We start from the raw sequence: 526,334 nt of genomic DNA, 5'->3' as shown, positions 1-526,334 counted from the left end.
CCCCTCCGGGCAGTCAATCAGGGCTTTGTTTGCGCCAACCTGGAGCCCAGAGGAGCCGTAGAGGGCCGGGTCTGGGCCGGGGGCCGGGCCAGGTAGGGAGGGAGGTTCAGTGGCACCGGAGGGGGCCGGGCCCAGGCGGGGCACGAGACGGAGCTCAGCGCTGGCTTCTCTAGGCTCTCTGTCCCGCATTGGAGAAGTAGGAGTTGGGGCCAGGTCGAGCCGCCAGTTTGGGCAAGGGCCGCTCTGCCCTCAACATCCCGGCTGGGCTGGTCCCTCGGGTCTCCGCCGCGGCTTTTCGGGCTCTCGAGAACTCGGCCGAGCCGCTAGCTGAGGGATGTCTTCCCAGCACCCACCGCGCCCTTCCGCCCACCTCTGGCATAGAGACACCAGAGTCCCGCTGAAAGTCCGAGACTAAGGCCCTAGCCCTGCGAGGGAAAGGGAGAGTTTGCTCCCTAGAGAATGAGCGGGTCCCGGTATGCGGGAGGGGTGATCTGCCCCGCGGGCGGCTGGGCTCCCTGCCGGAGTGCACGGCTGTTTCCAGCCTCGGCCCTCGGGGCCGGCCCCAGCGATCCCGGGAAACTCTGCTTCCCCTAAGGGCCCGCGCGTCTAATGCACTAATCAAGAATTCGTGGTGTGGTTACCAAGCTACTTCGCTCCCCACCAGCGGGCGGGCAAGCGCTAAGCCCTTTATACCCAGCATCTCATTAACCTTCTTGTTGGGTGAAAAGACTGCACGGCAGGTGAAAATGCAGCTCAGGGTTGCACCAGATGCCCAGGAACATAGTCAATAAGCAGCTGAAGGCGGGGTGAGCTGAGCGGGAGGATAGAGGTGTCCCAGGTGGCTTGCCATGCCATGAGAGGAAAAAGCCAAATTCACAAATCATGGGGCCTCCACCAGTCAGCAAAGCAGTCATTGCTAGAGGAATAGAGCACGTTCCTTACTGCCTGGAGGTGAGTGTTTTTATCACCTGCTTTTTCCAGGCCAGAAGATTGAGGATTAAGGAAATGTTTATTAGTCTAAGGTCATGGGACAAGTCAAATACAAGCTGAAATTCAAGGCAAAGTCTCGAGCTCCCTGAGCTTCACAACAGGCCACTGGGGAGGTACTCCCCGGGAGAGGGACAGAGGAAGGAAAGGCAGGATGTGGTTGAGTTATCACAGTAGGCTTCCGGAGGAGGTAGTGGCTTAGATGGCCCTTGAATCTTGAGAAGGATTTTAACAGGGTGGGGATGGAGGTTGGGTGTCCCTACCTAAAAGGGACAAAGTAAAGAGGCATGAAGAATTCTACTCATAGAAAAAGGTAAATGAAAGCTAATCAGGCCAAAAAGTTAATATGTATACTGCTTCTCCCAGGAAACGTTTGCATTTTAATAAAAATCCTCAATGCTTCAGTCATGAGGAGTGACGAATCATGGACGTTATGGGTACTGGTGCTTAAGATTTGATTTTTTAGTCAGCAGTCTTACAGGACCAACTATTGCCCTAGTGGAACACGAGCCTTGGCTTCCATTTGCAGGGAACTTGATTAAAATGCTGAAAAGGGTTATTTCCAAACCCAGAACCAGGAATAGACCCTGGAGTCTTGTAGCCCATGTCAGACTCCTGTCTAAATTCTGTTCTCATTTGAATGGTTTTGTTTTTTTGTTGTGTTTTTTTTTTTAAGATCACTGGAGTGGGGGTTGTGATGACACTAAGAAGCTCTTGTGAACCTAGAACTATGCTAGCCCTTTACAAAAATGATCTCATATGACCTTCATAACAATGCTATCAGATTGAAATGATTTGTCCCTGTCTCACAAGTGAGGAAGCAAGTGAGGAAACCTCTTAAGTCAATTTTTTAAGTCTACAAAGCCATCAAGAGGTTAGAACAGGAATCTTAACTCATTTGTATGAGCTTCACATTATGTGCTCCATCCAAAAGACAAGATGATGTAGCCACCATCTTACCATTCTCAAAACACATGCAGTGCCTACCATTTATCCCCTCTTTAGAAGGTAATGGTAGAGCACTGGAATCTGGAGACCTGGATTCTAATCATGATTCTATCATTGTAAACTTGTGTAATCCTAAGCAAGTTGTTTTCCCTTTCCGAGCTTCAGTTTATCTGCAAAATGGAGTTAATACCCACATCACAAAGTTGTTAAATAGCATACTGAGAAGTATTAGGTTTTATTTTGCATATACAAGAGAGCCAGTGAAGATTATTGAGTAGGCAACTAATATCAGATCTGCATTTTAGGGGAAAATCCATGGTGACAGTGTAAAAAGTTACTGTGACTTGGAAAGATAAGAGGTAAGGAAACCAAGCAATGAACCAGGTAATAAAAAGTTTATGATCTGAAATAGGGCACTGACTAGGAATGAGGACAAAGGGATGGCTCTGTGAACTATTGTTATGGTAAAGTTGACAGAATAGATTTGGATAGTAAGAGAAAAAGAAGAAGCAAAGATGACCCTGACATTTCCTTCTTTTTTGAGTGAAGGAAAGGATGATAGTAGTGTTAGTGATGGAGAAGGCAATGGCACCCCAGTCCAGTACTCTTGCCTGGAAAATCCCATGGATGGAGGAGCCTGATGGGCTGCAGTCCATGGGGTTGCTAAGAGTCGGACACGACTGAGCGACTTCACTTTCACTTTTCACTTTGATGCATTGGAGAAGGAGAATCCCAGGGATGGGGGAGCCTGGTGGGCTGCCATCTATGGAGTCACACAGAGTCAGACACGACTGAAGCGACTTAGCAGTAGCAGCAGTGTTAGTGAAGATTGGAAGTTAAGAGCCAAATCAGATCTGAAGGTGCCTGTGGCTTTCTGTCTCTTCTTCTAAACAATCCTGTCAATTACAACTTTAAAATACAATTTTAATCATGACACTTCTCTGTTTTAAAAACTTTCAGTGATTCTCTCTTTGAGTTAAGTTTAAATTCCTCAACTAGGCATAAAAGTCCTTTATGCTTTGGGACCAGCCACAATTATTCAGCAAGTGTTTACTGAGAGCCTCTGTGTGTCAGACTATAGTATATACCAAGGACACAAAAAGACCTGGTACTTGTCTCTGAGACATTCACATTCAACCTGTCTAGTAGCTCCACTCTTTAACATTTTCTCCCTTTCCCTTTCTCCCATTCATGGCAGACCCCAAACATACTAGATTATCCATCATTCCATGACATATGGACACCTGCTCTTCTCTCATCCCTCACCACCCATTTTCCTCACTATCCTCCAGTCGAGATTCTATGCCTTTCATGAATCTCCAGAGTGGGTTCAACAAAGTATATAAGAGGGTTAGTCTTAAACTGGGGAGATATGCCTCTTGCCTTTGTCATACCATTCGGTCATTCATTTCACAAATAGTTATTAAGCAAGTACTATGTGTCAGTCACTAAGTCAAGCCCAGGAACATACAATGGTCCTTGTCCTCTTGAGGAAAAGGAAAGAGAAGGATGTAAAGGATGAGACAAGGTTGAGAGTGAGGTGACAGAAGTAGAGTTAAGGTCTCAAGATGAATGAAGTTTTCTCTACAAATTTCTAAATCAGACTTGGTTGACAGACATCATCAATAGGAACAAATCATTAGAGAGCACCTACTGTGTGTTGTTGTTGCTGTTGTTCAGTTGTGTCTGACTCTATGACCCCATGAACTGCAGCACACCAGGCTTCCCTGTCCTTCACCATCTCCTGGAGCTTGCTCAAACTCATGTCCATTGAGTCGGTGATGCCATCCAACCATCTCATCCTCTGTCATCCCCTTTTCATTCAATTTGGCTTATGCTCTTGAGAAGTGAGTGTGGCCCCTGTAAACTCTCTAAATTATTTTACTTATCTATCTGTGGATCTTAGAAAACCCCAACGGATGTCTCTGATTTACACTCCAAGGGAAAGAACATACTCTATTTCTGTCTCTAACAGAATAACCCCACAATGGAACCATTCCAATTACTTATGTCCTTGATTAATCATACAAGTGGTGAAGCAAAGCAGTAGTTCCCTAACCTGGTTACACATTAGAATCACCTAGAGACTTATGTACAAGTACTGACTCCTGGGTCCCTCTCCGCACTCGCTGAATCAAAGCTTCTGGGGATGGGAGCCAGGACTTCCCTGGTGGCTCAGACAGTTAAGCGTCTGTCTATAATGTGGGAGACCCGGGTTCGATCCCTGGGTTGGGAAGATCCCCTGGAGAAGGAAATGGCAGTACTATTGCCTGGAAAATCCCATGGACAGAGGATCCTGGTAGGCTACAGTCCCTGGGGTTGCAAAGAGTCAGACACGACCGAGTGACTTCACTTTCACTTTCCAGTAATATTACTGCACTGCCAGGTTTTGAAACCACTAGACCAAAGCATTAATAACCACAATTTTAGATCTCAAAGACTAGTACAATTTCTCTAAAATTTCTCCCAAAACTTTGGGGATCAACATAAAGATGTCAACTTTTAATATTGTCTTGTAAGGGCATGTATCATCACTATCATATTATTGTAATAATGTCTTAATACTGACATATAGAAAATGTAGTAAGGGCATAGTCTTTTACTGAGGAAAATCTTTCTCAAGAAAGATCAGTTGACAACAAGTTTTGTAGTGTCAGCAGACTGATGAAAATGTCACAGACTGCCATGGGTCTGCAGATTATTGCTTGGGATTCGCTGGACCAGATGACCTCTGAAAGCCCTTTATCCCTGACGTTCTCAATTTCAGGCCAAAGGTACTTGCTTGCATTGGGCCTCTATTTTTTTTCAATAGAAGTCTCAGGCTGAATAAAACTCAATAGGTCATTCTATCATCCCTCTGTCCTGTGCCTAAATCATCCTAACTACTTGAGAATGAATGACATATTGAGAACTTTCTCAAGAAGCCTGTGTGCATGCTCAGTCGCTTGAGTCATATTCGACTTTCTGCAACCCTCTGGACTGTAGTCCATCAGGCTCCTCTGTCCATGGGATTCTCCAGGCAAGAATACTGGATTGGGTTGCCATGCCCTGCTCTGGGGGATCTTCCCATCCCAGGAATCAAACCTGCATCTTCTGAGTCTTCTGCATTGCAGGCAGATTCTTTACCCACTGAGCCACCTGGGAAGCCCTTCTCAAGAGGAGTACATAATTTGTCCTTCCTTTGTTCACTTTTCTTTATTTATCTCTATAAGGGTAACTGAAGAGTTCTGATGACACGGCACCACCTTGTATCTGACAGCCAAGTAAGATTGATTGTGAAAAGGAGCCAGGATGCTTGTAGTGGCAAAAGAAATGGTGATGGCAAAAGAAGTCCAAAGGCAAAGAAGACTTAGGTTTTGTTGTCCAGAATCAGGAAAGAGTACTGATGGAAATCCTTATTACTGGGAAAGGAAATTGAATGTTGACACCTCCTAGGAGCCACAGTGGAGGCATGGAAGGAAAAAGATATTGGATGTAGCCTGATTTCAGTTTGAGCCAGCAGGCTATTCATAATAATAGGTACATTAAAAACAAATCAATTGACCATATGCATGAAGCCTGCTTCCTGAATGCCAAGGAAGCAATTCTGCTCAATCGTTGGTCTATTATTAGAGCAGGCATAGAGGAGAAAGATGACAGAAGCAGCCGGAGCTTTATGGAGAACAATAAGATGGGATTTAACCCTCTGAGAGCTAGTACAGAGCAGCAAAGCTTGAAGTGAGAGAAAGGGTGAAATGGATTGGTTTATTGATCATATCCAAGGTAGAAATGGAATGGGTTTTAAAAAAGCCTTTTGTTAATTATTTTTTTCATTTATTCAAGAGTATCTATTGAGAATCTCTGTGTGTGTGTGCACGCATGCATGCTCAGTTGCTCAGTTGTGTCCAACTTTTGTGACTCCATGGATTGTAGCCTGCCAAGGTCCTCTGTCCATGGAATTTTTCAGGCAAGAATATTGGAGTGGGGTGCCATTTCCTTCAGGGATTTTCCTAGGTATCAAACCTGTCTCTCTTGCATCTCCTGCATTGGCAGGCGGGTTCTCTACCACTGCATCACCTGGGAAGCCTAACTGAGAGCCTACCATCTTCTAAACATTATGCTAAATCTTGGCTAAAAGATTCCCATCCTGAGGAGTGGCTCCCTTGTGGGACTGAAACAGAAGTGTCTCAGGTATATGGTTACAATACAGTGTAAGGATGAGCCTTGCCCTTTATATTGGTTTCCTCTCCTAGTCTGTGACCTCCTTGAGCATAGGATCAGCATTATTTATCTTTATATCCTTAGGATTTAACACAAATGCCTGATACAAACAGGGTACAATTAATTAATTAATTAAACTATTTAGTGTAACAAAGCCCATACAGTAAGTACCCTACATACAAACCTTCGAATTGCGAACTTTCAAAGATGTGAATGTGTATTCCAACAACGTTAGGTGTGAGTGAAATTGCAGCTTTCCTTCCATCTCCTATTGCTGACAGTCCTTCAGCTCTACCATCTCCCACCTCTTCTCCCTCTTCCAGTCAGTAACTCTTCTTGCCTGTTCACCTGATGCCAGCCACTGTATGCCAGCCATTGTACTGTACTACTGTACTTTTCAAAGTACTGCACTGTAAGGTTAAAAAAGTTTTCTGTATTTTTTATGTTTGTTTTTTTATGTATTATTTGTTTGAAAAGTATTATAAACCTATTACAGTACAGTGCTAGATAGCTGATTGTGTTAGTTGGAAACCTAGGCTCACTTTGTTAGACCTATGAACAAATTGGGCTTATGAACATGCTCTTGGAACAGAACTCATTTGTATGTAGGAGACTTACTATAAACAATAGAGAAGAGGCTTATTGTTAAGGTTTATTGTGAGGATGAGAAATAAAATATGGAAAGCAGCTGGCACAGCACCTGGAAATAAATGTTATCATGTAGTAAATGCTCAATAAATGTTAACAACAAGATGGTTTGCAGAATGCTTTCATTGGAAAAAGAAGAATACAACATAGTATGTTCTTTGGCATTGGTTCAACTCCAGAATCTAGAGCCTAGCTGTCAGAGCTGGAAGGTACTTCCACAAAATCCAGTCTCCTCATTATACAGATGGGAACATTGAAGCCTAAAGAAGCAGTAGGACTTACTTAAGGTGATATCTAAATTATCTAAGCTTTTCCTTCTAATTACTTGAAATCCTTGTGAACAGCAATATGACATACATACATATAAGGCAGGGGCATCATTTTACAGTTAACACAGGGAAAAGTTAAATCATTTACCCGAGGATCTATGATTCACACTGTGGCAGTCTAGCTCCAGAGTCTGTGATTTTTAATCACTAACACTTCTCTATCAGAGCACTTATGAAATTGTATTAAAATTATCCATTTAGCACATCTCCTCATTAGAACCTAAGTTCCTTAGGGATAAGAATGGTGTCTCACTTCCATTGTGGATAGGTATTCATTCACAAATATTTATTGAGCAACTATTATACAATCAGGAATTGCTAGCCTTAAGATCAAGCCATATATTTGAGGCCAGAATTATCTAGCTTTGTGGTACTGTTGGATTTTATTTCCCTTTTGTTATTTCCTTCCCTTTTCTAGTGTCTTGCTGAACATTTCAGTTTAGTCTCATCTGTTCTATGGGGCATGAAGTTCTGTGCCAGGCTTTGGATCAGACTATTAAAGGAGAATAAACAGTGAGAAACTTCAAGAAGAAAGTGTAGTGTCAGAGACATGTTGAGATATGGGAGTTCCTCATCACATCAAGAGGCTTCTTTTAGTAAAGTCTTTGGGGTATTACATTTGGCAGGTTTTTGTTTTGTTTTGTTCAATTTAAGAAGTGCTCTGGCTTTACAGGATCTTTTGTCTGCCCCATGCCCATTTGTCCTTCTAAGAATTCAGTCTAGCCAAAAAGGTAAGACAAACACATCCAGAAACATAACTCCCTTAACACCAGGTCAGTGGTAGAGACACTAACTGCTGAGGAGAGTATAGGAGGGCCAAATGGGGGAGACCTGGGTGGGGATAGGGTGGGGTTCAGGTTAGCAGTGGGAAGGCTTGGAGTAGACAAAGTGTGTCTGCATTCTCAGACATTTCCTGGTCCATTTCTTTGGGGTAGCTTTTCAGACTCTAAGATAGCCACAGACCTAAGGCCTTTAGAAACCCCAAGGCCCTTACACAGGAAATTTCTGGAGAGTAAGAGACAGAGGATGAAACAGTAGTGAGCATTAAGGCTAGAATCAAGTATCAGCAGCTGAGTTAGAGGAAAGTGACTGGTATGCTCTGGCCCAGGGGCCAAGTTTCAAGTCTAACTTGCTGATCTTGCAGGTAAAGAAGGCAAGTTAAATGGCAGGAAAAAATCATTCAAATGGAGCAGGGGCAAGGGTGCAAGGGGCAGGGGCAAGGGATTTGAGTGGAGGGGAAGGACAAAGAAGAAGAAGTTTATTTTTCTCCTTCAGTACATATTTACAGAGTTCCTTCTGTGCTCAATGAAACTCAGTTTCCCAAGGGCCTTTTTTTTGGATGGAGGAGAAGACAAAGAAGGAAGGGTATATTTTGTTGAATCTTTCTGAGACTTGGAGGTATTAATCCACTTGCCCAAGGTCATGCTGTAAGTGAGACCAGAAACATTCTTTCTTAGCTCTTAATCACAGAACATTTCTCCATGCCACACTACCTCTTATAATGTCATTTAACTCCTTAAAAATCTGAAATGATTCCTCACTGCCTAAAAATTAAAGTCCAGACTCCTGAGCTGCCCCACTGGGCCCCTCCGTATCTGGGGTCTGGTCAATTCTCTAATTTGTTTCTGAACCACTTCCCAGAGCTCTTTCCTTTCCACCAAATGCCTTTGTCTCCTTTTTCTCAACTCAACCCCCCAAAATTGAAATACATTTACCATGAACACCCGTATACTCATCACTGGATTCTACATTAACATTTTACTCTATTTGCTTTATCACATATCTATCTACCCAATTCTCTGTTGATCTATCAATCCATATTATTTTTAATGCATTTCAAAGTAAATTGAAGACATTAGTATACATTTTCCCCTCAATATTTCTGTATGTATATTATTAGAGTTCAATTTTCTTGCAGTTTTTTCCTTTTGGGGTAAAACTTACATGTAGTATAATACATAAACCTTAGGAAAACATTTGCTGAGTTTTGACAAGTACTAACCCAAACCCCTATCAAGAACATTACCATCACCCTGCAAACTTCCTTCATGGGCCTTCCCAGTCAAACACACCCCCTCTCACCCTCAAGAGAACCACCATGGATTAGTTGTGCCTTTTTAGAGACTCATATAAAAGGAATAATTCAGCTTGTAGGTTTGTGAACATAGTATCTTTCACAGCATAATGATTTGAGATTTAGCTGCATTGTGCTGGGTAGTATTCCACTGTATTTGTATTGTATTCACCAATTGATGGGCTTCTGGGTTGTTTCTAGCTTACAGCTTTTATGAAGAAGGCTGCTATGAATTATTTTTTCATGGCCATATTTTCATTTCTTTTGGGTAGATACCTAGAAGTGGAAATGTCAGGTCATAGAGTAAGATAGGTGTTCAACTATATAAGACACTGTGAGCACTGTGTCAGAATACATTGTTCCATTTTATACTACTACTACCAGCAGTGTGAGTTCCAGTTACTCCATATTCTCACCAGTGTTTGTTTTTTTCATTTTAAGTGAAATTAAATTAATTTCCCTTAAATTTTTTTCATTTTAAGTGAAATTAAATTAATTAATTAATTAACCTAATTTTCACTTAAATTTTTTCATTTTAAGTGAAAACTACTACTCATCTAGTTGATGAGTAGTGGTTTTAACTTGAAATTCCTTGATGACTAATGATGTTGAGTATTTTTTTTCATGTCCTTATTGGCTTTATCTTTTGTGAAGTGTATGTTCAAATATTTTTACATTCTTAATGCCAAATTTATGTATTTTTTAAAAAAAATTCTTTTATTTCTTGGCTGTGCCACGTGGCTCATGGAATCTTAGTTCCCCAACCAGGGATTGAATCTTGGCCACCACAGTGAAAGCGCCAAGTCCTAACCACTGGACTGTGAGAGAATTCCCTGTGTACTTTTAAATTAGATTGTCCATCTTTTATTATTGAGTTTTAGGAGAACTTTACATGGCCTGAATCCTTTGTCAGATGTATGTTTTGCAAATTTTTCTCCCAGTTTGATTACCAATTTTCTTGACAATGCCTTTTGATGAGTAGATGTTTTTAACTTCAACAAAATCTAATTTAGTCTCTTTTTTCTTGTTTAGGTATTCTTTCTGTGACTTGTTTAAGAAATCAATGCATGTCTGCAAGTCATATATATTCTCCTATGTTTTCCTCTGAAAGCTTTATGATTTCAGATAATGTGTACAGACACTCAGTCATGCCTGACTCTTTGCAACCCCATGGACTGCAGCCTACCAGGCTCCTCCGCCCATGGGATTTTCCAGGCAAGAGTACTGGAGTGGGTTGACATTTCCTTCTCCAATGCATGAAAGTGAAAAGTGAAAGTGAAGCTGCTCAGTCATGTCCAACTCTTCGTGACCCCATGGACTTCAGCCCACCAGGCTCCTCTGCCCATGGGATTTTCCAGGCAAGAGCACTGGAGTGGGGTGCCATTGACTTATGATCCATTTCAAATGAATATTTGTGTATGATATGGATATCCTATTATTCTTATGCTATTGGAAAAACTTTCATTTCCTGCATTGGACTGTTTTGGTTTCTTCTCTTTTTACTATTAGCTCATCTGTGTAGAAAAGTGAATGTGTACATATCATTGGATTTCACAAATGGGACACTCCCATTTAACCAGCCCCCTTATCCCAGTAACTGTATCATTACTAGCAACCTAGATGCCCCCTTTGTACCTACTTAGAGTTACAACCTCTCCTTCTGCTGTGGTGGTAACCACTATCCTGATCTCTGTTAGCACAGATTAATTTTACCTAATTTTTATACTTTATATAAACAGAATCATACTTGTGTCTCTTTTGTGTCTAGCTTCATTCCTTCAATTCTATGTTTCTGAGAGTCATCAATTTTGAGTATAACCATAGTTCATTCACTTTCACTGCTGCATATTATTTTATTGAATGAATATACTACATGGACTGGGAAAAGTCAATCCTCATCCAAATCCCCAAGAAGGGTAGGACCAAAGAATATGCTAACTATCAGACAATTGCACACATCTCCCATGCTAGTAAGGTCATGCTTAAAATCTTGCATGCTAGGCTTCAGTATTATGCAAACCAAGAACTTCCAGATGTCCAAGCTGGGTTTAGAAAAGGAAGGGGAACTAGAGATCAAATTGCCAACATTTTCTGGATTATAGGAAAAGCAAGGGAATTTCAGAAAAATATCTATCTCTGTTTCATCGACTATGCTAAAGCCTTTTACTGTGTGGATTATGACAAACTGTGGAAAGCTTTTAGAAAGATGGGAATACCAACCGGACCATCTTACCTCTCTCCTGAGAAACCTGTATGTGGGTCAAAAAGCAACAGTTAGAACCCTGTATGGAACAACTGATTGGTTCAGGATTGAGAAAGGAGTATGACAGGGCTGTCCGCTGTCAGCCCGTTTGTTTAAGCTATGTGCTGAGCACATCATGAGAAATGCCAGGCTGGATGAGTTACAAGCTGGCATCAAGATAGGCAGGATAGGCATGAAGATAAACATCAACAACTTCAGATATGCAGATGATACCCCTCTAATGGCAAAAAGCGAAGAGGAACTAAAGACCTCTTGATGAGGGTGAAGGAGGAGAGTGAAAGAGCCGACTTAAGATTAAATATTAAAAAAAAAAATTAAAAAAAAACCTAAGATCATGGCATCCAGCCCCATTACTTCATGGCAAATAGAAGGGGAAAAGGTGGAAATAGTGACAGATTTCCTCTTCTTGGGCTCCAAAATCACTACAGATGATGACTGCAGCCATGAAATCAGAAGACGACTGCTTCTTGGCAGGAAAGCAATGACAAACCTAGACAGTGTGTTGAAAAGCAGAGACATTACTCTGTTGACAAAGGTCCGCTATGGTCTTCCCAGTGGTCATGTACAGTTGTGAGAGCTGGACCACAAAGAAGGCAGAGGGCTGAAGAATTGATGCCTTCAAACTGTGATGCTGGAAAAGACTCCTGAAAGTTCCTTGGACAGCAAGGACATCAAACCAGTCAATCTTAAGGGAGATCAACCCTGAATATTCACTGGAAGGACTGATGCTGAAGCTGAAGCTCCAGTATTTTGGTCATCTGATGCAAACAATTGATTCATTGGAAAAGTCCCTGACACTGGGAAAGATTGAGGGCAGAAGGAGAAGAGGGTGTCAGAGGATGACATGGCTGGATGGCTTCACCAATGCAATGAACATGAACTTGGGCAAACTCTGGGAGATGGTGAGGGACAGGGAGGCCTGGTGTGCTAGAGTCCATGGGGTCACAAACAGTCGGACATGACTGGCAACTGAACAACAACTACATGGACATGGATGTTTGGGTTGTTTCCAGTCTTTGACTATAATGACTGGTGTCACACATATGTCTGCATTTCTGTTAGATGTATACTTAGGAAGTGGAACTGCTAGTTCATAAGGCATGCATATCTTTACATTTTAGTTGATGCTGATGAACAGTTTTCTGAAGTGATTATTTCAATATGTACTCTCACTAGTAGTCACTCTACATCCTTGACAATACTTGGTATTGTCAATCTTTTTCATTTTATTTATTCTGGTGTAAATGATATTATGGCTTTTATTTTATTTCCCTGATTAAAAGGTTGAGTACTTTTAATATATTTATGAAACATTTATTTATCCTCTTGGAATTATCATCTTTTTACTTGTGACCATTCTGGTAGGTGATTTACTTCCTTTTATACTTACTAAAAATATATTCTACCTTTAAGATTCAGCTCAAATATCACCTTTTTCATAATGCTTTTCCCATTTTATATGCCTCATAAATGTCTCCTCAAAATTATCATAGCACTCGCACCCAATTATATTTCACATTTATTTGACATCTATTTTCATGCATTACTGGGTTAAACTGTTAAGGCAATACCAGATTTGTGTCATGGGCCTATCTTCTTGTAATTACCTCTTTTACTTGGCTAGAAGCTCTTCAAGGACAGAAATTCTACCTTGTTTAATTCTGCACACCCTTCTCCATTTACTATTCCCACACTTATAGAGTGACAAGCACATAGTAGCTTCTCAATAAACATTTGTTGAATTAAATGCATGTTATTGAATATATGACACATTACTTTGTATCTACACAGGACCTCAGCAAATGGTTGATAATGTCAAATTAATGCTAAAATACATTTTGTGTGGAAAGGATTAAATCAAGTCATTGAAAGCTTTTTGATAGCCGTTAGGCTCAGAACTAGACTTTGGATTCAGTTTCCTAGGCCAGAAGGACAGGGGCAATTTTTCTTAGGTACCTGCCATGCTCCTAGGATGTCAGTTTCATGGGAGCAGGGACTATTATCTCCAGTATCTAGAAGGATGCCTAATGCATGGTGGGTGCTTAATTATTGACTGTCACATGATTGATCAAGTCACAAAGTGGCTTGAGCCTCCACCGTGTATCCCATCCTGTCCTGATGTTTAAAATGCTTTATTAATGGCTGGTTCCTTCAAGTTATGCTCTTTCAAAATAACAGTGCCCAAAGAGATGTGACTCACTTAACATTTCACATGCATATTGTGATTGGCTCTTCACAAAACAACTTCATGTCCAGTATCCCCTTTGATCTGTACAGCAGTTTTCTGAGGTAAGTGGGTCAGGGGTTATCATGCCTGTCATGCAAAGAAGAAACTGAGGCTCAGAGAGGTGAAATTATTTTGTTCCAAGTTACACAACTAGGAAGTGAAAAAGCCAAGACTTGAACTCTTGTTTTCTTATCTCCATCCAGAAATTTTCCCACCACAAATGAATTTATCAGATTGGTGAAGGCTGGGATAGTTGAGTTCCCTGGGGGTGTGAATGGACTGAGAAAGAACTACAGAGAAAACAACAAAGGGGAAAAAGTATCCTGAAGAGAGAAGTGGGGAGAGACAGTTGAAGATGAGTCTGATGCTGTGGCTGGTCTGTACTCTTTCTACTCATTGCCTCAGTGGTGCCAGTTTTACCAGGGTGGCTAAGTCCAGTACCTGTATCAGTAGAGCTCCTTCAAGGTGAACACTTTCCTAGCTGTGAGGTACAAATCCAGGGGATACTTATGAAAGAAACAACATTTTAGGCCTTCTTCCTTTTAGGTTTTTGAAGCTTTTGGAGGGTATGTGGGGAAGCAGAGATGATGGTAAACATGGCCCTTAAGCCCATGCCAGCCAATCAGCAACAAAATCCCTATGCCCAGTCCAGGTTTCTGGGGAAGCACCAGAACATGTATGATGGGGCTGGGAATGGATCCCTAACTTCTCATCCAACTATGGAAAGCCAAATACAGTTATCAGAATCAGGACTTTCCTGGTGGCTCAGACAGCAAAGCATCTGCCTACAGTGCAGGAGACATGGTTTCAATCCCTAGGTCGGTTATCAGAATCGGACATTACTAATCAGTTACAGACCCATTTCCAACACTTTCTTTTTGAAGTGCCCCATGAACAAGTCTGGGTAGGGGAGGAGTTTGGGAGGAGCCACAGCCCAGCACTAAATACTTTTGGAGTTGAGTTTTCTGGTCACATTCAAGTTATGCTCTTTCAAAATACCAGTGCCCAAAGAGATGTGACTCACTTAACATTTCACATGTATATTGTGATTGGCTCTTCACAAAGCAACTTCATGTCCAGTATCCCCTTTGATCTGTATAGCAATTTTCTGAGGTAAGTGGGTCAGGGGTTATCATGCCTGTCTTGCAAAGAAGAAACTGAGGCTCAGAGAGGTGAAATTATTTTGTTCCAAGTTACACAACTAGGAAGTGAAAAAGCCAAGACTTTTTCATTCCTGTTTGGAGAGTGAGTCCTGTATTTGCAACCAATATGAAGGAGTAGGGTAAAGGAAGGAACATTGGTGACAAATGTCAGTGGTTAAAAAAAGCAAAAGACTCTATGGATATGGCCTTGCAACTCTAGACTTCGAAGGGTATTTAACACCTATCAGTCTCCACGGTTGCGAGAAGAGAAAATCAAGCCTTTGGACTAGGGCTTCTGAAGTTGTGTAGGGCAGGGCTCGTGCCCACTCTCCTCCCCCTCCCCACTTTCATCAAGCCTTTCTCTGCTCTTGCAGCAACATACGTTCCCCATCCCAACACTCTAATCAGCTGTTTGCTGAGATGTTTCACCCACTGGATTTAAGCTCCTTTTTATCTTCTCAGGCATGTAATAGGTGCTCTATAATTTCGTGTTGTGTGTATGAGCAAATGAGACTAGGATTTAGAAGATGAGACCTCACAGGTACTTGACCTAGAGAGACATGGGAAATCATTGTACCCCACACCTGCCTTGGGACTCGAGAGTCACAGATTCTGTAGCAGTCCCGTTTCAATAAGCAAATAGCATTTCTTCTTCTTCCTTTCCTTCCTTCTTTCCCATGGGGGATTCTGGATAGTGAAGGGGCTTCCTAATAACCTTGGAATATGATATAGTGAAAGGAACAAAGGACTGGGAGTCAGTAGACTTGGGTTTAAGTCCCAGCTCTGTCACTGTGTGACCTCAGATAACTCCCTATCCCTTCTGGGTCTTTTAGTGTCTTTCTCTGACAATAGAATGAACTAGGACAAGTACTTTCTCAACTGTGTTCTTTGGTGCCATAAGGTCATTTCCTGAAGTGCAATACAAGGACAAGTGACAATTTTCAGATCAGATCAGATCAGTCACTCAGTCGTGTCCGACTCTTTGTGACCCCATGAATCGCAGCACGCCAGGCCTCCCTGTCCATCACCAACTCCCAGAGTTCACTCAGACTCACGTCCATCGAGTCAGTGATACCATCCAGCCATCTCATCCTCTGTCGTCCCCTTCTCCTCCTGCCCCCAATCCCTCCCAGCATCAGGGTCTTTTCCAGTGAGTCAACTCTTCGCATAAGGTGGCCAAAGTACTGGAGTTTCAGCTTGAGCATCATTCCTTCCAAAGAAATCCCAGGGCTGATCTCCTTCAGAATGGACTGGTTAGATTTCCTTGCAGTCCAAGGGACTCTCAAGAGTCTTCTCCAACACCACAGTTCAAAAGCATCAATTCTTCAGTGCTCAGCCTTCTTCACAGTCCAACTCTCACATCCATACATGACCACAGGAAAAACCATAGCCTTGACTAGACGAACATTTGTTGGAAAAGTAATGTCTCTGCCTTTGAATATGCTATCTAGGTTGGTCATAATTTTCCTTGCAAGGAGTAAGTGTCTTTTAATTTCATGGCTGCAGTCACCATCTGCAGTGATTTTGGAGCCCAAAAAAATAAAGTCTGACACTGTTTCCACTGTTTCCCCATCTATTTCCCATGAAGTGATGGGACCAGATGCCATGATCTTCGTTTTCTGAATGTTGAGCTTTAAGCCAACTTTTTCACTCTCCACTTTCACTTTCATCAAGAGGCTTTTTAGTTCCTCTTCACTTTCTGCCATAAGGGTGGGGTCATCTGCATATCTGAGGTTATTGATATTTCTCCCGGCAATCTTGATTCCAGCTTGTGTTTCTTCCAGTCCAGCGTTTCTCATGATGTACTCTGCATAGAAGTTAAATAAGCAGGGTGACAATATACAGCCTTGATGTACTCCTTTTCCTATTTGGAACCAGTCTGTTGTTCCATGTCCAGTTCTAACTGTTGCTTCCTGACCTGCATACAAATTTTCCAAGAGGCAGATCAGGTGGTCTGGTATTCCCATCTCTTTCAGAATTTTCCGCAGTTTATTGTGATCTACACAGTCAAAGGCTTTGGCATAGTCAATAAAGCAGAAATAGATGTTTTTCTGGAACTCTCTTGCTTTTTTGATGATGCAGAGGATTTTGGCAATTTGATCTCTGATTCCTCTGCCTTTTCTAAAACCAGCTTGAACATCAGGAAGTTCATGGTTCACATATTGCTGAAGCCTGGCTTGGAGAATTTTGAACATTACTTTATTAGCGTGTGAGATGAGTGCAATTGTGTGGTAGTTTGAGCATTCTTTGGCATTGCCTTTCTTTGGGATTGGAATGAAAACTGACCTTTTCCAGTCCTGTGGCCACTGCTGAGTTTTCCAAATGTGCTGGCATATTGAGTGCAGCACTTTCACAGCATCATCTTTCAGGATTTGGAATAGCTCAACTGGAATTCTATCACCTCCACTAGCTTTGTTCATAGTGATGCTTTTTAAGGCCCACTTGACTTCACATTCCAGGATGTCTGGCTCTAGGTGAATGATCACACCATCGTGATTATCTGGGTCATGAAGATCTTTTTTGTACAGTTCTTCTGTGTATTCTTGCCACCTCTTCTTAATATCTTCTGCTTCTGTTAGGTCCATACCATTTCTGTCCTTTATCGAGCCCATCTTTGCATGAAATGTTCCCTTGGTATCTCTGATTTTCTTGAAGAGATCTCTAGTCTTTCCCATTCTGTTGTTTTCCTCTATTTTTTTGCATTGATCGCTGACGAAGGCTTTCTTATCTCTTCTTGCTATTCTTTGGAACTCTGCATTCAGATGTTTATATCTTTCCTTTTCTCCTTTGCTTTTCACTTCTCTTCTTTTCACAGCTCTTTGTAAGGCCTCCCCAGACAGCCATTTTGCTTTTTTGCATTTCTTTTCCATGAGGATGGTCTTGATCCCTGTCTCCTGTACAATGTCATGAACCTCATTCCATAGTTCATCAGGCACTCTATCTGACAGAATGTGGTCCACTGGAGAAGGGAATGGCAAACCACTTCAATATTCTTGCCTTGAGAACCCCATGAACAGTATGAAAAGGCAAAATGATAGGCTACTGAAAGAGGAACTCCCCAGGTCAGTAGGTGCCCAATATGCTAGTGGAGATCAGTGGAGAAATAACTCCAGAAAGAATGAAGGGATGGAGCCAAAGCAAAAAGAATACCCAGCTGTGAATGTGACTGGTGATAGAAGCAAGGTGCGATGCTGTAAAGGGCAATATTGCATAGGAACCTGGAATGTCAGGTCCATGAATCAAGGCAAATTGGAAATGGTCAAACAAGAGATGGCAAGAGTGAATGTCGACATTCTAGGAATCAGTGAACTAAAATGGACTGGAATGGGTAAATTTAACTCAGATGACCATTATACCTACTACTGCGGGCAGGAATCCCTCAGAAGAAATGGAGTAGCCATCATGGTCAACAAAAGAGTCTGAAATGCAGTACTTGGATGCAATCTCAAAAACGACAGAATGATCTCTGTTCGTTTCCAAGGCAAACCATTCAGTATCACAGTGACCCAAGTCTATGCCCCAACCAGTAATGCTGAAGAAGCTGAAGTTGAACGGTTCTATGAAGACCTACAAGACCTTTTAAAACTAACACGCAAAAAAGATGTCCTTTTCATTATAGGGTACTGGAATGCAAAAGTAGGAAGTCAAGAAACACGTGGAGTAACAGGCAAATTTGGCCTTGGAATACGGAATGAAGCAGGGCAAAGACTAATAGAGTTTTGCCAAGAAAATGCACTGGTCATAGCAAACACCCTTTTCCAACAACACAAGAGAAGACTCTATACATGGACATCACCAGATGGTCAACACTGAAATCAGATTGATTATACTCTTTGCAGCCAAAGATGGAGAAGCTCTCTACAGTCAGCAAAAACAAGACCAGGAGCTGACTGTGGCTCAGACCATGAACTCCTTATTGCCAAACTCAGACTGAAATTGAAGAAAGTAGGGAAAACCCCTAGACCATTCAGAGACAATTTTAAGTGCTATCAAAAATAAATCTTAAATTTCAATAGTTGTGGATGTATTTTAATATGAATTAGAAAAATATGCTTAGGACATTAAATCTATATTACGTAGTATGATGCTGGATTTATTTAAGAAAAAATGAGTCAATTTAAAGAAACATATTAAATAAATATTATCACACTGGCTGGTAGATAATGCATAATTATATAGGCGCTCTGAGTAGGACTGAAGGTTGGACCACACTGCCCTACAGTTCTGAGGCATCTCTTCAGGCTAAGGTTGAGCTCAGGTCCTCCCCCTGACAACCATCACCACTATCCTTTAATCAAAAGAGTTGCATCTTATTTAAAGAATGAAAAAACAAAAACAAATCTCCAAGCCCCCGAACCTGGCCTAGGTGATCCTCCAAGGGTCCCCCAGTGCAGACATTCTAACATTCTAACACAACAGCCAGACCTGGATATTCTGTTAGTCCAAGGAGTAACTTGATGACTATGTCTGAATCATGTGATTTGAAAAGCTGCCCACTTTCCTGCAGTGCACTTCAGACTCCAGGGCAAAGTTATCAGAAGAAATTTGGAAGCCGCCATTCAAAATTAGTTTTGAGGGGGCAGGGTGGTGGTGTAACAGTCTCCAAAGCCCAGCTGCCCCCTAGTGGCCATAGGATAGGCATCAATGTGCATGGATAGTGAGATCCTTTTGACCCAGATTGGCATCCGTTCCAGAGCACAGTGGTTTTCAATAAACCTCAGAGACCATGGAGGACAGCAGTGCAGGGCTGAGAGTGGAGTATGAAAAAAATCTGAGAAATCTTTATAGCTCTGGCTGTTACACCTGAGTCAGCTATATACTGCGTTCAGCCCCCAAACCGAATGATAGTAAGACTCACTAAACCCTGGACTTAACCCAACATTCAGACAGTTTGCTTGACTCCCAAGTCCATCTCAAGAAGGGACTATTGTTATTTGACCAGGCTCATCTTCCTATCCTCACATGTAGTCTTAGAAGCAGCTCCCCAGTCAAGGAACCACTTGCTATTTCCACAGCACTGAGAGGCCTGTGAAGGATTTAATACCTTGCCACATAATTTCCATCAGTTCTCATGCATCCATGATATTAAAAAATGGTGTTTTCTCAAATTTATGCAATGTGCTTCACAAACATGTCTTAAAGAAAAGTTCCCTAGTCTGCTTCTCTAACCAATACCCTCTGTCACCCCTAAAAATTGACTATTTGGAAATTCTAGAGCCACTTCAGTCCTTGGATTGCAAGTAGCGCTCATAACTAGCAGGGGGATAGTATTTCAAGAATTAGGATAAATCAATCACTGAAAATTATGTAATAGGGCACTCCAGGTATACAACCCTCCCCAAAAGCAACAACTAAGCTAGAAAAACTATCAGAATTAGCTTTAGAAAAGCTCTGCAATCTAGTAAAAAAAAAAAAAAAAAAATCCAATGGGACTTAAAACAAAAATTTGCTAAAGAAAGATATTGCTTTGTAGTAAGAAAGTGCTTGGAGAAGGCAATGGCAACCCACTCCAGTACTCTTGCCTGGAAAATCCCATGGACGGAGGAGCCTGGTAGGCTGCTGTCTATGGGGTCACACAGAGTCGGACACGACTGAGCGACTTCACTTTCACTTTTCACTTTCATGCACCGGAGAAGGGAATGGCAACCCACTCCAGTGTTCTTGCCTGGAGAATCCCAGGGACGGGGGAGCCTGGTGGGCTGCTGTCTATGGGGTCACACAGAGTCGGACACGACTGAAGCGACTTAGCAGCAGCAGCAGCAAGAAAGTGCTATGGTGTTTTAAATCATTCACTTACCATCCACCACACCCCGGATCAGCAGCAGCTGTGAGGACAGTACCTGGAGCAACTGATGAAAGTTGATAGTCCCAAAGGGAGCAATATGGACCTTACTTTTAAAGAATTGTGCTATAGATCTCAACCTGTCTAGAGGCTCCCTTAGGAACTGGTAAAAAGGTTTCTTTTTATTTTGCTTGACTCAAAGTCTCCACTAGAGTCAGGTAGTTTCCAGGGAGGATATTACCAAAAGTCTTTAAATACAAAGGTATTGGGCACAGTAGCCTGGAACAAAGGACAACATAGACAAACAATAGATCTAGAAGCCTGGGAAGGAAGAGACTGGACAGGAGATATATGTGAGAATAAAAACTATCAAAAGGTTTTATGGGGGAGAACAAGATGGAGGAGGAGTAGGTGATCATGGAGTACATCTCTCTCCATGGATACATCAAGAACACACCTTCAGACAGACACAGAATTGCATGCAGAACACCAGTTGAGAGCAAACAGGAGTACCTGACCAGCAGAAAAGAATATATAGACCCAGGCAAAACTCGAGATCAAGCCCTGAGCCTTTGGAGTGGGAGCACTGACTCCAAGACCCTAGACCACCAGAGAACTAACTCTAGGGGGTATAAAATAGTGAGAATTCACACAAAGGAAACCACTGGAACACAAGACTTGACATCACCCACCACCAGTAGCACCCTGTGTAGGACACCTCACCTAAACAACAAACAACACAAAAATACAAACCCAATCACCAACAGACAGGATTACCAGCTCACTCAGCCTTGCCCATCAGAAGAAAAACAAACAAACAAAAACTCAGCACAAATCTCACCCTATAAAAAGCTTACAAAAACCACTGGACCAACCTTAGGAAGACAGAAAACAAAAGGAAGAAAGAATTCAACCTTGAAGCCTGGGAAAAGGAGACCTCAAACACAGTAAGTCAAAAAATAATAATAGTAATGAAAAGGCAGAGAAATGCTACACCAATGAAGGAACAAACTAGAAACATAGAAGTCCAAATAAATGAAGAGGAAATAGGCAAACTACCTGAAAAATAATTCAGAATAATGATAGTAAAGATGATTTAAAAAAAAACCTTGAAAGAAAAATGGAGAAAATGCAAGAATCAATTAACAAAGACCTGGAAGAATTAAAGAATAAACATACAGAGAGAAACAACACAATTACTGAAATTAAAAATACTCTAGAAGGAACCAATAGCAGAATATCTGAAGCAGAAGAATGAATCCGTGATCTGGAAGATAAAATGGTGGAAATAACTTCTGAAGAGCAGAATAAAGTAAAAAGAATGAAAAGAACTGAGATAATCTCAGAGACCTCTGGGACAATATCAAAAGCACCAACATTAGAATTATAGGGGTCCCAGAAGAAGAAGAGAAAAATAAAGCTTATATGAGAAAATTTTTGAAGACATTATAGTTGAAAATTTCCTCAGCATGGAAAAGGAAATAGTCAATCAAGTCCAAGAGGCACAAAGAGTCCCATACAGGATAAACTCAAGGAGAAACATGCCAAGACACATACTAATCAAACTAACAAAGACTAAACACAAAGAAAGAATATTAAAGGCAGCAAGGGAGAAGCAACAAGTAACATACAAGGGAAACCAAATATGCTTAACAGCTGATATTTCAGCAAAAACTCTGCAGGCCAGAAGGGAATGGAAGGATTTATTTAAAGTACTGAAAGGGAAAAATCTACAACCAAGGTTACTAGGATCTCATTCAAAATTGATGGAGAAATAAAAAGCTTTTAAGACAAGCTAAAGTTAAGAGAATTCAGAGAAGAGCATTAGATGAGATGGATCTCATTGATATCTTCAGGACATACCATCCAAATGCAAAAGAATACACCTTCTCAAGTTCACATGGAACATTCTCCAGGATAGACCACATCTTGGGTCACAAATCAAACCTCCAGTAAATTAAAGCTGAAATCAAACCAGCTTTACAACAAGTGTTAAAGGAACTTACATAATCAAGAAATAAAAGAGAAGAAGATCTACAAAATCAACCCCAAACAATTAAGAAAATGGCAATAGGAACATACATATCAATAATTATTTTAAATGTGAATGGATTAAATGCTCCAACCAAAAGACACAGACTGGTTGAAGGGATACAAAAACAAGACCCATATATATGCTGTCTAAAAGAAACCCACTTCAGACCTAAAGACACATATAGACTGAAAGTGAGAGGATGGAAAAATATATTCCATGTAAATTGGAAGTAAAAGAAAGCTGGAGTAGCAATCCTCATATCAGATAAAATAGACCTTAAAATAAAGACGATAACAAGAGATAAGGAAGGACACTACATAATGATCAAAGGATCTATCCAAGAGAAAGACAAAACAATTGTAAATATCTATGCACCCAGCATAGGAGCACCTGAATACATTAGACAAACACTAACAGACATAAAAGGAGAAATTGACAGTAACAAAACAATCGTAGGAAACTTTAACACCCCACTCACACTAATGGACAGATCATCAAAACAGAAAATTAATAAGGAAACACGTCTTAAATGATACATTAGATGAGATGGATCTCATTGATATCTTCAGGACATACCACCCAAATGCAGAAGAATACACCTTCTTCTCAAGTGCACCTGGAACATTCTCCAGGATATACCACATCTTGGGTCACAAATCAAACCTCAGTAAATTAAGAAAATTGAAATTGTATCAAGCATCTTCTCTGACCACAATGCTATGAGACTAGATATCAAGTACAAGAAAAAAAAAACTGTAAGAAACACAAACACGTGGAGATTAAACAGCACGTTTCTGTGTAACCAACAGGTTGCTGAAGAAATCAAAAGGGAAATCAAAAAATTTCTAGAAACAAATGACAATGAAAGCACAACTCAAAACCTATGGGATGCAGCAAAAGCAGTCCTAAGAGGGAAGTTTATAGCAATACAATCCTACCTCAAGAAACAAGAAAAACACAGAATAAGCAACATAATTTTACACCTAAAACAACTGGGAAAAGAATAACTAAAAAACTCCAAAATTAGTAGAAGGAAAGAAATCATAAAGATCAGAGCAGAAATAAATGAAAAATAAATGAAAGAAACAATAGTAAAAATTAATAAAACTAAAAGGTGGTTCTTTGAGAAGATAAACAAAATTGACAAACCTTTAGCCAGACTCATCAAGAAAAAAAGAGAGAAGAATCAAATCAACAAAATTAGAAATGAAAAAGGATAAGTTACAACAGACAATGCAGAAATACAAAGGATTATAAGAGACTATTATGAACACCTATATGGAAATAAAACAGATAACCTGGAAGAAGTGGACAGGTTCTTAGAAAAGTTCAATCTTCCAAGACTGAACCAGGAAGAAATAGAAATTATGAACAACCCAATTACAAGCACTGAAATTGAAGCTGTAATAAAAAATCTCTCAAAAAACAAAAGGCCAGGACCAGATGGCTTCACAGAAGAATTCTATCAAACATTTAGAGAAGAGCTAATGCCTATCCTTTTAAGATGCTTTCAAAAAATTGCAGAGAAAGGAACACTTCCAAACTTATTCTACAAGACCACCATGATCCTGATACCCAAACCAGACAAAGACAACACACAAAAAGAAAACTACAGGCCAATATCACTGATGAACATAGATGCAAAAGTCCTCAACAAAATTTTAGCTAACAGAATTCAGCAACACATCAAAAAACTCATACACCATGATCAAGTTGGGTTTATTCCAGGAATGCAGGGATTCTTCAATGTATGCAAATCAATATGATTTGCATCATATGATCAATATGATACACCATATTAGTAAATTGAAGGATAAAATCATATTATAATCTCAATAGATGCAGAAAAAGCCTTTGACAAAATTCAGCACCCACTTACGATTAAAACTCTTCAAAAAATGGGCATAGAAGGAACCTACCTCAACATAGTAAAGACCATAAATGATAGTGAAAAGTGAAAGTGAAGTCTCTCAGTCGTGTCCGGCTCTTTGCGACCCCTTGGACTGTAGCCCTCCAGGCTCCTCCATCCATGGGATTTTCCAGGCAAGAATATTGGAGTGGGTTGCCATTTGATAAGCCTACAGCAAACATTGTTCTCAGTAGTGAAAAACTGATCCCCCTAAGATCAGGAACAAGACAAGGGTGTCCACTTTTACCACTATTATTCAACATAGTTCTGGAAGTTCTAACTACAGAAATCAGGGAAGAAAAAGAAATAAAAGGAATCCAGATCAGAAAAGAAGTAAAGCTCTCACTGTTTGCAGATGATACAATACTGTACATAGAAAACCCTAAAGATACTATCAGAAAATTACTAGAGTTAATCAGTGGATTTAGCAAAGTTGCAGGATACAAAATCAATACACAGAAATCACTTGCATTTCTATATACTAACAATGAAAATTCAGAAAGAGAAATTAAGGACTCAATCCCATTCACCATTGCAACAAAAAGAGTTAAATATCTAGGAATAAACTTACCTTTTGTAGCTCAGTCAGCAAAGAATCTGCCTGCAGTGCAGGAGACCTGGGTTAGATCCCTGGGTTGGGAAGATCCCCTGGAGAAGGAAATGGCGACCCAGTCCAGTATCCTTGCCTGGAAAATCTCAAGGACAGAGGAGCCTGGTGGGCTGAAGTCCATGGGGTTGCAAAGAGTTGGGCATGACTGAGCAACTAACATTTACTTACTTACTTACTTACATAAGGAGACAAAAGTACTGTACACAGAAAATTATAAGACATTGATGAAAGAAATCAAAGATGACATAAACAGATGGAGAGATATTCCATGTTCCTGGGTAGGAAGAATCAATATTGTGAAAATGACTATACTATCAAATGAAATCTACAGATTCAATGCAATCCCTTACCAATGACATTTTTCACAGAACTAGAACAAAAAATTTCACAATCCATATGGAAACACGAAAGACCCCAAATAGCCAAAGCCGTCTTGAGAAAGAAGAATGGAGCTGGAGGAATCAACCTTCTTGACTTCAGATTATATTACAAAGCCAAAATCATCAGGACAGTATGGTACTGGGACAAAATCAGAAATATAGACCAAAGGAACAAGATAGAAAGCCCAGAAATAAACCCATGCACCTATGGGCACCCTATTTTTGACAAAGGAGGCCAGAATATACAATGGGGCAAAGACAGCCTCTTTAATAAATAGTGCTGGGAAAACTGGACAGCTACATGTAAAAGAATGAAATTAGAACTTTTCCTAACACCATACACAAAGATAAACTCAAAATGGATTAAAGACCTAAATGTAAGACCAGAAACTATACAACTCTTAGAGGAAAACATAGACAGAACACTCAATGACATAAATCAAAGCAAGATCCTCTATGACCCACCTCCTAGAGTAACAAAAATAAAAAGAAAGGTAAACAAGTGGGGCCTGATTAAACGTAAAAGCTTTAGCACAGCAAAGGAAACTCTAAGCAAGGTGAAAAGACAACCCTCAGAATGGGAGAAAATAATAGCATATGAAACAACTGACAAAGGATTAATTTCCAAAATGTACAAGCAGCTCATATAACTCAATGCTAGAAAAACAAATAACCCAATCAAAGAGTGGGGAAAAGACCTAAACAGACATTTCTCCAAAGAAGAAATACAGATGGCTAACAAACACATGAAAAGATGCTCAACATCACTCATTATTAGAGAAATGAAAATCAAAACCACAATGAGATATCACCTCACACCAGTCAGAATGGCCATCATTAAAAAGTCTACAAACAATAAATGCTAGAGAGGGTGTGGAGAAAAGGGAACACTCTTGCATTGTTGGTGGGAATGTAAATCGATACAGCCACTATGGAAGACGGTACGGAGATTCCTTTAAAAACCAGGAATAAAACCACCATATGACCTAGCAATCCCACTCCTAGGCATATACCCTGAGGAAACCAGGGTTGTCAAAGACACATGTATCCCACTTTTCATTGCAGCACTATTTACAATAGCTAGAACATGGAAGAAACCTAGATGTCCATCGACAGACGCATGGATAAAGAAGTTGTGGTACATATACACAATGGAATATTGCTCAGTCATAAAAAGGAACGCATTTGAGTCAGTTCTGATAAGGTGGATGAACCTAGAACCTATTATACAGAGTAAAGTGAGTCAGAAAGAGAAAGATAAATGTCATATTCTAACACATATATACGGAATCTAGAAAAATGGTACTGAAGAATTTATTTACAGGTCAGCAATGGAGGAACAGACATAGAGAATAAACTTATGGACATGGGGAGAGGGGAGGAGAGGGTGTGATGTATGGAAAGAGTAACATGGAAACTTACATTACCATATGTAAAATAGATAGCCAACTGGAATTTGCTGTATGGCTCAGGGAACTCAAACAGGGGCTTTGTATTACCCTAGATGGGTGGGATGGGGAGGGAGATTGGAAGGAGGTTCAAAGGGGAGGGGATATATGTATACCTATGGCTGATTCATGTTGAGGTTTGATGGAAAACAACAAAATTATGTATACCAATTATCCTTCAATAAAAAAATAAATAAATAAAAAACTTTTATATATACCAGGGAATTTAAAAAAAAAACCATGTGTATAACAAGGGCAAAACACATGCTTGAAAAGGCCTGAGAAGACCCTAAGCTTTAATTTCTGACTGGTCTTCAGGCTTGACCCAAGTAGGAAGTAGAAGCTGAGGCAGAATTGTAAATGACCCAGCAAAGCACTGAAGGAGGGCCGCAATACCAAACCAATAAGCAGAGATTGTAAGAGTACTTTTTTCCTTTCTTATTTTTCTTCTTTTTTGCATTTCTCAGCTCCAGGTTTTTAGGGTAACTGTAAAAACAACTGATCATTAAGCTAACAGAACACAAACCTCAGTAAGCATATAACAACTAATATAGACTTCATAAGATAGTTTAGAAAAGTCACTATACAAGTAAACAACAACCCACAATAGTCACCAGAAACAAACCCTGAAGAGGAGAGAGAATCTGGTTTCCAGAATGTCACATTATATTATTCAAAGTGTCCAGTTTTCAGTAAAAAATCAGAGGCATCAAAGAAACAGGAAAATATGGTCCATTCACAGGAAAAAAGACATGAGCATAAATTTTCCATAAAGAAGTTCAGGCATTGGACTTACTATACGAAGACTTTAAATGTATGGTTTTAATATGCTTAAAGAAATGAGACCATGAACAAAGAACAAAAGGAAATCAGGAGAGTGATGTCTGAGCAAATAAGGAATATCAACAAAGATGGAGAAATTATAAAAAGGAGCCAAATAGAAATTCCAGAGCTGAGAAATACAATTATTGGGAGGGGTTCAAGAGAAAAAAGAATCAGTAAAGATGACAATAGTCAACCAAGATTATCTATTTTGGGGGGTAGAAAGAGAAAAAAAAATGAAGAAAAATGAATAAAGCCCAAGAGACCTGTTGGATAACATCAAAAGTACCAGATTGCACATAATGGGATTCTCAGAAGGAGAGAAGAGAGAGAACAGAAAGTACATTTGGAAAAAAATATGACCATAAACTTTCAAAATTTGAGGGAAGACATGAATTTATACATCTAAGAAGCTCAACCAACTCCAAGTAGTGTGAAATGAAAGAGATCCATACTCAGATATATTATATTCAAAGTGACCAAAGACCCCAAAAAAGGCAACAAGAGGGAAGTGACTGAACATGTCCAAGGGATCCCCACTAAGATTAAAAGCCAATTTCTTACTAGAAACCATGGAGGCCAGAAGGCAGTGAGATGACATATTTAAAGTGCTGGGGGCAATGTTTATTGCAGCACTGTTTACAATAGCCAAGACATGGAAGCAACCTAAATGTCCATCAATAGAGGGAAAAATAAAGAAGATATGATACATAAGTACAATTGAGTATTGTGTTAGTCGCAAAGTCATGTCTGACTCTTTGTGACCCCATGGACTGTAGCCCACCAGGTTTCTATGTCCATGGAATTCTCCAGGCAAGAATACTGGAGTGGGTTGCCATTTCCTTCTCCAACAATTGAGTATTACTCAGCCATAAAAATGAACGAAATAATGCCATTTGCAGCAACATGAGTGAACCTAGAGATTGGCATACTGAGTGAAATAAGTCAGACAGAGAAGGAGAAATATTGTATGACATCTCTTATATGTGGACTCTAAAAGGAAATGATAGAAATGAACTTACAAAACAGAAATAGATTCACATACTTAGAGAGAATGAACTATGGTTGCTGGGAAGAAAGATGGGGGGAAGGAATAGTTAGGGAATTTGGGATGGACATGTACACACTGCTATATTTAAAATGAATAACCAACGAGGAGAAACTATCGCAACTTTGTTAATTAGTATACCCCAATACAAAATTTAGAAGTTTGAAAAAAATTAAAAATACAGGTAAAACATTTTTTAATAAATAAAGTGCAGGTGGCAAAATCAAGCAAGGAGTATATATTTAGCAAAAAATAGCCTTCTAAAATGAAGAAAAGACACCTACTTTCCAGTACATGTATGGAGCTTGCAAATCATCAGTCTAAAAACAACTAAAAAAACTGAACAAGTTAAAAATCAATAACTTTTGGGAACTTCCCTGGTGGTCCAGTGGTTAAGATTGTGAGCTTCCAATGCAGGGGGTGTGCTTTTGATCCCTGATCAGGGAACTAAGATCCCAAATGCCAAGCAGCATGGCCAAAAACAAACAAACAAACTGAAAAGCAACAACTCTTCATAGATCATCAGAGAGAATTGAGGATACAGGGCAAACTGAAGTGCCCCAAATTAGAGAGACAGACAGGCAGATACGGAGAATTACATTTACCAGAACAGAAACCCAAAGTGGAAACATCCATGTAGACTAGTTCTGGGGTAGGAAAACCTAAACTATAAGTGATACATAGCTGGTAGCTCAGTGTGGGCAAGTTTGAGAGTTAAAAATTCCAGAGTCTAGTCATAGAGATGCCCTAACACTTTTGTGATTTTTCCCTTCAGAAGCCCTACCAAGTTCCCACAATGAAGATCAGAGAAAAATATCCTTGTGCTTCTAATAGAAAAATGGGAAAAGGAGCCATTTGGAAACATGCCCAGAGCATTCTGTTCTTCACAGTGAGCCTATACCTTCCAAACTATTTTATCAGGGTGTAACCTACTGGGCTTTTATCAGAGACTACCCAACCTGGGGAAAGGGAAATATCCAACTTCAGCACACTTTGACCTTCCTGACCCACATAAGGGGAAGAAACAACTGAGAAGCACTTGTGAAAGTCATTACCCAGGAGCATAAGCTCACTAAAAGACTGAGACCTAATCACAGGTCTGTAGAATGTTTCTCTCCTACACCTTAATACCACATCAGTAAAAGCCAGCTTGCATCAGTCCCTTTTACCCACTACATTACATATGGTTTTTGACAACAAATTGCAAGGCATTCTAAAAGATAAAAAACACACTTTGAAAAGAAGCCAGACAAACCAAACATTAGATCCAGACTTATATGGCAGGGATGTTGGAATTACCACATGAGTAATTTAAAATAAAATATGCTGGGACATCCTTGGTGGTCCAGTGACTGGGATTCTGCACTTCCAGTGTGAGGGCCCCAGGTTCAGTCCCAGTCAGGGAGCTGGATCCCACATGCCACAACTGGGGGTCCCACATGCTGCAAAAGAGACCCAGTACAGCCAAATAAATAAATATTTTTAAAATATAAATAAATAAAGTATGCTAAAGGCACTAATGAATAAAGTAGATAGCATGAAAGAACAGATGGGTAATTCTAAGCAAAGAGATGGAAAATCTTAAAAAGAATCAAAAGAAGTGTTTGAAATTTAAAAAATAAAACACTGTAATGGAAAAGAAGAAAGCATTTGAGAAAATAATCCAAATGTCCATAAACAAATGAATGGATAAAGAAATATTATACACACACATGCATGCACATGCATACAAACACAATAGACTATTATCAAACTTTTAAAAAGAAGGAAATCCTGCCATGTGCAATAACATAGATGAACCTGGAGGACATTATGCTAAATGAAATAAGCCAGTCAGAAATACACATATCACATGATTCCACTTATATGAGGTATGTAAAATAGCCAAACTCTTAGAAACAGAAAATAGAATAATGGTGTCTAGGGGCTGACAGAGATGTAAATAAAGAGTTGCTGCTAAATGGATAGCAAGTTTCAGTTACACGAGATGAATAATTTTTAGAGATCTGCTTTACAACTTAGTATCTACAGTTAACAATACTGTACTGTGTATTTAAAAATATAAGGGGATAAATCTCATGTTAAATGTTCTTACCACAAACAAAACAAAACAAAAAGGCACAAGAAATGTTTGGAGATGATGAGTATGTCTATAACTTGATTATGGTGAAGGCTTCATGGATGTGTGCATATGTCCAAATTCATTAAGTTGAATACATAATATAGGTACAGTTTTCTGTATATCAATTATATTTCAATACTGTTTTTTAAAAAGCAATGTATTTGATAAGCTCAGTAGTAGACTAGACATGGCTGAGGAAATAGTGAGTTTGAAGATATATCAAATTTCTAAAACTGAAAAAAAATGAAAAAAAAAAAAAAAAAAGAACAGATACCCAAAAACTGTGTGACAACAATTATGAAAGGTGTAACATATGCACAATGGAAATACCAGGAGAAGAGAGAAAGGAACAGAAAAAAATATATATCTGAAACAATGATAACTGAAAATTTTGTAAAATGTAAAACACTAAACCAAAAATTCAGAAATCTCAGGGAACAGCAAGCAAGATAAAAACCAAAAAATCCACTCCTAAGCATATCACATTCAAACTGCAGAAAACCAAAAATAAGGAAAAAATCTTGAAAGAAACCAAAGGGAAAAAACCACTTTACCTATAGAGAGACAAGGATAAGAATTACACCAGACTTCCCCTCAGAAAGTAGGCAAGCAAGAAGAGAGTGTGGTGAAATAGTTGAAGTATTGACAGAGAGAAAGGAAAAAAAAAAGCACCAGTATAGAAATCTATACCTAGTGAAATTATCCTTCAATAATACCAAAGAAGTTCTCCCATTGTTATTAAGGTTCTGAGCCCCATGTCAAGTTTCCCAGCCTGGAGACGCAGCAGAGGGACTAGGAATCCCCAGGGAATCTGACTTTGAAGGGCAGTGGGATTTGATTGCAAGACTTCCACAGGATCAGGGGAAACAAAGACTCCACTCTTGGAGGGCAAACAGAAAATCTTCTGCACACTAAGACCCAGGGGAAAGGAGCAGTAACCCTACAGGAGACTGAACCAGACATATTTGCTGGTGTTGGAAGGTCTCCTGTAGAGGCATGGGGCGGCAGTAGCTCAACACAGGGACCAAGGCACTGGCAGCAGCAGTTATGGGAAGTGCACATTAATGTGAGGCCCACTGGAGGTCACCATTAACCCAAAAATAGAGCCCGTAGACTCAAGAGCTGTGATGAGTTAGGTCAAACAACTAACAGGGAGGGAGTGCAACTCTACCCATCAGCAGACAAGTGGACTAAAATTGTACCAAGCTGCCCCCCTCTACTGGAGTAAAGCCCAATTTATACCATGGCCAGTCCGTCCCATCAGGAAGCTTGCACGATCCTCTTAGGTAGCCTTATCCAGTCATAAGATGCAAGAAGAACTACAATATTGCAGCCTCCAAAACAAAAGCTGCAATCATAAAATGTTAATCAAAATGAAAAGTCAGAGGATCATGTCCTAGATGAAGAAATAAGATAAAACTGCAGAAAAACAGCTAAATGAAGTGGAGATAAGCAAATTTCCAAAAAGTTATTCAGAATAATGATAGTGAAGATGATCCATGACCTCAGAAAAGGAATGCAGAAGATGAAAAAAAAAAAATGTTTACCAAAGACCTAGAAGATCTAAAGAACAAACAAGCAGAGAAGAAAAATACACTAGAAGGAATCAATAACAGAATAATTAAGACAGAAGAATAGATAAGTGACCTGGAAGACAGAATGGTAGAAATCACTGCCACAGAACAGAATATAGAAAAAAGAATGGAAAGAAATGAAGACAGCCTAAGAGACCTCTGGGACAACATTAAATGCAATAACATGTGCATTATAGGGATCCCAGAAGGAGAAGAGAGAGAGAAAGGACCTGAGTAAATATTTGAAATTATAATAATGGAAAATTTCCTTAACATGGGAGAGGAAATAGTCAACCAAATCCAGGAAGTGCAAAAAGTGCCAGGCAGGATAAACCCAAGGAGGAAAACACTGAGACACATAGTAATCAAATTGTCAAAAATTAAAGATAAAATACTAAAAGCAACAAGGGAAAAATAACAAATAACATACAAGGGAACTCCCATAAGGTTATCAGTTGATTTCTCAACAGAAACTCTGCAAGCCAGAAAGGGGTGACACTATATATTTATTAAATTGATGAAAGGGAAGAACCTACAACCAAGAATACTCTACCCAGCAAAGCTCTTATTCAGACTTGATGGAGAAATAAAAAGCTTTATAGACAAGAAAAAGTTAAGAGAATTCAGCACCACCAAACCAGCTTTACAGCAAATGCAGAAGGAACTCCTCTAGGCAGGAAACATAAGAGAATGAAAAGATCTACAAAAGATAAACTTAAAACAATCAAGAAAATGGTAGTAGGATCATACATATCAATAATTACCTTAAATGGAAATGGATTAAATGCTCCAACCAAAAGACATAAACTGGCTGGGTTGATACAAAAATAGGACCCATATATATGCTGTCTACAAAAGACCCACGTTAGACCTAGGGACACATACAGACTGAAGTGAAGGGATGAGAGAAGGTATTCCATGGAAATAAAAAGAAAGCTGGAGTAGCAATACCCATATCCGACAAAATAGACTTTAAAACAAAGAGACAAATAAGGACACTACATAATTATCAAGGGATCAATCCAAGAAGACATAATAATTATAAATATATATGCAACGAATATAGGAGTATCTCAATATGTAAGGCAAATACAACAACTGTGAAGGGAGAAATAGACAATAACACAATAGTAGTGGGACACATTAACACTTCACTTTCATCATTGGACAGATCATCCATACAGAAAATAAATAAAGAAACACAGGCCTTAAATGACACATTAGACCAATGGACTTAATTGATATATAGAGCATTCCATCTAAAAACAGCAGAATATACATTCTGCTCAAGTGCACACGAAACACTCTCCAGGACTGGCCACATGCTGGATCAAAAGACAAGCATTGGTAAATTTGAGAAAATTGAAATCATACCAAGCATCTTTTCCAATTACAATGCTATGAGATTAGAAATAAAGTACAAGAAAAAAAAAACTATAAAAAACACAAACACGTGGCAGGTAAATAATATGCTACTTAACAACCAATAGTCACTGAGGAAATAAAAGAGGAAAAAAAAAATACCTAGAGGCAAGTGAAAACGAAAGCACAATGATCCAAAACCTATGGGATTCAGCAAAAGCAGTTTTAAGAGCAAAGTTTATAGCAATAAAATCTTACTTCAAGAAACAAGAAAAATCTCAAATAAACAGCCTAACCTTATACCTAAAACAACTAGAGAAAGAAAAGCAAACAAAACCTAAAGTTAGTAGAAGGAAAGAAATCATAAAGATTGGAGCAGAAAAATTTAGTTAGTTGAATTTGAGATGAAAAAGCTAGTTCTTTGAAAAGGTAATCAAAATTGACAAACCTTTAGCCTGACTCATCAAGAAAAAAGAAAAAGGACTAAAATTAAAAAATTGAAAGTGAAAAAGGAAATACAAAGGCTCATAAGAGACTACTACAAGCAACTACATGCCAATAAAATAGACAACATGGAAGAAATAGACAAATTCTTAGAAAAGTACAGTCTCCCCCAACTGAACTAGGAATAGAAAATATGAACAGACCAATCACAAGCACTGAAACTGAAACTGTGACTAAAAAAACTCCCAATAAACAAAAGTCCAGGTCCTGATGGCTTCACGGACCAATTCTATCAAACATTTAGAGAAGTGTTAACACCTATCCTTCTGAAACTATTTCTAAAACATTACAGAGGAAGGATAACGTCCAAACTCATTCTATGAGGCCACCATCACCCTGATACCGATACCAGACAAAGACACCACAAAAAATTAGAAGTACAGGCCAATATCACTGATGAACAAAGATGCAAAATCTTCAACAAAATGCTAGCAATCTGAACTCAACAATATATTAAAAAGACCATATACCATGATGAAGTGATATTCATCTCATGGATGCCAAGGATTTTTCAATATCCACAAATTAATCAATGTGATATACCACATTAACAGATTGAAGAATAAAAATTATACTATCATCTCAATAGATGGAGGGAAAAGCTTTTAACAAAATTCAGTACTCAGTTATGATAAAAACTCTTCAAATAGTGGGAATAGAGAAAACATGTTGTTGTTTAGTCACTTAGTCATGTCCAACTCTTTTGCAACCCCATGGACTGTAGCCTACCAGGCTCCTCTGTCCATATGATTTTCCAGGTAAAATACTGGAGTGGATTGTCATTTCCTTCTCCAGGGTACTTCCCAACCCAGGGATCAAACTGACATCTCCTACATTGGTAAGTGGATTCTTTACCACTGATCCACCAAGAAATCCCCAGAGGGAACATACCTCACCATAATAAAGACCACATACAACAAAACTACAGCTAAATCATACTCAATAGTGAAAAGCTGAAAGCATTCCTTCTAAGATAAGAAACAAGACAAGGATGTCTACTCTCACTACTTTTATTCAACATAGTTTTGGAAGTCCTACCTGTGGCAATCAGAGAAGAAAAAGAAATAAAGGCAATCCAAATTGGAAAACAGGAAGTAGTACTGTCACTGTTTGCAGATGACATGATATTATACATAGAAAATGCTGAATATGTTACCAGAAAACTACTAGAGCTCATCAATGAATTTGGTAAAGTTTCAGGTTACAAAATTAATACACAGAAATCTGTTGCATTTCTATACACTAAGTACAAAAGATCAGAAAGAGAAACAAAGAAATAATTTCATTTACCATCACATCAAAAAGAATTAAATACCTAGGAATTAAACTTACCTAAGGAGACAAAAACGATAAATGATCTCAAAAACAATAGGATGATTTCTGTGAGTTTCCAAGGCAAATCATTCAATATCACAGTGATTCAAGCCTATGTCCCAACCAGTAACACTGAAGAAGCTGAAGTTGAACGGTTCTAGGAAGACCTCCAAGAACTTTTAGAACTAACACTCAAAAAAGATGTCCTTTTCATAATAGGGGACTGGAATGCAAAAGTAGGAAGTCAAGAAACACCTGGAGTAACAGGCAAATTTGGCCTTGGAATACGGAATGAAGCAGGGCAAAGGCTAATAGAGTTTTAGCAAGAGAACACACTGGTCATAGCAAATACCTCTTCCAACAACACAAGAGAAGACTCTACACATGGACATCACCAGATGGTCAACACTGAAATCAGATTGATTATATTCTTTGCAGCCAAAGATGGACAAGCTCTATACAGTCAGCAAAAACAAGAGCAGGAGCAGACTGTGGCCCAGATCATGAACTCCTTATTGCCAAATTCAGACTTAAATTGAAGAAAGTAGGGAAAACCACTAGACCATTCAGATATGACCTAAATCAAATCCTTTATGATTATACAGTGGAAGTGAGAAACAGATTTAAGGGACTAGATCTGATAGACAGAGTACCTGATGAACAATGAACAGAGGTTTGTAACATTGTACAGGAGACAGGGATCAAGACCATCCCCAAGAAAAAGAAATACGAAAAAAACAAAATGGCTGTCTGAGGAGGCCTTACAAATAGCTGTGAAAGGAAGAGAAGCAAAAAGCAAAGGAGAAAAGGAAAGATATAAGCATCTGAATGCAGAGTTCCAAAGAATAGCAAGGAGAGATAAGAAAGCCTTCCTCAGCGATCAATGCAAAGAAATAGAGGAAAACAACAGAATGGTAAAGACTAGAGATCTCTTCAAGAAAATGAGAGATACCAAGGGAACATTTCATGCAAAGATGGGCTCAATAAAGGACAGAAATGGTATGGACCTAACAGCAGAAGATATTAAGAGGAGGTGGCAAGAATACACAGAAAAACTGTACAAAAAAGATCTTCACAATCCAGATAATCACGATGGTGTGATCACTGACCTAGAGCCAGACATCCTGGAATGTGAAATCAAGTGGGCCTTAGAAAGCATCACTACGAACAAAGCTAGTGGAGGTGATGGAATTCCAGTTGAGCTATTTCAAATCCTGAAAGATGACGCTGTGAAAGTGCTGCACTCAATATGCGAGCACATTTGGAAAACTCTGCAGTGGCCACAGGACTGGAAAAGGTCAGTTTTCATTCCAATCCCAAAGAAAGGCAATGCCAAAGAATGCTCAAACTACCGCACAATTGCACTCATCTCACATGCTAGTAAAGTAATGCTCAAAGTTCTCCAAGCCAGGCTTCAGCAATACATGAACCATGAACTTCCAGATGTTCAAGCTGGTTTTAGAAAAGGCAGAGGAACCAGAGATCAAATTGCCAACATCCACTGGATCATGGAAAAAGCAAGAGAGTTCCAGAAAAACATCTATTTCTGCTTTATTGACTATGCCAAAGCCTTTGACTGTGTGGATCACAAGAAACTGGGGGAAATTCAAGAGATGGGAAAACCAGACCACCTGATCTGCCTCTTGAGAAACCTATATGCAGGTCAGGAAGCAACAGTTAGAACTGGACATGGAACAACAGACTGGTTCCAAATAGGAAAAGGAGTACATCAAGGCTGTATATTGTCACCCTGCTTATTTACCTTATATGCAGAGTACATCATGAGAATCGCAGGACTGGAAGAAGCACAAGCTGGAATCAAGATTGCTGGGAGAAATATCAATAACTTCACATATGCAGATGACACCACCCTTATGGCAGAAAGTGAAGAGGAACTAAAAAGCCTCTTGATGAAAGTGAAAGTGGAGGGTGAAAAAGTTGGCTTAAAGCTCAACATTCAGAAAACAAAGATCATGGCATCTGGTCCCATCACTTCATAGGAAATAGATGGGGAAACAGTGGAAACAGTGTCAGACTTTATTTTTCTGGGCTCCAAAATCACTGCAGATGGTGATTGCAGCCATGAAATTAAAAGACGCTTACTCCTTGGAAGGAAAGTTATGATCAACCTAGATAGCATATTAAAAAGCAGAGATATTACTTTGCCAACAAAGATCCATCTAGTCAAGGCTATGGTTTTTCCTGTGGTCATGTATGGATGTGAGAGTTGGACTGTGAAGAAAGCTGAGTACCGAAGAATTGATGCTTTTGAACTGTGGTGTTGGAGAAGACTCTTGAGAGTCCCTTGGACTGCAAGGAGATCCAAGCAGTCCATCCTAAAGGAGACCAGTCCTGGGTGTTCATTGAAAGGAGTGATGCTGAGGCTGAAACTCCAATACTTTGGCCCCCTGATGTGAAGAGTTGACTCATTTGAAAAGACCTTGATGCTGGGAGAGATTGGGGGCAGGATAAGAAGGGGACGACAGAGGATGAGATGGCTGGATGGCATCACTGACTCGATGCACATGAGTTTGGGTGGACTCCTGCAGTTGGTGATGGACAGGGAGGCCTGGCGTGCTGTGATTCATGGGGTCACAAAGAGTCGGACACGACTGAGTGACTGAACTGAACTGAAGGAGACAAAAGACCTGTATTCCAAAAATTATAAGATGCTGATGAAAAAAAACAAAAGAAGCACAAACAGATGAAAAGATATATACCATGTTCATGGATTGGAAGAACCAATATGGTCAAAATGACCATATTACCCTAGGCAATCTACATATTCAATGCTGCTGCTGCTAAGTCATTTCAGTCATGTCTGACTCTGTGTGACCCCATAGATGGTAGCCCACCAGGCTCTGCCATCCCTGGGATTCTCCAGGCAAGAACACTGGAGTGAGTTGCCATTTCCTTCACCAATGCATGAAAGTGAAATCATTCAGTCATGTCCAACTCCTAGTGACCCCATTGACTGCAGCCTACCAGGCTCTTCCATCCATGGGATTTGCCAGGCAAGAGTACTGGAGTGGGTTGTTACTGCCTTCTCCAACAAATTCAATGCAGTCTCTATCAAATTACCAATGACATTTTTCACATAACTAGAACAAAAATGTCATAAAATTTGTATGGAGACACAAAAGACCCTGAATACCCAAAGAAATCTTTAAAAAAAAAAAAAACGGAACTGGAGGAATCTCTGACTTCAGAATATACTACAAAGATACAGTCATCAAAAGAGTATGGTACTGGCACAAAACTAGACATATAGATCAATGGAATAGGATAAAAAGCCCAGAAATAAACCCATGCAGCTATGGTCAATTAATCTATGATAAATTAAAGATTGCAAGACTGCAATGTTGGGGGGCCAGTCCTAAGATGGCAGAGGAATAAGATGGGGAGACCACTTTTTCCCCCCAAATTCATCAAAAGAACATTTGAACGCTGAGAAAATTCCACAAAACAACTTCTGAATGCTGGAAGAGGACATCAGGCACCCAGAAAGGCAGACCATTGTCTTTGAAAGGAGGTAGGACAAAATATAAAAGTTAAAAAGAGAGACAAAGAAGTAGGGATGGAGATCGATCCCAGGAAGGGAGTCTTAAAAGAAGAGAAGTTTCCAAACACCAGGAAACACTCTTACTGGCGGGTTTGTGGGGAATTTTGAAATCTCAGAGGGCAGCATAACCAGGAGGAAAAATAAATAAATAAAACCCCCAGATTATGTGCCTAATGGCAACTCCCAGTGCTCACAGCCACCACCAAAGAGTGGGGCTGAACAGGGAGGCACAGGCTGCATTGCTTGGGGTAAGAACCGGCCCAAATGCCCTGAGGGCAATCTGAGGGAACTAACTTGAGATAGCAACCCAAACTGTGGAATAGCCAGAGAGAGAGAGGAAAAAAAAGAGAGAGAGAGAGAGAACTATGCCATGAAAAGCCCTAACCTAAGGTACTGCCAGGCCTGCCCACAGAACAAAGGACTGAACGAATTCCAAAGGAGAGCTAGCTGGCTGTGCAATGGCCCATCCCCCACCAGAGACAAGCAGGCAGGGGGCAGCCAGAGCCAGAAAGGGGCAATCTCAGCCCCAGAGAGGCATCCTCTACAAAACTGCAAGCAGGCTTTGTTGCTAACCAAGACTTCTTGGGGTTCTGGATGGTTGACCTCTGCCAGGAGGGTTGCAGCCAGAGATCAGCTCCCCAGAAGAGACACACAGCACACTGAGCAGCTGGGACAAGGGAGGCGATAAGATGCACCCCCAACTGGGGGGAGACTGTGCTGGCCAAGCACCTGGTCTCCTGAGCTGATCGGACCTAGGAAGGGCACAAAACGCAGGCCGAACCAACTCTGCGCCTTTGTGGAGTACCCGAGAACCTGAACCTGAGCAGCTTAGACCTGGGAAGTATACACAACCCAGGGCCCGCCTCAGACAGTTCCCCTGCAGAGCAACCTAGAGCCTGAGAAGTGTAGACCATGAAAGCACACACGCCATGAGTGGGGGCAAACCCAGTGCGGCCAAGACACAGTGAGCACTCCCCACACACGCCAGTGACATTTGTTTGCAGTGTTCCTCCCTCCCCACAGCAGGACTGAACAAGAGAGCCTAAATAAGTGACCACCTTTGCCCCCTTGTGTCGGGGCAGAAATCAGACACTGAAGAGACGAGCAAACAGAAGAAGCTAAAGTAAAAAGAGGGAACTGCTTTGGGAGTGACAGGTGCAACAGATTAAAGCCCTATAGTTAGCACCGACTACATTGGAAGGGGCCTATAGATCTTGAGAAGTATAAGCCAAATCAAGGAACTATCTGAAATTGAACTGACCCCACACTGTCCACAACAGCTCCAGAGAAATTCCTAGATATATTTTTACTATTATCATTTTTTTTTAATTTTTAAAAATATATTTTAAAAAATTTTAAGTCCTCAATTGCTCCTTTAATTTTCATTTTTATAACCTACTATTACCTTTCAAAAAAAAAAGACCCTATTTTTAAAGCAAACCATATATATATATATATTGTGATTTTGCTTTGTTAATATTGTATTTTTGAGAGTCTAACCTCTACTCTAGATTTTTAATCTTTGCTTTTTGGTATTTGTTATCAAATTTTGTACCTTTAAGAACCCAATCTTCAGTACTGAGATTTACTTAGGAGTGTGATTACTGGCTTGATTGCTTTCTCCCCCTTTTGACTCTCCTTTTTCTCTACCAGGTCACCTCTATCTTCTCCCTCCCCCTTTTCTTCTCTACCCAACACTGTGAATCTCTTTGTGTGTTCCAGCCTGTGGAGAACACTTAGGGAACTGATTACTGGCTGGATCTGTCTCCTTTTGATTCCCTCTTTTCTCCTCCTGGTCACCTCTGTCTCCTTCCTCCTTCTTCTCTTCTCTGTGTAACTGCATGAACCTCTCTGAGGGGTCCAGACTGTGGAGAACACATAAGGAATTGATTACTGGCTAGTTTTCTCTCTCCCCTTTTGATTTCCCCTCTTCTCCTCCTGGTCACCTCTCTCTCCCTCCTCCCTCTTCTCTTCTCCATGTAACTCTGTGAACCTTTCCAGGTGTCCCTCACTGTGGAGAAGCTTTTCATCATTAACCTAGATGTTTTATCATCAGTGCTGTATAGATAGAGAAGTCTTGAGGCTACTGTAAGATAAGACTGAAAACCAGAGGCAGGAGGCTTAAGTCCAAAACCTGAGAACACCAGAGAACTCCTGACTTCAAGGAACATTAACTGATAAGAGCTCATCCAAAAGCCTCCATACCTACACTGAAACCAAGCACCACCCAAGAGACAACAAGATCCAGAGCAAGACATACCACACAAATACTGGAAACTTCATTGCACTCCAGAGAAAAGAAATCCAGTTCCACCCACCAGAACACCTACACAAGCTTCCCTAACCAGAAAACCTTGACAAGCCACCCGTCCAACCCCACTCACAGTGAGGAACCTCCACAATAAAGAGGAACCACAAACTGCCAGAATACAGAAAGGCCACCTCAAACACAGCAATCTAAACAAGATGAAAAGGCAGAGAAATACTCAGCAGGTAAAGGAACATAATAAATGCCCACCAGACCAAACAAAAGAGGAAGAGATAGAGAATCTACCTGAAAAAAAATTCAGAATAATGATAGTAAAAATGATCTGAAATCTTGAAAACAAAATGGAGTTACAGATAAATAGCCTGGAGACAAGGATTGAGAAGATGCAAGAAAGGTTTAACAAGGACCTAGGAGAAATAAAAAAGAGCCAATATATAATGAATAGTGCAACAAATGAGATAAAAAAACATTCTGGAAGTAACCAATAGTAGAAACATGGAGGCAGAAGATAGGATAAGTGAGGTAGAAGATAGAATGATAGAAATAAATGAAGCAGAGAAAAGAAGAAAAGAAAAGAATAGAGGACAACCTCAGAGACCCCTGGGACAATGTTAAATGCCCCAACATTTGAATCATAGGAGTCCCAAAAGAAGAAGACAAAAAGAAAGGCCATGAGAAAATACTTGAGGAGATAATAGTTGAAAACTTCCCTAAAATGGGGAAGGAAATAGCCACCCAAGTCTAAGAAACCCACAGAGTCCCAAACAGGATAAACCCAAGACAAAACACCCCAAGGCACATATTAATCAAATTAACAAAGATCAAACACAAAGAATAAATATTAAAAGCAGCAAGGGAAAAACAACAAATAACACACAAGGGGATTCCCAAAAGGATAACAGCTGATCTTTCAATAGAAACTCTTCAGGCCAGAAGGGAATGTCAGGACATAAAGTAATGAAAGAGAAAAACCAACAACCCAGACTGCTGTATCCAGGAAGGATCTCATTCAAATATGAAGGAGACATCAAAAGCTTTATAGACAAGCAAAAGCTGAGAGAATTCAGCACCACAAAACCAGCTCTTCAACAAATGCTAAAGGATCTTCTCTAGACAGGAAACACAGAAAGGGTGTATAAACTCAAACCTGAAACAACAAAGTAAATGGCAATGGGATCATACTTATCAATAATTACCTTAAATGTAAATGGGTTGAATGCTCCAACCAAAAGACAAAGACTGGCTGAATGGATAAAAACATAAGACCCCTATATATGTTGTCTACAAGAGACCCACCTAAAAACAAAGGACACATACAGACTGAAAGTGAAGGGCTGGAAAAAGATATTCCATGCAAGAGGCCAAAAGAAAGCAGGAGCAGCAATACTCATATTAGATAAAATAGACTTTAAAATAAAGGTTATGAAAAGAGACAAAGAAAGACACTGCATAATGATCAAAGGATCAATCCAAGAAGAAGATATAACAGTTATAAATATATATGCACCCAACATAGGAACACCATAATATGTAGGCCAAATGCTAACAAGTATGAAAGTGGAAATTAACAATAACACAATAATAGTGGGAGACTTTAATACCCCACTCACACCGATGAATAGGTCAACTAAACAGAAAATTAACAAGGAAACACAAACTTTAAATGATACAATGGACCAGTTAGACCTAATTGATATCTATAGGACATTTCACCCCAAAACAATGAATTTAACCTTTTTCTCAAGTGCACATAGAACCTTTTCCAGGATAGATCACATCCTGGGCCATAAATCTAGCCTAGGTAAATTCAAAAAAATTGAAATCATTCCAAGCATCTTTTCTGACCACAATGCAGTAAGACTAGATGTCAATTACAGGAGAAAAACTACTAAAAATTCCAGCATATGGAGGCTGAACAACATATTGCTGAATAACCAATAAATCACAGAAAAAATCAAAAAAGAAATAAAAATATGCATAGAAATGAATGAAAATGAAAACACAACAACCCAAAATCTATAGGACACTGTAAAAGCAGTGCTAAGGGGAAAGTTCATAGCAATACAGGCTTAACTCAAGAAACAAGAAAAAAGTCAAATAAATAACCTAACTCTACACTTAAAGCAACTATAAAAGGAAAAAATTAAGAACCCCAGGGTTAGTAGAAGGAAAGAAATCTTAAAAATTAGGGCAGAAATAAATGCAAAAGAAACAAAAGGGACCATAGCAAAAGTCAACAAAGCTAAAAGCTAGTTCTTTGAGAAGATAAATAAAATTGACAAACTATTAGCCAGACTCATCAAGAAACAAAGGGAGAAGAATCAAATCAACAAAATTAGAAATGAAAATGGAGAAATCATAACAGATAACACAGAAATACAAAGGATTGTAAGAGACTACTATCAGCAACTACATGCCAATAAAATGGACAACTTGGAAGAAATGGACAAATTCTTAGAAAAGTACAACTTTCCAAAACTAACCAGGAAGAAATAGAAAATCTTAACAGACCCATCACAAGCACGGAAATTGAAACAATAATCAGAAATCTTCCAGCAAACAAAAGCCCAGGACCAGACGGCTTCACAGCTGAATTCTACCAAAAATTTAAAGAGCTAAAGCCTATCCTACTCAAACTCTTCCAGAAAATTGCAGAGGAAGGTAAACTTCCAAACTCATTCTATGAGGCCACCATCACCCTAATACCAAAACCAGACAAAGATGCCACAAAAAAAGAAAACTACAGGCCTATATCACTGATGAACATAGATGCAAAAATCCTTAACAAAATTCTAGCAAACAGAATCCAACAACATATTTAAAAGATCATACATCATGACCAAGTGGGCTTTATCACAGGGATGCAAGGATTCTTCAATATCTGCAAATTAATCAATGTAATACACCACATTAACAAATTGAAAGATGAAAACCATATGATTATCTCAATAGATGCAGAGAAAGCCTTTGACAAAATTCAACATGAAGGAACATACCTAAACATAGTATAAGCTATATATGACAAACCCTCAGCAAACATTATCCTCAATGGTGAAAAATTGAAAGCATTTCCCCTAAAGTCAAGAACAAGACAAGGGTGCCCACTCTCACCACTACTATTCATCATAGTTTTGGAAGTTTTGGTCACAGCAATCAGAGAAGAAAAAGAAATAAAAGGAATCCAGATTGGAAAAGAAGAAGTAAAACTCTCAGTGTTTGCAGATGACATGATCCACTACATAAAACCCCTAAAGACACCACCAGAAAATTACTAGGGCTAACCAATGAATATAGTAAAGTTGCAGGATATAAAATTAATACACAGAAATCCCTTGCATTCCTATACACTAACAATGAGAAAACAGAGAAGTTAAAGAAATAATTCCATTCGCCATTGCAACGAAAAGAATAAAATACTTAGGAATATATCTACCTAAAGAAACAAAACACATATATATATAGAAAACTATAAAACACTGTGAAAGAAATCAAAGAGGACACAAATACATGGAGAAATATACAATGTTCATGGATTGGAAGAATCAATATAGTGAAAATGAGTATACTAAGCAATCTATAGATTCAATGCAATTCCTACCAAGCTACCAATACAGTATACTAACGCATATATATGGAATTTAGAAAGATGGTAATGACAACCCTATATGCGAGACAGCAAAAGAGACACAGATGTATAGAACAATCTTTTGGACTCTGTGGGAGAGGGAGGGGGGATGATTTGGGAGAATGGCATTAAAACATGCATAATATCATATAAGAAACGAATCACCAGCCCAAGTTCCATGCAGGATACAGGAAGCTTGGGGCTGGTACACCTAAATATAGACATTTTTCAAAAGAAGACATGCAGATGCCTAACAGGAACATGAAAAGATGCTCAGTATTGCTAATCACTAGAGAAATGCAAATCAAAACCACAATAAGGTATCACCTTACACAAGTCAGAATGGCAACAGTCTAAAAGTCTACAAATAATAAATGCTGAAGAGGGTGTGTAGAAAAGGGAACTCTCCTGCACTGTTGGTGGGAATATAAGTTGGTGCAGATATTGTAGAAAACAGTATGGAAGATCCTTTAGAAACTAAAAAATAGAGCTACTATACTATCTTGCAATCCTACTCCTAGGAATATACCTGGAGAAAACCATAATTTGAAAAGATACATGCAGGAGAAACAGAGTAGGTGAGCCCGGGGAAAAGGCCTGAAGCCTGAGGGAGTGCAGGCTTGCAGGCCCGCTCTGGGCCTGTGCATCAGTTCCCTGATTTCTGCTCCCCGCAGGAGGATGGGGACACACCAGGTAATCTGTGCTCCTGATGGCATTCAGGGCAGCTCACCCCAAAACACTCCACTTTAGCACATTGATTGCTCTGAGTTAAAGAGACTTGAGAAACAAAACAAAAAAAAAAGAAAAGAAAAGATACATGCACCCTAATGTTCACTGCAGCACTATTTACAATAGCCAGGACATGGAAGCAATCTAAATGTCTATCAACATTGTTGTTTAGTTGCTAAGTCATGTCCAACTCTTTGTGACCCCATGGACTGTAGATCAGCAGGCTTACTGAATAGAGTAGATTGTGGTACATATATACAATGGAATATTGCTCAGCTATACAAAAGAATGAAGTGATGCCATTTTCAGTGAGATGGATGAACCTAAAGATTGTCATACTGAGTGAAGTAAGTCAGAGAAAGATAAATATCATGTGATATCATTTATATGCAGAATCTTTAGAAAAGGGGTACAAATGAACTTATCTACAAAACAGAAATAGAATGATAGATGTAGAAAATAAACTTGTGGTTATCAGGTGGTAATGGTGGGAGGGATAAATTGGAAGTTTGAGATTGACATATACACACTATTATGTATAAAATAGATTACTAATAATGACCTATTGTATAGCACAGAGAACTGTACTCAGTACTTTGTAATGGTGTTTATGGGAAAAGAATCTAAAAAAGAGTGAATATATGTATATGAATAACTGATTCACTTTGCTGTATAGCAGAAACCAACACAGTATTGTAAATCAAATATACTCCAGTAAAAATTAATTTAAAAAACAAAAATAAAAAATAAAATCTACTCTTCACGGCTTTCAAAAAAAAAAGAAAGTTGAACCTAAGGAGGAGAACTGCCTATATATAGCAGGTTGATCAGAAGCATAGGTGATAACCTGGCCTTGCAACTGGCATCCTAAAGTAAAGGTAGGGGCTGTAAACTTAAACCTATGATCTGATGCTATTTCCAGTAGATCATGTCCAAGAATTGCTTTGTGGTATAGTGGAAAACCTCACACATCTGGTGACCAGAAGTAAAGTTTTCTGTGTGAGTAGTAAAGGAAAATCACAAGAAAGAAAAAAAAAGACTCACAAAAAAGCAGGGAACAGCTGTGTTTTTCCCTATATAGAAGGTGAAAGACCAAGGTTTTCCCATACAATATCAAAGTCAGATAAGGATACCATAAAAAAAAGAAAATTACACACCAATATCCCTGATGAATATGGATGCAGAAGTTCTGAACCAAATACTAGCAATCTGAATTCAACAGCACAGTCATAATATCATACACCACGATCAAGTGGAACTTATCCCTGGGTTGCAAGATGAGTCAACATATACAAATAAATGAATGTGATACACCACATTAATAGATAAAAATCATGTGATCATCTCAGTAGATGCAGAAACATGACAAAATTCAGCATCCCCTTATCATGAAAATCTTCAACAAATTGAATATAGAAGGAATTGACTTCTAAATAGTAAAGGCTATATGTGACAAACCCACAGCCAAATTTATATTCAACGGTAATTGGTTGAAAGCTTTCCTTCTAAGATGAGGAACAAGATAAAGATGCCCACTCTCACCACTGTTATTCAGTAGTACTAGAAGTCCTAGCTAGAGCTAACAGTCAAATAAAAGAAAAGGCACCCAAACAGGAAAGGTAGAAGTAAAATTAGCTTTGTTAATAGATGATATGATCTTACATATAGGAAATACTAAACTTTCTAAATAAAAGAAAACCCTAACTGTTAGAACTAATCAATGAATTTTGTAGAGTTGTAGGACAAAAAATCAATATACAAAAATCAGTTGTGGTTTCATATACTAACAAAACATCTGAAAAATAAAGAGAATAATTCCATTCACAATAGAATCCAAACCAATAAATTACTTAGGAATAAATTTATCAGGGAGGTGAAAGATCTGTACATTTGAAATCTGTACATTTCTTTAATGAAGGAAATTGAAGAAGACACAAACAAAAAGACATCCAGTGTTCATGGATCAGAATTAATATTGTTAAAATGTCTTTACTCCTTAAGGTCATCTATACATTCAATGCAATCTCTATCAAAATTCCAATGGCATTTTTCACAGTAGTAGAAAACACAATCTTAAAATTTGCATGGAACCACAAAAAACTTCAAATAGCCAATGTAATCTAGAGAAAGAATAAAACTGCAGGCATCACACTTCCTGATTTCAAACTATACTACAAAGCTATAGTAATCAAAATAGTATGGTAGGCATAAACATAAACATATAGACCAGTGGAACATAACTGAGAGCCCAGAAACAAACCCTCATATATCAGTCAACTAATATTTGACAAGGAAGCCAAGAATACGCAATGTGGGAAGGGATGGTCTCTTCCATAAACGGATACAGAAGAATTAAATTGTATCCCTATGTTACACTGCTGCTGCTGCTAAGTCACTTCAGTTGTGTCCGACTCTGTGCGACCCCATAGACGGCAGTCCACCAGGCTCCCCGGTCCCTGGGATTCTCCAGGCAAGAACACTGGAGTGGGTTGCCATTTCCTTCTCCAATGCATGAAAGTGAAAAGTGAAAGTGAAGTCACTCAGTCGTGTCTGACTCTTAGCGACCCCATGGACTGCAGCCTACTAGGCTCCTCCATCCATGGGATTTTCCAGGCAAGAATACTGCAGTGGGGTGCCATTGCCTTCTCCACTAGTCATAGAAATTAACTCAAAATGGACAAAGACGTAGATACAAGTTCTGAAACTGAAACTTTCCTAGAAGAAATACCAGGGGGAAAGCTCATTGACATTGGTCTTGGCAGAAATTTCCTGGATATAATACAAAAAACACAAGAAACAAAAGTAAAAATAAATAAGTGGAACTACATCAAACTAAAAAAACCTCTGCACAGCAAAGGAAACAATCAACAAAATGAAAAGTCAGCCTATGAAAAGGGAGAAAATAATTGCAAAACATATATCTTAAACAGGATTAATATCCAAAATATATGCAAATAACTCATTTAACTCAATAGCAAAAACATAAACAAACTTATTTAAAAATCAGCAGAAGAACTAAATAAACATTTTTCCAAAAGTGAGTGAAAGTTTCTCAGTTGTGTCCAACTCTGTGAGACCCCATAGACTGTAGCCACCAGACTCCTCTGTCCATGGAATTCTCCAGGCAAGAATACTGGAGTGGGGTGCCATTTCCTCCTCCAGGGGATCTTCTGATCCAGGGATCAACCCCCAGTTTCCTGCATTGCGGGCAGATTCTTTACCATCTGAGCCACCAGGGAAACTTATTTTTTCTGAAGAAAATATACAAATGGCCAATATGTACCCAAGAAGGTGCTTGATATCACTAATTATTAGGGAAGTGCAAATCAAAACCACAATGAGATACCACCTCACACTCATTAGGATTATTAGTATCCAAAAAACAAAAAACGAAAGAAAGAAAAAAAAATGAGTTTTGTAAGGGAAGAAATTATAGCACTTGTGCATTGTTGGTGAAAATATAAAATGGTGTATGTAGTTGCTACAGAAAAAAATAGAATTATGACATGATCAGCAATCCCATTTCTGGGTATAAAAAAAAAAAAAGCAAGGTCTTGAGTTAATTTTTGTTATTAGGTACGAGTCCAACTTCATTTTTTGCACGTTCGCTTTTTAGTACCATTTATTGATGACACTGTATGATGAATGATTTCTTTTGTTAAAAATTAGACATTTTCATATTATGAATATTTTTAGCAACTTGAGAGATCTTCAAAGTTCTCACCACAAAAAATAAATGGTAATTATGAGAGGTGATGGAGGTGTTAACTAACTCTACTTTGGTAGTCATTTCACAATATATGTGTATCAAATCATCACATTGTACACCTTAAACTTATACAATGTTATATATCAATTATATCTCAATAAAGCTGGAAAAAAATTCACAGACTTGCATGCAAAAAACATGATTTTTTAAAATTGTACTTCGTCCAAATATAAAACTTTTGCTGTGTGCAAGATCTTAATGAAATAATAAAAAGACAAGCTACAGATTGGGAGAAAATATTTGCAAACCAGAAATGCAACAAAAAACTGTATCTAGATTACATAAAGAACCACTGAAAACAACAGCAATAAAGCAAACAACAGTACTAGAAAATGGGCAAGAGACATTTCATCAAAGAAGATATATAGATAGCAAGTAAGTACACAAAACATATTCAACATTACTAGCCACCAGGGAAATGCAAATTAAGACTACAGTGAAATATCACTACACATGTATCAGAATGAGTAAAACAGATCTCAATAAATTTAAAAAGATTCAAGTCATACAAAGTATACCCTCTGACCTCAGTGGAATTAAACTATCAGTAACAAAAGATCCTTGGAAAATCCCCAAATATCTGGTAACTCAATAACACACTTCTAAGTAACAGAAGATCAAAGAAGTAAAAAGGTAAATTAGAATATTTTTTATACTGAATGAAAATGAAAATACAAAAATATCAAAATTTGTGGGATGCCACTAAAGTAGTATTTCTTAGGGGAAATTTTAAAACACTAAAAGCCTATATTAGAAAATAAGAAAAGCTTTTATTCAATAACCTCAGTTTTCATCTTAATAAACTAGAAAGAAAGAGCAAATTAAACCCAAAGAAAATGAAATAAAAGAAATAATAACGGTTGAGTAAAAATTAGTGAAGTAAGAAACAGATAAACAATTGAGAAAACCAATGAAAGCAAAAGCTGGGGAGTTTTTGAGAGCATGAATATAATTGATAAAATTTGATTAGAAAAAAATGAGAAAAGACACAAATCACTAATATCAGAGATGAAGGTGATGATATTTTATAACTATTAAAAGGATAAAAAGGGAATATTATTAGCAACTTTATGACAACAAGTTCAACAATTAAGATGAAATAGACAATTCTTCAAAAGATACAATCAAAGTTCATTGTTTTCCTCTGCTCTCATCTGGAGCTTGCGGTCCAAGCTCACTAGTTGTTGGCAAAATTTATTTCTTCGCAGTTTTAAGACAGAGATTCCCATTTTCTTGCTGGGTATTGGAAGTAGGTCACTCTCTGCAACTAGAGGTTGACCTCACATTCCAGCCACATTGCCTTCTCACAGCATGGCACCTTATTTCTTCAAAACCAGTAGAATATTTCCCCAGTGTGCTAAGACAGTATTTTGTCAAAAGAGCGACTGTCCCATCACCTTTGCCATATAATATAACCTAATTAAGGTGGTGGTTGTCACATCATATTCACAAGTCTAAGCCACATTTAAGGGCAGGGGATTTATACAGAGAATGTATAACAGGGAGAAGATCCTAGGGACCAGTTTAGAATTCTGCCCAACACAATCAGGAAAGAATAGATAAACTGAATAACTTTACATCCAATTTTTAAAAATTGAACTTGTAGTTAATAATCTTCCCACAAAGAAAATTTCAGGCCTAGATGGTTTCATTGGAGAACTCTACCAATAATTTAAGAAAATAACAACAGTCCTACACAACTGTCAAGAAATTTTTTTTTTTTTGGAGCACTTATTGTGAATTTTATTTAATTAAATTGTCTCCGACAACTTAAACTGCCATTAAAGAGTTAGGTGGTGCTAGTGGTAAAGAACCCTGCCAATGCAGGTTAGACACCAGTTTGATCCCTGGTGGGGAAGATCCCCTGGAGAAGGGAATGGCAACCTACTCCAGTACTCTTGCCTGGAGAATCCCATGGACAGAGGAGCCTCGTGGGATACAGTCCATAGAGTCGCACAGTCAGACACGACTGAAGAGACTTAGCAAGTCAAAAATTTAGTGCTGAATATTTTTAACCTTTCAAACACCTGAAAGAGTACATTAACCATTCTTAACATATTAGGGCCTTCCAGAGAAATACAGACAATAGGAGATATATGTATATATAAAACAAGATCTATTATGGGGAATTGGCTCATGCAATTATTGAGGCTGAAAAGTCTGGCCGAGTGCAGTCTACAAGTGGAGATCCAGGAAAGTTAATGGCATAATTGATCTGGAGGCCTGAAAATCAGGTGACTCAATGATGCAAATCCCAGTCAAAGGGCAGAAGACAAATGTCCCTTCTTCCACTTTTAGTTCTATTCAGGCCCTTAGCTGATTGAATTATATCCACCCACCTTGGAGAGGGCAATCTACTGAGTGCACCAATCAATTCAAATGCCAATCTTAATCAAAACATCATCACAGGCACACCCAGAAATGTTAACTTGGGACATCCCATGGCCCAATCAAATTGTCACAAAATTAACCTTTAAAAGAAGCAATATTCAACTTCAATATAAACTGTGGACTTTAATTAATAATAATGTGTTAATATTGGCCAATTTAATTTTAACATATGTACCACATTAATGCAAGATGTTAATATTAAGGGAAAATGTACAGGGGAGTGAAGGAAATGGGTATATGAAAACTCTACTTTATGCTCAATTTTCCCATAAGCTTGAAACTTCTTTGGAAACTGAAATCTTTAAACAAACAAACAAAAATTAAAGTGAGGAAACATTCCCCAACTCATTTTATTAATCTGCCAACAGATTTACAGTAAAACAAAAGCAAACAACAACACTAAAGAAAACAATAAACCAATAACCCTCAGGAGCTTGATGACAAAATCTTAAAAAGAAATTTAGCAAATCAAATGCAATAACAAATAAGAAGGATAACACATTACAAGTGGAGCATATCACAGGAATGGAAGATTGGTTTAACATTTGGAAACCAATCATAGAAAGTCACCATATTAGCAGACTAAAAATAAAAAACTATATGGCCATCTAAATAGACACAGATGAATCATCTGAGAAGGCCAACATCCATTCCAGATAAAATTTCTCAACAAAGGACTGAAGGGAATTTCCTCAATCTGATAAAAGGCATCTACAAAATATTTACAGCAAACATGATTAATGGTAAGAGACTGAATGTGTTTCCCCTAAGATTAGGAATAAAGCAAGAATGTCTGCTTTCACTACTACTATTCAATATTGTACTGGATACTTTACCAGTAAAATCAGGGAAGGAAAAGGGGGAAAAAGGCTCGAAGATTGGAGAAGAAGTAAAACTGCATTTATTCATATGATTATCTATATAGAAAATCTGATGAAATCTAGAAAAAAAGCTATTAGAACTAATAAACAAGTTTAGCAAGCTTAAAAGATTCAATAGTCAATTGTTTTTCTATATAATAACAACAAGCAATTTTTAAAAACCAATGCCATTTACAGTAACATCAAAAATTTTGAATAACAGAGGTAAATCTGACAAAAGACATGAAAGACTTGTACACTGAAAACTAAAACATTGCTGAAAGAAATTGAGGAAGACCTAAATAAATTGATAGATATACTGCATCCATGATTTGGAAGATTCAATAACAGTAGATGTCAACTCCTTTCAAAATGATGTACAGATTCAATGAAATAGCAATCAGAATTCCAACAAGATTTGTGTGTGTGTGTGTAAATTGACAGGATGATTCCAAAATTTAGATTAAAAATAAAAAGGACCTAGAATGACCAAAACAAATTTGAAAAAGAACAAAGTTGCAGTAGAAAACACCAATGGATTGATTTCAAGATTTATTATAAAATGACATTAATCAAGACAGTGTGATAGTGGTATAAAGGAGACAGATCAGTGGAACAGAATAGAAAGTCCAGAAACAGACCCACACATATATGGACAATCAACATGTGAAAAGGTTGCAAAGGCAATTAAGTGAAGAAAGGAGAGAGAGTCATTTCATCAAATTCTGCTAGAGCAATTGAATATCTGTAAGCAAAAAAAAAAAAATTCAATCATAGCTTGCACCACATAAATAAAAGTCAACACAAAATGGACCATAGATCTAAATGCTAAATCTAAACCTATAAAATTTCTAGAAGAAAACATAGGGCAAAAAATCTGTGTGACCTGGTATTTGGCAAAGATTTCTTATATACCACACTCAAAGTTGTTGATGTTGTTCAGTCGCTCAGTCATGTCTGATTCTTTGTGACCCCGTGTACCACAGCATGCCAGGCTTCCCTGTCCTTCACCATTTCCCAGAGCTTGCTCAAACTCATGTCCACTGAGTTGGTGATGTCATCCAACCATCTCATCCTCTGTCGTCGCCTTCTGCTCCTCCCTACAATCTTTCCCAGCATCAGGGTCTTTTCTAAGGAGTTGGCTCTGCATCAGGTGGCTAAAATATTGGAGCTTCAGCATCAGGCCTTCCAATGAATATTCAGGATTGATTTCCTTTAGAATTGTCTGGTTTGATCTCTTTGCAGTCCAAGGGACTCTCAAGAGTCTTCTCCAACACCACAGTTCAAAAGCATCAAATTTTTGGCATTCAGCTTTCTTTATGGTCCAACTCTCACATCCATACATGACTACTGGAAAAACCATAGCTCTGACTATATGGACCTTTGTTGGCAAAGTAACATCTCTGCTTTTTAATACGCTGTTTGTTATAGCTTTTTCCCAAAGAGCAAGCGTCTTTTAATTTCATGGCTGCAGTCACCACCTGCCGTGATTTTGGAGCCCAAGAAAATGAAGTCTGTCACTACCCATAAAAGATCAAACTGATAAACTACGCTACATTACAATTTAAATCTTCTACTCTTCATGGCTAAATGCTTCATTTCATTTATATGATATTCTTGGGAAAAAACTATCATGGCAGAGAATCAATCAATGGTTTCCAAGGATTATAGTGGGAGGTACAATAGAATGTGGCTTTAAAAGGACAGCATGAAGGAGATTTGAAGAGTAGTGGAAGCAATTATGGTGTTCTTTACACGAACCTATACACGTGTTAAAACTTATGGAACTGTTATAAATATTCAGGTACAGGTTTTTGTGTGAACATTAAGTCTTTATTTTAAACTTCCAGGAGTGTAATTGCTGAGTCATATGGTAGTTAAATGTTTAATCCTTTGTTTTGTTTTTAGAAACTGCCAAACAATTCATCATCCCATCTTACATCCCCACCAGGAACATATGAATGATAGTGTCTCTGTATTCTTACCACTATCACTTTTTAAAATTTTTGTTTATTTTTAATTGAAGGATAATTGCTTTATAGTATTGTGTTGGTTTCTACCAAACATCAACATGAATCAGCCATAGGTTTACCCATGTCCTCCTCCAACTTGGACTACAAGGAAATCAAACCAATCAACCCTAAAAGAAATCAATGCTGAATATTCATTAGAAGGAGTGACACTGAAGCTGAAGCTCTAATACTTTGGCCACCTGATGCAAAGAGTCAACTCATTAGAAAAGACCCTGGGAAATATTGAGGGCAGGAGGAGAAGGGGACAACAGAGGACAAGATGGTTGGATGGCATCGCCGAATCAATGGACATGAGTTTGAGCAATGGGAGATGGTGAAGGACAGAGAAACCTGGCATGCTACAGTCTATGGATCACAAAGAGTTAGACATGACTGAACGATTGAACAACAACCTACCACTTGAACATCTGTCCCATCTCCCTCCCCATCCCACCCCTCTAGGTTGTTACTGAGCCCAGTTTTGAGTTCCCTGAGACATACAGCAAATTCCCATTGATTATCTATTTTACATATGGCAATGTATGTTTCCATGTCACTCTCTCCATACATCCTACTGTCTCCTTCCTCCCCCACCCCCAGCCATGTCCACAGGTGTATGGTACTATCTCATTACAGTTTTAATATGCATTTCTCTGATGGCTAGTGATTTTTTAGTTCAGTATAAGAAAGACTTTACTGGCATTTAGACTTATCCAGAGATGGATCGGGCATCTTTGGTAATTAGAAAGCTATTTATGGGAGTGTATAGGCACAAATGTGTTATTCACAGACATCAGATGGAATGGTGGAAGCTTAGAATTTATCTAGACCAACTGCCACATTGTACAATAGAATTTATCTAGACCAACTCCCACATTGTACAATTGAAGAAATATATACCTAGAGACACACAGGACTTTGCTCAAGGTCAAGCATAAATTCAGCAGCAGAATCAACATTCATAACATCCATCCAGAGTTACCTGTTAAGGAAGTTGAGGTATTAGGACACAGTGTAGTAACTGTAATTGTTACATAACTGCATAACTGTTGTATAACTGTTGGGTCACAGATTTCACTGAGATTGGTCATGTTGTTTGACTTCATCAATTCATTTATATAGAAAACATTGTACATTAACATGAAAGTCACTGTGAAGCTTCTTAAGATGTAATATTTGGTATACATTAAAGTTACTTCATCTTTAGTTTCAATGTTATAAATTAATTAACATAGAAAGTACAGTGCTATGATCAGTTGTGATGGCTAATGACTTTTTTATTAATTAATTTATTTTAATTGGAGGCTAATTACTTTACAATATTATAGTGGTTTTTGCCATACATTGACATGAATCAGCCATGGGTGTACATGCGTTCCCCATCCTGAACTCCCTCCCACTTTCTTCCCCATCCCATCCCTCAGGGTCATCCCAGTGCACCAACCCTGAGCACCCTGTCTCATGCATTGAACCTGGACTGGCGATCTGTTTTATATATGATAATATACATGTTTTGATGCTATTCTCTCAAATCACTCCACCTTCACCTTCTCCACAGAGTCCAAAAGTCTGTTCTTTACATCTGTGTCTCTTTTGCTATCTCATTTATAGGGTCATCATTACCATCTTTCTAAATTCCATATATATACATTAGTATACTGTATTGGTATTTTCCTTTCTGCCTTACTTCACTCTGTATAATAGGCTCCAGTTTCATCCACCTCATTAGAACTGATTCAAATGTATTCTTTTTAATGGCTGAGTAATATTCCATTGTGTATATGTACGACAGCTTTCTTATCCATTTGTCTGCTGATGGATATCTAGGTTGCTTCCATGTCCTGGCTATTGTAAACAGTGCTGCAATGAACACTGGGGTATACGTGTCTCTTTCAATTCTGGTTTCCTCAGTGTGTATGCCCAGCAGTGGGATTGCTGGGTCATATGGCAGTTCTATTTCCAGTTTTTTAAGGAATCTCCACACTGTTCTCCATAGTGGCTGTACTAGTTTGCATTCCCACCAACAGTGTAAGAGGGTTCCCTTTTCTCCACACCCTCTCCAGCATTTATTATTTGTAAACTTTTGTATAGCAGCCATTCTGACTGGCATGAGATGGTACCTCATTGTGGTTTTGATTTGGATTTCTCTGATAATGAGTGATGTTAAGCATCTTTTCATGTGTTTGTTAGATGGCTAATGACTTTAAACTTGTTTTCATGTGCCTATTTGCCATCTGTATAGCCTCTTCAATGAAATGTCTCTTTAGATCTCTTGCTCATTTTCTAATTGGATTATTTGGTCTTTGTTTTTTTTACTTTTGAGTTTTGAGAATTTTTTATGTAATCTAGATTCTATTCTAGTGTTGAATAGTTTGTTGGGAATATGGTTTGCAAATATTTTCTACAATTCTGTAGTTCATATTTTCATACACTTAGTGAGATTTTACACAAAGCAAATGTTTTTAATTTTGATGATGTTTAATCTAATTTATCAATATTTCTTTTTTGGATTGTGCTTTTGAAGTTGTCATAGAACACTTTGCCTAGATCTGAACATTTTTCTCTAAATTTTTTTCTAAATGTTTTATAGTTTTACATTTCACATAAGTGAGACTTAGGCTGAGGTTCAATTTTTGCCTATGGATGTGTATTTGCTCCGGCACAATTTATTAGAAAACCTACCTTTCCTCCATTGAATTGCTTTTGAGACTGTCAAAGGCTATTTTAGTGTGGGTCTATTTTTAAGTTTTCTGTTCTGTTCCATTCATCTATGCTTCTATCTCTTCACCAGTACCACACACTCTTAATTATTGTAGCTAAATAATAAATCTTGAAATTGAGTAGACTGATCCCTGCCACTTTGTTATTCTTTCTCAAGATTGCTTTTTCTATTCTAGATCTTTTGGTTTAGCACACAAATTTTAGAATTGTCTATGCCTGCTGAAAATCTTGCTGGAAAGAAAATAAATAAATAATGAAAATAAAAATAAGTAAAGAAAATCTCTCTGGAATCTTGATAAGAATTGCACTAAACCTGTATATCAGTTAGAGAGAATTGAAATTTTTACTATATTGTCTTCCAATTCATGAACAGAATATCAGTCTTTTAAAATATTTATTTATTTTTAATTGATTGACTATTGCTTTACAATATTGGATTTCTGTCATACACCAATATGAAATAAACATAGGTGTACATATGTCGCCTCCCTGTTGAATCTCCCTCACACCTCCCACCCATTCCCACCCCTCTAGGTTATCAAAGAGCTCCAGTTTGAGTTCCCTGAGTCATACAGCAATTTCTAATTGGCTATCTATTTACATGTGTTAGTGTAGATGGTTCCATGCTACTCTCTCCATTTAGCTCACCCTCTCCCTCTTCTCCCCACCCTTGTCCATAAGTCTTTTCTCTATGTCTACATTTCCATTGCTGCTGTAAACAGGTTTATCAGTGTCATCGTTCTAGAGTCCATATATATGTGTTGACATACAACATTTGTTTTTCTCTTTTTTACTTACTTCACTCTGTATAATAGCAAAGAATCTGCTCTTGTAGGTTCAAGAGCATCAGTTCTTTGGTGTTCAGCTTTCTTTATGGTCCAACTCTAATATCCATACATGACTACTGGAAAAAGCCATAGCTTTGACTATACAGACCTCTGTCAGCAAAGTAACGCCTCTGCTTTTTAATATGATGTCTAGGTTTGTCATTGCTTTTCTTCCAAGGAGCAAGTCTCTTTTAATTTCATGACTGCAGTCACCATCTGTGGTGATTTTGGAGCCCAAGAAAATAAAGTCTGTCACTCTTTTCATTGTTTCGCCATCTACTTGACATGAAGTGATGGGACCAGCTGTCATGATCTTTGTTTTCTGAATGTTGAGTTTTAAGCCAGCTTTTTCACTCTACCTTTTCACTTTAATCAAGAGGCTCTTTAGTTCCTCTTTGCTTTCTACCATAAGAGTGGTGTCACATGCATATCTGAGGTTATTGATATTTCTCCCAGCAATCTTGATTCAAACTTGTGCTTCATCCAGCCTGGCATTTCTCATGATGTACTCTGCATATGAGTTAAATAAGCAGGTGACTGTATACAGCCTAACAAAGATCATGGAATTCAGCTGTATGTTTATGTATGTAGTTTTCTGTTTATATTATATTTAAAAACAAAAATCTAAAGTGAAAAGTAAAGAAGAATAGAAATTGATGAAATAGAGGCAACTGTAATGGGAAATTCTAAGAACTGAGCCTTATGATGTAGCTAAGACTTGTTGACTCGGGATTTTATTAAAATGCTATTTTGAGGGAATTACCTGGTGGTCCAGTGGTTAGGAGTCCAAGCTTTCACTGCTGAATGCCCGGGTTCCATCTCTGGTCAAGGAACTAGGACCCTGCAAGCTACATTGCATGGCCAAATAAAATAATAAAATGCTATTTTGAGAAGATTCACCATCAGATCAGATCAGTCGCTCAGTCATGTCCGACTCTTTGCGACCCCATGAATCACAGCAGGCCAGGCCTCCCTGTCCATCACCAACTCCCAGAGTTCACTCAGACTCACGTCCATTGAGTCAGTGATGCCATCCAGCCATCTCATCCTCTGTCGTCCCCTTTTCCTCTTGCCCCCAATCCCTCCCAGCATCAGAGTCTTTTCCAATGAGTCAAATCTTCGCATGAGGTGGCCAAAGTACTGGAGTTTCAGCTTTAGTACCATTCCTTCCAAAGAAATCCCAGGGCTGATCTCCTTCAGAATGGACTGGTTGGATCTCTTTGTAGTCCAAGGGACTCCCAAGAGTCTTCTCCAACACCACAGTTCAAAAGCATCAATTCTTCAGCACTCAGCCTTCTTCACAGTCCAACTCTCACATCCATACATGACCACAGGAAAAACCATAGCCTTGACTAGACGGACCTTTGTTGGCAAAGTAATGTCTCTGCTTTTGAATATGCTATCTAGGTTGGTCATAACTTTCCTTCCAAGGAGTAAGCGTCTTTTAATTTCATGGCTGCAGTCACCATCTGCAGTGATTGTGGAGCCCAGAAAAATAAAGTCTGACACTGTTTCCACTATTTCCCCATCTATTTCCCATGAAATGGTGGGACCGGATGCCATGATCTTCGTTTTCTGAATGTTGAGCTTTAAGCCAACTTTTTCACCCTCCACTTTCACTTTCATCCAGAGGCTTTTGAGTTCCTCTTCACTTTCTGCCATAAGGGTGGTGTCATTTGCATATCTGAGGTTATTGATATTTCTCCCGGCAATCTTGATTCCAGCTTGTGTTTCTTCCAGCCCAGCATTTCTCATGATGTACTCTGCATATAAGGTAAATAAGCAGGGTGACAATATACAGCCTTGACGTACTCCTTTTCCTATTTGGAACCAGTCTGTTGTTCCATGTCCAGTTCTAACTGTTGCTTCCTGACCTGCATACAAATTTCTCAACAGGCAGATCAGATGGTTTGGTATTCCCATCTCTTTCAGAATCTTCCACAGTATCTTGTGATCCACACAGTCAAAGGCTTTGGCATAGTCAATAAAGCAGAAATAGATGTTTTTCTGGAACTCTCTTGCTTTTTCCATGATCCAGCGGCAATTGGCAATTTGATCTCTGGTTCCTCTGCCTTTTCTAAATCCAGCTTGAACATCAGGAAGTTCACGGTTCACATATTGCTCAAGCCTGGCTTGGAGAATTTTGAGCATTACTTTACTAGCGTGTGAGATGAGTGCAATTGTGTGGTAGTTTGAGCATTCTTTCTCATTGCCTTTCTTTGGGATTGGAATGAAAACTGACGTTTTCCAGTCCTGTGGCCACTGCTGAGTTTTCCAAATGTGCTGGCATATTGAGTGCAGCACTTTCACAGCATCATCTTTCAGGATTTGGAATAGCTCAACTGAAATTCCATCACCTCTGCTAGCTTTGTTCATAGTGATGCTTTCTAAGGTCCACTTGACTTTACATTCCAGGATATCTGGCTCTAGGTCAGTGATCACACCATCGTGATTATCTGGGTCGTGAAGATCTTTTTTGTACAGTTCTTCTGTGTATTCTTGCCATCTCTTCTTAATATCTTCTGCTTCTCTTAGGTCCATACCATTTCTGTCCTTTATCGAGCTCATCTTTGCATGAAATGTTCCTTTGATATCTCTGATTTTCTTGAAGAGATCCCTAGTCTTTCCCATTCTGTTGTTTTCCTCTATTTCTTTGCATTGATCACTGAAGAAGGCTTTCTTATCTCTTCTTGCTATTCTTTGGAACTCTGAATTCACCATAATCTGTTGGTAAATAACCATTGAAATGTAATAAAATGGGGTTGGAGTGCTGAAAACTGTTTCTAAGAAGCCAAATCTGGCAGAAGTGATGAGAAACTGGAAAGCCAGCCAAGAGACCACTGTAATAAGGTGGTAATGATAAGGTAATGATGATAAAGATTTAATTGGGTGATGCTTGTAGGAACAGAGCTAAAATAACCACTATTATGTTAGGCAACAGAATAGTCAGCAATATTAAGGACAGATTAAGTATGGCTGGTAAAAATAAAAACATTAGATATAAACTCATATTGTCTATTGAGGAGGTACTGGAAAATTCTGTAAGAATAATTCTTGGTGATCAGGCTAGAGTAAAATCTGGTGTTTGATCTCATGCTGTATGCAAAATCCCAAAGAAATGGTTGCTAGATGAACTCATATGCTAGTTTTATTACACTGGTAAGAACTTTCTGAACTTATGCTCAGTAACAGTGGGGGAGCAGACGTTCTTGCCTTATTCCCCAATTTAAGGGGCACACATTCAGTATTTCTCCATTAAATAAAGTGTTAGCTTCATGTTTTTTATAAATAATCCTTATCAAGTTGAGGAAGTTGCCCTCTATCCCTGTTTTCCTGGGAGCTGTTATCATGTATAGGAGGTTAACTTTGTCATCCATTGATAAGATCTTATGATTTTTCTTTTGTCTTTCAATATGGTGGGTTGCACTTATTGATTTTCAAATGTTGAACCTGTCTTACATCCATGGAATAAACTCCACTCAATCATACTGTATAATTCTTTTTATGTATCACTGAATTCTATCTGCTAATATATTGTTAAGGATATTCATGAGGGAAATTGTTCTGTCCTTTTCTCTTTCTGCACTCTTTGTCATGTTTTGGTATCAGGGTAATATTAGTTTTATAAAATGAATTTGGACATATTCTTTCTTCTCTTTTTCTGGAAGAATGTGTAAAATTGGTGTTAATTCTTCTTTAAGTATTTGGTAGAATTCTCCCATAAGAGCATCTGAGCTGGAGGTTTCTTTTTTTTTTTTAAGTTTTTTGTTTTTTATTAAGTCAAAATTTCAATGTAAATCTTTTGCATCTCTCACATAGAATAATAAAATAGTTTTTAAAATTGTGATGAAATATATATATATATATATATATATATATATAACATAAAATTTGCCATTCTATCATTACATGGAGTTCAAGGAGGGAGAGTAAGGAGTTTGTATATAAAGGGTGCAAAGTTTAGAGATATGAAACCATCTTGGAAACAGATAGTGATGCTGGTTGTACAACATTGTCAATGTAATTAAGGTCATTCATTTGTTACTGAAAAGTGAAGGTTTCTTTTTTCAGGAGTTTTTAAATTGTGAATTCAGTTACCTTAGTAAGTATAGGGCTGTTCAAGTGATCTATATCATTGTATGAGTTGTGATAGTTTGGGTTATTTGAGAAACTGATCCATTTTGTCTAAATCATGAAATTTATGTCTCTAGAGTTTTCATAGTAATCCTTTATTACACTTTTGATGTTTGGAGTATATGTAGTGATACTCCATTTATTCCTGATTTAGCTCTTTTGTGTCTTCTCTCCTTTTCTCTTTTTCAGTCTTTTTAGTTTGTCAATTTTATTAAACTGTTAAAAAAAAACAGCTCTTTGTTTCACTTATTTTTCTCCATTGTTTTGCTATTTTCAATTTCACTGATTTTTATTCTATTGTTTCCTTCCTTTGCTTGCTTTTAGGCTTATTTTGGTCTTATTTTCCTAGGTTCTTGATGTGAGAGCTTAATGATTTAAGATGTTTCCTCTTTATGAATGTATGCATCTACTGCCATAAATTTCCCTATCGACATTTCTTTAGCTGTGTTCTACAAACTTTGATGTGTTGTGTTTTCTTTTGCATTTAGTTCTGTATACTTTTTACTTCCATCTTTGATCCATGGATTAAAATTGTGCTGTTTATTTGCCAAGTGTTTGGAGATGTTCTTCTTCTTTTCTTTTTACTAATTTCCAGTTTGATTCTACTGTGCTCTGAAAACACAGTCTGTATGATTTAAGTTCTTTAAATTTATTGAGGTTTGTTTTAAGGCCCAGTATATGGTCTATCTTGGTATATGTTTCCATGAGCGCTTGAAATGAGCATGTATTCTGCTATTTTTGGGTAGATTGTTCTATAAATGTCAATGAAATTATGTGGGTAGATAGTACTATTAATTCTTGTATATTCTTACTGATTTTCTGTTTAGTTATGTTATCAGTTGTTTAGATAGGAGGTTTGAAGTCCCTGAGCATAACTGTGGATTTTTATATTTCTACTTTTATCTATTATGATAGTTTTTACTTCACATGTTTTACAGTTCTTTTGGGGGATGCATAACATTTAGGATTATGATGTCTTCTTGGTAGATTGACATTTTTATCACTGTATAATGTCCTTATCTGTCTTTCGTAAGTTTTTTGCTCCAAAATCTACTTTATCTGATGGTGTAGCCACTCCTGCCTTCCCTTGATTAATATCTGCATTATATTTTTTCCATTATTTTCTTTTCCACCTGACTATATGTTTATAGTTGAAGTTAATTTCTTTTAGTAGCATACAGTTGGGTAGTAATACTTTTTAGTCCACTCTAGTAGTCTCTATCATTTAATTAGTGTATTTAGACCATTTGTATTTCTTATAATTATTGTTATGTTAGCACAGAAGTATACCATTTTACTTTTTTTATCTCTTTCATTTTCCTTTCTGTTTTCTTTTTCTTGCCTTCATGTGGGTGCCTTGAAAAGTTTTTAGAATTACATTTATGTTTATAGTCTTTTAAAGTGCACTTCTCTGTATATTTTTATTAGTGGTTGCTCTAGATATTATATTTCCTAAGCATAAAGCCTCTTGATGAAAGTGAAAGTGGAGAGTGAAAAAGTTGGCTTAAAGCTCAACATTCAGAAAACGAAGATCATGGCATCCGGTCCCGTCACTTCATGGGAAATAGATGGGGAAACAGTGGAAACAGTGTCAGACTTTATTTTTTTTGTGCTCCAAAATCACTGCAGATGGTGACTGCAGCCATGAAATTAAAAGACGCTTACTCTTTGGAAGGAAAGTTATGACCAACCTAGATAGCATATTCAAAAGCAGAGACATTACTTTGCCAACAAGGGTCCGTCTAGTCAAGGCTATGGTTTTTCCTGTGGTCATGTATGGATGTGACAGTTGGACTGCGAAGAAAGCTGAACACCGAAGAATTAATGCTTTTGAACTGTGGTGTTGGAGAAGACTCTTGAGAGTCCCTTAGACTGCAAGGAGATCCAACCAGTCCATTCTGAAGGAGATCAGCCCTGGGATTTCTTTGGAGGGAATGATGCTAAAGCTGAAACTCCAGTAGTTTGGCCACCTCATGCGAAGAGTTGGCTCATTGGAAAAGACTCTGATGCTGGGAGGGATTGGGGGCAGGAGGAGAAGGGGACGACAGAGGATGAGATGGCTGGATGGCATCACTGACTCAATGGACGTGAGTCTGGGTGAGCTCCAGGAGTTGGTGATGGACAGGGAGGCCTGGCCTGCTGTGATTCATGGGGTCGCAAAGAGTCGGACATGACTGAGTTGACTGGACTGAACTGAACTGAACTGAAGCATAGCTTATCACAGTCTACTGGTGTCATCACTTTACCAGTTCCAGTGAAATATACAAATTATACCTTCTTTAATGTCCCTTTACTCACCCTTGTTTATAATATATTTGCTTAAAAATTTTCTCTACATACATTTAAAACATCAGGCAGTGCTATGTTTTTTTTTTTGTTTTGACAATCAAATATAACTTAGAAAACTCAGAAGGAGAAAAAAAAGCCTATTGTATTTACTCATATTTTTGCTTACCAGGTTCTTTCTACCTTCCTATGTGCCAAGTTTCCTTCTTATTTTTTCCTTTCTATTTAGAGAATTTCCATTAGATTTCCTTCAAGGTAGACCTGTCATTGACAAATTATGTTAGTTTTCCTTTATCTGAGAATGTCTTGATTTCTCCTTTCTTACAAAAGGATATTTTCAATGAGTACTGGATTCTGGGTTAACAGTTCTTAAGCATCTGAAAAATAGTGTGTTAATTCCTTCTCATTACCATGGTTTTAGATGACAAATCCATTGTCACTCCAATTATTTTTCCACCATAGATAAGGTGCTGTTTTTATTTGGGTGCTTTTAAGGGCTTTTTTTGTTTTTTTTTTTTTTTTTTGGTCTTTCATTTTCAGAAGACTATTTAGCATGTGTCTTTGTATGGATAACTTTGAGTTTTATCTGTTTGGAGTTTGTTCTGATTCTTAAGTCTTTAAATTTGAGGTTTTCAGCCACAATTTTTTGAGTATGTATTCAGCCTCACCCTCTTTCTCCTCTCCTTTTGGGACTCTGATGACACAGATGTTAAATCTTTGTTTCATTGTTTCCCATGTCCCTGAGTCTCTTTTCATTTTTTCCAGTATTTTTCTCTCTGTTGTTCAGATTGGGTCATTTCTGTTGTACTATCCTCTAGTTCACTGATTCTTTTGTCTGGCTCCTCTATTCTGTTGTGGAGTTCATCCACTGAGTTTTTTATTTCAATTACTGAGCAGTTTTTTACTTATAAAATTTCCATTTTGTTCTTCTATATGTCTTATATTTTTGTTGGAACTTTCTTTTTTATGTGTCTCAGGTGTGTTTGTCTTTTCTTATTGAAGCATTTTTATCAAGACTGCTTTAAAATTTTTGTCAGATAATTCTAACATTTCTGGCATCTAGGCATTGGCTAGACTATTGACTATTTTTTTTCCATTAACTTTGATAATCTTCCTATTTCTTGGTTTGATAAGTGATTTTAAAATTAAACCTGGACATTTTTGTATTATGTTATGAGACTCTGGACATTATTTAAAATCCTCTATTGTAGCTGGCTTTCTCTGATATCACTCTTGCAGAGGAAGAGAGGTACTGCCTTATTACTTCTAGGTGGATGTAAATAGAATTCCCACTGCCTTACTTGGCTTCCATTGACAGAGGGTTGGGGATATGCTCATTACTGATAGGTGATGATGAATGTTCTGGCTCCTCATGTCTTCTCCATTGACAACATAGTGCGGATGTTCTTGTTACTACTCAATTATGGTGAAATCCTGACTCTTTCCTAGGCCTCTTCTGATACCACTCCAGAAGGGAGTGGGAGAGAAACTTCATTATTGCCAGGGGAAACGGAAGCCCAAGTTTTCAACATGGTCTCCAGTAACACCATCTGGTGGGCAGCTCATTATTTGCTGGTAATGAAATGCTGAGGTTCCTTACTTGACCTTCCCAAAACTGATAAAGATGGTTCACTATTCATAGACTGTACAAATGATTAAAATAAGGTTTATGTTGCATACTTGTTTTTTCTTCTGGGAGCCTGGGATTTTGGTATATACTAGACAAAAGATGCCTATGTGACCAGCTCCAAATGAAACCCTTGAGCACTGAGTATTCAATGGGCCTCCTTTGGCAGAAATGCAGTGCATATGCTGGTGCATTTTGTCATTAAAGGAATAGTGCTCTTTGTGTGACCACTAATGGGAGGGAGAGAGTATAAAGAAGCTGCATAGAGATTCCTCTAGTAAAGTCTATTTTTTCCCCATAATGATCATACTATCCATCTTTACTACATCACTATAATAAATATGTCATGAGTAGAACTATATACAGTGTCTTGTGAATCCTTCTAGTGAATCTCCAAATGGGATGGTCTTGGAAACCAATTTTGAAAACAGTTTTGTAGTTACTGTTAGGTGCAACATACATCTACTATGCAATCAAATCATTCCACTCTTAGATATTTTCCCAAGAAAGCAAAGCATATACCAATACAAACATTTCTAGATAAGTGTTCAAACATTTCTAATAGCTCAAACTTGAAACTACACACTTGTCCACCAACAAGTGAATGGATAACAAAACTGCAGAATCAGTTCAGTTCAGTCACTCAGTTGTGTCCGACTCTTTGTGACCCCATGAGTTGCAGCATGCCAGGCCTCCCTGTCCATCACCAACTCCTGGAGTTCACTCAAACTCATGTCTATCAAGTAGGTGATGCCACCAGCCATCTCATCCTGTGTCATCCCCTTCTCCTCCTGCCCCCAATCCCTCCCAGCATCAGAGTCTTTTCCAATGAGTCAACTCTTCACATGAGGTGGCCAAAGTACTAGAGTTTCAGCTTTAGCATCATTCCTTCTAAAGAACACCCAGGACTGATCTTCAGAATGGACTGGCTGGATCTCCTTGCAGTCCAAGGGACTCTCAAGAGTCTTCTCCAACACCACAGTTCAAAAGCATTAATTCTTCGGTGTTCAGCTTTCTTCGCAGTCCAACTGTCACATCCATACATGACCACAGGAAAAACCATAGCCTTGACTAGACGGACCTTTGTTGGCAAAGTAATGTCTCTGCTTTTGAATATGCTATCTAGGTTGGTCATAACTTTCCTTCCAAGGAGTAAGAGTCTTTTAATTTCATGGCTGCAGTCACCATCTGCAGTGATTTTGGAGCCCCAAAAAACAAAGTCTGACACTGTTTCCACTGTTTCCCCATCCATTTCCCATGAAGTGATGGGACCAGATGTCATGATCTTAGAATACTACTCAGCAATAAAAAAATAATGATTACAAAGCAGCATGAAAAAACTTTGGGGTGATGAATATGTTTATTATCTTGATTGTGGTGATAGTTTTGTGGGTATATCATATGTCAATACTTACATTATATACTTTAAATATGTACAGTTATTTGTGTGTTAGCTGAACCTCAATAAGGATATATGCCTTGTATGTTGTATATATTTTATGACTGTTCTTTATTGACTCAAGATTTAATAAATCAGTTCAAAAGTACATACATTTTCCCTATCAATTCTTCTTTTTGAAAATAGATGAACATATATAAACATTCAAGAATATTCACTTATGAGTTTGTCCAAGAATATTTATTGCTGCATTATTTAAATAAATAAGAAATTAGAAATAACTACCCATAAAGTAATGTACACAGCAATAGGGAATGTATACTATTAATATATAGCAAGTTCTTCAAAATCAATAAGAAAAAGACAAATAACCCAGTGAAAAATAGGAGAAAATACTTGACAGGCCATTCATAGAAAAAAATGTAAATGGTCAATTAACATATATATGAAACATTCAACTTCACTTGTAAGTTAATAAATGTAAATTAAACCAACAATGAAACATCTTTTTCCAATGGACAAAGATAAAAGTTTTGATAGTTCCCATTTTTGATGGAGGAGTAGTAACCAATCAGTGTCATACAAAAGCTGGTCATGTAAAGGAAAAGATTGATCAATATATTAAGTCAGAATAGTGGTTACCCTTGAAGAGTGAAGTATGACTGGAAGGAGCCTCAGGGGACTGTTGGAGTACAAGCAATGTTATGAGTATAGGGATGACAACATTGTAAAACATCATCGAGCTATACGTTTATGACTTGTGTATTTCTCTGTATGTATAATATAGTTCAACAAATTTTTTTTCCTTAATGCAAAAACAGGATGTATAAAAAGGAGTCTATCTGGAAAAACACACATCAAATGTTATTAGAGGTTATTGCTGGGAGTTGAGATTTAGGGAAATTTTTTAAGTTTAATTCTTATACATTGATACATTGTTCACATTTCCCACAATGAGTCTATATAGTTTTACTGTAAATTCATAAATGTAGTCATATATACACCTTTTTTAATGTTTTTTCTTCCCATTTTTTCCTACTTTCTCTCTTCTGAAGAGAAGAGAGCATATCAACATGATCCTTCACCCTACCATTGTTAACATATTTTTAAAATTTTCATAGCATTCCATATTTTTAATATCATATATAGATATATACACATATATTAGGGGTACTTTAAGTTCTTGCTTTACCAAAAAAACAGAGGTGGGAGAGATGACAAACACACTTTTCACGTATTTCTATTTCCATTAATTATACAATACAGACATCCAGATCTAGGAAGCACAGAGAATTCCAAGCAAAATCAACCCCAAAAGGTCCACACTAAGAAACATTATAATTAAAATGGCAAAAATTAAAGAGAGGTTATTAAAAACAGTAAGAGGCTTCCCTGGTGGCTCAGCGGTAAAGAATCCACTGGCCAATGCAGGAGAGACAGGAGACATGGATTCAATCACTGAGCTGAAAAGAGTCCCCAGAGAAGGACATGGCAACCCACTTGAGTATTCTTGCTGGGAAATCTCATGGACAGAGGAGCTTGGCAGGCTATGGTCCATGGGGTTGCAGAGAGTTGGACATGACTGAAGTGACTGAGCATGCATGCATTAAAAACAGCAAAGGAAAAGCAACTAGTTACATACAAAGGAACTCCCATAAGACTATCAGCTGATTTTGCAGCAGAAACTTTGCAAATCAGAAGGGAGTGACAGGATATACTTAAGCATTAAAAGAAAAAAAAGCCTACAACCAAGAAAACTTTACCTGGGAAGGCTATCATTCAGATTTGAAGGAGACTATAGTTTTATAGACCTTCAAAAGCTAAGAGTTTAGCATCATTAATCTGGTTCTATAAAAAATGTTAAAGGGGGTTCTTTAAATGGGAAGGAAAAGATAACAATTAGAAATGTGAAAATAATGGAAGAAAAAGTCCATTGGTAAAGGCAAATATATAGTAAAGTAGATCAATCATTTATGAAGCTAGTAGGAAGGTTAAAAGACAAAAGTAGTACAATCATCTGTGGCCACAATAAGTAATTAAGGGATACACAAAATGAAAAGATATAGATGATGTCAAAAATCTTGAATGTGGGAAAGGGAGTAAAAATGCAGGGTTATTAAGATGTATTTAAATCTAAGAGATCATCAACTTAAAATAATCACATACAACTCCCTAACATCATACAAAAAAATAAACCCAAAGTGTTTTAGAGACCTAACTGTAAGGTCAGCCACTATAAAATTCATAGAGAAAAACATAGGCAGAACACTCTTTGACATAAATTGCAGCATGATCTTTTATGACCCACCTCCTAGAGTAATGAAACTAAAAGCAAAAATAACAAATGGGACCTAATTAAACTTAAAAGCTTTTGCACAGCAAAGGAAACCATAAACAAGATGAAAAGACAACACTCAGAATGGGAGAAAACATTTGCAAATAAAGCTTATGACAAGGAATTAATCTCCAAAATACTCAAACAGTTCATGCAGCTTAATACCAAAAAAACCAAACAAGCCAATCAAAAATGGGCAGAAAACCCAAATAGACATTTCTCCATAGAATACATAAAGATAGCCAACAGGAACATGAAAAGATGCTCAACATCACTAAATATTATAGAAATGCGAATCAAAACTACAATGAGGTGTCACTTCACACCAGTCAGGGTGTCCATCATCAAAAAATCTACAAACAATAAAGGCTGGAGAGGGTGTGGAGAAAAGGGAACCTCTTAGACTGTTGGTGGGAATGTAAACTGATACAGCTACTATGGAGAACAGTATGAAGGTTCCTTAAGAAACTACAAGTAGAACTACTATATGACCCAACAAGGCTACTTCTGGGCATATACCCAGAGAAAACTATAATTCAAATTACATGCACCCCAATATTCATTGCAGCACTATTTAAAATAGCCAGCAATGGCTATTGTACTTCAAGGAGGCAACCTAAATGTCCATTGACAGATGAATGTATAAAGAAGATGTGGTGCATATATAGTGGAATATTACACAGATATAAAAAGAATGAAATTGTGTCATTTTGCAGAGATACAGATGGACCTAGAGACTGTCACACAGAGTAAAGTCAGAAAAACAAATATCATATATTAGCACATATAAGTGGAATCTAGAAAAAATAGTACAGAAGAACCTATTTGCAAAGAAGAAATACAGACACAGATGTAGAGAACAAACATATGGACACCAAAGAGGGAAAGGGGAGGACAAATTGGGAGATTGGAATTGACATGTACACACTACTATGGGAATCTTACATGATACCACTGTACCAGCGGTACACTTACACAATATAACTAATGAGAACCCACTGTGTAGTGGGGGGGAGGTATAATCTGTTTGTAGGACATATATTAAGTTAACCTGAAAAATTCATTCCAATATACAGTAGGTACAGATAAATACTGTATGATTCCACTTACATGAGGTATGTAAAATAGTCAAATTCATAGTCAAAAAGTACATTGGTAGATGCCAGGGGCAAGGGGCTGGAGGAAGGGAATGGGCAGTTAGCTTTTAATGGGGACAAAGTTTCAGTTTAAGAAGGTGAGAAATTTGGGAGATGGATGATGGTGAGAGTTGTACAACAATGTGAATGTACTTAGTGCCACTGAACTGTACAGTTAAATATGTTTAAAGGAATATACTGCATATTATTTAACTTTTATCACAGCAAAAAACAGTCAAAAATAATAATCACATACATATGTATAGTCTGTTATATGTAAACATCATGGTAAGCACAAACTAAACTATCCATAGTAGATACACACACACACACAAAGAGAAAGGAAACCAAACATAACACTAAAGATAGTCATCAGATTACAAAGGAGGAGAGCAAAAGAAGAGGAAAGGAACAAAAAAGAACTACAAAAACAACCTTAAAACAATTAACAAAATGGCAATAAGTACATACCTATCAATAGTTACTTTAAATGTAAATAGACAAAATGCTTTAATCAAAAGTCAAGGAGTAGCTGGATGGATTAAAAAAAAGATTTGCCTACATATATTGTGCCTACAAGAAATTCACCTCAAATCTAAAGACATACAGAGACTGAAAGTGAGGGGATGGGAAAAGGTGTTTTATGAAAATGGAAATGAAAAGAAAGCTGGGATAGCAGTATTTGTATCAGACAAAGTGTTAGTCACTCAGTCACATCTGACTCTTTGCAGCCCCATGGACTGTAGCCCCCCCAGGCTTCTCTGTTCATGGGATTCTCCAGGCAAGAATACTGGAGTGGGTTGTCTTCTCCAGGGGATCTTCCCAACCCAGGGATTGAACCCACATCTCTTACATCTCCTGCATTGGCAGGTGTGTTCTTTACCACTAACACCGCCTGGCTTTAAAACAAAGACTGTAAAGAGAGACAAAGACTGTAAAAAGAGCATTACATAATGATAGGACTTCCCAGGTGGTGTTAGTGGTAAAGAACCCACCTGCCAATGCAGGAGACATGAAACCTGAGTTTGATCCCAGGGTAGGGAAGATCCCCTGGAGGAGGGCATGGCAACCTACTCCAGTTTTCTTGCTTGGAGAATCCCATGCACAGAGGAGCCTGGTGGGCTACAGTCCAGAGGGTCACAAAGAGCCAGACATGACTGAAGTGACTTGGCACACACACACACACATGCATAATGATAAAGGAATTGATCTAACAATAAGATATAACAATTCTAAATCTATATATGCACCCAACATAGGAGTACCTAATACAAAAAGCAAATATTAATAAACATAAAAGTAGAAATTGAAAAGTAGCTTGAAAATAGTAGGGAACTTTAACACCCTACTTATATCAATGGACATATCATCCAGACAGAAATTCAATGAGGAAACACTGGCCTAGATCAGAGGGGATTAATAAATATGTATAGAACATTCCAACCAAAAGCTGCAGAATATGCATTCTTTTCAAGTGCACATGGAGCATTCTCTAGGATAGATCACATATTAGGCCATAAAATAAGTCTCAATAAATTTAAGAATATTGAATTCATATCAAGCATCTTTTCCAACTGCAACAATATAAGACTAGAAATCAATGACAAGAAAAAACTGCAAAAAACCACAAACACATGGAGGCTAAACAGTATGCTACTAAACAACCAATGGGCCACTGAATAAATAAAAGAATATGTAGAATAGATCCTGGGCTTCCTAGGCTTATAGCCTTTCTCTGTTATTTATTTTTTCATAAGTTTAGGTAGTTACTCTTTGGGCTTCAGTTTCTTCATCTGTACCATTGGGTTAATAATAACTATTCTTCAGAGATAATATGAAACCAGAAATGAGTTAATAAATATAAACTGCTTTGTCCAAAGTAGAATATAAGTAATGTCCCTATAAAGGAGTCCCATCACAACTGTTCTACTGTTTGGGTCTAAAGACCTTTATCAACCTTAGATTGAAAAATCAACCAGTATCTCAGCCATTTTCCTTCCTCCCACATTATGGCACATTCCACTCTCTTATGCTCTTCTGGATCTTTATAATTTTCCTACATGGATGTGTTAATTAAGGTACTAGAATTACCCACACCATACTCTGAGTGAAACTGCCTTGCGCACCACTGGTATTGGCCATGTAGCCACATTTTCTACCCCTCGTTCTTCTTCCTCATGCTGCAACTAAATTTTTTGGCAAGGGAGGGAAAAAGACCCTTTACAAGGGCATAAGCTTGTCTGTATAAACTGACTTGAGAAAATTAGCTGGGCTAGTCAGATACTTTATTTCCTAAATATAAAATATGAAACAGAAAGCAGCAATAATAAAAAAAAAACTGAATTGTTATAGCTAAAAGATCACGAGGTATATTTGGGGTTGGAGAAGCCATGATAGGCTATGTTAGGGAGAATTATGAGTAATAATAAATAATTAGAGGCAGTCAAGTGGCAGTGGGATGGAAAGAAGCAATCACTTAGTCACTAGAATGAAGACTCTAAACACTTACTGAAATTCTTTCGTGCTACCTTAAAGCCAAAACTATCCCTCAGTCTAATATTGATGATATTCATTCCCATTACAGTGTTTGTTCTTGTATTTCTGCACTACTTCTACACCATTACTTTACTTATTGCCTTAGAATAAACTTAACTTTGTATGAGTTAACTTGAGTGAGTTTCTTGTAACCATTTGAGCCTAAGTAAACTCTCTGTTCTTCAATTTTTCATGGATTATAATGGGACATTATACTCTGGATAAAATTACCAAATATAAAGTTGGATTTCATTCACACAAAATTTGCACCAAATAATGATAGATATTAGTTGCAAGCACAACTGTGATAAAATCAGATGGAATGAAATGGGGCTCTCTGATAGAATGCATGATCATTTGACATAGGTTGAAGAGCTGCAGTGACAATTAGAAAGGGTCTCATCCAAATCATGTTGATATAAGTATTGGGGTGGGAGTGTGATCTTCCAGAAATAATCAGGAAAGCCCAAGTCACTGCCTTTAAACCTCTTGACTCTTCTAGCTATATCAGCACAATATGGGCTACCCTATCTGGTTTGGCTGACCTCTAGATAAATCAACAGGTTCTTAAATTGATGCTTTTAGAATGTTCTGATTTGTCTCTAGGGTTTTCTACCTCATTTTTCTTCCATCATATCACCTTATACCTCCAAGTTTGCCCCTCCCTTTCCCTGCCTTGGACTTTTTATCTTTTCTGGTTGCTTATTCTTTAGCTGTTTGTTACATTTCTGCCCTCCCTGTCTCAGAAGCAAACATACACATCATATAGGAGTTTACTTATATGACAACTTAATTTTTGGAGAATTGACCTAGAGTTCTCTGCTCTATCCTTTCTGAGATCCCTGGCTGAGATCCTATAGATTGTCTGATAAATGTGTTTTATTCCTCTACAGATTTGGTGTCTATGTTCACTCTGGAACTCTCCATCCTTCCACTTCCTCCACAACAACCACCAAACCTATTATAAATTCATATATATAAATCATCCACTGCTATAGACTGGAAATGAACACAACTACTTTGCTGGCATTGATCTGTGGCTTGGCTCTACCTCACCTACTGGAGTACTAGCAAGAATAACTGAACTGCAGCATGTTAGCCAGTGGAAAGAAAGGGCCTGGAGAATGGACTAAAGCAGAGGGTAGAAGGCATTCTTGAACATTGTTTGGACAAGGTGCTAATAGACAAATTAAAGGAAATAAGTTCAGGGACTTAAGTATAATGTTCAACCTGACTAAGCATATTGAAAAGCAGAGACATTACTTTGCCAACAAAGGTCCGTCTAGTCAAGGCTATGGTTTTTCCTGTGGTCATGTATGGATGTGAGAGTTGGACTGTGAAGAAGGCTGAGCACCGAAGAATTGATGCTTTTGAACTGTGGTGTTGGAGAAGACTCTTGAGAGTCCCTTGGACTGCAAGGAGATCCAACCAGTCCATTCTGAACGAGATCAGTCCTGGGATTTCTTTGGAAGGAATGATGCTCAAGCTGAAACTCCAGTACTTTGGCCATCTTATGCGAAGAGTTGACTCATTGGAAAAGACTCTGATGCTGGGAGGGATTGGGGGCAGGAGGAGAAGGGGACGGCAGAGGATGAGATGGCTGGATGGCATCACTGACTCGATGGAGTAAGTCTCAGTGAACTCCGGGAGTTGGTGATGGACAGGGAGGCCTGGCGTGCTGCGATTCATGGGATCGCAAAGAGTTGGACAAGACTGAGCAACTGAACTGAACTGAACTGAACTGAAGGTGTCTGTACTAAGATTCTTCAGCTACAAGTAACAGAAACCGATGAAAGCTACTTCAGGAAAAAAGAGGGGAATTTATTTTAAGCACTTAGGGGTGTCTCACAATACCCAAAATCAAAACCATTACTGGATCTCAGGAATGGACTGGAACAAGCAGCTACAAAGTCTTCAGAAAATCAGAAAATATAATTTATCCTTCCCTTTATAATGTTTCTTTTTGTTTCACTCTCTGATGAACAGCTCCTCTGCTTCTCAGAAAGCATGGGAAAATATAGCTTCCCTTCAGGGCCATGGTATTATTGTTTACTTTCAAAGGCTCAGCCACAGAAAATAAACAAACCTCCCTCTCTCTCACCACTGTAATTTCAAACTCCTGGAAAGAGCTTCTAAAAACTCACATGCTCATCCTTGGGCCAACTGACTTAAGCCTAGGATTGGAACAACAGTTATAAACTGTATTCACTGCCACAGTATCATCCCTATAAGGAAGAGAGTGGAAAATGGAGGACAATTTAAGGAATTATATGCAGTACACAGATACTCCAAAAAGGATTCATCACAGCAGCCAAGCAGTTTCCTTTTAGCACCAAAGTGCATGCATCTGAGAACAAGCCCTAAAGGCCTCTGCTTCCTTGGCAACTTCTCTCAGCTTTTAGTCCTCTAATAGTAAAGAAGACAGAGATTTAAATACAAAATGAAGTTAAAGTAGTGAAATAAAATGACTAGTAGCCTGCTTAGTGTGTTGAGTCAAAACAAAATGTGCCTGTCACATAATAAGCACTCAAAAAAATTAGTTGTTATTATGGAAATCAGAAAAGGCTGGGTATAGTTAGACTCTGAGCAAAAGGAATTGGCTAATCTTTACAGATAGTTCCTGCAGAACACAAAGGAACCTGGGAAATATTTGCACTCCTTAGTGGAATATACCTCTATAAGAACCAAGATTTAGGTCTGCCACATACAACTCTCTTCCTTGCACAGAGCTGATCAACACTGACAAATTCTTGGATGTTTTTCAAGATTCTGTGTAAACTTCCCTTTTGTTATGACAACACAACAATGACCTCATCTTTCTTATGGTTGAACCCAAGACAACTCCCCTCAGTGAATTCCATTCCAATCACTTCTACTTCAGAATCAGCCTGATTGAACTTGGAAGGCTTTTGATGTCTTTATGTTTAGAAAACATGTAATACACTTTATTGAAATGTGGGAAACACTCAGGTAACAATTTTATAAGCATATACTTTCTCTCCAGGTTGGCTAAATGTTGTTAATCTCCCATTCCTATTAATTCTTAATAATTTCAGTTTGAGAGGCATTTTCTGACTTTGTATCCAAAAGTACCCTTATGGGGGTGTGTGATTTCCTCTGGATAGTAGAGTCACATTATATACACATGTGGGAAAAAAGAAAATTGCAATGAATCTACCTACCATTCCACTCAGTAAGTCTACGTCTCAGTAAGGTTTGGGAGACTTGAGTCTGTCCTTCACTTAGGAGATGTCAGGTCCTGTGTGCTTCTCATAGTGTAAGGATGTCACCACCATTAGTGTGGTTTTTAGTGTTTAAACATACATAGCTTTCAGGCAACAGGACTTTAAACTCAACCCACCTACTTAATCTGGTATTCAACTGAAGAAACAGTGATCTGTTGCAATGCTGGTCCTATTGATAGACATTGTGTAGGTCTTTTGCATGTAACTTTCAAAGATTATTTAGACTATATGTGATTTTCGCTTAAAAATCTGATCCCCTTTAGAATTTGACCTTGGCATAAAATGCAATTTCACTGCACTAACTATAGTCTACTGGTTTGGAAAATGACTTTTGTCTCCCAGCTAACTGAGAGTGTGTTTTGGAAGCTACTAAAAAGGAAGCATATCATAGAGAGGACAGGAAAAGCCTGGGTCATGTACACCAATCTTCTGAGCACTTGACAAGTGGTAGTGAAATTTCCCAGTTGGTACTTGGAGATGAGGATTGGAGATGGATGTTGTATCCTTGTATCCCACTTTGCAACTCAAGATTTCATTCTGTCAGTAGAGCAAAATTGTAAGGAAAAATCATGAATTTATTATTTAGTTGCTAAGTCTTGTTCAACTCTGCGACCCCATGAACTTCAGCACACCAGGCTTCCTGTTCTTCACTATTTCCCTGAGTTTGCTCAAACTTATGTCCACTGAGTAGGTGATGCCATCCAACCATTTCATCCTCTGTCGCCCCTTCTCCTCTTGCCCTCAATCTTTGCCAGCATCAGGGTCTTTTCTAGTGAGTCAGCTCTTCACATCAGGTGGCCAAAGTATTGGAGTTTCAGCTTCAGCATTAGTCTTTCCAGTGAATATTCAGGGTTCATTTCCTTTAAGATTGACTGGTTGATTTCCTTGCTGTCCAAGGGACTCTCAAGACTTCTCCAGTACCACAGTTTGAAAGCATCGATTTTTTGCTCAGCCTTCTTTAAGGTCCAACTCTCACATCCATACATGACTACTGGAAAAACAACAGCTTTGACTATATGGACCTTTGTTGGCAAAGTGAATCTGCTTTTTAATATGCTGTCTAGGCTTGTCATAGCTTTTCTTCCAAAGAGCAAGTGTCTTTTAATTTCTTTTAATCATGAATGGGGTAGTGCATTTTCAAATCAGGACCCAAGAAAAAGACAAGGGCAAAAAATGTGCAGGATGAGGGCTGAGGAGTAAGATGAAGTTCTGTTCAAATGAAGGCACTGATAAGGAAGGAATAAGATCCTGAAAATAGGAGTGGGGGCCTATGGGAAGACTCCAGTGAAGCTGGGCATGTCAGATCCCTAAATTCTTCTGAGTCTTCTCACCAGCCTTTCCACCTCTTGCTGTGAAGGTTAACTCTGGTTTGCCCGAAAAATCTGTAAGGACCTCCCTTAAGGTAGTATCCTTGCAAAGCACTGCTAACTCTCCTCAGCACCTACCTCACAACCCCTCTTTGCTTTTAGATATATACCTAGACTCAAGTCCCAGAAGACCTTGAAGAGTGACCCACTAAAAGGTGTGCTACACACCAAATCAGGTGCATGATTTTTCTAATTTATATAGATATAAAACTAGAGTATATGTGTGGGAATAGATATTAAGAGGGTGGGATAATGATGGAAGGAATATAAAATTGAGTCAGGCCAAATGTATTGATATATACCCAGTAAAATGAAATTATGAATTCAATGTTTTACCTCAAGGTGTTAGAAATGACTCTAACAATTCAATTGTTTGGCTGAAAATGGACCAAAAATTACCTATTTAAATAAAGTTGAAACACCAGAACTTCCTTGGTATACTATAAAGGAAGGGATCCAGAAGCTTAGGGAGACTGGAATGTTATAGTGAATTTATCATTTAAGGTTCACTCATCCACCCTAGAGGTCACACTTTTCATCATGACTGTGAGAAATAAATTTGTGAGGGAAATTCTAGCATCACTGAAGAACTCTATGATCACTCTACTCTGTAGGTCAGAAGTTACAGTGGAAACTGCTGTCACTGAACTAGAATCTTTAAATATAATGAGGATAATTAGATCCTAGGGTTGCAGGTCCCAAAAGGAATTTAATTACCAAAGACAAGATGGGCTTGGTTGCCATAACTGACTGGAGTCAAAGCAGTAAACAGAATAGTCTAACTTACAGAGACCATTGGCATTGCCTAGTCAATCATTGTGTCCCTAGAAAAGAAATAGATGGGCAATCTACTAAATTCTTACTTGATCTGTATAAGTGCAAGAGTTCTAGTTTGAGTGAACATCTAAGTTGAATCACAAAAAGAGAGATTAATTGTCTTTCAATCAATTTCCAGACTTGAGTCAGATGATAGAATCAGAATTCTTTGAATGAAGAGGAGGCATGTTCCTTTAAGGAAAGACCCTGCTATACTGCCAAACGCATATACTTACACTGTAAATCTTTCTCCCAGCTTTCCTCAAAGGAACCTATGGCCATGTACCAGGGGATTATGCACTGGGCTGCAATGGGCACGCTAAAGCACAGGCGGCTGCGACAGGCGCTCTAAGCGCGGCCGAGAGGAGCCACCCCAAGTCCGAGGTCAGGGGCAGAAGCCGGGAGGACCCCATGCCCGAAGGGCGGCAGCCACGAGGAGTTACCCCACATCCAAGGTCAGGGCAGCAGCCGAGAGTACCAGACTGCGATGGTGCATGAACGGCTGAGAGGAGCTACCCCCCGTCCAAGGTCGGGGGGACGGCCGAGAGGAGTTACCCCGCATCTGAGGTCAGGGGTGGCGGCCAGGAGGAGCTACCCCACGCCCCCACGCCTGAGGCCAGGGGCGGTGGCCGGGAGGACCAACCCCACATCCAAGGAGCCATGGCTGCATGGGCACAGGAGGGCCTGGAGGAGCTATCCCACATTGAAAGAGGAAGGGCGGTGGAGAGGACATACCCCTCCTCCAAGGTAAGAAGCAATGGCTGCGTTTTGCTGGAGCAGCCATGAAGAGATACACCACACCCAAGGTAAGAGAAACCCAAGTAAGACGGTAGGTGTTGCAAGAAGGCATCAGAGGGCAAACACACTGAAACCATACTCACAGAAAACTGGTCAATCTAGTCACACTAGGACCACAGCCTTGTCTAACTCAATGAAACTAAGCCATGCCCGTGGGGCAACCCAAGATGGGCGGGTCATGGTGGAGAGATCTGATGGAATGTGGTCCACTGGAGAAGGGAATGGCAAACCACTTCAGTATTCTTGCCTTGAGAACCCCATGAACAGTATGAAAAGGCAAAATGATAGGATACTGAAAGAGGAACTCCACAGGTCAGTAGGTGCCCAATATGCTACTGGAGATCAGTGGAGAAATAACTCCAGAAAGAATGAAGGGGTGGAGCCAAAGCAAAAAGAATACCCAGCTGTGGATGTGACTGGTGATAGAAGCAAGGTCCGATGCTGTAAAGAGCAATATTGCATAGGAACCTGGAATGTTAGAACCATGAATCAAAGCAAATTGGAAGTGGTCAAACAAGAGATGGCAAGAGTGAATGTTGACATTCTAGGAATCAGCAAACTGAAATGGACTGGAATGGGTGAATTTAACTCAGATGACCATTATATCTACTACTGCAGGCAGGAATCCCTCAGAAGAAATGGAGTAGCCATCATGGTCAACAAGAGAGTCCAAAATGCAGTACTTGGATGCAATCTCAAAAATGACAGAATGATCTCTGTGCGTTTCCAAGGCAAACCATCCAATATTACAGTAATCCAAGTCTATGCCCCAACCAGTAATGCTGAAGAAGCTGAAGTTGAATGGTTCTATGAAGACCTACAAGACCTTTTAGAACTAACACCCAAAAAAGATGTCCTTTTCATTATAGGGGACTGGAATGCAAAAGTAGGAAGTCAAGAAACACCTGGAGTAACAGGCAAATTTGGCCTTGGAATACGGAATGAAGCAGGGCAAAGACTAATAGAGTTTTGCCAAGAAAATGCACTGGTCATAACAAACACCCGCTTCCAACAACACAAGAGAAGACTCTATACATGGACATCACCAGATGGTCAACACTGAAATCAGATTGATTGTATTCTTTGCAGCCAAAGATGGAGAAGCTCTATACAGTCAGCAAAAACAATACCAGGAGCTGACTGTGGCTCAGACCACGAACTCCTTATTGCCAAATTCAGACTTAAATTGAAGAAAGTAGGGAAAACCACTAGACCATTCAGGTATGACCTAAATCAAATCCCTTATGATTATACAATGGAAGTGAGAAATAGATTTAAGGGCCTAGATGTGATAGATAGAGTGCCTGATGAACTATGGAATGAGGTTCGTGACATTGTATAGGAGACAGGGATCAAGACCATCCCCATGGAAAAGAAATGCAAAAAAGCAAAACGGCTGTCTGGGGAGGCCTTACAAATAGCTGTGAAAAGAAGAGAAGCGAAAAGCAAAGGAGAAAAGGAAAGATATAAGCATCTGAATGCAGAGTTCCAAAGAATAGCAAGAAGAGATAAGAAAGCCTTGTTCAGTGATCAATGAAAAGAAATAGAGGAAAACAACAGAATGGGAAAGACTAGAGATCTCTTCAAGAAAATCAGAGATACCAAAGGAACATTTCATGCAAAGATGGGCTCGATAAAGGACAGAAATGGTATGGACCTAACAGAGGCAGATGATATTAAGAAGAGGTGGCAAGAATACACAGAAGAACTGTACAAAAAAGATCTTCATGACCCAGATAATCACGATGCTGTGATCACTGACCTAGAGCCAGACATCCTGGAATGTGAAGTCAGGTGGGCCTTAGAAAGCATCACTACGAACAAAGCTAGCGGAGGTGATGGAATTCCAGTTGAGCTATTCCAAATCCTGAAAGATGATGCTGTGAAAGTGCTGCACTCAATATGCCAGCACATTTGGAAAACTCAGCAGTGGCCACAGGGCTGGAAAAGGTCAGTTTTCATTCCAATCCCAAAGAAAGGCAATGCCAAAGAAAGCTCAAACTACCACACAATTGCACTCATCTCACACGCTAGTAAAGTAATGCTCAAAATTCTCCAAGCCAGGCTTGAGCAATATGTGAACCGTGAACTTCCTGATGTTCAAGCTGGTTTTAGAAAAGGCAGAGGAAGCAGAGATCAAATTGCAAACACCTGCTGGATCATGGAAAAAGCAAGGGAGTTCCAGAGAAACATCTATTTCTGCTTTATTGACTATGCCAAAGCCTTTGACTGTGTGGATCACAAGAAACTGTGGAAAATTCTGAAAGAGATGAGAATACCAGACCACCTGATCTGCCTGTTGAGAAATTTGTATGCAGGTCAGGAAGCAACAGTTAGAACTGGACATGGAACAACAGACTGGTTCCAAATAGGAAAAGGAGTACGTCAAGGTTGTGTATTCTCACCCTGTTTATTTAACTTATATGCAGAGTACATCATGAGAAACGCTGGACTGGAAGAAACACAAGCTGGAATCAAGATTGCCGGGAGAAATATCAATAACCTCAGATATGCAGATGACACCACCCTTATGGCAGAAACTGAAGAGGAACTCAAAAGCCTCTTGATGAAAGTGAAAGAGGAGAGTGAAAAAGTTGGCTTAAAACTCAACATTCAGAAAACGAAGATCATGGCATCTGGTCCCATCACTTCATGGGAAATAGATGGGGAAACAGTGTCAGACTTTATTTTTCTGGGCTCCACAATCACTGCAGATGGTGACTGCAGCCATGAAATTAAAAGACACTTACTCCTTGGAAGGAAAGTTGTGACCAACCTAGATAGCATATTCAAAAGCAGAGACATTACTTTGCCAACAAAGGTCCGTCTAGTCAAGGCTATGGTTTTTCCTGTGGTCATGTATGGATGTGAGAGTTGGACTGTGAAGAAGGCTGAGTGCCGAATAATTGATGCTTTTGAACTGTGGTGTTGGAGAAGACTCTTGAGAGTCCTTTGGACTGCAAGGAAATCCAACCAGTCCATTCTGAAGGAGATCAGCCCTGGGATTTCTTTGGAGGGAATGATGCTAAAGCTGAAACTCCAGTTCTTTGGCCAACTCATGCGAAGAATTGACTCATTGGAAAAGACTCTGATGCTGGGAGGGATTGAGGGCAAGAGGAGAAGGGGACGACAGAGGATGAGATGGCTGGTTGGCATCACTGACTTGATGGACGTGAGTCTGATTGAACTCCAGGAGTTGGTGATGGACAGGGAGGCCTGGTGTGCTGTGATTCATGGGGTCGCAAAGAGTCGGACACCACTCAGCGACTGATCTGATCTGATCTATGCAATGGGGGAGAAAAATCAAATATTTGGAGGATTACTGAACAGGGCTCAGAAGTGGCATTAATTCAGTGATATCTCAAATGTTACTGGGACTCAACATTCTGAGTAGGGGCTTATGAATGTCAAGTGATCAATGTACTTTTAGCTTAGGTCCGTATCACAGTGGGTCCAGTGAGTCTTCAAACCCATCCTGTGGTTATTTCTCTAGTTCCAGAATACATCATTGGAATAGGCATACTCAACAACTGTCAGAATCTACATGTTGGTTCCTTGATTATGGATTGAGGGCTATAATGGTAGGTAAGGCCAAGTAGAAGCCACCAGAACTGACTCTACCCAGGAAAATAGTAAACTAAAACAATACCACATTTCTGGAGGGAATGCAAAGAGTAGTGCCACCGTGAAGGACTTAAAAAGATGCAGGGGTGGTGAGTCTCACCACTTCTCAATTCAACTTACCTATTTGGTCTGTGCAGAAAACAGATGGATCTTAGAAAATGACAGTGAGTTACTGTGAATGTAACCAGGTGGTGGCTCCAATTGTAGCTACTATTCCAGATGTGGCTTTGTTGCTTCAGCAATTAATACTTTCCCTGGTGCCTGGAATACAGATATTGTTCTCACAAATGCTCTTGGTATCAGTTAGTAAAGACAACCAGAAGCATTTTTTTTTAGTTGACACTGCCAGCATACATCTTCACTGTTCTATATCAGGAAACTTTTAACTCTTAAGCCCTATGTCACAATTTAATCTGAGGGGAACTTTATCACCTTTGCCTTCCACAAGACATCAAATTGGTCTATTACATTTATGATATTATGCTGATTGGACCTAGTAAGTAAGAAGTAGAAACTACTCTAGACATATTGATGAGACATGTCAGAGAGTGGGAAATAAATCTTCCAAAATTCAAGGCACTTCCACCTCAGTGAAATTTTTAAGTGTTCATTGGTGTAGAACATGGAGATATCACTTCTAAGGCAAAGGATAAGTAGTTGTATGTGTCCGCCAACTACATTAAAAAGAAAAGAGGCAAAATGCCTAGTAGGCCTCCTTAGAAGGCAACATATTTCTCATTTGAGTGTGCTATTCTGGCCCACTTATTAAGTAACCTAAAAACTTGCTAGTTTTGAGAGAGTCAATTCCTAGGCAGGTTGATAAGAAGTCTGGGATTCTGGAGGAGGAGATAGGGGTCTGGAATTCTCAAGGAGGAGAAAAGGACAAATGTCTTTCTTCCTCTACATTCCTTAGTCTTAGTCACATAAAACATTTTTTTCTTTAAGCCCAAAACTGATGATTACACAATCAATAACTCAGTTTAAACTCTGTACTAAGGATTATATAACAACAATGTATCCTGTTTGAGGACAGTTTCTTCTTCCTGAGGAGAATGTATATTGTGGGGGTGGGTCTAGTAAAAATTTTCTATTGTTAAGTTCTAATCCTGGTATCTTAAAATGTAAATTGTGGGATTGGGTCTGGTAAAATTTTTACAACCTTAAGACATTCTTTTGATTTATTGTAATAGCTAATTTTAAAAGTATATAATTCCCTTGCTAAAGGCTAGTGAGGGGGACACTCTTCATATCCCTTCTGATGTCTATGTCAGAAGCTTTCTCTGTCCCTTTTCACTTTAATAAAACTTTGCTATACAAAAGCTCTTGAGTCTGAGGAGCCGATATATGGATAAATCTCTTTGAATGGACAAAGAATGTGAAAATATCTGTATCCCATCTAATTCTCATCAAAGCATGACCTCAAGAGAAGATTATTTTAATAATCAAGCAGATAGAATGGCCCTTTTTGTGGCTATCTCATAGAGTGTACTACCATGTCCTAAGATGAAATGTTGACAAGGATGTGGAGAAAAGGGAATGCTCATACATCGTTGATGGGAATATAAATTGGTACAGCCAATGTGGAAAACAGTATGGAAGTTTCTCAAAAAGCTAAGAACAGAATTACCATATTACTCAGCAATTCCACTCCTGGGTATATATCTGAAAAAAACAAAAACACTAATTTGAAAGGATACATGTACCCCACTGTTCATAGAAACATTATTTATACTGTTGATAGCAGTATTATTTATAATAGCCAAGACATGGAAGCAACCTAAGTGTCCATCAACATATGAATGGATAAAGAAATGTGGCATACACACACACGTGATGAAATATTACTCAGCCATTAAAAAGAGTGAAATAATGCCTTTTGCAGCAATGTGGATGGAATTGGAGGGCATTATGCTAAGTGAAATAAGTCAGAGAAAGACAAATACCATATAACATAACTTACATGTGGAATCTAAAAAATAAAATAAACTAGTGAAGACAAGATATGATAAAAGAAGCAGACTCACAGATAAAGAGAACAAACTAATGGTTAGCAGTGGGGAGAGGGAAGGGGGAGAGGCAAGATAGGGGTAAAGCATTAAGAGGTACAAAGTATAAAATAAGCTACAAGGATATATTTTACAACATACAGAATATAGCCAATATTATATAATAACTATAAATGAAGTGGGCTTCCCTGGTGGCTCAGATGGTAAAGAATCCACCTGCAAAGCAGGAGACCTGGGTTCAAAGGAGAAGGAAATGGCAACCCACTCCAGTATTCTTGCCTAGAGAATTCCATGGACAAAGGTGCCTGGTGGACTACAGTGCATGGGGTCACAAAGAGTTGGACATGACTGAGCGACTATCATTTACTCACTCATAAATGAAGTACAACCTTTAAAAATTGTGAATTGCTACTTTGTACACCTGTAACACACCTGTAGAGATCTCTTTAAGAAAATTAGAGATACCAAGGGAACATTTCATGCGAAGATGGGCACAATAAAGGACAGAAATGGTATGAACCTAACAGCAGTAGAAGATATTAAGAAGAGGTGGCAAAAATACACAGAAGAACTATACAAAAAAGATCTTCACAACCAGATAATCATGAAGATGTGATCACTCACACTCACCTAGAGCCAGACATCCTGGAATGTGAAGTCAAGTGGGCCTTAGGAAGCATCACTACAAACAGAGCTAGTGGAGGTGATGGAATTCCAGGTGAGCTATTTCAAATCCTAAAAGATGATGCTGTGAAAGTGCTGCACTCCATATGCCAACAAATTTGGAAAACTCAGCAGTGGCCACAGGACTGGAAAAGGTCAGTTTTCATTCCAGTCCCAAAGGCAATGCCAAAGAAAGCTCAAACTACCACACAATTGCACTCATCTCACACGCTAGTAAAGTAATGCTCAAAATTCTCCAAGCCAGGCTTTAACAGTCCATGAACTGTGAACTACCAGATGTTCAAACTGGTTTTTGAAAAGGCAGAGGAATCAAAGATCAAATTGCCAATGTCAGCTGGATCATCGAAAAAACAAGAGAGTTCCAGAAAAACACCTATTTCTGCTTTATTGACTATGCCAAAAGCTTTGACTGTGTGGGTCACCACACACTGCAGAAAATTCTGAAAGAGATGGGAATACCAGACCACCTGACCTGCCTCTTGAGAAATCTGTATGCAGGTCAGGATGCACAGTTAGAACTGGACATGGAACAACAGACTGGTTCCAAGTTGGGAAAGGAGTATATCAAGGCTGTATATTGTCACCCTGCTTATTTAACTTATATGCAGAGGACATCATGAGAAACTCTGGGCTGGATGAAGCACAAGCTGGAATCAAGATTGCTGGGAGAAATATCAATTACCTCAGATATGTGGTTGGAGAAGGAAATGGCAACCCACTCCAGTATTCTTGCCTGGAGAATCCCAGGGATGAGGGAGCCTAGTGGGCTGCAATCTATGGGGTCGCACAGAGTCATACACGACTGAAGCAACTTCGCAGCAGCAGCAGCAGCAGCAGCAGATATGTTGATGACACTACCCTTATGGCAGAAAGTGAGGAAGAACAAAAGAGCCTCTGGATGAAAGTGAAAGAAAAGAGTGAAAAATTTGGCTTAAAGCTCAACATTCAGAAAACTAATATCATGGTATCTGGTCCCATTACTTCATAGCAAATAGATGGGGAAACAGTGGAAAGAGTGGCAGACTTTATTTTGGGGGGCTCCAAAATCATTGCAGCTGGTGATTGCAGCCATGAAATTAAAAGACGCTTACTCCTTGGAAGGAAAGTTATGAGCAACCTAGACAGCATATTCAAAAGCAGAGACATTACTTTGCCAACAAAGGTCCATCTACTCAAGGCTATGGTTTTTCCAGTAGTCATGTATGGATGTGAGAGTTGGACTATAAAGAAAGCTGAGCACCGAAGAATTGATGGTTTTGAACTGTGGTGTTAGAGAAGACTCTTGAGAGTCCCTTGAACTGCAAGGAGATCCAACCAGTCCATCTTAATGGAAATCAGTCCTGACTATTCATTGGAAGGACTGATGTTGAAGCTGAAACTCCAATACTTTGGCCACCTGATGCGAAGAGCCGACTCATTTGAAAAGACCCTGATGCTGGGAAAAACTGAAGGTGGGAGGAGAAGAGGATGACAGAGGATGAGATGGTTTGATGGCATCAGCGACTCAGTGGACATGAGTTTAGGTAAACCCTGGGAGTTAGTGATGGACAGGGAGGCCTGGTGTGCGGCAGTCCATGGGGTTGCAAAGAGTCAGATACGATTGAACAACTGAACTGAACTGAGGTGAGCAGCCATAAGAAAAGAAATCAACAGTAACACAGTAACAATGAGGAACTTTAACATCCTGGGCTTCCCTTGTGGCTCAGCTAGTAAAGAATCTGCCTGCAATGCGGGTGACCTAGGTTCAATCCCTAGTTTGGGAAGATCCTGTCAAGAAGGGGAAGGCTACCTACTGCAGTAATCTGGCCTGGAGAATTCCCTGGACTGTATAGTCTATGGGGTCACAAAGAGTTGGACATGACTATATGACTTTCACTTCATTTAACATCCTGCTTTCACCAATGGACAGATCATCCAGACAGAAAACTAATAAGGAAACACAGACCTTAAATGACACGTTAAATCAGATGACTTAATTGATATTTATAGAACATTTCATCTGAAAGCAGCAGAATATATATTCTACTCAAGTGCACATTCTTTGGATAGATCACATGCTGGGCCACAAATCAAATCTCGGTAAATTTAAGAAAATGGAAATCATATCAAGCATCTTTTCTGACCCGCAACACTATGAGATTAGAAATCAACTAAAAGAAAAAAATTGTAAAACACACACAGACACACACACACAAACATGTGGAGGCTAAACAATATGTTACTAAACAACCAATGAATCACTAAAGAAATCAAAGAGGAAATCACAATACCTAGAGTCAAATGAAACAAAAAAATTACAATCCAAAATGTACAGGATGAAGCAATAGCAGTTCAAAGAGGGAAATTTATAGATAAAACCTTACCTTAGGAAACAAGAAAAATCTCAAACAAACTAACTTCACACCTAAGGAAACTAAAGAAAGAAGAACAAACAAAACCCAACGTTCATAGAAGGAAAGGAATTATAAAGAGCAGAGAAGAAATAAATGAAATAGAGATGAAGAAAATAATATAAAAGATCAATAAAACTAAAAAGCTTGTTCTTTGAAAAGAAAATTGATAAACCTTTAGCCACACTCATCAAGAAAAAGGAGAGGGTTCAAATCTACTAAATTAGAAACAGAGAATTCCCTGGCAGTCAAGTGGTTAGGACTCTCACTGCCAAGGGTGTGGGTTCAGTCCCTGGTGGGGGAAATAAGATCGTGCAAGCCATGCACTGAGAATACGTGTACACCCGTGGCAGATTCATGTTGATGTGTGGCAAAACCAATACAATATTGTAAAGTAATTAGACTCTAATTAAAATAAATAAATTTAATTAAAAAAATAAAAATAAATAAAATAAGAAATGAAAAAGGAGAAGTTACCATTGAAACCACAGAAATACAAGTCATCATAAGAGACTACTACAAGCAACTATATGCCAATAAAATGGACAACCTAGCAGAAATGGGCAAATTCTTAGAAAGGTAGAATCTTCCAAGAATGAACAAGAAGAAATGAAACTATGAAAAGATCAATCACAAGTACTAAAATCGAAAGTGTGATGTAAAAATACCAAACAAACAAAAGGCTTCACGTGCAATTTCTATCATACCTTTAATAAGAGTTAACATCTATCCTTCTGTAACTGTTCCCAAAAATTGCAGAGGAAGGAACACTCCCAAATACATTCCATGAGACCATCATAACCCTGATATCAAAACCAGACAAAGATACCCCTGAGAAGAAAACTACAGGCAAATATCACTAACAAACATAGACACAAAAATCCTCAACAAAACACCAGCAAGCAAAATCCAATAATACATTAAATGGATCATGCACCATGAATAAGTGGGATTTACCCCAGTGATGCAAGAATTTTTCAGTATCCACAAATCAATCCTGGACTTCCCTGGTTGTGCCAGTGGTAAAGAGCCCATGTGCCAATGCAGTAGACTCAAGAGATGAGGGTTCGATCCCTGGGTTGGGAAGATTCCCTGGAGAAGGGAATGGCTACCCACTCCAGTATCCTTGCCTGGAGAACCCCATGGACAGAGGAGCCTGGGAAGCTACAGTCCATAGGGTTGTAAAGTGTCAGACATAACTGAAGTGACTTAATACAAATCAATCAGTGTAATACACCACATTAATAAATTGAAGAATAAAGACTATATGGCCATCTCAATAGATGGAGAAAAAAAAATTCAACAAAATTCAGCACCAATTCATGATTAAAAAAAAAAAAAAAACCTCCAGAAAGCAGGCATAGAGGAAACATACCTCAAAATAATAAAGGCCATATACAACAAAGCTACAGCTAGCATCATACTCAATAGTGAAAAGATGAAGGCATTTTTTCTAAGATCAGAAACAAGACAAAGATGTCCACTCTCACCACTTTTATTCAACATAGCTTTGGAAGTCTTAGCCATGGCAATCAGAGAAGAAAAAGAAATAAAGGGAATCCAAATTGGAAAAGAATAAGTAAAATTATCACTCTTTGCAGATGGCATGATACTATACATAGAAAATTCTAAAGATGTTACTGGAAAACTACTAGAGCTCATCAATGAATCTAGTAAAGTTACAGGATACAAAATTAATTCACAGAAATCTTTTGCATTTCTATACACTAACAACAAAAGATCAGAAAGAGAAATTAAGGAAACAATCTCATTTACCATCACATCAAAAAGAATAAAATACCTAGGAATAAACCTACCTCAGGATGGAAGAGACCTGTATTTCAAAAGCTATAAGATACTGATGAAAGATATCAAAGGTGGCACAAAAAGATGGAGAGATATTCCATGTTCTTGGGTTGAAAGAATCAATATTGATAAAATGACTATACCATAAAAGGCCATCTGCAGATGCAATGCAATCTCCATTAAATTATCAATGGCATTTTTCACAGAACTAAAAAAATTTAATTTACATGTAAACACAAAAGACCCTGAAAAGCCAAAGCAATTCTGAGAAAGAATATCTGAGCTGGAGCAATCAGACTCCCTGATTTCAGGCTATAGTACAAAGTGACAATCTTCAAAACAGTCTGGTACTGACATAAAAACAAAAATACAGATCAGCAGAACATGATAGAAAGCCCTCACATTTATCAATCAATCTATGACAAAGGAGGCAAAAATATACAATGGAGAAAAGACAGTCTCTTCAATGAATTGTGCTAGGGAAACTGGACAGCAGCATATACAAGAATGAAATTAGAACATTCTATAACACCATACACAAAAATAAACTCAAAATGGATTAAAGACCTAAATGTGAGACCAGCTACCATAAAACTCTTAGAAGAAAACATAGGCAGAACACTTTTTGACATAAATCACAGCAGTATCTTTTTGGATCCGCCTCCTAGAGTAATAAAAATAAAAACAAAAGTAAACAAATGGGGCCCAATTAAACGTAAAGGTTTTGGCACAGCAAAGGCAACCATAAACAAAGCCAAAAGTCAACCCAGAGAATGGGAGAAAATATTTGCAAGTGAAGGGAGAGACAAGGGATTAATCTCTAAAATATAAAAACAGCTCATGTGGCTCAATATCAAAAAACAAACAATTCAATCAAGAAATGGGCAGAAGATGTAAACAGACATATTTCCAAAGAAGACATACAGAATATAGTGTGGGGGAGTGGGAAGTAAAAACTAATGAGTATAAGATAGGTTACAAGGGTGTACTGTACAATATAGGAAATACAGCCAATATAGTATGATAACTAAATGGAGTGTAATCTTTAAACATTGTATAAAAATTTTAAAAATAAATTTTACGTTATTGTCCAACATTCTTAGCATTACAATGTAATGTCATAAATAAATTTTATTTATGTAAATAAAATAAATGAGATATCTCTAAAAATATTCCAAAAAGACATACAGGTTGTCAAAAAGCACATAAATAGATATTCAACCTTTCTAATTATTATAGAAATGCAAATCAAAACTACAATGAGTCAGAATAGCCATCATCAAACAGTCTACTGTTTAAGCTGGCTTCAAACTCAACATTCAAAAAACGAAGATCATGGCATCGGGTCCCATCACTCCATGGCAAATAGATGAGGAAATAATGGAAACAGTGACAGACTTTATTTTCTTGGGCTCCAAAGTCACTGCAGATGGTGACTGCAGCCATGAAATTAAAAGATGCTTGTGCCTTGGAAGAAAAGTTATGACCAACCTAGGCAGCATATTAAAAAGGAGAGATGTTACTTAGCTGACAAAGGCCCATCTAGTAAAAGCTATGCTTTTTCCAATAGTCATGTATGGATGTGAGAATTGGACTATAAAGAAAGCTGAGCACCAAAGAATTGAAGCTTTTGAACTGTGGTATTGGAGAAGACTCTTGAGAGTCCCTTGGACTGCAAGGAGATCCAACCAGTCTATCCTAAAGGAAATTAGTCCTCAATACTCATTGGAAGGACTGATGCTGAAGCTGAAGCTAAAATACTTCGGCTATGTTTCAATGCTATTCTCCCAAATCATCCCACCCTCTCCCTCTCCCACAGAGTCCTGTGGTGGATTCATGTTGATATATGGCAAAACCAATACAATATTGTAAAGTTAAAAAATTAAATTAAATTAAAATAAATTTAAAAAAGAAAAAATAATAAAATAAAATACTTCGGCCACCTGGTGCAAAGAACTGACTCATTGGAAAAGACCCTGATCCTGGGAATAACTGAAGGCAGGGGGAGAAGGGGGAAAAAGGATGAGATGGTTGGATGGCATCACCAACTCAATGGACATGAGTTTGAGCAAGCTGCATGAATTAGTGACGGACAGGGAAGCCTGGCGTGCTGCAGTCCATGGGGTCACAAACAGTCAGACACGACTGAATGACTGAACTGAACTGAAACAGTCTACAAACAATGAATGCTGGAGAGGATGTGGAGAAAAGGGAACCCTCCTACATTGTTGACAGGAATGTAAATTGGTGCAGCCATTGTGGAGAACAGTATGGAAGTTCCTTTAAAACTGAAAATAGAATTATCATATGATCCAGCAATTTTATTCCTGGGCAAATATCCAGAGAAATCCATACTTCAAAAAGATACATGCACCCCAATGCCCACTGCAGCATTATTTACAATTGCCAAGACATTGGAAGCAACCTAAATGTCCATCAACGGAAGAATGGATAAATATGATACAGTTCATATAAACAGTGGAATATTACTCAGCCATAAAAACAAATGAAATAAATGCTATTTGCAGCAGCATGGATGGACCTAAGAGAAATAAGTCAGAGGAATACAAATATCATATGATATCACTTACATGTGGAATCTTCAAAAATTATATAAATGAACTGATTTATATACTCATTTACAAAATAGAAACAGACTCACAGACTTAGAAAACAAACTTATAGTTACCAAAGGGAAAAGTGAGTTGGAAGAGTAAATTAAGAATTTGGGTTTAACATTATACACTACTGTGTATAAAATAGATAATCAACTAAGGATCTACTGTATAGTGTAGGGAATTCTACTCAAAATTCTATAATAACCTATATGGGAAAAGAATTTCTAAAAGAATGGATATATGCATACATATAAGTGAATCACTTTACTGCACACCTGAACCAAACACAACATTGTAAAACAACTATACTCCAATATAAAATAAAAACTAAATTAAAAAAAGAAAACCACAACACTCTAAACAAAATGAAATAAAAATTCGATGCTTAAAATTTGTGTTTGGTATGGCAGGCTTTTGAGCTTATGGTCCAAGACTGCTGTGAAGAAGTAAACATAGGGGCCATCTTTAGTTTATTTATGTAACTGTTGTGACAATCCTGTTTCTGTTATAAACTTTATTTCCTGGTTGATATCAATGGCACACCTCTTCAGGAGGATTCTTCCAGCGTTTGGTCACATGCACTAGTTAATGGTTCCAGAGAAACAGCAAACCTTTTAAGTTTTGGATTTGATCATTAGGTTTTTTTCCATTATATCAGATAAGGAACTCTAAGTTTATAAATCTTCCCAAAAAAATAAGTTAAAGGAAGAAAGAAATACCATACCTGCCAGAGGAAGTTGACCTTATTTTTAATAAAACCCAAGGAGAAGATCTGGGCCATTGTAAGCTGATATCTTGAAATTATTTAGTCAAAGAATTCTTTAGAGTGTAGTTCATTTGTTCCTCTTGTCCAGAAGACTGAGTATGATAAAGGGAAAGTGAAAGTCGCTCAGTCGTGTCTGACTCTTTGCAACCCCATGGACTATACAGTCCACGGAATTCTCCAGGCCAGAATACTGTAGTGGGTAGCCTTTCCCTTCTCCAAGGGATCTTCCCAACCTAGGGATCGAACGTAGGTCTCTTGCATTGCAGGCGGATTCTTTACCAGCTGAGCCACTAAGGAGTATAGTAAATTACTGGCTAAGATTTTATAGAGCTCCTAAATTATTATAGAAATGAAATGACTTTCTCTATCAGATTCCAGATATTCAGGAATTCCAATGGTTCAGTTCAGTTCAGTCACTCAGTCGTGTCTGACTCTTTGCGACCCCATGAATCACAGCACACCAGGTCTCCCTGTCCATCACCAACTCCCGGAGTTCACTCAGACTCACATCCATTAAGTCAGTGATGCCATCCAGCCATCTCATCCTCCGTTGTCCCCTTCTCCTCCTGCCCCCAATCCTTCCCAGCATCAGAGTCTTTTCCAATGAGTCAACTCTTCACATGAGGTGGCCAAAGTACTGGAGTTTCAGCTTTAGCATCATTCCTTCCAAAGAACTCCCAGGGCTGATCTCCTTCACAATGGACTGGTTGGATCTCCTTGCAGGCCAAGGGACTCTCAAGAGTCTTCTCCAACACCACAGTTCAAAAGCATCAATTCTTCGGCACTCAGCTTTCTTCACAGTCCAACTCTCACATCCATACATGACCACAGGAAAAACCATAGCCTTGACTAGATAGACCTTTGTTGGCAAAGTAGTGTCTCTGCTTTTCAATATGCTATCTAGGTTGGTCATAACTTTTCTTCCAAGGAGTAAGCGTCTTTTAATTTCATGGCTGCAATCACCATCTGCAGTGATTTTGGAGCTCAGAAAAATAAAGTCTGACACTGTTTCCACTGTTTCCCCATCTATTTCCCATGAAGTGATGGGACCAGATGCCATGATCTTCGTTTTCTGAATGTTGAGCTTTAAGCCAACTTTTTCACTCTCCTCTTTTACCTTCATCAAGAGGCTTTTTAGTTCCTCTTCACTTTCTGCCATAAGGGTGGTGTCATCTGCATATCTGAGGTTATTGATATTTCTCCCGGCAATCTTGATTCCAGCTTGTGCTTCTTCCACCCAGCGTTTCTCATGATGTACTCTGCATGTAAGTTAAATAAGCAGGGTGACAATATACAGCCTTGACGTACTCCTTTTCCTATTTGGAACCAGTCTGTTGTTCCGTGTCCAGTTCTAACTGTTGCTTCCTGACCTGCATATAGTTTTCTTAAGAGGCAGGTCAGGTGGTCAGGTATTCCCATCTCTTTCAGAATTCTCCACAGTTTATTGTGTTCCACACAGTCCAATGGTTAGGATGATATAATTCAATAAGTTCTTGAAACACTAAACATCTGCTTTAGCTGCTAGGAACACTTCTGGCAATACAGGCATCATACCAAACATTATTGATAAATCTCTCTTATGCTATTGACTGAATGTTTTCTCCCAAAATTTCTATGTTGAAACTTAATTACCAATGTGATTGTATTTGGAAGTAGGGTCTTTGGGAGGTAGTTATGTCATGAAGGTGAAAACAACATGAATGAAATTAGTTCTCTTATTAAAGAGACTCCATAGAGCTCTCTCACCTCATGCCAGATGAGGACTCAGCAAGAAGAAAGCTGTTTATGAAGCAAGAAGTGGACCATCACCTGACATAGAATCTGCCAGCACCTTGATCTTGGAGTTCCTAGCCTTCTGACCGATGAGAAATAAGTTTCTGTTGTTCATAAGCCACCCAGTCTGCAGAGTATTCTGTTATAGCAGCCCAAATGGATTAGGACACTCTATATAAAGTCCATTTGCCACCAGATCCCAGGTAACCATGTACTCAGTAGACTTCTTTGCCTTACCTTAGGTGTTTTCTGTGTCAGTAGCACACGTTTGTATTATTTCTTGAATTATATGATCCTTCTTCCAAATGTGGTAGGATTCCAAGGTTTTCAGTATATTCCTTTTGTTCGTGGCATGAAAAATCCATCCAAGCATATAACAAGTGAGATACAAAAATACTGCTATAACATGAGTCCCATATTCATATGATATTCTTCATAGCTCCCCTTGGTTTCCAATTTTCTAAATCTTACGGAGTTGTGTATTTCTGAAATTGTGAATAAGAGTTCCTGGATAGAAGTAATGAGGCTTCAGTCTGCCCAGTTAAAACCTAAGTAACACTTTCTGAGTCTTGGTGTGTAAATTAATTTCCTTTAGATATGTCATCTTGTTGTCTGACATGAGTTCTACAATAAATTTCAGAAATCTGTTGGAGACGCTGGGGTGACCCTAATAAATCAGCAACTATGTTTCTAGTGTGATACTTCAGTCACCACAGCTGTGAGAAAGTTCCCTCTATTCCTCCACATTTGCTCCATAGCATGACAGACACCAAATGCATATTTACTTTCAGTATAGATATTCACTTTAAGATTGATGGCTACTTTACAAGTTTGTATAACAGCTAAGAGTTCTACTTCTTGTGCTGACTTTAGAGGATAAGCCTCTAAAACCTCTTGAGGATTGATTACTGTGTATGATGCTTTTCTATTTCTCTGTGAGTCTCTCACTCAAACTTGATCAGTGAACAATAATCAATAAAGATTAGGAAAAGGAATATTAGCTAAATCAAGTAGTTTGAGTATCTTTTCTAACTGTGAGGGAATCATGTTCACCTATTTGGTCAGGATTTTCAACAGAGTAGCTGGTTTCAAAAGGTTACACTTTCCTAGAATAACATTAAGATTAGACAATAAGACTTGCTCATACCTAGTCCAGTGGCACAGTAACAATGTTGTATCTCTTTTTTAGTTTTTTTAAAAAATTATTTAATTTATTTTAATTGGAAGCCATCCATCAACATAAATTAGCCACTGGTATGCATGTGCCCCCCCCCCCCCACATCCCTCCTGACCATGTTATATCTTATGAATTTATAAAATGGCAGTAACAGCATGAGGTGCATGTAAGTAAATTAAATATTCCAGAGTCAAAGCCTGAGCCTTTTCAATTAGAATGCCAATGGCTGCCAAGGTTTACAAACATCCTGGCATTTCCAGAACAAAAGAATCCAACAACATAGAAAAGTCAGCAATTAGCCTATGGTCCGGGCTTAACTTTTAAGAAAGTGCGCCACTAGTAGCTCCCTTGTTTTCATTACAAAAAAGGTGGAATATTTTGTCAAAGTTAGAAACTCTAAATACCACTGGGTTACTCTAAGGGTTTAAAAGCCTTCCCTAGCTTGTTTGGACTACAGTAAAGATTCTGGTGATGCATCATGTGATATCTCAATATCTGGTTAATATTTTCAGAAAAGGTAGAGATACATTGTCTGTAATACCCAACCAACCCCCAACATTGGTGGTTTTTTTTTTTTCATGGTAGGTTATTTCATTTATAAATAGGCTGACTTTGGGCTGGAACTACCTTTTGTCTGTTGACTAATATCAAATGTCCCAAATATCTGACTTCAATTTGACGGTACTGAAAAGTTGTTGCTGAACCACAAAAAGACGCCAGGGTTCTTGGCCTCTGGAGGAGAAGAATTCAATCTGGGGCCAGAGACGAGGCTTGATCGCTCAGAGCTTTGTGTAACAAAGTTTTATTAAAGTATAAAGGAGATAAACAAAGCTTCTGACATAGGCATCAGAAGGGGGCAGAAAGAGTACCCCCTTGCTAGTGTTAATGCAGTTATATACTCTCTAATTATTTATTCAGTTCAGTCACTCAGTCATATCCGACTCTTTGCGACCCCATGAATCGCAGCACTCCAGGCCTCCCTGTCCATCACCAACTCCCGGAGTTCACCCAAACTCATTTGCATCCAGTCAGTGATGCCATCCAGCCATCTCATCCTCTGTCGTCCCCTTCTCCTCCTGCCCCCAATCCCTCCCAGCATCAGAGTCTTTTCCAATGAGTCAATTCTTCGCATGAGTTGGCCAAAGTACTGGAGTTTCAGCTTTAGCATCATTCCTTCCAAAGAACTCCCAGGGCTGATCTCCTTCACAATGGACTGGTTGGATCTCCTTGCAGTCCAAGGGACTCTCAAGAGTCTTCTCCAACACCACAGTTCAAAAGCATCAATTCTTCGACGCTCAGCTTTCTTCACAGTCCAATTCTCACATCCATACATGACCACTGGAAAAACCATAACCTTGACTAGACGGACCTTTGTTGGCAAAGTAGTGTCTCTGCTTTTCAATATGCTATCTAGGTTGGTCATAACTTCTTCCAAGGAGTAAGCGTCTTTTAATTTCATGGCTGCGATCACCACATGCAGTGATTTTGGAGCCCCCAAAAATAAAGTCTGATACTGTTTCTACTGTTTCCCCATCTATTTCCCATGAAGTGGGGGGCCAGATGCTATGATCTCAGTATTCTGAATGTTGAGCTTTAAGCCAACTTTTTCACTCTCCTCTTTCACTTTCATCAAGAGGCTTTTTAGTTCCTCTTCACTTTCTGCCATAAGGGTGGTGTTATTTGCATATCTGAGGTTACTGATATTTCTCTCAGCAATCTTGATTCCAGTTTGTGCTTCTTCCAGCCCAGCCTTTCTCATGATGTATTCTGCATATAAGTTAAATAAGCAGGGTGATAGTGAATCAAAAGAATGTCTGGAGGTTGTAAAGACCTCACTAGACCTACTCCCATTATTTATACCTTAAGATAACAGGATTAGCCAGAAGGCTTTTTCCAGAGACTGTCCTCAAGCAGGATACATTATTGTCATATAATCCTAAGGAACGTAGAGAGAGAAAAAAGTTTGTCCTTTCTTCCTCCTTGAGAATTCCAGATCCCTCTCCCCTTGAGGACCCCTGGACTTCTTATCAATCTGCCTAGGAATTGACTCTCTCAGTACTTCAATTTATCTAGGAAGGTTTTATGTTCTTCAGCAGCTAAAAATATTAAGAAAGCCAACCTATATTCTTTATATGTATGTGAAGTCTTGTGTGTGTGTGTGTGTGTGTTAGTCTCTCAGCCATGTCCAAATTTTTCCTATCCCATGGACTAGGGCCCACTAGTCTCCTCTGTCCATGGAATTCTTCAGAGAAGAATACTGGAATGGGTTGCCATTTCCTTCTCCAGAAAGTCTTAACAATTATCAATAAATCATTCTCATATTAAACTAGCATGGGCCACCGTGGTGAATATTCAAGTTCATTTATAAATGTCTAGAGAATATAATAAGCAAATCTGAGACATTCATTGCCACAAATATTAAAAGCCTCAATAGGTAAACACAAAGAACCATGATTCTTCAACTAAAGATGAGAAGAGAAAGCTGAATATAAGTCTATTACAGAAAAATATTTAGCTGATGCAGCCCAAATGTTAAGATAGTAGCATGGATGTATATAAGAGATAACAAAGAAATGACTAACTTCTTGTACAAATCTATAAATTGAAATTTTCATGTCAAATTTTTCTTCTTCTTTATAGGTATATGGCAAATGTCCCCATTTTTTAATTATGCCCTATCTTTCTAGTTATGTAATTGCATTTTCTATTTCTTCTATTTGAGAGAAAGGCTCAAGAGAGATAGCCTTCTCTAGAGAGAAAGGCTATTGTAACCATGGCCATGGTTTTCATTTGTTGTAAGCTTTAACATTAATATTAATCCCTTTTATTATTATTGTATCATTTGTTCCTAGGATTTTTAAATCCTAATTCCTAAAGATGAATCTATTTCCTATAATTCTGAGTGCTTTTCCAGCATTAGGCGAAACTGTCTTTCTCTCTCCTATCCTTTGTTTCAGAAGGACATATTTACCAAACTCTCCATCCAGAGTAAAGAATATGGCAGCCCTTAGTTTACAGACCATGTTCCCTCCCATCTGATTAACAGGCACAACAGGAGACAAGAGAAAGGCCTGTTCCTCTAAGAGATGACTTATTTGCACAGGAAACAGAGGAGAAAAAGAGGCAAAATTTGTGTGGAGACACTCACAACTTGCATATTTGTATGGGTAAAGGAAAAATGAGAAAGATCATTAGAAAATACAGAATATGTGCCTCCAGTATCCATAAGAACAGTTAGGGAAAGATTAAGGTAGGGAAAAGAAATAGACATAAGTTTTTCCCATTCTCAGCTCCAAAGTGTCCCCCAGTATGGCAATCTTGCTCATTAGTTTGCACTACTTGCCAGTTATTTCCTGTGTGATTTCCTGGGGTTAATATCTTTGAGGCAATTGTAAAGGTTCAGAGCTGGTTTCTACTCCTTACATATTCTTCAGTCTCTTCAGGCATTCATTTTTCCGATGCCCTGTCTTCTTATAACCTTATTGACCTTACATTAGGGGACTCCCTCTCATGAATGAATGACTTCAGATAAGAGTCTCTTCCCTTTATGAATAATTAAAACTGAAAAGCTAACACTGAGGTCTTAATTTTTTTTTTTGTCTTCATCTTTCTCCATTCAGATAAGAGTCTCTTCCCTTTATGAATAATTAAAACTGAAAAGCTAACACTGAGGTCTTAATTTTTTTTTTGTCTTCATCTTTCTCCATATTTTCCCAAAACTGAATGCTGCCAATATCTTAGAAACTGTCCTTGCCATCCATCTACTTTTTCTCTGACTTGTGCTTGATTGCTAGGCAAAAAGGCTGCCAAAAAAGTAGAGAGGACAAAGGGCTTTTTCTAACCTTCCCCTGAATCCATCCTTGTAAATTTAGATAATGCCTAATAAATTACTCCTTGGAAGGAAAGTTATGACCAACCTAGATAGCATATTCAAAAGCAGAGACATTACTTTGCCAACAAAGTTCCGTCTAGTCAAGGCTATCATTTTTCCTATGGTCATGTATGGATGTGAGAGTTGGACTGTGAAGAAAGCTGAGGGCCAAAGAATTGCTGCTTTTGAACTGTGGTGTTGGAGAAGACTCTTGAGAGTCCCTTGGACTGCAAGGAGATTCAACCAGTCCATTGTGAAGGAGATCAGCCCTGGGATTTCTTTGGAAGGAATGATGCTAAAGCTGAAACTCCAGTACTTTGGCCACCTCATGTGAAGAGCTGACTCATTGGAAAAGACTCTGATGCTGGGAGGGATAGGGGGCAGGAGGAGAAGGGGATGACCGAGGATGAGATGGCTGGATGGCATCACTGACTCGATGGACGTGAGTCTCAGTGAACTCCGGGAGTTGGTGATGGACAGGGAGGCCTGGCGTGCTGCGATTCATGGTGTCACAAAGAGTCGGACACGACTGAGCAACTGAACTGAACTGAATAAATTACTGGTGAAAGTCAGTGAAGATTTATCCAGTTTCTTGAGTGCAGCACTATAGTTTCTTCCAGTTCACCTTCTGCAGAAAAGCTTCAAGGATTGCCAACATTAATCCCTTATGCTAAGTTTCGAAGGTATGAAGATTAAGTAGCCCAAGTTGTTCGAGGAGGCAAACAACATTTCCTGAGGCATGGTAGTCCTTGATAACAGGAGTTATTATTTGGTCCCTGTTATGAGTTATATTATGCCCTCCAAAAAGATATGTTGAAATCCTAACCCCAAGTAACCTGTGAATGTAACCTTATTTGGAACTGGGGTCTTTGCAAATGTCAACAAGCAAAAGGCAAGATCTAATTCAATGTAACTGGTGTCCTTTTAAGAAGATGAAAACAGTGTGTGATGACAGAGACACACAGGGAGAATGCCATGTGAGGACAGGAGCAGAAATTAAAATGATGCAGCTGCAATCCAAGAGTACCAAGGATTGACAGTCACCAGCAGAAGCTAGGAAGAGACAAAGAAGGATTCTCTTTAGTCTCAGAGAGAGTATGACCCTGCCAACACCTTTATTCCAGATTTCTAGCCTCCAGAACTGTGAAAGAATAAATTTCTATTGCTTTAGGCCACCCGATTTGTGGTACTTTGTTATGGTATTCCTAGGAAACTTAACAGAGGCTCATTATGCTCATTACTTTAGTTGAGCAAGTCAGCCAATATCAATAGTTTATGCAGCAGCCTGTGTACATCCCATGCATAGGGCTGTGGATTGAAAACACTCCATGGAGCACCTCAGAAAAAAATCACAGATCTTCCTGGACCACTGGAAAAGAGCTCTTAAGATAGTAATATCATCTGGTAAAAGGACATATGGATTCATCATTTCTAGTCTTCCTAGTAGTCCTGGATAACTTATAAGAAGCATTTGAGTCTTTGGAGCTCCAAAAGAGTAGGATTTATTTTCCTCATGTTGAGGTTAGAAAATTGAGAGTAATTAGCATTCAATTAAAATTAATTAATTTTTTAAATTTATTTAAAAAAATAGAGAGGTTTGGAAGGCATTCTAGAGTCCATTCTCATTTTGTCATTTTAGTAGCCTTGAGGCAGGAGGTAGATGGGCCCCAAGCTGAACAGTTAAAATTTGTCCCCGTGGACAGATACTCCAAGATGAAGAGGAAGAGAAGCTAAGCCCTGCCCAGATAAAAGACCACATATTTCTCATTGTCCAGGTCAAGGAGACTTCCCTGACTACACATTTGCAGAATGGCTCCTTGAAGGTCATAAAGGGAATGATGTCAATCTACATATAGGCCTCTTTACTAGAATCCATCTTGGCTAAGAGATGTACATGCACATGTGGGAGGACCCTGAGATAAACCAAATATTGACTCAGAACCAGGCAAAGCAAGATGATTGACCAAAGGAAACCTGGAAGAAATGCCCCATATAAGTTATTCAAACTACTATGGGGGCATGACTGTCCCTCTGAACCCACCTGTGTGTCTATCCACACATATCCTTTCCCTCCTAACAAACACTTTGCTTATTTTACTACTTTTCATATCCATATGGAAATTCATTTCTATACCGCTGATAGGCCAGGGCCTTGTCACTGGCTACTGGTCCATGGTGGTCTAGTGGTTAGTTCAGCATTCTTACTGCTGGGACCTAACTTCAGTCTCTGGCCAGGAACCAAAATCTTGCTTCAAGCAACTTAAGGCCAAGGCCACCTGAGTCAACCTAACTGCTTTTTAAATTTTTTTCTTGCAAGTTACCAGGGCAACCATTTACCAATCCAACATCTTCATTCTAAAGCACAGTCTCTTATTCAAATTCTTAATGACTCCTTGTTTTTTTCTTTAATCATTTTTGCTGCCCTAACTATGTTTATATGTTTGTTTTTCTGAGAATCTCAGAGGTGAAATTGATACTTAGGCAGCCTTTATCAGGATATTGAATAGGGCTGGCAATTCTTCCCCTTCCAAAAAGAAGTCATCTCAGGGTCTCAGAGCCACTAGAAACCATCCATCCAAGAGGCCATTACCTACCTTCTCTCAAGTCTTGGACTGAAGTAAGGAAAGGTAAAAGGAGAGGGCACCAGTAGGGAAGAACTGTGAACTTGGAGAAAGAATTTTCCATTTATTAATCTCTTCCTCCACTATATTAATTGTTTATGGCTACCCAACTCATTCTTGTCTTTACTTCTTGAGAAATATTCATCTCAGAGATATCAATAATCCATTTGTTTGGGTCGGATTTTTCTAAAAATTCCTATGAAAGTGAAAGCATTAGTCGCTCAGACATGTCCGACTCTTTGTGACGCCATGGATTGTAATCCACTAGGCTTCACTTTCCACAGGATTCTCCAGGTAAGAATACTGGGGTGGGTTGCCATTTCCTTCTTCAGGGGATCTTCCCAATCCAGGGATCAAACCTAGGTCTCCTGCATTGCAGGATAATTCTTTATCATCTGAGCCACCAGGGAAGCCCCAAAATCCCTTTAGGTACACCAATTTGTCTACATCAAAAGAGTCTTCCTCGGACCATTGAAATATAGAGTTTCAAAAAGTATCCCCATCCCAGACATTACAGAGTGAAATCAATCTTTTATGAGAAAGATTTGACAGCAACATTTTGAGCTTCCCATATTTTTCTACCTTTGAAGCAAATAGACTCTTAGAACCTGTATTTTCTAGTTTGCTCAGCAGTAACTCAAATTTTGCTGGGGGGTTTGGCATTTCCCCCAGGAACCCAAACTCACAGAACCAAAATAATTAAAGGGAGAATGTTAGAAGAGTCTTATGTGATCAAAAATGGTCACAAATCCTCTGACAAATTCATCCAGAAGAATATCTCACTCAAGGAATCTTAGCCTTATTGCTAAATTATTAGCAGGAGAATAAAGAAAGCAAGATATAAATGTATCTTACATAAATATAAATATATATCTTATATAAATATAAATAAAGAAAGCAATAACCTCAGATATGCAGATGACACCACCCTAATGGCAGAAAGTGAAGAAGAACAAAGAGCCTCTTGTTGAAAGTGAAAGAGAAGAGTGAAAAAGTTGGCTTACAGCTCAACATTCAGAAAACTAAGATCATGGCATCCAGTCCCATCACTTCATGGCAAATAGATGGAGAAACAGTGGAAACAGTGGCAGAATTTATTTTGGGGGAGGCTCCAAAATCACTGCAGATGGTGATTGCAGCCATGAAATTAAAAGACGCTTACTCCTTGGAAGGAAAGTTATGACCAACCTAGACAGCATGTTAAAAAGCAGAGGCATTACTTTGCCATCAAAGGTCCATCTAGTCAAGGCTATGGTTTTTCCAGTAGTCATGTATGGATGTGAGACTTGGCCTATAAAGAAAGCTGAGCACCAAAGAATTGATGCTTTTGAACTGTGGTGTTGGAGAAGACTCTTGAGAATCCCTTGAACTGCAAAGAGATCCAACCAGTGCATCCTAAAGGAAATCAGTCTTGAATGTTCATTGGAAGGACTGATGTTGAAGCTGAAACTCCAATACTTTGGCCACCTGATGCAAAGAGCTGACTCATTTGAAAAGACCCTAATGCTGGGAAAGATTGAAGGCGGTAGAAGGGGACTACTAATTCCCATGGTTGTCCCTGACAGTATATCTTGTACATATAATTCATCACACCCATCAGTATTCTTCCATAAGGTTAAATTCAATTTTTCTCCCCCCCAAAACATGATTTTTAAAATGGTTGCATGATACTCTATCACAGGGTCATGCCATAATTTATTTTAACACTATTTTCCTCTTGTTGGAACTTCTTATGACTGCAAATATCTTTCCATTATAAACAATGTCATGACAAATATCCTTATGCATAAAACATGATACACATTTCTAACATTTTATTTAGGCTACCCAGAAGTGGATGCTCATGAGGATGAATACTTTTAAGCTTTAGTACATATTCATACAGCACCTTTGAGGAAAACCATGCTAATTTATACTCCCATGGGCAGTGAATGAGAGAACTTATCAAAGGTATACACAGCCTCGTGTTGCAGAAAGGGAAAATACTGGTAGTCTTGATAGGAGAGAATGAAAGAATGAGATCCTGATGATTAAAGCTAATGCAGCTGGAAATATTTGGCATATAATATGAAATTATCTGTTTTCAATATGACAATTGGACATGGGCAATTTATCAGTGATAATTAAATATAGAATGCCTGAAAGAAAGTTAGGTGATCACATGACATAGGTCCATATGACTAAGTCAAGTTGACAGATATACGGTAGTAACTGAGGTTGCCAAAGATGATTTGGTAAGCTGGCTTTTATTTTTGAGGTTTAAAAATTGTCTCTAAATTTTAAACTTTTAATAAAAGCATTTAAGTAATACATGTTAATGGTATAAAATTCAAAAGGCACAAAAAAGTACATCATGAGAAATAAGTATTCTATGCCTTTCCTTTCAGTGAGCCAATTGTCCTTCCATGGTTACCAGTTTCTTTATCTTCTCAATGACATTCTGAGAATTTACAAAAATAAATTTATTTTTTATATACTTTTGTCCTTCCACACAAAAAGTACCAAATAATACATACAGTTCTGTACTTTGCTTCTTTTTATTCATCAATTTAGCTTGGATATCATGACATATGAATACATAAACAGCTTGTTGATATGTGAAAACATATATTGATTATTTAGCATACATTTGTTGAATACCTACTAGATGTCAGGTCTATTCTACACACTGAGATAGGACAATAAATGAAACACAGAGAAATCTCAACCCTCATGGAACTTATGTCATCATGTGGAGAAACGGAAAAACAAAACTTATAAATAAAACATATATTATGTGATGCAAAGTGTTATAGAGAAAAATAAAATGCTTGTTCAGCACTAGCTGAATGTGCCCTTGATCACTGGGAGGCACCTACATGGGGAAGTTGTCTGCTAATCAGGTTGAACTAGCAAAACTCAGGCAGGCTCAAGCCTAGGGAGCAGCCATGCTCAGGAAGCAGGAGCTGAGGCCAGAAGATATTCTGGATCAGAGCACAGATACCGAGCAGGGAGAAAACACAGTGCTCTCTTCCTCTGACCAGAGCCAGCTCTTCCCAAAACAGAAACCCTACCAGAGGGAGGAAATGCCTGCATCCTGACTGATGAAGTCCTGGGAAAGAAGGTCTTTACAGTAAGTATAACAGTGGGAGAAGCCTGGACCCTGGGACAGGAATTGGATCCAGGACCCCCTTGTAAATTTGTCCATCTAGTAGCCTCTTCCTTAAGGAGGCTAAAGACCAGGCTGAGGGTGGGGATCAAAAAGCACCAAGTCATGGTGAGGCCCCAGCCATTCTGTCCCCTGAGTAGTGGCAAGAGTAAGAGGTAGGCCTTACAGAAGAGAGAGGCTACAGGTCCCTGCAGCAAAGCAGATTGGGATAACACCCTTGGCACCTGCAGGAAAGATCCACAGGAAGACAGACTTGGGCCATGTCAGGCAAAGCACTTTCTAAGGGAAAGCTACAGAAATGAAAATTACAGGAAGAAGTAGCTCCCTGTCATCTGGGGGTTATTACCTAAGCAGAGGGCAGTGTGTTGAGAGGCCTCTGTCATTCACCAGGAGGTAGGACCCCAGGACTGTTGGGGGCCCATGAACCCTAAAATGCTCCAATCCTCCCATCTTTGGAAGACAAACCTTGCTCAATCCCATCTGGCCTGGTCAGGTGGCTCAGAAACACCCCAGGGACTGCAGGCCTTTTCTGGGGTTTCAAAAAGGAACAGTATTAGCATTCATTAGTGCTCTAATCGGCATTTAATTGCCAGTTTCACTCTGGTTTTTTGGTCTTTATAATGAATACCTGATGCATAGCCTGCCCCCAGCTGCCCCACCCTAGACCTTCTCCCTAGAAATCAGCTCCCAGCTGCATCTCACCAGTCCCTTCACCTCCACTCACATCCACCAACAAAGGCTGGAGGCAGGGATGAACTTCCCCAGGGCAACTGCATTGCACCTTCTCTCCCTCCCCTTCCAGTGAGCTCAGAAAATCGGTTTTAATCCACCAGGCTTCAGTTGCTTAGCAACGGAAGAGCCTTCTCCTAGCAACCAGGAGCCACAAAGATGCTGCAGAGAAAAGGGGCTGTCTGGGCCCTGCGCCTGCTCAGCTCCTGACTGCTGCCTCCCTGATGTCTTTCTCATTGAGTATAGCCAGCCTTCTCAGATGCTGGGTCTTGAAAGGCTGATCTCCCGGGCAGCTGCTTGACCTCACCCCAATCCCACCTGCCTAGAGCTTCTATGAATCCCACCTTCCAGGCCAGCAGGAAGTAGCTCATGATCACAGCAAGGTGGCTCTAGGAAAGGCCCTCCCTCTGTCTCTCAGAGGGTGCTGGCTATGTTGGTTCTTCCAGTCTGGCCTGGTGGGTGGAAGTAGAGAGGGCCAGGTGCCTTTCGCCCCACCCTAGGTGAGAGCAATTTCTGCCCAGGAATTGGGGGTGGGGAGTGCATTGTAATCCCAGCCCATCTAAGCCTGAAGAGAGGCAGGGTTCCACACTCAAGGCTTCTAAAGATCAGGAAATTGAGACTCAGCGATGGGCTCAGGCCCACACAGCTTTCCAGTGAGAGGTGAGTCTGAATCAACATCAGAACACAGGGATCCCCAACACAGTCAGCGTCCATGAGACTGCCAGGCCACTGTGCAGCACCAGAGGCTTCTGCCTTCTCTCCCCAAAGGACAGAGAGGACAGATTTCTCCACCCCAAAGAGGAAGCCTCCTGCCCTCCTGCCTTCTGGAATGGCCCCAACAGAGGGTGATCACCCGTGCAGAATTTCCATTTGACGAGCTGCTTTCCCAGGATTGTTTTTAACTCAGTAAGAGTTCAGGAACATCCCCCAGAGGAGGCCTGTCTGAAATTTCTGACTCTAAGTGGGTGCTAACTGGTATCTTACTTAATCACAGACCTCCCTAATCTTTGCAGGAGGTGCACATGTGCACCCACCCCACCCCCATCCTACTTCTGTGGAGCCTCAAGCTCTGATGATAAGGCTGCCCCCAGGAGTAAACCATGGAAAGTGGGAGCTGTGGGAAACCAGCATCCAACAAGAGACCCTGCCCCCATCTCTCCCCCTGGGCCAGGCTGCTAGGCAGGGACAAGCTTTCCTCTGGGCAACTTCTTTCTACCTTCCCCCACTCCTTGCTTCTCTCCCTCCCTTTCCCTTTTCTCCCTCCCAAGAAAAGGGCTTCTGGCTTCTATCGCCTGGCAACCAAACTGGGCTGCCACAGGCTGAGGGGAGCAGCACAGATGCTGCCTAGTGAGGGGGCTGAAGTGAGGGGGTGAAATCAGTCTCTAGTCATATGTCGCTGTTGCTCACAAAACAGATACCAGGCTTTTCTTAAATTTGTGATTGTTGTTCCCTATAATGAAAATGCTTCCAAAGGCAGGCAGCTAAGCCACATTTGGGTAAACATCTCCTTGATCCACCCTTTTCTATTTCATATTAAAAGCTTTTTGTGGTGGAAAATTTCAAGCCTATATACAAGTAGAATAGCATAATGAACCTCCTGTGGACATCGCCCAGCATCAATAATTAGCAACCCCTGGCCAGATATCATATCATTGAATCTGCATTTCAGTATGTAGCTTTGAAACATGAGAACTCTCTTTTAACAGAACTACAATGTCATTACAACACCTAAAGTAATTAATAATTCCATAATGTCATCAAATATCCAGGCAGTGTTCAAAGTTCAAACACCTCATCAATGTCATGAGGTGTTGACTGTTGTTTTTTTTTTCCAGTTTACTTGAGTCAAGGTCTAAAAAAAGGACACATAGAAATCTAGAGGTTCCCCTTTGTGAATATTTTGGGGGAGGAAAACCTTTTCTTCTACTCTCTTAGGTTTAGCACCTAGGCCCTGTGAGTGAAAACTGGTAAAAGACAGACTGACAGGAGGAAAAAAAAAAAAAAAACCAGAGTTTATTTACATGTGCAACTTCCATATACACAGAAGAACTCAGTGATGATAACTCAAAGGTGTGGTTGGAATTTGGGGCTTACATGCCAACTTACTAGATGAAATGGGGGAGAAAGGTCCTTGCCAGGAATATAAATGATTTTTGGAAACATACATGGATATTCAGGAAAACAAACACTTGATAGGAAAGGCTGTAATGTTTGTCTATATAGGTGTGAGTGATCTTTCTTTTTCAGGGCCACAAACTTACTCAGAGAAAAGATTTGGGGTAGAGCATCCGAGGTCAGAGGCGGCGGCCAGGAGGAGCTACCCCACGGCTGAGGTAAGGGGCGGCGGCCGAGAGAAGCAACCCCACATTCAAGGAGCGGTGGCTGCGCGGATGCAGGAGGGCCGAGAGGAGCTACTCCACGTTCAATGTCAGGAGGGGTGGCGGTGAGGAGATATCCCTCGTCCAAGGTAAGGAGCAGCGGCTGTGCTTTGCTGGAGCAGCCACGAAGAGATACCCCACATCCAAGGTAAGAGAAACCCACTTAATACAGTAGGTGTTGCGAGAGGGCATCAGAGGGCAGTCACACTGAAGCCATAATCACAGAAAACTAGCCAATATAATCACATGGACCACAGCCTTGTCTAACTCAAGGAAACTAAACCATGCCATGTGGGGCCACCTAAGAGAGGCGGGTCATGGTGGAGAGGTCTGACAGAATGTGGTCCACTGAAGAAGGGAATGGCAAACCACTTCAGTATACTTGCCTTGAGAACCCCGTGAACAGTATGAAAGGCAAAATGATAGGATACTGAAAGAGGAACTCCCCAGGTCAGTAGGTGCCCAATATGCTACTGAAGATCAATGGAGAAATAACTCCAGAAAGAATGAAGGGATGGAGCCAAAGCAAAAACAATACCCAGTCGTGGATGTGACTGGTGATAGAAGTAAGGTCCGATGCTGTAAAGAGCAATATTGCATAGGAACCTGGAATGTCAGGTCCATGAATCAAGGCAAATTGGAAGTGGCCAAACAGGAGATGGCAAGAGTGAACATCGACATTCTAGGAATCAGCGAACTAAAATGGACTGGAATGGGTGAATTTAACTCAGATGACCATTATATCTACTACTGCGGGCAGGAATCCAATAGAAGAAATGGAGTAGCCATCATGGTCAACAAGAGAGTCCGAAATGCAGTACTTGGATGCAATCTCAAAAATGACAGAATGATCTCTGTTCATTTCCAAGGCAAACCATTCAACATCACAGTAATCCAAGTCTATGCCCCAACCAGTAACGCTGAAGAAGCTGACGTTGAATGGTTCTATGAAGACCTACAAGACCTTTTAGAACAAACACGCAAAAAAGATGTCCTTTTCACTATTGGGGACTGGAATGCAAAAGTAGGAAGTCAAGAAACACCTGGAGTAACAGGCAAATTTGGCCTTGGAATACGAAATAAAGTAGGGCAAAGGCTAATAGAGTTTTGCCAAGAGAACGCACTGGTCATAGCAAACACCCTCTTCCAACAACACAAGAGAAGACTCTACGTATGGACATCACCAGATGGTCAACACTGAAATCAGATTGATTATATTCTTTGCAGCCAAAGATGGAGAAGCTCTATACGGTGAGCAAAAACAAGACCAGAAGCTGACTGTGGCTCAGATCATCAACTCCTTATTGCAAAATTCAGACTTAAATTGAAGAAAGTAGGGAAAACCACTAGACCATTTAGGCATGACCTAAATCAAATCCCTTATGATTATACAGTGGGAGTGAGAAATAGATTTAAGGGTCTAGATGTGATAGATAGAGTGCCTGATGAACTATGGACTGAGGTTCATGACACTGTACAGGAGACAGGGATCAAGACCATCCCCATGGAAAAGAAATGCAAAAAAGCAAAATGGCTGTCTGGGGAGGCCTTACAAATAGCTGTGAAAAGAAGAGAAATGACAAACAAAGGAGAAAAGGAAAGATATAAGCATCTGAATGCAGAGTTCCAAAGAATAGCAAGAAGAGATAAGAAAGCCTTCCTCAGCGATCAATGCAAAGAAATAGAGGAAAACAACAGAATAGGAAAGACTAGAGATGTCTTCAAGAAAACTAGAGACACCAAGGGAATATTTCATGCAAAGATAGACTCGATAAAGGACAGAAATGGTATGGACCTAACAGAAGCAGAAGATATTAAGAAGAGGTGGCAAAAATACACAGAAGCACTGTACAAAAAAGATCTTTATGACCCAGATAATCACGATGGTGTGATCACTCACCTAGAACCAGATATCCTGGGCTGTGCAGTCAAGTGGGCCGTAGAAAGCATCACTACGAACAAAGCTAGTGGAGGTGATGGAATTCCAGTTGAGCTATTTCAAATCCTGAAAGATGATGCTGTAAAAGTGCTGAACTCAATATGCCAGCAAATTTGGAAAACTCAGCAGTGGCACAGGGCTGGAAAAGGTCAGTTTTCATTCCAATCCAAAGAAAGGCAATGCCAAAGAATGCTCAAACTACCGCACAATTGCACTCATCTCACATGCTAGTAAAGTAATGCCTAAAACTCTCCAAGCCAGGCTTCAGCAATACATGAACCATGAACTTCCAGATGTTCAAGCTGGTTTTAGAAAAGGCAGAGGAACCAGAGATCAAATTGCCAACATCTGCTGGATCATGGAAAAAGCAAGAGAGTTCCCGAAAAACATCTCTTTCTGCTTTATTGACTATGTCAAAGCCTTTGACTGTGTGGATCACAAGAAACTGTGGAAAATTCTGAAAGAGATGGGAACACCAGACCACCTGACCTGCCTCTTGAGAAACCTATATGCAGGTCAGGAAGCAACAGTTAGAACTGGACATGGAAAAACAGACTGGTTCCAAATAGGAAAAGGAGTGCATCAAGGCTGTATATTGTCACCCTGCTTATTTAACTTATATGCAGAGCACATCATGAGAAATGCAGGACTGGAAGAAGCACAAGCTGGAATCAAGATTGCTGGGAGAAATATCAATAATCTCGGATATGCAGATGACATGACCCTTATGGCAGAAAGTGAAGAGGAACTAAAAAGCCTCTTGATGAAAGTGAAAGAGGAGAGTGAAAAAGTTGGCTTAAAGCTCAACATTCAGAAAACTAAGATCATGGCACCTGGTCCCATCACTTCATGGGAAATAGATGGGGAAACAGTGGAAACAGTGTCAGACTTTATTTGTGGGGGTTCCAAAATCACTGCAGATGGTGATTGCAGCCATGAAATTAAAAGACGCTTACTCCTTGGAAGGAAAGTTATGACCAACCTAGATAGCATATTCAAAAGCAGAGACATTACTTTGCCAACAAAGGTTCGTCTAGTCAAGGCAATGATTTTTCCAGTGGTCATGCATGGATGTGAGAGTTGGACTGTGAAGAAAGCTGAGTGCCGAAGAATTGATGCTTTTGAACTGTGGTGTTGGAGAAGACTCTTGAGAGTCCCTTGGCCTGCAAGGAGATCCAACCAGTCCATTCTGAAGGAGATCAGCCCTGGGAGTTCTTTGGAAGGAATGATGCTAAAGCTGAAACTCCAGTTCTTTGGCCACCTGATGCGAAGAGCTGACTCATTGGAAAAGACTCTGATGCTGGGAGGGATTGGGGGCAGGAGGAGAAGGGGACGACAGAGGATGAGATGGCTGGATGGCATCACTGACTCGATGGACGTGAGTTTGAGTGAACTCCAGGAGTTGGTGATGGACAGGGAGGCCTGGCGTGCTGCGATTCATGGGGTCGCAAAAAGTCGGACACGACTGAACAACTGAACTCAACTGAACGTACTCTGCCTTCCAGCAGTGAATCACGAGAAGGAATTTTTGGCAGCTTCATTTCCTAGAATTTGCTGCTTTTAGTCAGATAAAGAAAGCTCCAAAAATGCTTTTTACCCTGTTGTCTATTGAATCTCAAATGTCTTCAGCTAAAATAATCTTTATACCAACTCTGGGCCCCAGCTGTGTCCGAACAGTATGCTGAAATCACAAGGAAGCGAAATTACCCTGCAAACCACTAACTCCGGGCTCTTCCCAGGAGGCCTCCTGTGAGCTCTGCCTTGAGTTATGTGAGGCATTATTAATTCCCAAATCTTGAGATTCAAAGTGATGAAATGAAGAACTCAAGGTCACCCAGCTACTGAGGCACTAGGCCAGGCTGGTAACTCACATCAGGAGCCTAAACTCCTAACAACCACGCCCTGCCACTCCACCCGATCTGCCTCCAGACATCAGGAAGGCCTCCACACTGTGCCCACCTCCTAGTCCAGGTCCTACCCAGAATGTGTCAAAGACTGACACATTCCAACCTCCTCTGACCACCCTGGCCCATTTCTCTCTGTTCCCAGGTGTCTGCCCTTGGGTGCAGGGACCTCAGTTTCTCCCTCACCCAGAAGCACGCCAAGTACAGGGATGTTGGTTCTGGATATATGTGACCTGCCCCAACTGAGCCTCACCCCCAGTCATTTGGAAGGTGCTCCCCACAGGGCAGCTGACTGCCTGCCTGCCTGCCTGAGTGAAGGGCCTTCTGGAGGGTGAGTGGGCTGGATGTACAGGTGAGGTTTTGAGGAGAGATCCCGGATCCCAGGCTGGAGCAGCCATCAGATACACTCCACAGTGATAGGGAGTCTCTCTTGCCTGCAGAGAAGGAAAGGGATTGTCTAGGGAGCAGGCTGGACTTGGGCGTCATGAAGACAGACGCCTCTGGCTTCACTCCTCCCTCCCATAGGTCATTTACCCTCGAGACCACAGGAAGTCTTCATGTGTGCAGAGAATACACTCCAGAGATTCGCCTGGGCTGCCCTGCAGTTGCAGGAAGCCTCTCAGCCTGGAGTCATGAAACTGGCTCTTGCCAGAGAGCCCTGGTCACAGATCTGGGTCTCTGCTCTTTCGCTACGCTGCTCCATGACCCTGGGCGGGCTACTTCCTCCCTGGAGGTCTCAGCTTCCTCATCTATACAATGAGGGGGCTGCACCCGTCCATCTCCAGGGGCCCATTAGCTTCCATGTTTCTGTGATCTCCAGGAAAGGGAGACCCACAGCATTCCTCAGTAAATGATTGCTGGTTTTAATTATGTTTACAGTCAAGAGGGTCTTCCTGCCTGTGTCCTACTGTCTCTGAACCTCATTTGTCTGGCTGAGGTCTGGATCGAGCTAAGCTTCTTGATTGACCCAGAAGTACCTGGGCAGTGACAGCCATTTCCATCACAACTCGGTCTCAATGGTAGGAGAGTGAGTTCTAGAACCCTCAAGGCCCTGCTCCCAATCTCTGAGGTATTCAGGAAGCAGCAGTGTTCGGACATCATGGAGATGAGCAATTGTGGCACCAAGGGGCTCCTTGCCCTTAATGTAGCCCAACATCCTCACTTTCCAGATAAGGAAACAGGGACTTGTCCAAGGCCACACAGAGCAGGGACAGGGAGGAGATTGGGGTCGGAAAGAGCTGGGGACCTCCTCAGGAGGGATCTTTCCTGGGCAGGGTGGCTGATGGTGAAGTGGAGAGCCAGCCCCCTAAGGAGCAGAGTTGTGGCATGAACTAAAACCAGTTTATGACACCCACCCTCAGGAAGCTCCTGGGTTCTCCTGGGCAAATACAGGACACACTCACATGCACACATGCATGCGTGCACACCACATAAGTCATAAAGAGGTCATAAGCACCTCACTCTCCCAAGTGCCTGAGCTGGGACTCTAACTTGACTACCCACCAGGAGCCACTGAGTATCCTAGCTACTTCTTTTATTCAACAAATAGTGACCCGAGTGACTGGGAACTGAACAGTGAACAAGTGGGATGTGGTCCTGCCCTCTCAGAGCTTGCAGCCTAGCCAGGTGGGCAAGTGCTCCAGAGGAGAGTCCAACCCAGGGAACTGCCCCACCCCAGGGGCAGTGGGAATCCAGCAGAGCCCACCTCAGGGGCTCAGGGACCATCCTGTGCTGCAGGCCCTTTCCCGGCTGCCTGTGCCCATTTCTGGAACAGTCAATTCTGGTTGATTGGGAAGGTAGCCTTGGGGAGGCTTGGTCTCCTCTCTTCAGGCCAGGCAGACATGGTCAAGGCTGCAGATGACCCTCTGGAACATTTTATCATGTCAGTGATAACCGGGCAACTTCTGGGGCTTGGAGAAGAGGTGAGGTTCCCCTTCATCAGACCAGGGGTTCTCAAAATAGTGGCCTGGGACCCCCAAGCTCACTGTTGAGCCTTCAGTGGCTCTTCTGAGCAGAAGTTGCATATTAGCGGGGTGCCCTTCCCCTTGCTGGCTTTTGTGATGCCAAGTGTGGGTTGCAAGGCCTCCAAGAACGGCAATAGTTCAACTGTTCTGAAGAAAGTTTCCTTCACAGTCCCCTACCCCTTACCTCTTGCAGAGGCCCGAGATATTTCCTTCTTCAAACCTGTGTTTGTGATTTGGCTTCCATTGACCTTGACAATTGACATGATGGGTAGGAAACAAGGCTGCCCCTTTTCTCCATCCCTGCTGCTCTTCTCCTATGTATGTGGGAGTGTGTGTGGGGGGGTTGGTGGGGGGAAAGTGACACAGGAAAGAAGAGGGGAAAAGTATGCGAAAATGTCCTGTGGATTCTTTACTTACTGAGCTCAGGGACACACGGAGATGTTTAAGTGAAACTTTCAGGAAAAAAAATAAGAAAACACCTTATTTTACCTGTTTGACTTCCGAGTCTTCTGGTTTCCAGGCTGTTTCATAAGTACTTTGGTATTGAGAAGCTGTATGTGTTCTGGAAACAAGAGGAAGGGCCCTCTGGTCCCTGGGGCCCACTCCCACAGACTCTGTCGATATGGTCTGTCTTTGCCACTGACCCTGGTGTGGGGCCTGTGTCCATGAAAAACAATGATCCCTGTGGGTCTTCAGTCCTTTGGGGGCCACACCTCCCCTCTGGCCCCCATGCTGTGCCCCACCCCTGTCAGACTTTGGAATAAGAGGAAGCATAGGTGTGGTGGCATCTAGCCCTTTATTTCTCAGAGCTGCGAACTGAGACCCAGGGAACACAGGGCACTTGCTGTTTGTATAGTGATCAGAAAGCTGAAAGTCTCTATTTTACTTAGTTATTGGTAATTTAAACCAGTGCTTTAAATTTTAAATATTCTGAAGTAAAATGCACAATCCTGATTAATCTGAAAATAACAATTATAAACATCAGTATATCAATACAAACATCAAAACATCAATATAATTCTGAACCTGTACTTTATTTATTCTATTTCATAGATTGACAAATTCTAGAGTCATTTGCTAAGTGTCCCACAGTGATCATCTGCACAATGAAACTCTTTGCTTAGTAATACCTAACCTTTGTAAATAGAATAACTGGATGTCATAATTTATATATGTTGTCCCATTCTTATTATTGAAATTAAAATTTCATATGAAAATTGGCATGGTACGGATGAGATCTGAGATCCAGGGAACACAGGTAGCTCCTAATGAATTTAATGATAAGCTTAGATGTTTTTGAACAAGACAATATAATGTTAATCTTCCATCTATATATGTATATATGTGTACATATATATATATATATATATGCATTTTTTAAGGCCCTAAAAAGAGGCATCTTTGAAGAAATGATCTTTGAGAAATCACTTAAAGTATGTGCAGGAATATGCTGTGTGATTATCTAGGGGAAAATATTCAGGTAGGAGGAATAATAAGTCTCTGAGATATATTTGAAAAATAGCAAGAAGACTGGTGTGCTTGTAATGAGGATGAGGTTATTCGAATGTTGGGAGAATGATAGCAAAGAATTGGAGTGACAGAGTCAGGTTATATACAGCCTTGTCAGCTGTGATGAAAAACTTTGGCTTTTATTCAGTGAGGTGGGAGGCATTACATGATCAGGATACAAGCAAAATTACATTTAGTCATTAAGTGAATCACTGTGGTAATTGTGCCAAGAATGGGCAGTTTGCAGGCAAGATCACAGTAATAAGACCACTCAGAATGTTATTATCATGAGAGTCTTATTGACATTCCCCTGCCATTAAACTTGGCAACTAACATTGCCTGATAATTTAACCCTCTTCATTTGTATTGCCATCAAAGGCAGTATTGGAACTTGGATTAGGCTCCAAGCCATGTGGTCTTGCCCTACATAACCTTTCATTGACATTGCCAATAAGGTGAGAAAAAGTGATGGAACAGGCAACATTGAAGACTGGCTCTGGAGGTTTAGGAATAACACTTTAAAAAAAAGGGAAGAGGGTAAATTTCAACAAAATACCTATAAAAAATAATGGTGATTTTTATTACTGTTTGCTGAGAGATATTGGACTTGCTGATCAGTAACCATTTCTGGGGAACTACTATGGATAAATGATAATGTTAAAGGCTTTAAGAATTCATCTTTAGGAATTTGGACATCCTGGTCAAGAACAAAAAGGATTCTTTGACACCTCACTTCTCACAATTTAAATTTGAAAATGGGAAAGAGAAAAGAATAAAAGTTATGCATAGATTTTGACTAATGTTGGGATTAGTGTATATTTTTTGCTTATAGAAAGAAAGCAGAATTTCTCTGTTGATAGTGACAAAGACTCTCTGACCAAACTTTAGTCAGGCTCTTCTGAGCACTCTTCACAACTAGGCCTTGAACTTTTCAAAGATAGACTTTTGTGTCCATCTTCACATTACTCATTTTTAGCAAAAATCCTGCTAAAATGGATTAGCAAGGATTTCCACATTCAATATCTGATCACCCTCGATATCAGATTAAATTCTTCATCCCTCACCCTTGGCATCTGGTCACCTTGGCCTGCCTTCAGCAAGAATCCTATCAAGTCGGAATCCCCCCTCACTTCTGATGTTTCCTCTCAGTAATTTTCTACCCACTGACCCCTACCTTGCTCCTTGGCTATAAATCTCTACTTGTCCTTGCTTTATTCAGACGTAAGCCTAATCTCTCCCTCCTGGTGCAAACCCCACTGCAGTAGTCCCTTGAAAAAATCATCATTACTATTCCTTAGTAAAGTGTCAGAACAATTTTTCTTTAACAACATGAAAGGCAAAATGCACTAGACAATTAAGGAGATGCTTTTATTTATGCTATTGCAATAGGGAGAATGTTCATTTCTGTGGAAGAATGTTTCAAAGAAATGGAAGAGGGCCTAAATTTACGGAGGCAGATAAACAAGGGAGCTATGGAGGAAAATGTGAATAGCAAATTTTATTTAACTTGTGAAGAAAAATGGAGGAGAATATATGAGGAAAGGTTGGCCCTTTGTGGTTAGCCATTTCTCAGAACACAAAATGGTGAGGGGATTTCTAAATTGTGTCTGTGATTCCAGAGCACAAATCTCAAATAGAGTTAAACATTGTTACTAGTTTTATCCTATCATCTTGATTTAGGAAAATTATTTTCAGGCTGCATTATTGTCCAGAGTTTTTGAGATGATATTATGGAGTACACACATGCTAACATATGCACAAACATGTTTCTGGAAGAATAAACAAGAAACTATTATTAGTTCCTTTACCTTTGAGGAGGAAACTGGGGAGCATGATGATGAAGGGAAACATTTCTTTCTTTATATCCTTATATTATGTGTGAATTTTCTGGCCATATGTATGTATTCGTTGTATTATTAAAAATGCTATCATTGGAAAAACATAAATATAGATCAATGGAACAGGATAGAAAGCACCTATGGACACCTAATCTTTGACAAAGGAGGCAAGAATGGGGAAAAACAGACAATGGGGTGAAAAGACCAAAAAAGGACAATAGGAAAAAGTATCTTCACTAAGTGGTGCTGGGAAAACTGGAACGCTACATGTAAAATAATGAAAGTAGAACACTTCCTAATACTGTTGCAGAAATGGGGACCCCTTCCAGGGCCCAAAACTGGGCTCTTGTCTAACACTCAGAAATGAATTGTCCGAGGAGACACGTGTGCTGACAAAGCAAGAGATTTTATTGGGAAAGTGCACCTGGGTGGAGAGCAATAGGGTAAGGGAACCCAGGAAAACAGTTCTGCCACATGGCTCAAAGTCTCAGGTTTTATGGTGATGGGGTTAGTTTCTGGGTTGTCTTTAGCCAATCATTCTGACTAAGAGTCCTTCCTGGTGGTGCACGTCTTGATCAGCCAAGATGAATGCCAGAGAGAAGGATTCTGGGAGGTGGTCGGACATGTGGTGTCTCCTTTTGACCTTTCCTGAACTTCTGGTTGGTGGAGGCTTATTAGTTCCGTGTTCCTTACCAGGACCTCCTGTCATAAAACAACTCATGCAAATGGTTATTATGGTGCCTGGCCTGGGTGGCTTCAGTTAGTGTGCTTCCCCTAACAATACCATGCACAAAATTAAGCTCAAAATGAATTAAAGACCTAAGTGTAAAACCAGACACTGTAAAACTCTTAGAGGAAAACATAGGCAGAACACTCTTTGACATAAACTGCAGCAAGATCCTTTTTTTTTTTTTTTTTTTGACCCACTTCCCAGAGTAATGAAAGTAAAAACAAGAATAAACAAATGGGACCTAATTAAACTTAAAAGCTTTTCCACACCAAAGGAAACCATAAACAAGATGAAAAGACAACCCTCAGAATGGGGAAAATGTTTGCAAATGAAGCAACTGACAAAAGATTAATCTTCACAATATATAAGCAGCTAATGCAGCTCAGTATCAAAAAACACAAACAAACCCAATCAAAAAATAGGCAGAAGACCTGAATAGATATTTCTCCAAAGAACACATACAGATGGTCAACAAACACATGAAAAGATGTTCAATATCACTCATTATTAGATAAATTTAATCAAAACTACAGTGAGGTATCACCTCTCACCAGTCAGAATGGCCATCATCAAGAAAACTACAAGCAGTAAAACGCTGGAGAGGGTGTGGAGAAAAGGGAGCCCTCTTACACTGTTGGTAGGAATGTAAGTTGATACAACCACTATGGAGAAGAGTATGGAGGTTCCTTAGAAAAACTAAAAATAAAATTACCATATGACCCAGCAATCCCACTACTGGGCATAGACCCTATTGTTGATGTTCAGTCACCCAATCATGTCTGGCTCTTTGAGACCCCATGGATTGCAGCACACCAGGCCTCCCTGTCCCTCACCATCTCCCAAAGTTTGCCCAAATTCATGTCCATAGCATCACTGATGCCATCTAGCCATCTCATCCTCTGATGCCCTCTTCTTCTGCCCTCAATCTTTCCTAGTATCAGGGACTTTTCCAATGAGTCGGCTGTTAACATCAGACAACCAGGATACTGCAGTTTCAGCTTCAGCATTAGTCCTTCTGTTGCAGGAAGGAGGACCCCTTCCAGGGCCCGAAACTAGGCTTTTGTCTAACACTCGGAAATGAATTGTCCAAGGAGACACATGTGCTGACAATGCAAGAGATTTTATTGGGAAAGAGCATGCGGGCGGAGAGCAGCAGGGTAAGGGAACCCAGGAGAACAGTTCTGCCACATGGCTCAAAGTCTCAGGTTTTATGGTGATGGGGTTAGTTTCTGGGTTGTCTTTAGCCAATCATTCTAACTCAAGAATCCTTCTTGGTGGTGCACGCCTTGTTCAGCCAAGATGAATGCCAGAGAGAAGGATTCTGGTAGGTGGTCGGACATGTGGTGTCTCCTTTTGACCTTTCCTGAACTTCTGGTTGGTGGAGGCTTATTAGTTCCGTGTTCCTTACCAGGACCTCCTGTCATAAAACAACTCATGCAAATGCTTACTATGGTGCCTGGCCAGGGTGGGCAGTTTCAATCAGTGTGCTTCCCCTAACACTTCCAACAAGTATTCAGGGTTGATTTCCCTTAAGATTGACTGGTTTGATCTCCTTCCTGTCCAAGGGACTCTAAGGAGTCTTCTTCAGCACCACAGTTTAAAAGCATCAATTCTTTGGTGCTCTGCCTTCTTTACAGTCCAGCTCTCACAACCGTACATGACCAATGGGAAGACCATAGCCTTGACTATACAGACTTTTGTCAGCAGAATATGCCTCTGCTTTTCAACACTGTGTTGAATTGAGACAGTAACATTGACATATATGCACTACCATATGTAAAATAGATAGCTAATGGGAAGCTACTGAATAGCCCAGGGAGCTCAGCTCAGTGCTCTGTGATGGCCTAAAAGGTGGGGATGTGGAGTGGGTTGTATGTATACATGTAGCTGATTCACTTTGTTCTACAACAGAAACTAACACGTTGTAAAGCAATTATACACTAATTAAAAAAAATACTGTCATTAGACATTTATCTGGCCAGTGAATTTTAGGTCTTTTATTTCTTCTTTATATTTTTCTGCTTTTCAAACCTAATAATCTTTTAAAGAGTGATATGGAAAATTTTTTACTGCAAGTTTGGTCTATTAAAAGCAGCCCCAAGGGGGAAAGAGATGCCAGGAAGAATTATATGGATTGTCCTAGGGGTTGGTCCCTGAATGAATTTTTCTCCCATTGCCTAGGTGAAAGGGCAAAAAGTTAATTAATAAAGCATCAAGGTTCTCATTCTCTTCTCTTCTCTCCTTCAAGGAAGTAAAGAGATGTAGTCTTTCCAGTTTAGCAGCCCCCACCAGGAGACCAATTCAGTACCTGGTGAGGTCTGGAGCTTTTGTGATACAGAAATAGATAATGAACTGAGGAAGACAGTCTCAAAGGTGGGCCAAGAAGAGGAAGTATGTAAAGAGAAGAAGCTAAACTAATCTACATAATAAAGAAAGGAAAGATATTCAGCAGAAAGAGAGGGAAAAGAGTATTTGAAGGCATTTTTGCAAATGAGAGGCTTCAGAGATATTAGGGTGGGATGTGTAAGAAAACTGAAAGATAAAATAGAATATAAACAAGTATTGTTGGTATAAACTGGATTCCATTCTATATTCCAAAAGGAACATAAGATAAAAATGGAAATATTTTAAAATTATTTAAGCTGTTCTGAACATACGTCTTTGAGTATAACTCCTTGCAGCAATTGGACCACATGGGTCCAGTATTCATATTGGTTACCTTCTGGAGGCTTTTCCATGATAATAGAACAATGAAGTTAACTTTAACTCTGCTGCTGCTGCTGCTGCTGCTAAGTCGCTTCAGTCATGTCCGACTCTGTGCGATCCCATAGACGGCAGTCCACCAGGCTCCCCCGTCCCTGGGATTCTCCAGGCAAGAACACTGGAGTGGGTTGCCATTTCCTTCTCAAATGCATGAAAGTGAAAAGCGGAAGTGAAGTCGCTCAGTCATGTCCGACTCTTAGCGACCCCATGGACTGCAGCCCACAAGGCTCCTCCATCCATGGGATTTTCCAGGCAAGAGTACTGGAGTGGGGTGAACTTCAACTCTATCCAAATCTAAATATGCCTTAGGTCTGAGCCCTGGCAACCATATTGTTAGAAAAATCATGCAAAAAAATTTAGATTAACTCAGCATAAGTAGTAATGGTGTTTGAAATATTCTCCCAAGTGGAAAGAGATATGAGAGAGAGTTGAATTCTTTCCCTTAGAGTCACTGGGTGAAGTGACCTTCAAGAGGGAGGGCTTCAAATAGCAAGTTGGAACTGTTGCTGAGCAATATCTAAAAAAGATCCCAAGGAAAGGTGGCCCACATAAGGCTGTGTGTACACATGTGTTGTCTAACACAATGTATCTTTACCTTTTGTCTTTAAAAAATGTAAAACTTCTAAGTTTTCTTGTAAATGTTAATGTAATATAAATATGAAACTTTTAAGTTTTCTGTAGAAAAATTGCAATAATAAAACAGGGAATTCCTGTATAACTTATCCTATTCTTATTGCTGTTTTAGTTATTATTATTAATAAACCATTCGAGGATAAATGATAGATGTCATGGTCTTTGCTTCTTAAATATTTAGTTATGATGCAAATGTTTAAAAGAAAATTAAATTGCTTCTAGAGAGTGTGATCACTCACCTAGAGCCAGACATCCTGGAATGTAAAGTCAAGTGGGCCTTACAAAGCATCACTACGAACAAAGCTAGTGGAGGTGATGGAATTCCAGTTGAGCTATTTCAAATCCTGAAAGACGATGCTGTGAAAGTGCTGCACTCAATATGCCAGCAAATTTGGAAAATGCAGCAGTGGCCACAGGACTGGAAAAGGTCAGTTTTCATTCCAATCCCAAAGAAAGGCAATGCCAAACAATGCTCAAACTACTGCACAATTGCACTCATCTCACACGCTAGTAAAGTAATGCTTAAAATTCTCCAAGCCAGGCTTCAGCAATATGTGAACCATGAACTTCCAGATGTTCAAGCTGGTTTTACAAAAGGCAGAGGAACCAGAGATCAAATTGCCAACATCCACTGGATCATTGAAAAAGCAAGAGTGTTCCAGAAACACATCTATTTCTGCTTTATTGACTATGCCAAAGCCTTTGACTGCGTGGATCACAAGAAACTGTGGAAAATTCTGAAAGAGATGGGAATACCAGACCATCTGACCTGCCTCTTGAGAAACGTATATGCAGGTCAGGAAGCAACAGTTAGAACTGGACATGGAATGACAGACTGGTTCCAAATAGGAAAAGGAGTACATCAAGGCTGTATATTGTCACCCTGCTTATTTGACTTATATGCAGAGTACATCATGAGAAATGCTGGGCTGGATGAAGCACAAGCTGGAAGCAAGATTGCCGGAAGAAATATCAATAATCTCAGATATGCAGATGACACTACCCTTATGGCAGAAAGTGAAGAAGAACTAAAGAGCCTCTTAATGAAAGTGAAAGAGGAGAGTGAAAAAGTTGGCTTGAAGCTAAACATTCAGAAAACTAAGATCATGGCATCCAGTCCCATCACTTCATGGCAAATAGATGGGGAAACAGTGGAAACAGTAGCTGACTTTATTTTTCTGGGCTTCAAAATCATTGCAGATGGTGATTGAAAGTGAAAGTGAAGTCGCTCAGTCATGTCGGACTCTTTGCAACCCCGTAGACTGTAGCCTACCAGGCTCCTCTGTCCATGGGATTTTCCAGGCAATAGTACTGGAATGGATTGCCATTTCCTTTGCAGCCATGAAATTAAAAGATGCTTACTCCTTAGAAGGAAAGTTATGACCAACCTAGACAGCATATTAAAAAGCAGAGACATTACTTTGTCAACAAAGGTCCGTCTAGTCAAGGCTATGGTTTTTCCAGTGGTCATGTATGGATGTGAGAATTGGACTATAAAGAAAGCTGAGCGCCAAAGAATTGATGCTTTTGAACTGTGGTGTTAGAGAAGACTCTTGAGAGTCCCTTGGACTGCAAGGAGATCCAACCAGTCCATTCTAAAGGAGATCAGTCCTGGGTGTTCATTGGAAGGACTGATTTTGAAGCTGAAACTCCAATACTTTGGCCACCTGATGCGAAGAGCTGACTCATTGGAAAAGACCCTGATGCTGGGAAAGACTGAGGGCAGGAGGAGAAGAGGACGACAGAGGATGAGATGGTTGGATGGCATCACTGGCTCAATGGACATGGGTTTGGGTGGGCTCCAGGAGTTGGTGATGGGCAGGAAGGTCTGGCGTGCTGCTATTCATGGGCTCACAAAGAGTCGGATACGACTGAGTGACTGAACTGAACTTAGAGAGGTAAGGCACACACATAAGCATTTTAGTAGAGGTAGGAAGACCCTCAGAGAAGGCAATGGCACCCCACTCCAGTACTCTTGCCTGGAAAATCCCATGGACGGAGGAGCCTGGTGGGCTGTAGTCCATGGGGTCGCTAAGAGTCGGACACGACTGAGCGACTTCACTTTCACTTTTCACTTTCATGCATTGGAGAAGGAAATGGCAACCCAGTCCAGTGTTCTTGCCTGGAGAATCCCAGGGACGGGGGAGCCTGGTGGGCTGCCGTCTATGGGGTCGCACAGAGTCGGACATGACTGAAGCGACTTAGCAGCAGCAGGAAGACCCTAGTGTTGCAGGAAAGGGGACCCCTTCCAGGGCCCAAAACCGGGCTCTTGTCTAACACTCAGAAATCAATTGTCCAAGGAGACTCATGTGCTGACAAAGCAAGAGATTTTACTGGGAAAGGACACCCAGGTGGAGAGCAGTAGGGTTAGGGAACCCAGGAGAACAGCTCTGCCACTTGGCTTCCAGTCCCAGGTTTTATGGTAATAGGGTTAGTTTCCGGGTTGTCTTTAGCCAAGCGTTCTGACTCAGAGTCCTCCCTGTTGGTTTATGCCTTGTTCAGCAAGATGGATGCCAGAGAGAAGGATTCTGGGAGGTGGTCGGACATGTGGTGTCTCCTTTTGACCTTTCCTGAACTCTTCTGGTTGGTGGTAGCTTATTAGTTCCATGTTCCTTACCAGGACCTCCTGTCGTAAAACAACTCATGCAAATGGTTACTATGGTGCCTGACCAGGGTGGGTGGTTTCAGTTAGTGTGCTTCCCCTAACAACTCCCCCTGAGAGACTTCATACTCAAGATACCTCTTGGGAATTGGGACAGAGGTCTCCTTCTTCTGTGACTTCTTCCTGCTGTGCATGGTCATAGGCCAGCCTAGCAGAGCAGAAGTCTTTCTCTACCTGATCTAAGTCAAGGTTTTTTTTTTGTTTTTTGTTTTTTGTTTGTTTGTTTTTTGGCCTGAAACCAGCATTCACCCTTGTAATAACAGCAATTTAGTTTAAAACTGTTGGCTCCTCTCAGAGATGAAATAGACAGGGGCCAAACAGGAAACCTAACAGATGGTCATCACTGTTCCCCAGAAACAGAAGGCAACATTTGGGGTGAGGGCTGCAGGGTTTGTGACTTTTTTTGATTGGTTGGTGGTGAGGCAACAGAGCTGTGCTCCAGGAATCTTGTGTTCAGTCTGAAGTTACCATCCTCCACCTGGGTGGGGGCCCCAGTTCTATAGAAGAACTCAAAGACATTGTTATGCTTTTTTTTTTTTTTTTTTTGAGTAGGAACCAGGAGCCTGTCTGAAGGCTGTACCACCATTTGATTGTTTCTCCTCTGTTTCTGTATCCCCTCCCTTCCCCGATTAGCAATTATTTGAATCCACCTTTTGGAACTCAGGGAAGGTCAAGAAGGCTGAATGAAGCCTATATCTTACAGACAAGAAATGGAGAACACAGAGCAGATTTGTACTCCAGAGCCCCACAGAGTCTTGCTCAGTTTTAATTTAGGGAACTGGGCATGACTGTGATAACTTCCTGTCAAAATGTGGCATAGGACTGCCTCAGCTTAGAGAATAGACACTGAATTGGAAGTATTTCTGAGTTCCAAGTCCTAGATCTGAGCCTTGTATGATTAAAATCTCAATCCCTTGGTCTGCCATTTTGGTATAACAGACCCAATTAGAAGTAGCTGGAGGAGTGATAACTGGAATTTTAATAGACAAAATAAATCTCATTTCTTTTTAGAAGAATAGGCCTGAAACCCAGTCTGGACCTGGCACTTCGGGGAGACTTGTAGCCAGGTAGCCAGTTGCCTAGTTTTATAAAAAGTAAGGTTGAAGTTAGTAGCTTCTAACAGACATTGTTTTGAGAATGGTGGCATCCAAGCCTAACACGACTCAGAAAACTCAAGTGTTTAGCAATACAAGGTCTAGTCTGAAATTACACCCATAGTATCACCTAATTATTTCTCAGGATGTCTGAACCATAGCTACTCTATTTTGACTGTAAAATTTTCTGTAAATTTTCTGTAAATTAACTGTAAAATTTTCCTTAATAGCCAAAGCAGATGTCACCATTAATGATGTCAGTGCTTTTCTAGGTATGAGAAGATGCAAGAATTGGGACTCATAAAATCTTTTCCTGAAAAGATCTAACTATCTGAAGGCCTGTTCTGCCAGTTTTTCCCAGAGTACAGAGTGCCTCATTCCTGATTTTCATCCTGAACTCCTTTCAGGAGCGTTGAAGGTCAGCAGTTGCAGTGGCCATGATTTAATCTTTGTAGACATAGATGGCAAGTGTCAGTTTTCAGTTGGTAGAGCCCCTTTTTGCTCATAAACTTAACCATGATACTGAGGGAGGCATTTCATGACCATTTTATCCCATGGTGCTGAGAATGTCCATTCTCAGGTTTGGCAAAGATTTTGTTGACAGGCCACTCAATGTGCTGTTACTGGACTAGGCCATAAAACAGTAACCAAAATTCTCTGGATCACCTGTCTTACTAGCCTCTTGGTCCAGGAAAACATTCCCTCTTATTGCTTCTTCCCATATATAGAGTTACACTGTTACCATCATCCATCTCATATGGTAATACATATTATTTTATCAGAGGCCTCAGCCACACATTTGGCAATGTAAGAAACAGCAATTTTATAGGACAGGTGAAATACGAATAACACAGCCAGCAGTATTAGTAAAGTCACAAGTAAGACTTAAGAGCTTCCGTTGGATGTAGCCCAGTATATCCCAGGTCATCTGACTTAGTCTACTCTGTACAAATCTTTATCTTCCAGGGAAATTATATATTGGCACTGTCTATAAGGCACATAGCCCAGTTTTCTAGTGTTACTAGACTGAGTATCCTTAGTATGATTTAATTGTTTCCAACATAGAGGAGACTTTAAACCTAAATTGCCATAGCCTGGTGTTATCTATATAAATCCATCCCATAATTGTGGGAGATTTTTTTCCTTTGCTGAAATTTTGCTTGTTGCTCTGATTGAGCTTGAGTAATAGAAGAAAACTCAAATTTATGGCCAGAGTCAGAGCAGGCATTATTAATTGGCCCGGTGAGGGAATCCCATCTAGTAATATCAATAGGGACCTGAATATGACTATAATTTTTTTTTTAAGTAAATTTTCTCAGGGCCAAGCAGTTAGAACCTTGTAGTAGAGAAATTTACCAAGGTAACCCAGAACTAGACAAAAGTAATTGGTTACAAATTCAACAATTGGATTGATTTCTAAAATTAGCATACAATCAGGCCTATGATAGAAAAGCATGTGATTTATATGCAAAGGTCTAAGAAGTCAAGAAAACATTATAAATGGTCATACGAATCAGGTTCAGGATCTTGGGCAAGCTGTCTGCCTCTGATGTCGTCGTCTTCTCATCCTGGTAGTGTAGTTTCTCCTGATAAAAAGGTCCTTCCATCCAGGTTTACTGAGATAAGCTTCAGAAACAAACAGGGTGTTCTTTAAGAATTCAATTAAATTTTACACTAATATCTCATAATAGCAAAGAACTATCCAAGAAATGAGTCTTACTAGATGCAGACCTCCATTAACAAACTGGGATTTAACATTTATTGAAACATCTTTTTCTCCTTAAAATTATCCTCATTTTTATCAAATACAACCAAATTAAGACTAGCTTGTTTGCAAAATAGGCCTGCTATCACTAATTTTGACTTGATGATTTATATAATCATAACTGATCATAAACTTTTTGATTCGCTGACACATTTATAGAGTCTCAGACTGAATTTTTAAAATAAAACAGGGCTGGGAAACTCACACCAAAGGCTTATCACAGGTTTCACCTAACAAATCTAGGTGAATTCTCCCCTTTTTAAGGTCTCAAAAATTCTTGGAGATTTTTGTACCTGTTAGTGAGATAATCTTCCTAACTCATTTAATAAACTTACTGCAAACCTAAGAATTTCCAATTTCTGGAGGAGTCAGATAGAGAGAAAATATAATTGTTTTGTTTTATAACATATAATTTTACCAAATTACTGTCATGATTAGTTTGAGAGGAAGATTTTCCCTACTCCCAGAAAACACAAGATTCAAACCCATAAGTTTTCAGATAGAAACCATAAAAGTTATAGGGATATTAGCTGGTTCATTCAGTCCTTTTGTTAACTTTTGTGAAGTCATCAGGTTTTCCATTAGAATTCCAGGACACATCAGAATGCTAAGAACTCCATATAATTTCTAGGATATCTATATTAGTACTTTTACCATACATTATAACATGAGAGGATTTATTATTTCATAATATTTTTCATGTAATTTAACCAACCAAATAAACACAATTAATTTAATATCTCTCTTTGGGATGTTTCAGGGGCACTCTGAAGCACCCCAAAGTTAGCTAGAGGTCAAAGGAACCTCAAAAGAATTCGATTTAGGAAGTTTTGTCAAAAAAAAAATTAATTAAAAGGGTTTAGGACATTTGGTCAGATTTAGTCAATGTTGATGGGTATATCATTTAGCTTGTTTATATGTCACAATGGGTGTAAATACAGCTCAAGGTCTAGTGAAAGTCAACTCCGCCATCTTGAACCTAGTTAGCTCTAACCAGTTTTCCTATGGCTGTGTCATTCCTAACAAAATCCATTTATCTAACTAATTGTAATCCAATTTTAGAAAATCCTGATTATGCATAACTCTTTTTAGTATTTTTTCATACCTTTTTTTTTTTTTTTTTACTGAAAACACACTTCCTACTTTCCTTTAGCAACCAAGAACTATCTTTTATATCAGCATTTTATAGATTGGTGAGCATAGATATCAGTGATAATTTCTAAAACTTTTGCTTTCTTAGAATATTTTAGGATGGCACCAAATATTATTCATTTATAGTCCCAAATCTCTTTAGTTTCTCTGTAAAAGGAAATTAGTTTTTAGCAGTAAATGTTTCAAAATCTTATTTGGAAATGACCTAACTATTCAATAGACTTTCAACACTTCATTTAGCACAACCCTTAGAAATTCAAGTTATCCCAATCTTGAGAGACTATTTTAGAAAGATATTCTTAAAGCATGCTGCTGCTGCTGGTGGTGCTACTAAGTCACTTCAGTCGTATCTGACCCTGTGTGACCCCATAGACGGCAGCCCACCAGGCTCCCCATCCCTGGGATTCTCCAGGCAAGAACACTGGAGTGGGTTGCCATTTCCTCCTCCAATGCATGAAAGTGAAGTCGCTCAGTCATGTCCGACTCTTTGCGACCCCATGGACTGCAGCGTACCAGGCTCCTCCATCCGTGGGATTTTCCAGGCAAGAGTACTGGAGTGAGTCCTAAAGCATAATTACTCTTAATAGAGTTTATCTAAAAGCTCATATCTCATTTACATTTTTTTTAGAAGTTCCTTCACTCAAGGTAATTTCCTTGTTGACAAACTTGTAACATATGATAATATTTAACTTATATATTAAACTGAGGTACAATGAAAATATTCTACTTAATGTTAATTACTCTAAGACATGTCTATATTAGATAAGTCAACAAACAAACATTAATATTAGGTATTTAATACTGAATATCTCCCAGTTCACATGAACCTGGAATTTATTGTTTAATTTAGAATTATTTGATTTGTAAGTGCTTACTTTTCTTTAAGCCAATTAAATAGAACTCATTTACAAATTAACCTCAAAATATTACCCAGAGACAAAGACATACCAAGACATACTTAGACAGACACAAGGCAAGATCTAGCTTCATTTTCTAAGCTTAGTCATAAATTAGATATTACAATATAAAATTTACTAGTTTATAAAAAACAGTTGGAATAAATAAAAAATTTAAAGGCTTTTTCCCATTTTTCCTCAGTCTCAGTAGTTAGAGATGGTCTAGATAAGTGTTTCTGAGAACAGAGCCAGAGCCCTGGTCTCAAGGCACAGGGAAAGAAAATCAAGTTCTAAAAAAATGGTGGCAGGTATAAACCAAATGGTGGCCAGACAAAGCAAAATGGCCGTCAAAAGTCACAACACAGAACACAGAGTTAAAACACACACATAGACCTGGCAGTTCTCATCAGACACTCCCTTAAATACAAGAATGCAGTCTCTCAGAAAACCTCCCATAGAGACACAGAACTTCAGATCCAAGTACTAACAGAGTAAATGAAAATATCTCAAGTCTTCAAAGATTTCAAAGGGAGGAAAGGAAGCCAGGTTGAAAGAAGGGGGAGGAGGTGGGAGAGGAGGGCAAAAAGGGTGGCCTTACACATGTCTCCTGCCACCTGCAGATACCCAGACATTACAGGATTTTACCCTGGGCCTCCAGAGATGGGAGGACTGGAACTCGGCCCTACCAGAAACCAGACCAGCACAGAACCAGAATTCAAGTTCTCTGCCAAGAGGTGATCAGTCTCCAATCCTCAGCTTAGGCTGAGGCCCTTCGACCAGATTCCTGCGTCCAGGATCAGGGGACTAGAAAAAAGGGAAAGGATAGGAAAGGTTAAGGAGAGGAGAGAGAGAGGGAAAAGAAGAGAGGTCAATAAAGTCTCTTGTTCCTTACTAGTTGGGGCACTCTGGCCAGTTGTCCGTGACAGGAGGAGACCAGGGACAAAAGGGTCCCAGTCACAGCTGCTGGGTCTGATCCATCAGTGGGGAAGCTGGTCCCTGAGTACCCCGAGCGGTCAGGATGTCAGTCGCAGCAAAGAAGAGTCCCCGCCAGAGTCGCCATTTGTTGCAGGAAGGGAGACCCCTTCTAGGGCCCCAAACTGGGGTCTTGTCTAACACTCTGAAATGAATTGTCCAAGGAGACACATGTGCTGACAATGCAAGAGATTTTATTGGGAAAGGGCACCTGGGTGGAGAGCAGTAGGGTAGGGGAACCCAGGAGAACAGTTCTGCCACATAGCTCGAAGTCTCAGGTTTTATGGTAACGGGGTTAGTTTCCGGGTTGTCTTTAGCTAATCATTCTGACTCAGAGTCCTTCTTGGTGGTGCACACCTTGTTCAGCCAAGATGGATGCCAGAGAGAAGGATTCTGGGAGGTGGTCGGACATGTGGTGTCTCCTTTTGACCTTTCCTGAACTCTTCCAGTTGGCAGTGGCTTATTAGTTCCATGTTCCTCACCAGGACCTCCTGTCGTAAAACAACTCATGCAAATGGTTACTATGGTGCCTGGCCAGCGTGGGCAGTTTCAGTCAGTGTGCTTCCCCAAACACTAGCACACACAAGATCTGGAAGCAGCTCAGGATTTTGCTAACATGATCAAGTGGATTCCAGAGGAGGAAGACTGAACTATGAAATAAATATGCTAAGGAAATGTTAGAGAAATGGAATGCTTGGGTTTAAGTTTCCATTTCCATGAATGGACTCTGTTTCTTCCAAATTACTTCCTCTGCTTTTTTATTTTCGTCTCTGTCTTTCATATTATTCATATTTTTATTTTCTTAAGTGAATGATGATTCTGGGTTGTCTATTTGTATTTAAGATTTGAGTACTAGAAAGCTGAAAACTCTGTGCATGTAGATGGGACTTGAAGACTAGTTTACACTGTAGAGTGTTCTAATTGCTCCATTTCTTTGGGTAAGTCTGCATGTTTCTTTGGGTAACTCTGCATCTTTTAGTCTTTTCTGTTGAGGTATTCAGATTCCTTGCAAGTCTTCCAAACTTTCCCCTGTAGTAAGTCTAAATGGAAGTAATCTCAGAGCGTAGGATGAGGTGGCTGTTATTACTGAGTATGTAAACTTTCATATAAATTAATTACATTGTTTTAAATATAGTACTCTTCACTTCAACTGTGTCAGGGTTCCCTGGTCCAGAAATTGTATTAGTCTCTCCAGGGAATGAATCACTGATCTTTAGGCCAGGGAAAAGAAAGGTAGTTGACTGGCTGTGCTCTGTGGCATGGGGTCCAGGAATCTAACTGATTTCAGATAAAATTTAGACAACCAACCCTTCATTGTTATCACTATATTTATTCCCACTTTTAGAAGTACTCAGTGTTACCAAATTCCTGACCTTTTCAGGGGTTTCTCAGGGTGAATGGGATTTCAGTTTTCTCCATGCTTGTGATTCAGCTTTCTCATATATGTGAAGTCAGCTTCACTGTTTCCTTCTTCCTCTAGGTTTTAGTAGATTTATGCCTTCATAATAGCCCATTAATGTAATTTTTGTGAGTTTTCTAGGGTATTTAGTCTACACTTTAACTGAAATCCTCAGATACTGTCTAACATTTTTCAATCATTCTACGAATGGCATCTGTTCTCTTCCAAAACATACTAGAATTGGGAATTTGTGGCATAAGTGCAGATAACTTAGGGTTAAGGTGTAGAAGGGGTTATTTAGGCGAGACCAGGTGTGCACATTTCTCTATTGGACAACTCCGTTTCCACAGGCTGAACAGGATGTGCTACATTCACTGGGAACACTTTCAACTCATTAGTATTTTGGCTCATTGTTGACATGTGCACCTCCATATATTTAGTTGTATTCTATATACTCCATGAACTGACTAGCGCATACCCTGCTCAGCATGAGGCAGTTTCTAATATGCCCAGTCAGAAGGTTCATGGGCTTCCCTGGTGGCTCAGTGGTAAAGAATCTGTCCACAATGCATGAGATGCAGCAGACATGGGTTCAATCCCTGGGTTGGGAAGATCCCCTGGAGGAGGGCATGGTAACCTACTCCAGCATTCATGGATGTGAGTCTGAGTGAACTCCGGGAGTCAGTGATGGACAGGGAGGCCTGGTGTGCTGCAATTCATGGGGTCGCAAAGAGTCGGACATGACTGAGCGACTGAACTGAACTGAACTGAACTGATCCATATGTACAAAAAGCAAAGATTCCCCTTTTATTCATTTTTAAAAAAGATTCCCCTTTTAAAACATAATCAGAATACTATCATCACACATACACATGACTCAAAATCAGCAATAAGTAAAGTAATTTTAAAAAGTAAGCTATGAGCTTTTTCTATAGTTCAATATGGCAGAGTAAAAGGACATGCACTCATCTCCTGCAAGAGCACCAAAATTGTAACTAACTGTTGAATAACCATTGACAGGAGGACACTGGAACCCACCAAAAAAAGATACCCCACGCCCAAAGACAAAGAGGAAGCCACAATGAGATGATAGGAGGGGCCCAAACACGATAAAATCAATTCCCATACCTGCTCAGTGGGCCACCCGTGGACTGGAGAACAGTAGTACCAAAGAAGTTCTCGCACTGTTGTGAAAGTTCTGAGCCTCACCATCAGGCTTCTCAGCCTGGGCAACTGGCCAAGGAACTGGGAATCCCCAGGGAATCTGACTTTGTAGGCCAGTGGGATTTGATTACAGGACTTCCATAGGATGGGGAAGAGACCACTCTTGGAGGGCACAAACAAAACCTTGTATGCACCAAAACAGCCTGAGACCTCTGGGGCAATATTAAATGCGCCAGCATTCATATTATAGGGGTCCCAGAAGGAGAATACAGCGATAAAGGAAACTTCTAATCCAGTTTTGGGAATGTAAAGAAATACTATGTTGTTTAAAAAAAAAAAGAAAAAGAAATTAACAAGTGATAAATTCTTGGGCTTTCCTGGTGGCTCAGTCAGTAAAGAATCCACCTGCAATGTAGGAGACCTGGGTTCAATCCCTGGGTTGGGAAGACCCCCCCCCTGGAGGAGGGCATAGCAACCCACTCCAGTATTCTTGCTTTAAGAATCCCCATGGACAGAGGAGCCTGGTGGGCTGCAGTCCCTGGGGTCACAAAGAATCAGACACGACTGAGAAACTAAGCACAGCACAAGCACAGCAGCACAGTATTACTAACTACAGATTTTGTTCAAATTTTACAAAATTTTATGCTAGTGTCCATTATTTGTTTTTATACCTTATTTAAGACTTCACAGTATATTTAATTGCATTGAGCACCTTCAGCTACATGCAATATATTCTGGTTAATTCTCTTTTCATTTTCATTCTATTACAAGTATTTTTAAATTTTCCTTGTTACAGCTTCTTAGATACACCCATAATCTAAAAGTGGGCATTTAATTTACAAATACATAAGATTTGGTTTAAAATATCCTTAACATTAATTTCTCATTTTGATATTAACTTCTCATTTAAGTGCTTTCTTCTCTGTAATCACCCTCTGTGTTTTTTTCAGTCTAACTTTACTGAGGCTTTTGACAGCTAAGTCAAAGATCTTTCTTGGTAAATGTCACATTGTACTTGAAAATATGTGGGTAATTTTCAAATATATTTTGATATTGATTTCTAACATAATTCCACAGTGATAAGAGAACAGACTCTATAATTTCAACACCTTTAGACCATGAAACTTTTGCACCTTAGTTTATGTCCCTGGATATGTTCCAGTGTCTCCTGGTTTATAGTCTATGGGAACTTGAATAGAACTTGTATCCTACTGTTGTGTGAAAATTCTATGTCTTACTCATATTGAATTAGTTCACAGAGCTTTTGGGGTCTACTATATCCCTCTACTTCTCTGTATATTCATTCTATTATTTTTTGAGAGTTTGATATTGAAACTCCAACTAAAAATCTTAATTTATCAACTTAAAAAAATAATTGTAATATATAGTGGACCTGTGTCTTCCCTGGTGGCTCAGATGGTAAAGAATTTGCCTGCAATGTGGAAGACCCGGGTTCAGTCCCTAAGTTGGGAAGATTCCCTGGAAAAGGGAATGGCAATGCACTCCAGTATGCTTCCCTGTAGAATTCCATGGACAGTGGAGCCTGATGGACTATAGTCCATGTGGTTACAAAGAGTCAGACACGACTGAGTGACTAACACACACCCCACACACATACACACAGTGGAACTATATGTAACTGTGTTCTGGATTTTCCAAGTCTCCTGTAAATGTGTTATCACACTTTCATAATTCAAAAAATAGTTTCTTTTTTTTTTTTTAAGGTAAGCTATGAGCTAGAAGTAAAGTTTACTCCATCCATGAATAGAATTTAGAAAAGTACAAATAGTATGATACGGTCCTTACCTTTTCAGGAACATTCAAGAATTATTTCAGTTCAGTTCAGTTCCTCAGTTGTGTCCGACTGTTTGCGACCTCATGAATCACAGCACGCCAGGCTTCCCTGTCCATCACCAACTCCCGGAGTTCACTCAGACTCATGTCCACTGAGTCGGTGATGCCATCCAGCCATCTCATCCGCTGTCTTCCCCTTCTCCTCCTGCCCCTAATCCCTCCCAGCATCAGGGTCTTTTCTAATGAGTCAACTCTTCACATGAGGTGGCCAAAGTATTGGAGTTTCAGCTTCAGCATCAGTCCTTCCAATAAACACCCAGGACTGATCTCCTTTAAGATGGACTGGTTGGATCTCTTTGCAGTCCAAGGGACTCTCAAGAGTCTTCTCCAACACCACAGTTCAAAAGCATCAATTCTTCAGTGCTCAGCTTTCTTCACAGTCCAACTCTCACATCCATACATGACCACTGGAAAAACCATAGCCTTGACTAGATGGACCTTTGTTGACAAAGTAATGTCTCTGCTTTTTAATATGCTATCTAGGTTGGTCATAACTTTCCTTACAAGGAGTAAGCGTCTTTTAATTTCATGGCTGCAATCACCATCCACAGTGATTTTGGAGCTCAAAAAAATAAAGTCTGATACTGTTTCCACTGTTTCCCTATCTATTTGGCATGAAGTGATGGGACCGGATGCCATGATCTTAGTTTTATGAATGTTGAGCTTTAAGCCAACTTTTTCACTCTCCTCTTTCACTTTTATCAAGAGGCTCTTTAGTTCTTCTTCACTTTCTGCCATAAGGGGTGGTGTCATCTGCATATCTGAGGTTATTGATATTTCCCCTGGCAAACTTGATTCCAGCTTGTGCTTCATCCAGCCCAGGGTTTCTCATGATGTACTCTGCATATAAGTTAAATAGGCAGGGTGACAATATACACCCTGTTACTATACCTGTTACTACTCAGGACAGGTTTAATTATTGTATTGTAACAAATAGTTAAACCCCAAATTAAAGTATCTTAGTATAACAAAAGTTTATTTCTTGCTCATCCTCTACAAAAGGAAATGCTCACCAGAGGATTTTGTTCACTGTAAAAATAGAAAGCCTGGAGATAAATCCACATACCTATGGACACCTTATCTTTGACAAAGGAGGCAATAATATACAATGGAGAAAAGACGATCTCTTTAACAAGTGGTGCTGGGAAAATTGGTCAACCACTTGTAAAAGAATAAAAGTAGAACACTTTCTAACACCATACACAAAAACAAACTCAAAATGGATTAAAGATCTAAATGTAAGAGCAGAACTATAAAACTCCTAGAGGAAAACATAGGCAAAACACTCTCTGACATAAATCACAGCAGGATCCTCTATGACCCACCTCCCAGAGTAATGGAAATAAAAGCAAAAATAAACAAATGGGACCTAATTAAACTTAAAAGCTTTTGCACAACGAAGGAAACTATAAACAAGGTGAAAAGACAGCCTTCAGAATGGGAGAAAATAATAGCAAATGAAGCAACTGACAAATAATTAATCTCAAAAGTATACAAGCAGCTCCTGCAGCTGAATTCCAGAAAAATAAACGACTCAATAAAAAATGGGCCAAAGAACTAAACAGACATTTCTCCAAAGAAGACATACAGATGGCTAATAAACACAGGAAAAGATGCTCAACATCACTCATTATCAGAGAAATCCAAATCAAAACCACAGTGAGGTACCATCTCACACCAGTCAGAATGGCTGCTATCCAAAAGTCAACAAGCAATAAATGCTGGAGAGGGTGTGAAGAAAAGGGAACCCTCTTACACTGTTGGTGGGAATGCAAACTAGTACAGCCCCTATGGAGAACAGTGTGGAGATTCCTTAAGAAACTGAAAATAGAACTGCCATATGACCCAGCAATCCCACTGCTTGGCATACACACCGAGGAAACCAGAATTGAAAGAGAAACGTGTACCCGGATGTTCATTGCAGCACTGTTTATAATAGCCAGGACATGGAAGCAGCCTAGATGTCCATCAGCAGATGAATGGATAAGAAAGCTGTGGTACATATACATAATGGAGTATTACTCAGCCATTAAAAAGAATACATTTGAATCAGTTCTAATGAGGTGGATGAAACTGGAGCCTATTATACAGAGTGAAGTAAGCCATAAAGAAAAACACGAATACAGTATACTAACGCATATATATGGAATTTAGAAAGAAGGTAATGATAACTCTGTATGCAAGACAGCAAAAGAGACACAGATGTATAGAACAGTCTTTTGGACTCTGTGGGAGAGGGAGGGGGGATGATTTGGGAGAATGGCATTAAAACATGTATAAGCCATTCTCCCAAATCTTCCCACCCTCTCCCTCTCCCACAGAGTCCATAAGACTGTTCTATACATCAGTGTCTCTTTTGCTGTCTCGTACACAGGGTTATTGTTACCATCTTTCTAAATTCCATATATATGCGTTAGTATACTGTATTGGTGTTTTTCTTTCTGGCTTACTTCACTCTGTATAATAGGCTCCAGTTTCATCCACCTCATTAGAACTGATTCAAATGTATTCTTTTTAATGGCTGAATAATACTCCATTGTGTATATGTACCACAGCTTTCTTATCCATTCATCTGCTGATGGACATCTAGGTTGCTTCCATGTCCTGGCTATTATAAACAGTGCTGCGATGAACATTGGGGTACTCGTGTCTCTTTCCCTTCTGGTTTCCTCGGTGTGTATGCCCAGCAGTGGGATTGCTGGATCATAAGGCAGGTCTATTTCCAGTTTCTTAAGGAATCTCCACACTGTTCTCCATAGTGGCTGTACTAGTTTGCATTCCCACCAACAGTGTAAGAGGGTTCCCTTTTCTCCACACCCTCTCCAGCATTTATTACTTGTAGACTTTTGGATCGCAGCCATTCTGACTGGTGTGAAATGGTACCTCATAGTGGTTTTGATTTGCATTTCTCTGATAATGAGTGATGTTGAGCATCTTTTCATGTGTTTGTTAGCCATCTGTATGTCTTCTTTGGAGAAATGTCTATTTAGTTCTTTGGCCCATTTTTTGATTGGGTCATTTATTTTTCTGGAGTTGAGCTGTAGGAGTTGCTTGTATATTCTCGAGATTAGTTGTGGGAGAGGGAGAGGGTAGGAAGATTTGGGAGAATGGCATTGAAACATGTAAAATATCATGTATGAAATGAGTTGCCAGTCCAAGTTCGATGCACGATACTGGATGCTTGGGGCTGGTGCACTGGGACGACCCAGAGGGATGGAATGGGGAGGGAGGAGGGAAGAGGGTTCAGGATGGGGAACACATGTATACCTGTGGCGGATTCATTTTGATATTTGGCAAATCTAATACAGTTATGTAAAGTTTAAAAATAAAATAAAATTTAAAAAAAAAAAAAAAAATAAAAAATAAAAAAAAAAAAAGAAATGAATCGCCAGTCCAGGTTCGATGCAGGATACAGGAAGCTTGAGGCTGGTGCACTGGGATGACCCAGAGGGATGGTATGGGGAGGGAGGTGGGAGGGGGGTTCAGGATGGGGAACACGTGTACACCCGTGGTGGATGCATGTTGATGTATGGCAAATCCAATACAATACTGTAACATAAAAAAATAATAATAATAATTTTAAAAAAAAGAAACTGGAATAATTTTTGCCTAGTCTAAACTAATCATGGTAACTTCATTTCCTTGGTCAGTGATTGGTTTAGGAAAGTGCTTTCTGGGTACAATTTCTCTGAGCTTTCCAAGATTGAGGAGAAAAACCTTTTTCTATTTTGGGATATTGCCATCTACATGCTATGCGAATGTTGGTAACAGTTATTACGGGGTCATGATGAAAGTCAGTTTTAGAAGACAAATCAACAGAGTGAGAATAACATAGCGGAAATACAGAAAGGATTTGGGTCTTTCATAATGTCATAAATCACTCAGTTGACCAGTGCTGAAACCATCCTATCTCTGAAGACTTTGGTATATGAGATACTAAATTTCCTCATCACGTAGGGCATCAGAGTTGGTCTTCTCCTATTTTCAGCTGAAAGTATCTTAATTGATACAAAGTGGAGTAGAAATTAATCTATTTCATGCTATAATTTGTTGCTGGTGATGGTGGTGGTAGTCACTGGTTGTGACTAAGATAATGAAAAGGCTGGGGACACTCAAAAAAAATTTGAGCCTTTGAATATTTTGGGGAGAAGGAGGGAAGAATGTGTGGTATGGAGTTAGATGAACAATCAGGAGGGTAACACTTTATTTTATTTGAAATGTCTAGGATTATCAATTACATAAAAGAATTCCCTGGGAAGTTGCTGAAGACAGAGGCCTATGAAAGCTGATCTATAAAGTCATATAATACCATTAAATTAAAAATCCTCATTCCTTGAGGGGATATTCAAGATCTTAGTTGGAGTAAGCAAATTCAGTTGAGGGTTACTCTTTAGTTTCACAAGATACCTTAAAAATTCCCAAAATTTGTCTTGGACATAAGAATAAATATTGTTGATATTATCCACACTATTACTGAGGGCATTCATTGTCATAGTTGTGATGATTCTCAGTTGAGTACTAATCTAGTACCAGGGAAAGATGCCTGCATGGACTTACTTATAAGAATGCTCTATAGTGACAAGTATAACAGGTAGAAAAATTGTTTGAATGGCTTGAACTTTTAGGGGCAAACCTAACCTGCAGGGCCCAGTACAAAAGGAAAGTGGGAGACTCATAGTTCAAATATTATTAAGAATTTCAGGTATTACCGAGGAAACCAGAATTGAAAGAGACACATGTAACTCCAATGTTCATTGCAGCACTATTTACAAGAGCTAGGACATGGAAGCAACCTAGATGTCCATCAGCAGACAAATGGATAAGGAAGTAGTGGTACATATACACGATGGAATATTATTCAGCTATAAAAAAGAACACATTTGAGTCTGTTCTAATGAGGTGGATGAAACTGGAGCCTATACAGAGTGAAATAAGAAAAAGAAACACCAATACAATATATTAACGCATATATATGGAATTTAGAAAGACAGTAATGATGATCCTATATGCAAGGCAGCAAAAGAGACACAGATGTAAAGAACAGACTTTTGGACTATGTGGGAGAAGGCAAAGGTGATATGATTTGAGAGAATAGCATTGAAACACATATATTACCATATGTAAAATAGATGACCAGTGCAAGTTTTATGCATGAAGCAGGGCACCCAAAGCCAGTGCTCTGGGACAACGCAGAGGGATGGGGTGGGAAGGAAGGGGGGAGGCAGGCTCAGGATGGGGGGACACATGTGTACCAGTGGCTGATTCATGTTGATGTATGGCAAAAATCACCACAATATTGCAAAGTAATTATCCTCCAATTAAAATAAATTAAATAATTAAAGAAAAAAGATTTTCAGATGTTAGTGAAAATGGAAAAGTAGGAGGCTTCAAGCACCTATCACTTCTTGGAAACACCAAAATAAAAAACTAAGCAAAGTTGTCTGAATCAACTTCGTCAGAACTCTGGAAAGTAGTCAAAGGATTGCAGCAACCAAGTGAATGACGAATCGGGAAAAAGTCATTTTAACATGGTAGAAGAACTTTTTAGTTTTAACTTAGCCTTGCTCCAAACTCCTCCCAGGTGCAGTGACTGTCTTGATGACAGCCTGTGTTCCTCTTGTGGGTATCTGGTTCTGGAAGGAACAGAGCAGGCATTGCCTTTATTTTCTTAACTCAGAACAATCTCAGTTTGGAAAAGTAGCCAAATAGAGGTCATTCCTGGAAAATATTGAAAGGTAAGTGAACAAATTGTTGTTATCTGTGGCAAAAGAGTACAATTCCATCAGAAAATATGCATGCTAAAAGTCTGGGAGGAAAAGCTGGGGGAGGGAACAACTTTGGGAACTCGGGCCTGCAAAAGCATCCACTTAATAAGAGGAGGTGAAAAGCCATGCCCATGCCCTTCTGCTTCTATTGTCATTACCATTTCTGAATACACAGAAGAACTTTAAAAAGGAAAAAAAAAAAAAGTCTTAATACCTGGATAACCATGATGGTATGATCACCTCACCTAAAGCCAGACATCCTGGAGTGTGAAGTCAAGTGGGTCTTAGGAAGTATCACTACAAACAAAGCTATTGGAGGTGATAGAATTCCAGTGGATCTATTTCAAATCCTAAAAGATGATGCTGTGAAAGTGCTGCCCTTAGTATGCGAGCAAATTTGGAAAACTCAGCAGTGGCCACAGGACTGGAAAAGGTCAGTTTTCATTCTAATCCCAAAGAAAGGCAATGCCAAAGAATGTTCAAACTACTGCGCAATTGTGCTCATTTCACATGCTAGTAAGGTAATTTTGAAAATCCTTCAAGCTAGGCTTCAACAGTCGGAGAAGGCAATGGCACCCCACTCCAGTACTCTTGCCTGGAAAATCCAATGGAAGGAGGAGCCTGGTAGGCTGCAGTCCATGGAGTCACGAAGAGTGACTGAGCGACTTCCCTTTCACTTTTCACTTTCATGCATTGGAGAAGGAAATGGCAGCCCACTCCAGGGTTCTTGCCTGAAGAATCTCAGGGATGGAGAAGCCTGGTGGACTGCCGTCTATGGGGGTCACACAGAGTCGGACACGACTGAAGCGACTTAGCAGTAGCAGCAGCAGGCTTCAATGGTATGTGAACCGAGAACTTCCAGATGCACAAGCTGGATTGAGAAAAGGCACAGGAACTAGAGATCAAATTGCCAACATCCATCGGATCATAGAAAAAGCAAGCAAATTCCAGAAAAACATCTGCTTCATTGATAAGGCTAAGTCTTTGACTGTGTGAATCACAATCTGTAGAAATTTTTTCAAGAGATGAGAATATCAGACCACCTTACCTGCCCCCCCGAGAAACCTGTATGCAGGTCAAGAATCATCAGTTAGAACCGGACATGAAACAACAGACTGGTTCAAACGTGGGAAAGGAGTACGTCAAGGCTGTATATTGTCACTCTGCTTATTCAACTTATATGCAGAGTACATCATGCAAATGCCAGGCTGGATGGATGAAGCTCAAGCTGGAATCAAGATTGCTGGGAGTAATATTGATAACTTCAAATATGCAGATGACACCACCCTTATGGCAGAAAGCAAAGAGGAACTAAAGAGCCTCTTGATGAAAGTGAAAGAGGAGAATGAAAAAGCTGGCTTAAAACTCAACATTCAAAAACTAAGATCATAGCACCCCTTCATCCCTTCACTTCATGGCACATAGAATGGGGGAGACATAGAAACAATGACAGACTTTATCTGCTTGGGCTCCAAAATCACTGTGGACAGTGACTGCAGCCACAAAATTAAAAGACTCTTGCTCCTTGGAAGAAAACCTATAACAGACCTAGACAGCATATTAAAAAGCAGAGACATCACTGCCAACAGAGGTCTGACTAGTAAAAGCTATTGTTTTTCCAGTAGCCATGTACAGATGTGAGGGTTGGATCATAAAGAAGGCTGAGTGAAGAAGAACTGACACTTTTGAACTGTGGTGTTGGAGAAGACTTGAGAGTCCTTTGGACTGCAAGGAAATCAAACCAGTCAATCCTAAGGGAAATCAACCCTGAATATTCATTAGAAGGACTGATGCTGAAGCTGAAGCTACAATACTTTGGCCATCTGATGCAGACAGCTCACATACTGGAAAAGAGCCCGATGCTGGGAAAGACGGAGGGCAGGAGGAGAAGGGGGCAACAGAGGATCAGATGGTTGAATGGCATCACCAACTCAATGGACATGAGTTTGAGCAAACTCACGGAGATAGTGAAGGACAGGGAAGCCTAGCGTGCTGCAGTCCATGGGGTCACAAAGAGTCGGACACAACTTAGCAACTGAACAACAACAACCCATGCCCAGGGCTGGTCATATCTCAGAAAACACCTGAGAAAGCCCTGAATGTTTACTTCCCACTGATATTTAGGCTCATAGCAAGGGGGAAGTAAAGACTAAACCAGAGTTGTAAATGGACTGGCTAAGAATTAAAGGCTATAGTTTTTCCAGTGGTCATGTATGGATATGAGAGTTGGACTGTGAAGAAAGCTGAGTGCCGAAGAATTGATGCTTTTGAACTGTGGTGTTGGAGAAGACTCTTGAGAGTCCCTTGGACTGCAAGGAGATCCAACCAGCCCATTCTGAAGGAGATCAGCCCTGGGAGTTCTTTAGAAGGAATGATGCTAAAGCTGAAACTCCAGTACTTTGGCCACCTCATGTGAAGGGTTGACTCATTGGAAAAGACTCTGATGCTGGGAGGGATTAGGGGCAGGAGGAGAAGGGGACGACAGAGGATGAGATGGCTGGATGGCATCACCGACTCGATGGACATGAGTTTGAGTGAACTCCCGGAGTTGGTGATGGACAGGGAGGTCTGGCATGTTGCAATTCACGGCGTCGCAAAGAGTCAGACACGACTGAGCGACTGAACTGAAGAATTAAAGGAGTGTCCTGACACAGAACTAATCTATAAAGACCAGGGTAGATTTTTCCTTTTCTTCTTTTACTGTACTTCTTTCAACTCTGAGAGTTTAAGGACATCTCTGTTAAATCACTAGCTGATCACAGGCTAACAGGACAGAGACGTCAGAGGCCACATTCAACAAAGCATATACAGGAAGCAGGAAATAAATCCTGAGGAAGGAAATACTTTCATTTCTAGAGTCACCACATTATAATATTCAAAATGTCTGGTATTCAACAACAAAAATGACAAGTTATGGAAAGAAACATTGAAGTAGGTCACATTTATGGAAGTGAAAGTCTTAGATGCTCAGTTGTGTCTGACCCTTTGCAACCCCATGGACTGTAGCCTGCCAGGCTCTTCTGTCCATGGAATTCTCCAGGCAAGAATACTGGAGTGGGTAGCCATTTCCTTCTCCAGGGGATCTTCCAGACCCAGAGATCGAACCTGGGCTTCCTGCATTGCAGGCAGTTTCTTTACCATCTGAGCCACCAGGGAAGCCTGCATTCATAGGGAGAAAAGTCACATTCATAGGGACAAAAAAAAAAAAAAAAAAAAGGAAATTAATAGCACTGAGAAAGCACATGCACTGGACTTACTAGACAAAGATTTTTAAGTTAATTGTTTTATATGTGCTCAAAGAGCTAGAGGAAACCATAAACAAAGAACTAGAGAAACCCAGGAGAATGATGTATCACCAAATAGAGAATATCAAAATTATAAAAATAAGCCAAATAGAGACCTTGAGCCTGACTCAAGGACTGGCCTCCATTGTGGCTCCAGGCTGCCCAGGGCAGGGGCCAAGGGGGCTCCCCAGGTCAACTTGAAGCTGGTCAGCAGGTGGTCCCTGGTGTTTCAGCCTCCTCTGCTACTGCCCGTCCCATTGGGGAATGTCCCAGCCCAGGAGTGTGTCCCTGGAGGACAGCAGCCCCTGCAGCACTGAGTGGCCCCTGCCTGGTGCCTCTCAAGCCCCAGGAGGGGCTTCATTAAGCCTGTGGAGGTGGAGGACAGCAGGGAGTTGGAGGCCGGTCAAGTGGCACCCGCGGAAATGATCCAGGAGGAGGTTACAGCCCATGCAGCCCTAGAGAATGGCTGTGCCTTGGAAACTACTGCCAACCCCTGCCAGAGGGGCAGAAGGCCCAGGCAACCCCCAAGGAGGAGGTGGCGACCCTGGTGGTTTCTGAGAGAGGGGTAGGTGATGGCTGAGCCAGGACATGATCCCCAAAGAGGTACGAGTCCTAGAAGGAGGACTTGGTGGATGTGAGTGCCTACAGTGGGACTGGGGAGGACTCCCGGGGGCAATAACCTGGAGGAGGACAATGAAGAAGACAAGGAAGAAGTGAAGCCCCTCTATGAGCCAAATCAAGGTGCATGGAGATCCTGGGACTCTCAGAGGGAAAAGACCCAGCCCTGAGCCAGAAGACCCATTTCAGCATGGAGCCCATTCAACTGTTCAACACCTACTCCAATGAGGATGACCATCATTGCAACAAGGACGTGGGTCCCATGGTGAGTACATCTGGAGAAGCAGGTGGAGAGGTTGGAGCTGTATCCTGTGGAATGGGAGGATGCCGAGGGCCTGGGCATCAGCATTGTTGGCATGGGGCATGGACAGATATGGGCCTGGAGAAGGTGGGCATGTACATCAAGACCATGACTGATGGCAGCGTGGTCCATCAGGACAGCAGGATCCAGGTGAACGATCTCTTGATGGAGATGGATGGAATGAATCTGGTGGGAGTGACCCAGAGCTTTGTAGCCGCCATGCTCTGGAACACCAAGGTCTGCGTGCAGTTTATGATTGGCCAGGAGTAGCTAGGTGAGGTGGCCCAGCTAACTTAGCAGACCCTGGAAACAGGTGCAACGGCAGCAGAAAATGATGGAGCAGAGATATGCTCAGCATGGGGAGGGGAAGGATAACAAGGAGATGGGAGAGTGTGCCACTGATGAGGTTGAGGAGCTGAGCCCCATGTTCCCAGGTGGCAACATGACCATTAAGGTGTTCAGCTGGCAGAGAACCAGGATGCCTTGTCCCCTGTGGACATGGAGTCTGAGAAGCTGTACACAAGTTCAAGGAGCTCCAGATCTAGCATGCTGTGACTGAGATACAGATCCAGCGCTGAAAAGAAAACTGCAGAGCCTGGAGCAGGAGAAGGGGCACTGGTGGGTGAAGAAGGCACAGCTGGAACAGAGTGTGAAGGAGAAAAAGGATCACATGGAAAAGTTGGAGGGCTATGGGGGCGAGGCCCAGGGCCCATGCAAGGCTGTGAGTGAGCACCTGCAGGAGGCCTAGGCCCAAGTACAGCAAGGCTGAGTGCCTCATCAAGGACTACCAGCAGGAGACCAATTTCCTGAAAAAGAAGACAGCATAGCACTGGGTTCTGGAGGAGTCAGAGATGCTAAGGAAGGAGGAGATGGACAAGCTCCTGGACAAAGTAGGCCCAGGGGTGCCCTAGGGGCAAGAGACAGCAGCAAGTCAGCCCCTCTCTAGCACCCATCCTGTGGATTCTGGAGGGAGAAAGAGAAGTCATGCTGCTGTCTGGGAGCTCAAGGTCATGTCCCCTCCAGGGGGGTAGGAGGGGCAGGGCCCATGCCCATGCTTAAGCCTGACTCCTTCTTTCCCTTATTTTTCAGATCTTGGAACTGGAAGGAAACTTGCAAACTGAATAATTCCAATTCTACTTAACAGGAATCATCCCTTCACTGGACAATAATTAATCCCCTCCAATTGTCCTCCCTCCCCTGTCATCAATACTTCACCCTGCCCTCTACCAGCCTAGAGACAGATTTCCTGCCCTACCAGGGCCACACCTTGGAAGCCTTGTATTGACATCCCAGAGATTCAGCCTCACCCCACTCACACACACAGTATTCCAATGTTTTGACTGGAGGACAAAATTTTACTGTTTTTCATCTTTTGGAGACCAGAGCTGTGCTGCTGGCAGCCTGATTTCTAAGTGATATCAACTCCATTTCCCCACTTTAACCCCAAACTTAAAGGGGCTTCGACTAAGGGAAGTGAGACCCCTCTCAGGTCCCCTTCCCTTTCAGAATCCATCTCTCATTTTACCTTTTCCCCAATTCCCTGCCTCGGCCTGGGTTTTTGTTCTTTTTTTAAGAAAAAATAACCCTTGTTCCATTTTGGCTTTTCCTCATCCCCTGTAAATAGATCATGCCATTGATCAGCATTTCTCAGCACCTTCTTCCTTCCCTAAGATGTGCGTGTACCCACTGAAAGAGCTGACTGACTCAGTACCTAACTCCTCAGCCTCAGCAGATGCAGGGGGCAGGGCCCGACTTTACAGAAATGCTTCTCTGTGTATAATATATATGTATGTATTGTTCCTAGTTTTCTACACCCCGTGCCCTCTGTTAGGTTGTCCCCATAAAAGCAGGCCCAAGAGAGAAACAACAACAAAAAAGAAAATAGACATTCTTTGACAAAAGCTAAGAGAATTGTCACTAACACACCTTCACCCAGTCTGAAAAAACAGATAGTAACCTAAGACTACAAAGAGATAAAGAACACTGGTAAAGGTATGATAAAAATAGAAATGAGTCAGTATTGTATTTTAGGTTTTAACCTTGACTTTTTCTGACATAATTTAAAAGACAAATGCACAGGGCAAATTACCTGATTAGACATTTCTCTAAAGACGATACGCTAATGGCCAATAAACATACAGAAATACACTCAACATCACTAATTATTAGATTAGTACAAATCAAAAGCACAATTAGATACCACTTCATAACAATTAGGATGAATACTGTTTTAAAATAATAAATCAAAACAGAAAATAACCAGTGTTAGTGAGAATGTAGAGAAATTGGAATCCTTGTGTGTAGTACAGATGTAAAGTGGTGCAGGAAAACAGTATGGCAATTCCTAGGAAAATCAAATATAGAATGACCATATGATTCAATAAATTCACTTCTAGGTATATATCCAAAAGGACTGAAAGCAAAGATTCAGACATTAGCACACCAATGTTCATAGCAGTATTATTCACAATGGCCAAAAAGTAGGAACACCCCAAATTTCCACTGACAAATCAATGGATAAACAAAACGTGGTGTATCAGTTTGGTTCAGTTCAGTAGCTCAGCCATGTCTGACTCTTTGCAACCCCATGGACTGCAGCACGCCAGGCTTCCCTGTCCATCACCAACTCCTGGAGCTTGCCCAAACTCGTGTCCATCGAGTCAGTGATGCCATCCAACTATCTCATTCTCTGTCGTCCCCTTCTCCTCCTGCCTTCAATCTTTCCCAGTATCAGGGTCTTTTCCAGTGAGTCAGTTCTTCACATCAGGTGGCCAAAGTATTGGAGTTTCAGCTTCAGCATAAGTCCTTCCAATGAATATTCAGGGTTGATTTCCTTTAGGATTGACTAGTTTGATCTCCTTTAACTCCAAGGGACTCTCAAGAGTCTTCTCAAACACCACTTCAAAAGCATCAATTATTCGCCACTCAGCTTTCTTTATAGTCCAACTCTCACATCCATCAGTCACTTCAGTTCAGTCACTCAGTCGTGTATGACTCTTTGCGACCCCATGGAGTGCAGCACGCCAGGATTCCCTGTCCATCACCACTTCCCAGAGCTTGATCAAACTCATGTCCATTGAGTCAGTGATGCCATCCAGCTATCTCATCCTCTGTCATCCCCTTCTCCTCCTGCCTTCAATCTTTCCCAGCATCAGGGTCTTTTCCGATGAGTCAGTTCTTCACATCAGGTATCCAAATTATTGGAGTTTCAGCTTCAGCATCAGGCCTTCCAATGAATATTCAGGACTGATTTCCTTTAGGATGGACTGCTTTGATCTCCTTTCAGTCCAAGGGACTCTCAAGAGTCTTCTGTAACACCACAGTTCAAAAGCATCAATTCTTCACCAATCAGCTTTCTTTATGGTCCAACTCTCACATCCATACGTAACTACTGGAAAAACCATAGCTTTGACTAGACAGACTTTTGTTGGCAGAGTAATGTCTCTGCTTTTATTATGCTGTCTAGGTTGGTCATAGCTTTTCTTTCGAGGAGCAAGCATATTTTAATTTCATGGCTGCAGTCACCATCTGCAGTGACAGAGGCCCCCAAAATAAAGTCTGTCACTGTTTCCATTGCTTCCCCATCTATTTGCCATGAAGTGATGGGACCAGATGCCATGATCTTAGTTTTTTGAATGTTGAGTTTTAAGCCTACTTTTTCACTCTCCTTTTTCAATTTCATCAAGAGGCTTTTAGTCCCTCTTTACTTTCTGCCATCTGCATATCTGAGGTTATCAATATTCCTCCCAGCAATCTTGATTCCAGCTAAAGTTACATCCTGTTCAGCATTTCGCATGATGTACTCTGCATATAAATTAAATAAGCAGGGTGACAATATTCAGCCTTAATATACTCTTCTCCCAACTTGGAACCAGTCTGTTGTTCCATGTACAGTTCTAACTGTTGCTTCTTGACCTGCATGAAGATTTTTCAGGAGGCAGGTAAGGTGGTCTGGTATTCCCATCTCTTTATGAATTTTCCAGTTTGTCGTGATCCACACAGTCAAAGGCTTTAGTGTAATCAATGAAGTAGAAGTAGATGTTTTTCTGGAATCCTCTTGCTTCTTCTATGATCCAACGGATGTTGGTAATTCGATATTTAGTTCCTCTGCCTTTTCTAAAACCAGCTTGAACATCTGGAAGTTCACAGTTCAAGTACTGTTGAAGTCTAGCTTGGATAATTTTGAGGATTAGCTTGGTGGCATGTGAAATTAGTACAATTATGCAGTAGTTTGAACATTCTTTGACATTGCCTTTTTTTGGGATTGAAGTGAAAACTGACCTTTTCCAGTCCTATGGCCACTGCTGAGTTTTCCAAATTTGCTAGCTTATTGAGTGCAGCACTTTCACAGCATCATCCTTTAGGATTTGAAATAGCTCAACTGGAATTCCATCACCTCAACTAGCTTTGTTCCTAGTTCCTAAGCCCCACTTGACTTCACATTCCAGGATGTCTGGCTCTAGGTGATTGATCACACCATCGTGGTTATCTGGGTCATCAAGATCTTTTTTGTATAGTTCTTCTGTGTATTCTTGCCACCTCTTCTTAATATCTTCTGCTTCTGTTAGGTCCATACCATTTCTGTGGTATGTACATATGTGGTATATGCATATGATGAGGTATATACATATGACGAAATATTAGTCAGCCTTAAAAGTGAATGAAATTCTGATGCATGCTTCATCATGGATAAACCTTGACTATATTATGCTAAGTGAAATATCAGATCAGTCGATCAATCGTGTCCGACTCTTTGTGACCCCATGAATCACAGCACGCCAGGCCTCCCTGTCCATCACCAACACCCAGAGATCACTCAGACTCACGTCCATGGAGTCAGTGATGCCATCCAACCATCTCATCCTCTGTCGTCCCCTTCTCCTCCTGCCCCCAATCCCTCCCAGCATCAGAGTCTTTTCCAGTGAGTCAACTCTTTGCATGAGGTGGCCAAAGTACTGGAGTTTCAGCTTTAGCATCATTCCCTCCAAAGAAATCCCAGGGCTGATCTCCTTTAGAATGGACTGGTTGGATCTCCTTGCAGTCCAAGGGACTCTCAAGAGTCTTCTCCAACACCACAGTTCAAAAGCATCAATTCTTCGGTGCTCAGCCTTCTTCACAGTCCAACTCTCACATCCATACATGACCACAGGAAAAACCATAGCCTTGACAAGACGAATGTTTGTTGGCAAAGTAATGTCTCTGCTTTTGAATATGCTATCTAGGTTGGTCATAACTTTCCTTCCAAGGAGTAAGTGTCTTTTAATTTCATGGCTGCAGTCACCATCTGCAGTGATTTTGGAGCCCAGAAAAATAAAGTCTGACACTGTTTCCACTGTTTCCCCATCTATTTCCCATGAAGTGATGGGACTGGATGCCATGATCTTCGTTTTCTGAATGTTGAGCTTTAAGCCAACTTTTTCACTCTCCACTTTCAATCCAGACTTAAAAGGACAAATAATATATGATTTCATTTATGTACCTACAAATAATATATGATTTCATTTATCTACCTAGAAGAATTAAATTCATAAATTTGGAAAGTACAATAATTGTTACCAGGACCTGAGGTAAGGGGAAATGGGGAGTTATTCTTGAATTGGTACAGAGTTTCAGTTTGGGAATATAAAACAAAGTAGGCTTTAAGAATAAAAATTTACGAGAGTCTAAAAAGCCATTATATATTGATAAAATGGTCAATTTATTGAGAAGATTTAACAATGATAAACATATATATATACCAAATAACAAAGTCCAAAAAACACATAGCAAAAACTTACAGACTTAAAAGAAGAAATAGACTCTTCTACAAAAGTAGTTGAAGAATACAATAATTCACTCAATAATTAATAGGACAGCTGATAAATTATAAAGATATAGAGTTTTTTTAACAACAGTATAAACCAACTAGACCTAAAAATGTATACAGAACATTCTTCCCGACAACACCAGAATAAGTTCTTCCCAAGTGTAGATGAAACATTCTCCAGGATAGACATGTTAGACCACAAAACAAGTCTTATACATTAAAAAAGATTGAAATCATTCAAAATATCTCCTCTATCCACAATAGCGTGAAATTAGAAATCAATAACAAATAAAATTAGAAATTCACAACTCTGTGGAAATTAATATCACACTCAAATAATGAAGGATTCAAAGAAGAAATTAGAAAATACTTTCATGAATGCAAAAATAGAAAAATTTATGAGATTTAGTTAAAGTAGTGCTCAGGGGAAATTTTATAGCTATGAATGTCTATGTTAAAAATGAAGAAAGTTCTCAAATTCATTGCTTGATTTTAAGGAACTAGAAAAAGAAGAGAAAACTAAATCCAAAGATAGCAGAAGCTAGGTAATAATAAAGGTTAGAGATAAATGAAAGAGAGAATGGAGAAAATCAATAGACATTAAAGTTTGTTTGTTTGTTTGTTTGTTTTCAAAAACTCAATAAAATTGACAAAATATTAGCTAGGCCGACTATGAAAAATGAAAGCATACTCAAATTACTAAAAAATTGGAAATGAAAGTGAGGGCATTAGTACTGACATTACAGAAACTGAAAGATTGATAAGGAAATACTATGAACAATTATATGCCAACAAAATAGATAACTTAGATGAAATATAAAAATTCCTAGAAACACACAAACTATAGACTCTGACTCAAGAAGACATACAATATCTGAACAGTCCTATAATAATAAAGAGATAGAATTTGTAATAAAAGCCTCCAAACAAAGAAAAGTCCAGGACCAGATGACTTCACTAGTGAATTCTACCAAACATTTAAAGCAGAAAAACACCAATCCTTTTCAAATCCTTCCAAAAAGAGAAGAGGAAGGAACATTTTGGAAATCATCCTATGAGGCTAGCATTATTCTGATTCTAAAGCCAGATAAAAGTATTACAAGAAATAAAAATAACAGATCAATATCCCATATGAGTATAGTTCCAAAAATCCTCAGTAAAATAATCCAGTATGGTATTGAAATGATTATATGTATGATCAAGTAGGAAATATTCCAGAAATGCAAGAGTGGTTCAACACACACAAAAAAGCTAACAGGGAAAAGCACATGATTATCTCAATTGATGCAGAAAAGCTATTTGTCAAAGTCCAACACCCTTTAACGTTAAAAGCACTGAGTAAAAATTTCCTCCTAGTTGCTTTTCTTTTTCAGATATTTTCTGCATCTTTTTACATATATATATTTCCCTAAGAAATCTGATTGTCTACTTAAAAATTAACAATCAAATAAAAAACCATGTAGGTCTATCTGTTGGGGTTCTGTTAAATTTATAAATTAGGGGAAATTAACATCTTTATAAACTACTAGCTTTCCAAAAGTATCATTAAGTATTTCATACATATAGCATATTTTTAGCATGTATAGCTTAAGTAATAATAACAAATCAATATTTACTCACTACTAGAGTACTCTTGCCTGGAAAATCCCATGGACAGAGGAGCCTGGTAGGTTGCAGTCCATGGGGTCGCTAAGAGTCAGACACGACTGAGCGACTTCCCTTTCACTTTTCACTCTCATGCATTGGAGAAGGAAATGGCAACCTGCTCCAGTGCTCTTGCCTGGAGAATCCCAGGGGTGGGGGAACCTGGTGGGCTGCTGTCTATGGGGTCGCACAGAGTCCGACACGACTGAAGCGACTTAGCAGCAGCAGCAGCAGCAGCAGAGATACAATTAGAGATAGTACTTTTACTATTATTTTTAATTGTGGTAGTATATGTATAACATAATATTTACCCATCTTAACCATTTTCCCCAGCTTTATTGAGGTTGTTGTTTAGTTGTTAAGTCATGTCTGACACTTTTGCAACCCCATAAACTGCAGCTGGCGGGCTCCTCTGTCCATGGGATTTCCCAGGCAAGAATACTGGAGTGGGTTGCCATTTATTTCTCCGTTTATTGAGGTATAATAGACAAATAAAATTATATATATTCAAAATGTACTAATTGATGATTTATACACATTGTAAAACAGTCACCATAATCAAGCTAATTATCTCACAGTTACCTTTTTGTGTGTGTAAGAATGCTTAAGATCTACTCTGTCAACAAATTTAAAGTATACAATACAGTAGTGTTAAGCTATAGTTACCATTCTGTACATTAGATCCTCAGAACTTAGCCATCTTATACCTGAATGTTTGTACCCTCTGTCCAACATCTTTCCATATCCCCCACCCCCAAGTCCTTGGTAACAGCTATTCTACTCTCTATTTCTATTAGCTTTTCTTTTCTTTTTTTACATTTTACATATAGGTGATACCATTCAGTATTTGTCTTTCCTTTTCTAGCTTTTTTCACTTAGCATAATGCCTTCCAGGTTCATCCTTGTTGATGTAAACAGCAGGATTCCCTTCATAACTGAATAATATTCCATTATACCAGTAATATACCATTTTTATGGTATATAGATACCATAACATTTAGGTTGTTTCCCTAAATTGGCTATTGTGAATAATGCTGCAGTGGACGGGGGGTGCAGGTAGCTCTTTGAGATCCTGCTTTTATTTTCCTTCGATATATATCCAGAATTGGGGTTGCTGGATCATATAGTAGTTCTACTTTTAATTTTTTAAGAAACTCCACAGTGTATCTATAAAGGCTGTACCAATTTACATTTCCACCATTGTACAAGGGTTCCATTCTCTCAGCAACACTTGTTATCTTTTGTCTTTTCTATATTAGACTTTCTAACAGATGTGAGGTGATATATGATGGTAGTATTGATTTACATCTCCCTGATAATCGCAGATATGCAGATGACACCATCCTTATTGCAGAAAGCGAAGAGGAACTGAAGAGCCTCTTGATGAAACTGAAACAGGAAAGTGAAAAATCTGGCTTAAAACTCAACATTCAAAAAACTAAGATCATGGCATCTGGTCCCATTGAGTTGAGTTCACTTGCTCAGTCGTGTCATACTCTTTGCTACCCCATGAACCACAACACACTAGGCCTCCCTGTCCATCACCAACTCCCGGAGTCCATCCAAACGCATGTCCACTAAGTCGGTGATACCATCCAACCATCTCATCCTCTGTCGTCCCCTTCTCCTCCTGTCCTCAATCTTTCCCAGCATCAGGGTCCTTTCAAATGAGTCAGCTCTTCACATCAGGTGGCCCAAGTATTGGAGTTTCAGCTTCAACATCAGTCCTTCCAATGAACACCCAGGACTGATCTCCTTTAGGATGGACTGGTTGGATCTCCTTGCAGTCCAAGGGACTCTCAAGAGTCTTCTCCAACACCACGGTTCAAAAGCATTAATTCTTCAGCACTCTGGTCCCATTACGTCATGGCAAATAGATGGGGAAACAGTGACAGACTTTATTTTGGGGGGCTCCAAAAATCACTGCAGATGCTGACTGCAGCCATGAAATAAAAAGATGCTTGATCCTTGGAAGAAAAGCTATGACCAACTTAGCATATTAAAAAGTGGAGACATTACTTTGCCGACAAAGGTCTGTCTAGTCAAAGCTATGGTTTTTCCAGTAGTCATATAGGGATGTGAGAATTAGACCATAAAGAAAGCTGATTGGTGAAGAACTGATGCTTTTGAACGTGGTGTTGGAGAAGACTCTTGAGAGTCCCTTGGACTTCAAGATCAAACCAGTCAGTCCTAAAGGAAATCAGTCCTGAATATTCATTGGAAGGACTGATGCTGAAGTTGAAACTCCAATACTTTGGCCATCTGATGCAAAGAGCTGTCTCATTTGAAAAGACCCTGATGCTGGGAAAGATTGAAGGTGGGAGAAGAGGATGACAGAGGATGAGATGGTTAGATGGCATCACTGACTCGTTGGACATGAGTTTGAGAAAGGAGTTGGTGATGGACAGGGAAGCCTGGCATGGTGCAGTCCATGGGGTTGCAAAGAATTGGACACAACTGATCGACTGAACTGAACTGACTGATGATTAGTGATGTTGAACACTTTTTCATATACTTGTTAGCCATTTGAATGTCTTCTTTGGAAAAAAGTCTATTCAAGTCCTTTGCCCATTTTTAATCAGATTATTCTTTTTGCTACTGAATTAATTCTGTAAGTTGCCTATATATTTTATTAACCCTTTATGAGACATACGGTTTACAAATATTCTCTCCCATTCTGTAGATTGGCTTTTCATACTGTGGAGTCATACAATATTTGCTCTTATGTGTCTGGATTATTTACTGAGCATAATGTCTTTAATGTTCATTAATGTTACAGTATGTATCAGAATTTCCTTCCTTTTTATGGCTGCATAACCATTCATAGCATGTTTATAACAATTTTGATTATCCATTCATCTGTCAATGGACACTATAGTTGCTTCTGTCTCTTGGCTAATGTGAATAACTCTGCTATGAATTATATATGCTATGTACCAATGTGTCTTCAGGATTATCAGTTCAGTCAGTTCAATCGCTCAGTCATGTCTGACTCTTTGCGACCCCATGAACCGCAGCACGCCAAGCCTCCCTGCCCATCACCAACTCTCAGAGTTTTCTCAAACTTATGTCCAATGAGTTGGTGACGCCATTCAACCATCTAATCCTCTGTCATCCCCTTCACATTTTGCCCTCAATCTTTACTAGCATCAGGGTCTTTCAAATGAATCAGCTCTTCACATCAGGTGGCCAAAGTATTGGAGTTTCACCTTCAGCATCAGGCCTTCCAATGAACACCCAGGACTGATCTCCATTAGGATGGACTGGTTGGATCTCCTTGCAGTCCAAGGGACTCTCAAGAGTCTTCTCCAACACCAAAGTTCAAAAGCATCAATTCTTCGGTGCTCAGCTTTCTTTATAGTCCAGCTCTCACATCCATACATGACTACTGGAAAAACCATAGCCTTGCCTAGACGGATCTTTGTTGACAAAGTAATGTCTCTGCTTTTGAATATGCTATCTAGGTTGGTCATAACTTTCCTTCCAAGGAGTAAGCATCTTTTAATTTCATGGCTGCAGTCACCATCTGCAGTGATTTTGGAGCCCCCAAAAAATAAACTCAGCCACTGTTTCCCCATCTGTTTGCCATGAAGTGATAGGACCAGATGCCATGATCTTAGTTTTCTGAATGTTGAGCTTTAAGCCAACTTTTTCACTCTCCTCTTTCACTTTCATCAAGAGACTCTTTAATTCTTCTTCACTTTCTGCCATAAGGGTGGTGTCATCTGCATAACTGAGGTTATTGATATTTCTCCTGGCAATCATGATTCCAGCTTGTGCTTCTTCCAGCCCAGCGTTTCTCATGATGTACTCTGCATATAAATTAAATAAACAGGGTGACAATATGCAGCCTGGACATACTCCTTTTCCTATTTGGAACCAGTCTGTTGTTCCACTGCCAGTTCTAACTGTTGCTTTCTGACCTGTATACAGGTTTTTCAAGAGGCAGGTCAGGTGGTCTGGTATGCCCATTTCTTTCAGAATCTTCCAGAGTTCATTGTAATCCACACAGTTAAAGGCTTTGGCATAGTCAATAAAGCAGAAATAGATGTTTTTCTGGAACTCTCTTGCTTTTTCCATGATCCAGCAGATGTTGGCAATTTGATCTCTGGTTCCTCTGCCTTTTCTAAAACCAGCTTGAACATCCGGAAGTTCACAGTTCACATATTGCTGAAGCCTAGCTTGGAGAATTTTGAGCATTACTTTACTAGCGTGTGAGATGAGTGCTATTGTGCAGTAGTTTGAGCATTCTTTGGCATTGCCTTTCTTTGGGATTGGAATGAAAACTTACCTTTTCCAGTCCTGTGGCCACTGCTGAGTTTTCCAAATTTGCTGGCCTATTGAGTGCAGCATTTTCACAGCATCATCTTTCAGGATTTGGAATAGCTCACCTGGAATTCCATCACCTCCACTAGCTTTGTTCGTAGTGATGCTTTCTAAGGCCTACTTGACTTCACATTCCAGGATGTCTAGCTCTAGGTGAGTGATCACACCATCGTGATTATCTGGGTCATGAAGATCTTTTTTGTACACTTCTTCTGTGTATTCTTGCCACCTCTTCTTAATATCATCTGCCTCTGTTAGGTCCATACCATTTCTGTCCTTTATCGAGCCCATCTTTGCATGAAATGTTCCCTTCATATCTCTAATTTTCTTGAAGAGATCTCTAGTCTTTCCCATTCTGTTGTTTTCCTCTATTTCTTTGCATTGATTGCTGAGGAAGGCTTTCTTATCTCTTCTTGCTATTCTTTGGAACTCTGCATTCAGATGCTTATATCTTTCATTTTCTCCTTTGCTTTTCGCTTCTCTTCTTTTCACAGCTATTTGTAAGGCCTCCTCAGACAGCCATTTTGCTTTTTTGCATTTCTTTTTCATGGGGATGGTCTTGATCCCTGTCTCCTGTAGAATGTCATGAACCTCCGTCCATAGATCATCAGGCACTCTATCTATCAGATCTAGTCCCTTAAATCTATTTCTCACTTCCACTGTATAATCATAAGGGATTTGATTTAGGTCATACCTGAATGGTCTAGTGGTTTCCCCTACTTTCTTCAATTTCAGTCTGATTTTGGCAATAAGGAGTTCATGATCTGACCCACAGTCAGGTCCTGGTCTTGTTTTTGTTGACTGTATAGAGCTTTTCCATCTTTGGCTGCAAAGAATATAATCAATCTGATTTCAGTGTTGACCATCTGGTGATGTCTATATGTAGCGTCTTCTCTTGCGTTGTTGGAAGAGGGTGTTTGCTATGACTAGTTCATTTTCTTGGCAATACTCTATTAGCCTTTGCCCTGCTTCATTCCGTATTCCAAGGCCAAATTTGCCTGTTACTCCAGGTGTTTCTTGACTTCCTACTTTTGCATTCCAGTCCCCTATAATGAAAAGGACATCTTTTTTGGGTGTTCTAAAAGGTCTTGTAGGTCTTCCTAGAACCGTTCATCTTCAGCTTCTTCAGCGTTACTGGTTGGGGCATAGACTTGGACTACTGTGACATTGAATGGTTTGCCTTGGAAACGAACAGAGATCATTACAACGGCACACACAGTGCGGGCGGCTGGGACGGTGCACATAGTGTGACCGAGAGGAGCTACCCCACATCCGAGATCAGGGGCAGAAGCTGGGAGGATCCCATGCCCAAGCAGCGGTGGCCAAGACTAGTTACCCCACGTCCAAAGTCAGGGGCAGCAGCCGTGAGTGCCAGGATGCAATGGTGCAGCAACGGCCAAGAGGAGCTATCCTGTGTCCGAGGCCAGGGGTGGCGGCCGGGAGGAGCAACCCCCAAGGAGCGGTGGCTGTGCGGGCACAGGAGGGCCTAGAGGAGCTATTCCACGTTCAAGGTCAGGAGGGGCGGCAGTGAGGAGATACTCCTTGTCCAAGGTAAGGAGCAGCGGCTGCGCTTTGCTGGAGCAGCCGTGAAGAGATACCCCACGTCCAAGATCAGAGAAACCCAAGTAAGAGGGTAGGTGTTGCAAGAGGGCATCAGAGGGCAGACACACTGAAACCATACTCACAGAAAACTAGTCAGTCTAATCACACTAGGACCACAGCCTTGTCTAACTCATAGTCAGTCTAATCACACTAGGACCACAGCCTTGTCTAACTCAATGAAACTAAGCCATGCCCATGGGGCCACCCAAGACAGGTGGGTTATGGTGGAGAGGTCTGACAGAATGTGGTCCACTGGAGAAGGGAATGGCAAACCACTTCAGTATTCTTGCCTTGAGAACCCCATGAACAGTATGAAAAGACAAAATGATAGGATACTGAAAGAGGAGCTCCCCAGGTCAGTAGGTGCCCAATATGCTACTGGAGATCAGTGAAGAAATAACTCCAGAAAGAATGAAGGGATGGAACCAAAGCAAAAACAATACTCAGTTGTAGATGTGACTGGTGATAGAAGCAAGGTCTGATGCTGTAAAGAGCAATATTGCATAGGAACCTGGAATGTCAGGTCCATGAATCAAAGCAAATTATAAGTGGTCAAACAGGAGATGGCAAGAGTGAACATCAACATTCTAGGAATCAGCAAACTAAAATGGACTGGAATGGGTGAATTTAACTCCGATGACCATTATATCTACTACTGCAGGCAGGAATCCCTTAGAAGAAATGGAGTAGCCATCATGGTCAACAAAAGAGTCTGAAATGCAGTACTTGGATGCAATCTCAAGGTAATGGTGACCTCCCTCAAAAGATCCCATGCATGTTCTGCTACACCCAGTTCCCCCAACCCTGCAGCAGGCCACCACCAACCGACGCCTTCACTGGAGACTCCTGGACACCCACAGGCAAGGCTCCTGTGGGGTCACTGTTCCTTTCTCCTGGGTCCTGGTGAAGAAGGTTCTGTTATGCCCCCCCAAGAGTCTATTTCCCAGTCCTATGTAAGTTCTGGCAGCTCTATGGTGGGGTCAATCGCCACCTCCTCCAAGAGGACTTATGCCATACCCACACCCAGAGCCCCTGTCCCTGTGGCAGACCACCGCCAACCCGTACCTCTACAGCAGATGCTCAAAGACAGTTCTATCTCAGTCTCTGTGGGGTCCCTGGGTCCTGGTGCACACAAGGTTTGTTTCAGCCCTCTGAGCATCTCTGGTGGGAATGGGGTTTGATTCTAAACACAACTTTGCCCCTCCTACAGTCTTTCTGGGGCTTCTCCTGTGCCCTTGGATGTGGGGTATCTCCTCACAGTCCCATGAACAGTATGAAAAGGCAAAAAGATAGGACACTGAAAGAGGAACTCCCCAGGTCAGTAGGTGCCCAATATGCTACTGGAGATCAGTGGAGAAATAACTCCAGAAAGATTGAAGAGACAGAGACAAAGCAAAAACAACACGCAGTTGTGGATGTGACTGGTGATGGAAGCAAGGTCCAATGCTGTAAAGAACAATATTGCATAGGAACCTGGAATGTTAGGTCCATGAATCAGGGCAAATTGGAAGTGGTCAAACAGGAGATGGCAAGAGTGAATGTCGACATTTTAGGAATCAGCGAACTAAAATGGACTGGAATGGGTGAATTTAACTCAGATGACCATTATATCTACTATTGTGGGCAAGAATCCCTTAGAAGAAATGAGGTAGCTGTCATAGTCAACAAAAGAGTCTGAAATGCAGTACTTGGATGCAATCTCAAAAATGACAGAATGATCTCTGTTCATTTCCAAGGCAAACCATTCAGTATCACGGTAATGCAAGTCTATGCCCCAACCAGTAATGCTGAAGAAGCTGAAGTTGAATGTTCTATGAAGACCTCCAAGACCTTCTAGAACTCACATCCAAAAAAGATGTCCTTTTCATTATAGGGGACTGGAATGCAAAAGTAGGAAGTCAAGAGACACCTGGAGTAACAGGCAAATTTGGCCTTGGAATACAAAATGAAGCAGGGAAAAGGCTAACAGAATTTTGCCAAGAGAATGCACTGGTCATAGCAAACACCCTCTTCCAACAACGCAAGAGAAGACTCTACACAGGGACATCACCAGATGGTCAATAGTGAAATCAGATTGATTACATTCTTTGCAGCCAAAGATGGAGAAGCTCTACAGTCAGTGAAAAAGGGACCAGGAGCTGACTGTGGCTCAGATCATGAACTCCTTATTGCCTAATTCAGACTGAAATTGAAGAAGGTAGGAAAAACCACTAGACCATTCAGTGGTTGGACATGAGTTTGAGCAAACTCTGGGAGATAGTGAAGGACAGGGAATCTTGGTGTGCTGCAGTCCATGGGCTTGCAAACAGTCAGATATCACTGAGAAACTGAACAACAACAATCTCTCTGGCTCCGGCCTTTTTTCCAGATACATTTTCACATTCCTAATTACTATATTTATGCATTCCTTCCATTTAAAAAAGTACATGTATCTTCTTCAGGTTTTTCTATTTTAAATATATTTATTTTGTTCAAAGAAGCTGATTCTTTATCAGTTGTGAATTATTTGTTTTTAAATTTTTTTGGTTTTGATCTTTTTTCATTTCTCTAATTTCTGCAGTTTTATCTAAGTTTTTTAAAGAAAATCTGAATTATAATGTAATAAAATATTTTGCTTTGATATACTGTTTTTGGCTGGAGTCCATCAGCTTTGTTTCCATCTTCTAAATTGCTGGCCATTTTCATTGTGATTACTTTTTTGAACCTACACTTATTTAGTAAGTGATTTATACATTTTAAAATACCTAGGGAGTTTAAATTTTTTAATTTATTTACTTTTGGCATTTACTCTTGTTTTAGAAAGTACAATCAATCAGAGCTTTTATAACAGGAAAAATATCTATGTTACAGTGTATGTACTATTTATTTGATAGCCTGATCATTTCTCTGTGTCAATAAACATTCTGCTATAACATGATTTTTAGTAGCAGCAATGTGTTTTATCTTATACATGTGTCAATGTGTCCCATTTTAGATTCCATGCCCTTTAAAGATAAATGTTTCTTGTGTATCAGTTCAATAAATAATGTTGAGGTGAACACTACTTTTAATATACGTTTTGAGTATATATCTTTGATCATTCTCTTAAATTTCCAGAAGTGTAATGTTTGTTTCAAAGGATAAAGACTTTTTAAAGGTTTTTGACCTATAATGCCAAATTGACTCCCAAAAATGTTATATGAATTTTCTGCCCCCAGTGGTAATGTATGGGGTCCTCATCCCTCCATACTCTGGCCAATAAGATATAACTATGCTGCTGCTGCTAAGTCGCTTCAGTCGTGTCCGACACTGTGCAACCCCATAGACGGCAGCCCAGCAGGCTCCCTCATCCCTGGGATTCTCCAGGCAAGAACACTGGAGTGGGTTGCCATTTCCTTCTCCAATGCATGAAAGTGAAAAGTGAAAGTGAAGTCGCTCAGTCGTGTCCGACTCTTAGCGACCCCATGGACTGCAGCCTACCAGGCTCCTCTGTCCATGGGATTTTCCAGGCAAGAGTACTGGAGTGGGGTGCCATTGCCTTCTCCCAGATATAACTATATTGAACCTTTTATTAATGTTGTGTGAGTCACTCAGTCGTGTCCGACTCTTTGCGACCCCATGGACTGTAGTCCACCAGGCTACTCTGTCAATGGGATTCTCCAGGCAAGAATATTGCAGTGAGTTGCCATTCTCTTCTCCAAGGGAATCTTCCTGACCCAGGGTTCAAACCCAGGTCTCCTGCATTGCAAGCAGATTCTTTACCTTCTGAGCCACCAGGGAAGCCCTGGTGATAAGCGTTTTATTAATACATAATGTCTTTGTTTGTAGACTTTTTTGGTTTAAAGTCTATTTTGGCTGATATTAGTCTAGCCATCTCTGCTCTCTTGGTTACAATTTGTGTGGATTCCCCCCCCCCCTCATCTTTTCACTTTCAATGTATTTGTGTCTATGGATATAAAATGAATCTCTTCTAGACCACATGTAGTTGGATCATGTGTTTTTATCCATTCTTTCAATACCGGTCTTTTCATTGGAGAGTCTATTGATTGACAATTTAAGTAATTACTGATAAAAAAAAAAGGACTTTTGTCATTTTGATATTTGTTTTCTGTATGCTTTATAGCTTTGTCCCTCATTTCCCCGCATTACTATCTTCGTGTTTAGCTGATTTTTTTTTGAAGTAAAGTGCTTCAATTCCTTCCTCATTTTCTCTGAAGTTAAAGAGGGAACTTGTGACTTGGCTAGAGGAAGAGAGCGCTGCTTACCTCCAGCTAAAATTTTCCACACAGAAATGAGTGCCTATTGCTTCCTGATCTTTGGTTTTGTTCCAAAAAGAAGTAAAAGAATTTCCATGGGAAATGTTCCAATTTTTAGATGTTGGCATCTAATGTTGATAACGTGCAGGTCAAACATATTGTGGACCTGATTCAGTAAGAGGGCTACCATTTTGTAACTTCTGGCACAGGGTACTGGTGAGTCAAAATAAGGCTTCCTTCCTCTGAAATTAGAAAAGATGCCTAAAGGGAATTTAAAGAGGCCTTCATTGATGTGTGTGTCCTTAATAAAGGGACATTGCCTCTTTTCCTCCTCCAACTCTGGGCCAGGATTCTGAGGGCATGGGAAATGAAGTACCAGATAGTTGCGGGGGAAAGGGGGTACAGAATTCAAAAGCAGATTCCTGTGTTCCTCCCCTAAATAGAGCTCAGCACCACGATGAGACTCAAGAATTTGTTTGGCTCAGTGTGATATAATAGGAGTTTTCAGCTGTGTTTTGACAGACCGGACTGAGATTGCCGCAATTGCTCCATTGAGAGGCTAGTAGTGTGATTGAGTTTATCTTGTTTAGACAGCACAGAGAGCGACAGAATCAATTTCTAGAAACGAAAGAGGGTCACAAAAGGTCAAACTCAGCTGAATTGAGAGAGTCTTTCAGATGGGGATGAAAGGTTACACATCAAGTCTTATGGACGTTCAAAACAGAATGTGTCTTCAGTTATAAAACCAGATATATTTCTTTGATCATTTGAGTTTATGGATCATGAACTGTACCCCCTACACTACCTTTTCTGATATAAATTCTATCACATTCTGTTTGATATGTAGTATTGTCATCATCATTATTTTGTAAGTCATTTTTCATCACAACTTCAATTTTCTTTTGACACCAACAGTTACCACTCCTCATCTCAGGTTTTATTTAAAATCTAAAATTGCCTTTTCTATTTTGTAGAACTTCAGTTTTTCAGATCTGATTTTTAAAAAATGGACCATAGCATATGAAATTGAACATATTCATATCTGTGAAAATGTATTTTTTAGAAATTCCTAAACATAATATTCATACCTGCAAAAATGTGTTTTTGAAATTACCAAAGCCCCAATCTATGTTGAATCTTAATGTTTACACCTGTTTTCTTAGATTTTTAAAAATATGTATGTCTAAAGTAATTAGCCTCTAATTAAAATAAATTTAAATATATAAAAAAATGTATGTCTAACTAATCACCAGTATCTTTATGTTCACAATTTGCTGCTATGGTTTTCTTTGTTTGGTTGTTTTCTCACTGTTCTCTCTCAAAGCTACTTATACACATTATACATATTTTTCTGGGTTATTGTCATTAAACTATACACTTATGTAAGACCAGATAGAGATGTATTTCAATGTCATTTAAAAGCTAATGAGTTCAAATAAATCAAAGCAATCAATACATAACTAAAGTTAAAGCTACTTGGCAAGATCATAGACATTTCTAGGATCAGCTTTATTTGTGCAACAAGTCTCTGAGGAAATGTCACCTCCTCAGGGTGCCTTGTGTATCTAAGACAGAAATATATGTCCCCCCACACACATTCTCTATCCTTTTAACTGGTGTTTGTTTTTTTTTCCTTTATGGCAATTTATCTTCATCTGACACACTATTTTACTTGTTAATAGATTCTAGGCCTGTGTTTGCAAACTTGGTCTGATTTATTCACTGATATGTATCCAATTCCTCAAACAGTGGCTGGCACACAGTGGCTCTTAAATGTTAAATCAAAATGCATTCAAAGAATCTAGAAGTTGCCTAACGCTCAGGATGTTCAATGATCCGAGTCATCAGTGATGCAGAAACATATTAATTATAAGACATCTACAAGTGAGTAACTTTTTTGAGATTTTTTTTTTTATTTAACCAGCCCTTTCCTCTTTTAACATGGTAATTAAAATTCACTGACCCGGAAGTAGCCTCAATCTATCAATCTTTGGTCAGAGAAGAGGTTTCAGAGACAATAATACAATTATCAGTCAGCAAAAAGAGGTAGGGAACAAAGGGAAAAATTAAGCGTCAGCCTCAATTGGGCATTCCCAGGTTAGATGTCCGGATTCGCCACAGCGGTAGCAGTTGACCTCATTCATCTTTCTACAATTGATGGCCACGTGGCCAATCTCGCCACAACGGTAGCACTTGACTTGGGTGCAGTATTTTTGAATGTGGCCCCTTTTGCCGCAAGAGTAGCACTTCTGCTCTTCCTGACGGTCACAATCACGAGCCAGATGGCCTGGTCTGCCACAGGTGTAACAGCAACGCTCTCCCTCTCGCTTAGGCTCGGCACAGTCTTTGGCAATGTGGCCACTTTTCCCACAGTTGTAGCAGATGTCACAGTCCTTAGCATAATGGCCAAACTTACCGCAGCGGTAACAGATGACGGGTCGGGTGGTTGAAATGCACTGAGCTCCACGGCCACGGCCTCTAGCTCCATGCCCCCGAGCTCCTCCTCTTTTAGAGCATCCCGGGGCCCAGTGGCCAACGAGTCCACATTTGAAGCACTCCTTACTGCTCATGGCTGTGGTGGGATCCGCGAGTGAGTGGGTCCACTGCTGCCCCGGAGGCCCCGACACAACTCCCCTTACGGCGCCTTAGACAGAACTGGCAGTTTTTCTCTAGGGGCCTCAGTGACGTCACACAAGGCTCGCGCACGGTCCCATTCTTGTGTCACAGGCTTTCCAGCAGCCCCTCCCACCTGACTTTTCTCCTGTAGTTGAAGCCCAAAGCACGGCTGAGTGGTGGTTTCCGTTTTTGTTTAGTTTTCAATTAAATAAACGTTTCTTGGGTCTTGAAGTTTGAGTTTGAATCCCTTCTTGTTCAGAAAATATGCTCTGTAGGATTTCATATAATTAAGTCTTAGGTCTGCTTTGTGGTCTAGTAGATGACCAGTTTTTATACATGTGCTATAGACATAGGAAAAATATGTGTGAGATGTATCTAATCCAGAAATAAATTATGACAAGTTAGAGTAATTCATTTGTGGGGGTTAAAAATGAAATACAAATGTCTATAAAAATATGATATACATAAAATGGAAAAAAATCTGTAAAATGCCACAGGAAGATTTACTCACAATTTAGCCTATTGCAAGAATCTTAGTTTTCAAGATCATCATAACCATTTAAGGTACAAAACATATATGATTGAATCACTCAGTATGAAGAACATGATATTCCTTGGAAAATAAATTAAAAACCTTAATTTAAATACTGGACAGTATTCCTCTCTGTTTCCTAAGTTGTTTATATAATATATAAAACTCATAAGGATTTATGGACATGTCCATTTATATAGATATAGAAACAAGTATAGAAAGCTAGACACTCAAATATAACCTCTAGCTATTTTGGAGCTATATGATTCAATAAGACTTTTTCCTCTTTATTTTCCTTCTCTAAATTTTACAATTTTTGAAATAAGGTTTAGGTTGTGTAATTTTAAAAATCCACAATAAATATTTTTCTTTAAGTTACTAGTTAGCTATATGTTTTGCATGTGAATTTTTTTCAGGAAGCCAGTACAAATGTATAGACACAAGAATAGTGAATGTAGCAATTGCCCTTTAATTTCAATATGACTTGATCGGAATGTACAACTGGTTTCATAAATGCAACCACAAAGAAAAATGTTTTCAAAAACTAATAAAAGTTATAGATAAAGAGCATGTGCACATGCCAAATATAGAGTAATGTAATGAACTTTATTCTTAAATAATTAAATGGTGCTTCGTATATTGTTTCAAATGGCAAAAATTCTGTTTTAAAATTTGATATATGTTCATTAAATAAACCATATTATCATGTTTAAATTCCTTTATAGGTTTAATATTTTTATTAAAGTAATGCATGCCCGTAGTTTAAAGTATAGATTTTCAAGCAGGTTTAATTGAGACATGAAGGAATGAAGGGAGAAATGTATTTTATATCACAATAGAGGGTATGTATGTGAGTGTGTGCTATAACTCAAGTAAGTTTAAGAAAAAAATAATTACTCTTAATGTCTACAATGCACCTTTAAAATTATGTTGGCCATAATAGCCATATGTAGGCTTATGACTATACAAGCTTCCCTGGTGGCTCAGTGGTAAAGAATCTGCCAGCTAATTGAGGATATGCAGGTCTAGTTCCTGGGTTGGGAAGATCCCCTGGAGAAGGAAATGGCACCCCACTCCAGTATTCTTGCCTGGGAAATTCCATGGACAAAGGAGCCTGGTGGGCTATAGCCCATGGGGTCACAAAAGTCAGACATGACTTAATGACTGAACAACAACATATATATATGTTGCCGTGCCACACAGCTTGTGAAACCTTAGTTTCCTAACCAAGGATTGAACTTGGGCCCTCCACAGTGAGAGCATGCAGTTCTGATCACTGGACTACCAATTCCCTGCAATGTACTTTTTTTTCTTTCTGGCTGCACTGTGCAGCATGTGGGATTTTAGTTCCCTGATCAGAGATCTAACATGAGTCCTTTACACTGGAAGCATGAAGTCTTAACCACTGTACTGCCAGGGAAGTCCTCTTGCAGTGCACTTTGATGTTTTCTGTCATGTTGTAAAAAATGCTGGTGGTGACCCATTAATCTTTCAATTCATTAAATGATTTTAACTCATAGTTTGGTTCATAACTATAAATAATGCTTATATTATGACTTCTTGATATTTCCATTTTAGACATTATCTATGATTTTCCATTTCAGAGAATAAACATTTAGCCCTCTTTTACCTACATCATCTTTTGGTACACTTTATGCTCTAGCACTCCACTTGCCTTCCCCCACTTTCACCTTTCTCCTAATATTGATTTGGTCAATAGCCAACATTAACGTAATGATAACCATGTAAATGCAACTAGTGGCTCAGCCATATTGAATTTTGTCAAATGCTTTTTCTACATCTCTTGAGTTTGCCTTGACTTCTTACATTTGCTAGAACCACCATTAAATTGCCAAACGTAAGTTGTGAAAGTGCACATCTTATCTTGTTCCTGATCTTAAGGGGAAAGCTTTGGTCTCAACATTCTTAACAATTAGAGAGGATGATGTACACATTTTACAGGTCTCAGAATTTATGGAATTGGGGCGGGGGGGAGGCTTAAATTTTGGTATTTCCAAACTGGCTTTCTTAGAAAGCAAGAAGAACCAGCCACCAAAGTAAAACATCATAATGGGAAACAAAACATTATTTTGTATTCTCTGCTTCTCAAATTCAAGGAGGAGTCTATTTCAGAGTCTATTCAATACACTTCTCTCAAAATTACTACGTGAATTTCTCACAGAAGACAAGCCTTGCATTTAACATTGAAGGACACTGAACAGTATTTTTAATGGCCAGACAATACCAGGGTTAGGAAGAGAAAGAAAAAGGTGTTGCATACTCCTTCTTACCCCCAAACTAATTGAACACCCTTTCCCTTTATGCTCTGTGCATAAAGTCTTTTGGTTCCCTGCCTCTGAGTCTCCTCTGTTGGTTCTTCATCAACCAGGCATTGTTTGCCCAACACTAGCTAGTTGAGAGCTCTTTTGGAGCAGTTTGAGAGCTGCTTTGGAGAAGATTGTGAGGGTATAATACCTTTTAAACAGTATTTTTTGCCTTTTTTTTTTTTTTTTTTTTACAGTTTGCAATATCAGACACGCAAGGGGCTGAGTAAGAGGACCAATAGGGCTGCAGATCAGGCAAGGCCAAGAATACAAGGATAGGCCACTAAGGATAACCGAACAAAGGCAGCCAAGGGGGAGAATGGCATTGAAATGGTGGGCTAAGAACAGGAGAAGGATACATGAGGAAAGGGGCTGAGGGAAATGTGGCGGAGGCCGGTGTGACCAAGGGGAGAAAATGTTGAAGAAGCAGGATGAGCTACGGACCTGCGTAAGGGTGAAAGGGTGAAGACCGCCGAAAAGTTTGCCTTGGAGAGAGCTAGGCTTGAGTGGGGGCGGGGGTCGGGAGAAGAGGGCGTGCTCGGCGCATGCGCCTGAAGCACATTGCAGCTATCCTGGAGGCGGTCCTCTCCGGATATCAGCGTTGCGGCTGGAGGCAGGGCTGGTCCTCAGCCTGCTGTCCACTGCCACCTTGGCCTGCTCTTGCGCCTCGAACTCTGTGCCGTCGTTCCCTTTCACCATATTTTGGGACGGCCGGCGCTAAGAATTTATGCTATGACCTTCGATTCAGCCAGGAGGTAAAGGAACGACATAGGGGAAGAACATGGAGGGTGGAGGAGGGAACTCGGGCCAGGGGGATCCTTAATTTGTGTGTTCTCCCCGTTCACGAGAGGAAAAAATGGGGGACAGTACGGGCCTCAGACCTACAAAAGGATGTTGACCATTTAGTTCCCATTGTAAAAGTAATACAGGCTTCTTTCCTTTAATCAAGGTTGAGCACCTGAGCGTCGGCATTTTCCATAATGTTCCCTGCATTAAAATTTCTTGGATTTCCTCATATGCAGTAGAAGATGTATTTAAAGGTCGGGGCTGTAATACTAGGCGGTTATGAGAGCTTTCTTTGCCTTTGTTCAGGGTGGTAGGTCTTATTACGGAAACCGAGGGTACTCTAAGCCCCTCCCTGGGAGTCAGGGCGTATTCTATCTAGAGCTGGCATCTGCTCTGAACACCTGCACGCTTTGACGTCTTTCCCGTATTCCACTTACCTAGTTTATCACACCTACCCCTATCAAGGAAGGCTGGTAATGGCTCTTCTTTATTGAGCACTGGGGCACAATTGTAGGGAGAAGCACATCTAGATATCATCAGGCACTTATATATAAAAAACGGAGGTCGGGGGACAGACGCGGTGCGCAAATATACTTGAGAGTGTGAGGATGCACGACGCGGTAGCACGCAGGTATATAGTCGTGTTTTGGTAACCGCGGGGCATTGGTTCCAGAACCCCCGCGAAGACTAAATTCCGCGGATGCTCAAGTCTCCTATAAAGAATGGCTTAGTACAGTTAGTCCATCGTATCCGCAGAGAGTCCACTGTATTTGTAGTCTGATGTGCGGGGTGGGGGTGGGGGGCGGGGACGCTCCACTAGGGACAGCCGGAGATACGCATGCGCAAGGCTTGGGGCGCGGAGTGGGTATGGAATTCGTATTTAAGAAAGGAAAGTTGTTGGTAGTTGGTACCCGCGGGAGTGAAGCTGCGCATGCGCATTTGAGACGACATTGTGAGGGTTGGATTTAACGCGAGGGGGAGAGGGGCGCATGCGTATTTCAAGCGAAATGACGCGAGGAGGCGCGCAGCGTACGCGTAATTAAGATTGCAAAATGGCGAGGGGGGAGGTAAGTTGTCTTTTTGCTTGGCCATCTTGGTCTATGAGGGCCTGCAGAGGAGCAGATCGACCTTTCTGGTTGGGTGAGGGGATCAGCCTGAGTCGGAGCTGTCCTACGCTGTGGCTAGATCCACTAAATACTGACTCAGAATCTTAGCCCCTCTCTGGCCTATGAATAATGCGGGTTTAAAAATGCGGAGGCGATGATGATTTTACAAAAGGTTGCAGCAGCTGGCTGTGTGTAAGAAATGCGTAAAACGCGAGCACTTCGTGACAAGGCCACGTTCGGGCAGTACGCCTCTGGAGGGCTCTCTGTTGGACACGGAGATAGTGGGTCGGTGTCCTTGGCTCTGGACACCTTCTCTCATTCCATCAGAGTAGCAGAACTCAGTGGTTGCAATACTGTGAGAATCTACAGTTGGTCAGAAGCCCTTGATTTTCTCCCCTTGAGGATGTAGGGGTGAGGATTTGGCTGTTTCCAAGTCCTTGTTCCACTTTGCTTTAAACCTGGTAACTAGGCGAATGGTGACGGTAGTATGTAGGTGACCTGGGTTTCACACCCTGTCTTCTAAATTATTATTTTTTTGTGTGTGTAGAACTTTGAGCACGGTTTCATCTAGGGGGACGATTTTCTTTTATTTTGTTTTATTTTTAGGCAGCAGCACTGTCATGGCTCTTAGAGGGCTGTCAGTAAAGATCTATTGTTAATCATCGCTAAAACTAGTAATTTAGCAGTTAAATATGTAGAAGAAAAGGCACAGGATTCAAAATTGAAACAGGCCTTTTAAGTAATCCTAGCTGTGATCTAATACTGGTCTTTCTCCTTCTCGGGGCCTGTTTGCCTAACTATAATAATAATTAAACTTAAACGTATTTGGAGCTTAAACTATGTGTCATGTACTGGGTCTATATGCTTTTACACATGCCTTAACTAATTTAGTACTCTCCACAGTCTTATGAAATAGCAGTACCATTATTCATCTTTTACAAATGAGAAATCTGAGGGATACAGATAAAGTAAATCCAAGGCTTTATATCCTTTTGAGTGACTGAGATTGGATTTTTATCCAGGTAGTATGGCTTCAGAATTCTGTGTTCTTAAACATTATATTTAACCACCAAAATGATGCGGCAAATTTAAAGGACCCTCCACTTACGATTTCAAATTTTATTCATAACTTAACCTATGCTATTTAAGAAAGGAGACCTATTTGCTAATTTTTACTCAGTGCATTGTATAAGGTTACATATGTGGAAGACAAAAAGTAAAGTATTGATCTGGAGCCTAGTGGGGTGGTCATCCTTACCTACCCTTGTCTTCTATGCTTTTTGTTCTGCAGAGGGTTTAAAATGGCCGACTGCGGCAGGCTGGACACACCCTTCTTGTTTTGCCAGATTTGAGATCTGGTCTGATGCTTTAAGACAACCAGTCATTTGCTGCAGTAGAGATTTTTTCCTTACCCATTGTTAATATTTTGGTGTTTGATAGCAATGTTAATTGTAAAGGAAAGAAAATTGTAATTTTCTTTCTTATAATAAAAGACAGAAAATACATGGATTTCATTTATTATTTGGTTGGGATAGATTCATTTGAAGTGAAATTACTATGTCAAAGGGTATGAACATTTTTAACACTTAATATGTATTGCCAAGTTTCTTTCTGAAAAGATTGTACCAATTTACACAAGCATTGAGTAGTCAAAAACGTTATTTTAATGGATTAAAAACCAGTATTACTTTAATTTTGCATTTCTTTGATTCTAAGTTTGGATTCTTTTTTCCTCCATATGTTTCTTAGTAGCTTGATTTTTCTTTCATATGATGGTAGTTCATGTCTTAAATGATTATCAGTTGGAGTTTTAGTTTTATTATTATTATCTATTTTAATGTGTTCTATAAATAAAGGCTATTACTCAAATTTCTGTAATTTATAAATATGTACTCCAGGTTATTGTTTGCCTCTTAATTTTTGTATTTAAATTTTTGGTTAGTAGAAATTTGAAATCATGTGGTCAAATCAGTCAACTGTTTTGTGGTTTTTCTTCCATTAAGTTTGAATAGTTCCGTCAGTCTAGAAATGTGGTAAATATTCATTGTAGCTTCGTCTGAGGGGAAAATATGAGGGAAAAAGATCCATAATTTCACCTCACAGAGATAACCAGTGTTAATAAATGTATTTGCTTCTTTTCATTCTTTCTGAATTTTTCTACAGGGATCATATATTTATACTATTTTATGTCATGTTTTGTGTTTATAATGTGCATTTTTCCATGTTAAATATTTTTGTAATTGTCATCGAATGGTTTCATGATATTTTATTGTGTGGAAGTACTTAAGATTTTAAGTATTTTAAGTTAATGATTAATGTCTTTTCATTTAGTTTTTATTGTTTCTCTCTTTTGAGTTATTCTTTATATTATAGAGTTAAGAATTACAATTACTCATCAAAAACTTTGAACATTTTAAAGACCTGCCATAATAGCATTCCAAAACATTATGTCAATTTTTGTACCCATTTAGTTACATTAAGAAATGGCAACCCACTCCCATTATTCTTGCCTGGAGAATCCTATGGATAGAGCAGCCTGGCAGGCTACAGTCCATAGGGTCTCAAAGAGTCGGACATGACTGAAATGACTTAGCAGCAGCTACATAAATTTTTTTTTTTTTTGTAATTTTACATGTATAAGAATGGTATCTTTGATTTATGGTACATTTCTCTGTATTATTGATGCAGCTGGATTCTCAAATGCTAATTATTAGCTATTATTTCCTTTTGTGAACTATTCAACTTGGGTCTGAATGCTGTATATTTGTAAGAGCTCTATATTATGTGCTCTATATAAAGAATCTATTACCCCTTGTCATTTGTTGACATACACACCTGGTATATGCTTGTTGCCATTGAGTATGAAAAAAAAAGACAACTACTGCATGGAATACATGTGAAATTCTTGGTAGCCATTTTGAGATAACATTTATCTGTTTTTTAAATAGATAGCTATTTCTTTTTATCTGAAAGGAAAGCACTGATTGCTGCACAGCAGTGATGCTCCCTGGTTATGGGTGTGGGGGAAGACATGGCAACATTTTGCCTCTAATAAGACATGGCAACCAACGTAGATAAGACACAAAATGGTAGCCTAGCCACCCTTCCCACATCCACTGGGGGACTGATGTTATTATGAGTGATCTGGGGGAGGATATGTACAAGGTGTAATGTTCACATTTGTAGATGACATGGAACTCTTTGGAGATGTAATGTGGTAAGAGGAACAAACTGCAACACCTGAGAAGACATTGTGCATGTGGGCTGACAATTGGCAGAATGAAACAGGGAAGAAAAGAGCAATGTAATGGCTTTAGGGGAAAATGGTATGTTAAGTGTAGAAAATAGTGGCCTCAGAGACACTGGGTCCCAAGACAGGGATCTCAGTGTAAATGGAAACAATTTATTGATGTCATCAGTTCAGTTTGCTGGTGCAGAGACAAAAGAGCCATTAAAAACCTAGGCTTTATTAAGAACTGTGTGACACACAAAAATTCCATCCTATCTTTGTATAAAATCATGTGAACCAAATGACTAGTTAACACTAGTAATCTCTCCTCAAGCGTCTCTTACTACCTCTCACTGAATTTTGAGAAGGTGTTGGGAAGAGTGTGTTAACCTCTTTTTTATTTTTCTTATTTCTAATACGGAAGTGATTTAGATTATATATTCTCAAAGATCTTGGAGAGTGGTAAGGTATTTTATTTTGGTTTCCTGAAACTGTGTCTGTTATTTATGGTTCAGAATCTGTTTAATTATATTTACTAATTAGAACATTCTAAATTATTATTCCCACTCCATGAGCTATATACTATCTCCTTTATATTTAGTCACATTCTAATTTTTATTTTTTCAGTTAAGGGGGATTATTGGATATAGAGGTGTCAAGTGAGCCGTTACTGCTTTTTGTTACCTAGTTATATGGAATTAATCTAGTTGTAAATTCCCATTTTTCAGCATTTTTTCAGCTAGTTGAAGAATAGGCTTATGTGTATGGTGGGAAGGTTGGAGTATAATAAGCAAAATGAAACAAAGTAACAGCAACAAAGCTTGCTTTGTAGAGGTGATTGAGAAGGTCCTTTACTGGAGGTCTGTACCTACCTTAAGAGTGGGAGTCCCATTTTATGTCATGCCAGTATTTAGTTCCCAAATTCATTTATGATCAGGAGTTAGGGAGAACCTGCATATTTGAAATAGCCCAAAAGCACTTAACCTTTGATTTCTTCAGTTTGTTCCTCCCCTCTCTTGATGTTACAGCCCGCAGCAGCCTGGAGCAGCGCCCCCTGGAAATGAATTTTACATCGGCCATTATAATACAACCTGATAAGTGTTACAGCACTTATCAGGTTGTATTGTAATTGTCTGTGTATATGCCTGTCTCCCTTCCTTTGTTATCAGTTAGACTGTGAGCTCCTTGAGGGCAGGGACAGTGTCTTCATCTCCAGAGCCCAGCCTGGCACATTCGTAGGCCTCAGTAAATGTTTATTGGATGAATAAATGAATGGCTCATCAACAAACATTTATTGTGTGCCTGCTAACGTGATCTCCACAGGCTCTGAACTGTCAACTGTTTCTTCAAAATGTGTGTAGTCAGAAACTTGCTGTTTCTTTCTAGTTATGGATATATCTTCTCAAGAATTTCTCATGAGATAATGCTGTTTTTGTGTTTGGATTTCAGTCCTTGGTATTTACAGATGTTGCTACTATTGCTGCTGCTGACAGTCTCTTCCTTGGTGGAACCTGGGTGAAAGCTATCAGATCAGGAGCCGCATCCTTACTGTCTGGTGTTTGCTAAATGGTTCCTATATGTAGACTCATCCTCTTTTCACTCCTCCTCAGGTCCTCCAAATGGTATTCCTATGTAGGCTTCACATTCTAGATCAGAGGTGGACAAACACAGCTCATGGTCTGCCTAGTTGTGCAAATAAAGTTCTGTTGGAACACAGCTATGCTTATTTGTTGATGTTTTGTCTGTGGCCTCTTTGACCTACAACAGCAGAGTGAGGAGCCACATCAGAGACATGGTGACCCTCAAAGCCTAGCCCTGGAAAAAGATTGCCTATCCTATCTTGGATCATTACTCAACAGTCGTGGCTTCATTCCCCTCCCCATTCACTAGAGATACTTTTAACATCTCAGAAACTCATTTATTTACCTCATTGATCATTATGATGAGTCTTCTTCCTGTTTTACAGATGGGCCAATCAGGACACACTTCAAACTAGGAGATTGATTATAAGGCTTTCCCCAGAGTCCTGCAGTCTGTCAGTTGTACCATGTCCTTCAACATCAAGTTTTGAGCTTCAACCCTAGAAATAAAAATTCTTTTTGTTATATCTTAACTTCAAGCATATGGGCATATCATGCTTTGGTTCCTTATCCCTTGCCCCCCTCCTTCCTACACAGCTCTTTGCAATGAGAATATGGAAAATAAGGAATTCATATGAGATAAAGCAGAAAAGTAGGCTGAGGCAAATGTTTAGAGGGTCTGAATGTTAATTTTTAACTGAGAAATGGGATTTCTGAAATAGTCACTTATTCAGACATAACAGGTGGTGAGCCTGCACTTCCAGGAGCTTAGGGTCCTCCTCTCTCAACCTCCCCTAACCTACCACATGTTGTGTTGGTAACCTGCCTGAGTATATTGTCATTCATTTCACTTCATTAAAAAGTTGGAGAGCTCCAAGTCTGATGCAAGAAATCTAGATCTAAAAAAGCAAAATTAAGAGAATGAGTGTCTCATTCTAGCAGTAAAATGGAGGGAAAAACCTTACAGCATTATTTTCAAGCTGCTTGTTGAACTTTTTGCAGCATTTTATGAAAATTTTCATACAGAAAGATTGGAAGAATTGGCAGTGAAAACTTGTATACTCACCACCTAGATGGTGCAATTAATATTTTGCTGTATTTGCTTTATTGCCTATCCCTCCATCTTTGTTGGGTGGGATTTTAAAAGTACTTGTGTTGGCATCTATTTTGATTTCATTTGTATCTGACCCATCATGGTGCTGAAAAGTAATTTCTTTTGATTCTTATCTGTTATTTTCCAAGTTGGCATGGTTATTATGTATAAACATATTTGCCTGGGAATAAGAGTCTCAAGAAGAGAAGACATTTTGTTTCCTAAAGAAAATGACTGCAGCTCATCATTGTTTACTGGAAATAGGAGAAGGAAAAATGGAAGTTCAGATCCAGCATCAGTAAATGCTTCCAGTAATATACTGCTGTACACTTCATTCACTTCACTGGCTTGCGGGGAGAGGGAGCAGGTTGTTCCTGGGCAGCTTCCACTTGGTTCTTTCCTTTAAGAACTGAGGAAGGAGAAACAGCAAAGTGATAGCAAGTGCCACTGATGTGATAGCATTAGCCCAACTCCTTGGAATTTTAGTAAATGGATTTTTAAAATTGGGGCTGCTGTTTAATAATATTCTCTTGGACCTTCTCTATTGGCAATAGCTGCAGACTCAAAGGAGGCTCCATGAACTGAAACCTTTTTTATCATGAATATGATAATAGTAAATGTTACCTGTTTGTGTCTGTTTCCTTTCATTTAAGTTCAAAGGCAGAGGCTATATCTTGCTTATCTTTGTAATTCTCTTAAGTAAAAAATATCTGTATTCATAAAAAAAAATGCAATACTATCCTTAACATCTATCACATGGGCAAAGGTTTTAAAATGTTACACTAGCGTTGGTGGGATGGAGAAGGCAATGGCACCCCACTCCAGTACTCTTGCCTGGAAAATCTCATGGGTGGAGGAGCCTGGTAGGCTGCAGTCCATGAGGTCGCTAGGAGTCGGACACGACTGAGCGACTTCACTTTCACTTTTCACTTTCACGCATTGGAGAAGGAAATGGCAACCCACTCCAGTGTTCTTGCTTGAAGAATCCCAGGGACGGGGGAGCCTGGTGGGCTGCCGTCTGTGGGGTCGCGCAGAGTCGGACACGACTGAAGCGAATAGCAGCAGCAGCAGCAGCAGCGTTGGTGGGATAGATCCAATTTCCATGTAATCCTTTGTAGGAGCAATTTGGCAATATATATTAGTGGCCACAATAAATGTTGCATATCCTTTGACCTAGCAGTTTCATTTCTAGGGCTATACTCTAAATATTCTAAATACATTTTAAATGTTCTTCAAAAATATTTTAAGGATATTTTAAAAGATTTAGGTATGGGAATGTTCATAGCAATAAAAAATGGAAAAAATTTACCGTTCTTTAATAGGAATTTGAATAAATTTTTTGGTGTATTCATGTAATAATACAACACAGGCATTAAAAATAGTCTTGTAGATGAATTTTTGACTTGGAAAGATGTACCCAGTGTATTAATCGAAAGAAAGGCCATGGTTTCATCCAGTTTGTTAAATAAAATGCATGCATATGGAATGTAGAAAGATGGTACTGATGAACCTATTCACAGGGCTGCAGTAGAGACACAGACATGAACAGACTTGTGAACACTGTGGGTGAAGGAGCGGGTGGGACAAATGGAGAGAGTAGCATTGAAATACAAACATTACCTTATGTAAAATAGATAGCAAGTGGGATTATGCTGTGTGACACAGGGAGCTCAACCCAGTGCTCTGTGACAATCTAGAGGGATGGGATGGGGATGGAGATGGGGGGGATTCAGGAGGAAAGGGACATACGTATACCTGTGGCTGATTCATGTTGATGTATGGCAGAAACAAACAATATTTTAAAGCAATTATCCTCCAATAAAAAGAAAAAATTCATGTTTGTATGTGTACATAAAAGTTGTAAAGAAGAATATATCCCAAGTGTTAAACTTTCTGGGATTCTATGACTTTTGCTTTCTATTCTTAATGTATTTCTGGAATTTTTTTTCTCATGATGTGTTTATGACCAGCAAAGTTAAGACAAACATTGAAATGGTTTCTATTTAGAAATTTGCTGACCTGAACAGAAGTGGAATAAATGGGTTGGTGAGGAAGCTGGGAACTGGAGCAGTTTAGTTTGGAAAAGAGCTGGGCCAGGTGAAAATAGGGTATGGTGGAAATAAGACCTCTATCTTTAGAGAAAGGCACTAACTACTAATTATTCTTGGTTCCTTAGTGCAGGCATTTCATGAGTCAGGCTTTACACTTACTGTGTATTTCCCAATTAGGACCTATACACATTCCTTTCCCACCCCTGCCCCTTTGGACTTAATAAGCTAAAAAATCGCTGATGGGAACAGCTGCTTATGGGTGTGCAGCAATGGCTGCTTTACTTTATCCAATAAAGAGAGGGCTCAAACCCATCAAAGCTGCCTCATCCTCACCCCCCAACGCTTACACTATCCAGTATGAATCTTCCTAACTTACGGTGGGAGAGCTTTCTCTTGGGCTTCATTATCACTAGTAAGTTATAGAACACTGTATTCTGTTTAACTGTAGGTGAAACAGTTAAAAATAAACCCTGAGAAACTGCTCCTTGGGTCTTCTGGGATTTGAAGGTTTCCTGCACTTCCCTGCAGTAAGAGGAAGTCTAGTTATAGTAGTTGGTGTTGCCAGCATCTAATGGTAATTAATATCCTGGGCTTTGGGTCATCACTGAATTGCTAGATTTCTGGGTTTGCTTTTCATGCAAAGCAGCTAGGGACTGGGAAACATAGAGGCAGTAGGCTGCTTCCTTAGAAAGAACCCTTTGGGGACTTTGGCTTATCCTGTGTGGGTCTCAGGTCTCAGAGCTGCATTCCTCCTTGTGGTTGGGTCTTGGAGGTAGAGGACTAGCCATGGGCCTACCTAGCTCCTCGTGATCCTTTTGGTAATGCACACAGTTGATATGGGTAAGGTCAGTCCTGGTGGGAGTTGAGATTGTAAATGACAGGCCTTGGTCCAAAGCCCAGGGTTTTGTTAGCTTTCCTTATCAGTGTGAACCGAGTGCCATATGATGATTAGATGGAGGTTTAGTTCACTTTTAGTCAGGAATATGGAATAAAATGGCAACCCACTCCAGTGTTCTTGCCTGGAGAATCCCAGGGACAGAGGAGCCTGGTGGGCTGCTGTCTATGGGGTTGCACAGAGTCGAACACGACTGAAGCGACTTAGCAGCAGCAGCAGCATGGAATAAAAAGTCATAATTGCCATAAGGGCCCCTAAGATACCAAGTTTACCTCCTTTCAAAGATAGGATATTGATTGAGCTCTAAAGAGGGTAGGCAGCTAGGAGGATCAGCATTAGTTCAGATCTGACTTCTACTGCTTTGGTATATTTACTTGGTGCCTCTGTACCCAAGATGTCTCATTTAAAAAAAAAAAAAAAATATTTAACCCATAAAAAAAATAGAGGCAAGGATCCTTATTAAATGTGGGTGTTGTAAGAGTCTTTGCCAGATAAAGAAGATAATTGTGATGCTAATAATAGTGCTTGACAAGAGTGAATTCTGAGGTCCATGGTGTGGACCTAGATGACTTGTCTTAAGGTGGTAAAAGTAAAATTAAAGTTAGATGTCATACTTTGACTGTTCTTACCTTTGTTTCTTCTTCCTTCTCCCTATCCTACAGGTGACACCAAACTTGATCAGAAACCATGCCACAGGTGAAGAGGTATATTGAGCCCTGCCTGGCCAGTGAGGTTACTAGAGAATTGGAAGAGGCTCAAGTCAGCATCCTGCACATGGTTATCAAACCATTGTGAAGTCTTAGTAAGTGGTCAGTGGCTCTGGTGGGCTTGCCCAGTTAGTGGGAAGGGCCAGGAAAGGTAGTCTTACTAGGCCTAGGCAGTTACTTCATATCTTCCCATTATGACATGAAAAAAGGTCTTAAAATATTCAGACTATACTAGAGACTACTGAGCCTAACTCTCCTTCTCCCATTCTTGCATTTTTGTAGATGATCTCTTACAAGATCATAGCTAGTTGGTGTAGAAAATAGATTTGAATCCTAGCCCAGTACTGTGTCTTCCACCTAGTGCTTTCTCTAGATTCCATCTAAGTCCATGGAGGCCATGTGAGACAAACATTTTTATTCCACACTGAAAGGTTTTTTTAATAGCCTCTGAGATTGTGCTCCTCTAATAAAGGAAATGTCCATGATGTAATTTTTTTATTATTCATACAGTCACCTGGGATACTTGTTAAAAATGCAGATTCTTGGGCAGCTAGAAACCTTGTCACTGGTCAAGAGCAACAAGTAACAAGACCTACTTGTCACTTATCCTGAGGCATCGTGCCCAGTGGGTTTACCAGCAAACCAGAATGAAGCATCGTTGCCCTGGATGTCCTTGTGAGATGGTTGGGAAGTCTTGGTAAGTTGCTGGTGGTTTGGTGGGGTTCCCCAGTTGGTAGAAAAGAGATGGTTCTGATGTGGCACTTCCCCTCTTCCTTCAACATATATTTATTAGGTGCTCACTGAGTGCTGGAGACTGTTCTAGATATTAACAAAGTCCTGCCATCATGGGACTTTCATTCCTGTGAGAGTAGACAAAAGAATAAATAACCAATAAATAGTGTATCATAAATGTTAAATCAGAAGTTTTTCCATTTTGGTGTAAAAATGGCATTAAAAATTGTTGAGTTGGACCTAAAAATACTGTGCTTTTCTCCCCACTTCCCATTCTCCTGTTTAGTACCTTCCACCCTCTCTCAGTGCAATAGAGGCTGACCAAACTGAGTATAGGAGGGTCACAGATGATGAAAGCATCTTTTTCCTTTTTGTAACCCCTCACTAGGCTGAACTGTGGAGAATATCTTTGAAAAGTGTTTTAGAGAGTCTACCAGATTTTCCATGTGAGTGCCTGTGCAGCAGAAGAGTGGGTCTTCTCAGTGGTTAAGGTAACAAAGTGATTAAGGTAAGTGAAGGAGGAAAGACTGACATTGTCTTGACTCCTATTAGGGAGGCTTGTAGGAATGTCATTTCTAGGGGCCAGTAATTTTAAAGCCTGCAGTTTATTCTACAATATATCCTTCTCAAAACAGTTGGGGTAGGTTATATGCTTACCCAGTCTGAGATCACCCCTGCAGAGGATCAGAAGAATTGAAATGGTTCCTAAGTAAACTAGGTGGCATAAGCTGCATGCCATAAATAATGTCAGCATGCACTGATTACAGTCCCTTTGGTGAGAGTCTATTCTTTCAAACCAGACTTATTGAGAGTTTTTCTTTATCAGCCTATGGAGCTGCATACATTTTGTCAAAAGCCAGCTCATTAGCAGAAGCTTATTATTTAAGCAGCAGAAAAGAATATAGCACTTTGGATTAGTAATTTCAGAGGTAGCAGCATCTTTTAGTATAATCCATTTAAACTGGACTAGCATTCATTTTTGGCTTCTCAGGGATTGACCCCCTGATAGGCTTCAAGGAGTACTGAAATGGTTCATAATTAAATGAGGCAGCATCTATAAAATGGCCATTCTTGGGAGATCTCTGCAGAAGCCACCCCTATCTTAAGCTCCTCTATCCAAAGTTAATACCCAAGGGTCAGATCATTTCTTGGTATCTGCCATTTTTCATGGAAGCAATAAAAGTCACCTTTTCTCATAGGGATGGTCTTGAGATGGTGCCTTCATAACATAATGTTCTTGGTTTTTCTCTGGTGTGTTTGGATAATTCTGTTGGCATAATTAGGTAGATTAGCCTGCACAGGTAACCTGAATGATAGAAAAGTGGTCTTTTCCCTACAGAAAAGTCGGAAATATTCATTGATACAAAGAGAGTCCCTGAGTTCTGTGTCATTTACCACAACGTATTTTGAAATGACATTGTTTACATATAAGGATATGAATGTTAGCATGCAATTTAAAAAGTCCTGTCACTTTCTCTATATGGGCCCAAATGCATTGTATAAATTTGGCTTTTCCTGTCTGAATGCCATTTCTTTTCCTAGTACTTCTCTAGCCATGTTATCCATCCTCTCTTGCTTTTGTGATAGCAGGTCTGTTGTTTTTTCTTTTTCTTTTCTCTTTAGGCTAGTCATCTAGCACCTACACACAGCTTTTGGAAATTTCTGAAATCATATAATATTAATAGTAGTGCTTATCAGTTATAGGCACCTTTTATGTTCTAGGCAAGTGCTTTACACATATTTGTTATCTAATTTTAAGTTAACTCTGGAAAGTAGGATTTTTTTCCCTACTTTATAGATAATGAAACTGAGGATTGGAGAGGTGTTGCCACCCGTGTAAAACAGCCAGCCAGTGGTAGAGCTGGGTGTCACACTCTCTAGCATGAAAACAGTCATAGACAATATGGAAACAAGTGGGCAGGACTGTGCTCCAATATAACTTCATTAACAAAAACAGGGAGCAGCCCAGATTCAGCCCATGGACCATAGCATGCCATCCTTGCTCTACAATACATATACATAAAGTCTTTAAGACAGGAAGACTTGAAGTGATAAAGCAAACATTCAGGGTGATTTTTATTTAAAATACTTGTAATAACAGTAACACAGCTATACTTGAGTTAGCACTGGAAAGTGTCTCATGATCTGTGCATTATGTGCATGACTTAATAGTCATCTAGATATTGGCTTGAGTTCTTGGTAGAGTAATAGAATCTTCATGGACCATGTTGTTAATATTATCATCCCTTAAAGGATCCTTTTCCTTGCCACATGTCTTTCTTTGCATGACTTAGAAATGACTGTCTTTATGTTTGTTATTTCTTCTTCTTACATTATCATTTCCAGTGTTTGCCTTCTTCAGAATGTCTTCTACCCTACGTAGGCCCAAAAGTGAATCTGATTCACAGGTTACTTGATATAATCACTCTCCTAGCAGTCAGTGTAGGGGGCTATGGCTTTGGTAATTAGCTATATCAAACCCTAAATGGCTTTCAGGATTAGGAGGAATTAATCCTCCCATTGATGTCTCAAAATGTGATCTGGATGTAATAACAGGGATCTCAGTCAAATAAGCGTTAAACATGGAAGTAAATGTTTTTCTTTGCCCTTTTTGTTGTATTTGTTATATTTAATACCTTTCCTTGTAATGAAACTACCTTGTATTTCCAGAATAAAATTTCCTAGTTTTCAATAATATTGAATTAGGTTTGCTACCTTTGCTATTTTTAAATTTTACTTTCTATTTGATTTTTTACTACTTTGTTTCTATGTTCAAAGTGAGGTTTTGGTTGGAGTGACAGTCTTTGTCAGTTGTTGATGTTAGGGTTATTAATGAAACCTTGTTGCCTAAGCTTTTAAATTTAGCAGATCTCAAGCATGTCCCATGCCATCTTAAACATCTGTTTAATAAAAAAAAATTAATAATCAACTGAACTTCCCTGGTGACTCAGTAAAGAATCCACCTGCAATGTGGGAGACCTGGTTTGATCCCTGGGTTGGGAAGATCCTCTGGAGGAGGGCATGGCAATCCACTCCAGTACTCTTGCCTGGAGAACCCCCATGGACAGAGGAGCCTGGCGGGCTGCAGTCCAGGGGGGTGGCAAAGAGTCGGACACAACTGAGCGACCAAGCACAGCACAGCACAAACATATTTTAATTGGCATTATAATGTAAAAAAATAATTTGTATCTGGTATTTGGGTGTTTGTTCAATTGCTGCCTTTCTAAGTTTGTGTGAATAATGCTTAATGTGAACATCCTATAAATAAGTTTTTGCACATCTCCATGTTTGTTTCCTATGGCTGGATTAAAAGTTTAATTCCTCTAATGTATGCAAATACCTATTTTTTCCCACATCCTTACTAATATACTACATTATGGCTCTTAAAAATCTGCCAGTTGCAAAGTGAGACGTGGTCTCCCTTGATATTTTAATTTATTTGATTCCTAATGAGATGGAACAGTTAATACCTTTCTTGGGACTTATTTTTGAGTTTATTTTTTGCACTGATTTTTAATCTACCATATATGTCATGGATATATTTTCCTCGATTTGACATAGAAGTTGCTTATGTATCTCAAGTATCTTTTTTGTTTATGGTTTATTTTCCCCTTGCATTTCATAGTAAAGATAAATATAGTTTATCTTTGTAGTTTCATATAGTTCATGCTTTATTTACTTTTAAATACAAATCTTTTACCCCTGAGGATCTTCTCTTTGGTTTGTGTTATTTAGTTTGTCTAAATGTCCAGCAAATTCAGGGTTCGGGGGTAATAGTAAGAGTACTAGTGGGGATCTCAGCAGAAAAATTTTCAGAATCTTTAGTGTTCTGCTTTTTAACATGACAAATATTCTTTCTGCCCCTGTTTCTCTTTTGTGACTTCTCAGTTTTGCTACCACTGGCCTATTCTGTCCTCTGTGGCAGAAGTTGGCAAACTTTTTCTATAAAGGGCCTGATAGTAAATATTTTAGGCTTTGTAGACCATGTGGTTTTTGCCACTGTAGTGAAAGCAGCCAGAAACAGTACATAAACGGACAAATGTGGCTGTGTTCCAGTAAAACCATATTTATATAAAAAAGAGGGATGGTGTTGGATTTGGCCTGTAGGCTGTTTGCCAGTATCAGCTCTGTGTTGTTCTGCTTTAATAACTTTTGCTCTCAAAGTTTCTGCTTAGTCATAGTGGATTTCCTCATGTTCATGACTCATCTCCCATCATAACCTCTTAAAGCAGTGTTTCACCTGTAGTCTCCACTACTGATCACCTGTTTCTGTCCATATTTCACAATTTTAAGTTTCTGAGCACACAGGTGATAGCAAAAGGATTTGCTTGGCTGTCTACATTGGTGGCTCAGTGGTAAAGAATCTGCCTGCCCATGAAGGAGACATGGTTCAATCCCTGGTCCAGGAAGATCCCCTGAAGAAGGAAATGGCAACCTGCTCCAGTATTCTTGCCTGGAGAACCCCATGGACAGAGGAGCCTGTCGGGCTACAGTCCATGGAGTTGCAAAGAGTCTACATGACTTAGCTACTGAACAGCAACAACCACAAACAACTACCTTATTGCTTCAAAATAACCAACTCCACATTATATTCCTTTTCAGGGTTTATTCTTTGCAATCCAAAATTTTTTGTAAGAAATGGGCTCATTTGGATCAGTTTAAGAAGTTTACAGAACTCGACTCCATTGTGGTATTATTAATGTGATTCAGTTTATTTCTCTTATTTTCTGCATGTCATCTTATTTCTACTTCCATCTGATTTCCTCAATACTCTGTACTCGGTCTTCCTCTGCCTCCTAGCTACTGAATCAGTTCAGTTCAGTTGCTCAGTCATGTCCAGCTCTTTGCAACCCCATGGACTGCAGCATGCCAGTCTTACCTGTCTATCACCAACTCCCAGAGCTTGCTTAAACTCATGCCCATCGAGTCAGTGATGCCATCCGACCATCTCATCCTCTCTCGTCCCCTTCTCCTCCTGCCTTCAATCTTTCCCGCCTCAGGGTCTTTTCCAATGAGTCAGCTCTTCACATCAGGTGGCCAAAGTATTGGAGTTTCAGCTTCAACATAGGTCCTTCCAATGAATATTCAGGACTGATTTCCTTTAGGATGGACTTGTTGGATCTCTTTGCAGTCCAAGGGACTCTCAAGAGTCTTCTCTAACACCATAGTTCAAAAGTATCAATTCTTCAGCACTCAGCTTTCTTTCTAGACCAACTCTCACATTCATAAATGACTACTGGAAAAATCATAGTTTTGACTAGATGGACCTTTGTTGGCAAAGTGATGTCTCTGCTTACTAAGCTACTGAATACTTAGGTTTTTTTTTTTCTTTTTCTCATTCATAACTTGAGCTTGTGCAGTCTCTGTAGATGTGGCCTCCATTCTATATCATCTTTCTCTCTGCAAACTATCTGTTTGTGTCTTGTTCTCTGTGCTGCCCAGTTGTCATTAAATTGTGAATCTGTCTGTGGGTTAAGTTTCCTGAGACTGTAGAGGCAGTTGTTATTTGGCAGGTCTAGGACATTCCCCCTATTGATTTCTATGTGGAAATGCCGTGCCTATCGACATGCCAATTCACTTTGTTTTACTTTTTTCTCTACCTCATATTTTTAGCTTATTCATAGATTCTGCTTACTTAGAGCTTCATCTCCCCGCCCCCCTCACCCCCACAAAGAATTGTATACTGTATTTATTTTTGTTAGCTTATAGTTGATTTCTAAAGTTGTGAGGGCTTTACCTTGCCATAAGTTTTGCTTGCTTTTGGCCCTTGCAGCCTCACCTGTCTTCATTGTGTTGGCTTGCTATCTATCCTTTCAGCTTCAGTTCACATAGCTAACTATGATTAGTACTTTTGATAGCCCAGTTCTAATTCCTAAGAATACAAATGTATTCCTAAGAATAGTGTGTGTTAACTCACTTAGCCATGTCCAACTCTTTGCCACCCCATGGACTGTAGCCCACCAAGCTCCTCTGTCCATGGGATTCTCTAGGCAAGAATACTGGAGTGGGTTGCCATCTCCTTCTCCAGGGGGTCTTTCCGACACAGGGATGGAACCCAGGTCTCCCATATTGCAGGCGGATTCTTTACCAGCTGAGCTACAATGGAAGCCCTCATAAGTGTACCAGGCCTGACTTATCCCATTTTAGTTAGATACTTATGTACCAGCAGCAGGAGTTTTTGGGTCTTTACTTTTGTGTTCTGCAGTTGCCATTAGTATAATTAATGCACTTAGTCTCTGTTTCTTTTACTTTGCTTCATTTCTTCTAGTTTCCATCCTTTGTTTCAGGGGTTGCAATTGCAAATGCATGCAAGGTCACCTGGGACATTTATTCCACCTGGGAATAAATGTATAAGATGGTTTTGATATTTAATTTCTTGAAACTTTGCTTTTTGTTTTGTTTTGGTTTTTGTTCTGTTGATCTGCTTTTGATAGACAATGGAACAGAGAATTCTCTTAAAAGAAGAAAAGAGTTCAAATTCAATGGTAAAGAGCATTTGATGCTTCTAAGGGGGAATGTTTGGGTTTATGGTCCACTGGAACATGAACCTTTCATGCCAAAGGATAAAAGTCATTTAATTGCTCTAAAATTAGAAGGCAACCCAGTCATGGGTTGGCTCCTTGGCTCCTGTTGATTTTTGTCCAGTAAAAATGCAGCCCAATATTGACATAATTTCCACAAGGAGCCTGAGTTTGAGCCATTAGTTTAAATTTGTTTAAATGCTGCAGGCCAACACAGTGTGTTTATAAATAAATGTTTTTATAACCCCACAGCTTCTGCTTCTTTATAATTTTGATTTGTTTGTAGTGTTACCTTTTTCCCATATGGTGTAAAACATGAGTGTGTTAGTTTGGCTTGTGGTTAACAGTTTTCCTTGGGTACTAGTAAAACTAGGCCATAGTTTTAAATGGAATTGTATAGATTAGAATAGATTAGGAAAGAATAGATGAAGATAGAATTTAAAAATGAAAAAAATATTATCCTCCATCTGGCAAAGGGTAAGTATTTTGTGAAATTTTTGTTCCAGCTATATGTTTATATGTATGTGTATCTTTGATCCAATGTAATTGTGTTTCTTAGTGTAGATTAGACAACTTTATAAGGCACTGCGTGGAATAGTGTGAGCAAGCTGGCATCCTCTGAGCTAAATCCCTTCTATAGACAGATCTCTTTTGGCACAGTGTTTCTTAAATATCTGGTGGTTGCCAGGAGCTGAGGGGAGGGGGGAAATGAGGAGTTGTTTCACAGGTATAGAGTTTGAATTTTGCAAGATGAAAAAGATACAGAGATTTGTTGCTCAACAGTATGAATATACTTAATGCTATTGAACTATACACTTAAAAATGGTTAAGATAGTTTAAAAAAAGAACAGGAGTAGTCCATTAAACAGAAAGTTTGCTGTCATTAGAGTATCCTTGAGTATGTTAAATATAATCTTTCAGGTTAAAAAATACCTGCATGACCATCTTTGTTACAACCTTCCATTTCTATATACCAAGAGTCAGCAAAACTATGGCCTATGGGCCCACTACTTGTTTTGTTTTTGTTTTTTCTTTTACAGCCTATGAGTGACAAATGGTGTTTACATTTTTTAACAGTTGAAAAAATTCAAAAGGAGAATAACACGTTATAATGTATGAAAATTGTACATAATTCAGATTTTAGTTTTATTGGAAAATGGCCGCATATTCATTTATGTATTGTCTCCGGCTGCTTTTATGCTACAGTGGCAAAGTAGTTGTGACATAGACCATAGGGCTTGCAAAACCTAAAATATTTACCACCTGGCCATTAAAGAGAAACTTGAAAGTTACTCTGTTGCAACAGTTAGCAGTTCCCAGATCCCTCACAGCCTCATCTTGGATGGTTTTAAATGCCTAATTAGCAGCTTTATCATGTAGAGTTTCCACTCATAGAGTTCTGGAGATGAACTCCAGAGTGGCTATTATCATTCTATTCTAATATATGGGGTGGGGGGTGGGGGCGCGGAATTCTCACTTCCTTATCTCCTACTGTGACACTAACCAGTTCCAGCAGACTCACATTTTTGGGGAGCTTCAGTTATGGCTGGAATCCTGTTAGCAATCTCTGGTATTGTAGCCTCTTTCATTTTCAAGAAACAGACCTCTCTTGGGTCAGTGAGGCAATTTGGACCACCCACGACTATGCGTGGCCAAGTTCTAAGGTAGACAAAAGTTTCATAGGAGTCCAAATAAAGAAAATCCTGTATTTGAATAAGACAATTAAAAACTAAAGAAAATGAAATAATTCCTCCTTTTCTCTGCTTTTTTGCCTTCTTCATTATCACTTGAGCTTTAGTTTACTTCCTAGATTTATTTATATTCTGCTTCCTCATAAATTTTCAGTTATTCACTACTAAACTTTGCTTATTGCACCAGTATCCTTGGCTGTACCTCATGTTTCCTAGCACTGTCATTTAATGTTCAGCTCCTTCTGCTTCACTCTTTTTGCATTTCACAAAGTTGATTCCTCAATGCAAGGATTTAAGTGACTTAACTCACCCCTGCTTAGGTAGTCAGTTTTTGAGTCATGTAATGACACAGCACTTGGGTAGTGTGTCTCACACCTGGTACATTCTGCTCTGGATGACAGGATAGGTCATACACTAAAATTCATTGCTCTCTGAGACTGCCTCATCTCCAGAGCTCTATAAGTGGAGCAGGTTGCCTTGGATGAGACTGAGTGTAGCCACCACTTGATTCAGGTGTGTTGCATTTCTATATCTTGGACCACTAAGCCCATGTGACCCTCATCTCATTTTCTCATTTCTAAAGATACTTCTGTTTATACTTTTCCAGCTCTTACTTAAGCAGAAATGTTGGAGAGTAAGTCTAGCCAAATGCTACAGTCTGAAGTGATATCATGAGGCCACTTTAGAAATTTCCCTGCCAATTTTAGAAGTATCCACCTATCTGTGATCTTTTTGACCTCTTTAGTTTCTCTGTTATGATTGTACCAAAACCTAACTTCATTGGATGTGTGGTCCTGTGACAATAACTTTGTCACAGTTCCTGTAGGCCCTTAACATTCTAGCCTGAGTTGTAGTGGGTCTGTCTATTCTCTGCCCCACCACCAAGTAATAACCAGGTCTAAATATTTTACTTCCTGCCAAAGTTCTGGTTATGTATCCCAACTCTACGTTATTTTCTAAATTACATAGGATTTCTGGTTTCAGGAAATAAGACCTAGCACCTACACGAGTGCCACCTCCCCTTTATTCATAAACACATACACTGACAGATTTCCAGTGCCCCAAAAGCTTTCTTTTAATCATATACTCACATGATATACTATTTTATGTATTTCAAGCAATTGTATTTTAGGTGAGTGTGTATTACAGGGTGCAGAAGGTGGTCAATTTTTCAATTATTTAACTCTGTGGACTTTTGACTATCTAGTTTTCACACTGATAAAGGTAACAACTAACAGAGTTCTTACCAAGTTCTAGGTACCATTCTAAATTGTACATAAACATGGCAGACACATTATACTGTGGGAAGAAAAATGTTTGCATACATGAAGAAGATAGATTAAAGAATATGTAGTCGTTTGCAAAAATAAGAACTTAAATGCATTTTTCATTTTATAACATCATTAAAAACTTCACATTGAAAATAGTTTTTAAGAAAGACACAGGATTAGCTCAAGATATAGACATTTAACATATAGATACACAGTAAGATATCCACAGTAAGGAAGATAGAGATTTCATAGGAATCTTACAATAATGTGGCATCAAATTATATCTGTGGTGGCTCTAGGCACTTAAGCACATTGAGTTTGTAGACCTTTTCCATTGTGCTGTTGACTTGAATTAGCTATTTGATCTGCTATTCTACATTCTATTCTCCTCTCTACTCTTTTTTTTCTTCCTCCTGAATGACTTTGCCACTACCCTACTTTGATGAGGCTTTCAGCTTCAGCTTTCACTGGTAATGACCTAGTTTTCATTGTTTCTACTTAAATTCCAAAGAGTGAGAATGTAATTGGCCTCGTTTGTTTTTATTTGTGCAGTGCCTTTTCATGTTTAGGCATGTCATAAGCTGCTGGCAATGTATGGATCGGTCCCATCAACTGTGCTCAGTGGAGAGGACGTAACACTAGATAATGTGAAACAACAGCTGGTCATTAGGGCTATGCTACAGCTGTGACCATAGATAGGGTGGTGGTGTTGAGAAGGATGTGAGAGTATATTTGTAAGAGCCTGAACACTGGACACATTTAGTCCAATGGTTCTCAAACTTAGTAAACTATGATCTAATCCATGTTATTCTATGCCTATTAGAATGGTAACTGAGCACCATGTCTAGCTACGACAGAGATACAGTCATGCTTTCCAGGGTCAGCACCTCATGGTTATTTCGGAATTTGCACATCATTGTCAGAAGAGAAATAACTGTCAAACCCTAGTTTCCTTATTTTTTGTAGTTGCTATAATACAGCCACTACCAATTGCCTCAGTGCTTCACCCTAAGTGGGTATATGTATGAGTCACAAAGGCAATTATCTAATTAGAGGCTTTGGTACAACATAACCTGGACTTCTAAAAGACATTGAATCCTGGTGTCTGGAGGAAATTGTGTATGATTTTTCACCTTACTGTCATATTCTAACAACTTCAAATGTTTTATATTTCTGCTGGGGGTCTGTTTCATGCGACTATATTTCTGATACAAATTTCTGAACTATATTGGCTCTTTTTGTCTCAAGAAATGAAAAATCACTTAGCCTATCTCATTAACAGGGGTTTATTGTATATAAATATGTTGAACAATGTGGAATATGGGGCTTTAATGGAAATTTAAATATAGGAACAACATTGATTATGGGAACTGGATTCAAACATCTCTGGATTTGAACCTTAACAGCAGGTTAAAGTTCATTCATTAAGGTTTGGTTCATTACTCTTATGCTACATCATTGATATCACTCAGCTACTCTGCATTTGCTATTCCTCCTAGGTCAGTGCTTCTCTATCAGAGCTGTACATTAGAATCAACTGAGGAACTTTAAAAATAAACCAGGGTAGAATACTGTGATTTAGTTGCCTTGGGCATCAGTATTTTTAAAGTCCCTTATTATTGTTCATACTTCTTTTGCTATTCACTGACTTCTCGATCTTTATTTTGCTACCTTCCAGCTTCTGTACTTGTGGGTATTCGTGCATTGCATTTACCTTGTAAATTAGCCTTCTCTTGGCCTTCATGCACTCCCTTAGAAGCTCTTAGAGAAGAGTCTATGGACATGACAGAAAAGTTAAAGTACCTATTGCAAGAGTAAAATTTTCTGTAAAATTCCAAATAGCAAATATATGAGGCTTGTGGGCCACACAGTCTGTTGTAGCTATTCACTCAGGGAATCAACCAGAGACAGCAAATGCAAAATTTGTCTGCAGCCAGGTTTGACCCATTGGCTATAGTTTGCTGACCCCTGTTCTGTTCCTTCCTTGTTCATAGCAAATCTTGTTTTATTCTTTCGCAGTTTGATTGATTCTACTTAGCTGCTGATCTCCAATTCATCATTAACTTGAATTTAAGAATTTCTTTGTAAAATTCTGCTTCATTTAAAAAAAAATAAACTCACTTAAGAATAGTTATTGTGAATAGCATCTGATTTATAAATTCATTTGGAAAGAATTAATATGCTTGTAACAGTTCTTCTAGAGACATCTAGTCAAGTTTTTTTTAATGTCCTAATAATCATAATTTTCATCACATAGATTCCCCCCAATATTTGTTATGTTATTCCTTAGGAATTTTATGCCATATGTAGCCAAAATTTTTTATTAATTTTAATAGCTGGTTATTTTTCCTAGCTTATTTAAAAATGGAAGTACTTTTTTTTCCTGGTTATAAAATAGAGGTACTATTATTTTATAACCAATTCAGATAATACAAGGATATAAAGAATGCAGTTAAGCTGTAATCCCATCATTCAACTAAAATCACTGTTAAATTTTTGGAGTATAGACATGAATGTCTTTGATGTTATTGAGCACATATTTTCTCTAATTATGCCTCCTGTTCAGATTTTGTCCTGATTAAACAATTTCATGATTGTAATTTGGCTACAAACAAAGAATATGCTCCTTGTGTGGAAATAAATATTCTGGTTAGATAGATGGGTATGTTTCTTGTAGTAACTTAAATTGGCATGTTGAAGATTATTTACCTCTCATTATATGTTAGCTATGATGATTATCCTTGTAATTTATCTTTGTACAGTTGACTCATTGTTTCCTTAACAAGCATAATTTTTAGTCACAGAAGTTGCAATGGATTCTTTCAGGGCCCTTAAGCCTGGTTTGTTTCCATGGAAAAGAGCATGACAAAAGACTGAGTGTCGACATGTCCCTGGCAGCAGGCATGAACGTAAGTATGCATTTGGAGAAGTATTGGAGAATATGGTAAAAATCAGTGGTTATAGCTTGTTAGGAGAAACTCCCTCATTTTCTAATTGTACCTAGAGAATTACTTTAGTCAATTCAGATACAGCAGCATGTATATGGTTTGTCTTGTTCCTGAGGCACAATTGCTGGAGGTTGGCTACAGTGGGCCACCAAAGGATTTTTACCCTTGTTGAAGTCATTCAGCTGATAGCTTACAGTGAACAGTGCTGAAGTTCGTGGTCTCCAAAGGAGAGGAATTCACTCTGGGACCAAAGATGGGGGTCTCAGTCACTCAGAGCTTGGTGCAACAGTTTTATTAAAGTAACAGTGATAGAGAAAGCCTCCAGCGAAAGGCACCAGAAGGGGGTAGGAGAGTACCCACCCTCACTAGTTTAAGCAAGGCATTATATACTTCTCAACTAGCTGCTGAGAATATATAAAAGGAATACCTCAAGGTTGTAAGAGTTCCACCACACCCTTTCCCAAGGCATACATCCTGAGATAACTTGCATACAAGATTAGCCAGGGCACAAGATTAGCCAGGTACTATGGTTCCAGGAAAGATACACTGTTGATGTGTAATCAGGGGTACAAGTCTTAAGAAACAGGTTCCCAGGCAAGATTTTTTACAATTACAATCACTAACATAGAGTCTAAGAAAGGCATAGCCATGAGTAAGCTGTATTATTGTGCTGTGTAATCATTAGTTCCAGACCTAAAGAAAGACCAGGTCTCAAGCGAGATATATTGTTGCAATACCTGTTCAGAGGCTTAAAAGAAGCATCTCCTACATGACTAAGGAAAAAGATTGTGAAAAAGAATGTTCACCTCCTTAAAGGGGCCTTGACTCCGTATCAACCAGTCTCAGTTAACTCTCTCACAACTAGAGAGGATTACATGAAATATTTGTAATTGAAAGGTATGCATACCTGCTTTTAGTAGCCTGGAACTTGATAGTAAAGTCATTAACTGAAAGTGGGATATAAGATATTTTAACTGCAAATAACAATTTAATATCTAAAAAGAACTATCAGTAAGAAGAAGAGTGTCTCACTGGGAACAAGTTTAGGAAACAAATATACTTTTTTTTTTTTTTCTTTTAGGGTAGAAACGAGCCCTCTCAAAAACAAAGCAAGACAAACCTGCCTAGCTGGGAAAGTGCATTATTTTGCTTAAACACCAGCTTGACATTTTGTTCTAAGTCAGAAATAGTTACTAAGTTGTAAGTTATATGATAGATGTAGCCTCATTTATTGATAGTTCTAATCCAGTGATTTAATTATAACCAAAAAATCTACTTGTTAAAATGTAAATATATTTAATTCTTGGTTGTAAAATGCATTTTGAAACATCAAGGAAACCACAGGTGGCCCGTATGATTTGGCTACTTAATATCAAAAAATGGATGATGTGTTGGGAGTCACTAGATCACAGGATTCAGCATAAGGTTATGGCTAAGATAGTAAGGATATGTAGCCTTTCTAAAATTAGCATAAGGAATTTTATGGAGAAGTCCTATGCAGGCTTCCTTCTGCTTCCTCCCTCCCCTGAGCAGTCACACAGAGCATCCCCAGCAATAGAAGCACAGTAACATGTGTGCAGTGTTTCTGCCAGGGAAGCCTGTTATGCAACTCAGCAACCAAGGCTTTTATTGTGTGCTGGTCATGTAGGCCCTTTCTGATTAGCATGTACCAAAATTCCAGACTTCCAGAAGGAAAGTAGATATTCACTGTGATCCACATTATTTTTATAAGCAATTTAGGCATAGTGAGCCACCCTTATCAGTTAGGGAAAGTTTGCTATCAGTGTAGGGAACTGTTTACCAGTAAAGTTTCCTGGTGCCACCCAAGGGCCAGCCATGCAAGCAGGCCATTCTGAGTAGTTTCCTGAAGACTGCCTTCCTTTTAGTAGTTTTAGGCCTGCTATGTTAACTCTTTTCTGTGTACTTGGGCTGAATCTATAATAATAGATCAAAATTAGAGCATTTGATAATTGATCACATTCAGACTCAGCTTAAGGGAAGAAAGAGGGCCCTTTGATAAGAGTGAGTTTAAATATATGATTTCTGTTCTCTTTGGGGACATGTAAAATTTTTTGATGTTTTAGGTTATGTCAAAGGGTGACTTAAGCTTACTTGTATTTTATTTATTTTTTTTTAATTTTAATTGGAGGCTAATTACTTTACAGTATTGTGGTGGTTTTTGCCACACATTCACATGAATCAGACATGGGTGTATGTGTGTTCCCCATCCCGAGCCTCCCTCCCACCTCCCTCCCCATCCTATCCCTCGGGGTCATCCCAGCGCACCAGCTCTGAGCACCCTGCCTCATGCATCGAACCTGGACTGGCGATCTGTTTCACATATGATAATATACATGCTTCAATGCTATTCTCTCAAATCATCCCACTCTCACCTTCTCCCACAGAGTCCAACGGTCTGTTTTTTACATCTGTGTCTGTTTTGCTGTCTCGCATTATAGCGTCGTCATTACCATCTTTCTAAATTCCATATATATGCATTAATATACCATATTGGTGTTTTACTTTCTAACTTACGTCAATTTGTATAATAGGCTCTAGTTTCATCCACCTCATTAGAACTGATTCAAATGTATTCTTTTTAATAGCTGAGTAATATTCCATTGTGTGTATGTACCACTGCTTTCTTATCCATTTGTCTGCTGATGGACATCTAAGTTGCTTGCATGTCCTGGCTATTGTAAACAGTGCTGTTATAAACATTGGAATACGCGTGTCTCTTTCAATTCTGGTTTCCTCGTGTATGCCCAGCAGTGGGAGTGCTGGGTTGTATGGCAGTTCTATTTCCAGTTTTTTAAGGAATCTGCACACTGTTCTCCATAGTGGCTGTACTAGTTTGCATTCCCACCAACAGTGTAAGAGGGTTCCTTTTTTTCTGTACCCTCTCCAGCATTTATTGTTTGTAGACTTATTAATAGCAGCCATTCTGACTGGTGTAAGATGGTACCTCATTGTGGTTTTAATTTGCATTTCTCTGATAATGAGTGATGTTGAGCATCTTTTCCTGTGTTTGTTAGCCATCTGTATGTTTTCTTTGGAGAAATGTCTGTTGAGTTCTTGGGCCCATTTCTTGATTGGGTTGTTAATTTTCTGGAATTCAGCTTCAGGAGCTGCTTGTATATTTTTGAGATTAATTCTTTGTCACTTGCTTCATTTGCTATTATTTTCTCCCATTCTGAAGGCTGTCTTTTCACCTTGCTTATAGTTTCCTTCGTTGTGCAAAAGCTTTGAAGTTTAATTAGGTCCCATTTGTTATTTTTTCTTTTATTTCCATTACTCTTGGAGGTGGGTCATAGAGGATCCTGCTATGATTTATGTCAGAGTCTTTTGCCTATGTTTTCCTCTAGGAGTTTTAGTTTCTGCTCTTACATTTAGATCTTTAATCCATTTTGAGTTTATTTTTGTGTATGGTGTTAGAAAGTGTTCTAGTTTCATTCTTTTACCAGTGGTTGACCAGTTTTCCCAGCTCCACTTGTTAAAGAGATTGTCTTTTCTCCATTGTATATTTTTGCATTGTATATATTGAAGAATCCTTGCATCCCTGGGATAAAGCCCACTTGGTCATGGTGTATGATCTTTTTAATATGTTGTTGGATTCTGTTTGCTAGAATTTTGTTAAGGATTTTTATATCTATGTTCATCAGTGATATTGGCCTGTAGTTTTCTTTTTTTGTGGCATCTTTGTCAGGTTTTGGTATAGGGTGATGGTGGCCTCATAGAATGAGTTTAGAAGTTTACCTTCCTCTGCAATTTTCTGGAAGCATTTGAGTGGGATAGGTGTTAGCTCATCTCTAAATTTTTGGTAGAATTCAGCTGTGAAGCCATCTGGTCCTGGGCTTTTGTTTGTTGGAAGATTTTTTTTTTTTAATTTTATTTTATTTAACTTTACAATATTGTATTGGTTTTGGGAAGATTTCTGATTATGGTTTCAATTTCCGTGCTTGTGATGGGTCTGTTAAGATTTTCTAAGAATTTGTCCATTTCTTTCAAGGTGTCCATTTTAATGGCATATAGTGGCTGATAGTAGTCTCTTTTGATCCTTTGTATTTCTGTGATGTCTGTTGTGATTTCTCCATTTTCATTTATAATTTTCTTGATTTGATTCTTCTCCCTTTGTTTATTGATGAGTCTGGCCAATGGTTTGTCTATTTTGTTTATTTTCTCAAAGAACCAGCTTTTAGCTTTGTTGATTTTTGCTCTGGTCTCTTGTTTCTTTTGCATTTATTTCTGCCCTAATTTTTGTGATTTCTTTCCTTCTACTAACCCTGGGGTTCTTCATTTCATCCTTTTCTAGTTGCTTTAGGTGTAGAGTTAGGTTATTTATTTGATTTCTCTCCTGTTTCTTGAGGTAGGCTTGCATTGCTATGAACCTTCCCCTTAGCATGGCTTTTGCTGAATCCCATAGGTTTTGGGATGTTGTGTTTTCATTTTCATTCCTTTCTATGCATATTTTGATTTCGTTTTTTATTATTTCTGTGATTTGTTGGTTATTTAGAAGCATGTTGTTTAGCCTCCATATGTTTGTATTTTTAATATTTTTTTTTTCTGTAGTGGACATCTAATCTGACCGCATTGTGATCAGAAAAGCTGCTTGAGATGATTTCAATATTTTTGAATTTACCAAGGCTAAATTTTTGGCCCAGGGTATGATCTATCCTGGAGAAGGTTCTGTGTGTACTTGAGAAAAAGGTGAAATTCATTGTTTTAGGGTGAAATGTCCTATAGATATCAATTAGGTCTAACTGGTCCATTGTATCATTTAAAGTTTGTGTTTCCTTGCTAATTTTATGTTTAGTTGATCTATCCATAGGTGTGTGTGGGGTATTAAAGTCTCCCACTATTGTGTTACTGTTAATTTACCCTTTCATATTTGTTAGCATTTGCCTTACATATTGCAGTGCTCCTATGTTGGGTGCATATATATTTATAATTGTTAAATCTTCTTCTTGGATTGACCCTTTGATCATTATGTAGTATCCTTCTTTGTCTTTTTTTCATGGCCTTTATTTCAAAGCCTATTTTATCTGATAGAGTATTGCTACTCCTGCTTCCTTTTGTTCTCCATCTGCGTGAAATATCTTTTTCCAGGTCTTCACTTTCAGTCTGTATGTATCCCTAGGTTTGAGGTGGGTCTCTTGTAGACAGTATATATAGGGGTCTTGTTTTTGTATCCATTCACCCAGCTTTTGTCTTTTTTGGTTGGGGCATTCAACCCATTTACATTTAAAGTAATTATTGATAAGTATGATCCCATTGCCATTTACTTTGTTGTTTCGGGTTTGAGTTTATACACGCTTTCTGTGTTTCCTGTCTAGAGCAGATCCTTTAGCATTTGTCGAAGAGCTAGTTTGGTGGTGCTGAATTCTCTGAGCTTTTGCTTGTCCATAAAGGTTTTAATTTCTCCTTCATATTTAAATGAGATCCTTGCTGGGTACAGTAATCTGGGTTGTAGGTTTTTCTCTTTCATCACTTTAAGTATGTCCTACCATTCAAGTATTTTCTCATGCCCTTTCTTTTTGCCTTCTTCTGGGACTCCTATGATTCTAATGTTGGGGCGTTTAATGTTGTCCCAGAGGTCTCTGAGGTTGTCCTCGTTTCTTTTAATTCTTTTTTCTTTTTTCCTCTCTGCTTCATTTATTTCCACCATTCTATCTTCCACCTCACTTATATATATTTCTTCTGCCTCAGTTATTCTACTGTTGGTTCCTTCCAGAGTGCTTTTGATCTCAGTTATTGCATTATTCATTATTGATTGACTCTTTTTTATTTCTTCTAGGTCCTTGTTAAACTTTTCTTGCATCTTCTCAATTCTTGTCCCCTGACTATTTATCTGTAACTCCATTTTGTTTTCAAAATTTTGGATCATCTTTGTCATTATTCTGAATTCTTTTTCAGGTAGACTCCCTATTTCCTCCTTTTTTGTTTGGTTTGGTGGGTTTTTATCATGTTCCTTTACCTACTGAATATTTCTCTGCCTTTTCATCTTGTTTAGATTGCTGTGGCCTTTCTGTATGCTGGAAATTTTTGATTCCTCTTTATTGTGGAAGAATTTTTGGTTCCTCTTTATTCTTCCTTGTGGGTGGGGTTGGACGCGTGGCTTGTCAAGGTTTCCTGGTTAGGGAAGCTTGCACCAGTGTTCTGGTGGGTGGAGCTGGATCTCCTCTCTCTGGAGTGCAATGAAAGGTCCAGTAGTGAGTTTTGAGGTGTCTATGGGTTTGGTGTGACTTTTCGCAGCCTGTATTTTTGTTCCCAGGGTTATGTTCCTGTTTTGTTGCAGAATTAGCGTGGTATGTCTTGCTCTTAAACTTGTTGGCTCTTGGGTGGAGCTTGCTTTCAGCATAGGTATGGAGGCTTTTGGATGAGCTTTTGTCGATTAATGCTCCCTGGAGTCAGGAGTTTTCTGGTGTTCTCAAGTTTTGCATTTAGGCCTCCTGCCTCTGGCTTTCAGTCTTATGCTTATAGTAGCCTCAAGACTTCTCCATCCATCAAGCACTGATGATAAAACATCTAGGTTAATGGTGAAAAGATTCTCCACTGTGAGGGCCACCCAGAGAGGTTCACAGAGTTACATGAAGAAGAGAAGATAGAGGATGGAGATAGAGGTGACCAGGAAGAGAAGAGGGGGAATCAAAAGGACAGAGAGCAGTCTAGCCAGTAATCAACTCCCTATTTGCTCTCCACAGTCTGGAACACTCAGAGAGTTTCACGGAGTTCCACAGAAAACAGTAGACAGAAGAAGGTGATAGAGGTGACCAGGAGGAGAGGAGGGGGGAGTCAAAAGGAGAGAGATCAGTCTAGCCTGTGATCAGTTCCCTAAGTTTTCTCCACAGCCCACAACACCCAAAGAGATTCACAGAGTTAAGTAGAGAAGAGAAGGGGGAGGAAGGAGATAGAGGTGATCTGGGGGAGCAAAAGGAGAGTCAAAAGGGGAGAGAGCAATCAAGCCAGTAATCACACTCTTAAGTAAAAATGGATACAGAAGATTGGATTCTTAAGGGTACAGAATTGATAAGAAATACCAAAAAACAAAGATTAAAAATCTAGAGTAGAGTTTAGACTCTCAAAAATGCAATATGTTTTTTAAAAATCACAAAAGGTATATAAAAAAAATGAAATTTGCTTTAAAAATAGGATCTGCTTTTTTTTTTCAAGATAATAGTAGGTTTTAAAAATGAAAATTAAAGGAGTAATAAATAACTTTCAAAAAATTAAAAATGATAATAGTAAAATATATCTAGGGATTTCTCTGGCACTGTTGAGGGCAGTGTGTGGTCAGTTCAGTTTCAGGTAATTCTTTGTTCCACCTTATACTTCTTCTCAAGGTCTATAGGTCCCTTCCAATGTAGCCAGTGCTAACTATAGGCTTTTAATCTGTTGCACCTGTCAGTTCCAAAGCAGTTCCCTCTTCTTTATTTTGGCTTCCTCTGTTTGCAAGTCTCTTCAGTATCTAACTTCCACCCTGACACAAGGGGGCGAAGGTGGTCATTTATTTGAGCTCACTTGTTCAATTGTGCTGCTGGGAGGGATGAACATTGCAAACAAATATCACTGGTGTGTTTGGGGAGTGCTTGCAGTATCTTGGCCACACTAGGCTTGCCCTCACTCACGGCGTGTGTGCTTTCTCCGTCTACACTGCTCAGGCTCCAAGTTGCTCTGCTGGGGAACTGTCTAAGGTGGGCCCTGGGTTGCGAGCACTTCCCAGGTCTAAGCCGCTCAGGTTCAGGTTCCCGGGTACTCCACAAAGGCACAAACTGTGTTTGACCTGCATTTTGTGCCCTTCGCAGGTCTGAGCAGCTCAGGCGACCAGGTGCTTGGCAAGCACACTCGCCCCAGGTACAGTGTGTCTTATCACCTTCCCGGTCCCAGCTGCTTGGTTTCCTGGGTACGCTGTCTCAGATGAGCCATGTGTCTCCTCTGGAGAGTTGATCTCTGGCTGCGAGCCTCCTGGCTGATGTCAACTGTCCAGGATCCCTGGAAGGCTTGGTTAGCAACTGGAGGCCTGCTTGTAGTTTGGTAGGGAATGCTGTCTCTGGGGACAAGTTTGCCCCTTTCCGGCTCTGGCTGCCACCACCACCACCACCGGTGGGGGATGGGCCAGTCTGCAGTGGGCTAACTCTCCTCTGGTATTTGCTCAGTCCTTTGTTCTGTGAGCAGTCCGGCAGTGCCTTAGGTTAGAGCTTTTCATGGGAATGTTCTCTCTTTCTCTTTCCTCTTTTTTTTTTCCCTCTCTGGCTATCCCATGGTTTGGGTTGCTATCTCAGGTTAGCTCCCTCAGATTGCCCTCAGGGCATTCAGGCCCCATCCTTATCCTAAGCAGTGCAGCCGGTGCCTCCCTGTTCAGTCCCCGCTTGCTGGCGGTGGATGCAAGCATCTCGGGTACTTCTCCGCTGGGAGTTGCCATTAGGCACATAATCTGTGGGTTTTATTTATTTATTTTTTTCCTCCCCACAGACCTGCCGGTGAGAAGGTTTCCTGTTGTTTGGAAACTTCTCCTCTTTTAAGACTCACTCCCCAGGACGGTTATCCATCCCTAACTCTTTTGTCTCTCTTTTTATCTTTTATATTTTGTCCTACCTCCTTTTGAAGACAATAGGCTGCCTTTCTGGGGGTCTGGTGTCCTCTGCCAGCGTTCAGAAGTTGTTTTGTGGTATTTGCTCAGCGTTCAAATGATCTTTCAATGAATTTGTGGGGGAGAAAGTGGTCTCCCTATCCTATTCCTCTACCATCTTAGGACAGCCCCCAGTATTTTAAACAAAATCTTTGATATATTGACTTTTTTTATTTCCCTTTTTCCTCATCATACTGTTGCAAATAGTTAACTGAGAGAAGTATGTTAATTTAAAAAATTGGGTGTCATTCCTTCCCCACACATTAATTTGGAAATTGGTCTTCAAGGAACCATTCTTTATGAAAGAAGCCCAAGGGAATAGTTAAGTTTTGTTCTATGGTTTCACATGAATTTAATTAGAAAACAGAGTTACAACAGTTTAAAGTAACAGGCCTCTCCATTTCAGAAGATTTAAAAACTGATTGTGCCAGATGGGCATAATTCAAGCAATACTATTTTTTTCCCTTATCAGAAATTGAAGAACTTGCTATAACCCCTTTGATGCATTTTTCTGCATCAAAATTTAAAGTGTTGAAGTTTGTCTAGACACAGAATGTTCACATTATCTTTTTTTTTTTAAAGTTTTTAAAAATTTATTTTTCAGTTGGAGGATACTTGCTTTCAAATATTGTGTATATTAGTTATCTTTTGAGACGGGTGTACATAAGTAATTATTATTTCTTCTGGGGTGTTTGGTTTCTTTGATTTTTTTTTTCTTAATGAAAACATACTATGTTGGAAAAAGTCAGTAATTTAGTTAGTTGGTAGGTTGACAGTGAGAGGTTGATACTGTTCTGACACTAGCTTGCTGACTCTCTGACACCACCTGGCTTTAATTAAATTCTGATGCTAACTACCTCAAATTAACACCTGATCCGAAAAGTGTTTGTGAAGACCGCATTCCCTTTAATAATTCTTAGGGCAACCTAACCTTCTGACTAGTGAGCTAAATCTAGGGATTCCTGTGACCATCTTGGGTTTGTTAATTTGGGAGAATAATTTCCAGAACTCCCTGAAAGTACTATAATTATATTTACAGTCTTATTATAAAGGATACAACTCAGGAGCAACCAAGTGAAAAAGATACATAGGACAGAGTCTTGGAGTTTCCATGCCCTCGCCCCTTGGGCTCAGGATATGTCACCTTCTTGGCACATCAAAGTGTTCACCAACAAGGGAGCTCCTTGAGCTCTGGGTTTCTAGAGTTTTATTTCGGTCTTACTGGCCACTTAGTTCAGCCTCCAACCCCTTTGCTCTCTCTGCAGGTCTTAGAGGATAGGGCTGAAAGTTCCAACAATCTACTAGTACGCTTAGTTTTCCTGGCATGGCACTTCCCTCTCTCTGGAAACTAAGAGCCCATTTTGAGTCACTTTGTTAGCATAAATTCAGGTGTGCTCAAAAGGGACTTCTTATGAATAACAAAAGAACATTCCATCACTCAGGCTTTTTGGGAGATCTGTGCTTCGAACAGGGTTTAAAGACCAGATTTATTATACATTTTTATATTTTATCTCTATTTTTGTAAAATTTTTGTTACAAGGAGCACAAATGATAGATCCAATGAGGGGATCATAATTTTCAAGGCTGCAGAGGATCATAGGCAGTAAGGGAGGTAAGAATTTTACTGGAAACCAGCCAAAGGAACTGGTGAATGGCTGAGCCTCTGGTGTGGTAACTAGGAGGCCACCAGGAAATGGAGGAATCTGAAGAAATCCTTTATTTATTTTTTAAATAGGGCATATTCTGCATTTTTTTTTCCTTTGGCCACTCAGCATGGCTTGTAGGATATTAATGCCCCAAGTAAAAGTGAAAGTGAAGTCACTCAGTCGTATCTGACTCTTTGTGACCCCATGGACTGTAGCCTACCAGGCTCCTCCGTCCATGGGATTTCCCAAACAAGAATACTGGAGTGGGTTGCCATTTCCTTCTCCAGGAGATCTTCCCGGCCAAGGGATTGAACCCAGCTCTCCTGCATTGCAGGCACACGCTTTACCATCTGAGCCACCAGGGAAGTCCATTTTAATGCCCCACCCAGGGATCCAACTCAGGTCCTTGGCAGTGAAAGCACAGAGTCCTAACGACTGGACTTCCAGTTCTTGTTGTTATTCAGTCATTCAGTCATGTCCGATTCTTTGTAACCCCATGGACTGCAGCATGCCAGGCTTCCCTGTCCTTGACCATCTCCTGGAGCTTGCTCAAACTCAGGTCCGTTGAGTTGGTGATGCCATCCAACCATCTTGTCTTCTGTGGTCCCCTTCTCCTCTGGCCTTCAATCTTTCCCAGCATCAGGGTTGGCTCTTTGCATCAGGTGTCCAAAGTATTGGAATTTCTGCTTCAGCATCAGGCCTTCCAATGAATATTCAGTGTTGATTTCCTTCAGGATTGACCAGTTTGATTTCCTTGCTGTCCCAGGGACTCTCAAGAGTCTTCTCCAACACCACAGTTCAAAAGCATCAATTCTTCAGTGCTTAGCCTTTTTTATGGTCCAACTCTCACATCCATACATGACTACTGGAAAAACCATAGCTTTGACTATATGAACCTTTGTTGGCGAATTGATGTCTCTGCTTTTTAATATGCTGTCTAGGTTTGTCTTTGCTTTTCTTCCAAGGAGCAAGCGTCTTTTAATTTCATAGCTGCAATCACCATCTGCAGTGATTTTGGAGCCCAAGAAGATAAAGTCTGTCAGTGTTTCCATTGTTTCCCCGTCTGTTTGCCCATGAAGTGATAGGATTGGATCTTAATTTTTTGAATGTTGAGTTTTAAGCCAGCTTTTTCACTATCCTCTTTAACCTTCATGAAGAGGCTCTTTAGTTCCTCTTCACTTTCTGCCATAAGGGTGGTGTCATCTGTGTATCTGTGGTTATTGGTATTTCTTCCAGCAACTTGATTCCAGTTTGTGCTTCATCCAGCCCAGGATTTTGCATGATGTACTCTGCATATAAGTTAAATCAACAGGGTGACAGTACCTTGAGGTACTCCTTTCCCAATTTGGAACTAATCTGTTGTTCCATTACAGTTCTAACTGTTGCTTCCTGACTTGCATACAGATTTCTCAGGAGGCAGGTAAGGTGGTCTGGTATTCCCATCTCTTTAAGAATTTTCCATAATTTGCTGTGATCCACATGGTCAAAGGCTTTGGTATAGTCAATAAAGCAGAAGTAGATGTTTTTCTGGAATTCTGTTGCTTTTTCTATGATCCAGTGGATGTTGGCAATTTGATCTCTGGTTCCTCTGCCTTTTCTAAATCCAGCTTGAATATCTGGAAGTTCTCGGCTCATGTACTGTTGAAGCCTGGCTTGGAGAATTTTTCTTTGGGGCTGTTAACACCAGAGCTATTTTGGGGTGGATGGTGCCACTCTCGAGCCTCAAGATAAGGGATGTATGGTTAAGAGAAGAAATACAAATCCATATTCTATAAAGTTGAATAGACTAATTGCCTGATTAGGCCCTATCAGTTTCTATGTGTGAACACTGAGATCTAAGGGTTGGCTGTGGGTGGCTTGTCTGGCCTGCCCTAAGCTAGATTGAAAACTCAGGCAAACTGTATGAGCTCTTTCAGTACTTTTGCTTTTGACGTTTCAGGGATTTTGGAGTCTTGGCTTTTCATCTATTAAGAAACAATTAAGAGGAAGATAAGGAATAGCTGTGGGGTAGTCAGTATTTCCTGTCGTATAGTTTGATGCTGTTAGGTATTGTATTTGAGAGTTGATGGCTCATATGGTAAAGCGTCTGCCTGCAATGCGGGAGACCTGGGTTCAATCCCTGGGTTGGGAAGATCCCCTGGAGAAGGACATAGCAACCCACTCCAGTACTCTTGCCTGGAGAATCCCATGGATGGAGGAGCCTGGCAGACTACAGTCCACGGGGTCGCAAAGAGCCGAACACGACTGAGCTACTTCACTTTCACTTTTCATGTTCAGGTAAGGGAGATAGCTAGGAATAAGGGTTTGAGGGAAGAAGGGGAGGGATGGAAGATCTATCTGGAATCAGTTTCAAAGAAAACTGCATAGTGCTTTGAAGAAATCAGTCATCAGTCTGACATCATCACGTGATCTCAGTAGTGATCTCATATGAAGATCTCATCATATGATCTTCATATCATCTCATCTTCTTGGCAGGGCTCAGCCTCACCACTGCCCCCTTAATGCCCGTCCTGGTTCTGTGTGTTTTGGGAGCCAGTGATTGTGTACACTCTGAGTGAGTTCAAGTGCTAGGAGAGGGACTGCTTGTGGCTGCCATTTTAGGCCACCAAAGCAGTAGGGAAGGGGTGGTTTCCTGTGGAATGGGAATGTGATATCAAGCTGATGAGCAGCAGAGGAAGTATTTGGGGCAGCATGGAGGGAAGGATGCATATCTTGTAGAAATCAGGGGATACAGGTTTTTGTCACCTTAATGGGGGATCACCCCAGCTCTATTATACAGCCCTATTGGTACTTTGGCCACCTCATGTGAAGAGTTGACTCATTGGAAAAGACTCTGATGCTGGGAGGGATTGAGGGCAGGAGGAAAAGGGGACGATAGAGGATGAGATGGCTGGATGGCATCACTGACTCGATGGACATGAGTCTGAGTGAACGCCGGGAGTTGGTGATGAACAGGGAGGCCTGGCGTGCTGCGATTCATGGGGTCGCAAAGAGTCAGACACGACTGAGCGACTGAACTGAAACTAATACTAATTGAATAGTCTTCCCTCATAGCTCATAGCTCAGTTGGTAAAGAATCTGCCTGCAAAGCAGGAGACCCCGGTTTGATTCCTAGGTTGGAAAGGTCCCCTGGAGAAGGGAAATGCTACCCACTCCAGTATTCTGGCCTGGAGAATTCCATGGACTGTATAGTCCATGGGGGTCACAAAGAGTCGGACACGTCTGAGCGACTTTCACTCACTCACTCATTGAGTGAGTGAACTATAGTGAACTATAATCACTATAGTTATTAGCAGTGACTTTGAAAAAAAAATTATTCTTTTGCCTCTTCTCCGTTTCACTCCCAAGCTCTTCACTATGTTGAAAAAGGACCTCAGGGATGATCATCTCTATACAGAAAGTTCCAAACTTGAAATGCCTTCATTATTACATCTGAGAATCCTCTCCACTCTTCCTGGCTTCTCATTCCTGTGGGATTGATGTGCCAGCCTGTTTCCTAATAGTGTTTCCTTAGTACTTACCACTATTCAATTTGGGGGTTAATGGGAGAGGGATTACAATGGGTAATCAAGTCTGTTAAGATCTTAAAGATTTTTTTGTGGATTTCAACAGGCCTCAAAGAATCTTCCTGTCTGGTAGGTACAGGATACTTAAGCAACATACATAACTACAGACATTAGGTTGTAGGCCATCTGCTTCAGTAACTTGACTTTAAGCACTTTTTAGTTTCCATGTTTTACACTTGAGGATAAGGTTAAGAGAAGTTAACCTATTGAGAAGTTTCAGAGGCTACTGGAACTAATGTTCACTTAATAAAGGAAGCCAGAACTCTTTAAAGATGAGAATTCCCCTACTGGACAATAGGAAGCAACATTTGACATTTGTTCCCCAAGACAAGATTCTGGGTCCCCTGAGGGGTCTCCTATCATAGTATTGGTGAAATTCCAGCTGTCCCTAGGGATGGGATGTCTTTGAGTTCACTGTACTTTTCACTGGCTTCTGCTTACCAATGCCAGAAGGCTGTCCAGACAGATGCTGCTATGATGAACTCTTGGTGTTCATCTCAGGAGCTCACTGTCCTCACTGCACGTTTAACTAAATGCAGTAGTTCAGCATGGACTCTACAGTTAGGAAGTCTTGGATGAGACTCCAAAATAAAAGATTTAAGAAATCCCATACCTTATGTTAGGACTAGAGCAGGATGTAGTGAGATGGTTTAACTAGAAGGATGGTTGCGGGCATTGACCTCAAGAATCATCTGGAACAGGCTTGCAGTGAAGGCAACAAAGATTATTCTTGCTTTCGTTGGGAGGAGGAATGAGCCTGATACCTTTAGTTTGTGTTGTACTTAGCCCATGGAGTTTTGTGAGGCCCACAGACATTGATACAGGTAATCTTTTATCACTGCCAGAATGTCCACTGCACTTTGCCTTTATTACCCTGTATTGAATTACCCATCCTTTGGATGAGTTGCTTTCTGTGCTTAGTTTTTAAGGTTCCTTTGCACTTCCTGGTTCACATCTAACCATCAACCACATACTAAAAGCAGTCAAGAAAGGAAAGATTTGGTTTATTTTAAGCTTTTAAAATGACATACTGGCATAGATGGGAATAAAACCGGCTTCTGAATCATCAGTTTCAGATTCTAGCACACATACACAAAAATGGAGTTTTTAAGTGACAAGCATATGGTTTTGTACATGTGGGAACTATGAACAGGGTCAGGTTTCCACAAGGTGCAGGGGGAGGGGGAGATAAATACTTTTTATTGTATCCGTGGAGTATTGGTGGGATCCATGAATACACTTCCATGCCTGGCTTTTTCAGTGATTTGAAGGAGTACCATGCTGTGACATCATTGGAAGTGAAGGTTAGTTCACCTTTGCTGCTCCCTCTATATTGTGCTAGAGTGTGTGAACTAGAAACGTAGGTCTCATTATAGTTTGTCCTAGACCCCATCCATACAAAGGCCCTTTTCTAGAACCTCTCAGCATATTGTGAAATGCTTTCCATCATGCACCCCAGTACTTAGAAGAAACCAGAATTGCCTAATGATAGCTTTGCTCATACGTAACAATCTTTTAGATGGTGAAATTCTTTAATGCCTAGTTAGTAATAGTGCCTGTCTTCAATGAACTTGTTATCCAGAATAAACTAACATAATTTTGTCACCCATAGTGCTCCTACTCTTTGTGAATCACGTTTGCAATAGATTCTCCACCCGTTGGATCTAAGGGCAGTTTTCCTATAAGTGGACAAGAAGCTGTTGTATAGTGCTAGCACTTTTTGTCTTAGCTAACTAGGAGTCTGAATTTTGTGGTTCTCAACTATCCATGGATGGACTGGGTTGTATTTTCCCAGATAATCTCTGTTAATACTATTAGTAGCCATTGCTGTTCCTTTTAAGCATTCTACTGGCTAGATACATGTTACTTTAATTTTCATTAAGTTAAGGTTATATGGACAATTCCCTACATTGGTAGTATGGATGGGCTTTCTTGGTTTAAAAAAAAAATGTCTTTGAAATATTTGGTTCTTTGAAAGCACATAACCGCTTTTCTAGTTGTCCATCTCCTAAGTAAACTCCTGTACACTGCCGTGTTATAGACAGCCACTGCTGGGGAATTGGCTGTCCTGAGGGAGGATAAATGTCTTAGACGTGATGCTACTCCATTTTTCTAGTTTAATTGATTCTTTAGATGTAATGTAACACCCAACTAGCAGCTAAACTCAGCAAATCTTCCCATGCATATGATTGTAACAAATTTCCACTTTTCATTTCTCTATGGACAAATGAGCAAGAAAATCAAATGTAATGGCACAGTCTCATCCTTTGCAAATCTCTGGTGCAGAGCACCATGTTCCAAAGTTTAGCCCTAGTAAAATTTTTGGCAGAATTCTAATGCTTATTGAAAAACTCATTGTATTTTAAGGTCCTTTATTTCTCGGAACTATATATTCATGAGTATGTGTATAATAAGCCAGTCAGTGTTTTTTGGTGCAATGTTAATTTACCTGGTTGGGCTACTTCCATCTTGTGCAAATAGGCAGTACAGTCAAGTTGTTCAATAAAGTCACAGATTTGGCACCCATCTTTGAAATATTGAACCACTAATTGGAATTTGTAGTGCAATAATGTAGCCATTTGATATTACTAGGATCAGTTTTCTATGAGCAGTTTGGTCTTATCACTTTATGGCAGAGATAGCTATCCTTTACATTAAGTAGTGCTACTCCTGTAATATACCTAACAGTATGAATGTATGGAGTTTCCCAGTTGCCTACTCTCTCTGCTTTGCCCCTGTAGAGGTGATATTACAAGTCAACATCTCAGGGTCTCTTGCAGTTGCACTTTATTAGGATCCCTTGATTCTGTGCCAGTACAATAAGTTTTTTTTAACAGGAAAATTTGCTAGGTATCCTTAGGTGCCTGTGTGCTTTTTTAGGGAGTCATTTTTGTCTGAATATCTGGCAACTACCCATCATATCTTTTGTAAGTCTTGATAGATTTGGTGCTGTGTTTTGGACAAAAAGACCCATTACCATGGATTTGTATATTTTGTTTGTCCTTATAGTATTATCCTTTATAAGCTGTTAGATGAATTTTAAGAAAATTACTCCTAGTAATGCACTGCTTGCAGCGTTGGAGATCAGCATGTCAGTAATAAAGGCACTTGGTGGAGAAGCAGTCATATTATGTATGCTGTTGGTCCTTTATGCTGAACATTTCATAAACATATTTGATTTTTTACCATTATCATTTGCAAATTATTTTACAACACTGCCTTCTCCAACATATTGATAGCTACTTTTATCCTGGCATATTTCTAAATATTAGGTTTGGCACTGTCTCAGAGTTAAATGATATTTTGTACTAAATTTACCCACACTGCTATTTGTCAGGTGATGAGCTTGCATTCTAAGTTTGGTTCTGAAGGGACCTTTGACAAGTCAAATTACATAGGTAAATTTAGTTGTAAATATATGCATCATTCTCTGGGCTCCAATATTTTATGGCCCTTGTTTCATTATTAATTCCACTGCCTGTTAAATCTGAGTTACGTAATAGTGTGACATTTTCATAGGTTGTAATGGGCATTTCCAGATTTGTAACTCAACTGTAGACAAGTTGGAACTAATCCAAACTTGTATTCAGTTGGTACATGCATCATTGCCCTTTGGGAATGTAGATGGTTTGATGTTCATATAAATGTAGGCGGTAAGTGTCATCAGCAGTGCAGTTTAGTATCTCTGTTATGAAACCAAATATTGAGATTGGTAGGAATTTGGCGCCATCTTGTGGACACAAGATAACCACTATAATAGCTTTTATGTCATACCTCATTTGTCTACATGTCAGCACCCTTTGTGAAATCACTACAGACCAGAAATGCTCCCCAGTTTTTCAGTAACATTACAGTATGGTTCCTCCATTCTGAGTCACTGATATGTTTTAGGATTGTTGTTGAGTGTCTTTTATTGTTAGACATTTAAGTAATTTTAAGGAGTAACAGGGTTTTAAGGTCCAATAGTTTGTTAAGTTTGTGTTTTCTGGTTGTTGAAGATATTAATAAGGCTGTTTACTGGTCCCTTTAGTGTCTTATTCAACAATTTACAGTATACCTCTAAATGCTGTGTATTTCTTTGAACAAGAAGCAGTGATTGTAGAAATTTACCAGTACTTAATTTTCCACAGCTTGTATTGGTGGTATTGGTTGCATACTTCCCTTCAGGGATTATTACTCTCAATGTAATGCTCCACTGATGGTAAGAAAACAATAATATTGTAAGGTTCTTGAGGGCACTGTGATTCTCAACTGTGGTAGGTTATATATGGCATGCATATTATCTACAGTGTGATTTTCTTATTTGAGGATCACTTTGATCATCAGATATGTAAAGTAGTGGTCTTGCCAATTACTGTAGATACTCCATAACATGATAGGAGTGAGGTTTTAACTCCTATAACTCCAAGAAAAGTTAATTCAGATTTTACATGGTTTAATGGACAAAGAGGAGACGAAATGGAAACTCTGTTACTCAATTTACCCATAATATGATGCCTTTCAGATATGTTAGGTTTATCACTCTCATCAGAAACTTGGTCTCTTACTCTCTTCCAAAAATGGAAGTTGTTAATGGTAACTTCCATTAACGTCACAATCTAATAGTACTAAAGAGTCAAAAATATTTTTGTGTTGATTAAAGCTGTTTATTTCATTCTAAAGTCATTAACTTTATCTCCACATTCACTGAGGTATGTGACATTTTTAAAGTAGATTAGTGTATGTTTTGTGTTTGTTACAGTGGCTGTTTTCCTATAATTTTAGGTGTCTTGCTCCTGAATTTATGGAGGTTTTTGTGTCGGGAAATATTTCAAAGTTTGTTGTCGCCTTATGGACACAAAGGTCCCCTCTCCCCGCAAGACTCTAGTACTGTATTAATCCACAACATATCACCCTTTTGCTTACATCACAAGTATGGTTTTGATTGAGAGTACAGTAACCTAATGACTATGCAGTTAGCCAAAAATTCATTTGAGGAATTTCAAGGGTGCTTGTTTCATTTCTTAATTTTGTTCAATTATAGGTTCTGGCTTATAAAATATGACATCAGTGTTTGTGTGCAGTATAGTGTAGTGCTGATATACAATTGGTTTAATTCAATATCCTTACTTTTAGCTTTGTTACTCTGGTTTGTCACTAGCAATTTTAAAAATTTAATAACAAAATAAAAATACATGGATGATGTCTTTACATCAGGTACTAAGGACTGTGTTTCTCCTAAAACCAGTTGACGTCACTGGAGTACATTACTCCATATATGAAAAAAATTCCTAAAGGCGTATATTGTTAAAGACTTAATGTGCTATTCCAAAATTTCCAAGTGTTGTTATAATATACTTTTATTGTTCTATTATTGCAGTAACTTCAGCTTACTTTTGTTAAACATAACACTGCCCTAGTAAGCATATGCCCTGAGACAATCTGATATAAGTTCCAAAAAGGATAATATGTGTTAATGTTATATTTAACATTTAGTTATACCCTGTTTTCCAGATTATTACTTTAAAAAATTATCTAGCATCCATATATATAATGCAGTGATGAATGTTTTAATTTAGCTGGTATTATCTAGCAACGACTATTGTTTGCTAAACTACTTTCAGCTGTGTATCATTTGTTTTCAGAATTTTTTTTAATTTAAAAATTTATTTATTTATTTTAATTGAAGGCTAATTACTTTACAATATTGTAGTGGTTTTTGCTATACACCCACGTGAATCAGCCATGGGTTTACATGTGTACCCCATCCCAAACCCCCCTCCCACCTGCCTCCCCATCCCATCCCTTAGAGTCATCCCAGTGCACCAGCCCTGAGCACCCTGTCTCATTCATTGAGCCTAGACTGGTGATCTGTTTCCCATATGGTAATATGCATTCTTCAATGCTGTTCTCTCAAATCATCCCACCCTTGCCTTCTCCCACAGAGTCCAAAAGACTGTTCTTTACATCTGTGTCTCTTGCTGTCTCACATATAGGGTCATCGTTACCATCTTTCTAAACTCCATATATATGCGTTAATATACTGTATTGGTGTTTTTCTTTCTGACGTACTTCACTCTATATAATAGGCTCCAGTTTCATCCACCTCATTAGAACTGATTCAAATGCATTCTTTTTAATACCTGAGTAATATTCCATTGTGTATAAGTACCACAGCCTTTTTATCCATTCGTCTGCCGATGGACTCCTTGGTTGCTTCCATGTGCTAGCTCTTGTAAACAGTGCTGCGATGAACATTGGGGTGCACGTATCTCTTTCAATTCTGGTTTCGTCGGTGTATATCCCAAGCATTGGGATTGCTGGGTCATATGGGAGTTCTATTTCCAGTTTTTTAAGGAATCTCCACACTGTTCTCCATAGTGGCTGTACTAGTTTGCATTCCCACCAACAGTGTAAGAGGGTTCCTTTTTTTCCACACCCTCTCCAGCATTTATTCCTTGTAGACTTTTGGATAGCAGCCATTCTGACTGGTGTAAGATGGTACCTCATTGTGGTTTTAATTTGCATTTCTCTGATAATGAGTGATATTGAGCATCTTTTCATGTGTTTGTTAGCCATCTGTATGTTTTCTTTGGAGAAATGTCTGTTTAGTTCTTTGGCCCATTTTTTGATTGGGTCATTTATTTCTCTGGAATTAGTTACAGGAGCTGCCTGTATATTTTGAGATTAATTCCTTGTCCGTTGCTTCATTTGCTATTTTCTCCCATTCTGAAGGCTGTCTTTTCACCTTGTTTATAGTTTCCTTCATTGTGCAAAAGCTTTTAATTTTAATTAGGTCCCATATGTTTATTTTTGCTTTTATTTCCATTACTCTGGGAGGTAGGTCATAGAGGATCCTGCTGCAATTTATTTCAGAGAGTGTTTTGCCTATGTTTTCCGCTAGGAGTTTTATAGTTTCTGCTCTTACACTTAGATCTTTAATCCATTTTGAGTTTGTTTTTGTGTATGGTGTTAGAAAGTGTTCTAGTTTCATTCTTTACCACTGGTTGACCAATTTTCCCAGCACCACTTGTTAAAGAGATTGTCTTTTCTCCATTGTATATTCTTGCTTCTTTTGTCAAAGATAAGGTGTCCATAGGTACGTGGATTTATCTCTGGGCTTTCTGTTTTGTTCCATTGATCTATATTTCTCTCTTTGTGCCAGTACCATACTGTCTTAATGACTGTAGCCTTGTAGTATAGACTGAAGCCAGGCAGGTTGATTCCTCCAGTTCCATTCTTCTTTCTCAAGATTACTTTGGCTATTCGAGGTTATTTTGTATTTCCATACAAACTGTGAAATTATTTGTTCTAGTTCTGTGAAAGATACCATTGGTAGCTTGATATGGATTGCATTGAATCTATAGATTGCTTTGGGTAGTATACTCATTTTCACTATATGGATTCTTCCGATCCATGAACATGGTATATTTTTTCATCTCTTTGTGTCATCTTTGATTTCTTTTATCAGTGTTTTATAGTTTTATATATATAGGCCTTTCATTTCTTTAGGTTGATTTAGTCCTAAGTATTTTATTCTTTTTGTTGCAGTGGTGAATGGAATTGTTTCCTTAATTTCTCTTTCTATTTTCTCATTGTTAGTATAGGAATGCAAGGGATTTCTGTGTGTTGATTTTATATCCTGCAACTTTACTGTATTCATTGATTTAGTTCTAGTAATTTTCTGGTAGAGCCTTTAGGGTTTTCTATGTAGAGAATCATGTCATCTGCAGACAGTGAGAGAATTACTTCTTTTCCAATCTGGATTCCTTTTATTTCTTTTTCTGCCCTGATTGCTGTGGCCAAAATTTCCAAAACTATGTTGAATAGCAGTAGGAAGAGTGGGAATCCTTGTCTTGTTCCTGACTTTAGGGGAAATGCTTTTCAATTTTTCACCATTGAGGATAATGTTTGCTGTGGGTTTATCATATATAGCTTTTATTATCTTAAGGTATGTTCCTTCTGTCGTGCTTTCTGGAGGGTTTTTATCATAAATGGATGTTGAATTTGGTCAAAGGCTTTCTCTGCATCTATTGAGATAATCATATGGTTTTTATCTTTCAATTTGTTGATGTGGTGTATCACATTGATTGATTTGCGAATATTGAAGAATCCTTGCATGCCTGGGATAAAGCCCACTTGGTAATGATGTATGATCTTTTTAATATATTGTTGGATTCTGTTTGCTAAAATTTTGTTAAGGATTTTTGTATATATGATCATCAGTGATACTGGCCTGTTATTTTCTTTTTTGGTGGCATCTTTGTCAGGTTTTGGTATTAGGGTGATGGTGGCCATATAGGATGAGTTTGGCAGTTTACCGTCTTCTGCAATTTTCTGGAAGAGTTTGAGTAGGATAGGTGTTCAGTTCAGTCACTCAGTCGTGTCCGGCTCTTTGCGAACCCATGAATCGCAGCATGCCAGGCCTCCCTGTCCATCACCCAAGTCCCAGAGTTCACTCAGACTCAGGTCCATTGAGTCAGTGATGTCATCCAGCCATCTCATCCTCTGTCGGCCCCTTCTTCTCCTGCCCCCAATCCCTCCCAGCATCAGAGTCTTTTCCAATGAGTCAATTCTTCGCATGAGGTGGCCAAAGTACTGGAGTTTCAGCTTTAGCATCATTCCTTCCAAAGAAATCCCAGGGCTGATCTCCTTCAGAATGGACTGGTTGGATCTCCTTGCAGTCCAAGGGACTCTCAAGAGTCTTCTCCAACACCACAGTTCAAAAGCATCAATTCTTTGGCGCTCAGCTTTCTTCACAGTCCAACTCTCACATCGATGACCACTGTAAAAACCTTAGCCTTGACTAGACAGACCTCTGTTGGCAAAGTAATGTCTCTGCTTTTCAATATGCTATCTAGGTTGGTCATAACTTTTCTTCCAAGGAGTAAGCATCTTTTAATTACATCGCTGCAGTCACCATCTGCAGTGATTTTGGAGCCCCCAAAAATAAAGTCTGACACTGTTTCCATTGTTTCCCCATCTATTTCCCATGAAGTGATGGGACCAGATGCCAGGATCTTCGTTTTCTGAATGTTGAGTTTTAAGCCAACTTTTTCAGTCTCCTCTTTCACCTTCATCAAGAGGCTTTTTAGTTCCTCTTCACTTTCTGCCATAAGGGTGGTGTCATCTGCATATCTGAGGTTATTGATATTTCTCCCGGCAATCTTGATTCCAGCTTGTGTTTCTTCCAGTCCAGTGTTTCTCATGATGTACTCTGCATATAAGTTAAATAAGCAGGGTGACAATATACAGCCTTGACGTTCTCCTTTTCCTATTTGGAACCAGTCTGTTGGTCCATGTCCAGTTCTAACTGTTGCTTCCTGACCTGCATACAAATTTCTCAAGAGGCAGGTCAGGTGGATAGGTGTTAGCTCTTCTCTAAATTTTTAGTATAATTCAGCTGTGAAGCTATCTGGTCTGGGCTTTTGTTTTTTGGAAGATTTTTTATTACAATTTGATTTCTATGCTTGTCATGGGTCTGTTAAAATTTTCTATTTCTTCCTGGTTCAGTTTTAGAAGGTTATATTTTTGTAAGAATTCATCCATTTCTTCCAAGTTGTCCATTTTCTTGGCGTATAATTGCTGATAGTTGTCTCTTATGATCCTTTGTATTTCTATGTTGTCTGTTGTGATTTCTCCATTTGTATTTCTCTTTTTGTTGATTTGATTCTTCTCCCTTTTTTTCTTGATGAGTCTGGCTAATGGTTTGTCTCTTTTATTTATCTTCTCAAAGAACCAGCATTTAGTTTTGTTGATTTTTGCTATAGTCTCCTTTGTTTCTTTTTCATTTTTTTATGCCCAGTTTTTATGATTTCTTTCCTTGTACTAACCCTGGGGTTCTTCATTTCTTCTTTTTCTTCTTCATTTCTTCTTTTTTCTTGCTTGAGATGTAAAGTTTGATTATTTATTTGATTTTTCTCTTGTTTCTTGAGGTAGGCTTGTATTGCTATGAACCTTCCCCTTAGCACTGCTTTTACTGAATCCCATAGGTTTTGGGTTGTCGTGTTTTCACTTTCATTCATTTCTATGCATATTTTGATTTCTTTTTTGATTTCTTCTGTGATTTGTTGGTTATTCAGAAGCATGTTGTTTAGCCTCTATATGTTTGTATTGTTAATAGTTTTTTTCCTGTAGTTGACATCTAATCTTACTGCATTGTGATCACAAAAGATGCTTGAAATGCTTTCAATTATTTTGAATTTACCAAGGCTAGACTTATGGCCCAGGATGTGATCTGTACTGGAGAATGTTCCATGTGCACTTGAGAAAAAAGGTGAAATTCATTGGTTTGGAATGTCCTATACATATCAATTAGGTCTAACTGGTCCATTGTATCATTTAAAGTTTGTGTTTCCTTGCTAATTTTCTGTTTAGTTGATCTATCCACAGGTGTGAGTGAGGTATTAAAGTCTCCGACTATTACTGTGTTACTGTTAATTTCCCCTGTCATACATGTTAGCATTTGCCTTACATATTGAGGTGTTCTTATGTTGGGTGCATATATCTTTATAATTGTTATATCTTCTTCTTGGATTGATTCTTTGATCATTTTGTAGTGCCCTTCTTTGTCTCTTTTCACAGCCTTTATTTCGAAGTCTATTTTATCTGATATGAGTATTGCTACTCCTGCTTCCTTTTGGTCTCCATTTGCATGAAATATCTTTTTCCAGGCCTTCACTTTAAGTCTGTATGTGTCCCTTGGTTTGAAGTGGGTCTCTTGTAGACAGAATATATAGGGGTCTTGTTTTTGTATCCATTCAGCCAGTCTTTGTCTTCTGGGGAGCATTCAACCCATTTATATTTAGGGTAATTATTGATAACTATGATCCTGTTGCCATTTTTTGTGTTGGGTTTGAGTTTATACATGTTTTCTGTGTTTCCTGTCTAAAGAAGATCCTTTAGCATTTGTTGAAGAGCTGGTTTGGTGGTGGTGAATTCTCTCAGCTTTTGCTTGTCTAAATCTTTTTATTTCTCCCTCATATTTGAATGAGATCCTTGCTAGGTACAGTAATCTGGGTTGTAGCTTTTTCTCTTTCATCACTTCAAGTAGGTCCTGCCATTTCCTTCTAGCCTAAAGAGTTTCCATTGAAAGATCAGCTGTTACCCTTATGGGAATCCCTTTGTGTGTTTCTTTTCCCTTGCTGTTCTTAATAGTTGCTCTTTGTGTTTGATCTTTGTTAATTTGATTAATATGTGTATTGGGGTGTTTCACCTTGGGTTTATCCTGTTTGGGACCCTCTGGGTTTCTTGGACTTGGGTGGCTATTTCCTTCCTCATTTTAGGGAAGTTTTCAACTGTTATCTCCTCAAGTATTTTCTCATGGTCTTTCTTTTTGTCTTCTTCTGGGACTCCTATGATTTGAATGTTGGGTCGTTTGACATTGTCCCAGATATCTCTGAGGTTGTCCTCATTTCTTTTAATTCTTTTTTCTTTTTTCCTCTCTGCTTCATTCATTTCCACCATTCTATCTTCCACCTCATTTATCCTATCTTCTGCCTCAGTTATTCTAATGTTGGTTCTCTCCAGAGTGCTTTTGATCTGAGTTATTGCATTATGCATTATTGACTGACCCTTTTTTATTTTGTCTAGGTCCTTGTTAAACATTTCTTGCATCTTCTCAATCCTTGTCCCCCGACTATTTATGTGTAACTCCATTTTGTTTTCAAGATTTTGGATCATCTTTACTATCATTATTCTGAATTCTTTTTCAGGTAGACTCCCTGTCTCCTCCTCTTTTGTTTGGTTTGGTGGGTTTTTATCATGTTCATTTACCTGCTGAATATTTCTCTGCCTTTTCATCTTGTTTAGATTGCTGTGTTTGGGGTGGCCTTTCTGTATGCTGGAACTTTGTGGTTCCTCTTTATTGTGGAGGTTCCTGCCTGTGGCTGGGGTTGGACGAATGGCTTGTCAAGGTTTCCTGGTTAGGGAAGCTTGCATTGGTATTCTGGTGGGTGGAGCTGGATCTCTTCTCTCTGGAATGTAATGAAGTGTCCAGTAGTGAGTTTTGAGGTGTCTATGGGTTTGGTTTGACTTTAGGCAGCCTGTATTTTAATACTCAGGGCTATATGTTCCTGTGTTCCTGGAGAATTAGCATGGTATGTCTTGCTCTGGAACCTGTTGGGTCTTGGGTTGAGCTTGGTTTCAAGGTAGGTATGTAGGCTTTTGGGCTTCCCTGGTGGCTCAGCTGGTGAAGAACCCACTCTTGTCAATTAACGTTCCCTGGATTTGGGCGTTTTCTGGTGTTCTCAAGTTTTGGATTTAAGCCTCCTGCCTCTGGCTTTCGGTCTTATTCTTACAGTAGCCTCAGGACTTCTCCATCTATACAGCACTGATGGTAAAACATCTAGGTTAATAGTGAAAAGATTCTCCAAAGTGAGGGACACCCAGAGAGGTTCACAGAGTTACATGAAGAAGAGAAGGTGGAGGAGGGAGATAGAGGTGACCAGGAGGAGAAGAGGGGCAATCAAAAGGGGAAAGACCAGTCTAGCCAGAAATCAGTTCCCTAAGTGTTCTCCACAGCCCAGAATACCCGGAGAGATTCACAGAGTTAAGTAGAGAAGAGAAGGCAGAGGGAGGAGATGGAGGTAACCTGGGGGAGAATAGTGAGAGTCAAAAGGGGAGAGAACAGTCAAGCCAGTAATCACACCCCTAAGTAAAAATGGGTACTGAAGATTAGATTCTTAAAGATACAAAATGATAACAAATACCAAAAAGCAAAGATTAAAAATCTAGAGTAGAGGTTAGACTCTCAAAAATACAATATTAAAAATACGAAACCAAATCAATAACAAAAATTATAAAATGTATATGTGAAATTTGGTTTAAAAATAGGGTCTTTTTTTGCAAGATAATATTAGGTTATAAAAATGAAAATTAAAGAAGTAATAAAAAACTTAAAAATAAAAAAATTTAAAAAAAAATTTAAAAATTTCCAAGTCTCTTCAGTGTCTAATTTCTGCCCTGACACAAGGGGGCGAAGGTGGTCGTTTACTTAGGCTCTCTTGTTCAGTCGTGCTGTGGGGAGGGAGGAACACTGCAAACAAATATCACTGGTGTGTGTGGGGAGTGCTCACAGTATATGGACCACACTGGGTTTGCCCCAGCTCATGGCACCATTGGAGAAGGCAATGGCACCCCACTCCAGTACTCTTGCCTGTAAAATCCCATGGACAGAGAAGCGTGGTTGGCTGCAGTCCATGGGGTCGCAAAGAGTCGGATACCACTAAGCGACTTCACTTTCACTTTTCACTTTCATGCATGGGAGAAGGAAATGGCAACCCATTCCAGTGTTCTTGCCTGGAGAATCCCAGGGATGGTGGAGCCTGGTGGGCTGCCGTCTATGGGGTCGCACAGAGTCGGACACGACTGAAGCGACTTAGCAGCAGTAGCAGCAGCAGCAGCATGGCACCTGTGCTTTCCCAGTCTACACTGCCCAGGCTCCAGGTTTCTCTGAAGGGGAACTATGCAATTGGGCCCTGGATTGCATGCACTTCCCAGGTCTAAGCTGCTCAGTTTCAGGTTCTCGAGTACTCCACAAAGGCACAGACTCTGTTGGGCCTGCATTTTGTGCCCTTCCCAGGTCTGAGGCGCTCAGGCCACCAGGTGCTTGGTGAGTGCACTATCCCAGGTGTGCAGTGCTTCTTATCACCTTTCTGGTCCCAGCTGATCTCAGGCTGTGACTCTCCTGGCATATGTCAACCGTCCAGGAACCTAGGAAGACTTGGTTAGCAAATGGGAGCCTGCTCACAGTTTGGAGGATGCCATCTCTGGGGCCAAGATTGCCTCTCGCCTTCCAGCTCTGGCTGTCATCCACCTGCCTTTCTCCCTCCTGCAGGGCAATGGGCCAGTCCACAGCCAGCTAGCTTTCCTCTGGTATTCGCTTAATCCTTTGTTCTGTGAGCTGGCCAGGCTATGACTTAGGTTAGGGCTAATTGCGGGAAATTTCTCTCTCTTTTTTTTTTTCCTCTTTCTCTCTCTTTTTCTCTCTCTCTGGCTATCCCACAGTTTGGGTTGCTATCTCATGTTGGCTCCTTCAGATTGTCCTCAGGACATCCAGGCCTGGTCCTTACCCTAAGCATACAACCTGTGCCTCCCCCCCACCCCACCCCACACCTCCCCCTACTCGCTGTGGCAGATGTGAGCATCTGGGCTATCTCCACTGGGAGTTGTAGTTAAGGCATGTATTCTGTGGACTTTTTTTCCCCCCTCCCAGTTACGTTGCCCTCTGAGATTCCATAACTCCCCACAGACCTGCTGGTGAGAGAGTGGTGTATGGAAACTTCTCTTCCTTCACGGCTCCCTCCCTGGGACGGCTCTCCATCCCTAACCCTTTTGTCTGTCTTTTTGTCCTTTATATTTTGTCCTGCTTACTTTCAAAGAGAATGGGCTGCCTTTCTGGGTGCCTGGTGTCCTCCACCAGCATTCAGAAGTTGTTTTATGGAAGTTGCTCAGCATTCAAATGATCTTTTGATGAATTTGTGGAGGTTAAAGTGGTCTTCCTGTCCTATTTCTCTGCCGTCTTAGGACCGGCCCCCAGAATCTTTTTCTTTAATGGCAAAACTTGTTTAGGTGGTATGCTTTAGTGTTGTCACCTGAGTTGCTCAGTATATTATACTGCTTTACATGCAGAACTTTTCATGGTTTACTTTTAGTTCAGTGTTGCTATTTAGACTGGGCATATTCTAATAGTATTAACCATTTAGCCTTCATTTGCTCCTCCAGTTTACTGTGTGGAACTTTGTTAACTAGCAAAATAATTTGGTATTAGGATCTGTCAACCATGGACTGATTGGTTCTGGAGGTCCTGTTACTTGCTATATTATGAAACTACAGTCCTATGATTTGTTATACTGCCAATATTAGTTTAATCATGATAAAAAAAATGTATCCCTGAGTTTTATATTGGTGAATGGTCATTATTTCTGTCTTGCTGTTGTTATTTGTTGAACAGCATTAATCTAAACCATAGTCACCAAGGTAATTCAAATATATTTGGTAGGTCTTAGACTTTTTCTGGGGGCTTCCCTGGTAGCTTAGCTGGTAAAGAATCTGCCTGTGATTCAAGAGACCCCAGTTTAACTCCTGGGTCAGGAAGTTCCCCTGGAGAAGGGATAGGCTACCCACTCCAGTATTCTTGGGCTTCCGTGGTGGCTCAGATGGTAAAAAATCCTCCTGCAGTGTGGGAGACCTGGGTTCGATCTCTGGGTTGGAATGATTCCCTTGAGAATGGAATGCTACCCACTCTAGTATTCTTGTCTGGAGAATCCCCATGGACAGAGGAGCATGGAAGGTTACAATCCTTGGGGTCGCAAAGAGAGTTGGACATGACTGAGGGACTAAGCACAGCACAGACTTTTTCTACCATTAAGGAAAAAAAAATTTTTTTTACTGCCTTACATTGGTACAGAATTGTCATGTTTTCTTGTTATTAAAAATAAGTGGCTAGTTGGTGGCTGAGCACCCCTCTGTTATATAGATGTGGTCCTGCTAAGATTTTTCACCACCTATGGTCAAATGTGGTACTTTTCTGGTTTTGAAGTTCTTTGGTGATGGTTTTTTTACAGTGTTGCCTCTGCTACTTCTCTGCTAGATCATCATTTGGCCCAGCTGTATTATGGGATCATCTTCTGACTTCATGGTGTCATTGAAAGGCTTACGTGTGCTAGTGGATGAAAATATTTCAATGGTAAGACTAATCTCCATGTGGTATTTTATCTCAAATCTTTGCCAACATGCTTTGTGTTACGTGTAACACATATTGGGAAGTTTGATGCTGGCACACTTAATTTACCTTAACTTATGGCCAAAATAGGTGAAGGCAATGGCACCCCACTCCAGTACTCTTGCCTGGAAAATCCCATGGATGGAGGAACCTGGTGGGCTGCAAGTCCATGGGGTTGCTAGAAGTCGGACATGACTGAGCAACTTCACTTTCACTTTTCACTTTCATGGATTGGAGAAGGAAATGGCAACCCACTCCAGTGTTCTTGCCTGGAGAATCCCAAGGACAGGGGAGCCTGGTGGGCTGCTGTCTATGGGGTCGCACAGAGTCGAACATGACTGAAGCGACTTAGCAGCAGCAGCATTATCAAAATACTGGTAACCATTATTTGGTGTCAGTCTGGATTTATAGCTAACAAGGGTCATTTCAGTTTTGTAATAACAAGATTAAATATTTTATAGTAAGAACACTGATGTTAGCAACCCTGCTAATCAGTGCGACTCTGAGTAAGGCAGTTAACTTCTTTAAAAACGAAACAAGACAACTATATTGTGACATAATATACCATAAAAGTTACCCTTTTAAAGTTTCAGTAGTTTTTTGTATATTCATAGAGTTCTGCAACCATCATTATTGTCTTACTGTAAGACATTTTCATTCCCCCCAGAAAGAAGCCCCAGACCCGTTAGCAGTCATTCCTCATTTTCCCTGTTTGCTAACCCTGGAAACCACTGATCTAACTTTTTGTTCCTATGAATTTGTCTCTTCTGGTCATTCATATGAGTGGAATCATACAATATGTAACATTTGTGTTTAGCTTCTTTTACTTAGCATGTTTTGGTGATTTAGATGCTGCTATGTGGTGTCAGTATATTGGGCACCTACCAACCTGGGGAGTTCATATTTCAGTGTCCTATCTTTTTGCCTTATCATACTGTTCATGGGTTTCTCAAGGCAAGGATACTGAAGTGGTTTGACATTGCCTTCTCCGGTGGACCATGTTTTGTCAGAACTCTCCACCATGACCTGTCTGTCTAGGGTGGCCCTACACAGCATGGCTCATAGTTTCGTGGAGTTAGTCAAGACTGTGGTCCATGCCATGAAACAAGGCAAATTGGAAGTCGTCAAACAGGAGATGGCAAGAGTGAACGTTGCCATTTTAGGAATCAGCAAACTAAAATGGATTGGAATGGGTGAATTTAACTCAGATGATTATTATATCTACTACTATGGGCAAGAATCCCTTAGAAGAAATGGAGTAGCCATCATAGTCAACAAGAGTCCGAAATGCAGTACTTGGATGCAATCTCAAAAATGACAGAATGATCTCTGTTCATTTCCAAGGCAAATCATTCAATATCACAGTAATCCAAGTCTGTGTCCTGACAGGTAATGCTGAAGAAGTTGAATGGTTCTATGAAGGCCTCCAAGACCTTCCAGAACTAACACCCAAAAAAGATGTCCTTTTCATTTTAGGGGACTGGGATGCAAAAGTAGGAAGTCAAGAGATACCTGGACTAACAGGCAAATTTGGCCTTGGAGTACAGAATGAAGCAGGGCAAAGTCTAATAGAGTTTTGCCAAGAGAACACACTGGTCATAGCAAACACCCTATTCCGACAACACAAGAGAATACGCTCCAGAGTCTTCAGACTCTACAGACATTACCAGATGGTCAGTATTGAAATCAGATTGATTATATTCTTTTTAGCCAAAGATGGAGAAGCTCTATCCAATCAGCAAAAACAAGACCGGGAGCTGACTATGGCTTAGATCATCAACTCCTTATTGCCAACTTCAGACTGAAATTGAAGAAAGTAGGGAAAACCACTAGACCATTCAGGTATGACCTAAATCAAATCCTTTAGAATTATACAGTGGAAATGACAAATAGATTCAAGGGATTAGATCTGATAGACGGAGTCCCTGAAGAACTATGGACGGAGATTCATGACATTGTACGTGAGGCAGTGATCAAGACCATCCCCCAAAAAAGAAATGCAAAAAAGGCAAAATGATTGTCTGAGGAGGCCTTACAAATAGCTATGAAAAGAACAGAAGCAAAAGGCAAAAGAGAAAAGGAAAATATACCCATTTGAATGCAGAGTTCCAAAGGATAACAAGGAGAGATAAGAAAGCCTTCCTCAGTGATCAAATGCAAAGAAATAGAGGAAAACAATAGAATGGGAAAGACAGAGAGCATTTCAAGAGAATTAGAGATACCAGGGGAACATTTCATGCAAAGATGGGCACAATAAAGGACAGAAATGATATGGACCTAACCGAAGCAGAAGATATTAAGAAAAGGTGGCAAAAATACACTGAAGATCTATAGAAAAAAGATCTTCATCACCCAGACAATCATGATGATGTGATCACTCACCTAGAGCCATACATCCTGGAATGTGAAGTCAAGTGGGCCTTAGGAAGCATCGCTACAAACAAAGCTAGTGGAGGTGATGGAATTCTAGTTGAGCTATTTAAAATTCTAAAAGATGATGCTGTGAATGTGCTGCACTCAATATGCCAGCGAATTTGGAAAACTTAGCAGTGGCCACAGAACTGGAAAAGGTCAGTTTTCATTCCAGTCCCAAAGAAACATAATGCCAAAGAGTGCTCAAACTATTGCACAATTGCACTAGTCTCACACTCTAGCAAAGTAATGCTCAAAATTCTCCAAGCCAGGCTACAATAGTATGTGAACCGTGAACTTGCAGATATTCAAGCTGGTTTTAGAAAAGGCAGAGGAACCAGAGATCAAATTGCCAACATCTGTTGGATCATCAAAAAAACAAGAGAGTTCCAGAAAAGCATCTCTTTCTGCTTTATTCACCATGTCAAAGCCTTTGACTGTGTGGATCACAACAAGATCTTCAAGAGATGGGAATACCAGACCACCTAACCCACCTCCTGAGAAATATGTATGCAGATCAAGAAGCAACAGTTAGAATTGGACATGGAACAACAGACTGGTTCTGAATTGGGAAAGGAGTATGTCAAGTCTGTATAATGTCACCCTGCTTATTTAACTTGTATGCTGGTTCATCATGAGAAATGCTGGACTGGATGAAGCACAAGTTGGAATCAAGATAGCCAGAAAAAATATCAATTACTTCAGATATGCAGATGATACCACCCTTGTGGCAGAAAAGCAAAGAACTAAAGATTCTCTTGATGAAAGTGAAAGAGGAGAGTGAGAAAGTTGGCTTAAAACTCAACATTCAGAAAACGAAGATCCTGGCATCTGGTCCCATCACGTCATGGCAAATAGATGGGGAAGCAATGGAAACAGTGACAGACTTTATTTTGGGGGCCTCTGTCACTGCAGATGGTGACTACAGCCATGAAATTAAAAGATGCTTTCTCCTTGGAAGAAAAGTTATGACCAACCTAGACACCATATTAAAAAAGCAGACATTACTTTGCCAACAAAGGTCCATCTAGCCAAGCCTATGGTTTTTCCAATAGTCAGGTAAGGAAGTGAGAGCTGGTCTATAAAGAAAGCTGAGCACCCAAGCATTGATGCTTTTGAACTGTGGTTTTGGAGAAGACTCTTGAGAGTCCCTTAGACAGCAAGGAGATAGAACGAGTCCATCCTAAAGGAAATCAGTCCTGAATATTCATTGGAAGGATTGATGCTGAAGCTGAAACTCTAATACTTTGGCCACCTGATGTGAAGAACTGACTAATTTGAAAAGACCCTGATGCTGGGAAAGATTGAAGGCGAGGAGAAGGGGACAATAGAGGATGGTTGGATGGCAGCACTGACTCAATGGACATGAGTTTGTGTAACTCTGGGAGTTGGTGATGGATAGGGAGACCTGGTGTGCTACAGTCCACGGGGTCACAAAGAGTCTGACACAAGTGAGCAACTGAACTGAACTCATGTAGCGTCAGATTCCAGGGCACAGGATGACACAGACCCTGCCCGCCTGCAGCACACACTTAGGGGATGGGGGTGGGGGACAGACATGCAAAACAACCTCTGCCTAATAAGAAAATTGCTGTAATGAAGCAGAATATAAAATGCAGTGGGGATATCAACAGCACACCACTGTCTCAATTGAGTTGAGTGGATTTTTGTCCATTTACTCTTCAAGGAGGACATATGGTTGTGTCCATATCACCCAACTTCTCCATCATAGATGACGTTTTTCCAAGTGCCTCTCATTAAGATTGGGCTTCCCAGGTGGCTCAGTGGTAAAGAATTCCCCTGTCAATGCAGGAGACACTGGTTCAATCCCTAGGTTGGGAAGATCCCCTGAAGGAGGAAATGGCAACCTACATCAGTATTTTTGCCTGGAAAATTCCATGGACAGAGGAGCCTGGTGGGCCATAGTCCAAGGGATCTCAGAGAGTAAGACACAACTGAGTGATAGAACACACACACACACATAGTATATGTTAGTACTTCATTCCAGTTTTTAGCTGAATAATACTCCACTTTATGGATTAACCTTGTTTTATTCATTCATCAGTTGAACGATATTTTGGGTTTTGTGTGGACATTTTCCTCAGTTATTTACTTTGTGTTACAATTGCTTTGTAATATGGCAACTCTCCATATACTCTTTTGAGTAATTGACAGGCTACTAAGGTAACTGCATCATTTTACATTTTCACCAAGAAATTTATGAGGATGTCAGTTTATCTCCATTCTCACTTTTCTTTTATAAATGGCCATCCTGGTGGATGTTAAGTGTAGTTCACTCTCGAACAGCACAGGGGTTTGGAGCACTGTTCCTCCTCACAGCGCAAAATCTATATGTAACTTATAGTGAGCCCTCCATATATGCTATTCCTCCTGAGGTTCCTCATGTGCATGGATTATCTAGTACTACAGTATTTAGTACTGAAAAAAATCCATCTATAAATGAACTCATGTAGTTCAAACCCATGTTGTTCAAGGAACATCTGTATCTTGTATCTCATGTGGTTTTGCCTAGTATATCTCTGTTGAGCAACTTTTTGTATGCTGATTGGCCATTTGTATTTCTTTAGAGAAATGTATATTCAAATCCTATGTTCACTAGAATTGAGTTATATATCTTTTTATATGTTGTTTACATTTTCATTAATAATAAATTCTTTTTAAAAAAATTTATTTTTTAATTGAAGGATAATTGCTTTACAGAATTTTGTTGTTTTCTTTCAAATATCAGCAGGAATCAGGCAGGTGCACCCATGTCCCCTCCTTCCCGAACCTCTCTCCCATCTCCCTCCCCATCCTACCCTTCTAGATTGTTACAGAGCCCCTGATTGAGTTCCCTGAGTCATACAGTAAATTCCCATTGGCTTTCTGTTTTACATATCATATTGTAAGTTTCCATGTTACTCTCTCCATATATCTCACCCTCTCCCTCCTTCCCTCCCCCATGTATATAAGTCTGTTCTTTTTATCTGTTTCTCCATTGCTGCCCTGCAAATAAATTACTCAGTACCATATTTCTAGATTCTATGTATATGCATTAGGGAACAATATTTATATTTCTCTTTCTGACTTACTTCACTCTGGATAATAGGCTCTAGGTTTGTCCACCTTATTAGAACTGACTCAAAGGCATTCCTTTTTATGACTAATCCGTTGTATATATGTACCTCAACTTCTTTGTACATTCATCTGTCAGTGAACATCTAGGTTGATTCCATGTTCTAGGTATTTTAAGTAGTGCTGCAATGAACACTGGGGACATGTGTCTTTTTCAACTTTGGTTTCCTCAGGGTATATTCCTAGCAGTGGGATTGCTGGGTCATATGGTGGTTTTATTGCTAGCTTTTTAAGGAATCTCCATACCATCTTCCATTGTGGCTGTATCAATTTGCATTCCCACCAGCAATGCAAGAGGGTTCCCTTTTCTCCATACCCTCTCCAGCATTTATTGTTTGTAGACTTTTTGATGATGGCCATTCTGACTGGTAAGAAGTGGTACCTCATTGTAGTTTTTATTTCCACTTCTGTAATAATGAGCAATGTTGAGCATCTTTTCATGTGTTTGTTAGCCATCTGTATGTCGTCTTTGGAAAAATGTCTGTTTAGGTCTTTTTTCCCACTTTTTGATTGGGTTGTTTGTTTTACTGGTATTGAGTTGTATGAACTGCTTGTATATTTTGAAAATTAATTCTTTGTCAGTTGTTTCCTTTGCTATCATTTTCTCCCATTCTGAGGGTTGTCTTTTCACCTTGTTTCTACTTTCTTTTGCTGTGCAAAAGCTTTTAAGTTTAATTAGGTCCCACTTGTTTATTTTTGTTTTTATTTCCATTACTCTAGGTAGTGGGTCATAGAGGATCTTGCTTTGATTTATGTCATCGGGTGTTCTGCCTATGTTTTCCCCTAAAAGTTTTATAGTTTCTGGTCTTATATTTAGGCCTTTAATCCATTTTGAGTTTATCTTTGTGTATGGCATTAGGAAGTGTTCTAATTTCATTCTTTTACACATTGCTGTCCAGTTTCCCCAGCACCACTTACTGTAGAGGTTGTCTTTGCCCCATTGTATATTCTTGCCTCCTTTGTCAGGGATAGAGGAGCCTGGTGGGCTGCCGTCTATGGGGTCGCACAGAGTCGGACACAACTGAAGCCATTTAGCAGCATAGATGCATGGGTTTATCTCTGGACTCTCTATCCTGTTCCACTGGTCTATATTTCTGTTTTTGTGCCAGTACCTACTGTCTTGATGACTGTAGCTTTGTAGTATAGTCTGAAGCCAGGAAGGTAGATTACTTGAGCTCCATTCTTCTTTCTCAAGACTGCTTTGACTATTCAGGATCTTTTGTATTTCCATATGAACTGTGAAATTTTTTGTTCTAGTTCTGTGAAAAATGCCATTTGTAATTTAATAGGAATTGCATTGAGTCTGTAGATGGCATTTGGTAGTTTAGTCATTTTCACAATATAGCAAAGATTAATAACACTAAAAGCTGGTTCTTTGAGAAGATCAACTAAATTGACAAACCTCCAGCCAGACTCATCAAGAAAAAAGAGAGAAAAATCAAATCAACAAAATCAGAAATGAAAAAAGAGAGGTTACAACAGACAACACTAAAATACAAAGGATCATAAGAGAATATTATGAGCAACTACATGCTAATAAAATGGACAACGTAGAGGGAATGGACAGATTTTTAGAAAAGTTCAACTTCCTAAGACTGAACCAGGAAGAAATAGAAATTATGAACAAGCCAATTACAAACACCGAAATTGAAACTGTGATAAAAAAATCTCCCAAAATACAAAAGCCCAGGGCCAGATGGTTTCACAGGGGAATTCTATCAAACATTTAGAGAAGAGCTAATGCCTATGTTTCTGAAACTCTTTCAAAAAACTGCAGAGGAAAGAACACTGCCAAACTCATTCCGCATGGCCACAATCACCCTGATACAAAAACAGGCAAAGACAACGAAAAAAAAAGAAAATTACAGGTCAGTATCATCATTGAATATAGGTGCAAAAATCCTCAATGAAATTCTACCAAACAGAATTTGACAACACATTAAAAAGCTCATACACCATGATCAAGTTGCGTTTATTCGAGGGATGCAAGGATTCTTCAATATATGCAAATCGATCAATGTAATACACCATATTAACAAATTGAAAGATAAAAATCATATGATCATCTCAATAGATGAAGAAAAAGCCTTTGACAAAATTCAGCACCCATTTGTGGTCAAAGCACTTCAATAAATGGGCATAGAAGGAAACTGCCTCAACGTAGTAAAGGTATATATGATAAGCCCACAGCAAATATTATTCTCAATGGTGAAAAACTGAAAGCATTCAATCTAAAATCAGGAACAGGACAAGCGTGTCCACTTTCACCACTATTATTGAATGTAGTTTTGGAAGTCCTAGCTATGGCAATTAGAGAAGAAAAATAAATAAAAGGAATCCAGATAGGAAAAGAAGTAAAACTCTCACTATTTGCAGATGACATGATACTATACATAGTAAACCCAAAACAAACTATCAGAAAATTACTAGAGCTAATCAGTGAATTTAGCAGTCATGGGATACAAGGTTCAGTACACAGAAATCACTTGCATTCCTATTGATTTCAAAATGCTTCTTCCATCCTGCAAGCTTCTGGGAACTCTGTTTATTGTTTATAGTATATATAACCATTAAAAATCTTCAAACCCTCCAGTGTAGAGGTAACTGTGTTTTCACTACAAAAAGCTCATAGAGATAAGAATCCTTTTCCACTTGATGGTTTTGCTTCAGTTTTAAGAGCAACTCTCTAAGAGGTAGCTAAAGGAGACCATCTAGGATACAGAGAGGTATTAAGTTTAGGTCCTATGAAAAGCATTAAAGGAATTAGAGACATTTAGATTCTGGGAAACAACTCCAAAATGGACAGTTTGTTTTCAGATGTCTTATGAAGTCAAGGATAGTTGGTTTTGTTGCATAAAGGCAATTCTAGTTAATGGAGTAATAGATTCAAGAAGGTCCAAAGGTGAAAATACTTTTGGAAGTAATAACCTAGTGGAATTTGAGAATCTCCCCATATGAAAGGTTCGATTACATGCACTTTAAGGTCACATTTAAGGAAGAAATGTAAGGCTTTAGGTAGCAGGTCATAGAAGATATCTTGGGTTATGTGGTTCTACTTGGTGGCCTTTAAAGCTTTTAAAGTATTTCTTCCTTCAGGGTCAAGGGTCGCCTGGGAAGCAGGCCACTGGAAAATGAGTTATATTGCACAGTCTACTAATGAATAGGAATGAAATAAGACCTCAGCTGTTGTCCAGAGAGTCTCTGGTCTCTGGGAGCCACCATTCTCTCATGGGCTCAGAGTGATGGCTCTTTTGATTATAGCATAGGTTGTAGATTTAGAACTTCAAGGATGTGGAAGGACCTTAAAAAAAAAAATCTCATATCTAAAACAGGTTATTTTAATTTGACCCTAATTCAAGTCCTTTTATAATATACCCAAGAAACAGTCTTTTAGCCTCCAAGTAAGGGCACTTAGTAGTGGGGAACTCCCTGAGTTAGTTTGACTCTTCTTTTAAGAGCTCTTTGCAACATTGAGCTAAAATATATCTTTCTACAGTTTCAACTCACTCATTACATTTGTATTATGCCTCAGTTCAAGAATATTGCTTTATTGTTCTCTTTTCTGCATCTTCAGCTTCTCTCTGCCGTCTTTTTGCTGCCATACACTGTGCTGGGTGATGGGGATATGGAGATGAATTAAACATGATTCCTGCCCTCAAGGAGTTCTCAGCCTAGTGAGAGTTTGACATGTACACAGAGAATTACAACAGTATGGTATGCTCTACAATGGAGGTATGTACAAGATACTGTGGGATTCAGAAGAGAAATCATTTGACTGAATCTGGACATGCAAAGGTTAGAGGAACTGATGATTAAGCTGAATCTCAAAAAAAGTAAAGGTTGACTAAGCAGAAAAAGTATGGAGATTAGAAATAGAATGATAAATTGGGAATTACAGTTAGTTCATGAAATTAGGTTGTAAATGTGGGCTGGGAATAGACCTTTATATAGTGTGAAATGAATCAAGTGAAAGTGAAGTTGCTCAGTTGTGTCCGACTCTTGTCGTGTGTGACCCCATGGACTATAGCTCGCCAGGCTCCTCTGTCCATAGGATGTTCCAGGTGAGAGAGTACTGGAGTGGGTTGCCATTTCCTTCTCTAGAGGATCTTCCCGACCCAGGGTTTGAACCCAGGTCTCCCGCATTATAGGCAGACACTTTACTGTCTGAGCCACCAGGGAAGTCTTATTTTGAATCAAAGCAAATTAAATTTGGATTTCATTTTGAGTATTTTAAGAAGGGGATGCTTTTGATGGTCACTGAGATGGTAGTAAGTTATGGAAGATTTTCAGATCTAGACAGGGAGATCAGTTAGAAGGATACTATAGTAGTTAAGATGATAAATGATCTAAAGCTGGAAGGAGTGACAATGAAGATAACCTCTTAAATACAATGTTAAACAAATTATAGATATAATTAGAACATGGGAAAATTCAGGCTTTCAGACTGGCAAATGGGTATCCTCCATTCCCCACCTCGACCTTCATGAAAGATCCTTCCATGTTTTTTTATTTAGGCGTTGCCATTGGTTCCTTCAAGACCAGGGCTTGGCTGCACAGATTTTGCAAGTTCCTTTAGGGGGTGGGGCAGCCATATGTGAAATGTCGACTCTAAGAAAGACAACTGAAGAGCCACAGACTTCTCATAGTGTTACTAAGTTCTTGATCCTTCTCATCAGTAGCAGGGCTACCCACACTGTCACGTATCTTCCAAAATATTTTTTACCAAAACTGGAGGCTTTTATACCCTCTCAAGGAAGAAATGGCCTTGGTTGTTATTGTCTTAATGCTTTATTTTGTTTAAGGATTTTTGAATGTTTATGGTTATATCTCCTGGCAAAAAATATTTACAATAATTAAAAATATAAATATATCCTGAATTGATTTTCTTGTTTCTCAAAGCAATATAAATACAATATTTGGCAAATTCTCTCCTTAAGGCTCAGAGGATTCAGAGAATGGCCTTCTGTGACTAGAATAATTGATTGGAAAGTATGTTTAAGTAGACCTTTTGTATTTTCAGTGAACCTTATATAACTAGCCATGCTGAAGAGCAGTGGAGGGGAGAAGGGTTGGAAGAGGAAGCCCTGAGCAGGACAGCAAAACAGTACAGTGACAGTTTGGGCCTTGCACTCAGATCTAGTCTCATACTTACCAGTGTAGTTTTGAGCATGGTTTTTCACCTCTCTGTGGTACTTTATTTCTTCTTATGTAAAATAGAATTAGTGATATCTTTTTGCAATGATGAGTGGGGGTGGGAATATAAGGATTTAATGGGATTATTTGTGTAAATTGCTTGGAACAGATGTGGGGTATGCTGAATGCTATATGAACTGTAGCTGTTGATAATGATGTTAACCTTGACAAGGATTTAAAAAACATAGTTAACTAAAGGTACTTAACATTTTATATTGTCAATAAGGATGTTGGGGTTTGCAAAAGAAAGTAAAGCTACCTGATCTCAAGGTTTTCAGTGGCATGCTAGAGGGAAGTCACTTTTCTGCTGTTTTTTTTTCCCCTCTGCGAAATAGGTTGGGAAACCAGATGACTTTCGTCCATGCCCTGATCACTAATCTATTGCATTTGCTCTTATTTCCAAATATAAAACTGTTGAAATTTTGTATAATACCTAAACTGAATAAAGTTATCCTAAAAAATGTAGAAAAATACTTTGGAATTGGTCAAAACTGGATTTGAAACCTATTACTAGCTATGTGATCTAAGGCATGTTACTTAACCTAATTGAACCTCAGTTTCTTAATCTAATATATAATAATTAATTTGCAGGGTGTTCATGAGGATATTGTAAAGTGTGTGTTATAAGCACGCTATAAATTACAGCTATCATTGTTAGTTCTTGGGACATTCACCGCATGACAGAAACAACAGCAGGCCCTGGTGGCTGGGAGGACTTCATGGATCCAACAGCAACCTGAAGAAATCCTACTCGGATGGATATAATACAACCTGCTAAGTGTCCTAGCACTTATCAGGTTGTATTATCATTGTCCGTGTCTATGGCTCTCGTCTACCAGACTCTAAATTCCTTACAGGCAAGGACAGTGCCTTATTCATCTTTGTATTCGCAGTGCCTAATCCGGTGCACATTGTAGGCCTCATTAAATGTTTGTTGAATGAAAAAATGAATCATCAACAGACATTAATTGGGCGCCTGCTCTGTGATCTCCATGGGCTCATCTTGTCCCCGCCAGTTGCCTACAACGTCCAAGCTGTCTTCAGTATGCTTTCTTCTGAAGCTCACTCCTGTCTTCTAATTCTTTTGCCAAGGACTTTTCTGTGTAGTGCAAAGACAGCAAATATACTTCATCTCAAGAACCATCTCCAGTTGATTGATAGTACCTGTCTTTATTATGTTCTATAAAAACAGTTCTGAAGCCAGGTGTCAACTCAGTATGAAAGAGGATTATAACTAATTAGTGATGTTTGCTGGGGGTGGGGGAAGGGGATTAGCAGCATACGTGCCATATATATGTCATATTTAATATTGTGTTTTCCATGAAATACTCTGTTTCCATGCCTGTATTTTAGTCTTGGCTACTTGCAGATGTTGCATTGCTGCCGCTGCCACCACTGCTGTTACTACACTACACTTGCTACGAGTTGTTCCTTGGGTAGGACCAGAGTGATCATTGATCAGAAACTCATCCTCACAGTCTGGGGTTTGCTCCTGTTGCTGGTATTCACAGTTTTCCCCTTTCAACTTTACCTCAGCTAACCCCTTACCTACATTAACAGGTAGGCCTTTAGTTTATGTTCACCACTCAACAGGCTCATATTTCCTTTTTCTTATTTACTGTGATTAATCATTATTGCTTCATGAGAAGCCTTCTATTAGAAGATGTGACAACTAGAATACACGTTAAACCATTCCATTAAGGCCCTACAGTGAATCATATAAGCTCCCTTTTAATATAGGAGAAAATTGAGCATACTCACACACTAAAAGGCAAGGGAGAAGGGAGATATTGTACATATGGGAGAGAGATGATGACGTATGGCTCTTAGAACATAGGCAGAGGGCTAGCCTTAGATCAAAGGAGTTACCTCTTTACTGGGGCATAGTGATAAGAATAGGAATTAGAAACAGTACTGATAAGGGTGTTGGAGATTTGTAATTGTAGAGGTGGGTGAGAGGAAGCTGACCAGGGACAGGATTACAGAAACAAGAGTCTTAAGAAATATCCAGGCCATATCAAAGTGAGCAACTAGTTTGAAACTTGATTAGAGACTCAGGAAAAGAAAAGGTAATCTTGGGCCATTGTCACAAGTAGCATTCGGTCGCCTAGAATTGATTTTGCTTGATTGAGGGATGGGGCTTTAGGGGCTTCTCAGGTGGCTCAGTGGTAAAGAATCCGCCTGCCAGTGCAGGAGCCACAGGAGATGCAGGTTCTATCCCTGGGTCGAGAAGATCCCCTGGAGGAGGGCATGGCAACCCATTCCAGTATTCTTGCCTGGAAAATTCCATAGACAGAGTAGTCTGGTGGGCTACAGTCCAGAGGGTCACAAAGAGTCAGACATGACTGAATGAGCATGATTGAGGGATGGACAGCTAGCAAGAGAAGAGTTACACACCAATGGATTTGAGGATCCAGACTGTATATGGAAGGAAGGTCAGAGTCTACATAGAAAAAGTGGCCTTAGTATGATCAAGATGGGTGCTGAGTCTTTGGAAAATGGTATGATAGGATCTATATCAGAGACTGAACTTTGGAATGGTAAAATTTAAAAACTGGAGTGATCAAGATACCCGTGATGCTAGGATGTCAGATGGTTGTTTACTTGGGTATTGAAATGACCCAGGATTATAGCAAAAGCCAGGTTAGGAATGAACACTGAGGGCTAGATAAAATAGGTTTCAGTGACTGAAGAATGATCTAGGGGTTGGCACATGACAACTGTGCAGGTGCAAGAGAAGAAAGGATGCAGTGGGTGGAAATTACTAGAAGATGCAAAAACCGTTGTTTGCCCATTGCACTGAGGTTTTGGCTGGCAGAATGCACATCTAAAATGATTCCCTTTTCTATCAAGTGCTTATTCTATGCCTGACATTTTGCTGTGTGCCATATGTTTCTCCCTTTTGGTCTGTCACATATCCTGTGTGAAAATAAACAGCAATCCCAGGCGAGGGTTAGGGTTAGACTGCTGGCCCTTAGCACTGGTGCAATCCTGTTGCTGTCTCCTAACTCTTTGAAAGAGCAGAAGGCTGGTCATCTGAAAGTGTCAGAAAAAGATTTAGGATCAAAATTTCTCCTTGACCTTGATGTAGCTTGATTACATGGTACATGCTTTTGTTGGCTGTGTTCCATAATATGCTTTGGCCTCTGAGCCTCTGAGTTGAGGAGTGAACTAGAACTGTCCTTTAAAAGATAGGCACAGTTCCTAAAAAACACATATTAATTCAGAACAAGACACAGTCCTATTATCTAATTGAGCTTTTAAGGTAAAGAGTAGACAAAAGAAAGCCCACATCAGTGGATGAATAACAAAACCACTTTGTAAAAGCCATTTAGGGTCAGGATACATCCAGTTTAGTGGCCCTGTTGTAGATGTTCCCTGTGTTGTTGGGAAGGAGGGCTGGAAATTGATGCAAAGAAATAGCCCTTAGAACTTGGAAGGTAAAGTTTAGGGTGAGTCTCTGGGAGCCCTCTGACACCGCATGCAGTCCTTTTTCTTTTGTTATAGTCTTCAAACAAGTCAATATTCCAATGAAGGTTTAGAGCCAGTGTGTTAGAGTGACCAGGCCTTCAGACAGCCTATCCCCTCCTGTGGGGGCTGCGATATATTTATTCCTCAGGAGAAGCTGGTAGACTTCATGAAGGAGAAGAAAAGGAAAAAATTCAAAGGATGACTACAGCCTCTCTTCATCTCAGCTTTGCAAAGCATGACTCAACAGAGAGATCACATTCTTGAAGACTCTCCAGACCACAGGTTGCTCTTTTCAATTGCATACTTAGCCCTCTCAGTTCCTTTCTGTTTTCAGAAGTTGTACTCTATGTGTATATATGAACTATCACTTCCCATAAAAAGGACCTCATGTAGTCAAAAACTGCCAGATCTCCAATGCTGAAATATAGAATATAGGCCCCCAGAGATGAGTTTTAAGTTTCAGCAACATAAAACCCCAGCTTTATGGAAGGAAGGCAGTTAGTTGATTTGAAAGTAACCCCAGCCCCTGTGTTTATAATCCTTTTTCCTTCAGTCCCATGACTGAGATATACTGATTAAAGCAAATAAAAACCATAACTTTCTACTTCCTCTGGCACTGGGAGTTTTTCTCCTTCACTATCACTTCTTTCCATCTGTTAAGAACCAAGGAGGTATGAATGCTAAAGTTGGGGTTGAATTTGTCATAATTACTGCTTTAGTTGGGGAATACTCATATTAATCAGCCTAATACCAACTCCTATCTTATCTCCTGGCAGCCACCACAGACACTAACCACGGCCAGCAACTGGACCTCAGCCCCGGGATTTACTCTTGATGTCTCAACTGATTATGAAATCAGTAGGAGAGCTTGTATCCCTTTCTAACTTGCTCATCAGAGATTTTAAGATTTGCATACATGTGGTATGTAAGGACACAAATCTTAGGGGTTAATAGTAAACTGTCAGGAGTCCTGGTTACTTTTTGTCTCTTGGAAATGGGAAAGATAGGGTATGGGAAAAGTGGAAAGTCTTATACCTCTCAGATATTCTCAATGATTGCTCAGGACACCCATAATCACATCTTCTGATGCCTTATCTTATATCATGCCTCTCCTTTCTTCAGAATCGCAGTGCACTCCTTGCTCTCTCTAGCCACTTTTCATTTCCTGCTCCATGCTGATGGGTTTTAGCAAGTGTTTTTTCTTTCCCTTCCCCCAGGCCATATGTCTGTAACAGGCCCCAGCTGGGAAGAGCCTTATTGTGAATGAGTGAATGAAGCTTCAGTGAATCTTGGGAGTGACCTCATGTTTCTCTCTGGATATGTGGAGAGAAGGAGTGCAGTGCAGAGAGGAAGGAGAGGGAAACTATGATATCCCATTATAGAGTAACAAATGCTTGACATTTTAGTGGGTATTAGACCTAAAAGTCTACATGATTGAAGGAAGCAAACCATGATCTCTGCTGTTTGTGAGTGAAGATAGGAATGAACTCATTTCCTTGAAGAATGAAGGGAGGGAGGGAGGGAGAAGAGAGAACTGAAGGAAGTCATAAAATCCTTTACTTAATTGGAGGAAGCACTGAGACTCACTTCATGAACTTGTACTTTTTAAAGGTAGATTGAAGATAAGTTGTTGTGCTGCACTATTTCTGTTGCTACTCGTGCGGGTCACTACCAGCCTCTCTTCTCAGGTAGGTCTGCCTTTGTGGAGGTTTCTGTTGACCTTTATAAAGAAAGAACCCCCAAAAAAGTTTGCAACTTAGAAGAACCCTCTGGTTCAATGACAGGGTGTTAAAGGGGTTGAGGACAGAGGAAATGACACAAATAGTACCATATAGCTCCATTTTTATTTTATTTTTTCTTTTTAATAGGATTAATGGGCCAGAAACCGTGGGCAGAATGACTTCAGGCAACCCCAAACACCAGATATTGGCATAAGAAAACAGTACAATGAAAAGTCAATACTTGGACCTTTGTCATTCCACAAAGCATGATATACTATCTAAAACAAAAAAGAAGAGCTGCTTTGGAGAAGGGTTTTAAAAGATTGTTTCATCAGAAGAAAGATTTAGAAGAGGGGAAACTTCCAGTTATATAAGATGGGCATTTTAGCTTTTAAAGACATCTGTTCCCTGTGTAGGTCATTGAGATTGATACCAGGAGCAGACTGTGGCTGCCAAAGCCAGTTTAACTAAGTGGTTTCATGCTCCTAGAGAGATGGTGTCACTCTCTTGTCTCTCACTTTGGCGGATATTCATCTGCAATGAGTCCAGTACCTGAAGGAGCAAGAGAACAACAAGTATACAGGGGGACAACAGTATGGCCTTCTGAGTGAAGATAGCAGCGGAAAATGTCATGAGATTGACTGCATTGGGCTGGGCTTGTTCTTTTTAAAAAAAAAAAAATTAGTCTTATTTTTGATGATAAAAGTAACAGGTGGTCATAGTTAAAAAAATAAAGTGAAAGGTATAAATAAAAAAGTAAAGAATATAATTTTACAACTCAAAATCTTAACGCTTGCATGTTTCCTTTTACAACTTTAAAAAAGTGTAACAGTTTAAAATTGACATTGTACTTGTTAATCTCCAACTTGCTCATTTGAAAATAAATAAGCATTTTTCCATGTCATTAGAATTACTTAAAAACACTATATTGTGTCACATAATATTTCATATGAAAAATCCACCAAGCAACTGAGAGCTCTTTTCAGTTATTGAGAAATCACATATACAAATCAACAGCATACAGAAGATTTAAACAACACAAATTACAAGCCTTACAAAATGTGAATGGAAATATATACACTTCTGACTTGAGTTACAGAAAACACAATTCATTTGAAGTACATTTGGAATGCTTGCAAGAATTGATTCTTGGGAGAAAGAACAAGATGGCAGAAAATAGGATGTAAAGCTCACCCTCTCTCATAAATAAAACAAAAATACATCTACATGTGGAATAATTTTCACAGCATATCTATTGAACACTGCCAGAAGACCTCTGACTGCTAAAAAGGCAAGAAAGTCACAGTGTAACTGGGTGGGAAAAAGGAAAGCAAGAAAGGAATCAAGATGGGACCTGCACCCCTAGGAGGGAACTGTGAAAGAAGAAAGGGAGTTTCACAGCCTCAGAGGAAAATGCAATAGCCATTTCTCTGCAGCCAGAGCAGAGGGAGAACTGCACAGATGGTCAGTGCTGATGTCCTGCACTCCTCAGCCTGACACGCACATCTTCCAGTGCTGGTGGAGGCTGGATACTGAAACTCGGGCTTCAGAGATAAAACCCTGTGAGAGGACTGGGATAGGCTATGGTAGACAGGCTGGGGAAGGAGTAGGAATCCTACCCGGGTCCAGCCCTGGTTGGATCCAGGGATTCCCTCAGGATGATGGCATTGGCGATTAAGGGATAGCAAAGGCTGAGAGATTTATTAGAGGCTCAATAATAACTGGTTTACGTGGGAAATCAATAAAGTTCATGACACCAAACTTGCTCTGACCATGGAGGCCGCAGGTGCCCTCTCGAATAGCGGAAGGTGCCCCACCTTAGGCACCTTCTCGAGTGGGTCTTAGAAGCCCAGGCAAGTAAGTGGTCACAGAGGACCCCCGGGCTCCAAATTATTTTGGCATGAAGGAAGAACAGAAGAGAAAAGGAGGAAAAGGAAACAACGACACAGGGAGACCAAGCTTCGGTGAGCAAGGCCCATAGCTTTATTTTCACCAGGGGCTTTTATACTATAAGTTGCACATAGAGGATAATGGGGGTGTGAAATCATGCAAAGTCAGCAGTCTTTGATCCTTATTGAGACCAGGCTTTCTTTTCTGTAAATTTATGGTATACAAATACAAAAAGATTTACATCATCTTCTGGCCAGAAGGCCTATTAACATTTTATGACTCTGACAAAGGTTTGTCAACCATAAGACTTATTTTCTCTAACAGTAATTATTTTAAAGTTTGGCGCCATCCTCCAAAGGTGTTAGATAAAGTTACATTCCTATAGGGCAGAGGTGCAGTGGGTTTACAACAAAGGAAAGAATTTATTACCTTAAGGGTCTAAAGTCGCTAACACCAAGGCCACTACTTATTTTTTCTACATACCAACTAAATTAATACACATTCAAGGATACAATACAGGGGATGTGGAAACTTGGCAGCAAGCATCGGCTCATCAATGAAATCTTCTACTAGTTTTATTCTGACAGCTTCTAACTCTCTGAGAGGCTCTAAGCTATTTGAATATCTTAAGCTTCCCGTGCTTCTCGCGGTTGGGAGACTGTAAACAATCGTATGCATAGCTGTAGGAGTCCCGGTAAACTTGTCAGGCAAGTTAGCCATCTGAGGGGTTTGTGAACTAAAACACTCTTGTCACGCCCAGGAACTTTATTAACTGGAGCTGTAAGTTAACTCTTTCAGAGAGAGAGATGGTGGTGGGGGACAGCCCCCTGTAAAGTCAGAGGTGTAGGTGAAAGCACAAAGCAGTAAAGCAGGCAGACTCTGGTTTTGGGGTAGACGCTCAGGCAGGCCCAGAGGGGCACCCCTCGAGTTCTGGCACACCTTGCCCACCAGAACTTTCCCACATAATCTTGTTATGGGTGGGGACTCCCGTGCTGGCTCCCGGCAGAATCCAGTGCAACTGTGGCTGGGAGTGTAAGCGGAGGAAGCCTGGGCCACCTTAGAGTCCAGTTGCCATTGTTTGTGGGGTGTATGAGGGGAGGGATTGCACTGGATTATAGACTTTTTCCCTGTGTGAATGCTCACAGAGGGCAGAACACTACCTACACAGGCTCCAGGGACTGTTGGAAATCACTACCACCTGCCCAGATACCAGGAGTGGTCCTGGGCCCCTGCTGACACCCATCCAAACTCAAGGAGTGGTTGTAAACTCCTGTGCTACCATCATATGTCCCAGGTGTGCACCTGAGCTGTCTGCCTGAGCTGAGAACCCCAAGGTCAGGCACCCACCACTGCATCTGCCCACCCCCTATCAAGGGGAAAACAGCAAAGGCTAAGGAAAGGGGCAAAAGACAAATAATTCTCCAAGACCACAATTGATGTATCTCCTAAACTTAGGTAAATATAGGTGAAATGGAGCAGAGGAACCACTCCCAGTTAAAAGAATGAGCATTTCCCTGAAAAAAATTAACAATAAAACAGGCCTCTTCAGTATAACAGACACGGAGTTCAAAAGGGAAATAATGAAAATACTGAAGGAATTAAGGCTATCTACAGAAATGCAGAGTACTGTAAAAAGGAACCAGAAACTATAAAGAAGAACAATTAGAAAACTCGTTTTGCAGAGAAAAGCTCAACTAAGGCCAATGAAAATCAGAATGAACAATGGAGAAGAATGAATAAGTGACTTGGAATATAGAAAAATGGAAATCATCCAATCAGAATAGCAGACAGAAGGCCAAATTGGGGGGAAAAAATGAAAGCAATATAAGAGACCCATGGGATAATATAAAGTGTGCCAAACAATGCATAATAAGGATTCCAGGAAAAGAAAGAGAAAGGGGGTGTCAAAAATATATTTGAAGAATTTATGCCTGAAAACTTACAAAACCTAAAGAAGGAAACAGAAATCCAGGTACAGGAAACACAGAAGATGGATGCTTGTTTATCCCAAACAATATAAACCCAAACATATCTACACCAAGACATTTTAACTGAAATGGAAAAAGTTAAAGATGGGATTCTTAAGGAAGCAAGAGAAAAACAGTTAATTATAAAGGAACCCCCATAAGGATAACAGCTGATCTCGCTACAGAAATGTTGCAGGCCAGAAGGAAGTGGAAAGATATATATTCAAAGTCCTGAAAGGGGAAAATCAACAACTAGGATACTCTACCCACTTAGAATAGGAGAGAGGAAGAATTTATCAGAGAAGCAAAAAATAAGAATATAGCAGTACTAAAGGAAATACTGGAAGTTCTCTAGAAAAGAAGTAAAAATACATAGGAAAGGGAAAATCATAACTGGAAAATAAGTCAATACACAGATTTGAAAAAAAGAAAATGTGTAAAAGTGATAACCACAATGAACAGCAAGAAAAAAAAAGATGTAAAAGAGGACATCAAAATCATGAAATTTGGGGGTAGACAGTAGGAAAATGTAGATTTTTTCCCCCAGAATATTGAGACTATTACTACTAGTCTAAGGTAAGTAGATATATGAAGGGGTTTACATATTTGACAGAGTAACTGCAAATCAAAAGCATACAATAGATTAAAAAAAAAAAAAAAGAACATAAGCATTATATGAGAGAAAATCATCAAGCCACAAAAGGAAAAATAGAAAAAGAAAGGAACAAAGAAGAAACATAGAATCAGTGACAAAACAAGGTTTAAAATGGCAATAAATACATAACTATCAATAATTACATCAAATGTCAAGAGACTAAGTGCTCCAAAAGAAACAGAGTAGCAAATTGGGGGAAAAAGTGAGCCTATGACACGCTGCCTACAAGAGACCCACTGTAGGGCAAAGGACACGCACAGATTGAGACTATGGAAAATATGCAAATGGAAATGATAAAGCAGGTGTCACAATATCATATATCAGAGAAAATAGACTTTAAAACAAAGGCGTGAAGAAAGATAAAGGAGGACGCTATATAATGATAAGATAATATAGGATTCTCTACTCATCAACATATATACACCTAATATAGGAGCACCCAAATACATATCAGACCTAAAGGAAGAAACTGACAGGAATATAATAATAGTAGGAGACTTTAACACCCCACTCACATCAATGGAAAGATCTTCCAGACAGAAACAATAAGGCAACAGAAATATTTAATGATAAAACAGACTTGATATTTTTAGGACATTACATCAAAAAAAAAGAAAGAAAAATACACATTGTTTTCAAGTGCACATGGAACATTCACTAGGATTGACCACTTATTATCACACAAACCAAGCTTCAATAAATTTAAGAGTACAGAAATTATTTCAAGCATCATTTCTGACCACAGTGGAATAGAACTAGAAATTAACCACAGAAAGTGAAATGAAAAAAAAATGATTACATGGAGACTAAACAACATGCTACCAAAAACCCAATGGGTCAATCAGTTCAGTTCAGTCGCTCAGTCGTGTCCAACTCCTTGTGACCCCATGAACTGTGGCTTGCCAGGCCTCCCTGTCCATCACCAACTCCTGGAGTTTGCTCAAACTCATGTCCATTGAATCGGTGATGCCATCCAACCGTCTCATTCTGTCGTTTTTGAGACTGCATCCAAATACTGCATTTCGGACTCTTGTTGACCATGATGGCTACTCCATTTCTTCTAAGGGATTCCTGCCCACAGTAGTAGATAAAATGGTCATCTGAATTAAATTCACCAATTCCAGTCCATTTTAGTTTGCTGATTCCTAGAATGTCGATGTTCACTCTTGCCATCTCCTGTTTGATCACTTCCAATTTGCCTTGATTCATGGGCCTGATATTCCAGGTTCCTATGCAATATTGCTCTTTACAGCATTGAACCTTGCTTCTATCACCAGTCCCATCCACAACTGGGTGTTGTTTTTGCTTTGGCTCCATCCCTTCATTCTTTCTGGAGTTATTTCTCCACTAATCTCAAGTAGCATATTGGGCACCTACGGACCTGGGGAGTTCATCTTTAAGTGTCCTATCCTTTTGCCGTTTCATACTGTTCATGGGGTTCTCAAGGCAAGAATACTGAAGTGGTTTGCCATTCTCTTCTCCAGTGGACCACATTCTGTCAGAACTCTCCACCATGACCCGTTGTTCTTGGATGGCCTCACAAGGCATGGCTTAATTTCACTGAGTTGGACAAGGCTGTGGTCCATGAATGGGTCAGTAATAAAGAGGAAATTAAAAATACCTTGATTGATTTGCATATATTGAACTATCCTTTTGAACTTGGGATGAATTCTACTTGGTTATGGTGTATGATTCTTTTTTTATGTGCTGTTGGGTTCAGTTTGCTAATGTTTTGTTGAGAAACTTTGTAGTATTCTACATGGGATCTGAAACAGAGAAAAAAAGGGGGGGGATATTAGGTAAAAACTGAGTAAATTTGCATGATATAGCTTTAGTTAATAATGTATCATTTTTACTTTGCTAATTCTAAAATATGTATTATAACAATGAAAGATTTTGTAAAACAGAGGGAACTAGGTGTGAGTATATGGAAAATTTCTGTACCACCTTTGCAATTTTCTGTAAATCAAGAATAGTTGTAAATTAAGAATTAATTAAAATTCAAGGTACTTCCCTAGTGGCTCAGTGGTAAAGAATCCACCTGCCAATGCAGGAGACACAGATTTTATCCCTGGTTCAGGAACATCCCATATGCCACAGGACAACTAAGCCCATGCACCACAACTACTGTGCCTATGCTCTAGAGTCTGGGAGCCACAACTAACAAAGCTTGAACGCTCTAGAGCCTGTGCTCCACAACAAGACAAGATGCCCCAATGAGAAGCCCATCTACCAGAGTAGCCCCCACTCTCCACAACTAGAGAAAAGCCTGCACAGCAAAAAAGACCCAGCACACCCAAATAAAAAAATCAAAAAGAAAAAATAAAGTTCAAAAAATAATTGATTCTCCATTAAAAAATTATTTACTAATTTATAGAATTGGTATCATAGCATCCATGTTGTCAGGCTATATTGCAATTAAGTTATATGTTAATAAAGAGGGTAAATAAAACATCTACATATATTTTGCAATTAAAAACACAAAAATAAATGGATCAAAGAAATCATAAGGGACAAATTAAAATACTTAATGTTTAAACATAATGAAAATACTACATATAAAAAGCACGATGAAAGCATGGTTTGAGGGAAGTTTACAGCCTTAAATACGCATATTAAATGGCAGGGTGAAAATTAATCAGCTAGGTATCCAACCTACAAACATAGTAGGAACAATGAGGGAGGAGGGAGCAGAAGGAAGAAGGTATTAAAGGCAAAAGCATAAATTCATAAAATAGAAAATAAAGACAAAGAAGGTCAATAAAATTTCACATTTCTTTTAGAAAGCTAATAAAATAGACAAAAATGTGGGAGATTCATCAAGATGAAAAGGTACAGGGAAATAATATGAAAGAAAGGGAAAACAAAGATGAAAAGGGAGATTAAGAAGAGTAAGGAACAGTTTCAACAATTTATATGAATAGGATTGAAAATTTAAAGGAAACTAAAGAATTCCTAGAAAAATGTAACTTAACAAAACCAATTCAAGAACAATATAGGAAATCTTGTATAGTCCCATAATATATTTAGTTATTAAAATCTTCTATGAAACCCAAGTAAATGCTTTCTACCAGAAATTAATTTCAAATAAAAATAGATAATATTGTATTATGCAAACACTAATCAAAAGAAAGTTGGAGAGTCTACATTAATATAAAAAATTAGACTTTAGAAGAAGAAATACTCAAGATAAAGATAGACATTACATAATGATAAAGACGGCAATTTACCAAGAAGACATAACAATAACTGAACCAAGAACTGAGAGAACTGCAGGGAGACAGACAAGCCCACAATTATATCTGGAGATTTCAATACTTTACTCTTACAGATTACTAGAGAAGCATCACACTCCCTGATCTCAAACTATACTACAAAGCTATAGTAATCAAAACAGTATGGTACTGGCACAAAAGCAGACATATAGATCAATGGAACAGAATAGAAAGGCCGGAAATAAACCCACACACTTAGAGTCAATTAGTCTATGACAAAGAGGCAAGAATATACAATGGGGAAAAGACAATCTTTTCAGCAAGTGGTACTGGGAAAACTGGACTGCTACATATAAAAGGTTGGAAATGGAACATTCTCTAACACCATATACAAAAATAAACTAAAAATGGTTTAAAGATCTAGTTGTAAGACCAGAAACCATAGGACTCCAAGGGGAAAACATAGGCAGGACACTTTGACATAAATCATAGCAATATTTTTTGGATATATCTCCCCAGGCAAGGGAAGCAAAAACAAACAAATGGGACTACATTAAACTAAAAAGCTGCACAGCAAAGGAAGCCATTGACAAAATGAAAAGGCAACCTACTAAATTTAGGGAGAAGATATTTATAAATCATATCTAACAAGGGGTTAATATCTAAGATATATGAATAACACCTACGATTGAATGATAAAAATCTCCCAATTCAAAAAACAGGCAGAGAATTTAAGTAGACATATACACACACAAAAGAATGAAATCTTGTCATATGTGACATGGGTGGACCTTATGGGTATTATGCTAAGTGAGATAAGTCAGAGAAAGACAAATATGAGTTCACTTATGTGGAATTAAAAAAAAAAAATGCTCAAAGACACAGAGAATGGACTGGTTATTGTTGGAGGGGAGGGGTTTGAGGGGTGAGCAAAATGGGTGAGGGGGGTCAAGAAATACAAATTTCCAGTCATAAATAAGGCTTTTGGATATTATTTACAGTATGGTGATAATAGTCAATAATACTATATTTCATATTTTATCTCAGTGACAGAGGGAATCTAGACTTATTGTGGCTATCATTTCACAGTGTATACAAATACTGAATCATTATGCTGTACAGCTGAAATTAATGTTGTCAATTATACCTAGATGAAAAAAGTTAGAACATCCACTGGATCATCGAAAAAGCAAGTTCCAGAAAAATATCTATTTCTGCTTTATTATGCCAAAGCCTTTGACTGTGTGGCTCACAATAAACTGTGGAAAATTCTGAAAGAGATGGGAATATCAGACCACCTGACCTGCCTGTTGAGAAACCTATATGCAGGTCAGGAAGCAACAGTTAGAACTGGACATGGAACAACAGACTGGCTCCAAATAGGAAAAGGAGTACGTCAAGGCTGTCTATTGTCACCCTGCTTATTTAACTTATATGCAGAGTACATCATGAGAAACGCTGGGCTGGAAGAAGCACAAGCTGGAATCAAGATTGCCGGGAGAAATATCAATAACCTCAGATATGCAGATGACACCACCCTTATGGCAGAAAGTGAAGAGGAACTAAAAAGCCTCTTGATGAAAGTGAAAGTGGAGAGTGAAAAAGTTAGCTTAAAGCTCAACATTCAGAAAACGAAGATCATGGCATCTGGTCCCATCACTTCATGGCAAATAGATGGGGAAACAGTGGAAATGGTGGCTGACTTTATTTTTGGGGGCTCCCAAATCACTGCAGATGGTAAAAGACACTTACTCCTTGGAAGGAAAGTTATGACCAACCTAGACAGCATATTAAAAAGCAGAGACATTACTTTGTCAACAAAGGTCCATCTAGTCAAGGCTATGGTTTTTCCAGTGGTCATGTATGGATGTGAGAGTTGGACTGTGAAGAAAGCTGAGCGCCGAAGAATTGATGCTTTTGAACTGTGGTGTTGGAGAAGACTCTTGAGAGTCCGTTGGACTGTAAGGAGATCCAACCAGTCCATCCTAAAGGAGATCAGTCCTGGGTGTTCATTGGAAGGACTGATGTTGAAGCTGAGGCTCCAATACTTTGGCCACCTGATGCGAAGAGCTGACTCATTGGAAAAGACTCTGATGCTGGGAAAGATTGAGGGCAGGAGGAGAAGGGGACAACAGAGGATGAGATGGCTGGATGGCATCACTGACTCAATGGACATGAGTTTGGGTAAACTCTGGGAGTTGGTGATGGACAGGGAGGCCTGGCGTGCTACAGTCCATGGGATCGCAGAGTCGGACACAACTGAGTGACGGAACTGAACTGAAAAAAGTTTAACAAAACAGTTAGCTAGAAAGTTAATAAGACATAAACAGCACTAGAATCAACTTGTCTTAACTGAAACTTGTAGAACACTATACACAATAGCAGTCAAATTCATATTCCTTGCAATTGTACATGGAATGTTGCCCAAGATAAACTATATCCTAATTCATAAAATAAACTAACAGACTGGTTTTGTTCACTTAGCAATATGAATTTAAAAGTTCTCCATGTTTCTTCATGGCTTGATAACATTTCTTTTTTATCCCTGAATAATGTTTCACTTTGTGAATGAACGATAGTTTATCCGTTCATCTATTAAAGAACATCTTGGTTCCTTCCAATTTTTGGCCATTATTAATAATGCCAATATAAACATTAATGTGTAGGTTTTGGTGTAGTTCTAAGTTTTCATTCATTTGGATAAATATCTAGAAATGTGATTGCTGGATGGCACAATAAGTCAATGTTTAATTTTGTAAGAAACTGCCAAACTCTCTTCCATTTTGCATTCCCATCAGCAATGAATAAGAGTTCCTCTTGCTCCACATCCTTGGCCACATCTGACATAGTCAGTATTTAGAATTTTAGGCATTCTAACAGGTATGTAGTGATACTGTTGTTTTAATCTACAATTCTTTAATGACATAAGATGTTGAGCATCTTTTCATAAACTTATTCTCCATATGTAACTCTTCTATAGTGAAATGTTTGTTCATATTTTTGGCTATTTGAAAATCAGTTTATTTTCTTATTATTGAACTTTAAGAGTTTCTTCTATATTTTGGAGAACAGTTCTTTATAAGATATATCTTTTGCAAATATTTTCTCCTAGTCTGAACCTTCTCAGTCTGACAATGTCTTGCAGAGCAGAAAATTTTCATTTTAATGAAGTCCAATTTATCATTTCTTTCTTTAATGAATCATTCTTTTGATGCTGAATTTAACAAGTCATTGTCAAACCCAAGGTCATTTAGATCTTCTATGTTATATTCTAGAATTTTTATAGTTTTGCATGTTATGTTTAGGTCTATGATCCATCTTAAGTAAAAATTTTTGAAGCATGTAAGGTCTGTGTCTAGCTTCCAATCAAGGCTTGCCATATCAACCTCAAATGACAGGTTGCCAGCGTTTTTTTGTACCCTAAAATTCCAAATTGAAAAGACTGAATCCCTAGTGAGTGTAGCCAAGAGTTTAAGGGCTCCTTTCCTTAACTCAGTCCCTATTGACAGGATAGATATTCTACTGCAGGTGTGTCAGACCTTGAATACTGGAATTCTGACTTCTCCCCCTTGTCCCAGCTTTCTTATAGGTCAGAGGTTTCACAGAGGGAAATAAGTCTGTACTTCAATAGACTACCACTCCACCCAGTACCCATAGTAGTTTTTCAGAGTTTTCCTAGGGTTAGAGGCAATCCACAAGAAAATGAGCATGAAATCTCCATGAGCAAATGACTATGTGAAACAGTGTACACAAGTCCAAGGACAGTCTGCAAATCATTAGTTCCTCTCAATTAAGAGCAAGAAGATATACCATAGACAGCTAGTTCACTGGAGAGAACCACAGAAAGATATAGCTAAGAAGAGAGAGGCCTCCTTGAAGTAGAACAACTCCCAAAGACAGCCTTCAACAACTATCATTTCATGAATTTAACTGGATTAGATTAATGAGAAATTTATTCCTCAGAGCATTGTTTAAAACATTATGACAGTCATCTAGTAATTAGTGGCACCTAATAGGTGATGTATAATGATATATAAATCAGTTTAAAAGAGAGTTCAGAGAAAGAGATAATCAAAGAGAGCATTGCTAAAATTTCTGATCCCAAAGTGACTATGCATATACTTGAAACTTTACCCTCTGAGGAGCAACATCAAAAGCTTCACAATTTAAGTAATAGACTTCTTTAAAACAGCCCATCAAAAACAACAACAACAATAGGAAAAGAACAATAAAAAAGTCTTGGAGAGGGTAAGAGGTTAGAATCCAGTAACTGACAAATTCCTTAAAATGGCTAGTTTTTCAAAAATAAAAAAAATTATGAGACATCCAAAAAAAAAAAAAAAGACCATGTGACTCATAAACAGGAAATAAAGCAGATAACAAAAACTGCATGTGAGCAGGACTAGATGTCATATTTGACATCAGAGACTTCAAAGTAACCATTAGTTTAAAGAAATTTTGTTCAAAATATTAAAGGAAATGGGAGAAGAGCAAGATGGCAGCATAGGAAGACTCTGAGCTCACCTCCTCTCATGAAATACCAAATCTATGCCTACATATAGAACAATTCCTCCTGAAGAAGCCCTGAAGGCTGATTAAACAACTATTTCACATAAAGGACCACACAGAAATAAGTAGGAAAGACATAGATATGGTATCCATGAGAACCCTACCCCCCTTCAGGATGAGATAGAGTAGGGAGGGATACAGCTGAGTGGCCTGAGCATACACCCATGTTAGGACACAAACACACACACAAAACACGAAAACAAAGAACCAAAAATTTAAAAACAAAAAACAAAAAAAAAAACGTTTATAGGGAACCTAGATTATACAGGAAAAAACCTGTTTACTATTTTAGAGCTTCTGCCAAATGGGCAAGGAACTGCTGGGCCCTCTCTGGGGTCAGAGGCACTGGTCTGTGCCATTGTTGAATCCCCCTGAACTCCTCCCAGCCCACAGTGGCTCTAGCTCTAGCCCCAGCTATCCAACCAAGGTGACCTGTGGCTCAGTGTTCCCTAGGGACTTCCCCAGCCAGGGCTGCTCTAGCTGCAGCTGACCTGTCAAAGTCACTAGACACAAGCAGTCTATACATGGGACACTCAAACACAGGGCCACTTCTTCAAAACCAGGAGACTTAGATGTTTCACATAATTCACAGAAGCAGAAACAAAACTCAAACAAAATGAAGAGACAGAAGAATATGTTCCAAGTGAAAGAACAGAATAAAACCCCAGAAGAAAATCCCAAAGAAATGGTGGTAAGTAATTTACCTGATATAGAGTTCAAGGAAATGATTATAAAGATGCTCACCAAACTTGGGAAAAGACTGGAGGAAATCAATGAAAAAATGTAATAAATATTTAGAAAATATAGAAAAGAACCAATCAGAAATGTAAATACAATAAATGATATAAAAACATACTAAACAGAATAAACAGCAGATTAGATGATGCAGAATAATGGAGTAGTGATCTGCAAGATAGAATAATGGAATTCACACAAAACAGCAAAAAGAAAAAAATTTTTAAATGAGATGAGTTTAAAGGACCTCTTGGATAACGTTGGACATACCAGCACGAACATCATAGGGGTCCTGGAAGGAGAAGAGAGAAAGGGGGAGAAAAAAAAAAAAACAACTATTTGATGAAATAATGGCTGAAAACTTCCCTAACCTGGGGAAAGAAACACATCCAGGCACAGGAAAAACAGACAGTCACAAAAAAGATGAACCCAAAGAGATTCACACCAAGATATGTTATAATTAAAATGGCAAAAGTTAATGGGAAAATCTTAAGAGAAGCAAAAGAAAAACAACTAATCACATACAAGAGAAATGCCATAAGATTATCTGCTGATTTCTTAGCTGAAACTTTACAGGCCATAACGGGGTAACAGGATATAGAATGATGAAAGGAAAAAACTCACGATCCAGCAAGTTTATCATTCATAACTGAAGGACAGACAGATAGTTTCCCAGACAAGCAAAAAATAAAGGTGTTCATTACCACTAAACTGGCCTTACAAAAAATGTTAAAGGGTCATGTTTGGCAGAAAAAGGCCACAACTAGAAAAAAGAATATGAAAGAAAAATCTCACTGGTAAAGGCAAATGTATAAACAAATACTTAAATTTCTGATGATTTACTTAACAATAAGTAGTTAAGAGATACACAAAATAAAGACTGGTAAAAATATGACACCAAAAGTGTGTATGTGTTGGGGGGAGGAAAAGTGTAGTGCTTTTAGAATACTTTTAACTTAAGTGACTATCAGCTTAAATACACAGATACATGTAAAGGTCATTATATATGAACCTCATGATAACCACAAACTAAAAACCTACAATGAATAACAAAAAATAATGAAAAAAGAATCCAAATATAACACTGAGGAATCCATCAAAGTAGAAGGAAAGAAACTGACAAAAAAGATAACACAAAACAACAAAAAACACAATGAAAATTAACAAAATGGCAATAGTGCATATCTATTATCATCTTATCTAATTTATTTATTTATTGGGCCACATCATGTAACACGTGGAACTTTCCCAGTCATGGATCGAAACCCTGTCCCCTGGATTGGAGGGGCAGAGTCTTAACCACTGGACCAACAGGGAAGTCAATTATCACTGTAAATGTCAATGGACTAACTGCCCTAATCAAAACATATAGGGTGGCTGACTAGGTAAGTTAAAAAACAGAAGACAGAAACTGAGACCCATCTACATGCAGCCTATAAGAGGCACATCTTATATCTAAAGACATGCATAGATTGAAAGTGAAGGGATGGAAAAAGTTCCACGTAAATGGAAAACAAAAGAAAGCTGGAGTAGCAATACTCTGTATCACACAAAATAGACTTTAAAACAAAGACTGTAATAAAATACAAGGAAGAACATTACAGAATGAAAAAAAGGGTTAATCCAACAAGAGGACACAAAATTTGTAAACATTTATGCAACTAATATAGGAGCACCTAAATAGATAAAACAAATTTTAACAGAAATAAAGGGAGCAATAGATAGCTATACAATAATAGTAGGGGATGTTAATACCCCACTTAGATCAAGGGATAGGTCACACAGGAAGAAAATAAATATGGAAACACGGCCTTAAAAAACACATTAGACTGTATAGACTTAATAGATATATATATGGAATTTAGAAAGATGGTAACAATAACCCTGTGTACAAGACAGCAAAAGAGACACTGATGTATAGAACAGTCTTATGGACTCTGTGGGAGAGGGAGAGGGTGGGAAGATTTGGGAGGATGGCGTTGAAACATGTAAAATATCATGTGTGAGATGGGTTGCCAGTCCAAGTTCAATGCACGATGCTGCATGCTTGGGGCTGGTGCACTGGGACGGCCCAGGGGGATGGAGTGGGGAGGGAGGAGGGAGGAGGGTTCGGGATGGGGAGCACATGTATGCCTGTGGCGGAATCATTTTGATATTTGGCAAATCTAATACAGTTATGTAAAGTTTAAAAATAAAATAAAATTAAATTAAAAAAAAAATAGATATATATAGAAAACTCGATCCAAAAACAGCAGAACACACTTTTCAAGTGCACAAGGAATACTCTCCAGGATAGACTGCATGGCTAGAATACAAAACAAGTCTCAATAAATATAAAAAGTTTGAAATCAAGTCAAGCATCTTTTCCAATCACAATGGAATGAAACTAGAACTCAGTTGCAAGAAGGAAACTAGAAAGTATACAAACATGTGGAGACTAAGCAACATACTACTCAACAATCACTCAATCAATGAAGAAATCAAAGAGGAAATAAAAAATTAACTTGGGACAAATGAATACACAAATATAACTTTCCAAAACCCATGGGATGAGGCAAAAGTAATTCTAAGAGGGCAGTTCATAGTGATATAGGTACACCTCAAATAATAAGAAAAATCTGAAGCAAAAACTCTAAATGTATATTTAAAGAAACTAGAAAAAATAAACCAACCCCAAGGTTAGTGGAATAAAGCAAATCATAAAGATCAGAGCAGAAATAAATGAAATGGAGAAAAAACCCACAATAGAACAGATAAATGAAACTAAAAGTTAGTTATTTGAAAAGATGAAATTGATACAACATAAAACATGTATAATATCATATAAGAAACGAATCGCCAGTCCAGGTTCGATGCAGGATACAGGAAACTTGGGGCTGGTGCACTGGGATGACCCAGAGGGATGGTATGAGGAGGGAGGTGGGAGGGGGGTTCAGGATGGGGAACACATGTACACCTGTGGCGGATGCATGTTGATGTATGGCAAAACCAATACAATATTGTAAAGTAAAAATAATAATAATAATAAATAAATAAATTGATACAACATTAGCCAGACTCACCAGGAAAAAGTGTCCAAATAAATCAGAAATGAAAGAGGAGAAATTACAATACCACAGAAATACAAAGGCTAAGAGAATGCTATGAATAATTATATATCAACAAATTAGACAGCCTAGGAGAAATGGATAAATTCCTAGAAACATATAGTCTTTCAATACTGAATCAGAAATAAATAGAAAATGAATAAACTGGTTACTAGTAAAGAAATTGAATCGGTAATGGACAAAATCCCCTAAAACAAAAATCCAGGTCCAAATGGCTTCCCAGGTAAATTCTGTCAAACATACTTCATGTACAATATTATATAAATTTCAAGTGTAGAATACAGTGATTCACAGTTTTTAAAGGTTACACTACATTTATACTTATTATAAAATACTGGCTAAATTATTGCATGTAATATATTCCCTGTTGTACAATATATCCTTGTAGCTTATATTTTATATTCATAGTAGTTTCTAACCTCAATTCCCTATCCAAATTTTGCCCCTCCCCTTTCCATCTCCCCACTGGTACTACTACTTCATTCTCTGTATCTGTGAGTCTGCTTCTTTTTTGTTATTTTCACTAGTTTGTTGTATTCTTTTTGATTTCATATATAAGTGATATCGTACAGTATTTGTCTTCCTCTGATTTGTTTCACTTAGTGTAATACCATCCAAGCCCATCCACGTTGTTGTAAATGGCAAAATTTTTTATGGCTGAGCTGTATTCCTCTGTGTTTGTGTGTGTGTGTAAGGTTTCCCTGGTGGCTTAGATGGTAAAGAGCCTGCCTGCAGTACAGGAGGCCTGGACTCAATCTCTGGGTCAGGAAGATACATGGGAGAAAGGAATGGCTACCCATTCCAGTATTATTGCCTGACAAAATCCACGGACAGAGCAGCCTGGCAGGCTACAGTCCATGGGGGTCACAAAGAGTCAGACATGACTGAGTGACTAACACTTTCACTTTTCCACTTTATATATATATATATATATATATATATATATATATATATAGACAGAGTGTCTGAACAACTATGGATGGAGGTTCATGACACTGAACGGGAGGCAGTAATCAAAACCATCTCAAAGAAAAAGAAATGCAATAAGGCAAAATGGTTGTCCGAGGAGGCCTAAAAAATAGCTGAGAAAAGAAGAGCAGTGAAAGACAAAGGAGAAAAGAAAAATATACCCATCTGAATGCAGAGTTCCAAAGAATAGCAAGGAGAGATAAAAAAGCCTAACTCACAGATCAATGCAAAGAAATAGAGGAAAACAATAGAATGGGAAAGACGGGAGGTCTCTTCAAGAAAATTAGAGATACCAAGGGAATATTTCATGCAAAGATGGTCACAATAAAGGACAGAAATGTTATGGACCTAATAGAAGCAGAAGATATTAAGAAGAGGCGGCAAGAAAACACAGAAGAACTATACAAAAAAGATCTTAATGACCCAGATAATCACGATGGTGTGATCACTCACCTAGAGCCAGACATCCTGGAATGCAAAGTCAAGTGGGTCTTAGGAAGCATCACTAAGTACAAAGTTAGTGGAGGTGATGGAATTCCAGCTGAGTCATTTCAAATCATAAAAGATGATGATGTGAAAGTGCTGCACTTAATATGCCAGCAAATTTGGAAAACTCAGCAGTGGCCACAGGACTGGAAAAGGTCAGTTTTCATTCCAATCCCAAAGAAAGGCAATACCAAAGAATGTTTCAACACAATTGCACTCATTTCACACACTAGCAAAGTAATTCTCAAAATTCTCCAAGCTAGGTTTCAACAGTATGTGAACCGAAAACTTCCAGATGCACAAGCTGGATTGAGAAAAGGCAGAGGAACCAGAGATCAAATTGCCAGCATCCGCTCGATCATAGAAAAAGCAAGAGAATTTCAGAAAAGCATCTACTTCTTCTTTATTGACTATGCCAAAGCCTTTGATTGTGTGGATCACAGCAAACTGTGAAAAATTCTTAGAGACGGGAATACCAGGCCACCTTATCTGCCTCCTGAGAAATCTGTAAGCAGGTCAAGAAGCAACAGTTAGAACTAGACATGGAACAATGCACTAGTTCCAAACTGGGAAAGGAGTATGTCAAGGCTGTATATTGTCACCCTGCTTAGTTAACTTATATTTCATGCAAGATGCCAGGCTGCATGAAACACAAGCTGGAATTAAGATTCCCAGGAGAAATATCAATAATCTCAGATATGCAGATGACACCACCCTTATGGCAGAAAGTGAAGAGGAACTTAAGAGGCTCAGGATAAAAGTGAAAGAGGAGAGTGAAAAGACTGGCTTAATAATACTCAACATTCAAAAACCTAAGATCATGGCATCTGGTCCCATCACTTCATGGCAAATAGATGGGGAAATAATGGAAACAGTGACAGACTTTATTTTCTTGGGCTCCAAAATCACTGCAGATGGTGACTGTAGCCATGAAATTAAAAGACGCTTGATCCTTGGAAGAAAAGCTATGACCAACCTAGATAGCATTAAAAAGTAGAGACATTACTTTGCTGACAAAGGTCCATATAGTCAAAGTTATGGTCTTCCAAGTGGTCAAAAACCGTTGTGAGAGCTAGACTGTAAAGAAGGCATAGCACCCAAGAATCAATGCCTTTGAACTGTGGTGCTGGAGAAGACTCTTGAGAGTCCCTTGGACTGCAGGGAGATCCAACCAGTCCATCCTAAAGGAGATCTTCCCTGGGATTTCTTTGGAAGGAATGATGCTCAAGCTGAAACTCCAGTACTTTGGCCACCTCATGCGAAGAGTTGACTCACTGGAAAAGACTCTGATGCTGGGAGGGATTGGGGGCAGGAGGAGAAGGGGACGACAGAGGATGAGATGGCTGGATGGCATCACTGACTTGATGGACGTGAGCCTGAGCGAACTCCAGGAGTTGGTGATGGACAGGGAGGCCTGGTGTGCTGCCATTCATGAGGTCGCAAAAAGTCGGATATGACTGAGCAACTGATCTGATCTGATCTGATCCTCTTCTTATTCTTCCCTAGAGCCTTCTCTGCTAACTCCTGTGAAGCAAACTGGCTTCACTGGCTAGATGCACATGAGTTTAAGCAAAATACAGGAGTTGGTGATGGACAGGGAAGGCTGGCCTGCTGCAGTCCATGGGGTCACAAAGAGTTAGACACAACTGAGTGACTGAACTGAACTGAGCAACTGAATGGAACTGAACTGATATATCCATATATATATATATATATATATATATATATATATATAGTATATATATATATGTATATATGTGTGTGTGTATATATATATATATAGAGAGAGAGAGAGAGAGATTGATAACTATATACATACCACAACTTCTTTATCCATTCACCTCTTGATGGAAACTTAGCTTGCGTCTGTATCTTGACAAGTGTAAATAATTCTGCTATGAATTTGGGGTGCATGTATCTGTTGTATCAGTTGTAACATCTCTTCTTTAATTTCATTGATTGCTCTCTCTTCTTGGTCAGTATACGTAAAGTTTTCACAATTTTGTTATTTTTCATGTAACCAGCTCCATCATTGATCTTTTCTATTATGTGTCTATTTCATTTATTTCTTCTCTAATTTTTCTTATTTCCTTCCCATACTAACTTTGGGCTTCACTGGACCTTCGTTTTCTAGTTTCCTAGGGTGCAAGGTTGTTGAGTCTTGTTTCTTAAAGTAGGCATTTATTGCTATGAACTCCCCTCTTACATCTACTTGTGCAGCATCCCATCAGTTTTGGTATGTTCCACTTCCATTTTCATTTATCTTAGGTATTTTTAATTTCTCTTTTGACTTTTTCTTTGACCTACTTCAATAGCATGTGGCTTAATCTCCATACATTTCTGAATTTTCCAGTTTTCATATAATTAATTTCTAGATTATATAATTGTGGTCAGAAAATATTTTTGACATAATTTCAAGTTTGTGACCTAATATATGATCTATCTTGGGAAATGTTGTGTGTGAACTTGAGAAGAATGTGCATTCTGTTGCTTTTAGGTGGAATGTTCTGTAAATATCTAACTCCATCAAGTTTGAAATATCACTTAAGGCAGTATTTCCTGATTGATTTTCCATCTGGTGGATGATCTACACGTTGATGTAAGTGGTCCATTAACATCTCCTACTGTAATTGTATTGCAATCTATTTCTCTCTTTAGGTCTATTAATATTTGCTTTATATATTTAGGTGCTTACATATTGAGTGCATAAATATTTACAATGTTATAATCTCTTGGTAGATTAATCCCTTTATAATTATGTAGTATCCTTCTTAGTCTCTTATTACAATCAAAGTCTACTTTGACTGATATAAGTAAAATTACCCTAGCTTTCTTTTGATTTCCATTTACATGGGACACCTTTTTCCAACTCTGCTTTCAGTCTTTTTCTGTCCTTTTGAAAGGTTGCTGCTGCAAGCCTTATGCTATGCCAGGATTCATGATCTCTGGAGGAGAGGATTTTGATCCCGAGCCAGAGACCAGGCTTGACCACTTGGAGCTTTCTGTGTAACAGAATTTTATTAAAGTTTAAGAGAGACAGAGAAAGCTTCTGATATATACATCAGAAGAGGGCAGAAAGAATGCCTGCCTGCTAGTTTTTAGCAAGGCATTTTCTGTCTGTTAGCGAGCTTCTAATCAGATAAAAGAAATGACTCAAGACTGAGGGAGTTTCACCATGTCCCTATCCCACAATATGCATCTTTGAGATAGGATGGCACAAGGTGTGTCATCTCTGGCCATAAAACAATTGACAAGAATAAAGGTTGAGTGGTTGAGCCATTATCAGTCCAAGGTTTGAGAAAAGAAAAAAAGAGGTTAGTCTTAAGCAGAACATGTTTTGTCAACAGATAAGGGGGAAAAAAAAAATCTGCCACTTGCAGTTTATTTCCTCCTGCCCCTTGAGGACCTCTGATCTTCCTACCTGTTACCCTCCCACTTTTATCTAAAGTGCATTTCTTCTAGGAAGCATATAGATGAGTCTTTTTCTTAATCTATCCAGTCCCTCCAGGTCCTTTGATTGCAGAATTTAGTCCACTTGCATTTAAATTATATGCAATTATTATGCAATTAATTTATTAAACTATTGCTTATTGCCATTTTGTTCACTGTTTTATATATAACACCTTAGTTTGATTCCTTTCTAAACAACATTTTTACTCTCTTCCCCACATTTTATGTTATCATATTTTACACTTTTTTTATTTGTAGTTATAATTAGCTACAACTTTAACTATTGTAGTTATAGCTATTTTTACTACTTTTGTCTTTTAATTTTAATCCTATCTTTATAAGTGATTAATACACTACCCTGACCATATAAGGGTATGCTGCTGCTGCTAAGTTGCTTCAGTTGTCTCCGACTCTGTGCGACCCCATAGATGGCAGCCCACCAGGCTTCCCCATCCCTGGGATTCTCCAGGTAAGAACACTGGAGTGGGTTGCCATTTCCTTCTCCAATGCATAAAAGTGAAAAGTGAAAGTGAAGCCGCTCAGTCGTGTCCGACTCTTAGTGACCCCATGGACTGCAGCCCACCAGGCTCCTCCGTCCATGGGATTTTCCAGGCAAGAGTACTGGAGTGGGGTGCCATTGCCTTCTCCCATATAAGGGTATATACTTACTGGTAAACCTTTATCTACATTTACCAGTCCTGATGCGAAGAACTGACTCATTGGAAAACACCCTGATGCTAGAAAAGACTGAAGGCAGGAGGAGGGGACGACAGAGGATGAGATGGTTGTATGGCATCACCGACTTAATGGACATGAGTTTGGGTAAACTCCGGGAGCTGGTGATGGACAGGGAGGCCTGGCATGCTGCGGTTCATGGGGTGGCAAAGAGTCGGACACGACTAAATGACTGAACTGAACTGAACCAATTTATTTTAATTGGAGGCTAGTTACTTTATAATATTTTGGTTTTTTTTTGCCATACATTGACATGAATCAGCCACAGGTGTACATGTGTCCCTCATCCCAAAACCCCCTCCCACCTCTGTCTCAATCCCATCCCTCTGGGTTGTTGCAGTGCACCAGTTTTGACTGCCCTGTTTCATGCATCGAACTAGGACTGGTGATGCATTTCACATATGGTAATATACATGTATCAATGCTATTCTCACAAATCATCCCACCCTCGTCTTTTCCCACACAGTCCAAAAGTCTGTTCTTTATATCTGTATCTCTTTTGCTGTCTCACAGATAGGGTCATCATTACCATCTTTCTAAATTCCATGCTGCTGCTGCTGCTAAGTCGCCTCAGTCGTGTCCAACTCTGTGCAACCCCATAGACGGCAGCCCACCAGGCCCCTCCATCCACAGGACTCTCCAGGCAAGAATACTGGAGTGGGTTGCCATTTCCTTCTCCATCTAAATTCCATATATATGCATTAATATATTGTATTGGTGTTTTTCTTTCTGACTTACTTCACTCTGTATAATAGGCTCCAGTTTCATCCACCTCATTGGAACTGATTCAAATGCATTCTTTTTAATAGATGAGTAACATTCCATTGTGTATATGTACAACTTCCTTATCCATTCATCTGCTGATGGACATCTAGGTTGCTTCTATGTCCTAGCTACTGTAAACAGTGCTGCGATGAACACTGGGATACACGTATCTCTTTCAATTCTGTTTCCTCAGTGTGGATGCCCAGCAGTGGGATTGCTGGGTCACATGGCAGTTCTATTTCCAGTTTTCTAAGGAACCTCCACACTATTCTCCATAGTGGCTGTACTAGTTTGCCTTCCCACCAACAGTGTAAGAGGGTTCCCTTTTCTCCACACCCTCTCCAGCATTTATTGTTTGTAGACTTTTTGATGGCAGCCATTCTGACCGGCTTGAGATGGCAACTCATTATGGTTTTGATTTGCATTTTTCTGATAATGAGTGATGTTGAGCATCTTTTCATGTGTTTGCCATCTGTATGTCTTCTTTGGAGAAATGTATGTTTAGTTGTTTGGCCCATTTTTTTGATTGCGTCATTAATTTTTCTGGTATTGAGCTGCAGGAGCTGCTTGTCTATTTTTGAGAATAATTCTTTGTCAGTTGCTTCATTTGCTATTATTTTCTCCCATTCTGAACGCTGTCTTTTCACCTTGCTTCTAGTTTCCTTCATGTGCAAAAGCTTTTAAGCTTAATTAGGTCCCATTTGTTTATTTTTGCTTTTCTTTCCATTATTCTTGGAGGTGGGTCATTCAGGATCTTGCTGTGATTTCTGTCAGAGTGTTGTGCCTATGTTTTCCTTGTTTCATAGTTTCTGGTCTTACATTTAGATCTTTAATCCATTTTGAGTTTATTTTTGTGTATGGTGTTAGAAAGTGTCCTAGTTTCTTTCTTTTACAGGTGGTTGACCAGTTTTCCCAGCACCACTTTTTAAAGAGATTGTCTTTTCTCCATTGTATATTCTTGCTTCTTTTGTCAAAGATAAGGTGTCCATAGGTGTGTTGATTTATCTCTGGGCTTTCTAATTTGTTCCATTGATCAAAATTCTGTCTTTGTGCCAGTACCATACTGTCCTGATGACTGTAACTTTGTACTACAGTCTGAAGTCAGGAAGGTTGATTTCTCCAGTTTCAATCTTCTTTCTCAAGATTACTTTGGCTATGTGAGGATTTTTATATTTCCATACAAATTGTGAAATTATTTGTTCTAGTTCTGTAAAAAATACCATTGGTAGCCTGATAGGGATTGACTGAATCTACCAACCAAGATAGCATATTCAAAAGCAGAGACATTACTTTGCCAACAAAGGTTCGTCTAGTCAAGGCTATGGCTTTTCCTGTGGTCATGTATGGATGTTAGAGTTGGACTGTGAAGAAGTTTGAGCACTGAAGAATTGATGCTTTTGAACTGTGGTGTTGGAGAAGACTCTTGAGAGTCCCTTGGACTGCAAGGAGATCCAACCAGTCCATTCTGAAGGAGATCAGCCCTGGGATTTCTTTGGAAGGAATGATGCTAAAGCTGAAAGTCCAGTACTTTGGCCACCTCATGTGAAGAGTTGACTCATTGGAAAAGACTCTGATGCTGGGAGGGATTGGGGGCAAGAGGACAAGGGGACGACAGAGGATGAGATGGCTGGATGGCATCACTGACTTGATGGACGTGAGTCTGAGTGAACTCCGGGAATTGGTGATGGACAGGGAGGCCTGGCGTGCTGCGATTCATGGGGTCGCAAAGAGTTGGACACGACTGAGCGACTGATCTGATCTGATAGATTTCTTTGGGTAGTATACTCATTTTCACTATATTGATTCTTCCGATTCATGAACATGGTATATATCTCCATCTATTTGTGTCCTCTTTGATTTCTTTCATCAGGGTTTATAGTTTATATATAGGTCTTTTGTTTCTTTAGGTAGGTTTATTCCTAAGTATTTTATTCTTTTCATCGCAATGGTGAATGGAATTGTTTCCTTAATCTGTTTTCTGTTAATGTATAGGAATGCAAGGGATTTCTGTGTTAATACACAGAAATTTTATATCCTGCAACTTTACTATATTCCTTGATTAGCCCTAGTAATTTTCTGCTGGTGTCTTTAGGGTTTTCTATGTAGAGGATCATGTCATCTGCAAATGGTGAGAGTTTTACTTATTCTTTTCCAATCTGGATTCCTTTTATTTCTTGTTCTTCTCTGACTGCTGTGGCGAAAACTTCTAAAACTATGTTGAATAGTAGTGGTGAGCGTGGTCACCCTTGTCTTGTTCCTGACTTTAGAAGAAATGCTTTCAATTTTTCCCCATTGAGGATAATGTTTGCTGTGGGTTTATCATATATGGCTTTTATTATCCTGAGGTATGTTCCTTCTATTGTGCTTTCTGGAGGTTTGTTTGTTTGTTTTTTTTTTTTATCATAAATGGATGTTGAATTTTGTCAAAGGCTTTCTCTGCATCTGTTGAGATAATGATATGGTTTTTATCTTTCAATTTGTTAAAGTGGTGTATCACATTGCTGCTGCTGCTGCTAAGTCGCTTCAGTCGTGTCTGACTCTGCGACCCCACAGACAGAAGCCTGCCAGGCTCCTCTGTCCCTGGGATTCTCCAGGCAAGAATACTGGAGTGGGTTGCCATTTCCTTCTCCACATCTCCTCTTGACCACTTCTAATTTACCTTGATTTACCTGGGGAGTTCATATTTCAGTGTTCTTTTTGCCTTTTTATATGGTTCATGGGGTTCTCAAGGCAAGAATTCTGAAGTAGTTTGCCACTCCATTCTCCAGTGGACCACGTTTTGTCATAACTCCCCACCATGACCCATCCATCTTGGCTGGCCCTACATGGCATGGCTCATAGTTTCATTGAGTTAGACAAGGCTGTGGTCCATGTGATAAGTTTGATTAGTTTTCTGTGATTATGGTTTTCATTTTGTCTGCCCTCTGACGAATAAGGATAAGAGGTTTATGGAATCTTCTGGATGGGAGAGACTGACTTTGGGGCAATCTGGGTCTTGTTCACAGACCCCACAGAGACTGAGCCAGACCTGTGTTTGTGTCTCCTGCAGAGGTTCGGGTCATCAGTGGCCTCCTGCAGGGGCAGGGGTTCTTAGTGCAGCTACCTGTGTCACACAGCCTGTGGCATAAGCCTTCTTGGAGGAGGTTGCCATTAACCCCACCATAGAGTCACCGAGCAGATGACCCACAAACAACAGAACAATTATACCAAAGAAATTCTCGCACTGTTAAGAAAGCTCTAGTACCCAAAACAGATTTCCCAACCTGGGGATCTGGCAAAGGGACTGAGAACTCCCAGAGAATTTGACTTTTGAAGCCAGTGGGATTTGATTACAGAACTTACACTGGACTGGGGAAACAGACTCTTGGAGGGCACAAACAAAACTTTGTATGAACTAGAACCCAAGAGAAAGGAGCTGTGACCCAACAAGAGACTGACCCAGACCTGACTGTCAGTGTCCAGGAGTCTCTGGTGGAGGCGTGGGTCGGCAGTAGACTGCTGCAGGGTCAGGGACACTGAGTGTGGGAGTGTGTGCATGGGACCTTTTGAAGGAGGTCACCATTATCTTCATTACCTCCACCATAGTCTAGTCTCAGGTCAATCAACAGGGAGGGAACATAGCCCAGCCCATCAACAGAATATTGGATTAAAGATGTACTGAGCATGGCCCTGCCCATCAGATGGAACCAGACGCCATGATCTTAAATTTTAATGTTGAGTTTTAAGTCAGATTTTTCACTCTCCTCTTTCACCCTCATCAAGAAGCTCTTAAGTTCCTTTCACATGCTACATTGACAGTGATATCATCTGCATATCTGAGGTTATTGGGATTTCTCCTGGAAATCCTTATTCCAGCTTGTGAATTCATCTAACCTGGCATTTTGCATGATGTATTCTGCATAGCAGTTAAATAAGTAGGGGGACAATATACGGCCTTGTTGTACCCAAAGGATACATGCACCCCAATGTTCATTACAGCAGTGTTTACAATAGCCAAAACATAGAAGTAACCTAAATGCCCATTGACAGAGGAATGGATAAAGATGTGGTACATATATACAGTGGAATATTACTCAACCATTAAAAAACTGACATAATGGCATTTACAGCAACATAGATGGGCCTAAACATTGTCATACTGAATGATGTATGTCAGACAGAGAAGGAGAAGTATTATATGACATCCCTTATATGTGGAATCTATAACAAAATTATACAAATGAACTTACAAAACCAGAACAGACTCATAGACTTTAGAGAATGAACTTATGGTTGCCAGGCAGAAGGGACAGTTAGGGAGTTTGCAATAGACATGTACACAATGTTATATTTTCCATGGATAATCAACAAGGAACTACTGTATAGCACATGCAACTCTGCTCAGTATTAGGTGGCAGCCTGGATGGTAGGGGGGATTGGGGGAGAATGGATACATATACATGTGTGGGTGAATCCCTTTGCTGTTCACCTGAAACTGCACAACACTGTTATTCAGCTATAGTCCCTCAATAATACAAGGTTTAAAAAAAAAAAAAAAAAAAAAAAAAAAAAAAACAGAAAAAAAACTAAGTTATGAATCAGGTATTACTATGTAAACTTATTAGTTTAAAAAGTACAGTTAGAATAGATTAAAGCTGTTTCCTCAGATGACTAAGGCTTTACTATTTGTAAAGCTTGGCTAAGGGAGTTATTCTCAGCATTTTGAATTTTAAAACTACAACTTTGTCAATTTTTCCCTTGATTTCTGGTCTTGCCTGATTGACCTAATTAGGCTCAGTCTCATCCTTGTGGACTGTATTTCAGTTCAGTTCAGTTCAGTCGCTCAGTTGTGTCTGACTCTTTGCGACCCCATGGACTGTAGCACGCTAGGCTTCCCTGTCCATCAGCAACTCCCGGGGCCTACTCAAACTCATGTCCATCATGTCAGTGATGCCATCCGACCATCACATCCTCTCTCATCCCCTTCTCCTGCCCTCAGTGTTTCCCAAATGAGTCAGTTCTTTGCATCAGGTGGCCAAAGTATTGGAGTTTCAGCTTCAGCATCAGTCCTTCCAATGAATATTCAGGACTGATTTCCTTTAGGATTCACTTGCTTGATCTCCTTGCAGTCCAAGGGGCTTTCAAGAGTCTTCTCCAACACCACAGTTCAAAAGCATCAGTTCTTCGGTGCTCAGCTTTCTTTATGGTCCAACTCTCACATCCATACATGACTACTAGAAAAACAATAGCTTTAACTAGACAGACCTTTGTTGGCAAAGTAATGTCTCTGCCTTTTAATATGCTGTCTAGTTTGGTCACAGCTTTTCTTTCAAGGAGCAAGTGTCTTTTAATTTCATGGCTGCAGTCTCTATCTGCAGTGATTTTGGAGGCCAAGAAAATAAAGTCTGTCACTGTTTCCATTGTTTCCCCATCTATTTGCCATGAAGTGATGAGACTGGATATTTACATTCTGGTATTTGTAGAGATTTGCAAGAGAAAGACAGTTGCTTTTAGTTCCCCTAAGAATAGGTCTGTCACCTAAAAGATACTAAAAGATTAATCAATAATAAGATTTTATAATGAAATTGAAATTTGTCTTATGAGCTCTATGTCCTAGAATTTTAGAGTTTAATATATCATGCCTATGTGCATGCTAAGTCCCTTCAGTTGTGTCCAACTCTTTGTGTCCCAATGGACTGTAGCCTGTCAGGCTCCTCTGTCTGTAGGATTCTCCAAGCAAGAATACTAGAGTGGGTTGTCATGCCCTCCTCCAGGAGATCTTCCCAATCCAGGGATCAAATCTGAGTCTTTTGTGTCTTCTGCAGTGGCAGGCATGTTCTTTACCACTAGTGCCACCTGCAGAGCCAATTTATCATGTTATGGGCACTTACCATCTACCTCTACAAGGAAGGAATCATGTGCTACTGAAGCCACCAACCTTCAACACACCCTGAAAGTAATTCAGAATGGAAAGCAGAAATGAAGCACTTTGTACCCAGGGTTAAACTGGCAGGACAAGTCTTCAGATAGTTATTTTTAGGAGCCAATTTAAGGAGCCCAATTCTTGTATCTCCTCATATTTAGAAAGGCACTAAAATCCCTCATGATGATGACTGTTACTTGTGACTGGAATAAGCTTCACAAGACTGGTAGAAATCTTCTGGGAAAATATGTGCTTGATTTCATGTATTCCCCCTCCACCAAAACCATGCTAAGTCAATTAGTCATGTCCAACTCTTTGCGACTCTATGGACTATAGCCCTCCAGGCTCCTCTGTCCATGGGATTCTCCAGGCAAGAATACTGGAGTGAGTTCACATGCCCTCCTCCAGGGGATCTTCCTGACCAGGGATCGGAACTGTGTCTCTTATGTCTCCTGCATTAGCAGGCAGATTCTTTACCATTACTGACACCTGGGAAGCCCTTCTCAGAGCTATCTGAGATGCTGTTTCCCAGGTCACAGTCTTCATTTTGCCCAACATGAAACAACTCACAGCTCTCACAATGTGCTTTTTTTTTTAAATCAACAGTTGTAATGCAACGAGTGATGTGACCCAGAGTGGACTTCCCTCCTTTGCCTGAACTCTGTGAACAAGTGCAGCTTTGGTACCAGCAGCAGCCCATTGCACTGTTTGAAAGATAGCAGGGTTTGCTCAGCTGTAGGAGACTAAGCAGTCTTGGCTGAGTGGTTAGGTAAAAGGCCGATCTGACACTTTCTCAATTTGGCTGCCTTAATAGAAATTGTAGGGATAAAAGGGAAACTATTATTAATACATGAGACCTTTGCTCCACAGAAAAGGGACAACAGTCCTCCTGGCCAGTTATGGCTTTCTCGGGTGAGTGAGAAATTTACAGGAGTAGTAGAGGCCATGTCCTCATACTGTGCAGTGGTTCCATAGGGAAACCCACTCATTAACTAAAACACTTGCTCACCAGGGGTCATTAATAAGAATTGGCCATTCAGCAATCTGAGCACTCATGGTGGCCTTAAACTGCTAAAGAAAGAAACCGAGACATATAAGAAGAGCTGAAATGAGTCTGGGGTGACACTTGTAAGAATTAAGCTCACGAGAAACACATAGGCCCATCACACAATTTCAGCAGTGAATTTTATCCCTGACAAATTCAACAAACAATGGGAAATAGAATCTCTCAAAAACAGAAATGAGGAGCTTCAGAAAGCCAACCTCTGACTAACACTCCAGCCAGATTCATGTATAATACGTATAGAGCTCATATTTGCAAGTACATAGTTAACTGGGGAAATTATACTAAAGGAGCTCTCAACCTAAAATGGCCAAATTGGGGTTCTTTTGATATTCCAAAATTGATATACACGGTTAAACAAGCTGGCCATAATATCAGGCAGACTGAATGAAATACTTACTTTGGTATGTAGAAACTTCTCTTGAAACTGTATCAGAACAGAAAAGGCTGCTGGTACTCTGTTACTGTCTCTCCCTCTGCTCCCCTGGAGTATCCTCTTCTTTCTGAATTAACTGGCCAGATGCTATCTCTTCCAAATTATCCAATGCCTCCATGTCCTGCTGCTTCCCTTGCTCAAGCAAAGAAGGATTTAAAAAAAAAAAAAAAAATCAGAAGTAATTATAGCTCCCTTAAGGAGAACTTAAAGCTTTAGCTAAGGAATTTCCTGATCAAAGTCAGGATCCATTGGGATTTGCTAAGGAATTCAGGTTAACCATCCAGTCCTACAAGCCCAAATTTTCAGATCTGTATCAATTATTACAGCTGTTAGTTTCTGAAAGCAAAACAAGGGAATGAATAGAGGAAGCAGGATGGAAACATCCCTTAATGGATTTGGAAACATAGGCTCAAAATGAATGTAAGGAATTAGCTCAAAAATAATTCAAATTTATCCCAGAGCTTTTTCCTAAAACTGTAGAGTGGACAGAGATTCAACAGTGCAAGCAAAGATCGAATGAATCAATTCTGGATTGTTAGGAATGGTTTGAAAAAAAATAAAAAACTTCTAAACAATATTCTGGCTTGACACCTGAGTCATTCTTTAACCATCAAAATGATCCTTTACTTAATTCTGCCTTTTTAGAAGCCTTAGATCTGGATTTGACTACTCTAATAATTAGACAATGTAGGTTGGTCCAAGTTACACACAAACATTTGTTACGCTGGCTGATCAAGTTTTCAGAATCATTAAAAGAAATAAAAGGGTGTATCTATGAAAACGAAGAACCTTCAATTGTGCCAATTAAGTACACAATACCAGTAGAAGGTTAACTGACTTCCAACCAGTTTCATTCCAACCCACAGAGAAAGTTTGCTTGAAAGAAAATAAGTTCTGAAGGGATAAGTCCTATATAAAGAACCTGATTTTTGTTTCCTGTGCCTTGAGGATCACATCTTATGTAGACGTATCTCATGATAGACACATCTCAGAATCACATCTTATGTAGATTAACTTTAATTTCTGAAACTGAAGGGGGAAAAAGGAGTATGAAGCCTTAAATTTTTTAAAAATTCCAACTGCTATTTATAAACTAGTGAGTTTTATACTGTGATATCTGATTCATGACTAAGCCTAGAGGATGAAGCTGGATATCTTGTTGTGTCTGGCTGGACATATGTATGTTTCAGTATACGTCTTTGGATAGTATTGCTAAGGTTTATTTGTAATAAGCTCTGATTTAATTGGTCTAAAGAAAAGTAAGCACTTATAGTATCAACATTAAGTATAATACTTTTATTGTGGCTAGGTTTAATATAAGCTGAATAAGATCTTATTATATCTGTTGGAAATTTGTAAGCAAGGAAAGTAACTCAATGTGAAGAAACTTTTAAGAAAAGAAATGTAAATGAGATAAGGACTTTTAGATAAAATCTGTTAAGAATAATTATGTTTAAATCTCTTCAGATTTTGGTAACTTGAAAATCTAGGGTTGTGCAAAATTAAATGATGGAAGTTATTGAATAGGTAGGTCACTCCCAAATAAAATAAGATACTGAAACATTAATTACTGAGCACTGGCTTCCTCTCACAGATAAGTTAAAGATATTTTGCACTATTAATGAATATGTTAGGTACATCCTGAAATGTTCTCTATAAGAAAGCAAGTATTTTTAGAAATTATCACAAGTATTTGTGTTCACCAATCTAGAGTGCTGATATAAAGGACAGTTTATGGTTGCATAAGAAAAGTGGGATGCATTTTTTTAGTAAAGAAGGTCTGAGGAATGGAATTGCATTTTATTAAGGAAAAAGGTAGTAGGTCTGACTTACAGGTGTTTGTTACTAGATGGGCAAATTAAGTGATGGCTACAGAAAGCGAGAAAGCTTTGTGGAAAGCAGACCCTGAAAAAAGAGTTTTGTGCATAGTACAAGTTTTCCTAAGATGATGAACTACCTTTGATAACAGATTTTAAGTTCCTTACTTTTAAGTGATCTACCCTGTATTAGACTTTGAAATCTTTTATTGCAACTTCAACTAAGTGAATAAATATTGTTTCACAGTGACCTATGATCCTATCTGAATGTTTTAACCTCTTGATATTTATTGATAAAATTTACTAAATCAAAATTTAATGAAGTCCTTTGACTTCTGTCTAATTTCAGGATGCTTCAAAGGGCCCCTGAAATATCCCAAAGAGAAATATTAAGCTAATTAGATTAATTTGGTATATTAAATTACATGAGAAGTATTGTCAAATGAGTAATAAATATTCTTAAGTTATATTGTATGGTAAATATTAATAATATAAATAATTGAGAAATCATATGGAATTCCCAAAAATGTGATACGTTCTGGTAAAATGATAGTCATAATTCTAGTTGTTATCTTAAAGTGTTATATGTCATAGCAGTAATCAAGCTTCTTTGTCAGTTGTATTGTAATCAGATTTAAACGTGCCTTCGTAAGTCTTTTGTCATTATAGACACTTACGGTTTCACTGTAATGCCTTTGCAAAATGCTTTCTCTTCAAGAAGATATACAGAAAGAATCTTTGTTAAAATACAAGTTTCTAACTTTCAGACCATTATACTAAACTGGACAAGAAATTAAAGAATCTTAATGACATTCATAAACTGCTAACAAAAAGAGTTAACAAAAGAACTCAATGAACTGGTGAAAATGGTTACTATTTTTATGGTTTCTGTCTGAAAAGTTACTGGTTTGAGTCTGTATTTTCCAGGTAGAAGGAAAACCTTCCCCTCAAACTAATTATCAGTTCAGTTCAGTTGCTCAGTCGTGTCCAGCTGTTTGCGACCCCATGGACTGCAGCATGCTAGGCTTCCCTGTCCATCACCAACTCCTGGAGGCTGTTCAAACTCATGTCCATCGAGTTGGTGATGCCATCCAACCATCTCATCCTCTGTCATCCCCTTTTCCTCCTGCCTTCGATCATTCCCAGCATCATTGTCTTTACTAATGAGTCAGTTCTTCGCATCAGGAGGCCAAAGTATTGGAGCTTCAGCTTTAGCATCAGTCCTTCCAATGAATATTCAGGACTGATTTCCTTTAGGAAGGACTGGTTGGATCTCCTTGCGGTCCAAGGGACTCTCAAGAGTCTTCCCCAACACCACAGTTCAAAAGCATCAATTCTTTGGCACTCAGCTTTCTTTATAGTCCAAATCTCACATCCATACATGACCACTGAAAAAACCATAGCTTTGACTAGATGGACCTTTGTTGGCAAAGTAATGTCTCTTCTCTTTAATATGCTGTCTAGGTTGGGCATAGCTTCTCTTCCAAGGAGCAAGCATCTTTTAATTTCATGCCTGCAGTCACCATCTGCAGTAATTTCGCCTAAGAGATCTAGGTGAATTCCTCTCTTTACAAGGTCCCCCAAATATCTTATGATTTCTGTACTTGTTAGTGAGGTAGCCTTCCTGATTTATCTGATAAAGCTGCTGGAAACCTAACATTTTACAATCTCTGGATGGAGCAGATAGACAGAAAAGATAAATGTTTCAATTCTGCTTAAAAAGATGCCACAAACAAAGAAAATTACAGCAAATAGCACTAATGAACATAGATGCAAATAACCTCAAAATTCTAGCAAACAGAATCTAACAATATATTTAAAGAATCATACATCATGATCAACTGAGCTTTATCCCAGGGATATAAGGATTCTTCAATATATGCAAATCAATCAATGTGATACACAATATTAGCAAACTGAGAGATAAAATCATATGACCATCTCAATAGATGCAGAGAAAGATTTTGACAAAATTTTTACTCTCATTTATGACATTAAAAAAAAAAAAACCTCTCCAGAAAGTAGGTATAGAAAGAACATACCTCAAAATAATGAAGACATAGATGATAAACTTACAGCAAACATTACTCTCAACAGTGAAAAACTGAAAGCATTTCTTCAAGATCAGGAACAAGGCAATGGTGCCTACACTTACCACTATTATTCAACATAGTTTTGGAAGTCCTAGCTACAGCAATCAGAGAAGAAAAAGAAATAATAAGGAATCCAGATTGGAAAAGAAGATGTAAAACTCTCACTGTTTGCAAATGACATGATACTCTACCTAAGATGCCATCAGAAAATTACTAGAGCTAATCAATGAATATAGCAAAGTCACAGGATATAAAATTAATACGCAGAAATCCCTTGCATCCCTATACACTAACAATGAAAAATCAGAAAGATAAATTAAGGAAACAATCCCATTCACCACTGCAACAAAAACAATAAAATACCTAGGAGTAAACTTACCTAAAGAGACAAAAGACTTGTATGCAGAAAACTATATGACACTAATGAAAGAAATCAAAGACAGCAAAAACAGTTCGAGAGATATACCATGTTCATGGACTGGAAGAATCTATATTGTGAAAATGACTATACTATTCAAAGCAATCTACAGATCCAATGCAATCTCTATCAAATTATCAAAGATTTTTTCACAGAACTAAAACAAAAAATTGCACAATTTGTATGTAAATACAAAAGACTAAATGTGCCAAAGCAATTTTAAGAAGAATGGATCTGGAGGAACCAACCTTCCTGACTTCAGACTATACTACAAGGCTACAGTCATCAAGACAGTATGGTACTGGCACAAAAACAGAAATACAGACCAATGGAACAAGAGATAAAGCCCAGAGATAACCCACACACCTATGGGCACCATATCTTTGACAAAGGAGGCAAAAATACACAATGGAGAAAAGATAGTCTCTTCAATAAATAATGCTGGGAAAATTGGACAAAGCCATGTAAAAAAAATGAAATTAGAACACTTACTAACACCATATACAAAAATAAATTCAAACTGGATTAACGATCTATATGTAAGACCAGAAACTATAAAACTCTTAAGAGGAAAACACAGGCAGAACACTCTTTGACATAAATCACAGCAAGATCCTCTATGACCTACCTCACAGAGTTATGGAAATAAAAACAAAAATAAACAAATGGGACATAATTAAACTTAAAGAAAACCTAAACAGACATTTCTCCAAAGACATATAGATGGCTAATAAACACATGAAATTATGCTCAACATTGTTCATTATTCCAGAAATGCAAATTAAAAACTATAATCAGGTATCACCTTACACTGGTCACAATGGCTATCCCCCCAAAATCCATAAACAATAAATCCCGAGAGGGTGTGGAGAAAAGGGAACCCTCTTGCACTGTTGGTGGGAATGCAAATTGATACAGTCACTATCAAGAGCAGTATAGAGATTCTTTTAAAAAGAATGAATAACACTACCATGAAGTGAAAATGTTGCTCAGTCATGTCTGACTCTTTGTGACCCCATGGACTGTAGACTGCCAGGGAAGAATACGGAATTCTCCAAGCAAAAATACAGGAATTGGTAGCCATTCCCTTCTCCAGGAGATCTTTCTGACTTTGGGATTGAATCCGGTTCTCCTGCATTGAAGGCAAATTCTTTACCATCTGAGCCACCAAAGAAGCTGAAAACTATCCTATGACCCAGCAATTCCAGTAATGGATATATCCACTGAGAAAACCAGAATTGAAAAAGACACATGTACCCCAATATTCATTGCAACAGTATTTACAATAGCTAGGACATGGAAGCAACCTAGATGTCCATCGACAGATGAATTGATAAAGAAACTGTGGTACCTAAACACAATGGAATATTTCTCAGCCATAAAAAGGAACACATTTGACTCAGTTGTAATGAGGTGGATGAACCTAGATCATATTATACAGAGTGAAGTCAGAAAAACAGGGGTGCAGTCCCAAGATGGCAGAGGAATAGGACGGGGAGACCACTTTCTCCCCCACAAAATCATCAAAAGATTGTTTGAATGTTGAGCAACTTCCACAAAACAACTTCTGAACACTGGCAGAGGACACCAGGCACCCAGAAAGGCAGCCCCTTCTCTTCAAAAGGAGGTAGGACAAAATATAAAAGACAAAAAGAGAGACAAAAGAGTTAGGGAAGGAGACTGGTCCTGGGGAGGTAGTCATGAAGAAAATTTCCAAACAGCAGGAAACCCTCTCACCAGAGCCTCTGTGGGTAGTTTTTGAATTCAGGGGGCAACAAAACTGGAGGAAAAAACAACAAAACACAGAATACACGCCTAACCACAACCCCAGCAGAGAAGTAGCCCAGACGCTTGCGTCCACCAGCAGTGAGTGGGGGCTGGACAGGGAGGCGTGGGCTACATGCTTAGGGTAAGGACCAGGCCTGAATGCCCTGAGGACAATCTGAGGGAGTTAACGTGAGATAGCAACCCAAACTGTGGGATAGCCAGAGAGGAAAAAAAAAAAAAAAGAGGACTTTCTCACAAAAGGCTCTAACCTATCATGAAGACTGGCCCACCCAGAACAAAGGATTGAATGGGTGCCAAAGAAGAGCTAGCCATTTGCATACAGGCCCCTCCCCCCTGCTGGAGGCAGAGAGGCAGGCATGTGACAGCCAGAGCAGCAAGGCAAGGGGCAATCTCAGCCCCAGAGACTGGCATCCTCCACCAAACTGTGAGGAGGCTCCCAGTTGCTAACCACGTCTTTCTGGGATCCTGAATGGTTGACATCTGCCACGAGGGTCGCAGCCTGAGATTAGCTCCCGAGAGGAGACACACAGCACAACTGAGACGGTCCTCCCAAGGCACACCTGGGAAACCGAGAGGCCAGGACTGGGAAGGTGATTAAGACGCACAGCCCACCTGGGACAGTGTACTCACCAAGCACCTGGTTGCCTCAGCTGCTCAAACCTGAGAAGGGCAAAAAACGCAGGCCCAACCGAGTCTGTGCCCTTGCAGAGTACCTGAGAACCTGAATCTGAACAGCTTAGACGTTGGAAGTGCACGAACAGTAGGGCCTGCTTTGGACAGTACCCCTGCACAGCAACCTGGAGCCTAAGCAGTGTAGACCTGGAAAGCACACGCCACCATGAGCTGGGGCAAACCCAGTGTGGTCTATACACTGTGAGCACTCCCTACACACACCAGTGATAGTTGTTTGCAGTGTCCCTCCCACCCCACAACACAACTGAACAAGTGAGCCTAAATAAGTGACCACCTTTGCCCCCTTGTGTCTGGGTGGAAATTAGACACTGAAGAGACTTGCAAACAGAGGAAGCTGAAATAAACAGAGAAGAGGGAAACACTCTGGAGGTGACAAGTACAACAGATCAAAACCCTGTAGATAACATTGACTAAGCACTGGAAGGGGCCTACAGACCTTGAGAAGAAGTACAAGCTGGAACAAGGAATTATCTGAAACTGAACTGACCCCACTGCCCACAACAGCTTCAGAGAAACTCTAGATATATTTTTAATATTATCATCTTTTAATTTTTTCAAGTTCTTTACTGCTCCTTTAATTTTCATTTTTATAACCTAATACTACCCTACAAAACAAAGACCCTATTTTAAAGCAAATTTCATATAAATATAAAACTTTTCTTTTAAAATATTCATTTATTTGACTGCACCAGGTCTTTAGTTGCAGCATGTGGGATTTAATTCCCTTACCAAGGATTGAACATAGGCCCACTGCATTGGGATCTTGGAGTCTTAGCCACTGGACCACCAGGGAAGTCCCTATTTTTTATATAATTTTTGATTGATTTGGTTGTATATTTTTAATATTGTATTTTGGAGAGTTTAACCTCTACTCCATATTTCTAATCTTTGCTTTTTGGTATTTGTTATCAATTTTGTACCTTTAAGAATTTAATCTTCAAAATCCATTTTCACTTAGGGGTGTGATTACTGGCTTGATTGCTCTCCCCTTTTGACTCTCCCGTTTTTCCTCCAGCTCACCTCTACCTCCTCCATCCCCTTTCTCTTCTCTACTTAACTCTGTGAATCTCTCTGGGTGTTCCAGGCTTTGGAGAACACTTAGGGAACTGATTACTGGCTAGATTGGTCTCTCCCCCTTTGACTGCTCCTCTTCTCCTCCTGGTCACCTCTATCTCCCTCCTCCTTCTTCTCTTCTCCATATAACTCTGTGAACCTCTATGGGTGTCCCTCACTGTGGAGAATCTTTTCACTATTAACCTAGATGTTTTATCATCTGTGCTGTATGAATGGAGAAGGCTTGAGCCTTCTGTAAGAATAAGACTGAAATCCAGAGGCAGGAGGCTTAACTCCAAAACATGAGAACACTAGAGAACTCCTGATACCAGGGAACATTAATAGACAAGAGCTCATCCAAAAGCCTTCATACCTACACTGAAACCAAGCTCCACCCAAGAGCCAACAAGTTCCAGAGCACGACATATGATGCTAATTCTCCAGCAATGCAGGAACACAGCCCTAAGCATCAAAATACAGGCGGCCCAAAGTCACATCAAACCCACAGACACGCCAAAACTCATAGCTTGACACTTCACTGCACTCCAGAGAGAAGAGATCCAGCTCCACCCACCAGAACATAGATGCAAGCTCCACCAACCAGGAAACCTTGACAAGCCAATAGTTCAACCCCACCCACAGGGATCAAGCTCCACAATAAAGAGGAACCACAAACTCCCAGCCTACAGAAAGGCCACCCAAAGCATAGCAATCTAAACAAAATGAAAAGGCAGAGAAATATTCAGCAGGTAAAGGAAGATGATAAATGCACACCAAACCAAACAAGAGGAGAAGATAGGGAGTCTATCTTAAAAAGAATTCAGAATAATGATAGTAAAGATGATCCAAAATCTTGAAAACAAAATGGAGTTACAGATAAATAGACTATAGAGACAAGGATTGAGAAGATGCAAGAAATGTTTAACAAGGACCTAGAGGAAATAAAAAAGAGTCAATCAATAATGAATAATGCAATAAATGAAATTAAAAGCACTATGGAGGGAACCAACAGTAGGATAACTGAGGCAGAAGATAGGATAAGTGAAGTGGAAGATAGAATGGTGGAAATAAATGAAGCAGAGAGGAAAAAAGAAAAAAAGAATTAAAAGAAATGAGGACAATCTTAGAGACCTATGGGACAATGTCAAACGCCCCAACATTCGAATCATAGGAGTCCCAGAAAAAGAAGACAAAAAGAAAGGGCATGAGAAAATATTTGAGGAGATAATAGTTGAAAACTTCCCTAAAATGAGGAAGGAAATAGCCATCCAAGTCCAAGAAACCCAGAGGGCCCCAAACAGGATAAACTCAAGGCGAAACACCCCAAGACACATATTAATCAAATTAACAAAGATCAAACACAAAGAGCAACTAGTAAAAGCAGCAAGGGAAAAGCAACAAATAACACACAAGGGGATCCCCATAAGGATAACAGCTGATCTTTCAATAGAAACTCTTCAGGCCAGAAGGGAATGGCAGGACCTACTTGAAGTGATGAAAGAGAAAAACCTATAACCCAGAATACTATACCCAGCAAGGATCTCATTCAAATATGAATGAGAAATCAAAACGTTTACAGACAAGCAAAAGCTGAGAGAATTCAGCACCACCAAACCAGCTCTTCAACAAATGCTAAAGGATCTTCTCTAGACAGAAAACACAGAAAAGGTTTATATGCTCAAACCCAAAACAACAAAGTAAATGGCAATGGGACCATACTTATCAATAATTACCTTAAATGTAAATGGTTTGAATGCTGCAACCAAAAGACAAAGACTGGCTGAATGGATACAAAAACAAGACCCCTATATATGTTGTCTACAAGAGACCCACCTCAAACCAAGGGACACATACAGACTGAAAGTGAAGGCCTGGAAAAAGATATTTCATGCAAATGGAGACCAAAAGAAAGCAGGAGTAGCAATACTCATATCAGATAAAATAGACTTTGAAATAAAGGCCAAGGAAAGAGACAAGGACACTACATAATGATCAAAGGATCCATTCAAGAAGAAGATATAACAATTATAAATATATATGTACCCAACATAGGAGCACTGCAACATGTAAGGCAAATGCTAGCAAGTATGAAAGGGGAAATTAACACTACCACAATAATAGTGGGAGACTTTAATACCCCACTGACACCTATGGATAGATCAACCAAACAGAAAATTAGCAAGGAAACACAAACATTGAATGATATAATGGACCAGTTAGACCTAATTGATATCTATAGGAAATTTCACCCCAAAACAATGAATTTCACCTTTTTGCTCAAGTGCACACAAAACATTCTCCAGGATCCTGGGCCATAGATCTAGCCTTGGTAAATTAAAAAAGATTGAAAGCATTTCAAGCATCTTTTCTGATCACAATGTGGTAAGATTAGATATCAACTATGGGGAAAAAACTATTAAAAATACAAACATATGGAGGCTAAACAACACGCTTCTAAATAACCAATAAATCAGAGAAGAAATCAAAACAGAAATAAAAATATGCATAGAAACAAATGAAAATGAAAACATGACAACCCAAAACCTATGGGATTCAGTAAAAGCAGTGCTAAGGGGAAGGTTCATAGCAATACAAGCTTACCTCAAGAAACAAGAGAAAAATCAAATAACTTTACACCTAAAGCAACTACAAAAAGAAGAAATGAAGAACCCCAGGGTTAGTAGAAGAAAAGAAATCATAAAAATTAGGGCATACATACGACCCAGCAATCCCACTGCTGGGCATACACACCAAGGAAACCAAAATTGAAAGAGACACGTGTACCCCAATGTTCATCGCAGCACTCTTTACAATAGCTAGCACATAGAAGCAACCTAGATGTCCATCAGCAGATGAATGGATAAGAAAGCTGTGGTACATATACACAATGGAATATTACTCTGCTATTAAAAAGAATGCATTTGAATCAGTTCTAATGAGGTGGATAAAACTGGAACCTATTACACAGAGTGAAGTAAGTCAGAAATAAAAACACCAATACAGTATAATAACACACATATATGGAATTTAGAAAGATGTTAATGATGACCCTATATGTGAGACAGCAAAAGAGACACAGGTGTAAAGAACAGACTTTGGGACTCTGTGGGAGAAGGCGAGGGTGGGATGATTTGAGAGAATAGCATTGAAACATGTATATTACCATATGTGAAAGAGATCACCAGTCCAGGTTCGATGCATCAGACAGGGTGCTCAGGGCCAGTGCACTGGAACAACCCTGAGGGATGGGTTGGGGAGGGAGGTGGGAAGGGGGTTCAGGATGGGGGAAACATGTACACTCATGGCTGATTCATGTGAATGTATGGCAAAAAACTTTATAATATTGTAAAGTAATTAGCCTCCAATTAAAATAAATTAATTTTTTAAAAAGAACTCATTTGAATGAGTTCTAATAAGGTGAATGAAACTGGAGCCTATTATACAGAGTGAAGTAAGTCAGAAAGAAAAACATCAATACAGTATAATAACACATATATATGGAATTTAGAAAGATGGTAATGATGTCCCTATATGCGAGATAGCAAAAGAGACACAGATATAAAGAAGAGACTTTTGGACTCTGTGGGAGAAAGCGAAGGTGGGATGAGTTGAGAGAACAGCATTGAAACATGTATATTACCACATGTGAAATCACCAGTCCAAGTTTAATACATGAAACAGGGCACTCAAAACCGGTACACTGGGACAACCCTGAAGGATGGGGTAGGGAAGGAGGTGGGAGGGGGTTTCAGGATGGGGTACACATGTACACCCATGGCTGATTTATTTAAATGTATGGCAAAAACCACTACAATATTGTAAAGTAATTAGTCTTCAATTAAAATTTCAAAAAAGAGAAAAACTAATTTGGTATATTAATGCATACATATGCAATCTAGAAACAAGATACTGATGAACCTATCTGCAGGGTAGCCAAGGTGATGCAGATGTAGACTAGTGGACACAGCAGCGGAAGGAAAGGGTGGGATGAATTGAAAGAGTAGGAGTAAAACATATATCAGATCAGATCAGATCAGTCGCTCAGTCGTGTCCGACTCTTTGCGACCCCATGAATTGCAGCACGTCAGGCCTCCCTGTCCATCACCAACTCCCGGAGTTCACTGAAACTCACGTCCATCGAGTCAGTGATGCCATCCAGCCATCTCATCCTCTGTCGTCCCCTTCTCCTCTTGCCCCCAATCCCTCCCAGCATCAGAGTCTTTTCCAATGAGTCAACTCTTCGCATGAGGTGGCCAAAGTACTGGAGTTTCAGCTTTAGCATCATTTAGATAGCTAGTGGGATGCTGTTATATATCACTGGGAGCTCAGATGGGTGCTGTGTGACAACCCAGAGAGGTGGGATGGTATAAGAGGTGGGAGGGAGGTTCAAGGGGGAGGGGACATATGTATACCTATGGCTGATTCATTTTGCTATATGGAAGAAACCAACACAATATTGTAAACCAATTATCCTCCAATTAAAAATAAACAAAAAGGGACTTCTCTGGTGGTCCAGAGGTTAAGACTGCGCTCCCAATGCAGGGGACCCAAGTTCAATCCGTGGTCAAAGAACTAGATCCCACGTGCTGCAAGGGTTCACATGCCACACCTAAAGATTCTGCATGTCCAAATGAATATCAAAGATACTACGGGCTGCAACTAAAACCCATTACAGCCAAATAATTTAAAAAATAAATAAATATGATTTTTATAAGTTTCAGCAAAGCAAAAAGCCTACTTGATCAATTATAGTTATATAAATTATTATCAGGCCAAGTTTACTGAAACCAGACTTTCTTATTTGCCATAATTTAGTTTTAATTTGGATGTATTTGGTAGAAATGAGAGAAATTTTAGAGAGAAAAAGATAATGTTTTAATGAACATTAAATACCAGTTACACTAATGGAGGTCTGTATTTACTGACTCATTTCACAGAGAGTTCTTTGATGTTATGCTTTAAGTTAATTAAATTATTTAAAGGACACTCTAAGTTTTGTTTCTGAGGCTTATCTCAGTAATCTCTGGATGAAGATAAGATGCCCCAAAACCTGCAAGCAGGGATTATGTATACTGGAAAAGACACAATTTAAAGGATTACCTCCAACCTGGACGGAAGGGCTTTTTATCATGTACTCTTAACTAGCTCATGCACAGTGAAACAAGGGAAATTGACTCTTGGATTAATTGCCACTTCTATATGCCCCTGCACCAGACTGGTGACCTCAAACTCACCTTAAAACAATGCTCAAAGGAAACAACATTTAAAACAGGCCAAGAAGACAACATCAGAAAATTGTTTACCCAAGATGCTGGACCTGATTCATATGATCGTTTAGTTTATACTGTTTTCTTGACTTCTTGGACCTTTGCATATGTTTTCTATCATGGACACAATCGTATGCTAATTTTAAAAAATCAATCTAATTGCTGGGTTCTGGCCAATTACCTGTATGTAATACATACCAGCTTTGACCCTGGCCATAAATATGATTTTTCCTCTAAGTCACTCAAGCTCAGTCAGAGCAACAAGCAAAAATTTAGCCAAAGAATAAAACTTCCCACAATTATGGGATGGATTTATGTGGTTAACACCAAGCTGTGGTCATTTAAGTTTTAAGGCCCTCCTTTATCTGGGAACAATCAAATTATACTAAGGATAACCAGCCTAGTAACATTGGAAAATTGGGCTGGGATCCTTATGAACAATGCCAATGTATAATTTCCCTGAAAGATAAAGATTGGTACAGAACAGACAAAGTTAGATGATCTGAGTATATACTGGGCTACACTTGGCCACCTGATGTGAAGAGCCAACTCAATGGAAAACACCCTGATGCTGGGAAAGATTGAAGGCAGGAAGAGAAGGGGAAGACAGAGGATGAGATGGTTGGATGACATCACCGATTCAATGGACAAGAGTTTGAGCAAACTCTGGGAGATAGTGAAGGACAGAGAAGCGTGGCATACAGTAGACCAAGGGGTTGCAAACAGTCAGACACGACTGAGCAACTGAATAACACCTAATGGAAGTTCTTGGCTTAATTCTTACTTATGACTTTAATAATACTGCTAGCTATGTTATTTATACTTTGCCAGTTTTATAAGATTGTTGTTTCGTATATTACCAAATGTGTGACAGAGCCTCCTACAAAAATAGTTTTATATTAGATCAGTGATTGTAATAGTATAACTCTAGATATGGATACAACAAGAGGGAATTTTCCCTGACCATAACAATCTGAGTAAAACAGGTTGGCCCAGAACCCTTTGATTACTGTTGATAAGACCTAGTCCAGTAATACCATAATGAGGGGACTATCAGTGAAACCTTCGCCAAACATAGGAATGAGACTTCCTAGGACCATAGGATTGAAATGGTCATGAAATGTCTCCCAAAGTATGGTTAAATTTATGACCAAGAAGGGGCCCTGTCAACTACAAATTGGCACTTGCCATGGGTACTTGCCATCTGCCTCTAAAAGGATTAAAGCATATGCTGCTATAGCTGCTGATCTTCAATACCCCTTGAAAGGAATTAATTGTGTAGAGTAGAAATGAGATACTTTGTGTTCAAGGAAAAACTGGCAGGACAGATTTTCAGTTAGATATTTTCAGGAACTGATTTTATGAACCCAATTCTTGTATCTCCACATATATAGAAAAGTACTAAAATCCTTCATGGAGATGACTATTCCTCATGACTAGCAAAAGCTTCATGAGACTGGTAGAAACCTTCTGGAAAAGTATGTGCTTAATTGCATGTATTCTTCCTTTACCAAAATCACATATATACTGATCTTTCCTCCCTGGCTCTTTGGAACAGTTTCTTAGAGCTATCAGAGGTGCTGTCTCCCAGGCTGCACTCCTCATTTTGCTCCAAATAAAATTTAACTCACAACTTTTATGTTGTGCATTTAGTTGACACATGCCCTCAAAGGTTTATATAAGGCATTCAGCAAAGACCTTCTTTCCGAGTTTATAAATTAAACCCACAACAAAATCACTATTTTTATTTGTATTAGCCCTTGAATGTTAGTTTACAGTTTTTATTTATTTGTATGGCTCAGGTAACCCTACTGTTTTTCTTTAATATTAACTGAGGTGCAGATTTATATGCTTTGTTTATAATACCACACAGGGGACGAATTCCCCAGTGAAACATGCCTATTCCACAATATAATTAAACAAAAGAAATATAATCATCTTATTTAAGGTACATTCAAATACACCAGTGTTATACACTTTCATCTCAATTCTGTCAACTTTTATATCATTGACTTTACTCTTCATTAGCTATGGTTTTTCCAGTGGTCATGTATGGATGTGAGAGTTGGACTGTGAAGAAAGCTGAGTGCCGAAGAATTGATGCTTTTGAACTGTGGTGTTGGAGAAGACTCTTGAGAGTCCCTTGGACTGCAAGGAGATCCAACCAGTCCATTCTGAAGATCAGCCCTGGGATTTCTTTGGAAGGAATGATGCTAAAGCTGAAACTCCAGTACTTTGGCCACCTCATGCGAAGAGTTGACTCACTGGAAAAGACTCTGATGCTGGGAGGGATTGGGGGCAGGAGGAAAAGGGGACGATAGAGGATGAGATGGCTGGATGGCATCCCCGACTTGATAGACGTGAGTCTGAGTGAACTCCGGGAGTTGGTGATGGACAGGGAGGCCTGGCGTGCTGCGATTCATGGGGTCACAGAGAGTCGACATGACTGAGCGACTGAACTGAACTGAACTGACTGAGGATCATATCAACAAGCTTTGCTCTTACAGGAGGAGTTTTAGGACTTCTTTTTTCTTCTTTATTTAATTTCCTGCCCATTTTATCCACTTTTATATAAAAGGCTCCAGGATCCCCACAGGGGTGTTGAGCCAAGGAATTCAGGCTCTTTGGCCTAAGTGTTGCCTCAAATAATTGCTGGTCAGGCATCTCAGTGTAAATTTTTTTAGCCTCTTAAATATTTTAAAACTGGGATAAATAGAATGCTCTTGTCTAGCTTTCAATGCTAGGGACAAGTAGGGAGTCACTTTTGGCCCATTTAAGTAGTGTAGTAATGGCAACCCACTCCAGTGTTCTTGCCTGGAGAATCCCAGGAGCAGGGAAGTCTGGTGGGCTGCCGTCTATGCGGTTGCACAGAGTTGGACACGACTGAAGCGACTTAGCAGCAGCAGCAGTGTAGTAATATTAAAACCTTCTGTTTTAATGACATAAATGTCCATTTTGTTTGTCCCATTTTAAATAACCATCTAAAGATTTCATTATTCACTTGAGATAATTCTTTAAAAACTTCTACCTTGGACACGTGTACCCCAATGTTCATAGCAGCACTCTTTACAATAGCTAGGACATGGAAGCAACCTAGATGTCCATCGGCAGATGAATGGATAAGAAAGCTGTGGTACATATACACAATAGAATATTACTCAGCTATTAAAAAGAATGCATTTGAATCAATTCTAATGAGGTGGATGAAACTGGAGCCTATTATACAGAGCAAAGTAAGTCAGAAAGAAAAACACCAATACAGTATATTAACGCATATATATGGAATTTAGAAAGATGTTTACGATGACTCTATATGTGAGACAGCAAAAGAGACACAGATATAAAGAACAGACTTTTGGACTCTGTGGGAGAAGGCGAGGGTGGGATGATTTGAGAAAATAGCATTGAAACATGTATATTATCATATGTGAAAGGGATCACTAGTCCAGGTTTGATGCATGAGACAGGGTGCTCAGGGTGGTGCACTGGAATGACCCTGAGGGATGGGATGAGGAGGGATGTGGGAGGGAGGGTCAGGATGGGGGACACAAGTACACCCATGGCTGATTCATGTGAATGTATGGCAAAAACCACCACAATATTATAATCAACCTCCAATTAAAATAAATTAAAAAAAAAAAGAAAAAAAATTCTACCTTGTTGGAAATAGTATCTAGACTTTCCTTACAAGTTTTTCCTGTTAACATTAACTATTCTAATACTCTTATTAGCATCTGTAAGACCCACTGAGGGGAAGCAAAGACCTCAAAGGAAGCTTTCCAAGCCAGTTTTTCTTGTTTTAAACTAAATAATTTATTAGGTTAATCATTAGATATATTTTTTCAACGTGTAATTTGATTTTTGTTTTTATAGCTACCAATAAAACAGCTGTTTATAATGAGAGTGCTCTAGATTCACTGATTTGTTAGTGTTGCCAATATGTGGCCATTAATAAAACCATTATATATATAATATATATATATTATATATATATATATATATACCATAGTGATTCAAACCACTAAGATGCAAGAGGTTTCTTCAGAAGACAGTGGGGGAGGATGTAACCTAAGTAAACTCTGGAGAGTTTACTTTCATAAATAGTGTGACAGAGGTCAAGTTTTCAAAACATGTACATACAAATGCACACGTACAAAGAAAGTCCTAGGAAAGTAATTTACATCTCAAAGACACTGAGAAATGCAAGTTCCCCTTTAGAAGGCCTTTGTTTAAAGTCAGAATTCTGAAATGATATTTTTACCAAGCCAGCTTTTTAACCTTAACTGTGTATGTAATAAATGAGCTCCCTCATTTTTAGGGCAAAATATCCTTTAATTTCCAAATGGTAAATACTGATTGATACTGATCTAAAAACCTGTGTTTGAAGGTCTGGATAGTTAATACAAAATTCTTAGCAAATCCCAATGGATTTTGACTCAGATGGAGAAAATTCTTTAGCCAAGACTCTAAGTTCTGCTGGGGTCCAGGGTGTGTATTTAAGCACCAAGGACAGTTGACCTCTCCCTGTAATAGGTTTCACCTTAAAGGGAGATATAATCACTTCTGCTTTTTTTTTTTTTTTTTAATCTTCCCTTGCTGGGGAAGGGAGCAGCAGGAGGCAAAGGAGTTGGAAGAGAAAAAGATAGCATCAGAGCCAGGTAATTCAGATAGAAGAGGATACACAGGAGAAGCAGAGGACAATCAGTGCTAGTGACCTTTTTTTTAGTCCTCATATAGTTTCAAGCATTTTCTTGTTGGTTTCCTGCAAAGAACCCTATCATTTCCTCTTTTAGATGCTTCTAAATACCAATCAAAATAAGCATTCCATTTAGTCTATTTGATCTTATGGCTAGCTTTTTCTAATTGTCTGTGCAAAAATATCAATTTTGAAATATCAAAAGAATCCCAATTTGGCCATTTTAAGTTGAGATCTTTTTTAGTATATTTTCCCCAAATAACTAGGTACTTGCAAGTATGAGCTCCGTACATATTGTACATGAATCTGGCTGAGGTGTTAGTCAGAGGTTGATTTTCTAATGCTCCTTGTTTCTCCACTTGAGAGATTTTATTTCCCGTTTTACTTGAATTCGTCAGGGATAAACTTTACAAATGAAGTTGTGTGGTGGGCCACTGTGCTCCCGTGAGCTTAACTCCTCCAAGGCATCATCCCAGCGTTGTTTCAGCTTTCTTATGTGTCTTAGTTTTCTCCCTTTAGCAGATCCAGTTTCTTGGATCACTAAATAGCCAATTCTTATTTTAGATTCCTGGCAAGCAAGTGTTTTATTTAATGAGTGGGTTTCCATATGGGACCACTGCACATTATGAGGACTCTCCTGCACCACTCCTGTAAATTTCTCAATCATCTGAGAAAGCTATAATCAGCCAGGAGGAGTCTTGCCCCTTTGCTTCAAAGCAAAGCTCTCATGTAACATGTTCACTTTTCAGTTCAGTTCAGTTCAGTCGCTCAATCGTGTCTGATTCTTTGCTACTCCATGGACTGCAGCACGCCCAGCTTCCCTGTCCATCACCAACTCCCGGAACCTACTCAAACTCATGTCCATTGAGTCAGTGATGCCATCCAACCATCTCATCCTCTGTCATCCCCTTCTCTTCCCACCTGCAATCTTTCCTACCATCAGGGTCTTTCCAAATGAGTCAGTTCTTCACATAAGGAGGCCAAAATATTGGAGTTTCAGCTTCAGCATCAGTCCTTCCAATGAATATTTGGGACTGCTTTCCTTTAGGATAGACTTGTTGGATCTCCTTGCAGTCCAAGGGACTCTCAAGAGTCTTCTCCAACACCACAGTTCAAAAATATCAATTCTTCAGCACTCAGCCTTCTTTATAGTCCAACTCTCATATCCACACATGACTACTGGAAAAACCATAGCCTTGACTAGGACCTTTGCTGGCAAAGTAATGTCTCTGCTTTTTAATATGCTGTCTAGGTTGGTCATAACTTTTCTTCCAAGGATCAAGTGTCTTTTAATGTCATGGCTGCAGTCACCATCTGCAGTGGTTCTGGAGCCCCCCAAAATAAAATCTGTCACTGTTTCCACTGTTTCCCCATCTATTTGCCATGAAGTGATGGGAAGAGATGATCTTAGTTTTCTGAATGTTGAGTTTTAAGCCAACTTTTTCACTCTCCTCTTTCAATTTCATCAAGGGGCTCTTTAGTTCTTCTTCATTTTCTGCCATAAGGGAAGTGTCATCTGCGTATCTGAGCTTATTGATATTTCTCCCAGAAATCTTGATTTCAACTTGTGCTTCATCCAGCCTAGCATTTCTCATGACATACTCTCCATATTAGTTAAATAAGCAGGATGACATTATACAGCCTTGACGTACTCTTTTCCCATTTGGAACCAGTCTATTGTTCCATGTCCGGTTCTTATTGTTGCTTCTTGACCTGTGAAAGGTTGTTGTTGAATCACGCGAATACACCGGGATTCTTGGCCCCTGGAGGAGAAGAGTTCAATCCGGGGCCAGAGACGAGGCTTGATCGCTCAGAGCTTTTGTGTAATAAAGTTTTATTAAAGTATAAAGGAGATAGAGAAAGCTTCTGACATAGGCATCAGAAGGGGGCAGAAAGAGTACCCGCTTGCTAGTGTTAACAATGAGGTTATATAATCCAAAGAATGTCTGGAGGTTGTAAAGACTTCATCAGACCCACTCCCATAATTTACATCTTAAGGTAACAAAAGGTTGAATCCAAAGACTGTCCTTAGGCAGGATACATTATTGTTATATAATCCTAAGGAATGTGGAGAAAAGAAAAAAAAAAAAAAAAAAGCTTGTCCTTTCTTCCTCCTTGAGAATTCCAGACCCCTCTCTCCTTGGGGACCCCTAGGCTCCCTATCAACTTGCCTAGGAACTGACTCTCTCATTCCCCCCTTTTCTTTTAGGAGAATTATGTTGCCTAGGGAAAAGGGGCGTCGTTCTCATTCCATAACTGCTTCCGAGCTGACAAGGGGCGTTGTCCCTAAATTGGTGAGGCAACATATTCTCCTAATCCTCATATTGAGGATATCTGATCCAGGGGCCCCAAATAGTAGCTGGAGGAAGCTACAGCAGTAGCAGGAGTTTGAGCAACCATTTGTAACTTAAAAGCTTTCATGCGGCTAGAACAAATCCAGTTATACAATTACAGATGTAGGCAACATAGTCATTAAAACAAGTTAAAATCGAAAATAAAAGTCACATTATGTCCGTAGTTAAAGTACAAAGTGTTGCACCAGTCCATTTTAGGGTTGGTAGATGTCATCAGATGAAGAAGAAACATCGCATGTGATTGTTGTTGAAGGTATTCACAGACTTGGAGAAAGTCTTTTCCTTGAAGTGCGGATGTCCACCATGGGAAGCCTTCCACTGACGAAGAGGGGAGTGCTCCGCAGACCCAGCAGTTAGACCGATTGTGGAATGCAGCATAAGAGTGAGCCCAGGACAGGAAGGCATTTTCTTGAGGATCCAACAGCAGACTCAGGATATTTGGAGTCAGCAGAAGTAAGCTCGCATAGGTTATCAGGCCCATCCACTGCCCTTTGCTTAACTCTAGAGCTCAGGTCAGAGCCACAAGCTCCGCCAACTGAGCACTGGTTCCCTGGGGGAGAGATTTTGCTTCCAAAACCTGTTCAGCAGTCACCACTGCATAACCTGCTTTACGCTTTCCATCCTGATCAAAAGAACTGCCATCTGTAAATATTTCCATGTCAGGATTGTCTAATGCGGTATCCTTTAGATCCTCCCGAGCTGTATAGTTTAAAGTTAGGAATTGAGAACAATCGTAATCAAGTGTTTCATTTTCCTTCTTAGGAAGGAAAGTGGCAGGATTTAAATTTCCACAAACTTTAAGCCTAGTTACTGGTCCTTCTAACAACAATGACTGATACTTAAGAAGCCTACTGTCTGTCATCCAAATATTAACCTTAGAATTTAAGATTCCACTCACATCATGAGAAGTCAATACAGTAAGGTTTCGTCCATTAATTATTTTTAAAGCTTCAGGTGCTGATAAAGCCGCTGCCCCAATTACTCTTAGGCAGTGGGGCCACCCACGTGAAACTACATCTAATTCTCTGCATAGATAAGCAATAGGTTGCTGGTGAGGCCCCCGGGGTTGTGTCAAAACTCCTAGTGCCACACCTTTTCTTTCAGTGACAAACAAATTAAATTCTGACCCCGTGGGCAAGCTCAGAGCTGGAGCTTGCAGGAGAGCAGTCTGAAGAACCTTAAAAGCCTTTTGAGTTTCTGGAGACCAAACCAGTTTGTCAGTTTGGGCCTGCTGAGTTTCAGCTATAAGTTTATATAAAGGCCGGGCAAGTTCCCCGTAGCCCGGAATCCAAATGCAACAGTAACCTGTGATTCCCCAAAATCCTCTCAATTGTCTTAAAGTCATAGGTAGCGGGTGATTTAGTATAGGTTTAATTCTCTCAGGGCCTATGGCCCTAGTCCCTTCTGATATGATTAGGCCCAGATATCTAACCGATTATTGACAAAGCTGAGCCTTTTCTCTTGATGCCTTGTAACCACAGTCTGCCAGAAAGTTTAAGAAATCTTCTGAGGCTCGCGAACAAGCTTCCTCTGTCTCAGCACAGAGCAAAATATCATCTATATATTGTAACACCACTACTTCAGAGCTATTAAAGTTTTGCAGATCCCGTGACAAACTTGTCCAAATAAGTGAGGACTGTCACAAAATTCCTGGGGCAAAACTGTCCAGGTTAACTGAGAAGCTGGCTGTGTAGGATCTTCAAAGGCAAATAGAAATTGGCTTTCTTCCGCCAAAGGCACTGAATAGAAGGCATCCTTTAAATCAATTACTGAGAAATATTTGGCTCGTTCAGGAATTTCAGACAATAGAGTATAAGGATTAGGCACCACGGGGTGTAAAGGAACTACAGCCTCATTTATTATTTGTAAATCTTGAACTAGTCTCCATTTACCATTTGATTTCTTTATACCCAAAATAGGAGTGTTGCAAGGACTGTTACAGGGAATTAATAGTCCCTGCTCCTTTAAATTTTCGATGATGGGTTTTAACCCTTCCTTAACTTCAGGTTTCAGTGGATACTGCTTCTTATGTGGAAATACATGTGGGTCTTTGAGCTTAACAACTACAGGAATAGCATTTTGTGCTCGATGCACAGATTTTCCATCAGCCCATACTCTAGGATTTACATTTTGTTCAACTAAAGGGAGAGAAAGGGAGGGCTCCATATTCATAAAAACAGAGGCATGGACCTTGCTCAGTATATCCCTTCCCAAAAGGGGTGAGGGAGATTCTGGCACGATCAGAAACCCGTGTGAAAACAGCACAGAATCCCAGTTGCAAGATAAAGAATAACTGAAATAATACCTTTTGGCTCGTCCAGACAGTCTCATTACGAAGCGGATAGGGAAGAAAGTGGGCCAGGGGCTTCAGTGAGCACAGAATAAGTTGCCCCAGTATCTAAAAGGAAATCGACGGATTGGCCCCCCACAACTATTAATACCCGGGGTTCCTCAGGTGTAATTAGGACGGGAGCTTGTGTGGGGACCCCCGGGCACCTTCAGTCCTGATTGTCTTGAGAGTCCGACCCGGGAGACCTACGCCTCTGGGGGCAGTCTCTCTTCCAGTGTGGTCCTTTGCAGACCGGACATGGAGCCAGGGGCGGCTTAGATGCCTGAGGGCAATCCCGCTTGAGGTGCCCCTCCTTTCCACAGTAGTAGCAAGCCCATCCCTTTTCACCTGGGCCCCTCTGGGCATTTTTCTCAGGCTGTTTAAGAACGTTTTTCATAGCCATGGCGAAGGCTTTCCGCCTTTTCCTTTGTCTTTTTTTTGCCTTTCTTTCTTTTCCTCATATTCCCTACCATAATAGACTGTCTGAGCCAGTTGTAACAGAGTATCTAAAGACTGATTTGGTCCATACGCCTGTTTTAATAGCTTACGGCGGATATCTGGAGCCGACTGAGTGAGAAATCTATCCTTTAAGATCACTTTTCCCTCTTCACTTTCGGGATCAATCTCAGTGAATCTGCGAAGGCCTTCTCTCAGTCTATCTAGGAATTTACCAGGAGCTTCTTTTTCCTCCTGTTCTATATCTGCCAATTTGCCATAGTTTAAAGGCTTAGAACATGCCTGCCTAAGTCCTTCAAGAATACATCTAACAAAATGACTCTGACCATCTTCCTTTAGCTGTGTTGTAGTCCCAGTCTGGTTCTATAGTTGGGACCGCCTGATTCCCAGTGGGGAGGGCCGCTATCTCGTTCTCCCTCTTCCCTACTGATTCATTACCAAGCCATTCATCTCCATAAGCAACCGCTTTCCCCAGAACTCGAGTCTTTGATCCTTCCAAGTGAGGTCATAAAGCAGAGTAACATCTTTAAAAGCTCTAATATATTTTTCTGGGTCCTCTAAATAGTCTCCCAGATCCTCCTTGATTCTTTGTATTTCTTGATAAGAAAAAGGCTTATTAACTCTCACAGACTGATTATTTCTCCTGGTGGGTGTTTCATAAAGAGGCAACAGCTTGTGTGGCTGTTCCTCAGTCTCTCTGGCTGCTCTGCGCATATGATCCCAGGGATAGATTGGAGAAACCTGTTTTTCCTCTTCTCTTTGTCTCCTGTCCTCCATCTCATCTCTTACTTTGGTGGTCTGAGTTTCTACTGAAACCAGAGTAGTCTGAGGTCGTAATGAGACAGGAGTTGTTTGGACCTCCATGTGGGCAGTTTGAATCCCAGTTTGGAGTCCCCAGCATGGGGGCAAAGTAAGAGGACAGGAGGGAGTTGAAGATTTCACGCCCAAATCTATACCCTTAGGACATAAGTCTGGCATATTTCGCAGAGAGAAAAAGGGCAACACATATGCTACTTCTACCCATTTCCCTTGTTCCTTACAGAACCGGTCTAATTGTAGAACAGTATTATACTTAAGAGATCCTCCAACTGGCCACCGTTCGCCGTCCTCCAATGGATACCGTGGCCATGCAGTATCACATAGGAAGACCAGGTGTGTCTTCTTTAAGCCCTGGGGATCAAATCTATCCCAGTTTTTCAGGACACAGTTCAAAGGAGTGAGGCTGGAATTGTTAGCACCCATCTGTAAGAGAGAAAAAAAGCGACCAGCGCCATTTTTTCTACCGGAGGCGTCCCTCCCTGCTCTAGATGGGGGTGTAGACAGACGTTACACCAAAAGCTTTTCCTTCCTGGTCGGACTTAGTCTGTCCCTTACCGATGCAGGTGCCGTACTCGTCCCTCCCGGTTCTACCACCGAGATGGGGTGGGGATGTACCAGGGGTAGACTTGATAGCATCCCTACTTGACGTCCAGCTCTTCACCCTTAACCTTGCTTGCCTCTGATGTCACCCGGGGTGAATCAGAGTAACCTTCCGGAATGCCTCCCAAGCTAAAACCACTGTGGGAAACATTCGTCACTTGAGTGCCTTTGCACGACCCTGAGTATTTCCTGACCACAATAAGACCAACGCGAACATAAAACAGATGTTCTTTCCAAGCATCACCACACCAGTATAACAGCCTCCTCTGATCCACTAAGAGCCGGCGTTACCAAAGGGGAAAAAAAAACCCATCGCCGTCCCAATCTGAGTAACCTTTAACCTCAGAGATGTTCTGGGAGCTAGAGCTCCATCTAGCTTCCAAACTTCCGATTCCTAGCGAGGCTAGGCGCTTTCTTGACTACCAATCCAAGTTTGGGACCTAAGCCACAGTACACAATAAAATATAGATCACAAATCCCTTGAAAGTCTATGATCCGATAGATTAGGTTAGTACTTCTAATTCCCAAGGAGTTATGAAATGGTCAAAGAGACCAAAAAGTTTGACCGAGAAAGGAGAGTTCGGTCCACACGCTTTGCCCATTTCTGGTCGGTTCCCGAAGGAGACATTGGGTGCCTCTTGGCATTGGCAGGTCGGTATAAACCCCTGACAGGTTTCTGCCATAAGCCATATTAGATCATTGTGGAACCGCAGAGCAGGGCCCCTTACTTGCTTCACGCAGGGCCTGCCATTCATTCACACAAGCACATGGTAGAGTTAGTAAAGCCCAGCAGAAAAAGTGTTCGCTAAGAGAACAAAGAACTAAAGCTCCAAGCATCCTTACCTTGTCCTGAAGCATCCCGGACGAGCCCCCAAGATGAAAGGTTGTTGTTGAATCACGCGAATACACCGGGATTCTTGGCCCCCAGAAGAGAAGAGTTCAATCCGGGGCCAGAGACGAGGCTTGATTGCTCAGAGCTTTTGTATAATAAAGTTTTATTAAAGTATAAAGGAGATAGAGAAAGCTTCTGACATAGGCATCAGAAGGGGGCAGAAAGAGTACCCGCTTGCTAGTGTTAACAATGAGGTTATATAATCCAAAGAATGTCTGGAGGTTGTAAAGACTTCATCAGACCCACTCCCATAATTTACATCTTAAGGTAACAAAAGGTTGAATCCAAAGACTGTCCTTAGGCAGGATACATTATTGTTATATAATCCTAAGGAATGTGGAGAAAAGAAAAAAAAAAAGCTTGTCCTTTCTTCCTCCTTGAGAATTCCAGACCCCTCTCTCCTTGGGGACCCCTAGACTCCCTATCAACTTGTCTAGGAACTGACTCTCTCACCTGCATACACATTTCTCAGGAGACAGGTCAGGTGGTCTGGTATTCCCATCTCTTTCAGAATTTTCCACAGTTTCTTGTGATCCACACAGTCAAAGGCTTTGGCACAGTCAATAAAGCAGAAACATATGTTTTTCTGGAACTCTCTTGCTTTTTCGATGATCCAACAAATGTTGCCAATTTGATCTCTGGTTCCTCTGCCTTTTCTAAATCCAGCTTGAACATCTCGAAGTTCATGGTTCACATACTGTTGAAGCCTGGCTTGGAGAATTTTGAGCATTACTTTACTAGCATGTGAGGTGAGTGCAATTGTGCGGTAGTTTGAGCATTCTTTGGCATTGCCTTTCTTTGGGATTGGAATGAAAACTGACCTTTTCCAGTCCTGTAGCCACTGCTGAGTTTTCCAAATTCGCTGGCATATTGAGTGAAACCCTTTCACAGCATCATCTTTTAGGATTTGAAATAGCTCACCGGGAATTCTATCACCTCCAATAGCTTTGTTTGTAGTGATGCTTCCTAAGGCCCACTTGACTTCACATTCCAGGAGGTCTGGCTCTAGGTGAGTGATCACATCATCGTAATTGTCTTCACTTTTATCCCCACAATTTCTATTAAGGCAGCTGAATTGAGGGAAAGCATCAGATCAGTTTATCTAACCACTCAGCCAAGACCACTTAGTCTCCTACAATGGAGCCAAACACTGCTGTCTTTCAACCAGCCCTCACTCCCAGTATCTTCACCTGGGCAAGCATTCCCTGGTATCTCTCAACTTGGCTTCCAGTATCTTTCAACTTGGAGGGAACAAGTACCTGCTATACACTGCCCAATAAAACTCAGGATCACCAAACAATACAAGGGATCTGAGAACCAGGGAAGACTTACTCAGTTTGTCTGGAATCCCCAAGGAGGTGGAAGAGGGCTGGTACCAAGGCTTTGGTTCCTTGTGGAGTTCAGGTGAAAGAGGGAAATCCACTCTGGGTCACTTCGTTGGTTGCCATAATGGTTGAAAATAAAATTTTGCACAACATGAGAATTCTATTTAGGGCAAAATGAGGACTGCAGTCTGAGAGACCAACTTTCAGACAGCTCTGAGAAACTGCTCTGAAGAGGCAACGGGTGGAGTCAGGTTATATGGAAATTCTGCAACAAAGGGCAGGTAGTCTGAATATCAAAACATTATTAAAGAAAACCAGATACACCAAAGGGCTTCCCTCATAGCTTGTAGCTCAGTCAGTAAAGAATCTGCATGCAAAGCAGGAGACCCAGGTTCGATTATTGGGTCGGGAGGATCCCCTGGAGAAGGAAATGGCAACCCACTCCAATATTCTTGCCTGGAGAATCTCATGGACAGAGGAGCCTGGCAGGCTACAGTCCATGGGGTCACAAGAGTTGGACACAACTTAGCGACTAAACCACCAAGGAATTTAGTGCTTTTCTACGTATGGAAAGATGCTTGTCTGGGCTCATGGAAACCATTCCTTTGATATGCGCATCACTTATCTGGAGTCTGAATCCTGTGTTTACACATCCTGAGTTTCCTCAGGGCTCACTATAGCAAGTGGCTGCAGTCTGAATGCTGCTAGATGGCAGGTATTTTTTTCCTTCCTGAGTTGTCTCAGGACTCACCAGGCTCACCATCTGTCGTGGCTGCATTTGCTGGAGACTGTGACATCCTTGTTTACTGTTATGGCAAGAAATATTTCATTTCTCACTCTACATCCAGTTCCTGCCCATGTATTTTGAAAGCTTTTCTCCTTCTTGTAGTCCCTAAGAAGGAGCAAGTTCAGATTCCCAGGACTTCCTTCCATCCCCTTCCAGAGGGTGCTCTTTTTCAGAACAAATAAAAAACAGTGGGAAAACCTCCTGAGTGAATCTTTCAGCTTTTCTTCCCCCACTCCATGAATGTATCAGGGATCCTTAATGGAGATCCCGAACTGGCCCTAGGCTCAAGAAGGAAGTAGGGACAGGAGTGGGAGTAGAGGGAAGGAAGCTCAAAGGGCAGAAAGGAAATGAGAAAGCAGGGAAGAAAACACATTCTAGGTTTGAATACTGTTCCCTTCCCACCAGCCCTACCAATAACTATACACAGACATCTATATAACTTTATACAGACCCTACAAGTCCCAGCCTTATCAGGCAACTTCCTCTCCTAACACTCTCCCCCTTCCTCTTTTACCTTCATTTCACACTTTTTGCCATAGAAATGAAGTATACTTTACATTTCTAGGTTTTATTTCTTTTTTTTAAATTGTTTTTTATTCTGGCCACTTTATAACCTCAATGAGGGCAATAAGAATTGAACCTCGAGGCTGAGAAGGATGGAGGCCCTGGAGAGGCTGAAAAGTTGTGCCACACTGGTCACACCTCATCCCCAAGTTATTATAGCTAACAAACATGAATTTAATGACTTTGAGAACACATAGGTCATTTTAAGGGAGCACAAGAGTCTGCCTGCAACTTTCTCTTCCCCAAGGAGGGCTGTTTTCCCTTGCCACTTTGCAGGCTATAGAAGATCAACCCACAGAAAGTGGCAGTGAGCACTTTGGAAGATTGGTCTACTTAATGAGATTCTAAAGTCCATATAGCCATCATTTTCTTCCTATATGTGTATGCTGGCAAGGTTTTGTAGTGTTTGAATGCAGACATTATAACATGTGTTTTCAAATAAGGTGTCATGGCCCCATCCCCTCCCTCTAGCAGTTTCATTTTAAAGCTCTAAACCTCTATGGGTGGCAGGGGAGGAAGGAACAGTCAGGGAATTTGAGATGGACAGATAGACACTGCTAAAGCCTTTGACTGTGTGGATCAAAATAAACTGTGGACAATTCTTCAAGAGATGGGAATACCAGACCATCTGACCTGCCTCCTGAGAAACCTGTATGCAGGTCAAGAAGCAACAGTGAGAATTGGACATAGAACAAGGGACTGGTTCAAAATTTGGAAAGCAGTATGTCCAGGCTGTATATTGTCATCCTGCTTATTTAATTTATATGCAGAGTACTTCATGGGACATGCTGGGCTGAATGAAGCACAAGATGGAATCAAGATTGCTGAGAGAAATATCAACAATCTCAGATAGGCAGATGGCACCACCCTAATGGCAGAAAACAAAAAGGAACTAAAGAGCCTCTTGATGAAAATCAAAGAGGAGAGTGAAAAGTTGGCTTAAAACTCAACATTCAGAAAACTAAAATCATGACATCTGGTCCCATCACTTGATGGCAAATAGATGGGGGAAAATGGAAATTGTGACAGACTATTTTCTTGGACTCCAAATCACTGCAGAGGGTGACTGCAGCCATGAAATTAAAAGATGCTTGCTCCCTGGAAGAAAAGCTATGACAAACCTAGACAGCATATTAAAAAACAGAGACATCACTTTGCTGACAAAGGTCCATATAGTCAAAGCTGTGGTTTTTCCAGTAGTCATGTACAGATGTGAGAGTTGGATAAAGAAGTCTAAGCCCCGAGGAACTGATGCTTTTGAACTGTGGTGTTGGAAAAGATTCTTGAGAATCCCTTGGACAGCAAGGAGATCAAACCAGTCAATCCTAAAGGAAATCAACCCTAAATATTCACTTGAAGAACTGATGCTAAAGCTTAAGCTCCAATATTTTGGCCACCTGATGTGAAGAGTTAACTCATTGGAAAAGACCCTGATGCTCAGAAAGACTGGAGGCAGGAGAAGAAGGGGACAACAGAGGACATGGTTGGATGCCATTGCTGATTCAGTGAACATGAGTTTGAGTAACTTTGGGAGATTGTGAAGGACAGGGAAGGCTGGTATGCTGCAGTCCATGGGGTCACAAAGAGTCGGACACAACTGGGTGACTGAACAACAACAATGTACACACTGCTATATTCAAAATGGATAACCAATAAGGACACACTATGTACCACATGGAACTCTGCTCAGTGTTGTGTGGCAGCCTGGATCAAAGAGAAGTTTAGAGGAGAATGGATACATATATATGTATGGCTGAGTCCCTTTAGTGTTCACTGGAAATTGTTACATCATTCTTAATTGCCTATAAGTGCACACATGCTCAGTTGCTCAACTGTGTCTGACTCTGCGACCACTTGAACTGCAGCTCACCAGGCTCCTCTGTCCATGGAATTTTCAAGGCAAGGATACTGGAGTGGGTTGACATTTCCTACTCCAGGGGATCTTCTGGACCCAGGGATCAAACTTGCATCTCCTGTGTCTCCTGCATTGGCAAGTGGATTCTTTACCACTGACCTACATGGGAATACCCCAGTACAAAATAAAATGTCTAAAAAAAAGTAAAAGCTCTGAAACTCTATGGTGCATGTACTAAATTCACAAAGTTTTTATCAGGTATAAAACAAACTATAGGGATATTTTGTACAACTTGCAGAATATCCATGGAAGGGCAGTAATTAAATTCTGTTCCATTTGCCTGAGGGAAAAACAACTGGTGATCATTAATCTTAAGCCCATATATCTGGTCCATGGTAAAATGGCCAGGGGGCATGAAAAAGGGTGATGACTTAATCCAGGGATCAAGAGAAGCCATAAAGATGTTAAGTATCTTGACCTTTAAATTGATTGGTTCAAAAGGATATAAAAACTGCTGTTAGTCCCACCCTGGGGGGACTCTTTACCCCCTCTCAGTGTCTATGCTGAGAGCTTTGTACTTTCCTCCTGTTTAATAAATCCTATTTGCTTGCTACTATGAGTGTTTACATGTTCGTGGATTCCATTCTTCGGCTCCGTGGACAAGAACTAGGATTCCCGTCTCACTAGTAGGGTTACATTTTACTCCTGGACAATACTGCTGAAGTTTTTGAAGTTTCCTTGGTTAAATCCCTTCTGATTAATTCTGATTAATTCTGATGCTGAATTTGCATCAGAATTAATAATGAACCCAGGGTCTCTTGATTTACTTTTGCTTGAGGGAGAGGAGGAAGTCCTTGGGCTGGAAGTGACTGAGTCTCAGGAAGCTTCTATGGAACAAAGAGGTTTCTAAATCTCTGTGCCTCCACATGCTCGAGTGTGTATGGGGAGGTGGTGAGAAAAATTGGATGGGATAGAGAGCAAATCCCTCACCCCAGGTTCTGTTCAGAGGAACCCAGCATGACCATTTTAAACCTCAGATTCGCAGCAGCAGACTAAAGTGGTGCAGTGTTCTGTGCTTTGGATCTAGGGGAGAAGGTAGAAAAGCCTGTGAGAGAATGGCTTAGATAACTGCTGGTCTGATTTTGTTTGCCTGTTTAATTTAGTTAGTTCTGGTGAAATAAAAATTCATATTTTAAAGAAAGTCAAGGAAAATTTAAACAAAATTTTTCACTGCCCTTTTGCCTCATCTCTCCCTTCTATGCATTTTGTATCTGCATTATGCATTAACCAGACCTTCCCAAAGGCAGAAATACCTGCTCAACTATATACAGCAATACTCTCCTAATACTAGCAAGATAACTGTTTAGAAGATAATATATAAGGGGTCATGATGACCCACTACTTTGTTCATGCAGATCTTTATTGTGTAAACTGTCAATATACCATGTGGTATATAACCTTCTATCTCAAAAAACTATGTAACTGTGCTTTGACTTCTTAACAGGTAGACCAGTTTTCAGAGCTCTCTGAAAGACTATCTCCTCGGTTATACTTTTCAGGCGGGCATGAATAAAATTTTTCACTTCTTTCATAGATGGACTATTGATTACTTTTTCATTGATATTTGCACGACATTCCTGTCAGGATATCAGAAACACCCACCAGAGAACACCTGGAAGACACCCCTAGCTGGCTCTTTGTACCAACATGGGCCCTTTGAGACTCACTGGCTTCTCCTAATATTTTGATCTCACTGTTTGAGTGATCCTAAAATTTTTATTTGAGCTGTTTAAAATTAAGACTTGGAGTCTTAAGAGGCATTGGTGCATTTTCTTAGGTACGGACCAACGGGGATCTGGGCAGGTGGTCCAGGGAAACATAGGTTGCTGGTTTTAGTTAAATTTGGCTTAACTTTAGAAAAGCAAGTTGATATATGGCCTGAACAAACCATTTGCTAGTGAAATGAGAGACTGAATTATTTTCAAAGAACAAGGGACATTTGATCCTTTCAGCCACAAGACATCCTGAGGTGATTAAGAACCAACACAAGTATCTGAGGATTAATCCTTGTGATGTTTAGGGGTCCCACAAGGAGTCTCACTTACACTCATTAAGTAAATACTGCCCTTCCAGGGAGTATGACAAAGGCTAATCACCTAGTGCTCCAAGCATCCATGGCAGTTTTAGATTGTCAGAGGTAAAAACCAAGACACATAAAAGAGCTGAACTGATTGAAGGGTAACTCCTTGAGGAGCTAGACTCAGAAGTAGCACACATCCAATTAAACACATCATCCTCAGAAAGTTTATTCAGCTCATATCTCATATCTGAATTAGGCCACCAAACTAATAGTGGGAAGCTGTGCCTCGAAGGCCAAACAACTCCCAAACAAACAGGCACCTATGGGAAACCCAGCTGGGTTCATGTATAACATCAATGGAATTGACACCTTCAAGTATTTAACCAAATGGTAAGGTCTGACCAAATATAATTTGCCCCTGAGTTGGCCAAGGTGGGGCACTTTAGATTTACCTAAGTTGGTTTATTTGCAAGCTCAATTAGAAAAGTTCAGCTATAAGATCAAATAGCCAGAATAGAAAGTGTATTTTAATCGGTATTTAATCACTTTGAAATCCTCAAAGTGCGACAATGATAAAATGGTCTCACTGCAAGAGACAAACCAAAAATTATTAGAAACAGTGGCCTAATAAGAAAGGAACTCAGATATCATTGCTTATTCTCCCACTCTCTTTCCTCTTCTGTCTGGTTCTTCGAATTCTCTTCTTTTTGAACTTCCTTGTCCTGACCTTCCTGCTCTTCCACTTTCAATTTAAAAGGAAGAACTTATTGAGTGTAAGGGAAAGGATAAAGACAGCCCTAAAAAATAGCTGCCCACTTTAAGGAGAAAGCTACAAGTAAAGCGGAGCTTGCTCTCATCTATATTCCTTGGACTAAGACAGAAATTAAGAACTTAACTAAGGATTTTCCATATCCTTTATAGGATCCTTTGAAATTTGCTAAATAATATGACCTTACAGTAACAACTTATGAGCCTGGATATTCAGACTTGTAACAGTTTATACAATTATTAGTCTCTGAAAATAATGCAAAATAATGGCTCCAAGAGATGGGTTAGAAGACACTTATAGACGATTTTCATAAACCTTCACCAGAAATACAGAGAAATTGCCCACAACCTATATTAATCTATAGGTAAAATCTTTCCAAAGGAAACAGATTGGGCAAAAATCCATCACTGTAAACAAAAGCCAGAAGAGACTTTTCTTGATTATTCCAAAAGATTTGAATATATAGTCAAACAGCATTCTGGCACCCACCCAAAGAGTTTTCTAAACCATCAGAATGATCCACTATTTTACTTGAAGGAATAGATGAATTGATACGACTGGTAAAAGATATGGACTTGATTGAGCTACTATGTATACTAATACACTTGTCACTGTTGCCAACAAACTCTCCAAAACTTTACACAACAGAGAAAAGGAAAAAGCCGCTAAGGTTATAAATATGCAGTTACCACAGCTCAGCAGTCCATTGAGACTACCTAGCCCAAATCTCAGTCAGTCTTGAAAACAACCACACCTGCCTTCGGAACCAAGCAGAACCCTGCAGGTCTCCCCTCCAAGTACAAAAGCCCCTTTCATGTTCCCTGCCCTTTGTTTGTAGAAAAGCTGAAATCTCCCAGGCCTCTGTGAGTCACAAAAAAACAAGCTCAAGTAGTTAATGATAAGGCAATAAAGCCGCAGATTCAGTATCTGATGCACATTCTTGAGTTGTTTTACAGACACTGTTACTGCCACCAGAAGGAAAAAGCTAACTGCATGATAGCCAGACTTAAGCCACGACAGAAGATGCTCTATCTTGATGATGCCCTGAATCTATGTCTACCACAATTTCAAGAATTATCCTTAAGAGAATATGATTAATACTATTGCTCATAGGTATCACCTCACAACACTTAGAATGGCCATCGTTAAAAAGTCTACAAATAATAAATGCTAGATAGGATGAAGAGAAAAAGGAACTCTCCTACACTGTTGATGGAAATGTAAAGCGGTGTAATCATTATGGAGAACAGTATGGAGGTTCCTTTAAAAACTAAAAATAGAGTTACCGTATGATCCTGCAATCCCACCCCTGGCCATATATCCAAAGAAAATTCTAATTCAAAAAGATACATGAAACCCAATGTTCATACAACACTACTCACAAGGACTGCCTTGGTGGTCCTGTGGTTAAGACTCTGCACTTCCACTGCAGGGGGCATGGGTCACAGTAACCAAGATATGGAAGCAATCTAAATGTCCATTAACAGATAAATAGAGAAATAGGGAGATACACACACACACACACACACACACACACACACACACATATACAATGACATATTACACAGTAATGAAAACAGAATGAAATAATGCCATTTTTGAACCCAGAGATTATCATATTGAGCAAAGTAAGTCAGAGAGAGAAAAACAAATATCATGATGTCATTCACATGTGGAATCTTTTTTAAAAAGTGGTATAAATGAACTTTACAAAAGAGAAACAGACTCACAGACATAGAATACAAACTTATGGTTACCAAAGGGGAAAGGTCAGAAGTAGGGACGATAACTTAGGAGTTTGCAATTAACATATACACACTATAATATATAAAATAGGTAGGCAAGGATCTAGTATACAGCACAGGGAACTATACTCAATATCTTGTAATAATCTATAATAGAAAATAATCTGAAAAAGAATATATGTATGTATGCATGTATAACTGAATCACTTTACATTTGAAACCAACACAACATTGTAAATTAGACTTCAATTAAAAATAGGAAAGGAAAAACAAAACAAAAAGCACTTCTGCTCATGATAAATATCTTTGTGGGTATCAAAATAACTGTACTTAGTTCTGCACATATAAGTAAATGGGCAAACTAAAACTGTCAGTGAAGAGATGCTACAGAACCACATTGACATCTTCCACTCTAAGAATACAGCATCCTATGTTAGCATGAAGAGATGGACCTTCACCCATAATCCCACAAAAATGGAATGATGCTCTGACAAGTGGGGATTTGTATGCAGCTTTTGGCAAGAAAGAGCTCTTTGCTTGAAAGAGCTCTCTGCAAGAAGCCCCTTTGTTCTGTCACTTTAACAAAGGTATATTGTAACTAATCTTAAAGCAGGCACCACCATGCTCTACTCATCTCTGGCCCTATCATACCGTTCATATCTTTTGATCACACAACACTTCCCCTAACCTCTTGGTTCTTTCCATAGATCAAAGAAGTAGAAATGACAAAAAAGTAATTAACACATGCTCAGATTGTTTCCCTAGCTTCCTTTAACCTCTCAAATATCAAGGGAACTGTGTGAACAAGAAAGCATCTAAATGGCAAAAACCATCACAATATAGCAATTATCCTCCAATTAAAATAAATAAATAGTATTTTTAATTAAAAAAAGAGAAAGATCAAGAGAAGTCAACAAGCCTGCATGCATTGGGAGACACAGACAACTCAGACCCACTGTGTCTATTATTAACTGAATTACTTGCCCTTTTCCCTTTAAAACCCTTCATGACCATGCAGAATCTTGGGAGTTTGTTTTTGGAGGACTAGTCTGCATTCTCTCCAGATTGTCAGCATTCTAATTAAAAGCAACTTTTCTTTCTACCAACAACTGCCTCTTGGGTATTGACTTTTAAGTTGCAAGCCGCCAGACCTGAGTGTTGTAACTCCTTTATTGTGGAAAACCTGGACATTTTAAAAGAGACTGTCACAAATTTAAACAAGACTTAGAACAAGGCAGGATTAACAAAGAATACGGGTGCTCTGAGGATTATGAGAAGGCATTTGCTCTCCTAACTATCTTAGGGGAAATTAAAGTAACAATCATATAGAAAACTTCTAAAGCCCTTGGATACATGGGGGCTACATTATTTATTCTTAATCCTACCCTTATTCATTGCCCTCTCCCTCAAAGTAAACACTGCATTCAAATGATAGGGGTTTCTAATTTACCTGTACAAGTTTTTAAACCAGAACAGTTACTTTTCAGTTAGGAACTATCATTGAAAGACATGTGTTCCTCTTGGTAAAATGTGCTCCAATTCACTTGATAGGATGAAACCTTTCAGAGGTATACAATGCCCATATTATCTTTTCACCAAAGGGTGGAATGATTTTAGATTTATAAAACTTAGATGCAGACAAGAACATAATTACCAAGAAATTGATGGCAGTGAAAACAAGAGTACAGACAGATGGAAAGAAAGTTAACCATTTACTGTTACAAGTGCCTGAGGAATGGCAGTCATCCTCAGATATTAGTAAAATCAACTCAGCTATTCCAGTGGTTTTTCCACTACTCATATACAGATGTGAGAGTTGGACTATAAAGAAGGCTGAGTATCAACGAATAGATGCTTTTGACAAGGGCAGCGGGGAAGGAAGGAGAGGGTGAGATGACTGGAGAAAATAGCATGAAGCATATACACTACCATATGTAAAATAGGTAGCCAATGGAAATTAGCTATATAACTCAGGGAATTCAAAGACAGCTCTGTAAAAATGTAGAGGTGTGGGAAAGGGTGGGAGGTGGGGGGGAGGTTTGAGGGGGAAAGGACATATGTACATATATGGCTAATTCATGTTGATGTATGGCAGAAATCAAACCAATATTGTAAAACAATTATCTTTCAATTAAAAATAAATAAATTTTTAAAAATCTTATTTCCTTCTTCCATTTTTGTTTTTTTGTCTTCTGGGACTAATTGTTGAACTTGTAGGGGGAGTTTATTAACAGTTAAATTGGGGTAAAGTTTAAGTAGTGGACATTCTCAGGGCTGGAGATAAATAAAAGTTAAAGTAGCCTGTTTAGGTGCTGAGCCAGCAAATTGATTCCCTTTGGCCTCTACTGAATCAGATTTGGAATGTCCAGGTATTTAGATAATGGCCAATTGTTTGGATAATTATGGAGTCTAATAGTTCTTAGACTAATTTCCCATATTTTTATGAATTGCCCTGAGGAGGTAAGAAATCCTCTTTCCTTTCACAGCATTCCAAAATCTTGACCCAGTCCAAAAGCTTAGAGGACTATTAGTGTAAATATTTGCTATTTGATCTTTAGCTAGTTGAAAGCCCTGATTAGAGCAATTAATTGAGCTTGTTGTGCCAACTTTGGTTCTGGTAAGTAAAAACTTTAATTATGTCAAAAGTGGACATTATTGTATATCCAGCTTGGCAATGTTCCTGTTCATCCTTTAAGTAAGATCCATCTGTAAACCAAATTAAGTCAGCATTATTGATAGGATTTCTTGTAAATCATTCCTAGGAGTAAGAAGATAATCCATTAGTAAAATGCAGTTGTGGCTGTTTTCTTCCTGTGGTTCTGGAAGCAAAGTTGTGGGGTTAAGATTAACTCCTTGAGCCAAAGTAATATTAGGCAAAGAAAACAACTATACCTTGAAAGAGGTGAGTGTACTCACAGAACAGCGCTGAGTGTAATGGGAGTTTAAAGGAGATTCCACTGAATGTGGAACATAGACAGTCAAATGAGACCTGAACATGAGCTCTTAAGTAATTTTGAACAAGGCAGCTGTTGTTGAAAAAACTTTCATACACCATGGGAGTTCTTTTCCCTGAATCTAGGTGGTGGCTGTACTATCCTATGGGTTGATGCTGGTCACCATGTTTCTGAGTTAACACACCTCTAGGGCATTTCCTTTATCTTCATGCTCAAAGAGAAAAAATGGTAATTTATAGTTGGGATGGCCTAAAATGTCCAAGCCTGATTCAATGAAGATTTTAAGACATCTATAGCCTTTTCTCTTTTCTATTGTCCATTCAATTAGGCTTCATTGGTTGTACTTAAGTAACACAGAGAGGCTTCCCTGATGGCTCAGATGGTAAAGAATCCACCTGTAATGCAGGAGACCTGGGTTCGATCCCTGGATTGGGAAGATCCCCTGGAGGAGGGCATGGTTACTCACTCCAGTATTCTTGCCTGGAGAATCCCTATGGACAGAGGAGCCTCGTGGGCTACACTCCACGGGGTCACAAAGACTCAGACACGACTGACAGACTAAGCGCACACACACACACACAAGCACAGACAGAGGAGTTGGGAAATGAGGGGGTAAGTAGGTACTCAATTCCTACAATATCCAGTCAAACCTAGAAATCCTCTCAGCTATTTCTTTGTTTCAGGGAACAAGAAAGCCAGAATTCCCTTAATTCTTTCACAATCAATTAACAATCCTTCCTTGGATATCAAATGACCCAAATATTTCACGACTGGTAAACAGAATTGCAGTCTGTCTTTGGACACTGTATGACCCTCAGAGGCTGATTGTTCTAACAGATAGTATCTCTTTCAGAGTCCTGTTCAGTTTTAGAACACAAAAGTAAATTCTTTACATACCGAATTAACACAGAGCCATTAGGGCAGTGAGCAGCCAAATCAGGCTTAAGTATTTGAGAAAAATAAGTGGAGCCTTCAGTATAGCCTCATGGCACACCTATCCAGGTATACTGAAGAATTCCCACACAATGGAAAAATAATATTGGCTTTCTTCTTTCACTGTAGTACTAAAAAATGCACTACACAGTTCTATTACTGAGAAATAACAGGTAGTTTCTGGAATGGCTGAGAGCAGAGTGTGAGGATCAGGAAACATAGGGTGGCGAGGGATCACAATGCTATTTATAGGTCTCAGGTCCTGAACAAACCTCCAGTCTTTATTTGACTTTCTTGCTGGTAAAATCAGCCTATTATAAGAATTGGCACAAGGGAATTATAAGTCCTTTATTAAAGAATTCCTGAATAATAGGAATTCCATTTAATGCCTCCTATATAAGTTCAGTTCAGTCGCTAAGTCGTGTCCGACTCTTTGCGACCCCATTAATCGCAGCACACCAGGCCTCCCTGTCCATCACCAACTCCCGGAGTTCACTCAAACTCATGTCCATCGAGTCAGTGATGCCATCCAGCCATCTCATCATCTGTCATCCCCTTCTCCTCCTGCCCCCAATCCCTCCCAGCATCAGGGTCTTTTCCAATGAGTCAACTTTTCGCATGAGGTGACCAAAGTATTATAGGTTCAGCTTTAGCATCAGTCCTTCCAATGAACACCCAGGACTGATATCCTTTAGAATGGACTGGTTGGACCTCCTTGCAATCCAAGGGACTCTAAAGAGTCTTCTGCAACACCACAGTTCAAAAGCATCAATTCTTCAGCACTCAGCTTTCTTCACAGTCCAACTCTCATATCCATACATGACCACTGGAAAAACCATAGCTTCGAATAGACGGACCTTTGTTGGCAAAGTAAAGTCTCTGCTTTTTAATATGATATCTAGGTTGGTTGTAACTTTCCTTCCAAGGAGTAAGGGTCTTTTAATTGCATGGCTGCAATCACCATCTGCAGTGATTTTGGAGCCCCAAAAAATAAAGTCTGACACTACTTCCACTGTTTCCCCATCTATTTCACATAAAGCGATGGGACCAGATGCCATGATCTTAGTTTTCTGAGTGTTGAGCTTTAAGCCAGCTTTTTCACTCTCCTCTTTCACTTTCATCAAGAGGCTTTTTAGTTCCTCTTCACTTTCTGCCATAAGGGTGGTGTCATCTGCATACCTGAGGTTATTGATATTTCTCCCAACAATCTTGATTCTAGCTTGTGCTTCTTCCAGCCCAGCATTTCTCATGATGTACTGCCGAGGTCCAGCCCCAGCTGATCCAGGGAGTTCGAAGGGGAGACAGCTTTGGCGATCAGGATACGATAGCTTTAATTAAATATTAATTAGAGATATAAAGAGTAATAGAATGAGGATAGCTCAGCAGGAAAATTCAGTGGAGAAAAGAGGCTTGGTTTAACTTGGTTTACGTGGAAAGCTAATAACATTCCAAGGCAAGGAATTTATGTCACCTACATATGCCGCAGGCATCCTCCTGTTCTCCTGAAGGAGAGGAGACACTAAGGCCTCCCTGGTCAGATCTTAGAAGCCCAGGCATAATTAGTAGGCTTGACGAGCCTCCACGTTCCAGATGGGGGTTCAGCCAGAAGGTGAGAGAAAGAACGACATGGGGAGACCAGTCTTTTGAGGAACTGATCCCATTTTTTATTTTTCCAGGGTCTGTTTTTATACACTGAGATGTTATACAAAAGTCACGTGGGGTCAGCAGTCCTGACTTTTATTAAAGTCAGGTGCTTCATACAGCTGTATACAGAGGTCTTAGGGGTGTTACATCATCTTCTGGCCAGGGGACCTGCTGACAATTTATGACCCTCTCCTTGTGACAGCAGTCAGTCAACCAGAACACTTATTTCTCCAGGGGTGATTATTCTTAAAACAGACGCCACCTTCCGAAGGTACCAGATAAAGTTACATTCCTATAGGGTGAGGGTGTAGTGGGTTTTAATTAAGGAAAGAATTTGCTTAGCCTAAGGTCTAACGTGATTAATATCAAAGGTTAATACTTATTTCTTTTATATATTCATTAATGTGTATAAGGGCAGGGGATGTGGAGATTTAGCAGTAAACACTGGCTCAACAAATGAAAAACCCTTCACCAATACAATTTATAATCAGCCCACTATACTTATGCTAATAGTTTTCTAACTTCTCTAAAGAACCTGTTTTTAGAAGGTTTAAAGCATCTCATGCCTCTCATGGTTGGGAGGCTGTGAGCAATCACATGTGGCCGGACAAGCCTGTCAGGCAGGCTAGAGAACCTTCAGAGGAGTTTGTAAGTTGAAACACTCCTATCACGCCCAGGAATTATTATTAACTGGAGCTCTAAGTTAACTCCTTCTCCGAAAGAGGTGGTGGGGGACAGCCCCCTGTAAAGTCAGAGGTGTAGGTGAGAGCACAAAGTAGTAAAGTAGGCAGGCTCTGGTTATGGGGGTAGATGCTCGAGAATTTGTAGGGGGACTCCTGAGGCTCGATCCCGCCTTTGCGTATGTCGAGCCTCCTTCCTCATGACCTTTGCCACAGGTGGAGGTCCTCATGCAGGCTCCCAGCAATGTACTCTGCATATAAGTTAAATAAGCAGGGTGACAATGTACAGCCTTGACGTACTCCTTTTCCTATTTGGAACCAGTCTGTTGTTCCATGTCCAGTTCTAACTGTTGCTTCCTGACTTGCATACAGGTTTCTCAAGAGGCAGGTCAGGTGGTCTGGTATTCTCATCTCTTTCAGAATTTTCCACAGTTTATTGTGATCCACACAGTCAAAGGCTTTGGCATAGTCAATAAAGCAGAAATAGATGTTTTTCTGGAACTCTCTTGCTTTTTCGATGATCCAGCGGATGTTGGCAATTTGATCTCTGCTTCCTCTGCCTTTTCTAAAACCAGCTTGAACATCTGGAAGTTCATGGTTCATGAATTGCTGAAGCCTGGCTTGGAGAATTTTGAACATTACTTTACTAGTGTGGAGATGAGTGCAATTGTGCGGTAGTTTGAGCATTCTTTGGCATTGCCTTTCTTTGGGATTGGAATGAAAACTGACCTTTTCCAGTCCTGTGGCCACTGCTGAGTTTTCCAAATTTGCTGGCATATTGACTGTAGCACTTTCACAGCATCATCTTTCAGGATTTGAAATACCTCAACTGGAATCTTTCAGGATTTGAAATAGCTCAACTGGAATTCCATCACCTCCACTAGCTTTGTTCGTAGTGATGCTTTCTAAGGCCCACTTGACTTCACATTCCAAGATGTCTGGCTCTAGGTGAGTGATCACACCATCGTGATTATCTGGGTCATGAAGATCTTTTTTGTACAGTTCTCCTGTGTATTCTTGCCCCCTCTTCTTAATATCTTCTGCTTCTGTTTGGTCCATACCATTTCTGTCCTTTATTGAGCCCATCTTTGCATGAAATGTTCCCTTGGTATCTCTAATTTTCTTGAAGAGATCTCTAGTCTTTCCCATTCTGTTGTTTTCCTCTAATTCTTTGCATTGATCACTGAGGAACGCTTTCTTATCTCTCCTTGCTATTCTATGGAACTCTGCACTCAGATGCTTATATTTTTCCTTTTCTCCTTTGCTTTTTGCTTCTCTTCTTTTCACAGCTATTTGTAAGTCCTCCTCAGACAACCATTTTGCTTTTTTGCATTTCTTTTTCATGGGGATGGTCTTGATCCCTGTCTCCTATACAATGTCACGAACCTCTGTCCATAGTTCATCAGGCACTCTGTCTATCAGATCTATGCCCTTAAATCTATTTCTCACTTCGACTGTATAATCATAAGGGATTTGATTTAGGTCATACCTGAATGGTCTAGTGGTTTTCTCCACTTTCTTCAATTTAAGTCTGAATTTGGCAATAAGGAGTTCATGATCTGAGCCACAGTCAGCTCCCGGTCTTGTTTTTGCTGACTGTATAGAGCCTCTCCATCTTTGGCTGCAAAGAATATAATCAGTCTGATTTCAGTGTAGACCATCTGGTGATGTGGATGTTGTCAAATATTGAGTAGAGGCTAGGAATTATCAATAGTTACTTTATGGAACTTGTTGTTTTTGTCTTTTTTAATTAATTTAATTGGAGGATAATTATTTTACAATATTGTGATGATTTTGCCATACATCAACATGAGTCAGCCACAGGTCCACCCATACTGAACCCCCCTCCCACTTTATCCCTCTGGGTTGTCCCAGAGCACTGGCTTTGGGTGCCTTCATGCATCGACCTTGCACTGGTCATCTATTTTACATATGGTAATATACACATTTCAATGATATTCTCTCAAATCACCCACCTTCACCTTCTTCCACTCAGTCCGAAAGTTTGTTATTTACATCTGTGTCTCCTTCGCTGCCGTGCACATAGGATTGTCGTTACCATCTTTCTAAATTCCATATATATGCATTAATATACAGTATTTGTCTTTCTCTGACTTACTGACTCTCTATAATAGGCTCCAGTTTCATCCAGCCCATTAGAACTGACTGAAATGCATTCCTTTTTATACATGAGTAATATTCACTGTGAATATGTACCACACTTCCATATCCATTCATCTGCTGATGGACATCTAGGTTCCTTAGTCATAAAGTCATGTCCAACTCTTTGCATCTCCATCGACTGCAGCACACCGGTCTTCCCTGTTCTTCGCTATCTCCTGGATTTTGTTGAAACTCATATCCATGGAGTTGGTGATGCCACCCAATGATCTCATCTTTCGTTGCCCCCTTCTCCTGCCCTCAGTTTTTCCCAGCATCACAGTCTTTTCCAGTGAGTCAGTTTTTTGCATCATTTGGCCAAAGTATTAGAGCTTCAGCATCAGACCTTCCAATTAATACTCAGGACTGATGTCCTTTAGGACTGGTGGTTTGATCTCCTTTCAATCCAAGGGACTCTCAAGAGTCTTCTCCAACACCACAGTTCAAAAGAATTAATTCTTTGGTGCTCGGCCTCCCTTATGGTCCAGCTCTCACATCCGTACATGACTACTGGAAAAACCATAGCTTTGACTATATGGACAAAGTGGTGTCTCTGTTTTTTAATATGCTGTATAGGTTTGTCATAGCTTTACTTCCAAGGAGCAAGCTGTCTTTTAACGTCAAGGCTACAGTCACCATCTGCAGTGATTTTGGAACCCAAGAAAACAAAATTCGTCACTGTTTTCACTGTTTCCCCAACTATTTGCCATGAAGTGATGGGACAGGATGCCATTATCTTAGTATTTTGAAGGCTGAGTTTTAATCCAGCTTTTTCACTTTTCTCTTTCATTTTCATCAAGAGGCTCTACTTCCTCTTGCCTTTCTGCCATAAGGATGGTGTCAACTGCATACCTGAGGTCATTGATATTTCTCCCTGCAATCTTCATTCCAGCTTGTGCTTCATTGAGCTTGGTATTTCACATAATGTACTCTGCATAGAAGTTAAATAAGCAGGGTGACAATATAGAGCCTTGACGTACTCCTTTCCCAATTTGGAACCAGCCTGTTGTCCCATGTCTAGTTCTAACTGTTGCTTTTTAACCTGCATACAAGTTTCTCAGGAGGCAGATAAGGTGGTCTGGTATTCCTATCTCTTTATGAATCTCCCAGAGTTTTGTTGTGACCCACATAGTCAAAGACTTTAGTGTAGTCAATGAAGCAGATGGTTTAATGGAATTCCCTTACTTTTTCTATAATCCACCAGATGTTGTCAATTTGATCTCTGGTTCCTCTGGCTTTTCTAAATCTAGCTTGTTCATCTGGAAATTCTCAGTTCATGTACTGTTGTAGCCTAGCTTAAAGAATTTAGATCATTACCTTGCTAGCATGTGAGATGAGTGCAATTGTGTGGTAGTTTGAACATTCTTTGGCACTGCCTTTCTTTGGGATTGGAATGAAAACGGGCCTTTTCCAGTCCTGTGGCCACTGCTGAGTTTTCCAAATTCGCTGGCATACTGAGTGCAGTACTTTCACAGCACCATCTTTTAGAATATGAAATACTCAGCTGGAATTCCATCACCTCCACTATCTTTGATCATAGTAATGCTTCCTATGGCCCACTTGACTTCACATTCCAGGGTGTCTGACTTTAGTCCAGTGATCACACCATTGTGGTTTTCTGGCTCATTAAGATCTTTTTTGTAGAGCTCTTCTGTGTATTCTTGCCACCTCCTTTTAATATCTTCTCTTTCTGTTAGGTCCATACCATTTCTTTCCTTTAGTGAGATGAAATTTTTGTGGGCCTTTTTAGTGCGTAAATGTATTTTGCATGTGGGAAGACTGTATATAATTTGTGGCCATATGGGGAACCTATAGCATTTTAAAATTTACATGTACTTTACATGACATAAAAGTAATCATTTCTGTGGTTTGGGGGACATTCACTAGGATGTTCAAACATCACCACTAATTCCAGAATATTTCTGTTGACACCCTTACCCCCAAAACCAAGCCATGCCTATTAGCAGTTAGTTCTAATGTGTCGCTCCTCCCACATCCTAGCCATTACGACTCTACAGATTACTGTCTCTACAGATTTGTCTATTCCAATTATTTGGTATAAATAAAATATGATACATAACGTTATATATGGTTTTTTTTCACTCAGCATGTTTTCAAGATTTATTCATGTTGCAGCATGTATCAGTTCTTCATTTCATTTTATTGCTGTATAAAATGCCATTGTATGGTTATGCTTCATTTATTTGTCCACATCCATTTTATTTGTTCATCCAAAAGTGAATGTATATTTGCATTGTTTTCATTTTTGGCTATTATGAATAATGCTTTACCAGTCATGTTTAAGTATTGTGTGGAAATATGTTTTCATTTCTCTTGGGTATATACCTAGGAGTGGAATTTCTGTATCATAAGGTAACTTTATGTTTTTGAGGAATTGCCAACTTATTTTCCACAGCAAAAGCACCATTTTATATTTCCTTACAGTTTCCTTTTTAACTGACTGATCACTTAGTATTGTGTTGATTAATTTCCACATTTTTTGTTTTTTCTTTTTCAAAATTTCCTTCTGCTATAAATTTCACATTTCAATTACAACATTTATTTTGTGTGGCTAAAATCCTTCTAAAAATTTATTAAGACATGTTAACGACCTAAGATATAATCTATCTTGGACAATATTCCAGGTTCATTTGAGAATAATGGATATTCTGATGTGATTGCATGAAGTGTTCTACAGGTAACGATTAGGTCTGCTTCATAATTAGGGGTGTTCAAGTATTCCATTTCCTTGCTGATCTTCTATCTACTTTTTCTTTCCATTATTGAAAGTAAGGTATTGACATATCCAACTATTGTGGTTGAATTACCTATTTTTCCCTTCCATTCTTTCAGTTTTTACTTTATATGTTTTAGAGCTCTATTGTGAGGTACATATAAGCTTAAACTGCTATTTTTTTTTTTTACTATGGATTGATGATTTTACCATTATATAATGTCCTTTCTCTCTACTGGCAATTTTATCTCAAAGTCTATTTTGTATTATATTAGTATAGGAACTTCAGCTCTCTTCTGAGTACTGTTTCCATACACTATCTTTTTACTTTCAAGCTATTTGTGTCTTTAAAACTAAACTATCTGCAGACAGTATTTAGTTGGACCATTTTTAAAAAATCCATTCTGCCATTCTCTGCCTTTTAATTGGAGAGTCTAATCCACTTACATCCAAAGTAATTATGGATAAGGAAAGACTTATTTGTGGCATTTGGATACTTAATGTTCCATATATCTTATGTCTTTTTAGTTTTTCCATAACTTATTTTATTTCCTTTTTTAGCACTGAATATATTCTAGTGTATTATTTTCATTTCTATCACTATATCTTTTAGTCATTATTTGACTGGTTGCCTTAGGATTACAATTAAAATCTTAATTTATAACTATCTAGTTCAGGGTAACACTGACATAATTAAAATAGTAAATACATTTTGCTTCTGTATATCTCCATTCCTTTCCCAATCTGTATGCTATTAATGCCAGACTACATTTTTATCTTTTTATTCTTTTATTAAAAGATAATCGCTTTACAGAATTTTGTTGTTTTCTGTCAAACCTCAACATGAATCAGCCAGAGGTATACATGTATCCCCTCCCCTTTGAACCTCCCTCCCATCTCCGTCCCCAACCCAATCCTCTAGGTTGATACAGAGCCCCTGTTTGAGTTTTTTGAGCCATGCAGCAAATTCCTGTTGGCTATTTTACATATGGTAATGTAAGTTTCCATGTTACTCTTTCCATACAACTCACCCTTTCCTCCCCTCTCTCCATGTCCATAAGGCTATTCTCTATGTTTGTTTCTCCACTGCTTTCCTGTAAATAAATTCTTCAGTACCATTTTTCTAGATTCGGTATATATGCATTAGAATACAATATTTATCTTTCTCTTTCTGACCTTCTTCCCTCTGTATAATAGGTTCTAGGTTCAGCCACCTTGTCAGAACTGACTCAAATGAGTTCCTTTTTATGTCTGAGTAATATTCCATTGCGTATATGTACCACCACTTCTTTATCCATTCGTCTGTCAATGCACATCTAGCTTGCTTCCATGTTCTAGCTATTGTAAATAGGGCTGCAATGAACAATGGAATATATGTGTCTTTTTCAATTTTGTTTTCCTCAGGGAATATGCCTAGGAATGGGATTGCTGGGTCATATGATAATTTTATTCCTAGTTTTATAAGGCATCTCCATATGCTCTATCATAGAGGTTGTATCAATTTCAATTCCCAACACTGTAAGAGCATTCCTTTTTCTGCACACCCTCTCCAGAATTCATTGTTTGTAGACTTTTTGATCCTGGCCATTCTGACCAGTGTGAAGTGATATGTCATTGTACTTTTGACTTGCATTTCTCTAATAATGAGTGATGTTGAGCATCTTTTCATGTGTTTGTTAGCCATCTGTATGTCTTCTTTGGAGAAATGTCTGTTTAGGTCTTTTCCCCACATTTTGATTGGGTTCTTTGTTTTTCTGGCATTGAGTTGTATGAGCTGCTGGTATATTTTGGACATTAATCCTTGTCAGTTGTTTCATTTGCTATTATTTCCAAAGGGTTGTCTTTTCACCTTCTTATAATATCCTTTACTGTGCAAAAGCTTGATGTTTAATCAGGTCCCACTTGTCCACTTTTGTTTTTATTTCTGTTACTCTAGGAGGTGGGTCATAAGAGGATTTTCCTTTGATTTATGTCACTGAGTGTTCTGCCTATGTTTTCCTCTAAGAGTTTTATAGTTTCTGGTCTTACATTTAGGTCTTTAATCCATTTTGAGTTTATCTTTGTGTATGGCATTAGGAAGTGTTCTAATTTAATTCTTTTACATATTGCTGTCCAGGTTTCCCAGCACCATTTATTGAAAAGGATGTCTTTTCCCCATTGTATATTCTGGCCTCCTTTATCAAAAATAAGGTGCCCATAGGTGCATGGGTTTATTTCTGGGCTTTCTAGCCAATTAGTCTGTATTTCTGTTTTTCTGCCAGTACCATACTGTCTTGATGACTGCAGCTTTGAAGTATAATCTGAAGTCAGGAAGGTTGATTCCTCCAGCTCCATTGTTCTTTCTCAAGACTGCTTTGTCTATTCGGGGTCTTTTGTGTTTCCACATGAATTGTGAAATTTTTTGTTCCAGTTCTTTGAAAAATGGCATTGGTAATTTGATAGAGATTGCATTGACTCTGTAGATTGCATTTGGTAGTATATTCATTTTCACAATATTGATTCTTCCTACCCAGGAACATGAAATATCTCTCCATTTGTTTATGTCATCTTTCTTTTATTAGTGTCTTATAGTTTTCTGTGTACAGTTCTTCTGTCTCCTTAGGCAAGTTTATTCCTAGATATTTAATTATTTTTGTTGCAATGGTGATATGATTGATTCCTTAATTTTTCTTTCTGATTTTTCATTGTTACTATATAGAAATGCCAGTGATCTCTGTGTATTGATTTTGTATCCTGCAACTTTGCTAAATTCACTGGTTAGCTCTAGTAATTTTCGGACACTATTTTTAGGGTTGTCTATTTACAGTATCATGTCATCTGCAAACAGTGAGAGCATTACTTCTTCTTTTCTGATCTGAACTCCTTTTATTTTCCTTCTCTGATTGCTGTAGCTAGGACTTCCAGAACTATGCTGAATAATAGTGGTGAAAGTGGACACCCTTGTCTTGTTCCTGAATTCAGAGGTGTTGGGTAGGTAGAATAGGGAAAAGGAGTCCAAAATGGTGGTGGCTAAAAGACAAGGAAGGTCCAAGGACCAGAGTGAAGACTTCAGGCAGAACAAACAGCACTCCTGGTTAAGCCCAATTTGCATAGGGCAGGCCCAGGTGGAGGAAAAAACATATAAAAGGAGGAGCCAAAGCACTTTCTTTCAGACTCTCTCTCCCACGTGCATGTGCGCGCGCGCGCTCTCGCTCTCTCTCTCTCTCTCTCTCTCTCTCTCTCTCTCTCTCTCTCTCCCTCCCTCCCTCCCTCCCTCCCTCCTCACATACTCCTCCACTCTCTTCTCTTCAAGTCTTGGATTCTCCTGCTATCCTCTAAATAAAATAGAGCTGTAACACTGATTTGCCTAAGAGCTGTAGCACAGTTTGTCCAAGACCCAAGAGCTGTGACGCTCTGAGGGCTTTAATGTCCGTCGCTCCAAATCTTTGTTGTGACGACACAAAGAACCAAGGAACATACACTCGCATGACATCTATGGTGCCGTGACTCGGATATAACCTGGCTGAAACAACCTCTGCGTGGAAGAGGCCAAGCACAGCAGGAGCCCAACTCAGTGAAGCTCCCGCACTAGAAGCAGAAGACGAAGAAACCCAGTGCAGGGGAAGGCCCATCATGCTGGAAACCGGGACAGTGAAAAACGAACTCAGCAGGAACCTCACACGGCCCAGTCTCAAATTCCAGAAGACCTCCAGTTAAGGTAAGAGGTCCTCACTCCTATGGCTGGAGGGACCTTTACAATCTCTCATTTCTTGTTTCCTCAAACCTCCCTCGACAGGCGGGCAGCAGGGGGCACGACTGAGGGACTCTGGAGAGGCTACTCCTCAGCATGTCCCAAAGGCGCTATCTGCTGAGCCCCAGTAGCTGTTACACAAGCCAGTGGGGGTTCTTCTGTCCTTTCTCTTCTCTGTGACAAAGATCATACCAATGACACTGTGAGCACTGGTGAGATATTTAGCAAGTTTTCCAGCGGGCTATGAAGGGGATTCCTTGGCACGTTTTCCCCACTGCTTTTTCCTCCTGTCCTTCTGCTCTCCCCCAAGACTCAAGCCCAGCCAAAACTAATGAAACTCAGGCTCTGATGCCTCATTGCAAAAATTCATTGAGAGACAAAGCAATAAGAGGTAGATTTGTTAGGATCCAGAGAGAAGCCACCCTTCAGGGTGTGAACCATTGCCGAGGGCAAGGGCAAGGGCTGTAGCCGTGGAATTAGGCCTGGCTAGGTTTTGTGAGGGGATGGAATTCATATGCTAATGAGTGAGAGGATCATCCCAGACATTGGGGAACCACCCACTCCTCCCTCTTCTGATCTTGTGCCTTGGAGCTGTTTTGCCACCTCTGGGTGTGTCTGTTGGATTATAGATTGCAGATTAAGGTTTACTTGAATTTGACTTGTCATCTTGGACCCAATTGATTCTAATTGGTTTACATTATACCCTTGTGCTATGTAATTCTTTCAAAAGTTGTGCTCTGCCCCCTTCCCTCCTGTTTCATGCTCTTTTCCTGAGCCCCATCCAGACCCACAAGGTTTCTACAATCTTCTGGAGAGACAACTAGAAAATAGTTGGCCTTGGGAGGGAAATACTCTATAATATCCAACCCCCTAATCCTACCCAATACTGGTCACACTGGAGATCTTGGGGACACCCAAACTTCAGTCCGGGGGGTCCCAGGAGGTCATCAAGCCTTGACCTGCCTAGGGATCGGTCTTCGAAAGGTTGTCACGCCTCAACCTGTTTGGGGATCCTCTAGTCCCAGGGGTCCCAGGAGGTCATCACGCCTCAACCTGCCCAGGGACCCAATCCTCGGGAGGCCATCACGCCTCGACCTGCCCGGGGATTTGATCTTTAGGAGGCTGTCACACCTCAGTCTGCCTGGGGATCTGCACCCTGACCCGGGGACACCTGGCTCTCAGGTTGCAACAGTTCTGGGTAGGATAAACTTTAGAAAGACTCACCCTTAAGGAAATCGAAAGAGGTCTTTTTCTTTTCTCCCTGTCATGACTGTCTTTCAGATGGGAAATAATAAATCCACTTCCCAGCAGACGCCCTTGAAATATATCCTTGATAACTGGAAGCTGTTCGACCCTCTAGCTCTAAGGAGAAGTCATTTGAAATTCTTTTGTGCCACTGCGTGGCCACAGTATCCACTGGGGATCGAGGAACACTGGCCTGAGGATAGAACTTTAAATTACAATACCATCCTGCAATTAGAATTATTCTGCAAAAGACATGGGAAATGGACAGAGATCCCCTATGTCCAAATTTTCTTCCGACTAAGAGATATGAAGGAACTGTCTTAAGTATGGGATTGTAGTATGCCCTAAAAGTGAGCCCACTAGGCAAATGGTGTTAGGCACAGGCAACCAAGAAAAGGAACCCCCTTGTGAAGGCTCACCTCCCACAGCTCCCGAGATGCCTGGTGCTCCTTCCTCGTACCCAAATGTGCCCCCATATCCGGGAGCACCTCCTCCACAAAAGCCAGCTCGAGTATGTCCCTTAGTTGAAACTGGAGGAGAATTCGGACCAACCTGGGTCCATAAGCCCTTCTCCCTCTTAGAACTAAGGCAGATCAAACAAGACCTGGGAAGCTATACGGATGACCCAGGCAAATATATAGATACATTCCAACATATTACCTTGGCTTTTGACTTGACGTGGAAAGACATCATGGTCATATTTAGTCAAACTTTATCTGATCCTGAACATACCAGGGTCTTAAAGGAAGCCTGGAGGTATGCAACAGGGCTCCACATGTCCAGTGATAGATACCCAGTAGAGGAAACTGCAGTCCCCTCCTCCGATCCTAATTGGAATTATAATGACCCTGAGCACATCTGGGAAAGAGATCATTTTCTAATCTGTGTGAAGGCTGGACTGAAAGCAGCCCAACAAAAAGTAATTAGCTATGCCTGGGTCTCAGCAATAAATAACTCAGGAGCCCAATGAGAACACCATTGCCTTTCTGGAGAGGCTAAAAGAGGCACTCCAAAAGTTTACCAACCTGGACTTAGACTCTTATGAGGGACGGGTGATTTTAAAGGACAAATTCCTGTCCCAATGTGCATCAGATATCAGAATTAAGTTACAGCAGCTACAACAGCAGGACCCTGCTGCCTCTTTAGATGAGATGCTCCAGACAGCCAGCAATACCTTTTATAACAGGGAACAGGAGAAGGAGGCCAAGGCCCAGGAAAAGGAGAGAAAGAAAGAGACAAGGCATGCCCAGATGCTGGCCGCCCTCCAGAGAAGCCCTATGGCAAACCCCAAGTCCTTGAGGGACAAGGCATGAGACAGATGCCTGATCTGTAGGCAGGTGGGGCATTGGGCCAAAGAGTGTCCAAACCGTGACAAGTCTCCTAGAATGGCTTGCCACAAATGCCATCAACTGGGACACTGGGAGGCACGTTTCCCTGGGGACCCAAGAGCCTCAAGGTCAAGCGCCAAGCCTTCCCTCACGATGGTTCAAGAGGACTGAAGCGGCCCGCTCCAGCCAGCCTGTCTGTCACAGATAATCATCACGGGGCTGGAGCCAAGGGTGCAACTGGATGTGGCAGGTAGGTCCGATAATTTCTTGGTTGACACAGGGGCTACCTACTCTGTCTTGATCTCCTACTCCGGAGCCTTCTCCTCCCAAACCTGTACTATTTTGGGTGCTAAAGGAAAAGCAACTAATAAAAGATTCACCCGAGCACTTCTTTGTTGCTGGGATGGACAAATATTTTCCCACCAGTTTCTGGTGGCCCCTGAGTGTCCTACCCCCTTATTGGGAAGAGCTATACTCACTAAACTGGGGACCACCCTTGTGATGGGAAGTTTTTCAGCCCCTAGAGCTCTACAGCTCCTGGTTACTACTGAAGAACCCATTACACCTTCAATAGAGAGGGACCAAAAACTATGGGAAGACAAAATTAACCCCCAGGTGTGGGACCAAGGGATTCCTGGACGAGCCCACCAAGCTGAACCGGTCATCATTGTCCTCCAAGATCCCACTCGGTTTCCTAACCGGAAACAATATCCTCTCAAAAGAGAGGCTCGGGAGGGACTACAGCCTTTAATAAATAAATTCCTTGCTTGTGGGCTATTGGTCCCCACCAGTTCGCCATGTAACACCCCAATCCTCTCAGTAAAGAAAAAAGACGGAACCTGGCGAATGGTTCAAGATCTCCGGATTATATATGAAGCTGTAGTCCCCCTCCATCCCACAGTACCCAATCCCTATGTAATCTTGGGAGAAATCCCACCCAGTGCCAAATGGTTTACAGTCTTGGATCTCAAAGATGCATTTTTTTGCATACCACTGGCTAAAGAATCCCAATACCTTTTTGCCTTTGAGTGGGAGGCCCCAGGAGAAAAACACCAACAGATGACTTGGACAGTATTACCTCAGGGGTTCAGAGATAGCCCCCACCTGTTTGGACAGGCCCTTAGCCGGGATCTCCTAGATCTGGACCTGGGACCTAATGGGAAAACACTACAATACGTAGATGACCTACTAATCTGCTCTCCAGATGAGAAAAGTGCCCAACAACATGCAATTCAGGTTCTAAACTTCTTGGCAGAAAGGGGATATAAAGTCTCCCGTGCTAAGGCACAGATGGTCGAGACAAAGGTTACTTACCTGGGAGTTCAGATGACACACGGGTCCAGGAGGCTGTCCTCTGATCAGGTACAAGGAATCCTCCAGTTGTCCTCCCCCACAACTCGAAAACAACTGCGAGCTTTCCTGGGGCTAACTGGTTATTGTAGAATCTGGATACCCAACTATGGTCTAATTGCCCAGCCTTTATATGAAAGCTTAAAGGGACTAGATGATTCAATCCCACTGATGTGGGGAACTCCTCAAAAGGAGGCAGAGGCTACACTAAAACAGGCCTTAACTCAGGCACCTGCCTTGAGGTGGCCAGACCCAGAAAAAGCATTCCAACTTTATGTCCATGAAAGAGAGGGAATAGCCTTGGGAGTGTTAACTCAAAGGTTGGGATCTGAGCCCCAGCCTGTAGCTTACTTATCCAAGAGGCTCGATCCAACTTCCCAAGGTTGGCCTCCCTGCCTTCGAAATCTTGCAGCTATTGCAATCATGATAGAAGATGCTTCAAAACTCTCCTTTGGGGGCAAACTAACTATTTTTACCAGCCACCAAGTAAAACAACTCCAAAATGGGAGAGGCCATTTATGGATGTCTGACCAAAGAATCCTCAGATATCAAGTAATGCTGATGGAAAATCCAGGCCTCACTATATCCCCTTGTAAGGTTCTTAACCCAGCCACCCTCCTACCTACCCCCCAGGGCTCTCTCCTGTTTCACTCTTGTCTAGAAACCTTGGACCACTGGACAAAACCCCGAGAGGGATTGTCAGAAGATCCTCTGACCAATCCTGAGGAAATCTGGCACACTGATGGAAGCAGCTTTGTCTTGGATGGAAAAAGAAGAGCCAGGTATGCAGTAGTCTCCAATTTTGAGACCATAGAGGCTAAGCCTCTGCCACCAGGTACTTCAGCCCAATTAGCTGAGCTCATAGCCCTGACTTGAGCTTTAGAGCTGGGAAAAGGAAAAAGAATAGCCATTTACACTGACTCCAAGTATGCCTTTCTGGTGTTACATGCACATGCAGCTGTTTGGAAAGAAAGGGGCCACTTGACCACCCGAGGGTCCCCAGTCAAATATGGTGATCAGATTCTTCAACTCTTGGAGGTGGTCCATCTGCCTACTGAGGTTTCAGTCTCCCACTGTAAAGGACACCAAAAAGGGAACACAGAAGTGGCACGAGGGAACCAAGCAGCTGATCAGGCAGCTAGGAGAGCAGCATTACAGAACCATGACCTAATAGGGATTGCCACCTTAGTTCCACAGGCTAATTTGCCAGAAACTCCTTCATATACTGAAGGTGAGACTCTTAAAGCTAAGAGCGAGGGCTTTCAAGAAGATCATATGGGGTGGTTCCAAAAGGAGGGACTCCTTTTTCTGCCTGGAAACCGCCAATGGAAGTTGGTTAACTCCTTACATGCCACTACTCATTTAGGAGAAAAGGCCCTCCAAAGATTACTAGAAAGGTCCTTCAGAGGAACAGGCTACCAAAAAACTATAAGACAGGTTGTCTCCTCTTGTCCCACTTGCCAATTAAACAGGCGCAGCCCATCCAATGACATGGGGCCTACCCAGGAGAGGACTGGCAGATGGACTTCACCCAGATGCCAGTTTCTCAAGGGTATAAATACCTATTAGTTATGATAGATACATTCACAGGATGGATTGAAGGCCTTCCCACCCGGACTGAGAAGGCTGAGGAGGTAGTTAAAAAACTGCTCCATGAAATCATTCTAAGATTTGGTCTGCCCAGGTCATTACAAAGTGACAATGGGACATCATTTACTTCTAAGGTCACCCAAGGAGTCTCGAAAGCGTTGGGCATTACTTATTATCTCCACTGTGCCTGGAGGCCTCAATCTTCAGGAAAAGTAGAAAGAGCCAATCAATTCTTAAAATCAGCAACAAAAAAGATAACCCAGGAGACCTCCCTGGGATGGAAGGAAGCTTTACCAATAGCTCTCCTCCGCACCCGCATTGCCCCTAAGGAACAGGTTGGTCTTAGTCCTTATGAGATGCTATATGGGAGACCTTTTGTTTATGTCAATGACCTCTTCCTAGATCCAGAGGTTCAGACCCTCCAGTCTTGTACCATGGCCACTGGGCAATTCCAACAGGATATACGCTTGTGGGGTATGAACCAGGACCCAAAAGATTCTAAAGAGTCACCACTATATGCTCCAGGAACTCAAGTCCTAATTAAAGTCCAGCCCACATGGAAGGGCCCCTACCCTGTAATACTTTCTACCCCCACAGCAGTCAAGGTACCAGGACATGACTCCTGGATTCACTACTCACGAGTCAAGCCATGGAAGAAAACAGAAGAGGACACTCAATACACCTGTGAGCCCCTGGGAGATCTCAGATACCTATTCAGAACTACCAATGAGTGTCATTCTAATGAACACCCCCAAAATCTGGTTTCTGGGGATAAGATTTCTCAGGATAACTCTAAAGAGCCAACACAGCTTGACAGAGACTATACTCCAAAACAGACAGGAGATAGATCTTCTGATCCCTGAACAAGGAGGGACTTGAGCCATCCTGGCGATGTGAATTTAAAATTGACCAATGTCCCTACTAGTCCTTGTTATGCTATATTGATGATGCATATGATTATTCCATGTACTGTCAATTGTCTAACCTGTTTTGTCTCTGCCCAGGTCAACCAGCTACAACATGCAGTGCCAGTTCAACAAAGATATAAAACTACAGCTGACCACGGAAAATATCACACACCCTTGGACACCACTGTAAGGACTCTTGAGGATTGAGACGAGCAAGAGGGGGAGGCCCAATACCCCTCGCCGTCCCAGTTCAGCAGGAAGTAGCCAGAAAGACCTCGACGCCCCTATTCCCAAAGAATTGGGCCTCCCATCTCTTGAGGGGGGAATGTTAGGTAGGTAGAATAGGGAAAAGGAGTCCAAAATGGCGGTGGCTAAAAGACAAGGAAGGTCCGAGGACCAGAGTGAAGACTTCAGGCAGAACAAACAGAACAAACAGCACTCCTGGCTAAGCCCAATTTGCATAGGGCAGGCCCAGGTGGAGGAAAAAACATATAAAAGGAGGAGCCAAAGTGCTTTCTCTAGGACTCTCTCTCCCGCATGCATGCGCTCTCTCTCTCTCTCTCTCCCCCTCCCTCCCCACGCACTCCTCCACTCTCTTCTCTTCAAGTCTTGGATTCTCCTGCTATCTTCTAAATAAAATAGAGCTGTAACACTGATTTGCCTAAGAACTGTAGCACGGTTTGTCCAAGACCCAAGAGCTGTGATGTGCCGAGGGCTTTAACGTCCGTCGATCCAAATCTTTGTTGTGACGACACAAAGAACCGAGGAACATACACTCGCGTGACAGAGGGAATGCTCAGACACGACTGGGTGATAATATAACATATATTAACCTATTGATGTTTACATATTATGTTAACAATATTTACTAAATATATATTATACTAATATTGCATTATAAATATATATCCTTATATATTTATATATCATTTATATATATAAAGCATTATATCCAAAAGCAGTAGAATATACATTCAAGTGCACATGGAGGATTCTCTAGGATAGGTCACATAATAGGCCACAAAACAAGCCTCAGTAAATTTAAGAAAACTTAATCATGCTAAGCATCTTTTCTGAACACTATGAGACTACATATCAACTATGAGAAAAAAACTACAAAGAACACAGAATGTGAAGGCTAAACAATATGCTACTAAACAACCAATGGATCACTGAAGAAATCAAAGAGGAAATAAAAAACTACCTAGAGACAAATGAAAATGAAAACATGACAGTTCAAAACCTATGTGACACAACAAAAGTAGTTCTAAGAAAGAGGTTTACAGCAATATAAACTTGCCTCTGGAAACAAGAAAAAACATCAAAAAACAAAGTAACCTTATGCCTAAGGGAACTAGAGAAAGAAAAACAAGACCCAGTTAGGGGAAGTAAAGAAATCATAAAGATCACAGCAAAAATAAATGAACTAGAGACTAAAAACAAAAGAAATCAAACTAAAATCTGGTTCTTTTAAATGATAAACAAGAGTGGTAAACCATTAGCTTGATTCATCAAGAAAAAAAGGGAGACGACTCAAATCACTAAAAATAAGAAATGAAAAAGAAGTTATAACTGACATACAGAAATACAAAAGATCATAAGAGACTACTACAAACAACTATATTCTACTAAAATGGACAACCAAGAAGAAATGAACAAATTCTTGGAAATGTACATTCTTCCAAGACTGAATGAGGAAGAAATACAAAATAGGAACACACCAATTACCAATAAGGAAATTGAACCAGTAATTTTAAAACGCCCAACAAAGTCCAGGACCAGAGAGTTTGTCAGATGAATTGTACCAGTCAGAGAAGAGCTAACATCCATCCTTTTCAAACTACTTGAAAAAATTGCAGAGAAAGGAACACTTCCACACTCATTCTATGAGGCCAGCATCTCCCTGGTACCAAAACTAGACAAAGATATCACAAAAAGAAAAGAAAAGAAAATTACAGGCAAATATAACATAGATGTAAAAATGCTCAACAAAATATTAGCAAACCAAATCCAACAATATAAGGATCACATACCATAACCAAGTGGAATTTATCCCATGGATGCAAGGAATTTTCAATATCTGCAAATCAATGTGATACACCACATTAACAAATTGAATAAAAATCATAATTATCTCAATACATGGAGAAAAAGCTTTTGACAACATTTAACATCCATTTAGGGTAAAAAACAAAAAACACTCTTCAGAATGTAGGCCTAGAGGGAACATTCCTCAACATAATAAAAGCCATATATGACAAACTCAGCTGAAATCATATCCATAGCTAACATCAGGAACCAGACAAGGATGTTCACTCTCACCAGTTTTATTCAGCATAATATTAGGAGTCCTAGCCACAGCAATCAGACAAGAAAATAAATAAAAGCAATCTGAGTGATTATACTTTTCCAGTTTAAATTTTCTACTTAGTTATTAAAGGAAAATATAGCACATTAACCAGAGAAAAATTGATACAAACAACCTGCTTGAGGAAGTACAAATGACATATTTCAGGACAAAGACTTTAAGTTGGTTGTTTTAAATGTGTTCATGAGGTAAAGGACACTATTATCTAACAAACTAAGTATGAGAACATGTCTTAACCAAATTTGTCTTTTAATTGATATCCTCAATCTGGTTAAGACATTTTCTCATACTTAGTTTGTTAGATAATAGTGTCCTTTACCTCTTGAACACATTTAAAACAACCAACTTAAAGTCTTTGTCCTGAAATATGTCATTTGTACTTCCTCAAGCAGGTTGTTTGTATCAATTTTTCTCTGGTTAATGTGCCATATTTTCCTTTATTAAAATGTCTTATAGTTCTTCTTGAAAACTGGGTGTTTTCAATATTATAAAATAGCAACCATAGAAATTAGATTGTCACCCATCCCCAGGATTTATTATTGCTGCCTACTGGAGAAGTTGCTGATCATATAGGGACTGTTTTGTTTTTTTTTTTAATGTAAGAAAAATAATTCTCAAATTTATTTTAAATGGTAGCCTTTTAATACGAGCATTCTTTTTTCATAAGTTTTATAAGTTTCATAAGTATAGTTAATTTACAATGTGTTAATTTCTGCTGTATAGCAAAGAAACTCGGTTATACATACATTATTATATATTTTTTTCTATTACATTTTATCACAGGATATTGAATATAGTTCACTGTGCTATACAGTAGAACCTTGTTTACACATCCTATATATAATAGTTTGCATTTACTAATCCTAAACTCCTGAATCTTCCCTCTTTTATCCCCTTCCCTCCCCCTTGACAACCACAAGTCTGTTCTCTATCTCTGTGAGTTTATTTCTGTTTTGTAGATGTGTTCATTTGTGTCGGATTTAAGATTTCATATATAAACAATATCATATGATATTTGTTTTCCTCTTCCTAATTTACTTCACTTAGTTAACTTAAGCTTTCTTAATAATGTTTTGTCTTTCTTACTAAATCACATTGTATTATTTTTATATTTTTCCCAGTTCCTCTCAACAGTCATTTGAATCTACCTGTGCTTCTTTTATTTTGTAGACATTAATATGCATGGTTCTCGACTGTAGGATTCTGTCCTTGAATTTTAGTCTATTTTTATTTTCTCAATAATAATAATAATATTTGGATGGATTTGTAAATACTCAATCTCCTTTTTATAGCCTTAATAAAGATGCTACAGAAACTGAAGCAAATATAAGACCAGGTCCACAGAGCTTAGCAGTGGAGGTGGATGTCAAAGATGTAGAGACTTGCTGGAATGGGATTACACTTTTCTTCAGGAATGGCTCAAAGCTAAGACTCTTAGAGAAAGGAAAAGAAAAAACACTACTCTGTATAGCTATATGACTGTGTTTCTTCAGATTCCACAATCTTTCCATGAGTTTACTAACCACGTTACTAATATATGTGCTAAGCTGCTACTTATAACTAGACTTATAACTAGCCTTCTATTAATGTCCAAACTTTTTAACTGGAACTGGAATGGAAAAACATTAGAATGACCAAGTTACTCAATTACCTAACTAAGCTACAACCAGCATACCACTTAAGTAAATAATTTCATGCTTTTAAAATTTAAACCAAGCATGCTATTTTCCCCCACAAATTAAATCTATTATCCCACAGTTTGTTGAATTTAAAATAATAATTTTGAAAAAGCTACTAAAAATATACTAGCAAAACTGGAGAAGGCAATGGCACCCCATTCCAGTACCCTTGCCTGGAAAATCCCATGGACGGAGGAGCCTGGTGGGCTGCAGTCCATGGGGTCACTAAGAGTCGGAGACGACTGAGCGACTTCCCTTTCACTTTTCACTTTCATGCATTGGAGAAGGAAATGGCAACCCACTCCAGTGTTCTTGCCTGGAGAATCCCAGGGACAGGGAGCCTGGTGGGCTGCTGTCTCTGGGGTTGCACAGAGTCGGACATGACTGAAGTGACTTAGCAGCAGCAGCAGCAGCAAAACTGTATAAGGGCATTAGTGTGTATTAGGGGGAGGGAAGAGACAGAGTAGTTATATGCATACCTACATAATTATTTCAATATTCCTTTGATTTTACAAATTTATTTTTTATAGATGTCTCATTATTACAAATACAGCTGACTCTTGAACAATGTGCAGGCTAGGGCACCAAACCCTCATGCAGTCAAATACCTGCATATAAGTTTTGACTCCCTAAAAGCTTTACTACTAGCCAACTGTTGACCAGAAATGGTACTGATAACATAAACAGTCAATTAACATGTATTTGTATGCCATATATATAATATACTATATTATTACCATAAAGTAAGCTAGAGAAAAAAAATGTTATTATGCAAATCATAAGGAAAATGCATTTACAGTACTGTATTAATTGATATCATAAGTTAACAATGTCCGTTTACAAGATGAATTCTGTCAGTACCCACATCAATATTGTTTTATATGATACAAAACACTACAGATGTAATACATATTGTTAACACTAGACATCAAAAATTAAATAATGTAAAAAAATAAATTCATATTTACAAGTATAATGATACATTGATAACAGAAGCAACAATATGAGTGCTTTAGGTTAGCCTAGTGTTATCGATATAAGACTACATACTCATAAATGAAATGTTATAAAAATTTTTAGCATACAATACTACAATCATACTAATAATACAGTATTAGAAAATTATTACACTCTTAAAAAGATACTATCTGTGATGATAAGCTGATACAGTTTCTTCAATTATAAGAGAGATATAAGTATACTGTTGCTGCTAAGTCACTTCAGTCGTGTCTGACTCTGTGCAACCCCATAGATGGCAGCCCACCAGGCTCCCCCGTCCCTGGGATTCTCCAGGCAGGAACACTGGAGTGCATTGCCATTTCCTTCTCCAATGCATGAAAGTGAAAAGTGAAAGAGAAGTCGTTCAGTCGTGTCTGACCCTCAGCAACCCCATGGACTGCAGCCTTCCAGGCTCCTCCGTCCATGGGATTTTCTAGGCAAGAGTACTGGAGTGGGGTGCCATTGCCTTCTCCGAAGTATACTGTAATACAATGTATTTCTTTGGAAGTAAAGTTATAAAGCAATAAGGAAACTAACCAATTATTAATTTTATATTAAGTGTCATTCACATTATGCCTATGTAAGGATAGGTTACCCAGGTCAATACAAGTCTTGTATAGGATGTTCTATATAATGAATACTTATGGGATGATGACAAAAAAGGTCTCATATAGTTTTTGCTCTAAGTTTATTAGATATCCATTTGAAGACTCTAATAGACACACAACAGTTAAGTTTCTATAGAGAATTATGATTACTTACAATCACTGTGGAAACAGATCATCATAAACTCTTCATCCTCATCATTTATATGTTGAGTAGACTGAGGAGGAAAAGGAGGAGCTGTTCCTGCCGTATCAGGAATGGCAAGGGCAGAAGATGGAGGAGGCAGAAGGGGAGGAAGGAGAGGTAGGCACTTTACAGGTAACTTTACAGAAATACATCATAATTTCTGTCTGAATTTTTTACCTTTTCATTTCTATAAAACTGTTTCTATATGGTACAAATCCTTCTTCCACTGTTTTAGTTTCAGCACCTGTATCGTGGAAGGGGCCATGTTATCAGTTCAGTCAGTTCAGTCGCACAGTCGTGTCTGAATCTTTGCGAGACCATAAACCGCAGCACACCAGGCCTCCCTGTCCATCACCAACTCCCAGAGTCTACCCAAACCCATGTCCAACGAGTCAGTGATACCATCCAACCATCTCATCCTCTGTCGTCCCCTTCTCCTCCCGCCCTCAATCTCTCCCAGCATCAGGGTCTTTTCCAATGAGTCAGCTCTTTGCATCAGGTGGCCAAAGTATTGGAGTTTCAGCTACAACATCAGTCCTTCCAATGAACGCCCAGGATTGATCTCCTTTAGGATGGACTGGTTGGATCTCCTTGCAATCCAAGGGACTCTCAAGAGTCTTCTCCAACACCACAGTTCAAAAGCATCAATTCTTCGGCATTCAGCTTTCTTCACAGTCCAACTCTCACATCCATACATGACCACAGGAAAAACTATAGCCTTGACTAGACGGACCCTAGTTGGCAAAGTAATGTCTCTGCTTTTTAATATGCTGTCTAGGTTGGTCATAACTTTCCTTCCAAGGAATAAGCGTCTTTTAATTTCATGGTTGCAATCACCATCTGCAGTGATTTTGGAGCCCAGAAAAATAAAGTCATCCACTGTTTCCACTGTCTCCCCATCTATTTGCCATGAAGTGATGGAACCATATGCCATGATCTTAGTTTTCTGAATGTTGAGATTTAAGCCAACTTTTTCACTCTGCTCTTTCACTTTCATCAAGAGGCTCTTTAGTTCTTCTTCACTTTCTGCCATAAGGGTGGTGTCATCTGCATGTCTGAGGTTATTGATATTTCTTCCAGCAATCTTGATTCCAGCTTGTGCTTCCTCCAGCCCAGCGTTTCTCATCATGTTCTCTGCATATAAGTTAAATAAGCAGGGTGACAATATACAGCCATGATGTACTCCTTTTCCTATTTGGAACCAGTCTATTGTTCCATGTCCAGTTCTAGTTGCTTCCTAACCTGCATACAGATTTCTCAGGAGGCAGGTCAGGTGGTCTGGTATTCCCATCTCTTGAAGAATTTTCCACTGTTTCTTGTGATCCACACAGTCAAAGGCTTTGGCACAGTCAATAAAGCAGAAATAGATCTTTTTCTGGAACTCTCTTGCTTTTTCGAGAATCCAGCAGATGTTGGCAATTTGGTCTCTGGTTCCTCTGCTTTTTCTAAGTCCAACTTGAACATCTGGAATTTCACTGTTCACGCATTGCTGAAGCCTGGCGTGGAGAATTTTAAGCATTACTTTACTAGCGTGTGAGAAGACTGCATGTTATAAAAGAAGTCAAAAGTAATCGCGTAATGGGACACTCTGCTAGATTGTCTAATGTCAATTTGTTTTCTGGCACTGCTACTAAGTCTTCTTCCTGTCGTCTGGTACTGGTTCAGAAAAACTCATCTCCATCAAGTTGTTCTCTGTAATTCTCTGGTGTGGTGTCTTGAGTTTCTTCAGGATCCACCTCTTTAAACACTCACCCCTTCCCATTATTTATTTATTTATTTTTGTCATATCCACAATCCATTTCATGATTTATTTGACTGGCTCTGTAATAAATCCTGTGAAGTCATGTACAATATCTGCACACAGTTTTCTCCATCAGAAACTTATTGGTTGGGGCTTAATGGCTTTTTCTATAACAATGATGACATCTCCAATGGTGTAATTCTTCTAGATTTTCACGACACTCTATTGTGGATCTCTTCCATAGCACTGGCAAACTTTTCCATATAGTAGTGTATGTGCAATGAGCTTTACAGGTTCTCATGACTCTCTGACAGGCTGAATTAGAGACATTGTGTTTGGGGCATAAATCACTTTGATGCCTTCAGTATTGAACTCTTGGGGTTCTGGACCACCAGGGGCATTACCCAATATCAGAAGAACCCTAGAAGGCAGTCCCTTGCTGGCAAAGTATTTCTTGACTTCAGGGACAAAGTATTAATGGAACCAATCCACAAAAAAGGGTTTTCATCCAGGCCTTCTTCCTGTACAACCAAAAGAATGGCAGATGGTATCTATCCTCTCCTGTCAAGGCTGAGGAGTTAGCAGCTCTACAGGTGAAGGCAGTCCTGTTCATAAACTCAAATCCATTTGCACAAAACAGAAGAGTTATCCTATCCTTTTCTTCCTTCAATCCTGATGTTTGCTTCTATTCATTACTAATAAAAGTCCCTTGTGGTATTTTCCCCTCAGGATAGGGCACTTCTGTCTATATTTTAAAAACCTGCTCAAGAAGTTATCCTTTATCCTCAGTGATTTTCTTAATGGTATCTGGGGACTTGTCTGCAGTCTTCTCAATGGTAGAAGTTGCTTCTCTTGTTATCTTGACATTTTTAAAGGTTAACCTTTTTCTAAAATGATCAAACCATACTTTGTGGGCCTTTAACCTTTCCTTCACTTTGCCATATACTGACATTGCTTTATTTTGAATATAGAGTCTATAGGTGGTGACTTACTTATACCCTGTACCTACACAGAAGCTGCATTTTCAATATGAGATTAAAAGAAAAAAAAAAAAAAAAAAAACGTTATTTCACAAAAAGTGCAAGGTTTCTAGGTTTGTTGTTAGCACACAGCAATGACTTTCCAAATTTCCTTTTTTATTTCCAATGGATTTTTATACTGGATTTATCTTGAAATGGCAGGTATATGTAATGTCATTCTTGTAATATCACAACTTTTCCCTGCTTCTTGGGAGCACTTCCAGCATCATTAGTGGCCTTTCAAATCAGTACCATGATGTTACAGTAATACAAGGTTTACAGTATTGCACTAATATGAAAAATACACAAAACCAAGGAAAAATCACTTTTTACTATGATACATAATTTGCTGGAGACAAACTGCTCACACAAACATGATTAACATCACACAGTGTTTCAAACAGATCCTCCCAACACTTTTCTCACTGCCAGAGCAACAGGTGTGTTGTGTGCTCAGTTGCTGAGTCAGTTGTGTCTGCCTCTTTGCAACCCTATGGACTATAGGCCATCAGACTCCTCTGTCCATGGGTTCTCCAGACAAGAATATTAGAGTGGCTTGCCACATCCTTTTCCAGTAGATCTTCCCAACCTAGGGATTGAACCCAAGTCTATGCTGTCTCCTGCACTGGCAGATGGCTTTTTTTTTTTTTTAAGCCACCTGAGAAGTCTGCAACAGGAGGTGGCTGCAAAACAGAAGTGATGGTACGCGACTCAGGAGGACTATATCACAAAAGATATTGCACGTTTCTTCCTTGATCTCTCTCTTGGATTATTCCCTCTGAAAAAATCTAACTGCTGCACTGATGCCCACATAGAAGAAATGAAGTATTCCTACCAAAAGCAATGTGACTCAGCAATTAAAAGTGAATCCTACAACCCAGTCAAACCTTCAGATGATTCCAATCTCATCAGACTTCCTGGCTCCAATATTCTCAGAACTGCTGTGGCAGAACTATTATCTCAACTACACACAAAGTTCTCACACCTACAAACTGCAAGGAAATTAATGTTTGTTGTTTTAAGCCATCATATTTTGGGGCAATGTTTTCTTTTTCTTTTTGGTCGCTCCAGACACTTTGCAGGATCTTAGTACCCTGACCAGGGACTGAACCCAGACCCCTGGCAATGAAAGTGTGGAGTCCTAATCGCTGGACCACTGGGGCAATTTTTTACACAACAGTAGATATCTAATAAACATACTTGTATTGAAAACAAAAGTATTAAAATTTTAAAAGCAATTCTGAAAAATACACTAGATAATAATCCTTTCCAATGGTAACCAAAAAAAGATATTTGTAGAACAGGTCAAAGAGTATTCAGAAGGATTCAAGATATAGCCAGCTTCTCTGTTAAAACTCTGAAATGACCTCTACAGAAAAGGAGACATTTATAAGCTGAGTGTCAATTTCTAGCATGAAACTGAGCTGGAGGAGGTTTCTGAGCTTGAGGAAAAATATGTGACCACAAGGTGGCAGTAACATACAGAGAGCTTTATTTGCATGCTATTTTAATAGACTTGTATGAACGATGGGGTATGTGGAAGTTATTCAGAGCATGAGACCTTCCAGAGGCCCATCAATCAGAAGGATAAGAGGGCAAAAGAACTCCTAGAAAAAAAAGGGGAACAGGAGAAGGGACTTATTGTCGAGATGGTATCACTCAACAGCAAGATGGAGCATCTGGTTCAGAGAGCTCTGAAGGGCATTAGTGGCTCGGGCTTCATTCATACTACCAGGGTTTACCTTATTTGTGGCCAACAGATTTGTAAGTGCAGTTTTTCAAAGGATACAAATCAGGCAAGCCCTAAAAGGCTAAAAAATATGCTAATAAAGGCACACTTAAAGCAACTGTGTAAAATGTATTATTTGTAACATGTGTTAATAACTGAGTTAAACACTGGTGGGCTTTCATGCTAGTTATTCTGGCCTGCTGTGAAGGAAAAAATGTAGGGCCAATGTACTGGGACTAACTTCGGCTTATTTATATAACAGCATACCCTACCACTTCATACGTAGACAATCTTGGTAAGTTGTTTAATAGAAAATGTCATTCAATACAAAATAACCTTTTTCCATTTTAGGTCACAGGGATTCTTCCTTGGGTTCTCTATAGGTTAAATAAATTAAGGATTAAACTCTGACCTTGGAAAAATACTTGAAAGATAGGTTATTTACAGACAACCAACCAAGTTTCACTTTAAATCTTGTATTTGTTTTCTATTCCTGACTAAAATTACCATGAACATAAAAGTTTTAAATAACACACACGTCTTTGATCATGTTATCTGTGTGCCGAAGATCTGGAACACCTTAGCTGCCTCCACTTAAGAGTAATCAACTAGACTGTAATCAACGTGTTGGCTAGGCTGTATTCTCAAATAAGGGAATAGTTAGGAAAGAATATACTTCCAAGTTCATTCAGGTTGTTGACAGAATTCACACTCTTGTGGCTATATAACCAAAGTTCCAGAACATTTTGCTGGCTGCCAGCAGGAGACTGGTGCAGACAGTACCTGTTTCCCATGTGTCTCCCCAACATACCTGCTTACGTTTTCAAAAACAGTAATGAGATTCTTCCTACAGTCTGATAAGACAGCTTTATATAACATGATATAATCATACAAGTGATTTTGGATCATATAATATAACCTAATCAAGCCAATGACATTCCATTACCTTTGCCATTGTTTACAATTTGCTATTGGTTAGAAGTCAAGGTACTGTGTGCATACAAGGGGAGTGGAGTAAACAAAGATGTGAACACTAGTAGACAAGAAATCATTAGGGGTTACCTTATGGTTTGTCTGCTACAACTTATTTTTTTTTAAAAATGGAATAAGAGAGGCTGTTACTTACACATAATATCTCCCAGGGCTTCCCTGGTGGTTCAGATGGTAAAGAATCCAACTGCAATGCGGGAGACCTAGCTTTGATGCCTGGGTTGGAAAGATATCCTGGAGAAGGCATGGCAACCCACTCCAGTATTCTTGCCTGGAGAATCCCCATGGACAGAGAAGCCTGGTTTAAGAAGATACCCAACTACCATCAACTTTATATACATATATACATGTGTGTGTGTATATATATATATATATATATATATACACACACACACACATACATACATGCACACACACATATACACTTGTGCCTCTTTTGTTATATGGGCTTCCCAGGTGGCCAAGTGGTAAAGAAGACATCTGCCATTGTAGGAGATATAAGATATAAGCCCATAAGAGATGGGCTCAATCCCTAGGTCGGAAAGATCCCCTGGAGTAGAAAATGGCAACCCACTCCAATATTCTTGCCTGGGAAATCCCATGGACAGAGGAGCCTGGCAGGCCACAGTTCATGGGGTTGCAACAAGTCAGACACGACTGAGCGGTTGAGTACATACATAGACAGTTGTTACATATGACATGTATTCCTGGGAGAGGCTGGTGTCAGTTCAAGCCCTTGTAAGCGACTGAACCATACAAAATGGATGCTGAGGGCGCAAAATTACACAGTAGTTTAAATTTTTCAACAACATATAAAACTAATCCTCACAGTAGTCAACTTCATAATACTATATCTTATTCTTTCTACATTTTAAAAAATATACCAATAAAAGGAATATGGAGAAAAATGAAAGTTTGGGGGAACCAAATAAGAAAATGTATAGCAGAATATCATTTATAAAATGTTTGAAAATATAGGATTATGTCATTATGTCATCATAGTGAGTTCAATTAAATATGTTTTATATCTATATGATACCTTGCACTAAATCATTTTAAAAAATTAAGATCTCACAGTTATTAAATTAATTTGACTAATGGAAAACCAATGTTCAGAGGAGCCTCAAGTTGAAGAATAAGTTCTGCAAAAAGGTTATTTGTAATGTATTTTTTGGTCATTTATTTCAACAGTCAATCATACAAAAATAACTGAAATTATTTAGTAGGTAGACAGTGTACTAACTGCTTGGATCAAGTTTGGAATACTGTTAATTCTACAGATAAAAATTGGCATCCTTACTATTGATGAGTCTTCAAATCCATAAAGTATGTTTCTCAATTAATTGACTGTTTTTTTAAGATTTCCTTCCCATTTACATCACCACAGAACTCCGAGTAGAGTTTTCTGTGCAATACTCTAGGTTCACATTAGTTATCTATTTTACATTTAGTAGTGTATATATGTCGATCCCAATTACCCAATTCATCCCAGACCACCCCCTCACCGTTTCCCACCCTGTAAAACATGTCAGTTTTCTACATCTGTGACTCTTACTTCTGCTATGAAAATAAGTTCATCTGTACCATTTTTCTATATTTCACATATAAGTGATATTATACAATATTTGTCTTTCTCTTTCTGATTTACTTCACTCTAACTGACAGTTTCTAGGTCTACGCAAATGCCAATACTTCATTCCTTTTTTTACAGCTGAGTAATGTTCCATTGTATATATGTACCACTTCTTCTTTATCTACTCCCCTGCTGATGGACATTTAGGTTGCTTTCATTTCCTGGCTATTGTAAATAGTGTTGTAATAAACACTAGGGTACATGTATCCTTTAGAATTATGGTTTTCTCCAGATATATGCCAAGGAGTGGGATTGCTGGGTCATATGGTAGCTCTATTTTTAGCTTCTTAAGAAACTTCCATACTATTCTACATAGTGGCTATACAAATTTACATTCCCACCAACAGTAGGGAGCTTTTCTCCACAAGCTCCCCAGCACCTATTGTTTATAGATTTTATGACAGCTATTCTGACTGGTGTGAGGTCATATACCTCTCACTATAGTTTTGATTTGTATTTCTCTACTAACTAGTAATGCTGGGTGATTGATTTCCTCCACCAAAATTTACAAGTTGAAAGATTATTTAAAAACAAATTTTAATTGATTCATAAATATGGGTTTGTTCAAATTATATATTCTGAGGGAGGTTATACTAGTTGGTGTCTTAATATCTTTAAATGTCTTTACAATTTGTAATAATGTCACTTATTTTATTCATGATATTGATAATTTTACCATCTCTTTTTTTCTTTGAGATTATAGAAGGTAGCTTATCAAATTAATTGATTTTAAAAAGGTTTGCTTACCCTCACTAACACCAATGTACACATCATCTACACTGAAAACTAAGCTTTTTTTGTGTTTCTACATGAAACACAAGCCTTAAATGACACATTAGACCTTATAGATTTAACTGTGATATAAATCCTGTGACTTATAGGACATTCCATCCAAAAGCAGAAGAATACACTTTCTTCTCAAGTAAACATGGGACATTCTCCAGGCATTACAACCTGGGCCACAAATCAAGCATCAGTAACTTAAGAAAAGGAAATCATATTAAGTAGCTTTTCGAACCACAATGCTATGAAATTAGAAATCAATTATGGGGAGGGGGATGTAAAAAACACAACCACATGGAAGGTAAACAGTAGGTTTCTAAATGACCAATGGCTCACTGAAGAAATAAAAGAGGAAATCAAAAATACCAGAGATGAATGACAACAAAAACATAATGATGCAAAACCTATGGGATGCAGCAAAAGTTCTAAGAGGGAAGTTTATAGCAATATAATTGTACCTCGGCAAACAAGAAAAATCTCAAATAAATAGCTTAACCTTATACCTAAAGCAACAACAACAAAAAAGAACAAACAAAACTGAAATTTAGCAAAAGCAGACAATTCATAGCAGAAATAAATGAAATGGAAATGAAGAAAACAATAGCAAAATCAATGAAAAACGAAAGCTAGTTTTTTGAGAAGATAAAATTGATAAATCTTTAGCCAGACTCATCAAGAAAAAAGGAGACGACTCAAATCAATAAAATTAGAAAAGGAAAAGGAGAAGCTACAACTGACACCACAGAAATACAAAGGATCATAAGAGAATACGACAAGAAACTATATGCCAATAAAACAGACAACCTAGAAGAAATGGACAAATTCATAGAAAGATCAAATTCACAGAAAAGCAGGGAATGCCTTTGAAGGAAAGCTGGGCCGCCAGGCTGAGTCACACAATGGGTGGAGCCACCACTGTAGCCTCTCTCCCTCTACACACCACAAGCAGCAGCTGACCAATAGTGAAAGTGAAAGTCAATCGCGTCTGACTTTTTGACCCCATGGACTGTATAGTCCATGGAATTCTCTAGGCCAGAATACTGGAGTTGGTAGTCTTTCCCTTCTCCAGGGGATCTTCCCAACCCAGGGATCGAACCCAGGTTCCCTGCATTGCAGGAGGATTCTTTACCAGCTGAGCCACAAGGGAAGCCCAAGAGAAAGATGCTAAAAAAGGTGGCCCTTGAGTGCCTGATGCACTGAGCAATAGACAAGGACCAGCCAGGGAAGCTCTTTGAGCACCAGCTGCCAGAGGCTAGAAAAGAATCCTAACAGAGCCATACCTCCTGCACCTGTGACCACCAACTTCCCTGTGCTTCTGATGCCACTGGGGTCCCTACAATCCAAGCAGCTCTGCAACCTTCACACCCAGAACTCACTGGGTCAACTCAAGTTTTCCACAGCAGCATCCAGAGGAAACTCCTATGAATAGACCATGTATAGAGGTGGGAATAAAACTATAATTCAGCTCCAGAAGCAGAGAGTCTAAGGTAGAAAATCGAAAACTTTTCCATCAGCTGCACAAGCTGCAGACTAAATCCACACAATCAACTGTGTAGACTCTGTGTCTGAAAAATATATAAAAAGACAATGAGTGTTTCCACAAAAGAAAACATTCTAGCTCTGTCACCTATGGACATTGGAGGCAAGCACACATGGGAGTAGGGTCAGATTAGAGCCCGAGCTGTAACCAGAGGAACCACAGCAGGTCCAGAGACCAGCCCTCCTCACCACTGAAGATCTTCCTAGGGAGGCAGAGACGGGCTGTGGCTCACAAAGGGGACAAGGACACTAACAGTTGAGACCCTAGGAAAACATTTATTATTATTTTTTGTTTGGATTCATTGTTATTGATTCTAGATTTCTTTTTCTTTCATTTTTACTCCCTTCATTATTCTTTGTTGTTGTGATTGCTTTTATTATGATTATTTCTACTTAGGCTCTTGGGAATTTTTTTTCTAATCACACTTTAATTTCCTTAATATATTTTTCTGTCTACTTTGGCCTTCTGCTGTTCTATGTATTTGGGGGTGTTCTCTATTTGTTGTAGCTTTTCTTTAATACATATGGATCTTTTTTATATACTTCTACTTAACTTTGCTTTTTCATTTTTTCACCATTTTTGTTTATGTGTTTTGTTTTACTTGCTTTATTCCTCACTTGGCACTTGGCTTTCGTTTCATGTTCTGTTTTGTGTTTCAGTTTTGTTTTAATTGGTTGATATCATGTTTAGTTTCTTTTGTTCTCTGGGTCACTCTCTTGTACTTTTGTCTTCTTTGGTCTTTTATCTTTGTTTCTATGTATATATCTGTGTGCATTATGTTCTTTTCTTTTTGTTTTTGTTTGATTTTGCGTTTAACATTTGTCTAGGATTCATTTTCTGTTTCTTGTACTGGGTTTACTGTTCATTTGTTTTAATCTCCTTTATTGATATAACAAATGGCTCATGCAGTCTTGGTACCCTGACCAGAAGTCAGACCTGACCGTCTGGAGTTGGAGTGCCCAGTTCAGGATGCTAGTGCCAGAGTAATCCTGACCTCAGAGATTATTCATCATGAGAATTTCCACAAAGGGTTCCATCTGAATAAAGGACCTGGAACCACAAAACTGCCTGCAGCACCCAGGGCTGGACACCTCACACAAACAAAAAGCAAGACAGCAATATAAAACCAATATTCACCACCTCATAAAGTCCTGCCCATCAGAGGGGTGAAAAAACTCACCTCCACCCACCAGAACCTAGGAACAAGTACCTCCCAACACAAAGCCTACAAAAGCAACTCGATGAACCTCACCAAACAGAAGCAGAGATCAAAAGTAAGAAAAAATATGAACCTATAGTCTGAAGAAAGGAGAATTCAAACACAGTAACTCAGACAAAATGAAAATACACAGAAATATCATGCAGATAAAGGAATAAGGTAAAACCCCACAAGACCAAATAAAGAAAGACGAAATAAACAAACTACCTGAAAAAGAATTCAGAGTAATGATAGTAAAGATGATTCAAAATCACAAAAACAGAATGGAGAAAATGAAAGAATCATTTAACACATTTAATAAGGACCCAGAAGAAATGAGAAATAAGCAAACAGTAATGAACAACTCAATTACTAGAATTAAAAACATTCTAGAAGAAATCAATACCAGAATAACTGAAGCAGAAGAATGGATAAGTAAGCTGGAAGACAGAATGGTGGAAAAAACTGCTTAAGAGCAGAATAAAGAAAACAGAATGAAAAGAATTGAGGATAGTCTCAGATACCTCTGGAACAATATTTAATGCAACAACATTCTAATTATTGGGGTCTCAGAAGAAGAATCAAGAGAGAAAGGGTCTGAGAAAACATTTGAAAAGATTATAGTCAAAAACTTCCCTAAGACGGGAAAAGAAATAGTCAATCAAGTCCAAGAAGCGCTGAGAGACCCTTACAGAATAAACCCAAGGAGAAACACACTGAAATACATATTAATCACACCAACAAAAATTGAACACAAAGAAAACATATTCAAAACAGCAAGGGAAAAGCAACAAGTAACATAAGTAACATACAAGGGGATCCTCATAATGTTGAGAGCAGATCTCTCAGGAGAAACTCTGCAGGCCAGAAGGGAGTGACAGGATACATTTAAAGTACTGAAAAGGAAAACCTACAATCAAGTTTACTCTATCCAGCAAGGATCTAATTCAAAATCAATGAAGAAATGAAAAGCCTTACAGATAAGCAAAATTTAAGACAACTCAGCACCAACAAACCAGCTTTACAACAAATGCTAAAGGTACCTCTCTAGGCAGAAAACACAAGAGAAAAAAAGACCTACAGAAACAACCAAATCCAAAACAATTGAGAAAAATTAACAATTTTGTTAATTAACAATTAACAAAAATTTATTAATATTTATTAATAAATATTAATTATTAATAAATATTTAAAGTTTATTACTTAAAATGTAAATAGATTAAATGTTCCATCCAAAAGTCACAGACTGGCTGAATGAATACAAAAACAAGACCTGTATATATGCTGTCTTCAAGAGACACAGACCAAGTGAGGGGATATAAAAAACTTTCAATGCTAATGGAAATCAGAAGAAAGCCAAAGGAGCAATTCTAAAATAAGAGAAAACAGACTGCACAATGAAGAATATTACAAGAGACCAAAAATGACATCACATAATGATGAACAGATCAATTCAAAAAGAAGACATAAAAATTCTGAATACTGATGCAAAGAAGAGCGTCTCAAAACATAATACTAAAACTCACAAAAGGGGAAATTAACTGTAACACAATAATAGTAGGGGACTTTAATACCCAACTTACACTAATGGACAGATGATCCACACAGAAAATCAGTAAGAAATTAAGTGGTGTTAGTGGTAAAGAATTGCCTGACATACGAAATTTGCCTGACATATGGATTCGCCATACATACGAACAGACATACAGACCAAGGGAACAGAATAGAGAGCCTTGAAATAAATCCACATACCTATTGCCAATTAATCTTTGATAAAGGAGGTAAGAATATAAAATGGGAAAAACTCTCTTCATTAAGTGGTGCTGGGAAAGTTGAACAGCCTCATGTAAATCAATGAAGTCGGAACACACCCTCTCCACACCCAAAAATAAAGTCAAAAGGGCTTAAAGACTTAAACATAAGGCAGGACATTATAAAAGTCCTCAAAGACACCATAGGCAAAACATTGTCAGACATAAATCATACCAATGTTTTCTTAGGTGAATCTCCCAAGAAAAACAAACAAACAAACAAAGGAACCTAATCAAACTTACTAGGAAAAAAAAAAGGGAACTTAATCAAACTTACTAGGAAAGACTAGAGATCTCTTCAAGAAAATTAGAGATACCAAGGGAACATTTCATGCAAAGATGGGCACGATAAAGGACAGAAATGGCATGGACCTAACAGAAGCAGAAGATATTAAGAAGAGGTGGCAAGAATACCCAGAAGAATTATACAAAAAGATCTTCATGACCCAGATAACCACGATGGTGTGATCACTCACCTAGAACCGGACATCGTGGAATGTGATGTTAAGTGGGCCTTAGGAAGCATCACTATCAACATAGCTAGTGGAGGTGATGGAATTCCAGTTGAACTATTTCAAATCCTGAAAGATGATGCTGTGAAAATGCTACACTCAATATGTCAGCAAATTTGGAAAACTCCAGTGGCCACAGGACTGGAAAAGCTCAGTTTTCATTCCAATCCCAAAGAAAGACAATGCCAAAGAATGTTCAAACTACCACACAATTGCATTCATCTCACATGCTAGCAAAATAATGCTCAAAATTCTCCAAGCCAGGCTTCAACATTATGTGAACCGTGAACTTCCAGATGTTCAAGTTGGACTTAAAAAAGCAGAGGAACCAGAGATCAAATTGCCAACATTCATTGGATCATAAAAAAGCGAGAGTGTCCCACAAAAACATCTATTTCTGCTTTATTGACTATGCCAAAGCCTTTGACTGTGTGGATCACAAGAAACAGTGGAAAATTCTTCAAGAGATGGAATACCAGACCACCTAACCTGCCTCCTGAGAAATATGTATGCAGCTCAAGAAACAACAGTAAGAACCAGACATGGAACAAAAGACTGGTTCCAAATCAGGAAAGGAATATGTCAAGGCTGTCTATTGTCACCCTGATTATTTAATTTATATGCAGAGTACATCATGAAAAACGCTGGACTCAATGAAGCACAAGCTGGAATCAAGATTGCCAGGAGAAATATCAATAACCTCAGTTATGCAGATGATACCACCCTTATGGCAGAAACTGAAGAAAATAAAGAGACTCTTGATGAAAGTGAAAGAGGAGAGTGAAAAAGTTGGCTTAAAACTCGATTCAGAAAACTAAGATCATACATCCAGTCCCTTCACTTCATGGCAAATAGATGGGGAAACAGTGGAAACAGTAGCTGACTTTATTTTTTTGAGTTCCAAAATCACTGTAGATGGTGACTGCAGCCATGAAATTAAAAGATGCTTTCTCCTTGGAAGAAAAGTTATGACCAATCTAGACAGCATATTAAAAAGCAGAGACATTACTTTGCCAACAAAGGTCCGTCTAGTCAAAGCTATGGTTTTTCCAGTAGTCATGTATGGATGTGAGAGTTGGACTATAAAGAAAGCTGAGCGCTGAAGAACTGATGCTTTTGAACTGTGGTGTTGGAGAAGACTCTTGAGAGTCCGTTGGATTGCTAGGAGATCCAACCAGTCCATCCTAAAGGAAATCAGTCCTGAATATTATTGGAAGGACTGATGATGAAGCTGAAACTGCAATACTTTGGGCACCTGATGCGAAGAACTGACTCAATGGAAAAGCCCCTGATGCTGGGAACGATTGAAGGTGGGAGGAGAAGGGGACGACAGAGGATGAGATGGCTGGATGGCATCACTGACTCAATGGACATGAGTTTGAGTGAGCTCCAGGAGTTGGTGATAGACAGGGAGGCCTGGCGTGCTGCAGTCCATGGGGTCGCAAAGAGTTGGACACGACTGAGTGACTGAACTGAACTGAATCAAACTTACAAGCTATTGCACAGCAAAGGAATCCATTAAAAAAAAAGAAGAAGAAGAAAAACCACAGGGAAGAAAAATAAATGGAGGAATTCCCTAGTGGTCCAATGGTTAGGCCTCTGTACTTTCACTGCTCAGGGTATGAGGTCAATCCCAGGTCAGGAAACTAAGATCACACAAGCTGCATGGTGCAGTCACAGAGAAAATGAAAATGGTTCCTAATCAAACTTACAAGCTTTTGCACACTCAAACAAAACATAAACAAAACAAAAAAGACAATCTACAGAATGGGGAAAATACTTGCAAGAGACGCGAATGACTAGAGCTTCATTTTCGAAATATAGAAATAGCAAACACAGCTCAACAACAACGAAAACAGACAACCCAATCCAAAAACGGGGAGAAGACCTACATAAGTAAGCCTCCAAAGAAGACATAGAGATGGCAAATAGGCACATGAAAAAGTGCTTATCATCACTATGTATTAGAGAAATGCAAATCCAAACTACAATGAGGTACCACCTCACACTGGTAAGAATGGCCACCATTAAAAAGTCTACTTGCCTGTGCTATACACTAGGTCCTTGTTGGTTACCCATTTTAAGTACAGCAGTGTGTACATATCCATTCCAAATTCCCAAACTATCCGTTCCCCCTAATGTTATGTGACAGCCTTGATGGAAGAGGAATTTGGGGAAGAGTGGATACGTACATATCTATGGCTGAGTCCCTTTGGCTGTTCACCTGAAACTATCACAACACTGTTAATCAGCTAAATCCCAATATAAAACAAAAAGATTAACAACAACAACAAAAACAAATAACAAGGACATAGGAACTTACCTGGTAGTCCAGTGGTTAAGATTTCACATTTCGACTGCAGGGATCATGGGGTTCGATCTCTGGTTGGAGAACAAAATTCCACAGACTGTGTAGAGCAGCCAAAACAAAACAAAAAACACCTAAAAGGGAAAAAAAAAAAATAAGTCTACAAATTACAACTGCTGCAGAGTGTATGGAGAAAATGGAAACCTCCTATACTGTTGGTGGGAATGTAAGGTGCACTCACTGTGCAATATAGTATGGAGGTTCTTCAGAAAAGTAAAAGTAGAAATACCATATGACCCAGCAGTACCACTCTTGGGCATATATCCAGAGAAAATTATAATTAAAAAGATACATGCATAAATGTTCATGGCAGCACTAGTCACAATAGCAAAGACATGTAAACAACCTAAAGGTACACTGAAAGATAAAAGGATAAAGATGGTATGGTACACAGACACAATGGAATAAAACTCAGCCATGAAAAACAATGAAATACTGCCATTCACAGCAACATGGATGCAACTACAAACTATCAGACTAAGTGAAGTAAGTCCAACAAAGACAAACACCATATAATATCTATATGTGGAATCTAAAATAGGACACAAATTAATCTATCTATGAAACAAAAACAAATTCATGGACACAGAAAATAGAATGGTTGCCAAGGGTGAGGGTTTGGGGGAGGCATAGAGTGGAAGGTTAGGGTTAACAGATGAAGACTATTATATACATAAAAAAAAAAAAAAAAAGGTCCTACTGTATAGCAAGGAGAACTATATTCAACCATAATGGAAAAAAATATTTTTAAAAAGGCATGTATATATAACTGAATCATTTTGCTGTACAGCATTGTAAACCAACTATACTTCAATATAAATTTTTTTTATTGTTTTTATTTTATTTTATTTTAAATTTTTATTTTTATTTTTTAAATTTTATTTTATTTTTAAACTTTACATAATTGTATTAGTTTTAAAAATAAAACACTAGAAAAAAAGAAAACTAGCCAAGCTTAAAAAATGCTTTCAAAAATGGATATAAATTTGATTTGATTCACCCATTAAGAATGTATGAGAGTTTCAGTTTTTTCACATCTACCTCAGGATTTCATATGGTCAATGTTATGTATTTTAGCTCTTCTATCAAGTGAATGATGGTATCCCATCCTGCTATTAATTTGCATTTCTCTAATTGTTAGCAATTTTCAATACCTTTCCATGTCCTTGGTGATACATCAGTAAAATGTTCTTTTGTGCATTTTGCCCAATTTCTAATTATATGGTTTGCATTTCCATGGTTGAGTATTGAATATATAAATAGGAACATGCCCAGTGACACACTAGTGGTTCATGGATATTTTCTCTGAGAATACAAATTATCTTTCCATTTTCTTCATATGGACTTATGCAGAGCAAAACTATAAAATTTTAGAGTCATCCAATTTATCAATTCATTTTGTTAAATGAATATTTTTTTGGCTGTCATCATTAAGAACAATTTGCCAAGTGCTAAGTCAAACAAATTTTGTCCTATAGTTAAGCCTAAATGTTTTATACATTTGGGCATTTTACATTTAAATACATGATCCACTTTGAGTTAATCTGGGCAAATGTGAGGTTTAGGTCAAAGTTCACTTTTAAAATTTATGCCTGTTTAATTGATCCAGAAACTAGTATTAAAAAGACTGATTCATGCAATTATCCTTCAATTAAAAAATAAATAAAATTTTTTAAAAAACCGTCTTTCATCCAGTAAATTGATTTTAGACGTTAGTCAAAAACAGGCTGAGTATATTTCTGAAAATCAATTTCTGGGTTCTTTTTTTTTTTCTTTCATTGATATTCGTCTCTTTTCCTCCAGCAAAACCATGCAGACTTGATAAATGATAACAGTTTAATGATGTAAAATCAGGTAGAGAACTGTTGCTGGGAATGAAATTGGTATTGCCCCCATGGAAAACTATATGGAGGTTTCTTATGATCCAGCAATCCACACCTGGGCACACAGTCAGAAAAAAACATAAACTATAATTCGAAAAGATACATGCACACCAATGTTCATAACGGCACTATTTAAAATAGATAAGACATGGAACCAAACTAAATGTCCACCAATAGATGAATGGATAAAGAAGATGTGGCATATATATATATATATATATATATATATATGTATATATATATGTGTATACACATATATATATGTATATACACATATATATATACACACATATATATATGGAATATTAGTGAACCACAAAAAATGAAATAATGCCATTTGCAACAACATTTACTAAGTGAGGTCAGACAAAGAAAGATAAATATCATATGATATCACTTATATGTGGAATCTTTTTTAAAGATGATACAAATTACCTTATTTGCAAAACAGTAATAGACTCAGAAAACTACGTTACAGAAATAAACACAAAATTGTAAAGCAGTTTTCCTCCAATTAAAAAAAAGAGAAAACTAAGTTATGGTTACCAAAAGGGAAAGGAGGGAAGGATTAATTGTAAATCTGGGATTAACAAAAACAAACTACTATATATAAAATTATCAACAGTCTACTACTGTATAGCACAGGGAACTATATTCAATATCTTGTAATAACCAATAAAGGAAAACAATTTAAAAAAAAACGTAAATACACACATATACACACATAACTGAATCACTTTGCTGTAAACCTGGATCACTGTAAACAACTATACTTCAATAAAATAAACTTTAAAAATCAGGTAGAGAGATAATGCTCACTGTATAATTCTTTCAATAAATTGTTTATTTTACTTACATTGTTTCTCCTATTGACGGACATCTTAAATACTTCCAAATTTGGTCATTAATGAATTAAGCTGCTAAAAGTAGACATGAGAAAGTGTTTGTGGGGACATAATTTTACAACTCCTATGGGTAAATACTGGAGAAGGCAATGGCACCCCACTCCAGTACTCTTGCCTGGAAAATCCCATGGACGGAGGAGACTGGAGGGCTGCAGTCCATGGGGTCACTGAGGGTTGGACACAACTAAGCGACTTCACTTTCACGTTTCACTTTCATGCACTGGAGAAGAAAATGGCAACCCACTCCAGTGTTCTTGCCTGGAGAATCCCAGGGACAGAGGAGCCTGGTGGGCTGCCGTCTATGGGGTTGCACAGAGTCAGACACGACTGAAGTGACTTAGCAGCAGTAGCAGTATGGGTAAATACCAGTAACCACAACTGGAGAATTGTGTGGTAATGGTATGCTTACTTTTGTAAGAAACGACTGAACCATCTTCAAAAGTGGCTTTACTACTGTGCATTCCCACCAGCAATGTACAATTCCTGTTACTCCAGGCCCTCACCAGAATGTAGTTTTTAAGTGTTCTGATTTTCATCATTCTAATACGTGTACAATGGCTTTTTATGTTCATTTGCATTTTCCTGATAACATATTTCCCACATGTATACTTTCTTTGGTGAGATGAATGTTAGTTCTTCTGTTTACTATTTAATCAGATTGCATTCTTACTATTGAGCTTTTATTAGAGTTTTTGTGCAACCTGGATGATAGTCTTTTACCAGATGTTTCTTTTGCAAATATTTTCTACCAGTCTCTGGCTGATCTTCCTATTCTCTTAACATTATCTTTTGCAAAGCACAACTTTTTTATTTTTTTTTAACTTTTTATTTTCTATTGGGAAATACCCAATTAACAATACTGTGATAGTTTCAGGCGAACAGCTAAAGGGTTCAGCCATAGGTACACATGTATCCATTCTCCCTCATAGTCTTCCCTAGCATCTCAGACAGTAAAGAGTGTGCCTGCAATGCAGGAGACCCAGGTTCGATCCCTGGGTTGGAAAGATCCCCTGAAGAAGGGAATGGCACCCCACTCCATTATTCTTGCCTGGAAAATCCCATGGACAGAGGAGCCTGGTGGGCCACGATCCACAGGGTCACAGTGTCAGACATGATTGAACGACTAGCATACATTCTCTCTCAAACTCCCCTCCCATCCAGGCTGCCACATAACACTGAGCAGAGTTCCATACACTATACAGTAGGTTCATGTTGGTTATCCATTTTGAATATAGCAACAACTTTCTAAGTTTAATGAAATCCAGCTTTTCAACTAGATATTTCATGAATTGGGCCTTTAGTGTTGCACCAAAAATACACTGCCAAATCAAAGATCATTCAGGTTTTCTGCTAGATGACACGACTGAGTGACTAACACGTACTGTTTAGCACAGGGAACTCTATTCAATATATTGTAAAATCCTACAAGGAAAAGGAATCTTAAAAATATACATATATTCAGTTATACATATGTATGCATATACTTATGTATAACCATATCACTGTGCTATACACCTAAAACTAACACAACATTGCAAATCAACTACTTTTCAAGTAGAAAGAACAAAACAGAAATAAACCCATACATTTATGGTCAATTAATCTACAACAAAAAGGGGCAAGAACATAAAATGAAGACAGTCTCTTCAGTAAGTGATGCTGGAAAAACTGGAATGCTACAAGTAAAAGAATGAAATAAGGGACTTTCATGGTGGTTCAATGGTCAAGAATATGCCTTTCAATGCAGGTTCAATCCATGGTTGGAAAACTAAGATCCCACATGCCAAGGGGTAACTAAGCTTGCATGCCCCAACTACTGAGCTCCTGTACTCTGGAGCCCACAAGCCACAACTAGAAAGCCCACATGCCACAACTAAGACTGAATGCAGCCAAATAAAGAAGGAATGAACTTAGAACATTCTTGAACGGCACATAACAAAAATGAACTCAAAATGGATTAAAGACCTAAATATAAGAGTGGAAACCACAAAATTCCTAATGGAAAACACAGGCAGAACAGTCTGAAATAAATCAATAGTAGGAATAGTTTACTGGATCTCCTATCCAAAATCGAAGGAAATAAAAGGAAAAATAAATAAATGGAATCTAATTAAATTAAAATGCTTTTGCACAGCAAAGGAAACTATTAATAAAATGAAAAGACAACCCAAGAGACTGGGAGAAAATATTTGCAAATTATATGATGCATAAGAAGTTAATACTTAGCAAGTATAAACAGTTCATACAATTCAACACAGAACAACCTGATTTTAAAATGGGCAGAAAAACTGAACAACCATTTTCCAAGGAGGAAATGCAGATGAGCAACAGACATGAAAGGATACTCAACATTGCAAATCATCAGGAAGTGCAACAAAATGCTTCACAATGTGCTGAAACTCCAACACGTCACAACCACAATGAGATATCACCTCACACCTTTCAGAATGGCTATCATCAAAAGTCTATAAATAACAAACATTGGTAAGGATGTGGAGAAAAGAGAACCCTAGCACACTGTTGATGCAAATGTAAACTAGGGCAGCCACTATAGAGAACAGCATGGTGTTTTCTTAAAATACTAAAAAATTAGAGTCACCATATTATTCCGTGATCCCACTCCTAGGCATATATCCAGAGATAACTCTAATTTGAAAAGATACATATTCACCCAATGTTCCTGGCAGCAGTATTTCTAAAAGTGAGACATGACCGCAGCTTGTTTCCATGGACAGATGTACAGATAATGTGGTACATATATAGAATAGAATACTACACAGAAAGAAAAACAAATGAAATAATGCAATTTGCAACAACATGCATGGACCTAGAGATGATCATACTAAGTAAACTCAGACAAAGACAAATATAATGCTTGTATGTAGAATGTAAAAAATTATACAAAATAACTTATTCCAAAACAGTAATAGATTCACACAGAAAAGAAAACTTATTAAGGATACCAAAGGGGAAAGGGAGAAAGAAGGATCAATTAGGAGTTTGGGATTAAAATATACACTAATACACACACTTTATTGAGCCCATCTTTGCATAAAATGTTTCCTTGGTATCTCTAATTATCTTGATGATATCTCTAGTCTTTCCCATTCTATTGTTTTCCTCTATTTCTTTGCATTGATCACTGAGGAAGGCTTTCTTATCTCTCCTTGCTATTCTTTGAAACTCTGCATTCAGAGTTTCCTTGTCTCCTTTGTTTTTCACTTCCCTTCTTTTCAGAGCTATTTGTAAGGCCTCCTCAGACAGCCATTTTGCTTTTTTGCATTTCTTTTTCTTGGGGATGGTCTTGATTCCTGTCTCCTGTACAATGTCACAAACCTCTGTCCATAGTTCATCAGGTACTTACTTGGTCAGATCTAGCCCCTTAAATCTATTTCTCACTTCCACTGTATAGTCATTAGGGATGCAAAAATGGTAGGCACCTAACAGAAGCAGAAGATATTAAGAAAAAGTGACAAGAATACACAGAAGAACTGTACAAAAAAAATCTTCAAGACCCAGATAATCACAATGGTGTGATCACTCACCGAGAGCCAGACATCGTGGAATCTGAAGTCAAGTGGGCCTTAGGAAGCATCATAACAAACAAAGCTAGTGGAGGTGATGGACTTCCAGTTGAGCTATTTCAAATCCTGGAAGATGATGCTGTGAAAGTGCTGCACTCAATATGCCAGCAAATTTGGAAAACTCAGCAGTGGCCACAGGACTGGAAAAGATCTGTTTTCATTCCAAGCCCAAAGAAAAGCAATGCCAAAGAATGCTCAAACTACCGCACAATTGCACTAATCTCACACGCTAGTAAAGTAATGTTCAAAATTCTCCAAGCCAGGCTTTAGCAATACATGAACTGTGTTGAAGCTGGTTTCAGAAAAGGCAAAGGAACCAGAGATCAAATTGCCAACATCCGCTGGATCATCGAAAAAGCAAGAGAGCTCCAGAAAAACATCTATTTCTGCTTTATCGACTATGCCAAAGCCTTTGACTGTGTGGATCACAACAAACTGTGTAAAACTCTGAAAGACATGGGAATACCAGACAACCTGACCTGCCTCTTGAGAAACGTGTATGCAGGTCAGGAGCAAACAGTTAGAACTGGACATGGAACAACAGACTGGTTGCAAATAGGAAAAGGAGTATGTAAAGGCTGTATACTGTCACCCTGCTTATTTAACTTATATGCAGAGTACATCATGAGAAACGCTGGACTGGAGGAAGCACAAGCTGGAATCAAGATTGCTGGAAGAAATATCAATAACCTCAGATATGCAGATGACACCACCCTTATGGCAGAAAGTGAAGAAGAACTAAAGAGCCTCTTGATGAAAGTGAAAGAGGAGAGTGAAAAAGTTGACTTAAAGCTTAACATTCAGAAAACTAAGATCATGGCATGCAGCTCCATCACTTCACGGCAAATAGATGGGGAAACAGTGGAAAGAGTGGCTGACTTTATTTTTCTGGGCTCCAAAATCACTGTAGATGGTGACTGAAACCATGAAATTAAAAGATGCTTACTCCTTGGAAGGAAAGTTATGACCAACCTAGACAGCATGTTAAAAAGCAGAGATATTACTTTGTCAACAAAGGTCTGTCAAGTCAAGGCTCTGGTTTTTCCAGTAGTCATGTATGGATGTGAGAGTTGGACTATAAAGAAAGCTGCGCACCAAAGAATTGATGCTTTTGAACTGTGGTGTTGGAGAAGACTCTTGAAAGTCCCTTGGGCTGCAAGGAGATCCAACCAGTCCATCCTAAAGGAGATCAGTCCTGGGTGTTCATTGGAAGAACTGATATTGAAGCTGAAACTCCAATACTTTGGCCACCTGATGCGAAGAGCTGACTCATCTGAAAAGACCCTGATGCTAGGAAAGATTGAGGGCAGTAGGAGGAGGGGATGACAGAGGATGAGATGGTTGGATGGCATCATCGACTCAATGGACATGGGTCTGGATGAACTCCAGGAGTTGGTGATGGACAGGGAGGCCTGGCGTGCTGCAATTCATGGGGTCGCAAAGAGTCAGACATGACTGAGCGACTGAACTGAACTGAATATACACACTACTATATATAATGTATGAGGAGATAAGCAACAAAGAACTACTATATAGGACAGGGAACTACAGTCAACATCTTGTAATAACATCATGGAAAATAAACTTGAAAAGAAAAAAATATACAAGTAACTTTGATGTATACCTGAAACTAACACATTGTAAATGAACTGTATTTCAATAACACTTAGAAAAATACAATTAGAAAAACATTGCCTGTGTAGGATTTTTTTAATAAGTTCCTTCTTTTTTCTTTTTAGAAAAATTATTTACATTGGAGGATAATTACTTTACAATATTGTAATGGTTTTTGCCATACATCAGTATGAATCAACCATAGGTATACATATGTCCCCTCCATCCTGAACCCCCTTCCCAGTGCCCTCTCTACCCTATCCCTCCAGGCTGTCACAGAACACTGGCTTTGGGTGCCCTGTGCCATACATTAAATTCACACTGGTTACCTATTTTATATATGGTAATGTATAAGTTACAAAAGTATTCTCTCAAATCATCCTGCTCTGTGTTTCTTCCAGAGTCAAAAGTCTGTTCTTTATGTCTGTCTACTTTGCTGACCTACATGTAAGACCATCAGTACCATCTTTTTAGATTCCATATACATGTGTTAATATATAGTATTTGTCTTTCTCTTTCTTACTTTGCTTTTCTTTCACTCTGTATCATAGGCTCTAGGTTCATCCACCTCATTAGAACAGACTCAAATGAATTTCTTTCTATAACTGAGTAATATTCCACAGTGTAAATGTACCACAACTTCCTTATCCATTCATCTATCAAGGGACATCTAAGTTGCTTCCAAGTCCTAGCTATTATGAACAGTGCTGCAATGAACATTAGGGTATGTGTGTATTTTTCAATTCTGGTTTCATCAGGGTACATGCCCATGAATGGGATTGCTGGGTCACATGGTACTTTTCTTCATAATTTTGTAAGCAATCTCCATACTGTACTTCATAGTGATTGTATCAGTTTGCATTCTCATCAACACTGTCAGAATGTTCCATTTCCTGCACATCCTCTCCAGCACTTACTGTTTTCAGTTTTTTCTGATGAATGCCATTCTGACCAAAGTGAAATGACACCTCATTGTGGTTTTAATTTGCATTTCTCTAATAATGAGTGATGTTGAGGATCTTTTGTGTTTACTAGCCATCTACATTACTTTGCCAACAAAAGTCCATCCAGTCAAGGCTATGGTTTTTCCAGTAGTCATATACAGATGTTAGAGCTGGACCATAAAAAAGCTGCATGGCAAAGAAATTATGCCCTCGAACTGTGGTGCTGGAGAAGACTCCTGAGATTCCCTTGGACTGCAAGGAGATCAAACAAGTCAATCCTAAAGGAAATCAACCCTGAATATTCACTGGAAGGACTGATGCTGAACCTTAAGCTTCAATACTGTGGTCATCTGATGCGAAGAGCCAACTTATTGGAAAAGATCCTGAACTGGGAAAGATTGAGAGCAGGAGGAGAAGGGGACGACAGAGGACAAGATGGCTGGATGGCATCACCGACTCAAAAAAGAACTAAAGAGCTGCTTGATGAAAGTGAAAGAGGAGAGTAAAAAAGTTGGCTTAAAATTCAACGTTCAGAAAACTAAGATCATGGCATATGGTCCCATCACTTCATGGCAAATAGATGGGGAAACAATGGAAATAGTGATAGGCTTTATTTTGGGGGGCTCCAAAATCACTGCAATGACTACAGCCATAAAATTAAAAGAGCTTGCTCCTTGGAAGAAAGTTATGATCAACCTAGACAGCTTATTAAAAAGCAGAGACATTACTTTGCCAACAAAGGTCCATCTAGTCAAAGCTATGGTTTTTCCAGTAGTCATGTATGGATGTGAGAGTTGGACTATAGAGAAAGCTGAGCGCCTAAGAACTGATGCTTTTGAAATGTGGTGTTGAAGAAGACTCTAGAGAGTCCCTTGGACAGCAAGGAGATCCAACCAGTCCATCCTAAAGGAAATCAGTCCTGAGTATTCATTGGAATACTGAAGCTGAAACTCCAATACTTTGGTCACCTGATGCGGAGAACTGACTCATTTGAAAAGACCCTGATGTTGGGAAAGATTGAAGGCAGGAGAAGAAGGGGACGACAGAGGATGAGATGGTTGGATGGCATCACGGACTCGATGGACATGAGTTTGAGTAAGGTCTGGGAGTTGGTGATGGACAGGGAAGCCTGGCGTGCTGCAGTCTATGGGGTCACAAAGAGTTGGACACAACTATGTGTCTGAAATAAACTGATACTTTCCAGGCAGTGCTAGTGGAAAAGAACTCACTTGCCAGTGCAGAAGATGTAAGAGACATGAGTTCAAGCCCTGGGTCAGGAAGATCCCTTGGCGGAGGGCATGGCAACCTACTCCAATATTCTTGCCTGGAAAGTCCCATGGACTGAGGAGCCTGGCAGGCTATGGTCCATAGCATTGCAAAGAGTCAGACGCGACTTAAGTGACTTAGCACGCAAATATACACACATACATAAAAATTATTTTCCACGATGTTATTAGAAGATATTGAATAGTTTCTTGTGCTATACAGTAAATCAATGTTGCTTATCTATTTTATGTGTAGTAGTTTGTATCTGTTAATCGCATACTATTTTTTCTAGTTTCTTAATTCTTAATGAAATATAGTTGATTTACAATGTTGTGTTAGTTTCTGATATACAGCAAAGTGCATCAGCTATACATATACATATATCCCCTTTTTTGGATTTCTTTCTTATTTAGGTCACCACAGAGCACAGACTTCCCCGTTCTATACAGCCGGTTCGCATTAGTTATCTATTTTAAAAACTGTTGTTTAGTCTCTAAGTCATTACCAACTCTTTTGTGATCCCATCGAATGTAGCTCGCCAGGCTTCTTTATCCATGGGATTTCTCAGGCAAGAATACTGGAATGAGTTGTCCTTTCCTTCTCCAGGGTATCTTCCCGACCCAGGGATCGAACCTGCATCTTCTGCATTGGCAGGTGGATTTTTTTTACCACTGAGTCATCAGGAAAACCTATTTTATACATGTGTGTTCAGTTGCTTCAGTCATGTCCGACTGTGATACCCTATCGACTATAGCCTGCCAGGATCCTATGTCCATGGGATTCTCTAGGCAACAATACTGGAGAGGGTTGCCATGCCCTTCTACAGGGGATCTTCCCAACCCAGGGATCAAATCCACATCTCTTACATCTCCTGCATTGGCAGGAGGGTTCTTTACCACTAGTGCCACCTGGGAAGCCCATTTTATACACAGTATTGTATATATGTCAATCCCAATCTCCCAATTTATCCCACCCCCACTTCCTCCCTTGGTATCCATACATTGGTTCTCTATTTCTGTGTCTCTATTCCTGCTTTGAAAATAAGTTCAACTGCTTCATTTTTCTAGATTAAATATTTAGCAATATTATACAATATTTTTCTCTTTCTGACTTTACTCTGTACGACAGTCTGTAGGTCCATGCACATCCTGAAAATAGCACAAGTCCATTCATTTTTATGGCCGAGTAATATTCTATTGTATATATGTACTATATTTTCTTTATCCACCCCTCTGTTGATGGACATGTAGGTTGCTTCCATGTCCTTGCTATTGTGAATAGTGCTGCAATAAACACTAGGGTGCATGTATCATTTTGAATTATGGTTTTCTCTGGATTTATGCCCAGTAGTGAAATTCCTGGGTCATATGGTAGCTCTATTTTTAGCTTTTTAAGGAATCTCCATACTGCTCTGGATAGCGACTGTATCAATTTACTTTTCCACCAAAAGTGGAAAAGGGTTCTGTTTTCTCTATACCTTCTCCAGCATTTATTATTTAAAGATTTTTTGATGATGACCATTCTGACCAGTGTAAGGTGACACCTCATTGTAGTTCTGACTTGCATTTCTCTACTTAGTGATGTTGGGCATGTTTTCATGTGTTTGTTGGCCATCTGTATGTCTTCTATGGAGAAATGTCTATTTAGGTCTGCCATTGATTTTTTGATTGGGTTGTTTTTTTGAGACTGAACTGCATGTGCTGCTTCCACATTTCTAATTTATCCATCGCCAACCTCCCCTTGCCCTTTAGTAACCATAAGTTTGTTTTCTATGTCTGTGGACCTGTTCTGTTTGTTATACAGATTCATTTGTATTATTTTTAGATTGCACATATAAGTGGTATCATATAGCATTTGTCCTTCTCTGACTTACTTTATGAAATACAATATTCTCTATGCCCATTTGGGTTACTGCAAATGTCAACATTTCATTCTCTTCTATGGCTGAGTAGTTTTCTATTGTGTATATACCACATCCTCTTAATCCATTCATCTGTTGACAGACACCAAGTTTACTTTCTTATCATAGCTATTGTAAACAATGCTGCTATGAACACTAAGTTGCACATATATTCTCTAATAGTTTTCATTTTCTTTGGATATATATACACACACACACACCCAGGAGTAGAGTTGCTAGATCATACAGTAGTTCAAAATAATTGGTTCTGACAGTATTTAGTAGCTTGCTATTTCAGTAATGAGACATATTTTTTATGTTCTCTACTTGCCCATCCCCACTGACATCAACTTACAGCCTGTTTTATAAATAAATTTTGATTGGAACACATATGTATTCATGAATTTGCATGCTTTCCACAACTATAGAGTTCAGTAGTGTGACAGATACCATATGGTTTAAGGCACAAGGTTTAAGACATTTACCATCTGGCACATTAATGGAATTAAGTTGTTGGTCTCTCTAGTAAGATAATATCAAAGAAGAATTACATTGATTTATTTAAATAGTACCAAGCATCAGGAAAATCCCATGGACGGAGGAGCCTGGTAGGCTCCAGTCCATGGGGTCGCTAAGAGTCGGACACGACTGAGCGACTTCACTTTCACTTTTCACTTTCATGCATTGGAGAAGGAAATGGCAACCCACTCCAGTGTTCTTGCCTGGAGAATCCCAGGGATGGGGGAGCCTGGTGGGCTGCCGTCTATGGGGTCGCAGAGAGTCGGACATGACTGAAGAGACTTAGCATAGCATAAGCATCAGGAAACATTTTGATAACAAAAAAATCACTTCTTTTTTCTGCTTCATTTCACACAACCTCAGGAAAACATCACTTTATTTGCTCCTGTCATACTTGCATGTGCCAAAACATCATCTCTGTATCTGTACTTTCACTATGGACACTTTTACATAACAAAATCCATTTGAGATTCATCTATATTGTTATCATTTCTATTCAGTTGCTCAGTCGTGTTCAACTCTTTGCGACCCCATGGACCGTAGCTCGTCAGGCTCCCTGCAATCTTGATTTTAGTTTGTGACTCATCCAGCCCAGCATTTCTCATGATGTACTCTGCATATAAGTTAAATAAGCAGGGTGACAATATACAGCCTTGGACATACTCCTTTTCCTATTTGGAACCAGTCTGTTGTTCTATGTCCAGTTCTAACTGTTGCTTCTTGACCTGCGTACATATTTCTCAAGAGGCAGGTCAGGTGGTCTGGTATTCCCATCTCTTTCAGAATTTTCCACAGTTTCTTGTGATCCACATAGTCATGGGCTTTGGTATCAGTAATTCATTATGCTTTTTTTTGGAGAGTAATGCTATATTAAATGGATGTAGAATATTTTATAGATCCACTAACCTGTTGTGGGCCATTTGACATCTTTCAAGTTTGGGCTGACAAAATAAAGCTACTAATTTTAAGGGTATACATTAATGAACAGTTCTATACGAGAAGAAATGTTATTTCAACTTAAGATAAATACATATGAGAGCAATTGCCTGGTTATATCATAGCTATAGAATTAATTTTATTAAAAAAAAAACTGACAAATTGCTTTTACAAGGTACCTGTTCCATTTGACAAACAATGCCTAAAACTTCCATTTATTCTATATCTTTAGCAGCACTTGGAAATACTGGGTTTTTTTTACTCAGCCACTCTAGTAGAGATTTATTGATATCCAGTGATTTCTAATTGGCATTTCCTTACTGACAAGTGATGTTAAGTATTTTTCCATTTGCTTACATATCACTTTATCTTTAATGAAGAAGAATATTTCCATCTTTTGCACATTTATTGTAATTCATGTACAACAAAGTTCAATTTTTAAGATCCTTCTAGCCTCTAAAAACTAGTCTGTCTTTATAACTTTTTGCATTTTAAACATATCGCATCTGAATCTGGCTTCCACTTGAATAGTATTTTCAAATTCATCCATGTTGAACAATGTATCAGTACTTCATTCTTTTTATTATACTTTACTTCACTTTCCTGATACTATCTCTTCAAGAACAAAAGCTACCCTATTTTGATTTTGCTGCTTGTGGTTTAGACTTAATATCAAATCTAAGGTCCTGTAGATAAACAACTATGTTTCTCTTAAAAGTTGTGATGTTAGCCTTAAAATTTAAGTCTTTGATTCATATTTTACTCATCTTTGCAAAGTGTGAAGTTGCTGGACCAAATTTATTCATTTCCATGGGGATATTCACTTGTCCCAACATTATTTGTTGAAAAGATTGATGTTCTCCACTGTAGTGTCTTGACACTCTTGTCAGGAAATGAATTAATCATATATAAGTGGGTACATTTGTGGATTTTCCATTTCCATCCTTCCATATACTTATATAACCTTTATATTTACCCTTACAATTTTACCATGAGCTTAATTATTGGATCTCTGTACTAAGCTTTCTTAACAGTTTACCGTTTTCTTTTCTTAAATTTTATTTACTTTTGGCTGCATCGGGTCTTAGTTGTGGCGCACAGGATCCCTGTTGCAGCATGCAGGTTCTTGTGGCACAGGCTCCAGAGTGTGTGGGCTCAGTAGTTGTGGCATGTGGACTTAGTTGCCCCATGGCACATAGAATCTTAGTTCCCTAACCAGGGATCAAACCCATGTGCCCTGCACTGGAAGATAAATTCTTAACCACTGGACCACCAGGGAAGTCCCTGTACTGAGATCTAAAATCAGGAAATGTGAGTTCTCTAATGTACTTTTTTCCCTAGACTGCTTTGTCTATTCTGTATCCATATTTCCGTATGAATTTTATACTCAGCTTGCGAATTTCTACAAAAATGCCAGTTGTGACACTGAGAGAGGTGTCACTAACTCTCTAGGTCAATTTGAGGACAAATGTCAATTGTATTTGTTTCTGAAAGCTGGCTAACAGTCAACAACTGGAAAGCTTAGCAAAAGAAAAATTAGTTCTTCCACGGTTCTGGAGACTGGAAGTCTGAAATTAAACTTTTATGTTAACAGTAAAATCAATTATCTCACAGTTCTAGAAGTCTGAAATAAAAGCACTCATAGAGTCATGTTTCCAGTGAAGGATCTAGGAGAGAACATATGTCATGTCTTTCTAAGCTTCTATTGTGCCCATCAATCCTTTGTGCCTCTGTTCTTGTAGACACATCACGTCAATCTCCGCCTTTGTAGTTACACATTTTTCCTGTATATCTCTGTCTCTGTGTGCCCTTTCCTCTTCTAAGAATACCAGACATACTGGATTAAAATCCCAATCTCCCCTGTATGATCTCAGATTAACTTAATGACATCTGCAAAGCCCCTATTCAAATAAGGTAAATTCATAAGAAGCAGGGATTAGAACATTAACATATCTTTTAGGGAAACATATTCCAATTGATGATACCATCTTAACATTACTAACTCTTCCAATCCATGAACATGAGGTATGTTTTGAACTGCTCAATTCTTCTTAAATTTTTTGCAATATGGTTTTTCTGGATCTCAAGGTAAGTCTTACACTTATTTTGTTCAGTTCATGCCTAAGCATTTTATTCTTTTGGATACTGTTGCAGATTAAATTGGTTTTATATTTATTTATTCAGATTATTCATACAGAAAAATAACTCATTTTTCTATAGTTTTTTATATTATGCAATCTTTCTGAATTCATGTATTAGGTCTAATTATGTAATGTGGGTTACCTAGGATTTTCCATACATAAAATCATTTCATCTGTGAATATACTTTTTGTGCTTCAGTACCAATCTAGATGCAATTTATTTTTCTTGCCTAGCTGACCTGGATAAAATTTCTACTATAATGTCAAACAGAAGGAATAAGAGTAGACATTCATATCTTATTCCTGAATTCAGGGGAAAAATATACAGTCACTGAATACATTAGCTGTAGATTACTCCTAGACATATATTATCTGGTTAATAATGTGTATTACCTAACTTCTCTTCCTAGTTTGTGAAATGTTTTCAATATGAATAGGAACTGGATATTTCCAAATGCTTTATATGCATCTATTGAATTTATGTGTATAAAGAAAAAAAAACAGGGTTACTTCTTTTAATGTCATATTTTAAGAGCATTTCATAAATATGTTAGAAATATACTCTTTCACTCTATGACTGCTTTTTTTCATTTTCCTAGCACTTTCCTTTGAGAGAAAAATTTTTGTGAAGTCAAACTTACTTACTTTTTCACTTATGGGTAATTCTTTTGGTGTGCATGTGTGTATGCTAAGTCACTTCAGTCATGTCTGACTCTGTGACCCCATGGACTGTAGCCGACCAGACTCCTTCATCCATGGGGATTCTCTAGGCAAGAATACTGGAGTGGGTTGCTGTGTCCTCTTCCAGGTGATATTCCCAACCCAGGGATCAAACGTGCATCCCTTATATAATACTGTAAATGGTATTAACTAAATTTTGTTTTCCAAATATTCATGGCTAGTATACTGAAATGCATGCCCTTTATTGGTTTTTCTTGCCTTATGGTATTGGCTAAAACGTCCAGGACAAATTTGAACAGTAATGGTGAAATCTAAGATACTCGCCCAGTTTCTGTTCATAGCAGGGGAAACCATTCTGTCTTTAATGATTGACACTACCAGTGTTTCTGAGATTCCACTTATGACATTAATGAGGTTGCCTTCTATTCTAAATCTGCTAAGCATTTTTATTATGAATAGGTTTTAAATGATGTCAAACGCTTTTCTTTTTGCACCTACTGAAATATGCTTTCTTTTCCAGTTATATGATTGCCTTCCAAATACTGAATTACTCTTTCAGTTCTGAACCAAATCACTCTATTCTCCTTTATTTTATTTTTTTTAGATAGGAGATTCATATTTTATTTCTCCACTGACATATTTACAGCGAATATAAATTAAAGGCCTGCTTGCACACCAAACCCAGGTCCTTTTGGTGGTTCAGTCAAAGAGGTAAGACCTCCAGCTGGCTCACAGGAGAAGCGTCCACTCCTTGGCCCAGCTTTTGGGATTTTGCCAGCCTTCAGTTCATCAATAATTTCTTCAATATCTTTAGGTGTCAGATCCTCATAGTAGTTGTCATTTATTTGAACCATTGGTGCATTTACACAGGCCCCTAAACATTCGACTTCTGTAAGAGTGAAAAGTTTGTCAGGTGTAGTCTCTCCAACCTTTATTCCAAGTTTTTTCTGAATGGCTTCCTGCTGTTGGAGTTTCGGAGCATGCAAGGTGTGGTAGTGCAGACTTGAATGTGATACTTTCCAACAGGCTTTTGATTATACATTGTATAAAAAGTTGCTACTTCATACACTCTCATTGGAGGTACTTGTAAAATTTCTGCAACCTTGTTCATAGCAGAGATCGGCAGCCATCCATTCTGTCTCGGGGCTAAATCCAGAACTGGAAGCACAGCTGCTGCCTTATGCCCTTCTGGGTAGTTTTTCACAATGGCCTCTATCCTCTTATAGTTTTCTGGTGTGAAATCAAATGGAGTTTCTGGGTTATTCTCAGGAGTATCTCTGTGCACAAATAAGGCTCCTCCAGCTCCATTCTGAACAGCTGTCTTATGCAGATTTCTTGTATGTTTTCCCCAGTGGGCGGCGAGGCCGGATGCGTGGGCCCAGTGCCGCGGAGAGGAACATGGCTGGCCAAAGTGCAGGCCTCCTGGCCTCGCAGGGCACCTCTAGTCTCCTTTAAATAGGCATGCTGTCAAGGGAAACTATTTTATCACAATCAAACAAACCTCACGAAAGGGAAATACCGAACTTTTGTTACCTACAGCCTTTGATATAGAGAAAAGAAAATACCTAACTCCAGAATCCTTGAGCCTCTGACAGGAGGAAGTTCAGTTCAGTTCAGTCACTCAGTCGTGTCCGACTCTTTGTGACCCCATGGACTACAGCATGCCAGGCTTCCCTGTCCATCATCAAGTCCCGGAGCTTACTTAAACTCATGTCCATCGAGTCAGTGATGTCATCCAACCATCTCATCCTCTGCATCCCTTTCTTCTCCTGCCTTCAATCTTTCACAGCATCAGGGTCTTTTCAAATCTTTCCCAGCATCAGGGTCCTCCAGCCTCTGACAGGAGGAAGGGAAGCACCCAAATCCAGCCCTTTCTAGCCTTCCTGTCCAATCTGAAGTGGGAAAAAAGCAAGAATCATTTAGGAAGGTCACAGACAAGAGATATAGGTCAACTAAAAGACTAAAAGACTGAGACTTTATAATCATTTTTAATCATAGGATTATAAGTGCTACTCTTCTCCCCTACATACCTTACAATATATTAACAAAGCTCCTCTTTACACTTTTCAGAGGTCTCCTTGGGTTGCCTCCTACTTCCAGGGATTATAGTGTACTTAAGAGTGAAGAAACGGGGGGAAATGTTTCTGTCACCCTTTCTAAAACAGAAGTCCTTGTACCTGTTTTATAAATAAAGTCTTAATGGAAAATAGTCACACTCATTCATTCATTGTCAAAGCTGACTTGTGCTACAGAAACAGAGGTAAGTAGTGTCAGAGATCAGATTGTAAAAAGCTTAAAATACTTTTGATTTGGTCTTTACAAGAAAAGCTTTCTGATCCCTGTGTTAGAGGGCATAATGATGAAATCCCAAATACAACAGCAACAAAAAGGATAAAATATTAAGAATAAGCAGAACAAAACTGTTTAAAATATATACTAAGATAACCATAAAATACACATTAAAAATTCAAAAAGAGCCTTAGATAAATAAAAAGACATCCTTTGTTTTTGGATTAAACTGTCCCACGATCTTCAAGACATTATTTATAACTTTATAAATTTTAAAAACATAAATTTATAAAGGTAATTAAATCCTCCCCAAAAATCCCAATGAATTTTACAGAGGTACATGAGTTGATCCTGAAGTTCAACTGGAAAAATAAATTCACATTAATTTCAATGGAAAAGAACAAGAAAGTCCAGAAATAGATCCAACTATATGTAAAAGCTTACTGTATCACAGTCCATAGGCAGTTAATAATGTATTGCTTTACATCTTGCAGTGTTATAAGCTCATAGCTCTCTGTTCTTTATGTTACTTTTTTATATATAATACATGTATAAATGTTATAGACCTCATAAGACAATGTTATAGTTCTAATTTTTAATAAGGTATTCATCTTATAAAGCTATTAAGAGAGAAAAGGGGGGGGGAGAACGATTTTGTATTTACCCAGATATTTACCTGTTCTAATCCTCTTCATTTTTTTCTGAAGATCCAAGTTTCCATGAAATTTCATTTACTTCCATCTTAAGAACCTCCTTTATCGTGTTATAATATAGATCCATTTGTAACAAATATTCTTATAGCTTTCCTTTATTGAAAATACCTTTATCCCATCTTCATTTTTGAATATTTTCACTGGATATTCATCAAGGTTGACAGGTTTGTTTCTTTTTTCCCCCCTAACAACTTAAAGTTGCTGTTGCATGCAGTCTCATTGAAATGGTTTCTAATAAGAAGTCAGAAAGTAATAGGATCATTGTGCCTGATTATACATAACATTTCTCTTGCTAGGATTTACACTTCATGTTTGGCTTCAGACACTTTAATTATGATGTGCCTCAGGTGGACTTCTTTACTTTTATCATACTTGATATTTAACATATTCTATCTGTAAATTTTTACATTTACTCAAGTTTGAGAATTTTTCAGTCACTAACAAATAGTTTTTCCCCATCTCTCTCTCTCTATCTCTTCTGATATCCCCATTACACAGGTTTCTGTGGCTCTGTTCAGTTTTTCTCACTCTTTTTTAACTCTTTTCTTCACATAGGATAATTTCTATTGATCTGGCTTCAAGTTCACCTTTTCTTCTGTCATGGCTATATATATATAAACAAAAGTTAAATCCCTTCAATGAACTTTATATTTCAGAAATTATATTATTCCTTTTTAAAATTTCCAATTATTTCCTCTTCATGAGTTCCTTGTTGAGAGTTCCCATTTTTCTGCTGAGATTTTCATGCATTGAAAATATGTTGTTTCACTTCTTTGAGAATAGTTTAAAATGCCCACTTTAAAATTCTCAAATCCTAGTTTACAATTTTGGTTTACCTTAGAGTACAAACTTTCTTTTCTGTAAAGAATGTGTAACTTTTTTTTTTTGGTTCTTCATAAGAATGAACACTGTAATCCATAGAAAGGCTACTATAAAAATAATGCACAAAATATAAGCTAAATATTAAATAGAAAAACTAAAATAGAATTTTAAAAATATTCAACTGTTCCCAGAAAAGCAAGAAAGGAGGAACAAGAAAATTAATAATAGAGTAAACAAATAAAAAGCCAAAAATAAAATGCTAGACCGCAGCTGAGGCACAGCAATAATTACATTAAATGTTAATGGAATAAATGCTCCACTTTAAAAGGCAGAAACTGTTAAGAACAGATTTAAAAATTAAGATAAACTAAATATGAAGTACAGAAATTAACTTTAAATATAAAACACAAACAATGAAATGGATGGAAAAATGGTATCCCAAGGAAATGATAAGGATAAGTAGACTAGTTGTATTAATAGTAGATAAAACAGATTTTAAAACAAAACTTATTACTAGAAATCAAGGATTCAGACTGGGACTTCCCTGGCAATTCAGTGGGTAAGACTCTGCACTTCCAATGCAGGGTGCCCGGGTGTGATCCCTGGTCCGGGAACCTGTTCCTATATGCCACAACTAAAAGATCCCAGAGGAGGCAACAAAAACCCCAAATGCCACAACTAAGACCCAGCACAGCCAAATAAATTAACAAAAACAACAAAAAAGGACTAAGGTCTAAAAAAGGACTGATTCAACAAGACAGAACAATCATAAATGTATGTGTACTCAGTAACAGAGTATCAAAGTACAGGAAATAAAGACTGACAAAGACAATTCCACACTCATGGCTAATAACTTTAAACCCCTCTGTAATGGAATTCCAGTAGAGCTATTTCAAATCCTAAAATATGATGCTGTGAAAGTGCTGCACTCAATATGCCAGCAAACTTGGAAACCTCAGCAGTGGCCACAGGACTGGAAAACGTCAGTTTTCATTCCAATCCCAAAGAAAGGCAAAGCCAAAGAATGCTCAAACTACCACACAATTGCACTCATCTCAAATGCTAGCAAAGTAATGCTCAAAATTCTCCAAGCCAGGCTTCAACAGTACATTAACTGTGAACTTCCAGATGTTCAATCTGGATTTAGAAAAGGCAGAGGAAACAGAGATCAAACTGCAAACATCTGTTGGATCATCAAAAAAGCAAGAGAGTTCCAGAAAAACATCTATTTCTGTTTTATTGACTATGCCAAAGCCTTTGACTGTGTGGATCATGATAAACTGTGGAAAATTCTTCAAGAGATGGGAATACCAGACCACCTGACCTGCCCCTTGAGAAATCTGTACGCACGTCAAGAAGCAACAGTTAGAACTGGACATGGAACAACAGACTGGTTCCAAATAGGGAAAGAAGTATGTCAAGGCTGTATATTGTCACCCTGCTTATTTAACTTATATGCAGAGTATATCGTGAGAAATGCTAGACTGGATGAAGCACCAGTTGGAATCAAGATTGCCAGGAGAAATATCAATAACCTCAGATATGCAGATGATACCACCTTTATGGTAGAAAGCGAAGAACTAAAGAGCCTCTTGAGGAAAGTAAAGAGGAGAGTGAAAAAGCTGACTTAAAGCTCAACATTCAGAAAATTAAGATCATGGCATCTGGTCCCATCACTTCATCACAAATAGATGGGGAAACAGTGGAAACAGTGGCTGACTTTATTTTGGGGGGCTCCAAAATCACTGCAAACAGTGACTGCAGCCATGAAATTAAAAGATGCTTACTCCTTGGAAGCAAAGTTATGACCAACCTAGACAGCTTATTAAAAAGCAGAGACGTTACTTTGCCAACAAAGGTCCGTCTAGTCAAAGCTATGGTTTTTCCAGTAGTCATGTATGGATGTGAGAATTGAACCATAGAGAAAGCTGAGCACTAAAGAATTGATGCTTTTGAACTGTGGTGTTGGAGAAGACTCTCGAGAGTCCTTTGGACAGCAAGGAGTTCCACCAGGCCATCCTAAAGGAAATCAGTCCTGAATATTCATTGGAAGGACTGATGCTGAAGCTGAAACTCCAATACTTTGACCACCTGATGGGAAGATCTGACTCATTTGAAAAGACCCTTATGTTGGGAAAGATTGAAGGCGGGAGGAGGAGAGGATGACTGAGGATGAGATGGTTGAATGGCCTCACTGACTCAAGGGACATGAGTTTGAGTAAACTCCAGGAGTTCGTGATGGACAGGGAGGCCTGGTGTGCTGCAGTCCATGGGGTTGCAAAGAGTCGGACACGACTGACAAACTGAACTGAACTGAAGCAACTGAGAGACCCACAAAAAAATTTAGGAATTTATACATGCATAACAGATATGGACAATGTTATCAATCACCTAGATTCAATTTATATTCTTAGATAATACACCAAAAATGACATAATGCACATTATTTCCAAATGTACCAGGTAGGTTTACCAAGATGGACAATATTCTGGACCATAATACAGCCCACATATAAATAAAAACATTAAGATCATACAAAATATAAAGTAAACAGGAAACCCCCAAATATATGGAAGTTAACCATTCCTTCAAATGAACACTGAGTCAGTGGAAAAAATTATAAGAAAAACTAGATGACATTTGGGATTGAACAATAATGAAAAGATATTTTAAATCCATGTGTGTGTGTTAAGTCTCTTTAGTCATGTCCGATTCTGTGCTACCCTGTTGACTGTAGCCTACCAGGCTCCGATGTCCGTGGGATTCTCCAGGCAAGAATAGTAGAATGGGTTGCCACCCCCTTCTCCAGGGCATCTTCCCTACCCAGGGATCAAACCCACATCTGTTACATGTCCTGCATTGGCAGGCAGGTTCTTTACCCCTAGCACCACCTGGGAAGCCTTTTAAATCTGTGAGATCAGCTAAACAGAGAAATTTATGACTTTAAATATCTATGTTAGAAAAGAAGGAAGGTCTGGGATCAATGCTCTAAGCCTAAGGCTAGGGTGGGGGAAGGGTGCTGATCTACAACCCTCAGGCCTGTGTTGTCTTTGTAAATAATGTTTTATCAGAACACAGCCACATTCACTCATTTAAGAATTATCTACAGCTGACTTTTGCCACAATGCCAGCACTAAGCAATTGTGAAAGGCCATATAGTCCATAACGGAGAAGGCAATGGCACCCCACTCCAGTGTTTGCATGCCTGGAAAATCCCATGGACGGAGGACCCTGGTGGGCCGCAGTCCATGGGGTCGCTAAGAGTCGGACACGACTGAGCAACTTCACTTTCACTTTTATGCACTGGGGAAGGAAATGGCAACCCACTCCAGTGTTCTTGCCTGGAGAATCCCAGGGAGGGGGGAGCCTGGTGGGCTGCGGTTTATGGGGTCATACAGAGTCGGACACGACTGAAGCGACTTAGCAGCAGCAGCAGCAGGGTTAGGAGAAGGAAATGGCAACCCACTCCAGTGTTCTTGCCTGGAGAATCCCAGGGACGGGGGAGCCTGGTGGGCTGCCGTCTATGGGGTCGTACAGAGTCGGACATGACTGAGGTGATTTAGCAGTATATAGTCCATAAAGCTAAAATATTATGCTGTCCTCTAATAAAAATTTTGCTTAAGCTTCCACCTTATGAAAGTAGGAAAGGAATACAAGTCAAATTCAAAGCAAGCAAAAGGAAATTATAAAGAAAAGAACAGAAATCACTGAAATAAAAATTGAAAAACATTAGAGAAAATTAAAAAACTCAGAACTGATAAACTAGATTAAAAAAAAACAAATTTCTAATATCAGGAATTAAATAAGGAATATCACTACACATGTTTCATACATTCAAAAAATAATACAGGGATATTATGAACTGATATGTAGTTTCCAAGAAATACTATTAAAAGGAAAATTCAAAGTGCAATATGTTAAAGAACAAATATATCATGCTACCTATTGTGTGAGAAGGGAAAATAAGAAAACATATATCTGTGTCGGCAGAATACAGCAGAAAACAATGAACACGGTTACCCATAAGGGATGAAGAGACAAATGAGGTAGAATGGATACAGGAGAAAGTGATTTACATTTCTCTGAGTGTAACCCTTTGTATATTTTTTACTTATTAAAGCACATTACTATCCTAAATATTCAAAAAATAAAATTATATCAATAAGAACATAATGGAAGGAAAACTAAACAAATGAACACAGTTACATTTTCAGTTTAGACCATAACCACAGGGAAAGAAGGAAAGGAGGCAAATGAGATGGGAAAAAGGAAGAGAAAAAGGAAGGATCATGGCAATGGACAAGGAAAGGGGAAGAATGGAAGGGAGGGAGGGAGGGAGGGAGGAAGAAAGGATGGATTCAAGTATCTTATAAACATAGTATCTGACAATATACCCTCAGTCTTGGGGAATGCAGCGGGGTGTCAGGGGGTGAGCAGCCAGAGATGTGAAAATTAACCCTTAACTATTTTTAACTGGTTTGTTTATTGACTTTTGTGTGAAGCAGTTTTGAAAATATTTTAGATACACTGTAAGATTGCACAATTGAGTAAATATTTTTGATGCTGTGGGAGCCAGTTTTCTCACTGTGCACAGACAGAAAAGACAAACATGGAGTGAGGTAAAGCAAGAAAGAACACTATAAGGATGGATTAGAACTGAAGGTACAGTATGAACACATGAACATGTTTGTGTGTATATATATTTATGTATCTGTGTGTGTATATATGCATGTACTTTCTAACTCTATACACTGAAAGGGCTAAGAAGAAAAGACCTCAGGAGCAATGAGCAACCAAGCACTGAAGTCTTGGTTTATAAATACTATCCCTCCATTAAAAGGAACCAAGGCTCCTAGAAAAAACAGACAATTGCAGGATGAGGCAGGATAGGTGTAAGATGAATCTTATGATGACAAAAGTAAGGAAATGTTCAAATAAATGTTGGGGACATATTACAAGCACATAATAACAGTTTTCAAGGGCTCCCACTGGCCATATCTAGAACATTTTGAACACAAAATAATTAAGAAATATAATGAATTATAAACCATTGTAAAAAGGCTAAGAATTTCAATCCTTCATAATAATAAATCGAGGAGAGGGTAGGTCTTGTTCTTATAGTATTATCCTGAGGCCTGACTGGTAAATGTGAAGGCAGAACTAGAGTTACAAAACAATCACAGTAAAGAATGGGCAAGGGAAAAGGCGAAGTACAGGGGGATATTTTTATGCAAGATATTTTCATGATCTCAAGATGTCTCACTACATTTTGATGGAAGCACCAACAATGTGAATATTCTGGTTACCATACTGTACTACAGTTTTGCAAGACTGTAGAAATGCTGCAGATTGTAGAAATGCTGCAGATTAAAGAAGACTAAAAAGATTATGACAACTAAATGTAATATTTACCTGTAGGCTGGATTTTGGAGAAGGAAAAGGCAACCCACTCCAGTATTCTTTCCTGGAGAATCCCATGAACAGAGGAGCCTGGCAGGCTATGGTCCATGGGGTAACAAAGAGTCAGACACTTAGCGACGACTGAGCAGCAGCAGGCTGCATTCAGGACTAGACAGGGTAAAAAGGCTATAAAGAACATTGTTATGAAATGTGAAGAATAGTTTAAAAATATGAGGTTGACAAATGTACTGTGCTTATTAAAAAAAACACAAGAACTTTGTTTAGAAAGTATCCACCGAAGTATTTAGGGGTAAAGGACCAAATATTCTAGAAAAAAAAAAATTTATACAGAGTGGAAAGGGAGGAGCACAAAAGATAAAACTAGTAGTGGAAAATGTAAACAACAGACAAATCCTGATAAGAGAATACATGTGTTCCTTATATTACTTTTGGTATGTTTTTGTAAGTTTAAAATTATTGTCAAGTGAAAAATTTTTTAAAGGAATGATATCCAGAACATTTTTAAAAAACTACTATAGACTGGAATCCAGAATATTAAAAATAATATGGTCACAAATCAATTAACAAAATTAAAAGACAAAACAACCCAACAGATAGCAGTAAATGATAAAAACAGAAACATTCAGAAAAGGTAAACAGAATTATTAATAAGCATATGAAAAGATCTTCAACATCACTAATAATTAGTGAAAGGCAAATTAAAGCACAAGATATAATTCCATATCAATCATATTGGCAAATTATAAAAATAATAACAAAGTTTGCAAAGAAAAAGCAGAGGGGAAAAGGGGAGGAAAGAAAATGTTACTAAGAAACCAATATTTTCATATTCTTTGGTGAGAATGTAACTTGGGACAATCACTGTGAAGAGTAACACATATTTCACTTTACATACTACATACAGATGAGAATTTCTGTAGTGTTTTTGTTAAAGTGAAATTATGTACATACTACATAATTTCACTTTAACAAAAACACTACAGAAATTCTCATCTGTGCATAAGAAGTCCTCTAAAGATTTTACTATAGCCTGGTATTTCATAGTAAATAACTGGAAACAACCTAAACATCTATCAGTGGGATAACAGATCCACTGTATTTTCACCAAGTGCACTATGATACAGTAATTGAGATGAATTGGCTAGACTAATATACTTATCAATATAGATGAATCCCAGAAAAGACATTGTAAATAGCTACTATGGCTACACCGCTCCATAGTTACTGAATATCCTGTACCTCAAAAATAATGATGAGTGAAAAAACCAAGTCATGGATACATAAAATATGATAGGATTTTAATAAAGCTTAGTAGCATGGAAAAACTATTACTATATAACTAAGCAGTGAAAGTATTTTAAAAAGCCCATGGTAAGGACATACAACTTCAGAATAGTACTTACTTGTGGCATGTGATGAAGAGGAGCTTTGACTGCACCGTTTAAAGTTTTTAAAAATCTGAAACAGAATATGATAAGGTTTAAGATTTGTTAAAGCAGGGTGGTGATAACAAGCACTCAGTTTGTCATTCTCAATATATTCTGTTTGAAATATTTCATTTAAAAATTTCAGGAAACCCAAACAGGGACTCTGTGTCAACCTAGAGGGGTGCGATGGGGAGGGAGATGGGTGGGAGCTTCAAAAGGGTGTATACCTATGGCTGATTCATGTTGGGGTTTGACAGAGAACAGCAAAATTCTGTAAAGCAATTATCCTTCAATAAAAAATATATTAATTAAAAAAATTTAGATGGCTTACTTTCCAGGAGAACCAGAGGGTAGAAGAGATTCAGCTCTTAAGGGGCACACCCAAAATCTCACATATTCTGAGATCCTGAGAAGAAGCAATAATGTGAAAGGAGCCTGGATCAGATGCTCCTGCTGATCCTGCAGAGGCTCTGGGAGAGACAGGAGGCAACTATAGTTCATTCTGGGGTCACACATGCTGGCAGTAACTATTTCGGGGAGTTCATTCTGTCAGGAGGATACTGGTGCTGGAGAGTACCATTTTAGAATCTTCCCTCTAGCTTATTAGGGATGGAACTGGGCCCACCCACCAGCCAGTCACCATCAATACTGGGATGCTTAAGGTGAAGCAGCTAACCAGATGGCAACACAGACCCACCCACCAGCAGGCCTTAGGACACCTTCAGCACCTAGCCACCCTCAGACACAGGCCACCCACCAGTGTACCAGCACTAGTCCAGGGACTCTGAGGGCTTACGGTCAGCCATAGAGACCCAGCTCACTTACCAGTGAGTGGGCAGGCACCAACTCTGAGACCCCAGGTTCCTGCAGCCAGAGACACCAGGACCCAGCTCTGGCTATCAGCAGACAGGCATTAGCCCCAGGACATCAAGGCTGCACCCACCAGTGGGTGGGCACTAACCCTAGGATCCCCTGCATCCTGGTTGTGCCCACCAGTGAGAAGACATCAGTCTTAGCACCACCACAGCCCCACAGCCTACCACTGTCAAGACCCACCACATGCACCAGAGGCTGCACCAACTCTGGGACCTGCTGGGCCCCGGCCTCATGCACCATAGAAGTTGACATCAGCTTCAGGATTTCCCAGGGCCCTGCAGTCAAAAACCGTGGGACCTGGCTTTGCACACAAACAGATTGGCACTAGCCCCAGGAAGACTGAGACACAACCTCGCCTACCAGCAGGCCAACAGCTGCACTGAGACACTGTGGGTGCTTCAGTCAGCTACCCCAGGATCCAGTCCACTCATCAGCTGACCAACATCAGGTTTGGGACACTCCAGACCCTTCAATGGATGAATGGATAAAGAAGATGTGGTATGTGTACAAACACACACACACACAAAACAGAATATTACTTAGCCAAAAAAAAAAAAAAAAAAAAAAATGAAATCTGACCTAGAGGGTATTATGCTATAGTTCAGTTCAGTCACTCAGTCGTGTCCAACTCTTTTCAACCCCATGGACTGCAGCACGCCAGGCTTCCCTGTCCATCACCAACTCCAGGAGCTTACTCAAACTCATGTCCCTTGAATTGGTAATGCCATCCAACCATCTCATCCTGTCATCCCCTCCTCCCGCCTTCAATCTTTTGCAACATAAGGGTCTTTTCAAATGAGTCCAATCTTCCCATCAGGTGGCCAAAGTACTGGAGTTTCAGCTTCAGCATCAGTTCTTCCAATGAATATTCAGGGCTGATTTCCTTTAGGATGGACTGATTGGATCTCCTTAGTGTCCAAGGGACTCTCAAGAGTCTTCTCCAACACCACAATTCAAAAACATCAATTATTATTATGCTAAGTGATTAAAAAAACAAAACAAATGAACAAATATAACAATACAGAAATATAAATACAGAGAACAGATGGTTGCCAGAAGGGAATGAGTGGGCCGAAGAGAGAGATAGATGAGGGTAAGTTTAAAAGGGGCAAACTTCCACCTACAAGACAAATGAGTAATAGCTATGAAATGTACAGTGTGGGAAATATAGCCAATAATTATATAATAGCTTTGAATGGTGACAGATGCTAAGTAAACTTATCACGATGATCATTTTGAAATATACAGAAATATGAAATCAGTATGTTTGTTGTACAACAGGAACTAACAGTATTGTGGGTGAATTATACTTCAAAATAAACTAACTCATACAAAAAGACACCAGATGTGTGGCTACCAGAGATTGGCAGGATGGTGTTGGGGGGACTGGATGAAGGCAGTCAAAAGGTACGATAAATAAGTACTTATATAAGATAAATAAGTTCTAGGGATGTATGGTACAACAAAATAAATTAACATTGATATATGTTATACATGGAAACTCTTAAGAGTAAACTAATCCTGAGTCATCACAAGAAAAAATTTTATTTAATTTTGCATCTATATGAGGTATGGATAGTCACCAAATTCACTATAGTAATCATTTCATGATGCATGTAAGTCTAATCATTATGCTGTATGCCTTAAACTTGTACAGTGCTATATGTCCATTATATCTCAATAAAACTGAAAGAAAAATATAGAAAAAAATAAAATGAAAATGAAAAATATTGGTAAATTAAAAAGTTACAAATAATTTCATTAACTGCTGCTAGGTAGGGAGAGGTGAATTGATTGGAAAGGAGCACAAGGAAACTTTCATAGGTGATGGAAATCAAACACTTATGAATCTTTAGGGGTACAAAATTTGCCACCCCAAAATGTTTCTCTTTGGCATGAGGATTAATTTTGGTTGATTATTTATAAACAACAGAAGACTCTGGAAGACTTTCTTCATACCTATCCTGAAACTACCTAAAGAATATAGATTAAGGCCTGTTCCTGGAATAGAACTATCACCAGAAATATCTGCAAATAATATGGACTAGCGGTGATGGGAGGAAATTCAGCAAGACCTAGAGATCAAGAGTCTACTCCCAGTCAGGTTGTCTGCATTTACATACCAAATGTTTGCTTTTCCATTTCCATGTGAATTGCCTTCCTTCCCTGTGAGGTCCCAAACCACTACCCCCAACAACCTCTTTTGTCTTTAGCTAAAGATGGTATTCAAAGTGAAGGCTTCAGCCATTTTGACCAGTTACTCAATATTCCTGGCTCTGTCGCAAGTACACATATTCTTGAACTTTTGTTTGATTTTCTCCTGTTACTCTCCTATAAATCAATCATTTCAATTTAATTATTAGACAGGCCAGAAAAATTTATAAGGTTAGAGAAAAATTTCTTCCCAACAATACACTTTAATATATGTAAACTGTACTTCAAAGTTTTAAAGTGAGATTATATGAGCTTTTATTTTTTTTTCAATCTTACTTCACTTGTTTTAAAAAAGAAGAGAAATAAAATGACACTGAAGGACTTGCTGAATTTCAGATGCTGTTTCGCAAGAAATGTAACTTTCAAAATGACATCTTAAAGTCTTTTTGGATGAAAAACCATTAGTGTATAAAACATATTTTTATCACATATTAAAGTTTTCAACTACAAATTGGCACTTGCTATCTACAAGGATTAAATCACGTGCTGCTGCAGCTGCTGACTTTCAACACCCCCTGAAAGGAGTTCAGTGTGGAGAGCAGAAATGAGGACAGGACTGAACGACTGAAGTGAACTGTGCCGGTGGTGGGGCGGGATAAGGGTGTGGAGACTGGTAGGACAGGTCTTCAGATAGGTATTTTCAGGAGCCAATTTTATGAGCCCAATTCTTTTTTTTTTTTTTTTTTTTTTTAATGAGCCCAATTCTTGTATCTCCTAATATCTAGAAAAGCACTAAAATCCTTCATGGTGACACAACTGTTCCTTGTGACTAATGAAAGCTTCACGAGACTAGCAGAAATCTAGAAAAACATGTACTAGACAGCATGTACTCACCCTTCACCAAAATCACATATATACTGTCTGTCCCCTGACCTCTTCCCTCTCCCAGAGCAGTCTCTCAGAGTTCCTTGAGGTGATATCTCCTGGGCTGCAGCCCTCATTCTACTCCAAATAAAACTTAACTGACAACTCTTACATTCTGCATTTTTTTAAGTCTACAAAGTACTGACGCCATAAAGTGAAGAACGAGGATAATTACTTCCTCAACTCCTCACAAAAGGACAAATTTCTGTGGCTCATTCATTTCTATTTTTTTTATAACACATTTTGTAGTGTAATCTTAACTCCCTCAGTTTTTCCTCTACTTACCATGGATTCAATGTTTACCACCAGCCCTTTTATAACAGTTAATTCTACTCCTATTGTTGACAAAAAAAATCAACAGTCAATCTATGAAGGAAAAGGAAAATTTTATTCAAGTCAAATTGAGGAGTATAACCCAGTAACAGCCTCTCAGAAAGCTCAGAGAACTGTTCCACACATAAGAGGTCAAAACTTTTGGGACAGAAAGGTGTACATTAAATGACATACATAGTTTACACAATTCAGATCTCTAAGTGGTGGACATTGTGACTCCATAAAAGATTAAGAAGGAATGTTATCTTTTAAAGAGTTGTCTGGTTGGTGCTAGGAGAATGTTGCTCCTCATGATTGAACAGGTATTTCTGCTGATGGAGAGCTTTGGTCGATGCGTTATGCAGATATACAATGCACAGTAGACGGGAGAGAGGAGGCCAGACAACAGAGAAAAAGTTTTAGTTTTAAACATTCCTTGACTTACCTTAAATACGAATTTTTATATTTTTATTTACTTCTTGATTGACTATATTTCACTGTTAAATACCTTTTTCAAGAAAGGTTCATGGATGCTAATTTCATGAATAATTTTATATTTGATTATTTCTATCTCCTTAATACTTGAAAGACAGCTTTTCTCTTTTGAGTGATATGGTAACAAATTTGGTGACATTTTTAAAGATGAATTCCAGTCACTATGGTGAACTTAGAGTTCTAAGGGAAACTGCCCTTCACACAACTCAAAGTAGAAAATGTAAGTGAAAGTCACTCAGTTGTGTCCGATTCTTTGTGACCCCATGGACTATACAGTCCATGGAATTCTCCAGGGCAGAATACTAGAGTGGGTAGCCTTTTCCTTCTCCAGAGGATCTTCCCAACCCAAGGATCCATGTCTCCTGCATTGTAGGCAGATTTCTACTCCAAGTAGAAATGCTGGATAAAACAGAACATACTGATAAAAGATCAAAGAGAAAAAAATAAATTCTTCAGATACCAGAAATAAAGACAGAACTCAAAGCCACTGATGTGAAGTCTAGGTAAGAAGTGTAGTCTCCAGAAAGTAGAAGATCTTGGGGCAAGGCTTCCTGAGTGGAAGGTCTTACAGGTCAGACAGTGACAATTCACAGTTCCACAGCCAACATATAAAAGTACCCTTCTCTTACCATTGCCAATACTAGTTGTCTATTTAGTTTTATTCCAATCTAGCAGGTAAGAAAGTATTGCACTTAAAATGTAATCTGCATTTCCTTCAGTATATTTTCCATACTTATTATTGATTTGGACAGGCACTTCCATGGAATTATCTACTCATACTTTTTACCCATTAATCGACTATTTTTCTTGCAAACTCTTTGAAATAGCAGTGATAGAAACCCTTTACCTTTTGTGTGCAACACAAATTAGTTTTCTTTCAAATTCTGTTTAAGGTGTATTTTGCCATAAAAGTTATTTTGGAACTTAAATTTATCTTTTAAAAGGATTCAAGTTCTGCTTTAGCTGGGGTCTGTAATTTTCACATGTGAAAAAAGTTGAATTTTCAGATATATTAAAAAATTCTAAGTCTTCATATCTTCATCAACTCTTCTACTTCATGCACTCATAGCCTAACCTTAACAAGTTTAATATCAACAATCATCTGGATTGGATCCTCTCCTCAATTTTCTCCAAGTTTGTTTTTCTTCATGGCTCAATTTGCTAGAAACCAAGGACTTTGGGGCAGACGAAGCAGACTTCTGACTAAAGAATATTACCTACCATAGATGAAGGTCATCTCATAATGATAAAAGGGTTAAGAAAGACTTAACAATGACAAGAGCCTCAAAACAAATTAAGTAAAAATTAACAGAACTTCAAGAAGAAATGGACTGACTGCAATTATATGTAGAGATTTCAACATATTTCTCTCTATAATTGATACAAAAAGTGGATAGAAAATCAGTAAACATATAGATTGAACAACTCAATCAACTAACTTGACCTGGCTGATATTTCTGCAACACTTCAGCCAACAGCAGAACACACATCCTTTTTTAAGTACATACTGAGCATTTTTAAGATAGATCATAATCAGGACTATAAAACAATCTTAAGTAAATTTGAAAGAATGCAAATAACATAAAGTATATTCTTTGACAATAAGAGAGTTAAAATAGGTAATAATCCAGAAAGATCTCTGGAATATCTCCCAAATATATGCACACTCATGGATCAAAGAAGAAATCAATGCAGAAATTAGAAGTACTTTAAATATAATAAAAATTAGAGTAAATCAAAATTTATGGGGTGCAACCAAAGATGTACATACGAGAAAATAGCATAAAACCTCTATATGAAGTCTTAACTCAGTGACCTGACCTTAAGAAACTATCAAAAGGGCAAATTAAACTAAAGGTAAGAAAATCAGCATAAAAACAAACAAAAAATCAATGAAATTGATAACATAAAATAATAAAGAAAATCAATGAAACCAAAATGTAGATCTTTGGGAAGATCTATGAAATTTAATAAACCTCTGGCTAGGCTGATTAGAAAGCAGAGAAAATGAGAGAAAGCAGGACAGCATTACCACAAATGAGAAAGGTGACATCACCCTATTATATACATATAAAAAAATGATAAGTGAATTTTAAGAACAAGTTCTTGTCAATAAACTCAACGACTGAGATGAATGGTCATATTCTTTAAAAGATGCACGCTATCAAAGCTCACTCAAATACAAGTATATAACCTAAAGGTATACATTAAACATTAAAAATCTTCCCCAAAAGAAAACATCAGGCTAAGATGAATTCACTGGTGAATTCTATCAAATATGTAAGGATGAAATAATATGGATTCTACAAACATTATTTCAGAAAATTAAAGAGGTATTTCATCCCAACTCATTTTAATGAATTAGGCCACAATCATGTTGATAACTAAAACCTCACAAAGACCTAAGAAAAATACAAAGGAATCTCCCTCATGAAAGTAAATGCAACAATTAACAAAATTTGAGCAAATCTAATCTAACAACATCTTGACAAAGTAAGGTTTATCCCAGAAACTCAGACAAGTTTCATAATTCAAAAAATAAATGTAGTTAAATACATTGAATTCCAAAAGAAAAACCACATAATCATCTCAATGAACATAAAAATAGCACTTGACTAAATTCCAAGCTCATTCAATACTTTACAACTCAAAAATCTAAGAATGAAAAGAAACTGATTTAACCTAATAAAGGATATCTACAAAACAAAAACCTATAGCTACTAATATCCTTAAGGTGAAAGACTAAATGCTTTCTCCTAAAGGGAATAAGACAAAAATCCCCATTCCTACCACTTCTATTCAATACTGTATTGGAAGTTCTTGGCAGTAAATAAAGGGAAAAAACTAAAGAAAATTAGATTAGAAAAAAAGTAAAATTGTACTTATCTTCAAGTGAAATAATCTTATAAGTAGAAAGTCCTAAGGAATCCATAATAAAACAAAACAAACAAAAAAAAAACTAACAAAAAAGATTAGGAAGCAATAGATTACAGGATTTAAACCCCCAAATCAATTGTATTTCTATACTACAGTAAGTCATCCAAAAATGAAATTGAGAGCTCCATTCTGAATAGCATCAAAAAACAAATAAAAAGATTTACACTTAAAAACTACAAATCACTGCTTGGAAAAATTGAAGGATATATATAAATGGAAAGAAAGTTATGAAAATCTATGTTTGGATTAGAACACTCTCATCAAACTGATCTACAAAGTCAATACAATCTATGTCAAAATCCCAACAGGTTTTCTTTCTTGCTTATTTTATTTATTATTATTATTTTTTTTTTTTTGTAGAAAATAGCAAATGATCCTAAATGCAAATAATACAGAATACCTGAAACAATTTTGAAAAACAACAAAACTATTAGGTCTTTCATCACAGGTTTTTTTTTTTTTTTTTTGGCTACACCCCAAGGCATGTAGGTCTTAGTTCCCTGATCAGGGATGGAACTCTTACCCCTGCATTGGAAGCATGAAGTCTTAACCACCATTGGACCATCAGGGAAGTCCCTCATTACCAGATTTTAAAACTTTACCTTAAATTTACAGTAAACAAGACAGTGCAACATTGATAAAAGATTAGATACAGAAAATAACTGATATATTGGTCTTGATCAAAATTAAAAATCTTAGTGCTATGGATAAACACTATAGAAAATGAAAAGACAAGCTACATAGTGGGAGAAAATATTTGAAAATCTTATTTTTGCTAACTTTGTTTTCAAATTCTATAGATACAATAAGAAAAAAAATTAGAGATGGAGAAAAGGTTTAAATGTTATTCCTTCAAATACATATGAATGAGCAATAAGCAAATGAAATGATGCTCAACCTCATTAAGCTTAACGAAATACAAAATAAAACCACAACAAAATACCACTTCACACAAACTAAAATGGGTATAATAAAAAACACAGGCAGTAACAAGTGATGGTGAGGATGTGGAGAAATGTGAACTTTCATATATTGTAGGTGGGAATGTAAAACAGTATAGGCAGTTTGGAAAACAGTTTGCAGTTTCTTTAAAAGCTAAATAAATATGACCCAGATAATCTACTCCAAAAAAAATTACACAAGAGAAATGAAAATATACAAGAAGATGTACATCAATGTTTGCAGCAACATTTATTAACAGATAAAAGAAAAACAAAAAGGGGAAACAAATGAACTTTGTCAAGTGCCAAATAGAAAAAACAAAAATGTAGTATATTTATAAACTGAATAATATTCAGCTCTAAAAAAGGAATAAAATATTGTGATATGCTACCACAAGGATCAACCTCAAAAAGATTTTGAGAATTCCCAGGCAGTCCAGTGGTTAGGACTCAGTGTTTTCATGGCCTTGGTCCCAGGTTTAATCCCTGGAGGAATTAAGGTCCTGTAAGCCTTGTAGCCGGAGAAGGCAATGGCACCCCACTCCAGTACTTTTGCCTGGAAAATCCCGTGGACGGAGGAGCCTGGTGGGCTGCAGTTCATGGGGTCGCTAGAGTCGGACACGACTGAGCGACTTCACTTTCACTTTTCACTTTCATGCATTGGAGAAGGAAATGGCAACCCACTCCAGTGTTCTTGCCTGGAGAATCCCAGGGACGGGAAGCCTGGTTGGCTGCCGTCTATGGGGTCACACAGAGTCGGACACGACTGAAGCAGCGCAGCAGCAGCAGCAGCAAGCCTTGTAGCATGGCCAAAAAAACAAAGAAAAGAAAAAAGACTTTAATAAGTGAAGGGGGGGGGAGTCAAACTATATAAACATTATATAATTTCATTAATATGAAATATCCAGAAAAGGCTCATTTTAGATAGATCAGTGGTAGCCTGGGGCTGAGGACAGAATGGGACTGAATATAGACAGGCCTGAAGGAATTTTTGGAAATAGTGAAATGTCCTAAAACTGGATTGTGGTAACGGCTGCACACTGTACACAAATTTAATGAAAATAAGTGAACTGTGCACATACAGTGAATAATTTTTTGGTATGATATTATATCTCAATAACACTTAAAAAGAACTAAATTGAAAAATGTTTAACTAAAAAAAAATCACCTACAACAAAAAAAAATTCACTTAAGATCTCAATAGCAGAATGGAAGCAGGGAAAAACAGTCACTGAATTCGAAGACAGAAATTACCCAATCTGAATAACAGAACAACAACAAAAAAAGGCTGAAACAAAACAGAGACTCAGGCCGTTGTGGCAATATAAAAAAGTCTGGTATACAAGTCTTCAGATACCAGAATGAGAAAAACAGTATACTGCAGGAAAAAATATGTGTAGGAGCCAAAAATTTCCCAAATTTGATTGAAAGATAAATAATTAAATATATATATATATATATATATATATATATATATTCAATCACCTCAGCAAGCCAAAACAAGATAAGCTGAAAGAAAAATCATTCAAAAATATTAGTTAAACTGCTAAAAAAAGAAAAATAAAGAAAAAACTTGCAAGCAGCTACAAAAATCAACACTTTTCCTATGGGGAAACAATGATTCTAAACAACTGCAAATTTCTCATGTGAAACAATGGAGGAGATAGATGGTAGAAAAGTATCTTTATTTAAAGTGCTGAAAGAATAGATAATGGTCTCCTTATCTAATATCTCCATATTCAATAAAAACGTCCTCCAGGAATGAAGGTGAAATGAACACATTCTTAAGATGCAGGAAAATGAAGAAAATTCATTTCAAGCAGCATTGAGATGAAATGATAGAGTTCTTTAGTCTTGAAGGTAAATAATGACCAGAGGGAGCTAGGATCTTTAAGAATGAAGGAAGAACAACAGAACTGGTAAGTGACTAAATGACCATTTTTCTTCTCCTAAATAAGTTCTTTACAATATATAAGACTCTAAAATATGAAAGGAATCATAATGCAGTCTGGTGGGCTTTCAAAACACATAAAAGTAAATCAGTCCTGAATATTCATTGGAAGGACCAATGCTGAAGCTGAAACTCCAATACTTTCACCACCTGATGCGAAGAGCTGACTCATTTGAAAAGACCCTGATGCTGGGAGGGATTGGGGGCAGGAGGAAAAGGGGACAACAGAGGATGAGATGGCTGGATGGCATCACTGACTCAATGGACATGAGTTTGAGTAAACTCGGGGAGTTGTGATGGACAGGGAGGCCTGGCATGCTGCAGTCCATGGGGTCGCAAAGAGTCGGTCACGACTGAGTGACTGAACTGAACTGAACTGAACTGAAGACACATGGCAACTACTTTTTAAAAAATGAGGGAGTTTAAAGAGATCTAAGTGTATGTTTTACCTGAAGTGGTAAAACATTAAATCTATACTAACTATTAGGTGATTACTAGGTCTGTATATTGTAATCTCTACAGCAACAACAACAAAATAAATTGAAGAGATGCAACCAAAAGTTTTAAAAAGAACATTAAGTTTTGAAGTGAAGTTGCTCAGTCCTGTCCATGGAATACTAAAAAAAAGTTGAAATAATGCAAATGAAACAATATCAACAAACAAAAGTAACAAAGATGACAAAGCTCAGATACATTAGAAACAGCATCACTATGTTCCTTAAGAGAAAAAAAAAAAGCTTGACAACTGCAAATTAATGATTTTCTTGACCTTAAAGTTAAGCCACTGTGGCAAAGAGTTATTAAGAAATTCAGAGAAGAGAAGGTGCCTACAGGGAATGATAGAATCTGAGCAACTGATTACTGGAATAATGCCACAGAAAGTCATATAAAAGCAGGTAGGAATATTATACTAAAAATTATAATCGATCGTTAATGGCCAAATGCAGGGCTCCATGAGAACGAGAAGCCCCTCAAGGTTTCAAAAACAGGTGTCAGGCTGTACTGGCCTGCAGTCTTTATCAACAGGTGGCCCCAGGGAAGATCACAGAGACAGATTCCATTTGTGCTGTATGGGGAAGGGGGAGCAGCAACTATGGGTGAAATCCTGCAGGAGGTATCTCTTCTATCTCTCTTACAAAAAAAAAAAATTCTTAATCTCAAAGTAAGCTCACCAAAACCTGTGGCCTGATGCACTGGATAGAGTAATAGAGGGCAGACCAAAATTAATACCAGGCCCATCTCCCCTAAGGAACAAAAGCCTAATGCACAATGTGGGGAAACCCAGTGCTGGAAACCAACTACATCTGGGTAAGGGAGAAAAAAAAAACAAACCTTTAGCCCTAGGGGAGGAACATGAATACAAGCTGCGAGCAGCATTAAATATGAAGGTGCAAGAAAACTTGTACACGCCATACAGGACCCAGAATAAAAGAGCCAGTTTAAAATTAAAATAATATACAGGGGAAAACTGAAAGAGGAAAGACCCTCTCTGGGAAGAAGTGCAATGGGGGAAACCCAAAGCCAAGCAGGGACAGAGAAACAAGTTATCATTATATGGTTCAAAGTCTCTAGTGCACTGAGATAACATAGTAACAAGCTTCAAAAAAAGCCCAATTCTTTAAAAAAAAAAAAAAAAAAAAAGCCCAATTCTCACTGCTGCTACTGCTGCTAAGTCACTTCAGTCGTGTCTGACTCTGTGTGACCCCAGAGACGGCAGCCCACCAGGCTCCTCGTTCCTGGGATTCTCCAGGCAAGAACACTGGAGTGGGTTGCCATTTCCTTCTCCAACGCATTAAAGTGAAAAGTGAAAAGTCGCTCAGTTGTGTCCGACTCATAGCGACCTCATGGACTGCAGCCCACCAGGCTCCTCCGTCCATGGGATTTTCCAGGCAAGAGTACTATTAGGGTCCAATTCCTTTCAATTTATTACAGGAGAATTAATGCTGTTGTTCATAATTCCTTTACCAAATCTAGAAAAAAGAAACTTCGGTGCTCAAGCAGATAAACAGCCCACCCAGGCAAAGGACTATTTTAAAAAGAGGCGGCCAGGTCTATAAAGATACAAGATATCCTCCTGAAGTCTTTGTGCAATTTGAAGCTCTGATACTTTGTAGTATAAATGCTACAAACTTATAAAACATCACCGGAGAGTTCACTTGAATTTCTTCTAAATTTATTAAGTTCTGCAAATTTTCAACATCAAGCTCCCAATTTTAATTTTTCACTACTGTGCTACAAAATTCCACATTAAAAGCCTAGACAAAGGAAAGGTATGTTTTTCTCAAAGAATAAAATATATTTACTTCAATATCCACTATCTTATATAACATATCTGACTTTCAACAAATTATAACGTAAATCAAAAGAGTGATAAAAATAAATGTCTGAAAAAGTATAATCTTTAAAACCAGATTCAGATACAAGATGTGGGAACTAAAAGAAAATTTTAGATAACTAGGATAACATGTTTGAAATGTTGGCAACAGACAAGATTACATAAGTAATATCAGAAGAGAGGCAGAAACTATAAGAAGCAATCAAATTAAAATGGTAGAAATTAAAAATGCATTAAGAGAAATGAAGAATGCCTTTAATGGGCTCATAATTATATTCAACACAAATGAATCATCAGGAAACTAGAACATAGGTTGACAGAAACTATCCAAAGTAAAATACAAAACTAAGAGGAAAAAAAAAAAAAAACATTCAGGACAAAACTACAGAGACAGTAAAAAGATCAGTGGATTGTCAGACGTTAGGGGATGGAGGGAGGGATAAACAAGCAAAGTACAGAGGATTTTTTTAGGGCAGAAATTCTGATTAATAGTTTAATCTTGAGTATACTGTCATTATCAATTGATAATGTACATTATCAATTGTACACCCACAGAATGTACAACAGCAAGACTGAACCCTAATGTAAACTGGGCTTGGAGGATGATGGGTTAATGTAGGTTCTTTACTTGTAGCGGAAGTACCACTGTGGTGGGGAATGTTGATAATGAGAATGGCATTACATATGTGAGGAAAGGGAATATATGGGAAATCTCTGTACCATCCTTTCAATTTTACTATGAACATAAAATGGCACTAAAAGAGCAAATTCTGTTTTTTAAAAAAATGACTTTAACTCAAATCCATACAAAGAAATAAACAGGGCCAGAAAAGTTTAACTATATAGGTAAAAATAAATCATAGAATATAATGCTTTACTCTTTAATTCTAAAATGATTTAAAAGAGAACTGGATAGACACTTTTCTAGCAGTCCAGTGGCTAAGACTCCATGTTCCCAATGCAGGGGGCAAAGGCTCGATCCCTGGTCAGGGAACTGAGATCCTGAATGCTGCACAGTGTGGCCAAAAATAAAAATATAAAACAGAGAGAGAGAACTGCATAAAAGATACAAGGATAAAACAACTATAAAACAGTACTTAGGGTTATAACATGTAAAGACCTCATTTGCATGGCTATTAATAGCACAAAGAAGAGAGGATGCAAAAAATAATAATAATATTGGAAGATTTCACACAGTATTGAACATGAATTAGTATTAACCTGAAGTAGATGGTTTCAAGTTAATCTGCATATTATAATGTCTTGAACAAAATTTAAAAGTACACTAAAAATAAGGTTTCCTATCGTCAGCAATTGGCATGTATAGGTTTTAAAATTTTTTAATCATTCTAATATGGGAATAGGGATATCTTTTTTTAAATTGAATTCCACTAATTGCAAATCAGCACCTTTTCATTGGCCCATTTGCCATCTCTGTATTTTCTTTGGTGAAGTGTATGTTCAGATCTTCTGCCCAATTTTGTCTTCTTTGTTTTCTTATTGTTGAGTTTTAAGTTGTTGTTGTTTAGCTGCTAAGTCATGTCTGACTCTTTGCGACCCCATGGACTGGAACCAGCCAGGCTCCTCTGTCCATGGGATACTCCAGGCAAGAACACTGGAGTGCGTTTTAAGAGTTGTCAGTATATAAAAGTCCTTTATCAGACAGGGGTTTTGCAAAATGTTCTCCTTGGTGTGTTAGTCACTCAGTCACGTCCGACTCTTTGCAACCCCATGAACTGTAGTCAGCCAGGCTCCTCTGTCCATGGGATTTCCCAGGTAAGAATACTGGAGTGGATTGCCATTTCCTTCTCCAGGGGATCTTCCCAACCTTGGGATCAAGCCTGGGTCTCCTGCATTGCAGGTAGTTTCTTTACCGTCTGAGCCACCAGGGAAGCCCCAAAATGTTCTCCTAGTCTATGGCTTTTGTCTTTTCATTCGCTTCACAGTGTTTTGTCAGAGCAAACTTTTTTTTGGCTGCACTCCACGGCTTATGGGATCTTAGCTCCCCAACCAGGATTGATTGAATCCAGACCACCTGCACTGGAAGCATGGAGTCCCAACCACTGAACCACCAGGGAATTCCCAGAGCAAATATTCTTAATTTTAATTAAGCCCTACTTATCAATTTCTTTTTTGATGTCATATCTGAAACTCATCAGTTTAGTTCAGTTCAGTCGCTCAGTCATGTCCGACTCTTTGCGACCCCATGAATCGCAGCAGCACGCCAGGCCTCCCTGTCCATCACCAACTCCCGGAGTTCACTCAGACTCACGTCCATCGAGTCAGTGATGCCATCCAGCCATCTCATCCTCTGTCGTCCCCTTCTCCTACTGCCCCCAATCCCTCCCAGCATCAGAGTCTTTTCCAATGAGTCAACTCTTCGCATGAGGTGGCCAAAGTACTGGAGTTTCAGCTTTAGCATTATTCCTTCCAAAGAACACCCAGGGCTGATCTCCTTTAGAATGGACTGGTAAACTCATCACCAAACCCCAAATCCCATGTTCTCCTGTATTTTCTTTCAGAAGTCTTACAATTTTCCATTTTCTACTTAGGTGTATGTTCCATTTTCAATTCATTTCTGTAAAAGGGTGAGGGTCTCAAAGTAGGTTCACTTTTTAACCTGTGGATATACAATTATTCCAGTACTTGTTGATAAGACTATCCTTTTACCATTTTACAGCTTTTCTGCCTTTCTCAAAAATTATTTTGCTATATTGTATGGATTATTTCTGAGTTGTCTATTCTATTCTATTGATGCATGTGCCTATCCTCTTATTAGCTGCATGCTGCTGTCATAACTACAGCTTTATATATACAGTAAGTTTTTAAACCAAGTGGTATCGAAACCAACTTTGTGCTTCTTCTGCACTGTTACCTGTTATAGATAATTAGCCTTTCCATAAAAGGCTTAGTCAGCTTATCAACAAAATATTTTGGTGGAATTTTGATGCAAATTACATTGACTCTATAGCTCAAGGTAGAAAAATTTGACATTTTAACAATATTGAGCTTTCCAAACCATGAACAGAAAGCATCTCTCCATTTATTTAGATCTTATTTGATCTCTTTCCTTAGTATTTTCTGGTTTTTCATCAACAGATCCTGTACATATTTTGTTAGATTTATACCTAAGTACTACATTTTTGTTTGGTGCAACTGGAAATGGTATTTTTTTTTTTTTTTTTTTTTTTTTGGACTGTACTGGGTCTTAGTTGTGGCATCCAGGATCTTCAATCCTTGTTGCAGCATGCAAACTCTTAGTTGTGGCATGTGGGATCTAGTTCCCCAACCAGGGATCAACCCAAGGCCCCCTGCATTGGGAGTGCGGAGTCTTAGCCACTGGACTACCAAGGATGTCTCTGGAAATGGGAATTTTTTTTTTATTAAAAATTCCAATTGTTCATTCCTGGTATGTAAGCCAATTATTGACTTTTGTATATTCAAAATGTATCCTGCATCCTTCTTATTCTTGCTTATTAGTTCTACATTTGGGGGTTAGTTTGATTACTGTTTCATAACTTTGCTTTGAAGAACTACATCACTAATCAGTATACTTGTCTCTCTTATGTTAATTAGAGAAAATGTGCATCTTTTTGTCATCAGAGGTGTATTTAAATGCAACAATGTTTCCAATACTGTATTATGAATATGACTGTAAAATGAATATGACTGTAATACTGTACACCATGAAGTTTTAATAACACTTCATTCAGTATAATATAGGTTATCATATTGATTACACTAAGCTACCATAAAGCAATCATACTGCGCCTGCTTCACTGTCAATGCATGAATCATTATACCTATAAATACATATTAGCTTTTGTTTTTACATTATGTTTTCATTTTTGGTATCTATTGTCAGTAATATGCAAGAGGGCATGGTAACCCACTCTAGGATTCTTACTTGGAGAATCCCCATAGACAGAAAAGCCTGGCAGGCTACAGTCCATAGGGTTGCAAAGTTGGATATGACTGAAGCGACTTGGCACATCAGTACAATACTGACAGAAATCTTGTAAACAGATGACATATGCTTATGGCCTCAATAATTACAGTAGAGTACCATAAATGTATTTTCCTTATGATTTTCTTAGTAACATTTTCTTTCTTTTAGCTTACTTTATTGTAAGAATAAGTATATAACACATATATCGTATAAAATATTTGTTAACTGTTTATGATATAGGTAAGGCTTTTGGTTAAGCTCTTGAGAAATCAAAAGTTAATATGTGGATTTTCAACTGCCTGGAGGATTGGTGCCCCTAACCCTTGCACTGTTCAAGGGTCAACTTTACTTGCAAATCACCTATCTGCTAAGATCCTAATATCCAAATTATACCAAAAGTTATAATAACTCAATAATGAGAAGGGAAACAATGTACTTAAAAACTTGACAAAATATTTAAACAGACATTCCAGCAAAAAAAAAGATATATAAAAGGCTAATAAAAACATGGAGGGAATTCCCTGGTAGTCCAGTGGTTAGGACTCCTCACTTCCACTGCCAAGGGCATGAATTCAATCCCTGGTCAGGGAACTAAGATCTGGCAAGCAGCAGGGCAGAGCCAAAAAAAAAAAAAAAAAGGAAATATTCCATAATTCATTAGTCATTAAGAAAATTCAAATTGAAAGTACAATGAGATGCAATTTTACTACAACAGAATGCAGTAACATATGTAGAGAAAAATGTAAAAATCATTAACCATACAACACTGCTGGTGGGAATGTAATATTAAAAGTTAATTTGAAAAAGAATTTGGAAATTCCTTAAAAAGTTAAAGATAAATGATCCAATATGATCCTAAAATTCATACATAAGAGAAGTGAAAATATCCACACAAAGATTTCCATGTGAATGCTCACAGAAGCATAATCTATAATAGCAAATAAAATAGAAACAATCTAAACTCAAAGTGTTTAATGCAGAAGCAAAAACTGGTATACTCATACAACTGAATCGTATTTACAAACAAGTGAAATGTTGATACATATAAAAATACAGATGAATTTTTAAATAAATAATCTACGTAAAAGAAATCAAATACAAAGACTACATATTATATTATTCCAGTTGTATAAAAGGTCCACAAAAGGCAAATCTACAGAAACAAAAGTAGATTAGTGTTTGCCAGTAGTTAGAGGTAGGAACAGAAATTAAATGTAAACTAATATGAGGAATGCTACTGGGATGGTGAAAATGTTATAAAAAGGAATTAGGGTAAAGCTTGCAGAACTCATTAAATTTAATAAAAAATATTTAATTCTATACTTCAAATGATCAAATTAAATGGTATGTAAGTTTTATCTCAAAAAAAAAAAAAAAAAAAAAAAGTCGATTTTTAAAATTGGAATGGTATAGCACCAAAAGAAAGATGGACATTGTCATATGGATAGCCAAGCCACATATCTATTTACTCTAATTATTTGACTTAAAAGGTAGCTCACATGGTAAAGAATCTGCCTGCAGTCTGGGAGACCTGGGTTCAATCTCTGGATTGGAAGATCCCCTGGAGGAGGGCATGGCAACCCACTCCAGTATTCTTGCTTGGAGAATCCCCATGGACAGAGAAGCCTCACAGGCTACAGTTCACAGGGTTGCAAAGAGTCGGACATGACTGAGCAATTGAGCACACGCACAAAATCCCAACCACCAACTTACTGGTGGATATGGAAAGATAAAGGAATGACATCTCTCAAAAGATATAATAACTCCATATGCATATGCAACTAACAAGATTTTAAAAATACAGAAGACAATAAATGATAGATGTGAAAGGAAAAACAAAATCAAAATATTTTGACATTTCAACATTGCTCTCTCTCGAAGAACCCCTGTGCCTCAACTAAGACCTAATGCAGCCAACACTGCTCTCTCAAAAGTTAATACAGTCAGAAAACCAGAAAAAATATGGAAGGCCTGAACAAAACTATCAACCAACTTGATATAATTATAGAACACACCAAACAACACAACAAAATACATATTCTTCTACAATACATATGTTTAATACTGATAAAGCCAAATCATATTCTGATCTATAAAACAAATCTCACTGAATTAAAAAAATAGTAATATAAAGGGCATTTTAGAACATAAAATTAATCTAGAAATCAACAACAGAGACACATCTGGAAAATTCCCAAATAAATGGAAGTTAAACAACAAATGTCTAAATAACAGAGATCAAAGAGAAAATCTCTAGGAAAATTAAAACTGAAGACACTGAACTAAAAGACAATGAAAATATAATACATAAAAATCTGTGGGATGCAGCTAAAGCAGTGCTAATAGAAAGGGGCTTCCCTGATAATTCAGTTGGTAAAGAATCCATCTGTAATGCAGGAGACCCCGTTTCAATTCCTGGGTTGGGAAGATCCCCTGGAGAAGGGAAAGGCTACCCACTCCAGTATTCTGGCCTGGAAAATTCCATGAACTGTATAGTCCATGGGGTCGCAAAGAGTTGGACATGACTGAGTGACTTTCACTTCACTTCATTTCACTTCACTTCATTTCACTTCACAGCACTAAATACCTATACCAGAAAATAATAAAGACCTAAAATCAATAACCAAAGTTTGTATTACAGAAACTAGAGAAAGAAGAGCAAATAAAGCAAGCAAAAGGAAGAAAATAGTAAAATCTAAAACAGATATAAAAACAAAAACACCAAAAAAAAAAAAAAAAAAAAAAAATCAATAAAACCCAAAGTTGGTTCATTAAAAACCTTGACTAACACAGGTTTCAACTGCATGGCTCCACTTATACAAAGTTTTTTTCAGACTTCCCTAGTGGTCCAGTAGTTAAGAAGTGAAAGTGAAAGTCGCTCAAAGAGTCATGTCCAACTCTTTGCGACCCCATGGAATTCTCCAGGCCAGAACACTGGAGTGGGTAGCCTTTCCCTTCTCCAGGGGATCTTCCCAATCCAGGGATCAAATCCAGGTCTCCTGCATTGCGGGCAGATTCTTTACCAGCTGAGCCACAAGGGAAACCCAAGAATACTGGAGTAGGTAGCCTATCCCTTCTCCAGTGATCTTCCCCACCCAGGATTGAACTGGGGTATCCTGCACTGCAGGCAGATTCTTTACCAACTGAGCTATTGGGAAACCAGTCAATTCAGGGGACACAGGTTAGATCCCTGGTCCAGGAAGATTCCACATGCTGAGGCAACTAATCCCATACCTCGTCACAACTACTGAGCTCATGTGCCACAATTTTACTAAAGTCTATGCATCCTAGAGCCCGAGCTCCACAACAAAAAAAGCCATAGCAATGAGAAGCCCACACATCACAACTAGAGTAGACTCTGTTCATCGCAACTAGACAAAGTCCACACAAAGCAACAAAGACCCAATGCAGCCAAAAATAAACAACAAATAAATCTTTAGAAAGCAACAAAGTTGTTTTTCAATAGTAAATACAATACTACATGATCCACAATTGGTTGAATTCACAGATTCGCAGATATAGACAACTTGTCTATAAGTTATACATAGATTTTCAACTGTGCCCAGGGTTGGCTGACCAAAATAAACAACAAGAAAGAAACCACAGAAGAGAAAGAAACTATAAATTATCAGTATTACAAATAATGCCAAAGACTTTATAAGGAAAATAAAGTAATACTACAAACAATTTATTCTTATGAATTTCATAAATTACATGAAATGGAATAATTATTTGAAAGATGTAGACTACCATAACTTGCTCAGGAAAATCTGAATACCCCTATATCTTGTAAATAAATTGGACTGGGAAGTTAATAACCTACTAAAGGAGAAAAATCCAAGCCTAGATGGTTTCATTGGTGAATTCTACCTATTAAGGAAGAAATAACACCAATTCCACACAATCAATTCCATTAAAAAGAAAAGGAGTGAACAGGATCCAAATATGAAACCAATACAACCCTATTCACAAATCCAGAGAGAAACATTATCAGAAAATTACAAATCAATATCTCTAATGAACATAACAGATATAAAAACTGTCACAAAATGTTAGCAGATCAAATCCAGTAGTATTAAAAAATATCACAATCAAGTGGGTTTCATCTAAGGAAGGTAAAGTTGGTTCAACATTCAAAAATCAATGAAATTCCATATCAACAATTTAAATAAAGAACACGGGGACTTCTGTAGTGCTCCAATGGCCAGGACTCCATGCTTTCAATGCAGAGGGCCCAGGTTCCATCCCTGGTCAGGGAACTAGATCCCACATGCTGCAACTAAAGATCACACACACTGCAACTAAAGATCCTGCATGCCACAAGTAAGACCTAGCGTAAAGAAACAAATATTTTAAAATAAATAAATAAATAAGAAAGACCATGCAGCCATCTCTATAAATTTAGAAAAAGAAACTTGAAAACTTCATACTTTCATGGTAAAACACTCACAAAACTATAAACAGAATGGGAATGCTTAACCAAATAAAGGGCATCTATGTAAGACCTACAACTAACAGATACAGGAAAGAAGGAAAGTATGCCCTTCCTCTCTACCCTACTCAACATTGTATTGGAAGGTCTATCAGATCAATAAAGCAAGAAAAACAATTATAAGACACACATGTCGAAAAAGAAGAAATTTTAAAGGCCTTTATTTCTTTATCTGCAGAAAAAATGTGTCCATCCAGAAAATCTCAAATAATCTACCAAAAAAAAAAAAAAAAAAACCATGCCTTAGAATTAAAAAGTGAATTTAGGAAGGTTGAAGAATATAAGGTCAATAAACAAAAGTCAATTATATTCCTATATATAGCTACAAATATTAGAAGTTTAAAATAAAGAAATAAAAAAATAAAAATAACACAATTTATAATACCATAAAAAAACTGAAGTTCTTAATATAAATGTGTACAGCACCTGTATGCTAAAAACAACAAAATATTAATGAAGTAATCAAAGAAGATTTAGATAAATAGGGAGAAATACCATGTCTATGAATCAGAAGATTTAGTAAGGTATCAAATCTACCCAATCTCATCTAGATTCAATGTCATCCCATTCAAAATCTCAGCAATCTTTTTGTAGATTTTTTTAAAAGGTATTTTTGCAGATAACAGTAGGACAATAAAATGGAAAGAGACCTCAAAGACACAGCACAAAGGGAAAATTTACCTAAAGGGTGACAATCATTTAGGAAAACCAGAGGCTACTACCCTAGGTAAGCACCCCTGCTCACTAAGTAAGTGTGTCACTCAGAAAAGCAAGCCACTTCTTCCATCCTCAGCTCCAGATCAACAGTGCAGAGGTTTTGCCAAGGGGTAGGAATAGGCTATAATAAAAGAGCACAGAGGTATCACCAAGGGAACCAAGTGAATTTGGAACACACTGGGGGAAAGCTGAATCCAAAAAGTACTCTTAAAAATAATAGAAATTAAGGTGGTAAGCAATTAAGCAGAGAAGGCAATGGCAACCCACTCCAGGACTCTTGCCTGGAAAATCCCATGGACAGAGGAGCCAGGTAGGCTACAGTCCATGGGGTCCCTAAGAGTTGGAGATGACTGAGCGACTTCACTTTCACTTTTCACTTTCATGCATTGGATAAGGCAATGGCAACCCACTCCAGTGTTCGTGCCTGGAGAATCCCAGGGAAGGGGGAGCCTGGTGGGCTGCCGTCTATGGGATCGCACAGAGTCGGACAGGACTGAAGCAACTTAGCAGCAGCAGCAGCAAGCAATTAAAAGGAGATTGGTAACTGCATGAGAGCAACACTCTGAAAGAACATCAGTTATAAGTTTACCAGAGAGAACCAGGAAAAGAGATAGGTAAGAATAGCCCTTCTGAGGTCTGTACATATGCTCTCAGACTATAGTAGAATTAAACTAGATTGATAACTAAAAGAACACTGAGAAATTCCAAAATACATGCATTTTAAATAACACACTTCTAAGTAGCACATGGATCAAGGAAGAATCTCAAGAGAATTTAAAATAAATTTTGAGCTAAATGAAAATAAAAATACAATTTTTAAAAGCTGCAGGATACAATGTAAGCAGTGCTTAAAGGAAAATTTATATATTGAATGCCTATATTAGAAACAAATAAAAATCTAAAATGAAAAATTTAAGCTTCCACTTTAGGAAACTAGAAAAGAAGAACAAATTAAACCTTAAAAAAGAACACAGCAGAAATCAAATTAAAAATAGCAAATAGACAAAATCAGTAAAACCTAAAGCTGATATTTTCAAAATAGCAAAAAAATCAATAAGCCTCCAGCAAAGATAACTATGAATTAAAAAAAGAGAAGACACTAATTACTAGTATCAGAAATGAATGGGGGGGGGGGTGGGCATCACTATAGATTCCATAGATATTAAGAGGATAAGAGAAAAGTATTGTTAGGGGAAGCACACTGATTGAAACCGCCCGCCTTGGCCAGGCACCATAGTAACCATTTGCATGACTTGTTTTACGACAGGAGGTTCTGGTAAAGAACACGGAACTAATAAGCCTCCACCAACTGGAAGAGTTTGGCAAAGGTCAAAAGGAGAAACCACATGTCCAACCACCTCCCAGAATCCTCCTCTCTGGCATCCATCTTGACTGAACAAGGCGTGCACCACCAGGAAGGACTCTGAGTCAGAATAATTGGCTAAAGACAACCCAGAAACTAATCCCACCACCATAAAACCCGAGACTGCAAGCCATGTGACACAGCAGTTCTCCTGGGTTCCCTTACCCTCCTGCTCTTCACCCAGGCGCCCTTTCCCAATGAACTCTCTTGCTTTGTCAGCACATGTGTCTCCTTGGACAATTCATTTCCGAGTGTTAGACAAGAGCCCAGTTTCGGGCCCTGGAAGGGATCCCCCTTCCTGCAACAGTATGAGTAATTATAACTACAAACTTGATAATCTAGATGAAACAGACCAATTTCTTAAAAGAAACAATCTGCCAAAACTGATACAAGAAAAAATAGACGACTTCATTAGGCCTATATCTATTAAAGAAACGGAATCAATAATTAATAGCCTTCCAAAACAGAAAGCACCAAGTTCAGATGAGTTCACTGGTGAACTTAATCAAACATTTAAGATATTACACCAATTCTCTACAATTTCTTCCAGAAGATAGAAGCAGAGGGAGTATTTCCTCATTCTATGGAGGCCAACATTATCCTAATACCAAAAACAAAGATATTACAAGAAAACCATACATCAATATCTCTCATTAATGTAGATAAACAAATCCTCAACAAATTAGCATTCTGAATCCAACAAAATAAGACAAGAATTATACACCATAAAGGGCTTCCCTGGTGGCTCAGATGGTAAAGAATCCGCTTGTAACGAAGGAGACCCAAATTTGATTCCCTGGTTGGGACGATCCCCTGGAGAAGGGAATGGCTACTCACTCCAGTGTTCTTGCCTGTAGAATTTGATGGACAGAGGAGCCTAGCAGACTACAGTCCATGAGGTCGCAAAGAATTGGCCATTACTGAGTGACTAACACTTTCACTTTTTTCACATGCACCATGACAAAGTGGAGTTTATTCCAAGTATGCAAGACTAATTCAATGTTAGAAAAATCAATGAATGTAAGCCACTGCATCAACAACTAAAGAAAAATCACATGATCATATCAATAGATACAGAAAAAGCATCCAACAAAACCCAATATCCATTCATGATAAAAACTCTGAGCAAACTAGGAATATAGGGGAACTTCCTCAACTTGATAAAGAGCATCTACCAAAAAAAAAATATATATACAACTAATACAGTTAATGGTGTGAAACTAGAAGAATTTCCACACCAACAAGAAGTCAAAGAAGGCCCCTCTCACCATTCCTTTTCAGCACAGCACTGGTAGTTCTAGTTAATGTAACAACAACAACAAAAAGATTTAAAAAAAGGAAGTAAAAGGAATACAGATTGGGAAGGAAGAAATATAACTTTGTTTGGAGATGACATGCCCAGCCATGTAGAAAATCCTAAAGAATTAACCCCCAAAAATAAATAAATTTTAAAAACTTGGAACTAGTAAGTAATTACAGCAAGGTTGCAGGATACACAAGTCAATTGCGTTCTTATATACCAGCAATAAAAAAGTGGAATTTGAAGTTAAAAACACAATAATGTTTACATTTGCACCCCTCAAAATAAGGATATAAATCTAAATATGTATAAGATCTATATGAAGAAAACTACAAAATTCTGATAATAGAAATCAAATAACTAAATAAGCAGAGTTGCATTTCATGTGTATGGAGAGGAAGAGTAAATATCGTCAACATGTCAGTTCTTCCAAACTCAATGAATGTTACAGCAGGCAGGTAGCTAGGTATGAGCAGAGAAATGGGGGCAGGGGCCAGGTGGCAGGAAATCAGGCATCTTGTAAACCGCAGGGGTCCATAGACAGACAAAGAAAAGCAGGAACCTTCAGAATGACCGGAAATTGGATGATTAGGGTCCCAGTAGAAGCCAAAAAAGTGGGGAAAGGCAGGAATCTCCTGAGTCCAAATGCAATCTTTTTCTCATTGTTCTCCTATTTTGATAACGATACCATTAGCCTTACAGATAAGTACGCATCATGCACCAACACCATAATACTTTGGAAATAAGCTAAAAGAGGACAAAAATCCCTCCTGCCCTCGGGAAAATGGAGCTGGAATGAAAATTCAGCCCCTTCATTTCTTTGCCCCTCATAACCCACTTGCCAAAGAGGCCAAGGGCAGCAGCTCCTCACCTGCCAGCCCACTCTGAGAGCTTATTCATGCTTAAATCAAATTCTACTATACTTTCTCAAAATCTCTGCTTCTTCTCTGAATTCTTACTAGAGGAAGAAAGAACCTCAAATTTACCAGCAACAAACAGACTCAATCCAATCCAAATCAAAGTGTCAGCAAATTATTTCGTGGATATCAAATACTGATTTTAAATTTTATATAGAGAGGCAAAAGATCCAAAATAGGCAGCACAATACTGAAGAACAAGGTAATGGGACAGACACTGTAACTAAAGACTTACTGTAAAGCTATAGTAATAGAGACCCTGTCCTACTGATGAAAGAATAGACAAACAGGTCAACAGAACAGAATACAGAGTGTAAGCCCAAAACTAGACCCACATGAATGCGGTCAACTGATCTCTGACATAGAAGTAAAGACAACAGAAGAGAAAAAAAGTCTTATCAATAAATGGGATGGAACAATTGGAAATCCACATGCAATAAAATGAATCTAGACACAGACTTAACACTCTTTACAAGTGAAAAGTGAAAGTGAAGCCGTTCAACCTTGTACAACTCTTTGCAACCCCATGGACTGCAGCCTACCAGACTCCTCCATCCATGAGATTTTCCAGGCAAGAATATTGGAGTGGATTGCCATTTCCTTCTTCAGGAGATCTTTCCAACCCAGGGATTGAACCCGGATCTCCTGCATTGTAGGCAGACGCTTTACTATCCGAGCCACCAGGAAAGCCACCACTCTTTACAAAAATTCACTCAAATAGATCATAGACATAAATTTAAAATACAGGTAAGGCTATGAAATTCTTCTAAGGAAACAGGAGAGAGTCTATGATCCTGGATATGGTGATGACTTTCTAGATACAATATCACAGGCAAGATTCATGAAAAAATAAAAGATAAGTTGGACTCAGGGATGGTTTCAGGTATCTCCTGTATGAACCTCCGTCCATAGTTCTTCAGGCACTCTATCAGAGCTAATCCCTTACAACAAGGAGAGATAAGAAAGCCTTCTTAAGGGAACAATGCAAATAAATAAAGGAAAACAATAGAAGGGGAAAGACTAGAGATCTCTTCAAGAAAATTACAGATACCAAGAGAACATTTCATGCAACAGTATGGACCCAAAAGAAGCAGAAGTTATTAAGAAGAAGTGGCAAGAATACACAGAAAGTGAAAGTAGTTGCTCAGTTGTGTCCAACTCTTTGCAACCCCATGGACTGTAGCCTACCAAGCTCCTCTGTCCATGGGATTTTCCAGGCAATAGTACTGGAGTGGATTGCCATTTCCTTCTCCAGGGGACCTTCCAGACCCAGGGATCAAACCCGGGTCTCCCGCATTGTAGACAGACGCTTTACCATCTGAGCCAGCAGGGAAGTCCTGAGAAGAACTGTACAAAAAAGGTCTTAATGACTTTCAAACTACTGCACAACATTTTTAAAGAATGTTCAAACTACAGCATGATTGTGCTCATTTCACATACTAGCAAGGTAATGCTCAAAATCCACCAAGCTAGGCTTCAACAGCATATGAACTGAGAACTTTCAGATGTTCAAGCTGGATTTAGAAAAGGCAGAGGAATCAAAGATCAAATTACTAACATCCACTGGATCATAGAAAAAGCAAGAGAATTCCAGAAAAACATATACTTCTGCTTCATTGACTATACTAAAGTCTTTGACTATGTAGATCACACCAAACCATGGAAAGTTCTTAAAGAGATGGGAATACCAGATAATCTTATCCACCTCCTGGGAAATCTGTATGCAGGTCAAGAAGAAATAGTTAGAATCAGACATGGAACAACGGACTGGTTCCAAATTGGGAAAGGAGTACATCAAGGCTGTACATTGTCACCCTGCTTATTTAACTTACATGCAGAATACATCATGTGAAATGCTGGACTGGATGAAGCACAAGCTGGAATCACGATTGCTGGGAGAAATATCAATAACCTCAGATATGCAAATGACACCACCCTAATGGCAGAAAGTGAAGAGGAACTAAAGAGACTCTTGAAGAAGATGAAAGAGGAGAGTGAAAAAGCTGGCTTAAAACTCAACATTCAAAATACTAAGATCATGGCCTCCTATCCCATCACTTCATGGCAAATACACAGGGAAACAATGGAAACAGTGGCAGACTTTTTTTCTTGGTCTTCAAAATCACTGTGGATGGTGACTGAAGCCATGAAATTAAAAGATGCTTGCTCCCTGGAAAAAAGCTGTGATAAACTTAGACAGCATATTAAAAATCAGAGACATTACTTTGCCAACAAAGGTCCATATAGTCAAAGCTATGGTTTTTCCAGTAGTCCTGTGTACATGTGAGAGGTGGACCATAAAGAAGGTTGAGCACCAAAGAATTGATGCTTTCAACCTATGATGCTGGAGAAGACTCTTGAGAATCCCTTGGACAGCAAGGAGATCAAACCAGTCAACCCTAAAGGAAAACAACCCTGAATATTAATTGGAAGGATGCTGAAGCTCCAATACTTTGGCCACCTGTTGTGAATAGCCAACTCATTGGAAAAGACCTTGATGCTGGGAAAGATTGAAGGGAGGAGGAGAAGGGGGAAACAGAGGATGAGATGGTTGGATGGCATCACCGACTCAATGGATATGAATTTTAGCAAACTCTGGGCAACAGTGAAGGACAGGGAAACCTGTTGTGCTGCAGTCCATGGGGTGGCAAAGAGTTGGACACAACTGAGTGACTGAACAACAACATAGTTGGACGTCATTAAAATTAAAAACTTCTGCTCTGCAAAATACACTGTCAAGAAAAGAGAGAAGAGAAGGCATAGACTGGAGGAAATATTTATAAAAGATGTATCTGATAAAATATTGTCATCCAAAATGTATAAATATGTTGAAATCAATAAGGAAACAAATAACCCAATTAAAAACTGTGCAAAATGCTTGAACAGAAACACCTCATCTAAGATATACAGAAGGCAAACAACATATAAAAAGATGCTCCACATCTTTTGTCATTAGAGAAATACAAATTAAAGTAACAGTGAGAAACCACTATGTACCTATAAGAATGATTAAAATCCAGAATACTGATAACACCAAATGCTAGCAAGGTTGCACAGCAACAGGAATTTTTTCATTTACTGCAGTAGGAATGCAAAATGATAGAGCCACCTTACAAAACGTTTGGGTAGATTTTTACAAAACTAAAGATATTCTTCCAATATGATCAGCAATGAAGTTTCTTGATATTTACCCAAGGGAGTTGAAAATTTATGTTCCCACAAAAACCTGCATACTGATATTTGAAGCAGCTTTAATTCATTAATTGCCAAAACTTGGAAGCAACTGAGATGCCTTTCTGTAATTGAATGAATAACTAAACTGGTATATTAAGAAAATGAAATCTTATTCAGTGCTAAAAAGAAATGAGCTATCAAACCATGAAAAAGTAAGGAGAACCTTAAATGTATATTACTAAGTGAAAGAAGCCAATATGAAGAGGCTACATAGTGTATGATTCCAGTATCTGACACTCTGGAAAAGACAAAACCACTGAGATAGTAAAAAGATCGATAGTTGCCAGGGTCTAAAAGGGAGAGAAGTATGAACTGGCAGAGCACAGAGGATTTTTACGGCAGTTATAGAAAAACCAAGAAACTAGGATAGCCAAAACAATTTTGAGGGGAAAAAAAATAAAAGATTAAAGCTGGAGCACTGACACTACCTATTTTCAATGTTTACTTCAACATTTACTATGCAGTATCAGCCAAATACTGGATCAGGGGAACAGAATAGGGTATCTAGAAATAAATCCATACATATATTCAACAAAGAGTACTTGAATTATTAAAGGATAAGGGAATAAGTTGACTTCAAAAGAGCATGAAAGAAACTTTTTAGGTTATGATACAATTCCATATTTTGATTGTAGTGATGTCTATACTATGGAATGTGAAAACTCATACAACTGTAAACTACAGAAAGTGAATTTTACATTAGATAAATTATACTTCAAAAAATCTAAATAAAAAATTTACCAGACACTGCATAGTAAGAAAATCAAAATCATGATATAAATATATAAAGATAACAGAAAGGAACAGCAGTGAGCATGTATATAACATACCTGAATTCAAGATGGGGGTAAGAAGGATATGTACATGAAGGAGAGTTAAATCATCATCTAGAATGGGCAATTAATAGATAATGGCTAAAACTTTAAAATAAAGCTATACTAGCATATTATTTAGATATATTGATCTAAGTAATCAAAAGATCAAAGTTCAAAGTGATTTAGTTACCTTTGAGAATGGAAAATTAAGGGGTAAGGGAAATAAGACGTGGGTTTTTTTTTTTAACAAACTTAAAAAACTATATAATTCTACTATATGCATATAGAACTTTTATTTCTAAATTTAAATTTTTCAAAGTATATCCACTCCGTGAATATGTGCCACTAGTTCACTGGTACATTAAACTACTATCTAGTTAACCTATAAACTGCATTTTACATAAAGGTAGTTTCCCCGGTAGCTCAATGGTAAAAGACTCTGCCGGCAATGCAGGAGACACAGGAGATACTCAGGTTCAATTCCTGGGTCAGGAAGATCCCCTTGAGAAGGGAATATCTACTCACTCCAGTATTTTTCCCTGGAGAATCCCACAGACAGAGGTGCCAGGCGGGCTAGAATTCATGGGGTTGCAAGAGTCAGACACGACTTAGCCACTAAACCACCACCACCAAGAATTCTTTAAAGTATCCCCAGATGGGGATGGGGATACTTCTAAACATGAATAAAAAGCATCATCCCCAAAACCAAACACTACCATAAACAGCAGGCAGCCATAGAGAATAAAATTGCAACTTCATCAGCTGGAACCTCTGAGACTGAGCACTGTCTACAGAAGTAAATCTTGAGTTTCACCCCAACCAATGGGTAAGACTGAAAATATTTCACTATAAAAACTCGATATGTAGTATCACAAAGGTGGGCCCTAACTACCTATACTGCCACCAAACTGGAGCTTTCCTCTAACCTACACTGTCAGTCTTTATGAATAGTCCTCACTACTATTAGGATAGGAGTCTTGTCCTGTATCATTAGTTTTTTAGTTCAAGTCCTGACCAATAAAGAAGAGAAATAGTATGGACCTAACAGAAGCAGAAGATATTAAGGAGAGGTGGCAAGAGTACACAGAACTATATAAAAAAGATCTTCATGTCCCAGATAACCACGATGCTCTGATCACTCACTAGAACCAAACATCCTGGAATTCGAAGTCAAGTGGGCCTTAGGAAGCATCACTTCGAACAAAGCTAGTGGAGGTGACAGAATTCCCGTTGAGCTATTTCAAACCCTAAAAGATGATACTGTGAAAGTGCTGCACTCAGTATACCAGCAAATTTGGAAAACTTAGCAGTGGCCACAGGACAGGAAAAGGTCAGTTTTCATTCTAACCCCAAAGAAAGACAATGTCAAAGAATGTTCAAACTACCACACAATTGCATTCATCTCAAACACTAGCAAAGTAATGCTCGAAATTCTCCAAGTCAGGCTTCAACAGAATGTGAACCGTGAACTTCCAGATGTTCACGCTGGATTTAGAAAAGGCAGAGGAACCAGAGATCAAATTGCCAACATCCGCTGGATCATCAAAAAAGCAAGAGAGTTCCAGAAGAACATTTATTTCTGCTTAACTGACTACGCCAACACCTTTGACTGTGTGGATCACAACGAACTATGGAAAATTCTTCAAGAGATGGGAATACCAGACCACCTTATCTGCCTCCTTAGAAATCTATATGCAGGTCAAGAAACAACAGTTAGAACTGGACGTGGAACAACAGACTGGTTCCAAATTGGGAAAGGAGTATGTCAAGGCTGTATACTGTCACCCTGCTTATTTAACTTATATGCAGAATACATCATGAGAAATGCCAGGCTGGATGAAGCACAAGCTGGAATCACGATTGCTGGGAGAAATACCAATACCCTCAGATATGCAGATGACACCACACTTATGGCAGAAAGCAAAGAAGAACTAAAGAGTGTCTTGATTAAAGTGAAAGAGGAGAGTGAAAAAGTTCGCTTAAAGCTCAACATTAAGAAAACTAAGATCATGGCATCTGGTCTCATCACTTCATCGCAAATAGATGGGGGAACAATGGAAACAGTGAGACGCTTTATTTGGGGGGGGGGTCTCCAAAATCACTGCAGATGGTGACTGCAGCCATGAAATTAAAAGATGCTTGCTCCTTGGAAGAAAAGCTATGCCCAACCTAGACAGTATATTAAAAAGAAGAGACATTACTTTGCCAACAAACATCTATCTAGTCAAAGCAATGATTTTTCCAGTAGTCATGTATGGATGTGAGAGATGGACTATAAAAGCTGAGTGCCAAAGAACTGATGTTTTTGAACTGCAGTGTTGGAGAAGACTCTTGAGGGTCCCTTGGACTGCAAGGAGATCCAAACAGTCCATCCTAAAGGAAATCAGTCCTGAATTTTCATTGCAAGGACTGACATTAAAGCTGAAACTCCAACACTCTGGCTACCTGATATGAAGAACTGACTCACTGGAAAAGACCCTGATGTTGGGAAAGATTGAAGGCAGGAGGAGAAGGGGACGACAGAGGATGAGACGGTTGGATGGCATCACCGACTCGATGGACATGAGTTTGAGTAGGCTCGAGGAATTGATGATGGACAGGGAAGCCTGGAGTGCTGCAGTCCATGGGGTCGCAAAGAGTCGGACACGACTGAGTGACTGAAGTGACTGACTGCTCCAGTCTGCACCAACCACCAGAGGACCACGATGCTAATATCTGTCTGCCTGAATAACATAACTACCTAGAAATTTCCTGCTGAAATGTTGTACTTACCATTTTGGATTCCATCCATCGGAAAGCCAGGCCAGATCAGGCACACATTTGCTCCGTCTGCTACCCTTCAAACATGAACTTCAAACCAGTGGTTTTCAAGCCATTAGAAGAGTTTACACTCTTAAACCTATTGAGCACTCAAAAAGCTTTAGTTGATTCATTTACATTAGAAAGTAAACTAAAAGGCTCTAAAAATATTTGAAATACTTATTAACAATTTGTTAGGACTTCCCTTACAGTCTAATGCTTAGGAATTCATCTGCCAGTACAGGTATCGTTTCAGTTTCTGGTCTGGGAAGATTTTACATGCCATGGGACGACTAAGCCCATGCACCACAACTACTGAGCCCACACTCTAGAGTTCCCAAGCCACAACTACTGAAGCCCTTGTGCCCTAAAGCCTGGCTTCCCAACAGGAGGAGCCACCAAAATAAGAAATCCAAAAATGGCAACTAGAGAGTAGCCCATGCTCGCTGCAGGTTGAGAAAGCCCATGCACAGCAACAAAGACCTAGGGCAGTCAAAAATAAATTAATTAATTAGAAAATAGTTAATTTGCTGATTCAATAATTTGGCTAATTAAATTAACTAAAATATGTTTCATTTTAAAATATTACATGTATTTTTAACATTTATGTTACATGTTAACATAAATAACAAATTTTTCTGGGAAATGGCTGTATTTTCAAAACCAAACAACCTTATGTATGAATGAGGTTATGTATGAATGTTTTTTAGTTCAGCTGGTAAAGAATCTGCCTGCAATGCAGGAGACACTGGTTCGATCCCTGGGTCAAGAAGATCTCCTAAAGAAAGGACAGGCTACTCACTCCAGTATTCCTGGGCTTCCCTGATGGCTCAGATGGTAAAGAAGCAGCATGCAATGCAGCAGACCTGGATTTGATCCCTGAGCTGGGAAGATCTCCTGGAGGTGGGCATGGCAACCCACTCCAGTATTCTTCCCTGGGGAATCCCCATGGACAGAGGAACCTGGTGGGCTATAGTCCATGGGGTCACAAAAAGTCAGATACGACTCTGCGACTAAGCACAGCACAGCACACATATACTTTCGCACACAGCACACATACACTAATGTCTTAGTTAAAAGACAGCTGGAACCTCATGCCTGTTTCTGCATTCAAACTACTATGAAATGTTTCACTTGGGTTGAAATATATGAAAAAACTCCTAATAAATACATGGTTGAAAACAAATACATTAAAATCCTTTCAGATAATCATGGATAGTTTTCATTGACAGTATACCAAAATTCAACATGTAGTTTCTCAAAGATTAGTTGAAATGTGAGAATCTGAAACCATATCAACAAACTGTTCATATTCAGTTATATAATGGTTAGGTAGCATCACTGACTCAATGCACATGAGTTTGAGCAAACTCAGGAGATAGTGAAGGACAGGGAAGCCTGGCGTGCTGCAGTCCATGGGGACGCAAACTGCATGGACACAACTTAGCGACTGAACAACAACAAATATTAAAATACATCAATCTGTCTTACCTTTTCAATAGATATTTGACCCATGCATGATTTTGGAACATTCTACAGAGGCCCCTTCCACTGCCTTGTCGTGGCAAAGGGGGTTTGCATAACTCAATGAAGCTATGAACCATGACATGTAGGGCCACCCAAGATGGACGGGTCATAGTGGAGAGTTCTAATAAAAGGTGATGCACTGGAGGAGGGAATGGTAAACAACCCCAGTATACTTGCCATGAGAACCTCATGAATTATATAAAAGGACAAAAAGATATGACACCGAAAGATGAGTCCCCCAGGTCTGAAGGTGTCCAATATGCTAATGGGGAAGAACGGAGAAGAACTACTAATAGCCCCAGAAAGAATGAAGCGGCTGGGTCAAAACAGAAATGACAATCAGCTGTGGATGTGTCTAGTGATGAAAGTAAAATCCAATGCTATAAAGAATATTGCATAGGAATCTGGAATGTTAGGTCCATGAATCAAGGTAAATTGGACGTGGTCAAGCAGGAGATGGTAAGAATAAACATTGACAACTTAAGAATCAGTGAACTAAAATGGATTGGAATGGGCGAATTTAATTCAGATGACCATAATATCTACTACTGTGGGCAAGAACTCCTTAGAAGAAATGGAGTAGCCCTCATAATCAACAAGAGTCCAGAATGCAACCTCAAAAATGACAGAATGATCTCAGTTCATTTCCAAGGCAAGCCATTCAACATCACAGTAATTTAAGTCTATGCCCCTACCACCAATGCTGAAGAAGTTGATCAGTTCTATGAAGACCTAGAAGACCTCCTAGAACAATCATCAAAAAAAGATGTTCTATTCATCATTGGGGATTGGAATGCAAAAGCAGGAAGTCAAGAGATACCTGGAATAACCGGCAAGCCTGGCCTTGGAGAACAAAATGAAGCAGGACAAAGACTAATTGAATTCTGCCAAGAGAACACACTGGTCATAGCAAATATCCTTTTCAACAACACAGGAGACAATTTTACACACGGACATCACCAAATGGCCAATATTGAAATCAAACTGATTACATTCTTTGTAGCCGAAGATGAAGAAGCTGTTATATAGTCAGCAAATACAAGACCTGGAGCTGACTGTGGCTCAGATCATCAGCTTCTCATAGCAAAATTCAGAATTAAACTAAATAAAGTGGGGAAAACCACTAGGCCAGCCAGGTATGACTTAAATGCCCTATGAATATGCAGTAGAGGTAACAAATAGATGCAAGGGATTAGGACTTGTAAACAGTACGCCTGAAGAACTATGGACAGAGGTCCATAATATTGTACAGGAGGCAGTGAACAAAACTATCCCGAAGAAAAAGAAAAGCAAGAAGACAAAGTAAGTGGTTATCTGAGGAGGCCTTCAAATAGCTAAAGAAAGAAGAGAAGCGAAAAGCAAGGGAGAAAGGAAAACGTATATTCAACTAAACACAGATTTCCAAAGAACAGCATGGAGAGAGACAAGAAGGCCTTTTTCAATGAACAGTGTATAAAATTACAAGAAAACGACAGAAGGAGAAAGACTAGATATCTCTTCAGGAAAACTAGAGGTATCAAGAGAACATTTTGCCCAAAGATGGGCACAATAAAGGACAGAAACATAAAGACCTAATTGATGCTGAAGAGATCAAGAAGAGATAGAAAGAATACACATAACTGTACAGAAAAGATCTTAATGAACCAGATTATTATGATGGTATGGTCAGTAACCCAGAGCCAGACATTCTGGTCCTTAGGAAGCACTCCTGTTAATAAAGCTACTGGATGCAATGGAATTCCAATAGAACTATTCAAAACCCTAGATGATGATGCCATCAAGGTGTTGCATTAATATGTCAACAAATCTGGAAGATGCAACAGTGCCACAGGACTGGAAAAAGTCAATCCTCATCCCAATTCTCAAGAAGGGTAGAACTAAAGAATGTGTTAACCACTGGACAATTGCATCTCCCATGCTAGTAAGGTGATGCTTAAAATCTTGCATGCTAGGCTTCAGCATTATATGAATCAAGAACTTCCAGATGTCCAAACTGGGTTTAGAAAAGGAAGACGAACCAGAAATCAAATTGCTAACATTTGCTGTATCATAGAGAACGCTAAGGAACTCCAGAAAAACATCTACCTCTGTTTCATCAACTATGCCTAAGCCTTTGACTGTGTGGATCATAATAAACTGTGGAAAGCTGTTAAAGAGATGGGAATACCAGACCATAGTACCTGTCTCCAGAGAAACCTGTATGTGGGTCAAAAAACAACAGTTAGAACCCTGTATGGAACAACTGGTTGGGTCAAGATTGAGAAAGGAATATGACAGGACCGTCTGCTGTCACCCTGTTTGTTTAACCTATATGCTGAGCACATCATGAGAAATGCCAGGCTGGATGAGTTACAAGCTGGAATCAAGATAGGTGGGAGAAACTTCAACAACATCAGATATGCAGATAATATCATTCTAATGGCAGAAAGCAAAGAGGAACTAAAGAGCCTCTTGATGAGGGTAAAGGCAGAGAGTGAAAGAGCTGGCTTAAAACTAAATATTATGAAGAAGTGCATGGCAACCCACTCCAGTATTCTAGCCTGGAGAATCCTACAGACAGAGGAGCCTGGCAAGCTACAGTCCATGGGGTCACAAAGAGTCAGACATGACTGAAGCGACTTAGTATATACCTATCTTCCATAGCTCGATCAAAAAAATAAATAAATATTAAAAGTTTAAAAATAAATTAAAAATATTTTAAAAACTAAGATCATGGCATGAAGCCCCATTACTTCATGGCAAAAAAAGGGTGAAAGGTGAAAGTAGTGACAGATTTCCTCTTCGTGGGCTCTAAAATAACTGCAGATGGAACTGCAGTCATGAAATCAGAAGACATTTGCTTCTTGGCAGGAAAGCTATGACAAACCTAAACAGTGTGTTGAAAAGCAGACATTACTCTGCTGACAAGGTCCATATGGTCAAGGCTACACTCTTCCCAGCGGTCACGTATGGTTATGAGAGCTGGACCGTAAAGAAGGCAGAGTGCTGAAGAATTGATGCCTTCAAACTGTGGTGCTGGAGAAGACTCCTGAGAGTCCTTTGGACAGCAAGGAGATCAAACCAGTCAATCTTAAGGGAAATTAACCCTGAATATTCATTGTAAGGACTAATGCTGAAGCTGAAGCTGAAGCTTCAGTATTTTGGTCATCTGATATGAACAGCTAACTCACTGGAAAAGTCACTGATGCTGGGAAAGACGGAGGGCAGGAGAAGAAGGAATCAGAAGATGAGATGGCTGGATGACATCACTGATGCAATGGGTATGAACTTGGGCAAACTTCAGGAGATGATGAGGGACAGGGAGGCCTGGCATGCTGCAGTCCACTGGGTTGTAAAGAGTCAGACACGACTGGGCAACTGAACAACCACCACAGAGGTCATCTGGAAAATACTGGTTCAAAGAGTAACACAGATCTTCAAAATGTTGGCATACTTCATTAAATAATATTTTAAAAATCACATTCATTAAAATCTCATGTCATCAAAAAGTCTTCTAATATTGGGAAGGTATAAAGTTCACATAGGTGGATACAAGTTTACAAAAATTCTAAATTTTGTTTGAAAGCTCAAATTTAAGATGGGTAACAAGTAGTATTTAACTTATATGCAGAGTACATCATGAGAAACGCTGGGCTGGAAGAAGCACAAGCTGGAATCAAGATTGCCGGGAGAAATATCAATAACCTCAGATATGCAGATGACACCACCCTTATGGCAGAAAGTGAAGAAGAACTAAAAAGCCTCTTGATGAAGGTGAAAGAGAAGAGTGAAAAAGTTGGCTTAAAACTCAACATTCAGAAAACAAAGATCATGGCATCTGGTCCCATCACTTCATGGGAAATAGATGGGGAAACAGTGTCAGACTTTATTTTTGGGGGCTCCAAAATCACTGCAGATGGTGACTGCAGCCATGAAATTAAAAGACGCTTATTCCTTGGAAGGAAAGTTATGACCAACCCGGATAACATATTGAAAAGCAGAGACATTACTTTGCCAACAAAAGTCCGTCTAGTCAAGGCTCTGGTTTTTCCAGTGGTCATGTATGGATGTGAGAGTTGGACTGTGAAGAAAGCTGAACGCCGAAAAATTGATGCTTTTGAACTGTGGTGTTGGAGAAGACTCTTGAGAGTCCCTTGGACTGCAAGGAGATCCAACCAGTCCATTCTGAAGGAGATCAGCCCTGGGATTTCTTTGGAAGGAATGATGCTAAAGCTGAAACTCCAGTACTTTGGCCACCTCATTCGAAGAGTTGACTCATTGGAAAAGACTCTGATGCTGGGAGGGGTTGGGGGCAGGAGGAGAAGGGGCTGACAGAGGATGAGATGGCTGGATGGCATCACTGACTCGATGGACATGAGTCTGAGTGAACTCCGGGAGTTGGTGATGGACAGGGAGGCCTGGCGTGCTGCGATTCATGGGGTCGCAAAGAATCGGACACGACTGAGCAACTGAACTGAGCTGAGCTGAAGTGAACAAGTAGTATCAGTTGTTTTCCTTGAAGGAATAAACTTACTTCATTTATTTAGGAAAAATATATATGCCTAATACCCAAATATGAAAGAAAACTCATAGTTCATCTATCAGTAATTCTTATAAGTAAAATGCTGAAAGTGAAAAAACTTAGTAACCAGTTTGCAATGCTTCAGGTGATTTTCCTTAAGGTGATCATCACAATTCAGTCTGCAGATGTGCTTCAAGTGTACTTCCTTTTTCATCACACAATATTAAGACATACACTTAATAAAATTTATAACATTTACTGTTCAAAGGTATTTTTTAAAGAGAAACTGGCTTTTTTTAAAAACTACAGGTACATGGTAAAGAACACCATGTCTACTCGTAGTTTGCCTCATACTCAGGCAGAAACATTTATTTTCTGCTGCTCTGACACCATCACTGCAGATGTCAACACAGCAAAAATAAATTTAACAACTCAGTACTACTATAACTTTTTTTCCCACTTTGCAGATCCTTCAAAAAGCTGAAAAATGTTTTATACTGCTGGCCACCACCTCGGGTGATACATTCCCCTAGATTTACTCTCACTCTATCATGACTTATTGCCCATTCCCAACAGTACTACTGATGTCTGCTGCTGCTGCTGCTGCTGCTGCTAAGTCGATTCAGTCGTGTCCAACTCTGTGCGACCCCATAGATGGCAGCCCACCAGGCTCCCTCGTCCCTGGGATTCTCCAGGCAAGAACACTGGAGTGGGCTGCCATTTCCTTCTCCAATGCATGAAAGTGAAAAGTGAAAGTGAAGTCGGTCAGTCGTGCCCAACTCTTAGCAACACCATGGACTGCAGCCTACCAGGCTCCTCCATCCATGGGATTTTCCAGGCAAGGGTACTGGAGTGGGTTGCCATTGCCTTCTCCGAAACAATGACAACTTCACTATAATTTAACCTAGTATCTTATAGGAAGCAAAGGATCTAAACAGACAATCCACTCATTCCCAAATCAATAACGGTCTGCCACCTCTCCCAGAAACTTAAGCTGTATCTTGTGAATTGTGTTCTCAATTAGCTGAAGGTTTTAGACCATTACCAAACTTCCTTTTTTTTTTTTAAACTTTGGAAGGGAATCCTAAATATATAACATATAGTTCTACCTAACAAAACAGAAAATGTAACTATAACAACCTTTTCTGGATGCCCCCTACATTAAACTACCTCAGACAACTCTGTTTCATGTTTGTCTAACTTGCAGTCAGACTTATGAGCTGCCATTTGTAATGATGATTGCTCTATCATGCTATCAACCCTCTTCTAAATCTGCCATGAACTTAGAAATCAGATTTATTAGAATTATGTATTAAAGGCTCCAAGTGAGGGATACATTGAAATGCATTCAGTACATTGGACATAGCTGATTTTCTTTCAGCTGTCCAAAATCCTTTTTATTCTACATCTCTGTTGTGTGCAAGACAAATTAACTAGCTAAACAGATGAATTCCAGACATTAAGATACCATACTTGTGTTTAAAATGAAGGCTTATCTAGATAACTCGGAATCCACACAAAAAGAGGTTTGACAAATCAACAACTGAAGACCAGTGTTTTAAATAAACTTTTAAGATAACTGTAGATTCACATAAAGAAACAGTAAAAGATAACCCTTTAATTATTTATCCACATTCTTCCAATCCATCAGTATCCACCAGGATATCAATAGTCAAGATGCTGAACATTTCCATTAACACAAAGATACTTCATGTGATCTTTTATAACCACATCCACCACTCTCCTTTATCCAACTTCACCCCTAAAACTTAAAAATCACTACTCTACTCCCCATTTCTACAATTCTGTCATTTCAGAATATTATACAAATGGTAGCATAAATTTGAAACTGGATTTTTTTTTTTCCCCCACTCAGCATAATTCTCTGGGGATTCATCCAGAGAACTGTGTGTTACCAACTTCATTCTTTCTTATTCCTGAGTGGAATTATGTGTGTTGAGAGTTTGGCTAAGCTATTTCAGAGGTTTAATGCCCTGGCATCCATTTTGTTTGGTCAAGAGGCCTGAAGGTGCCTTGAACTGACACTAGCCTCTCGTGCAAGCACACACACTAAATAAGTCTGTGGAGTCACAAGCAAATTTAAGTCCTGATATAACTGCTCCAATGGTCATTATAATAAACAGTCCCCCCTGCTTCCCAGGGTTTTTCCCTTGTATACCCCTTAAATTAGACTCTTGCTCTTTTTGGTTTGTATTGATCAGTCCAGCCTTAACCCAGAAACCCCAAAAGCACTCTACCTATAGACCCTAATAAAGGCAAGTACCTTAGGTCCTGCTCCGCTCTCTCTGCCTGCACCCTGCCTTGACCTTGACCTCTCCCCATGTGGCCCCTCAAGACATGCTATGTACTTCCCTCCAGGATTTATGAGTGATAAACTTCTCTATTTAATTTTCCTTGTGGTCTCTTGTTGAACCTTGGCTCATCATCCAACAACACCCTACGGGGCTCCACTTAACAAATGTTAATTTAACAAAGTCACAAGCATGTGTAATAAATGTACCACAATGTATTTGGGTATACAACCAGTTAAAGACATCTGGGAATTTCTATATTGTTACTATTGAGAATAAAGATGCTATGAATATTCATGTACAGGCTTTTATGTGAACGTAGATCTTCGTTTCTCTGGGATTTAACTTTTTCTTTACACTTGAGTATAAATGCTGAATCATGTGGTACCTTCATGCTTGCTTTAATAAGAAACTGTAAAACTTTTTCAGAATGGCTATGCCATTTTACATTCCCATCAGCAATGTACGAGTAATCCAGATTCTCTGTATCCTAATCAGTACTTGGTGTTAGAACTATTTTTCATTTTAATCATTCCAATAGGTAAATAGTTATATTTTTTGTGGTTTTATTTCAAACATGGCTGATGAGTGAACATCTTTTTCTTTTTTCTGATTTATCTACATATCTTCTTTTGTGAAATGCCCCTTCATGTCTTTTGTCCACGTTCTAATTCTATTGGTTGCTTGGCTTTTTACTATTTGACTTCCAGTTTATGTATTCTAAATACTAGCAACTTATGAGATATGCAGTTTACAAATAACTTCTGCCACTTTTTAGCTTCTTTTTACATCCTCTTAAGAGTGTCTTTGGCAGAATAAGAGTTCTTAATTTTATTAAGTTTACTTCATCAATTTTCCCCTTTACAGGTCATGTTTTTGATATCAAGTGTATGAACTCCTTGCCTAGTAAAATATTCTAGACTTTTTCCTATGTTTTCTTCTAGAAGGTTTATAGTTTTAAGTTTTGTGTTTTACCCTAAGTCTGTAATTTTTTTTACTTCATTTTTATATGACGTGTGAAACTTGGGTCAAAGTTTATTTTTTTGCCTATGGATATCCAGTCTTCCCTAGTGGCTCAGACGGTAAAGAGTCTGCCTGCAATGCGGGAGACCCAGGTTCGATCCCTGGGTCAGGAAAGTCCCCTGGAGAGGGGAATGGCAATCCACTCCAGTATTCTTGCCTGGAAAACCCCATGGAAGGAGGAGCCTGGCAGGCCCCAATCCATGGGGTCACAAAGAGTTGGACACGACTGAGCAACTAACATACTCACATCCAGTTGCTCAAGCACTATTGCTAAAAAGGCTCTCTTTTCATAGTGAACTATTTTTCCACTTCAGTCAAAAATTAGTTGGGCATAATTAATTGTGTTTGTCTCAGTTCTCTTCTGCACTGATCCCTCTACCAATATAAAACTCTCTTGATTATTGCTAGGTATTACTAGTAGTTTGATGGACATGAACTTGGGCAAACTCCAAGAGATGGTGAGGGACAGGAGGCCTATGTGCTGCACTCCACAGCATCACCAATAGTCGGAAATGACTGGGTGACTAAACAAAAACAATTAATAACAGAATGATTCCATCAATTTATTCTTGTTCAAAATTGTACTAGCTATTCTAGGGCCTAAGCCTTTCATTATACATTTTAGAATAAACTTGACTATACCTATAATAGAAAAACATACTAGGTTTTAAACAGGGATCCCATTAAACCTATATTACTCTGGAGACAGCTGACTTCTTTACTAAACATGAACATGAACATGGTAGGTATCTTTGGTTTTTTTAGGTTTTCCTTAGTTTATTGCATCACCATTTAGTGATTTCCAGAATACAGATCCTGTATGTGTTTAGTTAAGATGAACAAAGCTAGTGGAGGTGATGGGATTCCAACTGAGCTATTTAAAATCCTAAAAGATGATTCTGTTAAAGAGCTGCACTCAATATGCCAGCAAATTTGGAAAACTCAGCAAAGGCCACAGGACTGGAAATGGTCAGTTTTCATTCCAGTCCCAAAAAGGGCAATACCAAAGAATGGTCAAACTACCGTACAATTGCACTCATTTCACATGCTAGTAAGGTAATGCTCAAAATCCTTCAAGCTAGGCTTCAACAGTGTATAAACCAAGAAGTTCCAGCTGTACAAGCTGGATTTAGAAATGGCAGAGGAACCAGAGATCAAATTGCCAAAATCTGCATAATATAAGAGAATTCCAGAAAAACACATCTATTTCTGCTTCACTGACTATGCTAAAGCCTTTGTGTGGATCACAACAAACTGTAGAAAATTCTTAAAGAGCACCTTACCTGCCACCTGAGAAATCTGTATGCAAGTCAAGAAGCAACAATTAGAACCAGACATGGAACAATGGACTGGTTCAAAATTGAGAAAGGAGTACATCAAGTATATCAAGGCTGTAAATTGTCACCCTGTGAGATGGACCATCAAGAAGGCTGAGCGCCAAAGAATTGATGCTTTCGAATTGCAGTGCTTGAGAGGACTCTTGAGAGTCTCTGGACTGCAAAGAGATAAAACTAGGCATTCCTAAAAGAAATCAATTCATTGAAAGGACTGATGCTGAAGCTCCAATACTTTGATCACCTGATGCAAAGAGCCAATTATTGGGAAAGACTTTGATGCTGGGAAAGATTGAGGGCAGGAGGAGAAGGGGACAACAGAGGATGAGATGACTGGGTGGATCATCAACTCAATGGACATGAGTTTGAGCAAACTCTGGGAGATAGTGAAGGACAGGGAAGCCTGGCATGCTGCAGTTCATGGGGTCACAAAAAGCTGGACAGAAGTTAGCAACTGAACAACAACAAATATCTAAGTATTTTATTTCCTTAGAGTAGTTGCAAATTATATTCTACTTCTAAATTTCACTTTCCACACATTCACTGATAGCATACAGAAATGACATTAATTTTCTGTATTTGATCTTGTAGTGTGTGAAATTGCTCAAATTACATCTAGGAGTTTCTTGGGTTTCTGTAGATTCCTTGAGATTTTCTACACAGACATATGTTATCTGCAAATAGGAACAAATTTCTTTCTTACTAGGATATATTTTCTTGCTTTACTGCAGTGGCTTGAATTTATGGTACTCTATTGAATAAAAGAGGGGACAATAGACATCTTTTTCCATTTTCATGACTTTAAAGGTAAGTGTTCAGTCTTTCATCATTTTGTATGATAGTAGCTATGGGATTTCTATAGCTGCTATTTATCAAGTCAAGGGAGTCAGCCTATATTCCTCATTTTCCAAGAATTATCATGAATGGGAATTTGATTTTGCCCTATGACTTTCTGTCATCAATATAATCATATGATTGTTCTTCTTTAGCCTATTTATAAAGTGTGTTATATTGATTGATTTTCAAATGCTAAATTACCCTTGCATACACTTGGGAAAATTCCAGTTGGTTATCATGTATATATTTTTTTCCTATCCTATCAGATTCAATCTGCTAATGTTTTGTGTAAAGTATTTTGGATTTAAGATCATGAAAGCTACTAGTCTGTAGTTTTGTGGGGGTTTTATACTACTTTTGAATGTTTTTGTACCCTAATTTCATATCACAGTAACACTAGTATCAAAATGAGTTCTATATTTTAATGAGATTGTCTAAACTTGGTTTTAATTATTCCTTAAATAATGTACAGCATGTAACAGTGAAGTCATCTGGGTCTTGAGATATCTGTTTTAGAATCTTTCAAATTACACCTTCAATTCCTTTAATTGCTGTGGGACTATTCAAGTTTTTCATTTCATCTTGATTTAGATTTCATAGTTTATTGATTTTGAATAATTGGCCTTCTATGTCTAAGCTGATGAATGTATGAGTATAAAGTTGTTTGTATTATACCCTTATTATTCTTTCAACGGCTGCAGGATCATTCCTAATACCATGGCTTGTCTTCTCTATCTTTGTTATTCTTGCAAGAAGTTTATAAACTACATTAAACTTTTATTCTGCTTAGTTTCTCTATTGTTTTCCTATGCTCAGATTCATCCATTTCTTACCTTATTTTTTCCTTCCTTTTGCTGGTTTTGGTTAAATTAGGTTTTTTACTAGTTTCTTGAAATAGGAAACAGATTACAAAATTGAGACCTTTCCTCTTTTCTAATGAAAGTATTTAGTGGTATAAATCCCCCTCCATACAATGTTTTACTACTGTGTCACATATTTTTGATAGCTGAGCTTACATTTCTTTCAGATACATAAACATGTATGCACGCACATACATAAAAATTTCCCCGTTGAGACTTCATCTTTGGCCCACAGATTATGTTAAAAAGTATTGTTTAATGTCTAAGTGGTTAGACAGCTTTCTGTTATTTCTCTATTATTAACTTTTAGTTTGAGTCCACTGAAATCAGCATATATTGTTTATGATTATGATTACAATTGTTTTAAATTTGTTAAGGTTTGTTTTATGGTTAAGGTTTGGCCTATCTTGGTAAATCTTTCAATTACTATGGAAAATATTATATACTATAAAACAGCATGTATTCTTCAGGAACAAAAAGAAATGAGCCATCAAGCCAAGAAAAAACATGAAGGAACCTTAAAATGCACAGTGCTAAGTGAAAGAAGTAAAGTGAAAAGGCTACACATAATGTATCAATACAATTCCAACTGTGTGACATTCTAGAAAAGGCACAGCAATGGAGGTAGTAAAACTGTCAGTGCTCGTCAGGAATTTGGGGGGTGGGGTAGGATGAGAAGGCAGAGCACAAGGGATTTTTAGGGCAGTGTAACTACAGTATGAAACTGTAATGATGGATGCATGTATCTATATATATTTGTCAAAAACAAATAAAGTGTATAATACAAAGAGTGAACCCTAATGTAAGCTTTTGCTTTTGTTGTTTTTAGTCACTAAGTCCTGTCCAACTCTTTTGTGACACCATGGACTGTAGTCTGCCAGGTTCCTCTGTCCATGAAATTTCCCAGGTAAGAATACTAGAGTGGGTTGCCATGCCCTCCTCCAGGGGATCTTCTTGACTCCAGGGATCGAACCTGCGGCTCCTGCATTGCAGGTGGATGCTTTTAGCCTGGTGGGCTGCTGTTCATGGGGTTTCACAGTCGGACGTGACTGAAGCGCCTTAGCATGCATGCATGCATGCATGCATGCATGCATTGGAGAAGGAAATGGCAACCCACTCCAGTATTCTTGCCTGGAGAATCCCAGGGACAGAGGAGCCTGGTGGGCTGCTGTATATGGGGTCGCACAGAGTAGGACATGACTGAAGTGACTTAGCAGCAACAGCAGCAGCAGCTTTACCACTGAGCAACCAGGGAAGCCCCAATGTAAGCTTCAGTTAATAATATATCAATATTGGCTCAATTGAGATAAATGTACTGTGGTAATACAAGACAGCAATAGAAGAAACTAGTTTTATGGGGTGTGGGGTGCTAAGGGGACACCTAGGCATTTTCTGTACTTTCTCCTCAATTTGACTGTAAACTTAACACTGCTCTAAAAATAAACTCTATTAATTAAAAAATAATAGTGCAGATTCTTCCACTGTTGGGTAGAGTGTTCTATGAACCCCAATTAGAACCTGTTGATTTACAGTGCTATTGAGTTCTTCTGCATGACTACTGATTTTCCAATGTTCTCCCAGTTTCTGTGAGAATATTGCTGAAATCTCCAACTGTACTTATGGATCTCTCTATATCTCATTCAGCTTTATCAGTTTTGCTTCACATATTTTACAGTTCTATTGTCTGGAACACAGACTTTGAGATTGCCATATCTTCTAAGTGAACTTTATCATGAAAAAGGTCCTTCTCTTTAGTAAATTGTTTTGTCTGAAGCATATTTTACCTGATATTAAGACAGCCACAACTGCTTACTCTTGATTAAGGTGTACATGGTATATCTCTGCCTATTCTTCTACCTTTGTTGTTGCTGTTCAGTCGTGTCAGACTCTTTGCAAACCCATGAACTACAGCACACCAGGCTTCCCTGTCCTTTACCATCTCCCAGAGCTTGCTCAAACTCATGCCCATTGAGTTGGTGATGCCATCTAACCACCTCATCCTCTGTCGTCCCCTTCTTCTCCTCCCTTCTACCTTTAATCTACCTAATCATATTTGAAGTGAGTTTGTAATTAACATATATAATTTCAGTTATGGTTGTTAACATATATAATTTCAGTTATGGTTGCTATTTCATTCTGACAATCTCTTGTCTTTTAAATGGTACATTTAAGCCATTTAAATCGAATGGAATTAATTATATATGAAGGCTTAAGTCACCTTTCTTGTTTTTCTTCTGTTCTCTTAGCTTTCTATTTCTCCATCTTCTTTTACCTACCTCTCTATGGGTTACTTGAACATTTTTTTTTAGAACTCTGATTTATCTCTTGTGTTTTTTTAGTATGTTTCTTTATATAACTTTTGAGTGGTTACACCATATTATACATACATTACTTATCACAGTCAATATTGTCAACACTTTACTAGTTCAAGTGTAGAAACCAACCTTCCTTTATGTTCCTTCATCCTCCCCCACTTATAATTATCTTAAATATTTCCTTTAAATACATTTTAGATACAACAATAAAGCACAATCCATTAAAGCAAAAATTGCTAAGTTGGACTTAAATTAAACAGCACTACTCTGTGAAAGTGGCTCAGCAGTAAAGCATCCACCTGCAATGCAGGAGACACAGAAGGCACAGGTTTGATCCCTAAGTCAGGAAGATACCCTGGAGAAGGAAACGGCAACCCATTCTAGTATTCTTGCAGGAAAATCCCACGGACACAGGAGCTTGGTGGGCTACATACAGTCCATGGAGTCGCAAAGAGTTGGAGACGACTGACATGACTGAGCATGCACACATGCACTTTATGAAAGAGTACAAAGAGGATGGAAAGACAAGGCAGATTTGGAGAAAATATTGCAAAACATATATGAGATAAGGGACTTGTACTCAAATAAACAAAGACCTCTAAAAACTCAATGACAAAGTAAGAAACTCAGTCAAGAAAATAAAACATTTGAATAGTTACCTCACCAAATAAGATACACAGATGACAAATAAGGATATGAAAAGATGCTCAACATCATAGGTTCACAAGAGAAAGTGAAAGTCACTCAGTCATGTCCGCCTCTTTGGGACCCCATGGACTATATAGTCCATGGAATTCTCCAGGCCAGAATACTAGAGTGAGTAGCCTTTCCCTTCTCCAGGGTATCTTCCCAACCCAGGGATCAAACCCAGGTCTCCCACAATGCAGGTGGATTCTTTACCAGCTGAGCCACAGGGAAGCCCAAGAATACTGGAGTGAGTAGCTTGTCCCTTCTCCAGGGGATCTTCCTGACTCAGGAATCGAACCGGGGTCTCCTGCATTGCAGGCAGATTCTTTACCAACTAAGCTATGAGGGTAGGACACAAGAGAATTACAAGTTAAAACAATGAACTACCACTACATTAGAATGAATGATTAAAAAAAAAAAGACACATGCTAGCCAAAACAGCAACAGAAACTCTCATTCATTACTAGTGAGAATGCAAAACACAACACTCACTTTGAAAGATAGTTTGGCAATTTATAACAAAACTAAACATACTCTTAACACACAATCCAGCAATCATGTTCCTTGGTATTTACCCAAAGGAGCTGAAAAGTTTTGTCTACACAACAATCTGTATATGACTGTTTATAGTAGCTCTACTCAAAAAGCTATAAACTTTAGTTAATAATAATTAATATATAAATCACCAAAATTTGAGAGCAACTAAGATGTTCTCCAGATGGTGAATGGTAAGTAAACGATGGTATGTCCAGACAATGCAATATTCTTCAATGTTAAAAAAAAAAAAAAGTGAGCTATCAAGCTATAAAAAGACATGAAGGAACCTTAAATAGATATTGTTAAGTGAAAGAAGACTGTCTGAAAAGGCCATATACTGTATAATTCTGACTACATGACATGGAAAAGGAAGGCAAACCTAGAGAGACAGTAAAAGGATCAGTGCTTGTGAGGGGTTGGAAGGGAGGGGTGCACAGGAGAAGGAGGGATGAATAGAAGGAGCACAGGGGAAACTATTCTCTATGATACTATAATGCTGGATACATGACATAACGCATTTATCAAAACCCATAGAGCTGTACAACACAAAGAGTGAACTTTAAAGTAAACTATGTTGATTTCTGCCGTAGCGGATTCATGTTGATGTATGGCAAAACCAATGCAATATTGTAAAGTAATTAGCCTCTAATTAAAATAAATAAATTAAAAAAATAAACTATGGACTATAGTTTGTAAAATATATGAATAATGATTCATTAGTTGGAACAAATAAACCACACTAATACAAGCTGAGCAAACACGCAATCTGTGTGATCAGGGTGAGGGGTAGTATCATATCATAACACTATCCATAGTTTCTATAGGAACACTCTATACTATCTGTTTGCTGCTGCTGCTGCTGCTGCTAAGCCACTTCAGTCGTGTCCGACTCTGTGTGACCCCATAGATGACAGCCCACCAGGCTCCCCCGTCCCTAGGATTCTCCAAGCAAGAACACTGGAGTGGGTTGCCATTTCCTTCTCCAATGCATGAAAGTGAAAAGTGAAAATGAAGTCGCTCAGTCGTGTCCAACTCTTAGTGACCCCATGGACTACAGCCCACCAGGCTCCTCCGTCCATGGGATTTTCCAGGCAAGAGTACTGGAGTGGGGTGCATTGCCTTCTCCGACTACCTGCTTGATTTTTCTATAAATCTAAAACTGTTTATAAAGTAAAATCTATTAATCTAAATGTTTTTAGTTTAAGAAAAAAGACAATTAAGTATCTAGTAGGGAGAAGGGGGACAGGTTTTCTCCAGAATCATCCACAGCAATATTGAAAGGCCTGAGTAAAACACAGCAAGTATAAAGTTTTGAGAAAAAGAAAGCATGAACTAAACTTATTATGCTCATTGCTATTTAAGTATAAACACAAAAGAAGTCATTGTCCATTTTTAAAAATACTCAGAAACAAAAACATCTATGAGAATTTTATGGAAGAAAAACACAAAACTATTTTTAGATGAAATTGACAGACAGCTACTAAAATTTATATGGAAATGAGAAGTCTAGAATAGTTAAAGTAATTTTTTAATAACATTTTTAAATGTTGTTACTTTTTTTTTTTTTTTTTTTTTTGGTTGTGTTATAGCCACGCGTTCCGGGAAACAAACTCACTCAGAAGGACAATGCAGATAAGTGGAGTGCAGTTTATTACACCGGCGGTCCCAGGGCAGAGTCTCCTCTTAGCCAAGGACCCCGATCAACGTTTGTGAAAATCTTTTATACCCCATGTGTACGTGTCCAAACCCACTACCCCAATTTCCTTGAGACTTACATAAAACAAAGGAAGGGTAAATACAATCACAATAACCCCATTATTCAAGTGTTATCAAGTGGTAGGTGTTCAAAGAGTTAATAATCAATAAGCCTGCGGTTACACTCCTATAGATACAGAAAGAATTTATGACCTGTCCGGAGGCAGGGGTGATTAGAGTATGTTTTATCTTAGGCAATGAGTAACCTGGATGTGATCTTCAAGATTCCCCTGTCCAGAGGGGGTCTTATCCTTCTATTGTAGTTTCCATAGGCACTAAGCACAGAGTCCAGAGTCCATTGGAGAGGTGGCCAAGCATGATCAGCATGAACAGGCCTAAGACGGGGTCCAGGCCCTTTGAATTTCTTCTTCAGTTGCACTGGGTCTTCTTTGCTGTACATGGGTTTTCGCTAGTTGCAGAGAGCGGGGGCTACTCTCTAGTTGAGGTGCACAGGCTTCTCATTGTGTGACTTCTCTTGTGGAGCACAGGCTCTAGGCGCATGGGCTTAGCTGCTAAACAGCATGTGGGATCTTACCGGACCAGGGCTCAAACCCATGTCCCCTGCACTGGCAGGTAGATTTTTATCCACTGTATTACCACCAGGGAAGTCCCTAAGCAATTTTCTTAAAAGGGAAAAAAGTTGGAAGGACATAAAGTACTTGACGTCAGGAGTTAATAAAAAAGCCACAGTAATCAAGAGCATCGCATTGCTTGCTTGCTTGCTTGCTTAATCAATCAGCTATGTCCAACTCTTTGCAATCCTTTGGACTGTACCCCACCAAGCTCCTGTCCATGGGATTCTCCAGGCACAAATACTGGAGTGGGTAGCCATTCCCTTCTCCAGGGGATCTTCCTGATCCAGGGATCGAAGCTGTGGTCTCTTGTGTCTCCTGCGTTGCAAGCAGATTCTTTACACACAGAGCCATTTCTTGGTATCTTTTGGTATTAGTAAGAGGGAAAAAACAAAGATCAGTGGAACAAAATGAAACAGAACCAGAGCAACAAATATGCAACAAACTGTTTCTGACAAAGGTATCAAATCAATTCAATAAGAAAAGGGAAATCTTTCCAAGCAATAATTCTAGAATAGCTGAATATCCATATGCAAAAATAATAAACATTGACCTTAACCTAATGTCAAATGCGAAAATTAAGTTGAAACAGATCAAAGACCTAAACATAAGTAAAACTATAAAACTTCTAGAAGAAAATATTGAATATTTTCCCCACCTTGACATTATATAAGTATTTTTTAGGTAAAACACAAAAAGAATAAACCATTAAAACAATTAAAAAATGAATTTCATAAAAAAATTGATTTTTGAATGACATCCTTTAAGAAAACCAAAAGGCACACCAGAAAATGAAAGAAAATATTCACAATACATATATCTGACAAAGGACTTCTATCTGGAAAATATAAAGAAACTTTCTACCTCACTATTAAGACAGACAATCCAATAAAAAATGGACAAAAAATCAGGACATATCACCAAAGAAATAGATTTCAAGTAACACATGAAAAGATACTTAACATCATAGTCACTAGGGAAATGCGAATTAAAATGACAAGATACTACTACACACCTATTAGAATGGCTTTAAGAAAAAAACATGAAGTGCCAGTGAGGATGGAAACTCTCATATATTTCAGGTAGAAATCTAAAATGGTAAAGTTTTTTTTTTTTTTTTTTTTAGAAAACTGTCAGTCTCTTATAAGGATAAATATACTCTTACTACATGACCCAGTAATCTTACTTCTAGGTATTTCCCAAAGATAAAAATCAAAATATATCTCTATACCAAAACTAGTATCCAAATACTCATTGAGGCACAAACTGAAGACATCAAAAAGTCCTTTGGTAAGTGAATGAATAAATAAAACATACTGCAATAAAACTATGGCACTGTCAATTTTAAATTATTTGTAAATGATATCTAAATTGAAAAAAAGACAAACTTGGAGAAAATATTTGTAATTTATCCCTTTAAACATATAAATAATTACTTGAAATTGCAGCCAAAAATAACCGAAGCCCAATAAATAAATGGGAAGAAAAGAAACAACTACTTGCAAAACAAAAAACCTATAAAAATGACTTAAGTGAGAAAAAGTTCAAACCCCAAAATTTTTTTAATGCAAATTTAAAAAACACTGGGATGTCATTCCTCACCAGATTGGCAGTATTTTTAACATTTGAAAATTGGGAAATCTGAATAAGAACAATGGGCTGTATCAATGTCAACCCTTGTTTTGTTTCCTCAAGTTTTGCAAAAAGTTACAACTGGTAAAAACTGGGTAAACAATACGTGGGCTCTCTCTTTATTATTTCTTACAACTATATGTGAATTTACAACTATTCCAAAATAACCACACCATTGTATATGATAGTGAAAAGACTGAAAAAAGTTTAAGAGATCCTTGGTTGAATATGGTAAACACATATAAAGGAAAAGTAAGAAGCCACTGCAAATAGAAGCACGTATGCATATCTAATGTATGAATATATATGTACTTATAACCATGGTTTATTTTTAAATGCAAAAAATATAAACAGCATGTTTGATAAGATCCTACATTTGTTTAAAACAAATACAAACATACATGCACATTCATGTATATATATTATGTATAAGGAAAACGCATTCAGTTGGTGAAGCTGTGAGGACATAGGCTCTCTCACACATGGCTGGTACAAATGCAAACTGTACAATCATTTTGGAAGGATATTTGGCAATACTTAAAACAGCAAAATCAATTAATAACTCTTATACGAGTATTTACCCTATAGATACATCTTCAACAATATAAAAATTTATATACACAAATGTATTCATTGTAGCCTTGTTAGCAGTTGGAAAACACTAGAAAGAATCTGAATGCCTATACATAAGAGATTAGCTAAATAAACTATACTTCATGCAATCAATGAAGTATATGGCAATATAACTAGCAGGTAAAGAACCAGCCTACCAGTGCAGGAGATGTGGGTTTGATCCCTGGCTTGGAAAGATCCCCTGGAGGAGGGCATGGCCACCCACTCCAGTATTCTTGCCTGGAGAATCCTATGGACAAAGGAGACTGGAGGCTACAGTCCATACGGTCACAAAAGAGTGGGACACTAAATAACCAACTGCAAGCAGGATCTCATGTGGCCTTCCTAGGACAGACCCTACCCCATATACTCCTGCTATAGCTCCTCTTTGAAGTACCCAAAAAACAGTACCTCATGCATATTTCCAGAGAAGGCAATGATACCCCACTCCAGTATTCTTGCCTGGAATATCCCATGGGTGGCGGAGCCTGGTAGGCTGCAGTCCATGGGGTCGCTAAGAGTCGGACACAACTGAGCGACTTCACTTTCACTTTTCTCTTTCATGCATTGGAGAAGGAAATGGCAGCCCACTCCAGTACTCTTGCTTGGAAAATGCCAGGGATGGGGGAGCCTGGTTGGCTTCCATCTATGGGATCGCACAGAGTCGGACACTACTGAAGCGACTTAGCAGCAGCAGCAGCAGCAGCAGCAGCAGCAGCATGCATATTTCCTGAGTTTTTCAGATGCTAAATACCACCACCAAATGGAAGAAATTAACTACTTGATTATGTAGATATGGAGCCTAAGGACTGGTAATGTTGACATAAACCAAAGAACTGTGCAGGAGCTGATCGCAAACCATGGAACGCCCCTCCCTCACCTTGCCTTTAAAAATGCTTTGCTGAAAGCCTTGGAGAGTTAGGTGTTTTTTGAGCAGGAGCCACCCATATCTCCCTGCTTGGCCCTGAAGTAAACTTTTCTTTGCTCCAAACTGGACATTTTGGTTTCTTTGGCTTCACTGTGCACCTCCTTCACTAACAACAACAAAACTGAAAATATACAAAGTATTTTCTCAAACCATAATATAAATCAACTAGAAATTAGTAACAGATAGATGACAGGAAACTCCTTAAAGAAGTTAAACTTTAAAGACAATTACATTTTTCATCCTCAGAAGTTAAATCTTTCTTATATTTTTCATAATTCAACTTAACATTTTTAGTCATTCTTCTACATTCATAACAATTGTTTTATGTTCAAAATTCTCCAAACTACGCTTCAACAGTACATGAACTGAGAACTTCCAGATGTTCAAGCTGGATTCAGAAAAGGCAGAGGAACCAGTGATCAAATTGCCAACATCCATTGGTTCATGGAAAAAGCAAGAGAGTTCCAGAAAAACATCTACTTCTGCTTTGTTGACTAGGCCAAAGCCTTTGATTGTGTGGATCACAACAAACTGTGGAAAATTCTTAAAGAGATGGGAATACCAGACCAGCTGAACTGCCTCCTGAGAAACCTGTATGCAGGTCAAGAAGCAACAGTTAGAACCAGACATGGAACAACGGACTGGTTCCAGTCTGTGAAAGGAGTAGGTCAAGGCTGTATATTATCACCTTGCTTATTTAACTTACATGCAGAGTACATCATGAAAAATGCCAGGCTGGATGAAGCACAAACTGGAATCAAGATTGCCAGGAGAAATATTAATAACCTCAGATATGCAGATGACACCACCATTATGGCAGAAAGTGAAGAGGAACTAAAGAGCCTCTTGACGAAGGTCAAAGAGGAGAGTGAAAAAGCTGACTTAAAACTCAACATTCAAAAAAAGAAGATCATGGCATCAAGTTCCATCACTTCATGGAAAATAGATGGGGAAACAATGCAAACAGTGAGAGAATATTTTCTTGGGCTCCAAAATCACTGCAGATGGTGACTGCAGCCATGAAATTAAAAGACGCTTGATCCTTGGAAGAAAAGCTATGACAAACCTAGAAAGCATATTAAAAAGCAGAGACATTACTTTGCCAACAAAGGGCTGTCTAGTCAAAGCTATGGTTTTTCCAATAGTCATGTATGGATGTGAGAGTTGGACCATAAAGAAAGTTGAGTGCCGAAGAATTGATGCTTTTGAACTATGGTGTTGGAGAAGATTCTTGAGAGTCCCTTGGACTGCAAGGAGATCAAGCAAGTCTATCCTAAAGGAAATCAACCCTGAATATTCATGGGAAGGACAGATGCTGAAGCTCCATTACTTTGGCCACCTAATGTGCAGAGCCAATTCATTAGAAAAGACCCTGATGCTGAGAAAGACTGAAGGCAGGAGGAGAAGGGGACAACAGAGGATAAGATGGTTGGATGGCATCACCGACTCAATGGACATGAGTTTGAGAAAGCTCCGGGAGATGGTGAAGGACAGGTATGGCGGGTGTGCTGCAGTCTATCACGTCACAAAGAGTCAGACAAGACTGAGTGACTGAACAACAGTAACAGAAAGCCATTAATTCTGTCATCTATGTCATTTCAGAGTCAGCTTCAACTGATATTATCCTCATATAGGTATTTTCCAGATCTATGCCAGCCTGACATTATTTTTTAAATCTACTTTATTCACTTTTCATGGAGAAGGAAATGGCAACCCACTCCAGTGTTCTTGCCTGGAGAATCCCAGGGACGGGGGAGCCTGGTGGGCTGCCGTCTATGGGGTCGCACAGAGTCGGACACGACTGAAGCGACTTAGCAGCAGCAGCAGCTGCAGCATTCACTTTTCAAAGTGAAACTTTTTGTTATCTTACCATTCTTTCCCAACATATTGGTAGTTAAAAACTACTGCCATAAGATAGTTATATAATCCAATTAAAACATGGGCAGAAGAGCCAAATAACATTTTTCCAAAGACATACTGACAGCCAACAGGTACATGAAAAGATGCTCAATATCATTAATCACCAGGGAAATGCCAATCAAACCACAATGAGATAGAATGTGTTAGAATGACTATTATTAAAAAGACAAGAAATAAGGAGTGAGGATGTGGAGAAAAGGGAACTCTTATGTTCTGTTGGTAGGAATGTAAACTGGTACAGCCACTATGGAAAACAGTATGGATGTTACTCAGAAATTAAAAACAGAACTACCTTATGATCCACTAAGTTCACTTCTGGGTATTTATCCAAAGAAATCCTCATCCCAATTCCCAAGAAGGGCAGTACAAATGAATGTTCAAACTACCGGACAATTGCACTCATCTCCCATGCTAGTAAGGTTATACTCAAAATCTTGCATGAGAGGATACGTGAACCAAGAACTTCCAGATGTACAAGCTTGATTTAGAAAAGGCAGAGAAACCAGAGGTCAAATTGACAACATTCACTGGATCATAGAGAAAGCAAGGGAATTCCAGAAAAACATTTATTTATGTTTCATCGACTCTGCTAAAAGCTTTGACTGTGTGGATCATAATAAACTATGGGAAACTCTTAAAGAAATGGGAATACCAGACCTACCAGACCATTTTACCTGTCTCCTGAAAAACCTGTATGCCAATCAAGTAGCAACAGTTGGAACCTTGTATGGAACAACTGACTGGTTCAGGATTAAGAAAGGAGTATAAGGCTGTTTATTGTCACCCTGTTTATTTAACTTATATGCAGAGCACATCACGTGGGCTGGAGGAGTCACAAGTTGGAAATCAAGACTGCCAGGAGAGAAAAAAAAAAAGATTGCTGGGAGAAATATCAACAACCTCAGATATGTGGATGGTATCACTCTAATGGCAGAAAGTGAAGAGGAACTAAAGAGTCTCTTGATGAGGGTGAAGGAGGAGAGTGAAAAATCTGGCTTAAAACTAAATATTAAAAAAACTAAGGTCATGGCATCCAGCCCCATTACTTCATGACAAATAGAAGGTGAAAAGGTGGAAGCAGGGACAGATTTCCTCTTCTTGGGCTGTAAAATCACTGTGGATTGTGACTACAGCCATGAAATAAGATGATCATTGCTTCTTGGCAGGAAAGCTGTGACAAAGCTAGACAGTATGTTAAAAAGTAGAGACATCAGTTTGCCAACAAAGGTCCGTATGGTCAAGGCCTTTCCAGTAGTCACGTACAGTTGTGAGAGCTGGACCATAAAGAAGGCAGAGCACTGAGGAATTGATGCTTTTGAACTGTGGTGCTGGAGAAGACGCGAGTCCCTTGCACAGCAGGGAGATCAAACCAGTCAATCTTAAAGGAAATCAACCCTGAATATTCATTGGAAGGATGGATGCTGAAGCTGAAGCTCCAGTACTCCAGCCATCTGATGCGAAGATCCAGCTCATTGAAAAGGACCCTGATGCTGGGAAAGATTGAAGGCAGAAGGAGAAGACGAAGACAGAGGATGAGATGGTTGGATGACATCACTGATGCAATGGACATGAACTTGGGCAAACTCCAGGAGACGGTGAGAACAGGGAAGCCTGGCATGCTACAGTCCATGGAGTCACGAGGAGTCAGACACAACTTGCCAACTGAACAACAATTTGAAGAAAATAAAAACACCAACTTGAAAAGACATTTGCTCTCCCATGATCACTGCTGCATCATCTACATAGTCAAGGCATGGAAACAACTTAAATGTCCACCAATAGATTAATGGATAAAGAAATTGTGGGATGGGTGTGTGCATGTATGTGCGTGTGTGTGCATGTGTGTGTGTGTGTGTGTGTGCTTGCTTGCTCAGTTGTGTCCAACATTTTGTGACCTTATGGATTACAGCCCGCCAATCTCCTCGGTCCATGGGATTTTCCCTGCAAGAATACTGAAATGGCTTGCCATTTCCCCCCCAAAGAGATCTTCCCAACATCTTCCCAACCCAGGGATCAAACTCGCATCTCCCACATCTCCTGCATTGGCAGATAGATTCATTATCACTGATCCACTGGGGAAGCCCATGCCTGCCAATGCAGGAGACAAGGGTTTGATCCCTGAATTGGGACAATCCCCTGGTGAAGGAAATGGCAACCCACTCCAGTATTCTTGCCTGGGAAATCCCATGGACAGAGGAGCCTGGCAGGCTATATAGTCCATGGAGTTGCAAGTGAGTCGGAAACAACTTAGCAACTAAACAACAACAACAATGTGTATATATAATATATAAATACAATGGAATGTTAGCCATAAAAAATAATAAAATCTTGCCATTTTTGACAATGTGGATGGACCTCAAGGGCATTATGTTAAGTGAAAGAATTTAGACAAAGACAAACGCTATATGATCTCTTGTATGTGAAATCTTTTTTTTTTTTTTTTTAATCGTAGATACAGGGAACAGACTGGTGGTTGCCAGAGGCAGGGATAGAGGGTGGGAGAAATGGGAAAAGAAACTAAGAGACCCGTATATAGCATCAAGCATACCAACAAAATGAGAGATCCAAAAGAAAAAGAGGGAGAGAAAGGGATATCAGGAATATTTGAAGGAAAAAAAAAGTCAATGTCGACATACTCACTAACAGACCAGACACATTCTCCAGCATCACATCTCTGAAAAATTTTCCCTGGGATGTGTCCAGCAAGGCCTGCAATTCTTGACTGAAATCCACACTTATTTCCTTGCTTTCTAAAACATTATGGATACTTTGCTTCTAAGAGGGCATCCCTACAAGTTCTAAGGGAGGGTAGTTGACTTGATAGCATTGTAGAAGGGGACTATATGCATAGCATTTGGTGTTTCAGGCATATGCGTTTTTCTGCTGACTTTCCATGTGCCCTTTAGACATAATCAGGGATATAGATATATACATTCTAAACAACAACTATTTATTGAAAAGAAATATCACATGAGGTATAGTGTAAAATAACCTGGAAATATTCAAATCAAGTCATAATTCTCACTTCTAGACAGGTTATTATAAAATTTGAAAACACAAAACTGTTTTCCCCATCCATTTTAAGTACATCTACAGATATATCATAAAGCAAACAAAATCCCTGAGCTGCCAATATTTAACCATGACTATAGCTGGATCAGTCCCCAAATAAACCTCAAGTTTCTCATCTGTGAAATGGTTTACCAATTATTTAGAATTTTTAAGAGTTCCAATGACTTGGTGAGTAAAGTATATCGAGTGTAGCAAATATAAAATAAACAGAAGTGATAGATCCATTTTTATTAAAATGACAGAGAACCTTGAAGAAATATTCAGAATCCTGCAGGACTAAACAGGTTTCATATATAACTTGGGATCTGAAGTTGTAACCTCTCTCATCTCTATACAACTCAGGTGTTCATTATAAGTTTTAAGACATACAATTCAGAAGCACAAGCCACGAGACTTCTGTATTGTAAGATGGGCCCAGTCTGACTCCTCTCAATTTTCTAAGTGATCTCCAAGTATCGGTTATCATTGTCTGTTTTGTATCTTCATCTTATCAACCTGTGAAAAGGTTTTAGATTTAGTCTGATTTAGTCTAATTAAAGCTGTTCTAATCCTTCAATATTCTTCACAGGTCCCCAAATTATATTTCTGTATGCTATCTTCTTATCCAAAATGCAGACCAAAACTAAGGAAACAATATTCTCTGTTCTTCATTCAGTTTTCAAATTCGAATAAAGGGTAATTATGAAAAAGGAGTGTTTGAAGAAACAATGCCCAATCTACATATCTTAAGAAATCTAATGAATCCAGAATAGAATAAACTCAAAGAGATCCACACTGAGCTACAATATAATTAAAATGTTGAAACCCAAGAAAAAGAGAGAATCTTAAAATTAAGAAAGGTAACTCACCAACAGAAACCATGGAAGCCAGAGGCAATGGAATGACATATTTTAATTGCTGGGGGATTTCTTTGGAAGGAATGATGCTAAAGCTGAAACTCCAGTACTTTGGCCACCTCATGCGAAGAGCTGACTCACTGGAAAAGACTCTGATGCTGGGAGGGATTGGGGGCAGGAGGAGAAGGGGACTACAGAGGATGAGATGGCTGGATGGTATCACTGACTCGATGGACGTGAGTATGAGTGAACTCCAGGAGTTGGTGATGGACAGGGAGGCCTGGCGTGCTGCGATTCATGGGGTCGCAAAGAGTCGGACACAACTGAGTGACTGAACTGAACTGAACTGAAAAGAGCTCTCAATCTATGAATCTATTTCTGATAAAACAATCCTTCAAAAAGAAAGGAAAGAGATTAACTTATGGCAAGACAGCATGAGGAGCTTGAGTGTCCTGTTCCCCACTGAAACTGATAAAAACTATTAAAAAAAAAAAAAAAAAAAGCAACCATTTAAACCCTCTGGAAGTGGTTTTAAGAACAAACAACAAATGAAGAAATATCTATTCAAGAACATCTTTTAAAATTCACTAAGAAAAGTGAGCCTATGGTATCTGAACCAAAACTACTTTCTCCCTCCCTCCCTCCCTCTCCCATCCCAGCTCAAGGAGAGGAAGACTCTACTCAAGACTCCTGAATTCAAGGCAAAAAACTCCCTCTCCACCACTACCACCCCCAAGTCCCATTTAGAGGCCTTTCTTCTCTGGAAGAACAGGGCATTGGAGTTTCCCATCCAGCTACCTAGCCTGTTGCTAGGGCTGAGTCCTGAACAACTGTGGTTTAGAGGTAAAGGTTCCTTTCTGCCACCTAACCCCCAGTGGTGGAATGAAGACTTTAACTGGACATGGTATGTGGAGAATACTGGGGCCCTAAACATCCTTGCCCTGGGTTGTGAGGAGTAAACAGCAAACTGAGAGGACCTCTGGTTGCACTCTCCCCTCCACTAAGCACTCACCTAGCACAACAGAACTGTCACTCAGAAACTTGCCATTGTCCCTACCCCCACCTCCAGAACTTTTGCTTTTGCTTGAGGGAAAAAGTAGACTTTAAAACAGAGAGCTCCTATTCTCTTCTCAAAGCAACTGAACTGACTTCATTTGCAAGACCATGGAGAAAGTCAAGCCTAGAGGAGCACTGAAAAAACAGCGAGGTTGTAAAGAAAATCTGTATGCAGGTCAGGAGGCAACAGTGAGAACTGGACACGGAACAAAAGACTGGTTCCAAATACGGAAAGGATTATGTCAAGGCTGTATATTGTCACTCTGCTTATTTAACTTATATGCAGAGTACATCATGAGAAATGCTGGGCTGGAAGAAGCACAAGCTGGAATCAAGACTGCCAGAAGAAATATCAATAACCTCAGATGTGCAGATGACACCACCCTTATGGCAGAAAGTGAAGAAGAACTAAAGAGCCTCTTGATGAAAGTGAAAAAGTGGCTTAAAACTCAATATTCAGAAAACTAAGATCGTGGCATCCAGTCCCATCACTTCATGGCAAATAGATGGGGAAACAGGGAAAACAATGACAGACTTTATTTTTTTGGGCTCCAAAATCACTGCAGATGGTGACTGCAGCCATGAAATTAAAAGACGTTTGCTCCTTGGAAGAAAAGTTATGACCAACCTAGACAGCATATTAAAAAGCAGAGACATTACTTTGCCAACAAAGGTCCGTCTAGTCAAAGCTATGGTTTTTCCAGTAGTCATGTATGGATGTGAGAGTTGGACTACAAAGAAAGCTGAGTGCCGAAGAATTGATGCTTTTGAACTGTGGTGTTGGAGAAGACTCTTGAGAGTCCCTTGGACTGCAAGGAGATCCAACCAGTCCATTCTGAAGGAGATCAGCCCTGGGATTTCTTTGGAAGGACTGATGTTGAAGCTGAAACTCCAATACTTTGGTCACCTGATGCAAAGAGCTGATTCACTGGAAAAGACCCTGATGCTGGAAAAGATTGAGGGCAGGAGGAGAAGGGGATGACAGAGGATGAGATGGTTGGATGGCATTACCAACTCAACTGACATGAGTTTGAGTAAACTCCAGGAGTTGGTGATGGACAGAGAGGCCTGGCGTGCTACAGTCCATGGGGTTGCAAAGAGTTGGACACAACTGAGCGACTGAACTGCCTGACTGAACTGTAAAGAAAAACAATTGGGAGAAGATTCAAAATATACACCAAACTGTAGGTCAACGAGTTTGCAGGTGAGAAATGGGCAATAAAGCAACCGGAAAGAACCCTCTTGGAGCCAGAACAAATATCAAACACTAACCTCTGCTAACTATTTCTTCAAAGGACCCACAATTTGATTGAATTAGTTCTCAGAGTAGTTTATGCCCTCAGGCATTATGTAAAACAAAGGATCAGTAAATGCAGCTTGGCTGCTGGCTGCTGGGTGTGGTCAGAGAAAGACAGCTCTAACAAAACTCAGTCACCCCAGGGTGATGGTGGGTATATTCAAATTGCACCTCCCTAAAGAACAACATCAGGGACCTAACCTTGTAGGAAAGGAAACTACAATGAGATACCATTTCACACCCTCTAGGATGGTGGGCTGCAGTCCATGGGGTCGCTAAGAGTCGGACACAACTCAGCGACTTCACTTTCACTTTTCACTTTCATGCATTGGAGAAGGAAATGGCAACCCACTCCAGTGTTCTTGCCTGGAGAATCCCAGGGACGGGGAGCCTGGTGGGCTGCCGTCTATGGGGTCGCACAGAGTTGGACACGACTGAAGCGACTTAGCAGCAGCAGCAGGATGGCCAGAATTGGATAAAGTCGATAATGACAATTGCTGGTGAGAATGTAAACAAGTTAGAGCCCTCACACTGCTGAGTGTAAAATGGTGCAGCCACTTTGGAAAAAAGTCTAACAGTGTCTCAAACTATTAAACACAGAGTTGCTATATGACCCAGCAATAACTCTTAGTTATACACCTATAGAAATGAAAACATATTTCTATACAGAAACTTGTACATGAATGTTTTAGCAGAATCATTCTTGATAGCCTAAAGGTAGAAACAACCCAAATGTCCAGACGGATAAACAAAGGAAATGTAGTATATCCATTCTATGAATGGAAGTCATAAACGGGATATAAAGTACTGATACATGCTACAGCATACATGAACTTTGAAGCAGTATGCTAAATTAAAGAAGGCAATCACAAAAAGCCATATATTATCATTCTATTCATATGAAATATTCTAAACTGGAAAATTTATAGAGATAAAAGTAGATTAGTGGTTACCTAGGGCTGGGCAGGTGAGGTTCAAGGGGGTGTTCAGTTCAGTTCAGTTCGGTCACTCAGTCGTGTCTGACTCTTTGTGACCCCATGAACCACAGCACACCAGACCTCCCTGTCCATCATCAACTTCCAGAGTCCACCGAAACCCATGTCCATTGAGTCTGTGATGCCATCCAACCATCTGGCTTCTGGCTAAAGCATATGGACTTCCTCTTAGAGTGATTAAAATGTTGCAAGATTTAAGTGATGGTTGCACATATACTAAAAACTATTGAACTGTACACTTTAAATGGGTGGATTGTATGGTATGTGAACTATATTTCAATAAATCTATCAAAAGAGAACTGAAGGAGACATTAAGACATTCCCAGATAAACAAAAGCTGAGGAAGTTCACTGCTGACAGACATGCCCTACAAGAGGGAGGTTCTTCAGAATAAAATGGAAGGATAATAGACGAACTTGAAACTATATGAAGAAATAAAGAACACAGGCAAAGGTAACTACAAGGGATTCCCAGGTGGTTCAGTGGTAAAGAATCTGCCTGCCAATGCAGGAGACCCAAGAGACTCAGGTTTGATCCCCTGGGTCAGGTAGATCCCCTGGAGGTGGAAATAGCAACCCACTCCAGTATCCTTGCCTGGGAAATCCCATGGACAGAGGAACCTGGCGGGCTACAGTCCATAGGGTCACAAAGAGGTGAATATAACCGAGTGACTGAGCATGCATGCAGCAACAGCAAAGGTAACTACACAGGTAAATATATAAGCTAGTATTATTGTATTTTTGGTTTGTAACCCCTCTTATTTTTTTCTATATGATTTAAAAAGAAATGGACAAGCTAATCCTAAAATTCATATGGAATTACAAGAAGCCCTGAATAGCCAAAACAATCTTGAGAAAGAACAAAGTTGGAGGATTGACACTTCTCAATTTTAAAAATTAACACAATCAACAGTAAACAAAAGTATGGCACTGGAATAAGGATAGGCACAGAGACAAATGAAACAAATTTGAAAGACCAGAATAAACCCATACACCTAAGCCAACTGATTTCAACAAGGGTACCAGGACCATTCAATGGGGGACAGTCTCTCCAATGCGTGGTGCTGGGACAACTGGCTATGCACATGTTAAAGAATAAAATTGGATCTCATATCATACGTAAAAATAACTCAAAATGGATATATGACATAAATATAAGAGCTAAAACCATAGAACACTTAGAAAAATAAAGATAAATCTTCTTAGATTTATTTGGCAAAGAATTTGCAAAGAAAAAATACATAAAGATAAATCTTCTTAGATTTATTTGGCAAAGAATTTGCAAAGAATTCTTAGATTTGACACCAAAAGTACAAGCAACAAAAGAAAAAATAAAGCAGACTTTAAAAATCTGTATACCACGGAGAAGGAAATGGCAACCCACTCCAGTGGTCTTGCCTGGACAATCCCAGGGACGGTGGAGCCTGATGGGCTGCCGTCTACGGGGTCACTCAGAGTCGGACACGACTGAAGCGACTTAGCAGCAGCAGCAAGGGAAGATCCTAGCTGAGTGAAATTAGAGAGCTTAGAGTTTGTTAACTAAACCAGCCTCTGTTTTCAAAAAATTAATTTTTGTTTGTTTGTTTCTAACAAATGATTCTCTTGAAATGCCAGTTGTCATCTTCCAAGATAGCTCAGATGAATCTCTGTAATAAATCATCCTGTAAACAATGGTGAGATACTTTTTTTTTTTGGTCTAATAAATTAGAAAAAATACAAAAAAAAAAAAATCTGTATACCAAAGAACATTACCAAGAATGCATAAAAAACATATACAGAATGGGGGGGAAATTTGCAAAATTCTACATAATATATATATATATATATATAAACAGACTACTATCCAGAATATGCAAAGAATTTATAGCTCAACAACAAAAAGACACTCAAATTAAAAATACACAAATGTCCAATAAGTGCATCAAGGTGGCCAAAATCATTGGTGATTAGGGAAATTAGAATCTAAACCACAATGATATAACACTCCAAACACACTAGAATGGTTGTAATTTTTAAATTAAAAAACAAAAACAAAAAACAGGCGATAAGAAGTGTTGGCAAGGAAGTGTGGTAATTCTATGTTTAACTTATAGAGAAACTGTCAAACTATTTTCCACAGTGGCTGCACCATTTTACATCCCAGCAGCAATGTATGAGAGCTCCAGTTTCCCTACTTCTTGCCGACATTTGTTTCCTGGCTTAATTTCTTTTTAAAAAATTAGATTCTGCTCTCAAATTTAGAAGAAATTTCAACTGGTCCCTGTTACTGCAGCCCAACACTTAAAATTCAACTTTTAAAAATTTCCCTTCAAAATGTATAAAAAATAACCCATGCTAGAAAAAGTTCATTACATCACAAAAGTTTAAGAAATGCATGGGAAAAAGAATCACTTTACTTTTTTTCTTAAATATTTATTTGGCTGTACCTGGTCTTAGTTGCCACAGGCAGGATCTAGTTCCCCTACCAGGGGTTGAACCAGGCCCCCTGCATTGGATGCACTGAGTCTTAGTCACTGGACTACCAGGGAAGTCACAAGAATCAATTTAAAATAATGGTTATTTCTGAGGAAGAAAGAAGGGATGCAATCAGGGATGGGTACACAGAGCACTGCAACTGTAATGGTAATGTTTAGTCTTTTATGTTTGGCTGGTGAGAAAAGAGGTTCATTGTGTTTTTCTTTATATGTTTCTGTATGTCTTAAGTATTTCATAACATATTATACAAGGCCCCCCAAAAAGACAAAGAAAAGAAAGTTTATCCAACATTCCTTCATCACTCACTGCTGTTGCTGCTTAATCACTTCAGTCGTGTCTGCCTTTGTGCAACCTTATGGAATGTATAGCCCGCCAGGCTCCTCCCTCCATGGAATTCTCCAGGCAAGAGTACAGGAGTGGGTAGCCTATCCCTTCTCCAGGGGATCTTCCCGACCCAGGAATCGAATCCAAGTCGCCTACATCGCATGCAATTCTTTACCAGCTGAGCTACCAGGAAAGCCCTCATCACTCACCACCACCACCAAAAACATTAAATTATACTAGACAGTATCCTACACCTTACATTCTTCACATAACAATCCATTATAGCATTCTCTAGATCAATAGAGGTAAATCTGTTTCCACAGTTGCAAAATATTTCATAATATGGATGTCCCAAGATATATTCAAACACTCTCCCTCTGACGGATATACAGGTTGTTTCCAGTTGTCACAAAAACAAAGCTACAAAGGCATCCTTGTTCATACATCCTTACACACTGGTACATTTATTTCTGTAGAAGGGATTCTTAAAAGTCAGAATATTAAGTTCCAGTATTTAGTCAAGCAATATTTGTATTTTTTTATTTCCTTACATATTGTCAGATCATTTTTTTCAAAAGGTTGCAGCAATTCATAGTCTTTCCAGCAATGTATGAGTGAGATGTGGGCATTTCTTGAGGGAAATTTCTTTTAACCACATAAGCATTTAATAGATTAAATTCAGTTTTACTGTCTTCCCAAACAGTAAACATGTAATGATATTATGCTTAACATAAATTCATTTTCACCAAGAGATCTGAACACGGGAAATTTAGCTCTTTTCTTACTTAGTGAGTAAACAAGCTAACAATTCACAATATAATGTAGCAACTCCCTGAAATATTATCTATACACACACACACACCTTTGATCTCTAAGATGTTTCCCGGACAAATGTTAAGTATTATAAGACCAAAAGTCCTCATTTGAAATATATATAAAGGGCATGGAAAAAATTATTTTAATCTAGCCCACCATGAATATATTACAAACTGATTGGTCTATCAAAACTAAGTTTGCAAATGGAAAGGCAGCCCTTAGGAATTAAGGACCCGCAGGCCCAACAGTTAAGCAGTTCCTGAAAGCGCCTTAGGGAGAGAGAATTTTGCGGCGGCACGGTGTCAATAAAAACCCATTTAAAAAAAAAAAAAAGAAAACGACCCAGAATACCCACTAGGAGCTAGTTTCTGCAACCACCTATCCTCATCCGTGATAGTAAAGTGATTAAGGAGAGAGAAATTACTCTCCAATATTTTGAAGAGAGAGAAAAATGAAATGTACGCCGGCTCCTCCCCCACTCAGTCAGACCATGCGATGCCGAAGTGTGTAACCTTACTAATGGTCACTTTTCAACTCGATGCGAGTTTCAGCACTCACCACAACACAAATATCCGCGTTTCTGGACATTCCTTAGGAGACTCGTCCTTTGGCCGTCTTTTCACATAAAGTATGCCTGCAGCGCTTACATCCTATGCAAATGCCGCCATCTTAGGTTTTAGATGCGCCCTAAGGCATAGGGCGGTAGAAACCTGGGCTAGGCGTCACAGCCAAATAGGCCCCGCGCAGAACCGCCGTGCACTCCCAAAATGGCTCCCCCGGCAACGTGACCCAGCCGCCCTGCGGCCCCTCCCCCAGTGTTCCTGAGAGGTTGCGCTTCCTGTTACAGCCTTTATCGCCGCTGAAATTACCTCCTTATTCCTCGTTTTCTTTTCCTTCACTTCTTTTTTCTTTTTCTATCCCAAATTTCTTTTACCTTTGTCCCGACCCCTTTCCACATTTCTACATATCTCTCGTTCTAGTCAACTTTCACCTCACGCATGTGTGACATTTTTTGATACACAAATTTATCTTTCTGTTATTTTACCAAAGTATCACAAAATGATAAGGTACACTGAGATCTGATTTTTTCATATTTTATAGATGAGGAAAATAAGGCTCAGAAAGTGAAAGTGTTAGTCATTCAGTCCTGTCCAACTTTTGTGACCCCATGGACTGTAGCCCACCAGGCTCCTCTGTCCATGGAATTCTCCAGGCAACAATACTGGAGTGGGTTGCCATTTCCTTCTCCAGGGGATCTTCCTGACCTAGGGATTGAACCCAGGTCTCCCACATTGCAGGCGGTTCCTTACCATCTGAGTCACCTGAAAAGCCAAAGTCTCAGAGGTGAACCAATTTTCCAAAAGCTGCAAACAGCTAGTGAGTGTCACAGTGTACAAACCTAATTCTTTTCACTCCACTGAGTTCTGTGCCCTTATAGATCACGGTCTATTTCAACCAACAAATTGAAAATACGAGAAAACTGAAGACCGAGTGGGAAGACTTTATTTCTAAACTCATACAGTAGATCAATGACAAAATTGAATTTAAAACAAGATGCTTCCTTGTTTATGAGTAATTCTGTGACAGAAAACATCTTTGTAAAGGGGTTGGGATGCTATTCTCCAACCCCAAACTCCTTTTAGACTTTAGCTCAAGTCTTGATTCTTCTAAGAAGCGTCTATATTTATCAAAACGTTTATCTTTTTTGGTTCCTCTCCATGAGGGAAAATGTACTAGCTGGATGTAAGCCAACAAAACATTTTTTAAAACCCAGGCTGAAACTTGTTTGTAATGCATTACATATGAATGGTGTGAAAGGTTAGTGGGGGAAGGTTTGTGCCGCACAGTTAAGGAAGAGACAATTTAGAGGTCTTAATTCCTTTCCAAAGGAATAGTTTCTACATTCTAAAGTTATCTCTAACTTTCTACAAGAATTCAGCATAGAACACCTCATTCTATTCATATGCATCATTACTTTCTCTTTCTTTATATTGATATTGTCACCCTTAAATAGGAGGTAATGGTAGAGAATTGTATAAACCACCTGGGCCTTGATGTGTGGCCATTCTTATGTAAAATACAGCTTAGAGCCAATTTGTGTTGTCAGTAATGTGTGTAGTGAGGTGAAAGGGTCTTAATTTAGCTTAAAGTACATCCTTTCCTTCAGTTTAGACATATTTGAGCACGATTTGGAAACTGGTAGGTAGACACCAGAAATCAATTGCAAGAGAAACTGCTGAACTCTTGAGAAACAAGTCACTTTAAGAGAGGATGGAGTCAGATAGGCAACATTCTGGGTATTGCAGAGAATCTGTGGCTTCAATTAACTTTTTTCCATCAAGTGGCATATCTCTTGGTTGTACAACAAAATGTATTTATTTTAAGCTAGGTACACAACATCTCTCTGTAGTGATTTAATTATAAGTAGAAAGGTAGTGAAGCCTATGACAGGTTTGCTCTGATGCTCTAGGGATGTTTTCTGTCTGGAACAAATGACCATTTAGATTTTAAAGAAATACATATAAGTAATCAGCAGGACTCATTATAGAACAATAGGCTTGTGAAGCTGCTAATCAATTTTAGATGGGGAAAAGATCGCTGGATGCACTGGTTTTATTTAGTGGTGTTTCAAACTGAAAGGTGCTGGACCCAGAGATCTAGGGGCAGAAAAGCCCTATTAATTCCAAGGTGGAAGCCAAGGTGAAAGCTTCATACCCCTGCCCCCACCCACTCACATTATCCCTAGTTGGCCTGCCTTCATTCCAACCGGAGAAAAAAATGCCTCCAGAAAAATACCAGAGACTGGGTTTGGTTTACTCTTCAAGGCTGATCCTCTTAGCTTTCTGGATTTTACTGGTCCAGTCAATACCTGTTCCATTCTCTATGACAGTCCAATTTTCCTCTTTCATAAGTAATTGTTCCAAAAGTAATAAACTGTCTCCTGCAAAGATATAAAATCCAAATAGGCAAAAGAAGTGTTGGAGTTTCACCATTATCCAGCCATGTTTAGCAGGCACTTACTTACAAAGAGCTCTCAGTTGGAGAATTTACAAAGAAAATTGCACAGATCTCTGCGACAAGTTTCTGTTATCTTTGCATTCATCAGATCAGATCAGATCAGTCGCTCAGTCGTGTCCGACTCTTTGCGACCCCATGAATCACAGCACGCCAGGCCTCCCTGTCCATCACCAACTCCGAGTTCACTCAGACTCACGTCCATCGAGTCAGTGATGCCATCCAGCCATCTCATCCTCTGTCGTCCCCTTCTCCTCCTGCCCCCAATCCCTCCCAGCATCAGAATCTTTTCCAATGAGTCAACTCTTCGAATGAGGTGGCCAAAGTACTGGAGTTGCAGCTTTAGCATCATTCCTTCCAAAGAAATCCCAGGGCTGATCTCCTTCAGAATGGACTGGTTGGATCTCCTTGCCATCCAAGGGACTCTCAAGAGTCTTCTCCAACACCACAGTTCAAAAGCATCAATTCTTCGGTGCTCAGCCTTCTTCACAGTCCAACTCTCACATCCATACATGACCACAGGAAGAACCATAGCCTTGACTAGACGAACATTTGTTGGAAAAGTAATGTCTCTGCTTTTGAACATGCTGTCTAGGTTGGTCATAACTTTCCTTCCAAGGAGTAGCGTCTTTTAATTTCATGGCTGCAGTCACCATCTACAGTGATTTTGGAGCCCAGAAAAATAAAGTCTGACACTATTTCCACTGTTTCCCCATCTATTTGCCATGAAGTGGTAGGACCGGATGCCATGATCTTCGTTTTCTGAATGTTTAGCTTTAAGCCAACTTTTTCACTCTTCTCTTTCACTTTCATCAAGAGGCTTTTGAGTTCCTCTTCACTTTCTGCCATAAGGGTGGTGTCATCTGCATATCTGAGGTTATTGATATTTCTCCCAGCAATCTTGATTCCAGCTTGTGTTTCTTCCAGTCCAGCATTTCTCATGATGTACTCTGCATATAAGTTAAATAAACAGGGTGACAATATACAGCCTTGATGAACTCCTTTTCCTATTTGGAACCAGTCTGTTGTTCCATGTCCAGTTCTAACTGTTGCTTCCTGACCTGCATACAAATTTCTCAAGAGGCAGATCAGGTGGTCTGTTATTCCCATCTCTTTCAGAATTTTCCACAGTTGCATTCATAGTCTAAGACAAATAAGTGAGTAACGGCTCTATAAGTGACAATCAAAATAATTGATGCATGCAAAGTTAGACTCTGCATTTGATTTGAATACCTTCATTTTGAAACATGAATTTGATGTGGCAAATAGGAGAGCAGATATAAGTTTATTCATTCAATAATAAGAACTTACATGTAAAGAATAGGGCTACACAAGATGATAGGAAAGAGTATTAATAGAACAAATATAAATGCACCCAAGTATTGGTGCTCAAGGAGATTAGATTCAGGTTGGAGAGGGGAAAATAAGAGGAGTTCTAAGGAATTATAAGCAGTATCTTTGTATCAGGCATTGGACTAGATACAAGGTGGGAATAAAAGTGAGGCTGGGGGATGTGTTAGCCTCAGGGAATTTATAGGCTACTGGGGAAAAATAAAACCTGAAGTTTGGTAATATTTTTATTAGGGGAGTTAAAGAGATGAAAAATATTTAATACATACATCTCAACACTTAGAATAATGTATAAAGTCATACATTTTTCTAGGCTGAAATAATGATGTAATAAATGGAAAGAACAACAACAAAAATCTATGAATGTACTGCAAACCAATGAGGGCAATATATTAGAAGGAAAATATATCATGTTTTTGTTCAGCTGCTCCGTTATGTCTAACTCTTTATGACCCCAAGGACTACAGCATGCCAGGCTTCCCTGTTCTTCACTATTTCCTGGAGCTTGCTTAAACTCATATCCATGGAGTGTATTGACTCAGTGTTCCCCCTCCCCACCATCTCATCCTCTGTTGCCCCCTTCTCCTCCTGCCCTCAATCTTTCCCAGCATCAGGGTCTTTCTTGGTGAATAGGCTCTTTGCATCAGGTGGCCAAAATATTGGAGCATCAGTTTCATCAGCAGTCCTTCCAATGAATATTCAGGGTTGATTTCCTTTAGAATTGATTGGTTTGATCTCCTTGTTGTCCAAAGGACTCTCAAGAGTCTTCTCCAACATCACAATTCAAAAGCATCAATACTTTGGCGCTCAGACGTCTTTATGGTCCAACTCTCACATCCATACATGACTACTGGAAAAATCATAGCTTCGACTAGGTGGACTTTCGTCAGCAAAATATTGTCTTTGCTTTTTAATATGCTAAGTTTGTCATAGCTTTTCTTCCAAGGAGCAAGCGTCTTTTAATTTCATGGGTGCAGTCACCATCTGCAGTGATTTCGGAGCCCCCCAAAATAAAGTCTCTCACTGTTTCCATTGCTTCCCCATTTATTTGCCATGAAGTGAAGGGCCCAGATGCCATGATCTTAGTTTTCTGAATGTTGAGTTTTAAGCCAGTTTTTTCACTTTCATCAAGAGGCTCTTTAGTTCTTTGTTTTCTGCCACAGGAGTGGTGTCATCTGAGGTTATTGATATTTCTCCCAGCAATCTTCATTGTAGCTTGAGCTTCATTGAGCCTGGCATTTCACATGATATACTCTGCATATATGTTATATAAGCAGCATGACAACATACAGCCTTGTGCATGCATGCTAAGTCACTTTAGCGGTGTCTGGCTCTGTGCTACCCTATGAACTGCCAGACTTCTCTATCCACAGGATTCTCCAGGCAAGAATACTTGAGTGGGTTGCCATACAGTCTTGAGACATCTAAAAATCCACTATTTACATTATGTGTAAAGTTAACTTATCCTAAAGTCCTTTTATAAGTTTTTTTAATTTTTTAAATTGAAATATAGATGACTTACAATATTATATTAGTTTCAGGTGTGCAGCAGAGTAATTCAATGTTTTTATGGATTATACCCCATATAAAGTTATTACAAAATACTGGCTATATTCCGTGTGCTATACATTGCATCCATAGAAGTAGAAGATACTAAGGAGAGGTGGCAAGAATACACAGAAGATCTATACAAAATAGAAATTCATGACCCAGATAATCACAATGGTGTGATCACTCACCTAGAGCCAGACATCCTGGACTGCAAGTCAAATGGGCCTTAGGAAGCATCACTACGAACAAAGCTAGTGGAGGTGATGGAATTCCAGTTGAGCTATTTCAAATCCTAAAAGATGATGCTGTGAAAGTGCTGCACTCAATATGCCAGCAAATTTGGAAAACTCAGCAGTGGCCACAGGACTGGAAAAGGTCATCTTTCATTCCAATCCCAAAGAAAGACAATGTCAAAGAATGCTCAAACTACCACACAATTGCACTCATCTCAAATGCTAGCAAAATAATGCTCAAAATTTTCCAAGCAAGGCTTCAACTGTACATGAACCGTGAACTTCCAGATGTCCAAGATGGATTTAGAAAAGGCGGAGGAACCAAAGATCAAATTGCCAACATCTGTTGGATCATCGAAAATGCAAGAGAGTTCCAGAAAAACATCTACTTTTGCTTTCTTGACTATGCCAAAGCTTTTGACTGTGTGGATCACAACAAACTGTGGAAAATTCTTAAACAGATGTGAATACCAAACCACCTGAACTGCCTCCTGAGAAATCTGTATGCAGATCAAGAAGCAACAGTTAGAACTGGACATGGAACAACAGACTGGTTCCAAATAGGAAAAGGAGTATGTCAAGGCTGTATATTGTCACCCTGTTTATTTAATTTATATGCAGAGTACATCATGAGAAATGCCAGGCTGGATGAAGCACAAGCTGGAATCAAGATTGCCAAAAGAAACATCAATAACCTCAGATATGCAGATGACACCACCCTTATGGCAGAAAGCAAAGAACTAAAGAGCCTCTTGATGAAAGTGAAAGAGGAAAGTGAAAAAGTTGGCTTAAAACTCAACATTAAAAAAACTAAGATCATGGCATCTGGTCCCATCACTTCATGGCAAATAGATGGGGGGCGGGGCAGTGGAAACAGTGAGAGACTTTATTTTGGGGGGCTCCGAAATCACTGCAGATGGTGACTGCACCCATGAAATTAAAAGATGCTTGCTCATTGGAAGAAAAGTTGTGACCAACCTAAACAGCATATTAAAAAGCAGAGATATTACTTTGCCAACAAAGGTCCATCTAGTCAAAGCTATGGATTTTCCAGTAGTCATGTATGGATGTAAGAGTTGGACTATAAAGAAAACTGAGTGCCAAAGAATTGATGCTTTTGAACTACGGTGTTGGAGAAGGCTCTTGAGAGTCCTTTGCACTGCAAGGAGATCCAACCAATCCATCCTAAAGGAGATCAGTCTGAGTGTTCATTGTAAAGCCTGATGCTGAAGCTGAAACTCCAATATTTTGGCCACCTGATGTGAAGAACTGACTCATTGGAAAAGACCCTGATGCTGGGAAAGATTGAAGACAAGAGGAGAAGGGGACAACAGAGGATGAGAAGGTTGGATGGCATCACTGACTCAATGGACATGAGTTTGAGTAAACTCCAGGAGTTGGTGATGGACAGCGAGGCCTGGCATGCTGCAGTCCATGGGGTCACAAAGAGACATGACTGAGGTACGGAACTGAGCTGAACTGAAATATGAAGGCTTATTTCTGAACTCTCAATTCTACTGCATTGATGTATATGTCTAACTTTATGTCAGTATCAGGAGTCTTAATTTCTGTAGCTTTGAAATAACTTTTAGAATCAAAAATAATGAGTGCTACAATTTTATTTCTTTTTCCTCTAATTCTTTTAGCTATTCTGATCTCTTGCATTTCCTTATGAATTTTAGGATTAGCTTGATAATTTTTGAAGTAATCAAGGTGGGGTTTTGATAGGGTATGTAGAAAATTAGGGGTAATAATGACATTAAGTCTTCCACCCCATGAACAGGAAATGAATGTTTTCCCATATACACAGGTTTTCTTAATTTTTTTTCAGTGACATTTTGAGCCTTTCTATGAACAAGTTTTATGATCTTTTGTTGAATTTATTCCTAAGTTTTGTTATGCTATTTTAAATGGAATTTTCCTAATTCATTTTCAGATTTTTCATTGCAAGTGTATAAAGCTACAACTGATTGTTATATATTGGTTTTGTATTGTACAACCTTGTTAAAATTGTTTATTAGTTCTAGTTGTGGTAGTTTTGTGTGGATTTTTTTAGGACTTTCTATATACAAGATTACATAGTTTAAAAATAGATATAGTGGACTTCCATGGTGGGCCACTGGCTTAGGCTCTATGCTCCCAATGGAGAGGGCCCAGGTTTGATCCCTGGTCAGGGAACTAGATCCCACATACCTCAACCAAGAGTTTGAATGCTGCAACTAAACACCCTGCATGCTACAGCAAAGACTGAAGATCCCATGTGCCACAACTAAGACCCAGCATAGCCAAATAAATAAATAAAATTATTAAAAATAAAAAATAGATATAGTTTTATTTCTTCCTTAATTTGGATGCCTTTTATTTCTTTTTCTTGCCGAATTGCCCTGAACCTCTACTTCAAAGCTGAATAGAACTGGTGAGAGCAAATATCCTTAGCTTGTTCCTGATCTATGGAAGAAAGGGATTTCATAGGTGCTATATTAGCTTCCTATTGCCACTATAACAAATTACTGCAGTTAGTGACTGAAGATAATACAAATTTATTCTCCTAACACTTTTTGAGGCCAGAAATCTGAAATCAGTTTCACTTAGTTAAAATCAAGGTGCTAGGAGGCTCGTGTTCCCTCTGGAGGCTGCAGGGGGACAGTCCGCTTCCTTGCATTTTCTTCCTTTAGAGACTGCATGCATCCCTTGGCTTACGGGCTCTTTTTTCATCTTCAAATCTAGCAGTGTAGCATCATCTCTAATCTCTCACCTCTATTTCCTGTCTCTCATCTTTTCTCTTTGACTCTGATCTCCTGCCTCCCTTTTAGAAGGAACCTTGTGATTACACTGGGCACATCTGAATAATTCAGCATAATCTCCCCATCTCAAGATTTTAATCACATCTGCAAAGTATCTTTTACCATGTGAGATAACATGTTTATAGGTTCTGGGAACTAGGACAAGGACCATTATTCAGCCTACCAAAGATACCCTTTTTGGGTAAGTTCCCTTCTATTCCTAGTTAGGTGTTTGTTTGCTTTTTTCATGAAAGAGTTTGAATTTTGTTAAAGGTTTTTCTACATTTATTGAGATGATCCTGTGGTTTTAGTGCTTTTTCTATCAGTAGGGTGATTGATTTTCCTGTGTTGAACCAACTTAGCATTCCTGCAATATATCCTACTTGGTTGTGACATATAATCGTTTTTATACTTCCAGGTCCAATTAGGTAGTATTTTATTGAAGATTTTTGTGTCTATATTCTTAAGAGATATTGGTCTGTAGTTTCCATTTCACATGTTTTTATCTGGTTTTGGTGTTAGGGTAATTCTGGTCTCAGAGAATGAGTTGAAAATTGATTCTTCCTCTCCTGTTTTTTTGGAAGAGTTTGTGAAGGACTGTTAATTCTTCATACGTTTAGTAGAATGACCAGTGAAGCCACCTGGGCTGGGACTTATCTTTATAGGCTTTTCTTTTATTACTATTTCTCTCTCTTCACTTTTAAAGGTCTATTCAGATTTTCTATTTCTTCTTAAATCAGTTGTTGGTAACTTTTCTCTTTTTTCATGCTACCTATCTATTTCAGATGAAATTTCTACAGGACTTAAGTTATCAGAATGTTTGTGAGCCAAGTCATTGATTGCTTTTTTTTAAGTCAGAAGTATTCATAGAAGATAACTTTTCTCTGCTTAAAAATGAAGACTGGACTTAGCTCATGGCACTGGAGAAGGAAATGGCAACCCACTCCAGTATTCTTGCCTGGAGAATCCCATGGACAGAGGAGACTGGCAGACTACAGTCCATGGGGTTGCACAGAGTCGGACACAACTGAAGTAACTTAGCAGGTAGGCAGGCATGGCACGGTGGACAGGAATCCACCTGCCAATGCAGGGGACACTGGTTCAATCCCTGGTCCAGGAATATTCCACATACTGAGGAGTAACAAAGCCCGTGTGCCACAACTACTGAGCCCCACTCTAAATTCCATGAGCCCCAACTACTGAGCCTGTGTGTTGCAACTACTGAAGCCCACACACCTAGAGCCTGTGCTCTGCAAAAAAAGAAGCCACCACAGTGAGAAACCCATGCACCACAACAAAGAGTAGCCACTGCTCACTGCAACTAAAGAAAACCCATGCAAAACAATGAAGACCCACTGCAGCAAAAAAAAAAAAAAAAAGATTGTGAGGATACTTTATTTTTTCATAGCTCCACTTCAAATGTGAAATTAGGGCATCTATATAATTTCCTCTATTTCTATTTGATATGCATTTTCTCCACAATAATTGATGCTGTCATCTGGTGATTTGAGCATTTACAAATTATTTACTATTTTTCATTTATTGTTGATAAAGGTTTACATTTATAAAGCATACTTCCCAAGTTGGTTTTTTTATTAGCATTAAAAATATATAGGAAATGTATATGTGAACACACATATTTTCTTTTGCTTCAGGCTCATATATGGTTCAGCACAGCATTGTCAGTTTCTGGCTTTACTTAAAATTTTAATATTTTGCTCACCATGGATCTATTGGACTAATTTTATTTTTTTAATATTGCATTTGCAACTTCATGTCCACTAGGATGACTGTAATAAAAAAGACAAGCATTGGTAAGAATGTAGGAAAATAGAACTCTTATATATTGTTGGTGGGAATGTACAATGAAGGATAGTTTGGCCCTTCCTCAAAAAGGTAAACCTAGAGTTACTACATGACTCAACAGTTCTACTCTAAGTGTATGCTCAAGACAAAATATGATATCTTTGGGCTTCCCTGGTGGCTCAGATAGTAAAGAATCTGCCTGCAATGCGGGAGACCCAAAAGGGAATGGCAGTCCACTCCAGTATTCTTGCCTGGAGAATTTCATGGACAGAGGAGGCTGGCAGGCTATAGTCCATGGGGTCGCAAAGAGTCAAAAGTATGTGCCCAAGACAAAATATATGTCCAGACAAAAATCTTGTTCATAACTGCATTATTCATAACAGTCAAAAAAAACAAATGTCCATCAACTCATGACTGGGTAAACAGAATGCAGTATATCCATTGAATGGATGAACCTTGAAACATTAAAGTAATTAACCTCCAATTAAAATAAATAAATTTATATTTAAAAAAAATTAAAGAAACCAATCCCAAAAGTATAATTTAACTTACATAAGATGTCTAGAATAGGTAAATCCATAAAGACAGAAAATACACTTGTGGTTGCCTAAAACTTAGAGGAGAGGAGTTGAGGTTGAGGAGACGCATTGGGACTGACTCCTAATGGATACAAGGTTTCTTTCTGGAGTGATGAACATGTTCTTAATATGTATTATGGTAATGTTGTGCAACTCTATAAATATGCTAAAAAACTATTTTATTATGCACTGTAAATTTAAAATAAAGCTGTAAAAATATATTCTCATTTTACATATGATAAAAAAAAAAAGAAGTTAAGCTGAATGGTAGTCAAGACTAGAATCCAGGTCTCATTGTCTTTTCACTGCATCCTGCAATTCTTGCACACAGATCCCTGTTTATTCTCATCAGGTCACAGTGCTGGAGCTATAAGAAGTGTGGCTGAATGAGTTTAATTTTCTATCTTCCTTCATATCCTCAAAATTTGCTCTCCTAGATAGTCCCAAAGCCTCAGCCAACACTAGAAAAGGATAAGGGAGACAAGAGTGAATAGGTTTTAGCCAAAGGATATATACACATTTTACTGGATATACTAGAGTTCCCCATAATGAGCTCTGTGCCAGCTTCTTGCTTTTTGTCAAGTAAACTAATAAATGACATTATTGATCATCTCTAAACAAAAACCTCAGTCTATTCAAATATGAACTGAAGCTCTCTGCCTGTTACACTCTATGTAACTTGCCTGGAAAACCCCATGGATGGAGGAGCCTGGTAGGCTGCAGTCCATGGGGTCGCGAAGAGTCGGACACGACTGAGCAACATCACTTTCGCTTTTCACTTTCATGCATTGGAGAAGGAAATGGCAACCCACTCCAGTGTTCTTGCCTGGAGAATCCCAGGGACGGGAGATCCTGGTGGGCTGCCGTCTATGGGGTCGCACAGAGTCAGACACGACTGAAGTGACTTAGCAGCAGCAACAATTTCAAGGAAATCCAAAATATATGTTTCTGATTTATTTGCATTTACATCATAAAAATGTTTAGAAAGAGTTATATGCTGCCTCAATGCCTCTTTTGGCTTCTTAAAAAGCCTTTTAAGTTATCTTTTGCTATTCTTAAAAGTAGACCCTTCTGTGCCAAGGATGGCTATTTGTTTTTGATATGCCAAAGTGCTGCACTATGACTCAAATAGGCTTTGCAATTTGAATAATATCCAAAAGCTTCAACCAAAGATTGAAAAGCAAAATCCTAAATTTTATCATAATAACCTCATTCAGATCTTGGGCTTCCCAATTAGACCACCATCACACTTTGAAATTAGATTCTAGGCATACCCTGGAGACTCAGATTTTAAAACATCTCCAGGTTCACTCTCCTCACCCTTATACTCTTCTACTTAAACATACACGAATTGCTCTTTCTCGGTGATCACACAAAAAGATATTGGGCTTCTAGTGAGGCAGATAGGATTAGGCCTTAGACTAGAGAAACTTAGGCTGAAATGGTTTATGGATGGCCCTAATATTCCAAAACTGTAAATGCCTGAATGCTAAAATAACTGAGGTTTTAGAGATTATCTGATTTAGACTAGCTGGTAGGGCTAAGAAAATTGAGAAGCAAAAGAGACTATAAAAAACTTTGAGAACTTCCCTGGTGGTCCAGTGGTTAAGAATCCACCTGCCAATGCAGGGGACAGGGGTTTGATCCCTGGTCCAGGAAGATCCCACAGGCCAAGAAATAACTAAGCCCATGCACCACATCTACTGAGCCTGAGCTCTAGAACCTGAGGGTCATAACTACTGAGCCTACCTGCTGTAACTACTGAAGCCCGTGCATCCTAGAGCCCATACTCTGCAACAAGAGAAGCCACAACAATGAGAAGCCCACACAACTGCAACTAGAGAAAGCCAGCACAGAGCAACAAAGATCCAGTGCAGCCATAAATAAATAAATAATTGTGAAAGGTTTCTAAGGATTTATAACAGCAATAACTAATGCTTACATAGTATGCCAAATATTAAAGAGATTTACGTATATCTGCTTATTTATTTGTGCAGCAATCCTATGAAATTGGTACAATTATCCCATTTTATGGATGGAAAGCAGAGGTTCAGCAATTGCCCCCAAAGTCAAACAATTAACAAGTGACAGAGACTAGGATTTAAAAATAGGCAACTAGGATCTGGGGCTTCCCAGGTGGCTCAGTGGTAAAGAATCCAGCTGCCAATGCAGGAGATGCTGGTTGGATCCCTGGGTTGGGAAGATCCCCTTGAGAAGGAAATTGCAACCCATTCCAGTATTCTTGCCTGGAAAAACACCGTGGACAGAGCAGCTTGGTGGGCTGAACCCAGTACATGGGTTCGTCAAGAGTTGGACATGACTTAGTGACTGAATGACAACAACAACTAGGATCTAGATTCATGAAATGTATATATGACTTTCCTAAGAAACTAGTCCCTCCCTTCACCCTCCCAAATACCAGCTCTCAGATGCCTGGAACTCTACAGATAGATATCGAGATCTCCTTTTAACTTAAGGCTTTATGTTCTATTAAAATGAGTACAGTCTCTTTCCAGAATGAATGAGGTTTGTTTCAAAGGCTTGCTTTTAAGTTCTTGGGAATTTAGAGTGCATTTTCCTGTAGAAACAACATCATACATAATAGTTAAGTTCTTACGCCAGACTGTAGAAATCTGACTTTTGGAAAACTGAACCATAAAAATAATATAACTGACATGAGCCTCAGGCATCAGAAGAAGAAAGCTCTGCTGTTCATGGCATGGAGTATAGACGGAGGAAAGGAAGAGAGTTATTTTTCCTTTCTTGAGCATAAAGCCAGTCCATCAGCACATAATTCAAATATGTAGGGTTGCTTTTTGTAGCCCCTTGCTTTATAGAGCTCCTCCCTCCAGACTCTTTTTTTTTTTTTTTTTTTGTACCTACAGAATTACTTTATTTGTAAAATAACTCGATTTAAATGCCAGACTTCAGGTTCAGTATATTTTTAACAAATGAAAACATTTGGTTTTCTGAGTTACAATCAAAAACAACTGTTAGGATGTAAACAACTGAAAAAACATACATCAAAATTATAATCTAATAAGCAAATACCTTACAAGAAGAAATCAGCATAAGTTAATGCAGTGCATCCTTAAGGAACCAGAAATGTCACAGGGGCTGCTACTCACTTCTCTAAACATTTACTGTATCGTCTGCTGCTACTTGGGAAGCTGAGGGAGAGCAGTTTTAATTTGCAGTTAATCAAGTGTTCTGAAACAAGCTGAAATTTCCTTAAATGAAAAATAAATATATATAGATTTCAGTTTTTATCATACAATATTGACACTACTGGGAAAACAAGGGGTGCATGAAATGTCAAAAGATTTCATTTACGTGACAGAGGAAAAAACAAAAAATAATTGTTACAAAATCAAACTGCAGGAAACAAATTTGAAAGAACTATTCACTTCTTTATACTGAAGTCTTTCTGAGCACCTAAAATAAATCTAAAGAGCAGCATAAAGACTACTGAAATTGATTAGTTCAACATACAGTGAAGAAGATAACATTTAAAAAAATCTCAATGGAAAAAACTACTAATTATCTAATACTTTAGATTTCCTAACTTTTTTTTTTTTTTACAAGTTTTGTGGTTCATACTCAAAGTTCAATCTGTGTTTTAACATTTTTAAGTTCAGACATGCCAAAGTCTAAAAGTACAGAAGGCTTGTGATTTTTTATTGCTTTCATGCAAATATATCTTCTTTTTCCAAAAAATGAAGCCACGTCTATTTTCCACACCCATAAGAGTGAGGATAACAATTCTATTTCCTTTTTACTGGGATATGGTCTCTTGTGGAAATAATCCCTAAGAAACTGCTTTTTGTCTTCATAAGAACGGTCTTTGTACTTTTTAGGATTTAATGCTAAAATCTGAAGAGCGTCTTGAGTACCAAAACCTTCAGGCTCATCCTAGGAGATCACATGTGTACTTTTACTACAAAACAAAATATGTACTTTTGCTACACATAGTAGCTTTAAATAACAGCTACTTGTTAGCTCACAGTTCCTCTGGGTCAGAAGTCTGGTATGGTTTAGCTGGATCTTCTGCTCAAGGTTCACATGGTTAAAATGAAGCTATTGATCAGGGCTGCAGTTCTCATCTGGGCCTCAGGATCTTCTTCCAAGCTCACTCAGGTTGTTGACAAAATTCAGTGCCTTGCATGTATAGGACTGAGGTTCCTGATTTCTTGCAAGCTGTCAACCAGGGTCCACTCTCAGCTCTAAGAGGCTGCTCGCGTGCCTTTCCACTTATCCTCTTCTATTTTCAAGCCAACAACAAAACACTTCTCGGTGCATCCAGTCCCACTAGCAGTTCAATTCTCTGACGTGTTTGCCACTAGTTGGAGAAACATTCTACTTTTAAAGAACTCATTGATTAAATCAGGCCCAACTATAGATAATCTCTCTATTTTATGGTCAAGTGATATAGGACTTTAATTTCATCTGAAAAATTCATTTACAGCAGTACCTAGATTAGTATTTGACTGAATAACTGGCAGACGGTGTGTGTACACCAGGAACCTAAGAATCCTGGGAGGCTAACTTAGAATTCTATCATACCACTGATATCTGTTAGGCCTCACATAGTGACCTACCCTCTCCACCAGAACCCAAACTCCCACTCTTCTAGAGATACATAGAAAGAAGATACTTATTAATCTAAACACATTTCCATATAGTGTATTTTCAGGCAGCATAACAAATTTATGAGAAAAACTCAAGCCATTTGGTGAACGGTATTTTGGGGCAAAGGGCCATCATGAAGTCAGGCAAGACCTATTTGGGAACGTATTCCTACCCTCTTCCTGTCCCGTAAGCTGTTCCTATTTATCACAGTCCCTCCCCCCCCCCCCCCCCCACACACACACACACAGATATTTTCTGTAAATTCACTTCATTTTCTTCTTTATGGTTCAACTGCCAGTTGCATCAGGGGCCCTGGAGAAGAGGTAGAGAGATAAAAGAATGAGAGAACGGAGATGATAGTAGATGATTGCGTGAAAGTGTCATTTGTGAATGAAGCATTTATAAGTTAGAAACTGTACAAAATATGATTTCAGATGTCACAGGAGAGCTCTTTGTCCTACATAGTTTCACATAACAGTTCACAAATGCTCAAGAATGACAAGTCATAAGACCTGTCTTATCATATTTAATTAGGGCCTTGAGAGTAAAGCTTGAATTCCTTAAGGATTCTTGTCATTCCTGAAGAGGCCTTGATTTCATAAGAAGGCAAATGATCTCTCTCTCTGTCTTGTCTCACTTGCTCTCACTCTCACTCAAAGTTCAACTCAAATTTTCAATTGTTTTTCACTTTTCCTGTACTTTCAAGAGGATAGTAGGACCTATTTCTGTTTCATATACCCAATTTAACATATGACCACAAGCAAAATGAGGATTTTAACTCATAAACCAACTACCAATTCCTCTATATTTCTGATCCTTTTATTCACCTGTTAAGCACTCCGGAGTTATAAAAATATAGGATACCATACTCACCTTAAAGTAGCTTAGAGTCCATTGTTGTGTGTTAGTCGCTCAATGTCTGACTCTGTGACCCCATGGACTGTAGCCCACCAGGATTCTCTGTCCATAGGATTTTCCAGGCAAGAGTACAAGAGTGGGTTGTCATTCCCTCCTCCAGGGGATCTTCTTGACCCAGAGACTGAACCCAGGTCTCCTGCATTGGAGGCAGATTCTTTACCATCTGAGCCACCAGGGAAGCCCTGGTGGAAGAGTCCCATAGAGGAGCCAGAACATGTAGAAGCAACCATGCAATCAAGGTTGTAAATACCAAACAGCTATCATTGCTTCCTGAATAAAGTCCAAGCTCTTTAGCCTAGAGGTCAAACTGGAAGTTGGTTAACTCCTTACATGCCATTACTCATTTAGGAGAAAAGGCCCTCCAAAGATTACTAGAAAGGTCCTTCAGGGGAACAGGCCTCCGAACAACTATAAGACAGGTGGTCTCCTCTTGTCCCACTTGCCAATTAAACAACCCTCAAGGAGCTCGAAGACCCCAGCTGGCCCAGCCCATCCAACGACGTGGGGCCTACCCAGGAGAGGACTGGCAGATGGACTTCACCCAGATGCCAGTTTCTCAAGGGTATAAATACCTATTAGTCATGATAGATACATTCACAGGATGGATTGAAGGCTTTCCCACTGGGACTGAGAAGGCTGAGGAGGTGGTAAAAAAACTGCTCCATGAAATCATGCCAAGATTTGGTCTGCCCAGGTCATTACAAAGTGACAATGGGACATCATTTACTTCTAAGGTCACCCAAGGAGTCTCAAAAGCATTGGGCATTACTTATTATCTCCATTGTGCCTGGAGGCCTCAATCTTCAGGAAAAGTAGAAAGAGCCAATCAATTCTTAAAATCAGCGACAAAAAAGATAACCCAGGAGACCTCCCTGGGATGGAAGGAGGCTTTACCAATAGCTCTCCTCCGCACCCGCATTGCCCCTAAGGAACAGGTTGGTCTTAGTCCTTATGAGATGCTATATGGGAGACCTTTTGTTTATGTCAATGACCTCTTCCTAGATCCAGAGGTTCAGACCCTCCAGTCTTGAACCATGGCCATTGGGCAATTCCAACCGGATATATGCTTGTGGGGTATGAACCAGGACCCAAAAGATTCTAAAGAGTCACCACTATATGCTCCAGGAACTCAAGTCCTAATTAAAGTCTGGAAAGATGGGTCCCCAAAGGCTCAACTCCAGCCCACATGGAAGGGCCCCTACCCTGTAATACTTTCTACCCCCACAGCAGTCAAGGTACCAGGACATGACTCCTGGATTCACTACTCACGAGTCAAGCCATGGAAGAAAACAGAAGAGGACACTCAATACACCTGTGAGCCCCTGGGAGATCTCAGATACCTATTCAGAACTACCAATGAGTGTCATTCTAATGAACACCCCCAAAATCTGGTTTCTGGGGATAAGATTTCTCAGGATAACTCTAAAGAGCCAACACAGCTTGACAGAGACTATACTCCAAAACAGACAGGAGATAGATCTTCTGATCCCTGAACAAGGAGGGACTTGAACCATCCTGGCGATGTGAATTTAAAATTGACCAATGTCCCTACTAGTCCTTGTTATGCTATATTGATGATGCCTATGATTATTCCATGTACTGTCAATTGTCTAACCTGTTTTGTCTCTGCCCAGGTCAACCAGCTACAACATGCAGTGCCAGTTCAACAAAGATATAAAACTACAGCTGACCACGGAAAATATCACACACCCTTGGACACTGCTATAAGGACTCTGAGGATTGAGACTAGCAAGAGGGGGAGGCCCAATACCCCTCGCCGTCCCAGTTCAGCAGGAAGTAGCCAGAAAGACCTCGACGCCCCTATTCCCAAAGAATTGGGCCTCCCATCTCTTGAGGGGGGAATGTTAGGTAGGTAGAATAGGGAAAAGGAGTCCAAAATGGCGGTGGCTAAAAGACAAGGATGGTCTGAGGACCAGAGTGAAGACTTCAGGCAGAACAAACAGAACAAACAGCACTCCTGGCTAAGCCCAATTTGCATAGGGTAGGCCCAGGTGGAGGAAAAAACATATAAAAGGAGGAGCCAAAGCGCTTTCTCTCGGATTCTCTCCTGCGTGCGTGCGCTCTTTTCTCTCTCTCTCACTCTCCTGCTATCTTCTAAATAAAATAGAGCTGTAACACTGATTTGCCTAAGAGCTATAACACGGTTTGTCCAAGACCCAAGAACTAATGTCCGTCGCTCCAAATCTTTGTTGTGACGAGACAAAGAACCGAGGAACATAACACTCGCATGACAAAACCACCTCTGTGTGCTTATGTCTACTCCAGGCTCATCTTTTTCTACTCTCTATCTACTTCACCAAAACCGGTTTACACAGTATCCTATCACACCCATGCTGTGTATTTTACTTTTGCCTGAGCTGTCCTTGCCTCCCACTCCTTACTTTTCACGACTTCAAATTTTACACATCCTTTGAGACTTGAGTCTTGAAAATTTTTGTGACCACAGCAGTCTTTCCCTTCTCTGAACTGCAGCACTGGCTACTGGTACCACTCATTTTACCCTTGGAATACAACTGTTTTGGGAGAAACTTTAAAAATATATATATATATAATATATATATACATATATATATAATATATATATACATATATATATAATATATATGTATATATACATATATATACATACATATATATACATTCTCTTTAGTCTTTTCTCCCCCATTAGATTCTAAGGGGATTAAGAGTCTAAATTTTTTTTTAAGAGTCTAAATTTTTAAATTTCTATGTTTCTCATAACATAGCCTGACTTAGTGCTCAGTTAAAACTTGGTTAATCTACTGATCAGAGTCAGGAGAGGGAATAAGAGTGGTGGGAAATGACTTTCTAAGGGACACTGAGGCCTCTTAGAAAAGTGTAACCATTGCTCATGAAATACTCACTCTAGGTAGCTATATTAGGTATAAAAACCACAAAAGGATCAATTTTTTCCTCTCAGAAGAATAAGCTTGTCTCTATAGTAAATCTGGCCAGGCTCTCCTGAGGAGGCTACACAGACTTGAGGTCATGTCATTTCTTGACTCACCACTTCCATCCCTCAGGAAAGACAATGCCTAGATCTAAAAAAAGCTTATTTCTAGAAAGAAAATAATAGAAATTTAAAACTTGTACAGTAACTCTCAGAAATGGGTCCAACCTGATGTTTTAAATGAAAGAGAGAGGATAGGGTCCCAGGGCTTCCCCCTTACTCTTTTTCCTGCCTCCAGGTACTTCCAACTTTAAACTGTCAAAGTACAAAAGCGTTATCTTACTTACAGTTTTAATTTGCAGGGCAGGGCTTAGCACAATGCCCTGCATTTTGTGTGTGTGTGTATTATATATTATATATATACAAATATATTCACACTCAGCAAAGAAAGGTTTCTTGAAATGGAAAGTTAAACATGGACTCTTAGAAGTTACAGATAAATGATATCTAGCATTGAGAACAGGACAGAGTGGGTGTTTTGACTAATCAGTCAACCACCAACAATTAATAAGTATCTCATACAAGACTCTGAAGCTGCTACTTCAAGGGATACAGAGATGAATAATACATGATCTTTGCATTCCAAAAATTCACAGACTCATTGCAAATAGAAGACATACTCACAAATGAAACAATTCCAGAAAAATATCAACTTAGTGTAGAAGCAAGAATCAGACTATAACTCAGGAATAGGGCTGGGTCATTATTGACGATTTATTCATTTGTGATCTTGGACAAATAATCTCTCTGAATGTATTTCCTCCTCCTTGTTCCACCTAACTCATAGCACTATGTAGTAGTTCAGATGAGTGAGAGGATCTACATATGTAAAATAAAATAAAATGCCAAGCTAAAGTAACTATAGTTAAAACATCATATTGTTATTGTATTGAACAGGTTGGTTCAGACTATAGGTGTGCCCTTTGGTGCCAGCATCAGCACAACAAGAAACCTAGACAAGAATTCCTAAGGCAAAGAGGAAAGTTTCCTCGCTCACCCCTTATTTACCGGTTTTTAAAATAACTTTACTGAGGTATGATCAATACACAAAGTTTGTACATATTTAATGAATAGGACTTGATGAATTTGGAGAAAGAAATGGCAACCCACTCCAGTGTTCTTGCCTGGAGAGTCCCATGGACAGAGGAGCCTGGCAGTCTATAGTCCATGGAGTCGCAAGAGTCAGACACGACTTAGCGACTAAACTACGACCACCACTTGATGAATTTGGAGGTAAATATATACATGCAGCCATCACCATGATCTGTGTCATGAACATATACATCAACTCTAAAACTTTCCTCCTACCTTCTTCTTATTTTTTGTGTGATAAGAACATCTAACATCTACTCTCTTAGCAAATACAGTACAGTATTGTTAACTATGAGCACTATGCTGCACAGTAGATCTCTAGGACTTACCCATCTTGCACAACTAGAACTTTGTACCCTTTGACTAATACTTCCCCATTTCCCCTTCCCGCTAACCCCTGAGAGCCACCATTCTACCCTCTGCTTCTGTGAGTTTGACTATTTTACCATCCTCATATAAATGGTGTCATGTAGTATTTATCCTTCTGTGTCTGGTTTCTTTCACCTAGCATAATATTATCCAGGTTCATGAAAGAGGACAGTTATTAATAAGCAAATCATTCCCTGTTTCCTCCATTTTCTTTCCTGGCAGTCTCCCTCTATACACACACATTTATATTCATATGAAATCAATTTTTATTAAAGGTTGAATGTAGTCTTTAAAAGTTGTGAATGTCAGTCACAAAATGATAATTTGAGGAACATGGATGCAAATTCCCAAAGTCATCTCCCTACCATTTCCCATTTGGAGATAAAAAGATACTAAATTTGGCCTAGTCCTTGCCTTCAAATAACCCTAGATGGCCAACTGAATATCTCCCAGGGAACACAGAAGTAACATAAATGAGTTAAATTATGGAATAGAAGATAATAAGGAGTTATAGAGACTATGGGTAACTAGACAATGCATGTTCCATATGATGACATTTCTACTTAAAAATCGAGAAAATGAACTTGAACACAAAATCTCAAAAGCCCTGTCTACTAACTCAAAAGTTTACCCTAAAAAAGCACTTAGTTGCTCTTTTGTCTTTTTCTTGGCCAACTGGTACCCACCACGCCTAATCTCTTTCCAGCTCTCTGCACAGTTTTCATTTAAAGAAAGTGGACCTGGCAGTGGCAGTGAGGACCACTCTGGATAGGGAACCTGGAAATCTGAGTTTTAGTCTCAGTTCTGACTCTCTTTTCCCACTTGCCTATTCCCAAGTACCCATACCGAATATACTGCACAAGGTGACAGGAGGTCTTTGAGCCTCGGTTTCATTAACTTTAGACGTAAAAGACTTGGATTCTGACCCCTAAAATGCCCTTCAACTAAGATGTTCTGTATTTAAACTAGGGCTGAGGGAGATGTAGTATTGGTAGCTCTTTTTCTGTTACTCATGCCGGAATTCCACCTGTCCCTGGTCCTGGAACAGCCACATTAACTTTGGATTGACTCAGACTCAGAGGAGTCAGCTTTCTTTGGATAAAAAGTCTCTTCCTGACAACTTTGCTTTTAGTCAGAGAAGAGGGCTACCTTTGCAGGAGGAAACCAGTTAATACCTCTTTGATCCCCTGCCGCTGATGCAAGCAAGGAAGAGGGATTGGATACAAGAGGTGAAAGCCAAGAAGTGACATCTAAGGAAAGTGACAAATGCCAGCAACAAAGATATCTGAGAGATCTTTGGCCTTTGGCCCTCTTTGCTTTGCAACGAAGAGGTATGTGGCCCATATCTACCTCAGTCACGTCCTAGTTTTCTATCAACTTTCACCTGGTGCCTATCCCAGAGCATCCCATCCTGGATAGCCCACTCAACAGGAACATCAAGATAGTGGTGTTGGGGAGAAGCCATGTAGGGATCACTGTGAGTATGTGTGTTTGGGGTAGGAGGACAGAGGGCAATGAAATTCTGTGGTCACCTCTCCTCACAATACAGTGAACAACTGAGAGGTCTGGCTGATGAGGGAGACTGAGAGGAGAAAGACAAAGGAATTTCACCAAGAAGGATGCTGCCATTTAGGTTGAAGGGGGTTGTGTGGTCCCAGAGCCTATGGGTACGCTATCTACATAGGAAAAACAGAGAGGAGGGAGTTTGGGGCTGAAAAGGAGGAATTAGGTAATTGTCCCCTGGTCCAGGGAACAGTAACTTGGGGAGATGGACTTGCAGCCCCTCCCCTCCAAACTCATTCAACAGGTGGCTCAGCTGCATAGGCAAAAGAGCTAAACTCAGTGATGCTCTTCACTACCCCACTACCCAGACAACCTCTACCCATGGAGGGGAAATGTGTGGCTTTCCCTACTGCTACTGTCACTTGTTTCCCTCTCTTTCTGCTCTCTCCTCGCCCTTGGCTAAGAATTTTTTGAGCTAAGTTGGGTGGGAAAGTTGCTGCTCCTGCTGCTGCTAAGTCGCTTCAGTCGTGTCCGACTCTGTGCGACCCCATAGACGGCAGTCCAGCAGGCTCCCCCATCCTTGGGATTCTCCAGGCAAGAACACTGGAGTGGATTGGCATTTCCTTCTCCAATGCATGAAAGTGAAAAGTGAAAGGGAAGTAGCTCAGTCGTGCCCGACTCTTAGCGACCCCATGGACTGCAGCCTACCAGGCTCCTCCATCCATGGGATTTTCCAGGCAAGAGTACTGGAGTGGGGTGCCATTGCCTTCTCCGGTGGGAAAGTTACCCTTCTCCAATTCTTGCCTGTCTTAGAAAGGAACAAAAGTTTACTCAGGATCAAACAAGTCAGTCCTTCAACCCAAGAAACTGTTCCACCTCCAAGAGCTCTTAAAGCAAGAAATCAAGAGGAGGGTAGGGTAGCATAAGATGTTGTCTTTACCTTGTTTTACAGCTCTGGTGGTCGGCTTCCACACTCATCATTTCACTGAAGAATATGAGGCCAATACTGGTAAGTGGTTCCTGAGGCTCTTCTCATCACTACTCTCCTTGAAAAAAGGAAACAGATGCCTTGTGGAGAAATAAAAACTCCCATTAGTTCCTTTTTCACCCTCTCCCCACACCCCATATCAGAATTCCACCAATCTAGTCCTCTTCTTTTTCTCTAACCTTTGTCTTTGTCCTTCAGATGAGGCCAAAGCATCAAGAGATGAGGCATTCAAGCCTGAACCTTCTAAGGGAGGGGCAATCTACCCCTAGATTTCCATGAGCCTCCCTCTGTCAGAAAATCTATCCAAAGATGTGAAATTAAAGAAGAAAATCTGAGAAAGTAAGGATGGCATAAGGTAAAAGTACACTTTTTCAATCAGAAAGTGCTGTCTAGGAAACAGAAAAAATAGATATTAGGTACACATTTTTCCTCTCTGTGTTTGTCTCTATCTTCTGTGTGTGAATATGTATGTAATGTGTATATGTGTGCATTTAAAGTATAATGTATGAGATTATGAGAGAAGAATTTATTTGTTTTGGTTGGCATTTTTATTGAATAATATCTTAATTGATTTGTATTGCAGTATAGTTGCTTTTTACAATGTTGTATTAGCTTCTACTGCACAGCAAAAGGAATCAGCCACACATCTACATATATCCCGTCCTTTTTGGATTTCTCTCCTATTTAGGATACCACAGTGCATTAAGTAGAGCTCTCTGTGCTATACAGTATGTTCCCATTAGTTAAGAATTTAAACCAAGCTGTATATAGCATTACTTTCCTGGCACTCTAGGAGTTATGCTAATCATTTTCCCAGGAAGTGATTAAAAGACTTCAAGAATTATTTTTCTAAGATTTTCTAGGTTGATACCATGGCAAGCTGGTAGAAGATGTACTAGCATTTCCTAGAGACAAGAGAAGTGCTGTGCTAGAAGCCCCAAGGGCAGTGAGTGAGTGGTATGTTCACTGTAACCAAGCTCAGCCAGCCCTCTCCTTTATGAAACTTCCCTCCCTTGGAACTTGGCTCTGGCTGATTAAAGCACTACTATTCACTGAATTTTCTGTGACAGATCAAGGGGGAGCCCAATTATCGAGATGCCATTTTACAAAGTATCAGCCTAGGCATTACATGCCCAAGTGATAGCCATGTATCCACCCCTAAGACTAGACCAAAGGCAAGGTATTGGTGGCAGTGGGCAAGAAGGAGAAGTAAGACTTCAGAAAAATTAGAAAGCAGGTGAAGCTGAGTCCTTGTACTGCTCCTTTTCTGAAAGATGTATCCCTCTCAGGCGTTCTGTCTACCCCTATCCCAACTTTCTCACCTGACATCTAAAACCTGATCCATTTCCCATTAATGAATGGATTGTAGACCGTTTTCCCACTCAAACAGCTATTTCAATTCTGAAGACCCTTAGAGATTATGTGTCCACCAGTCTCGATTTTCATTTAGGAAACTGAGTTCAATAATATGGAAGTGACTTGCCCACAGTCACACAGCAAATTGTAGAACTGAAAATTACTCCTAACTCCCTGATCCATGTTTTCTACTACAACCCAGTGAGTCTTAATTTCTGTTTTGTTAGTTAGGTGCCTTATAGTCACACTGTGTTTCTATAAAGTGGGGAGCAGATCTAGCTCCAGGTTCAGGGTACATGTTTTTACATGTAAGAACTCTTTCTACCAATCTCCTCATTGGTTTATCTGTATGTATGTCACACTGGCTCCAGCAAAACTCATTACCCTGTCAAAGTCCAACTGCCCAATATGATGAGGGAGAAGGGCCTCCCAGTGGCAACCTGGTAGGAGGATGCTGACCTATATAACTCTCCCCATGGTTTGAGTCCCTATGTATTTAATAGACTGGCCTCTGGAAGAACAATTGTTTTTGAAATAACAAGAAGTGTGATAGTGAGTTGAAAGCCACATATATAGGCCCAGATACCTCAATATTAAAGCTGAGTAGCAAGCAGAAAGGCCAGAGATTCCAGAAAGAAAACAGGAGATATTTCCTGTTTGAAACCTCCTTGGCATTGTTATTCCTTATGCCTATCTCACAAAGTGTAAAAATGACACACTCTCACATTTCTGAACAAGGTCTTCAGATTTGTATGGATATTTCCACACCAAGAAGTCAGCTTCTCCATTACTTGGAAAGATAAAATGAAATCAGAAAACTTGGAGTGACCTCCAAAACCACAAAGAATCCATGCAAAGCCAAAAAAATCAGATGGGTTCTTTTCATCCGAGTATTTTAGTGTTTATCTTCACATCGATCAACTCACTGCCTTTGTAAACAAATTCTGTTTACACCATCCAATTAAACTCTTAACTATGGCCATTGGTAAGAATGTCATATAATAAAGCATTTATTTCTTAGGCATTTGTGATTAGAATGGTATTATATTTAACACTAAGACTTTCAAGACATCATATTTCAGAGTCTTATAATATCCTGATCATTTTGAGAATTTCTTTAGATAATTCTTCTAGAGTTGAATCATTGTAGGTGAGATTTAGTGGAAAAAATGAATGTGAATATATTTGATTAATAAATTTAATTTCCCATCAAATGTATAAAACTAATACACAGCATCTTGCTCAAAACAATGCTAAATATTCAAAAATATTTCAGGAATATCTAGAAAAAAATAATATCTTGTTCATTTCATAATTAGTTCTGAGACTGCTATGAAAGCCTTTAGTCATTACAAATCTGAAATCTACTTTTAAAAAATGGTACACCTGGAATTGAGCTGCACTGACCCAGAGAGATGGTATGGGGAGGGAGGTGGGAGGGGGGTTCAAGATGGGGAACACGTGTACACCTGTGGCGGATGCATGTTGATGTATGGCAAAACCAATACAATATTGTAAAGTAAAAAAAAAAATAAAATAAAAATGGTACACCTAATTTTATAAAAGACAAACTAAACTTCCAGAGAGTTTCAGTATATTGTCTACAGACACATAATAAGATTCCAATTTCTTCTGAATCCCAATCCACATCACACTTCCCTTCAGGTTTACCTCCTAATTTACTCATTCAAAATTTTGGTTCATTACTCATTAACCAAAAAAAAAAAGGGGGGGGGGCTGAGATGCATGTCTGAGTGTTTGTTCTCCTTATCCTTTAAAAAAATATATTTATTTATTTATTCATGGCTGCACTGCATCTTCGTTGCTGCCCACAGGCTTTCTCTAGTTGCAGAGGGCAGGGGATACTCTTCATTGACAGGCGTGGACTTCTCATTCTGGTGACTTTTCTTGTTGAGGAGCACAGGATTTAGGTGATCAGGCTTCAGTAGTTGCAGCTCATGGGCTCTAGAGCACGGGCTCAGTAGTTGTGGTGCATGGGTTTGGTTGCTCTGCTGCATGTGGGATTTGCCCAGACCAGGGATCAAAGCCATGACCTCTGCGCTGGCAGGAGGATTCTTAATCACTGGACCACCAGGGAAGCCCTGTACTTATCTTTGATGTCTCCAGCTACTTCTTCACGTTTTCTTTACTTCTTTTTATGGCCATGGCTTGGGGCTTGTGGGATCTTAGGTCCCCAACTGGAGGTCAAACCTGAGCCCTAGGCCATGAAAGAGCAGATTCCTAACCACTGGACTGCCAGATAATTCCCTGTTCCTTAGTCTTTAATCGGAGAAGGCAATGGCACCCCACTCCAGTACTCTTGCCTGGAGAATCCCATGGGCAGAGGAGCCTGGTAGGCTGCAGTCCATGGGGTCGCTAAGAGTCGGACACGACTGAGCGACTTCACTTTCATTTTTCACTTTCCTGCATTGGAGAAGGAAATGCCAATCCACTCCAGTGTTCTTGCCTGGAGAATCCCAGGGAAGGTGGAGCCTGGTGGGCTGCCATCTATGGGGTCGCACAGAGTCGGACACGACTGAAGTGACTTAGCAGTAGCAGTAGTCTTTAATGCCTCAACCTTGATTTTAACAAACAATGCCACTTGTAAATGAGACTTGGAGAAGGAATGCAGAGGAGAGAAGATAAAAGGAGACTTAGTCTGAAATGTATTTATCTTTCTTCTTGGATTGATCTTTCTGATGAAGAGGAAAATTGCTACTTAGTTCAGCTCCTAAAGAAGACTAGAGATTTGGGATTGTGCTGTGAGGGGAAAGTAAGGGATGGGAGAGAAAAGATAAGAAAGAAAAGAAGAGTAAGTGAATATAAGTAGTAGGTGAATGTGGATACAAGTATGGGAAGTGCTGCTGCTGCTAAGTCGCTTCAGTCGTGTCCGACTCTATGCGACCGCATAGACGGCGGCCCACCAGGTTCCCCCATCCCTGGGATTCTCCAGGCAAGAGCACTGGAGTGGGTTGCCATTTCCTTCTCCAATGCATGAAAGGGAAAAGTGAAAGTAAAGTCCCTCAGTCGTGTCCGACTCTTGGCGACCCCATGGTCTGCAGCCTACCAGGCTCCTCCGTCCATGGGATATTCCAGGCAAGAGTACTGGAGTGGGGTGCCATTGCCTTCTCCATGGGAAGTGAGTAGGGTCCAAATATTAGGGTAGAATGATAGAAACAAGTGCTGAGGTGAGTGTCAAGGAGTGGCAGGGAAGGTGGGGAGCAAGGAGAGATAAGTGTTGAAGGAGAAGCCCTAAGGTTTTAGTCCCAAGTGCTGCACATTTGAGCTACTGCAGTTCAGAAGTATGTGTGTTCATTTGTGCGCACATATGTGATTGATAGCTGGCATCCCAGAATTCTGTACTCACACTAAAAAATGAATCTCTATTCACATGTTTTCCCAAGAAGCAAAACAAGAGAAAATAAGTTAGGTGGATATTTGCAGTTTTTTAACAGAGATTTTCACCTGAGATTGGCCCCCAGAACTTCCAAAACCATGCACAGCTGATCAGAGTGTTGATGGCGGAAAATACCCCATTAGTAAATGTAGCCTTAAGGACTTTGCAGAGAAGTTGTTTGGTGTTTATTCAGAGTAGCAACCTCTAATCTTCCTCACTCAAGGAATCTGAAGGTGGAGGGCAAGCAAAAATATGAATATGGATCTTTCGGACATTTTTCTTCTTTAAAGTGGTAAGGATAAACTCAGCTTTGTCCTATCAATTGATTTTTCTTTCCCCACTATTTCCACCCAGGATGACCCTACCTTCATCTGTATTTTTCCATCTCAGGTATTTGGACAGCTTTGCCTATAAGAGCTCCAGGCCATAATCATGCTGTTCCCATGTTTGCTCCTACAACCAAACTCTCTGGAATCCATCCATATTTCATTCTACATCTCAGCCTCACCTTTTTCCATTTATGCAAAGAATAGTAATGTTGTCATCTTTCCTGAGCAAATCAATTGTTCCTTTCCATGAGCTGATGACTTGGTTTGTGTCTACTTTGTCACAGACTATAAAAGCTACCATCTCATGCACCTCCTATTCCTTGAGCGACGTGAGCCTCAACATCCCCATGCTGCAGGTAGCCAATGAGCCTTTCTTGCCTCTTTCGCTTTTTCCTCTTCCCTCATTCTTACGGTCCTGAGAAGGCCTTTCCCATAGAAAGCATTAACTCTTAATCCTTGCCCAAGTCTCTGTTTTCTAGGAAAACTCAGATAATAAAAATACTGTTTACCTTACAGCTGCTGCTGCTGCTACTAAGTCGCTTCAGTCGTGTCCGACTCTGTGCGACTCCATAGATGGCAGCCCACCAGGCTCCACCGTCCCTGGGATTCTCCAGGCAAGAACACTGGAGAGGGTTGCCATTTCCTTCTCCAATGCATGAAAGTGAAAAGTGAAAGTGAAGTCGCTCAGTTGTGTCCGACTCTTAGCGACCCCACGGACTGCAGCCCACCAGGCTTCTCCATCCATGGTATTCTCCAGGCAAGAGTACTGGAGTGGGGTGCCATTGCCTTCTCCATACCTTACAGCAGTGGTCCCCAAACTTTTTGGCACCAGGAATCAGTTTCAGGGAAGACAGTTTTTCCAAGGACCAGGGTTGGGGGAATGGTTTCAGTATGATTCAAGTGCATTAAATTTATTGTGCACTTTATTTCTATCATTATTACATCAGTTTTATCTCAGATCATTAGGCATTAGATCCCAGAGGTTGGGGACCCCTGTGCTGTGGAACCATCTTGTGTCATCAGAAGACATTGTACAGGTTCCAGGTGACTCAGATAGCAAGCTCTCTGCCAGGGAGTATGTTTGATACCTTCCAGAAGTTGTGTCAGGAAGTGAACCCAGAAAAATCTGCTTGGTGACAGGGTCAACTACAGTACTCAAGTCTGTGGGGATGAGGGGGGCAGTAACAATAGTGTGAACAGCAGCAGTGGGGGCAATGCAGAAAAACAGAAGGTGGTTCATTTTTCACCGAAGTCTCCTCTAAGTCTTCCTAAATCTCCCAGCATACAAACAGGCACTGACCGCTAAGAGCAGGGCATCTACTACCCATACTTGGAAAGTCATAAATAGTGAGCTGAGAATTAGAGCATTTTTTTCTTTCTCTTCCTGTATTATTTAACTTCTTGGTTTCTAAGTTTGTGGTTTTCTGCTCTCATTGATTATTTCTAAGGAAGTAGAAACTCTCTGAGAAGATCCAACCCTTCATACTCCCGGATGCCTCTTCATCAGATTATGTCTGCCCTTAGCTCAGACAAGGTAGAATTGGGTCCTCTGAAATTGTCACTACTGCTTAGTACTTTAGGGGATACACCACTTATGGCTGGTCTTTAGGTATTTTTTTCCTCCTCTCCATCTTATTCATTTTTTATTTAAAAACTATTTATTTGGCGGTGCTGGGTCTTAGTTGTGGCACATGGGATCTTCAGTCTTCATTGTAGCACACAGGATTTTTAGTTGCTGCACGTGGGATCTAGTTCCCTGACCAGGGATAGAATCTGGGCCCCCTACACTGGGAGCATGGAGTCTTAGCCACTGGCCCACCAGAGAAGCCCCTTATTCATTTATTTTTAAAGTCTAATAAATGACCTTGCTCCTAAGATTTTGTTTGAGTTTCTCTTCTTTTCCCCAAGATGATCCCAGAGACTTAACAGCTACGTGTAAAAGAATGAAATTAGAACATTTTTCTCATAACATATATGAAAATAAACTCAAAATGGATTAAAGACTTAAATGTAAGGCTGGAAACCATAAAACTCCTAGAAGAAAACAGGAAGTCTTAATATATTTTTTGAATCTATCTCCTTAGGCAAAGGAAACAAAAACAAAAATAAACAAATTAGAACAAACTAAACTTAAAAGCTTTTGCACAGCAAAGGAAGCCATCAGCAAACAAACAAACAAACAAAAAAAAACCACTACTAAATGGGAGAAAAATATTTGCAAATGATATGTCCAGTAAGGGGTTCGTATCTAAACTAAGTAAATAGCTCATATTCAAAATGAAAAACCATATAAAAAATGGGCTGCTAAGCTGCTAAGTCACTTCAGTCGTGTCCGACTCTGTGCGACCCCATAGATGGCAGCCCACCAGGCTCTGCCATCCCTGGGATTCTCCAGGCAAGAATACTGGAGTGGGTTGCCCTTTCCTTCTCCAATGCATGAAAGTGAAAAGTGAAAGGGAAGTCGCTCAGTCGTGTCTGACTCTTCGCGACCCCATGGACTGAAGCCTACCAGGCTCCTCCGTCCATGGGATATTCCAGGCAAGCGTACTGGAGTGGGTTGCCATTGCCTTCTCCAATAAAATGGGCAGAAGACCTGAAATAAACATTTTTCCAAAGAAAATATATAGATGGTCAACAGGCACAGGAAAAGCATTCAGCATGGCTAATCACCACAGAAATACAAATCAAAACTACAATGAGATAGCACCTCACATCTGTCAGAATGGCTATTATCAGAAAGACAACAAATAACATTTGCTGGAAAGGGTGTGGAGAAAAGGGAGTCCTAGTATACTGTTGGTGGGAATGTAAATTGATGCAGCCACTGTGGAAAACAGTATAGACATTTCTCCATTTTGGGTATCGTGAATAATATTTTAAATTTTCTTCTGAAATTGTTCATTGCCACGGTATAGAAATACAACTGATTTTATATCTTTCACTACTGCTGAATTGATTTACTAGCACTAGCAGTATTTTTCTGGATGTTTATGATTTTATATACATGTGTAAAAGATCGTGTCACCTATGAATGAAGTAAGCTTACTTCTATTTTTCCAGTTTGGATATCCTTTATGTCTTTTTCTTCCTGAATTGCTTGGTTAGAACTTACAGGACAGTGTTGAATAGCAATGGGGGAAGTAAGCACCCTTGTCTTGTTCCTAATCTTTGGGGGAAAACTTTCAGATCTTCACCAATGAGTCTCATGTTTGCTGGGTTTTTTAAAAAAATAAATGCCCTTTATCATGTTGAGGAAGTTCCTTTCTATTCTTATTTTGCTGACTTTTATGATGATAAAGCATTGGATTTTATCAAATGCTTTTTCTGCATCAATTAAGATAACCATGTTGCTTCCTACATTTCATCAATGTGGTATAGTATTACATTGATATTCATATGTTGAAGCACTGTTGCATTCCTGCGATAAATTCTGACTATTCATGGTTATAATTTTTTTTTTAATATGTTGCTGGAATCAGTTTGCTAGTATTTTGATGAAAATTTTTGCATTTTTGTACATAAGGGATCTTGGTCTGTAGCCTTCTTTTTTAAGACGTATGTCATCTGTCTAGCTTTGGTGTCATGGGATGAGATATGATTTTACCAGTTAAAATCTTAACTCTTTTAACTGGTGTTAATTCTTGAAACTTTTGGTAGATTTCACTAGTGAAGCCATTTGGTCCTGGACTTTTCTTTGTTGGAAGGTTTGACATAACTGATTTAACTGCCTTACTTGGAATAAGTTTGTTCAGGTTTTCTATTTCCTCTCGAACCAGATTTGGTAGCTTGTGTGTTTCTTGGAATTTTCCCATTTCATCTGGGTTATCTAAATTTTTGGCCTTCAACTGATCCTAATAATCACTTATTCCTATGTAATTATAGTAGTCACATTATTATAATAGTAATCACTTATTGTAACCTTACAAAAATAAAGAAGGTAAAGTCTTTTTCTGTTAGACTGTAGCAATGTCTATAAGGTTTTGTTTTGTTTTGTTTTGTTTTAATTATAAAACAAGGTCCATTTTCTTCCCCCAACACAAGTAGGCCACAATAGTTGTGCATGCTGCCACCCCCACAGCAGATGTCCAGCTGAGAAATGGGGAGTGGTAAGTGGGTACAAAAATATGACATTATACTCTCTTTTTTTTTTTAAGCAATCTTTCTTCATTAAACACTCCTCTGGTTGCTCTTAGTTGTTTCTTTTTTTCCCCCTTAGATTCCAGAGTTCTGAAAAAGTTGATTCTAACAGTTTTCCGCAACCCAATGGTGGTTGCTTTAGTGGATGGATAAATCCTTGGAGTTTCTTCTCCTTCGTTCTTAGTGATGCCATCTCTCCCCCCAACATTTAATTTTGATTATGAAAACTTTCAATCACACAGAAAATATAAAAGAATAGTACAGTGAAGACCTACCACATTGTACCGTAGACGTGTTGTTATACTTATTTTAAATCACATAACCATTTATCTATGAATGTATGAGTCTATTAACTTTTCTTATGCTTTGATGCATTTCAACATAAATTGCAGACTTCCATAAACCCTCTTGTTCTTTTTTGATAAACATAAAACCCTCTCCCAACATCCTGATCTGCCCTTGAAGGACACCATAAGTTGTGTGTGTGTGTGTGTGTGTGTGTGTGTGTGTGGTGGGACAGGACTATAGGAATGTCCTACATACTCTGATGAGGTTAGTAGAATCCTGAGCTAATTAAAAGATCCTCAGGGCATGTTGCCCAACTTTTTATCTGATCAATCTCTCCATAGCACCCCCACAGAATCCACTGTTGGCTTATATACCTTCAGGGATTGGCATCTCACCAATTCTGGAAGTAGACTGTTCCATTTTTGGACAACTGAAAATATTCAGACATCCTAGAGCTACACACATGGGGGTTCCCTGGTAGCTCAGCTGTAAAGAATCCTCCTGCAATGCAAGAGACCCGGTTTAGACTCCTGGGTCAGAAAGTTCCCCTGGAGAAGGGAGAGGCTACCCACTCCAGTATTTTTGGGCTCTCCCTGGTGACTCAGATGGTAAAGAATCCACCTGCAATGTGGGAGACATGGATTCCATCCCTGGGTTGGGAAGATCCCCTGGAGGAGGGTATGGCAACCCACTCCAGTATTCTTGCCTGGAAAATCCCATGGTCAGAGAAGCCTGGCAGGCCACAGTCCATGGGGTCACAAAGAGTCGAACACGACTGAGCGACTAAGCACAGCACAGCACGGAACTACACAGAAGATTAATCATTTCTCTCCCACTGCAGACGGTTCTTCTGAGTTGTAAAGAGTTCTTCCTCAAGTATTCCCTTCTCCATAATATGTCCTGGTTCCTTTAACTACTCACTTCCCCATCTGCCTGCTAATTCGACTCTGAATGCTTTACCAAAGTCCTCTTTAAATGGCACAAGTCGAAGCCATGGACAAACTCCCATTAAGGTGAGCTGTTCAGATTAGAGGTAGTTGAGTACTTTTCTTTCACTCTTAACTGAACCTGTACAAGAGGTTTTCCCTTTTAACTCAGACCTTAGCGGAGCTTGGTATAAGACGTTGGCTTTTTTCCCCCAAGCGACTCAGTGTTTCTTTGATTATTCCATGCTGCCATCTGGTGGCTCAATCAGGTAGTTCCTGCCTGCCCCTCCCCCTCGCCTTCGAACTATGAGAGCAGGGGAGAGGAGGTACAGGTTAACAAAATAAAAAGCCTAGAAGTAAAATCGGAGAAGGCAATGACAACCCACTCCAGTACTTTTGCCTGGACTATCCCATGGATGGAGGAGCCTAGTAGCCTGTAGTCCATGGGGTTGCTAAGAGTCGGACACGACTGAGCGACTTCACTTTCACTTTTCACTTTCACGCACTGGAGAAGGAAATGGCAACCCACTCCAGTGTTCTTGCCTGGAGAATCCCAGGGATGGGGAGCCTGGTGGGCGGCCATCTATGGGGTCGCACAGAGTCGGACACGACTGAAGCGACTTAGCAACAGCAGCAGCAGAAGTAAAATAATAGACGTCTTTTTAAAAGAGAACTTGAATCCTCCCCCGCCCCATATAATTCCTGCTGTGTGTCCTACATTTGGGAGAACCAAAGTAGAGGGAGTGGGCACAGCTAGGGTACAGCCCCAGAAAATATGCTGAGAATATCCCATTTCTGTCCAACTCTGACTTTCAGCAAGTCACTTTTCCTTCTAGTATCTCAGTTTCCACACCTGTGATCCCAACAGATTTATCAAATGAAGTCAAGCAGAACTGAAGGCAAAGCCAAGCTGTGAAAGGAAGAAAGTGAAGTGGGCTGAAAGTGCGGGAGGGAGGCAACAGGAAGGAGATAGATAAACCCTGGACTTGATAAACAGCAAGAGAGTGCTGGGTTGCTGCAGGGTATGATGGGCCCTAAGCATTTCGGGGGCTTACCTTTCTATATAAGTAGTTCTTTCTATAAAACTCATTGGCCCAAGAGAGATGTAGTGATTTAGCAATGAAGCTTTAGAATGATGGGTAGAGAAGAGGTACTTACATACTTGTTTATTAAACATTTCATATGGAAATTCTCCATAAGGGCTGAGTACCATCTCTTCATTTTTAGGTCTCTAAACCATTTCTTCATGTTTTTTATTGTCAAATGAACCATACTTGTCTAATTTCACGTCTTCCCTTATTAGAAAAAGGTAGCAACACTTACTACTTCCAGAACAAAGGCTCTTTAGAAACTGTTTGTGTCTTCTGCATTTCTTTTAGCCCAAGTCTTGGCATCGGACCTTGGTAATCTAGAGCCTTAAAATGTCCTGTGTCTGATGTGAATGCTGCTGCTGCTGCTGCTGCTGCTAAGTCGCTTCAGTCGTGTCCGACTCTGTGCAACCCCATAGACGGCAGCTCACCAGGTTCCTCCGTCCCTGGGATTCTCCAGGCAAGAACACTGGAGTGGGTTGCCATTTCCTTCTCCAGTGCGTGAAAGTGAAAAGTGAAAGTGAAGTCGCTCAGTCGTGTCCGACTCTTAGCAACCCCATGGACTACAGGCTACTAGGCTCCTCCATCCATGGGATAGTCCAGGCAAAAGTACTGGAGTGGGTTGCCATTGCCTTCTCCGCTGATGTGAATGAGAGTACTCCAAATTAGCATGTCAACACCAATTGGGGGCCTAATCTCACCCGATCCCATGAAAGATTACTGTGACAGCCAATGGGAATAATCTATCAGTCTGGAGACCCTCGGAGAAGGCAATGGCACCCCACTCCAGTACTCTTGCCTGGAAAATCCCATGGATGGAGGAGCCTGGTAGGCTGCAGTCCATGGGGTCGCTGAGGGTCGGACACGACTGAGCGACTTCACTTTCACTTTTCCCTTTCACGCATTGGAGAAGGAAATGGCAACCCACTCCAGTGTTCTTGCCTGGAGAATCCCAGGGATGGGGAGCCTGGTGGGCGGCCATCTATGGGGTCGCACAGAGTCGGACACGACTGAAGCGACTTAGCAGCAGCAGCAGCAGCAGCAGCAGCAGCAGCAGCAGCAGCAGCTGGAGACCCTCTTGGAACCAGGGCCTAGCTGCAGAACTCCAGGACAACCAATTTATAACTTGTCTTTTCACCTTTTAAGGTGTTTTGGTGAAACAAAAGGTTTTGATTTCAAAAATTCAAATTTATCAATTTTTTTGTAGTCGATGCCTTTTGAGGTTTGTTTTAGAAAATTTTCCCTAATCCAAGGTCTAAAAAGTATAGAACATTTCCACAATTGTAGAAAATGCAATTGGACAGGCCTAGTTACCCTAATTATTGGTAGCCTGTGTAAAAGACACAGTAAGTTGAAACAGGTTAAATTCTGTAGTGAGGTCAGATTCAGGATGATACTATTAGTTAGTGTCCTATACAGAAGGAGCTTAGGACTGCTCTTCATAGTGTTGCTGCTGGTTACAGTTGACTTGCTATTTACCTCCTGCTGATTAGTCTAGATTGAAATCACAGGTGTTATATGATAACTACTTATATAATCAAATCATTTCTTTCTGCTGACTGAATGTTATCAAAGTGGTTGTAGCTATTTATTGCCTTTTACAGGTATGGTTTCCCTGGTAGGTCAGTTGGTAAAGAATCTGCTTGCAAAGCAGGAGACCCAGGTTCAATCCCTGGGTGGGGAAAAATCCCCTGGAGAAGGAAATGGCAACCCACTTCAGTATTCTTGCCTGGAAAATCCCATGGACAGAGAAGCCTGGCAGGCTATAGTCCATGGGGTCTCAAAGAGTTGGACACGACTTAGCGACTAAACCGCCGCTAGCTTTTAAATCAAAACCAAAAAAAAACAACATTCCTCAACCTCAATTTACCACTCTATGCAATGAAAGACTCTTTTTCTCTATTTGTCTCATTAGAAACTTTTGAAAGATTAAATTAAGGTGAAATCTTAAAGACTTACAGAAGTACATATACCATATATATGAATTCCATTTTCTGCCCCCAAATCTGGAGAGCATAGCAGATTTGTTTGAAGGCATTTGCTTCTAAGTGTTCAGGAAGGGTTTAGTGGAAAATTATGCCACTTTTACAATGTAATATTCCTTATTTGGAATGACAAGTCAGAGTACCATTTTGTGTGAACCAAGAGCACTTCGAAGATGGAGTGTGTCCTTTAAGGAAGAAAATTTTGCATACTTTATAACTTACCTGGAGACTGGAGGGCATAGTTACCTGTTAGTATTTGGGTTAAGTTACACTTTCCAGTTCAGCCACTGGGAGGGCAATGTATCCTTTGATTTTCTAGGAGTTGTGTGGAATAGTTAGTTGTTTCCCTCAGGTTCTCTGTTATTTCTCTAATAAACAATATAGGACAGTTTGTGAGATTAATTGCTTCTCACCGAAATAGCTATGTTTCTGGGGGCTGCTTTGGCTTTTATATGAGCATTTTCCTATCAGTTACTGGCAGCGGGTGAACTTCACTACTGTATTCTTATGACTGCTTCAATGTTGGGGTCGTCAGATTCACGGAATAAGTAGGAAAAATACTGAAGATTAAGGGTTCACAGTTTAAAGGTTATAAGTAATATAGATTGGTTAGGGGCTAAATCAGCATTCTGTGAAATGGTTTTTCTTTCCTCTCGCTCACTTAGAAGCACTTCCATTCTTCTATTTTCAGGGGCCACAGAAATGCAGTGCTGGAGTAGAAAATACACTGACTCAGAATTACAGTATGTGACTTTGAGCACATCATGTAACCTTTATGGGTCTCTTTTCCGACTAAACCTTCACTATCACATTAGATAACGGAAGGGAAAGTCCCTTGAAGAGGGTTCTAACCTTAATGTATTGCCCCTTCCTAGCTTCTTTGGTTCCTATGTCTGGTGGAGAAGTTATTCATTCTGACTAAATGAGGTATTTGGATAGTTTATTAACATATCAAAGCTCTACCCCCCTCCTTGCTCCTATTTCAAAACCAAATTAAACTAAAACCTTTTCATTTGTTACACTGTTTGGGAGAATTTGAGCATCAGTTATCTAATTTGATTTACTTAACGTCCCTATTTTACAGACACGAACCCATTGAAAACCCTTTGAAGTCATGGCTCCTGGACTAGAAATGAAGCCTACTTCCAGTATAATGTTCTTTTTAGTATGTTGCTATTTTCTTGAGCTCTCTTTTTCTTGTTACTGGGTAAATTTTTGAACCGGCTAAACTACAAATATGTCTGGCTTTCAATCTTCTAGGCCACTCCTCTTCTATTCCCTCCGCCCTCAGTCCCCTCCCTCTCACTTCTTAAAGCGCTGCACTTTGCTGCGACCGCCATATTTCTTCTTTTCCCGAGATGGAAGCTTATTAATATTGGATCTCTTTGCCTGTGTGGTTCTTTCTGGAACATTTTCCAGACCCCAACCATGCCTTATGGCATATTTCTTGGAAAAAATTACACCAAAAATTCATAAAATATTTTTAAAAACCTGAACTTTCTTCTAGTATTTTCTTGACACCTTCTCAGTATTTTACAGATACTTGGGGATATTTTTAGGCAATTTTCCATTTTAAAGGACGTTTTCTTTGGAATGATTTTTGGTTGACTCCTCTGGGTTTTTTGTGGTTTCTTTTTCTTTTTCTCCTCCTTTTCTATATTATTTGCCCATCGGGGCTGTGGATACCTGGTTTTAGTGTGTATATAGATAGGTAGATAGATATATTATTATTGTTATTATTTTTTACCCAACGGGGTCATGGATACCTGCCTTTTATTTTATTTTTTTTTAATTTGCCCATCGGGGCCACGGATACCTGCTTTTAATTTTTTTTTTCCCCCTTAGCCCATCGGGGCCTCGGATACCTGCTGTGTACCCCCTCTCTCCCTAACCTTCTGGCCCATCGGGGCAATGGATACCTGCCTCTTTTTTAAATATGTTTTTTTTTTTTTCTTGCCCATCGGGGCCTCGGATACCTGCTTTAATTTTTTTTTTCTTGCCCATCGGGGCCTCGGATACCTGCTTTAATTTTTTTTCTTTGCCCATCGGGGCCGCGGATACCTGCTTAGATTTTTGTTTTACACCACCCATCGGGGCTTTATATGGTTGGAAAAGTGTTGGGTTTTGTGGTTCGTTGTACTGTCTGGAATGTCTACAAAATTTTGCTGCTAATCGTTTGTGTTGTGTGAGTCGACCTACGGCTTTGGTTGGGAGATGACTTTGCAGTTAGGCTAGAGGGTTGGTTAGGCTGGGGAGGAAAGATGGCGGCCACTTCAGATTTGCCGCCCAGCTTGGCTGAGGGGTAACTGTGCTAAGTATCACTAGGAAGGTAAGATGAATAATGCGACAGGCAAAGGAAATGGTATGCATTGCATGAGTTAAATGTTTTGAATAAGCTGACTTGGATCATGTTAAGAGCTTGGCATGAATTGTGGTATCATGAGGTGGGAAAACGTAGGATCATCCTATGTCATATTACAAGGGTCTAATGGAAAATGAGCGGGAGAAGAATTAGGCGCAGTGTTCAAAATGGCGATTTTGACCTTGCAGCATTGCTTAGCATGGCTCTCTGCTTTGTTAGAGTGTTCAAAATGGCGGATCCATTTTGCCGCAGTGTTCCAATGGCGGGAAGCCACATCATGGGTGTCTTTGTTCTAGTGTGCAGCATGGCGGTAGAAATATTCTGTTACATAGTAAAAGATGGCCGCTTAAGTACTTGCCGCAGTCTAAAACATGGCGGGCTTTTGTCTCTACCGTGTGCATTTCCTGATAGGTTTTGCTGCAGGGACAATATGGCTGACCTTGTCATGTGGATATCATGGCAGTTTGTCACGTGGATATCGTGGCAGGGGTGTTTGACCGTTACATTCTTGGCGGGCTTTGCATCAGGAGGGCCTGCCGCATTGTTAAAGATGGCGTGCTTTGCCGCGGAAAAAGTGAAAGGAGGGATTGGCAGTGTTAGATTGCCGCGTGTCCCACCCAATCAGAAAGGGTGGTAGAATCGGTCACAGCCAGTTAGTGGAGGATGGAATTAGACGAGTTAGCATAGCACCTCGCTACCGTCTCTATTCAGCCAGTCAGGATTGGCCACATTTGTACTAATCTCAGTGGGTGGTACCAAAGTCTTTCCAAGGACATTTGGCCTTTCCACCTCCTCCCTCCCCTCTCACTGGCTCCCTCCCCTCCCTCATTGCCACTTGCAGTGCTGGATATTAGGTTGTGCAGGCAGAACCTCACGCCATTCCTCTGCATTGGTGCCGTGGCCGAAGCCCTTCCCCCACTTCCCCCTCCCCCACCCCCTGCTCTTCTGCGCTGTGGCCAGGGGCAGTGCTCCATGCCTGCTAAGTGTGAACTTGGCGGTGAGTCGTGGCAAGGACCAGAATGGATCGCAGATGATCGTTGGCCAACTGTTGGCAGAAGAGGAATCCCTGCCTTCCTCAAGAGGAACACCTACCCCGTGGCTAATACTGGGGTCGGATTTTGATTTCTATTTATTTATTGGATGTCAGTCGTACATAGTTTGATTATGTGGTTTGCTAGTGTTCGATTTCAGCCTTAAGTGACTAGTATGGAAATGTTTAGGGGCTTTATTTGTAGAATTCATTTTAATTACATTTAATGGGTTTTCATATTTGGGTTCCTTTAAAATTCCTTAAAGTTTTCAGTTTCTTTTTTACAAACCCCTCAAGCTTTTTTTGTATTTAGATACTCAAAGTCAAATAATATACCACTAAGAAATTTTTTTTTTTTTTACTTTGAAATTGACTTAATAGACTACTTCCCTTTGGATATTTGAAGAGTCTTATAGCATAGAAGTAATTAATTAAAAATTTAACTTTATGACCGAATGTGAAAAGGAATATTTGAAGGTCCACTCAGGTTCAGGCCTTGCTTTGTCCCCACTCTTAATGCTGCACTCATTGAGTAATGATCCAACAACCTGCAGGAAACCAGTTGCTGTGAATTTGCTTCTTCTATTTGAACGTATTATATTGGAGAATTATTGTTCATAATTTCAATTTTCTGTGGTCCCCTGCTTCCACAGCCCCTAGCTCCTCCTCAACCCTGTTCCCAGCAATCCCCTTTCTGGCCTCAGCTCCTGCCCCAGCCCCAGCCCCAGCCCCAGCCCCAGCCCCAGCCCGGCCCCTGCCCCAATCCCAGCCCCAGTCCCTGCCCCTGCCCCTGCCCCAGTCCCTGCCCCTGCCCCTGCCCCAGCCCCAGCCCCAGCCCCAGCCCCAGCCCAGCCCCAGCCCAGCCTCAGTCCTGTTTCTGCTTAAAGCCAGTGCAATTTTTGTTAATTCAGTGAAAAAAATAAGTTGTCCATTGCTCATCCATTAGACTGGGATACCCTGTCTACCTCTAGCATTCCTGATCTTGAGTGCTGGCTATCCAAGTCACCACTTTCAGTTAATGTACAGAATCCCATTTGTCCCTTGGTCCATGTTAGAAAAAAGAATCCATTCACCCTTTGCATTAATGTTAAGAAACGTTAATTAACTGAGAGCTTCATATAGGACAATTATTGCCCATAAGTCTAGTTACTCATCATCTTCTCAATCCCCTGTCAATAAGGGAGAAACCATTCCTCTGTCATTGCTGCAGTACTCACAATCCTAGTTTTCTGGACAGTGCATATTTACTGAGCTGACCACCTAAACTCTTTGTATTGAGTGAAGTTGTAATTGCCCATAACCCTGCCTATTGGATTAGATTCCAGTCCAAAACCCTCTTGCATTCAGCAAAGGGCACAGAAAACCCATTTTTTTTGGTTAATGTGCTCAGTCCCAGTTGTCATAGCCTTGTCCATTAAACAAAGGCATCCTACAAGTTTTGCCCTGCTTCTGGGGAGTCCTGTTCTTGGACAATTAAAGTACCAAATTGTAATTTTTGTTTTCCCCATTAACCAACGATCCTCCATCCTATTTACATTGCTCTTAGGCACTGCTGACTACCTGAGACCATGTTCCTTGAATTATTGTGTAGAATCCCAATTGTTTATTATACAAGTCCTTTGCAACTTCTTTGCACTGTAGCAGAAGTGCTCATCTTAAAAGTCACTTACTTTGGAATATTAATAGATTCAGTTGTTGTTGATCACGGTCCTGCTTAACAGGTAAGATCCGCCCATGCTCTTTTCATTGCCCCTAGGTAGTGCGGACTACCTGCCACCTTGGATTAATATGTAAAATTCTCATTTCCCATGATCCTACCGATTAGTTTAGGATATCTCTTATCTCGATCCCATTTCTTCTGAGGAGTTCTGATTACCCAAAGTCCCTTCTCTTATTAAAAAATTGATGTGCATAATTGCGTATATCCATGGTCCCATGCAATAAAAAATGAAACTCCACACTTGGTGGAATATTGCTGGGTCGTGCAGATTATTCAAGAACTCAGCTCTTGGACAGTTAATTTGCATAGTTGCAGTTGTCCAGAGTCCTGTCCGTTTTAATGGGCCATTGTTATCCTATTTGCAAGCTATGTGGGTTGAACTCTCAAGGGCCCTCCTCTTGAATTTATAATGTCCATAATTGCTTTTGTCCATGTCCTGTAAACTAGTCACACTGGCTCACTTTGTCTTCCATCAGGGCATCCTTACTACTTAAGAAGTCTGAACTAGAACAGTTTATGTGCACAAACCTAATTGATTACACCTCAGCCTTTTGTATCAGGAACTCTGCATCATCTTTACTTCTGAAAGGGTGCTAATTACCTAAGGCCATTTCCTAAAATTGTTCACTTGCAAAACTGGAATCCCTAGGGACTCCTTCCTTTTAACTAGAAGCCCATTCCCCAACTAACTGCCTTTGCATTACAGCAGAGGATACTTGGGGCAGTTAATGGGCTTGATTGTACGTAGAGACCCTATGGCTGGTTTAATATCCATATTCCCCTACTGAATGATTTGCATTACCACAGGCAGTACAAAGGAATGATAATGGGCTTATACAGCTACAGTCCCTTATGTTAACCTAGAAACCCATCCCCACCTAACTCTGTATGACAGCATAGGGTACTTGGGACTGTTAATGAACTGTATTGCAGCTACAATTCCTTTTGTTAGTCTAGAATCTGTTCCCTTCCTGCTTGATTTGCATTACCACAAAGGGTACAAGGGACTGTTAATGTGCTTAAATGGAGTTACAGTCCTTTAAGTTAACCTAGGATCCCATTAGCACCTAACTCCCTTTTTATTAATGCACAGCATATGTGGGACTTATTCGTGGGCTTAATTGCACTACTGTCCCTTTTGTTAGTCTAGAATTCCATGACTCTACTCAGTTTGCATTACTCTAGAGTGTACCAGAGACTGTTGACATGCTTTTAAATGCATCTGCAGTCTCTATGTTTACCTATGATCCCATTCCCAACTAAATCTCTTTGTAAGACTGCAGTGCTAACTAATACAATTATGTAAAGTTTAAAAAGAAAAAAAGAAAAAAAGACTGCAGTGGATACTTGGGACTGTCAAAGGGCTCTGTTAGAGTTACAGTCCCCTCAGTAAAGACTTCCATGTCCTCCTACTTTATTTGCATTACCAAAAGGGGGACAATGGACTTGTAATGGGCTTTATTACAGCTACCATTACTTCAGTTAAACCGGAATCAGTTCCCTTCTTACTGAATTTGCATTACCACAGAGGGTTCAGGGACTGTTAATGTGCTTAAAGGCTGCTGCAGAACTTTATGTTAACCTAGGGTTCCATCAACAACTATCTCCCTTTCATTACTGCAGAGCCTACATAGGACTTGTTAATGGATTTAACTATACTACTGTCCCTTATCTTTGGTGGGTAGTCCATGCGTGCAGTTGTGTCCGACTCTGGTGACCCCATGGACTGTAGCCTGCCAGGCTCCTCTGTCCATAGGATTCTCCAGGCAAGAATACTGAAGTGGGTTGCCATGCTCTCCTCCAGGGGATCTTTCCCACCCAGGGATCAAACCTGCATCTCTTAGATCTGCATTGGCAAGTGGGTTCTTTACCACTAGCCTTGGACCCCATCCCCTCCTAATTCACTTTACATTACCAAAGAGGACACAAAGGACTGTTAATGTGCTTAGATGTCAGTATAGTCCTCCTCTCCCCTTTTTTTAACCTAGGATCCCATCCCCCACCTAACTCCCTTTTCCTGACTGCAGATTACTTGGGACTGTTACTGTGCTTAAAAGTAACTACAGTTCCTTCTGTTAGTCTAGATTTCTATCCACTCCTACACGATTGCATTAACACAGTGGACTGCTAATGTGCTTAAAAGCAGCTACAATCTCTTATATTAACACAGGATTCTGTCCCCAGCTAACTGTTTCACGACTGCAGAGGGTATTTGGGACTGGTAATGTACTTACCTGCCTATACAGTCTCATCTGTTGGCCTACTTCCCCATGATCTACTAATTTGCATTATAAAACAGGGCATGCTGCTAAGTCACTTCAGTCGTGTCCAACTCTGTGCGATCCCAGAGACAGCAGCCCACCAGGCTCCCCCATCCCTGGGATTCTCCAGACAAGAACACTGGAGTGGGTTGCCATTTCGTTCTCCAATGCATGAAGGTGAAAGCGAAGTCGCTCAGTCGTGTCCGACTCCTAGCGACCCCATGGACTGCAGCCTACCAGGCTCCTCCGTCCATGGGATTTGCCAGGCAAGAGTACTGGAGTGGGTTGCCATTGCCTTCTCCAAGAGAGGGTATAAGGGACTGTTAATGTGCTTTACTGCAGCCACAGTCCCTTTTGTTAATCTAGAATCATTTTCTTTCTTACTGGGTTTGTATTACCACATAAAGTAACTGGGACTTAAATCTAGCTACACTCCTTTCTATTAATCTAGGATCCCATCCCCACCTAACTCCTTTTTTATTACTGCAGAGCCTACAGGGACTTGTTAGTGGGCTTAAATGCACTGCTGTCCTTTCTGTTGAGTCTAGAACCCCATTTCTCCTAGTCAATTTGCATCACCCCAGAGTACAAGAGACTTGCTGTGCTTAAATGCGTCCACAGTCTGTTATGTTTACCTGGGACCGACCCTATTCTCACTTAACTCTGTTTTAATGCGAGGGTACTTGGGCTTAACTGGAGCTTCAGTCCCTCCTATTAATCTAGTGTCAGTTTCTTTCTTACTGGATTTGTAGTCCCACATAGAGTAACCAAGACTGTTAACGTGCTTAAATGCATTTACAGTCTTTTATATTTACCTGTGTTCATTGCATGACTGCAGAGGTTACTTGGAATAGTTAATGGACTCAATTAGAGCTACAGTCTCTTCTGTTGAGATTCCCATGCCCTCCTACTCCATTTGCATTACCAAGGGGGATACAAGGGACTGTTAATGTGCCTAAATGCAGTGTCCTAGGATCCCATCCCCCACCTACGTCCCTTTTCATGACTGCAGATTACTTGGGACTGTTCCTGTGCTTAAAAGTAGCTAGTTCCTTCTATTAGTCTAGATTTCCATCCACTCCTACATGGTTTGCATTAACACTGGATACATAGACTGTTAATGTGCTTAAAAGCAGCTACAATCTCTTATGTTAATACAGGATTCTGTCCCCAGCTAACTGTTTCACGACTGCAGAGGGTATTTGGGACTGGTAATGCACTTACCTGCCTATACAGTCTCATCTGTTGGCCTACTTCCCCATGATCTCCTACTAATTTGCATTATGAAAGAGGGTATGCTGCTGCTGCTAAGTCGCTTCAGTCGTCTCCGACTCTGTGCGACGCCATAGACGACAGCCCACCAGGCTCCCCCGTCCCTGGGATTCTCCAGGCAAGAACACTGGAGTGGGTTGCCATTTCCTTCTCCAATGCATGAAAGTGAAAAGTGAAAGTGAAGTCGCTCAGTCGTGTCCGACCCTCAGAGACCTCATGGACTGCAGCCTAGCAGGCTCCTCCGTCCGTGGGATTTTCCAGGCAAGAGTACTGGAGTGGGGTGCCATGGGCTGTTAATGTGCTTTACTGCAGCCACAGTCCCTTCTGTTAATCTAGAATCATTTTCGTTCTTACTGGATTTGTATTACCACATAAAGTAACTGGGACTGTTAATGTGCTTAAATCTAGCTACACTCCTTTCTATTAATCTAGGATCCCATCCCCACCTAACTCCCTTTGTATTACTGAAGAGCCTACAAGGACTTGTTAATGGGCTTAAATGCACTGCTGTCCTTTCTGTTGAGTCTAGAACCCCATTTCTCCTAGTCAATTTGCATCACCCCAGAGTACAAGAGACTTGCTGTGCTTAAATGCATCCACAGTCTGTTATGTTTACCTGGGACCGACCCTATTCCCACCTAACTCTGTTTTAATGCTAGGGTACTTGGGCTTAACTGGAGCTTCAGTCCCTCCTATTAACCTAGCGTCAGTTTCTTTCTTACTGGATTTGTAGTCCCACATAGAGTAACCAAGACTGTTAACGTGCTTAAATGCATTTACAGTCTTTTATATTTATCTGTGTTCATTGCATGACTGCAGAGGTTACTTGGAATAGTTAATGGACTCAATTAGAGCTACAGTCTCTTCTGTTGAGATTCCCATGCCCTCCTACTCCATTTGCATTACCAAGGGGGATACAAGGGACTGTTAATGTGCCTAAATGCAGTGTCCTAGGATCCCATCCCCCACCTACGTCCCTTTTCATGACTGCAGATTACTTGGGACTGTTCCTGTGCTTAAAAGTAGCTGCTGCTGCAGCTGCTAAGTCACTTCAGTCGTATCCGACTCTGTGCGACCCTATAGACGGCAGCCCACCAGGCTCCCCCGTCCCTGGGATTCTCCAGGCAAGAACACTGGAGTGGGTTGCCATTTCCTTCTCCAATGCGTGAAAAGTGAAAGTGAAGTCGCTCAGTCACGTCTGACTCTTAGCGACCCCATGGACTGCAGCCTTCCAGGCTCCTCCATCCATGGGATTTTCCGGGCAAGAGTACTGGAGTGGGGGTGCCATTGCCTTCTCCGTAAAAGTAGCTAGTTCCTTCTATTAGTCTAGATTTCCATCCACTCCTACATGGTTTGCATTAACACTGGATACATAGACTGTTAATGTGCTTAAAAGCAGCTACAGTCTCTTATATTAACACAGGATTCTGTCCCCAGCTAACTGTTTCATGACTGCAGAGGGTATTCGGGACTGGTAATGCACTTACCTGCCTATACAGTCTCATCTGTTGGCCTACTTCCCCATGATCTCCTACTAATTTGAATTATGAAAGAGGGTATAAGGGACTGTTAATGTGCTTTACTGCAGCCACAGTCCCTTTTGTAAATCTAGAATCATTTTCGTTCTTACTGGATTTGTATTACCACATAAAGTAACTGGGACTGTTAATGAGCTTAAATCCAGCTACAGCCCTTTCTATTAATCTAGGATCCCATCCCCACCTAACTCCCTTTGTATTACTGAAGAGCCTACAAGGACTTGTTAATGGGCTTAAATGCACTCCTGTCCTTTTGTTAAGTCTAGAATCCCATCTCTCCTACTCAATTTCCCCAGAGTGTACAAGAGACTGTTACTGTGCTTAAATCCATCCAGTCCGTTATGTTTACCTATGACCCCATTCCCGATAGTGACGCTTTTGCACTACCACAGAAAGTGGAAGGGACTGGTACTGTGCTTAAAAACAACTGCAGTCCCTTATGTTTGCCTAGGACCCTATCCCACCCAGCTCCCTTTTAATGACTGCAGAATGTACTTGGGACTATGGATGGGCTTAACTGGAGCTACTGTCCCTTCTGTTAACCTAGAGTCAATTTCTTTCTTTCTTACTGGATTTGTAGTACCACATAGAGTAACTGGGATTGCTAATGTGCTTAAATGCCTCTACAGTCCCTTATGTTAACCTAGGATCCCATTCCCACCTGACTCCCTTTTGATTACTGCAGAGCCTACAGGGACTTATTAATAGGTTTAATTACACTGCTGTCCATTCTGTTAGTCTAGAATCCCATCTCTCCTACTCAGTTTGCATTACCCCAGACTGTACAAGAGCCTGTTACTGTGCATAAATGCATCCACAGTCTGTTATTTGCCTATGACCCCATTCCCAACAGTCAGTGACTCCCTTGCACTACCACAGAAAGTAAAAGGTACTGATACTGTGCTTAAAAGCAACTACAGTCCCTTATGTTTACCTAGGACCCTATCCCACCCAACTCCCTTTTAATAGCTGCAGAAGTTACTTGAGACTATTAATGGGCTTAACGGCAGCACAGTTCCTTCTGTTAATCTAGAATCAGTTTCCTTCTTGCTGGATTTGTATTACTACATAGAGGAACTGGGATTGCTAATGTGCTTAAATGGAGCTACAGTCCTTTATGTTAACCTAGGATTCTGTCTCCATCTAACTAGTTTTCATGACTTCAGAGGGTACTTGGGACTGTTATTGCACTTATCTGCTTATACAGTCTCATCTGTTGGTCTAGATTCCCATGCTGTGCTACTCAATTTACATCATAAAAGAGGGTATAAAGGACTGTTACAGTGCTTAAATGCAGCTACAGTCCCTTTTAGTAAGGTGGGATCCCATTCCCACCTAATTCCCTTTGCAGTATCCCAGAGGCTCCCAGGGACTTTCAGTGTACTTAAGTGCAGATCCAGTCCCTTATATTAACCTTGGATCCCATTCCTACTTAATTCCCTTTTTACCACTGCAGAAGGTGTTTGGGACTGTTAATGCACTTCCTGCCTATACAGTCTCCTCTGTTAGTTTAGATTTCCATGCCCTCCTAGTAAACTTGCATTATAAAAGGATACAAGGGACTGTTTATGTGCTTAAATGTAGCTATAGTGCCTTATGTTAACCTAGATCTCATTCCCACCTGACTCCCTTTTCATTACTGCAGAGCTTATATGGGACTTGTCAGTGTACTTAATTGCACTGCCATTCCTTCTATTATTCTAGGAGCCCATCCCTCCTAGTGGATTGACATTATCCCAGAGTGTTTGAAGAGGTTGTTACTGTGCTTAAATGCATCCACAGTCTATGTTTACCTATACCCCCATTCCCACCTGACTCCCTTGCACTACCACAGAAGGTAAAAGGACTGGTACTGGGTTTAAAAGCAGCTACAATCTTTTATGTTTACCTAGGACCCTATTCCCACCTAACTCCCTTTTTTACTGCAGAGGGTACTTGGAACTGTTAATGTGCTTTATTGCAGCCACAGTCCCTTTTGTTAATCTAGAGTCATTTTCGTTCTTACTGGATTTGTTTTACCACATAAAGTAACTACAACTGTTAGTGTGCTTAAATCCAGCTATAGTGTTTTCTATTAATCTAGAATCCCATTCCTATCTAACTCCCTTTTCATGACTGCAGAGGGTACTTGGGGCTGTTAATGCATTTACCTGCCTATATAGTCTCATCTGTTGATCTAGATTCCCATGCCCTGCTACTCAATTTGCATTGTGAAAGAGGGTACAAGGGACTGATATGGTGCTTAAATGCAGCTACAGTCCCTTATGTTAACCTAGGATTCCATTCCCACCTGACTTCTTTTTCATTAATGCAGAGCCTATATGCTGCTGCTGCTGCTGAGTCACTTCAGTTGTGTCTGACTCTGTGCAACCCCATAGACGGCAGCCCACCAGGCTCCCCCATCCCTGGGATTCTCCAGGCAAGAACACTGGAGTGGGTTGCCATTTCCTTCTCCAATGCATGAAAGTGAAAAGTGAAAATGAAGTCGCTCAGTCGTGTCCGACTCTTCGCGACCCCATGGACTGCAGCCTACAAGGCTCCTCCGCCCATGGGATTTTCCAGGCAAGAGTACTGGAGTGGGGTGCCATCGCCTTCTCCAGAGCCTATATTGGATTGTCAAAATGCTTAATTGCACTGCTGTCACTTCTTAGTCTAGGAGCCTGTCCCTCCTACTCGATTTGTATTATCCTGGAGTGTAAAGACTGTTAACATGCTTAAATGCATCTACAGTCTCTTAGGTTTACCTATGATCCCATTCCCATTTAAATCTTGTTGCATGACTGCAGAGGTTGCTTGGAATAGTTAATGGTCTCAATTAGAGCTACTGTCCCTTCTGTTAGTTGAGATTCCCATGCCCTCCTCAATTTGCACTACCAAGGGAGATATAAGGGACTGTTAATGTGCCTAAAAGCAATGACCTAGGATCCCATCCCCCACCTAACTCCCTTTTCATGACTGCAGATTACTTGGGACTGATACTGTGCTTAAAAGTCCCTAACAGTTCCTTCTGTTAGTCTAGATTTCCATCCACTCCTACATGATTTGCATTAACACAGAGTGTTCATAGACTGTTAATGTGCTTAAAAGCAGCTACAGTCTTATGTTAACCTAGGATTCTGTCCCCAGCTAACTACCTTTTCATGACTGTGCAGAGGATATTTGGGACTGGTAATGCACTTACTGTCTATACAGTCTCATCTGTTGGTCTACTTTCCCATGCTCTCTGACTAATTTGCATTATAAAAGAAGGTATAAGGGACTGTTAATGTGCTTTACTGCAGCCGCAGTCCCTTATGTTACCTAGGACCCTATGCCCACCTAACTCCCTTTTAATGACTGCAGAGGATACTTGGAACTGTTAATGAGCTTTACTGCAGCCACAGTCCCTTTTGTAAATCTAGAATCGTTGTCGTTCTTACTGGATTTGTATTACCACATAAAGTAACTGGGACTGTTAATGTGCTTAAATAGAGCTACAGTCCTCTATATTAATCTAGGATCGCATTCCCACCTAACTTCATTTTCATTATTGCAGAGCCTACAGGGACTTGTTAATGGGCTTAAATGCACTCCTGTCCTTTTGTTAAGTCTAGAATCCCATCTCTCCTACTCAATTTGCATTACCCCAGAGTGCACAAGAGACTGTTACTGTGCTTAAATCCATCCAGTCTGTTATGTTTACCTATGACCCCATTCCCGATAGTGATGCCTTTGCACTACCACAGAAAGTGGAAGGGACTGGTACTGTGCTTAAAAACAACTGCAGTCCCTTATGTTTGCCTAGGACCCTATCCCACCCAGCTCCCTTTTAATGACTGCAGAATGTACTTGGGACTATGGATGGGCTTAACTGGAGCTACTGTCCCTTCTATTAACCTAGAGTCAATTTCTTTCTTACTGGATTTGTAGTACCACATAGAGTAACTGGGATTGCTAATGTGCTTAAATGCCTCTACAGTCCCTTATGTTAACCTAGGATCCCATTCCCACCTGACTCCCTTTTGATTACTGCAGAGCCTACAGGGACTTATTAATAGGTTTAATTACACTGCTGTCCATTCTGTTAGTCTAGAATCCCATCTCTCCTACTCAGTTTGCATTACCCCAGACTGTACAAGAGCCTGTTACTGTGCATAAATGCATCCACAGTCTGTTATTTGCCTATGACCCCATTCCCAACAGTCAGTGACTCCCTTGCACTACCACAGAAAGTAAAAGGTACTGATACTGTGCTTAAAAGCAACTACAGTCCCTTATGTTTACCTAGGACCCTATCCCACCCAACTCCCTTTTAATGGCTGCAGAAGTTACTTGAGACTATTAATGGGCTTAACGGCAGCACAGTTCCTTCTGTTAATCTAGAATCAGTTTCCTTCTTGCTGGATTTGTATTACTACATAGAGGAACTGGGATTGCTAATGTGCTTAAATGGAGCTACAGTCCTTTATGTTAACCTAGGATTCTGTCTCCATCTAACTAGTTTTCATGACTTCAGAGGGTACTTGGGACTGTTATTGCACTTATCTGCTTATACAGTCTCATCTGTTGGTCTAGATTCCCATGCTGTGCTACTCAATTTACATCATAAAAGAGGGTATAAAGGACTGTTACAGTGCTTAAATGCAGCTACAGTCCCTTTTAGTAAGGTGGGATCCCATTCCCACCTAATTCCCTTTGCAGTATCCCAGAGGCTCCCAGGGACTTTCAGTGTACTTAAGTGCAGATCCAGTCCCTTATATTAACCTTGGATCCCATTCCTACTTAATTCCCTTTTTACCACTGCAGAAGGTGTTTGGGACTGTTAATGCATTTCCTGCCTATACAGTCTCCTCTGTTAGTTTAGATTTCCATGCCCTCCTAGTAAACTTGCATTATAAAAGGATACAAGGGACTGTTTATGTGCTTAAATGTAGCTATAGTGCCTTATGTTAACCTAGATCTCATTCCCACCTGACTCCCTTTTCATTACTGCAGAGCTTATATGGGACTTGTCAGTGTACTTAATTGCACTGCCATTCCTTCTATTATTCTAGGAGCCCATCCCTCCTAGTGGATTGACATTATCCCAGAGTGTTTGAAGAGGTTGTTACTGTGCTTAAATGCATCCACAGTCTATGTTTACCTATACCCCCATTCCCACCTGACTCCCTTGCACTACCACAGAAGGTAAAAGGACTGGTACTGGGTTTAAAAGCAGCTACAATCTTTTATGTTTACCTAGGACCCTATTCCCACCTAACTCCCTTTTTAACTGCAGAGGGTACTTGGAACTGTTAATGTGCTTTATTGCAGCCACAGTCCCTTTTGTTAATCTAGAGTCATTTTCGTTCTTACTGGATTTGTTTTACCACATAAAGTAACTACAACTGTTAGTGTGCTTAAATCCAGCTATAGTGTTTTCTATTAATCTAGAATCCCATTCCTATCTAACTCCCTTTTCATGACTGCAGAGGGTACTTGGGGCTGTTAATGCATTTACCTGCCTATATAGTCTCATCTGTTGATCTAGATTCCCATGCCCTGCTACTCAATTTGCATTGTGAAAGAGGGTACAAGGGACTGATATGGTGCTTAAATGCAGCTACAGTCCCTTATGTTAACCTAGGATTCCATTCCCACCTGACTTCTTTTTCATTAATGCAGAGCCTATATGCTGCTGCTGCTGCTGAGTCACTTCAGTTGTGTCTGACTCTGTGCAACCCCATAGACGGCAGCCCACCAGGCTCCCCCATCCCTGGGATTCTCCAGGCAAGAACACTGGAGTGGGTTGCCATTTCCTTCTCCAATGCATGAAAGTGAAAAGTGAAAATGAAGTCGCTCAGTCGTGTCCGACTCTTCGCGACCCCATGGACTGCAGCCTACAAGGCTCCTCCGCCCATGGGATTTTCCAGGCAAGAGTACTGGAGTGGGGTGCCATCGCCTTCTCCAGAGCCTATATTGGATTGTCAAAATGCTTAATTGCACTGCTGTCACTTCTTAGTCTAGGAGCCTGTCCCTCCTACTCGATTTGTATTATCCTGGAGTGTAAAGACTGTTAACATGCTTAAATGCATCTACAGTCTCTTAGGTTTACCTATGATCCCATTCCCATTTAAATCTTGTTGCATGACTGCAGAGGTTGCTTGGAATAGTTAATGGTCTCAATTAGAGCTACTGTCCCTTCTGTTAGTTGAGATTCCCATGCCCTCCTCAATTTGCACTACCAAGGGAGATATAAGGGACTGTTAATGTGCCTAAAAGCAATGACCTAGGATCCCATCCCCCACCTAACTCCCTTTTCATGACTGCAGATTACTTGGGACTGATACTGTGCTTAAAAGTCCCTAACAGTTCCTTCTGTTAGTCTAGATTTCCATCCACTCCTACATGATTTGCATTAACACAGAGTGTTCATAGACTGTTAATGTGCTTAAAAGCAGCTACAGTCTTATGTTAACCTAGGATTCTGTCCCCAGCTAACTACCTTTTCATGACTGTGCAGAGGATATTTGGGACTGGTAATGCACTTACTGTCTATACAGTCTCATCTGTTGGTCTACTTTCCCATGCTCTCTGACTAATTTGCATTATAAAAGAAGGTATAAGGGACTGTTAATGTGCTTTACTGCAGCCGCAGTCCCTTATGTTACCTAGGACCCTATGCCCACCTAACTCCCTTTTAATGACTGCAGAGGATACTTGGAACTGTTAATGAGCTTTACTGCAGCCACAGTCCCTTTTGTAAATCTAGAATCGTTGTCGTTCTTACTGGATTTGTATTACCACATAAAGTAACTGGGACTGTTAATGTGCTTAAATAGAGCTACAGTCCTCTATATTAATCTAGGATCGCATTCCCACCTAACTTCATTTTCATTATTGCAGAGCCTACAGGGACTTGTTAATGGGCTTAATGCACTGCTGTCCTTTTTGTTAAGTCTAGAATCCCATCTCTCCTACTCAATTTGCATTACCCCAGAGTGCACAAGAGACTGTTACTGTGCTTAAATCCATCCAGTCTGTTATGTTTACCTATGACCCCATTCCCCAACAGTAAGTGACTCCCTTGCACTACCACAGAAAGTGGAAGGGACTGGTACTGTGCTTAAAAGTAACTACAGTCCCTTATGTTTACCTCGGACCCTGTTCCCACCCAACTCCCTTTTAATGACTGCAGAAAGTTCTTGGGACTGTTAATGGGCTTTATTACAGTTACAGTTCCTTCTGTTAGTCTAGATTCCCATCTACTCCTACATGATTTGTATTACTACTGACTGTACAAGAAACTGTTAATGGGCCACAGTCCCCTCTGTTATTCTGAAATTTGTTACTTTTACTTGATTTGCATTCCTGAAGATGCTACAAGAAACTGTTAATGTGCTTAAATGGAGCTACAGAGTCTTACATTTATCTAAAATCCTTTTCCCACCTCACCCCCTGACATGATTGTAGAGGGTACTTGGGACAGTTCATGGGCTCAATCACAGCTATAGCCCCTTCTGTTAGTTCCAATTCCCATGCCCTCATACTTGATTTGCCTTACCACAGTGAGTACAATGGACTGTCAATATGCTTAAAAGGACCTACAGTCCCTCACGTAACCTAAGATCTCATTTCTACCTAACTCCCTTTCCTGCCTACAGAGGGTATTTGGGACGGTTAATGAGGTATACTGCAGCTGCATTCCCTTCTGTTATTGTACATTCTTGTGCCCTCTCACACAATTTGGAGTACCACAAATTGTACAGTTCAGTTTAGTTCAGTTGAGTCGCTCATTCGTGTCTGACTGTTTGTGACCCCATGAATCACAGCATGCCAGGCCTCCCTGTCCATCACCAACTCCTGGAGTTCATGCAAACTCATGTCCATCGAGTCGGTGATGCCATCCAGCCATCTCATCCTCTGTCGTCCCCTTCTCCTCCTGCCCCTAATCCCTCCCAGCATCAAGGTCTTTTCCAATGAGTCAACTCTTCGCATGAGGTGGCCAAAGTATTGGAGTTTCAGCTTCAGCATCAGTCCTTCCAATGAATACCCAGGACTGATCTTCTTTAGGATGGACTGGTTGGATCTCCTTGCAGTCCAAGGGACTCTCAAGAGTCTTATCCAACACCACAGTTCAAAAGCATCAATTCTAAGGCACTCAGCTTTCTTCATAAATTGTACAAGGGACTGTTATTGCTGCTGCTGCTGCTGCTAAGTCGCTTCAGTCGTGTCGGACTCTGTGTGACCCCATAGACGGCAGCCCACCAGGCTCCCCGTCCCTGGGATTCTCCAGGCAAGAACGCTGGAGTGGGTTGCCATTTCCTTCTCCAATGCATGAAAGTGAAAAGTGAAAGTGAAGTCGCTCAGTTGTGTCCGACTCCTAGCGACCCCATGGACTGCAGCCCACCAGGCTCCTCCATCCATGGGATTCTCCAGGCAAGAGTACTGGAGTGGGGTGCCATTGCCTTCTCCGACAAGGGACTGTTAAGCATGATTAAATGCAACAGCAGTTTCTTATATTAATCTAAGATCCTATTCCCATCTAACTCTGTTTTCATTAATGTAGAGCCTACATGGACTTGTTAATGGGCTTATTTGCACTGCCCTTCCTTCTGTTAGTCTAGATTCCCAGGCCATCCTCGATTTGCATTACCAAAGAGGGTATAATGGACTGTTAATGTGCTAAAATGCTGCTACAGTCCCTTATATTAACCTAGGATCTTATCCTCAGCTAAGGCTCTTTGCAGGCTTGCAGAGGATGATTGGGGCTGTTCATGGCCTTAAATACCACTACATCCCTTATGGTAACCTAGGATCCCATTCCCAACTATTAATATCTTCCTTTTAATTACTGCAGAGCCTACATAGAACTTGTTAATGAACTACCATTGTTCCTTCCCTTTGTTTAGACTCCCATTTCCTAAAGATTTACATTACCACAGAGGATACAATGGACTGTTAATGTGCCCGTACCGTTCTTTTCCCTCCCCCTCCTTTTTAAAGCCCAGGATCCTATTCCCACCTAACTCCCTTTGCATTACCAGTGACTGTACAAGTGCCTGCTAATGCTTTTAAATGCAATTACAGTCCCTTATGTTAACCTAGGATCCTACCCCCAACTAAGTCCCTTTGCATGATTGCAGAGGATACTTGGAACTGTTAATGTGATTCACTGCAGCTACATTCCTTTATCTCATCTAGGATCCATTCTCTTCCTTCTTGATTTGCATTATCAGAGAGGATAGAAGGGATGGTTAATGTACTTAAATGGAACTATAGTCCCTTATAATCAGGATCCTATTTCTACCTAACTTCCTTTGTATTACTTCAGAGTATACATGGGACTTTTTAATGGGCTTAATTGCACTACTTTCCTTCTTTTAGTCTAGATCCCCATCCTTCCTACTTCATTTGCATTACCCCAAAGTGTACAAGGGACTGTTATTGTACATAAAGGCAGTTAAACAGTCCCGTGCTTTAGTCTAAGATTCCCTCTCCCCCTTTAATTCCCTCTACATTACAGAAGGGGATACAAGGGACTGCTAATGTGCTTAAGTGCTGCTTGCAGTCCTTTATGTTACCTAGGATCCCATCCCCACCTAACTCACTTGTCAGAGAGGCTACAAGGGACTGTTAATGTTTTTAAATGCAGGTATAGTGCCTTAACATCGAAATCCATTCCTGCATAACTCCCTTTTTCAGGACTGCAGATGGTAATTGAGACTGATAGTGAGCTTTATTGCACTTACAGTCTCTCTTAGTCTAGGATCTCATTCTCTCCTACTAGATTTACATTACCATGACTGTACAAGGGACTTTTAATGTGCTTAAATGCATTTATAGTCCCTTATGTTAACCTAGGATTCTATTCCCACCTAACTTCCTTTTCATGACTGCAGAGGGTACTTAACGACTGTTAATGCCTTTACTTGCCTATACAGTCTCATCTGTTGATCTAGATTCCCATGCCCTCCTACTCAATTTGCATTATAAAAGAGGGTACAAGGGACTGTTAACTTGCTTAAATGCAGCTACAGGCCCTTACATTAACCTGGGATCCCATTCCCACCTGACTCCGTTTGTATCATCCCAGAGGCGATAAGGGACTTTCATTGTGTATGAAAGTGAAAGTGAAGTTGCTCAGTCGTGTCCGACTCTTTGCGACCCATGGACTGTAGTTGGCCAGGCTCCTCTGTCCATGGGGTTTTCCAGGCAAGAGTACTGGACTTGGTTGCCATTTCCTTCTCCAGGGGATCTTCCTGACTCAGGGATTAAACCCAGTCTCCTGCATTACAGGCAGACTTTTTACCATCTGAGCCACCAGGGAATCCCAATGTGTTTAAATGCAGGTAAAGTCCCTTATGTTAAATTCAAAGTCCTTTCCCACCTAACTGCTTTTTTATCACTGCAGGGGGTACTTGGGACTGTTAATGGGACTGTACTTGCTTATCCAATTTCATTCATTGGTCTAGATTCCCATGCTCTTCTACTTAATTTGCTTTATAAAAGAGGGTACAAGGGACTGTTAATGTGCTTAAATGCAGCTACAGTCCTAGGATCTCACCCCTCTCTACTCGTGTTACTTGTTGGTATTTGGGACAGAAAGGTGCTTAAATGCAACTGTGGTCCATTTTGTTAACCTAGGATCCCATGCCCTCTAACTCTTAACATTACCTGGGAGTATACTGGGACTGTAGAACTGCTTAATTGCAACTGTGGTCCCTTCTCTTAGTCTGGAGTCCATGCTCTCCACAGTTTTGTTTATATTCCCATAGAAGGTACTTGGAACCTGTGAATGTGCCTAAATGCAGATGTGGTCCCTTTTGTTAGTTTAGGATCCCAGGACTTCCTTTACATTATCTGTGAAGGCATTTGGGACTGTCAAGGTGATAATTGCTGCTGTGTTCCCTTCGGATATCTAGGATCCTGTTCCCTCCTACTTCCACTTCTTTTGCGTTACATGGAAGGGTGCTTAACTGTAGCTATGGTCCCTTCTGTTAGCCTAGTTTCCATTCCCTTTCTACTTCCTTTGCTTACCACAGAAGGTACTGACTATTGTGGTGCATCTTATCCTCTCACATTAAACCTCAGGGTCCTGAACACTAAGGCCCCTCTTTCTGCGCTTTTTAATGTGCAGTTGCATTTGTTCCTCTTCCTCTGCAGTGTATAAAGACTCCACTCATTTCCCTTGTATTCAGTGGTGGATGTCCTTTGCTCAAGACCTTTGTACTAGAATAAAGTGAACCGTGACAATTCACCACGAATATATTCTTTCACTTCAGTCCCTTATATTCTGTTTTATAAAAATACATATTAATTACCTCCATTACTTTTTCTCTGGGAGTATTTACATGCAAAATTCCAGTGTTTAAGGCCCTTCTCTTTAAATTAATATCCCTCCCTTTTTGCATTATATCAGGGGATGTTAATGACCCAAACTCTTTCTCCTGGGACTCAGTGTGCATGTGCCCTCATGACAAACTAATATATTGAATTTTTAGTATTAAAGCAGGGACTACTGACTAGTTTTTCTTTTGGACAGTTAATGTGCAGAATTACACTAGGATCCCATCCCATTCCACCTCCTTTGCATCAGGGGTCCTAATCAACTGGCTGCTGCTTCTGTACAGTTTAAATGTGCATAATTTCAGTAGTCCATGCTCCCTTATGTTAGACTAGGATCCCCTATCCTTGCCCCATTTACATTACGGCAGGGGCTTCTGACTAGCTAAGATTCACTGTCTTGGACTGTTAATGTATGTACTTACGTTTGCTCCTGTACCTGTACCTCAGGTAAGGACCGTCCCCATTCTATTTATATTTTAGCAGGAGATGCCTACTATTCAAGATCTTACACACTATTGCAGTTAATGTGCACAATCTTAGTTGTCTTGTACACATTCTCAGTTGTCCACAGCTGTGCTTTTTAAATCAGAGCCCTTTCACTTATTGACGCACAGGTTAACTTACCACCTTAAAGCCCTTGTTATGGGACTGTGACTATGTGTAATTACAGTTGTCTATGGTCTTCTGAGTTAACTTGTCTCCCTGACTCTTTTCATCCTCTTTGCTTTACTGCATGGGGTACTGTCCACTTAAGGCCCCTTTCTCAAATATGTGTAATGACAATTACATTATAGGGGCTTCATACTCCCTTTAAGATTCTTATATTTGTATAAGGTATATGATTTTAATTGACCACACCATGTCCCTTCAACATTAATTTGCATAATTGCCACTTAGTTCGTCTTATCCTGTTGCCCTCCCCTTCCTTAGCTTGTGGATGTGCATTCTTGTGCACTAGACAAGGACCCTCCCCCTCACTTCCTATGCCTTCCAGTAAGTTTGCCCATTGCTAAGACCTTTCCATTTGGACAATTAATGTGCAGAGTTGCACTTTCCCATACCCCTATTACTTCTAGGACTCTTGTATCTCCTTTGTAATAGTGCAGGGGATACTGTTTCCCCGCCAAGATCCCTTACTGTTAATATACGTAATAGAAATTCTTGTCTTTATCAGTGTACTTCGGTAATACTCCCTCAGCCAGCTATCATGACCTCAGCTCTTGGACAATTAATATGCACCAATAATATATCAAACATATGATCTTTAGATAGGATCCCTGTACCCTCACTATGGATCACGAGTACTGACTTAAGGCTTCTTTTTTTGACTCTGGGTGTGAATATTTGCAGTTATCTATACACCCTTCTATTAGAGTAGGACATCATTCTCTCATACCCCCTTTGCATTACTGCATGGACTGCTGATGACACAAAACTTTCACTGGGACTGCTGATGAGCACAATGGCAGTTGGCAATGGGTTTTTCCTCCCTGGTCTTGTTAGGTAAGCACTCCCAGCTCTAAATTCTCATGGTATAATAAACTATAAACACTGCACTATGCTGTGAACTTGTCCATCAAAGGGCGACCCACATTCCCACTCCTTTTGCGTTGGCTCCAGTGTATCAAATTCCAAGTAATCATGGCCTTGCCCTTATCTTCCCTCTATAAACCCCTTGCCTGCCCTTGGACCCTTATGGATTTTTAAGTTCACAATTTCAGGTGTCCATCTATCCAGATAAAATTATGCTCCCTCACCCCTCCCACCCCTGCCCTGCCCCTTTTGCATTGTTGCTGGGAAATGTTGACTGAGCAAAACTCTTTTCTCTTGAATTTACAATGTTAACAGTCCCAGATGTCATTGTTCTGCCCACTTTGAATTTCTATAATTCCCTGTTGAACTTTCCTTGGTCCCACCCATCACGGACTCTTCCACTTCCTTCTTTGCATTACTTCTGAATAGTGCTGACCACCCACAGCCCCTTCTGTGTTGTTAACACAGTATTGATTGTCCCATTTTTAAGCCCATCAGCCCAAGATCTCCCTACCATTTTGATGTTATATTTGTGCAGTATGGACTACCAAAAGCAGGCCAGAACTAGGTGACTGGACCTTACTCCTTTTCCTGCATTTGTTAATGATCCCAGTTCCGATTATTGTCATATTCTGGGGACAGAACCGTTCCTGATCCCCTTTCTTACTGCTTTACTAGGCAAAATGCTCAAGGCAAGTCAGACCCAAAGGAACTGGATTGCTACCCTTTATTTGGGGTTTTCATTATAAATAATCATTTGAAAATTGACTTCTCAGGAAGGAAGGTTAGCACTATCTGTGCATTCTTCCTTTCAAAGCAGATTGCCTGGCTATGTCTCTCCTTTCTTCTTGCATATTGCCATTGTATAGTGCCAATTGCCAGGATACAACCAAAAAGTTTCTTTTTTTTAATTTTTTTTTTATTTTTTTAAGAAAGACATCTGGATTGCAGGGTGGAATTGATAACCTGGTCATTAAAATTTTGAAGTTGGTAAACCCATTTATATCATGTACCTGATGACCAGTGTCTCTCATTTTACTAAGGGTGGTGAGTCTGTGGATAGACCACTGTGACTTTGATATTTTAGTACATTACCAAAGGAGTTCTAGAGTGGAACTCTTAAGACCAGTATCTTTGGGCTCTACCACCATTTTCAAACCACTCCTTGTTTGAGCTTTGCCAGTATTCACTTCTAGGAAAAACTATCTAAACTTCCTAATCGTTAAATTTCTTCATCTTGGAGCTCCAACTAGTCCGTACTTATTTCAAGAAGATTGCTGTAAAAGGATTAAATGAGAGAACATGCTGAGGTGCTTTTGAAAACCATAGATCACTTTGTTTGATTAATCTATTACATTTTATGTACCCTGTTTAATTCTGCTACTTTAAAGTTACCTAAAGCACCACACTGAAGTAAGGCCTTAGAAACGATGGAACCAGTTTCCCCATTTTATATGAAAAGAAAAATAAGCCAAGGTCTAATCAGTCTTTTGGATGTAAATTTCAATAGTGAAAATGAATACAAATGAATAATACGTCAGCCTCTAGTGTACAAGGTGTTTGGCAGAGAAGCATTTAATATGGAACTGCTGAAGCAAGTAACTAATTATCACCACAGCAGTTCTTTGTAATCACTGAAAAGGATACTGTTGTCTGAGAAGGATGTCAAAAGATCGGCCCAGCTCAGGGTGCAGTTTGCACTACTAGCTCCTTGGACAGCTGTAAGAAGAGTCTCTGGCTCTTTAGAATACTGTAAGTACTACTTTGTAGCTATTAAGTAATCTTTTCCCTGTTCCATTTTCTTTCTCTTAGACGCTACCCCTACAAAAATTGGAGGGTCCTTCCATGTTTCTACCTCATCTGTAATTTATATATCACCATATGAGTTAACAAAATTACAAAATTAATATTGTGTATCTGGCCCTATGCTAGGCTATATTGAAGTGAGGGATAGAAGTGCTATAGTCCTATATAATCTCATCCCCAATATGGTTATATTGTTAAAAAAGCTAATATAAGCACACTTGAAATAACTGTAGAACATAATAATCAAGTACTGTCTTGTGTGAATTATATGTTATAGTTTTAAAAAATGAGCACACAAGGGTTTGAAGTTGATAGGGTGAACTTAAGGAGGTGGGTTAACTTTCGTCTTTGGTCCAGGACATGATTACTATTACGGCCACCTGGGTAGTATAATGTTTATTTTAATGTCATTTGGTTTTTACCTTTTTTGAACGCATGGAAAGTGATGAGAAATAACCCCTGGCCATTGTGTTTGGCTATATCCAGGCTGGCAAATTGTTGATTGTTTTAAGCTTGAGTTTTTCAGGCTCTAGGAATTGGGAATATAAATCTGATATGTTAGAACTTTGTACGCTTTTTATTCTCTCCTGCCCAAGAACAGATGAGAGTAGCAGTGTCTTTTTAGTTTGAGATATTTGTGGATCCTGTTTGGCAAGAGGGCAATAGAGAAATATGTTTTATAAGACCATGACCTTCCCCTCTTCCCTTTCACTTTTTGCAACAAATACTTTTGTGAGCTAAAAAGATTAGCCTCTCTGGTATAAAAAGAACAAAGATCCAACTGAAAAAATATTAACATCAAATTTGAAAACTTTTTTTTGTTCATGTTCATGTATCCCAGCAAGAGCAAGAAGAATTATATTAATGAGCTGGGCTTCTCTCACTGCCCATTTTAATTAATATCCATATTTCCTCACAGCTTGTTTCCCCCAGCCAGTGCCTAAAGATATTTGTCTGACTGACTGGAGGTAATATATGAATAGTCCTGAGCCTTCTTGTTTCTCAAACTGAAGTAATTTGTCAGGATGCAGCACCTTTTAAAGAAACAAGTTTTTTGAGATCCTAAAGAGTAAATGTTTTGAGTAACAGTGACTTAAGTTATTTGAAATGTAAACATGGTTTGCAATTTCAAAATAGCTTTGTCAAAAATATAATATTTTATATAACATTTTAAATAATTTATATAGAACTTGGAGATCGTGAGAATATATCCACAAACCCCCAGGGTTCTTATCACCCCAATTTGAGAAACACTGGTCTGTGCTTATGAGATCATTTATTGTAGTTAATCGAGTTATCATTCAATGTTAATATACAGCTATAACTATTTATTGGAATTTGTTTTAAAGGGATGAATTCTGAGCTGGTTCCCCCCCACTCAAGAGGAAGGATGGATCAAGTTTCGGTGGAGTGAAGCCTGCACTGGACAGCATCCAAAGGTGAATCTTGGAGTTGTATTTCAGTTCATTGCTTGAAATAAAATCTCTAGCAGTTGTAGAAAGGGATGCTCTGGGAATGTCAGCATCTTCAAACTCAAGGTAATCCTTTAATTCAACAAATATTTATTAGACCAGGCACTGGAATAAATAGTAAAATCAAAGACAGTTCCTGTCCAGGAATCTGCTATCTCATGGTGGGTACAGAAGTGAACAAATTATTATGGTGTTGGGCAATTTGATGAGTATCATAAAATTTGGGGGAAATGCTGTGGTTCATAGAGGAAGAAGAGTGGGGGAAAACACTGTTACTACGCAAAGTGATCAGTTCAGTTCAGTTCAGTCGCTCAGTCATTTCCGACTCTTTGCTACCCCATGAACCGCAGCACGCCAGACCTTCCTGTCCATCACCAACTCCCGAAGCCTACCCAAACTCATGTCCATTGAGTCGGTGATGCCATCCAACCATCTCATCCTCTGTCGACCCCTTCTCCTCCTGCCCTCAATCTTTCCCAGCATCAGGGTCTTTTCCAATGAGTCAGCTTTTCGCATCAGGTGGCCAAAGTATTGGAGTTTCAGCTTCAACATCAGTCCTTCCAATGAACTCCCCGGACTGATCTCCTTTAGGATGGACTGGTTGAATCTCCTTGCAGTCCAAGGGACTCTCAAGAGTCTTCTCCAACACCACAGTTCAAAAGCATCAATTCTTCAGTGCTCAGCTTTCTTTATAGTCCAACTCTCACATCCATACCTGACTACTGGAAAAACCATAGCCTTGACTAGACAGACCTTTGTCGGCAAAGTAATGTCTCTGCTTTTTAATATGCTGTCTAGGTTGGTCGTAACTTTCCTTCCAAGGACTAAGTGTCTAGGATTTGTTTGATGTTGACATAAAGATCCTTATAATGTGGTAATTCTTGATCAGGGATCTGGAAGCCATACCTGGTTCTTTCCACACTATACCATAACATAAAAAATACTTTCAAGATTGCAAACCTGACTTAGACCTTCTTCAGTGACCTCCTATCCTAGAGTAAGGGCAGGTAACCAATTATTAAAAATGATCAAGGCAATTGTACTTCCAGGCAGCAGTAGCAATTCCTCTGCTGCTTTGCATCTTGAAGTATTTTTAGCACCTTTAGGCCACAAACTTAGACAGCCCTTAAAGTGGCTGTTGGTTTGACTCATACTTTAATTTAGCTCTTTTTTCTATACTTGCTTAGTTCTTCTGTGATACTGCCAGTGCTGACCATTACAGGACCTTAGGGAGACAACAAGCTAGAGATGAGAGACAGGAGATATCAATATCTAATGTTTCAGGTTAATGCTTCTTAGTGGTTTTTTCTTTTTTTTTTATTGTTGAGGTTTTCTCAGCATTTAAAAAAATTTTATTTTTTTAATTGAAGGATAATTGCTTTAAAGAATTCTGTTGTTTTCTGTCAAATCTCACCATGAATATTATATTGAGCCTTGCCCTGTCTTTCTTCTCAAGGACATTCCAAGCATATCAGACCTGAGGACTGCAAGCAACTTTAAGAAGCTTCATATTCATCAGGTCTTTCCTTTTGAGAATCTGGATAAACTCCAACCAATCTAATAGGATGGCTTGCAGTTTCCCTGGAGAAAAAGGTAGTGTAAGGAGCTTATTGTGTGAATTCTGTCTTTGGCTTTAAAGGCTTTAACTTCCTATAGCTCTCCTTTTAAAAACAGAACATGAGCCAATTTTCATCAATTTCTATACATTTTTTCTTTTTGAGTATAAGAGTAGAATAATAGAGACCCAAGGGCCTGTGTAAGCTACATTATTGGATCCTTGTTTTTCCTTTTGCATAGATTTGCTTAGTTGTTATAATAACTGAGGTTTTATGTGCCTGTAGCCATTCTTGATTTTTTGAATATCCTGGTACTTTGGTGGTACCTCATTTATACAAGCTATTCAAGAACTGTACCATGTAGATTGAGGAGAAAACAATTCTGTTTACCTTGGCAATGCTCCAACATCTTGCTGCTTAATATACAAATTATTAATAAAAGGGAATGCTACAAAACTAGGTGAGAGAGACGTACTTTTGTTAAGATGGATCACTCAATTCTTACAATAGTACTTTATAAAAGAAGCCTGAGGCAACGTCTTACAGAATTCATATGGTCAGACCACATTGGAATTCTTCTCAAGTGGCTTGATGGCTCTCCTGATAGAGAAAGCTAGCTCCTCCTTTTGTTATTTTCAATCCCTTAATTTCTTGACCTGTATTTTTTGAGGACACAAGGACATTAAAAACCCACGCTCTCAAGCAGGATCCCCAACCTCCAGGATCTAATGCCTGGTGATCTGAGGTAGAGCTGATGTAATAATAATAGAAATAAAGTGCACAACAAATGTAATGCACTTGAATCATCCCAAAATCATTTCCCCAACCCTGGTCCATGGAAAAATTGTCTTCCATGAAACTGGTCCTGGTACCAAAATAGTTAGGGACCACTGCTGTAGAGGATTATTCATCAGTAGAGACTGGTGACTAAAACAAAATATGGGAATTTGGGTAATTATTCAGCTCTAAGTTGCTCTTGGAAATGAGGGGAAGTATAGGGAATGGAGCTTGAATGAATAGAGGAATTTGCATGTTGCTAGGCCGGTAGCTCAGAGAAGGCGATGGCACCCCACTCCAGTACTCTTGCCTGGAAAATCCCATGGATGGAGGAGCCTGGTGGGCTGCAGTCCATGTGGTCGCTAGGAGTCGGACACGACTGAGCGACTTCACTTTCACTTTTCACTTTCATGCATTGGAGAAGGACATGGCAACCCACTCCAGTGTTCTTGCCTGGAGAATCCCAGGGACGGGGAGCCTGGTGGGCTGCCGTCTATGGGGTCTCACAAAGCTGGACATGACTGAAGCAACTTAGCAGCAGCAGCAGCAGCAGGCTGGTAGCTATTAATAGAATATAAAGCTCTACACAGTTCTAAATATCCAGTCCTTAATCTGAAGAAAAGGGTAGACATGGTTTAATTTAACCCCTAGTTACTCATTGGGACAGACTTTCCCAGTGTACTGCATTTCAGTAATTTATTTTTTTTAATCTCTTTTCCAGATCTACCTCAAAAGAATAGGCCTGTTGCTTGACAGTGTTAGTGACCCATTCCCTTCGACGATTCCTAGGTGGAGATGGGGCATGAGGATCCTCCAGGGGAAAGATTCACTACCACTGAGCAACAACTCTAGGCCAGGAGGTTATACCAAGATTCTTTCCTGGGCCCAGTTAAGAAGATGAAGTCTCAAGACAACCACCACACATCCAGAGGTGGGTAAACTGTCCTTAAAAGTATAATAATTAGTCTTTAATTTCTTGTTTTTCAGTATACATTGCACTTAGCTTTCCATTTAGATTGTTTTAGTCATTATCATCTATGTCTGCTTTGGTAAAAAACAAAAAACAAAAAACAAAACTGCCTCCTAATTAACCTGGGAAGTAACTGAGTGTGACATGGGTTAAAATGATGATGTGAAGAAAATAGCAGGCTGCATTAGTTAGGGTGTTTAGGATGGGACTGTAGTATGTGGTAGAGGCTTACAGCTAAGTTTTAGGAGAACATGGATGATGACTGACACATCTGTGACACTGATCATGGGCCAATCATCATTCTGGACCCTCTGATCCCCAAAGTCTCCCTTGAGGCCCTGTTGGAGAACTTTGCCAATCATTTACATACTTCAGGATGCCTTGGGAAAGCTGTGGGACAAAACAAAAAACAAGCTGTTTGAGAAGATAAAATAGAGATTTATCTTTTTATGCTCTGCCGGCTAATTGACAGAAGCTTCACAACTATGAATGGGAGGCACAAAGTTGTCTATCATCAGACTGGATCTAAAGAACTAGCACACTGTGTACTTTAGGGCAGTGATGAGAGAGGATGGTTAGGGGGATACAGGTTGAGAGGTAGAGGTAACTGTTCAGTGTAGAAAGTCCTGATTGTATAGGCTTTGTAAAGATTACTATCCAATTAAAGGAATAAGGCTGTGATGGATGATGTTTCCAGTGCCTCACCAAGTGTTATTTAGTTCAGTTCAGTTGCTCAGTCATGTCTGACTCTTTGCAACCCCATAAACTGCAGCACGCCAGGCCTCCCTGTCCATCACCAGCTCCCAGAGTTTACCGAAACTCATGTCCATTGAGTCCGTGATGCCATCTAAGCATCTCATCCTCTGTCATCCCCTTCTCCTCCTGCCTTCAATCTTTCCCAACATCAGGGTCTTTTCAAATGAGTCAGCTCTTCGCATCAGGTGGCCAAAATATTGGAGTTTCAGCTTCAACATCAGTCTTTCCAATGAATACCCAGGACTGATTTCCTTTAGGATGGACTGGTTGGATCTTCTTGCAGTCCAAGGGACTCTCAAGAGTCTTATCCAACACCACAGTTCAAAAGCATCAGTTCTTTGGTGCTCAGCTTTCTCTGTAGTCTAACTCTCACATCCATACCTGACTACTGGAAAAACCATAGCCTTGACTAGAGGCACCTTTGTTGACAAAGTAATGTCTCTACTTTTTAATATGCTGTCTAGGTAGGAAATATAACTTTCCTTCCAAGGAGTAAGTGTCTTTTAACTTCATGACTGCAGTCACCAGCTGCAGTGATTTGGGAGCCCCCTAAAATAAAGTCAGCCACTGTTTCCCCATCTATCTGCCATGAAGTGATGGGACCGTGATCTTAGTTTTCTGAACGTTGAGCTTTAAGCCAACTTTTTCACTCTCCTCTTTCATCAAGAGGCTCTTTAGTTCTTCTTCACTTTCTGCCATAGGGGTGGTGAGCATCTGCATATCTGAGGTTATTGATATTTCTCCTGGCAATCTTGATTCCAGCTTGTGCTTCATCTAACCCAGTGTTTCTCTGCATATAAGTTAAATAAACAGGGTGACAATATACAGCCTTGACGTACTCCTTTTCCTATTTGGAACCAGTCTGCTGTTTCATGTCCAGTTCTAACTGTTGCTTCCTGACCTGCATACAGGTTTCTTAAGAGGCAGATCAGGTGGTCTGGTATTCCCATCTCTTTCAGAATTTTCCACAGTTTCTTGTGATCCACACAGTCGAAGGCTTTGGCATAGTCAATAAAGCAGAAATAGATGTTTTTCTGGAACTCTCTTGCTTTTTTGATGATCCAGCGGATGTTGGCAATTTGATCTCTGGTTCCTCTGCCTTTTCTAAAACCAGCTTGAACATCTGGAAGTTCACAGTTCACGTATTGCGGAAGCCAGGCTTGGAGAATTTTGAGCATTACTTTACTAGCGTGTGAGATGAGTGCAATTGTGCGGTAGTTTGAGTATTCTTTGGCATTGCCTTTCCTTGGGCTTGGAATGAAAACTGACCTTTTCCAGTCCTGGCCACTGCTGAGTTTTCGAAATTTGCTGACTTATTGAGTGCAGCACTTTAGCAGCAGCATCTTTTAGGATTTGAAATAGCTCAACTGGAATTCCATCATCTCCACTAGCTTTGTTTGTAGTGATACTTCCTAAGGCCCACTTGACTTCACATTCCAGGATGTCTGGCTCTAGGTGAGTGATCACGCCATCGTGATTATCTGGGTCGTGAAGATCTTTTTTGTACAGTTCTTCTGTGTATTCTTGCCACCTCTTCTTAATATCTTCTGCTTCTGTTAGCTCCATACCATTTCTGTCCTTTGTTGAGCCCATCTTTGCATGAAATGTTCCCTTGGTATCTCTAATTTTCTTGAAGAGATCTCTAGTCTTTCCTATTCTATTGCTTTCCTCTGTTTCTTTGCATTGATTGCTGAGGAAGGCTTTCTTATCTCTCCTTGCTATTCTTTGGAACTCTGCATTCAAATGGGTATATCTTTCTTTTCTCCTTTGCTTTCGTTTTGCTTTTTTTCACAGCTATTTGTAAGGCCTCCTCAGCCATTTTGCTTTTTTGCATTTCTTTTTCTTGGGGATGGTCTTGATCCCTGTCTCCTGTACAGTGTCACGAACCTCCATCCATAGTTCATCAGGCACTCTTTCTATCAGATCTAGTCCCTTAAATCTATTTCTCACTTCCACTGTATAATCATAAGGGATTTAATTTAGGTCATACCTGAATGGTCTAGTGGTTTTCCCCAAGTGTTATTAGGCAAGACATTTTCCTGTTTATGCCATAGTTTCCTATTCTGTTGAATGAGGCAGTTATATTAGTTTTATCTCTAAGGATCTAAAAGTGTCAACTTTATACTTTTCTAAGCTCTGTAGAGACAGTTTCTATAGCTCATTAATTTGGATCTTCCCATAACTCTAGTACAGTACTCAGTTAATACTTCTTCATGGCATTTACATGGTTTCTTTCTTGTTTTCTTTTGTAGGTCCTGGTTGTTCCCTTCATATTTGCCAAATCATTATCTTTCCCTGAAGCAGTGCAAAGAGCAAGAAATGTGAACACACCAAGGAAGATCAACATGCCTGCAATGCTAGTATTTTAGAATAGCAGAATGAAGTAAGTTGTTGTTGGTATAATCCTACGAGCATTACTTTAGAGCTAATGTCTGTTTGATGGAGGTTTGTGTGGGATGACATATAGTGATCCATGGTGGAAGAGGTGCTGAATGTGAGATGGGAGGATGATCAGTAACCTAGATTAACAGTTGGTTTCACTAAAGCCACTCAAAAGATAGTATAGTCTGTGTACCAGTTGTGTCATAGGGTAATTTACTTTCACTTTGTCTGTTTTTCTTTTCTACATAGATCATTTGCCACCCTTAGAGGCCTAAACATATAGAAACTTAAGCCAAAAACGTTTTTGTTTTTTGCTGAAAGGCTGGCCTTGCGAATCTGCAGTTTGGATATAATATTAAAAGCTAGTCCCTGAAGCAGCCATTATAATCATCAAAAGTATGATGATTTTATAAAGGAATGGGGAAAAGTGAAGATATAAAATGAGAGAACTAACTAGGCGCTCTCTAAAGGCCCTTTACTATGTATAATGTTCACTTATGTGTGGCACCTTATTTGGCTCTCCTGGAACTCTTGGGAAAGTTGTAGCAGAATGTTGAGGCACATATTCTGTGTTTACTGTGAGATAATATGAGATGGGAGGTGAGATGAGATGTGAGATTAATGTAAACTGCCACTCATCACGTGAACAACATTTTGGCAATTTAGAGTCTGATTAGACTTGTCTGTTTGTGAAGCTTAAATGAAATCATGTATGTAAAGTGCTTAGTACACTGCCTAGTACATGATAGGTAAAAGATAACCTAAGAAGTTTCATAAGTTCAACTGACACAATACAAGTGACCACTGATACCATCTAGTAGCACAGAGTTGGTGTGGTTTGATTCTATGTAAAAAATGCCCAAATTAAAAGTTTGTAAGTAGAAGAGTATCTGTGTTGGTGGTAATTGTTGTTATTATAATTATTATTGTTAGTAGTAATTTAAATAGTATTGACACTAATAACAGGTTATTGCAATTATTAATGCACTTTTTTGTTTTCTTCTCTTTGTGATGCTTCTTGTGCCTGTCAAGCTCCTCACTGTATTTTGTCTCTTCTATTTCTTACTCTCTTCCATGAATGTCTGCCTTTGCTTATCTTTTAAACTCATAAGTGTGTATTTGTTTGCTTGTCTGTTTCTTCTTTAAATGACTTTGGTCTTTCTTGTCTAAAGTATGTCTTATCCATTTCCATGATTCTCTTGCTAGTTTCTTCTCTGTATATCTTTGTCTCATTTACTTTTTTGTACCCAGGAGTGGTCTGTGTCTTGTCTTAAATGTCTTTCTAGTTTTCTTCATTTTGTTACTGATTCTCTTTGCTCTGCTAGATCTAGCTCTTCTTTCACCGTTCTCTGTGAGCCTCTTGAGTTATGTGTGCCTTTTGCTCATTTCTTGCTATGCCTGCCTCTCTTCTTTTTCTCTTTGTGAACTCTGTCACCCGTTCCCCTTGTTGGCTTGACATTTCACCTTTTCTGATACTGGCTACCCTTCTGCTGTTTCTACTCTTTATCTTGCATATTTCTCTTTTCTACATATTCTTTGTGCCTTTCTTGGGCTATTTTCTCTTTTTTTCCTCATGCTTTGTGTGCCCCAGTGTCTCTTTGTTCTTTGTGATTTTCAATTTCAGCATTCATCTCTGTTCTCTTGGTTCTTCTCTCCTTTTGCCTTTCTATTCACTTTTGAGTATTTCTTGAGTCTATGTCTCCCCCTCTTTGATTTCATGCAATTCTCTCTCCTGGCATATTTTTTCGTGCATGTTTGTGTGTGTGCTCTTTTGTGTGTTTGTAAAGGCGCCTCCTAACCCCTTCCAGTAGGTGCAGAGTGTCAGCTATCAAAATAAGCATTGCAGAGCTGTTCGTTATGCCAGGCCGCCCTGTGAGATGATCCAAAACCAACAGAAGGTCCAAGGGTCTAGACTGGAGTTGGATAGAAGACTCAAGTCTCCGTGAGACAGAAGGCCAAAGACCCAGGATGGGATTAAAAAACCTTGTCTTGAAGACCTGTGACCCAAAAGATGGAAGTGCCCTAGCACACATAAAGACCCAGAACTCAAACCTATCTGTATAAGACAGAAGGCCCAAGAGAGACAGATATTTCAAGACTAAATTAGATGGGAAACTGGAGGTTCGTGACAGAGATAACCAGGAAAGAAAGAAGCCCCAGGACCAAAGGAAATTCCAAGATGAGACTCTTAAACCCCAGCTGTTTTCTATTGCTCTTTTCCCTACCCTTGGACATTTTCAGTTCTCCCTTCCTTCTTCTCATGTCTCCATTTATATCTACTTCTTTTGAGATGTCCTTTTTGATGTTGCTGTTACCTTTAAAAAAAAAAACGTATCTTTAGATCAGTAATATTATGCTTTGGCCTGTTTTTATTACAGTTTTGAGCCATTTATTAAGTTTTTGAAGTTTTAAACTTCCATTTCTCTTCACCTCCTCTCCACTTGAGAGGGACGCATAGCTGACATTATATTTCAGTCCCCTCTTTCCTCAGAAGCTCTAGGCTGATGAGAGAAGGAAAGTATCAGGTTCAGTTATTGAGGGGAAACAAAGTGCCAAGCTATCTAGAGAAGATGTGAAGAGATGCTCCACAGGCCAATGAGAAGAATTACACAAGAAATACACAGATGTGCCAGTTTGCTGAGAAGTGCCAGCCAGCAACATCTTACTTATTTGAGCTTGGGTGAGCAGGATACCTGAGGTTTGGGATTCTTACTGATGGTTATGAAGGAGGATTGGGCCTAACACATAGTGAGGCCCCAAGGAAGGAGCGTGAACTCCCTGCTCATAGTAGTGGCCTAATAATGTGGTAAGCTGCATAAGTTTTATCCCTCGGTTTAATACCCACCTCTAGGCTTAAAGGTGAGAAAATCTGGGAATATTTAACAGGTTTAATCCTTTCATTGATTTTTTTCCTCTTACCATAAGGAAAGATAATTTTAGTGGTAATATATATGAAAGCACTGTAAAACACAGAAAAAAAGCAAGACATTCTCATTAATAATGTATTGGCACTCATGCACAGCTAACATTTGAAAATACATTGTCAGTTGTGAAGCATTAGGTAAATCAAGGGTTATCACACCCTTTTTGTAAAGGGTCAGATGGCAATTACTTTATACTTTGCAGGCCATATGGTCTCTCTCTGCTTTTTTTTATTTTTAAAGTGAGTATGGTCTGTGGGCCACAGTTTATCACCCCTGATGTAATTGCCAGGGACTGTGTGCTGAATAATATTAATTTCTTTCTTTGTGCCTGTCCCTGTATGCATTAAGAATGCAATGATTACTTATGGTCATATCCAGGTGATATGAAGAAAAATATATGAATGTGACTTATAAACTATTATGCACTTTAAAAGCTTGTCACAATTTTCAGAGTTGATGAATGAACATTGATTACATGGTATATACATTTCTAGGCACTGTATATACAAAGAACAAAAGCGTGAATAAATGGCTTTCTCAAAAGTATGTAATACTGTACAGATATTAGGAATTAAGTCTATGATAAATGAGTAATTCATGTATTTGTGGCCATTGTGTTTCTGTGGCTCTGGTGATTTTGAGTAAAGATGTAGTATTCCAAGTCACAGAAAAGAAAACATTGTTCAGTCGCTAAGTCGTGTCTGACGCTTTGTGACCCCATGAACTGCAGCATGCCAGGCTTCCAAACCCTTAAACTATAAAGCATACTGCAAACACAAGGGATTTAAACTATTGTGATTACTTATAATGTGCCAGATAACATCCTGGGCACTACAGATGTCAAAGGAAAAGAATATTCTTATTATAGAATAATTAAAAATTTTAGATAGGCAGTACATTTTAAAGTGCTTTGTACTAAAGCACTGTATAAATACCAATGGGCCATATGTTTATGAATGAATGAATAAGTATTAATTTCCTTATATATGCCAGCTATTGTTCCAGGTACTGTGAAATCCAAGACAATGCTCCCAAGTGATAAGAGGGATGTTTATGTCCTATACTACTTATATAAAAAGAATTAGATATTACTTATTTTAATCAATAAAGACTTTACTGGTGATGTTGAACTAAATTATTACCAGTATATTTTCCAAGGTAACAGGAAAATGTAATGAATGAAATTGAGCTTTCTAACTATAAAATGCTACATAAATATAAAACATTAGGTGTTTTCTCTGTGAACAAAACTTACGTTGAGACAGACATTTGTCTGTGTGTGTTAGTCGTTCAATCATGTCTGACTCTTGCGACCCCATGGACTGTAACCCACCAGACTCCTCTCTCTCTGGATTTCTCCACACAAGAAAACTGAAGTGGGTTGTCATTCCCTTCTCCAGGGGATATTCTTGACTCAGAAACTGAACTCAGGTCTCCTGCACTGCAGGCAGATTCTTTACCATCTGAGCCACAGATTCTCATTGTGTGCTTGACCCACTATGAGAAAGGCAGTATAAAATTCTCAGCATACAAACTGAGAGTTTAAATACTTGGTAAATGAATGGGTCATTAATATTAGTTGCCTACTATGTGGACTCACTGTTAAAGGCACTAAAGAGACACACAAATTTATCATTTTATTGTGCCTACAGTTGAGAATAGGCAATACATACGTTAGTATTTTGTGAACTCTAAAAGTACCATATAAGTGTAACTATTGATTTCCTCAGTTGGTATGCCTAATACTAGGCTTGCAAAATTGTATCATAGCTATTATACCATGAAAAAAGTCAGAAAAAATTTGAGCAAGGATTGTTAATTACTGAACACTTCAAATATGATACATAAAGGACTAAATGTCTGAATGCAAGACTGGATGATAATTATGTGCCAGTCTCCTTGATAAGCATAAGAGATAAGAAGATAATCCATCTTTACTGTGTTCTGGGCAGCAGAAGGTAATGTATAAAATCAATCTGTAGGTCTTAAACTGGCATACATATATAAGCCATATCTGCTGAATGAACATTGATAACTTACTCTCTCTTATTCCAAGAGATAGCAACTAGGGATGCAAAAATTCATTGCCATTATTGTTGAACCTGTAACAGATCTGTATAAATTTTACAAAGCTTACTGTTCTATACAGATCTAAAGAATTAACTCTTGGCTTAATGAATGGTTACTGATTACTTTCTATCTATAAAGCTCAAAACTGTGTATGCTCTAGGATATAAAAATGACTCTCCTTATCAGATGCTGTAAATAACATGAGTGGGAATCCAGAATAAATGTTACTTAACCATTGCTCAGCTTATTTAATGATAAAAACATGGGCAGAATGGAATTGTGCAAGGCAGTATGCTGAATGCTGAGCTAGGTGGAAAGATAAAATCCAGACCAGAAGGCCACTTGCTCCCTGGCTTGACTAAAGGAATGGAATTTTTTTGTTTCTTTGTTTAAAGAGCAAGATGTTGTCGTTCTCCATTGGTCTTTTAAATGCTGAATGCTGAAGATGGAAGTGAATTCAACCCACTCTGGCCTGGCATAGAGAAATTGAAAGAGTAAAAAATGGTTCAGGTTGGCTTTTAGATTAATTTGATGAACAGCATCTTTTATGTAAAATATATCATTCTAGGTCCTGAGCATAAGAGATATGAAATGGGCCTAGTCTAAAGGGCTTTAGATAGATCAAAGATCATAACTGAAGATCCAAAAACATCTTTGAGTTTTAAGTAAATATTTGAGTTCCCGTTCCCTAGATCCTATTCCTGTTCCTTGAATTCTTGTTCCTATTTTCTTGGTGAAGTCTGGTCCAGAAAACCTATTGACTTGCCTTGGAAATTTAAAAAATAGAAAAACAATATGGTTCTTTCAATGTAAAATGAAGATATATTTCTTGGCTCTAGAAAGTATCAATGTCATGTGCTCATTGACCTAGATTGAAGCCAGAAGATTAATAAAAGGCCTCAGAGTTTGTCCTTTAATTCATTAATATTCTGTTTTTATTATAGTTAAATGGGTAAGATGACAATTAAGATTATTATGGCATAGAATCAGGAAGACAATAAAAAAGATTCTTCCTAGATTTTCCATATTTTGTAAATTATTCACTTGAATGAAGTACTGTTCTTAAGTACTGAGGAGAATGAAGAGATTTAAAAGACCTAGACCAAAATATACTTTAATTTCACTAGTACATGGAACACACAAGAACAAATTTGATAGGAGATTGCAATTCTTTCATTAGTTGGAAAAACTAAAGTAGCTGTGATATTAAGATACTGAGATGGAATGATTAAACAGATCACTTTCTCTTTGGCATGTTTTGTAGAGAAGGAATAAAAAAACTTTTCAGTTATTCATACAAGCATTGAAGAAGGTGATGCTAAATGAAATAGATCTGGTAAAAAGATAATTGTCTTGGAGATGCAGTTAAAAAAAAAAACAAGACATGGAGTGAAACTTCATTGAATGAGTGTCTATTTCAAGGCATTGTGCTAATTCCTAGACAGAAAACAAAAAAGATCTTGACTGAAAGACACTTACTTGACTTGGAAACTGGTATATAAGAGAAGAGGTTATTGTTAATTTTTTTAAATTTATTCATTCATTCTACAAGTATGTTTGAGTGCCTATTGTATATAAGCTCCTTAGCTGGGTTCTAGCTAGGTTCTCTAGCTAACCCCCAGAAAGAGACATGAGAAAATGAATGCCTTCCCAGAGAACTTAAAATTTGCCTTTTGGCCTGTTTTCTGATCAGGGCTAAACGGCTTACTTCCTCAATAATATTGTGTGGTTTAATTCCTACTCCATCTTAAACCACTCTGGCCACTACAATAAGCAGGGGTTTTTACTGAACTTGCTCCTTAAATTGCAGGATCCTTCCTTATAATAACACTTCAGTTTTCCTAACCCATCCCTCATGAAAAACGGTTATGACCATAGTGAGCCAAAAGAGGGATGAGAAGCAACTGATTCCCAAACTTCAGTCTCATTGGTACCAACCTTGAAGAACCACTCATACTCAAATCACAATTGGTTTTGAAACACACTTACAGTTTTGTCTATGACAAATATACACTGCCTCAGTCTTTTTTAAAAACAATCCTCCAATATTACTTAGCAAGTTTGGAGATGGAGACATGATTTGTGTTTTGCAACAACAGCTTCTCAACTTACAACTTAGAAATCTTTTCCTTTTCACCATCAAAACCTGCTTAAGATAAGACTTGAAACTAGCCTAACAATTTTACCATGCTTAAGTCTTAAGAATAATAGAAATTGAAAGTATTTGGCAAATGTTGGAGGGAAAAAAATCTACATATAGGCCCAAATGGGCTTTGGCCTTTTCTCTTTTTAAATCACTCACAGAGGGTGGGATAGGAGGAAGAGTGAAAGAAAAGGTCAAGCCTGATTCTAAAAACAGTTGGTCTTAAAAGTATTGCTACCTCCAGATCTAACTTGGGGATTGCTGTTCTTAGTGTAATTCAATTTTAAAAACTGGTCACTGTTAAGATGAGGACAGAGTCCTTTGTCTATCAGTTAAGCCTGGGGTTATATAATTATGGAATTTATTAAATCTATGTGACCTCTCCATCATAAGGTAGTCTTAAAGCTAAAGTCGGTCCACTACATAGAAAGAGGACTTTATCGTTCACTATAATTCATACATACTTTCAAAGCATCTACACTTTAAAGTTTACATGGCAAGACAACAATACCATCTGTAAAAATAGAAGGAAATAGAAGAATGGCAGGAGATAGTTGCTGGAGGGAGCGAATTTGAATGGGATTTGGGGTAATGTTTGTAGTTTTTGCTTTGTATATTTTTATTTAGGTGTAAGGTGTATCTGATACTAATAATGTTTGGTGTTTAATATGTACTATTAGCTGGACTCAGTAATAATTTCTCCTGGAAAGGAGAAAGTAACAGTCTTCATTTCACAGTTTCTGGCATCCCAAGGCCACCACTACTGATAAACAAGAATAATAGAACATTCTGTCATCTGATTTTTGTGGCATAAATTAAGTTGTGAACAATTTTTTTTTCTTAAGAAAAAGAAATGGCTTTACATCTACCCTTTTACCTTAAAAGGATCTATGCCAAAATACTCTGATGAATGGAAGACACACGTGGACTTGTGAACTGATGTGAAACACATAATATCTGAGCCTTGGTTGTTGTGAAGATTGAAAAGTCTTGTTCAGTTCGGATAACCACCAAGAAAGCAACCTAAAGCTGTCTATATGTCACAACTGAGACAAATTGGGGAGTTTGTTGTTTAATGTCAAATAAAAATGTACTGTTTTGAAAGCTTTGTTTTTGATGCTAAAACAAGTTCTACCTCACTGTCCTTTCTTAATCACACTAGTTACCTCAGTTTTTAAAAAAGGTTATCTTAACCACCCAGCTTGGGTAAGTGATTTGAGGTCTCATTTTTCCCCCCTAGCTTCAGTTGCTTTGGTTAGAAATGCTGAGCAGCACATACCCAATTTTAAAGATGTGTGAAGCAAAAAGATTATTGAAGAACAAAGGTGGGATAGGAATAGGGCATAGAAAATTTAAGGCTGTGGAAAGTAGGATGTATCCAGGAAGGTAATCACTGTAATGAAAGTAACAGGTCCAATCTTTGAGTAGCTGAAGGGATCTTTGATGTTCTTAAAATTAAATACCCAAATGTTAGATTGGTGACTTAATAAGCACAGGACCCCATGCAGTGTTTATAGGCAAGAGTTTCTACTCCTTTGTTGGCATCTTATGCCATTCTTAATTTGGCTAGAGACAGTGCTCAGCTCCCTCTTACAAATGTCAATCACCACAATTTTTCCCCCATCAAAGGTTTTTTTTTTTTTTTCCAGTTATGTTTTTCTTTAAACATGTCCATCTTTGGAATAAGACTTGCTAGAGTAATGGCCAGTGTAGAGGAAATAAACCTGTAATGGAAGTCACAGAAGAGGCCACAGGATTTAGGGTAGTATGGCACAGAAGGAATCTTATCAGGCAGGGGCTCTCATATCCTAGAGTTACAAAACAAATGTTAATCTGGTGGGGAGGACAGTCTGCACATTACCTGATGGGCTGATTGATCTGATACCAATGCCCTTTAGTTGCTTCTATGATCCTTGCCTATATTCCAGTCCTTTGTCATCTTAGTGTTTGTATCTATTCTGTCAAGTGCTCTCTATTTCCTAATGTCTCTGAAACATCACATTCTCACTTTTATTAAATTAGTTTGGGATGTGATTTTCAAGGTACTGCTACTGCTATGTCGCTTCAGTTGTGTCCGACTCTGTGCGACCCCATAAACGGCAACCCACCAGGCTCCCCCGTCCCTGGGATTCTCCAGGCAAGAACACTGGAGTGGGTTGCCATTTCCTTCTCCAATGCATGAAAGTGAAAGTGAAGTCGCTCCATCGTGTCCGACTCTTGGTGACCCCACGGACTGCAGCCTACCAGGCTCCTCTGCCCATAGGATTTTCCAAGCAAGATTACTGGAGTGGGGTACGATTGCCTTCTCAAGCCTGTACCTCTGTTTATTGGTAGCTGATGTCTGATGTTCCATTATCTGGAGTTGAGTTTCTGGTTCTTTAATATATGATAAAGCAGGGACAGTTTTTATTTTTTTATCTGCACAGAAACAACAGTGCCTTGCCCATATGAGATGCTCAACAAATACCTGTTGAATTATACTTAAACTTTAGGACCCTCTAGGAGAGTAAACATGACATTCTATACCTAATGCAAGTACAACTAATAACATCTCTCCTAATCCATAGCAGATGGTATTAAAAGAATCCTAATATTCCTTCTATGCCTAGTCCCAGGAGACTGCTGGTTGCCCATCAAAATATATTCTCCCCTTGTTTAACATGTGGCTGCTAAGCTAGACTACATTTCCCCCGTTCCTTTGTAGTTGTGTGTTGCCAGATGATTATAACCAATGAAAAGTGAATGAAAATGATGGGTGCCGTTTATGGGCCTGGTTTAGGGTATGTTCCCCTCTACCTTTTCACCACCTACAAACTAGACAATGGCTATCCACCTTCAACCTTTTAGATGACAAATCATTCTTTATGAGATAGAAGTACAATGACTTGAGAAAAAAGGAAGTTGCCCTTCTGCTCTGAACTTTTTAAATTGAGACGGTCATGTCTCAATGACAGGAAATAATATTTATTTAAACATTGAATTGTTGATTTTCATTCTTACAGTAGTCTAATCTTTTCTCCATAACTCAAAACACCTGGATGCAGCACCACAATCCTTTACACAGCATTTCATATAATTGCTACTAGTAATAAACTTTCAGTTATGATCTCAAAAAAGTTTCTCTTTTGTTCCTCACCCTACTGTCTTTAAGATATGTAAGATTTTAGTTGTGCTGTTGAAGCCTACTACTAAGTTTTCCACTTTGTTTCCCAACAAAATTAGTAATGTCAGAACTCAGCTATGGTAACTTTTACAGGTTATATAGCTCTACCATCAAGTTGTCCATGATATGCAAAGGGGAAGCAAATGGTTTTAAGTTCATCAAGCCATAGACTTGGTACTGCTTAACATAATTAAGCCTTCCAAATGTCTTCAGTAAGTCCATAATTAAAACAGTCAGATGGATCATCACCTTCAAATAAACAAAGCCAAAAGGGAAAAGGAGGCTGAGTAGTACCTTTAGGAAATGTTTATTTAATCCTTACTAAATGTTAGTGTTAGGCACTGGTGAATAAAACTTTAATAGACATTGTCCCTGACCAAAGGTAACTTAAAATCTATTAGAGACCAGACAAGAGCCAAGGAAATCTAAACATAGTTATACATTGTGATAAGAACATTAATAAGAAATAGGATGCAGTGATAGGTGAGAGGGGCATATTTACTTTAGAAAGGGTGGTTAAGAGAAGGAATATATGAAAAGGTCATACTTAAAGACAAACCTCAGGATAAAGAAGTCAATCCAGTCAGCAAACTACAGTCATGGGTCAAATCTGATCTGTTTATATATATACACACACACACACACACACTGGCCTGAATCCTAAGAGTGGTTTGTACATCTTTAGGTAGTTAGAAGAAAAAAAATGAATATTTCGATATATATGAAGTTCAAATATCGGTGTCCGTATATAAAATTATTTTTGGATACAGCCAAAGTAATTAGTGTTGTCTATAGTTTCTTGATGTTAGAGTAGCATAGTTGAATACTTGTAACTGAAACTATATGACATAAGTTTAAAATAATTGCTATTTGGCTTTTTACAAAGAATGCTTGCCAACCCCTGGGCTAGACTATAGAAAGTAAGAAGGATAATGGCATGAGATACAGTTGGAAAGGTAAGAAAGAACAAGATCATGCAAGACCTTATATGAAAGAGACAGAGGAGATGAGTAAATTAGTTTGAAATGTATTAATTAAAACTTGCTGTACTATGTGAAACCACTGAAAGTTAGGAAGCAAAGGAGTATATACATTTTAGGAAGATTATTATGACATTTGATTTTCAATCATAATGTAGAAGATAGTAAAAAACCATCAGGCCCATTGTAACAACTATAGAAAACCTAAGCAAATACAACACAGACATCGGGAATTTCTAGATTCCACATAAAGACGTAGCAGGCTGGAAAAGAAATTACTCCCACAATAACAATAAAAAAGCCAGATAAACTATAAAATCATAACTTGAATCCATTAGACAGCTGAGATTACAGGGCAAACAATTAGCCTGAATTTTTAGGAAAGATGTGTGCATTCAGGAGAGAACATGAGCTCTGGCTGACTTCTGCCAATGGAAAGAAAATGAGACATCCCTATAAGCAGGTTATAGGAATTTGACTAAAAGTTTCAACGAATTTCTAAAGGTCAAATGTGGGTTAGTATGAAACTATAGACCCCCTGGGAGCCACAGACAGAAGGTAAATTCATAACCTTGTAGGTTCTTTCCTGTAGACTTCTTTGAGAGCTTATGAGAATAATTAGGGAATGGAAAAGGGAGTGAAAATAACCACCCTTGGGAAAAGATTGGAAGAGAGTAGCAGACATGTTTATGTGAAAGGTATGAAGCCCCACCAAAACCATTCCCAATAAGAAAAGTCTTTGTGACTCTAAGAAAGGACAGTAAACTATTGCTCTTAGGTGACCCAAAACAACTGCAGAAAGAAAAATCTTCTACTCCCGAAGAGGGCCAAGAAATGCTCCTAGGACCAAAGCACTAGAGATTTTCCCTACCACTGGAGATTACCATGAAGGTTCAGTTTAGTTCATTCGCTCAGCCGTGTACGGCTCTTTGCGACCCCATGAATCGCAGCACGCCAGGCCTCCTTGTCCATCACCAACTCCTGGAGTTCACTCAGACTCACGTCCATCGAGTCAGTGATGCCATCCAGCCATCTCATCCTCTGTCGTCCCCTTCTCCTCCTGCCCCCAATCCCTCCCAGCATCAGAGTCTTTTCCAATGAGTCAACTCTTCGCATGAGGTGGTCAAAGTACTGGAGTTTCAGCTTTAGCATCATTCCTTCCAAAGAAATCCCAGGGCTGATCTCCTTCAGAATGGACTTGTTGGATGTCCTTGCAGTCCAAGGGACTCTCAAGAGTCTTCTCCAACACCACAGTTCAAAAGCATCAATTCTTCAGCGCTCAGCTTTCTTCACAGTCCAACTCTCACATCCATACATGACCACAGGAAAGACCATAGCCTTGACTAGACGAAACTTTGTTGGTAAAGTAATGTCTCTGCTTTTCAATATGCTGTCTAGGTTGGTCATAACTTTTCTTCCAAGGAGTAAGCGTCTTTTAATTTCATGGCTTCAGTCACCATCTGCAGTGATTTTGGAGCCCCCCCCCAAAAAAGTCTGACACTGTTTCCACTGTTTGCCCATCTATTTCCCATGAAGTGATGGGACCAGATGCCATGATTTCCGTTTTCTGAATGTTGAGCTTTAAGCCAACTTTTTCACTCTCTACTTTCACTTTCATCAAGAGGCTTTTGAGTTCCTCTTCACTTTCTGCCATAAGGGTGGTGTCATCTGCATATCTGAGGTTATTGATATTTCTCCCGGCAATCTTGATTCCAGCTTGTGCTTCCTCCAGCCCAGCGTTTCTCATGATGTACTCTGCATAGAAGTTAAATAAGCAGGGTGACAATATACAGCCTTGACGTACTCCTTTTCCTATTTGGAACCAGTCTGTTGTTCCATGTCCACTTCTAACTGTTGCTTCCTGACCTGCATATAGGTTTCTCAAGAGGCAAGTCCGGTGGTCTGGTATTCCCATCTCTTTCAGAATTTTCCACAGTTTCTTGTGATCCACGCAGTCAAAGGCTTTGGCATAGTCAATAAAGCAGAAATAGATGCTTTTCTGGAACTCTCTTGCTTTTTTGATGATCCAGCAGATGTTGGCAATTTGATCTCTGGTTCCTCTGCCTTTTCTAAAACCAGCTTCAACATCTGGAAGTTCACGGTTCCCATATTGCTGAAGCCTGGCTTGGAGAATTTTGAGCATTACTTTACTAGCGTGTGAGATGAGTGCTATTGTGTGGTAGTTTGAGCATTCTTTGGCTTTGCCTTTCTTTGGGCTTGGAATGAAAACTGACCTTTTCCAGTCCTGTGGCCACTGCTGAGTTTTCCAAATTTGCTGGCATATTGAGTGCAGCACTTTCACAGCATCATCTTTTAGGATTTGAAATAGCTCAACTGGAATTCCATCACCTCCTCTAGCTTTGTCCATAGTGATGCTTTCTAAGGCCCACTTGACTTCACATTCCAGGATGTCTGGCTCTAGGTGAGTGATCACACCATCATGATTATCTGGGTCATGAATATCTTTTTTGTACAGTTCTTTTTTGTATTCTTGCCATCTCTTCTTAATATCTTCTGCTTCTGTTGGGTCCATACCATTTCTGTCCTTTATTGAGCCCATCTTTGCATGAAATGTTCCCTTGGTATCTCTATTTTCTTGAAGAGATCTCTGGTCTTTCCCATTCTGTTGTTTTCCTCTGTTTATTTGCATTGATCGCTGAGGAAGGCTTTCTTATCTCTTCTTGCTATTCTTTGGAACTCTGCATTCAGATGCTTATATCTTTCCTTTTCTCCTTTGCTTTTCACTTCTCTTCATTTCACAGCTATTTGTAAGGCCTCCTCAGACAGCCATTTTGCTTTTTTGCATTTCTTTTCCATGGTCTGAGGATGGTCTTGATCCCTGTCTCCTGTACAATATCACGAACCTCCGTCCACAGTTCATCAGGCACTCTATCTATCCGATCTAGTCCCTTAAATCTATTTCTCACTTCCACTGTATAATGATAAGGGATTAGGTTATACCTGACTGATCTATTGGTTTTCCCTACTTTCTTCAATTTAAGTCTGAATTTGGCAATAAGGAGTTCATGATCTGAGCCACAGTCAGATCCTGGTCTTGTTTTTGTTGACTGTATAGAGTTTCTTCATCTCTATGAAGGTACTACCTTTTAAAAAAGGGAAATAGTATCTGTTAATGGTAAAGCTATGGTTGAATGAGAAAAATGGAAACTCTCTCACTCCCCACCCTCAACCAGATAAGAAACACTGAACAGTAAGAAACTGCAATCGACAATGGTGGAAGGGCAAGAAATCTCACATATGGAAAGGAACACTTAGGGAAGGCCTTAAAGCCTTCTCTTAAAGGATTCAAGCTTTAAAGGAGTAGGAGCACTGAGAAAAATCTGGTAAACCACCACCCTAGGAACAATGTGATGCTAGAAAAATTCGCAACTGATGGTGAACTGAAGGTGATTAAAACAATAACAAAACCAACTCAACTCCCAATTAAATTGAGTCAACATGTACTAAAGTCCTAACAGAAGGGTCATGCCAGTTTCTAGATAACCTTTACTTCTATCTCTATTGTTCTATATACTATATACAGCAGTCAATTTAAATTGCAACATGTAGGGGAAAAAAGCAAGAGAAATGACTCAAGAGAGAAGTCTCTCAACAGAACCTGAGTCAGAGACTGCCCAGAATCTAAAAAGTACTAAAATTAATATGTTAAAGGGTCTGATGGGAAAGGAAGTCAGCATGAACAAAAGGAGAATTTTAGGAGACAGTTGAAAATCATCAGAAAGTTTCTAATAATGCTAGAAACAAAGATGGAAACAGAGATGAAAAATGCTTTTTTAAAATTTAATTTTATTTATTTATTTATCTTTGACTGTGTTGGGTCTTCGTTGCTGTGTGGGCTTTTCTCTAGTTGTGGTGAGTGCGGGCTACTCTCTTATTGCAGAGCACAGGCTCTAGGGCACATGCACTTCAGTAGTTTTGGTAGGCAGGCTCATTAGTTGCGACTCCTGGGCTGTAGACCACAGGCTCAATAGTTATGGCTCAGGAGCTTAGTTGCTCTGCAGCATGTGGGATCCTCCTGGAACACGGATCTAAGCTGTGTCTCCTGCATTGGCAGGTGGATTCTTTACCACTGAGCCACCCAGGGAAGCCCTGAAGAATGCCTTTTTATGAGCTCATAAATATACTAGACAAAGGCAAAAAGAAAAAAAATCAGTGAACTTTAACATAAGTAAGCAGAAAATTACAAAAACTGAAACAGAAAAAGAAAATGCAACAGTAACAACAAAATCCCCAGAAACATGCACCTAAGAATTGTGCAACAAAGTAAAACAGTTTAACATATGGTCAAATTCTTTTCTCTAAAGAATGAAATACACTAACCCAATAAACCAAAAAATAAAAACAAAAACCAAACAAAATAACCCCCCTAATACCCCAAGCAGGATTAAAAAAAAATCTAGACATATTATATTCAAATTGTTGAAAGTCAAAGGTTAAGAATATTTGAAGGCATTCAGGAAGAAAGTGCAATTGTATACAGATGAACAAGAGAATTATAGCAGGTATATCAGACATCTTTCAAGTCAGGAAACAGTGGAGAAGAATTTTTAAAGCACCAAAAGAAAAAAGAGTGTCAGACCAAATTTTTCCACACAATGAAACTATCTTTCAAAAGTGATAAAGAAATCTAAAAAATAGTTTGAGAAAATCCACTACTACAAAAACTACACACAAGAAACATTAAATGATTTTTTTTTTCATGAAAAAGGGCTAAGATACCAAACAGAGCCCTGAATCTATTAATATATAGAGAAAATAAGATCTCCACAAATGGATAGAGTGTAGGCAAATTTTAAAATTATTTTTACTCATTTTATAACTCTTCCAGAAAATTGACAGCAATGATATCATTTCACAACAGTCTTCATGAACATTTTACTAGCCATTCTAATGAGGGCAATGAGGTGAGAAGAACAAAAAGAATACATAGTAAAGGGAAAAAATGAAAATGATTTCTATGTTCATATGACATGAATCTTAATGTGGAAATTCCCATAGAGATTACACAGATCTATTAGCTCTAATAAGAAAATGTGTCAAGATAATAGGATATAAGATTCACATATAAAAATCAAACTTATGTAATAAACAAACTGAAATGGAATAGTAACCTTAAAATATAGCTATTTTGATATAAGTCTAAGAAAATATGTGGAAGATCTGTATCTTGAAAACTAAAAAAGTATTGATTAAAGGAAGCAAAATAAATGGAGAGGAATACAGTCATTAGGAATTGGAAAAGTCAATACTGTTGAATGACGTCACATTTTTCAAAATTCAGTGGAATCATGTATTATTCACTCTT

The 526,334-nt window shown here is 39.4% G+C and overlaps 1 protein-coding gene, 3 long non-coding RNA genes and 2 pseudogenes across 25 annotated transcripts; 3 read left to right on the top strand and 3 right to left on the bottom strand.

Annotated features, from left to right (window-relative positions):
• Window positions 1-108,010: 108,010 nt before the first annotated feature.
• Window positions 108,011-147,109, top strand: LOC102399481 (annotated as a pseudogene).
• Window positions 147,110-165,563: 18,454 nt separating this feature from the next.
• ZCCHC13 (zinc finger CCHC-type containing 13) lies at window positions 165,564-166,696 on the bottom strand. The gene is given in 2 exon segments (XM_006042951.3): window positions 165,564-165,719; window positions 165,722-166,696. Coding segments are annotated over 2 exon segments (489 nt in total). The 5' UTR covers window positions 166,152-166,696; the 3' UTR covers window positions 165,564-165,660.
• A 2,887-nt stretch (window positions 166,697-169,583) lies between these two features.
• LOC102399157 lies at window positions 169,584-240,040 on the top strand. 18 transcript variants are annotated; one of them, XR_003106840.2, is made up of 12 exons: window positions 169,641-169,808; window positions 180,456-180,595; window positions 181,011-181,197; window positions 181,621-181,740; window positions 193,542-193,624; window positions 223,047-223,168; window positions 232,326-232,483; window positions 234,536-235,504; window positions 237,564-237,697; window positions 238,192-238,336; window positions 239,027-239,103; window positions 239,284-240,040. It is a non-coding gene; the product is annotated as an uncharacterized LOC102399157 (long non-coding RNA). The 18 variants fall into 18 exon arrangements; XR_003106841.2 differs by lacking the exon at window positions 234,536-235,504 and having other exon boundaries at window positions 169,642-169,808; XR_003106839.2 differs by having other exon boundaries at window positions 169,643-169,808; window positions 181,621-181,723; window positions 223,073-223,168; window positions 234,536-237,697.
• Window positions 240,041-245,082: 5,042 nt separating this feature from the next.
• On the bottom strand, window positions 245,083-440,466 carry LOC123331762. Of its 3 annotated transcripts, XR_006548524.1 has the most exons (6): window positions 440,235-440,466; window positions 373,275-373,413; window positions 372,920-372,974; window positions 345,854-345,972; window positions 269,045-269,216; window positions 245,083-245,414 (listed from the first exon to the last, which is right to left on the bottom strand). It is a non-coding gene; the product is annotated as an uncharacterized LOC123331762 (long non-coding RNA). The 3 variants fall into 3 exon arrangements; XR_006548525.1 differs by lacking the exon at window positions 373,275-373,413 and having other exon boundaries at window positions 440,235-440,463; XR_006548526.1 differs by lacking the exons at window positions 372,920-372,974; window positions 373,275-373,413 and having other exon boundaries at window positions 440,235-440,462.
• Window positions 362,843-367,072, bottom strand: LOC102410936 (annotated as a pseudogene).
• A 37,865-nt stretch (window positions 440,467-478,331) lies between the features above and the next one.
• On the top strand, window positions 478,332-517,969 carry LOC102402779. 3 transcript variants are annotated; one of them, XR_006548727.1, is made up of 6 exons: window positions 478,332-479,315; window positions 503,165-503,254; window positions 504,744-504,880; window positions 506,342-506,551; window positions 509,599-509,729; window positions 510,761-517,969. It is a non-coding gene; the product is annotated as an uncharacterized LOC102402779 (long non-coding RNA). The 3 variants fall into 3 exon arrangements; XR_003106874.2 differs by having other exon boundaries at window positions 478,332-480,458; XR_327318.3 differs by lacking the exon at window positions 478,332-479,315 and adding an exon at window positions 495,484-501,761.
• Window positions 517,970-526,334: the final 8,365 nt, after the last annotated feature.

This window comes from Bubalus bubalis, chromosome X, assembly GCF_019923935.1.
Source record: "Bubalus bubalis isolate 160015118507 breed Murrah chromosome X, NDDB_SH_1, whole genome shotgun sequence".
NCBI lineage: Eukaryota > Metazoa > Chordata > Mammalia > Artiodactyla > Bovidae > Bubalus > Bubalus bubalis.
The sequence above is the reverse complement of the archived record's forward strand: the minus strand, read 5'-3'. Positions and strand labels throughout refer to the sequence as shown.